The sequence below is a fragment of the Rana temporaria genome, chromosome 5 (genome assembly GCF_905171775.1).
Source record: "Rana temporaria chromosome 5, aRanTem1.1, whole genome shotgun sequence".
NCBI lineage: Eukaryota > Metazoa > Chordata > Amphibia > Anura > Ranidae > Rana > Rana temporaria.
This window is the reverse complement of record NC_053493.1, coordinates 273,705,276-274,281,991: the sequence shown is the minus strand read 5'-3', so window position 1 is coordinate 274,281,991 and position 576,716 is coordinate 273,705,276. Positions and strand designations below refer to the sequence as shown.

The 576,716-nt window shown below is 43.0% G+C and overlaps 1 protein-coding gene across 3 annotated transcripts; it reads left to right on the top strand.

Moving 5' to 3' along the window:
• The first annotated feature begins 287,386 nt into the window (after positions 1-287,386).
• Positions 287,387-561,822, top strand: ZNF236 (zinc finger protein 236). Of its 3 annotated transcripts, none has more exons than XM_040353869.1 (33): positions 287,387-287,771; positions 301,547-301,698; positions 304,388-304,552; positions 308,733-308,911; positions 315,110-315,234; positions 340,368-340,540; positions 341,944-342,090; positions 342,610-342,681; positions 343,953-344,156; positions 356,465-356,678; positions 358,152-358,430; positions 404,734-404,937; positions 408,064-408,208; positions 414,008-414,268; positions 430,430-430,671; positions 435,614-435,715; positions 435,808-435,932; positions 442,897-443,000; positions 443,248-443,399; positions 450,167-450,385; positions 457,733-458,018; positions 474,437-474,540; positions 483,664-484,074; positions 486,512-486,657; positions 486,758-487,001; positions 492,408-492,587; positions 496,702-496,860; positions 498,775-498,959; positions 524,699-524,824; positions 528,768-528,962; positions 535,993-536,122; positions 556,473-556,649; positions 557,915-561,822. In XM_040353869.1, exons 1-33 carry the CDS (start codon positions 287,720-287,722, stop codon positions 558,049-558,051), a joined length of 5,796 nt encoding a protein of 1,931 aa, XP_040209803.1. In that variant the 5' UTR covers positions 287,387-287,719; the 3' UTR covers positions 558,052-561,822. The 3 variants fall into 3 exon arrangements, with proteins under 3 accessions (XP_040209803.1, XP_040209805.1, XP_040209804.1); XM_040353870.1 differs by lacking the exon at positions 287,387-287,771 and adding an exon at positions 299,418-299,450; XM_040353871.1 differs by lacking the exon at positions 341,944-342,090 and having other exon boundaries at positions 287,388-287,771.
• Positions 561,823-576,716: the final 14,894 nt, after the last annotated feature.

Sequence of the window (576,716 nt, the reverse complement as noted above, 5' to 3'; positions counted from 1 at the left end):
AGAGGTCAAAAGCGGTTTTTCACTCAGATGCTTGATACCCTCCGTCCATTTATGGAGGGAATTATTGTTATGGGAGGAGACTCTAACCTGGCTTTCGACATTGGATTGGACAAATCCAAATCTAAAGCCGATAAGGTCATCAGACCGACTAAAATTAGTTTACAAGTAGCACGTATTTTACATCAAAACAGACTGACTGATATCTGGAGGGAATTAAACCCAAGAACTAAAGACTATACTCACTATTCTAACCCCCACCAGTCTTACTCTCGTATAGATCATATATTGATATCAAACCATCACGTCCCGGCAGCCATTAAATCTAATATAGTTGATGTTTCCTGGTCGGATCACTCAATGGTTCTTTTGTCACTAAGGAGAGAGGATACTTCTCCTAAAGTATCTCATTGGACACTTAATAGATCTATTTTGAAAAATCCTGTCCTAATAAAGGATATTGAGCAATCCCTTCTAGAATATTTTGAACACAATGATACAGATGATATATCCCCTGAAACTTTGTGGGCTGCTCACAAGGCTTCTATCAGGGGCAAAATAATACAATTGGCCGCTAACCTCAAAAAACAGAAGAACCTAGAAATAAAAAGACTGGAAATCAACTATTTAGACCTGTGTAGAAAACATAAAACTGATCCTCATAACTTTCCTACTCAGGCACTTGATGCGGCCAGATCTGCTCTGAACCTGGTACTTACGACTAAGGCGGGGGAAGATATAAAATGGACTGGAGCTAATTTCTATAAATTTAAAGATAAAATAGGTCCAATGCTAGCACATAAATTGTCACCTAGATTTCAATCAAGAACTCTCCCTAAAATAAAGATGATTGACGGTTCATTCTCCCTAAACCCTAGGAGAATAATGGAGGCCTTCCATGACTTTTATTCTAAGCTTTATACCTCTACTGAGGATTCTTCTTCAGAGAGGATAGATGATTTTCTTAGCAATCTGAATCTTCCTAAATTGTCTGAAATACATACAGAGGTGATGGAGGCTCCCATTTCAATTGAGGAAGTATCGACAGTGATTAAACACCTAAAATTAGATAAAGCCCCGGGACCTGATGGATTTTCGAGTTCATATTACAAAACATTTTCAAGCATTTTAACGCCCTATTTGGTGAGATTTTTCAACCACATGACCGAGGGAGATCCTATAGAAAGACAACTCAATTTGGCTTATATATCGGTGATCCCTAAGCCGGAAAAGGATCATAGCCTGGTGGAGAACTATAGACCGATATCTCTTATCAATAACGATCTTAAGATACTTACTAAAATAATGGCCAATAGGTTATCTTCTTTCATTGGTCAATATGTTAGTAAAGATCAAGTTGGCTTCATTACTGGGAGGCAAGGTCCGGATCAGGTTAGGAGAGCTATTGATCTGATTTCTATACTGAACTCAGGATGGTCTGGTGATACTGGTCAGAAGGGTATGCTTCTTTCCATAGATCTTCAGAAAGCATTTGACTCAGTGTCTTGGCCTTTTATGTTCAAGGTGATGAACCATTGGGGGTTTGGCGCTAAATTTATGGGTATCCTGTCTGCACTTTACTATTCCCCTGAAGCTAAAGTACGCTTTCAAGGTATTTTTTCAGAATCTATCGAGATCCGTAGAGGTACAAGGCAGGGATGCCCTTTATCTCCCCTGATATTTGCAATTGTGATTGAATCCCTGGCTATAGCTATTCGTGAAAATGCAAATATCAGGGGTGTTCGATGTGCCAAAAAGGAACATAAGTGCGCCTTATTTGCAGACGACCTTTTACTTTTTTTGACTGCACCAGAAACATCCCTGCCCGAAGTATACTCTCTTATGGACAAATTTTCTCTGGTTTCAGGTCTTGCTGTAAACATAGCCAAATCCAGGGCCCTCAATATTTCACTTACTGAGTCCACTGTTTCTCTACTGAAAGAACGTTATAGATTCAAATGGGACGCCTCTTATATTAAATACCTAGGCATTAATTTGACCCCCAATATTCAGAATTTATATCTAGCCAACTATCCCCATATGTATAGAAAACTTGAGAAGGATCTGAAAGACTGGGGTACTCAGAATATAGGTTGGATTGGTAGAATTAATTAGGTCAAGATGACTCTTCTCCCTAGGCTTTTGTATCTCTTTCGATCATTACCTATACCGATAATCAAAAGTCAACTAAAATCCTTTCAAGGCAAAATTACCAAGTTTATATGGAACAACAAGGGTCCACGCCTTCCATCTCGCACTCTCTATAACTTATCTGAACAAGGCGGTCTAGGTGTGCCTAATTTGATATGGTACTACCAATCAGCGAGATTAGCGCAATTATCAGAAATTTTTCTTAAAAATGAACGTCCTGATTGGATAGACATCAAAGAACAGGCGATTCCGAATCTAACGATAGAGGATTTAATGTGGAGTCATACCAAGAAAAGGCCAAATTGCCGCATATGCTGGCATGGGAAAAGGAACTTAATAACGAATGGGATTTGTCGGACTGGTATAAGAATTATACCAGATCCATTAAAGGTTATGTGAATGTCTCTCTTATAGAAGCGAACATAAAAATTTATACTAGATGGTATTTAGTTCCCGTCAAACTGACCTCTATGTATCCGACAACTTCTCCCCTATGTTTCAGAGGCTGCCATGGATTGGGGTCTATGATACATATTTGGTGGGAATGTCCCAAAATTCGGGGTTACTGGAATAAGGTGTTCAATATAATCAGACGAGTCACAGGCTGTAACCTGCATCAATCTCCTACTATTGCTTTACTTAACGGAATGTTACCTCTAACTTCCAAGGTTACCAGAAAACTCATCTTATATATTATGACAGGTGCCAGGATTACACTCGCAGCTGCATGGAAAAAGACTAATGTTTCCATCCTATATATGAAAAGAAAGGTCACATGGATTATGGAACAAGAGAAAAGGGTCTGCTCCATGTTGGATAAGTCTACTCTTTTCTATGAAATCTGGGAACCTTGGTTGGAATACATGGGGATAACTTATACTCCGTGAAGGTTTTGATGACATCAGTGTCTTTTGGACGATGCTGATAGATGGCAGGCAGGCTAATTTTCTATCTCTCCTGATTTTCTTCTGGCTTTCTTTTTTCACTTCCTCTCTTGTCTTTTGTCACTCTTTCTTTTTTTCTTCTGATTCTTCTTAGGTTTTATCTCATTATTTTATCTCTGGGGATAGAATCCTTAAGATTTTTGGTCCTCAGTTTGTTTTATTTTGAAAAGATAAGTTTATGTTTAAGTAATTGAAGGATTCTACCAAACCTTTGAAATAATTAGATTTGATGGGGATTCCGAAAATTTGTTTTCGGTTATCGGAGAGTTCCAGTAATAGTTATTGGAGGGAAGGAGGGAGGATTGGAGGTTTTGCTCAACCTCTTGGACACAGAAAGTTCCCGTTAGGGGTGTCGGAGAGGTTGATGCACTCCGGATATCTTATCCTTTAATTATTCTAAGTAATTTAATCTGGTACACTCAATTAGTTTTATCCCTTATATAACTTATTGTGTGATAACGCTAGACCTAGGAATTCCTTGATATATGAAAATATTCTGTTTCTCTTTCAAGTTTAAAGTATTACTTTGAAATAGTCTTTTAATTTAGCTTATGTGAACTGCCTTACTTTCACCACATGGTGTAGAGCATATAGGATGGATAGATATAAGTGGCAGTTAATAAGACAGGAATGATTATTATGAATTGAAATGTATTTAAATTATTATATTTCTGCGTGCTATTGACTTATTTCTTGCTAATTTAATACAAATGTATGTATTTATTTTATTGAAAATAAACTTAAATTTGAATGAAAAAAAAGAAACACATGTACATTTGTCCTTTGACAATGTATACATTGTGAATACAAAACTGCATGGACTTCCACTACAGTCAAGTTAATCAACCAAAAAAGTAGGTCGTTTCTGGTGATAGGCCATATATCACTCACAGTAGCAGTGTTGTACCAGCTAATGTCACATTTGTAGGGAAAGCCAAACTGTGCAAAAACAAAAGAAACACAACACTGAATGCAATACATACAACAATACAGTTTATTTCCACTGTTGCAGCTGGATTGGCATTACACCTACCTTATATTTTTTATATGTTCTCATTCTTATATTATCTATTAGTCTAGTATGTAACATTTATCATTGAAACAACACTTTTTGCTTGCAGTGACTCTAAACCCTGGTTTTTAAAAACTCTATTCAAGTTTGTATTCTTAACTTTAAAAAAAGTTCCTACTACGGTACTCCACCTACAACCTCCTCTTTTTGTCCGCTGAGATCCAGAAGGTGGTTATTTTTATTCTTCATGGTCCCACTCAGGGCTCTAGTCCTGCGGGAACGCGTGGGAACGGAGTTCCTGCACTTTTTTCACAGCAGGAACGCAGTTCCCTTTGCAGGACTAGAGCACCCGAGAGCAGTTGAGCCGCCCGAGCCAATCCTTTACTAAACGGCGATGCCCAGCTCGAGTCACTGTCAGGGGCAGGCGAACCTTAGTAATCCTTTATGTTACTGGCCGCTTCCTGTATATGGATTCATCAGGTAGTGTGCGGGTATTCCGTCACTTCATTGATGCCGCAATGTCTCCTGGGAGCTTTTGTCATTGTTCCCAGAAGACATTCCGGAGGTCTGCCACAAGTTATTTAGAAAGAACTTGCTTAAAAAAACATGCGGTTTAGTAATTATGCATATGAGCGTATCATTTTAATTTTTTTTGGTGGGGGAGTGGATCTTGGGTGGGAGTTCCCACACTTTTTTCCCCAGGACTTGACCCCTGGTCCCACTGTATGTAGGAATGTTTATTTTTGGAGAATAAAAATATTGCTTAGTGTCATTTTGAAGTACTGTAAGTGTAAAGGAGAAGAAGGGGGTCATAAAACAAACGTCTATATTCACCTATACTCAGTCTCACTTGAGAGGGGGCGGGAGCTGGCAGCTGTGCGCTGAGAGGTGGAGCTAGCTGTCAATCAGGCAGCCAGGTGGATCCCAACAATATTGGCAGGACTTTTCCAGAGCCTTGAGAGGCTCTACCTAGTCAGGGCAATAGACTCTCCTGTGACCCACAAGAGACATTTGACCAAAAAAGCTTTGTCCATACTTCTCTTCTAAGGTGAGTCTATTCGAAATATGGGAGATCAAAAAATGTTTGAGTCACTGACTTGCAATAAGTATGGATTTAAGGAATATTGACGCTTAATCCAGGTCTGTCACTCAAAAGGTATTCAAGAAGGACATGGTCAGGCAACAAGCAGTTTTAGTAGTCAACCAGCAATAGCAACCCCCAAGCTTCTCTCATGACAAATTCATAAGTCCCGGTCAACTGTGGTTATTGCCCAGCAAATAAACTGTCACAATCACTGAGCACCCTATGCACAAACTCAGGGATGGGTATTAAAGAATCCTATAATAAAGGTTAGGTGCAATTTAAATGTTGTAAGTGAACACCAATTTAAAAACATTTTCTATGGGAAGGATGAGAACTTTTTTCAGATCTTTGCTGCCATTTGTCTTTGTTATAGAGATTTCCCCTCACTTCCTGACCTGCTGATAGCAGAGTCACAAAACAAAAAGTGAGGAAAAATCTACTCTATACATAAGCTCAGGGAATCGGTCTTTACCCTACAAAAGTTATTTACCCAGAAATCTATTTCTTATACCCCCGACTTCGCCCTTAGCTTGTTGCTGCAATTATTACCGCAAGCGATATACTTCTTTGTTTCTTCATCTTTGCAATAAGACACCTGATCCCTGGGCATTGGAAATCTAATACCACTCTTTCCCTCCCTGAATGGTTAGAGGCTCTCAATAATCTTATGAACATGTAAGAATTGGTGGCTGAGGACAAAAATACATATGACAAATGTAAATAGGTCTGGCTGTCCTGTTTCAGACAAGTGTGGATAATTATGTAGCACTATGAATGAGCCCAATGGCAAGTCCAGAAGAAAATGGAGTCTACCTCAATGCCCCTGTAGACGTCCTATTGGATCGAAACGTGTCGGCCTATGCATTTTGCTCCCCATATTGCTTTTATTACTCATGAATTGTGATCACTTTTTATATTTTATCATGTATATTGTTTTTTTTTCCATTAAAACCTCTTTATGACCTACACCATTGGAGCCCCCATTTTTTTCTTCTCTTTACATGAATTTGTGGAAGATACGTTTTTTTGAGCCCTCTCCAGTTGGTTTCCAGTTCCCATTCCAGGGTTTTTACTTACCTGAACCACATCGTGTTTGGATGTTTGGAGCATCTTTATGATTGCCATACCCACGGTTTATTAGGATCTTCAGTATTGGAGCAATCGGTGGCCGATGAGCAACTGATCTTCCTGCCCCTTCCTGGGTCGATGACATCTGATTGCCTATGAGGTAGACTCCTTTTTCTTCTAAACTTCCGGTGCCATCTTTGTGGGACATCCCAAGCTTGATTGATCCACTGTCGTACGACATTTGGGTCCAACGGTTGCGGTAAGCGCATATGTATTTCACCTTTATTTGAAGATTTTCGTTGGGAAGTTCCTTATCATCCCATGACATCTTCATCATTTCATTATTTTTCATGGACACTATGGCCCAGATTCACAAAGACTTACGACGGCGTATCTCCAGATACGCCGTCGTAAGTCCGAATGGCCTGCTGTCGTATCTATGCGCCTGATTCATAGAATCAGTTACGCATAGATTTGGCCAAGATACGAGCGGCGTAAGTCTCCTACGCCGTCATATCTTGGGTTGCAATAATTACGCTGGTTGCTAGGTGGCGCTTCCTTGATTTCCGCGTCGAATATGAAAATGAGCAAGATACGCCGATTCACAAACGTACGTACGCCCGTCGCAATTAGTTACGCCGTTTACGTAAGACATACGCCAACGTAAAGATAAAGCATGTCTCTAGATGGCGCAGCCCATGCAAAGTATGGACGTCGGAACAAGCGCATCTTTTTACGTTGTTTGCGTAAGTCGTACGCGAATAGGGCTGTGCGTAAGTTACGTTCACGTCACAGGCATTGAGCCGACTTATCTTGGGGCGTAAATATGACACTGAGCATGCGCGCGCATGCGCGCGCATGCGCCGTTCGTTCGGCCATGCATCTACATGGGGTCAAGCCTCATTTAAATACAACACGCCCCTACCAGCCTACTTTGAATTACGCGCACTTACGCCGGCCCATTTACGATACGCTGCCGTAACTTAGGACGCAAGTGCTTTGTGAATACAGCACTTGCCTCTCTAAGTTGCGGCGGCATAGTGTAAATACGATACGCTACACCCGCGCAGCGTAGAGCGGCCGTACGTGAATCTAGGCCTATATCAAATTTTTGTTTATATTGTTCACTTCAATGATTTGAACTTCACATTTTGTTGTTGGGCAATTAATGCCATTACATTTTTTGTGTCGCACTACATGGTTACACCTTATTAGGTATATACAGTGGATTGCCATTGGGCTCATACGTAGCGCTACATAATTATCCACACTTGTCTGAATTTTGTCACATTCCTGTGTAGCTGCTTCACTCCCGTCCCGTTTTTGACACATTTATTTTTGTTTTTGGGTAGCGCACATATTTTTCTTTTTACATTGTCCTGTTTCAGGACTCTCCTAAACTGCAAGAATTTCCTAGTATTACTGTATTACTGTTATGCCCTTCTATCCGACTGCACATTTCCCCCCCTTGCCCCATAGCATTACACGCCATAACGGGGGGCCTTCCATCCTTTTTTTTCCTCTCACCCCTTGATAATTATATTCACTAGTGAGTACTGCTTCCATCCTCATTTGATGGCCTTTGGGTCACCCTCCCCTGTTTCTATCCTTTACTGACTGTTTTTTCTTGTCCCTTTTTCCTTTGTCCTTCCCTTTGTTTTTCTCTTCCTTCTTCTCTCTCTTGTTATTACTTTCTAAACAAAGGGCCAGTTTACTGTCTTTCAGACTTTAGGGGGGCTGGACTTTGGCCAGGGGGAGTACAAAATGTCCCAGCAACAATGGGAGTAAACAATACCCCATCGTTAGTATCAGTGGGAGGAATTTTGCTGCATGATTGGTGTCATTGAGAGGAATAGTTCCAAAATCGTTGATGTCCTTGGTAGGAATTGTGCCCCATCGTTGATGTTATTTGTAGGAATTGGGCCCTATCGTTAATGTCATTGGTTGGAATTGTGACCCATGGTTGATGTCCTTAGTTGTAATAGTGCCCTATCGTTGATGTCATTGTGTCATTGGTAGGAATTGGGCCCTATCGGTGATGTCATTGGTAGGAATTGTAACCCATCATTGATGTCATTAGTAGGAATTGTGCCCCATCGTTGGTGACATTGGGAGGAATTGTGCCCCAACATTGGTGTCATTGGGCCCCATCATTGATGTCATTGGTAAGAATTGTGCCCCATCATTGATGTGATAGGGAGCCCCATCGTTGATGTCATTGGTAGAAAATGTGCCCCATCATTAGTGTCATTGGGCTCCATTGTTGGTGTCATTGGTAGGAATTGTGGTCCATCGTTGGCGTCTTTGGGAGGAACTGTACCCTTCTTTGGTGTCAGTGAATAACATAGTGCCCCAAGGGCCAGATAAAAGCAAGCAAAGGGCCATATCTGGCCCCCAGGCAGTAGTTTGGAGGCCACTGATTTAGAGAGTAGACTTTTTTTGTTGTTGTCCTTCTGAGGAGAATTTCCTGTGACATTCTTACACTACTGCTGTTTATGTTCCAGTACAGGGGTGTCAAACTCAATTTCATTGCGAGCGGCATCAGCATATGTTATCAGAACCACTTTACCGGGTGTTTTCTTATTGTTGTACTCTTGTATTTGTCAATAAAAACACATTTGCATAAAACTCTACTCTATTAGAGAAAAGATAGAATTTGTATTTATTTCCGCTTTTAAGTTAAAAAGTTCCCCTTCCTTCCTGTCTGCAAAAACGTTGTCATTGGGACAAGGAGTGAGGAGGAGTCTCTCTAACCAAGACTATTCAAAACCTGTCAGGGGTTCTAATCATTTTGTTATCAATCAAAAACAAAGTTGGCCATACACTTTAGGTGAACCAAAACATTGATATATGCAGTCACATAAATGTACATATATGTTGTAAAAACTGATTATGTACTTCACAATGATATAGCTGACCCCTTAAAGGGGTTATAAAGGTACGTTTTTTGTTTTCTAAATAGGTTCCTTTAACCACTTCCGGACCGCCGCATGCAGGGCCGCTGATAGGCCAGTACAGCTGGCCCAGTTGTACCGGGCCCGGCTGGCAGGGGGGCCCGGGCAGCCTCGACAGAACCAATTAATGTTATTAAAAAAAAAAAAAAAAAAACCTCCACAGCCCTGACCGCTAGTCATCTGTCCACCAAACAAGCCCCCCCCCCCCTCCGCCGCTTTCTAAGTTTTTTTTTTGGCTCAGTACCTGCCTGCTTGTTCCGTTCGTAGGCGGCAGCAGGTAGGGACTATTTCCTCTATTTCGGGCGCGGAAGAATATCTCTTCTCTCCCGCGCCCGCTCCTCTGCTCTGCTCAGTCTGCAGAATCAAGTTCCGGACAGCTTGTCCTTCCCTGGCGCCGCGGAGTGATTCTTCTCCCTCCACGGCGCCAGGGAGAGAGTGAGAGAAGGCAAAACAGCACAGGCAGGAAAAAAAAAACACTTTTTTAAATTGTGACACTCGACTCCAGGCAGCGAATCCAGGAATCCAGGCAGGCAGACAGCACAGCAGCCAGCGCTACTACTACAGGAGGAAATGACTCTGTCCTGGGGCCAGGAATCAGGATAACAGGTATGAATGTACTTGTTTGGGGGGGGGGGGGGTGGCAAGATCTATTGTCTGCAGGCTCACTCCAATTATTATTTCAGGCCTGGCTACCCCACTGTAGCGGAAAGTAATGACAAAAAGTAAAAGTAATCGGCTGTTTTTTTTTTTTTAGTCTAGTAAATCTAGTAAATTTTTAACATTACATTCAGCCGAGTTGTCCTAATGACAATCGGCTGTTTTTTTTTTCCGTACATACCGTATTTTACCGCCGCTTCCGGGTATGTCTTCTGCGAGACTGGGCATTCCTATCTGATTGAAAGGCTTCCGACGTCGCATACAGTGCGTCACGAATTGCCAAAAGAAGCCAAACGTCGGTGCGCAGGCGCCGTATAGAGCCGCACCGACGTTCGGCTTCTTTCGGCAACTCATGATGCGCTGTATGCGACGGTCGGAAGCCTTTCAATCAGATAGGAACGCCCAGTCCCGCAGAAGACATACCCGGAAGCGGCGTTAAAATACGTTATGTACGGAAATTAAAAACAGCCGATTGTCATTAGGACAACTCGGCTGAATGTAATGTTAAAAATTTACTAGACTAGACTAGAGTCCCAGAAAACAGGGCCCCAGGCGCAACCTTTAGGGGGGTGACATTCCGTGCCTCCTCCTAATTTTCATTTTCTGTGTCCCCGATCTCACCCGCCATGTTTGGTGTCCGGTGCCCTGTGATTGGGCGTATGGGGGTCATGTGCGGCGTGGGGCTGGCCTGTCTGGGATCGTCTAGAAGTCCCGCCTCCGCACATGACCGCTATACGCCCAATCACAGTGCGACGGGAAATACGGAGCCGCCGGAGCTGCGGTCTTCCCCTCCGCCTGTCTCTCTGCTCTGTGTCCCTCAGCGGCAGAGGGGCAGGGCAACTCGGTTCTAAGAGATGGGAGCATGGATGATGGCTGCAGGATTAGGGAGGAAGTGACTCAGCCAACAGGTGTGTGCTTGCTTGGGGGGGGGGGGGGGTTGGATTCAAGATCTACTGCAGCAGCATCTATACATTATGGCATTGGCGACATGGGTGGCACTGTCTGCAGGTAGCACATGCGTTTTGGGCCATAATGCATATGCTACCTGCAGACAGTGCCACCCATGCTGCCAATGCCATATTGTGCTGCTGACAGTGTCACCCATGACGCTGATGCCATAACGCATGGGCTGCCTGTCTGCAGCACAATATGGCATTGGCGGCATGGATGGCACTGTCAGCAGGTAGCACATGCGTTATGGCATAAGCGCCATGGGTGGCACTGTCTGCAGCACAATATGGCATTGGCTGCATGGGTGGCACTGTCTGCAGGCAGCACATGCGTTATGGCCCATAACGCATGTGCTCCTAGCAGAGACAATGCCGTAATGTGCTGCAGACAGTGCCACCCATGACGCTAATGCCATAACGCATTTTCTGCATGCAGAGACAGTGCCACCCATGCTGCCAATAGCATTATGCCATTTGCGGCATTGGGTGGCACTGTCTGCAGCACAATATGGCATTGGTGGCATGGGTGCCACTGTCTGCAGGTAGCACATGCGTTATATTCCATAACACGTGCTGCCTGCAGAGTGCCACCCAATGCCGCCAATCCCGTAATGTGCTGCAGAGAAAGTTTCAAGGCGGGGCCAGGGGTGGGGCTAAAGGAGGGACCAGGGGTGGGGCTGAAGGGGCCCCATCAGGTAGGCTGTACGGGGCCCCATGATTTATATCAGCGGCCCTGGCCGCATGTATATGTACGTCGGCAGAATTGCACATACAGGCACATTGGCGTACCTGTATGTCCCTGCCTAGACGTGGGTCGGGGGTCCGGATTCCCGCGGGGAGCGATCCGGGACGAGGGCGCGGCTATTCGTTTCTAGCCGGCCCCTCACGATCACTCCCCGGAGCTGAAGAACGGGGAGAGCCGTATGTAAACACGGCTTCCCCGTGCTTCACTGTGGCGGCGCATCGATCGGGTGATCCCCTTTATAGGGGAGACTCGATCGATGACGTCAGTCCTACAGCCACACCCCCCTACAGTTGTAAACACACACAAAGTAAACCCTAACTCCTACAGCGCCCCCTGTGGTTAACTCCCAAACTGCAACTGTCATTTTCACAATAAACAATGCAATTTAAATGCATTTTTTGCTGTGAAAATGACAATGGTCCCAAAAATGTGTCAAAATTGTCCGAAGTGTCCGCCATAATGTCGCAGTCACGAAAAAAATCGCTGATCGCCGCCATTAGTAGTAGTAAAAAAAAAAAATAATAATAAAACTATCCCCTATTTTGTAAACGTTATAAATTTTGCGCAAACCAATCGATAAACGCTTATTGCGATTTTTTTTACCAAAAATAGGTAGAAGAATACGTATTGGCCTAAACTGAGGATTTTTTTTTTTTATATATATGTTTTTGGGGGATATTTATTATAGCAAAAAGTAAAAAATATTGCATTTTTTTCAAAATTGTCGCTCTATTTTTGTTTATAGCGCAAAAAATAAAAACCGCAGAGGTGATCAAATACCACCAAAAGAAAGCTCTATTTGTGGGGAAAAAAGGACGCCAATTTTGTTTGGGAGCCATGTCGCACAGGTAAAAACCCCTTGGGTCATTTAGCAGCATATTGGTCCGGTCCTTAAGTGGTTAAGCGAGTGCATTGTTGGTTCACTTACCTTTTCCTTCCATTTCCCTTCTAAATGTTTTTTTTTCTTTGTCTGAATTTCTCACTTCCTGTTTCTCCTCGGTAAGCTTTCCCCATCATCCGAGCGGTGCATAGTCAGCCAGAACAGCTTACAGAGCAGCTTACTGAGGAGGAACAGGAAGTGAGAAATTTAGACAAAGAAAAAAAACATTTAGAAGGGAAATTGAAGGAAAAGGTAAGTGAACCAACAATGCACTAGCTTAAAGGAACCTATTTAGAAAAAAAAAAATACCTTTACAACCCCTTTAAGCCAGCTAAAAAGGGACAGCGTACGACATTAGCTAACTGGTACATCTGACTTAAGTACATCTAATCAGGCACCCTCTTAACAACAGGAGACAGCTATTCCCCAGAAGGCTCTATAAACATGGAATGGAAAAGGAGGGGGGGTTGCAAAACAGTATTAGTATTAAAGACTCCAGAACACATTGGCCCAGATTCACGTAGATCGGCGCATCTTTGTGCCGGCGTAGCGCATCTCATATGCGCTACGTCGACGTAACTGTGAGAGGCAAGTGCAGAATTCACAAAGCACTCGCTCCCAAACTTGCGCCGGCGTAACGTAAATTGGCCGGCGTAAGCCTGCCTAATTCAAAGTAGGAAGGTAGTGGGCGTGATCTATTATAATGAAGCGTGACCCCATGTAAATGAAGGGCCGAACGAACGGCGCATGCGCGCGCATGCTCAGAATCACGTCGCATATACTCCCTGAGGCCCCGTACACACGACCGAGTTTCTCGGCAGAATTCAGCCAGAAACTCGATCGGAGCCGTATTCTGCCGAGAAACCCGGTCATGTGTACACTTTCGGCCGAGGAAACCGACGAGGATCTCGTCGGGCCAAATAGAGAACATGTTCTCTATTTCCTCGTTAGTCAACGGGGAAACTTGGCTCGCCGAGATCCTCGGCGGCTTCACAAGGAACTCGACGAGCAAAACGATGTGTTTTGCTCATCGAGTTTCTCGGACGTGTGTACGGGGCCTAAGATACGACGGCTCAATGCCTACGACGTGAACGTAACTTACGCCCAGCCCCATTCACGTACGACTTAGGTAAATGACGTAAAATACGACAGCTGTTCCGTCGACCATACCCTAACATGACTTACCCCTGCTTTAGGTGGAATAACTACGCAGGACGTACGCCTTACGTAAATGGCGTTGATTACAGCGACGGGCGCAAGTACGTTCGTGAATCGGCGTATCTCGGTCATTTGCATATTTGAATAGGAAATCAATGGGAGTGCAAGATGCGTCCAGCGTATATATGCGCCCACGATACGCCTGCATAGGAAAGTTACGTCGGTCGGAAGAAGCCGATTTTCAGGCGTATCTAGTTCTGTGGGTACGGCGCACAGATACAACGGCGCAAATTTACACTTACGTGGCGTATCTCGAAATACGAGATACGTCGGCGTAAGTGCTTTCTAAATCCGGGCCATTATCTGCGTATATATATATAGATATATATAGATACATATAGATATATATATATAGATACAGTGGGGCAGATCCACAAAGAGAGTACGACGGCGTATCTACTGTTACGCCGGCGTACTTTCAAATTTCCCGCGTCGTATCTTTGGTTTTAATCCTCAAACCAAGATACGATGGCATCTGGGTTAGATCCGACAGGCGTATGGCTTCGTACGCCTTCGGATCTTAGATGCAATACTTCGGCGTCTGCTGGGTGGAGTTCTTGTCGCTTTCCGCGTCGAGTATGCAAATTAGCTATTTCCGACGATCCACGAACGTACGCGCGGCAGTCACATTCTCCCAAGAGACGCGCTTCATTTAAATGAAACACGCCCCCTACTCGCCGATTTGAATTAGGCGCCCTTACGCTGCGAGAGATAGACTACTCCGCCGTAACTTACGGCGCGAATTCTTCCAGGATTCAAAGTTTAAACAAGTAAGTTACAGCGGCGTAGCGTATCTCCCATACGCTGCGCCGGTGCAGATCTCTGTGGATCTGCCCCAGTATCTCTCTCTCTCTCTCTCTCTCTCTCTCTATATATATATATATATATATATATATAGATAGATAGATAGATAGATAGATAGATAGATAGATAGATAGATAGATATATCTATATATACAGATATAGATCTATCTATCTATCTATCTATCTATCTATCTATCTATCTATCTATCTATCTATCTATCTCTATATATGTATATATATATCTATATCTATATCTATATATATATATATATATATAGAGAGAGAGAGAGAGAGGTATATATATATATATATATAAAATGTATATTTATACTGCACACTGTTATTATAGATGTGATAATATTTGTCATCAGTTGCCTGCACTATGCTGCTCTACATTCTATTTTTTTTATTTCTTTTAATGACATATTTTATTGTTGTAAAATCCCTGAATATTTCTCGGCTCTATTCCTCAGTTTATGCGTGTGTCATCACTGGTAATCTCTGATCAGCTTCACGTTCACAGATTTGCCATGACTCTACATTAAGCTAATTGAAATGGATCCTTAGGCTAAGCATGTGGGATGACTCTAATATTGACCTTGAAATATGGGGTCATCCACATCCTGCACAATTCCATATCTTTGTTTCCTTTTTTCTCTGGTTGTAATTGATAGTGTACAAGGCAGAAACAGAACAATACAGTGGATAAATTACAGAGGCGCTATGGACAGAAGTGATAACATCATCGTAAATATAGTGAGAGCAGATGTTATCTGTGACATGTGAAGACTGTTCACATAAATGTAAGTTTTTATTTAACATTAGTGCTTTTTAATCTTTAATACTGTATGTATTATATAAAAAAAACAATCTTTACATTTTAGGGGTTCTTTTGAAAGTAGAACATTATTAGGATTTTTTTTTACCAAAGGTTCTAAAGATGTTCACTGTTCAAAATGATCACTTCATTATTATCAACAGGCAATGGCGGCTATACATAATTATTCCGCCCCCCACCCCCAAGGCAGAACCACTTATCTTATGGGTTCCAGGCTGTTAGTAAAGTGCTGGGAGCTGAACACCTGACAGAATAGGAACACTTTTCATAAAAAGCAGCTTCCTTCTGCTTATTTTTCAAAAGACAGATAAAATATAGATGGATACACTTTGCACAAGGACTTTGTAGCCATCCAAGAGAAGAAAAAAAAAATGTAATGAAAAATAGAAATAAAATCATTATAGTCATGAACATGCAAAGTACCCCTAACCATGAAAGAGTTCAAGTGGTTGCAAAGGCAGATCCTCAGAGAATTCTTTGCCATGAGGTACCATGTTGAACTTCCAGTGACCAGTATGAGAGAGTGAGAGCAATAACACCAAATTTAACACACCTGCTCCCCATTCACACCTGAGACCTTGTAAAACGAATGAGTCACATGACACCGGGGAGGGAAAATGGCTAATTGGACCCAATTTGGACTTTTTCACTTAGGAATGTACTCACTTTTGTTGCCAGCGGTTTGGACATTAAAGTGGGGGTTCACCCTAAAAAAAAATTCTAACATTGCATGGAGCCAACCTATGAGACCGACACTATGCTGTTTTTTTTTTTTGGCGTACATACTATTTTAGGGCTATTTTCACCCCCTGCGCGTCACGAGTTGCCGAAAGAAGCCGAACGTCGGTGCGCAGGCGCCGTATAGAGCCGCACCGACGTTCGGCTTCTTTCGGCAGCTTGTGACGCGCAGTATGCGCCAGTTGGAAGCACGTCAATCACAGCCTGTGATTAGGAACGCCCACTCCCGCGGGAAAGCCGGGGGTGAAAATAGCCCTAAAATGGTATGTACGCCAAAAAAAACAAAAAACAAACAACAGCATAGTGTCGGTCTCATAGGTCGGCTCCATGCAATGTTAGAATTTTTTTTTAGGGTGAACCCCCGCTTTAATGGCTGTGTGTTGAGTTATTTTGAGGTAAGTATAGATGATCCTTCTTTTACAGGGCTGGCCTTTTGTAGTTGTAGCTGCTGTCTTTTTAGATTTTTTTTTTAGGCGGACCTCCGCTTTAACTACTTAACCCCCGGACCATATTGCTGGTCAAAGACCAGAGCACTTTTTGCGATTCGGGACTGCGACGCTTTAACTGACAATTGCGCGGTCGTGCGACGTGGCTCCCAAACAAAATTGGCGTCCTTTTTTTCCCACAAATAGAGCTTTCTTTTGGTGGTATTTGATCACCTCTGCGGTTTTTATTTTTTGCAACATAAACAAAAATAGAGCGACAATTTTGAAAAAAAAAAATATTTTTTACATTTTGCTGTAATAAATATCCCCCAAAAATATATAAAAAAATATTTTTTTCCTTAGTTTAGGCCGATACGTATTCTTCTACATATTTTTCGTAAAAAAAATCGCAATAAGCGTTTATTGATTGGTTTGCGCAAAAGTTATAGCGTTTACAAAATAGGGGGTATTTTTATGGCATTTTTATTAATATATTTTTTTTACTAGTAATGGCGGTGATCAGCGATTTTTTTTCGTTACTGCGACATTATGGCGGACACTTCGGACACTTTTGACAAATTTTTGGGACCATTGGCATTTTTATAGCGATCAGTGCTATAAAAATGCATTAGATTACTATAAAAATGCCACTGGCAGTGAAGGGGTTAACACTAGGGGGCGGGGAAGGGGTTAAGTATGTTCCCTGGGCGTGTTCTTACTGTGGGGGGGGTGGCCTCACTAGGGGAAACACTGATCTTCTGTTCATACATTGTATGAACAGAAAATCAGCATTTCCCCCGCTGACAGGACCGGGAGCTGTGTGTTTACACACACAGCTCCCGGTCCCCGCTCTGTAACGAGCGATCGCGTGTGCCCGGCGCCGATCGCGCCCGCCGGGCACACGCACGGGAGTCGGGGGCGAGCGGGGGGCGCGCGCGCGTCCGGCGGCGCGCACGCGCCCCCTAGTGGCCGCTCGAAGAGCGGACGTATAGCTACGGGCTCTCGCCCAGGAGAGCCGACCTGCCGCCGTATAATGACGGTGGCTGGTCGGCTAGTGGTTAAGATAAAGATTTTACATGAATAAAAAAAAGCTGATCATTGTAACATTGTAAGCACCCCTGAAAGTGTTAAAGTGATTGTAAATGATCACCTTGTAAAACAACACATTCAGTTTAAAATAGAAATGAAAGGCAAAATATTTTTGTATAGATCTAAAAAAACATTATAAATACCTATTTTCCCTTTTTTAGAAGTGATCACATTCCCTCTGTTCTCAGCTGCATACAAGATGGGGGAGATGAAGCAGCAGCAGCTCACCGAGCAAGTACATGGTACAGCAGCCATATATTAGGAATATGAAGTGTTGGGGTAACAAATGCTTTAAATGGTTTCTTATATATTTGGAAGAGAGCTTGTCCTTTTAAAAAACAACAAACAGAATGAATGCAGCCTTTACATCTAAGGACTGGTAAGCTGCAATGTAATACATTTTTGCTTTTGGGTTTAATACTTAAAGTGGAGTTTCCATCCCAAATTTTTTTTTTCATTATAGTGCTCATTAGACCTAAAAAAGAAAAAAAAATGTTTTACTCATCTGGAAATGCCTGTTACAATGCGGTCCCACAAAATCTGCCTTTGGATCCACCTAGGATTCTGACATCATCTCCCTCTAATGCTCCTGGGAAATGTGTGTCATCATTTCCCAGGATGCAGTGCGCTACCCAATTATCACTCCCCATCCAAGACTTCCAGGAAGTAAGGGCTTGTGAGCTTCACAATGCCCACAAGCAAAATGACAACAGTGTGGACATAGTTTTATAAACTATCTTATTTGAATAACTATGCGGAGCGGCGGTGCATTGTAAAATGATGAAAGAACATACATTTAAAAAATGCTAATTGTGGTTGGAACCCCGCTTTAAAGTCTAATACCGCGTACACGGTTGTTTTTCGGTATGAAAAAAAACGAAATTTTTCAGCATGTCCAAAAAACGACGTTTTTCCAACTTCATCATTAAAAACGATGTTGCCCACACACCATCGTTTTAAAAAATTGATGAACAAAGCGCGGTGACGTACAACACGTACGACGGCACTCTGAAGGGGAAGTTCTATTCGCCTTTGGGCTGCTTTTAGCTGATTCCTTGTTAGTAAAAGATGATTCGTGCTTTTTTGTCTGTTACAGAGTGATGAATGTGCTTACTCCATTATGAATGGTAGTTTTACCTGAACGAGCGCTCCCATCTCATAACTTGCTTCTGGGCATGCGCGGGTTTAAAACGTTGTTTTTGCCCACACACGATGATTTTTTACAACCCGAAAAACGACATTTTAGAAAACGACATTAAAAAATGCAGCATGTTCGAATTTTTTTTTTTCAGAAGCCGAAAAACGATGTGAAGCCCACACACGATGATTTTAAATGACGTTTTTAAAAATGTCATTTTTTTTCATGCCGAAAAACGATCGTGTGTCACCTATAAAAGGACAGCTCCAAAAGAAAGCCATTAATACCTACCTTTCTGGTGACCTATGCTTGGAAACACTGCAGCTTCATTGCTCCCTGCGGGCTGCAGATATTCCAGAGATACAGATTTTATGAATGTCCCACCAAACAGAGTGGTCCCACCCGCTGGCTCATATGTCACTACAGATACTGGATGTACACACTGGCGAGAGGAACCACTTCTTGTCGCTGGGGGAACAGATATTCAACCAATCTGGAACAGTGAAATACCTGCAGCAGCCTGAAGCAGTGAGGTGGCAGTGTTTCAAGACACAAGGGGGTAGATTCACATAGATTAGCGGATCTTTAGATCCGCGTAATCTATCTGATTTACGATCCGCCGGCGCAATTTTGCGAGGCTAGTGCAGTATTCACAAAGCACTTACCTCCAAACTTGCGCCGGCGGATCGTAACTCCCCCGGCGGAATTCAAATTCCGCGGCTAGGGGGAGTGTACAATTTAAATCAGGCACGCCCCCGCGCCGATTTAACTGCGCATGTGCCGCCGGCGAAATTCCCCAGTGCGCATGCTCCAAATGACGTCACTAGGACGTCATTGTTTTCGGCGTGAACGTAAATTACGGCGATCCGTATTCGCGACCGACTTACGCAAACAACGTAAAAATTCAAAACTCGGAGCAGGAACGATGGCCATACTTAACATTGGATACGCCGCATATAGCAGGGGTAAGTATACGCCGGAAAAAGCCGAACGCAAACAACGGGAAAAAAAAGCGACGGGCGGGCCTTAGTTTCTGAATCGGCGGAAATCGGAATTTGCATATTTGTCGCGTAAAAAACCGAAGCGCCACCTAGCGGCCGGCGGGAGATTGCAGCCTTAGATCCGACGGTGTAAGTCACTTACACCTGTCGGATCTAAGGGAGATCTATGCGTAACTGATTGTTATGAATCAGTCGCATAGATCCGACCGTCGGATCTCAGAGATACGACGACGTATCAGGAGATACGCCGTCGTATCTATTTGTGAATCTACCCCAAAGCTCCAGAAATGTAGGTATAGATGAGCCTTCTTTTACAGGGCTGGCCTTTTATAATAAGTGAGCCTGTGGCGAAAGGGTCACTTTAAGATCTATGAGTTATTTTTACTGAATGCTTAATTTTACCTAATGATAATTTTGTAATCAAAATGTGTAGTTCATGTACAAAATATGGCATATGTGTGGAAGTTTTCCAAAAGTAATGTTTATTTAACTACTGAATTGGTAGTTTATCCCATGAATCTGTATTATATCTCTGACTTGAGTTTCTTGATTTCCTCAATTGACTCCCCATAAACGTTCACAATGATTGCCAGTCAGAAGCTAATGGAATGAAAACTTGTATAGAAATGTTTGTTAATTGGCCCCTGTGTCATCTCAGGAAGTGGCCTAGTCTGTGCATGGTGTTGAGTGGAGCCACATTGAGATGACAATGAGATTTCACAGATTTGTCAAAGAGCAGAGAAGAGACACCAGGGAAGGTGAATCTCTCCAGCAAGAATAGAGGCAATATAGACTTGACAGGCACTAATGTTTCCTCTTTTTTTTTTTTAGAGCTCCATGATGTGGTACATCGTCGAATCCCCTGTGAACACAAAAAGTGTACTAAGAAATCACAGAAAAGCACACAAAAAAATGCACAGTGAATACAGAAATGGTCAAACCTCTGAAGAAGAAGAGCCTTTAACCTTGAACCTCCCAGGCCTCTTGACAGGTACTATATGGTCTACCTAGGCCAAAGCCAAGTAGACCCCACTCCTTAAAGGAGTTGTAAAGGCAGAAGGTTTTTTTATCCTAATGCATTCTATGCATTAAGATAAAAAAGCCTTCTGTGTGCAGAAGCCCCCCTCAGCCCCCATAAAATACACTTACCTGAGACCCCTCTCTGTCCAGCGATGTCCACGAGTGTCTCAGCCGTCCGAGATTCATCTTTCCTGATTGGGTGAGACACAGCAGCGGTGCCATTGGCTCTCGCTGCTGTCAATCAGAGTCAGCTAGACACAGAAGAGGGACCAGAGAAGAGGAGGATCCAGGCTGCTCTGTGCAAATCCACTGCAACAGAGCAGGTAAGTATAACATGTATATTATTTCTATAGCAAAAAAAATGAGCCTTTACAATCACTTTAAGGACCAGATGAAAGCTGGTTCACAAAGTACTTGGTGAGGGGTCCTCTCGATGATATTCTACCCCGGCCGCAATGGCCTCGCCACCTAGCGGCCGTCCTAGAATTGCATCCTTAAGATCCGACAGTGTAATTCAATTACACCTGTCGGATCTTAGGGCTAGCTATGCGTAACTGATTCTATGAATCAGTCGCATAGTTAGGACGGGCGGATCACAGAGATACGACGGTGTATCAGGAGATACGCTGTCGTATCTCTTTGGTGAATCTGGCCCATTGTGTTAATGATAAATAAGTGCAAAATAAATAAAAAGTGGCAAGTGCAGATATCCAAGGCAGTATAAAAATCATCCTTGGTCTAACCACAGAGCCTGCCCAAAAGGCAAGTGCAAGAAAAGCAATTAGTGACATGACCTAGTGCCAGTGAAAACACAGTAATGTGCCATACCCATAGTGATTTTCTGGCACACCTGGAACATCACCCCCAAGGGGCACATCACTGGGAGCTTCTTGCACCTCCCAAACCCTGGCCTGCCAAATGCAGCCTATTCCTACCAGAAAGGCATTAGAACTTATAAAGAGCCTACAATCGGGGACAAGCCTAGTGCAACCGGCCAGATTCAAAAAGACCCCCCCCCCCCTCCAACATTCCCAACTTATTGCATAAGGAAAATACTACCCAGCACCCCCTCGCTCCCAAAAGGCATCAGCTTTCTTCCTCCAGAAAACTAATAAGAACAGATAATACATTTGATCTCAGACAAAGGGATTCCAATGTTTCCTCAATCTAGTCATCAGTGTAAAAAAAGTTTTGGCTACAGAGCTCAGAAAGTAGGGAGCAGAGCAAGTGGACGTGCATACTCATGGGGGGACATTCATCAAGTACATTAGCAGCAGAGTGTTGTATGATGTTAGTCATTAACAAAAGTAGATGATTGAAAATAGTGTGATACCAATTACTGGCTAAATAAAAAGATTGCAATGCAAGCTTTCAAAGCACTCTGGCCTTTGCTTTAGGCAATTAATTAGCATGTGACAAAAGCTTGCACTTCAATTCATTTAGTAAGGCTGGCCATACATGGTTCGAATCTCCAGCTAAGCTGGTCAAGATTTAATCCGTTAATGGGCAGGCTAATTGTACCAAGTTGATCAAGCTATAGCCGCTAGCAATGATCCCTGTCTTCTTCTGGTGGAGACGGCTTCCCCCACCCCTTGAGAAGACAATGGCCTGGCTGGAGGGATTCCCCATCAACACTGTCTGTGTTGATGGGCAAATCGAGCAAATTTCTTACCCGTGGTTGCAGGAAAGAAATTTGCTGTTTATATGACCAGCCTTAGCCAATAATTGGTATCACCCTAAATTCAAACTTCTACTTTCAAACATGTTAGTGAATAAAGTAGATGCACATTGATCGAAAATCAAGCTACCTCTTATTTACAGTAAATGCGTAACGGTTTTATGTGTATTTGCAACTCCTGCACCTATAACCTCTGGCAATCAAGAAGACAGTGTTGTAAAGTAGGGTGACCAGACGTCCCCAATTTCCGGGGACAGTCCCCGGACTGAGAACACTGTCCCTGAAAAAAAATCTTTCCCCTGAGTTGTCCCCGGATTGCAGGTACGTCAGGTAGGGCCACTTTTAAGCCAGTACAATACCCTTAATGAGCCGGCACCAGGTCCATGGGGGGGGGGGGGGGGGGCAGCACCTTCCCTGTCCTTTCAGTTTGTAAAAAGTCGGTCGGAATAGCAGAGAGTCCAGCGGTGTGGGGGAGGCTGTCTGTACCTCGGGGGGATGTTCACTATCTCCTGAGGCAGCCGTAGTTGGTGGGTGGGGTCGGGATGTGGCCTGCCTCCTCCACTCCTCATACAGATTCCTCCCCTCAGGCTGATCCTGCAGCTAAAGAAGAAAGAGGAGGAGAGAACACTGCAGCCTGGAAATCTCCATCACTTGCCATGCTGTAAGTGACTGAGTACCCTGTCACTACATGCCCTACATGCCCTAACCTGTCGTATACTGTCACTACATACTGCCCTAACCTACTGTATACTGTCACTACATACTGCCCTAACCTACTGTATACCGTCACTACATACTGCCCTAACCTGCCGTATACTGTCACTACATACTGCCCTAACCTACCGTATACTGTCACTACATACTGCCCTAACCTGTCGTATACTGTCACTACATACTGCCCTAACCTGCCTATACTATCACTACATACTGCCCTAACCTACTGTATACTATCACTACATACTGCCCTAACCTGCCTATACTATCACTACATACTGCCCTAACCTGCCGTATACTGTCACTACATACTGCCTTAACCTGCCGTATACTGTCACTACATACTGCCCTAACCTGCCGTATACTGTCACTACATACTGCCCTAACCTGCCTATACTATCACTACATACTGCCCTAACCTACTGTATACTATCACTACATACTGCCCTAACCTGCCGTATACTATCACTACATACTGCCCTAACCTGCCGTATACTGTCACTACATACTGCCTTAACCTGCCGTATACTGTCACTACATACTGCCCTAACCTGTCGTATACTGTCACTACATACTGCCCTAACCTAATGTATACTGTCACTACATACTGCCCTAACCTACTGTATACTGTCACTACATACTGCCCTAACCTGGCGTATACTGTCACTACATACTGCCCTAACCTGCCGTATACTGTCACTACATACTGCCCTAACCTGCCGTATACTGTCACTACATACTGCCTTAACCTGCCTATACTATCACTACATACTGCCCTAACCTGCCGTATACTGTCACTACATACTGCCCTAACCTGCCTATACTATCATTACATACTGCCCTAACCTGCCGTATACTGTCACTACATACTGCCCTAACCTGCCTATACTATCACTACATACTGCCCTAACCTGCCGTATACTGTCACTACATACTGCCTTAACCTGCCTATACTATCACTACATACTGCCCTAACCTAATGTATACTGTCACTACATACTGCCCTAACCTGCCTATACTATCACTACATACTGCCCTAACCTGCCGTATACTGTCACTACATACTGCCTTAACCTACCTATACTATCACTACATACTGCCCTAACCTAATGTATACTGTCACTACATACTGCCCTAACCTGCCTATACTATCACTACATACTGCCCTAACCTGCCGTATACTGTCACTACATACTGCCCTAACCTGCCGTATACTGTCACTACATACTGCCTTAACCTTTACCATATATATCACACAATTATTCCATAAACACTGCCTGCAATTTGAGGAAAATATGCTTATGATATAGTTTACCATTTGCCAATAATAAAAAATATGTCCCCAGATTTAATTAAAAAAATTAGACGGGCAAGTGCTATATTCTCAAAGCACTTGCTCCGTAAGTTGCGGCGGTGTAGCGTAAATCGGCCGGCGTAAGCCCGCCTAATTCAAATTTGGATCAGGGGGGCGTGTTTTATGTAAATCTACTGTGACCCGATGTGATTGGCGTTTTTGCCGAATGGCGCATTCGCCGTCCGTGGAATTTCCCAGTGTGCATTGCTCCAAAGTACGCCGCAAGGACGTCATTGGTTTTGACGTGAACGTAAATGACGTTCAGCCCCATTCACGGACGACTTACGCAAACGACATAACTTTTTCAAATTTCGACGCGGGAACGACGGCCATACTTAACATTGCTACGCCGCACTTATGCCTCATATAGCAGGGGCAACTATACGCCGGGAAAAGCCTAACGTAAACGTCGTTACTTTACTGCGTCGGTCGGGCGTACGTTCTTGAATTCGCGTATCTAGCTAATTTGCATACTCAACGCGGAATTCGACGGAAGCGCCACCTAGCGGTCAGCAAAAATATGCAGTTACGATCCAACGGCGTAAGAGACTTACGCCTGTCGGATCTAATGGATATCTATGCGTAACTGATTCTAAGAATCAGGCGCATAGATACGACGGCACGGATTAGGACTTACGACGGCGTACATGGCGCTGCACCGTCGTAAGTCCTTTTTGAACCTGGGCCTGTGTGTGTATATTGTGTGTCTGTGTGTATACTGTGTATATATGTGTGTGTGTCTACTGTGTGGCCCCATAATCTATTGCCTGGGGGCCCCATAATCTCCTATTGCCCAGGGGCCCCATAATCTCCTATTACCCGGGGGCCCCATGAGTTGTCAGTCCGCCCCTGCACACTAGTGTGCCGCAACTGCATGCATTGCACACGATTGTGTGGCACCCCCAATCAGCTGAAAGGGACAGAACTGCCTGCCAAACACAACAGCAGGGATAATTGTTGTTGCACCATGATGCAGCCTAAGGTGGAGCAGTTGAGCGTGGCAAAAATGCAGCTCAACTGAATGTTTTTTTCTGCCTCCCCACCCAACCAACGAGTATAAAAAAGCATTAAAGGGTAAAAGGCAGGTTTTGTATTGTCGCAATGCAACTTTTGTACAGCACTCTGTGAGGCATTGATTAATCCAGCTGCAATCTAATAGTAAATCTGTCTCATAACCACATGTATTGATTAATAAATGTCCCCCAAGGTGTCCTGAATAAGGGATGCAGACTTATTGCCTCTCAATCTCCAAAATGAGCATGAAATAAATAATATATCCAAAATGTATAGTAAAATATCTTGTGCACATTTCTACCTACTAATGACCCAGCTGAAATTGTCTAGATTATTCATTTTGGCTACACAAATGATTATAGACAGTTGACAATGGAAATTATATTGTGGCCAATTAAGTGAGTTACTGTAAGTGGATACCATACCATGCCAAGTGTATACAACTGTATTTTGAATCTTAAAGTGGATGTAAACCCACTCTCATTCTTTCTAAACTACTGCCATAGTGCTGATCTATAGGGATATACATGCCTCCTGCATATATCATTACCTGTCAAATGTCTCCCCTCTGTCTGTTATAAGATCTGAAAAACTGCAGATTCTGTGGGTGGATCTGTTGTCTGGAGCTCGGTGGGTGGAGTCATGATGTCAGTAGACTCCCCTCCCACCTCCACACTCCCCTTTTCAACATGCATTTTCTCCTGTGTATTTCTTACACTGAATTCTGCTATGATCACTAATATCCAGTCAAAATTCAGAAAAGTAACCACATGACTTCAGAAAAGGAGTGGGGGTGGGAATTAAAAAATAATGCCTGAGATATGTAAATAACCTGTCATTCACAGCAAGGGGGAGGAACGGACAAATGTTTTCTCCTGTTTGTCCGTTTATTTCACTGAAAAAAGAAAGGAGGATTGCTCGGAGCTGGATCAACTCTTTGCGGCAAGACTGGGCACAGATGATAGGAAATCTTTTACTCTGATTGTGACAGCAAAAAAATCAATAAAAAAAATCGGGTGTACATCCTTTTTAAGGAAAGAGTTTTACAGTTAACTCCTCATATAGGTTTCCTTTAAAGGGCAATTTATACAAAATATTACAGGATGGTCATCAACTGATACATTCCAGAAACCTGACAATTGTCATCCGTTTCTCCTTCTTGTCATCTTTGGAGCATAATGGGAGCAATGTATCACTTCACTAACACTCTAATGAATACAAATATTGATGCTGCCAGGCTGCTCAGCCATATGTGTTGTCATATGCCAACTACAGGCTCCTGGTAACAACAACATGAATACTATTCTCCATTTAGGCAAATTAAGAAAATATACTGGCCCGGATTCAAAGAGAATTGCGCTTTTTTTGCAGAGGCGCAGGGCAACGATTTTGCCCTGCGCCCCCGCAAATTTGCTCCGCTGCCCTCGATTCACGGAGCAACAGCTCCGTAAATTTGCGAGGGCGCGCCGGCAAAATTGCCCGGCGCTAGAGCACGCAATTTAAATGATCCCGTAGGGGGCGGAAATCATTTAAATTAGGCGCGCCGAGCGTAGAGCGCATGCTCCGTCGGGAAACTTTCCCGACGTGCATTGCGGCAAATGACGTCGCAAGGACGTCATTTGCTTCAGAGTGAACGTGAATGGCGTCCAGCGCCATTCACGAATCACTTACGCAAACGACGTAACATTCAAATATCCCGACGCGGGAACGACGGGTATCCTTTAGCATTGGCTGCCCCTACTATTAGAAGGGGCAGCCTTACGCTAAAGACGCCGTACGGAAATGACGTAACTTGCGTACGCAGGGCTCGCGCAACATTGTGAATCGGTATTAGTATGCAATTTGCATACTATACACTGAGCACAATGGGAGCGCCCCCTAGCGGGCATCGCAAGAATGCAGCCTAAAATATGCTTGGCATAAGAGCCTTATGCCACGCAGATTTTAGGCTGCAGTCTGCGTTACGATGTTCCTGAATCAGGAGCATTCGTAACGCCGGAGCAAGTCAGCAATTGCGCTGCGTAACTATGGTTACGCAGGCGCAATTGCTCTCTGAATCCGGGCCACTGTATGCTAAAGTGCATAAGCTGTGAGCTTGGGGCAAATTCAGATGAGCTTCAAAGAATTGAGCAAATGGTGATAAGGCAACAATAAGCAGTTGATAAGGGATGAATAATCACATTTGCTCCTTGAAAATGACTTTCCCAAAATTTCTTAACAAGAGAACCTTGCTTAAAATGTACAGTAGGTCAGTTCAAAATGGAAAAAGATATGAAGTACGTCTCTGCAATATATGTACATTTCTCCATGTTTTACCCATCTTGCAAGTACAGAACAATACCCTTTAGAAATACACTTATTTTTATCATACAGGATTTATATAGCGCCAACAGTTTGCTTAGCGCTTTACAACATGAGGGTAGACAGTACAGTTACAATACAATTCAATACATTAGGAATCAGAGGCCCCTATTCGTTAGAGCTTACAATCTAGGAGACGTAGCTCATTACTGCTTGTTGTGGGCTGAAAATACACAGCATTTTTGAAAACTGAATGTTGTCAGTCCTGCCCAGGGCTACTACTCAGACCTTCCTACTCTTTCAGCTCTACAACACAAAGGCTAATTGTTCTGTAGTCCCAATATAAGAACTGAGAGGGCTAAATAAAATTCTTTAGGATAGCACAGAAATTGTGCACAAAACACGGGACTCTGATTTTCTAACTAAAAGGTATTTTTTGGACTTATCGAACCAATATAACAAAACACTTTCAAAAGTATAGTTAAAAGACCAAAAGTGATCAAATAAGAAAAGTTAATTACAAATTACAAACACTAATGCCGCGTACACACGGTCGTTTTTCGGCATGAAAAAAAATGAAATTTTTAAAAACGTCATTTAAAATCATTGTGTGTGGGCTTCACATCGTTTTTCGGCTTCTGAAAATTCGAACATGCTGCATTTTTAATGTCGTTTTTTAAAATGTCGTTTTTCGGGTTGTAAAAACGTTGTGTGTGGGCTAAAACGACGTTTTAAACCCGTGCATGCCCAGAAACGAGTTATGAGACGGTAGCACTCGTTCAGGTAAAACTACCATTCATAATGGAGTAAGCACATTCATCACGCTGTAACAGACAAAAAAACGCGAATCGTCTTTTACTAAGAAGGAATCAGCTAAAAGCAGCCCAAAGGCGAATAGATCTTCCCCTTCAGAGTGCCGTCGTACGTGTTGTACGTCACCGCGCTTTGCTCATCATTTTTTTAAAACGTTGGTATGTGGGCAACATCGTTTTTAATGATGAAGTTGGAAAAACGACCGTGTGTATGCGGCATAATACCCTGTACACACGATCGGTTTGCCTGATGAAAATGGACTGATGGACCGTTTTCATCGGACGAACCGATCACGTGTGGGCCCCATCAGTTTTTTTCCCATCGGTGAAAAAAATAGAACCTGTTTTAAAATTTTCGTATGGTTAAAAAAACGATAGAAAAAAACGATCGTCTGTGGGGAAATCCATCGGTCAAAAATCCACGCATGCTCAGAATCAAGTCGACGCATGCTCGGAAGCATCGAACTTCATCTTTCTCTGCACGTCGTTGTGTTTTACGTCACCGCGTTGGACACGATCGGATTTTTAACCGATGGTGTGAAGGCCAGACTGATGAAAGTCAGCTTCATCGGATATCTGATGAAAAAATCCATCGGTTCGTTTTCATCAGACGAACCGATCGTGTGTACAGGGCATTAAGTGATTTTTAGACCTCATTAATTACTGGTTGGCATAATTTCCTGATTATCAATGACATGTCTAAGCACTTCAGTTAATTTATGGTTGGGCCATTCTTGGGTTTACAAGTGGTTGCTCAGTGGAATAAGAATTACCACATACAAAAGTTCATTATAAAGCCATTGTCATTGTGACTTTTTAGTGACACCCCATGTGCATAATGTTTGACTGAACCAACAACGGTAAACCCAACTCCATCTAAAACATTTTTAAAATTTACCATTTAGGAATGGTTTAAATTATATGTCAAATATAGTGTATATTATTATTATATTGTTTCATACACTAAATTAATGGTCAAAAAGCCTGAAATTGTTTTATCCAGTTTGGAATTAGTTGTTTCATAATATTAGACTATATTTTCACTGTACACCAGCAGTTTTGGATGCGTATTTGGCTGTTGGGGCATAAAGAAGTAATTTGAAGTGTTATAAAATGAGGAACATTTTATACCAATATTTGGTATAGGTAATAGAATGAGGCCTTACTTTTTTAAGAAGGTTTTACTATGTTGTCCTTTGAGGGCAATTTTTTCCTAATTTCTTGTTCTAGTGACCACACAGGAAGTAAGGAAATCTCCCTAATAGGAAAACAGAAGTGAAAGTCTAATAGAGGTTCTTATCATACCCTAAAAAATATTTTCTGGCTCTGCATCATGTCAGCACACAATGATCATCTTTGCTCCTTGCCCCCAATAGGACAAGCCTAGCAGGATTAAATAAATTAAAGGTGGATGCACAGCTAGGTGTTCCTTTTTTGATTTCTGACTTCCACAGACAATAGTTTTGTTATTAAGGTCCCCTGAATCTTCTTTCTGGTGGACGATCCTCTTGCATGTTCCTAGTGCCAGAGCCTAATGTTGCTTGCACAGAGAGCAGTAATGGTATAGGAGGAAGAAAGTATGACAGCCATTCCGATGCTTTCCTCTCTCTGGCTTCTTTCCGTCTCACCATTTTCAGGGTCGCAGGGGATAGGACAGGTCACTATGCTCACTGTTCTCTGTGCTAGGTACTGCCTGGCAGAGCTGGCAACTGTCTCTAGGCCCACCCACTGCTTTGCTTTAATTGCCAGGGCCATGAGGGTGTGTACTTCAAGGATCGTGTTGTCCATATGAGCACAGTTAGGCCCCGTACACACGACGGACCAGTTCCAGCAGACCGATCCGGTCGTGTGTAGGCCCGAGCGGACAATTGTCCGGCGGATCGGACAGTTTCCAGCGGACCAAAATTGGTTAGCATGCTAACCAATCTGTCCGCTGGAAACCTGTCCGTCGGACGTGTTCGGTCGTCTGTACAGACTCACCGGACACGTCCGACCGACCGCCATTCCCCGCATGCGTCGTACTGAATCGACGCATGCGTGGAAGCTTTAAACTTCAAGGCCGCCCACGTCGCCGCGTCATCGTCACGGCGACGGCGCGGCCACGCCCCGCGTATTGTTTATGCGCGGATTTCTGTCTGATGGTGTGTACAACCATCAGACAGAAATCCGGCAGCCGGACGCAGCGGATCTGTCCGCTGAAAATGGTCCGGCGGACCGTTTTCAGCAGATAGATCCGGTCGTGTGTACGGGACCTTAGAATCTGAGTTGACCAGCATGACTTTGGAAGATCTCATGTTATCTTCGAGATTTACAGAGGGGAACACTTTTCAGGAAGATTTTGGAAGATAAAATTCATCATGTGACTGGAAGAAAATATGGCCTTCTTCCTGAGGAGTGGAGGGACCATTAGCAGTCATTTAGGTCTGTAAGAAGGCACTGAGATCTGTTTATGGAGCCTCAATCTTCCAATTAGGAAGAAAGTTCATGCAAATCCCATGGAACAGCAGCCAGAGTTCTTTCCTCAGGCAGTCCAAGAACAGCCAGTTCTCCAAAGCTTAGGACATTTCTGAAGATTTGCCCAAAACGGGGGTGCCAGAGGAAGCAAGATTTTATCTTTTTGGCAAGATCTGGAGAAAAGATTTACATTTTGGGGTTCAAAGCATTGCACAAAGGGGTCTTAATCTCCAATTCACAAGATTGTGCCCAACAAGCCTTTTTATTTCAATGCAAGATCCAATTTCTCTCGAGAAGTGGCTGTCACTAGAACAATATATTTCAAAATTATTACAGAAAAAGGCCATTGTACCCCTGCCGGATAATGAAACGAGACAAGGATTATTTCTCTAATTTTTTTATTGGTGAGAAAGACATACAGAAAATGGAGACTGGTTCTGGACCTCAAGACTCTAAACTCCTTCTTAAAAAGAGTCACTGTGGACCATAACTTTGGTCATATAGAGATTGGATGGTATCAGTGGACCTCAAAAATGTCAACTTCTATGGTCCTATAGCCAGGAAAAATTGAAGATACCTAAGGTTCCACTTCAATGGTAGCTATTTAAATTTGCATTGCTTACTATATGACCTAAGTTCAGGTCCCAATAACCTTTTTGAAGGTGCTGGTGGTGGAAATAGCCTATTTTCGTTGGTCAGAATGTCCAGATAATACACTACCTGGACTATTTCCTCATCCTGGCTCAGTGCAGAATAGCCCTATTTCGTCATTAAGACAGTGTTCATTAGACCCTAGTGAAGCTGAATGATTAATGCAAAGAAAAGCCAGTTAAGTTAATTGTAAGTATTTGGGTGTGTTCTTCAACACATCCATTAAATAATTTTTCTTCCTCAAAGGAAGATCATCCAAATCCAGTTGAAGGCCAATGAGATGATAGCCTCAACCTCTTTATTGGCTCACCAGTTTTTTTATTTTTTGGTAAAGCTAACTGCTCCTATTCCAGGGGACCCTTGGGCGCAGTAGCACACAAGGACAATCTAGTCTTGCTTCCTGAGCCAGTGAAATCACAGTTCCCTTCACCAGTTCATCCAACTTCGGCAACTTATTCAACATGACCTGCATTGGTAGACAAACCATCCCAACCTCTCTCCCTGTACTTATTAAATGGGGAATCTTCTGCGCTAGCCAAATGAATAAACAAAGAAGTCTAAAATAGGGAAGTAATGTATATGTGATATGAAAAATAATAATAAATGAAAATGCTGCTCAAATCTAAAAGTGTACAAATCACTGTAAATGTGGAAAATAAAATAAAATATATGGATGAGCGCAATCTCAAACACACCTACTGTGAAAAAATGTGTATAATCACTATTAAATAGTGTGTGTACCTTTAAATAGTCCCAACGAAAATAAAGTGCAAGTGCAAGTGCAAACTAAAACTGTGTCCACAAAGCTCAACACAGCTATATGTGAATGAAATAACCATGGAGTGCAGGTATAAGCTGCAACAATAATTAGAATCAGCTCAAAAGTGACAGTGCAAATAAACAAGCCAAAACAATGACTGCTGTTCTCCAAACAGCCATTCAAATGACAATAAATGAAAAACTCTTCATATATTACAAAAATCCAAATCCAAAAGTCCAAAATAAGAGTGCTTCAATCCATAAAGAAGGGATTTCAATTGTAAATCTTCGTGGTAGATGGGCTCACAGAGAGCTTACCTTCAAAGGTGAATATGACAGCTTTCAATGGCTGAATTCCAGCCTCCCAGGCAGATGGTAACTTCTGTGTGAATGTTTCCAGTGCTGACACTGACTGTATAGGACTTCAACAAAATGGAGACTCCCCAAACGAATCAGATGGTTAACAAACCAACCCAGAACAAAAGGAAAAGCCCATAGTGAAGTATGCCAAGATAAAACAAATTTAATAAAATATATGCGCTTACATGCATAAAGTAAAACCAGGTAGGGATAAAAATAGCATCCAGACGGACAGGTGGACGGACTCATGTCACTTCCGGTCACGTGTGCTGTTCCTGACGCGTGTCGTCACGTCACGTGACTTCATCATAAATAGACATGGACCATGCCAGTAGGGGCAGTCGGTGGAAGGTGGAGATATAGTGCTGTGGACACTGTAGGCGGCCTTCTGGGGGGGTGACCTTGGGCTGGGGTTTGGGTGCTGGAAGGATCCTACCACAACACACAGAGGAAGCCCTTCCTGGAGGCACAGGAACAAGTTTGAGTACAGTGTGAGTAGAGCAGCACTACTGGGGACTTACAAGGGGGGAGACTGCCACATGTAGTCAGTTCTCCTAGAAGACCGCATTGTGCCAAGTCTTCATCCCTTCCCTGGGAGATCTCCTGCAGAGTCAGCCGGGTGGGCTTGTGTGATTCAGTCTAGAGGGCTGAGGACGAAAGTTGGCCTGGAGGCATAGTGAAAAGGGGCAGCTGCAGCCAGGTAGGTTGGCAGTCCCAGAAGAAGTGGTGCTGAGACCAGTAGCCACAGGAGGGAGATTGCAATCTGATAACTGTGTTCTACTACACAAGGGGCTTCGAGTTCCAGTCTGCAAAGGGCTATTGTTAAAGCGGTGGTTCACCCTCCATGACAACATTTTAGCATAAAATTCGGCATAGTAGCGCGAGCTACAGTATGCCTGTCTTTATTTTTTATCCCCGTACTCACTGTGTAATCGTAGAGACAAGATTTCGCAGGGAATGGGCGTTCCTATGGAGAGGGAAGGTGATTGATGGCCGGCTCTGGCACGTCACGCTCCCCGAAGACAGCCGGAACAGGTCTCGGCTCTTCACGGCGCTATACGGCGCCTGCGCACAGACTATGCGCAGGCGCTGTGAAGCGCCAAGTCCTATTTCGGCTATTTCCGGAGAAGCGTGACGTGCCAGAGCAGGAGTCGGAATCTTGTCTCTACGATTACACAGTGAGTACGGGGATAAAAAATAAAGACAGGTATACTGTAACTCGCGCTACTATGCCGAATTTTATGCTAGAGGAAAAAAAATAAAAAATTTTATTAATAGGGTGAACCCCCGCTTTAAGATCTGACTGTACCTGTCAGATCCATTTCAGTGATCCAGCTGGAGTCTGCAAGCAAGTAAAGCGCAGGAGGAGTGTCAAGGAGGCTTTATATAGACTGTATATAAACTGTGTATAGGAAGATGTCCCTGAAGATGTTCCCTAAGTGTTGTTACTCAAGTCAAGTAATTTCCCATCCCCATCCCCATCCAAGTTATTAACCCTCAATAAACCACAAAAACAATGTCACGGACTGTTCTCTGTCTCTGTAGTGTCTGTGATAATGCAGTGTACCTGGCTGTGCAGGGTGGGGGAATGGATCCCAGTTTATCTGCGGCTCCTTTGTGCACTACACAAAAATTACAGTAAGCATTAGAAAACAATTTTCTGTTTTAATCAGTGTCTGTGCCGCATAAGAGACATTTTGCTTAATTCTTTTATTGGGAAATACACAAGAAATAAGGAAATCTCCCCAATGACCACATAAACAGAAAAAAAAAAGAAAAATGGTTCTAACCCTTCTCCACTCTGTTCATGAGAAAAAAAATGTCTTGAGTTGATCTTTTTAACAAATTAGTTTGTTTTGGAAGGGAGATGAGGTGTGTAGCGGCCTGCTACTTTCTAGCCGGTGCAGCTTTAAATTTAGAGGGTAGTCTGAGAGTTAGTTGACTCAGACTGTATTATTTTTCACTAAATTTGGTCCTCTGTTCCAGCCATGGCTGTACTGTGAGTGACCACTATTGTTGTCTGGCGTGCTGTTACTACTCCAGGCGGAGGATGGCAGCAGTCAGGTCAAGGTGTTTTGGGTGTTCCCCTTCGGCAGGCAATTAGAGGGAGTTGATCGTCCCGTTGTGCATGCCGGGGAGGAATACTTAAAGCGGTAGTTCACCCTCCTTCACCTCATTATTCCATTACTTTCGGCATCGTAGCGCGAGCTACGGTATGCCGGTCTTAAATTTTTAATCCCCGTACTCACAGTGCTATCGATGATTGAAGAATCCGACTCCCGCGGGGAATGGGCGTGCCTATGGAGAGGGAGGATGATTGACGGCCGGCTCTGGCACGTCACGCTCCCCGAAGACAGCCGGAGTAGGTCTCGGCTATTCACAGCGCCTGCTCACAGGCTATGCGCAGGCGCCGTGAATAGCCAAGCCTATTTCGGCTATTTCCGGAGAAGTGTGACGTGCCAGGGCCGGCCGTCAATCACCTTCTCTCACCATAGGAACGCCCATTCCCCGGATTCTTCAATCATCGATAGCACAGTGAGTACGGGGATTAAAAATTTAGGACCGGCATACCGTAGCTCGCGCTACGATGCCGAAAGTAATGGTCTAATAAAAAAAAACATTTTTTTTTTTTTTAACAGGGTGAACCCCCGCTTTAAGGGATAGACGTCATTAGTCAGGGGTCGTCCCACCACCCCCGTGTGTGGCCCTCCTGGCCGGGGGTGCGTGCTCAAGTGTTCCTGGCTCCGGGACCACGTTGGTCCGGGGTTGTGATCTACTAAGTAGGCCCGGTAGTCAGACTGGGTCTACGCTGGCAGAGTGGTCCTGTGCTGTCTGTCCTGAGGGAGGAAGCCACTCGATGAAGAACCTGTCTTGGAGAGCACCTAGCAAGAGGCTGGTATCTCAGGAGGGGCCTTGAACTTCATCGAAGGACGCACCATTACTGAAAGGCTGAATGATGGTCGCCTCAAAGTTCTAAGTTCATAAGAAGTTGATCGGGAGAGATCCGGGTGCTTAATCCTGTGCTGAGAGGATTCTGGACCAAATGTACCTCCATCTTTGTGAAGGTCTGTGGCAGAGACTTTACCAAGATTCCGTGTGACACCCTGGCTGCTAGGCTAGTGAGAGAGGCCTATCCAGGTGCACAATACCCGCTCTGGCTAGAGTGGCGACGAACACTGCGTTTCTGGAAGCAGAAGTGTTTCCAAACAAAAGTTATACACCTGAACCTATTACCTATTTCCCTTCCACCTCTTCAACTGCTACTTTTATTCTTTTACCAAGTTTGGCAAATAAATCAAAGAAAAAGAAGTCTAAAGCGTGGACATTGAACTTTTTCTCAACTCTTAGGTCTCGTACACACGACCGAGTTTCTCGGCAAAAACCAGCAAGAAACTTGCTAGGAGAATTTTTTTTGCCGAGGAAACCGGTCGTGTGTACATTTTCGTTGAGGAAACTGTTGAGAAACTCGACGAGCCAAAAAGAGAGCATGTTCTCTATTTCCTTGACGAGAATGGAAAAAATTGGCTTGTCGAGTTCCTCGACAGCCTAACAAGGAACTCGACGAGGAAAACGATGTGTTTCGCCCGTCGAGTTTCTTGGTCGTGTGTACGAGGCTTCACCTGATACTCTAGACGGCGAGGAAATAGAGGTAACATGCCACCCAAAACAAACCAGCAGCTCCTTCGGGGGTAGTGCTACGGGTGTAACACTTATTACATCACCAGCCCAATGTTAAAAGGCATATGGGCTGGTATCAGTATAGCAGGTGACTGTGTTCTAACTAACTTTGTTATTATAAGGCCCACAGCATATGCATGGCTAGAATCACTAAAGAAAGGGGTCTCTTGTTTTTTTATTATTTTTTTCAAATTATATATGGTAAATTATATAATATTATGCAAATCAGCTTCTGTATGCAGACACCCTGAATCGGAGGGGTTTTAATCAATACTTTGACCCGTTGTCTTCTTCTGGCAGGTTCCCTTTGACAGTTAGTTATAACTGGTAGTGTATGTTCTTCAGGTCACCAAGTAATATTATAAATGAACTGATAATGTTTCTGAAGTGTCTGTTAGCGACTGACAACGGCTTAAACCCCCCCACCCCTCCCTCTGACTCACCAGACATAAACATAAAAGTACTCTGTCATCTCAGTCTCTCTTTGACTGGTTTCCTGCAGATGAAGATAGTTTCCAACCTGCATGGAAAGGAGTGTATGTTTTACAATAAAGCCATCTAAGCGAGTTTCATTAAGGGCTTAGCTGTGTCAGACTTCTGTCATACCTCCCTAAGAATGTGGACTTCCTCACTGCTAAAATGCTACTAAAACAACATCCTTTATACACCCAGAGAGCTTATTTCGATTACAAGTGCCTCATGTGTGCCTAACTTTTTTTTTAACGTCTTAAACATACTGTAGCAACCACTAACTGTCTCAAATTTTTTATTTTATTTTTTACAAACAACATACTTTTTTTAGGTATCAATTAAAAAAATGATTGCATTGCTATAAAATAGAGCAAGTAAAGGGTAGCTTAACAAAATATTTTATTCTTCTTGATTTTAACTTGGTAATCCAGCCAATAACACTCTTCCTGTCCTAAGGCGGCAACGCTCATTTACTGTACTGCATCTATGGAGGAGGAGCATTGTCACCCTAAGACAGGAAGTGTATTAGGGCTCTAGAACACCCCCATTCATTGCCATAACATAGGAGGGAATTGTTCTGTAGTCTTAATAAACTTCTAGATAACATTGTTTTTTTATTTTTTTATTATTATTTAAAGTTTATTTTATTAAAGTTATAAAAAGTTATTTCCACCATACAAAATACATATACATAAAAAACAATTATTTGTATAACATCCATAATATTTTATCCCACCCCTTTATTATATTTGGTAATGACAACCTAGGCTTGGTTATATATAGAAGTATGTCGTCCGCGTATGCGGCTACCTTATGTACCTCTTCTCCCACTCTGACCCCTCCCATATCCAAATTTTTTCCAACAACGGCTCCAGTGCATACATATAGGAGGGGCGAGAGCTGTTGTGTGCCGTTAAACATCTCAAACATGGATGACATACCTCCATTCACCTTAACCTTAGCCGTAGATAACATTGTTTAAGATAACACAGCAAAGGGCCCAGAGCAGCACTGGATTTATGGACATTTATGACATTTTTTTCCCAACATTTTAAGCAAATACATCAAAACACTGTCAATGGTATATTTAGCAGACCAGAAGGGAGCAAAGAAGATCAATTCATTGTTAGGGGTTAAAGTGTTACTAAACCCAGGACCCTGCATTCATTATATCTGGTCTCCCACAGTACACAGAACATGGAAACTGCTAAATACCTTTTCTCAACAGCAGTATATAGAAGTCTTGTGACTTCTATGAGTGTCTAGTTAAAAGAGAAGTATGTGGTTTTTTTTTTAAGATTCATACTTACCTAGGTGAATGCTGCATCTGTCGAACACCGCTGATGGCTCGGTTCTCTCACCTCCCCGAGCGGAGAGCTGCTGCCTGTCAGTCAACACCTCTCCTGCTCTGCTCCTCCATGCTCATTAGAGCGCTGAGCTGTGGAGGGGTGTGGAGCGTCTGCAGGGCAATCTTTAATGTTGATTAGACCATGGGTAAAAAAATTCTTTGGGCCCCCCCCATGCAATTTTGCTCTCCACCTGCTCTGAGACATACAATAAATATCAGATAGACCTAAAATCAGTTTACTGTATCAGATCAGGCAGTGATTGCGATTGGTTGCCGGCATATCATTACCACTTACTGACTGGTTGCTAGAGGTTACAGCACACATTATGGCTCATTAATTAGTTGCTAGAGGTTACAGCACATTATTTCTTCTAGCTGATTGGTTGCTAGAGATTACTGTACAGTAATGTTGCTCACTGATTGGTTGATCGAGGTTACAGCACATCATCTCTTCACTGCAGAGGGGCATGATATACATATGAATGCCGCTGTCCTCAGTTATTTACATATGAATTATCCCGTTATTTACATATGAATGACGGTTATTTACATGTAAACACAGGGTCTGCAGGTGAGTCATCTGTACACAACAATAGGGCAGAGCCGTGCAGCATTAATAGCAGCACTTCACACTAAGATATCAGGACACAACAACTTCAAGGGACACGGGAATTTAAACTTGGATAGTTGGCAAGTATGAGGCAGCTGCTTTGAGCCCCACAACAATGTCAGGGCCTAGGGCAGCTTCCCCTTTTGCTCTGCCTTAAAGACGACCCTGAGCATCTGTCTCAGCGGCTCGCTGAGAGGTTGAAACTACAATCAGTCCAGGCGGATCCAGACTTCCTAAGTTGGGATGACTTGTTGACTCGACTGATTGCAGTGATGTCAGTGGGGAGCAGACTTCAGACCACTCCCCGCTGAAAACGGGTCACTGGAGTGCAAAACAAATTGCACTCCTGTAACCCATAGAAGAAGCCCAGCCAAACAAGCTCAGGCTGGACTTCTCCTTTAAAGCTTATAGGAGGTGTTTTAATTCTGCACTAATTGCCCTTTAAGTATGCAGGAGCCCTGACCCTCTATCTAGGCAGTGTTGATTGGCCCTGTGCTGATCACATGACACTCCCAAGAAAAAGAAAACTCTCTAGCAATACACACCAAACTGAGCATGTGCAGAGTGACTCCAAAGGCTCTGTCTTATCAGGAGATGGATTGGGGACAGTGGAATCAGAGGAGGCTCAGAGAAGATAGGATCAAACAGCCTTTTTACACAATGCATATAATTAACCTCTTAGGTTCCACAGAGTGTATAACAAGCATGCTTTACTGCATATACAGACTGATTTTACTGTTGTAGGTTTAGTAACACTTTATTACATGTTAGCCTTATTGACAAGAACACGTGGAGCTATCTTCTTTTAGGAAAAAGCTATGTGGTGGGGTTTTGGATTTATGGTCGTAATTCTGGTGACTGCTATCAGATTAGGTTTAAAGAAGAATGGATAAAATAGAAATTAAATATCAATAATGTTATTAGCGGGAAGTATTTTGTAAAGGAAAATACCCTAGTTGCTTTTAGCTTAATTTTATCAAAAGCAGATGTTTCCTATTCTCACAGCGTTCCAGTTCTACAGAACTGACATATAGGATTGCATTTCCAGATATAATCTGGAATTGATAATAATATCATGGGAACATATGATATCTGTGTTTTATTTATACCCGTGACCTGCTTACAGTTTTTACTCTATTTACTATAGTATAGTAAAATGTATACAACTTTTTATACTCTGTACAAGTCAGTTCTGGTTCCTGTTCCTGCAGGGGTGGTAACAAACCCTGAATAAAGAAGTATTTTAAAAGAGAAGTATGGCCAAAGCTATTTTGGATGTACTTCTGTTTATTCTACACTCCTGTGACCATTTTTAGCCAATGGCAGGCTAGAGCCCGCTGTTGGCTGATGTCACTGAGTTGGACCAGGCTCTGGAAAGAACTCCACTTTACAGCCAGATCCACCCAGATGCCTAAACCGGCAGCTGTCTGAGCCTCTTAAGCCAGCGAGTAGCTGGGACTGGGAGACCCGCCCCCTGCACAGCCCAGTGCTCCAGTGAGAACTGGAGGGACAGAGGCTCACTGAAGGCTGATAAATGAGCAATCAGCAGTCCTTGCAGCTCAGTATTAGAAGCGGCGGGGGATAGATGCAGTATCGGATTGATGCTGCATTCACCTAGGTGAGTATAATTTATTTTACTAAAACCCCCATAATTCCCTTTAAACTACTTTGTCTCAAAGACTACAAGACACAACAGGATTGACAATGAGAATGTCTCTTCAATATCTGCAGCAGCCTGCACTTTTTCTTTCACACCCTGGTGAGACTACAATGCCTTTCACTGCTTGGATTTCTATTAACAAATACATATTGTACTTGCTGCTAATCAGTACTTACCTACTGCTAGAAAACATGCTTTACTTATTCACTGCCTGGGAGCTGGACAGCATATTTTCTAGGGGTGCAACGGATCGTCACCGATCCGTGATCCGAACGGGCCACCCCGTTCGGATCGGCACACCTGCGATCCGCGGAGCGCTCCGGATCCTATGCCTAGGAAAGTCTCCGGCTTCGACCTTGCTCCGGAGCGGCGGCCATCTTGCTCCACCCAGTCTGCTTGTCAGAGCCCAGCGTGACACGCCTTCCCGGGGAGGCGTGTCACGCTGTGCACTGGGCTCTGGCAAGCAGACTTGGAGAGGGAATATTAGCAGTGAAGCATTGGTGTGAGAGGAGATGGGGGGAAAAAAGAGCACAATTCAGGGGTGGATTAAAGAGGAAGCAGGTGAGGCTGTTTGGGACTTGTTAAAAGTACTATCTTGATGTTTTTACAGCAATATATATATATATATATATATATATATATATATATATATATATATACAATTTTTTTTTTTGGACCAATGAAAAACTGACCCTTTTTTTTTTTTTTGCTGAGCCGAAAATGATCCGATCCGTGACTCCTGATCCGAGGATCGATCCGATCCGTGAGTTTTTTGATCCGTTGCACCCCTAATATTTTCTATACTTTATCAGCAAAAGATGGCATCTCTGTACCTAAAGTAAATACAGTTTCAATACAGTTTCAAAATGATATAAATTCAGACAACATGGACAGCATAATGGCAAATCCACAATACAATTTTTAAAAGCTTTGGGAAAGTTTGTTTTTACCTGTGAGTTTGGTGCTCTGACAGATAACATAAGAGACCTGCTAGTAGCAACAAAAATCCGCTCACATTAAAGAAAGATTGCTGTTGGTGCATAAATTAAGGCTATTATAATAGCGCGTTCTGGAGCAGCAGCATTACAGCTGTAAAAACGCCTGACACAGCTAAATGCTGTATACAGCATTAAGCTACGTCAAGCATTTTTAAAGCGGAGTTCTGACTATTTTTTTTTTTTAAGTCAGCAGCTACAAATACTGCAGCTGCTGACTTTTAAAATAAGGACACTTACCTGTCCAGGGCGCCCGCAATGTCAGAACCCGAAGCCGATCTGTCCCTCAGCTCTCAGGTGCTGCTGCCGCCATCTTCAGTAAGGGAATCCGGATGTGAAGCATTGCGGCTTCACTTCCTGGTTCCCTACTGCTCATGCGCGGCTCGCGCTGCTCAATCCCACTGGTCCCTGCTGTCTTCTGGGGCATGTGTGTCTCTCAGAAGACAGCAGGGGGGGGGAGAAGGTGCCAAAAGTGGCGTAGATACCCGCAGGTGGCTCGGATATCTATGCCCCGAAGTGGGAGCAAAATACCTGTATTAGACAGGTATCTGCTCCCCCCTACCCCCTGAAAGGTGCCAAATTTGACACCGGAGGGGGGGGGGGGGTTCCGAAAAAGGGAAGTTCCATTTTTGGGTGGAACTCCGCTTTAAGCTGTATTAATTGGATTTGGTAGTGAAAAATAAGAGAGGGCAGAGAAACGCTGCAAAACACTAAAGCGGCTAAACGTGCATTAACACCTATGCAAAACACTTCTAAAAGTGCATATTTACAGCCACTTTTTTCTGGCTTTGCTGCAACAAACTATTTATTGTGCTAACAGGTGCTCTTGCTGGGCCTACTGTATTAACTGTTTGTAGGCTTAGCTACAGTACGCAGCCTTTTGCTGTGGCAGTGGGACAAAGACTTCCTGTCTCACTCTTGGGACATAAGAGTTGAGCTGAGTGCTGCTCAGCCATTCACGAGAAGCTTTGTATTCTATGAATAAATACAAGACTTCCTCTGACTGGCTGAGGTCAAAAAGCGTATGGCTGAGGACACAATCTCTGGCTCAGGCAGTCTGAGGAAACATTGTATTAATTAATAAAATACAAAGCTCCCTGTGAATGGCTGAGCCACTCAGCCCAACTCTATTTTGTTTGAGACAAGAATTATCTCTCACTGCCAAAATGCAGCGCCATATACTGTACGTAGCTGAGGCTACATACATTCAAGGCAGCAGACAGCAAGTGCACCTGATGCAGTGATAGAGTTTGTTCAGGCCAGCTTGGTTAAAGAGACATTCAATGTGGAGGTCAGTTTTAAAGTGATATTAAAGGCAAGTTTAAAAAAAAAAATAACAAACATGTTATACATAGGGTGACCACGTGTCCCGGATTGCCCAGGACAGTTCCGCATTTTGCAGGTCTGTCCCGGGTACCTTTATTCCAGGACAATACAGTGTCCCGGAATGAAACTGACACAGCCACCCCCTGGGCCAATCTGATGCCCCCAAAAAAGGCCGCCACATTACCGCTTTACTCACTGACAGTACTTGCCAGTGAGTAAAGCGGTGTCTGGAGGAGCGCAATCCCTACCCCCTGCTTGTGATTGGAGAAATCATAAATCCCGCCTCTTGTGTCCAATCACTGTGCTGTGATTCTTTACAGCACAAGCTGATTTTTGGGAAGGGGGGTGTCCCTGAATGGTAGTTTGGAAATGTGGTCACCCTAGTTATACAGTACTTACCTGCTCCGTGCAATGGTTTTCCACAGAGCAGCCCCGTTCCTCCTCTATTTTGGTCCTCGGACGGCACTCCTGGCCCCTTCCTCCCGCTTATGCCCCCAGAGCGAACAGCACCCAGGAAGGCTTGCTCCCGAGCCACTGCTCTGCATTTCCATTCACACGCAGACCCGCGGCTTGGTCTCACCCCTCTCTCTTCTCATTGGCTCACTGGCTGTGATTGACAGCAGTAGGAGCAAATGGCCCACAATGAGGAGGGAGAGTCCCTGGAGAGGAGAGGCTCTTATGCACATCGTTGGATTGGGATGGGGCTCAGGTAGGTATTCGGGGGGGGGGGGCTGGGGTTGCTGCACCAGAGTGTTTTTTTTCCTTCATGCATAGAATGCGTGAAGGTAGAAAATTCTTTAGCCTTTACAACCACTATAAGTGTGAATAAATATAATACATTCATTCCAGACAAACGTCCGTGACCTGTAACTATTATTATTGCTTCTGCTAATAAGAGCTATTATCCTGATGCTTGATACAAGATCGTCTGTCTCTATATTGAGGAAAGCTACCAGAGGCACTTTGCAATAGAACCACTTATTTCACCCACTCTGAAACTGGTTAGTTATCTTAAGCACCCTATTTATGTGCTTGGTTGGCTGCCAAGTGACTGTACATTTTTACTACTAGTGTGCAAGTTCGATTCTACATTAAAAAAGTAAGGCACTGCTATATTGGGCAGGGATATTTTTGCTGCACTAATTCTACAATTAGCAGATGGTCTTATGACAACAGCTTCAGTTGCTCTTGTGCTATGAGGCCCGGATTCACGTAGGAGATACGACGGCGTATCTCCAGATACGCTGTCGTATCTCTGAGTCTGAGGCATCGTATCTTGGCGCCTGATTCAAAGAATCAGATACGCCAGAATTTTGCTAAGATACGACCAGTGTAAGTCGCCTACGCCGTCTTTTCTTAACTGCATATTTACGCTGGCCGCTAGGGGCGTGTACGCTGATTTACGCCTAGAATATGTAAATCAGCTAGATACGCCAATTCACGAACGAATGCCCGGCCATCACAGTACAGATACGCCGTTTACGTTAGGCTTTTCCCGGCGTAAAGTTACCCCTGATATATGAGGCGCAGCCAATGTTAAGTATGGATGTCGGGCCACAGACAGAATTCTCACCGCTCCAGGTGAGCCTCGTGATGATCAGGGGTTGTTGAACCACCAGGGTGCTGGCAATGCGGTAATGGCAAAAAACAAAAGAACAAAAGCTGGACAGCCGCACTCCAAAATTTTCTTTAAGGCCTCGTACTCACGACCAAACATGTCTGCTGAAACTGGTCCGCGGACCAGTTTCAGCGGACATGTTCGTTCGTGTGTAGGCAGTAACGTACAGAATTCCAGCAAACAATCGTCGGCCAGACCGTTTTCCAACGAACAACTGTTTCCTGGTCTTGCTTTAAAACAGTCTGCTGGAATCGTGTCCGTCAGACATGTTCGGTCGTCTGTACACAAAAGCAGCGTACAAAAACCCCGCGCATGCTCAGTCCAAATGAGGAGACGGGAGCGCTCGTTCAGGTAAAACTCGCGTTTCTTTGGGATATGGCACATTCGTCATTAGAAACCTTTTATTCTAGCAAGAGAACAATGTCTTAAAAAGGCGCACTAAACCACATTTTAAAGCCTCGTTTTATTAATTCTTCTCTTGCTAGAATAACCCCGTTCTCTTGCTGATGCAATTTCAATAGAGTTGTCCCATACTGAAATGTCACATTTCTTGCTTGTGATGTAATCCTTTAATAATGTTTTCTATGCCAGACGTGTGTTTTGGTTGGTGGTCCTCCATAATTTAGAGTAGTCATTTTTGTAAAGGAATGTGCATTTTTTTAATTTCTTTTTTTGTTTCTAGTTATGTCACCATTTAAACTTTTTTTTTTTTACATGTTTTTTTAAATTTTTTTTTTTTTTGTTGGTGTTTCATTAGAGAATATTAAACCATGTTGGCACACCAAATGTCCCCCCCCCCCCCCAAGGAGTGTGTCCTTTGTAAATTACCCATTGTATATTTATTAAAGGTTTGCTGCCTAATAATCCCCACAGTATATCAAACAATAGACATGTTTTCAAATGAAAGCAAAAGGCCTTTTATTCAGGCAAATGTCATCACAAAAAATAAAAAGAACAGCAGCACTAGAATAGATAGCAAACTATATGCAAACTTGCATTTCCAACATGGTGAAGGATAAACTTCCAAGCCTCAGGAGCCAAACACAAAAATATGAAGCAGCAGCACACAAACAAAGGAACCCAAACTGTGGTAGTACAAACAAGATGTCCTTTATGTGGAAGGAAATGGAAGGCAGAAAATCAACGTTTCCTCCTCTTTCCAGCCTTCCCTCCAGGCAGCCTTCCAGCGGATCGAACACGGGGTCTTGCAGGTGGGGTTGATGTGGCAGCAGGAGGATGGTGTTCCGCAAGCCGGGCCGGGTCACATAGCCCAGTGTCTGGGGTCAGCAGGCCCCTCTGCATCCACCAAAGGACCTGGTTCATCAGGGCCTTTGCCAGTCTTCTCTGGTCCTCCTCCCCTTCATTTAAATCATGGGCCAATGAGGCACTGAAGGCCTCTGTGGGGTTGAGGGGGGCCCTCATGATGGCGCTTGCCTCCTGGATCATGCGGAGGCTTGCCTCCTCCACAGGCCTCAACTGCCTCCTTCGGCCTGATGGCCTCACCTGGGGGGGAGAAGACTGGCTGGTGGTGGTTCTCCTGGCCGGGTGGACCTGCTGCAGGCCACTGGGCCCAGCCTCCTCCTGGCTGCCACTGACCCCGGCCTCCTCCTGGCTGCCACTGACCCCGGCCTCCTCCTGGCTGCCACTGACCCCGGCCTCCTCCTGGCTGCCACTGACCCCGGCCTCCTCCTGGCTGACAGACACCTGAGGATCTGCCACCTCCTGGCTGATCTCTTCTTCCTGTGTGGAAAAAAAAAGAATTTTTTTACAATTTCGCTAAATAAAACCACACTCATTTTCATGTTTTTCGTTCAGTATTTTCTGTTCATTATTACTTGAATACACTCTACTTCTGACCCCTGCAGTTGTCATCCCTGACACCTATTTGTCTGTACACCTTTTTGTTTGCTTTTTTCCAGCTTGGTTTTTTTTTTACAATATCTAATCATTAATCCACCAAGAATTATTTACGCCATAAATATAGAGGAAACTACTATACCTCCTCATCGAAGGGTGGCAGATCTGCATCTCTGTCAGCCAGGCCCTCTTCCTCCGACTCTGCAGGGCTGTGGTCATCTGGGGAATGTCCGCTGGAAGGTAGCATGGAGGAAAGGTTGGAAGAAAGACTGGACATCGTTTTCCTGCCTTCCATTTCGTCCCGCAAAAAAGCCATCTGTTTATAATACCACAGTTTGGGTTCCTTTGCTTGTCTTGCTGCTGCTCCCGATTTTTTGATTTTATTAGCTTTGTATGCTCTCCTGTATGTGCTTCTGAGGTTGGCAAGTTTATCCTTCACCATGTTGGCAGTGCATCCTGGCACCCAAGTTTGCATATAATTTGCTAGCTCTTCTAGTGCTGCCGCTCGTACCTCTTTATTGCAATATAACGAGTGTTTTGAATTCCACAGGATGGGCGTGTCCTGGTATTTTTGAAGTAAGGCCTCTATAGATTCCTTGCTTTGTAGGAGGTCCATTGCAATTTTTGCAAAATTATATTTCTTTTTGAGTCTAGATTACAAAAACATAAACCACAGAAAAATAAATATTCCAAAGGATCAGCGTTGACCTTGATCTAATATGTGTCTTCAAATTTATTACCTATATCTAATTCCAAACACAGTCTCTCTTGTTTAAACAATGATTGGCAGCTCGGCCGCATTGCTTGTACCAAACATTGATTTGCTAGATGCAGAGCCATTGTTCACATTGCAGTAAATATTTTAAATATATTAAATTAAACAATGCTTACAAATGACAGTTTTCATCTAGGCACTCTTTCATGTGTAAATCTCATACCCCTGACAATGGATGACATAAAAGACACTTCCTAATGACCTCTGTACAACCAACACTTGAACAATACTTTGCCTGATCTGAATACACCATTCAAAAACTTGTCAATGAGGTACAGCATTGTTCACATCTCTATTTTGTGAGGTGTCCAAAAGCATTTGGATACCAAAATAACATTGTGGTACCCCATAGACAGAATAGCTTAAAAAGGGTGCAACCAACAGCCCAAACCCCCATCCCATGTGTCTACATTTTCAAGGCCTCTGCTGATCACATTTTTAATTTCCTTACCTTCCTGTCTCTCGCTCCTCGTTTCTCACGCTCGCCTAATTACCGCGTAAGATGCGTAATCACGGCGTAAACCTTTTAAACACTCCGCGTATTTATGAAACCCCGCCCTCGTCACCTTTGCGAGGCCCCTAATCAATGAGTTTAGGAAATATGGCGTTAACTGTGTATGTTCTGGATGCGCTCGAAGATTCTCCGCGTAACGGACGTAAACACGTTGTTTGCATTCTCTACACTCCGCGTATGTATTAAACGCCGCCCTCTTCTCCGCCCATGGCGTAAGAATTCATCTTTTCCACGCCCATAATCTCTGTGGGAAAGGAAAGATGGCGATGTCACACGAGCGGGCACGATGCTCTCATGCCACAAGTGAAGGGACAGAGGCAGGGACGTCCCGATCAAGGAAAAGAAGATATAAAGCCACTAATATGCGGTTCCAGGAAATGGTGGAGTTAGTTTACATCATGCGAAAAAAGGACTATGATGGTGAATTAGGGCCATACAAGACCCCTAACCGCCGAAAGGCACATATTATGGACAAGGTGGCGAGGAGAATGCAGAGGATGTTTGGGATCACCAGGTCCAAGGAACAGCTGAGGAAACGCTGGTCAGACTTAAAATTGAGGGAGCCACATCAGATGAAGAAAATACTTAAAATTCTGCGTAAAAGTAAGTAAATATATATTGGGGTTGGGGGGGGGGGGGTGGTGATTGTCTGCAATAATGTGTTGCCATGTATATTTCACCATCTGCCTCCTTGGCCTGCTTGTAATTTTAAAGACATGTTGTTATTTATTTTTTAGAACATAAATAACTACATATTTACAAACAGTGTTCTTAGTAAACAACGTAACATCACATAGTTTATCAGAAAGGCTCGGTTATTCCAGGAACAACACACCTGGACATGGCTCACTGGCCAAAAACTTTGTTTGTAAACATTGTGTAAAAGCTAGTTCTAGAAATAATATGGTAATAAAGCAGATGTTTTCACATCTGCAATGCAGAGCACCTGTGTCTCCCCAAATCAAAAATGGGTTTTGGTAGGGTCTCCCAGAAATACAGTTTAGGGGGGACATCCATGTGTGTCACTTTGCTAAAAAGGGGCAGGATCAGAGCTTGCCATATAGAAGTAATTGCAAAATGTAGGTTTGGTGAAAGATAAAAGTAACTAAATGAAAGCATCTTCTAAGCAATGTGTGCGATTTATGCTCTCCAATATCTGTGTGCTGATGAGTCTACATTTTTTTTGGTTTATTTCAGGGGAAAGAAGTCGCCAGCATTTGGAGGAGGCAGAGAGGGCCAGACAAGGCCAAAATCTGCCATCTCAACATGTGGAGGAGGAGGAGGATGTGGAAGGAGAAGAGGATGTGGAAGGAGAGGAGGATGTGGAAGGAGAGGAGGATGTGGAAGGAGAGGAGGATGTGGAAGGAGAGGAGAATGTGGAAGGAGAAGAGGATGTGGAAGGAGAGGAGGATGTGGAAGGAGAGGAGGATGTGGAAGGAGAGGAGGAAGGAAGAAAGGAGGAAGGAAGAGAGGAGGAAGAAGTAATTTTGGACTTAGAAGTCATAGCAGATGAAGGGCAAGTGGCGGAAGAACAATTTGGCGAATTGAAAGAAGGTGGATTGATGGATGAAGGAGGAGTCCAAGATGATGGGGAAGTGGTGGAAGAAGGAGGAGTGATTGAAGATGATGGGGAGGTGGTGGAAGAAGGAGGAGTGATAGAAGATGTCGAAGAGGTGGAAAGGAGAAGCCCATCAGGTCAGTGTCACCCTAGCTTGATTAAAAAAAACATATGTAGATAGGCCTCATTGAAAAATAATATTGTAAATGCCATTTTTTTTTTTTGTTTTAGGGGAGGAGGATGGTGTGCCAATATTTTCACGTGCAAGTGCTGCTATAATTATTCAGCAGGTAATGGAGTGCAGCACTGAAATGCACAATATGCGTGAAAGGATGTTTCTCATGGAACAGAATGTAACAAATGTCCTTTTGGAATGCAGCACGGAAATGGACAATATGCGGCAAAGAATGATGGTCATCGAATCTAATTTTAAGAACATTATTGACATGATGGGCCGTGTCAAAGACTGAAACACCCCCCGCCCATCCCCCGCCCCCACAAACATTTTTACAGTTTGAATAATGAATACGCCAAAATTTGAAGATACACACACAGTGTGCCAACATGTGCTATCTGCCATCACAGAATATCTAATGTCTGTGCTTTGTGGGTCCAACCCCCTCCTCCATCCTCAAGTAGTTGAGAGGAAGGGTTTGCTCCCACAAAACACAGACATTGATCACCCATGATGTCAGATAGCACATGTGGCCATTTGTCTGTTGAACCAATGACATTTGGCGAGTTTGCACTGAATGTGTGTATCTTCCAATTTTGGCGTGTTCCAGTGTGAAAGCACACCATGACTGACTGCTGTTGTGAGTTTTTATATTTTTGGAATTGGATTTTGTTACTTTTTGACCATGTTGAACATTTTGGGATACTATAAAGTTTAGACCATAAAGAATAAACAACGCCAAAAATTTTTAAAAATATATATATAGAATTATAAATCTCTCTAATCACTGAATTTAGTGAAGTAGAGATTTGACTCCAAATTCTCACCTAAAAATTTTCTTTTAGAAAAACACACCAAAAACAAAAAAAATGGTTAAAAAATTATTGTTTTTTGTGCCTAAAAAATATGGCCAAAAAAAAATTTAAGGCGGTAAACACCCCACCAAATATAATCTATATATATATATATATGTAAACAATAAATCTAACTATATTTGAGTAAAAAAAAAGTGAACTTGTTAATAAATGTATAATCTGCATAATATTTTTGGTTGAATTACCTGAAAAAAAAAAAAAAGTTTAAAAAATTTTTGAAGACTCCTAAGTACAAAAGCAGGGAGTAATGAAAAAAATATAAAATTATTTTTGGGGTCATGAACAAGCAAAAATTAAAAAAACTTGACCTCAACATTTACAAATGGAGTTGCTTCTTATTTCTAGACTCAATACCCTGTTTGTAGATGAGTGAATACTGTGCAAAATGTGGTTAGTTACTAAAAGTGGAGAAATCAATTATGCATTACAATTGAAGAAGTTAGTTAGAGAACCAGGAAGACAGAAAAAGAGAAAAAGCATTAATGACAAACAACTGTATAAAGTCCAATGGTCTAATTATTTATTATTTTTTAGAATATTCCTTTCTTTGGGGGCCGAATTAGAAAGAAATATGATCTGGCATAGCAATGGCCCCCCGACCCATGAAGTACTCAACATATTTGTCGCGTACCTCACGAGCTGATTGGGGGGCCAAGCCAGCGCGACCAGTGTCCAGCCCGGGAAGGGGATCTGAGGGTAGTCTTGCCTCAGAACCGATGTCGGGTAGGTACGTCTGGGAGTGCCTGCGTAAAAAGTTGTGCAAAATGCAGCAGGCAAATACAACGGTGTCCAATTTATATTCCGCCAGATGTATCGATGTCCTGAACAGGCGGAACCGGTTGGTGAGTATCCCAAAGGCATTCTCGACTACCCTCCGAGCCCTGGCCAACCGAAAATTAAACACACTCCTCTCTGAGGTGAGGGTCCTCTGGGGAAAAGGCCGCATGAGGTGAGGACCAAGCCCGAAAGCCTCGTCCGCTAGGAACACAAACGGAAGTCCTTCCACATTATCTTCATCTGGTGGCAATGCCAGACCACCAGCTTGGAGACGATCATAGAAATCAGTCCGTGCGAACACTCCCCCATCAGACATCCGGCCGTTCTTCCCCACGTCCACATATAGAAACTCATACTGTGCCGACACCACCGCCATCAACACAATACTATGATAACCCTTGTAATTATAATAGTAGGACCCCGAGCGGGGTGGGGGCACAATGCGGACGTGTTTCCCATCTATTGCTCCACCGCAGTTTGGAAAATCACACCGCTGGGCAAATTGGGAAGCCACAGACTGCCATTCCTGTGGTGTGGAGGGTAGCTGTGGGGACAAACAAAATTAGAGATTTAGTACTTTGTAACAAATACATCCTACAAGCATCCTTGTGACAGTTCACAGTATTAAAATTGCATTAGAAAAATGTGCATGGAGAATTTGGGAAATGAAATATATAGGGCCACTTCATTAAGAGACTCCACAGCCCTCTGATGGGGACAATAAAAGTTTGAAGGGGGGGACACAAAAACCAAAAAGTCCTGTTTGAAAAAATGGCAAGGTGGGTTTGTCCCTAGGATAGCATGCTGGACAGGTTAATATTGGGTAAGGGACAAATATGCAGGTAGGCCAAGAATAAAACATGTAAAGCTGATATCAACATGCATAGGGAGAAAAGGTAACGTTAGTTAAACACACAGCATATCTGGGAAAATAAAAATAAAGTTAGTTGGCCACATTATTAGAGCCAGGAAACTTACCTTAATATACTCCTCATGCATAACTTTGATGATGGCAGCACACGTGTCCGGTATGATGACCCCAAGCGCCTGCGGAGAGATGCCTGTCGAGAACTTGAGGTCCTGCAGGCTCCTCCCAGTCGCCAGGTACCGCAACGTGGCAATAAGCCTCTGCTCGGCCGTGATGGCTTGGCGCATCACAGTGTCCTGCCTCGTGATATAGGGGGACAGAAGATCCAGCAGACGGTTGAATACGGGGTCCGTCATGCGGAGAAAATTCCTAAAGTCATTAGGATTATTCTCCTGGAGTTCCCTAAGCAGAGGCATATGTGAGAACTGGTCACGCTGGCGCAACCAATTCTTGGTCCAGAAACGCCTCCGCCCCCTGTTTCTGGCCAAAGTACTGGACAAATGAACATATCCAGCAGCCATCCCATAAACAGCACCAACTCGCGAAAATTGACGCTGCTGCTCCATCATGGCTTCAAACCGGCCGGCTGGTCAGTCAAGAACACACTGAAACAGAAAGCACTCGCAAATCCAGCACTACCTGCGACAAACGCGTGACAAACAGATACGAGCGCACAGGATGCAACTGCTAAAGCAGAAACAACCTGCTTGCCTATAGCCGAATGACAACTACGTTACCGCAAGCACACGCACTGAACCCGTGAATACACGCTGTCAAAGCCTGGAGACCGAGAAGCGCGAATCAGCTCTAACCAAACCTTCACTAACACGAGCAAACACGTAACTAGCAAAAGAGGAACAGAGGGCGGCGCCATTAACTTTGGTCTTCCCCTTTATAGTGACGTCGTACGTAGTTTACGTGCACGCGTTCCGGTACGACGGGAATTTGGTCCGCTGGTGTGTACACGCCAGCGGAACAAAACACAAATCAGCCTTGTACGCCGGAAACTGTCGGGCAGACAGTTTCCAGCGCACAGATCCGGTCGTGAGTACAAGGCCTCAAAGAGATGTCTTTATTTTCAACTGTGCATACAGTCACTGCAAGCCCACAAAAATCAGTATGGCCAACGTTTCGCACTGGCGTCAGTGCTTAGTCATGGCTTATGGATGTCGGGCCAGTGTCGAATTTTCCGTCGTTTGCGTAAGTCGTTCGCGAATAGGGCTGAGCCTCATTTACTTTCACGTCGAAAGCATTGGCTTTTTGCGGGTTAATTTGGAGCATGCGCACTTGGATACTTTCACGGACGGCGCATGCGCCGTTCGTAAAAAGCGTCATTTATGTGGGGTCACAATACATTAACATAAAACACGCCCACATGTTCCATATTTGAATTAGGCGGGCTTACGCCGGCCTATTTACGCTACGCCGCCACAACTTTGCTTTGAGAATACTGCACTTGCCTGTCAAAGTAGCGGCGGCGTAACGTAACTACGTTACGCTACGCCTGCTTAAAATTACGCCTATCTACGTGGATCTGGCCCTGAGTATCCAAATTTTCACCACTAAGTGACACCTCACTGGGCTGTGCAAAGAACGTTGTACACAAAATTAAAGTGTGATCAGATGTGAAACCAGTGTGTCAAAATTTAGATGTTTACCCTTCTCTGTGAGAGAAGTTGCTTCCCAAGAATTGAAGAAATTACTAGGAGATGTTGTTGAAAAAACTGATCCATCTAATGGGTAACTCCTATTTTGGTTACAAGGAAGCCAACAGGATGTTTTAGATTGTGTGTTGACCTTTGTGAATCAATTGAAGCTGTTATTGATAGTCACCCATTGCCATATATTAAGGAAGTGTTTTCAGAACTCAGAGGAGCTCAATTCTTTTCTAGCCTGGATCATTAATGTGCATATCATCAGGTTATGCTGAATAAGAAAAGCAGAGAAGTCACTGCATTTATTATTCATGAGGGCCTGTTCCATTTCAAATGTGTACCTTATGGATTATCTTTAGTACCCAGTTGCTTTTAAACCTTTCTAAATGCTGTTTTAGACCAGCTCGACTGTTGTTTCTGGGTCACATTATATCACAAAGGGGCCGTTGCCTGAAATCTGCAATACAAACACCTACTCCTTTTGAAGTTCAGACCTTACATGTTTTCTTTGGTCTTGCGTCTTGGTATTCCAAAGTATTTCCATTTATACCATACGAGTCTTTTTTTAAAACCCGAAAAATGATCGTGTGTACGCGGCATTAGTGCTAATCCTTGTGGGTAGAAGGAAATATTGTGCATAAAAAATCCTGAGTTTATTACCCCTAAGTTTGTAGATATTGAGAGATTCAGTTGAAGCCTTAAAGTGGCTCTAAAGCCAGAAGTTTGTTTTTATCTCAATGCATTACTTACATTAAGGTAAAAAGACCTTCCACTAATTGTTTCCACCACCCCCTCCTGAAATACCTACATGAGTCCTGTATTAAGCAGCGCTATGCCTGCAGCAGTGGTTCTCTTCCCTATCACAGGCTTCAAGACAGCAGTGTGAGCCATTGGCTGGGTGGAGCCATGCTGTGTATATCAATAAACACACACAGCCCGGCTCGGGAACAAGCTCGCAGGTGCTCCCCCTATAGGATGTGGCTTCCTATGTGGGTACACCGAGAAGAGGAGGTGCCTAAAGTGCTAGTGTGGGACCCCAGCCGGGGACCCCAGATGAGAAGGTTCGGGACACTCTGTGTAATACCATTGCACAGAGCAAGTTTGTTTAAAAAAAAATATATATATATATATATATATATATATATATGCCTTGTTGTAAACCTATTTTTCTAACTTTATGCTACAGGTAAGCCTACCTTGGATATATCCTAAACTCTAAACACTTTAGGAGATATCCCCATGTGTCTGCATGTGCCGAAGTGATCGGCACATGTGCACTGAAGCAATGGCACGTCATGCCGCTGCTTCAGTTAGCGCGAGTACGGGAGTGACGTCATCGCAGCATCAGTGCCACGATACTTGGAAGCAAGCTCCGGGAGAGATGTCCGCGGTCGGAGGGGGGGGGGTCGAGGATGCCTGTGGGGGCTTCAATCGGAGGTAAGTAATACATAATGATCTAGTATACTTTTTATTTATTTTTTCGTTTTAAGGGTTTACAACCACTTTTAAGCAACTCTTTAGACTACAAATCTCAGGCCTCGTACACACGACCGAACATGTCCGCTGAAACTGGTCCGCGGACATGTTCGGTCGTGTGTAGGGTCGACCGGACAATTTTCCGGCCTAGCGGACAGGTTTCCAGCGGACAAAAGTTTCTTAGAATGCTAAGAAACTTGTCCGCTGGAAGCCTGTCCGTCGGACATGTCCGATGGTCAGTACGACTCATCGGACATGTCCGCTGGCCCGAGAACCCGCGCATGGCGTTGAAGTGATTCGACGCATGCGTGGAAGCATTGAACTTCCGGGTTTGCGGACGTGGCGGCGTCAACATCACCGCCACGTCACCGCGCTGTCTGTCTGTGGTGATTTTGGTTTGATGGTGTGTACAACCATCAGACCAAAATCTCCGAGCGAAAATGTCCGATGAAGACGGTCCGCGGACCGTTTTCATCGGACATGTTCGCTCGTCTGTACAAGGCCTCACAGGTAAATCTTGAAAAGTTTTCACTACAGAGCAGCCAGACATGCAACTACACAAGTATCACCAGCTAAACTACTACATGACAGACGAATGAGCACTAAATTACATGTTGCAGACATACAACTTCCACAAAGTCGGGAATCATCAGTTGCAAAAACTGATAATAATCCCAGAAGAATAAAGTAAGGCACATACTGATCAGAAACATGGTGCAAGAGAGATACATTTTCAGCCTGAAACTCTAGCTAAAATTACGCAACCTGGCTTAATGAATAAAGAGATAATCCAAATTTTTCAGTGACAAGTCAACAAAACCCCACACCTGTGAACTGTCTGATGGACATATATGAAATGCCAGTCTTCTCGAGCATGTTAGGCAGGACTTTTAGAAGAGTCGTTTGAAGGACATGTTCCTATCCCTATGCATAATTAACCAAACCGAGGACCAGGAACCCGAACTGCCTAGACATGTTCAAAGAACTAGAAGGCCTCCTGTGTGGACCAAAGAGTATGCAATGCACTGTTTTGTGACATAATTCCGTACATTGGCTTTGTCTGTAGTTTTAAATATTAAGGAAAAATACTCTTTTGTACTGTAAGGGCAATATGTGATTTTCATACCTCTGGTCTGTACATGTTACTACTTAAAGTTCTTCCATGTATGATACTTGCTATATTCTGTACACATTAGATCATTTCTTGTTGTGGTATAATCACATTGCATGAGTTTTATGGATGTCTGAACTTCTTATTAAAGCTCTTTTTAACTACTCTCCCAGACTACAGGACATAACAATTTAGGCCCAGATTCTCATATATGGGCATAAAACTGTGCAGGCGTAACGTATCTGGTTTACGTTACTCCGCCATAAGTTTTACAGGCAAGTGCTTTATTCACAAAGAACTTGCCTGTAAAGTTGCGGCGGCGTAGCGTAAATCACCCGGCGCAAGCCCGCCTAATTCAAATGAGCCGGGTAGGGGGCGTGGAGAATTTAAATTAGGCGCGCTCCCGCGCCGAACGTACTGCGCATGCGCCGTCCGGAAAATACCCCAGGGTGCATTGCTCCAAATGACGTCGCAAGGACGTCATTGGTTTCGACGTGAGCGTAAATGGCGTCTAGCCCCATTCACGGACGACTTACGCAAACAACGTAAATTTGAAAATTTCGACGCGGGAACGACAGCCATACTTAACATTGGTTGCCCCTCATATAGCAGGGGCAACTTTATGCGGCGCAAATCTAACGTAAACGTCGTAACTTCACTGCGTCGACCGCGCGTACGTTCGGGAATTCGCGGATTTTGCTAATTTGCATACTCAACGGGGAAAACAACGCAGGCGACACCTAGCGGCAAAAAAAAAAATTGCATTTAAGACCCGACAGCGTAAGAGCCTTACACCTGTCAGATCTAATGGATATCTATGAGTAACTGATTCTAAGAATCAGTCGCATAGATACGACGGCCCAGATTAGGACTTACGACGGCGTACATTGCGTTGCGCCGTCGTAAGCCCTTTGAGAATCTGGGCCATAGTGTCATAGCAGTTTTAATTTGGCTTAGGAATAGGCTGTGGTAATGATATTACAATTTCAAAATAAAGTAAGTGTACTTTAGGCTGCACACAGCTGTGGGCAAGGTCTGCTCATATTTTCTTTGGTTGGTGATTTTATTGTAAAAATTGGCTGCTAATAACTACTAAAGGAATACAAACTCCTGTGAAGAAACCCGCTGACATAGGAACATCCTACTGAACTAAAGCAGAAATAGATGCAGCATATGTTTCGTCTGCTCCTAGTGGGAATGAATTTAAATGACGCAAACTTTCCTAACTTAAAGCTGTACTCCAGGCTCCCATAAAAACACTGCTTATAGAAATCAAGCAGTAATATAAAAAATGTTTATTCATAAATTAAATGTAGTTTACAGGTTTAACTACCGTTGTAGGGAGGGTGGGTAACATGATTCAGCTCTACAGATCCCAAATACCAAAATTCAAGCCTGTGGAAGTGAATTATAAGAAAAGCTGCTTCCACTAGCACTTTTACTTAAATTTCCTTCTCTACTAGTCCCAGCACCCCTTGCGGCATACTAATCATGCAGATGTGCATGGGCATTAACAAAAAAGTTCAGGTAGAAGCAGGACAAACAATACTGATCATGTAACACGATGTGCCCGGACTTCCTGTCTTAGACATTGGACCAACATTTTAATGCGTGATAGGCCAGGTTACACAATGCTTGGCTCTTTCCACCAATGGCCTTCAGGAGAAAGATCAAGACCCATCTCTTCTGAGGGCCCAGGGAACGGATACCAAAGCGCCCAGAGGCAATTCAGTTCGCATGTGTTGCGCTATATACGTTTTTCACTCACTCACTCACCAATGGCAAAGGATTAGTGCCGAGGCTTTACACAGATACTGTAACCATAAGAGAAAAGGATATCTTTCATTACGTGATACCTCACAGAACTATTGTATTAACATTTTATTCTCTATACTCTAGTGCAGGGGTCTCCAAACTTTTCAAACAAAGGGCCAGTTTAATGTCCTTCAGAGTCTAGGAGGGCCGGATTGTGGCCAGTGGGGGCAGAAAATGTCCCGGGCCTGGCATCAGTGAGAATAAATATGGCCTCAGGGTTGGTGGTCAATAGGAGGAGGAGGAGGAGTTCCCCTATCAGTAGGAGGAAAAGTATCCCGTCATTAGTATCAGTAGAAGAAATAGTGCCCCAAGGGCCGGATAAAGGCTAGCAAAGTGCCACATCTGGCCCTCAGGCCTTAGTTTGGAGACCCCTGTTCTAGTGTTTCCCCTACATAATTTTTCCTTTCAACTGATATAAAAGTACAATATCCAATGATATACTCAATGGAGTTGATTTACTAATAACAAACAGACTGCTCATTTCGCAAGGGAATTTTCTCCAGAGTTTAGTTGATGAAACAAAGCTTTGCTGACTTCCATTATCCAATTATGTGCAAGCAAAATGCATTTTTTTTCCTTACATGTGATTGGGTATTCTTTGCAAAGTGAAATACCACCACATTCACTAAACTCTGGGGAAAGGGTTTAGTGAATGTGGTGGAGACACTGGGAAAATTCCCTTGCAAAGTGAACAGCCTATTTGCATTTGGTAAATCAACCCCTGTATGTACATTAAGTATAATATTGTACTATGGTCACTATTTTGGCGACAGTGATCGAAAATTGATTGACCAATTCAACAAAGCAAAGCAAGCAGAAACATACAGTATCCATTGCAACCAATCAGGATCTATCCTGTACTGGTCTGGTAGTAGTGAATTGAATTCTGATTGCACTTTGCTCCTTGTTCTGTTAATTGAATACGTTCATATTTGAATGGCTTGAATGGGTCCATAGTTATGGACAAGACTTGGATACTGGAACTATTTATATTAATGCTTTAATTGTTTTTTTAATTAAATTCATTATTATAAGCTGGTCCAGAGATAGTGTTGTTAGTAAGAATGTTTCATATGAATACTATGGCCCGGATTCACAGACATCGGCGCATATTTATGCCGCCGTAGCGTATCTTTTGTACGCTACGCCGACGCAGCGCAGAGGCAAGCACCTAATTCACAAAGCACTTGCTCCCAAATCTGCGCTGGGTTTCTAAGGCGTAAGCTGGCGTAGGTGGAAGTGGGCGTGAGACATGCAAATGAGGCGTGACCCCATTCAAATGATGGGCCGAGTGCCAGACAGATACATATAATGAACGGCGCATGTGCCGTCCCGTGGCCGAATCCCAGGGCGCATGCTCAGAATCACGTCGAAACAACTGCCTAAGATACGTCGAATCACTGCCTATGGCGTGAACGTAACCTACGCCCAGCCATATTCACATCCAACGTAAAATACGACGGGTTGTGTTCTCTGGTCCATACCTTTGCATGGGTTGCGCCTCATATATGGGGATTAACTTTACGCCGGATGTACGACTTACGCAAACCGCGTATATTATGCGCCAGGCGCAAGTACGTTTGCGAATCGTCGTATCTCCCTCATTTGCATATGTGAATAGAAAATCAATGGGAGCGCCAAATACGTCCTGCGTAAATATGCGCCCACTCTACCCCGGCGTAGGCAAGTTACGTCGGTCAGATGAAGCCTATTTTCAGGCGTATCTAGTTTTGTGGGCACGGCGCACAGATACAATGGCGCATATTTGCACTTACGCGGCGTATCTTGATATAAGTCGGCGCAAGTGCTTTGTGAATCCGGGCCTATAAGTTTATTCAGTACTTAGTAGCTATTCATGTGGTGGAATTGAACACAGTTTTTGATAATTTCTACGGAATGATTCATATAGTCCATTGGTTATGGGGTTTTCTTTTGATCAAACATGTTAAAAGGCCAATTTGCAGTTTGTACCAGGTGTTATCACTTTTTTCCATTATCTGTATTTTACCTATGGATTTGAAAAATATTGACAGTAAAAATAGAAGTTTGTTAGACTTTGTTTGAAAAGTAAAGTTAGAATAATGAAATAGGAACCAGAAGATAAAAGAAGTAAAGAAGGTGGTTTTTTATCACTACCCTTCACCAGCAGGGATGAGCTAGGCGTGTTCAGATCTTGTTCAAACACATATGAGCTATCCTACCAGAAAGCTGTCACTGTGACTCGCCAATCAAAAACAGCCAAGCCATTCCCCACCTTGCAGCCGCACATATACAAGGGGTATGTATACTTGCCGCTGCGGGGTAGTAAATGCCCTGGCCACTTTTGATTGGTGGTGTGCAGTGAGAGCTTACTTACAGGATAGCTCAGATACTGTTGGTTCGGACCAGGATCTGAACTGATCTCATCCACGTTCACCAAGCTCTAAATCTCCCCTTTCCCCCTTCTGGTTTTCAATATGTTTTTAAAACAGAAATCCAGGCTAAACAAATGTTGTCTAAATACAAGCCAGGAACTGGCAATGTGTACTCTCACTTACAATTCATGTTGTGCTCCCTTGGTGTCAGAAAACAGGAAAAATAAGGCTCTGAGTTTTCCACGTAAATGGCTTCACAAGTATTATTTTACAATTCGGGCTTGAGGATGAAAGACTTGACAAAGAGGCCGGGCAGCCTCAAAACATGTAGCCACGTCCCTTAAAACATCATCCGACTCGTGACAATACATGCGGCCTGGTCTGTGCTCCACAAGGCCCTTCATATCCTGCTTCTTACTTCCTGGTACCTGGTCAGCTTCTGTGCAAACAACCACAGCGGTATTGGAAACTCCCTGATTGGACTAATATACCCTCCAGGCATAGTAGCATTGGGGACCGATTCTTTTGATATCACGCACTATTTCTTTTTTGTCTTCCAGGCATACCAAGCCAGCAGCTCTTTGAGTGTACCCTAGAATGGATTCTTGTACCCTGCCTCACTGAGACCTTCACCATCGTTTGATGTCAAGCATTTTTTTAAATGTTTAACATGTGAGTTGCCATTTTGTCATGTCCACAATAAATATTTATATTACTACACTACACTACACAACAGACTGTGCACTCTGTTGTCCTTATTTGAAGATAGAATTATCTGAGTTGTGACATCACATTGATTTTTACCAAAATGGCTGCATAAAGCACAGTCATTGGAAAGAAAACATCCTACTGGAAAAGACCATCCATGGCATGAGGTGGGAACTTAGGATCTTAGTTGGGAACTGCTAACATAACTACATACTGTTCTTCTTTTAGATCTGTGCAGAAATCCAGCATTGAACTTTTCCTGTACTTTGGCTGAGTTTGCTGTAATAAAGACTGGGCAATGCTGCTCTCTCTACTTCTACAGGGAGACTAGTCTTGTACCTACCCCCTTTAGTAGTATTCAAAAAGCAGCCTGTATGTGCAGCAAATCGATTACATCAGTGATATTTTTACAAGGTAATATTTGTGTAGCGGTACCCCTGTGGGGGCTGCTGATAGACTCTATACCCCACTGGTTACCTCGGTTCTGCAAATCCTCTCTTACCTCTGGCACCTTGGGTTCCATTCTGAAATGTTGCATTAGTAATGAGAAACTCACACAGTGTCACTGAACCGCTCATATATGTTTACTGAGATATATGATGAACACAAGAAATGGTATGAGTAAAACACAGCTTACGTTTAACAGAGAATATCACTCAACACTGATATATAAAGGTGTGTAGCTTGAAATCTCTACAAGACCTATGGGAACAGGTACACAGTTCCAACACCTTTAACCAGGGCCATCTTAATAGCATCATGGGCCCCTGGGCAAAGAACTGCTCTGGGGCCCTTACAACAATGACAGTGCAGGTAAACAGACATCAAGTAGATAGGAGGCAGACTGTCTCCCCTGTGTATCTATCACTCTCAGTGCCACCATGGGGCCCCCAATTTTGGGGCAGCATGGGCTCAAGGTCCAGCTGCTTTGGGGAAAGTGTGGAGGCCCCCCATGCAGCTGGGGCCCCTGGGCAGTGCCCAGGTGTGCCCTCTCATTAAGACAGCCCTGCCTTTAACTATGTATTGGATACCTTTACTCTGAGGCCTCCGCACACAGACCAGCAAACAGTGTGCAGCATATACATACAGTAACCACAATGTACATTGGATAATATCCCACAAAAATTGCTCCCCCTAGGTTGTAGTTCAATGATTTAGCAACAGAATGAAGAGCAGTAATCTATAACAAAGAGGAAAGATGGACTGATTGGTGTTTAGCCTGAAGGAGTATTATCTCAAGTATGTTCCTCTTTAAAATGTTAATGAGTTGAGTACAGAATAGGCCCCAAGCGCCTGCTGTATAAGGTCTGTGAAGAAGTAGATTCACATCCGTGGAAATACAAGTCTCACCAGCCAGTCTGTAGAAAACCACTCAGCAATACTGTTATCACTATCTGGATCGGCACTGCTCGCTCATCACTACGTACTTCAGATGGATGGAGGGCTCCAGACAGAATCTCCCTGGTGTCTCTGTCCGGTTGAATTGGCGCCACCACGCCGTGCTGAAATTCCTGGTGGACTGAAGTGCAGGTGTGCCCAGAAGTTTTGGAGCGCATGCCAGTCTGCTTGGCTGGAATAGCGATGATGTCCTCTGAGGTCCCTCTGAGGCTGGAAATCCGGCTCTCCGCTGTGTAGGCCACAGACTCTCACTCCCTGTCACACAGACCTCCTGCTGGCAGGTTTAGAATGGTGTCCAGAGAAGCTGAAAACAGGCAGCGTCCACCTTTTTATTACCCCTCCCAGCAGGGTGTTCTGTGTGCATTTCTTTGTGTGTCCTGTGCTCCAGAACTTGCCCAGCCAACAGTCTCACTTCCTGATCCAGACTACATGTCCCATAATGCATTGCTCTGTTCGCTCTCAAGGAGGAAAAAAACACTCATAGAGTCCAGCATACACTAGGGTGAGCCAAACCTATACATAAAAACAACAAACTGTTCCTTAATAATAACTACAGTAGCAACCCTTGGCTACATTTGGAATTGCAAAGGGTTTATATCCTTTCTGGCTATTAAATAATATATTTAATAATATATAAAATAATATATTTAAATCATTTTTTTGTGTCTTCAGTTTAGCTTTTTGAGGCAGTTTTTACTGTTGTTAACATGGGTAATTAGAATGAATAAAACGACTTTGAACAATGCCCTTACTGTGTATTTTGGTAACACATATTACAGCTGTGCAATAGTGTGACTGGCTCTTAAGGTTAATTTTATGTTGGTAATTATGTTATTTATTGGTTTCAGAGCCTCTCAAACCCTATGTTTATCATTCATTATGCTTGCTAGTTTTTATTAACCATAATTCCATTTAAGTTTAACTTTGCTCAATTCAATTTACTACAAGAGATCCAGTATCTCTCAACAAAAATTTTGATTGTAAAAAGAAGCAAACACATGAGGGCTCGGTAGGGCTTTGAATTTTCAGGTATGTGTTCATTTGCAATGATGTTTTGCAGGCCATCCTATCAAAAATTGGAGAGATACCCTATCAATAAGGGATATGTTGCAAATTAATCTGACTATATAGGACTGTAAAAATGAAACTTGTACTGAGGAAATATGTAGGCTGCTGTTAATAACCGGTCCTCAATATGTTAACTGTCATGCTCATTACATACTTTCATCAGTTTCTGAGTCACTAACCAGGAACAATTACGCAGATCAGGAGTTCTATGCTTGCTGCATGTTTGTTCCAGGTCGTTGACTCAGAAAAAGTTAACGCCAGAGAAAGCCAGACAGCTAGCATTTTCAGGAGATCAACAATAACATACTACATATTTCTCTCTGTATGGGGTCCTTTAAAGGAATAGTCCACCTTTCTGATCATGTTTCAACTCCAGGTGTAGCATGAAATATGGCCAGTGTCAGGAGCGGCCCGGCCATTAAGGAAGCACGGGCTCCACCCCCCTATCCATTCACCTGGCCCCCATGCAGGAGGCCGGATGCATGAATTCCAATGGTGGGGGTGTTTTTTTGAAGCACCTGATTAGAGCCAGGTTTTAATAGGCTTAAAAAAAAGGGCGAATGAATATTCACTATTTTTACACTGATTCTCCTCCCGGCCAATCAGGAAGCAGGTCTGAGACCCGTTTCCCAATAGGCCAAAAGGAAAAGCGTTCTGATTGGCTGTTGAGGAGGAGGGAGGACACGGCACCTGCCGGAAGCCATTGTGATGCCTGTGGAGGAGAGCAGGGTAATGGGAAGCCATAGAAGGGGTAAGTGCTCCGGACCTGACTGACTGGACTGGATCGGGGAGGTGATGCGGTTACCCGGCCGACGGGTAACCACCAGCCGCCACTGGTCAGTGTTTAAACTGTCTCAGCCAAGAATCTGTGATATTCGAACCGTGTATGGGTAGGCAAAATGTACCAAGTTGATCGATTGATCAACTTGGGTACAGCCAGCCTACCATCTATGACCTGCCTTAAAGTGATTGTGAAACAAACATGTTATACTTATCTGCGCTGTGCAGTGGTTTTGCACAGAGCAGCCCAGATACTCCTCTTCTCGGGTCCCTCTTCTGTGCTCCTGGCCTCTCCCTCCTGTTAAATGCCCCCACAGCAAGCAGCTTGCTATGGGGGCACCCGAGCTGAGCCACAGCTCCCTGTGTCCATTTAGACATGGAGCCCTGACCTGCCCCACCCTTATTTTCTGCTCATTGGCTGACTAACTTTGATTGACAGCAGTGGGAGCCAATGGCACCTTGCTGCTGTCTCAGCCAATGAGGAGGGGAGTCCTGCAACATGGCTGGACCTAGAGGGACCTCAGGTAAGTATTAGGGGGCTGAGGGGGGCTGCTGCACACAGAAGGCTTTTGATCTTAATACATAGAATGCATTAAGATAAAAAAATAAATTCTGCCCTTACAATGACTTTAAGCCTAGTACACACAGCCCGAATGATTGAGCTCCAAGGGGCGGAGCGAAATGCGTTGGGTGCGTGCCCTTGTGGGAGCCCAGGCTGAGGTTGTCATTCTCACCGTCACACACTCGCGTCTATGTGCGGTGCCAGGGATTCCTTCCTTTCTCTTTCCACACGGGCCGAATGTCAGGCGACATCAGCCTGTTCAATGAAAACCAGACAATATTTGGCCCATTTGGCCAGCTTCTGTTAGACGAGCATGCTGGAAAACCAGCAGCCAACTGGCTCCTGACTAGTGCTCTGAGAGGCCTAACCATAGTGGCGGGGGCAGAACACAATAGCTCAGCGGGGGAGATCGTTGCACTAATGTCAAATCTATTATCTATACCAGGCCTTGCTGAAGCCTGATGTTCTCCCTGGAGCTCCCTGTGTATTTTTAATTAGGTGGGTGGAGCAAAGTATAGTCACATCATTCATTCAGAGGATCTGTGAATGGCAAGCCTGGATTCCCATTTGCCACTTTGGCAGATGGACTCCTAGATCTCAATGGAGGTGTGGTGCCATCATGTCACTTGCAGTCTATTCATACTTCCTCCAGCCCTGTGACCAAAGCTCCATCTGGTATGGACCAGGGCTGGAGAAAAGGTCTGCAGGAGCCTGAGCGTTACACTTATGATCCAATGATCAGAGTTCCAATGCCTTGCAGATTCCAGTGCTAAAAAATAATAAATGCACGTTTCTTTTCATAATCAAACCAAAAGCTACAGTAAAGAATATTTACAGTAATTTTACTGTTCATATGCTTTTTCATACTGCTTTTGGTTAAAGAGGAACTGTCCTTATAAAGTATATTTTTACTTAAAGGGTCACTAAAGGAATTTTTTTTAGCTAAATAGCTTCCTTTACCTTACTGCAGTCCTGGTTTCATGTCCTCATTGTTCGTTTTTGCTTTGATGTTGCTGTAATTCCTCTCTGTTCTGGACACTTCCTGGTTGTCTGTTTCCTGATCACCACAGTACTGGGAGGTTTCTCACTGTGGTGACTAATCAAGGAGGTGTGATTACTGTGTGTCAGCACCAATCCAGTTTCGTTTTACAAAGCATCACTGCCCTCTATTGGCTCTTTGTCTCTGTACATCAGAGAACCAGGAAACAACAGCAAAAACTAAACTAAACTGCAGGTAAATTATATGATTGGTTTTTATCTATTTTTAATCATTTTTAAAATGAATCAGTTAACTATTATGTCTCTATACCCTGTAAACAGTCATTTCAGCAACAAAAAACATTTCCTTTAGTGACCCTTTAAATGCTGTAATTACTATTTTCAATTTTTTAGGCTGTTGGTTATTTACAAAAGTGATTTGTTTTATGACCAGCCCTACCCACTGGGACTTCAGAACATTGTATGTTTTATTGAAACAGGATACCCACCCATAAAGAGTACCAATTCAATCCACTGGACCTTATCAGCGGGTATTGAAGTGATTACCACTTCAAACGGCTCAACTATCAACTTGTCCCCCCACGCCAAGGTCCTAGGTGTAATCCAGGAATCTGAACTAACCTTTCGGCCCCACATCCTATCACTATACTAAATTTGCGACTCAACCTGTGCAACCCGCTGGTCATCTCCTGCCTCGACTACTGTAACTTCCTCCTCATTGGCTTACCTCTAAATAGGCTAACCCAACTTCAGTCCATCATGAACGCTGCTGCCAGGCTCAACTACCTTACAAACCACTCAGTGTCTGCTATATCCCTCTGCCAATCCCTCCACTGGCTGCCACTCAGTCAACAAATTAAATTCAAGATACTAACTATAACTTGCAAAGCTATCCATAACCTGTACCCAAGCTACATCACTAACCTAGTCTCAAAATACCAACCTAATTGTTCTCTTCGCTCCTCTCAAGATCTCCCGCTCTCAGACTCCCACGCTTGCCTTCAGGACTTCTCCAGAGCCTCTCCCATCCTCTGGAATGCTCTACCCCAATCTGTCCAACTTTCTCCTACTTCTATCCACTTTCAGCTTCCTGCAAACTCATCTCTTCAGAGAAGCCAATCAGGCCCCCACATAACAACTGTACAATAATTTTCTCCATCAGCACATCCCCCACAGTTATTACCTCTTGTATCTCTTGCCTGTGATGGCAACGTTCTTGTTGTCTAATTCGACCGTTTGTATGCTCCATCGGACAATTCTTGTCGGAATTTCTGACAACAAATTTAGGATAGCACGCTCTCACATTTTCCGACAACAAATGTGTTCCGTCGGATTATGCAATCGTGTGTGCACAAGTCCGTCGGACTAAAATCCAAAGTACAAACACGCATGCTCCGAACCAATGCTTATCATAAGACCAGATTAGCAGAAGTTGCCCAAAGGGTGGCGCTAAAGAGCAGAAAAAACATGTCGTTTTGTGTATATTGGGTGAAAAAGTTCTGCTGTCTGTATGGAGAATACCGTATTTATCGCGGTATATCGCGCTCCCGCGTATACCGCGCACCCCTAAAGTTGCCCCTAGAAATTCCTGTAAAAAAAAATGTTATATGATTTTATTACTTACAGTTTTGGTGTCTTCCCAGCGTCCATCTTCCGGTCCGGTGTCCGTCTGCGGCCTCGGTGGTGTCCTCCGGGCTTCTCCAGCGTGCGCCTCAAGTCGAGTCCCCGCTACCCGCGCTCAGTTAGAACGCCTCCGCCGACATAAACCGAGTGCAGTACACTCGGGTACATTCGGCAAGGCTCGGCTTCGCTCGCGCTCATGCTCTTTGACGTTTATGCGTGAGAACGAGCGAAGCCGAGCCTAGCCGAATGTACCCGAGTGTACTGCACTCGGTATATGTCGGCGCAGGAATTAAAACTGAGCGCGGGAAGCGGCTATCGGCGTATATCGCGCACCCACGATTTTCCCCTTATTTTAAGGGGAAAAAAGTGCGCGATATACGCCGATAAATACGGTAATTGGTTAGAATGGATGGATTGACAGATGGACTTTATGGGACTAGATAAAAATTGTTAAGCTTTATTACAAATTAACAATACAATTTAAAAATACAATGAATAGCATGACATAACTTTTCATGACAAGAACCCTGATTAACAAATATGTTGCTCAATTCTTTGAGTTGAGAATTGAGCAACATACGACACACGGCCTCATCAATTACTGCCATAATTATCATTTACCACTATACTGTAGGAGGTGACCTTGTGTCATTCAATTCAGTACATTACCTTATTTATGGGTTGTTAGGTGGTGTGTTATTTGTTAATCAGGGTTCTTGTCATAAATAGTTATGTCATGCTATTCATTGTATTTTTAAATTGTATTGTTAATTTGTAATAAAGCTTAAGAATTTTTATCTACTCGTGTTGTGCCCATAAAGTTCATCTGTCAATCCATCCATTCTATCCAATACATTTTCGGGACGTGGCACATTTTTTACAATCCATCATATCCCCAGTACCACTCTGGGATGATATGACCCCCATTCATTTATGTATGCAGAATAAGTTCACAGCCAACGTCCTTCACACAAAATTTCACAGATTTGTCCAATGGAAATCCGATCGTGTGTATGAGGCTTTCGATTGTAAGCTCTAAGGAGCAAGACCCTCTGATTCCTTCTGTATTACAGGGTTTGTAAAGGTAAAAAAAAAAAAATCCCTAAATAGCTTCCTTTACCTTAGCGCAGTCCTCCTTCACTTACCTCATCCTTCCATTTTGCTTTTAAATGTCCTTATTTCTTCTGAGAAATCCTCACTTCCTGTTCTTCTGTCTGTAACTCCACACAGTAATGCAAGGCTTTCTCTCTGGTGTGGAGTGTCGTGCTCGCCCCCTTACTTGAGGGGGAGGGGGCGAGCAGGAGAGTCAGGAGGCCCACTAACACACAGCTCATTTCTCTATCTGCAACGTAGAGAGCGTCCTTACTCTCCTGCTCGCCCCCTCAAGAGAGGGGGCGAGCACGACACTCCTCACCAGGGAGAAAGCCTCACATTACTGTGTGGAGTTACAGACAGAAGAACAGGAAGTGAGGATTTCTCAGAAGAAATAAGGACACTTAAAAGCAAAATGGAAGGATGAGGTAAGTGAAGGAGGACTGCACAAGGTAAAGGAAGCTATTTAGGGAATTTTTTTACCTTTACAACCCATTTAAAGTGTATTGTATTTGTACTGGCTACCCTCAAGTTCTAAAGTGCTGCATAAACTGTTGGCACTATATAAATTCTACAGTGCCTTGCGAAAGTATTCGGCCCCCTTGAACTTTGCGACCTTTTACCACATTTTAGGCTTCAAGCATAAAGATATAAAACTGTAATTTTTTTTGTAGAATCAACAACAAGTGGGACACAATCATGAAGTGGAATGAAATTTATTGGATATTTCAAACTTTTTTAACAAATAAAAAACTGAAAAATTGGGCATGCAAAATTATTCAGCCCCTTTACTTTTAGTGCAGCAAACTCTCTCCAGAAGTTCAGTGAGGATGTATGAATGATCCAATGTTGACCTAAATGACTAATGATGATAAATAGAATCCACCTGTGTGTAATCAAGTCTCCGTATAAATGCACCTGCACTGTGATAGTCTCAGGCCTTGTACTCACGACCAAACATGTCTGCTGAAACTGGTCCGCGGACCAGTTTCAGCGGACATGTTCGTTCGTGTGTAGGCAGCAACGTACAGGATTCCAGCAAACAATCGTCGGCCAGACCGTTTTCCAACGAACAACTGTTTCCTGGTCTTGCTTTAAAACAGTCTGCTGGAATCGTGTCCGTCAGACATGTTCGGTCGTCTGTACACAAAAGCAGCGTACAAAAACCCCGCGCATGCTCAGTCCAAATGAGGAGACGGGAGCGCTCGTTCAGGTAAAACTCGCGTTTGTTTGGGATATGGCACATTCGTCATTACAAACCTTTTATTCTAGCAAGAGAACAATGTCTTAAAAAGGCGCACTAAACCACATTTTCTTGCCTCGTTTTATTAATTCTTCTCTTGCTAGAATAACCCCGTTCTCTTGCTGATGCAATTTCAATAGAGTTGTCCCATACTGAAATGTCACATTTCTTGCTTGTGATGTAATCCTTTAATAATGTTTTCTATGCCAGACGTGTGTTTTGGTTGGTGGTCCTCCATAATTTATAGTAGTCATTTTTGTAAAGGAATGTGCATATTTTCTTTTTTTTTTTGTTGTTTCTAGTTATGTCACCATTTAAAATAGTTTTTTTTTACATGGTTTTTTTTTTTTTGTGTTTCATTAGAGAATATTAAACCATGTTGGCACACCAAATGTCCCCCCCCCCCCCAAGGAGTGTGTCCTTTGTAAATTACCCATTGTATATTTATTAAAGGTTTGCTGCCTAATAATCCCCACAGTATAACAAACAATAGACATGTTTTCAAATGAAAGCAAAAAGCCTTTTATTCAGGCAAATGTCATCACAAAAAATAAAAAGAACGGCAGCACTAGAATAGATAGCAAACTATATGCAAACTTGCATTTCCAACATGGTGAAGGATAAACTTCCAAGCCTCAGGAGCCAAACACAAAAATATGAAGCAGCAGCACACAAACAAAGGAACCCAAACTGTGGTAGTACAAACAAGATGTCCTTTATGTGGAAGGAAATGGAAGGCAGAAAATCAACGTTTCCTCCTCTTTCCAGCCTTCCCTCCAGGCAGCCTTCCAGCGGATCTAACACGGGGTCTTGCAGGTGGGGTCGATGTGGCAGCAGGAGGATGGTGTTCCGCAAGCCGGGCCGGGTCACATAGCCCAGTCTCTGGGGTCAGCAGGCCCCTCTGCATCCACCAAAGGACCTGGTTCATCAGGGCCTTTGCCAGTCTTCTCTGGTCCTCCTCCCCTTCATTTAAATCATGGGCCAATGAGGCACTGAAGGCCTCTGTGGGGTTGAGGGGGGCCCTCATGATGGCGCTTGCCTCCTGTATCATGCGGAGGCTTGCCTCCTCCACAGGCCTCAACTGCCTCCTTCGGCCTGATGGCCTCACCTGGGGGGGAGAAGACTGGCTGGTGGTGGTTCTCCTGGCCGGGGGGACCTGCTGCAGGCCACTGGGCCCAGCCTCCTCCTGGCTGCCACTGACCCCGGCCTCCTCCTGGCTGCCACTGACCCCGGCCTCCTCCTGGCTGACAGACACCTGAGGATCTGCCACCTCCTGGCTGATCTCTTCTTCCTGTGTGGAAAAAAAAGGACATTTTTTACAATTTCGCTAAATAAAACCACACTCATTTTCATGTTTTTCGTTTAGTATTTTCTGTTCATTATTACTTGAATACACTCTACTTCTGACCCCTGCAGTTGTCATCTCTGACACCTATTTGTCTGAACACCTTTTTTTTTGCTTTTTCCCAGCTTGGCTTTTTTTTTACAATATCTAATCATTAATCCACCAAGAATTATTTACGCAAGAAATATAGAGGAAACTACTATACCTCCTCATCGAAGGGTGGCAGATCTGCATCTCTGTCAGCCAGGCCCTCTTCCTCCGACTCTGCAGGGCTGTGGTCATCTGGGGAAGGTCCGCTGGAAGGTAGCATGGAGGAAAGGTTGGAAGAAAGACTCGACATCGTTTTCCTGCCTTCCATTTCGTCCCGCAAAAAAGCCATCTGTTTATAATACCACAGTTTGGGTTCCTTTGCTTGTCTTGCTGCTGCTCCTGATTTTTTGCTTTTATTAGCTTTGTATGCTCTCCTGTATGTGCTTCTGAGGTTGGCAAGTTTATCCTTCACCATGTTGGCAGTGCATCCTGGCACCCAAGTTTGCATATAGTTTGCTAGCTCTTCTAGTGCTGCCGCTCGTACCTCTTTATTGCAATATAATGCGTGTTTGGAATTCCACAGGATGGGCGTCTCCTGATATTTTTGGAGTAAGGCCTCTATAGCTTCCTTGGTTTGTAGGAGGTCCATTGAATTTTTTGAAAAATTATATTTCTTTTTGAGTCTAGATTCCAAAAACATAAACCACAGAAAAATAAATATTCAAAAGGATCAGCGTTGACCTTGATCTAATATGTGTCTTCAAATTTATTACCTATATCTAATTACAAACACAGTCTCTCTTGTTTAAACAATGATTGGCAGCTCGGCCGCATTGCTTGTACCAAACATTGATTTGCTAGATGCAGAGCCATTGTTAACATTGCTGTAAATATTTTTAATATAGAAAACTAAACAATGCTTACAAATGACAGTATTCATCTAGGCACTCTTTCATGTGTAAATCTCATGCCCCTGACAATGAATGACATAAAAGACACTTCCTAATGACCTCTGTACAACCAACACTTGAACAATACTTTGCCTGATCTGAATACACCATTCAAAAACTTGTCAATGAGGTACAGCATTGTTCACATCTCTATTTTGTGAGGTGTCCAAAAGCATTTGGATACCAAAATAACATTGTGGTACCCCATAGACAGAATAGCTTAAAAAGGGTGCAACCAACAGCCCAAACCCCCATCCCATGTGTCTACATTTTCAAGGCCTCTGCTGATCACATTTTTAATTTCCTTACCTTCCTGTCTCTCGCTCCTCGTTTCTCACGCTCGCCTAATTACCGCGTAAGATGCGTAATCACGGCGTGCACCTTTTAAACACTCCGCGTATTTATTAAACCCCGCCCTCGTCACCTTTGCGAGGCCCCTAATCAATGAGTTTAGGAAATATGGCGTTAACTGTGTATGTTCTGTATGCGCTCGAAGATTCTCCGCGTAACCGACGTAAACACGTTGTTTGCATTCTCTACACTCCGCGTATGTATTAAACGCCGCCCTCTTCTCCGCCCATGGCGTAAGAATTCATCTTTTCCACACCCATAATCTCTGTGGGAAAGGAAAGATGGCGATGTCACACGAGCGGGCACGATGCTCTCATGCCACAAGTGAAGGGACAGAGGCAGGGACGTCCCGATCAAGGCAAAGAAGATATAAAGCCACTAATATGCGGTTCCAGGAAATGGTGGAGTTAGTTTACATCATGCGAAAGAAGGACTATGATGGTGAATTAGGGCCATACAAGACCCCTAACCGCCGAAAGGCACATATTATGGACAAGGTGGCGAGGAGAATGCAGAGGCTGTTTGGGATCACCAGGTCCAAGGAACAGCTGAGGAAACGATGGTCAGACTTAAAATTGAGGGAGCCACATCAGATGAAGAAAATACTTAAAATTCTGCGTAAAAGTAAGTAAATATATATTGGGGTTGGGGGGGGGGGGTGATTGTCTGCAATAATGTGTTGCCATGTATATTTCACCATCTGCCTCCTTGGCCTGCTTGTAATTTTAAAGACATGTTGTCATTTATTTTTTATGACCTAAATACCAACATATTTACAAATAGTGTTCTTAGTAAACAACGTAACATCACATAGTTTCTCAGAAAGGCTCGGTTATTCCAGGAACAACACACCTGGACATGGCTCACTGGCCAAAAACTTTGTTTGTAAACATTGTGTAAAAGCTAGTTCTAGAAAATAAAATTATGAGAATGGGAAAGGCAAACAGGATTCATTCTAAAAACAGTGGTAATAAAGCAGATGTTTTCACATCTGCAATGCAGAGCACCTGTGTCTCCCCAAATCAAAAATGGGTTTTGGTAGGGTCTCCCAGAAAGACAGTTTAGGGGGGACATCCATGTGTGTCACTTTGCTAAAAAGGGGCAGGATCAGAGCTTGCCATATAGAAGTAATTGCAAAATGTAGGTTTGGTGAAAGATAAAAGTAACTAAATGAAAGCATCTTCTAAGCAATGTGTGCGATTTATGCTCTCCAATATCTGTGTGCTGATGAGTCTACATTTTTTTTGGTTTATTTCAGGGGAAAGAAGTCGCCAGCATTTGGAGGAGGCAGAGAGGGCCAGACAAGGCCAAAATCTGCCATCTCAACATGTGGAGGAGGAGGAGGATGTGGAAGGAGAAGAGGATGTGGAAGGAGAAGAGGATGTGGAAGGAGAAGAGGATGTGGAAGGAGAAGAGGATGTGGAAGGAGAGGAGGAAGGAAGAAAGGAGGAAGGAAGAGAGGAGGAAGAAGTAATTTTGGACTTAGAAGTTATAGCAGATGAAGGGCAAGTGGCGGAAGAACAATTTGGCGAATTGAAAGAAGGTGGATTGATGGATGAAGGAGGAGTCCAAGATGATGGGGAAGTGGTGGAAGAAGGAGGAGTGATAGAAGATGATGGGGAGGTGGTGGAAGAAGGAGGAGTGATAGAAGATGTCGAAGAGGTGGAAAGGAGAAGCCCATCAGGTCAGTGTCACCCTAGCTTGATTCAAAAAAACATATGTAGATAGGCCTCATCGAAAAATAATGTTGTAAATGCCATTTTTTTTTTTTTTTTTAGGGGAGGAGGATGGTGTGCCAATATTTTCACGTGCAAGTGCTGCTATAATTATTCAGCAGGTAATGGAGTGCAGCACTGAAATGCACAATATGCGTGAAAGGATGGTTGTCATGGAAGAGAATTTAACAAATGTCCTTTTGGAATGCTGCACGGAAATGGACAATATGCGGCAAAGAATGATGGTCATCGAATCTAATTTTAAAAACATTATTGACATGATGGGCCGTGTCAAAGACTGAAACACCCCCCGCCCATCCCCCGCCCCCACAAACATTTTTACAGTTTTAATAATGAATACGCCAAAATTTGAAGATACACACACAGTGTGCCAACATGTGCTATCTGCCATCACAGAATATCTAATGTCTGTGCTTTGTGGGTCCAACCCCCTCCTCCATCCTCAAGTAGTTGAGAGGAAGGGTTTGCTCCCACAGAACACAGACATTGATCACCCATGATGTCAGATAGCACATGTGGCCATTTGTCTGTTGAACCAATGACATTTGGCGAGTTTGCACTGAATGTGTGTATCTTCCAATTTTGGCGTGTTCCAGTGTGAAAGCACACCATGACTGACTGCTGTTGTGAGTTTTTATATTTTTGGAATTGGATTTTGTTACTTTTTGACCATGTTGAACATTTTGGGATACTATAAAGTTTAGACCATAAAGAATAAACAACGCCAAAAAATTTAAAATATATATATATAGAATTATAAATCTCTCTAATCACTGAATTTAGTGAAGTAGAGATTTGACTCCAAAATCTCACCTAAAAATTTACTTTTTGAAAAACACACCAAAAACAAAAAAAATGGTTAAAAAATTATTGTTTTTTGTGCATAAAAAATATGCCCAAAAAAAAAAATTAAGGCGGTAAACACCCCACCAAAAATAGTCTATATATATATATATATATGTAAACAATAAATCTAACTATATTTGATAAAAAAAAATGTGAACTTGTTAATAAATGTATAATCTGCATAATATTTTTGGTTGAATTACCTGAAAAAAAAAAAATAATAAAAAAATTTTGTAGACTCCTAAGTACAAAAGCAGGTTGTAATGAAAAAAATATAAAATAATTTTTGGGGTCATGAACAAGCAAAAATTAAAATACTTGACCTCAAAATTTACAAATGGAGTTGCTTCTTATTTCTAGACTCAATACCCTGTTTGTAGATGAGTGAATACTGTGCAAAATGTGGTTAGTTACTAAAAGTGGAGAAATCAATTATGCATTACAATTGAAGAAGTTAGTTAGAGAACCAGGAAGACAGAGAAAAAGAGAAAAAGCATTAATGACAAACAACTGTATAAAGTCCAATGGTCTAATTATTTATTTTTTTTGAGAATATTCCTTTCTTTGGGGGCCGAATTAGAAAGAAATATGATCTGGCATAGCAATGGCCCCCCGACCCATGAAGTACTCAACATATTTGTCGCGTACCTCACGAGCTGATTGGGGGGCCAAGCCAGCGCGACCAGTGTCCAGCCCGGGAAGGGGATCTGAGGGTAGTCTTGCCTCAGAACCGATGTCGGGTAGGTACGTCTGGGAGTGCCTGCGTAAAAAGTTGTGCAAAATGCAGCAGGCAAATACAACGGTGTCCAATTTATATTCCGCCAGATGTATCGATGTCCTGAACAGGCGGAACCGGTTGGTGAGTATCCCAAAGGCATTCTCGACTACCCTCCGAGCCCTGGCCAACCGAAAATTAAACACACTCCTCTCTGAGGTGAGGGTCCTCTGGGGAAAAGGCCGCATGAGGTGAGGACCAAGCCCGAAAGCCTCGTCCGCTAGGAACACAAACGGAAGTCCTTCCACATTATCTTCATCTGGTGGCAATGCCAGACCACCAGCTTGGAGACGATCATAGAAATCAGTCCGTGCGAACACTCCCCCATCAGACATCCGGCCGTTCTTCCCCACGTCCACATATAGAAACTCATACTGTGCCGACACCACCGCCATCAACACAATACTATGATAACCCTTGTAATTATAATAGTAGGACCCCGAGCGGGGTGGGGGCACAATGCGGACGTGTTTCCCATCTATTGCTCCACCGCAGTTTGGAAAATCCCACCGCTGGGCAAATTGGGAAGCCACAGACTGCCATTCCTGTGGTGTGGAGGGTAGCTGTGGGGACAAACAAAAAAAGAGATTTAGTACTTTGTAACAAAAACATCCTACAAGCATCCTTGTGACAGTTCACAGTATTAAAATTGCATTAGAAAAATGTGCATGGAGAATTTGGGAAATGAAATATATAGGGCCACTTCATTAAGAGACTCCACAGCCCTCTGATGGGGACAATAAAAGTTTGAAGGGGGGGGGGGGGGGACACAAAAAACAAAAAGTCCTGTTTTAAAAAATGGCAAGGTGGGTTTGTCCCTAGGATAGCATGCTGGACAGGTTAATATTGGGTAAGGGACAAATATGCAGGTAGGTCAAGAAAAAAACATGTAAAAGCTGATATCAACATGCATAGGGAGAAAAGGTAACGTTAGTTAAACACACAGCATATCTGGGAAAATAAAAATAAAGTTAGTTGGCCACATTATTACAGCCAGGAAACTTACCTTAATATACTCCTCATGCATAACTTTGATGATGGCAGCACACGTGTCCGGTATGATGACCCCAAGCGCCTGCGGAGAGATGCCTGTCGAGAACTTGAGGTCCTGCAGGCTCCTCCCAGTCGCCAGGTACCGCAACGTGGCAATAAGCCTCTGCTCGGCCGTGATGGCTTGGCGCATCACAGTGTCCTGCCTCGTGATATAGGGGGACAGAAGTTCCAGCAGACTGTTGAATACGGGGTCCGTCATGCGGAGAAAATTCCTAAAGTCATTAGGATTATTCTCCTGGAGTTCCCTAAGCAGAGGCATATGTGAGAACTGGTCACGCTGGCGCAACCAATTCTTGGTCCAGAAACGCCTCCGCCCCCTGTTTCTGGCCAAAGTACTGGACAAATGAACATATCCAGCAGCCATCCCATAAACAGCACCAACTCGCGAAAATTGACGCTGCTGCTCCATCATGGCTTCAAACCGGCCGGCTGGTCAGTCAAGAACACACTGAAACAGAAAGCACTCGCAAATCCAGCACTACCTGCGACAAACGCGTGACAAACAGATACGAGCGCACAGGATGCAACTGCTAAAGCAGAAACAACCTGCTAGCCTATAGCCGAATGACAACTACGTTACCGCAAGCACACGCACTGAACCCGTGAATACACGCTGTCAAAGCCTGGAGACCGAGAAGCGCGAATCAGCTCTAACCAAACCTTCACTAACACGAGCAAACCCGTAACTAGCAAAAGAGGAACAGAGGGCGGCGCCATTAAGTTTGGTCTTCCCCTTTATAGTGACGTCGTACGTAGTTTACGTGCACGCGTTCCGGTACGACGGTAATTTGGTCCGCTGGTGTGTACACGCCAGCGGAACCAAACACAAATCAGCCTTGTACGCCGGAAACTGTCGGGCAGACAGTTTCCAGCGCACAGATCCGGTCGTGAGTACAAGGCCTCAGAGGTCCGTTTTTAAAGCGCAGAGAGCATCATGAAGAACAAAGAACACACCAGGCAGGTCCGAGATACTGTTGTGGAGAAGTTTAAAGCCGGATTTGGATACAAAAAGATTTCCCAAGCTTTAAACATCCCAAGGAGCACTGTGCAAGCGATAATATTGAAATGGAAGGAGTATCAGACCACTGCAAATCTACGAAGACCTGGCCGTCCCTCTAAACTTTCAGCTCATACAAGGAGAAGACTGATCAGAGAAGCAACCAACAGGCCCATGATCACTCTGGATGAACTGCAGAGATCTACAGCTGAGGTGGGAGACTCTGTCCATAGGACAACAATCAGTCGTATACTGCACAAATCTGGCCTTTATGGAAGAGTGGCAAGAAGAAAGCCATTTCTTAAAGATATCCATAAAAAGTGTTGTTTAAAGTTTGCCACAAGCCACCTGGGAGACACACCAAACATGTGGAAGAAGGTGCTCTGGTCAGATGAAACCAAAATCGAACTTTTTGGCAACAATGCAAAACGTTATGTTTGGCGTAAAAGCAACACAGCTCATCACCCTGAACACACCATCCCCACTGTGAAACATGGTGGTGGCAGCATCATGGTTTGGGCCTGCTTTTCTTCAGCAGGGACAGGGAAGATGGTTAAAATTGATGGGAAGATGGATGGAGCCAAATACAGGACCATTCTGGAAGAAAACCTGATGGAGTCTGCAAAAGACCTGAGACTGGGACGGAGATTTGTCTTCCAACAAGACAATGATCCAAAACATAAAGCAAAATCTACAATGGAATGGTTCACAAATAAACATATCCAGGTGTTAGAATGTCCAAGTCAAAGTCCAGACCTGAATCCAATCGAGAATCTGTGGAAAGAACTGAAAACTGCTGTTCACAAACGCTCTCCATCCATCTCTCGATGTGCAAAACTGATAGAGACATACCCCAAGCGACTTACAGCTGTAATCGCAGCAAAAGGTGGCGCTACAAAGTATTAACTTATGGGGGCTGAATAATTTTGCACGCCCAATTTTTCAGTATTTTATTTGTTAAAAAAGTTTGAAATATCCAATAAATTTCGTTCCACTTCATGATTGTGTCCCACTTGTTGTTGATTCTTCAAAATTTTTTACAGTTTTATATCTTTATGTTTGAAGCCTGAAATGTGACAAAAGGTCGCAAAGTTCAAGGGGGCCGAATACTTTCGCAAGGCACTGTATATAATAATAATACCTTATGATCAGGGCTTTTTTTCAGGGGGAACTCAGTTCCACTACCTCTGGCTCAGATCCTTTGGTTCCTGCTCACCACAATCACTTGTAAACACAGAAGTCTGGTTTCTGTGTTTACAAGTGACAGCTCTGCACTGCACTGTGTGTAACCCCCCTGAACTCTGCATGGTATATAATGCAATCCTGGTATTTAATGCACCTTTAAGACCCTTCTACTGTTTGTGAAATCTGAAAGGGGTCGTGGTTGAGTTCCTGCACCTATTTTCTGAGAAAAAAAAGCTCTGCTTATAATAGTAATACCATTTTAGATTTTTTTACTCCCTTGGTACCTCGCATGCTGACCACATTGCCATTTAAACAAACGTTTTCGTTTTTTTTTGTTAACCTCTTTGTACCTCTCCCAGGCAGCCTTGTCTGAACTCTCACTGTTTATACTTAATACTGGAGTTACAAAAGAGAAAGGTCTCAAAGCCAGAAGCACAGACTTACAATATGACAAAACGAGACAGCGAGACATAATCAAGAAAGGGATCAGTGATAGCTCTTTTCAGGGTGAATGCAGATGAGGTATTTAACCTATGCTAACCTCTGCTAAAAATAAAGTAAACCATTGGTTAACAACACATGTAAAAGCAGGACCTTGCTGCACACAAATTAATAATAGCAACTCAGGCCCTTTAAACGAGCACAGTGTGCAGGAAATGTAACTGCATTGTTATGTACTCTATTTTATTACTTTTGTTCAACTATACAGTACATCAGCGATTTATCCAGCTATTACTTGTCAATGACGGCCACATGCCTTAAATATTGCATTAATTATGGAACAGTGTTTATTTTCTGATGTTAACATGGCCCGTTTTGATGGCGAGGAAAAAATAATCAGCGCTAACTGGACACATTATTAAAACTTAAATAAACACAAAAATACATAATAAGAAAATGATTTCTTATTCACAAGCGGGCTGCCTAATATTGTACACTTCTATATTTAGCGGCGCCATTCTAACGAGATCCAGAATCACGAAGACACATTCATCTGCAAGACCTCCAAGAATTATTAATTTGCTCCACATATATCCCACATATTGCATTTTCTGTCATTAATTCCATGGTAAGGGTTCCAAGCTATTATAATCCCAGTGTTCCCTCTTCTTGGCATTTTCTTGTCAGCCGTGGTTCTAAAATATGGCAATCATGATGTGCAAATTGCAGCAACCCATTAGGAATCTTAAATTGGCACTTTAGTCAGAAAATTAAACTGATATTAAAGTCTTGTTTTTTTGTTTTTGTTTAACCACTTAAGACCCGGACCATTATGCAGGTTAAGGACCTTGCCCCTTTTTGCGATTCAGCACTGCGTCGCTTTAACTGATAATTGCGCAGTCGTGCGACGTGGCTCCCAGACAAATTTGTTTTTCTTTTTTTTCCCACAAATAGAGCTTTTTTTTGGTGGTATTTGATCACCTCTGCGGTTTTTATTTTTGCGCTATAAACAAAAATAGAGCGACAATTTTCTAAAAAATTCAATATTTATGACTTTTTGCTATAATAAATATCCCCCAAAAATATATAAAAAAACGTTTTTTTCCTCAGTTTAGGCAGATATGTATTCTTCTACCTATTTGTGGGGAAAAAAATTGCAATAAGCGTTTATCGATTGGTTTGCACAAAATAAGGGATAGTTTTATTGCATTTTTATTAATATTTTTTTTTTTACTACTAATGTCGGCGATCAGCGATTTTTTTCGTGACTGCGATATTATGGCGGACACTTTTGACACATTTTTGGAACCATTGTCATTTTCACAGCAAAAAGTGCTATAAAAATGCACTGTTTACTGTGAAAATGACAATTGCAGTTTAGGAGTTAACCACTAGGGGCGCTGTAGGGGTAAAGTGTGACCTCATATGTGTTTCTAACTGTAGGGGGACAGGGCTGGAGGTGTGACGTCATTGATCGTCTTTCCCTATATCAGGGAACAGACGATCAATGACACTGCCACAACGAAGAACAGGGAAGGTGTGTTTACACACACCTCTCCCCGTTCTTTAGCTCGCTCCTCCACGGCTGGGCTTAAAGAGACACGTACAGGTACGTGATTGTGCCCAGCCGTGCCATTCTGCCGACGTATATCGGCGTGAAGGGGTCCTTAAGTGGTTAACTACTTGCCACAAAATCACGTACCTGTTTACGTGATTTTGCTTCAAGTGGTTGAACCAAGCAGCCACTCGATTGTTATCATAAGCACCTCCCCCTCCCGCCTCCTTCTGCCACTCTACCTGGGCTCTCCTGTCCCACCGGGAAGCCCCAACATCCAGCCGCCTGGCTGGCGGAGACCCAAACAAAGCCGGAATCGGCTTTGATCAGGTATTGGATCTAGTAACCCGGAAGCGACATCATGACATCACTTTTGGTTTTCTGGAGTCTTAAAGGTGCCAGATTTAAAACAATTCCAACTTGGCATTTTGAATGCGTTTAATGGCTTAGTTCACCTTTTTTTTTTATTAGGTTCCAGATCTCCATGTACCAATATAGCATTAATGTACTTCTTTTTCAAAAAATAAAACAGCTTTCCCTGAAAGCACAACTTGTAAGTTTAGGTGTATAAAGGTGGCCATATACTACACAATCTGATTGTACAATCTCCTTTACATTTACCAAATTTATATGAAATACCATCTATCCAATTACTCTGTATCCAATCAGACATTCCCTTGCACTACAGAGTTGATGGTAGATCTAAAGGAGATTGTATTGGGTTTACAGCGCGGTTTCTTTTCCTTTATTCTTGATTTTTTTTGATGTGCTGTCACATTTTATAACTGCAGCTTTTATATATGCATATATTGTACTTACCACATTGTTAAGTGCATCTTATTTAATTATTTATCACTGTGTTTAGTCACCACTAGGGAGCGCAGTATTTTTCTTCGTTCTTCTTTTTTCTGTCATTCAAAGCGTAACAGTGCTGAAAGCTGAAAATTGGCCTGGGCAGGAAGGGGGTGAAAATGCCCGGTATTGAAGTGGTTAAACAACAAATGTCAGAAAAAGTCCCTGCCTTCACACCCCTCTGCGGTGCCACAATCTTCCCCTGCCTCCAATCTCCCCCTGCCTCCAATCTCCCCCTGCCTCCAATCACCCCCTGCCTCCATCGTCTCCTGCCTCCATCGTCTCCTGCCTCCATCCCCCTCTGCGGTGCCACCAACAACCCCTGTCTCTATCCCCAACCCTATGCGGTGCCACCATCCCCCTCTGCGGTGCCACCAACATCCCCTGCCTCCAATCACCCTCTGCCACTAACACCCCCTGCCTCCAATCTCCCCCTGCCTCCATCCCCCTCTGCGGTGCCACCGCAGCCACCATTACCCCCTGCCTCCATTCTCCATGCGCAGTTCCAAGCCAAACCAATCTCAGCTATTTTTACTGGCACATTCCCGCAACTACGGACATTTACGAACGGGGAAAAAAGTGTCAGTTTTTACGAACTGTCCGTAAAAATACGGACGGTTGGTAACACTGGCTGGCAGCTTGCTGTGGGGGCACACGAGCTCCGCCCCCTCTCTCCTCATTGGCTCACTGATTTTGATTGACAAAAGCGGGAGCCAATGGCTCCCACTGCTATGTCTCAGCCAATCAGGAGGGAGAGTCCCGGACAGCCCTTGTGCAACTTTACTGGATCGAGATGGGGCTCAGATAAGTATTAGGGGGGTTGAGGGGAGCTGTTACACACTGAAGGTTAAGATAAAAAACCTTCTGCCTTTAGAACCACTTTAAGTCCTGCTAAATCACTTCAGGTTGACCCCCTTTGCAGGTATAACTATGTTAAAACATTATAAATAGGTGCCACTGCCTATATTGTTTAAAATCCAGTAATACACTGTTTCACTGCTCTGCACATGCTCAGTTGCTCTCTTTTTTAGGCATTTTTAGGCACTGCTGAGTTTGTAGAGGCCGATCTGTTGACAGCCTTAAAGCATTGGTCTTAAACCCTCTTATCTTTTACAGCCAATGAAGCTGCTTCTGTTTGATCTGCAACTGCCATGGTGCTGCACATGTGATCCGTTATGACACCAGCCATTTGATGGCTTGACAGTTTGGTTGAAGACACAAAAAAATTTGACAGTTAGCAATCCTGGGATTTCCAGGCATGTAACTGTTTTTGAAACCATTAAATCAATGAGTTCAGTTGCACTTTATGATTTACTGCTGTTCAGGGGCTCTGGGCTTCAGTAAAATGGCAAACTCCGGCAAGAAGAACCATGAGCAATGTTGGCAGCAATTTACAGCACACAGCTTAATTATTAATGACAAATGTATGTTCCTTGCTAAAGAACATTTTTATCAAGTTGTTATGGGTAAAGATCCGCTTTAAGTATGCAGAGTAAATTGAAATCGAATTGCTCGCTATGGGATACTGCTCACTGTACACCACTACTTCTTCTATTTCCCTTTCAAGCCACAGTGCTGTAAAGATGCTTGTCCACATTACAATGGACAGGCAAAGACAGGAAGGAGCCAAAGGAAGTTATAGAACTGCAGGATAGGAATAGAGGTGTCACCACCCAGTTCACGCATTACTGAAATAGCAGCTTTACCAATAGAGAGGCTCCCATTGCAGAATGTATATTCCTTAGCCAGCGTGCTTTTGTTGCCAGTTTAAAAATTCTTCCTTTTACTTATAAATATATTTATATCAGTATATTCCCATTACAGGTTGCCTTTAAAGTAAATTTATAGGAAAAACTTTTTTTTTTTTAGGTTTTGAATGTGATAAGGGGGAAGTGTTGACAGAACTTCCAGGTTTTTATTAGAAAATAGCACACCACCCATGTATCTCAAATATATGCTGTGGTCAAACGTGCAAACGTGGTCGCTTAAAAAAGATAAAAAGGCATATAATGTAGTAAACTATGTGCCTTTATATATTTTTAGGTGGATACTATGGGCCAGATTCACAGAAAAAGATCTGCTGATACTCCGGCGTACTTTCAAATTTGCCGCGTCGTATCTTTATTTGTAATTCACAAACAAAGATACAACGGCTTTTGGCTAAGATCCGACAGGATCTTAGGATGCAATACTTCGCCGACCGCTGGGTGGAGTTTGCGTCATTATCCGCGTCGGGTATGCAAATTAGCTGTTTACGGCGATCCACGAAGGTACGCGCGTTTGTCGCATTCTCTTACGTTGTGGCTAGTCGGTTTTTCCCGTCGCAAACTTAAGCCTGCTTAGATTTAGACCAGCCATGTTAAAGTATGGCCGTCCTTCCCACGTCGAATTTCAAATTTTTATTTTTTTGCGTAAGACGTCCGGGAATACGAAAGAACGTAACATACGTCGCCGTTCAAAAAACACGTTGGGGCGCCGTAATTTTGCGCAAAGCACGGCGGGAAATTTCCTAACGGAGCATGCGCAGAACGTTCGGCGCGGGAACGCGCCTAATTTAAATGGTACACGCCCCATTTGAATTAGGCGGGCTTGCGCCGGATGGCTTTACGCTACGCCGCCGCAAGTTTACACGCAAGTGCTTTGTGAATCAAGCACTTACGATGAAAACTTGCGGCGGAGTAACGTAAAGGGGATACGTTACGCCGCCGTAATTGTTCATGCCTTCTTATCTTTTTAGGTGCCTTTGTATCTTGTTTTATGTGACCCTATGTGCTTTCATATTTTTTTATGTGATCGTATATGCTTTTGTGTCTATTTTTTTTTTTTATGTGATCCTATCTGCCTTCGTATATTTTTGTGATTTCTTTTGCATTTTGATCTCAATAAATCTTTGAGGTACATGGGTAGTTTGATATCTAGTCTTTGTATTTGAGCTATATTATGGTTTCACCATAAGCCAAGCACCCCAGCCTTGGGCTTATAGTTATATTACTGGAGGAATTGGATGGTTTTCTAGAATTTTATTTCTGTTTTTTCTGGAAAGTAGGCTATTGTGCTTTGTCCAGGAAGTAATGGGCTATCAACATTTCACAATTGTCACCAGAACAAGTACAGAGGCAAAAGTGTTATAATGGGGGCAGAAGTTTAGGTAACAACTGTCTAAGAGGGCATTTCCCCTGCACTTTATGTTGTGTCTCTTAGACAAAAAAAAAACAGTTACCCTTACAAAGATTTTAATCATCCTCTATTCTTTCCAATTTATTTTTTTTAAAGTTTGGGCTTTAGATATATTTTAAGCTTTTTGTTTCTTCTTTTAAAATCAGTGTTCATATTCTTTTTTTTTTTTTATCATGTGGGCACGATTAAGTCAAGGGAAGCCATATATATTTGTTAAATGAAACCAGTCATCAAAACATAGTTTTAATATGTGTAACATTAAATATAATTAAGCTTTGAAAAGTAATTCATTTGAAAAAAAATAAACATGCTTTGAATGCCACAGCTGTGCCTTTAAAATGTGAAGGGATTTACTATCATAGCATACTGTATTCAGTTCTCATTTTGTCTTTACTGCATTGCAGATGGAATGTCCTATTAACTTACACAAGCACAGTGACACTTTTGTGGAAGATACTACAAATGGAGTCATGACTACTAATATAAACTGGCTTATAGTGGGAGTATATAGGGTGGGAACGTTTTAAACAGGCCAAAATTCCAAGGGTAGGTCTACTTTCAATAAATGGAATATTCATCATCACCAGCAATATACCGTGTTTCACTGCACTAGATAATAACTGTTTTCCAGCACTTTTTCTGGCTCAATGTTTAACTAAAAGTGTTCCGTATTATTATCAAATACACAAGATTTTTTAAGCTACATAACATGCTAAAATAAGCATGAGTAACTACAAGTTAGTGTAGTTCTGGAGGGCCTACTGAACTTTTTTTTAAATATATATATATATATATATATATATATATATATATATATATATATGTATACATATATATACATACATACATCTACAGTGGGGAAAAAAAGGATTGAACACATCACCATTTTTCTAGGTAAATATATTCCTAATGCCACGTACACACGATCAGGTCAAACCGATAAGAACGGTCTGATGGACCGTTTTCATCGGACCAAACCGATGGTGTGTGGGCCCCATCGGTTATTTATCCATAGGTTAAAAAAAAGCAATCTTGTTTTAAATTTTACCGATTAATACCTAACCGATAGAAAAAAAACGATCGTTAGTAGGCACGACCATCGGTTAAAAATCCACGCATGCCAAGAATCAAGTCGACGCATGCTTGGAAGCATTGAACTTTGTTTTTTCACCACGTCATTGTGTTGTACGTCACCGCGTTCTGACACGATCGTTTTTTTAACAATGGTGTGTAGGCATGACTGACCATCAGTTAGCTTCATCGGTTAACCGATGAAAACGGTCCATCATACCGTTTTAATCGGATGGACCGATCGCATGTACAGGGCATTAGAGCCCATTCACACAGGTTCGGCACGACTTTGGGGGGCGACTCGGCAAGGCGACCTGAAGACGACCTCAGAGGCGACTTGCAAAATGACTTCTGTATAGAAGTCAATTAAAGTCGCCTCGAGTCGCCCCCAAAGTCCTACAAAAACCTTTGTCTAAATCGGAGCGACTTTGCGTCGCTCCTATTGGAACGGTTCTATTGAACAGAGCAGGACGCGACTTGTCAGGTGGCTGTCGCCCCTGACGAGTCGCCCCTGTGTGAATGGGCTCTAAAGGTGCTATTGACATGAAATGTTCACCACATGTCGGTAACAACCCATGCAACCCATGCAACCCATACATACAAAGACAACCAAAACAAATAAGTTCAGAAATTAAGTTATGTGTAATAAAATGGAATGACACAGGGAAAAAGTATTGAACACATGAAGAAAAGGAGGTGCATGGAAAGCCAAGACATCAGCTGAAGTCTATGGCCCCGTACACACGACCGAGTTTCTCGGCAGAATTCAGCCAGAAACTCGGTCGGAGCTGAATTCTGCCGAGAAACCCAGCCGCGTGTACACTTTCGGCCGAGGACATGTTCTCTATTTCTTCGTTGTTCAATGAGGAAAGTTGGCTCGCCGAGATCCTCGGCGGCTTCACACAGAACTCGACGTGCAAAACGATGAGTTTTGCCCATCGAGTTCCTCGGACGTGTGTACGGGGCCTGAGTAATTAGAAAGCAATGATGCCCCTTGTCAGTGCAAATTAATATAAACTGATGGCCTATTAAAAGGTGTTTCTTTACCAAGGTGTCACACAAGAAACATCTTATGATAAAAGCAAAGCGCTCTTAAAGTGGTTGTAAACCCTTTACATAGGTTTTTATAGTTCTTTGATCTGCTAACTATTTTAAATTTGATCTGTTCCGCTGCCTGTGTGTTTTTTTTTTGGTTGTTGCTGTATTGTTGTTTTCCGCGCATCGAGGCCTACGGGTAACTGACTGCGTTTTGTACTTTTTTGTACTTTTAAGAATTTTAATAAATAAATTAATAAATAACCACTTTAACCTACAGGTAAGCCTAGATTAAGGCTTACCTGTAGGTTCTTGAAATATCTCCCAGACCTGCACGGTCTAGGACAGGGGTACCCAACCATTTGAAGAGCGAGGGCCACTTAAGTCACTTGGTAACCGGTCATGGGCCACAATGAGTGGAGCGGGTGGATGACAGCCCACTCTACTCTTTTCTTTTTTTTTGTGGATCGGATTGGAGGTAGGTGTTTGTAAACAGACACAAGTCCATTTACATCTGCCACCCCTTAGAGGTGAATGGAGGGTCCGATTGGGTCAGACTGACTGTGTGAAAGGGGCCTAAGGCTGCTTTTACACTGATGCACAGTTGTTTACCCTCACCACAAGTGCACAACAGTTCACCTGTGGCTTTCCTGCAGGTTAGCTGCACTTTGCCAAAGAATTCTATTATATCCTGTAGGTGAATGCCCTTTCAAAAAGCACACCAAACCCGCAAGTAATAGAAGTCTATGGCTCAGTGCAGGTAATCAGTTTAAAAGCAGCCCAGTAACCACTGCAGAACAGATATGCCCATATATACACTGTGATTTTTGTAATAAACTTACCTTTAAAAACAGTATTCTATTCTATTGTATTCCATCCCAGAGCAGGATGTTGCGGGCCACATCAGAGGGCTCCGCTGAGCCACATGTGGCCCCCGAGCCACTGGTTGGGCACCCCTGGTCTAGGAGATATTTGCAAATCGCCGGACGGCGACGATTTCTTCTGTGCATGTGCCGGAGTTAGAAAGGGCACGCTGTGCCGTTTCTAACTCGGGTCATGCCGTGAGTGGAGGCTCCCATGCGCTTACACAACTCTGACCACTCACAGAGCCAGAGTTCGCGGCCCCCGGAAAGAAGAGAGGTGAAAAATGGATGCTCGCTAGTCGCGAGGAAGACAGGGACATCGCGGGCTTCTCCTGCAGGTAAGTGTCACATAATGGGCTACTATGCGATGCATAATAGTGCATTATGCTTTACCTTTGCAGGGAAACAAAGAGGAAGTAACACCCATCAGGGTTTACTTCCTCTTTAAGACCTTTGCAACCTTATTGTTATAAAACATACTGATGGCATTGGTTACAGAAGGATTTCTGAATGTTCCAGTGAGCATTATTATTGGGGCCATAATCCGGAAGTGGAAAGAACATAATTTTACCATAAACCGACCACGACCAGGTGCTCCTTGTACGATTTTTGACAGAGGAGTGAAAAGAATTATCAGAAGAATTGTCCAAGAGCCAAGGACCACTTGTGGAGAGATTCAGAAAGACCTGGAATTAGCAGGAAAGAAAACAATAAGTAATGCACACTCTGGCCTGTATGCACACTGACCACACGAGACTCCATTGCTGAAGGAAAAGCATGTTGAAGCTCCTTTAAAGTTTTCTGCACACGATTTAGACAAGCCTGTGAAATACTGGGAGAATATAGTCTTGTCACATGAGACCAAAATTTAACTCTTTGGATGCCATAATACACACCATGTTTGGAGGTCAAATGGCACATCACCCCAAAAACACCATACCAACAGTGAAGTTTGGAGGTGGGAACACCATGGTGTTGGGGCTGTTTTTCAACATACAGTACTGGCAGAGGTCATGTCATTGAAGGAAGGATGAATGAAAAAATGTACCAAGACATTCTTGATAAAAATCTGCTGCCATCTACCAGGATGATGAAGATGAAATGCGGGTGGACATTTCAGCAAGACAATGATCCTAAACACCAAAGCCAAGAACACTCTCTATTGGTTTCAAAGAAAGAAAATAAAGCTACTAGAATGGCCCAGCCAATCGCCTGATTTGAATCCAGTAGAAAATCTATGTAAAGCATTAACCACTTGAGACCCGCGCTATTGACAAAAGACGTCAACAGCGTGGCTCTCAGGTGCCAACTGGACGTCTTTGGACGTCATTTGAAGTGCATTACCCGCGCGCGCCTCTGGGGGGCGCGCAGCGGGTAAACACTGTCCCGGCGCATCGCTGGGAAGCCGATGCGTGTACCTGGCGGCCGCGATGTCCGCCGGGTACACGCGATCGTCGGGAACACAGCAGGGACGTGGAGCTCTGTGTGTAAACACAGAGCTCCACGTGCTCTCAGAGGAGAGGAGACCGATCTGTGTCCCTTGTACATAGGGACACAGCATCGGTCACCTCCCCCAGTCACCCCCCTCCCCCCACACAGTTAGAAAACACCTAGGATACACATTTAACCCCTTCCTCACCCCCTAGTGTTAACCCCTTCACTGCCAGTCACATTTATACAATAATTAGTGCATTTTCATAGCACTGATCGCTGTATAAATGTGAATGGTCCCAAATTTGTGTCAAAAGTGTCCGATACGTCCGTCGCAATATCGCAGTCCCAATAAAAATCGCAGATCGCCGCCATTACTAGTAAAAAAAAAAAAAAAAAAAAAAATCATAATTCTGTCCCCTATTTTGTAGGCGCTATAACTTTTGCGCAAACCAGTCGCTTATTGCGATTTTTTTTTTTACAAAAATACGTCGAAAAATACGTATCGGCCTTAACTGAGAAAAAAAAATGTTTTTTTTTTTTTTAAATTGGAATATTTATTATAGCAACAAGTAAAAAAAAAATATATTTTTTTTTAATTGTCGCTCTTTTTTTGTTTATAGCGCAAAAAATAAAAACCGCAGAGGTGATCAAATACCACCAGAATAAAGCTCTATTTGTGGGGAAAAAAGGACGTCCATTTTGTTTGGGAGCCACGTCGCACGACCGCGCAAATGTCAGTTAAAGCGACGCAGTGCCGGAGGTGAAATTTCGTCTGGGCATGAAGGGGGTTTATGTGCCCAGTAAGCAAGTGGTTAAAGATCAGAGTTCATAGAAGAGGTCCACTGAACCTTTAAGATTTGAAGGTTGTTTGTGTAGAAGAATGGGCTAAAATCACACCTGAGCAATGCATGCGGATAGTTTCTTCATACAGGAGGTGTCTTGAAGCTGGCATTACCAGCAAACGATTTTGTACGAAGTGGTAAATACATTTCAGTTAACTTAATTTCTAAATGTATTTGTTTTGGTTTCTTTGTGTATGGATTGCATGGGTTGTTCAAATGTGGTAACTTATTAGAATACTTTCCTAAGACTTGTTGGTTTTTGTGTAAAAATTTAATGAGTCAGTCCACCCAAAATTGATAATACCACTACAGATGGAGCCTGGTAAAATATATTTGTTCCTTATACCACTTGGGGTGGCATCCCCTCGGGCTCTGAGGAAGAGGGGATCTTCCCTCGAAACGTGTCAGCCATCTGGAAGATTCTATGGCGTGCTGGACACGTCCCGGTCACCTGGTCGCTTTGTGTCCATTTTGAAATGTTTTTATGACCTACTTGTTCGTGAGTACATTTTCTTTCTTTTTATATACCAATAAACACCACTTGGGTAATGCGCAAGATTGATGCACTCTTTTTCCTATAGTGATTCCATTGGGTGTGCCCTGACCTTTGAAGGGCAGCAAGGTCTGTGCATCTTTCCGGAGACATAGAAATTCTAGGCGACGTCTATTGCCGTCACATCACTTTTGAGCGTGGGAGTTTTTGTTTGTTTTTTATCATAGCTATGTTTAACCCTGTTCAAATCCAGGTAATAAAATAACAAAAATCTCCACTGCAAATAATGGCAATTGGACAGTATAAACTAGAGAAAACAATATAACTTTTTTGACTCTTCTGAAATTAGACAACTGCAAGCAGAATAATTTCATAATTTTTTCAATAACTAATGAAGTTGTGTAATTTTAACCACTTACCCCCCGGAACATATTGCTGCCTAAAGACCAGAGTACTTTTTGCGATTCGGGACTGCGTCGCTTTAACAGACAATTGCGCGGTCGTGCGACGTGGCTCCCAAACAAAATTGGCGTCCTTTTTTTCCCACAAATAGAGCTTTCTTTTGGTGGTATTTGATCACCTCTGCGTTTTTTATTTTTTGCGCTATAAACAAAAATAGAGCGACAATTTTGAAAAAAATGAATATTTTTTACTTTTTGCTGTAATAAATATCCCCCAAAAATATATAAAAAAACATTTTTTTTCCTCAGTTTAGGCCGATACGTATTCTTCTACATATTTTTCGTAAAAAAAATCGCAATAAGCGTTTATTGATTGGTTTGCGCAAAAGTTATAGCGTTTACAAAATAGGGGGTATTTTTATGGCATTTTTATTAATATTTTTTTTACTAGTAATGGCGGCAATCAGCGATTTTTTTTTTCGGTATTGCGACATTATGGCGGACACTTCGGACATTTTTGACACATTTTTGGGACCATTGGCATTTTTATAGCGATCAGTGCTATAAAAATGCATTAGATTACTATAAAAATGCCACTGGCAGTGAAGGGGTTAACACTAGGGGGCGGGGAAGGGGTTAAGTATGCCTGGGTGTGTTCTTACTGTGGGGGGGGGGGTGGCCTCACTAGGGGAAACACTGATTTTCTGTTCATACATTGTATGAACAGAAAATCAGCATTTCCCCTGCTGACAGGAACGAGAGCTGTGTGTTTACACACACAGCTCCCGTTCCCCGCTCTGTACCGAGCGATCGCGTGTGCCCGGCGGCGATCGCGCCCGCCGGGCACACGCACGGGAGTCGGGGGCGAGCGGGGAGCGCGCGCGCCTCCGGCGGCGCGCACGCGCCCCCTAGTGGCGGCTATACGATAGGACGTATAGCTACGGGCTCTCGCCCAGGAGAGCCGACCTGCCGCCGTATAATGACGGTGCGCGGTCGGCTACTAGTTAAATAAATGTTTTTTTTTTAATATAATTTCAGCTTGTGTAAGCACCTGAAATTTAGATGATATCAGCCCCTTGTAGAGCAGCACTCTGGGAAAGGGATGGGCAATACTAGAAACCAAAAGAGTGTAATGACAAGTAACATGCCGAGGGGTGGAGAGAACAGAGGGATGAGCTTAAAAGCCTGTTGCTGCTCCTTCATTGTCAAATCACAGTTCGAAGGACAAAAAGGTGATATGGCTGTATTCCTTAAAGTGTCACTAAATCCAGGACCCTGCATTCACTATATCTGGTCTCCCACAGTACACAGAACACGGATATGCAATTATTTTAGTAAATATAAAAAACGTCTAAATACCTTTTCTCATCAGCAGTATATAGCAGTCTTGTGACTTATATTAGTGTCTGGTTAAAGCTTGTAGGGGGAGTTTTCATTCTCCTCTGATTGTCCTATGAGGCTGCAGGACCCCTGACCTTCTGTCTGGATAGCGCTGATTGGCCCTGTGCTGATCACATGCACCCTCCCAAGTAAAAAAAGAACTCTCTAGTAATACACACCAAACTTAGCAAACCTGCAGTGACGCACAAGCCAGCAGGAGAAACCACAGTGTGAGTGCAGGTATCCCACACAACTGGAAATGTAGAATATATGCAGCAGCTGGCAAGCATCTAAGAGGCAGCGTTTCAACAAATTAGCCACCGGAAAGGTTAGTTTAGAGCAGCCATTCTCAACCAGGGTTCTGTGTATCTCTAGGGTTCCTTGAGAGGTTGCTTGAGCTGTGTCTGATTGAAAATGCCTGCATAGTTCTGATGCCACCTGAACAAGCCAGTGGCACAACACCAATGGTCTGTTTCTAATGCCACGTACACACGATCGATTCATCTGATGAAAACGGACCGATGGACTTTTTCATCAGATATCCGATGAAGCTGACTTTTATCAGTCTTGCCTATACACCATCAGTTAAAAATCCGATCGTGTCCAACGCGGTGACGTAAAACACAATGAAGTTCAATGCTTCCGAGCATGCGTCGACTTGATTCTGAGCATGCGTGGATTTTGACCGATAGATTTCCCCACAGACGATCGTTTTTTTCTATCGTTCCATCGGACCATTTTCATCAGACGAACCGATCGTGTGTACAGGGCAAAAGAGTGGCATTCTGACGACAATTGTATGGTCAGCATTCTTCCCAAAAGGTACCAATAAATTATTTTTAGCAGGGGTTATGTTAGATCTGACAATTATTTTAAGTCTTCCTCTGGGGTAAAAAGGTTGAAAAAGGCTCTTTTATTAGGCTGCATTCACACCTTGGCGTACCTAATCGCGGCGTTTTGTACCGCGATTTGCGGCGACAAAACGCCGCGATTGTGAATGCAGCTTACCCCCAGGTCCACATCCCCTATGCCAAACGCTGAAAGCCGCCTAAAAAAAAGGCCCGGGACTTGTTTTCAGGCGGCAGGCGTACAGCGTTCGGCGTTCGGTGTGGAGATGTGAACCATCTCCATAGAGGGCAATGTAAAATCATCCCTCCAGCGTCTTAGGGGCTGCTGCGGCGTCGCGCTTCAGGTGTATATAAGCCTAGGTGTGAACAGAGCCTTACAGGTATGTACGGTAAGTCTTTTTAATAGTATCTAGTTGTATTTCTGGCGCTCATCTCAAACACAGAGAAGTCAAAGAAATTTGAAAAAAACATCAAAGTTATATCAAAATGCACAAATATTTTTTGACAGATAAAAACTGTTTCAGTGTTAACATAAGATGAGAGACATAACTTTATTTTGTATTACAGCAGCATACTACTGTACAGCCAGCAGATTTTTGAAGTAACAAACATCTGAACTGGCATTTCTATTTATTTATGTATATTTAGCCTCGGTTCATCTTACTTCAGTGGCTCGTTTTTGTTGACAAGTTATATTTGTATGTGTCAAATGACACTTATTGATGATTGGTCTAGTATGTTCTCTAGTAAATAACAAAGTAAATCCCAAGGACCTTCTGCAAAGTGTTATATGAGGAACAGGAAGATGACACAAAAACATTAATAAGAACTAAGACCAGTAGAAAAAAAAAAAAAAAAAAACCCAGCTTTGCATAGCAGAGGGGTGCTATAAATGTATAGTATATACAGGTGCATCTCATAAAATTAGAATATCATAAAAAAGTTAATTTATTTCAGTAATTCAATTCAAAAAGTGAAATTCATATTTTTATATAGATGCATTACACACAGAGTGATATATTTCAAGCCAGGGCTTGACAAATTTGCTTGGAATCTAGGAGCCAGCTAAAAAATTTAGGAGCCAGGAACGCGCCTCGTCCCGCCGAGCTCGTGCGCTGAAGCGAACGCATATGTGAGTAGCGCCCGCATATGAAAGCGGTGTTCAAACCACACATGTGAGGTATCGCCGCGATTGGTAGAATGAGAGCAATAATTCTAGTCCTAGACCTCCTCTGTAACTCAAAACATTCAATCTGTAGAATTTTTTAAACGTCGCCTATGGAGATTTTAAAAGGTAAAAATTTGTCGCCATTCCACGAGCGGATGCAATTTTGAAGCGTGACATGTTGGGTATCAATTTTCTCACCGTAACATTATTTTTCACAATATTAATATTTACAATATTAAAAAAAATTGAGCTAACTTTACTGGTGTCTTATTTTTCAATAAAAAAACGTGTATTTTTTCCCAAAAAAGTGCGCTTGTAAGACCGCTGCACGAATACAGTGTGACAGAATGTATTGCAATGGCCGCCATTTTATTCTCAGGGGTCTCCAAACATTCTAAACAAAGGGCCGGTTTATTGTCCTTCAGACTCTTGGAGGGCCGGACTTTGGCCAGTGGAAGTGAAAATTTTCCTGACATCAGTGGGAGTAAACATCTGGTATTAGGGGGAGGAATAGTGCCCCGATGCTGGTATCATAGGGAGGAATAGTGCCCCCCATTAGTGGTGTCAGTGGGAGAAATGGTGCTCCATTGTCGGTGTCAGGTGGCAGAATAGTGTTTCATATCAGTGGGGAGAGATAGTGCTCCAAGGACCGGATAAAGGCAAGCAAAGGCCCACATCCGGCCCTCGGGCCGCAGTTTGGAGACCACTGCTCTAGGGTGTTAGAATAAAAAATATATATAATGTTTGGGGGTTCTAATTAGAGGGAAGTAGATAGGGCAGTGAAAACAGACAGGGGAAGCTCCATTAGCATTGCTGGTTGTCTTGTTATACCAACGGCCACCACAAGATGGTGCCAGATCAGAGAAGGAAGCACAGGCCTGCAGAAGGCTGCAAAGCCGTGGCCTCAATTACCGGCCGGGGCAGGGGGAGGTGGGGGCGCATGGAGACACAATATACCCCAGTTTGCCGCCCCAGGCGCCAGGTCGCTAATTCTAGTCGCAATTGCGACCTGGCGCCCGTGGTTTGTTGAACCCTGTTTCAAGCATTTCTTTCTTTTAATTTTGATAATTATGGCTTACAGGTAGTGAAAAGCCAAAATTCAGTACCTCTGAAAATTTGAATATTACATAAGACCAATAAAAGAAAAGGGATTTTTAATACAGAAATGTTGACTTACTTAAAAGTATGTCCATGTACAGTATAGTATGCACTCAATACTTGGTCGGGGCTCCTTTTGCATCAATGTGGTGTGGCATGGAAGCAACCAGACTGTGGACTGCTCAGGTGCTATGGAAGCCCAAGTTTTCTTTGTAGGTGGCTTTCAGCTCATTTGCGAAACAGTGTGGACAAGATCAGAAAAATTTCAGACCAGAATTTAGTAACCACAGGACAAGCTAAGAACATTTTCTACAAATACAGAAAATACCTGTTGATCTTGCCAGAAATGTGGTGTCCTTGTCTCTTCCTGTGAGCTGCACCGAACAATATCTTCCTTCATAACTAGTTTCTGTAAACGACTAATTGCCCTGGTCCCCATATAATGGAGATGAAGAGACATATTTTTAGTCCAAAGAGGGAGAGCAACCAAGGGTGACAACCATAGCTTCCACCATAGATACAGTAGAGGACTGTTGTAGCCACCCAGGGACAGGAAGTGTGTTTTTTTGCAGGGTTACCAGGGCAAAATAAAGCAAAATAAGCTTGAAAAAAAAAAAAAGATTCAGCCACTGCACAGAGGACTAGTATGTTCCAATATATTACATTATGACCGTGGGCCGGATTCAGAAAGAGATACGACGGCGTATCTCTGAGTTCGGCCGGTCGTATCTATGCGTCTGATTCAGAGAATCAGTTACGCATAGATATCCCTAAGATCCGCCAGGTGTAAGTCGGATCTTAGGCTGCAATTTCAGGCTGGCCGCTAGGTGGCGCTTCCTTATTTTTACGTGAGGAATATGCAAATGAGTATTTACGCCAATTCAGAAACGAACGACCGCCCGGCGCTTTTTTTTTACGTCGTTTGCGTTCGGCTTTTTCCGGCGTATTGTTACCCCTGCTATATGAGGGGTTACTAATGTTAAGTATGGCCGTCGTTCCCGCGCGAGTTTTGTATTTTTTACGTCGTTTGCGTAAATCGTTAGCGAATATGGCTGGACGTAATTTACGTTCACGTCGAAACCAATGACGTCCTTGCGACGTCATTTAGAGCAATGCACACTGGGATATTTTACGGACGGCGCCTTTGCGCCGTTCCAAAAAACGTAAAAAACGCGGGGTCAAGACACATTTAAAAAAAACACGCCCCCTACATCCCCATTTGAATTACGCGGCCTTACGCCGCAACACATACGTTACGCCGCCGTAACTAAGGGCGCAAGTTCTTTCTGAATAAAGAACTCGCGCCCAAAGTTAGAGCTGCGTAACATATCTCAGATACGTTACGCCGGGCGGACAGATACGCCAATGTATCTGAATCTAGCCCCGTGGGTTAAAATACACTTTAATACAGTTTGTGCTACCATAATTATTTCATTTGTGTCTTTTTATGCAAATCTTCATCCACACACGTTTTGAATTTCCCAGTAAATTTGTATACACTGTTTATACAAGTAGGAGAGAAAGCAGTTATAATCTACACTTCAGCCAAACCATAGCAGTACATAAAATATGTTCCATATGTTAGGATTATGAGCATATTAGCAGATGCCTAAATATGCAACTACAGAATAAATGTTTTTACTGTATGTTTAGTTCCACTTTTAGTAGTATCACACAAAGTTCTTTTTTTAATGAAAGCACTACACCATGTAATTACATTTAGTACATATTTAGAATCTAGAAGGGTTATTTTTTACTTTCCTCTCACATTTTACACAACTTTTCCATGGTTCCTCATTTTAAGTCATACTGTCCTTTCGTCAGTTTTTATGTGGCTTGGCAGAACTACAATTTAGTTTTCTGTTAAAGATTCTAGTTTTCAGAATCACTGGCGTGAGGAGTCAATGCTATTTACTATATATATATATATATGAGTTTTTTTTTCAAATAAGTAAAGCGTTAAAGTCTACCTCATGCTTTACCCTTTCATTGCCTGACTTATTTTGCATTTTTGCACGCATTATAAATTTAAAGGGTTTGTAAAGGAATTTTTTTTTTTTAATCTTAATAGCTTCCTTTACCTTAATGCAGTGCTGTTTTCATGTCCTCATTGTTCGTTTTTGCTCTCAAGTTGCTGTAATTCTTCTCTGATCTCCACACTTCCTGGTTGTCTGTTTGCTGATAACCACAGTGCTGGGAGATTTCTCTCTGTGGTCACTAATGAAGGAGGTGTGATTTCTGTGTGTCTAAAACCCCTCAGCACCAATCAGTTTTGTTTTACAAACCATCACTGCCCTGTATTGGCTCTGTGGTTCTGTACAGCAGAGAAGCAGGAAACATGCAAAAACTAAACTAGAAACTACAGGTACATTATATGATTGATTTTTATCTATTTTTAATCGTTTTTAAAAGGAATCAGTTAACTATTATGTCTCTATACCCTGTAAACAGTCATTTCAGCAAAAAGAACATTTTTTATTTACAACTCCTTTAAGGTCTGAAGAACAGTTAAAACCCTAAAACAGTATACATTTTCTAAAAGCAGAGACCCTAAAAAATTAAATGGCGGCAGTGCCATTTTTTAAATCAGATGATATAGCCAACAATTTATTAAAGGGGTTGTAAAGGTTCGTTTTTTATTTTCTAAATAGGTTCCTTAAAGCTAGTGCATTGTTGGTTCACCTACCTTTTCTTTGTCTGAATTTCTCACTTCCTGTTCCTCCTCAGTAAGCTGTTCTGGCTGACTAACCCCCGTGAATGATGGGGGCAAGCTTACTGAGGAGGAACAGGACGTTTGATATTCAGACAAAGAAAAAAACATTTAGAAGGGAAATCGAAGGAAAAGGTAAGTGAACCAACAATGCACTAGCTTAAAGAAACCTATTTAGAAAACAAAAAACTAACCTTTACAACCCCTTTAACTACTTGCCGACCAGCCGCCGCAGTTCTACGGTGGAAGGTCGGCTCCCCTTGCGCAAGAGCCCGTACTCTATGTCCCTGATCCCGGCGCGTTTGCCCGGCGGGTGTGATCACCGCCGGGCACCTGCGATTGCTCGTTACAGAGCGAGAACCGGGAGCTGTGTGTGTAAACACACAGCTCCCGGTCCTGTCAGGGGAGAAATGCATGAACAGCGATCAGTCATTTCCTCTAGTAAGTCCACCCCCCCTACAGTTAGAACACACCCAGGGAACATACTAAACCCCTTCCCCGCCCCTAGTGTTAACCCCTTCCCTGCCAGTAGCATTTTTATAGTAATCCAATGCATTTTAATAGCACTGATCGCTATAAAAATGCCAATGGTCCCAAAAATGTGTCAAAAGTGTCCGAAGTGTCTGCCATAATGTCGCAGTACCGGGAAAAAAATCGCTGATCACCGCCATTACTAGTAAAAAATTTTTTTTTATAAAAATGCCATAAAACTATTTTGTAGATGCTATAACTTTTGCGCAAACCAATCAATAAATGCTTAGGCTTCATTTCCATGGACGTTTTTGGACGTTTTTACAGCCACTTTTCTGAGCTTTTTTGCAGCTTAAGAACGGCTCTGCATGTTAGTCTATGGCCTCATGCCCACCATGACGTTTTTGAGCTGTAGATGGCTGAGCCGTTTTTAAGCTGCAAAAAAAACCCAGGACCAGTGCGTTCTGAAGCTCCAGCCTTAGAGCTGTTAAAACACCAGACGTTAAAAAACGCTCAAAAACGCACAAAACCGCAAAAAAACGCTACCGCTGTGTTTTTGAGCTCCAGCTCAAAAAAAATTAAAAAAACATGGACAGGCGTTTTTAAGCTGTAAAAAAGGCAAAAAAAGTGGCTGTAAAAATGTCCATGGAAATGAAACCTTATTGCGATTTTTTTTTTACGAAAAATATGTAGAAGAATACATATCGCCCTAAACTGAGGAAAACATTTTTTTTATATGTTTTTGGGGGATATTTATTATGGTAAAAAGTAAAAAATATTCATTTTTTTCAAAATTGGCGTTCTATTTTTGTTTATAGCGCAAAAACTAAAAACCGCAGAGGTGATCAAATACCACCAAAAGAAAGCTCTATTTGTGGGAAAAAAAGGACGCCAATTTTGTTTGGGAGCCACGTCGCACGACCGCGCAATTGTCAGTTAAAGCGATGCAGTGCCGAATCGCAAAAAGTGCTCTGGTCTTTGACCAGCAATATGGTCCGGGGCTTAAGTGGTTAAGTGCAAGTTTTTGTAAAAAATACATTAAAGTTATGTATACAAATGTAATATAGGTATCCAACATGTCAAGCCTTAAAGACGAACTTCAGTGCCCAAAATTTTCCATAGACAAGGCTTTAAAAATCCTATCAGGTCATCAGTTTGTATTTAACCCTGAATCTGGCTGATGAAACGTTGTCTCACACTGGCGTGTACGATGATAGGTAACATGTATAGTGCAATAAATGTTTTTACACGTAGACTACCCCAACTTTTGAAATGTAAACATGTACGTAAAAGTGCTTGTATGTGGGTATTTTTTTAAGTGTTTGCATATAAATTTCTACACTTCTTTCACTATCCCCATTCTCCCTATTTTTTCACTCACTATTCTTATATTCCCAATGTGATAGCATAGGTATAGTGACACGGAAGTGAATGGAGTACAGAGTGCAGCCCATTAGCTCATTTTCTGGCCACAGTGGCTGGGGAAAGTGAGAGCAGAAACCAGAAGTGATAACATTCACATCTACTCTGGATTCTTTGCTAGGGAAGATCAGTAAACCAAAGCCAGGTAGGATAGTGGCGCCTGGGAAACATGGCGGGGGTTCACACTGGGAGGGGGCAAATGGAAGCCGGACGTTGGTTAATCAGATTTAGCAGTCGTTGGTGTGTGTAACAACCCCTGCCACTGTCAGAGGCTGTAAAAGGGATAAAGGAAACAGGTAATAAGAGAAACATGAAGGGTGCCATTGCTGACCTCTCCTGCTTATAATGGTTCTCATATTGACCAAATTGCTGATCTAAAAAAAAATGTATATAGGGATTTTTTACTTTTCTCTGACTTCCTTGATTTGCATACTAGTCTTCAACGAAGGGCTAAGAATTCACCAGCATTTTCAGAATGAACTCAGAGTTGTGTCCTGTAGACTGAGAGAGAGTAGTTATAGTATGTGTAATTAACACATTTGGGCTGCCATATAATACCTGCAAGAGTATTTCATAACAGGAACTGGAATTAAAGTGATTCTATGCAGTTAAAATCAGTTAAAGTGGCATATCGCAAAAAATGGCCTGGTCATTAAGGGGGTAAATCCTTCTGGGTCTGAAGTGGTTAAACATGCAACTACAACTATAAATAGTGACATCTACAGGTCAGAGGTATGAATAACACTCAGCAATGAAAGACCTAGTATCTCTTTAATGACAGATCTGCCTAAAGTACATGTTGAATTATTTAAACACTAGCGCACCAGCCTTTATAACAGGGGTGTCAAACTCAATTTTATCGCGGGCCGCATCAGCATTATAATTGCCCTTAAAAGGGCCGGTTGTATCTGTAAGATTAGATGTCCAGCGCATCCCCTCCCCCTTACATTAGATGTCAAGAGCCACCCCACCATCAGAAGTTGAGTCCCCCACTCTCCCTTACATCACAATGCACCCCCCTTTCCTTATGCTGCTGCTGGGAAGAAGCTGGATGCATTGCTTAAAGGCAGAAAGTAAGGGTCTGGAGGAGAACCAGAGGAGGGCTGAAGTTCTCCTGCAGCTGCTGGAGAGGTGCGAGGGCCACATAAAATGGCCTGGAGGGCCGGATTCGGCCCGCGGGCCTTGTGTTTGCCATCTATGCTTTATTACATCCTTCATTGCCAAGCTATTTTTCCGTTTTCAATGCTGTGATAGGTTGACTGACAATTTATGACAAAAGTTGTGCGACACTGTACTCTATTTGAATTTTGAATCAATGAGACAAGACAGACAGAGCTTTCAATTGGTGGTATTTAATATTTAATTTTCTATATAAAAGAAAAAAGACAAACAATTAAAAAAAAAAACTTTAAATATGAAACATATCAAATAAAAATTCCAGGGCAGTATACACACTCCCAAAATGGCCCCTTCTTGAAAAGTAGGTACCCCAAGGTATTTTAATTTTCCCCCAAAATTCCAGAAGATAAAGAAACATGTTGGTATTGTGATGATTAAAACATGGAGCATTGAAATGGTGCGCTAGATAGATTATTAATATTCAGGTCATACACAGATGGAAGTGGAGGTGTGCAGGTTATGGTCCAGCTCACTATAGTGGAAGGCTGGAGATGAGGCAGTTAGGGTGTTAATATGGAGCTGAGATATACAGGGAGAAGGTGGGGTGGTGAAAGGGTTAAAAATGAACCACAATCACAGTAATAAAAAAAAGTTCTGCTGCTGATAAATGATTCATTAAAGCATTACTAAACCCAGAACATGCATTCGTCATATCTGGTCCCCCACAGTACACAGAACATGGAAATGCTATAATTTTAGTAAATATAAACTGATAAATACCTTTTCTCATCAGCAGTATATAGCAGTCTTGTGACTATCAGTTCCTAGTAAAGCTTGTAGGAGGAGTTTTCATTCTCCCCTGATCCTTTGTCTAGACACGTCTGGACGGTGCTGATTGGCCCTGTGCTGATCACATGCACTCTACCAAGAAAAACGCTCTCTAGCAATACACACCAAACTGAGCATGTGCAGCCTGTCCCCTGGCTCTGTAAATATCAGGTTATTTTTTTAAACAGGGGAAAAAGAGGAGGATCAGAGCGACAGGATGAAACAGCTTTTATACACAATGCAAAGGATTAACACATTAGGTTCCACAGTGAGAATAACAAGCATGCTTTACTGCATATACAGACTGATTTTATTGTTGTGGGTTTAGTAGCACTATAATCTTCACATCTTCCTTCCTCTCCTCCCTTTGACTGAGGAAGGGGCTGACTCTCAGATGTAAACAATATAGTGTTTACATTTGTGATTGCTGTGATTGGTCATTACAACAATCACAAGATACAGAGCTGCTTCTCTGTACACTGTGCCGGTGATCTGAGCCATTCAATGATGGCTCAGATCACAGCCATTACCAGGCACAATACCCTCCTGCGTGTGATGTCTAGAATGACATTTAGGAATGGCGCTCCAAAAATACACATACACCTTCCCACTATTTTTTTTTTTGTTTACAATATAGTGGTGTTCTCAATTTTCCATGCACTTTGATGATGATAATAATAATAACAAAAAATACAATTTCTGTGTCTTCTTTTCTGATAAAGTCCACCAGGAATGCTTTTTCTAACATTTTACATAAAAATAAAAATAATATGACCAGCTTGCTAGGCAATAAAATGTGCAAGAGCCAACGAAAGCAACAGTAAAAAATAAACTGTATGCTCATAGCAAAAAGGAAGCCTATGGTATGTACTGGTATTTTATCTATAGCTGGCGGTGCGGATGAGTGTATTCTATTGGCCGGAAATTCCCCCACTTTCAAAATACACAGGCTCAGCGAGAGAGATTGGTGTCATTTTTTTTTTGTTCTTTTGTTAATTCAGCGGGTATGAACGATAAAAACCTGACAGCTCCGGTTGGAGCCACTGTACTAACTATGCATAGTTAGTACAGCGATCTTCCCTGCTGAGCTGTTGTGTTCCGCCAGAACGCTCCAGCGGCCTCCACCATTGGCTCAGAGCTCTGATTGAGAGTCGGTCAGCTGCTGTTTTTCCAGCATGCTCGTCCGGCCAAATGGGGTGGCATACACATGGGCCGAATGTCGGACGCTTTTTTTTACCGGCCGACGTCTTCCAACATTTGGCCCATGTGTGCAGGGCTTAAACCTTTTTCAGGACTGACATTGTTCAAATCTGGTTACAACTGATAATAAAGATCTGCCTGCACAGCACAGGCAGAGTTAATTATGGCAAACCCCCTCATTAACATGAACTAGTAAAATGCTTTCTTGTTGGAGGATCCATAATGCAATATTCAAAAAGGTGGGCTAAATTTTTTTTTTTTTTACGTTATGTGAATGGAGACATGTAACACATATTTTCAAAGCGCTGCACAAATTGATGGCGCTATTTGAATCCTGAATAATAATAAACAAAGTAAATGTTATGCCTATTTGGCTGTAAAATTGGAAATAAGAATTTGTCCAATCATCACTTCTTGTAATAGAACTAAGGATGACCCCTAACGACCCAAAATCAAAAAGACCCCAAATCTCTCCTTTACCTTTAAAAGCAAAAGATTAAAAAACATTTTTTTTCCCCATCTTTTCCTTTTAAAAACAAATTTTACTTCCAGCTTGGACCAGTGACGTTCATAACATTGCTCTGGTCCTCCAAGGCCATAGAGGCAATCAAAGAAGATCTATTCTTTGACTAGCTGGCGGAACCAGCAGAAACGGTATGCCTGAATAAGATCGGCAAGAGGTGGGAGGGGGGACTTCCCCTCCCGCCACTTGTGAAAGCATTTCAGCGGTTCATGAGCCGCTCGGAACACTTTCATGAGAAAGCCAGCCGCCAGCTGTAAATAACAATACTGGGGTTATGGCTGATATCTTCAGACCTAATCCCTGTAAACTACTTTGAAGCCGCAATGTATATATACCGTATTTATCGGCGTATACCACGCACTTTTTTGCTCTAAAAATCAGGGAAAAATCGTGGGTACGGGACATAGGCCGATACCCGCTTCCCGCGCTGAGTTTGAACCACTGCGCCGGCATATACCGAGCGCAGTACACTCGGGTATAGTCGGGCAGGCTCAGCTCCTCTCGCGGTCACGTCCTGGACGTACAGGACGCACAGGACGTGACCGCGAGAGGCGCAGAGTCTGCCCGACTATACCCGAGTGTACTGCGCTCGGTATATGCCGGCGCAGTGGTTCAAACTCAGCGCGGGAAGCGGGGATCGAGCGGTGAGGACACCGCAGAAGGACTCCGGACCTGACGAAGAGGACACCACCGAAGCCGCAGACAGACGCCGGACCCGACGAGGCCGCCGATGGACGCCGCGCAGGACACCAAAACTGTAAGTACTAAAATGTTTTTTTTTACAGGAATGCGGGTCCACTTTAGGGGTGCGCTCTATACGCCGGAGCGCGCAATACCCTGATAAATACGGTACGTATTGTGGTTTTGTCACACCTCCTGTATTAGAGCACACCCACTCTGGATGAAGGAGCACAGAACAGCAGCATTGTCAGTCTGGGGGGGAGGGGAGTGTTAAATGTAATATCAGATTTAAAACCAATAAATAAATAGACACTAATAAATTGAAGCAAACCTTCAGCTCACACAAACAGTTACAGCAAAAAAAAATTTTTTTCCTTGAATGAATAAAAGCTGATCATTGTACGCACCCCTGTCATTAGTAAATAGCTTGTCTCAACACTCTTATGCCGCATACACACGATCGGAATTTCCGATGGAAAAAGTCAGACGGACTTTTTCCATTGGATATTTCTATCGTGTGTAGACCCATTTGAGTTTTTCATTGGAAATTCCGATGAATTCCATCAGAGTTTAGATATAGAACATGTTCTATTTTTCTCCGATGGAATGTGATTTGGCCAGGCAAAAGCCTGATTGTGTGTACGCGGCATAACTGATACATCTGCAGGACAGCTTGTTCTGTTGGAAAACAACAAACTTACTGGCCAGATCACCAGGTGAAAATAAAAGAAAGAATGCCTAGAAAAAAAAAAGAAGGCAGCCACCACATTTAAGAATTGATAAGCTGCGGTTGTAAACCCATATGAAAAAAAAAAAACCTGCAAGACAAAGGCATAATGAGCAGTATGCATCACATACTAGCTCATTATGAAATACTTACCGTAGATTGAGGCTGTTGCAGCGGTCCCTGCGACATGTTTCCCGGAGTGCGGGCTCCAGCACTGTGATTGGCTGGAGCCGTGATGATGTCCCTCACGCGCATGTGCACTGGAGCCGCCGGTCGCGGCACAGGCCCTTTAGAAACGGAGCGATTGAGCCGTTTCCTCAGTGCGAATGCGCTGATGATGTCGGTGCAAGCATATATGGTAAATATCTCCTAAAAAATGCACGTTTAGGAGATATTTACAGTTCCTACAGGTAAGCTTCATTATAGGCTTACCTGTAGGTAGAAGTGGTGTAACAGGGTTTTTACAACTACTTGAAGGCTACAGTATTTGGCCATATTTTAAGCTGGGTTTATATATTCATGAGATAAAATATACATAAACTACATGGGAGGAGCATGCTATAAAGATGATGGATAAACATATAAAAAATAAGGCCTTCACACGGGACTGATCAGTGATGAACCTCTGCTTGTTCAGCGGGGATCCCTCCGTTGATCCCCGCTGAGCCGCTGGATTACAGGGCGGTCCCCGCTGACACCCGCAATCTCATAGGGACCAATGTCCGTTTTTCATCCGTACAAGAATGGATGAAAAAGCGGACATACGGTCTGCCCGTGTGAAAGAGCCCTTAGTCAAAGAGTCTATGGAGGAAATTTACTAAAACTGGTGCACACCAAATCTGGTGCAGCTGTGCATAGTAAGCAGCAATCAGTTTTTTAACTTCAGCTTTGACAATGAAACCTGGAAGCTTATTGGTTACCATGCACAGCTGCACCAGATTCTGTGTGCACCAGTTTTAGTAAATTTCCCCCATAGACTCTTTGACTAAAGTGTAGACTTGACCTTGTATTTGCTAGACATGTGCAAACTGAAATATTTAGTTTCGGAATTTAGTTTTCGTCCAAAAAATACATTTATTTAGTTACTCCCGAAATTCGTTTTTATTTATTTTGTTTTTTTTTTCGTAAAAAAAATGCATTCGTCCGAAAATCCAAATTAATTAAAGGGGTTGTAAAGACAACAATATTTTCCTCTTAAATTAAAGTCTGACAGTAGCTGATAAAGTAAAAAGTAATGTTTTGCATTATAACTAGTTTGATACCTGTTGAAATCGAGCTGTTTTATTCACCTCCATCACTCCTGAATCGTTATTCTCAGTGACTTCCTGGTTTGCGGTGCGCATTCATTCTTGCTACATCACGGCCTAATGGGAACTACAGTTCCCATTAGGCTTAGCCTCCATGCCTGTGAGGGATAAGAGAGCATCTTCATGCAGGGCTGTAGTCATAGGGAGGGGGTGAGCACATTCTGCTTTCCACCATGCAAAACGGCTCAGATGCTGGTGGAAAGCAAGACAAGGAGTGACAGGAAATGGCATTTTCAAACCTGGATTACTGTATTTTGGAGGTCAAAAGGAAAAACGAGGTAAGTGATATTTAAATGCTCTAGCTTACAGCAATCAATTGATCTAATAAAAAACGAACCTTTAGTGTTCCTTTAAGGTTTAATCTGTCATTGAAGGCTTATGGTGTCTGTCGAATGTTCTAAGAAGATTCAACAGAATCTTTAAAATAAAAAAAAAAAAAAGAAGATTTGACGGAATATTAAAAAAAAAAAAAAAAAGATTCGACAGAGCAACGAAACTGTACGATGCCGCAATCGTACATTTCCGGTCGAATGTTCCGCCTACAAGCTATAGAAGAACTCTAATGTTGTATGACTAATATTAATTATAGTTATTAATTATTATTACTAGTCAACCAACATTAGAATTCTTCTATAGCCTATGGGCCGAGCATTTCACCATAAATGTCCGATTGCTGCGATCGTATGTTTTTAGCTACTTCGTCGAATCTTCATGTCTCTCTATGTCGAATCTTTTCTCTATGTCGACTCTTCTTCATGTCTCTATAATGTTACATTTTTTCTCTCAATGTCAAATCTTTTCTCTTTATGTAGAATAATATTGGACTAGAGTTAAGGTTAGGCACATTCGACCGCAACGAAAATGAAAATAAAGCATTGGTTTATGTCAGATCTTTCGGTTTTAGCCGTCTGTGCTTTCCTTATCGTTTGTTAAAAACGATAATGAAAATACCTGAAATTTGGACGAAAATGAATGCACATGTCTAGTATTTGCACAATGCGTGAAGACCACCTAGTTGCTTATAGTGACCATACGTAAGGTAATGCTAATTTTTGCAAAGATCTTCTTATTACAGAAGTTCAATATTCTCAGGGATTACCAGTATTTATGTGAAGCACTTCACTTGTTCCTGGGGGGAATAAAAGCTCAAATCTATTGTATCACCAGAAACAAAACCATGAACTCTCACACAGGTCACTTGAATCTTGTTATGTCATAGTATAGCTTGAAATATTTAGAAGATACATTGTACAATCTCCACCCTGTTATGCTTTAACTTCCAAAATGAAGCACAGCTGCAGCCTACGGTTTCTAAAAATGGATTGAAAGGGAAACTGGCCAAACCAAACTCTCAACCACTGACATGTGTTACGCTTTACCCGTCATCTACTGGGAGGCAAACCTGGATCCACACAAAGCTTTTAGAAAACCAACATTTTCTACCTACACCTTTTATTATTTAATGGAGGGCCACACACTTTAACACTTCAAGCAGACCTGAATTGTAAAACATTAGTAGGTTTATGTAAAAATAACTTTTTGTAATGTACTGGCTTGAATAGCAGGCCTGAAAACATTATATTTTTCTGTAAGAAGCTATATTTGAGACCCCTCTGTTTGAGTAGAGGTCCCAGTGCAAGCCGTGTAATTTACTGGTGGGCTCAGGCAGTCCTCCAAAGTCCAACAGACCAGCTGACTAATACCTCAACACTGACCACATGACTGGGCACCGCTATTACGTTTTTAAGTCAAGTCTGCTATTCAAATGTCATTATATTTTGGATGTGCTTTAGTTAAACAGTTTAGGTCTGCTTTAAAATGAGGAAATGGCAAAAAGCAGGGCGCTGAGGTTATCACCAAGCACAAAAACACCTTTATTGAAAGCAGCACACTTACATGTCAGAAAGCACCAATCTTCCCGTATATAGTAACACAGCAGGTTGAGACACCGGAGGGGATGAGCTGAAGATACACAGAAGCAATGCCAATCATGCAGCAGTAGGGACTCCAAAGTTCCAGCAGGTATTGTGGACTTGCTGCATCTCCAGCTGCACTGTGAAGATGACAGCTGGTAGAATCCTATGGAGATGTCAGGAGGGGATAAGCATAACGCGTTTTAAAGGACGTAGCCTTCTTTATCAAATGCCTTGATAGGGGGTCTTATCCTTTTTGCTATTTCTTACTTTATGAGGTGATCCTGTCCAGATCTTACAGGAGCTGCAGAGGTGAACCATCCATCTACTCTTCATTCATCCATCATCCATCCATCTAGTCTTTCTTTATCCTTCATCATCCACCTATTTTTCATCCCCCCATCTACCATTCATTCACTATTGCTATAAATGATGTTATATCACATATTCTTAGCCTAGGTTCACGCTGACAGCGGGAATGAAATTTTTGCAAGTTCAGCTGAACTCGCACGATTTCATTCCCGCATGTCAGTTCCGACTTCGGGGGAAATTTCTGCACAGATGTCTATTAGATTCGCACCCCGAAGTCACCAAATATAGTACAGAAACTACTTTAGGGAATCGGATGGTGCCATTGCCGGAAATAGCCGCTGACATGTCAAATTGCTGCAATGTGAACCAGGGCTCAATGTGTTTATCTATGGTCTAATTGTCAATACATTCGACCGAGGCGCTTGGTGCATTTGAGTACACGTTTCTTTGTTTTAGTTTCTGATTTTAAATGAGCATTTAACACTATGGAAGAAGTCAGTCAAGTAATTAAAGTGTTAATAAACCCAGGACCTGCATTTAATATATCTGGTATCTCACAGAACATGGAAATGTATTTTTTTTAGTAAATATAAACTGCTAAATACCTTTTCTCATCAGCAGTGTTGTGTCTTCTATCCGTGTCTGGTTCAAGCATGTAGGAGGAGTTTTCATTCTACTGTGACTGTCCTATGAGGCTACAGGACCCCTGACCCTCTGTCTGGACAGTGCTGATTGGCCCTGCGTAGATCACATGTACCCTCACAAATGAAATAAAATCTCCAGCAAAACACACTAAACTGAGCTTGTGCAGAGTGCCCCCGAAGGCTTTGTACATCAGGAGATGGATTGGGGACCGTTGAAGAAGAGGAGGATGATAGAAAACAGGAGGTCCATGACCAAGCTCCGTGAGTGGGGGGAAACCTGGAGGCCTGGATGAAGTTAGGCTAAAATTGCTATCATCTATTACACGGTGGGCTTGTATGGTGTGTGGTTGCTGATACTTGTCTCTACTTTTTTTGTGAACTAATAGTAAATATTAATATATCAGGCTATGCCTGATAGCATTTTCCCACTGTTGTCTGTAGGTGGCGATACCACCACAGGCCAGTGCTGGAGCACAGGCAAGCCATAGATTATTGAGTATCTTTCCTCAGGAACAGCCCAGTGGGAGTGGTGCCCTGCTGTGCATGCCGGGAAGGGATACTTAAGGGGCAGACGCTATATTTTGGGGTCCTTCGCCTCTTGGCCCTCCTGGCACGAGGTATGTGTTGCGTGATTTCCAGCCCCAGGACCACGTTGGCCCAAGGCTGCATCTCTACCAGTAGGCCCAGTTATGCTGGGGCCTACGAATCAAGAGTGATTACAAGCTGTCCATCTAAGCCAGTGGTTCTCAACCTGGGGGTCAGGACCCCCTCGGGGGTCGAATTACTATTTGCCAGGGGTCACCGAATCCTGGAATGTTCCTGAAGCCCATCAAGGCTGTCCCTGGAGCCAGTGGCCACCCAGCTGGGCTGTTCCTGGAGCCTGCAGCCGCCCACTCAGCCTCTTCACAGCCACCCATTCAGTTCATGGCATGGCTGGGGGGGGGGGCAGAGACTAGAGGTCAGCTGACTGGTAAGGAATGTGAAATGGGAGGGGCTGGTGGAGACCATATCTCCTGATTTTGGCATAGAAACCCGCACATGCTTAGAATACACTATCACAGAATCCTGTGATTATAGTTGCCATTAATAGTGCCTACTGCAGTTCTCAGATCAGCAGATGACCTTGATCAAGAGCACCTAAGTTGGCTGATGAGAACTCCCCTCTCAGCACTGCCACTCATCCCATTCCCCCCCTCCCCCCACCAAGGAGTAAGAGAAGGAATAAAAAGAGAATACATGGAAGGGAAAGGAAAAGAGGGGGAGGAACAAAGAAAAAGAGAAAGAATATGAGAATAAGAAAAAAGGCTAGAGAGATGGATGGGGAAAAAAAAACAAGAATCTAGGATAGAGAGAGATAAAAGGGAAAGAAAGGAGAACAAAGAGTGGTACATCCTAAATTGTACCATAAGGGGTATTAATACTGTATGGGTGGACTCAGGTAGTGCTAAAATGTCCGTGGGTTAGGGGTGCAAATTACTTGTCTTGCCTTGGGTGCTGGCAACCCACGCTACGGATTTTTTTTTGTTAAGGGTCCCCACAAATTTTATCAAGGTGTCACGGCACTAGAAAGGTTGAGAACCACTGATCTAAGCGAAGGAAGCTATACTTAATAAAGGAAACCAGGGGAGGACCTGCCATGGAGGAGACCAAGCGGAAAGCTTATGTCTCGGGATAGGCCTGGTGACCTTATTAAAGCGGGGCTTCTGCGGAAATTCGTTTTTTTTTTAATATGTGAATCTACTGCTTTTCAGTTTGGTAAGCTTGTACTCACTTGTCTGTAGTTTAAATTCGTCCACACTGTCATTTTGCCGTAAATAATTTTTTTGAACATTTTCTGCAGGAATGTTCCATCTTGCTTGTGGGCATTACGAAGCCCACAAGCAAATACTTCCGGGATTCGGTGAATGCTGATATCCCAGCATTCACCGCTCTATCCCGTGCATGAGCAGTATTCCCGTTTGCCATCACAACTTACGGTTTGCTGAAATAAATGTAAAATATAAGGCGATAGTTATCTTGTCCCGTCTTGTCCAGTGCAAGCAATGGCTTTATTCTCTGCATGTTTTCCGGTGTTTAATGGCATTCTTTACCCTTTTGCCATGAATTAAAATTGCGGAATTAGAGCCGCCCTTGTCACGTGATCCACAACTCAAGTTGTCCTACAGTTCACCCGGTCGGCTTAAAGGCTCTTTAACTGTACGACTGGAAGTTTGGGTGTTACATCCTGTGGCAGAGGATTCCGGACTGTTCAATTTGCTCTCAATCAGTCTGTGGCAGAGACTGTTATCGAACTGGTTCGTGCATCATTCCGGCTGCTAGGCCAGATGAGAGGGGTCTATACGAGTGAGCAATACCCACTCAAGAGGGAGTGGTGAATGACTTTGGTTATAGAGGTTTCTCCCCAGTGATTTGTACCACGTACCTGAACCTTCCCCTCCCCCCTTCATTCTTCTACCTTCTTCACAAGTTTTGAGCAAAAGAATAAAACCTGACAGTTAGGCCTCGTACACACGACCGAGAATCTCGTCGTAAAAGAAACGTTGGTTTCCTCGACGAGGTTCTTGTCAGGTTTGACGATAATCTTGTCAACCTTTCCTCACATACACACTGTCAAGACAAAATCTCGTCGTTCTCAAACGCGGTGACGTACAACACGTACAATGGCACTATAAAGGGGAAGTTTGATTCCACTGGCGCCACCCTTGAGGCTGCTTTTGCTAATCTCATGTTACTGCGTGTTAAGTAAAAGTTTGGTGAGAAACGATTCGCACTTTTCAGTCTGTTACAGCGTGACGAATGTGCTATCTCCATTACGAACGATACTTTTACCGAAGGCGTGCTCCCGTCTCATACTTTATTCTGAGCATGCGCAGGTTTCTAAGCATACACACAAACGTGTTTCTCGTCGTAAACCAGCTCGACGAGAATCACGACGAGGGAATTGAGACTCCCGACGAGGAAAAAGAGATCATGTTCTCTTTTTTTCTTGTTGAGATCTACGACAGTTTTCTCGACGAAAAACATACACACGACCTTTTTTCTCTGCAAAAATGCTCTGCCAACATTTTTCTTGATGGATTTTGCAGAGGAAAACGGTCCTGTGTACGAGGCCTGAGAGGTTTTACATCTTGTGTGGACATTGGAGTTCTTTCAGACTTTCTTCCCCTAGACGACAAATATTGAGGCAAGGCCCAATTCTAAACCAGCAGCTCCTACGGGGGTAGTGCTACACAAAAATTGTAAAAAAAAAAGCTACAGATACCAAAAACAGGAAAAATAAATTACAATAACATGAAATAACTAAGCAATGAATAAAAACAATGCACACCAAAACTGCAATTATGAGATGCATTAATTACATAATACACCAATTAATGTAAATCCTAACTGGATAACATCAAGTTTGCTAAAGCACCGGTGTCTCTTCCAGTTCCTCCGTTGAGGGACCGGGGCAATTATCCTGAGGGAGGGAAGTACAGTAGAGGGATGTGAGTTGGTCGCAATTTTTTGCCATGATATGCCTGTATTGTACCGATTACTGTGCCTTTTCTTTTTCATTAATGTACCTGTACGTGTAAAAAACGAATAAAAACGAATAAACAAAGTTTAAAAAATAAATAAAGTTTAAAAAATAAATAAATAAATAAATTAAAAAAAAAAAAGTGTCCAGTGTCTCAAAGCAACTGCCAATTTTTTTTTACTTCACCTCTATTTCATTTTAGTGTTTCTCATTTCAGCCTTTTGTAGTCTCCATCAGAGGCAAGTGTGACAGGGTGACAATGCAGAAGCAGAATTCAGAGACAGGGAAAGAGTATTGTCACCAGGAAGGGTCTAAACAAGGACCTTTATGGCAGGAGCACAAGGTTTTAAAAGCTGCAAAGTTCAATATTTTGCACTTCTAAATTATGTTAACATGTTAATGTTTGCATGAGATTTTACATATAATTTAATGATGCCCATGTGCCCAGTGCAAAATCTGATGCAGCTGTGCATAGAAACCAATCAGCTTCTAACTTCAGCTTTTTAAAATTTTGTTAATAAAAAAACTGGAAGCTGATTGGTTTCTATGCAGAGCTGCACGAGATTTTGCACTCTACCGTTTTTGTAAATAAACCCCATTATGCTGTGCTTGCAGAACAATAGATTCACTTTGAAGTATAAGAAAACACAGTTACGAAAATCTCATAGAAGGTAATTTAATAGTAGTTTTCAATACTTTTAAGTCTGCAGCTTTCCTAGAGATCATGCGATAAAAATCCATGTTCAGGCATGTCTTGTAGAAAAACAAAGCTCTGTCCCTGTCACTCAAACCTTCTTAATTGTAACCTTGTCACATGTTTTGCAATGGAGGCAACATGCGGTTGTTCACAAGACAAGTGGATGCAAAAAGACTGAAGGAGATCAGCAGCTCTGAGCTGCAGGAAAGGGAAAAAAAGGTGAAAACAGTATTTTATTTAAAAACCTCTTTATCATACACAAGGCAAACTAAATCATTCAGTTACTTGCAGCCTATTGCATTAGGGCATGCACCTCAAAGCTCAAACACATGCATGTGTATATACTTTGTACTCGACGGTGTCAGCAGAGCAGTGGAGGGTGTCAGTAGTTTTTATTTTTATTATATTTTTTATAATTTCATTTTTATATCATTTTTTTATAAACTTTTTGGGAGCCCCGTAATTTTGAAATATCAGGGGTTTAAACAGGGAGAATCTGCGCCACACAGGGTGATTAGGGTGTGCCCTGTGCGCACGCCTATGTTCAGTCATACTATGATCTAAACTCCAGTTGATGACATTAAAGGGGTTGTAAAGGTAATTTTATTTTTAAATAACAAACATGTTATACTTACCTCCACTGTGCAGCTCGTTTTGCACAGAGTGGCCCCGAACCTGGTCTTCTGGGGTCCCTCGGCGGCTGTCCCGGCTCCCCCCTGCAAGAACTAACCCCCTGCATGCAAGCTCTCTCACATGGGGGTTAGTTCTTGCATGCTCGCTCCTGTGATACAGCCGGAGGTCATAGCCGCAGACTGTATCTCTCAGCCCCGCCCCCCCGGCACGCCGCGTCATTGGATGTGATTGACAGCAGAGCAAGCCAATGGCTGTGCTGCTTTCAATTAACCAATGAATGAGCCGAGAAGCCCGGTCAAGAAGCCAGCACGTTCACAAGGTGGGACTTTCGAGGGGTCAGGTAAGTAAACAGGGGGGGGGGCTGGGGGGATGCTAATCCTCGGATGTTTGTTCACCTTAATGCATAGAAGGTGCATTAAGGTGAAAAAAAAACATGTGCCTTTACAACCCCTTTAACTTTGCTAAAGCATTGTGTATAATGAATAATACCGTTTTTACCTTTTTTTTATCTTCCTTTTTATCTAAGGCTGGGCATAGATGGATCAAAATTTCACTGGTTCAGCAGGGACCACCCGAATTTCAATGTGTGTGTGGCCCTTCCTGTTTGACAGAAGTCGATCGTTACATTACTTTTGTTGATCAGCAGCTACAGCAGGAGCCGCTGTCAGAATACAATTTGCTAGTGTGGAAGATTCCTCCATCCACCTTGCCATCCCTTTCCGGGGAGCGCGCAATGTCAGACCCAAAGTCGACCAGCCCATCGGCTCCGGGTGCAGGCGCCGGCATCCTTACTATAGGGAAACAGGAAGTGGAGCCTTGTGGCTTCACCGCCTGTTTGTTACTGCGCATGCGCGAGTCATGCTGCACTTTCTAAATGGTCCTGCTGTCTTCTGGGACCTGTGTGTCTCCCAGAAGGCAGTGGCGAGGAAGGATGAGGGGCCTGAAATTCGACGATTGCATCGATCTTACTCGGAAGAGGGAGCGGGTACCTGGGGAATTTAGCAAACAAGCGGAGCTTCCTCTTTTGGGTGGAGCTCTGCTTTAAGAAACTTCCTCTGCACTTTTTTGATTACATGAGCTGGATTTTTCTGCTTGAAGTGATACCCTTAAATAGTTGCACACCCTGTACAACTACTTTTACCCACAGGTAAGCCTAAAATTAAAAGCTTACCGGTAGGTGCTGGAAATATTTCCTAAACCTCCACGGTTTAGGAGATATTTACAATAGAGCCGTGCGCCGATGTCTACAGCGCAATCGTGCCGGCGATCGTGCCGTTTATAAAGGGGGTCATGCCGTGACTGCCGGCTCCCGAGCGCATGATGTCACGCGACTCCGGCCAGTCACAGAGTCGAAGTTCGCGGCCCCGGAAGGCAGAGGGGTGAAGAGTGACACTCGCTGCTAGTGGGGACAGCGGTGGCATCGCAGGATTTGGTTTCAGGTAAGTGACACATAATGGGCTATTATGCGATGCATAATAGCCCATTATGCTTTACCTTTGCAGGGAAATAAAGAGGAAGCAAAACCCATCAGGGTTTACTTCCTCTCTTAGCTGTTTGACACTTTGATATATTTATATACTGTGAACTGTATGCTCAGAACATCATTTTTTGTATGGTCCTTGGAATTTCCGGACCACTTGTTGATCAACATTTATATGGATGAACCGATGCCTTTCAATTTGCGGTCACTTTTGGATGGATTATATTATGATCTATGAGTCATAATATAGTCATAATATATAGTCATAATATAGTCATAATATATAGTCATAATATATAGTCATAATATAGTCATAATATATAGTCATAATATATAGTCATAATATAGTCATGTTTTACCACTTAGTAGTTAAATGGTTTAATGATTTTCATATAGCCGCACAGGTGGATGTACATAGGTACATCCACCTGTGCGGCTATATGAAAATATATATATATGCAATATTATATATGCAAACGATTTATATGCAGCATATAGATGCTGCATATAAATCGTTTGCATATATAATCACTGGAGGTGATATGATCTATGAAGATTCTCCATATGACTGTGGTGGATGATGAGGGGTCTCCACTTTATTGATCTTGAGTTTTGAGCCTCAGCTGTGTGGATTTACAATTATTACTCCAATGATGCCATATAAGTTCTTGCCTGGGAATGAGTATTTACTATAACACTTCACACCTAAAATGCATATATCTTTGATTTATGGAATCCAACATTTATAGTCTTCTAACAAGGAGTAACTCTTTTCATCTTTAATGACCTACTTTGCACCATATTAACTATAATCATGCCTTATGTTGATTTATATAGCTAGTACCATTTAGCATTATGTTATTATATCTAAACTTTACATGCATACTACAATAACCTCTTTTTAAATGCTCTCATGTGAATTCATTAAGTCCCTATTTCAGCACAGAGCTGGAGAAGGCCATTTCTGTTATACTTAGTATTGTTGTGGAATTAATATATTTGCATATAATGCTTTCGGTTCTGGCCCGCTGTGTAACTATAATTTTTTTCTAAGATTGTTTAAATTCTTACCAATCTGATTTTTTTTTACCAGTTTTTTGGTCAAATAGATTGTGGTGTTGCATCTATACCCAAGGCCGGGACAAGTTGTGGGCAGGAAGGGTGGCTGCCCTGGGCACTATGGTATCATGTGAGGTGGGGGGCACCACAATGGGATTGAGGGGGGAGGGCATTTGTGTTGGGAGGGGGAATTTGGGGGGGCAGCAGGGGGTACGAATTGTTCTAGGAGGGGACGTGTGTGTGTGTGCTAGGAGTGGTGATTCAGGGCTACTTGTGTTGGGAGGGGTGTTGGAGAAGACAAGGGTACATTTTTGTGCTTTGTGCTTAGAAGAGGTGATATGGTAGAGGGGGGAATATTTGTGCTAGAATGTGTAACCGGAGGGGAAATTTGGGGGGTGGAGGATTTGTGCTAGGGAGGTGATTTTTTGGGGGGCAGCATTTTTACTGGGGCAATTTGGGGGATGAAGGGGGCAGAGATTTGTGCTGGAAAGGGGGGAATTTCAGCAGGGGGGAAGATTTGTACTGGGAGCGGTTTTGTACTCCCCATGACTAAGCTCCAGGGGACAGAGCGAAACACATTGGGGGCGTGGCCTGGTCGGAACTTGGGCTGAGGTTGCCACTCTATCCACCTCCATGGGATTCCTTAGATGAGCGGCATTAGGCATCACCCTCTTTTCTCTTTGAGCCACTGCAGGAGCCTGGACGGCCGCGAATGCGACTCGTGCATGCGCAGTGAGTGCCCGGCCGTGAAGCCGAAAGCTGTCACGGCCGGGTGCCCACACTATGAATGGAGGCGCCGGCTGGAGAGGGGGGGAGAGCAGCGGAGCTCCGGGCGGTCGCGACGCTGCACCGTGGAGCAGGTAAGCGTCTGTTTATTAAAAGTCAGCAGCTACACTTTTTGTAGCTGCTGACTTTTAATAAACACTAAAGGGCTGGAACTCCGCTTTAAGGCTTTCTGTTTATTTAGCCAGCTTTTTGGACAATTGTAGTGACCATTTTTTAGAATGGCTTCATCTTGATGAAAATTTGGTAAAATAACAAAAGATAATTTGTTACTTTTGATATATATTTTGTTTCAAGTATATATCATTACTTTTTGTTGTTTATATAGATTGATTTGGCCCAAAAAGCTTTTCTAATTACATCCCTTTTAACTTTATATTAATAGCATGGTTCACACCAGAGGAGTCAATGTGTCTGGATGCATTGGAAACAGGTATGCATCGCATACTAGCACATTGTGAAATACTCACCTTGCAACAAAACCCTCCAGCAATGTACTGTAATCACTGAGAGGGCTGACATCTTCACCGGTCTTTCTTCTGGGTTTCCTCCCACACAAATGCGCGCGGAAGCCCTCGGTTCTGAAGGTTTGACAAGGTATGCCGGACCTTCAGACTGCATGCGCCATTGACGTAACTCGCTGCATGCAGGGTGAATATCTCCCAAACAGTGCACATTTAGGAGATATTCACTTTACTTACAGATAAGCCTTATTATAGGCCAGTGATGGCGAACCTTGGCACCCCAGATGTTTTGGAACTACATTTCCCATGATGCTCTGCAGTGCAGTTGAGCATCATGGGAAATGTAGTTCCAAAACATCTGGGGTGTCAAGGTTCACCATCACTGTTATAGGCTAACCTGTAGGTATTAATGACCAAACAGGGTTCAATACCGCTTTAAAGTGGTACTAAAGGCAAAGTAAAAAATTACATATGATCCAGTCTGTCATTAGCATTAACAAAATAAGTCTTTGTTTTTCTGGATCAACAGAAACATATTTATTTATTTTTTACAGCTGATCAAAGCGTAAACAGGAAGAGCTGTGTATCGTCTTTTCCGCCACTCGCGCTGACAGACGCGAGTAGAGGAGAGCCGATCGGTTGCTCTCGTGACAGGGGGGTCTGCGCTGATTGATTATCAGCGCAGCCCCCGAGGATTCCCACCTTTGCCCACCAGCGATTCCCACCTAGGACCACCAGGTATGCCCACCCATGACCACCAAGGTTTCCAATCAGTGCCCATTAGAGGTGCCAATCAGTGCCCATCAGTAATGCCTGCCAGTGCCTCCTCATCAATGCAGCCTATCAGAGCCATCTATCTGTGCCCATCAAAGCCACCTATTAGTGCCCATCAGTGCCACCTATAAGTGCCCATCAGTGCAGCATTTCAGTGCTGCACAGTGTCGCCTATCAGTGCCCATCTGTGCCACCTGTGAGTGCCCATCAGTGCTGCCTATCAATGTCCATCAGTGTTTCATATCAGTGCCAACTATCAGTGCCCATCAGTGCTGCCTATTAGTGCCTCATCATCAGTGCCAATCAGTACTACCTCATTAGTAAAAAGAAAAAAAGCTGCACTAGTGAAAAAAATATTATACATGAATAGAGTGCACTCATAAGTGCAAAATAAAAAAATTAGGGTCAATAGACTTGTGAAAAAGGTAAAGAAATCAATCAATCCTAATGTGTGTGGTGAACCAGTGAACTGTGAGGTCACATACAATCCATCATAAAGTTATATAGTCCATAAACAAATTCATAGTATTGAAGTTCATAAATAGATTCAGGCTAAAGTGAAAAAATAATAATCCACAGCATCCAGAAAACGTGGTGATAGAAAAGAACCTCCACCTCAATGACACACTGCCGCTTACCAGCTGTGCATGATCTCTTATTACAGGAGAACAAAAACGCATGTACTATTACTCTCCACACAGATCTCCACCAGAAAAAATGTTACTGGAATAGTTGCCTCGTCCAATATGCCATTGCAAGATGTACCATAAAAGAGGGAGGAAACTCACATAGCATGAAAATCCTTGGTATATTTATTAACCCTCCTGGCGGTATTCCCGAGCGTGACTCGGGGTGGATTTTTTGTGCTAAAATCGGTAACCCCGAGTCACGCTCGGGGTAGCTATGCAGAGCCTGCAGCGCGCACTGGCTTACCTTGTTCCTGGATCCAGCGATGCCACCGCGCTGTGTGAGCGAGCGGGACCTCGCTCGATTCACACAGTATCCTCCTGTCCTGCCGATCTCCGTTCCCTGCGACGTTACGACGCACAGGGGCGGAGATCGGCGCCAAATTCAAAAAGGTAAACAAACACTATACATACAGTATACTGTAATCTTATAAATTACAGTACTGTATGTAAAAAATACACCCCCCCCCCCTTGTCCCTAGTGGTCTGCCTAGAGCAAATTTCAGTGATTTTGAGTTGATTACATTATTGAATAATTTTTATTAGAATTATATTATTATTTGTTATAATTATTTATAATTATTTATTATATTATAATTTATAATTTTGTTTTTAAAAAAATGTCATACCCGGGATGCCTATTAGACTCTGGTTTGGTCAGATTTAAGTGAGTTATTCCTAAAAATTACAGGCCTACAGTATAAAACGCCAAATTTCCTTGCAAATAATGGTACCGCTTTCAGCACCTTTTTTCTGAAATAATCATACCGCTAGGGAGGTTAAATCACATAAAATGAGCACTTACATCAGGCAAAACAATGAAGGCATAAAAACTATCGAGCCGGCTGGCTCCTCGATCTACCTCCCCATATCTTCCGGGTCTGGCTTGTAACGTCAGAACGTCGCGTACCCTAGTGCCACGTCGCTTACCCTCATTAGTGCCACCTCATTAGTGCCCATCAATGCTGCCTTATTAGTGCCTGTCAGTGCAGCCTCATTAGTGCCCATCAGTGAAGGAGAAAACATACTTTTTTACAAAATTTTATAACAGAAACAAAGAAAAACTTTTTATTTTTTCAACATTTTCAGTTTATTAGCAAAAAATAAAAACCACAGTGTCGATCAAATACCACCAAAAGAAAGCTCTATTTGTGGGAACAAAATGATATGAATGTTTGGGTACAGTGCCGAATGACTGCATAATTGTCATTTAAAATGCGACAGCGATGAAAGCTTAAAATTGTCCTGCGCAGAAAGGGGGGAAGTTCCTGGTATTTAAGTGGTTAATCCAAAGGAAACATTTTGATCACAATGATTGTACACTGGATCACCTAAAAAAAAAAAAAACACACAAAAAAATAAAAAATGCATGATACCACTGAAAGCAAATGCTCACAAGCACAACTGACAACCCTTACTGAATCTAAAAAAATTAGATTTAAATGTGATGCATGTGTGGGCGGCATTGTGGAACATCAGCACTACGAGAGAACACAAAAGAGACAGAACTCTAGTAGTAAACAAAGAGGCATAGCTTCTAAAAGTACTGTTTTGTGTTTGAGTACAAAACTGTCAAGTAAAATCTGATACCAGCCATTTTGCATAATAATATAAGAAGCACTGCTCTTCTTCTTTTTTTAAGGTAAATTTCATGACAGCCATAGACAGCTGTTGCACATACAATTAAACATAGACAAAGTAGACGGTGGAAAAAGCCAGAAGTAGCCACAGAAGGTTGATCATGAATCACTGCACAGCTGCAAGCACCCCAGCATGTGTATAACACAATGATCAGTGTGTTAGTCAGGCTGAGGTCAAAAAGCGTACAAACACCAAGCACATTGTAAAAGCCAAGAGATGTGGAATAGGTACATAACAGTTAGTAAAAAGGGGAACTCAGATTCTGATAAGCTATTGTGAGCAGACGGTTATTTTCTTTTGTCTGTAGCACATAGAAGATAATCACTTTACGTTCAGCGGCTCGGATATTTCATGACGTTGATGTCAATCTGGCAAATCCAGCCTACTTCTATGTCTGCTCTTTTACAACATCCCCCCCACACTTACCCTCATTTAATAAAAACAGATACATACTGGGCTTATTTAATAAGGAGCAATCAGCTTCCATTGGTTTCCAACACAACAATAAAAACTATTTTCTGAATAGCCACTGTAACCATTATTATTATTATTCAGGATTTATTTCGCGCAAACAGTTTACGCAGCGCTTTACAACATGAGGGCAAACAGTACAGGAGGGATCGGAGGGCCCTGCTTGTTAGCGCTTTCCTTTGTCCCTTAAAAAATAATGGTGTTATATCAAACTCTTAAAAGGTGATGTATTAAACAAATGGCATAGCTCTCTGCTATAAATAATCATTGGCCATAAGTTCATTCCGCCTCTTTGTTCCAAAATGGCAGCTGTTTATTGCTGGTATTAATTGAAGGTCATGCAGTTATCTATACATACATGATTGCATATAGGCCTCATTTAAGTGCAAGCGTGTAATTGCTAAACAATATTTTCAATGTCAGTAGAAGAGATGCCTCGTTGTGCCGTGTTCCTTGAATAAAGGTTACAACCTACTAAACATTAGCACTATGTCATAAATTTACAGTATAGCGGGCTGTTAAATAGGATGATATTGAGCTGCTGCTTCTCTGCTCACAAGCTGCCAGGTTTAAAGCTGCCCCCTCCTCCCTCCAACAGATTTCTGAAGCTGCTATGTAAGCAGAAACATTCCTTCTTTCCCTCCGAGTTTGCTCTGTTACTAAGACAAAGTACATTCCCCCCCTCACCTATGTATCCTCCAGTCTCCTCCCCGACTTCTACAGCTTCCCATTACTCCCCCACACACCTCACACAACATAAACACTAGTGCAAGACATGCAATGAAAAGATTTGCTGAGGCGGAAAACTCTGCTGAGCACATTAGCACTGCTCTGGCTTAGCTGGAGTACAGTTCTTTAATCCCTATGAATTTCACTTCCACGTCTACTAATAATAATCATATACACATTTTTCACAAAGTACATAGAGCCAGCCTACGCATACTACTACGTTGTACTAATAGTAATAACCATATACAGCTTTAATCACAAAGTACACCGAGCAATACATACATACATACATACATACATACATACATACATACTATTAATAATATTACTATACAGTGTTATTTACAAAGTGAACAGAGAAATAAATACTAATACTAAAAATAATAATAATAATCATATACACATTTTTCACAAAGTACATAGAGCTAGCCTACACATACTACTACGTTGTACTAATAGTAATAACCATATACAGCTTTAATCACAAAGTACACCGAGCAATACATACATACATACATACATACATACATACATACTATTAATAATATTACTATACAGTGTTATTTACAAAGTGAACAGAGAAATAAATACTAATACTAAAAATAATAATAATAATCATATACACATTTTTCACAAAGTACATAGAGCTAGCCTACACATACTACTACGTTGTACTAATAGTAATAACCATGTACAGCTTTAATCACAAAGTACACAGAGCAATACATACATACATACTAATAATAATATTACTATACAGTGGTATTTACAAAGTGCACAGAGATATAAATACTAGTACTACTAATAATAATAGCAACCATATACAGATTTGTGTCACAAAGTACACAGTACATACTACTACTACAAATGTTTTACTATACAGTTTTATTTACTAAGTGCATATAGAAATAAACACTACTAATAATAATAATATCAATATACAGATTTGTTCACAAAGTACATAGAGCAATACATACTACTACGTTGTACTAAGAATAATAACCATATACAGCTTTATTTACAAAGTAAACAGAGCAATACATACTACTACTACTACTACTATGTGTTCTTTGTTACATGCTACTTGAACCTGGTTCATTAGTGCAGTACTGGCCGGCCGCTGCTAGTAGGTTTTATTAGGGCTATTTAGCCAGTAATTTGTAATTTTTGCTACTATATATCCTGTCATTTTGTATATATTTATTACCATCTAATACATTTTTGATCTATATCATTGTCCATCACTGCCTTGGTAGCCCTCTTGTTATCCCTTAGGGACACTGTCTCTTGGTTCCCTTTATGGGATAACCCCCCCCTTTTTATATGTAATATTACATACCTCCCAACTGTCCCTGATTTCGAGGGACTGTCCCTGATTTGGAGCAATGTCCCTCTGTCCCTCGTTCTCCTCATTTGTCCCTCATTTTGGTCTGATCTATACAGATGTATATAAAATGCACTTTTTATCTATCAACAAGTGTTTCCCAGCGCTAAACCTTTCATCTGATTTCTAAATTGCTGCATTTGTAAATTCCAATAGCCAATATAAAGAAAGAGTAGTGGTAAAAAAAGCACTTGTGGGTTTAACCAATCTTATTTTTTTTGTACAATTCCCCTTTAAGGGGGCGTGGCAAGGGGTGTGTCCTATGCCTACATACTTTTGCTGATAGGTGTTCCTCATTCCCATCTCAGAAAGTTGGGAGGTATGATATTACTTCATCTATCCATCAGAATATATGTGCTACCCCTGTGGCGGCTCTTCAAATTTTTAGTTAGGGTCTGCAGGATACAGGGTGCCTTGGCGGGGCCTGCAGCTAATGCATGTATATGCAGATGTGTGCAACTAAACCCCTGTTTTTAAAGCATACTGTTAGACAGGTTAATTCGGTTGGTCGCAGGCTGGTTGGTAAGTTGAGCTTTGGTTTTATTTGACATACTAATATTACTATACAGTGTTATTTACAAAGTCCAAAGAGAAATAAATACTACTACTACTAATAATAACCATATACCGATTTTTTCACAAAGTACATATAGCGATACATACATACATTATTTACAAAGTGCACAGAGAATTTAAATAATAATAATAATAACAACCATATACAGATTTTTTGTCACAAAGTACATAGAGCTGTACATACTACTACGTTGTACTAAGAATAATAACCATATACAACTTTATTTACAAAGTACATAGAGCAATACATACTAACACTACTACTAATATTACTATGCAGTGTTATTTACAAAGTGCATAGAAACATAAATACTACTACTAATAATAATAATAATAGCCATATGCAGATTTTTTCACCAAGCACATAGAGCAATAAATATTACTATGCTGTACTAAGAACAATACCCATATACAGATTTATTCACAAAGTACACAGAGCAATACATACTACTACTAATATTACTATACAGCAGGGTTGGCCAACCAGTGCCCCGGGGGCCACGTGTGGCCCATGGAGCCCTCTGATGTGGCCCGCGACCTCCTGCTCTGAAATGGCGGGATGGCAAGCCCAGATCCCAGGTTGCCGACCCGCCATACCACAGAATCCGTGTTGTGAATGAAGCTGGTGGTAGAGGAACAAAGTGGCTGCTGAGCAGAACCCCATAAGCGGATGCTTCCTCTGCAGCGCTGGCTTTTGCCACAGGTGGAGTCTATGGCAAAGTTCAGCTAACCCGCAGGATAGACACAGGTGCACTACGCTGCACCCGCGGTGGGTAAACCGCAGCAAATCAGTGTGAAAGCAGTCTTAGGCCCTTTTCACGATCATCCCAACCAAATGGGAGCCTCAATTCACCTCTATAGAGCGACAGATGTCAGTTTACGCCCGCCTACCTCCAATCCGAAAAACAGAAAGGAATTCGTCCCCTTTCATCTGGGTGGATCGAAGGGCCTATAGAGTAGCCGTGACCTGTCATCCGCCCGCTCCGCTCATTGTGGCCCTTGACTGGTTACCAAGTTGCTTAAAGTGGAGGTTCACCCTAAAAACGATTTTTTTACATTAGAGCCAGCATAGTAAGGACATTTCATTTCGGCAGTTTTTTTTTTTTTTCTCTGTACTTCCTTTATATCCCGATTTTGTCCAGGGCTTCCGCGTTCTGATGACTCCGGGACTGGGCGTTCCTATCCCAGCCTCAGGGTTCTGATGACTGCGGGACTGGGCGTTCCTATCCTTCCGTTCGATGATTGACAGTTTGTGAAACAGGTGACCTGTCGCACAACGCGCGTCACCAGATTTCTGGAAATAGCCGAGCTGGGAGTCGGCACTATACGGCGCCTGCGCCCGCCATGTAGAGCTGACTGCGCACGCACCGTATAGTGCCGACTCGCAGCTCGGCTATTTCCCGACATCTGGTGATGCGCGTTGTGCGACAGGTTACCTGTTTCACAAGCCTTCAATCATCCAACAGAAGGATAGGAACGCCCAGTCCCCCAGTCATCGGAACCCGGAAGCCCTGGACAACATCAGGATATAAAGGTATGTACAGAGAAAAAAAAAATGACCTGCCGAAATGTAATGTCCTTAGTATGCTGGGTCTGCTAGATGTGATTTAAAACATTTTTTTTTGGGTGAACCCCTGCTTTAAGTGGCCCTTGCTCTTCAAAAGGTTGGGCACCCCTGCTATACAGTGTTATTTACAAAGTGCACAGAGAAATAAATATTACTATTACTACTACTAATAATAATAATAACCATATACAGCTTTATTTACAATGTACACAGAGCAATACATACTACTACTTCTAATAATATTACTATGCAGTAGCTTGAAAGATAGATTAGGTGACACTATGGTATCCGGACATCATTCCTGTTAAATTGAAATTAGCAGCAACAGGATGTTTGGGATTATAGCGGTGCTCACAGTAAAAAAAAATATACATGGTTTATATAAAAATAGAAATTGGTGGTCCGTAGAAATCCCCTGAAGAAGCCAATGTTGGCGAAACATGTTGTGCCCCTGGACGTCGTCATTTGTTACAAAACGCGTGGGAGGAGGGACGTGCTGACGTCACGGCCTTCATGCAGGTCTCGGAGTGACGGGCTGCAATTGAGAGCAGGTCGGCTCTGAGTTTTACTGCATTTTTTGTTAAAATTGTAAGTGCAATACTTTTTTATATAATAAAACTACCATAAAGATTTTATAATACGGAAGCTTTCATTTCTTCATGGGGACCAACTGGTAATACGTACCTGTGAGGGATAACACCTGGGAGGACTCTGGGACCATTGCTTGGTATTTTAAAGGCTCGGGCTGGGTATTAAGCCAAAAGTGCATGTGATCTCTTGTAATAGGAAATCATTTGGAGTCGGTAAGCGCCATCGTGTGTCAGTCTCAGGCCCCGTACACACGTCCGAGGAACTCGACGGGCAAAACACATAGTTTTGCTCGTCGAGTTCCTTGTGAAGCCGCCGAGGATCTCGGCGAGCCAAAATTTCCCATTGAACAACGAGGAAATAGAGAACATGTTCTCTATTTCCTCGCCGAGATCCTCGTCGGCTTCCTCGGCCAAAAGTGTACACACGGCCGGGTTTCTCGGCAGAATTCAGCTCCGATCGAGTTTCTGGCTGAATTCTGCAGAGAAACTCGGTCTTCAATATAATGGACTATTTAGAATGTAACACAATGTGATAACCAACCAATTTTACATCTGCATGGAGACACTTTATATGAAAGTTTAGCATTATCTTTGTTCATTGCATAGATTCAATTATATGAAGGTTTAGCGCAACTTAACAGCTTGACTTTCTAAAACAAATGTAATTCACATTTCATCCATTCACTATTTCACTTGATTTGCAACACAGCGCAGTAACTTTATTTAGTTTGGGATACAACACCAAGTATTGATTACCTTCTATATATGGATACCAGTGATTATTAATACAATTTGTATTAAGCTCTGCCAATAATTTTTTATTGAACTAATCACTTGTTGTTGTTTTATGTAATAAAATTTCTATTTTTGTATAAACCATGTATATATTTTTTTTTTTACTGTGAGCACTGCTATAATCCCAAACATCCTGTTGCTGCTAATTACTATGCAGTGTTATTTACAAAGTGCACAGAGAAATAATTTTTTTTACTACTACTAATAGTTTATTTTGCATATTATATCAATTATATATAACAAATAATATAACATTTTATACAAACAGCATTAAATACTACAACTGCAAACATACAGCTTTGTATAGCAATAGCAATACAAATAGCAAAAATAATTCTTCTACTACTAATAATAATAATAACAACAACAAAGCAACTTTATGTATACAGTACAAAGAGCAATAAATAAAATTACTGCTAATATACAGCTTTATACACATAGCAGTAATAATACAACTGAAAAAATAATATACAACCTATTTATAAAGGACATATAAATAATACTTCTTCTACTACTAATAAAAAACAATGTTATTTATAAAGTACAAAGAGCAATATATACCACTACTACTACTGATTTATTTATTTACTAAGTACACTTCTACTGCTAGTATTAAATGACTTTATACAAAGGGAATAAAAGCGAGAACTGCAAAAATCAATATACATCTTTATTCATAAAGTACAAAAAGAAAAAGAAATATGTCATCTTCTAATAAAAAATAAAAAAAATCCACTGCAACAGAGCAAGTTTAAGTATAACATGTTTGTTATTTTTATAGGAAAAAAAAAAGCCTTTACAAATCACTAGTACAAAGAACAATAAAAACTACTATTACATTTTTTTATGTACTAAGTACAAAGAGTAATATATAATACTACTACTGCTAGTAGTAAACAACTTTGTAGAAAGGGATTAAATACAAGGGCCCAGATTCACAGAGAGCACGGCGCACATTACGCCGTCATAGAATAACCAATGTACGCTACGGCAACGCAGCGCAGAGAGGCAAGCATGGAATTCAGCAAGCCAGTGCTCCCAACGCTGCGCCAGCGTGGGTTTCGAAGGCGTACGCCGGCGTAGGTGGAAATGGGCGTGACCCATGCAAATGAGGCGTGATCCCATGCAAATGATGGGCCGAGCGCCAGACAGATACATATCACGAACCTACGCCCAGCCAGACACACGTCCAACGTAAAATACGCCGGCTTGTGTTCCCTGGTGCAGACCTTTGCATGTCTTCTGCTCGGTTGAACCTCCTTTATGGTGGAACAACTTTACGCCGGACGTACAACTTACGCGCACCTCTCGTAGCCTGCGTCGGGCACATGCAGGTTTGTGAATCGCCGTATTTCCCTCATTTGCATATTTGAATGGCTGATCAATGGGAGCACCATCATGCGTCCAGCCTAAATGTGCGCCCACTCTACGCCGGTGTAGGCAAGTTACGTCGGCGGGGTGAAGCCTGTTTTTAGGCACATCTTAATTTGTGGGTCTGGCGCACAGATACGATGGTGCACATTTGCACTTACGTCGGCGTAACTTGTTATACGCCGGCGTAAGTGCTTTGTGAATCTGGGCCAAGGACTGCAAAAATAAATATACAACTTTATTCACTTTATTTCTTACAAAAGGAAAAATTATACGTCTTCTTCTTCTAATAATAATAATAATAATAATAAACAATTGTATTTATAAAAGCAGAGTTCCACCCAAAAATTGAACTTCCGCTTTTCGGAATCCTCTCCCCCCCCCCCCCCCAGTGTCACATTTGGCACCTTTCACGTGGGAGGGAATACCTGTCTAATACATCTACGCCATGTCCGGCCCTCCCCCCCCCCCCCGTTGTCTGCTGGGAGACACACAGGTCCAAGAAGACAGCAGGGACCAGTGGGGTCGCACAGTGTGAGTCGCGTATGTGCAGTAGGGAACCAGGAAGTGAAGATGCAATGCTTCACTTTCTGATTCCTTTACCGATTATGGCGGCACCAAGGGACAGATCGGTTTCCGGTGTCGACATTGCGGCCACCCTGGATAGGTAAGTGTCCATATTTTAAGAGTCAGCAGCTGCAGTATTAGTAGCTACTGACTTTAAAAGAAAAAAAAGTTTGGCAGAACTCCGCTTTAAGTACAAAGAGCATTAAATACCTTTAATAATTATAATAATAATAATAATAATAATAATAATAATAATTAAATACAACTTTATTAAAAACAAATAGCAATAAATATTACAACTTCAAATATCAATGTACAGCTTTATTAATTAAAGTACCAATAGTAATTCATACTACAACTACCACTAATAATAATATACAGCTTAATTCATAAAGTATAATGAGCACTAAATACTAGGGCTGTTACTGATTAAAATGTTTAAGTTCGATTAATCGTTTTTTTTTTATTGATTCATTGACTTATTTCGATTAATCATAACGCACATGCAGATCCAACTACTTTTAGTTGATCTCCTTGCAGGCTGAATCCCAGTGCAGCTACCAACCACTGGAAAAATGGATAGCAGGATACAAAAAACACACAAAGGCAGCGCTTGATGGGAATAGCATTAAAACTTTTATAGTCTTCAAGTAGGTAACAAAATAAATATTGCACTGGAGATAAAATCGATGTAGCTACATAAACTGTAAAAATGGTGCGAGTAATACCAAAACGGTAGCAAAAGCAGTCAAAAAACCTGTAGCTAAGTATGATACTGGTATAAAAATGTGTACAACGATACCACTGCTGAATCCAGATGAGGAGGGGTTAACATCAGTCCGTCGGCATGTAGATGTCCAGTGAAGGGAAACTATCACAACTCCCATTGGATGGCTGTAGAATCCCAGGTTGAGAGAGGGAAGTGATAGAGGGAAGTGTAACAGCCCTTGCGTGTGGCAGATAGTGAGGTCCCGCCGGCATGCAGATATGAAGGCACAGCAAAGGAGCCCTTCAGATGGAGACGGCAAGCCCCGCCGGGGTCCGTGACGTCACCGGATCTCCGACGGAACTCCCTGAAAGCCTGCGGAGTGGTGAGTACCGATCAAAAAAATTTACGATTAATTGAGGAATTTATAGTTAATTTCCACAGCCCTACTAAATACTGCTACTAACAATATTCATATTTATTCATAATGCAGTACAGAAAATGGCTAGAAACCTTAAAATCATAGGTTCAATGGGCCAGATTCACGTAGCCCGGGCGCAACTTAACTTTTCCGATTTAAGTTACACCGCCGCAATTTTTCCAAGTTAGTGCCCGATCCACAAAGCACTTACCTGGAAATTTGCGGCGGTGTATCCTAAATCCGGCCGGCGCAAGGCGGGCCAATTCAAATGGGGCGAGTCCCATTTAAATTAGGCGCGCTCCCTCGCCGGACGTACTGCGCATGCTCCCGACGCAAATTTCCCGACGTGCTTTGCGCAAAGTTACGATGCGCCGAGGTTTTGTGAATCGTGACGGGTAAAAAAAAGTTGCGTCGGAAAAAAAGAGTTGCGCCGGGAAAAAAAAAATTAAAACAAATTTGACAGCGATGCGGGAAAGACGGGTACACTTTTACATGGTGTACTAACTTTACACTTTGTAAAAGGTACCCTATCTATGCGATGGCAAACTAACACTTACAGCGACTTAACGAAGGGAAAAAGCTTTGTGGATCTCCGTAAGTGCTAATTTGCATACCCGACGCTGGTTTACGACGAGAACTCCCCCCAGCGGTGGCCGCGGTACTGCATCCTAAGATCCGACAGTGTAAGTCCATTACACCTGTCGGATCTTAGGGCTAGCTATGCGTAACTGATTCTATGGATCAGCCGCATAGATAGAAACAGAGATACGCCGTTGTATCTCCTCTGTGAATCTGGCCCAATATTCTTAACACAGTGGGGTTGATTTCCTAAAGGCAAACACTGCACACTTCTGAAAGTGCAGTTGCTCCAGAGCTTAGTAAATGAGCAAAAGTGCTGCTGACTTCCTTCTTTTAATCACGTGCAAGCAAAAATGCATTTTTTTTTCCTTACATGTGATTGGGTGTTCTGTGTAAAGTGGGGCTTTGACTTATTTTACTAAGCTTTGGAGCAATGACACTTTCAAAAGTGCACAGACTATTTGCCTTTAATAAATTGACCCCATGTACTAAAATCTGGTTGTTAAGGTTTACATGGCTTTGCAAACTTTGCAATGCCTGAAATAGTATCATTGTTATTAAGACAACAAAGTTTCAATACTTACATACAGTATAGAGCGTTGGAAATGTTATTTTGTGGCATTGCAGGATCGATGATGGGAAAATGTATGAACTCCCATTGGAATACTCTTGGCTGGCACCATGATACAAATGGACATTAATTAGTGGCAGGTATAAAATCTCAAAGCACATATTCTTAATCTACTTACGTTTTTTTTTCTCTCTCTTAGAAGTGAAAATTGTCTGTGACATTATATATTTCATATAGTTACTTTGTGTTTATGTAATTATTTGGTATTCATTTTGTAACTTGTCCCTTTATGATCATACGGTAAGAGACAATGAAAAGTATGGAGTGGGTGTAAGAAAGTGATGGGTTTTTATGACCCACTCTTTCCCTTTACAACATGCAGACATGTATGAGCTGGCCTAGGAAACTTTACACATCAGTCAGTCTTTACTCCACCACCATAGCAGCTCTTGTATGCGGTAGAAGAGCAATTCTCCTTACTAATAAGAAAAGTCAGAAGACATCTCATACTATTCAGTAATAGTCTACAACCCCAAAGTCATGCTCTTGCCATTATGTACTGATTCCTTTTACTGCATTATAATGGCTCATACAACACCAACCACCACACACACAATGTAGGTTACTTAATAAGAATGAAGGGCCGGATTCAGATACATTGGCGTATCTTTGAGCGGGCGTAGCGCATCTCATATGCGCTACGCCGGCGTAACATATAGAGGCAAGTACTGTATTCACAAAGCACTTGTTCCCATATGTACGCCGGCGTAACGTAAATGGGCCGGCGTAAGCCCGCGTAATTCAAAGTAGCAAGGCAGTGGGTGTGTTGTATTGTAATGAAGCGTGACCCCATGTAAATGAAGCGCCAAACGAACCGCGCTTGCGCGCGCATGCTCAGAATCACGTCGCAAATACTCCCTAAGATACGTCGGCTCAATGCTTTCGACTTACGTAAACGACGTAAAAATATACGCTTGTTCTGACGTCCATACTTTGCATTACCTGCGCCTCATATAGCAGTGGTAACTTTACGCCAGACGTAAGCCTTACGTAAACGGTGTAGCTAAATCCGACGTTCGTGAATCGGCGTATCTAGGTCATTTGCATATTCAACGCGTAAATCGACGGAAGCGGCCCTTGCGGCCAGCGTAAATATGCACCCAAGATACAACGGCGTAGGAGACTTACGTCAGTCGTATCTTGGCAAATTTCAGGCGTATCTAGTTTTAAGAATACGCGTATAGATACGACGGCGCACATTTGGACTTACGACGGCGTATCTGGAGATATTCCGTCGTAAGTCCTTTCTGAATCTGGCCCGAAGTGTGCAGAATTTTTTTTATTTTTTTATTAATGCTCAGCAGATCTTCCATCTTCTTCATGATGGAAGTTAAACAAATCTTGAAACCTTAAACCAGTTTTGCAACTTTGACATGTGTTAGTAAACCTGTACTTATCATTGTAAATATTTTGTGTATCCAGATGAATGTTTACTTGTTTTTTTCAGGATAAGTTGGGACTTTATTATTTGTTGTTTGCGCCTGTAGTAGGGCTATTCGTGTGCATTTTTTTTTTAATGCTATCTGAACACACCGATGCTGAAGTAAGAAAAAATCCTTTTTAATCCTCCTACAATCCTACCTAAAACGCACTAACCTTGATCAAGCCCAGATCTAGCTATTTTCTCTCTTTTTTTAAAACATAGACTTGGTTAGTTTGTTTACATTCCTCTCATTTAGGCCTGGTTTACACTAGTGTGATGTGATTTGACTTGGATTCAGGTGTGATTATGTAGTGTGACTACTTTGCGATTTTGATGCAATTGTAAGGCTGTTACCACTACTAGTACTACTACTTTTTTTTGAGCTATCAATGTTCTGCCTTAAAGAAGTGGCGGCTCGTGGTTTTTAGTTTTGGGGGGCGACAAACAACCACCCCCCGTGGCACCTCAAACCCCTCCGATGTCTGCCGGTCCTTCGGCACTTACCCCATCGGTGGCAGGGATCAGCGGGTACATCAGGTAATCGACGGGCACACAGCATTGGGGAACAGCACACACACAGTGGTTGGGATCGGCGTGCACATCGAGCAGGGGATCAGGCTGTGGTGGGCAACTGGCAGGATCTCCTGTGTTCTCTTCTCTTCTGAGATCACGGCAGCTTCCACCGCGTGTCTCCTCCCCTCTCCTAAGCATCCAATAGGATCGCCTGTCATTTCAGCCAGTCGGTAAAACGGGTATCAGACCCACGCTTCCTGATTGGCAGAGAAGTGATTCAGTGTTAGAAAAGTGAATATTAATCTGCTTTTCTAACACACATGGGTGAGCTCCGAGCGCAATGCTCTGCACTCCAAGTCCACCCTATTTTGAAGATTATTAGAGCATCAGGTGCTGCAAAAAAAACACCCTGCAAATCATTACACACTGTGAAGCCTCGTACACACGACCGAGGAACTCGGCGGACGAAGCACATCGTTTTCCTCATCGAGTTCTTGTTAGGCTTGTCGAGGAACTCGACGAACCAATTTTCTCCATTCCCGTCGAGGAAAAAGAGAACATGCTCTCTTTTTGGCTCATCGAGTTCCTCAACAGTTTCCTCGCTGAAAAATGTACACACGACCGGTTTCCTCGGCAAAAAAAATCTCCCACCAAGTTCCTTGATGGATTCTGCCGAGGAAACCGGTCGTGTGTACGAGGCCTGATTCATGCGCCCAGCATCCTGAAAGGGGCTGAATGCATAAATAGGGGTGGCCGTGGATAGATTCATGCTATGCATGAATCTATCCATTAACCATATAGAGGGTGATGTGGATAGAGGGGGCGGCACCCGTGCACCCTAAATGGATGGGCCTCCCCTGCCTGAAAGAGGAGTCAAGAGTTCAAATAAAACAGGAAATTGCTTTCCAAATTGCATCTTCATGCGATTTCTGTGCATTTTATTATTATTATTATTATTATTATTATACAGGATTTATATAGCGCCAACAGTTTACGCAGCGCTTTACAACATCAGGGAAGACATTATAGTTACAATACAATTTAATACAGGAATGATCAGAGGGCCCTGCTCGTTAGAGCTTACAATCTACAAGGGAGGGTGAAGTGGAACAGAGGGTAGTAGATGTGGGGGGGGATCAGATGGGCAAAGTTAAAATACAGTTGTTAGATGTGGGTAAGATAGGCTTCTCTGAAGAGGAGGGTTTTCAGGGATCCTCGAAAAGCTAAAAGAGAAGGAGATAGACGGATAGTTTGGGGTAAGGAGTTCCATAGGCTTGGAGAGGCTCTGGAAAAGTCCTGTAGACGAGCATGGGAGGAGGTGATGAGAGAGCTAGAGAGCAGGAGGTCTTGAGAAGAACGAAGAGAGCGATTAGGTTGGTATTTGGAGACTAGGTCAGTGATGTAGCAGGGGGCCGAATTGTGGATGGCTTTGTAGGTCGTAGTTAGTATTTTGAATTTAATTTGTTGGGCGAGCGGAAGCCAATGGAGGGATTGACAGAGAGGAGTAGCAGAGACAGAGCGGTTGGTAAGGTGGATAAGTCTGGCCGCAGCATTCATGATGGATTGAAGGGGGGTTAGAGTATGCAGCGGTAAGCCAATGAGAAGGGAATTGCAGTAATCGAGGCGAGAGATGACCAGGGAGTGAATTAAGAGCTTTGTGGCGTCATTGGTTAGAAAGGGGCGTATTTTGGAGATGTTGCAGAGGTTGAGGCGGCAAGATTTGGACAGTGATTGAACATGAGGCTTAAAGGACATTTCAGAGTCCAGGACTACTCCTAGGACCTTGACATGTGGGGATGGGCTGATAGTTGTGCCATCAATTTTGACAGAGAGATCAGGGGAAGAGGCACGTGGGGGAGGAAAAATGATAAGTTCGGTTTTGGATAGGTTGAGTTTGAGGAAGTGACGTGACATCCAAAGCGATATATCTGATAGTAAATTAGTGATACGTGAGGAAAATGAAGGAGTGAGTTGTGGGGCAGAGAAATAGATTTGAGTGTCATCAGCGTAGAGGTGGTATTGTAAGCCGTGGGAGGCTATCAGCTGACCCAGGGAGGAGGTGTAGATTGAAAATAGGAGGGGTCCAAGAACAGAACCTTGGGGGACCCCAACAGAGAATGGTAGAGGAGAGGAGGAAGTAGAGTTGTAAGTAACGATGAAGGTGCGGTTGGATAAGTAGGTAGAGAACCAGCGAAGAGTAAAGTCACAGAGACCAAAGGTGTGGAGTTTTTTGAGGAGGAGGGGGTGGTCAACCGTATCGAAGGCGGCAGAGAGGTCCAGGAGTAGGAGCACAGAATAGTGTCCCTTAGTTTTGGCCGTTAGTATATCGTTTGTTAGTTTTAGGAGAGCAGTTTCAGTGGAATGTTGAGGACGAAATCCAGACTGAAGGGGATCAAGAAGGTTATTGTCAGCAAGGTGTATGCTCAGTCGGTTGTAGACTAGACGTTCAAGGAGTTTGGATAAAAAGGGGAGCAAGGAGATGCGTAGATTCTCAAGATTGGATGGGTCCAGTGAGGGCTTTTTAAGTATGGGGCTGACTAGTGCATGTTTCAAAGAGTTAGGGAAAATGCCAGAAGAGAGGGAGAGATTGAAGATGTGGGTAAGAGAGTGTAGAATAGAGCAAGAGGGTGAACGTAGCATTTGTGAGGGAACAGGATCTAGAGCGCAGGTGGTAAGATGGACATTAGTTAGTAATTTAGCGACCTCCTCTGTAGTGGTGGGGTTGAACGAGCATTTCCATTGAAATCTATGAGGCAAGAAGCTCACCAAAGAAGCTTTTCCAAAATAACTCTTTGCGATTTACATTTTTGTGAATAGGCACCGTGGAAAACAATGTGATTCACAGCGCCATGTGTGTCAAGTCTCATCAGAAATCGCACTCGTTTGAACCAGGACTTAGCAAGAAGAAAAAGATACAATTTATAATTTTCCTCATTCATGAGAAGAAAGCATACATGGGTGGGTTTTACAAATAATGGTCATGGTGATAGCCAATCATGTACTATCACAGCGATCATTTTATTGGGAGCTGCTCCTCCCAACTCCTGATCATTAGTGCAAGACCAGGATCTATTGGTGAGATCTTGGTCTATATGCTGCAAGTGAGATATAGGGTACCCAGCACATACACAGGGGTGCACAGAAAAAGACCCACCTCTGTGACAATGCATATTTGTTTGAAGACAAGGAAAAGGGATTGAAAAATAAGCTACTCCTACTTCCATAACAAATGCAAACAATGGGTTTATCACTTTTATTTTAATTTTTCTACAAATTCCTAACATGACACAATATAATACAGCAACAGTATAATAATAATAATAATAATAATAATAATAATAATAATAATAAAAAAAACATTGGGCTTCTAAGCTAGTACTAATGGATAAGGCAAGATGATGTCATGAGTCTGCTGCAGGCAGAATGAAGCATTTCCTAAGTCTCACCTCCCCTGGTAATCAGATTGCAATATTGTGAGAGCCCACAACAGCTGTGTCAGACATGTGTGAACCCAGCAAAGAACTGCACATCTCAGGCCATGACGTAGATGCTGGTGCTGAATAGTGACCTAACAAAAAATGGTGCTCATCATTCTGGAGAGAAAATAAAATCAAAGAATTGTTATAAGTACTATGATCTCTGAGAGAGGAAATAAAAACCTGTAGGAGTTATAATTACACATTACATGGCATGCATTTAGCACAAGAAATATATTTTATGTTAAGTCCCACTTTCAAATCAGACATATTAAAAGCAGTTCCAGAAGATGCCAGTGGGAGGTTCTTCCTTTTTTTGAAATGTCTCCCTCCTAACTAATTCAGTGAGCACTTTGTGCTTGTCACTCAATTAATCCTGTGAAATGCAATTTATTTTCTCTTGTTTCTCTCTGGTCTGCCCATAAGCTCATACACAATCTAGTGAAGTGAGAATACGACGTGGCATAACTAAAAAAGCAGTTAAAACACCCAAAGAGTCAAATTATACAGTTCTTCTCCTCAGCTTACTAAAAAGAAGCTCCAGTCTACCACCAAATGAATACAAATACTGTAGCTGCTGACTTTTAATATAAGGACACTTACCTGTCCAGGGATCCAGCAATGTCAGCACTTGAGCCAATTCTTCAATCGGCTTTGAGTTCAAGTGACGGGCATCTTAGGTAAGGGTATCTGGCATTGAAGCCTTGTGGCTTCACAGCCGGTTTCCTGCTGCACACTGAGCTTTGTGATTGTTCCTGCAGTCTTCTGGGACCTGTCTAGGCTGTGGGGAAACAGTCCAAACAATGTTGTAGATTGATGTGGCAATCTGACCCAGAAGTGGGAGCGGGTACCTGTCAAAACCAGGTGCCTGTTCCCTCCCAAAAACTGCCAAATGTGGCAGTGGAGGGTGCATACAAGCGGAGCTTCCCCTTTTTGTAATGTATGATCTATCTCAGAGGTCAAACTTTCTAAACAAAGGGCCGGTTTACTGTCCTTCAGTCTTCAGGAGGGCCAGATCTGGCCAGCAGGAGTGGACATTTTTCTGGCATCAGTAGGAGTAAACATCACCACATTTGGTATTAGGTTAGAGAAATAGTGCCCTATCATTGGTATCATAAGGAGGAATAGTGCCCTATTACTGTCAGAAGGAGAAATGGTGCTTCATTGTTGGTGTTAGATGGCAGAAAAGTGTCTTATATTAATGGGAAGATTAGTGCCCCAAGGGCTGGATAAAGTCAAGCAAAGTGCCGCATCCAGCTCCCGGGTCGCAGTTTGGAGTACCCTGAAGCAGCTCTGATGTTGGTTGACAATATATTAAAATAGGCTGCCCTGTAAAAAAAAAAAAAGTGTTCATATGCCTTCCCCGGCCCCCCCACCCCCAATCTGCCTGTAGAACAGTTATCTGCTGTGTTTAAAGCTGAAGTTCGTTTTATGCAGTCACATAAATTACCCATGTCCTGCAGGCTGATGGTTCCTGTAGAAATCTTCTCTTCAGCGGTGCTTGGTGCTCTTCACAGAGCTGAATTTCCAGTGCTGCAGGGGTTAATAGCTTGGGTCTAACATTGAAGTACAGTGATGAAGGTCCTCTTCTGTCCAATCCTTCTACAGGTGAAGCCTTGTACACGACCGAGGAACTCGACGGGCGAAACACATCGTTTTGCTCGTCGAGTTCCTTGTTAGGCTGTCGAGGAACTCGACAAGGCAATTTTCTCCATTCCCGTCGAGGAAAAAGAAGACATGCTCTCTTTTTGGCTCGACGGGATCCTCAACAGTTTCCTCTTCGAAAAATGTACACACGACCGGTTTCCTCTGCATAAAAAAAATCCCAGCAAGTTTCTTGCTGGTTTTTGCCGAGAAACTCGGTTGTTTGTACGAGGCTATAGAATACCAGTTTCATGACCTGGAATAAGCATGCAGAATAAAAAGTCAGAATACAGACAAAAATCCAATTCTGTAAAATGGCTCAGGTCAATACCTAAGGAAATATCGAAGCTTCTGGATTTTTGTGATGGCCAGGAAGCTAGCATTTTTTGGAAAGAGAGGTCAGCACTTCTCTGAGAATATGCTGTGCCCCCAATATGTTCTCATGTGCTCAAATAGGCCTATGTGACCAGAAAAAAAAATGGGGTTCCAGAAGTCAAGTGATTTAAATTGGTTATGACAATTTGGGTAAGGTTAGAGTTAAATGTACTAACATTAGAACTTCTAATGTTGTATCGAATTAGAATAGCTTTTAAAATACTATCGTGGGAAATAGGCCTCAGTTCTACAACGTTGTAGAATTATGTCATTTTATTGCAGGCAACTCGGTCAGGTAATATGGTCATTAAGATTTATGTGACAGCATAAAACACAGCTTTGCTCAGCACAAATATATGTTCATAGAACAAAGATATATACATTTATGTGTATATTATATTACAAGATAGAAGGTGACATCATGACAGACTTTTGGCTGTAAAATATTCTCTCTATCCAACCAGAGAGAATTCATAATCCAATTCATAAAAAGTGTATTAAAAATGCATGTTAATAAAATAAGACCAAAAGCATTATTAATACCAATAACGACAAGAATAATAATAATGTTAACAACAACATAATAGTAGTAATATCATCATCTAGTACCGTTACAGAAAGTGGAAACAATTTATAAAACAATTAACGCAGGGATTAAAATGAATTCAGTCATCCAGCAAATCAATTAGCATATTTGGTGAAACTGATATTTCCATTAAATCATTACTTTTTTAATTTATTCGTTCAAGTAAAACTTAATTGCTACTTCCCTTGGTGCCACTGAAATATCAAAAGGTGGGGTGCAACTCTCAAATATAAAGATTAATAACAAACAAAACAGAGAGGGTATGAGAGATTAAACCGCTCTCGCAATTTTACAAAAAATAATACCTTTATTAACAAAAGCCCCTGGGAATCTGAGCTACAATTGCAACATTAAAAAAAAAAAAAGCTAATGGAAATGTTGACATTCCAATGCTTTATTCTTTCTAAATGAGGAATCATTCTTATACCATATGTGATGTCCTGGCGTGCAAGTGCATACATAGAGAACGTTCTTGTTTGGAATTGGATTGCGTGGGATTATTTGAGTTCATAGTGATTCCATTTCCAGCTCTGGATTGCCGAAGAGAGGATATAGCTTTTTTTTCCTTGTGGTGGACATATACAGGGAATTGCAGTTTGTGAAGGGATGTGTGTATATCTAGGGGTGGACTTTTGAACTGGTTTTTGTCAATAGGGATTGAGCTAGTAGATTGTACTTTGAGTTCATGTGCAGACATTACAGCAAACTGTTGCACGTACTTGGTACAGGAACTTGTTTAACATGTGGCATTGTTAGGACATGCTTATACTGCACTTTTGAGTTGCTATCTGTATTTATATTTGCCTGCATGCCTATATACATACTGATGGAATTACACTATGTCGTTAAAAGTATTGGGACGCCTGCTTTTACACGCACATGAACTTTAACTTTCCTGGCGGTATGATTCTTTCAGATTTTAGGTACCATTATTTTGCATGGAAATTTGGCGTTCTAGATTGCAGGCCTGTAATTTTTAGGAATAACTTACCTAAATCTGTCCAAACCAGAGTCTAGTAGACGTCTCGGGTATGATAACGTTTGAAACACAAAATCATAAATTATAATATAATAAATAATAACAAATAATAATTTAATAATAACAATACTTTTTATTCAATACATTTTAGTAAATAATACAATCAAAAACTCTGATTTTTTTTTGGTCAAACAAGGGTGCAATATTAGTAGTCAGTAAACGTCTCGAGTATGGAAAATTTTAAAACAAGGTACAGCACAAAGTCCAACGTCACAGTCGGAACAATAGAAACGTGTTTATTTTCGGATTTTTCTTCCGGTGTCGTCACGCTTGGAGCAGCAAACCACACACATCCTTGTGGGTGCTGTTTTCTTTTCAGTGGGTGGAATGTGGTCCATAAAGTGACAACCAGTCAGTCGTTCAGGGTTCAGGAAAAACTGCAATGGAGCATGCACACAGCCGGAATTCCCGGCCAAAGCTCCATCGCAGTTTTCCTGTCTGGAAAACCGGCCATGTGTAGGGGAAAGACTGAACCGAGCAGGTTCTCGGCTTTCCCCTCGAGATTTCCAACGGGAACTTTTGCCATCGGAAATCCCGTACGTGTGTACGAGGCAAAACGGATTTGTGAGGAAGGCCTGGCTCACAGTCTCTGCTCTAATCCCAAAGGTGTTCTATCAGGTTGAGGTCAAGACTCTGTGCAGGCCAGTCAAGTTCCTCCACCCCAAACTATTTCATCCATGTCTTTATGGATCTTACTTTGGTCCAAGTCATTCGGTGGAAGGGGATTATGGAGGGGGTTGTTTTTCAGGGGTTGGGCTTGGCTCCTTAGTTCCAGTGAAGGGAATTCTTAAGGCGTCAGCAAACCAAGATATTTTGGACAACTTCATAGTCCCAACCTTGTGGGAACAGTTTGGGGATGGCCCCTTCCTGTTCCAACATGACTGCACACCATGTCACAAAGCAAGGTCCATAAAGACATGGATAAGCGGGTTTGTGGTGGAGGAACTTGACTGGCCTGCACAGAGTCCTGACCTCAACCCAAAAGAGCACCTTTTGGATAAACTACGAGACAGGTTTTCTCGTCCAACATCAATGCCTGACCTCACAAATGCGCTTCTGGAAGAATGGCCAAACATTCCCATAGACACACTCCTAAACCTTGTGGACAGCCTTCCCAGATCAGTTGAAGCTGTTATAGCTGCAAAGGGAGGGCCAACTCAATATTGAACCCTACGGGCTAAGATTAGGATGCCATTTGAGTTCATGTGCGTGTAAAGGCAGGTGTCCCAATACTTTTGACAATATAGTGCATGTATTCCCAGAGATTGAGAGTAGGAAGCAGTGGTCCCTAAAAAGGAGGTGACCTTCCTTTTTAGAGATTTTGTTAATAAAGGTATTTTTTATTTTTTTTGCAAAATTGTGAGTATGGTTGAATCTCTCATTCTCTCTCTCTCTTGTTTTGTTGAATTTTTTTTTTATTTGCCTGAATATGTGCATACACCACATTTACACTGTGTTCTAAGAAATCCTTTCTTCAGATAAATCTGTATGCACATATTCAGGAGAACCAATAAATCGTGATTTTTCCAAAAGACATCATATTTGGCCAATTCATCCTATGTGACTGGCAGCTCAATTCACTCATCTCTATTTACAAAAAGAAAGAAATGAACCAAAAAAAGTAAAAAGAGCAATTCTTATTACCGTTCACAATTTAAGGGTATAAATAGTATTTATGTGTGTAATTATAGTAGCCATAGAAGCCCAAACTGATTTCTTCAGGTTAGAGGAGTCCGAACAATAAAATATATTATGGTTGATGGGGGTTGTCTCGTTTTCAAACTACTGGTCACCCTTATTAACCACTTCATTACTGGGCACTTAAACCCCCTTCGTGCCCAGACCAATTTTCAGCTTTCAGCACTGACGCATTTTGACTGACAATTGCGCGGTCATACAACACTGTACCCAAATTTTATTTTTAGCATTTTTTTCCCACAAATAGAGCTTTCTTTTGGTGGTATTTGATCACCTCTGCGATTTTTATTTTTTGCGCTATAAACAAAAAAAGACAGAAAAAAAAAAAAAAAACACAATATTTTTTACTTTTTGTTATAATAATATCCCATTTAAAAAAAAAAAAAAAAAAATTCCCTCGGTTTAGGCCGATACATATTCTTCTACATATTTTTGTTAAAAAAAATCGCAATAAGCGTATATTGATTGGTTTGCGCAAAAGTTATAGCTCCTACAAAATAGGGGATTTTTGTCAGGCCTGCGATATTGCGGCGGACGTATCGAACACTTTTGACACATATTTGGGACCATTCACATTTATACAGCGATCAGTGCTATAAAAATGCACCAATTACTGTATAAATGTGACTGGCAGTGAAGGGGTTAACACTAGGGGGTGAGGAAGTGGTTAAATGTATTCCCTGGGTGTGTTCTTACTGTGTGGGGGGAGGGGACTGACTGGGGGAGGTGACCGATGCTGTGTCCCTATGTAAAGGGACACAGATCGGTCTCCTCTCTCCCTGACAGCACGTGGAGCTCTGTGTTTACACACAGAGTTCCACGTTCTCCTGTGTCACCGACGATCGCTGGTGTCTGGCGGACATCGCGCCCACCAGGCACTCGCATCGGCTCCGTTGTTTCCCCGCACGTTGTTTCCCCGCTGCGCGCCCCCAGCGGCGCGCACAGGGAACAACAACAACAGGACGTCCAGGGACGTCCACCCGGCACTTGAGAGCCGCGCTGTGGACGTCTTTTGTCCATAGCGCGGATCCCAAGTGGTTAAGGAAAGGCCGAAGAAGGTAAACTATCTCTTTTCAAAAGGAATTTTAGCTGCCACCTCAGCAAGGATAAGCATCATTGCAAATTCAGGAAAAGTGACAATTTCTGCAGATAGTCCACACCCCCATGCAATTACGGTATATTTATTGACTTACACATCCCAATGGAAGCCTCACTAATAGATGTGGGCTTTCTGCTATTGGGGAGCATTTGATTTCCCCCATGTGACAGTGCTTGGGCCTTGGCAGCTAATCTGCAAGCCTGAACACTGTTAAGTGGGGGACCCAACAAAGGCCAGGGGTTTATCAGAATGGACATCCCCATTAACTCAGAACACACTGGCAGTATGGGATAAGATAAATCAACTTGGCAAATATGCCCCAAAAACATCCCCATTGGCACCACTGGGGGGTTACCCATGGTTCCCTCCAGGAGAGGAAAAAGGAGCATTAGGCTCATGGGAATCGGAAGGTAACACAATGTGCCTGAGGTATGCACCAGGTAGATTTAGTATCAACACAAGGAGATATGGTAATGGCAGGATGGAGATATAGTCAGATGCAAAGTTTTTTTTTAAAAGATTAGACCCTCAAGTAAGAACTTTGAATTCCCTAACCATATTTGAAAAAACATGTAGAAAGATATTAAAACCGGACCACTTACTGTCACAAATGTATAAAATAATATGTAGTGAACAGAATAAAACAACCCCTTACTTTATTAAAGAATGGGAAAAAGAACTAGGATGCAGATTCCCCCCATTACAATTAAAAAAAATAATCACAATTACACATGCCACATCCACAAGCTCAGCCATTCAGGAAATGGCATATAAGTTCTTGTTAAGATGGTACCGCACCCCGGTGCAACTAGCTCAAATATATCCAGCAAGAGATGATCGATGTTGGAGGGGGTGCGGGGAGCAGGGAACATACCTCCACATTTGGTGGGCATGTCCAGGGATCAGAATCTTTTGGGAGGAAGTGGCGCTATGGATCAGGAAAATGTCGGAGGAAACAATAGAGTTTACACCATTAGGCCCCGTACACACGTCCGAGAAACTCGACGAGCAAAACACATTGTTTTGCTCGTCGAGTTCCTTGTGAAGCCGCCGAGGATCTCGGCGAGCCAAGTTTCCTCATTGACTAACGAGGAAATATTGGCCCGACGAGATCCTCGTCGGTTTCCTCGGCCAAAAGTGTACACACGACCAGGTTTCTCGGCAGAATACGGCTCCGATCGAGTTTCTGGCTGAATTCTCACGGGAGACTCGGTCGTGTGTACGGGGCCTTACAATTTCTGTTCCATGAAACCACAAGATCTATAAAAACTTATAAAAACAGCATTGTACAGCATTTATTAAATGCGGCCAAAAGATTAATACCAAGGTATTGGAAACAAGCAACATGCCCCACCCTTCAAGAATGAAAAAGGGATAAACAGGAGAAATTTAAACAAATCTGGGAAAAACATAACCAGGAAATAGATGGATAAAACCAAAAGCCTTATGAAGCTCGAAAAAAAAAAAGTAGATTGGAACTATAAAAGAAAGATGGGGAACAATACACAGCTTTTATTTTTAATGTGTATGTTTTTATGTATGTCTTGTTATGATGTTTAAGCAAAGAATGTGACACTAGAAGAATATGGGAAGGTGTTGAACGATCCTCCTCACCTATTTTGAAGGGGGCAGGAGGGGGGGGGGGGAGAGAAGAACATGTGGGTGTTTTTTTTTGTTTTTTTTCTCTCTCTTTCTCCTCGTCCCCTTTTTTTTGGGGGGGGGGGGGGGGTCCAAAAACACATATAATTTAGAAGGGAATACTATAATTATAAATAAGAAGACACATATAAATATAACATTTTAAACACAACCCCTTTTTTTTGGGGTGTTTACCCCTCAATAAGGGAGGTAAACCTGAATCACAGACAAATATAAGAAGGCACAGAGGAACATAATAAATAATAAATATCACAAGTATATAGCACTATGAATACATATATATTAATACATTTTTTATAGTCACAAACGTCTTCCTGGATTCTCCCTCCCCACCCCCTCCTTTTTTTTTTTTCTTCTTGGGGAGGACCGGAAAACACCATATAGTAGAGGATGGTAGTATCGAGCTGCCTTTTAAATGTCAAGGCATGTTAAATGTTATACTGTATGTAAAGAATTGTTTTTAGTAAAGTTTAATTATAAAAAAAAAGTGGGGGACCCATGATGTCATCCTCTTATAAGATGACACCAAAGCTTAGATAAAAGCTGTGGCTGGGTAAGTATACATACTCGAGAGTGTGGGCTATTTGCATATACTGTAATTTTGCAATGGCCATATCAGCCCCATTGTAATAGTAGAAAGATATATATATATATATATATATATATATATATATATAAAAAAAATACATATTAAAATAATAAAAAGTTTATCATCGCACTTATCAGCCCTATTGTAATAGTAGAAAAGTTAAAATAGATATTAATATATATATATATATATATATATATATATATATATATAATTAATAAAAAGTTTCCCATCGTACTTATGTGTGTGCAAACATGGGTATAGATAATATACCAGTATATATATTTACCAAGATTTACGTATGCCAAAATAAATAAAAATGTTCGCTATCGCACTTATCAGCCCTATTGTAATAGTAGAAAAGTTAAAATAGATATTAAAAAAATATATATATATTTGGCTAGATGCAGTACCACTACTGGTAGCACGAGGCGATACTTGGACCCTATAAAGGTTGCACAGGCAGTCCAACTCCTCCAGGATGGCACATCAATACGTGTCATTGCCAGAAGGTTTGCCGTGTCTCCCATCACAGTCTCAAGAGCATGGAGGAGATTCCAGGAGACAGGCAGTTACTCTAGGAGAGCTGGATAGAGCCGTAGAAGGTCCTAAACCCATTAGCAGGACCGGTATCTGCTCCTTTGTGCAAAGAGGAACAGGATGAGCACTGCCAGAGCCCTACAAAATGACCTCCAGCAGGTCACTGGTGTGAATGTCTCTGACCAAACAATCAGAAACAGACTTCATGAGGGTGGCCTGAGGGCCCGACGTCCTCTAGTGTGCTCTGTCCTCTGTGTGTTTCCATTGAACACCAAAATTGGCAGGTCCGCCACTGATGCCCCATGCTTTTCACAGATGAGAGCAGGTTCCCCCTGAGCATATGTGACAGACGTGAAAGGGTCTGAAGAAGCAGCGGAGAACTTTATTCTGCCTGTAACATCATTTAGCATGACCGGTTTGGTGGTGGGTCAGTGATGGCCTGGGGATATCCATGGAGGGACGCACAGATCTACAGGCTACACAATTGCACCCCGACTGCTGGTGCAGTGGGTCCTGGGTTCCTCCTGCTGCACGACAATGCCTGGCCTCATGTGGCGAGAGCATGCAGCCAGTTCCTGGAGGATGAAGAAATTGATACCACTGAATGGCCCCTATGCTCACCTGACCTATATCCAAAAGAACACCTCTGGGACATTATGTTTCGGTCCATCCGGTGCCGCCAGGTTGCACATCAATCTGTTTAGGAGCTCAGTGATGTTCTGGTCCAAATCTGGGAGGAAATACCCCAGGACACCATCCATCATCTCATTAGGAGCATGCCCTGATGTTGTCAGGCATGCATACAAGCCCTTGGGGGCCATATAAACTACTGAGGACCATTTTGAGTTGTTGCAATGACATTTCAGCAAAATGGACTAGCTTGCTGCATAATTTTTCACTTAGATTTTTGGGGTGTCTTTGAATTCAGTCCTCTGTAGGTGAATACTTTTCCTTCAAAGGATGTGCCATCCTTTCATTCCTAACACATTACCCAGTCCATATCAGTATAGATATACAGCATGAGATTTTTGCCAGTTGAGATCTGATATGTTTTCAAAGTGTTCCTTTAATTTTTTTGAACAGTATATATATATATATATATATATATATATATATATATATATATATATATATATATATATTTTAAATAATAAAAAGTTTGCCATCACACTTATGTGTGTGCATGCATGGGTATATAATATATATATATTTACCCAGATTTACTTATGTCAGAAGTAGACGAACCATTAACCCACAGTTTTTATTGTTGTCGATTTACAGTTATGGGGAATCTTCCTTTTTTTTTACTGTTAAAGTTTGGGTCTAGAAATATTTGTTATTATTTCAATTTTTACTAATATTTTTTAAACCTAACACGTTCAAGGTGGTCCTATTATTCATAAACCTTTTCCCAGGAGGGGTGGTGAATAACAGCCATTGTACTAGAAAATGTATAATATCTAAAAATCCAAAATAAACACACAGTTGTTTATTGACGATACGGCACAGATATACACATTACCAAAGGAAGGCATATCACATTTTATTACCCTGACATGTGAAAGGGTTGGAGGGAAACTAGAATGGCTTGGGTCATTTATTTTTAAAGTTTTTTTTAGGCTGATGTTTTGTTATGACATTGAAATCTTCAGGAGCTATAGGTTATCTAAAGAGACAGCAACAGCAAGGGTAGCTCCCTTTCAGGATACATTAAAGCTGATCGACTTCTGTACAACCTGTTGTGTTTTTCCTGAACGAACAATGCCGCAGCACTGATCATTGTATTCCGATGGCAAGAAAGGTCCCACAGTCAGAACACAATAGTGGTTGGATTGCCCCATCCACAATGTGTGGATGGGGGAATCAGATCTTTTTTTTTTTCTTTCGTTCAACCAGCTGGTTGAAGGGAAAAAAATCATGAATGCATGATCTGCCTTATTGACACTTACAGATTGAAACAATAATAAATGAATAAAGGATGAGAGACTACTATGACTCCCTAAATTTTGTGTGTACATTTTAATTTGTGCTATTGTTCTCTGTAAACAACAGACTTTGGTAATCAAACAAAAGATGAAATATGAAAAGGAGCTAAGAGTTCCACCTTCTGGCTGAAAAATAGGCTAAATAATAAAAAAAAAAATTATATTATAAATGTACATGACATATTTACAAAAATGTTATACGTTTCTTTTATACCTCTGCAGTCATCCCCCCGTTTCTTTCTTTTCTTTCTTTTTTTTTTAAAAAGACACAGAACATTAACAGTTCATTAAAAAGCTGGGTAGTTGTCAAGAATGTTATCCTTCATATGTAGTTTTTCATGTTAATATGCATGTTTGGTCTACTATGGCAGTATTCGTTTGCTAATGAGTCTTTTTTTCTATAATTTAATATACATGCAATTATCTCATATTATATTACAGCTAAACGTAATTGAGGTTAAGTTCTAGTTCTGGGGTGAAACCTTTTCCCATATATTTCAAGTTTCCCATTAGGAATTTCACGCTTCTTTGGCCTATCATGACTGCTCTCATGGAACAAAAGGCTACACTAACTTTACAACAAATATAAATACAATCTCAAAGCTCAATTTCTAAAGTTATTGGAACATTTGCATTCAAGCTAGAATGTTTAGTGCCCGATACCAGGAAGTGCAGGATTCTGCGCAGAGCGTAGGCTGGGTTCACATTAGTGCGGTGTGCGACATCGCGTGTGATTCGCACCGCACTGCTGTGCAAATCACATGCAATGTCTGTACGATGTGAATTCAGCCATACAGATTATATGGCTAAATTTGCATCGCATTCGGAATACAGTTATGCAGGACCCTTTTTTGGTCCGCAACAGAATCGGATAGCATTGGGTGTTCACACCCATGCGATCTGATTCATATTCAAATTGACAGTTCGCACTGCGATATGCGAACCAATCTGGGGGTGTCATTAACTTTATATTGACACTCCCAGTGGCTTCGCATAGGGTAGGGTGAACTGCCTAATGCCACGTACACATGACCGTTTTTCATGACGTGAAAAATGCAATTTTTTAAAATGGTCATTAAAAACGATCATGTGTAGGCTCTAGAGCAGGGGTGCCCAACCAGTGGCCCGGGAGCCACATGTGGCCCGTGGAGCCCTCTGGTGTGGCCCGCTGAGCCCTCTGATGAGGCCTGCAGCCTCCTGCTCTGGGAATGGCGGATCCCAGCCCAGATTGCCGGTCGCTGACCCCCCATCCCAGAGCATCAGTTTTGTGAATGAATCCAGTGGTATAGGAAGCAAGCGACTGCAATGCAGAGCTGCTTAAGCCAATGCTTTCTGTATAGCGCCGGCTCCTGTCATAGGCAGAGTGATACCAAATGCACTCTGCCTGGGACAGCAACAGCCGGTGATACCTGAATGGAAGACTGGAATTAAAGAGAAGTTTATTACTAAAATCACAGTGTATATATAAGCATATATGTTCTGCATTGATTACTATTCTGCTTTCAAACTTATACGCAGGTGCAGAGGGGTGGTTACCTTCAATGAATGAGACTTCTGTTATTACCTGCAGATTTGGTGTGCTTTCAGAAGGTGCACCACACTTGCAGGATATACTGGACGTCTATGGCAAAGTGCAGAGTGGACAAGGACCTGTCATCCGTCCGCTCCACTCATTGTGGCCCGCGACCGGTTACTAAGTCGCTTAAGTGGCCCTCGCTCTTCAAAAGGTTGGGCACCCCTGCTCTAGAGCATTTTTCTTGACGTGAAAAATGGGCATTAAAAATTTAGAACATGCTCTAATATTTCTCTTCGTTTTTCACATCGTCGTTTTTCACGTCGTGAAAAACGGTCGTGTGTAGGCTTTAACGACGTGAAAAAAACATGCATTCTCAGAAGCAAGTTATGAGACGGGAGCACTCGTTCTGGTAAAACTAGCATTTGTAATGGAGATAGAACATTCGTCACTCTGTAACAGACTGAAAAGCACGAAGACTGAAAAGCGCGAATCGTCTCTCACCAAACTTTTACTAACACGAAATCAGCAAAATCAGCCCAAAGGACGGCGTCATCCGAATGTAACTTCCCCTTATAGTGCCGTCATACGCATTGTACGTCACCGCGCTTTGCTCGAGCATTTTTGTTTTCACGATCGTGTGTATGCAAGGCAGGCTTGACAATAATCACATAGAGAAAAACGTTGTTTTCCCATGACACGAAATATGGTCGTGTGTACGCGAAATGAGAGTCGGATGCAATGCGGGAACCCGCAGTGGATTTGAACCTAGCCTAAAAGTGCTATGGGGCCAGGGCCGTCTTTAACGCAGGGAAAAAGGGACAGTTGCCCAAGGCTCAGTCATTGTTGTGGGGCCCAAAACAGCTGCCCCTTGAGCCCGCACTGCCTGCAAATAGTTTTGAATTTGGGAAACCCCAAGAAATGTTTTGCACAGGGTCCAATCAATATTAACCACTTGCTTACTGGGCACATATACCCCCCTCCTGCCCAGGTGAAATTTCAGCTTCCGGCACTGCGTCGCTTTAACTGACAATTGCGCGGTCGTGCGACGTGGCCCCCAAACAAAACTGACGTCCTTTTTTCCCCACAAGTAGAGATTTCTTTTGGTGGTATTTGATCGCCTGTGCGGTTTTTATTTTTTGCGCTATAAACAAAAAAGAACGACAATTTTGAAAAAAAATACAATATTTTTTACTTGTTGCTATAATAAATATCCCAATTTTTTTAAAAAAAAACAAAAATTTTTTTCAGTCTAGGCCGATACGTATTCTTCTACATATTTTTGGTAAAAAAAAAAAATCGCAATAAGCGACTGGTTTGCGAAAAATTATAGCGCCTACAAAATAGGGGACAGAATTATTTTTTTTTATTATTTTTTTTTTACTAGTAATGGCGGCAATCTGCGATTTTTATTGGGACGGCGACATTATGGCGGTACATCGGACACTTTTGACACATTTTTGGCACCATTCACATTTATACTGCGATCAGTGCTATAAATATGCACTAATTACTGTATAAATGTGACTGGCATTGAAGGGGTTAACACTAGGGGGTGAGGAAGGGGTTAAATGTGTATACTGCTTAGTGTTCTAACTGTGGGGGAAGGGGGGTGACTGGGGGAGGTGACCGATCTGTGTCCCTATGTACAAGAGACACAGATCGGTCTCCTCTCTCCCTGACAGCACCGCTGTCTGTGAGAGCCGGCAATGAGAAATGATCTCATATGTTTACATATGAGATCATCTCTCATTGGCCGCACAGATCGCCTACTGAATGGCCACTCCGATAGGCTGTTCACGGGGATCTGTGATTGGCTGTGTCCAAGGGACACGGCCAGCACAGAGTTTCCCCGCTGCGCGCTCGGGAGCAAAGGGGTGGACGTCAATTCACGTCCACTTGGATTTTCAGGTCCGCTCTGTAGCCGTCATTCGGCTATAAGGCGGGCCTCAGGTGGTTAAAGATGGCCCTGTATGGGGCAGTGGGCAAGTGGTTAAGACTGAACATGGAGAAAAAGATGTGAAGATGCAACTTGTACTTGTTTTGGGAGATAACCTAGCTGATAACAAAATAAATGTATAGCTGGGCAGTAAGCAGTAGTCACTAAGGCCTGGTACACACGACCGAGTTTCTCGGCAAAAACCAGCAAGAAACTTGCTGGGATTTTTTTTTTGCCGAGGAAACCGGTCGTTTGTACATTTTTCGCCGAGGAAACTGTCGAGGAACTCGTCGAGCCAAAAAGAGAGCATGTTCTCTTTTTCCTCAACGGGAATGGAGAAAATTGGCTTGTCGAGTTCCTCGACAGCCTAAAAACTCGACGAGCAAAACGTTGTGTTTCGCCCGTCGAGTTCCTCGGTCGTGTGTACGAGGCCATAGGCCTCGTACACACGGCCGAGGAACTCGACGTGCCAAACACATCGAGTTCCTCGGCCAGTTCAGCACTGAAGCCCCCGAGGAGCTCGGCGGGGCGAGAGCTCCCATAGAACAACGAGGAAATAGAGAACATGTTCTCTATTTCCTCGCCGAGCTCCTCGTCGGCTTCCTCGGCCGAAAGTGTACACACGGCCGGGTTTCTCGGCAGAATTCAGCCAGAAACTCGGTCGGAAGCTGAATTCTGCCGAGGAAACTGGTCGTGTGTACGGGGCCATACAGTCCCCGTTTAACAGGCTTACAAGATATCATCTGAACAAAATAATTGCTTAAACTTATAGCTTGTGCCCTGGCAGACATAAAAGCAAAAATCAAGCTTTTGCCAAGCTACTAGAATGAATTAGTATACAGGCTTGTCTTTATTAGGCCAAATCTGATGTTAACATCAGCAAGTGGTACTTTGTCTTTGTTTGCTCAACATTCCCTAATTTATCCAGAAATGTCAGAGAACAGAAACCACAATGACAAAAACGTAAAACACACCACTTTTAGTGTAACCTGAGCATCTTTTCTTCTGTCAAAGTAGGACAGAGAGCACACAATAAAGAGGATTCTGTGGATATGATGTCGGAGCGCTTTAACTCCTCCAAGCATTACTTGCATCTAAACTAAAGAAATAACATAAGTTAGAACATGAATGCAATTTATATAAAAAAACAACAGCAACCCCTTCTGTAAAAAAAATGGTCATGCCACTATCTCCTCCATCGTGTCATAGGTAAGGTGGGAACTAGTAAAGGCAGCATTCCTCCCACTGATACCAGCGATCTTAACCACATGCCGACAGCGCACAATGATATACGTCGACACAATGGCTCGGCTGGGCATATGGGTGTACAGGTACGTCCCCTTTAAGATGCGGCATTGTGGGCACACGCACACTCGATGTCCGCGGGGATACCCACAATCATCTCATTGAGAGGAAGAACAGGGAAATGCTGAGGTAAACAAGCATTTCCCCATTCTTCCTAGTGACAGGACACTGATCACAGCTCCTTGTAATTGGGAGCGGTGATCAGTGTCGTGTCACACAAAGCCATGCCCCCCCCCACAGTTAGAACACATCCCTAGGACACACTTAACCCCTTCAGCCCCCCTACTGGTTAACCCTCTTCACTGCCATTGTTATTTTTACAGTAATCAGTGCATTTTTATAGCACTGATCGCTGTATCAATGACAATGGTCCCACAATGGCGTCAAAAGTGTCCGATGTGTCCGCCATAATGTCGCAGTCACAATAAAAATCGGCGCCATTACTAGTAAAAAAAATGCCATAAAACTATCCCCTATTTTGTAAATGCTATAACTTTTGAGCAAACCAATCAATAAACGTTTATTGCGATATTTTTTTACCAAAAATATGTAGAAGAATATGTATCGGCCTAAAGTGAGGAAAAATTGTTTTTATATATATATTTTGGGGGGATATTTATTATAGCAAAAAGTAAAAAATATAGTTTTTTTTCAAAATTGTCGCTCTATTTTTGTTTATAGCGCAAAAAAAAACCCACCAAAAGAAAGCTCTATTTATGGAAAAAAAGGACGTTAATTTTGTTTGGGAGCCACTTCGCACAACCGCGCAATTGTCAGTTACGCAGTGCCGAATCGCAAAAAGTCTTTGGCAGACAAATGGTCCAGGGTTGAAGTGGTTAATCTTTTGATTTCGGTGAGCAATCTCCAGTTTTTCACTTCTGATGGCTAAGCAAAGTTTTTAATTATTTTTACATACACCAATATGTTATAAATAAATTCACTTAGACCCAAAAAGCAAAACTGTATTAAAAATAATTTACCAATTCTTAAATGTGATGGCTGCAATCGTTTTCTTTTTTAGGCTTTTTTTCCTTGATTTTCACCTAGTAGTGTTCAAGCCAGTAAGTCTGTTATTTCGTTAACCTACAATAACAGAACATGCCGTTGAGAAAAAAAAAAAAATGACAGGTGTAGCGGTGCCCCCCGTGGTGACGCTGCGTGTTTCAGCTCCACATATCACCCTGCTTGGCCAGGCATTCACTTCAGACACACTTTGCCAGTCAATGTACAGTGCTTTAGCTTGTTTTTGTTGTTTTTATTTAGGGGATTAAACGTGGATGGGGAAAAGGGGTCATGGGATGCCCAGATAATGAATCTTGATGAATTGACAATCGTTTGGCATCTATATTTGCAGTCTCTAAAGCTCCTCACTCCTCCAGCTCCCTACTTGAGATCCCTTGCTTTCTCTACTAAACAATCCTAGATTCCAGTCACCATTAGCACGTGGTTAGGCCTCACGCTGATTAAGACCCAACAGTTGAATGATAGCAATTGGCTGGCAGGGGTCTGCAGTCCCCTTTGGTGTAGCAACCAATAGCGATGAAAAAGGACATTTGTGCTAACTGAAACTTGGTGGACTACTGATGCCAGAAAGTCCTGTGTAAATCCTGCCAACCCTCCTGGCTGCAGAAACTTGACTTCAACAACACCACAGTCTCTCCCTCTGGCTTCACATCCAACCCTGGCATGTCTCTCCCAGAGCTTCTCACTATGCTTTGCGCTCACCGACCCCAGAATAGACTTTCCTGGTCGTGCTCCCCGCTGTCATCCTCCTGCTCCTGTTCCAGGACACCTCTCAATGACCATGTAAAGAGAGGCTCCCTCCCAGCTTCCGAGCTCCAGGCCCAAGTTCACCCCCCCCCCAGAAAGGGGGTCCCTCAAGGGCCACTACAGCCTAACACTCCATTATTCAGTTCTTCCACCCGACAACTCCTCCGCCAGCAGGCTGACCATGAGTGTATATAGGAGGCCGGCCCCCTGTCAATCCTAGTTGGGGATTGGTCAGGGCTCCCATATACACTCCATGTCACTCTCACCCTCTGCCCTGCCTCTTTTCCAGAACCCTCTGGAAACAAAGGAGGTGCCAGAGAGATAAAGTACATGTCAGTCACCTGCTGCTATACTAAACCACTCCCAAGCCCCCAGATCAAAAACAAACAGGCCTAGCTCACAGCTAGGCCTGCCTAAATTTACCTGCACTGACTGTAAAAAACACAAACCACTACCTCTACCAACCTACCTACAGTAGAGGGTGCTACACAGGTATGAGACAAACCATGTAATGCTGATAGTGCTTACAATTCTCATGTTGTATTCATTTATGCAAAATCTTTATCTCAAAAAGAAAATAAATGTTTTATTGTGTTAGCTGGAGTTTGGCTTTGGTTTGTTAGTTAAGTCCATCTAAATCTGCTAGTCTAACACTACTCTTCCCCCAGACTGACAATGATGCTGTCCAAAGGTGTCTGCTTTACTACTTCATCCAGAATGCAAACACCCTAAGACGGGAAGTGTGTTACTGGCTGGATCACCAGGTGAAATAAAGGAGGAAAAAAAGCCAAAAAAAGAAAAGAAAAAGAAAACTAATGTAACCACCACAGCTAGGGACTGGTAGGTTGCAATATATTACATTTTTATTTTTGGGTTTAATACTGTTTTAAGTCCCCCATAACCATATATTTTCAGAAAATAGAAACATTAGGCACCTTTTACACTAGCAGCAGTGTAAAAGGGGGTTTGCAATCATTCTGCAGGTGATAATGCAGCGTCCTGAGTGTGATAGCAGAACCACAACACAACTAGAAGTCAAGCTTTAGGGCTCTTTCACACGGAGCGGACCGTTTCCGGGTCCGCTCCGTGTGTCTCCGTCAGCTCAGCGGGGGTCCCCGCTCAGCTGTCGGCAGATAGGGCGGTCCCCGCACACAGTGCAGGGACCGCCCTGTCTCTGCTCCGCTCTGCCCTATGGGGAACCTGATGCAGATGGACCGTCTGTCCGTCTGCATCAGTTCCGCTCCGCCGAACGGAAGAAAAATAGGGTTTCTTCCGTTCGGAAAAGCGGATCCCGACTGACGCGGACGCTAGCGGATGCTCCATCCGCTAACGGACGCGTCCCCATAGGGCTTCATTACAAGTCCGTTAACGGACTTGTAATGAGCGGACGAACGGTCCGCTAGTGTGAAAGGACCCTTAGACTCACTGTTGAGGTGCAGTCCCATTTATTTACACGGAGAGTTTGACAGGCGGTGCTGCCTGGCAAACTCCACATGTCACATTAAAATTGCTGCACTGCAATGCAAATGTATAGTCGCTCGAGTGGCTGCATGTCTGCTTGTAGATGCGCGATCAGGGGATAGTAAAAATGTGGATTAATCGCCTGGTTTTAGCCCCACCCACCCACTACCCCCCATTCCAAGGCGCCATGTGAAAGAAGCCTTGTACAGCTAGAAAAACAACATCTTTGAGCTTATATATTGACTTGTTTATTATTACAATATTTTATAAATATAAAGCTACTAAATGTAAAAGACTGTTTCAAACTGCTATTCAGGGAAAGAAAACGTAAAAGAAAGCCTACAACGATGATAGTCAGTGATCGTGACGATACGCGTCGGGATTGGTAGGCAGGACACACCCCAGCATCTGACGGACGGACATACGAGTTCGCCACTCGTAAGGATTGTTGCAGAGTTCCTGTATTTACATGTGAGTTTTAACTTTTGTTTTTAATAAAACCTGTTTACATTGCTGACCGGGCTATACTATGGGTATGTTTCTTTCACATCTTTCCCATCACAACGCCATCTGAGCGCTCCATCTGAGCCAATGAGAAAGGGATAGGAGTTACCATAAGCCCACAGCAGCTGAGACAGCTTTACACACTGAGAAATCTTGGGGAGACCAAAACAGCCAGCATCTGAACTCCGAGAACTAGTAGAAAGAAGCAGAGGAAAGATAGAGGGACTGACGAGTGCGGTACTCGTGGATATGAGCCTGAGATCTCTCACCTACATGTGAGTGCACTCCCACCCGCCAAGATCCCAATTGCCAATCTTTTTGTGACGGTATTTCACCATCAGCCTCTTTTTGTTCTTTTACTCTGTTTTTTTATGTCAAACATCGGATGGAGATTTACGTGTGTTATTTGTGGACTATAACCATCTAGACCAGGTTGACCTGGACATATTGCGGTCAATTCGAGGTGAGCAGCTGGGTTCACCAAAGGTGTTTACATGTAACTTTGGTGTTGGCTCAACTATCCTATTCCACCTATATTCCGGATCCAAGGGTCTTATATACATTTTCTTTAGAACTTTTTTCCGTGTTTCTTTTCCTAAAGTGTATCTTTTTCACTTTTATTTTGATTTTTATTTTTACACAACACCTGCACCGTTGGAGATCAGGATTTATCTCTGTTGGAGCACACCAATACACGGCAGGACTACGCCAGATCTGGACCTCCTCAGAGTGCAGATTTTTCACTAAGGACTGTCCTTGTATTAGTTTCATTGCTATATATGCCTTATAATATTGTTCTCACCAAACAATATTTTCACTAGTCATTTATAAACGTTACCACCTATTATTCACTTTTTGTCCCACACCTTACAGCGCAAGTATTGTATTTAAATTAGATAGTCAGACACACCCAGAAATAAAAATGTGACAGAATTGCAAACAGTCAGTATGCACTTACATATAAAGAAGATAAGACCACACATCCTGTAATGCAATGTAAACCAATCAGAACCCACTTTCGGTACACTTCCGGGTGCATGATGACGTCGGGGAAAGCGGCTCCGCTCAATGCGTTTCATCACATATGACGTCTTCTGGTGGCACGGTTTAAATTGCACTATTGAATGTGTGGTTTTATCTTCCTTTTATGAGTTCATACTTAGGGCTAGATTCAGGTAGAATTAGGCGGGCGTAGCGTATCTCAGATACACTACGCCGCCGTAAGTTTGAGCAGCAAGTCCTGTATTCACATAGAACTTGCGCTGAAACTTACGGCGGCGCAGTGTAACTGGGCCGGCGTAAGCCCGCCTAATTCAAAATAGGCTGGTTGGGAGCGTGTTCTATGTAAAATACTAGTGACCCCACGTATTTGACGGTTTTAATGAACGGTGCATGCGCCGTCCGTGTACCTATCCCAGTGCGCATGCTCCAAATGACGTCGGCAAATCGTCATGCTTTCGACCTGAACGGAAATTACGGCCAGCCCCATTCACGGACGAGTTACGCAAACGACATAAAAATTTTAAATTTCGACGCGGGAACGACGGCCATACTTAACATTGGCTGCGCCATGTATTTGGTGGAATAACTTTACGCCTGAAAACCCCTTACGTAAACGGCGTATCTTTACTGCGACGGCCGGGCGTACGTTCGTGAATTGGCGTATCTAGCTGATTTACATATTCTAGGCGTAAATCAGCGTACACACCCCTAGCAGCCAGCGTAAATATGCAGTTAAGATACGACGGCGTACGAGACTTACGCCAGTCGTATCTTAGCAACATTTAAGCGTATCTCAGTTTTAGCATACGCTTAAAGTTGCGACGGCGGGGATTCGGACTTACGACGGCGTATCTACTGATACGCCTGTCGTAAGTCTATGTGAATCTACCCCTTAGTGTTTTTAGTAATAAAATTTAAGTTTTACATTATGTGGAGCGTATTGTGGGAGGGAATACCAGAGAAGGAGGCTTAAAGGGATATAGAATATAAGTGCTTTAAGACTTCCCTTTAACCAGAGTCCATTTTTTCTGGTAAGCCCATAGGTGTGTCTCTCTAATGACAGTGATCTATTCTATAACAATTCTTTCCCATTGGGTATTTGGAAGATATAATACCATGTATTATCACATGTTTGGACTTTTTTTTGGCCTTTCATTTGTTTGATTAAGCTTATAAAATGTTTGATAAATCAGAGTATTTTTGTTTGTGTAGTGCAGCACGTTTTTGTTTGTGTAGTGCAGCACGTTTTTGTTTGTGTAGTGCAGCACATTTTTGTTTGTGTAGTGCAGCACGTTTTTGTTTGTGTAGTGCAGCACATTTTTGTTTGTGTAGTGCAGCACATTTTGTTTGTGTAGTGCAGCACGTTTTTGTTTGTGTAGTGCAGCACGTTTTTGTTTGTGTAGTGCAGCACATGTTTGTTTGTGTAGTGCAGCACATTTTGTATGCTAACATTGTATTACAATGAAAAACAGCTCATAGACTGCTGGCAGCTTTTTGCTTAAATTTATATCACTCCACTAGCGGGATACTCTTTGGTTAAAATGGGTGTTCTGCATGTTAGGGAGGTAGAATGTGCAGTTTTGTAATCCTGGAGGAAATTTTTGTGTATATTTAAGTAAATAGAGCAGCCCATTCTGCTGCAAACTCGGAACTCTCATACATCAGCCCACACATCTTCACAATAATGTATATTTGCTAAGCTTACTCACAATGTTCAGATTCATTCCCGAGTTGCTAAACCCAGTTTTTTAATGGGATTGATAGATGTTATCAGGGCCGCCATCAGGAATTATGGGGCCCCTTACACAGCTTCAGGCATGGGCCCCCTGGAGCAGAGAACCGGGGGGGGGGGGGTGCTGCCGCCTGGAATTGAGAAGCGGGGGGGCCCTTTACACAAAAAAGAAGAAATAAAGAAAAAAATATATAAAAAAAAGGGGGTAGCCATCTGGGGACCTCTGGGCCCTTTAATAAAAATAAAAAAGATATATAAAAAAAAAATATATTTTTTTTAAAAAGGGGGTTGCCATCTGGGGACCTCTGGGCCCTTTAATAATATATATAAATGTTTGTGTGTGTGTATGTATATATATATATATATATATATATATATATATATATATATATATATATATATATATATATATAAAGAAATTACAAAAAAGGGGGGTTGCCATCCGGGACCTCTGGGCCCTTTAATAAAAATGAAAAAAAGAAACCTCTGGGCCCTTTAATAATAAAAAAAAAAATATATATATATATATATATATATATATATATATATATATAAATTAAAATAAACATTTATGAAAAAAAAAGGGGGGTTGCCATCTGGGGACTTCAGGGCCCTTTAATAATATATATATATATATATATATATATATATAAACAAAAATAAAAAAATAAACATTTATAAAAAAAAAGGGGGGGATTTGCCACACATGGGGCCCTGGGGACCTCTGAGCCCTTTAATAATATATATATATATATATATATATATATATATATATATATATAAAGACAAAAAAATATATATATAAAAAAATATAATTTTTTTTATTAAAAAAGGGGGGTTGCCATCCGGGGCCCTATAAAAAAATATATAAAGACAAAATATATATATATATATATATATATATATATATATATATATATATATAAAAATTATATATTTTTTATAAAAAAAGGGGGGTGGTTGCCACCCGGGGCCCTGGGGACCTCTGGGCCCTTTAACAATAATAATAATATTATATATATATGGGGACCTCCGGACCTCTAAAAAAAAAAATGGCCCTTTATTAAAAAATAAAATAAAAAAATATAAATAAAATATTTTTTTTATAAAAAATAAATAAAAAAGGGGGGGTTGCCATCCATGGCCTCCGGGCCCCTGGGGACCTCCGGACCTCTAAAAAAAAAAAATTGGCCCCTAAAAAAATAAATAAAAAAAAAAAATTGTTTTTAAAGGGGGTTGCCATCCGGGCCCCTGGGGACCTCCGGGCCCCTTACAGGTGTAATGCCTGTACCCCCCTGATGGCGGCCCTGGATGTTATTTTATCTGTGGTCTAGTATACTCATCTGAAAACAATCTGTATATAAAGTTTCCACATGCCAGCTGCTGGTTCAAATGAGGATTTGTGTGTGAGTGGTAACTGTAAGCAGATGGATGGGAGGCATTTAAATGGCTTAGAGGAGAGAAGGTTAAAAGGGTTAAAATCCTTTACATATACCCAGTGAAGTGACCAGCATCAGGTGATACACAGAGATTAAATAAACCCTACTAAATAAGTTGTACCTGTTTATCAGCAGGCCCTCTCTTCTGTAAATCATTCTAAAAAACACACAGATCAAAGGATTTTTCCCAGCTCTAAGAAGCAAGGGGTGGGGATATGACGTGTTGCAGTGCAAATCTCAGTGATGAGAGCTCTGAGCCCTGATTGGAGGGAATGGACACACCCCTCCTCACAGTATACAGAAACCATGCAGAGCTGTGGATGTGAATCACAGGCTGTGTGCTGGAGCCCAAGCCCCAACCCCATCATTTTTATCTCTAGGTTTTAGGAAAACCTGTCTGAATTGACTCATGCTGATAAAAGTTGACACCATGAGAGAAATCGAAATCACACTCAGTGCTTTGGATAGAGACAAGTACACCAAGAAGGAAGAAGGATGTGCTTTGTTCATATTTCATGTCTGAGGTTTAAAACCTTTTTAAGGTCCTGTGGGATGTTCACTCAGCTCAAGGAGAAGACAAGTGCAGATTTAAGTTTGTGTCATTCACTCTTGTCCTCCAAATCCCCTCTCACGTTAGCAGCATTGCAGATACTCCTACTGGGAGCCTTACTTGACATTTCAGTTGTTTTCAGTTTGTTACTCGTATTCTGCATGCAAACATGTCTACCCCGAGAAGATGGTAGTATATCATTGAGTGTACTGAGGTCAGGTTGTTTGATGCTTATTAAGAAGGAATTTTGTTTAGTGATGATTGCATTGCGATTAATCAATTTCAGGTCACTGGAATATTTGCTTGCATATCTATTTGATCTCTGGAATTTATGCAATTTTACAAGCCGGGAAATTGTTATTCATAAATTGTTTGGTTTTCTGCATAATCATCTGCAAATCTGCATCCATATATTCAGAGAACCAAAATATTTTCAGTTCTCCATTTCACCTAATCTTCAAACTAAGTATATATGTTACACTGTATATTCATTCCTTGAATTCATTATTTTACAAAAGTATACTACTGTAGCCACGTTTATTCTTATTTATTGATATTGAAGGATGTAAAATGTCAGCCCCCAGCTTCTTTTATGTCTTAGTTTAGAAACTTTAACTCCCTGTCATGATTTGTGAGTGTTGGACCCAGCTTTGCATTTACAGGGGTAGATCCACGTACCTACGCTGCACCCGGCGCAGATGTCAGATACGCTACGCCGCTGTAACTTACTTTGGCTTAGTTTGAATCAACGAATTTGCGCCGTAAGTTACGGCGGCGTAGTGTATCTCTCACGGCGTAAGGGCGCGGAATTCAAATGCGGCGGGTAGGGGCGTGTTTCATTTAAATGAAGCGCGTCCCCGCGCAGAATGAACTGCGCATGCGTCGTCCCTAAAATTTCCCGCCGTGCATTGCGCTAAAGGACGTCATTCGTTTTGACGTGAACGTAAATGGCGTCCAGCCCCATTCACGGACGACTTACGCAAACGACGTAACATTTTCAAAATTAGATGCGGGAACGACGGCCATACTTAACATTGAGTACGCCACCATATAGCAGCTTTAACTATATGCCGGAAAAAGCCGAACGGAAACAACGTAAAAAAATGCGACGGCCGCTCGTACATTCGTGGATCGTCGGAAATAGCTAATTTGCATCCTCGACGCGGAATACAACGGAAATGCCACCTAGCGGCCGCCGAAAAATTGCATCTAAGATCCAACGGCGTACTAAGGCCTGTCGGATCTAACACAGATGCCGTCGCTCAAAATTTGAAATTACGCGGCGTATCAAGTGATACGCCGGCGTAATTTCTTTGAGGATCTGCCCCACAGTGTCCATATCATATTCTCAAGAAATTAAAGAAAACTCAACATCCAGCAGGAAGAGTGCTCATTAACCATCTCCATACCTGGCCTATTTTGGGACTCCTCTCCTACATGTAAAAATCATAATTTTTTTGCTTGAAAATTACTCCGAACCCCCTAACAGTATATATGTTTTTTTGCAGACACCCTAGAGAATAAAATGGCAGTCGTTGCAACTTTTTATCTTGCATTGCATTTGGGCAACAATTTTTCAAACACGTTTTTTGGGGAAAAAAACGGTTTCATGAATTAAAAAATAACAAAACAGTAAAGTTAGCCCAATTTTTTATATAATGTGAAATATGATGTTAGGCCGAGTAAAAAGATACCTAACATGTCACGCTTTAAAATTGCGCACACTTATGGAATGGTGCCAAACTTCGGCACTTAAAAATCTCCATAGGTGACGCCTAATTTTTTTTTTACAGGTTACCAGTTTACAGTTACAGACAAAAACTAGTACTAGAATTGTTGCTCTTGCTCTAACGCACGTGGAGACATCTCACATGTGTGATTTGAATGGCGTTTACATATGTGGGCGGGACTTACGTGTGCGTGCGCTTCTGAGTGCAAACTACCGTTATAGAGAGAGGCGGCATCAATAAGACCCCACTTCTCTCCTCCAGGCTGGAAAGCATTAAAAAAAAATCACGATCTTATGCTTACCAGCCGCAGTCGCGGCTTTGTTTACAATCACGGCCCCGGACGTGACGTCATAATGCCGCGCTTCTGAGTGCAAACTACTGTTATAGAGAGAGGCGGCATCAATAAGACCCCACTTCTCTCCTCCAGGCTGCAAAGCATTAAAAAAAATCACGATCTCATGCATACCAGCCGCAATCGCGGCTTTGTTTACAATCATGGCCCCGGACGTGATGTCATAATGCCGCGATTCTGAGTGCAAACTACCGTTATAAAGAGAGGCGGCATCAATAAGACCCCACTTCTCTCCTCCAGGCTGGAAAGCATTAAAAAAAAATCATGATCTCATGCTTACCAGCCGCAATCGTGGCTTTGTTTACAATCATGGCCCCGGACGTGATGTCATAATGCCGCGCCCGGGCCTCCGACGGTCATGGAGATGACTGGTGACCATCTGGTCACCGGAAATCTCTATGGTCGCCATCCAGCAGCGGCGGATTCTTTCTCCAGGTCCCCGATGGCACGGGAGAGCCTGTAGAAGCACCGTCACCTGTAAGAACGATCAAGCAGCAGAACTGCTGATATGATCATTCTAATGGTGCACAGAATCACTGGCTGAAAACGAGGATATCTGATTAATGCTTTAGCTATATGAAGGATCATATTAGACATCATGCTGCTTTCAGAATACTTGATAACAACGCCCTTCTGCAAGTTTTATCTTCGGAGATTTCGGCCAGATCTGGTCAGCTCTGGTGCTCTTCTTCTCCCTGGCTGTGGGCAGTCCCTCAGAGTCATCACGTGTAGGGCAGGGCTATTAGCCCTACATTGTACCTAAATGAGTCAGGAGTGTGAACGCAGCCTGGAGTGCCTAGACATTTTAGATCAATTGAAGTCTGTGGAACTAAAAACCTGAAAAAAGTCCTTGGCTCTTTCCAAAAAAAAATTGATGTAAACATGACCCCTAGGAAACCATGTTAAATGGACTGTTGTGTGTTTCTGCAAAGCTGAAAATGTGCTAAACAATGCATAGGTGTGAACCAGGCCCTAACACACCCTGCACAATTTTGATTTGCTAAGTGTCTTGCTAAGTAAGTGTAGCCATAAATATGCAGAGTAGGCAATCTTAGGGCAACAACATAAGGTAAGAGTTTTTGCCCCTCTAAGATACTGGCCCACAAGTGCCCTAGGAGAATTACAGACATAATGGCAGAAATTATTTGAACACCTACCTTTTCAAAATCATATCCAAAAAAACAGGAGTATTAATATGAAGTTAGTTGTCCTTTTGCTGTACTAGGCCTCCAGCCTTCTAGACAGACTATGAAAAAGATAGACAGTTGAAGTCCCTCTAGGACGAAACGCGTAGGGCTTGGTTTTTTACCATTTCTCATATTGCCCTTTTTATATTTGTGATCACTTTTATTGTACTTGCTGGTTTTATTCTAATAAAACCCAAACATCTTTTTTGACCTGCACCATTGGGGTTGTGTTTTCCTTCTCTCCCCTATACATTGTTTGGAGTCTTCCATACCACTCCACCCACCCCTCAAGGGGTTCACCATTGTCCTTCTCATCCATCGTTGAGCGGACCTCTTGGGAGAATCAGGACATCCATCCGGGTTATCGTGCATCCATGGCCCTCCACTGATGACCTCTTCCATCTGCGATCCAGTCTGAGGAAGCCAAGCTGAGTACGCCCCGTGAGTGTCCATGCCTGATTGATCTACTGTCGCTGACAGGTAGATCCACGCTTTCTGGTAAGCGCAATATCATCTCTATTTTGAAAGTGACCCGTTTTCTGTGAGGATCCACGTTGTCATTCCACTATCCATTATCTCACCGTTTTTGGATGGACTTTCTAGTGTTATATTATTTCTGATAGTGTTTTCTTCAACACTAGTTTATTCATTTATTATTGTTATTTGTGTGTTTTTTTGGCACCATATCACTGTTTTAGCACAGTGATTATTGATTTATTATCTTCCAAGAGAAATCATTGTCTCTATGGTATCACAGCGCTACATTTTCTTTTTCACATCACTGTTCAATATTTGTCATATTATAGTGTGGCTGCTTTGGCTTTAATTGTTTTTGGTTAGCGCAATATTTCCCCCTTTTTTCGCATTCTAGATAGACTAGCCATTGGCTGAAAGTCACTACTGACAGGAGGGAGGGGGGAGAAGCAGGAACAAGAGGAAAGTAGTCACACAGCCCGCTCTGGCTGGCAGCACAGAAGGGAAGCGATGGGAGAGAGTCATCTTAATGTCACACAGCCCGATGCTCCTCTCAGCCAGCAACAAAGTGGCAGGGGAGGGGGGAGATATACACAGCCCACTCTGTCACAGCTTAGCATTTCTGGTGCTCTTTGGGTGGTATAAATGGCTTCTTCAGAGCTTTCATCCAAAGTATCAAAGGTCAGTCTCTTAGGTGGGCGGATGGCCTTCTTTGGTCTCTGTTCCTTGGCTCAGTTGGCCCCACTCCAGTGGATTCTTCACCCACTTATGGAGATGATTGGACAGTCTTTAGGTCTCTAGGACACTTGTTTCTATTTGTTTTTATTTCGAATTTTTTTTTAAAACATACACAATTCACATTATATTACATTTATGTTAAACGTGTACAAAAAATTCACCTTTAAATACACTCAACATGACTTAAATATACATAACAACATTAATGACAACATTCTCGATTTGGGTCTATCCTACACCTTTTTATCTCTCTCCCTCCCTCTTCTCTTATGCTTTCCCTCCATCTCCCTCCAAAGAAAAGAAAAGAAATAAAAAAATAAAAAAAAATTAGGGGGGGTGAAAAAAAAAAAAAAAAAAAAAAAGCCCTCCCGGACCCCCACCAAACCCACTTCCCTTTTCCTATTCAGTGTCAAATCATTATTTAATTCCTAATTAAATCTCTGTGATGCAAAAAAAAAAAAAACCCCACCAAACCCACTTCCCTTTTCCTGTTCAGTGTCAAATCATTATTTAATTCCTTATTAAATCTCTGTGATGCATAAAAAAAAAAAAAGGACACTTGGTGAAGTTGAGAAGTCTTCCTGATTCTGTGGTTGATGACCCTGGAGGTACAAACTTTGGGGCTGTAGGCCTGAGAATACTAGTGTCAGTCTCTGCAAGAAGAGAGGAGGGAGTGGAATCGGTGGGTGTAGTTTGCCGCAGCTAGTCTATACAAGTATCTTCCTCCTCACTATGTTCTTCCTTGTCTGCATCTAGTGGGGTAAGTTGCAACTTGGTGGCTAAAGCTTGTCTAAAAAAAGACAGGTTGGGTGATGGTGTCTCGGTGTTAGCAGGTACCCTGACCACTTCACTCAGATGCATTAGATGATTTTAATGCCAGTCTTCAGAGACCCTGTCCTCCTATCAGGAAAAGCAGGCAATTGTTTAAAGATGACATATTGCTGGGAACTCTTCCCAGATTATTCCAGGTTTCTCAGCAGCACTTTGTCTCAGAGTAAAGGTCATGAACCTGTACCCTCAGGTCATAATTCTTGTTTAGCTAGCCTGAAAATCAACTGAAATCAGAAGCATCTTGAACTTTCTCGCAGGTCATCTTTAGGTTCTTTCAGAGGCTTTCCACTCTGAGTTACAGCTAATGTGCCATCTATAGAAAAGTTGATAAGCCAAATCTGTTGGCAGGTTACCTTCCCTCCCGAACATGAGTCTGTAAGGGGAATAGCCAGTTGCATCATTCGCTATACAGTAAAACCTTGGTTTGCGAGCAAACATTTCGCTTGTCTTGCAAAACGCTCTCAAACCAAGTTACTCTCAAACCAAAGTTTTTACTGTACTAATGTAAGCATGCACCACAGCGGAGATGTGGATGTGCCTGTTCCAATATTGCTTTCTTTTTTGCAGAAAAAGTTACCAGCATGTCAAGCAGAGTTCAAGTTAACCTCTCGGGCTGAGGAACCCATTGAAGGTTATATGGCGTTGTTCCAGATTTCTGGATGCCCAACATGTCAAACAGTTACTTCATTTCAGAGTCTCCTCTCCAATCAGAGTGGATTCCCTGAGGTAGTCTATAGTGAGCAAAGGACTTCTCTACTAATACATTTGCAACTGTAATAGCGTATTGGTCTTTTATGGATAGGCTTGGGCGTATCAAGTGATCAGTTGTTACCAGTACTCTTGTCAGGATCCTAATTCAGTTCTTGCGACTTGGAACCTTGACTGAAGATGACCCATTGGTGCAGTTTTAGAGGATAACGTTTTCCTCTGCAGATAGCAAAGACAGGTGTGGCAGTAGATTTCAACTTTGGCCCTCATGCATGGCCATTTATACTGATCTCTGACTAACTTGAATGTTCTGTCAGGCCCTAAATGTTCTTGTTCATTGTGTGGTTTCTTTAGCACTGTAAAGGATCTCACCCTTTATGAACTAGCCGAGATTCTTTCGAAGAGTCAGTAGCTAATAGAAGCTTTGGGTGGCCTCCTTTTAAAGCTTTTAAAGTTACCCACTTCTTTGATTGAGTCTCAAAGAAGATTGGCATGCCTAGATCTCTCACTTGAGTTTACAGTAGAACTTGAGTACACCCCTAAGTGAAAATGTCCAGATTGGGCCCAATTAGCCATTTTCCCTCCCCGGTGTCATGTGACTTGTTAGTATTACAAGGTCTCAGGTGTGAATGAGGAGCAGGTGTGTTAAATTTGGTGTTATCGCTCTCTATTCTCATACTGGTCACTTGAAGTTCAACATGGCCCCTCATGGTAAATAACTGTCTGAGGATCTGGAAAAAAAACAATTGTTGCTCTACATAAAGATGGCCTAAATAAATAAAAATAAAAATGGCCTAGGCTATAAGAAGGTTGCCAAGACCCTGAAACTGAGCTGCAGCACGGTGGCCAAGACCATACAGCAGTTTAACAGGACAGGTTCCACTCAGAACAGGCCTTGCCATGGTCGACCAAAGAAGTTGGGTGCTCAGCGTCATATCCAGAGGTTGTCTTTGGGAAATAGACATATGAGTGCTGCCTGCATTGCTGCAGAGTTTGAAGGGGTGAGGAGTCAGCCTGTTAGTGCGCAGACCATAAGCTGCACACTGCATCAAATTGGTCTGTATGGCTGTTGTCCCAGAAGGAAGCCTTTTCTAAAGATGATGCACAAGAAAGCCTGCAAATAGTTTTCTGAAGACAAGAAGACTAGCGTGTGTGGCGGCAACCAGGTGATGAGTACAAAGACTTGTACTACAGTCAAGCATGGTGGTGGGAGTGTTATGGTCTGGGGCTGCATGAGTGCTACCGGCAATGGGGAGCTACAGTTCATTGAGGAAACCATGAATGCCAACATATACTGTGACATACTGAAGCTGAGCATGATCCCCTCCCTTTGGAGGTTGGGCCACTGGGCAGTATTCCAACATGATAACAACCCCAAACACACCTCCAAGATGACCATTGCCTTGCTAAAGAAGCTGAGGGTAAAGGTGATGAATTGGCCAAGCATGTCTCTAGACCTAAACCCTATAGAGCATCTGTGGGGCATCCTCAAGCAGAAGGTAGAGGGGCACAATTTCTCTAACTTCCACCAGCTCCGTGATGTCGTCATGGAGGAATGGAAGAGGACTCCAGTGGCAACTTGTGAAGCTCTGGTGAACTCCATGCCCAAGAGGGTTAAGGCACTGCTGGAAAGTAATGGTGGCCAGTGGCCACACAAAATATTTACTCTTTGGGCCCAATTTGGACATTTTTGGTTTAGACATTAATGGCTGTGTGTTGAGTTATTTTTTTAGTTATTTTGAGGGGACAGCAAATTTACACTGTTATATAAGCTGTACACTCACTACTTTACATTGTAGCAAAGTTTCATTTCTTCAGTGTTGTCACATGAAAGGATATAATAAAATATTTACAAAAATGTGAGGGGTGTACTCACTTTTGAGAGATACTGTGTGTGTATATATATATATATATATATATATATATATACAGGGCTTTTTTTCAGGGGGAACTTGGGGGAACTCAGTTCCACCACCTCTGGCTCAGACCCTTTGGTGCCTGCTCACCACAATCACTTGTAAACACAGAAGTTTCAGTTTTTGTGTTTACAAGTGACAGCTCTACACTCTGTGTGTAACCCCCTGAACTCTGCACTCTGTATGTTAGGCAATCCTGGTATTTAATGCCCCTTTAAGACCCTTCTACTGTTTGTGAAAACTGAACGGGATTGTGGTTGAGTTCCTGCACCTATTTTCTGAGAAAAAAAGCTCTGTATATATATATATATATATACACAGTACATATATGTAGTGTGTGGATCTGCTTAAATTTTGTATGCTTATAATGAGTTAACGTGCTATATGCCTTTTGTGGCATCTGCATTATATATACAAGAAAAAATGTATATATAGGTTTAGAAAAGGCTGTACTATATGCAGATGTCACTTAAGGGTAATAACTATCCATTGTAGGTTTGCACAATGGGTATACTGGTCATGGTGGTTTAAAATGCACTAGTACATCATGTTGCATATGATAGGCCTTTAAAATTTAATTAGTTTGCCACTTTGAGTTCAGTAACACTTTAAATTATTGATTCCGAATCTGAAGCCACTGCAGTGGAAATAAAAAAAAAAAACATCAATATCATCCAAAAACACTCAAAGTAGCAGATGCTAAAATGCATATATTAATCATTTGGAATTCTTAGAAATATTCGGTAAAGGCTGCTCTTGAATGACACAAATTTAATTACAACAATAGTGATAATAAAATTGCAGAAACCTACATATACATTTTAAATGGAGTTAATATATATATAGAAATCATCTCAAAATATATATCAAATATTCAAAATGTATTAGCAAGAAAAATGTTTGTAGGTTGCCTCTATCAAAAGCACAAAATAGTAAAATGGTGCAAAATGATATTATGTATGGTTTGACATATTTAAATATAGGTTTTAAAATTACCTGGACTTCAAGGAAACCTTTTCTTGGAGTAATAACAGGTGGTTGTGGACAGCGGCAGCCGGGGAGCCTGTACAAAGCAATAGCAGGCTGATAGGAGCCACAGCTGTTTGTGGTATCTGCGCATCAAGGGGTTACCTGTGATTACAGATGTCCAATTCTGGAGCCATCTATGTGTGTCTTGTGTTGGATATCTGTCCGTTATCGCAAGTAAGACCCATTTCATACTGAAACAGCGCTAAAACTAAAATTGATATTTAAAATGGTCCTGCTGCTGGCCTATTTTTCACTTCTGTATCCTCTCCAGTTTCTTCATTCTTGTATGAAAACCCCTACAAGTGCTCTTTATCTCTAGTGACTTTGGGCTTAAAATTGCTAATTATTATTGTTCTCCTGCTGGCCTATTTTACGCTAGTGCTTGATCTGCAGTCTCCTAATTCTGAGGGCTCTTTCACACGGAGCGGATCCGTATTGATCGGCTCCGTTAGCCCGTTTGGCTCAGCGGGGATTCCTCCGTTAATCCCCGCTGAGCTGTCGGCGGACAGGGCGGTCCCCGCACACTGTGCAGAGACCGCCCTGTCTCTCCTCCGCTCTCCCCTATGGGGAATCGGATGAATACGGACCGTCTGTCCGTATTCATCCGATCCGATCCGTCAGACGGAAGAAAAATAGGGTTTTCTTCCGTCTGAAAAACCGGATCCTGACGGAGGCGGGTGATTACGGATGTTAGCTAACGGCCGTGATCCCATAGGGAACCATTGTAAGTCCGTAAACGGACTTATGAAAAGCGGACCGTTCGTCCGCTGGTGTGAAAGGGCCCTTTAGCCATGGTTCACATTGACATGTCAAATCGCATGCCGAATCGCCAGCAATTGCCGGCAATGACAGTGTCCAAATTGGTGTGACGCCGCATTTGCGGCGCCGCACCGATTCCCAAAAGTAGTTTCTATACTACTTTTGGCGATTTCCATTGACATCTGTGCAGAAACCCGCACAGATGTCTCTGAAATCGCTCCTGAAGTCGGGACTGATGTGCGGAAATGAAATCCTGCGAGTTCAGCTGAACTCACACAATTTCATTTCAGCAGTCAGTGTGAACCAGGGCTAAAACTCACTTTTTTTAAACCACTGTCAGGGTTTTGTATGACAGAAGAGACTCTATAGGTCTCTTCTGTCATAAATGCTTCTCCCTGCCTGTCAACAGTATTGCCCACTGAGTCGCACATGTGCCGCTCAGAGTACATTTAGAGTGCCTTTGGGCCAGATTCAGATAGATCAGCGGATCTTTAGATCCGCGTAATCTATCTGATTTAAGATCCGCCGCCGCAAGTTTTAGTGGCAAGTGGGTAATTCAGTAAACACTTACCTCCAAACTTGCGGCGGCGTATCTTAAATCCCCCGGCGGAATTCAAATTCCGCTAGGGGGAGTGTAGCATTTAAATCAGGCACGTCCCCGCGCCGATTTAACTGCGCATGCGCCGTCCACAAATTTTCCCGGCGTGCATTGCTCCCAATGACATCGCTAGGACGTCATTGGTTTCGGCGTGAGCGTAACTTGCGACGAGCGGTTTTGTGAATCGACGTACGCAAACGACGTAAAAAAAAAAAATCAACGCGGGAACGACGGCCATACTTAACATTGGCTGCGCCTCATAGAAGCAGGGGTAAGTATACGCCGGGAAAACGCTTACGTAAATGACTTAAAGTGACTGCGTCGGGCCCGCGTACGTTCGTGAATTGGCGTATCTCGCTGATTTAAATATCGTCGCCGTAAATCAGCGAGAACGCCCCCAGCGGCCATTTTAAAATTGCAGTTAAGATCCGACGGTGTAACACAGTTACACCTGTCGGATCTTAGGCATATCTATGCGTAACTGATTCTATGAATCAGTCGCATAGATACGACCAGCCTAACTCTGAGATACGACGGTGTATCAGGAGATACACCGTCGTATCTCTCTCTGAATCTGGCCCATAGTGTCTGAATGGAGTGAAACTGGGAGAAAATGTAAGAACCCAAGTTCTGACAGCGCATCGCTGGAGGACTTTGTTTGACAGGTAAGTCTGTCATAAAATGCTAGTATGCTGTGAATACTAGCACATTATGGCATAAACCTCCTGGAAGCTCATGATAATTATATATATATTGTAACGTTGGGGGTTATTAACTCTCGTGGTACAGCCGTTTTTGAGTGATTCACGCCAGTCAGGAACTATCTTTAAGGGCTTGTTGGCCCACTTTTATTAAAAAGGCAAAAAAAAATTAAAATCCAAACACAGGCTTCCCACGCAGGGGGTTTTCACTGTCCACACAAAATGATACCTTCAGCCTCCTGGCTTACACGTGCAAAGGAAGATACCAAGCCACCTGGCTCTCTTTAGCAGTAGCACAACTGCTCAGGCTCCAGCATGGAGCCTTCCTGACTCAGGTGTCTGGGGTTTCACAGTGCAGCCTGCACTCTCCAGCTTCTCCAGCTAATTCATTGCACACCTGCACTCTGAGTTCTCCCTTCCAAGCCTGGACTCCTCGGGAGGGTGGAGCCCAGAACCATGGTCAGGTGTCTATAAAAAGGCCAGCACACACCTGACCAGTCAGTGTGCTGGTAAACCTGAAAATCTGGACCCAGGACTTGGGATTTCATCCCACCCAGATCTCTACAAAATGCCCTGGCTCCAGGTCCCAAAGTGGACTTTATTAACAATTGAGGAAACTGGAATGCCAGTTTCCTCTGTAAATTGTAAGCTCCCTGGAGCCCCTCAACCAGTCCAGTTAAAAACCCTGGGTCACCACACCCCTGGGGTACCACACTACTACAATATATATATATATATATATATATATATATATATATATATATATATACAGTAATTTTTTTTTTTGCACTTTTAGAAGGATAATTTTTGATAACCTCACAGTGTGGGAATTCTATTGTGTTATTAAAGCGGAGTTCCACCCAATAGTGGAAGCTCCACTTATTTATCTCCTCCAACCCTCCGGTGCCACATTTGGCACCTTTCCGGGGGGGGGGGGTACCTGTTTTTGACAGGTACCTGTCCCCTCTTCCGTTGGACCTTGATGCGGCGAGGTACGTCAGAAGTTCGTCCCCCCCTCCTCCTTCCGCGTTGCTGGGCCTTTGTGAATGCGCAGTAGGGAAATGGCTGTGAGGCCACACAGCTTCACTGCCGGTTTCCCTTACAGGCTATGGCAGCGGCAGTACCTAAGAGTAAATGGAAACATCGGCCGAGGTGATGACATTAAGGCCCCTTTCAGACTGGGGCGGGAGCCGCAGTGGCGGTATAACACCGCTAAAAATAGTGGCGCTATACCGCCGGGATTGCCGCGGGAATCAGCCGCTAGCGGTGCGGTATTAACCCCCGCCAGCGGCCGATAAAGAGTTAATACCGCCCGCAATGCGCCTCCGCGCATTGAGGGCGGTATTGCCGCGGTTTCCCATTGTTTTCAATGGGAAGGAGCGGTGAAGGAGCGGTATATATGCCGCTCCTCTCACCGCTCCAAAGATGCTGCTGACAGGAGATTTTTTTGTCTCCCGCCAGCGCATCGCCTCAGTGTGAAAGCCCTCGTGCTTTCACATTGAGTCTGCAGTGAAGGAGTTTTTCAGGCGGGATAGCAGCGCTATTTTTAGCGCTGTACCGCCTGAAAAACTCCTCAATGTGAAAAGGGCCAAAAAGTCAGAAGCTACAGTATTCTTCGGTGAGGGGGCTGGAGCACCACTTTAATGAATTTGAATTACAGTACTTCTGATATTTTCAGGTCAGCAATGGCAACCCCTGTGAAAACACTCAACTTTAAAAAATTCAGTGATGGAATGCAAAGAGCACTAAGAGATCATTGCTTAACAATCTCTGAAGTTTAATATGCATAAGCAGGTTGGGATGGAAACACATAGCACTAAAACAAATATACAATTATACCTAACTTATGTTGGAACATTAGAGTTAGAGTGACACTGTCATTAAATATAACACCTCTATACCTGTGAAAGAAGACTGAAAACCTACATTTTTCCACTGCCTCTGCTGCCAGAAGCCTGCTTAGTTCATGAACATTTTTCATGTCAAGTCTGTAGGGAAACTCAGGCCTTGTACTCACGACCGGATCTGTGCGCTGAAAACTGTCTGCCGGACAGTTTCCGGCGTACAAGGCTGATTTTTGTTTGGTTCCGCTGGCTTGTACACACCAGCGGACCAAATTACCGTCGTACCGGAACACGTGCACGTAAACTACGTACAACGTCACTATAAAGGGGAAGACCAAACTTAATGGCGCCGCCCTCTGTTCCTCTTTTGCTAGTTACGGGTTTGCTCGTGTTAGTGAAGGTTTGGTTAGAGCTGATTCGCGCTTCTCGGTCTCCAGGCTTTGACAGCGTGTATTCACGGGTTCAGTGCGTGTGTACGCGGTAACGTAGTTGTCATTCGGCTATAGGCTAGCAGGTTGTTTCTGCTTTTGCAGTTGCATCCTGTGCGCTCGTATCTGTTTGTCACGCGTTCGTCGCAGGTAGTGCTGGATTTGCGAGTGCTTTCTGTTTGAGTGTGTTCTTGACTGACCAGCCGGCCGGTTTGAAGCCATGATGGAGCAGCAGCGTCAATTTTCGCGAGTTGGTGCTGTTTATGGGATGGCTGCTGGATATGTTCATTTTTCCAGTACTTTGGCCAGAAACAGGGGGCGGAGGCGTTTCTGGACCAAGAATTGGTTGCGCCAGCGTGACCAGTTCTCACATATGCCTCTGCTTAGGGAAATCCAGGAGAATAATCCTAATGACTTTAGGAATTTTCTCCGCATGACGGACCCCGTATTCAACAGTCTGCTGGAACTTCTGTCCCCCTATATCACGAGGCAGGACACTGTGATGCGCCAAGCCATCACGGCCGAGCAGAGGCTTATTGCCACGTTGCGGTACCTGGCGACTGGGAGGAGCCTGCAGGACCTCAAGTTCTCGACAGGCATCTCTCCGCAGGCGCTTGGGGTCATCATACCGGACACGTGTGCTGCCATCATCAAAGTTCTGCATGAGGAGTATATTAAGGTAAGTTTCCTGGCTGTAATAATGTGGCCAACTAACTTTATTTTTAATTTCCCAGATATGCTGTGTGTTTAACTAACGTTCCCTTTTCTCCCTATGCATGTTGATATAAGCTTTACATGTTTTATTCTTGGCCTACCTGCATATTTGTCCCTTACCCAATATTAACCTGTCCAGCATGCTATCCTAGGGACAAACCCACCTTGCCATTTTTTCAAACACGACTTTTTGGTTTTTGTGTCCCCCCCCCCCCTTCAAACCTTTTTAGACCCCATCAGAGGGCTGTGGAGTCTCTTAATTAAGTGGCCCTATATATTTCATTCCCCAAATTCTCCCTGCACATTTTTCAAATGCTATTTTAATACTGTGAAGTTTCACAAGGATGCTTGTAGGATGTTTATGTGCCAAAGTACTAAATCTCTTTTTTTGTTTGTCCCCACAGCTACCCTCTACACCACAGGAATGGCAGTCTGTGGCTTCCCAATTTGCCCAGCGGTGGGATTTTCCAAACTGCGGTGGAGCAATAGATGGGAAACACGTCCGCATAGTGCCCCCACCCCACTCGGGGTCCTACTATTATAATTACAAGGGTTATCATAGTATTGTGTTGATGGCGGTGGTGTCGGCACAGTATGAGTTTCTATATGTGGACGTGGGGAAGAATGGCCGGATGTCTGATGGGGGAGTGTTCGCACGGACTGATTTCTATGATCGTCTCCAAGCTGGTGGTCTGGCATTGCCACCAGATGAAGAGAATGTGGAAGGACTTCCGTTTGTGTTCCTAGCGGACGAGGCTTTCGGGCTTGGTCCTCACCTCATGCGGCCTTTTCCCCAGAGGACCCTCACCTCAGAGAGGAGTGTGTTTAATTTTCGGTTGGCCAGGGCTCGGAGGGTAGTCGAGAATGCCTTTGGGATACTCACCAACCGGTTCCGCCTGTTCAGGACATCGATACATCTGGCGGAATATAAATTGGACACCGTTGTATTTGCCTGCTGCATTTTGCACAACTTTTTACGCAGGCACTCCCAGACGTACCTACCCGACATCGGTTCTGAGGCAAGACTACCCTCAGATCCCCTTCCCGGGCTGGACACTGGTCGCGCTGGCTTGGCCCCCCAATCAGCTCGTGAGGTACGCGACAAATATGTTGAGTACTTCATGGGTCGGGGGGCCATTGCTATGCCAGATCATATTTCTTTCTAATTCGGCCCCCAAAGAAAGGAATATTCTCACAACTAATAAATAATTAGACCATTGGACTTTATACAGTTGTTTGTCATTAATGCTTTTTCTCTTTTTATCTGTCTTCCTGGTTTTCAAACTAACTTCTGCAATTTTAGTTCATAATTGATTTCTCCACTTTTAGTAAATAACCACATTTTGCACAGTATTCACTCATCTACAAACAGGGTATTGAGTCTAGAAATAAGAAGCAACTCCATTTGTAAATTTTGAGGTCAAGTGTTTTAATTTTTGCTTGTTCATGACCACAAAAATTATTATTTGTTTTTTTCATTACTCCCTGCTTTTGTACTTAGGAGTCTCCAATATTTTTTGGACTTTGTGTATTTTTTTTTAAGGTAATTAAACAAAAAATATTTTCAAGAATATACATTTTTGAACAAGTTCACAGTTTTGTTTATCAAATATAGTTCGATTTATTGTTTACACATATATATATATCTATATAGAATATTTTTGGTGGGGTGTTTACCGCCTTTGTATTTTTTCTTCTCGCCATATTTTTTAGTCCCAAAAACAGATTTTTTTTTTTTTTTTTTAGTTTTATTTTTTTTTTTCCATTTTTTGGTGTGTTTTTAAATAGGAATATTTGTGGGGGAGATTTAGGAGTCAAATCTCCACTTCACTAAATTCAGTGATTATAGAGATTTATAATTCTATATATATATATCTTTCATTTTTTTGGGTGTTTATTCTTTATGGTCTAAACTTTATAGTATCCAAAAATGTACAACATGGACCAAAAAAAGAACTTAAAACTTATAAAAATATAAAAAATCACAACAGCAGTCAGTCATGGTGTGCTTTCACACTGGAACACGCCAAAATTTGAAGATACACACATTCAGTGCAAACTCGCCAAATGTCATTGGTTCAACAGACAAATGGCCACATGTGCTATCTGACATCATGGGTGATCAATGTCTGTGTTTTGTGGGAGCAAACCCTTCCTCTCAACTACTTGAGGAGCGAGGAGGGGGTTGGACCCACAAAGCACAAACACTAGATATTATGTGATGGCAGATAGCACATGTTGGCACACTGTGTGTGTATCTTCAAATTTTGGCGTATTCATTATTAAAACAGTAAAAATGTTTGTGGGGGCGGGGGATGGGCGGGGGGTGTTTCAGTCTTTGACACGGCCCATCATGTCAATAATATTTTTAAAATTAGATTCGATGACCATCATTCTTTGCCGCATATTGTCCATTTCCGTGCTGCATTCCAAAAGGACATTTGTTACATTCTGTTCCATGACAACCATCCTTTCACGCATATTGTGCATTTCAGTGCTGCACTCCATTACCTGTTGAATAATTATAGCAGCACTTGCACGTGAAAATATTGACACACCATCCTCCTCCCCTAAAAAAAAAAAAAATGGGCATTTTAAAATTTTTGATTTGATGAGGCCTATCTACATATGTTTTTTTTTAATCAAGCTAGGGTCACACTGACCTGATGGGCTTCTCCTTTCCACCTCTTCGACATCTTCTATCACTCCTCCTTCTTCCACCACCTCCCCATCATCTTCTATCACTCCTCCTTCTTCCACCACCTCCCCATCATCTTCGACTCCTCCTTCATCCATCAATCCACCTTCTTTCAATTCGCCAAATTGTTCTTCCGCCACTTGCCCTTCATCTGCTATAAATTCTAAGTCCAAAATTACTTCTTCCTCCTCTCTTCCTTCCTCCTTTCTTCCTTCCTCCTCTCCTTCCACATCCTCTTCTCCTTCCACATCCTCTTCTCCTTCCACATCCTCTTCTCCTTCCACATCCTCTTCTCCTTCCACATCCTCTTCTCCTTCCACATCCTCCTCCTCCTCCACATGTCGAGATGGAAGATTTTGGCCTTGTCTGGCCCTCTCTGCCTCCTCCAAATGCTGGCGACTTCTTTCCCCTTAAATAACAACAAAAAAAATGTATACTCATCAGCACACAGATATTGGAGAGCAGAAATCGCACACATTGCTTAGAAGAGGCTTTCATTTATTTACTTTTATCTTTCACCAAAACTACATTTTTGAATTACTTCTATGGCAAGCTCTGATCCTGCCCCTTTTGAGCAAAGTGACACACATGGATGTCCCCCCTAAACTGTATTTCTGGGAGACCCTACCAAAACCCATTTTGGATTTGGGGAGACACAGGTGCTCTGCATTGCAGATGTGAAAACATCTGCTTTATTACCACTGTTTTTAGAATGAATCCTGTTTGCCTTTCCCATTCTCCGAATTCTATTTTTTATAACTAGCTTTTACACAATGTTTACCAACAAAGTTTTTGGCCAGTGAGCCATGTCCAGGTGTGTTGTTCCTGGAATAACCAAGCCTTTCTGAGAAACTATATGATGTTACGTGGTTTACTAAGAACACTATTTGTAAATATGTAGTTATTTATGTCATAAAAAATAAATGACAACATGTCTTTAGAATTACAAGCAGGCCAAGGAGGCAGATGGTGAAATATACATGGCAACACATTATTGCAGACTATCAACCCCCCCCCAACCCCAAAATATATTTACTTACTTTTACGCAGAATTTTAAGTATCTTCTTCATCTGATGTGGCTCCCTCAATTTTAAGTCTGACCAGCGTTTCCTCAGCTGTTCCTTGGACCTGGTGATCCCAAACATCCTCTGCATTCTCCTCGCCACCTTGTCCATAATATGTGCCTTTCGGCGGTTAGGGGTCTTGTATGGCCCTAATTCACCATCATAGTCCTTCCTCCGCATGATGGAAACTAACTCCACCATTTCCTGGAACCGCATATTAGTGGCTTTGTATCTTCTTTGCCTTGATCGGGACGTCCCTGCCTCTGTCCCTTCACTTGTGGCATGAGAGCATCGTGCCCGCTCGTGTGACATCGCCATCTTTCCTTGCCCACAGAGATTATGGGCGGGGAAAAGATGAATTGTTACGCCATGGGCGGAGAAGAGGGCGGCGTTTAATACATACGCGGAGTGTAGAGAATGCAAACAACGTGTTTACGTAGGTTACGCGGAGAATCTTCGAGCGCATCCAGAACATACACAGTTAACGCCATATTTCCTAAACACATTGATTAGGGGCCTAGCAAAGGTGACGAGGGCGGGGTTTAATAAATACGCGGAGTGTTTAAAAGGTGCACGCCGTGATTACGCATCTTACGCGATAATTAGGCGAGCGTGAGAAACGAGGAGCGAGAGACAGGAAGGTAAGGAAATTAAAAATGGGATCAGCAGAGGCCTAGAAAATGTAGACACATGGGATGGGGGTTTGGGCTGTTGGTTGCACCCTTTTTAAGCTATTCTGTCTATGGGGTACCACAATGTTATTTTGGTGTCCAAATGCTTTTGGACACCTCACAAAATAGAGATGTGAACAATGCTGTACCTCATTGACAAGTTTTTGAATGGTGTATTCTGATCAGGCAAAGTATTGTTCAAGTGTTGGTTGTACAGAGGTCATTAGGAAGTGTCTTTTATGTCATCCATTGTCAGGGGCATGAGATTTACACATGAAAGAGTGCCTAGATGAATACTGTCATTTGTAATCATTGTTTATTTTTCTATATTAAAAATAGTTACTGCAATGTTAAGAATGGCTCTGCATCTAGCAAATCAATGTTTGGTACAACCAATGCGGCCGAGCTGCCAATCATTGTTTAAACAAGAGAGACTGTGTTTGTAATTAGATATAGGTAATAAATTTGAAGACACATATTATATCAAGGTCAACGCTGATCCTTTTGAATATCTATTTTTCTTTGGTTTATGTTTTGCGAATCTAGACTCAAAAAGAAATATCATATTTCATAACGGGAAATGGACCAACTACAAACTAAGGAAGCTATAGAGGCCTTACTACAAAAATATCAGGACACGCCCATCCTGTGGAATTCCAAACACGCGTTATATTGTAATAAAGATGTACGAGCGGCAGCACTAGAGGAGCTAGCAAACTATATGCAAACATGGGTGCCAGGATGCACTGCCAACATGGTGAAGGATAAACTTGCCAACCTGAGAAGCACATACAGAAGAGCATATAAAGCTAATAAAAGCAAAAAATCGGGAGCAGCAGCAACACAAGCAAAGGAACCCAAACTGTGGTATGACAAACAGATGGCTTTTTTGCGGGACGAAATGGAAGGCAGGAAAACGATGTCTAGTCTTTCTTCCAACCTTTCCTCCATGCTACCTTCCAGCAGACATTCCCCAGATGACCACAGCCCTGCAGAGTCGGAGGAAGAGGGCCTGGCTGACAGAGATGCAGATCTGCCACCCTTCGATGAGGAGGTATAGTAGTTTCCTCTATATTTCTGGCGTAAATAATTATTGGTGGATTAATGATTTGATATTGTAAAAGAAAAGCCAAGCTGGGAAAAAGCAAAAAAAAAAGGTGTACAGACAAATAGGTGTCAGGGATGACAACTGCAGGGGTCAGAAGTAGAGTCTATTCAAGTAATAATGAACAGAAAATGCTAAACGAAAAACATGAAAATGAGTGTGGTTTTATTTAGCGAAATTGTAAAAAGTTTCCTTTTTTTTGCACACAGGAAGAAGAGATCAGCCAGGAGGTGGCAGATTCTCACGTGTCTGTCAGCCAGGAGGAGGCCGGGGTCAGTGGCAGCCAGGAGGAGGCCGGGGTCAGTGGCAGCCAGGAGGAGGCTGGGCCCAGTGGCCTGCAGCAGGTCCCCCCGGCCAGGAGAACCACCACCAGCCAGTCTTCTCCCCCCCAGGTGAGGTCATCAGGCCGAAGGAGGCAGTTGAGGCCTGTGGAGGAGGCAAGCCTCCGCATGATACAGGAGGCAAGCGCCATCATGAGGGCCCCCCTCAACCCCACAGAGGCCTTCAGTGCCTCATTGGCACACGATTTGAATGAAGGGGAGGAGGACCAGAGAAGACTGGCAAAGGCCCTGATGAACCAGGTCCTTTGGTGGATGCAGAAGGGCCTGCTGACCCCAGAGACTGGGCTATGTGACCCGGCCCGGCTTGCGGAACACCATCCTCCTGCTGCCACATCGACCCCACCTGCAAGAGCCCGTGTAAGATCCGCTGGAAGGCTGCCTGGAGGGAAGGCTGGAAAGAGGAGGAAACGTTGATTTTCTGCCTTCCATTTCCTTCCACATAAAGGACATATTGTTTGGACTACCACAGTTTGGGTTCCTTTGTTTCTGTGCTGCTGCTTCATATTTTTGGGTTTGGCTCCTGAGGCTTGGAAGTTTATCCTTCACCATGTTGGAAATGCAAGTTTGCATATAGTTTGCTATCTATTCTAGTGCTGCCGTTCTGTTTATTTTTTGTGATGACATTTGCCTAAATAAAAGGCTTTTTGCTTTCATTTGAAAACATGTCTATTGTTTGTTATACTGTGGGGATTATTAGGCAGCAAACCTTTAATAAATATACAATGGGTCATTTACAAAGGACACACTCCTTGGGGGGGGGGGGGGACATTTGGTGTGCCAACATGGTTCAATATTCTCAAATGAAACACAAAAAAAAAAAAAACATGTAAAAAAAAAATAAAGAAAATGGTGACATAACTAGAAACAACAGAAAAAATTAAAAAGATGCACATTCCTTTACAAAAATGACTACAATAAATTATGGAGGACCACCAACCAAAACACACGTCTGGCATAGAAAACCTTATTAAAAGATTACATCACAAGCAAGAAATTGACATTTCAGTATGGGACAACTCTATTGAAATTGCATCAGCAAGAGAACAGGGTTATTCTAGCAAGAGAAGAATTAATAAAACGAGGCAAGAAACTGTGGTTTAGTGCGCCTTTTTAAGACATTGTTCTCTTGATAGAATAAAAGGTTTCTAATGATGAATGTGCCATATCCCAAACAAACGCGAGTTTTACCTGAACGAGCGCTCCGTCTCCTCATTTGGACTGAGCATGCGCGGGGTTTTTGTACGCTGCTTTTGTGTACAGACGACCGAACATGTCTGACAGACACGATTCCAGCAGACTGTTTTAAAGCAAGACCAGGAAACAGTTGTTCGTTGGAAAACGGTCTGGCCGACGAATGTTTGCTGGAATCCTGTCCGTTACTGCCTACACACGAACGAACATGTCCGCTGAAACTGGTCCGCGGACCAGTTTCAGCAGACATGTTTGGTCGTGAGGATGGGGCCTCAGACTTCCATGTTTGCTGATCACCTATGTATACCGCAGATCACTTCCGTAACGGTTCCTACTTCCAACCTCCACATTACTACTGTGTCGTCCTGTAATGACAGCAAAGAAAATAAGTAGAAAACCACTACAGTTTTGCTTTAAAGCACTGCAGTCATCATTCTATTTTCTTTCTTTGTCTGTATGTTTTATTAAAACGACAGAACATTGAAAAGCAAGGTATTTGTCAAGAATTATATGCTTAAGGCCGTGTACACACGAGAGGATTTATCCGCGGAAACGGTCCGGGGGACCGTTTCCGCGGATAAATCCTCTGGCGGATTTTGATCTCATGGTTGTACTAACCATGAGATCAAAATCCCCGCGGAATTCCGTCTGCGGTGACGTGTCGCGTCGTCGCCGCGATGATGACGCGGCGACGTGCGCGACGCTGTCATATAAGGAATTCCACGCATTCGTCGAATCATTACGACGCATGCGGGGGATGGATTCGGACGGATTGATCCGGTGAGTCTGTACAGACCAGCGGATCAATCCGTTGGAATGGATTCCAGCGGATCGATTTCTTAGGATGTCAAGAAATTTTGATCCGCTGGAAATCCATCCCCGGGGACAAAAATCCGCGGAAACAGATCCGCTGGATCGTACACACCAGGGGATCTATCCGCTGGAGCCGGTCCGCGGATCAATTCCAGCGGATCGATCCTCTCGTGTGTATGGGGCCTTAGAAATCAGGGCTCAAGTCCTGCGGGAACGCGTGGGAACGGAGTTCCTGCACTTTTTTCACAGCAGGAACGCAGTTCCTTTTTCAGGACTATAGCAGCTGAGAGCAGCCGAGCCGCCCGAGCAGATCCTTCACTAAGCGGCGATGCCCAGCTCGAGTCACTGTCAGGGGCAGGCGAACCTTAGTAATCCTTTGTTACTGGCCGCTTCCTGTATATGGATTCATCGGGTAGTGGGCGGGTATTCCGTCACTTCCTCAATGCCGCAATGTCTCCTGGGAACAATGACAAAAGCTCCCAGGAGACATTGCGGCATTGAGGAAGTGACGGAATACCCGCCCACTACCCGATGAATCCATATACAGGAAGCGGCCAGTAACATAAAGGATTACTAAGGTACAGTGGATCGAAAAAAAATTAAGAAACATGCGGTTTAGTAATTACGCATATGAGCGTATCATTTCTTTTTTTTTGGGGGGGGAGTGGATCTTGAGTGGGAGTTCCCACACTTCTTTTCCCAGGACTTGACCCCTGCTTTAGATCCCTTGTACCCAACCTGCGGCCCAATGTCTGCACATGGCCCTTTTGTGTATGATGTCCCTCGGTCGGACCTCAGAAGTGTGCAGTGGGAACATTGATTATAGTATTAGTATTGATCTCTACTAGCCTAATGTAACATGTTCCTTGTTTTGTATTGTCTTCTGCAGCATATCCCCAGCCAAAAATGTAGCATGTCCACTCTCTGACCCTCATCTATTCTATTAGGTCTGTAGTTTCTGCCAGTACTCCCAAGCATTACATATAATGAACCTTATGTGATGTTGAATGCTTCATTTGGGGCCCCCTTTAGCTCATAAGTTGCCCACCACTGTTTTAGATGGTATAACTATTCTTCTATAACAGCACTCCCCTCAGCGACCATCCTACAGAATACAGTGGAACCTTGGTTTCCGAGTAACGTGCTTAACCACTTAAGACCCGAACCATTATGCAGGTAAAGGACCTGGCCAGATTTTGCGATTCGGCACTGCGTTGCTTTAACTGACAATTGCGCGGTTGTGCGATGTGGCTCCCAAACAAAATTGGCATCCTTTTTTCCCACAAATAGAGCTTTTTTTTGGTGGTATTTGATCACCTCTGCGGTTTTTATTTTTTGCGCTATAAACAAAATCAGAGCGACATTTTTGAAAAAAATTGTTTTGGTAAAAAAAAATCGCAATAAGCGTTTAACGATTGGTTTGCGCAAAATTTATAGCGTTTACAAAATAGGGGATAGTTTATTGGCATTTTTATTAATATTTTTTTTTTTACTACTAATGGCAGCGATCAGCGATTTTTTTCATGACTGCGACACTATGGCGGACACATCGGACAATTTTGACATATTTTTGGGACCATTGTCATTTTCACAGCAAAAAATGCTATACAAATGCATTGTTTACTGTGAAAATGACAATTGCAGTTTAGGAGTTAACTACTAGGGGGCGCTGTAGGGGTTATGTGTGACCTCATATGTGTTTCTAACTGTAGGGGGGCGGGGTTGGACGTGTGACGTCACTGATCGCCTTTATCAGGGAACAGACGATCAGTGACATTGTCAGGCTGAAGAACGGGGAAGGTGTGTTTACACACACCTCTCCCCATTCTTCAGTTCCTGTAACCGATCGTGGGACACCGGCGGCGATCGGGTCCGCGGGTCCTGCGGCCGCAGTCACAGAGCTTCGGACCGAGTCGCGGGCGCGTGCCCGCGGCGCACGTGACCCATGGCTGGGCACTTAAAGGGGACATACAGGTACGTGCCTTTGCCCAGCCGTGCCATTCTGCTGACGTAAATGTGCAGGAGCCGGTCCTTAAGTGGTTAACGAGCATTTTGAATAATGAGCAACTTTTCTTTTTTTTATTCTGACTCTGTTTGCGCAAAACGAGCAGAATGGGATGTGCAGTACCGCATTTTGCCAGAGGTTCGGGGGCGCCGATGACACTCCATTTAGAAATATATGGAATCACTCTGGAATACAGCAACAATTTGTTTTCCTTATGGGCTAAAGATTTTACGTAAAAAAAAAAGAGCTGATCATTGTAAGCACCCCTGTCAGTGGTACATGGTTTGCCTATGCCCTCTAATTGCTACATCTGCAGGACAGCTTGTTCTGTTTTAAAATAGCAGATGGCCAGTTCACCAGGTGAAAATAAAGCAAAAAAAAATAAACTAATGTAGCCATCGCATCTAATAATTGGTAAGCTGCAATATAATAAATGTTTACTTTTGTGTTTAATACCGTTTTTCCAGATAGCAAGGATAACTTGCCACAAAATGTTTGGTAGTGTTGAACTGTAAAGCCTTGTACACACGACCGGTTTTCTCGCCAAAAACCAGCTGGAAAACTGCTTCTTGCAGAGAAAACTGTTGGTGTGTACGAGGCTTTCAGGTTTCTAGTCTGGAAATCTGGCCAGAATCACGTTGAGAAAAAAAGAGAACCTGCTCTCTTTTTTCTCGTCGAGATTTTTGTCGGGTCTGTTTCCCCACGAGAAACCCGAGAGTATGTATACTTACCTGTCGCCATGGAAACCCGCGCATGCTCGAAATGACTTTGACGCATGCGCGGTAGCTTCCACGGCATAGGTACGCGATGACGTCACCGCGTTTTTGCATTTTTGCCTTTCAAGAGAACCGTGGTTCTTTTGAAAGGTCAGTGTGTACACTCGGGCGGCAAGAGATTCTTGCCAAGAATTTCGCCAGGGAAAACAACAGGTTTTTCCTGACGAGATTCTTGCCCGTGTGTACAGGGCCTGAGACTGTTAACTTGCTGCACATTTTCACTGGCAAGTTGTAATCTTGCAGAGCACTTGAAGGACAAGTTCTAGTTGACACTTTTACAATTTGTAGCAAATTTGCATGGCAAGTCTCTAGCAAGAGCAAAGTTGTAGTGGTGAGTCTACAGCAAGAGCTCTGCAAGTCTACAGAATGAAAATTCAGTCACAGTGACCCCTGTGGTGGGATGACTATTGCACAACATGACTATACCAGAACTTGCAGCAAACTTGCAGAATGTTTGCAAAGAAAATTGATCTGGAATCTTGGAATGCGAACTTGCAATTGTGCAACAAACTTGTGAATCCTGGCAAGTCTAGCAATACCTTAACCACTCGCCGACCGCGCTATAGCAAAAATACTGCTACAGCGCGGTCGAGTTGTTTTGACACGATGTCCCTGGGACGTCCTCGTGCACTTCCTCGTTTGCGCGCCCCCTGAGACGCGCTCACGGAAGTGTCCGTGCTTGCCGGGTCCAGGGGACCCGACGTAACACGGATCACGGTGAAGAGCCAATGATAGCGGCTCTTCACCACCTGATCGCTCCCTCCAATGAGGGAGCAGAGAAATGTAAACAAAAAAAAGGTCATCCTGAGGTCTTCTCTTCTCTCCTCACACCGATACAGCGTGTGAGGAGAGAAGCGATTTTTAAAGTGAGTGAAAATCTACATTGTGCCCAGCAGAGCCTAGCAGTGCCACTACACTACCCATCAGTGCCCCTACAGTCCCAATCTGTGCCACTACAGTCCCCACCAGTGCCACTACAGTCCCCATCTGTGCCACCAGTGCCACTACAGTCCCCACCAGTGCCACTACAGTCCCCACCAGTGCCACCTCTGCCACTTCAGTGCCCATTGGTGCTGCTAGTGTCTGTCAGTGCCGCACCAGTGCCACTACAGTACTCATCAGTGCCGCCAGTGCTCCATGAGTGCCACTACCGTGCCCAGTGCCACTACAGTGCTAATATCCCCAATTTTTTTTTTTTCTTACCAAAAATATGTAGCAGTATACATTTTAGGCCAAATGTATGAGGAAAATTTACTTTTTTGCAAAATGTTATGATAGAAATGAAGAAAAATTCACTTTTTTTAAAAAAAAAATGTTATTTTTTCATTTATAGCGAAAAAAATAAAAACCGCAGAGGTGATCAAATACCACCAAAAGAAAGCTCTATTTGTGGGGAAAAAAAAGGCAAAAATTTAATTTGGTTACAGTGTTGTATGACTGAGTTATTGTCATTCAAAATGTGAGAGCACCGAAAGCTGAAAATTGGTCTGGTCAGGAAGGGTGTTTAAGTGCCCAGTGGTCAAGTGGTTAAGCAAGTATTTTTCAAACTTGCATCACAATTTCTTGCTATCTGGGAAATGTTATTTGAAGGGTGGAAGGGTGGGCAAAGCTGAAACTTTGCCTAGATTTTAGTTTTGACTTTTTTAAAGTGCATATGTATTTTAGTTAAAAAGCTTCATTGATCACAAATGTAAATTTGTAACAATAATATGCACAACTGCAGTGTTCTTATGTGCAGTATTGCAGGCACAGGGGTGAAAAGGGCACACATAGCCAGGACAGGAGCATGATTTGCACAAGATATGCACCTGATTCTGTTGGCAACTGGGTTGATAAATCTCCCTTATGTGCACTAAGTGGTCAGGGGCATGTTTTGCTATTCTTGTACTGTAGATAAGGTAGGGATAGATAGGGAATTTATGAATCAACTTGTAGCAAATCTGTTTCGCTGCTGCTGATTTGCACTGCTTTACTGTGTGCCAAAGCTGATAAATCTCCCCCTAAATATTTAGCTGTCAGACAAGCACCAGAACATTTGCAATCTAATACACAGTGTAGACGTACGTTGTAGCAGTAATGCTTAGCCACAGACATGTTTCTTAAATCCTATCTATAGAAATAACTGTTGTGACTACTATACAATAACTTTGAAAACAGTGTGGGATTTTTAGCTAAACAAAGAGACTATAAAAAGCTTACCCATAAATATCTGGAAGAGGTACAATGCATAGGCTCAGGACTTAGAGACTGTGCTACTTTTAAGTGGTTGTATAGGCTGAAGGCCATTCTTTGCATGAAGGCAATAAAACCTTCAGTGTGCGGCTCCCCCCTCAGCCCCCCCCCCCTAATAATTACCAAAGCCTAATTGCGATCCAGTAATGTGCACGAGAGCAGCAGCTCTCCCTCCTTATTGGCTGAGACAGGGCAGCGGGTGCTTTTGGCTCCCACTGCTGTCAATCACAGCCAGTGAGGAGGGAGTGGGGAGCCGAGCCATGCTCTGTGTGTCTTTTGAACACACAGAGGTGGCTCGGGATTGAGCAGGCACAAGTTCACAGAGCAAGCAGCTTACTCTTGGGGCACTCAGCAGGGGGAGGGGGGGAGCCAGGAGCACCAGCGAGGGACCCGATAAGAGGAGGATCGGGCCACTCTGTGCAAAACCACTACACAGAACAGGCGAGTATTACATTTTTGTTATTTTTTAATCTGAACCTTTATTATCACTTTAAAAATACTGAAAGTTTCTCACAGGTTTGAAGTGCAGATATTCAGAGGTGAACAGACCTGCAACAGCTTTCAGTGTATTTTCAGATTTGCCCAGATGCTGAGCCTTTCTTATGCCACGTACACACGAACGGATTTTCTGTTGGGAAAAAAATTGGATGTTTTGTCTCATGGAATTCAGCTCAAGCTTGGCTTGCATACACACGGTCACACCAAATTCCGACCAACAACAATGTGGTGACGTACAACACTACGATGAGCTGAGAAAAATGAATTTCAATGCTTTAGAGCATGTGTCAAATTGTTTTCGAGCATGCATGTTTTTTTTCCCGTCGGAATTCCATACAGACGAACAGATTTTCCGATAGGAATTTTTTTAGTCGGAAAAATAGAGAACATGTTCTCTATCTAAGTCCGTCGGAATTTCCGACGGAAAAAGTCCAATGGGGTATACACACGGTCAGAATATCCGATGAAAAGCTCCCATGTGGCTTTTTCCATCGTAAATTCCAACCGTGTGTACAGGGCATTAGCGGACAAAGCTTCATAATTTCCTTATAGTGTTGAAGCTTGCCCGTTCCCTTGCTCCTTTCACACATACCTACTGACCAGTAAGGTGGCCTGTCATAGTGTCAGGGCAATAGAAATGTGAGGGGCAGGGCTTAAAGGATAAGTTCACCTTTTGTACCATGTTACATGGTACACCCACATTCAGAGTATAATATGTTACAGATGTACCGGCCCCTGCTCCCCCCAAATCCACAGTCTGACAGCTAACAGGGGATCCTCTCCCTCTTGTTGGCTGTCACAATCTGTAAACAACACACCAGCGCGGGGCTCCGCCCACCCGGCCGTGTCACCTATTCACAGTGTTCCGTGAATCAGAAAACTACAAGGTCTAACAGCCTTTGCGGTTGTTGGCTTGTGGTTGTACTCAATGAACTACCACAGTGTTGCTGAGCACCATGGTAGTTCATTAAGTCTTCAAGTTACAGTGTAACTGCTTGGCCATATCGAAGGTACAGCCAGACAGATGCACAGTCTGGATGACCATGACATTACACCCACGACCTGCTAATTGTTGGTGCAATGCTTTTTATAAACCACCAAAAGAAAGCTTTATTTGTGGGGAAAAAGGAATGTCAATTTTGTTTGGGTACAGAGTCGCACGATCGCGCAATTTTCAGTTAAAGCAACAAACTGCCTTATGGCAAAAAAAAATCAGGAAGTGGGTAAATCCTTCCGGGGCTGAATTGATTATTGTCTACAATTTTTTTCGTTCATTTAGTTTATTATTTTTTTCAGCGATGCATTTAAAAATGTACAGGATTGAAAATAAAATACTTAATTTGCAAATAACTTTGCAATTTTTGTGCCAAACGGGACAACATATAGAATACATTTATATTTTTATATTTAAAGTAATACTATTTTTTATTTATTTTTAAGGGACACAGGTCAGTCTTTTTAAAAATAAAGAAAATACTGTCAAAGGTAATCCTAGTTTGTCCCCAAAAAAAAAAATGACAAAAAAAAATGACCCATAGTGGAAATATAAATGTTACTCTGGTCTATAGGGGTTATAAAGGTATGAGAGTTCATAAATAAGTTCTTCATATCCAGCCTCCGCTTAAAATAAAAACTTTGGAATTCTTATGAGACTAGATATATTGGCTGAGATGTCAAAAGAACCATACAAACTACAGTGCAGTAGTTACTAAAATATGTATATGCTTTTCAGAAAGGTTTCATTTTATAACATCAGTTTAAATATGTATTCCATAGGTCTACGGCGCATTGACACACATATGATCCTCAAAACTCCAAATCCAATAGTTTTTGGCTCAGTAATGGTGTTGTACAAATGGCTGTGCAATATTTCAGTATAGCTCAGGGCTGGACTGGGACAAAAATTTGGCCCTGGACTTCATCCAGACTGGCCCACTTTGACAGGTCTCTTCCATGGTGGCTGGACAACTCCCGCACCCCTCCCCCGGCCACCCAAGCCCCCTCGCCCCCTTCACTAGCCATTCTACTTTATTAGAGTAGAATGACTGGTACTCTTATAGGCAGTACCAGTGGGGAAGCTAGACATTATTTCACCTGGGGCAAAGAATAAGTTCGGTGCCCCCCCCCTCTTATGGGACAAGGTTATGCAGAAGTGAGAAACTCCCAGGCCATAGCTGTTGAGTCAGCTGTCTGTCCCCTCCCCCATGCTCCTCTGTCGTCCCCCCTGCTCCTCTGGTCCTCCCCCTGCTTCTCTGTTCCCCCCCAGGTGAGCGCTGCGGAGAGGGAGAGGAGGTGAGCGCTGCGGAAAGGGAGAAACAGAGGAGCGGAGGGGGGGATGGCGGTCCGCTGTCACTGAAGCCGGCCCACTGATCCATCGGCCCACCGGGAAACTCCCTGTAGTCCCAATGGCCAGTCCATCCCTGGTATAGCTTCTTCTGAGTCACATCCACAAGGTTTGAAATCAATAAAAAATGTATGTGTATTCAAACATTTGTTTCCTAATATACGTAATGGACAGCTAAAGTCACTTCATTCATACATAATGTTGATCAGATGTAGTTTAGCAGTATACACTGCAGGCTCTTTATAATCCTTGAGGCTACTTATCATGTGCAAATCACAGGATCAATATCACAGTAATCTTACTATATGTCAATGCTGTACAACAGTCCTACTACAGTATATACTCCATGGCTGCCAGATAGGAATGATTCTTTCAATAGAAAGCTAAGATAATCAGTCAAACCCAAATTTAAAAAAAACATAATTGTACATTGCTGTAGTAGTTCAAGCAAATAATATTCTTCAGTTACACAACACAGTAGACCGTTCAAGTAATCAGAGGCTGCCAAGTGTACGGCTGACTTTACAGTAGTTATAACAAGTTGTCATAACAGTGCAAACGGAAGCAGCCAACTCTACTAGTGCGGACATTTATTCCATTGTGTAGTAAAGATATCCAGCCCTACCTAAAGTTAACCTGACCAAGTCTAAAAAATTCCTAAGGTGACAATAGTGTTAAGATGCAGATACCTTATGGGGCGTGCAAGCACCTATGTTGGTCTAATTAATCCAGTTGTATGCATGACTTTGGCTTCCATCTACTCTCCTCAGGTATGGGTAAGTGTTCTCATCAAAGAGTTTACATGGGTTCTACCTTAAAGCGAATGTAAAGTCTTGTTTTGTTTTTTTTAAATAACAAACATGTCATACTTACCTCCTCTATGCAGTTAGTTTTGCACAGAGCAGACCGAATCCTGCTCTTCCTGGGTCTCTCTTTGCTTCTCCTGGCCCTTCTCTCCTTTCGAGTGCCCCCATAGCCAGCAGCTTTAATTGGGGGAACCCAAGCCGAGAAAGAGCTGTGTGTCCATTCAGACACGGAGCCCCTGACCTGGCCCTGCCCACTTTCTCCCCTAATTGGCTGACTGACTTTGACAGCTGCGGTAGCCAACGGCGCTGCTGCTGTGTCTCGGTCAATCAGGAAGGGTGTCCCGATTCGTGGACATTGCTGGAGAGAGATGGGGCTCAGGTAAGAAATTAGGGGGTGCTGGGCAGGCTGCTACACACTGAAGGCTTTTTATCTTATTCTTCCTTTACAACTCCTTTAAACTGCAAATTAAAAGATGCCTTCTATGTAGGTCCTAAAACTGGGCATAGATGGCTCAAATTTCGTATGATTAATGCTGAATTGGCCGAAATTGGAGCTGTGGGTGGCCTTGCAAGCACCACCTGTAACAACCAAAATTGGAACATTTTCCGCCAAACAGTGACTGCATCCTATCAGATTAGGAACAAAAAATTGGAGTGCTTAAATATATAAATTATGCTTGAAAAACCCATTTAATCAAAAATACATTCCAGATCAGTGAACCAATCTTCTTTCCACAACCCTGCAATTCCAATAATACTGTGTGAGCTTCCTTCCACCAAACAGACAGAATTAAATATTAAATATTGAATGAGATATAAAAAAATATTTTTTATTGATACCAGTTGATATCGTATTCTGTACCTCTGTTTTAGAATATATTTTTTTTTTCAGTTTTTTCATTTTAGTAAATGTATGAATTATCTATCCATTGGGGATTTTTAATAAAATAAAATACTATTAACTACTTACGGACCACCCGCCGCAGGAATACGGTGGTACTTTGAAGAGGAATACCATTGTTATGGTAGAAGCTAGCTACCATAACCCCAGTATCCTCTTCTTCATCGGGCGGTCCTCTTTCATATAAAAGTGGTATCTGCGGCGAATATGCCGCAAGTTCACTTTTATCGGTGGTGGGAGAGGGGCCTCCCTTCGCTCTCCGGTCGGGTCTGTTCCCTGCCTAGGTATGGAGACGAGTGAGGTGAAGATGGCCCCCACCCATCTCTATATTATTGCAGGGCAGAAGCAACATCAAAACGTCACTTCTGCCCAATGCTCTTAAAGGGGCATTTTCTTGGGTTCAGCGTTAGGATCGGGCAACTATTATGTCGATATTAAAGTGGTTCTGTGTGCAGCTCCCCCCCCCCCCCCAGCCCCCCTTATACTTACCTGAGGCCCCATCTCCAACCAGCGATGTTGCACAAGAGCCTCGGCTGTCTGGCACTCTCCATCCTGATTGGCTTGGAGACAGCAGCGACGCCATTGGCTCCCACTGCTGTCAATCAAAGTCAGTCAGTCAATAAGGAGAGAGGGGGTGGGGCCGAGCTGTAAATCAGCTTGGGTACCACCATAGCAAGCTGCTTGCTGTGGGGGCACTCGGCAGGAGGGAGGGGCTAACAGCACTAGCCAGGGACCTGAGAAGAGAAGGAGCTGGGCTGTTATGTGCAAAACCACTGCACAGAGCAGGTACAGTAAGTATAACATGTTTGTTATTTTTAAACAAAACAAGACTTTAATATCACTTTCAGTTTGTATTTTATTTTTGCAATATAATAGATGAGCATTAGGAGCTATAGTTGGCTCTTGCTCTACATGAAAATTAGGGGTTTTGGACCCCTTAAAGTTAGCCTAGAAACGGAAAGTGAGGCAGTATGGAGTTCCGATTGTAGGCTACATAATGATAGCCGCTTAGATAGACACTAGAGATCCCGAAGTTACGAGAAACAATGTGGTGGCGACTGATGTAAGTTTTAGCTGCATGTTTTCTACTTTTTGGCCCATATATAATGGGATGTTTTTATTTATGTGATTTTATTTGGTGCTCTGTTACTTGTGGAAATTTTACAATTTACACAAAGTTTACAATTTGCACAGTACAATATTAATATTTGTATATTGACCTTGATTGCTAGCTGCTTAGCAATATTTCTTTAGCGCTGACTTTGATCTTCACTATATTATCAATAGTATTGGGACTACAAAAAACACAGTCACTTCCAGTTTATGGCCTTTTGTCAATTGCATTTTGTGAGTACCCACTTTTATACAAAAAAAAAATGTTATTAAATTATCTCTAGGTGTGCACGCCTTCCATTTCTGTTTTTCTAAGAGTATTGGGACGCCTGTCTTTATGCACACATGAACGTTATTGGCATCCCAGTGTTACTCCGCAGGGTTATATTTTGTATTGAGTTGGCCCACCCTTTGCAGCCATAACAGCTTCAACTCTTCTAGGAAGGTTGTCCACAAGGTTTAGGCATGTGTCTATGAGTATGTTTGACCATTCTTCCAGAAGAATATTTTTGAGGTCAGGCACTGATGTTGAATGAGAAGTCTTGGCTCGCAGTCACCGCTTAGTGCACTGGTGCGCAGTCATGTTGGAACAGGAAGGGGCCACCCCAACTTTTGTGTGACGGTTTCTGTACTGACCATCAAAAAATCTGACGTTGAGTTCACATCCGACAAAAATTTTATAGCCTGCAAATACAGCTTTTGTCTAAAGAAAAAGTAAAAAAGGCTGTTGAAAGCACCGTACTAACGATCCAAAAATCCGCAGACAGCTCATCTTACGAATTTCGTATCATGTGTACGAGACCTAAGGACGCGTACACACGATCGGTCCATCCAATGAGAACGGTCCGAAGGACCGTTGTCATCGGTTAACCGATGAACCTGACTGATGGTCTGTCGCGCCTACACACCATCAGTTAAAAAAACGATTGTGTCAGAATTGTGTCAGAACGCGGTGACGTAAAACACAACGACATGCTGAAAAAAACGAAGTTCAATGCTTCCAAGCATGCGTTGACTTGATTCTGAGCATGCGCAGGTTTTTAACCGATGCCTTTGCATACTAACGATCGGTTTTGACCTATCGGTTAGGTGTCCATCGGTTCAATTTCAAAGCAAGTTCTCATTTTTTTGACTGAAGGTTAAAGAACCTATGGGGCCTACACACGATCGGTTTGGACTGATGAAAACGGTCCTTCAGACCGTTCTCCTCTGACGATCCTATCGTGTGTACGCGGCCTTAGAGTTCCCTTCATTGGAACTAAGGGGCCAAGCCCAGCCCCTGAAAAACAACCCCACACCATAATCCCCCCTTCACCAAATAATTTGGACCAGTGCACTAAGCAATGTCCATAAAGACATGGATGAGTGAGTTTGGGGTGGAGGAACTTGACTGGCCTTTGGGATAACTTAGAGCGGAGACTGCGAGTTAGGCTTTCTCGTCCAACATCAGTGCCTGACCTCAAAAATGCGCTTCTGGAAGAATGGTCAAACATTCCTGACACACTCCTAAACCTTGTGGGCAGCCCTTCCAGAAGAGTTGAAGCTGTTATAGCTGCAAAGGGTGGGCCAACTCAATATTGAACCCTACGGACTAAGACTGGGATGGCATTAAATTTCATGTGCGTGTAAAGGCAGATGTCCCAATACTTTTGACAATATAGTGTCGTTTTGATCAGATTGGCAGCACAATTGTATTTAGGCAGCTGCTGGTGCCGTGGATACCTAAATACAATGGTGAGTATTCATCTGTGTTGCTAGTGTGGATGGGGGTACTGAATTATTTTTTCTCAGCCACTTGAGGGCTGAAATATCAAAATGTAAGCTGTCTGGTTGTATAAAATATACAGATATTTAAGGGAAATATTTTTTTTTTTTTTTTTTTTTTTAATCTATTATAATACTTTACACAGTGCCTCGATGTGCAGTAAGTCTTGATATTACATTATAATTTGAATTTAAGCATACTAACAATGAACTTAGTTTCCAGCTTTAATAAGTCTAGAAAAAAAATCTGTTCCATTCATATGTTTCACAAGTTAAATAATGATTATCTGATATAGATTTTCACCAGGCTTCATGCATTTAGTGTGGTTGTCATTTTCCACATTACAGATGCACTGAGCACACGTCACATAAAATACTCTGCCTTCAGCTTCCTACAGATCCTGTTTTTTTTTTTTTTTTTTTCTTTTTTTCTACTGTGTTGTATTTGCAGCTGCAGTCTGTAGAGCGCCACTTGCTGGCAGTCCTGACACCTTGTTTTTATTAACCGTTTAATTTATTGCTATAGCTCCCAGGAAAGAATGCACAAGTGGCATGTCTGCTAGACAATCTGCAGAACTCTGTATACAGGGCTGAACAACACTAGATGAGTGTGCAAGATAGCAAATCAATAATCACAATGAAAGTGTTCCAAACCAACGGATTAAAATGAGAGAGCAAGCGTACAGAGAGCTGTGAACGACATGGCTGATCCTTTGCATATACAATACTTACCACTTACTAAAAGATTGGATCAGCTTGTTTTTTTCTCCACTGTCCCCACCCCTCTTCTTTTTTTTTTTTACTTTTTTCTATATGCATTCTTTCTTTATGTCTCTCTCATTTCAATAGTGAACCAACTTTATTAAGTAACACTGTCATTACAATGTACGTAGGGACTTTGTAATTTGGGTGTTCAACAAGAAAGAGTAGAATCTTGTGACACATTCCACTCTTACGGATTTATATATAAAAGATGTAAATGTGCACACCATTGCTGGTTTCATGTTTATACTTACTCTGCACTTTTTGTGTAGAAACAGAATGACAAAAAAAAAAGGTAGAATCAGTTATTAACAATGATGCCCTTTTCATATGGGCACAATTGAGGTAGGGGTAGATTTATAAGAAGGCAAAAGAAGTTGCCTTGGCCCCCCCCCCCCCACATTGACAGATGGGCCCAACCTATATACTAAAGTTATATAAAACAATATAAAAAATGATATATATATAAAAAATAAAAAATTTAAATTAAATAACATAAAAGGCACAAAAAAAAAATCATTACATGTATCTTGGGAAGTAAAATTTTGCCGGCCAAAACTCTGGACTGATATAAAGTATTGTTTTTCAAAAACACATTTTGACAATATATAAAAATATATTAAAAAAATCACATAAATATACAATATTGTATATTTATGTGATTTTTTTTATATATTTTTGTATCCTTTTTGCGTGTTGCCTACACAATCCCACCTTATGAGGTATATTCGAATATTTTCAAATCACATGTTTTTTCAGCTCTTTACCACCACCCTTTGGGCAACTTCTGCTATTGTTGATTGATCTTTAGCATTGGTTCTGAGCATGTGTGTTTGTACTTTGGACTTTATTGTTGCCAAAAAGTTTGAGAGCATTCACAGCGAACATTTGTCTGATGAAAAACAGAAAACAATTGTCCGATGGAGCATACACACGGTCGGATTGTCCGATCAAACACGTCCGTCGGAGCGTTGTTGTCAAAGTCCGATCGTGTGTATGGGCCTTAACTGTGACTGAGAATGTAAACCAAATAGGTGTATACAGAACCTTAAATGGATTAAATTCATTATTTTCCTAAAAATCCTACAAACAATACCCCATAATGACAACATGAAAGAAGTTTGTTTGAAATCTTTGCAAATTTATTTAAAATACAAAACTAAAAAAATCCCATGTAAATAAGTATTCACAGCCTTTGCTCAATATGTTGTTGAAGCACCTTTGGCACCAATTACAGCCTCAAGTCTTTTTGAGTATGATTCTACAAGCTTGGCACACCTATTTTCAGTCAGTTTCTCCCATTGCAGGACCTCTCAAGCTTTATCAAGTTGGATGGGGTGCGTCGGTGCACAGCCATTTTCAGATCTCTCCAGAGATGTTCAATCGGGTTCAAGTCTGGGCTCTGGCTGGGCCACACAAGGACATATACAGAGTTGTCCCGTAGCCACTCCTTTGTTATTTTGGCTGTGTGCTTAGGGTCGTTGTCCTGTTGGACGATAAAATTCTGCTGCAGTCTGAGGCCCAGAGCGCTGTGGAGCAGGTTTTCATCAAGGATGTCTCTGTACATTGCTGCATTCGTCTTTCCCTCGATCCTGACTTGTCTCCCAGTTCCTGCCACTGAAAAATATCCCCACAGCATGATGCTGCCACCACCATGCTTCACTGTAGAGATGGTATTGGCCAGGTTATGAGCGGTGCCTGGTTTCCTCCAGACATGACGCTTGCCATTCAGGCCAAAGAGTTAAATCTTTGTTTCATCAGAACAGAGAATTTTGTTTCTCTAAGGCCCCGTACACACCAGCGGATCTGTCCGATGAAAACGGTCCGCAGACCGTTTTCATCGGACATGTCCGCTGCCGGATTTTGGTCTGATGGCTGTACACCATCAGACCAAAATCCCCGTGGAAAACAAACGTGGTGACATGTTGCGACGTGGGCGCGCCGTCGCCGCGACGATGACGCTGCGACGTGCGTGACCCTGGAAGGTCAATGCTTCCACGCATGCGTCGAATCACTTCGACGCATGCGAGGGATGGCGGCCGATCGGACATGTCCGGTGAGTCTGTACAGACGGCCGAACATGTCCGACGGACAGGTTTCCAGCGGACAGGTTTCTTAGCATGCTAAGAAATTTTTGTCCGCTGGAAAACGGTCGGCTGGACAAATGTCCGCTGGAAACCTGTCCGGTCGGCCGTACACACGACCGAACTTGTCTGCTGAAACTGGTCCGTGGACAAGTATCAGCGGACAGATCCGGTCGTGTGTACAAGGCCTAAGAGTCCTTTAGGTGCCTTTTGGCAAACTCCAGGCGGGCTGCCGTGTGCCTTTTACCGAGGAGTGGCTTCCATCTGGCCATTATACCATGCAGGCCTGATTGGTGGGGTGCTGCAGAGATGGTTGTTCTTCTGGAAGGTTTTCCTCTCTTCACAGAGTAATGTTAGAGCTCTGTGTGACAATTGGGTTCTTGGTCACAATTGGGTTCTTGGTCACCTCCCTGACGAAGGCCCTTCTTCCCTTCTTCAGTTTGGCCAGGCTGTCCGCTCTAGGAAAAGTCCTGGTGGTTTTCAAACTTCTCCCATTTACGGATGATGGAGGCCACTGTGCTCATTGGGACCTTCAATGCTGCAGAAATGGTTCTGTACCCTTCCCCAGATCTGTGCCTCAATACAATCCTGTATGGGGTTTACAGACATGTCCTTGGACTTCATGGCTTGGTTTTCTCTGACATGGACTGGTAACTGTGGGACCTTATATAGACAGGTTTTTCCCTTTCAAATCATGTCCAATCAACTGAATTTACTACAGGTGGACTCCAGTCAAGTATTTGAAACATCTCCAGGATGATCAATGGAAATAGAATGCACCAGAGCTTAATTTTGAGTGGAATGACAAAGGCTGTGAATACTTATATACATGTGATTTTTTTTCGAACATACTTCTTTCAGTTGTCATTATGGTGTATTGTTTGTAGAATTTTTTGGAAAATAATGAATTTAATCCATTTTGGAATAAGGCTGTAAGGCCCCTTTCAGACTGGGGCGGGAGCCGCGGTGGCGGTATAACGCAGCTAAAAATAGCGGCGCTATACCGCCGGGATTGCCGCGGGAATCAGCCGCTAGTGGTGCGGTATTAACCCCCGCTAGCGGCCGATAAAGGGTTAATACCGCCCGCAATGCGCCTCTATAGAGGCGCATTGCGGGCGGTATTGCCGTGGTTTCCCATTGTTTTCAATGGGAAGGAGCGGTGAAGGAGCGGTATACATGCCGCTCCTCTCACCGCTCCAAAGATGCTGCTGACAGGAGATTGTTTTGTCTCCCGCCAGCGCATCGCCTCAGTGTGAAAGCTCTCGGGCTTTCACATTGAGTCTGCAGTAAAGAAGTTTTTCAGGCGGGATAGCAGCGCTATTTTTAGCGCTGTACCGCCTGAAAAACTCCTTAATGTGAAAGGGGCTTTACATTAAAAAAATGTGGAAAAAGTGAAGCACTGTGAATACTTTCCGGATGCACTGTATATGCAAACATGGTAGAGTCAAAAACTGAGCTAGAGGAAGGGAAAAATAATTTTACAGATGTGAATGTTTTATGGGCATTTACGCATCTAAACATGTGTTAATGGAAGCACTTTGCGGACCATTACATGCGTTTTTTTTTATGTGGCAGCAAGATCCTACATAGATATTAATATTTTATCATGTCTTTGTCCCTAAAAAGTAAAAGGTATGCTGTTTACTAATTATTTAAATATATAAGCATAATAGTATGAGGGATGATATATATATGAGCCTATGGGCTGAATATAAATATAATATAAATATATATCAAAAAGAAAATATATAAATAAAAGTTAATGCACAACTGAGTAATTATTCATCTCAATAATTTGGTTAGTGTATAACAGTGATTTTATTTTCAGTGTAGGGACTCAATACTGTTCCAGTTCACTACACTGAACTATTTTTCTGTAGTCAAGGTCAGCCTGGCAATTAAATAAGATGAGACCGTGGGAGATCAGAGGTATGTAGGGGGATGCTGTCATTCTTAAAAGCCAGTAAACCATCTGCAATTTTTTAGATGAGAAAGGAAAAGAAGTAGAAGAGCAAGGGCAGTGAAATGAGTTGGAACAATAGAACCAGGTGCAGGCTAGACCATCATGTATTTAGCAGATTTTAAGTTTGTTTTAAGGAGTTGGGTTTTTTATTTTTTTTTGCAAAAACATTAAAAGTCAGATTGAGCACATTTAACCTTCACAAAGATTTATAAGAACAATAACAAGCTTTCCAAATGTGTCCATGTTTGAGGAATTATGATTGTTCATGAACGATCGGATTCATGAGAGGTTCTTTTATTCCATTAAATGTACTTTATTCATCAGAGCATGTTGTAAGGCGATGGCAGCCACTTAATCAATTCAATTGGTAGAGGAAAGTGCACAATACCTAATTCCACAGCATTCAACACTTGGAGCCAACAAGGGGGTCCTAATTAAACCTGTTTTTTTTAACATTTTAACAACAGTAAAGGTCTCAGTTGCATAAATTTGTAAATATATGTGTGTATTTGCATAAGTAATATACATGGGACCAGTGGCGTAGCGTGGGTTGTCAGCACCCGGGGCAAGGCAAGTAATTTGCGCCCCCCCAACCTGTGAACTTTTAGCGCTCCCCGAGTCCGTTCAAATACAATAGTAATGACCAACCTGATACCTATACTGACCACTATACTATACTGTCCACTGCACTACACTGTCCACTACACTACACTGTCCACTACACTACACTGTCTACTACACTACACTGTCCACTGCACTACACTGTCCACTATACTATACTTTCCACTACACTGACCACTATACTATAATATCCACTACACTATAATGACCACTATACTATACTGTCCACTACACTACACTGTCCACTACACTACACTGATCACTACACTGTCCACTACACTACACTGTGCACTACACTACACTGTCCACTAAACTGTCAACTACACTACACTGTCCACTATACTATACTGTCCACTACACTGACCACTATACTATAATATCCACTACACTATAATGACCACTATACTATGCTGTCCACTACACTAACCACTATACTATACTATCCACTACACTACACTGGCCACTACACTATACTGACCACTATACTATACTGACCACTATACTATACTGTCCACTATACAATTTTTACACTACACTGACCACTACACTACACTGAGAACTACACTACACTGAGAACTACACTACACTGATCACTATACTGTCCTGCCTACAGTAACTCTCTCTCTCTCTGTCCATCTGTCTCTCTCTATGCCCATCTGTCTCTCTCTCTGCCCATCTGTCTCTCTCTCTGCCCATCTGTCTTTCTCTCTGCCCATCTGTCTCTCGCTCTGCCCATCTGTCTCTCTCTCACTTTGCCTCTGTCTCTCTCTGCCTTTGCCTCTGTCTCTCTCTGCCTTTGCCTCTGTCTCTCTTTCTCTGCCTTTGCCCACCTCTCTTTCTCCTTCTCTCTCTCTTTGCCTCTCTCTCTCTCTCTCTCTCTCTCTCTCTGCCTCTCTTCCCCTCTCTCTCTCGCCCCCTCACTCTCTCTGCCCCTCTCTCTTTGCCTCTGTCTCTCTCTCTTTGCCTTTGCCTCTCTCTCTCTCTTTGCCTATGTCTCTCTCTCTTTACCTCTGTCTCTCTCTCTTTGCCTCTGTCTCTCTTTCTCTTTGCCCCTGTCTCGCTCTCTCTCTCTTTGCCTCTGCCTCTCTCCGTCTCTTTCTCCGTCTCTCTCCGTCTCTCTCTCCATCTCTGTTTCTGCGTCTCTCTCTGCGTCTCTCTCTGCGCCTCTCTCTGTGTGCCGCTCTCTGTGTGCCGCTCTCTGTGTGCCGCTCTGTCTCTCTCTGTGTGCCGATCTGTCTCTCTCTGTGTGCCACTCTGTCTCTCTCTGCCGCTATATCTCTCTCTCTCTCTGCCGCTCTGTCTCTCTTTCTCTGCCGCTCTGTCTCTCTGTGTCTCTCTCTGTGCCACTCTGTCTCTGTGTCTCTCTCTGTGCCACTCTGTCTCTGTGTCTCTCTCTTTGCCGCTCTGTCTCTCTCTCTCTGCCGCTCTGTCTCTTTGTGTCTCTCTCTGTTTCTCTCTCTCTGCTGCTCTGTCCCTCTCTCTCTCTCTGTGTCTCTCTCTCTCTGTGTGTCTCTCTCTGCCACTCTGTCTCTGTGTCTCTCTATTTGCCGCTCTGTCTCTGTGTCTCTCTCTCTGTGCCGCTCTGTCTCTCTCTCTGTGCCGCTCTGTCTCTCTCTTTGTGCCGCTCTATCTCTCTCTGTGTGCCGCTCTGTCTCCCTCTCTGTGCCGCTCTGTCTCTCTCTCCCTCTCTGTGTGTCTCTCTGCGTGTCTCTCTGCCGCTCTGCCCCTCTGCCAGTCCCCAGTCCGTGTTCCTCCTAACCTGCTGCTTGTCCTGCAGGCTGCATCATGACATTGGGGTCCAGGGGATAGGAGGAGGCGGCCGCCATGTTTGTTCAGTGTCCAGCGCACACCGCACTGTGATTGGGCATATGGAGGTCATGTGCAGAGGTTGGAGTTCAGGATCACGGACAGGCCAGCCCCACACCGCACATGACCCCCCTGCCCCCCCCCTCATGCTTCGCCACTGCATGGGACTTCCTTTCTTCAAATATGTCTGTCCTTTTATAGGGCCATTTCACATCATGCACACATTAAAGTTTAGTTTGCAGGCTTCAGGGCTGGTGCAAGGATTTTTGCCAACTCAGGCGAAGGTACATTTTGACCCCCCCCCCCCCGGCGCGCACGCACAGGGCACAACACATCAGGGTACAGTGCACATCAGGGCACAGGGCACAGAACATCAGGGCACATGAAGGCACAGTGAATATCAGGGCATAGCACATCAGAGTAAAAGCACACCAGGCCACATCAGGGTAAAGGGCACAGCACATCAGGGCACAGGTCACAGTACATCAGGGCAGAGCACATCAGGGCACACGACGTTGAGGCACAGCAGACTGGGTCACAGGACATCAGGGCACAGGACATCGGGACACATGGCACATCAGGGCACGGGGCACTTGGCGCACATTAGGGCATATTGGCACACATCTGGGCATATTGGAGCACATTGGGGCATATTGGCACACATCTGGGCATATTGGAGCACATTGGGGCATATTGGAGCACATTGGGGCACAGCGTTTACCTGGCAGCCAGTATGCAGGAAGCATCTGTGATAAGTTCTCTCTCATGTCACGCTGCCCCGGCGGCCTCTCCTCTCTTCTCGTCTATCCCAGATGATGTCAAAAGCAAATGGGGATGGACGAGAATAGAGGAGGGGCCGCCTGGGCAGCGTGACATGAGAGAGAATTTATCACATACACTGCCAGTGTGGCTGCAGCGCTCCCCTCCCTCCTCCTCTACACTTCACACACAGCAGGCATCTCCCGCTGTGTGTATCGGAGCTTAGTGTGAAAACTTTGGCCGCGCTGTGAGAAAAGTCCCGCCCTCCTCCTAGATCAGCTTGTGTGATAGACGCATTGTTCTGCCCAATCACATGAGCTGATCTAGGAGGAGGGCGGGACTTTTCTCACACCGCGGCCAAAGTTAACACACTAAGCTCCAAAACACACAGCGGGAGATGCCTGCTGTGTGTAATCCTGGGACTCACAGAGACGAGAGAAACACTGACACAGCAAGAGCCCATATTGCCTTGCACTAGCGCCGGCCCTGGCAGGCAGCTGTCAGTTTTGACTATAGTGAGCAATGGTTTTCATTTTATTGCAGCTCACAGCACTGCACCTAGGGGTTAAATTACAGTGCCCATGGGCCACATAGAAAAAAATAGTTTTCTATGTGCCCTGCTGGTGATTGTCGTTCTTCCAGTGAGGAAAAATGGCAGTCACCGCACTAATGTGAATAAGCACATTAGTGCGGTGACTGGCATTTTTCGAACATTTGTTGTTAGAAATTCCGAGCGTGTGTACACGGCTTAAGACTAAAACTCACTAAACTGAGCATGTGCAGCCTGACTCCAGTAACTCTGTCTTATCGGGACCTGTTCTGGAATCAGTAAAGAAGGGGAGGATATGTGCATACAAGATCAAGCAGCCTTTTTACGCAATGCAGAGGATTAGGTTAGGTTCCACAGTGAGCATAACAAGCATGCTTTACTGCATATACAGACTGATTTCACTATTGTGGGTTTAGTATCACTTTAAGCTATTTTCTTTGCAAGGGAAGTTGCACAGAGTTTAGTGAAATTTCACTTTGAAAAAAATACCCAATTATCTATAAGGAAAATGAAAAGAGCAGTATTTTTGCTTGTACGGGATAGAATGATGGATATTAGTAGAGCTTAGTATTATTTACTTAGCTCTGGGGAATATTTCCTTTTAAAGTTAATTTTCAATTGCAAAGTGAACAGTCTTTAGAAAATCAACCTGATAGCCTCTCTCCAGTATGGTCTCTACCCATCATAGCCACATCTGTCCTTTCATTAGCCCCAGAACTTTAGTTAAGCCTTGTACACACGTTACGATTGTTGACAGGGGATTGTCTGTTGACAGACTGTTGTGCTAAAATCCGACCGTTAGTATGCTCCCTTTGACAATTGTTGTCCAACTTTCAGCCAACAAATGTTGAATGACGGGCTAGTAAATTTTCCACGGACAACGGCTTCACGTCTGATTTTCATATGGTCAATACACAAATCCGTCACAGAAAAGTTGAAAGTACAAACATGCATCCTCTGAATTAATGCTCACCAAACAAAAATTTAGCAGAAGGGGCCCAAAGGGTAGCGCTCAAGAGCTGAAAATTCTCGTAGTACGTCACTGCGTTCGTGTTTGTGGCACGACAATTGTGTACCGTTAGTATGCAAGACAAGATCCTGGCACAAGCCCTTTTGACAAAAATCAGACACTCGGTTGGCCAACAATAGTATTGTGTGTATGAGGCTTTACTACTAAATGGTTCTGTAACTGGATTTAAGTAATGCAGAAAATTCTGCATTAATTTCATTATGTTAGATACTTGACTATAAAGATAATTAACTTACATTTATCCTATCATGTTCTACTTAAGTAAAGGCAAACAAGCCACATTTGGCACACATCTGTTCAAATATGTACCATTCCCAAACCTATATACTTCACAGAACTAGTTTGTGTTACAAAGCTTTGAGCTACTTTTCGGCTCGTTGTATTATCTACATTTGCATTCAGTATGTTGGCTTCTGTTCAAATCGACTTTGATCAAAGTTTCTTTTTTAACATTAATATATATTGGTTTAAAAGAGATTACTTGTATTTAAGTTTGTAAAAAAAAAAAAGTAGCACACTAAACCATTTTTTTTGTCTTTTTGGGTCTCTTTTAATGTGATTCAATATGCAGTGAACTTTGATGGTGTATTCTTGAATCAACACTTTCAAAGTGACCTGGCTGAAGGACTTCACAGGAATACATTTTAAACAATCAAGGCATGCCGAAGCTTTGTTGACCTTTCTAGCTCTTTTTATATTATCTTGAAAGAGACTTCAATATGTTTCAGAGGAAAATGAATGCACAGAGGCAGTATTTTAAAGAACCGTGAATCAGCTCAGGCAGAGTTATATCCAAGATTTAATACATCTTTTGGTAATATTAAAACATCTTTCTTTAGTGCTAATCTTTTTAGAGTATTCAAAGTTCTCTAATAGAGTTAAAGACCTACCTGGCTGAATTCCTTAGGGGGGAAAGTATAAAATCAGCATATCATTAATGCTATTTTTCAGTGCAATACCATTTTATCTTGACAGTTATATTATTATTGTTATTATTAATATTATTATTATATAGGATTTATAGAGTGCTAACAGTTTGTGCAACACTTTACAATATAAGAGGAGTCAGTACATTTACAGTAAACTTCAATACAAGAGGGCTAACATGGGACAAGTTCATTTTGTTGCAGAAAAGGTTAAAGTGATTTTAAAGGTTATTATTATTTTTTTATTATTAAAATAAAACTGATTACAACAAAATGGCACCCATCCACACACTGCCACTGCATTTAGTTAGCTCCTCTTAGTATAAAATGGTTTCAGCTTGGTCTCATACTTATGAGAGAACCCCCTCTAACATGTTATACCCTGTAGGGGCATAATCGTAGAGGCCTCCAAAATTAAGTCCCTACTGGGCAAAACATGTTGGAGAGGGTTCTCTCATGGGTATGAGACCAAGTTGAAACCATTTTACTGAGAAGAACTCACCTCATGCCGTGGTATTGTGCCGACAGGCACCATTTTGTTTTAGTCCTTTATGTGTCTGACAACCAATATTCAACCCAACCAGCACCTGCAAAAACATTGTGGCCCCCTGATGATGTCATTACAATGAAAGGCCTAGGTGCATGGCTTCCCGGCACTAAGAGAGAGAGAGAGAGCAAGCTGACAGTGGAAGTATACATTGAAAATCCATTGCCATCCACCCTGACAGTTTCAGATGGATGGGAACTTTTTAAAGCTATATAGGCTCTTGTCTGATCTTAATAAATATAAGTGACATTCTATCTGTATGCTTTTTTTAAATAAAATAACAGTGAGCACAATATAGGTTCTCATTGTTTTTTAACATGCAAATACACACTGGATCATCCATCCACCCACGTCAGCTGCTGAGGTACTCCAAGAGTTCTTGCAGATTAACCTCCCTAGCGGTATTCCCGAGTGTGGCTCTGGGTTCGTTTTCATTACCAAAAGTGGTAAGCCCGAGCCACACTCGGGAGTGCATCGCAGTATCCTGATACAGTTTACTTACCTTTTCCCCAGGATCCTGCGATGTCCTCCTGCTGTGTCCTCCGCTGGATCTTCTGCCTGATGTATTACTGTTCCGGGTTCCGTTCCCTGCGGGAGTCGCGACGCATAGGGGCGGAGCCGGCTGTAAATTCAAAAAAGTACAAAACACATAACACACATATTACACTGTAATCTGTAGATTACATTACTGTATTAACTCATTTCACATCAGTTTTGTCCCTAGTGCTTTGTCCAGTGCCCTGCCTGCACTTTAATATTATACAGTTGTGCTCATAAGTTTACATACCCTGGCAGAATTTATGATTTCTTGGCCATTTGTCAGAGAATATAAATGATAACACAAAAACTTTCCTTTCACTCATGGTTAGTGTTTGGCTTAAGCCTTTTATTATCAGTCAACTGTATTAAAATAATAATGACAAAAGAAACTACCCAAATGACCCTGATCAATAGGTTACATACCCTGGTGATTTTGGTCTGATAACATGCACACAAAAGTTGACACAAAGGGATTTGAATGGCTATTAAAGGTAACCATCCTCACCTGTGATCTGTTTGCTTGTAATTAGTGTGTGTGTATAAAGGGGTCAATGAGTTTCTGAACTCCTAACAGACCCTTGCATTTTTCATCCAGTCCTGCACTGGCATTTCTGGACTCAGGGCAGGAGAAGGTCGGTGAGTGTGACAAAGTGGATATCTAGAAGATGCATGCCAGGGAGCTGGGTGCAAGGCCAGAGGAGAGACTGTGGGGTTTTGTGTCAAATCGATGCGGCCTGCAGGCACAGGATATGCAAGTCGGGCTAGCTGGGATCAGTAGTCCACCAACTAAGTCAAGCTACTAATCAACTAGGCCGCAAGAAGGGGGTACAGCCAGTTCAGCCAGCATCTGGGATTATTCAGAGTGATTCCTTGTGTAAAGTGAAGATGATGGGATAGGAGAACTATTAGTTTACAGTGTAAGTTTTGTGCAGGAATAGAGGAGTCCTGGGAGTAACAGTCTGCAGGAGTTGATGCAGAGGAGGAGCAACAGTCTGCATGAGTTATGCAGGGGAAGTGACTATTAGGGTCCATCAGTTCTTCAAGGCTCAATTCATTTAATCTATTCTGTAACCATGATGGCAAAGTGATCGCATCTATGGGCATCCCATATCCCCTTCCCCAACCAAGTTATATCCCCCAATCAGGGCCGCCATCAGGGGGGGTACAGGCATTACACCTGTAAGGGGCCCAATGGTCCCCAGGAGCCTGGCTTGCCCCCTCCCTTTTTTTTGCATTACACCTGTAAGGGACCCGATGGTCCCCAGGGCCCCTTACAGGCACGGCTTGCGCCCCTCCCGGTTTTTTTCTTTTGCATTACACCTGTAAGGGGCCTGACTGCCCCCTCTCCCATTTTTTTTTTTTTTTGCATTACACCTGTAAGGGGTCAGATGGTCCCCAGCCCCTCCCCCCCTCTGCTTAATATCTTGCATCAGGAGATGCAAATGATTGTTCATTGTCTCTGAGAGTTATATATGGAGATCTGGCAGAAGGGTGATATGGTGGATGATAGTAACTAGTAGCAACCATCCGCTACACTAATGTGAATTAAATATCATTAAATTGAGGAATAATTGCCTGCGTACATATTTTTTTTTAATGTTATTTGTATTAGACCTTTTAAGTAGACCACCAGAGCTCCAATCAGCTCTCTGTGGCCCCAAGGCAAAGGATTTTACCATGCAGTGATGCACACAGGACTCATCACAAGCAGGCATGGAGCTCTGGCAAAATATTGCCCATTGAGTTGTATAGCAATTTAAAGTGACTACGTTATAGCACATCTATAAAAAAAGGGGTATTTAGAATCATTTGAATAATGTTTAATGTGGACAATTATGCTAATGCTAAATTTCCCTACTCATAGCATCACTTTAATTTAGAGCATTGCAAACACATATTAGGTATCTTTCTTTGGTTCCTTATACCAAGCTACCTTTGGCCTCAATAGATTGTACAAGAAAAGTATTCCTTACAAGCCCTTAGTTCATTAGTTGTTTCTCTTACTTCTGTTTCTAGAAAATAAGTATCATGAGCATCTCAAGTGTTTACTGGCCTCTGAGCTCCCCTCATTAGTTCATGTCAATGAACATAAAACTTGAGTATTTTGCTGAATAGATCTATAGTTCACCATATTCAACTAATTGTAATGTATGTTAAAGTTTTTATTAACTAATGTTTACTTTTTATCAGTTAGTTATGCTAAAGTGCCTAGATTTAAATTTGCAGATTGCTACAGATACTAGTTATTTGCAAAATCTGTGATTTTACTAGACTGAGAAATCCAGGAATTGTGGGATATATCGTTTCTTTATAGGAAGTGTCAGGTCTCACACTATAGGCATTCAGTAAGCTGTGCAGTACCATGTTTCAACACAAACAGAAACCGCTCACACAGGAATGTGAAGATTTACTACACTATGGGCCAGATACTCAGCGGACTTACGACGGCGTATCTCCACGTACGCCGGAGTGCAGCAACCAAAAACCATTGCACAAAGCAGGAAGGTATAACATGTTAGTTTGTTTTTTTTTAAAAATCAAGGTTTTACAATCACTTTAATAAAGTTGACTACTGTGGTTTTAGGGGGCCTGAGACAAATGAGCTCCTATTTATTTTTTTCTAACTGCTTATAATAACTTACTAACAATAATACTCATTATTCATACATAGCCCAACTACTGAAAAAGCGCTGTTCCAGCAACAGACATTATTTATGTGGGGATTGTGTGATTATGGGAGATACAAACAGCGTGTCCATTAACCACTGATCAGTCTTGAGTGAGTTGACTATATACAAAGATCAATTTATGCATTTCCGAATACAAATATATAAATGAAACACTCTGTAATAAAAGTATTCTGCAGAGTCCGCGTGTCCACACATATTTCCATTCATTTTCTGCCAAAGGAGCTTTGTTACATCTCACAGCAGTACCCCGTCATGCAAACCCCTTAGCATAGTCAGAGCCAGTAAAGTGAAAAACACTTCCCTGTCTCTGTACAGTTGTTTTTGAAAGGAAGCTGCTATCCAGACTTTTACTGGCGCATGGCGTGCATTTCTGACTCCCTTGGTATGTGCATACAAAGAAGGCTGTCAACAGACAGTTTGGGGGCTTTGTATCTTTAGTCTATGAAATGCTACTACTGTATATGTAACAGGATCCATCACCATCTCTTTGGAACAATACAGCGTCCTTTTCTGCTAACACCAAGTCGGTGAACCTGTTATTTGCACAATTGAATATATTCATTTACTTGATGTCTGGGTTAACTGCAACGTGGCAACTACTGGTCATAATGAAATCTCACATCAGAGCATCATGCTCTTATACAAATAATGCTTTTCATCTGTATTCTACATGGAGCACAGCTGTTGAAATGGAAGCATTTAGTGCACGTTTTTTTGTTTTATTTTTCGCAAGTGAAATATTCAGTAAGGCTAAGTTCACACTGCTGCAAATTCTTTTGCGAATTTGAGCCGTTGCGATTGCTCAAATTCGCAAGTCATTAAAATAACATTGTTTTCCATTAGTGCCGTTCACATCATTGCGTTGCGAATATAAGCTGCGGAAAAAAGGGTCCTGTGCGAGTTTGATCCATGTGCGATGGAGATTCAGCTCTATAGACTGGCATTCCCTGAAATCGTGGCAAAATCGCAGCAAATTTGCAGCAAATTTGCAGCAAAAACGCAGCCACGAAATTGCGGTGAAATCGCGATTTTACCGCGATTTTGAATTCGCAGCAGTGGGAACCTAGCCTCAGACAGATGGTTTTATCTTGTTTAAGCTTATGGTAACCAATAGCAACCATTCACATATGTTTAGTGTAAGCAGCTGAATGGAGAGGAATTGTGATTGGTAGCTAAATAGTCGGCAATGACACTGTCCTAATCGGTGCGACGCCACATCTGCGGCGCTGCACCGATTTCAAAAAGTAGTTCCTGTACTACTTTTTGCGATTTCGGGCCGCGATTTACATAGACATCTGTGCAGAAACTTAAATCGCGGCCGAAATCGGGACTGCCGGCGGGAGTGAAATCGTGCGAGTTCAGCTGAACTTGCGCGGCTTCACTCCCGCAGCCCAGTGTGAACCAGGGCTCAGTCCTAATTCTTTGCTTTACTATACAGTAAAAGGGTTAAAGCGGGGGTTCACCCGAAAAATTTTTTTTAACATTAGATTGAGGCTAATTGTGGGAAGCAGAATTGGGTGTTTTTTTTTTTTTTTTAAATCAATGCAGTACATACCTTTTTAGAGATAGATGTTCTCCGCGGCTTCCGTGTATGATCTTCGGGACTGGGCATTCCTATTTGATTGACAGGCTTCCGACCGTCGCATACAGCGCGCCACGCGTTGCCTGAAAGAAGCCGAACGTCGGTGCGGCTCTATATGGCGCCTGCGCACCGACGTTCAGCTACTTTCGGCAACTCGTGACGCGCTGTATGCGACGGTCGGAAGCCTGTCAATCAAATAGGAACGCCCAGTTTTTTTACAGGGTTTAAAAGAGAAGAGAGTGTAGCAATAAGTTTCTAAATGTTGTACATTCATTAAATGTAACCATATTAACCATACACTTAGAGGCTCCTCTCTTCTTTTTTATACTCAGTTGTGACATGACGCTACTCTTATATCAAGGCATCGCTTGTATATCAAAGCAAAATTTAATTAAACATTTTGCTTGTCTTGCAAAACGCTCTCAAACCAAGTTACTCTCAAACCAAGGTTTTACTGTATTATTATTATTATTATTTTTTTTTGTCAAAGTTTTTATTTAAAGAATAACAGTCACACCAGAATTATCCAGCAAAAGAGGTTTAGTGCAGACGCAGCCGCAGATAAGATTAATATGCAAAAAATATATAACAAAGATAAACATTAAACCAGAAAGTTAACATACATATGTGGTAAGTGCGGGCGCAGCCGCCCACAAGATTGCAAAGCAGAGACATATTCTTTACCCAGTAGGGCGACTGATATACAGTATTATGATGCCCTGTAAGACTCTGATTTTACCATGTTGTTAACATATAACATCCAACAAAACATAAAACAATACAACAAAAGAATGTGCATAACCTGTAAGTATAAACCTACTACAAGCAAGAAACAAAAGCAAACCTTGGTAGCAATATATATCGTAATCTAAACTCATATGCAAGATTACTGAATAGAATACAGAAAAAAAAGGGGGGGGGGACTAGCGGAATGTACAAGGAGAAGGGAGCCTGCCACAGCTCTTCAGCGAGAGACCCAGAGGGGAGTCAGGTGGAATAGACCTTGTATTCGTCGACTGTATTATTATTATTATAATACAGATTTTAAAATAGCGCCAACAGTTTGCGCAGCGCTTTACAAAATGAAGGCGGACATTACAGTTACATTACAATTTGGTACAAGAGGAATCGGAGGGCCCTGCTCATTAGAGCTTACAATCTAAAAAGGGAGGGTCAATTGATATAAAAGGTAATAGCTGTGAGGGATGAGCTGATGGAAGAAGTAAAACAGTGTTAGCTAGAAGCAGGATAGGCTTCTTTAAAGAGAAGGATTTTCAGGAATCGTCTAAAGATGGATAGATTAGAGGACAGTCGGACAGATTGGGGTAGGGAGTTCCAAAGGATGGGAGAAGCTCTGGAGGTGAGCATGGGAGGAGGTGACAAGGGAGCAAGAGAACAGGAGGTCTTGGGAGGACCGAAGAGAGCGGCTTGGTTGATATTTTGAGACTAAAAACAGCAAAAAGTGTAGCGCTAAAAATATGTGTGAAAAATATAACAATATAAAAAGTCATATAAATGTAACACCATGGCCCAGATTCTCAAATGGCTTACGACGGCGCAACGCCATGTAAGCCGTTGTAAGTCATAATCTGGGCTGTCGTATATATGCGACTGATTCTTAGAATCAGTTACGCATAGATATCCATTCGATCCGACAGGGGTAAGTCTCTTACACTGTCGGATCGTAACTGCAATTTTTTTTCCGCCGCTAGGTGGCGCATCCGTCGTTTTCCGCGTCGAGTATGCAAATTAGCTAGATACGCGAATTCCCAAACGTACGCGCGGCTGACGCAGTAAAGTTACAACGTTTATGTTAGGCTTTTCCTGGCGTAAAGTTGCCCCTGGGTCTATGAGGCGCAGTCAATGTTAAGTATGGCCGTCGTTCCCGCGTCGAAAATTTATAAAATTATGTTGTTTGCGTAAGTCGTCCGTGAATGGTGCTGGACGTAATTTACGTCCACGTCAAAACCAATGACGTCCTTGCGACGTCATTTAGCGACATGCACCCCGGGAAATTTTAGGGACGGCGCATGCGCAGTTCGTTCGGCGCGGGGACGCGCTTCATTTAAATGAAACACGCCCCCTACCCGCCGAATTTGAATTCCGCCGGGTGTTTTACGCTATGCCGCCGCAACTTTACAGGCAAGTGCTTTGTGAATAAAGCACTTGCCTGAAAAACTTGCGGCGGCGTAACGTAAATGAGATACGTTACGCCCGCCCTTTTTTGCGCGATTCTACGAGAATCTGGCCCCAAGTGTTCAAAAGTTCATAACTGGTGATAAAGTTCAAAAATGAATTCATAAATAAGGGATAAGTCTCAATGATGATTCCAAATCCAGAAAATCCAAACAAACGTGACTAATGTGGAAAGTAAATTGATAGCAGATCCACCACCAGAATAAAGATGGGAGGCTTAGCGGAAAGCGTGGACTCAAGTAAGCATATACTTAATGAGTCATATAGGCTTATGAGGTGACGGTATCCGGACTCCAAACCATTAAGATAGTAGGCAGAGGTGAAAATTCTATAGGGATCCACTCCTTATGCAGTAAATGGTAGATTATAAATGATGATGCCAGAACCAGCCTATGAAGACCGTGGGCTCTTACAGGAAATCCAGGGGTTCAGAGTGCAACAGCTCACCAGTGACATCGGTCCCATCCTCACGATGGGACAGTTTTCATCAGATGAACCGATCGTGTGTACAGGGCATAACAGATGTGTCCACCCCATTCGGTAAGATCACCTACCCATTCATCTTTTGAAGAGTTTGAGAGTTACTGCTGACAACTTGTTTTGAGTGCTAGCAGCTCCCTACTTTGTTTATTTGGGTTCTAGCGCAATTTTTTCCCACATTCCCAAAAACAAATCTTAAGACTCCTTTCACACTGAGTTGGGGTTCGTTAGTGGTAGTTTTTAAAAGCGCCCGTGTTGCGGCACTGCCGAATGACTTTGCTGGTGCTTCAGCAGCGCTGCCCACTCATTTAAATTTCAATGGCCAGGGTGTTTTGGCAGTGGTGTATACACCGCTCCCAAACCACCCGAAAGATGCTGCTTGCAGAACTTTTTTCTTGTACCGCCCCAGTGTGAAAGCACTCAGGCTTTCACACTGGGGAGGCATGAGAGGCGCTTTTCCGGCGCTTTACAGGTGCTATTTTTAGCGCTAAAACACCTGAAAAGCTCCTCAGTGTGAAAGGGGTCTAAAGCACAGTTTTAATAAAATACTGTAGCTGCTGACTTTTAGTATAAGGACACTGACCTGTCCAGAGAGCCCGCAAGGTGGGCACCCAAAGCCGATATGTCCATCTGCTCCGGGTGCAGGCGCTGGCATCCTTACTAAGGGAAACAGGAGGTGATGCCTTGGGGCTTCACAGCCTATTTTCTACTACGCATGTGTGAGGCCCCGTACACACGACCAAGCATGTGTGCTGAAACTGGTCCGCGGGCCAGTTTCAGCATACATGTTCGGTCGTGTGTAGGCGCGAGCGGGCAGAATTCCAGCAAACATTTGCCCACCGGGCCTTTTCCCAGCGGGCAAATATTCCTGGACTTGTTTTAAAACCGTCCGCTGGAATCCTGCCCGCTCGGACATGTATGGTCGTCAGTACAGACCTACCGTACATGTCCGAGCGCCCGCCGTCCCTCGCATGCGTCGAATGACTTTGACGCATGCGTGGAAGCATTTAAAAGGCAGGCCTGCCTACGTCGCCGCGTCATCGCCGAGGAACACGCCCCGCGTATTGTTTACGCGCGGACTTCTGTACGATGTACAGTGAAAACGGTCTGACGGACCGGTTTCATCGTACATGTTTGCCCGTGTGTACCCGGCCTGAGTCGTACTGCTCTTTTTTAATGGCTCCCACTGTCTTCTGGGACCTGTGTGTCTCCCAGAAGGCAGCGGGGGGGCCCATCTTTTCAGGGGTGAACCAGGCGGAGACCACCGTCATACATACAGTCTCAGTTGCAGCATCCACTTTCACGGTGGACATACTATTTTTGTCTTCGGTGTCGCTTACCTCCGGTGACACGATTGGGGGAAGCAGCCGATGGCAGGGTCAGCGTAGAAGAGACAGTCACTAGCTCCGGATCGGCGACATCTTCCGTGGTGGAGGGTTCAGGCCATGGGACCTCTTCCTCGGCAGTCACCGTTCTGGTGATCCAATCCACCCGATACTCGCGGGGAGACTCAGCGGGTGGTTCCACTCAGAACAAGTAGTCCAGGCATTTCATACACCAGGTGAAAGGCAAGATCCGGACAGCCAGCTCCGAACAGCGGGGGCAGGACAGTCCGAAGGCTTCCACACTACCGCTGGAAAACAAGACGAACTTCCCCTAGGTCGGCATTCGGATCCTGGTATTGGTCAGGGGGACTCCAGTGGTAGCAGACATCAGGTTAACTCCCGGGGCAGACATCGGAGGTCGCAGCCTTTCAAATGGCATCAGTGGCACAGACATGGTTGCTAGTCTTTCTCTCGTGGCCGGTTAATCACTCTGTCCTTGGCGCCAAACTAGCCCTACCTCTCACACAGGGGTAAGTGACTCCTCCCACTTTGAGTTATTTTTCTCGCACGTTGTAGGCGCACATGGCTCTGTTGCACGTGCGCCCAAATCTCGATGGCGACGTTAACTCTTTCCTTTCTGACACAGTCCAACACCACAACAATGCCTTGTATTAATGGCGGAATAAAACTTCTGAATTTGTTTTTTCAAGGTAACAGCCTATCCCGGATGAGGCCCCACGTGTAGCAGGAGCTGCTGGTTTGTTTTGGGTGGCACATTTAACTTGTGGCTCTCTGAATTCCTAGGGGTGTATGGTGCGTATAGTTGTAGTAAAGGAATGTCCGCAACAGGTGTCTTTTGCTGTGCTCTTTATAAACTGGTGGTGAAAGGATAGAGTTGAAGGAAGAAGGAGAACCGCAGATTCAGGCGTAGTATTTGGAAACAGTCCTGCTCCCGTATGTAACACTTTCTGCACCACTCCTGCCTGAGTGGGTTTAGTGCACCCGGACAGGCCTCTCTCACTGACCTGACAGCCGGAGTATCACTCGAACCTTTAACTTGAGGAGAAAGTCTCTGCCACAGACCCTCCTGGTATGGATTTGAACTTGAGGAAAAGTCTCTGCCACAGACCCTCCTGTAATGGACTCAGGGAGAAACCTCTGCCACAGGCACCCACTGATTGCAATTACGGAGTCTATCCTCCTTTAAGATTTACGCCTGGATCTCCTTCTTATTGTCGCCCAGGTACCGACTGACAGGTGATTAATCCTTCAGTCTCCGGATACCTTGATCCTCGATGGTTTGTCGAAATCCTCTTGGATCGCCAGCCTCTCATTGGCTCTCCACAAATGGACTCCCCACCGTACAGCTATATTGCTTGGGGTCTTCAAGAAATGGGAACCCAGTCGATCACTGGGTCCCCACCGCTGTTCAAATGCTCCGGACCAACATGGTCCTGGAACCAGGAACACCGCGTGGCACACACGCCCCGGTAGGCCTTAACGCTGGGGCGCCGTGATGTGGCCACCCTAAATGTGGGTGCCACCCTGGACGAAGAAGACGACCCCAACTCAATGGTGTCTGTCCCATAAATACACTCTCCCAGCATGCCCAGCGAGGAAACTCCCTCCTGATTGGCTGCTGGGAAAAAGCACCCAAGTCTCGACCCTACTGCTGCCACCTATCGTCCTGGGGTGGAACATCACCCCAGCAACGACAGAATGAGCCCACAGCACAGCCAAGCTGAGACAGAGACCCTGTTTTGAACATAACAATTTGGATCAGAGTTTACTAATACTCTTATCACCCTCTAAATTTCAACAGCACCGGTACTTGGAAGTAACCGGGCACTACACATGAAATGTAAAAAGAATATTAAGATTCCACTTTATAGTAATATGCTTTCTGATTGGTTACTATAGGTAGAGTAGACTGTACAACATTTATTATGATTGCATGCCTAGTAGTTGCTTTAGAAAAGTGAAATTAACAAAATTATTAGGTAATATAATATCGTTTCTATTCATCTATAATATATTGATAGTAATGTTGCTGCATAATAATACTTTGCCCTGACTATGCTTAATGTCAGTTGTATCTGTTGACAGCAACAATGATCAGTATGTTTCTTTGCCAAAGCACACTATTATTAAAAGGAAAAAAAAAGATCAATTAGGCTGAGTTACTGTCGGATACCATTGTGTTCAGTCAGACATGACTGCACATATTCTTTCTGACATGTTAGTGGGCATTTCCAAGCCATATTGAAATCCTTTCCCTCTCTATGTGCTGAAACTCCACAGACAGAATAATAGAAAATAAAAAGAAGATCTGGTTTCCTAATGATGTTCTCTTTTTCTAAGGTATTATTGACTTGGAGGGCCACTGACATAATGAAGTTAGATACATATGCCTGAAGGGGGTATACGAAGCTTCAGAGTGCTGCAGTGGCTAGAAATCCTATAAGGTAAACTGAATATACTAAAAATGTATGTATGAAAAGAGACCGCATTGTTTACTTTGAGATATAATAGGAAATAGGTCAGTGACTTGGTTGCCATAGCTACTATTATAAGGAAAGAAAAACTGACACCTTTTCTTATTTACGTGTGTAGCAAACACACCTCTTGTAAATTAAAAAAAATATGTGTCTGTTATTAATGCAAGCGTGGTATGTGCCCCAACGAGTGACACCTTATATTTAATATCTAATTTCAGTGATCTAAATAAATCTTTGTAAAAAAACTGTGAAGCATGTGTTAAAAATTCAGATAGAACTAGAAACAAAACACAGACATATGATTGGATTATAGTTTATTAAAGTGTTACTAAACCCAGAGCTTGCATTCGCTATATCTGGTCTCCCACAGTACACAGAACATGGAAATGCAATTATTTTTGTAATTATAAACTGCTAAATACCTTTTCTCATCAGCTGTATATATAGCAGTCTTGTGACTTCTCTCAGTTCCTGGCAAAGCTTGTAGGAGGAGTTTTCACACTGCCCTGAGCTGTCCTATCAGGATCCAGGCCCCTGACCCTCTGTCCGGACAGTGCTGATTGGCCCTGTGCTGATCACATGCACCCTCCCAAGAAAAAAAAAACACTCTCTAGCAATGCACACTCCAAAAGCTCTGTCTTGTCTTCAGCTTCAGAACAGGGAATGACTATTAGCTGGATTCAGAGAGACTGGCTTAATTTTGAGGCGGCGTAGCGTATCGCATGTACGCTACGCCGCCATAAGTCAGAGAGGCAAGTGCTGTATTCACAAAACACTTGCCTCCTAAGTTACGGCGGCGTAGCGTAAATGGGCCGGCCTAAGCGCGCCTAATTCAAATGTGGAACAGGGGGGCGTGTTTTATGTAAATGACTAGTGACCCAACGTGATTGACGTTTTTAACGAATGGCGCATGCGCCGTTCGTGGACATATCCCAGTGTGCATTGCTCCAAAGTACGCAGCAAGGACGTATTGGTTTCGACGTGAATGTAAATTACGTCCAGCCCCATTCACGGACGACTTACGCAAACAACGTAAAAATTTCAAATTTCAACACGGGAACGACGGCCATACTTAACATTGGCTAGGCCAGCTATTTGTTCGACTAACTTTACGCCGGAAAAAGCCTTACGTAAACGACGTAAAAAAATGCGCCGGGCGCATGTACGTTTCTGAATCGGCGTATCTAGCTCATTTGCATATTCTACGCCAAACTCAACGGAAGCGCCACCTTGCGGCCAGCGTAAATATGCACCCTAAGATACGACGGCGTAGGAGACTTACGCCGCTCGTATCTTAGCCTAATTTAAGCAAATCTGGTTTCCAGTATACGCTTAAATTTACGACGGCGTAGATTCAGAGTTACGACGGCGTATCTACTGATATGCCGGCGTAACTGTATCTGAATCTAGCTATATGTAAACAAGGCATTTCCCTGTTCTGCCTAGTGACAGGACAGTTATCTACTGCTCCCTGTCATCGGGAGCAGAGATCACTGTCGTGTCACTGGTAGCCCAGCCCCCCCCCCACAGTTAGAATCACTCCCTAGGACACACTTAATCCCTTCCTCGCCCCCTAGTGGTTAACCCTTTCCCTGCCAGTGTCATTTACATAGTAATCAGTGCATTTTTATAGCACTGATCGCTGTATAAATGACAATGGTCCCAAAAATAGTATCAAAATTGTCCGATGTGTCCGCCATAATGTCACAGTCACGATAAAAATTGCTGATCACTGCCATTACTAGTAAAAAAAAGTATTAATAAAAATGCCATAAATCTATCCCCTATTTTGTAGACGCTATAACTTTTGCGCAAACCAATCAATATACGCTAATTGCGTTTTTTTTTAATCCATACTGACTCAGAGGTCTGGTATGAAAAAGGTGGGGGGACCCCATGCCATGTCTTTATTGAGCTAGCCCTGTCCCTTTGCTTACATGGCCAAAGACTGCCGACCATGTGAGTGAATGGGGCTGGTGATGTCACTGATTAGTAAGGGCTTATAAGGTGTCCTTAAAGGAGTTCTCTGACCTAAAACTTTTAACCCCCGCTGTGCCCGGGCTGTAAAACTATACAAAATAAACTTTCACTTACCTGCCTACGATCCCCCGTTGTTCCGATATCGCCGTCCCGTTCTCCGGTCCCGGTCTCTTCCGCTTCCTGTGTGTCGGTGACTCATAGTGCGCTCAGCCTATCAGCGGCCGCGACGGGACATTGCTGCGGCCGCTGATAGGCTGAGCGCACTATGAGTCACCGACACACAGGAAGCGGAAGAGACCGGGACCGGAGAACGGGACGGCGATTTCGGAACAACGGGGGATCGTAGGCAGGTAAGTGAAAGTTTATTTTGTATAGTTTTACAGCCCGGGCACAGCGGGGGTTAAAAGTTTTAGGTCAGAGAACTCCTTTAACAATCATTCAGAGAGGGAAGCTGTCATGTGTAGTAGCATAAGTAATATGATTATTATACCTGATGTTCGGCTCCCACTGCATGGGTAAATATTTGGATGTTCTTCAAAACAGCCATAATTCAGCCCTAACTTGTGTTCTGGCCCAACACTGAACTCATCCCTACTTCTAATTGCTGAAGCAGTGTGTGTGTGCGAGGATACATTGGGGTTGATTTACTAAAGGCAAACAGACTATTTTCTATGCCAGGGAAGTTGCACTTGGCAAGGTAATTTTCCCCAGAGCTTAGAGAATGAGGTGAAGCTCTACTGACTTCCATCATCCAATCATGTGCCAGCAAACATAGACTTACCTCTAAATTAAAGTGGAGGTTCACCCAAAAACTAAATTTTTAACCTTAGATTGGACCTAATTACGGGAATCAGAATCAGGTGTTTTGGTTAAAATCAATGCAGTACTTACCTTTTTTGAGATAGATGTTCTCCCGCCGCTTCCGGGTATGGGCTGCGGGACTGGGCGTTCCTACTTGATTGACAACCTTCCGACCGTCGCATACCGCCGCTTCCAGACCATACCCGGAAGCGGCGGGAGAACATCTATCTCAAAAAAGGTAAGTACTGCATTGATTTTAACCAAAACACCTGATTCTGATTCCCGTAATTAGGCCCAATCTAATGTTAAAAAAAAAAATGTAACTTTAAATTTAACCGCTTTAACTAAACCCTTAGAGAGAGTTATCGTTTAATGCTGCCTTTTTCATTTGAACACAAAATGGAGCAAAAGGTTTAGTTTTAGACCTTAGTGAGGACCTTCTGCATCCAAAGAAAATTAAACAAAGCAAATTAAATAAAGCTTCAGGATGGACATAGAAACATAGAAAAGCAACGGCAGAAAAAGACCAAGTAGTCAGTAAAAAATTTTTTGTCTGACTATAGATCTATGTTTGTCCCAAGCATGTTTGAAGCAATTTACTGTTGACTGTCTCACTACCTCTGCTGGTAGTTTATTCCAAGCATCAACTACCATTTTTCACCCCCTTGATATATTTAAAGGTTTCAATCATGTCCCTCCCTTTCCCTTCTTTCTTCCACACTGTGTGTAGCACTACCCCCGTAGGAGCTGCTGGTTAAATTTGGGGTTTGCACATTACCTTTGTAGCTTCGTTGTAAGGGTGGGAAAGCCCATGATAGTTGCAATGTCCAGACAGATGTAAAACCTCCAAAAGTTTGGTTTTATTTCTTTTTACTGCAAGGTAACTTGAAATAGAGAAAGCAGGAGGGAGGAGAAGAGCAGGAGAAGGTTCAGGCACACGGTACAGAATAAATCAGTCTCCACTCTCAGCTATTGAGTGGGTATTGCTCACTTGGATAGTCCCCTCTCACTTGGCCTAGCAGCCGGGATGACGCACAAACTAATGTCCAGACGGTCTCGGCCACAGACCTCTTGGAATGAACTTGGTCTCTGCCACAGACCTTTGAATGTATTTGGTACATGCCACAGACCTTTGAATCAAATTGGATGCGGTCAGGAATCCTCTGCCACAGGATTTAAAAGTCCCGAACCTCCAGCCAAGCACAAAGAAAGCCTTCAATCCGGAACCGGCAGACTGCAGGGCTTTCAATGTAGTGGATCCCTCCTTGACTGGGTCACCAGGCCTCATCTAGGGTTGCCACCTCATCCCTTTAAAACCGAACACATATTAATTACACAGGTTCTCTGGCTGATTAAGGTGCTAATTAAACTCACTTGGTGCCTTTTCGACATTAAATTAGCCCCAGAACCTGTGTAATTACTATGTGTTCGGGTTTAAAGGGATGAGGTGGCAACCCTAGCCTCATCAGAGACACTAGCACTTTTCCGGTCTCCTCCAGGGCAGGTCCTCCCCCGGTTTCCTTCATCAAGATAGCTCCTTCCCTTGTGGACAGACAGCTTGGGATCCCCCTTTAGGATTGTAGGCCCCAGCCAGCGTAGCTGGGCCTACTCAATAGCAGAATTACTTCGGGCCAACGCGGCCCCGAAGTCGGGCTCATACATGCACCCCTCACGCCAGGAGGGCCGCGAGGCGAGGAAGAACCCCGATCAATGGCGTCTGTCCCTTAAGTACCCCTCCCCAGCATGCACAGCAGGGTCACCACTCCCACTGCACTGCTGCCGAGAAGGGACACCCAACACACTACGGTGCACCTGCGTTCCAACCTAAGGCCATAGTGGCAACACCACCTGCAGGCAACAAGGGAAACTACCAAGTAGTACCACAGCCAGAACAGAGGCAAATTTGGGTTATTCAAACAGGTCTGGGCCCAAGTACTGGCCCAGACTTCCCCTATACCTAAAATAGCACCCCCTAGAATTGAGGTGGGTGCTACATGTACATAGTAAGTTCCTGAAGTTGCTCTTTATATGTTTTATCCTCCAAACCTTTCACCATTTTTGTTACCCATCCCTGGACTCATTCTATTTTATCAATATCTTTCTGTAAGTGAGATCTCCAGAACTGAACACAGTATTCTAAATGAGGTCTCACTAAAGCTCTATATGGGGAGATCAGAACCTCCTTCCTCCTGCTGGTGATCCCCCTAGTGATGCATCCTAGACTTGAATTCACTTTTCTCACTGCCTGGTCACACTGTTTGCTCATTTTGCAATCATCTGAAAATGGTACCCCCAAATCCTTTTCCTCTGCAGTGCTGGCTAACACTGTACCCCCAATATTGTACTCTGTCATGGGATTCTTTTTCCCTAGGCGCATTATTTTACATTTAGGGCCCTTTCACACGTACGGATCCCGTGAGAATCCGTTCCTTTAACACCTGCTTGCTCAGCGGGAATCACTCCGTTGATCCCTGCTAAGCCGGCAGATGACAGGGCGGTCCCTGCAAACTGTGCAGGGACCGCCCTGTCAGATCGCCGCTCTCCTCTATGGGGAGATCGGATGAACACGGACCGTCTGTCCGTGTTTATCCGATCCGATCTGCAGACGGGTGGAAAAATTGGATTTTCCTCCGTCTGCAGAAACGGAGCATAGCGGAGACAGATGAGATCGGATGTCAGCGGATGTTCATCCACTGACATCCGCAATCCCATAGGGATACATGTATGTTCGTTTTTCATCCAAAAACGGATGGATGAAAAACGGACATACTGTCCGCATTGGTGTGAAAGAGCCCTTCGAAACATTAAACTGCAGTCTCCACTGCTTTGACCAATCTTCCAGCAACACCAAAGCATATTCCATGTTACTGACATGTTACTGACATCCACACCATTTATTTTGGATAGGGTAGGGGTGGGTTAAAACTAGGGTTGTCCAGATACCGATACTAGTATCGGTATCGGGACCGATACCGAGTATTTGCGGGAGTACTCGTACTCGCGCAAATGCTCCCGATACCTAAATAGAATACTTTTTTTGTATTTATCAACATGTTCTATGAAAATTCTTTGAGTTTTTTACTACTGCGTGACAAGCAAATAAAACATTTTTATTCATTTTTACTCATTTTTATTCTTTTATAATGTCTTGAGTTAGAGTTCTTCATAATTCTAAAGAAAATATCCTTAGTCTGTATTGTGGTTTGAAAACTGTCACATGACATTTAAAAAAAGTATCGGTATTCGGTATCGGCGACTACATGAAAAAAAGTATCAGTACTTGTACTCGGTCCTAAAAAAGTGGTATCGGGACAACCCTAGTTAAAACCAGTATCATTTTTTGTCCTCTGTTTCACATGGGGGAGTTTTTCTTTAGCATTTTGTCCTGCAGATTCAACAGGAAGTTCCCTCTTAGACAGTTGTCATGGGAATAAGTGTACCCACTGGAAAATCTTCCCTCTACTTCTGTTCTGGTGGCAACTCAAAATGTCATTCCCTGTGACACTGGGGATCAATACATTTATGGGGAGAGAATCCCCCTAATGGGGACACAGACAACAATCAAAACTCTCTGTGGTTAATCATAGTTTAAAGTAAATCGGAATCTGCTCACCTACATTTGGTGTACATTTCAAATACAGGAAAACAACACTACTTCATGCAACCTCTAATCTTTCTTGGGAAAAAAAACAGTAATAGAGTTACCATTGCTGACCTCCTTCATAAAACACCAGGGCTCGGATTCACGTAGAAGCGCGCATCTTTGTGCGGGCGTAACGTATCCTATTTACGCTACACCTCCGCAACTTTGACAGGCAAGTGCAGTATTCTCAAACCAAAGTTGCGGCGGCGTAGCTTAAATAGGCCGGCGTAAGCCCGCCTAATTCAAATGTGGAAGATGTGGGCGTGAGTTATGTAAATTTATTGTGACCTCACGTAAATGACGCTTTTTACGAACGGTGCATTCGCCGTCCGTGAAAGTATCCCAGTGCGCATGCTCCAAATTAACCCGCAAGAAGCCAATGCTTTTGACGTGAACGTAAATGACGCACAGCCCTATTCACGAACGACTTACGCAAACGACGTAAAACGTGAAAAATTTGACGCTGTTCCGACGTCCATACTTAACATTGCTACGCCTCATCTATGCCTCATATAGCAGGGGTAACTTTACGCCAGGAAAAGCCTAACGTAAACGGCGTATCTGTACTGCGTCGGCCCGGCGTACGTTAGTGAATTGGCGTATCTAGCTGATTTACATATTTCTAGGCGTAAATCAGCGTACACGCCCCTAGCGGCCAGCGCAAATATGCAGTTAAGATATGACGGCGTAGGAGACTTACGCTGGTCGTATCTTATACAAATTTTGGCGTATCTGATTCTTTGAATCAGGCGCCAAGATACGACGGCTCAGACTCAGAGATACGACGGCGTATCTGGAGATACGCCGTCGTATCTCCTACGAGAATCTGGGCCCAGCTGTCTGGTTGTTATGCTGGTTTCTGTAGTTTCTTGGTGACTGCCAGAACCAGAAGTCAGAAAAAAGCCAGAAGTCCTTCTCTGCATACTTGTTCCTAGTATTAGAGCCAGAGGGTAAGCTTAACAGCCAACCAACCCTTATTTTCAGAGGGAGAACAATGCAAGTCACCATATGTCTTTCATGACAGATTTCCTTTAACTCCAAGCCCGTAACTTAATATCTAATCTAACAATCTTAACAGTTAATGTTATTGTGAAGTTAGGGGTCAAGAAGTATAGGCATATTGGGCCTGATCCACAAAAACCCTGCGTAACTTAACTTTTGACATTTAAGTTACACCGCCGCAAAATCTCTACCTAAGTGCCCGATCCACAAAGCACTTACCTAGAAATTTTGAGCGGTGTAACTTAAGTGCCTCCGTCGCAAGGCGGTCCTCCTCTCCGGGGGGCGTTTAAAATTTAAATGAGGCGCGCTCCCGCGCCGGCCGTACTGCGCATGTGTGTGACGTAATTTTCCCGACGTGCAGCGCGCGAACGTTATTTACGCCGGGGCTTTGTGGATTGCGACGAGTTAAAAAAAAAAAGCGCCGGGAAAACAAAAACAAAAAAGAAAAATTGTCAGCGTCGCTCGGCATGCATTCCTGAGAGGGAGAACTCCATGCCAATTTTCAAAGAAAAAACCGGCATGGGTTCCCCCCCCAGGAGCATACCAGGCCCTTAGGTCTGGTATGGGTTGTAAGGAGACCCCCCCTACGCCGAAAAATCGACGTAGGGGGTCCCCCTACAATCCATACCAGACCCGTATCCAAAGCACGCTACCCGGCCGGTCAGGAATGGGAGTGGGGACGAGCGAGCGCCCCCCCCTCCTGAGCCGTGCCAGGCCGCATGCCCTCAACATGGGGGGGTTGGGTGCTCTGGGGCAGGGGGGCGCACTGCGGGCCCCCCCACCCCAGAGCACCCTGTCCCCATGTTGATGAGGACAGGACCTCTTCCCGACAACCCTTGCCGTTGGTTGTCGGGGTCTGCGGGCGGGGGCTTATCGGAATCTGGGAGTCCCCTTTAATAAGGGGGCCCCCAGATACCGGCCCCCCACCCTAAGTGAATGGATATGGGGTACATCGTACCCCTACCCATTCACCTGGAGGCAAAAAGTTAAAGTTATTAAACACACAACACAAGGGTTTTTAAAATAATTTATTAGTCTGCTCCGGAGGCCCCCCCTGTCTTCTTTATTAGCTCTAATACCAGGGGGGGCTTCTTCTTCCACTCTCCGGGGGTCTTCTCCGCTCTCCGGGGGGGGTTTCTTCTTCCGCTCTCTGGGGGGGGGGTCTTCTCCGCTCTCCGGGGGTCTTCTCTGCTCTCCGGGGGTCTTTTTCTATCTTCGCCGCTCTCCGCTGTTGACTCGGCGCACCCCGGTTCTTCTGCAGCTGTCCGGTGCCTTCTTCTTCAGCGCTGGCTGCCTGCTATCTTCGTGCGTTAGCTCAATTACTAACAGGCAGCCAGCGCGGTCTGCAGTGAGAAGAGGCGACGTGTCAACATCGGAAGAAGGGAGAAGAAGCACATGACGTCACAGAAGACCGCGCTGGCTGCCTGTTAGTAATTGAGCTAACACACGAAGATAGCAGGCAGCCAGCGCTGAAGAAGAAGGCACCGGACAGCTGCAGAAGAACCAGGGTGCGCCGAGTCAACAGCGGAGAGCGGCGAAGATAGAAGAAGACCCCCGGAGAGCGGAGAAGACCCCCGGAGAGCGGAGAAGACCCTCCCCCGGAGAGCGGAAGAAGAAACCCCTCCCCGGAGAGCGGAGAAGACCCCCGGAGAGTGGAAGAAGAAGCCCCCCCTGGTATTAGAGCTAATAAAGAAGACAGGGGGGGCCTCCGGAGCAGACTAATAAATTATTTTAAAAACCCTTGTGTTGTGTGTTTAATAACTTTAACTTTTTGCCTCCAGATGAATGGGTAGGGGTACGATGTACCCCATATCCATTCACTTAGGGTGGGGGGCCGGTATCTGGGGGCCCCCTTATTAAAGGGGACTCCCAGATTCCGATAAGCCCCCGCCCGCAGACCCCGACAACCAACGGCAAGGGTTGTCGGGAAGAGGTCCTGTCCTCATCAACATGGGGACAGGGTGCTCTGGGGTGGGGGGGCCCGCAGTGTGCCCCCCTGCCCCAGAGCACCCAACCCCCCCATGTTGAGGGCATGCGGCCTGGCACGGCTCAGGAGGGGGTGGGGCGCTCGCTCGTCCCCACTCCCATTCCTGACCGGCCGGGTAGCGTGCTTTGGATACGGGTCTGGTATGGATTGTAGGGGGACCCCCTACGTCGAATTTTCGGCGTAGGGGGGTCTCCTTACAACCCATACCAGACCTAAGGGCCTGGTATGCTCCTGGGGGGGAACCCATGCCGGTTTTGATTTTACAAATTGCCGTGGAGTTCTCCCTCGGGAATGCATACCAAATGCCGTCGCTTGAATGTGCTTTTACATGGTGTTACTAACTTTACACCATGTAAAAGCAGCCCTAATTTTACACTTGCAAACTAAAACTTACGGCGAAAAAACGAAGCTGAAAAGCTTTGTGGATCGCCCTAAGTGCTAATTTGCATACCAGAAGCGGCATTTCGACTCGAAATGCCCCCAGCGGCGGATGCGGTACTGCATCCTAAGATCCGGCAGTGTAAGTCCCTTACAGATGTCGGATCTTCTGCCTAACTTTGGAAAACTGATTCTGTGGATCAGTTCCAAAGTTAGAACCAGGGATACGACGGCTTACAACGGCGTATCCCTTTTGAGGATATGGCCCATTAAGCCCATTTCCGTAAGATTGGTGACTAAGAATCCTAGTTTAGTTACCGACGATCATAACCCTTATCAGGAGTGCTAACATACTGTACAAGTGGTATGGTCTCTGGAACAGGTGGTAAAGGAAAGTATTCTAATGAGGACCCCTGCTTTGCACAGTGCATAGCCTTGACATACTTCTGATTGCTGCACGCTATAAGCTATGCTAAACAAGTCTTTGTTTTCTCAACAGTTGCTGAAAATTACTAAACCAACGAATTACAACCTAATACATGAAAAATCTAATACTTTACCTGGAGGGAGTCAACATATCTGCTATATTACCTACTGGGTGCCTTGTGCTTCCTGTTCCAAGAAATTAACCCTCTTTTTACTAACTGCAACAACTCAATTTAATTCAATATCTTTAATTCAGTACCAATTGTTTTAGTAAACATTACCAATTCCACCAAACAAGCATTACAGTACGTATGGCAATTTCTCATGGCTCTCCAAACAATCCTACAGTACATACCAATAATATGAGACATGAGAGTGTCGTAAAGTGTATCTCCACTTACCACTAGGGATGAGCCGAACACCACCCCCTGGTTCGGTTCACAGCAGAACATGCAAACAGGCAAAACATTTGTTTGAACTCCGTCTATGGGCATGTTCCCCGAAACAAAAAAAAGGTGTGGGAGACCCCCAAAAATCCATACCAGACCCTTATCTGAGCACGCAACCTGGCAGGCTGCAGGAAAAAGAGGGGGGTGAGAGAGGAGGTTCATAGGAGGTTCCCATCGAATGACACTAAATATGCCATGACAGCTCTTAAATAGCTGGGGGCAGGGCCACCCATGATGTACGCGGATGATCCCGCCCCCCCCCCCTCTGACGCCACGGGGGTTTCCCAGCTTTTTTTTTTTTTTTAATAAAGGACTTGTCCCAAGCTGTGTTTTTTTTAACATTTTTTACACTTTTTTTGTGAAACGGTAGGGGTACAATGTACCCCGTTACCAATTCACATGGGGGCTTCCAGATTCCGATAAGCCCCCACAGACCCGCACAACCACCGGGCAAGGGTTGTGGGAATGAGGCCCTTGTCCCCATCAACATGTGGACATGGTGCTTTGGACCCCAAAGCATCCTCCCCATGTTGAGGGCATGTGGTCTGGTACGGTTCAGGAGGGGAGGGCGCTCTCTCGTCCCCCCCTCTTTTCCTGCAGCCTACCAGGTTGCATACTCGAATAAGGGTCTGGTATGGATTTTTGGGGGAACCTCCACCTTTTTTTTTTTTTCAATTTTGGCACAGTGTTCCCCTTAAAATCCATACCAGACCTGAAGGGCAGTTTTTAAAACTTTTTTTTGCATTGATACATGTCCCCTAGGGCAGGACCCAGGTCCCCAAACACTTTTTATGACAATAACTTGGATATTAGCCTTTAAAATTAGCACTTTCTATTTTTCATGTTAAGCTCTATAGACTTTTAAAGGGTGTTCCATAGCTTTCGAATTTGCCGCAAACACCCCATAATGTTTGTTTTTCGACGAACGGGCGAACACCTTTATTCTGTCTAAATATTTCTAGACCATATCACTTTTGAGCCATTGTGGATCATTTGGGGCTGTGTCACGCTCCTTTGTATACACAGAGCTGAAGAAAGTATTTAATAAATTAGCCTTCTCTTTGTCCCCAGTCACCCACTCTAGATTATTTTGTAAAGGACCTACATGCTCAGACCTGACCTTTTTACTATTGATATATTTGAAGAATTTCTGGGGGTTTGTCCTACTATCTTTTGCAATCTGACATTCGTTTAGAATTTTTCATTTTTACATGGTCTCTTATATTTTTTGTAACACTTAAACGATGATAGTGTTCCTTCATTTTTATATTTTTTAAAGGCTCTTTTCTTATTATTTATAACTGTTTTTGACCTTTTAAACATATTGCCCATGAGTTCACATACAGTCTTTTTGGAGAATTCCCATTTCTGTTTTGTGTTCATCAATGCTAATATTCTAAGTCCTGGAGAGCAGCCCTCATTTTTAGAAAATTTGCTCTCTTAAAGTTAAGTGTGTTTATCTTTACAGTATATGTTTGTTGCTTACAGCTAACATTAAATTAAATCATGTTATGGTCACTGCTACTGTCACGTACCTGGTACAGAGCAGAGCCTGACGTGCAGGAAGCGGCCTCCCTTGCTCCTCTGACTCCGGAACCCCTGGTAGTGTGGACAGGGAGCGCAAGAGTTCAGAGTCGCACGAGCGCCTGGCAAGGATGCTGTGCAGGAACTGCGGTGGTCTCCTGTAGACTCCAGGAAGATGTCGGTGATGCTGGGACAGCAGGACAGTAGACAGCTGGAGCTTGGTGCAGGTAACCGGAATCAGCCAGGTGACAGGCAGCAGGAACGTGGTGCAGGTAACTGGAAACAGTCAGCAGGAGGGAGGTGTACTGTAGTACTGGTACAGGCAGGGTCAGGCAGGCCGGGTCGGAAACAGGCGGGCGGATCATGTACAAGGAGGAAGCAATAGCGGAGTCGGGGGTTCAAGCCGGATCGGTAACGGGCGGGCAGCAACCAGGTTGAAGCATAAGACAGGAGCAGCGTCAGACAAGCCAGAGGTCAGGGCAGGCGGAGGTCAGGAGTATCAGAGACAAGCCGGGTACACAGGAACAGGAGTCAATCAAGTAACAGGTATCAGATGGGGTAACAGGAACGCTGAAGACCGAGCAGCAAGAGGCTATGGGATGAGCTCCATTAAATAGCCTGAACTGGCGCCAAAATGGCGTCAGCACGTGCCCGCGCGCCGTTGCCGCGATTGCGCGTGCACGCCGATCTGCCGTGAACGCGCGCTCCCGTGCGTGCTGGTGCACCATTGCCGCTATTGCGCGCACCCATGCGCGCCAACGCGCCGCTAGCACCACCTAGTGGCCAACCACGTCTATGACAGCTACCCAGATGTTCTTTTATATGAATATTGGTAATAAGCTCTGCATGGTTTGAGATTAATAGGTCCAGCAGAGCGTCATTCCTAGTTCCTAGTTAATAAACTGTACCATAAACTTGTCTTGTAATAGGTTTATATATTTTTGCCCTTTAGCTGTCCCAGCAGTGCCATTACTACAGTCAATTTTCGGGTAGTTAAAATCCTTCATTATTATCACTGTCCCAGCCCTTGCAGTCCTTTCCATCTGTATAAGGATCTCAGTCTCCACCTCCTCTTTAACACTGGGAGGTCTATAACAAGCTCCAATGATAACATTTGTAGTATGCACACCCATGTACCGTTCCATCCATAATGCTTCAGACTCATCACACTCTCCATCAACAAGGTCCTCTTTCCCACTCACTTTGAGATCACTTCTCATATAGAGACAGACACCACCACCCCTCCGTTTTACCCTGTCTTTCCGAAAGAGAGTATAGCCAGGAATATTAATAGCCCAGTCATGTGAAGAATGAAGCCAAGATTCAGCAATACAAATTAAATCATAGTTCTCTTTGTGCACCAGATCTTCTAACTCATCTATTTTGCTTGGCAGACTTCTGGCATTGGTGAACAAACACTTTAGTTCATTGTCACATTTTGCACACATATGTTGCATATTTTTTATTGTAGTACAAACAGTACAAGCATCTTGAAAAAGGAGTGCGGCAGCCTCACCATTCGCTGCCTGTCCACTCGGAAACGCGTCGCACACCCGGTGACGCCATCATCCCTCGCCTGCTGTCCACCTGCGCTCCAAGCCTCGGTTTGAGGATTCCCCATCGCAGCCGGCTATCTCCATCAGCGGTGACAGTGAATCCACACAGCGCTCCAGCAGACCCTGGATGACAGTGACGGCCGGATGACACCTCTCCCCACCTCGGATTTTTTACCTACATGCCTAGTTGTCACTTCAAAAATGTGAGTGACCATTACCTATGTTTTAATCTTATTAAATTGTTTTAAACCACTACACCCAGAGGCGCCTCTTCCTACAGAGGCACAACGCCTGTTTTGATTGACTCCGTGTTGAGGTTCTGTCCTGGTCACCACAATGCAGTAAGAAATGCTTCCAGAAGGTAGCTAAGGTCCTGTGCACCTCTTCACTCTCCTCCCTGCCGGAGGAGTACCACGATATTAGCGATGTCTTTGACAAAGGTCAAGCCGGTACTTTTCCTCCACACCGGTCGTATGATTGCCCAGTTGACCTTCAACCTGGTGCCATACCCCCTCGTGGCCGGGTTTGCCCTTTGTCGGTCTTGGAGGATAAGGCCATGGAGTATTATGTTGCAGATGCACTTTCTCAAGGTTTTATCCGCAAATCCTCGTCTCCTGCTGGTGCTGGTTTCTTTTTTGTGAAGAAGAAGAGTGGTGAACTGAGACCTTGCATTGATTATAGGGGTCTCAATCATCTCATCATTAAGAATGCCTTTCCCATCCCATTGACCGCCTCAAGGGAGCAACGGTTTTCACTAAGCTTGATTTGAGAGGGGCATGCAAGCTCATCAGGATTAAGGCGGGCGACGAGTGGAAAACTGCGTTTAATACCAGAACAGGTTATTATGAGTATCTCGCAATGCCTTTTGGCCTCTGTAAAGCTGCGGCAGTTTTCCAGGAGTTTATTAACGATGTCCTCCGAGATTTGTTGCAGTAATGTATGGTGGTTTATCTCAACGATATCCTCATCCTCATATTTTCCAAATCCCTGGAGAGCCACCACACAGATGTCTGTTGAGTGCTTCAGAAACTAAGGGAGAACAATCTCTATTATAAACTGGAGAAGTGTGAATTCCATCGTGAACAGGTCAAATTCCTGGGTTATGTAATTTCCATGGTTGGATTTTTGATGAACCCAGAGAAATTTTTTGCTGTCCTACAGTGGCCTCGACCCGTGGGTTTATATCCTCTGCAGCGTTTTCTTGGCTTTGCCAACTATTATCGGAAGTTTATTCGTAACTTCTTTTCTCTGGTCAAGCCCCTGACTGATAGGACCAGAAAGGACGGTAACCCACAGAGTTGGTCTCCAAGTCCATGAGAACTTTTGAGAGTCTTAAGGCTGCCTTTGTTTCTGCTCCTGTGTTGGCACATCCTGATCCAATGTTGCCTTTTATCCTTGAGGTTGATTCTTCTGAGACTGGTGTTGGTGCTCTTCTGTTTCAACGTCCTAGCTCTAACAGCGCTATGCATTCGTGTGGCTACTTTTCCAAGAAATTGTCACCTGCGGAGTGCAATTATGAGATTGGTGACAGAGAACTGTTGGCGATCATTTTAGCCCTGAAAGAATGGAGACATCTCCTCGAAGGTACCACTATGCCGGTTCTCATTCTTACTGACCATAAGAATCTCACATTCTTGTCTGAGGCTAAGCGTCTCTCTCCCAGAAGGGAGCGATGGGCTCTTTTCTTGTTTTAATTACATTGTCTCATTCCTACCCAGTACTAAGAATGTAAGGGCTGATGCCTTGTCACGACAATTTTTCTCCACTTCCAAAATGGAGCCGGTTCCGGTTCCTGTTATTCCTCCTGATCGTATTCTGGCTACGGTTCGCACCAGTCTCACTTCTCCTTTGGGAGACAAAATTCTTGCTGCTCAGGTCGATGCCCCTCCTGAGAAACCTTGTGACCGCTGCTTTGTTCCCGAGAGTCTCCCTACTGCAGTGCTCCAGACTTTCCGAACAATTCTGGTGGCCTAGTCTACATGCTGATGTAACCGCCTTCGTAGCTGCCTGTTCCACGTGTGCCCAGAATTAGGCCGCGTACACACGGTCGGACAAAACCGATGAGAATGGACCGAAGTTCAGTTTCATCGGTCCAAACTGACTGTGTGTACGGCCCATCGGTCTTTTGTCCTTCGGACCAAAAATGTAAAACTTGCTTTAAAATCGAACCGATGGACCGCTGACCGATCGGTCCAAACCGATGGTTAGTACACAAAAGCATCGGTTCAAAACCCGCCCATGCTCAGAATCAAGTCGACGCATGCTTGGAAGCATTGAACTTCGTTTTTTTCAGCACGTCGTGTTTTACGTCACCGCGTTCTGACCCGATTGGATTTTGAACTGATGGTGTGTACACACATCAGACCATCAGGCCACTTCAGCGGTGGACCGATGAAAACGGTCCGTCGGACCATTCTCATCGGATGAACCGGTCGTGTGTACAGGGCCTAAGACTCCACGACACCTTCCAGTGGGCCTCCTACAACCCATAACCAATGGAGAGAGGCCCTGGACCCACCTGTCTATGGATTTCATTGTGGAGTTACCCAACTCCCAGGGCAACACAGTTATCCTTATGATGGTTGACCGGTTCTCGAAAATGTCTCACTGTATTCCACTTAAGAAGTTGCCTACTTGTAAGGAATTGGTTTCCATTTTTGCTCAGGAGATCTTTCGCTTACATGGCCTACCCAAGGTCATTGTCTCTGACAGGGGAAGTGAGTTTGTGTCCCGGTTCTGGTGAGCCTTTTGTGAACAGTTGGGAATTCAGCTTTCTTCTCTGCATATCACCCGCAGTCTAATGGGGCCGCAGAACGAACCAATCAGTCTTTGGAGCAATTCCTACGTTGCTATATTTCTAATCATCATAACAACTGTTCGGACCTCTTACAGTGGGCGGAGTTGGTTCAAAATAGCGCCTTGAATTCCGCTTCACGTTTGGGTTCCAACCTTCCATCCATGTTGCCTGACTCCTTTGTTCCTCAGAGTATTCCTGCGTTAAAGTAGCATCTCCGTGGTCTTTGTTCCACGTGGGCACAAGTCCAGGAGGCTTTGCGACATGCGAACAATGGGTACAGACTCCATGCTGACTGCAGACGTCTGCCTGCGCCTTCCTACCAGGTTGGGGACAGGGTCTAGCAGTCATCTCGCAACCTCCGACTTCATGTTCCTTCTCTGAAGTTCGCACCTCGGTTTATTGGGCCTTTCCGTATCCTTCGCAGGATAAACCCAGTGGCTTACGCGTTGGACCTTCCTTCCAGTATTCGTATCTGTAATGTGTTTCATGTTTCCTTATTGAAACCTTTGGTCTGCAACCGTTTCACCAACTCGGTGCCATGTCCTCACCCTATACAAATTGAGAACCATGAGGAGTATGAAGTACAGTCCATTGTTGACTCCCATAGGTTCCATGGGCGCATACAGTACCTGGTGCATTGGAGAGGGTACGGTCCAGAGGAACGCTCTTGGGTCTCATCCTCAGACGTACATGCCCCTGTCCTCCTCCGTGATTTCCATAGACGATTTCCCCTCAAACACAGTGGTCCTCCGAGAGGGAGGGGTCATTGAGGAGGGGGTACTGTCAGGGCTGGGCTCAGCCCTTCCTTTTCTAAACTGGCCGCTTAGCTGTCGGCTAATTGCCAGCTCCTTTCTCTCCACAGTGACTCACCTGTTGATGATTTGCTCGTCAGTCCTGCCTACTTAAAGCCTTCCAGTTCACTTCATCTCTGCCTTCGCCTTTGTCAACATCACAAAGACTTTCTCCTGCATTCCTGTTGTGGACTTGCTCAGCTGGCGTTCCTTCTGGCTCCTGATTATGCTTGTTGGACTATTACGTTTATCTCTGGCTCTCTGACATTGGCTTGGCTGACTACCCGATCCAGTTACTAAACACTGGCTTGTTTGACTACGCTTACTCTGTTTATTTTTTTATTATTATTATTAAACATGTGTGATTTAACTGTACTTCTCGGTATGATTCATGGTTTCTGACAGTGTATAACTAATTCATTTTTCTTTTATTAAAGCCAGGTACACATGTATATAAATTTGGCTGGATCAGCAGAAACCATTTGAATATTAATCTGTGTGTAGCCCACTCTGTTCAACAGAAGCCAATCCTTTGACCGTTTTCTGTCAAACAGTCCTACTGGAAAACCAGCATTTGATTCAGTGTATTCTGACAAGGGGAAGTCCCTTCTGTCAGAATACAATAGCGCAGCAGGGGAGAGCCCTACTTTCACATTGCTTGTGTGGATGCGGAAATCTTTGAGGGTTTTTTTTCATTCTGTCAGTGTATACCCAGCTTTATTCTTATGTCCACACTTTTCTGTTTATGCTAATGTACTCTGGTCTGTAGATATACTAATTAGCAGGAGACCTGAAAGTAATTTCAAGGGTTCATTAATGTAAAAAAGTTACGAAAGGCTGCTCTAAGGTATATTTAGTTCTGTCCACCCAGTCCTGAAATGTACACAGCTCTAAGCACATTTAGCCTAGTGACCTGACTTCTTTGCTATCAGCATGTTCTTGGATATCTCATATGATTGCAGGACTCTTGATTGGCCTCCAGCATTGCCACTTAAGGGATTCCAGGAGGCTGAAATCAAGTAAAATGTGGGTATTTATACTAGCTGCATTTAAAAAGTCTTCAGGGATTTTTCAAATAAATACATAACAGCATTCATTGTTGGAAAATTTTGGAAAGTCCAACAAGTGCTCTTTGAATGAATGGTGAATGGTACTAATTGATGGTTTCACATACTAATCTACTAATCTAGAAAGGGTATTATCTTATGAAAGCTATTAAGCTGGTCATACACTAGTAAATTTTTAAATTAACTTTTGTATGAATATTCGTACAAACATTTGTTGCTAAAATTCTCACTACATTTGAAAACTTCAAAAATGTTGTTCGAAAGTACTTTAACAAATTTATTTGCTTTACATTTGATTTTCAATGATTGTAATTTCCCAAAGGAAAGCCATATACACTGTTAGAAATTCATTAATTTTAGAAACATTTTCCATTCTTCTCCTTGGAATGGTCCCATCACTGACTATTTGACTTTGGCTAACAATTAGAATATTGTACTTACCTTTTTTTTTACTTATTAACCACTTCAATACCAGGCACTTTCGCCCCTCCTGCCCAGGACAATTTTCAACGCTGTCACACATTGAATGACAATTGCGCGGTCATGCAACACTGTACCTACAACTAAAAAAATAATAATTTCTTCCCACAAATATAGCTTTCTTTTTGAGGTATCCCTCTGGGGTTTTTATTTTTTACTAAACAAACTAAAAAAGACTTAGTTTCTGTCATAAAATTTTGTTTTCTCCTTCACTGCCGGGCACTGATAAGCCGGCACTAAAGAGGTGAGACTGATGAGTTGGCACTGATAAGGTGGTACTAATGAGGATACACCGATATGTAGAATTGATGGGTACTGATAGGCGGCACTTATAGGCAGCACTGATGGGCACCGATAGGTGGCACTGATGAACACTGACCAGCAGCACTGATGGGCACTGACAGGAGGCACTGACAGGTGATACTGATGGACACTAATAGAAGACACTGATGAGCAGCACTGATGATGAGGTACTGACAGGTGTTACTGCTGGGCACTGTGATGGGCACTGATTGCCACTGTGGTGGGCTCTGATTGCCACTGTGGTGGGTACTGATTGGCACTTTGATTGGCACTGGCAGACTTTTTTGATTGGGAGCTGACTGGCAGGTGATGGGCACTGATTGGCAGCTGATGGGGCACATCTGATGGGGGCTGTTCTGATAACTATTGTGCTGATTATCAGCACAGACCCTCTCCCCGCCTGACAGCGTGAGCTGCCGATCGGCTCTCCCTGTCAGGGGGGGAGGGGATCTGTTCTGAAAAGTCAGCAAATGTATTATCAGAACAGCCCCAATCAGATGTGCCCCATCAGCTGCCAATCAGTGCCCATCAGCTACCAGTCAGTGTCCCATCAATAAAGTCTGCCAGTGATATCAAACAGGGAATGCCGTTTACCGGCACTTCCTCGTTCACGCGATGATCAGCTGTGAACCTCTGTTCGCCCCGCTGTGTGCCCCCGCTGGCCCATCCTGGCATGTTATCCTGCTGGATGTCATATGACACCCAGTCAGGATAACAGAACCACCGCCCGGCCGTCAATCTGCTATAGACCGGGTGGGAAGTGTAAGTAAAATTTCGTCCAACAAAAGATCTGCCGATTTTCGGATCGTTAGTACAGTGCTTGCGACAGCTGATTCCGATTTCTCGTATGACAAAAGCTGGATGTGCAGACTATAATTTTTTTGTTGGATGTGAACACAACATCTGATTTTCATTTAATTAGTACGGTTTTTGTCCAAAAAGTAAGAGCAAGACTAGGCATGCTCAGAAACAAAATAATACATACAAAACTAGTCAACACATGCCATCACTTCTGAAGTGGTATTCTGTTATATTAGAATTTTCATATAGTGAGTAACCTCTTCACTTTGGACATGAGACTAGCATGCAACAAAAAACAGATGACGTTCGTCCAAAAACCTGATCGTGTGTACGAGGCTTTACACTGAGGATAATGCACTAGGCCTGTGCACCCCTCTGTTTTATTTTGTGATTTCAGTGTATTCAGACTTCCCCAATCTTTGGAAGGCTGCAAGGTGTGACATATCCAGATAAGCCAAAATAAGAGTCTAGACTGCATCTGGGCCCACTTCTAAGCACGGGAGATTGTGTGTTTTGAATTTTGTTTTATGCCATTAAACCCTTTACAACCACTTTTACCTACAGGTAAGACTAGATTACAACTTACCTGTAGGTGCTTGAAATATCTCCTAAACCTTCACGCTTTAGGAGATATTTATAAAAATGTCAGGCGGCGCAGGCACACATTAGGAACAGTGATCGTGCCGTTCCTAAAGGAGGCCGCGCGCATGTGGCTCCGGCCGGAGTCGGGATACCCGGACGTAACCCCGGGGGGAGATGTCGGCCGCCCAAGCGGTGAACGAGGACGGCTGCGGGGGCTTCGATCTGAGATGAGTATTACATAATATGCCTTTGACTTGCAGATGATGTTTTTATTTTTATTTTTTCCAGTGAGTTTACTTCCTCTTTAGGCAGAGAGAACTCAGTAGGATATTTAATTATCCATACCTTGGAAGAGAAAATCTCTTAACACAATCTTAACTTTCTAAACAGTATATAAATCTGAAGACAGCAGATATACATGTAAAACTTATGTAGGGAGATTTTTTTCATCCCTGTGTATCATCTGAGGCTGTTCACTTCACTGGGTATATGTGAGGGTTTTCATCCACTTTCAGCCTAGTACACATGGGCCGACAGTCAGGTGACATTTCCGTGTGTACTGCAGCCGGTTCGGCCAGCTTCTGTCGATGGGGCATGACCGAAAAAGGTCTGCCAATCTGCTCATGATCAGCACTCTCAGCCAATGGCTGAGAGCACTGACCAGAGTGTTCTGGTGGGACACAATAGCACAGCAAGGAAGGTCAATGTATTTACATGCATGGCTAGTACAGCAGCTCCTCCGGAGCTGTCAGTTTTTTTTGTTAAGCCCTGCTGGGTTGAACAAAAAAATGAACTACTAGTGTGTACTAGGCTTAAGACTCCTAACTCAAGACTAGATTCCAGAACTGGGTGAAAGGTAAGTTTATTGTAAAACAAATGTGACAAATGCGAGCACAGCAGGAGGCGCCTTATATTGTAGACACAAACTAGACATTTGATCCACAATGCATTTAGTGAGCCAAGCCTTCAGATCTCCAGGGACTAGTGTGCTACATTGTTCAGCCCCAGTTTATAATGATTACTTGGACGTGAGGAAGGATGACTGCTGATACAAAACATCATTATTACATATAGTATATTTATATGGGGAGTCTTTTTTTTTTTGGTTTGTTTTTTTATTTAATTTTTTGAGTCTGGGAACCAGAAGTCACCAGAAATCTGACACTTATGCCCTGTACACACGATCAGAATTTCCGGTGGGTTATAATCCGATGGAATTTTCCGTCGGAATTCCGTTCAAGCTGTCTTGCATACACACTGTCAGACCAAATTCCGACCGTCCAAAATGCGGTGACGTAAAACACTACCACGAGCCAAGAAAAATTATGTTAAATGCTTCCGAGCATGTGTCAACTTGATTCTGAGCATACATGTTTTTTTTTTCCGTCGGAGTTCCACACAGAAAATCGGAATTTCTATCGGAAAAAAAACATGTTCTATTTCTAAACTCCGACGGAAAAAAGTCAAATGGGGCCCACACAGACTGACCCCCCATCACACTGGTGCCCCCATCATAGACTGACCCCACATCACAGACTGACCCCCATCACAGACTGACCCCCCCTCACAAACTTGTCCCCCCATCACAGACCCCCCTCGATAGTAGACTCCTGTCCCCACAACAGCACAGCACTCCCCCTCCCCACAGAGCATTACCTTATTCACACACAAATCAATGAGAAGCACGGCAGCCCTGGACAACGGGCGGGACTTTTCATGTTAAAAGTGAGTGATTGATTGCTGGGACCGCCCCGCTGCATAGCAGCCAATCACCCACTTCTTAAACTTAAACTTAAACAGTCCGGTGCTTTGTCCAGAGCGGCCGGGGCTCTCATCTTGTGTGAATAAGACAGGCATGGGGGGATGAGCCAGGTGGATGGATAGGTCAGGTGGATGAATGAGTCAGATGGATGGATGAGCCAGGTGGATGGATGAGCCAGGTAGATAGATGAGTCAGGTGGATGAATGAGTCAGGTGGATGGATGAGCCAGGTGGATGAATGAGCCAGGTGGATGGATGAGCCAGGTGGTTGGATGAGCCAGGTGGATGGATGAGCCAGGTGGATGAATGAGTCAGATGGATGAATGAGTCAGATGGATGAATGAGCCAGGTGGATGAATGAGTCAGATGGATGAATGAGCCAGGTGGATGAATGAGCCGGGTGGATGGATGAGCCAGGTGGATGGATGAGTCAGGTGGATGGATGAGCAAGATGGGGGGATGAGTCAGGTGGGGGAGATGAGCCAGGTGGGGGGGATGAGTCAGGTGGGGGGGTGAGTCAGGTAGGGGGGGATGAGCCAGGTGGTGTGGGATGAGTCAGGTGGGGGGGGGTGAGCCAGGTGGGGGGGATGAGCCAGGTGGGAGGATAAGTCAGGTGGTGGGGATGAGCCAGGTGGTGGGGGATGAGCCAGGTGGGAGGATAAGTCAGGTGGTGGGGGATGAGCCAGGTGGGAGATAAGTCAGGTGGTGGGGGATGAGCCAGGTGGGGGGATGAGTCAGGTGGGAGGATAAGTCAGGTGGTGGGGGATGAGCCAGGTGGGGGGGCATGAGCCAGGTGGGAGGATAAGTCAGGTGGTGGGGATGAGCCAGGTGGGGGGGTGAGCCAGGTGGGAGGATAAGTCAGGTGGTGGGGGGGATGAGCCAGGTGGGAGGATGAGCCAGGTGGGAGGATAAGTCAGGTGGATGGATGAGCCAGGTGGGGGGGATGAGCCAGGTGGGAGGATAAGTCAGGTGGATGGATGAGCCAGGTGGGGGGGGTGCAGCCAAGTGGAGGGGGTCACACACCAGTGAAAAGGTCTGACTGGAAGCCCTCATCCCCTGCGCTTCCCCCCCCCCCCACCACCTGACAAGTTCTTACCTTGTGGCACTTTTTTCCAGCTCTCTCCACATGTCAGGCAGTGGGCGTCAGTAATTGTCACCAGTCCCAGGATCACAAGAGACTTCTTCCAGCTCCTCCCCCGTTCAGATCAGCTGATCATTCGGTTCCAACCCTGGGCTTCGGCTGCTGGCCGCGGAGATGGCTTGTTTTAACGGGGGCAGGCTGCAGCAGCATCTTTACTTTTGACTCATCCAGCTCCAGAAGTGGCCTGGAGGCCTCGGCCCAGTGTGTTTCATATGTGCAGTATGTACCAGGCTGGGTGGATCCCTCCCGCTCTGTGCACAATGCCGCCCGCCCTGCTCCTCCAATGACTGCACATCACCAAGGGAGGGAGGCAGGGCAGGCAGAGAGCTGACACCCACAGCTGCTGCTGGACATCGCATGGTCGCCCCTGGCTCTGGGGAAAGGGGGGGGTCTGACTGCACATTCTCCCCGCCCAGCGACTCTGCAGCTAGCCATCTGGAGCTGCCTCCCGCTACACTCGCGGCTGCCTAGTACGCCTAGTGGAAGCGCCGGCCCTGCCTGTGAACATCACAGGCAGCAGGCAGACAGACGAGCCAACTTGGGGGCCCCTTGCTAGCTCGGGGCCCCAAGCAATTGCTTGGTTTGCCTGTCCTGTTGCGACGGGCCTGATTGTGTTGACCTACACTGGAAATCCCCAATGCTTTCCTTACCTACAATCCTTGATAGAGTTGATGGTACCATGTTTATGGAAAGGATCCTATATACTTTACAGGATAAGATGCAGCAATTTTCTCCTAAATAGGATGCGTGGACGACCCACATCACATGTTTGTACCTTGAACTTAAACATGTTCACATTATCATAGGCTACATGTCTAGCACTGCTGGTCGCTCCTTTGATTTCCTATTTGCCTAATTCTTGCGATCCAGGTGTTCTGGAGATTTCTATGTGCTTCTAAATTGTTGTTTTCTTTGTGGTACAAATTTGTACTTGTACATCACATGCCTTATCTTTTGTATATTGTCACGATAGTATGTACTACATATACCTCAATAAATAGTTTGTAAAAAAAAAAAAGTCAAAGTTTCAAGTTTACATGTTAAAGCTGAACAAACCTGGCCCCCTCACTCGCACTACCCCACCCCGGACGGGTAGGATGGGAAGGTAACGTGGGCATGGCCTTACCTTAGGAGGACGGTGACGAGGTGGGTGTGTTGGTGCTGAATAAGGCCCCTTTCACACGGGGCGGATCAGTAATGATCCGCCTCCGTATGCTCAGCGGGGATCGCTCCGTTGATCCCCGCTGAGCTGGCGGATGACAGAGCGGTCCCCTGCTCTCCCCTATGGGGGGATCGGATGAACACGGACCGTATGTCCGTGTTCATCCGATTCGCAGACAGAAGGAAAAATTGTGTTTTCTTCCGTCTGCAGAATCGGATCATTGCGGAGGCGGACGAGATCGGGTGTCAGGGGATGTTCATCCGCTGACATCCGCGATCTCATAGGGACCAATGTATGTCCCTTTTTTATCCACAAACGGATGGATGAAAAGGCGGACATACGGTCTGCACGTGTGAAAGGGGCCTTAGGAGGAAGAGCTCCTGGAAGCTGCAAGAGGCTGTTGCTGCCCCTCTGCCCCTCCACCTGCTGCTTCTCGCTGCACATGGCCTGCAGCTTGCCTGGGCAATAGCGGGGGCCGTTGCTTCTCCTCCCAGCCGAACAGGAATCGGGTCCTAAAACCCGATTGGCTAGGAGTCATAAGACTCCCTGGCCAATCGGTTCTCAGGACCAGCTTCCTGATTGGCTGGGAGGAGAAACAGAAAGACACTAGCAAATATTAACACAGAAAAAAATCCATAATATTTTAGGGCTGTAGCAGGGGGATGAAGAATATGACGAGTAGCGTTAGGACTGCAAGGCCTCTGTGAAGAGGCCTTGTAGCTTATGCATGCGTTTGCAAATGCGTGCTAACTAAACCCCTGTTTTTAATGCAGACTGTTGGACAGGTTAATTCGGTTGGTCAGCAGACTGGTGAGTTGAGCTAAGGAATGTTTCCCTGTTTTTGTCTTTCATGTGTTTGCCATTCCATGTGCTCCTTGCTGTGAAGGCCAGTTATAGGTGGGGGCAGAGGCCATTTGTTTGTTACGGGGAGGGGGGAATGAAGAATATGGCCTACAACTTGAGAGTTCTGAACAACATATACCGCCAATAAATACAGCATAATTCTATACGGCAGTAAATAAAATTCAAAAAATGCAGCGCTGGAAATAAATAGTGAGAAGACCGTGATGTCTATGTTCAACATTCACAAGTATCAATGTAAATAAGTGAATCCATAAAAAGTGATACCAAATATTATAGTGAATGCACTATAGACCTTATTAAAAGGTCAATATCTATATATGTATGAGTCCACAAAAATATACGTGAAAATGAAAGTCCATATACATAAACGTGGAAAAAGTTGAAATCATCAGTGAGAAATCATAGTGACAAGACACCCGCGGTGATTCTATTGGAATATGATGATAGTGATGACGCCCGCCACCAAGGGGAGGCTTACCGGATGCGGTGGACCCAAATGAGCTTATACCCAAAGGGTCAAATAGGCTTGTAAGCAGTACAGATGAGATGGTACAGGAACACACCAACGCAAACGGACAACAAACAGCGATATGATCTTCGCTTGGTATCAGGTGGAGGGGGTACCTCAGCTAGGAGATGGCTCATAAAGTTGGAAGAGCTTGCCCAAGTTATGTGGAGGAAAACGAAAGGCACATAGCGTGATACCGTAAAAACAGAAACGTTTATTATCGGTTAAAAACACTTACAGTTTAGTGGATAAAAAAGGACATCAATGTTTGTAAAGTGCATGGCAGCAGTAGAGTCCCGACATGTTTCGCTACAACTAGCATCGTCTGGGGTGAAACCCTACTGATGCCGCCATGCTTAAATTTAAAATCTGACCTCCTTGGAAACACACCCCTAGGGGATCGTCCAATGGGAATGCACTTCCGGGTCGCCTCAGTAATCATATATTGTTTGAATATATAATAAACAAAACATATAGATTCTGTGTTGCAATGAATATTATTGTCATTTGAGACCACTTTATTTTGTAAAATGCACTAACCTGATCCGTTTGTGAATTAAGACAAACAGTCCATAGTGATCCGGTGTGGTGGAATCACATTGTATAATCACATGTGAATCCAGGCTGGGACTCGGGGCCAATGAGATCAATCAAGATCACTGTGTGAGGGACGTGGATCAATAGATGATTCGATCGGTGTTACGAATCTGGCCGGCATTTGGGTCACGTGACCACGCTGAACGAAGGCGCATAAACAAACCGTCATGGGACGCGCCGTTCTGCTCATTAGTTCCGCGTTGCACAACCCGATGGAGTGACGTATGTGATGGGCGTGTTCTCACTGGTTCTATTTCCTAATACATACGTGCGTGTGCGTGTATACGTGCGTTGCGCTCCACGTTGGAATAGATCTAGTGCGCTGCGCTCCACTATGCGTTCAGGGATGCGGAAATAAACACACAGCCCGGGCAGGCACAAATAATATATGTTTGAGTAAAACAGGGAATAAACATGAAAGTGACATAAAATTAAACTATTACTAAAACGGTAAAGTGTGTTAGAATAAAAATATATATATTTATTTACGTACATAAAAATTATAAAAGTAACTCATTGATTCCATAATAAGAATCAAATTAAGGGGACAGAACACTAGTGGGAAAATGTATATTGGCTATGAATGTCAATAAGCATCCACATTTGTAAAGGCATGACTAATGCCCCCTAGAAAAGATAGTGTAAACATAAAGGGGATATTATATAAAGGGAGAAATTAATGAACATTGAATTTACCCAATCCATTGGGTCTATGTCCAATTAAAAAATTTCATATCTGAGCGTGTGAAACTACAAGGCCCAGGAAATGACACTCCTCTGAACAAACCCCTAGGCAAGCTATAAAATTGAACAATAATATCTATGAACATATTAAAATTAATACGATACATGTTGTTATATGTATTCATAAAAATCTAAAACACTACTAAAACAAGTGTGAATGAAAGAAAAGAAATAAATGTTGATTCATAGAAACATGCTATATAGACATAATGATATGTCTCAAATGGAACTGATGTATTAAAATTTATAGAGCAGTAAATAAATAGTAGATAGGGACATCTGTGTGTTTCCTAGGATTTATTAATAAAAGAGTTCATGTCCCACTCTACATTAAGGCCCAATGGTGTGTGTGTGCCCAATTCGTATATCCAGAAGGTTTCGAGTTGAGACACCCCACGGGTTTTAGGGCTACCTCTCCAAGGCGACACAAATTGATCTATGATGAGAAATTGTGTGCCAGTGGGGTTCTGGGCATGATGTTTTTTGTAATGCCTGGGTACAGTATGGTAAATGTCACCGGCTAAAATAAGAGCTATATGCTCGGCAACTCTTACAGAAAATTTCCGGATAGTGCGGCCAACATATTGCTGGCCACACGGACAAGTGATAAGGTACACCACGTACTTAGTAGAACAGGTACAGAACTGTTTAATAGGATAAACTTTCCCGGTTGTTGTGGACCGAAACTCAAGGTTCTTAGTCCTGCCTGAGATGTTATACCTACATACCGTACACTTCTTACAAGGATGGTAACCAACTAGCTGGAAAAAGAAAGAAGGACGTATGGGGGGGTTGATAATATTCGGGGCTATTTTGCTTTGGAGTGATGGTGCACCCCTGAATATAACTTTGGCTCGTTCGGGTAGAACGGATCCCAAAACTCGGTCATTTCTCAATATATTCCAATGCTTGGAAACAATGGATTTGACCAGTTTATGTTGCATGGAGAAAGACGTGAGCAATGCCCATTTGAAACTCTCGTCTTGTTCTCTTTTTGGTTTGACCTCCAATAAGGAACTTCTATATACTTCAAGCGAGGATTTAAGAGCCAGTTCTATGTTGGCAGGATCATATCCTTTATCGATGAACCTATGTTTGAGGATGTTAGCCTGTGTAGAGAAAGTGTCTATATCTGTACAGTTCCTTCTCAACCTGAGAAACTGACTTCGGGGTATAGAGTTCAGCCATGACGGATGGTGGCAGCTATCAGTTGAAATGAAGCTGTTACGGTCAGTTTTTTTAAAAAATGTTTTAAACTGAAACCGGTTGTTTACAATGCTAATCTCCAGATCTAGAAATTGAATAGTATTTGAGCTAGCAGTATGGGTAAGAGATATCCCCCTGTCATTGTTGTTCAAATGACTCATAAAAATTTCTAGTGTTTCCAAACTGCCATCCCATAGGAGGAGGATGTCGTCAATGTACCTCGCCCAAAACACCAATGAAGTGGTATTATAGGCATAGACGACATCCTCCTCCCATTTGGCCATGAACAAATTAGCGAGGCTTGGGGCGTATTTAGCCCCCATAGCCACGCCTCTTTGTTGTAAATAAAATTGTTCATTAAACCAAAAATAACTATGTTTGGTGGCAAATTTTAACAATTCCATGATGTAATCTGTCTGGAATGGGGCTAATGTCTGATCTTTCTTTAAATAATAATGTACGGAGAGATAGGAGGTTTGTTCACCAGACTTAAAAACGTTATGTCATCTGAGTTGCACCTCCAATGGGACCTTGTATTTTTGGACCAGTACATCACTGACCGAATGGTACCAAGGAGTCTCAGGTGGGAGGTCCAACCGCAACAGGGAGATCTAGAAATAGACTCCTGGTTCAAATATTTTAATGATGCTGGTATAGCATTTTTAGGGGTCTTACTCTCCAAAAAGAAGACTAGACTGGTTGCTCTTGATAAAGAGATAAAAGAACTTAAAGAGAAATTGGCTTCACACAAGAAATCTCTAGAGTACATCTCCCTCTCAACCAGCCTTCAGTCTTTTTTGGAAAAAGAAGACAGAGACCAAAAACTAAAAAAACACAAAAAGTATGCCAGGGATGCTGGTGATTATAGAAATCATACTGTCTTCAACTGGCAAAAACTTTTTTCAACATCATTTAGTACAGATATGGACTCAACTCCAGTCTCAACATCTTCCTCTAGTATTGTTCCCAATTCGAATGTAGGCCCTTCTACTGGTCAGAGTACAATAAGTACTTTAAGGGCTCCATCTATGCAGGTGTCCCGGTCGGTTGAACCACATTCTTCTCAACCCAGGGTTCAATACTCTTCCCCTCGCGTCTCTGGTCAGCCCCATCGAGGTAGGGGTAGATCCAGAGGCAACAGAGGAAATAGAGGACAATCCAGAGGTAATTCCCATCAATCTTATCCTCATTATAACTATGACGATAGACTGTATGGACCTTCCCCCGCAAGACATAGGGAGAGACAAGGTCCCTATAGAGACCCCTCCCCCTATTATGGGTTCCAACATATCCCTGTTCACAATAGGTTTTCTCCTTTGGGTGAGGTGCGTAATGACAGCTACTATAATCGTAGCTGGGACCATCATGAACCGTCCAATCGCAGTTTCACCCCAACCCATCGTGATACCTATGTTGAACGGGATTTTCACGAGGACCAAGCCACAAATGTAAGGGGTTCCGATCTAAGAGAGGTACCCGAGGGGGTAAGAGAGTTCAGAAGCGGAAAACGAAGACGAACATAAAAGGACAAGGGGTTTTTAATCTGAGTACTAAAGTTTTCACACAGGATGAACTATCTGTTTTGGATAAGGGCCTCAAATTTGCCCCTCCGAAACGTTTAGACAAATTTGGAACGTTTATTGACATCCAAAAATACATCCGTAAAATTAACATACAAAGATACCTAATTACTAACCCCATTAGAAACGAACCTAGAGCGGCTACCTCTGGCACAGTACATTCAGGGTTGAGGAACCCTTCACTGTTTAATCCATCTGTTCCAGCCGCAGCCGCAGTTAATATTTTTAAAGATCTTGTCTTGAAAGATCTAGCAGAGATACCAGATAGACGTAATTCTAATCATCCGATGTCCAGTGTCGGTTTTAAATCCTTATGTCAAAACAAGGACATCATTATCCGTCCCGCGGACAAAGGGGGTGGCATAGTCATCCTCGATAAATCCGACTATGAAACTGAGATGTTTCGATTATTGGACGAGCCCAATACTTATTCCAAATTGGCCGCCAATCCTACATCCCGGTTTAAAGCAGAGCTACAAACACTAGTTGATAGTGGTTTTGAAAGAGAGATTTTAAATTTGAAAGAAAAGAAATATTTAGTTCCCACGGTCCCTAGGATACCGACCATATATTATCTTCCTAAGGTCCATAAAGACCCTGTACACCCACCTGGTCGACCCATTTTAAGTGGGATCGACTCTGTCACTTCCAGGGTGGGTCGTTACATTGACAATTATTTACAACCTTTGGTACAACGCACTCCCTCCTATCTTCGAGATACAAGGGCAACCATAAATAAATTGGACAGTGTTGAAATAAAGGGTAATTATATTATGGTGACAGCTGATGTAGCGTCACTGTATACGTGCATCCCTCATGATACAGGTTTTGAAGCCGTACATTATTATTTAAAGAAAGATCAGACATTAGCCCCATTCCAGACAGATTACATCATGGAATTGTTAAAATTTGCCACCAAACATAGTTATTTTTGGTTTAATGAACAATTTTATTTACAACAAAGAGGCGTGGCTATGGGGGCTAAATACGCCCCAAGCCTCGCTAATTTGTTCATGGCCAAATGGGAGGAGGATGTCGTCTATGCCTATAATACCACTTCATTGGTGTTTTGGGCGAGGTACATTGACGACATCCTCCTCCTATGGGATGGCAGTTTGGAAACACTAGAAATTTTTATGAGTCATTTGAACAACAATGACAGGGGGATATCTCTTACCCATACTGCTAGCTCAAATACTATTCAATTTCTAGATCTGGAGATTAGCATTGTAAACAACCGGTTTCAGTTTAAAACATTTTTTAAAAAAACTGACCGTAACAGCTTCATTTCAACTGATAGCTGCCACCATCCGTCATGGCTGAACTCTATACCCCGAAGTCAGTTTCTCAGGTTGAGAAGGAACTGTACAGATATAGACACTTTCTCTACACAGGCTAACATCCTCAAACATAGGTTCATCGATAAAGGATATGATCCTGCCAACATAGAACTGGCTCTTAAATCCTCGCTTGAAGTATATAGAAGTTCCTTATTGGAGGTCAAACCAAAAAGAGAACAAGACGAGAGTTTCAAATGGGCATTGCTCACGTCTTTCTCCATGCAACATAAACTGGTCAAATCCATTGTTTCCAAGCATTGGAATATATTGAGAAATGACCGAGTTTTGGGATCCGTTCTACCCGAACGAGCCAAAGTTATATTCAGGGGTGCACCATCACTCCAAAGCAAAATAGCCCCGAATATTATCAACCCCCCCATACGTCCTTCTTTCTTTTTCCAGCTAGTTGGTTACCATCCTTGTAAGAAGTGTACGGTATGTAGGTATAACATCTCAGGCAGGACTAAGAACCTTGAGTTTCGGTCCACAACAACCGGGAAAGTTTATCCTATTAAACAGTTCTGTACCTGTTCTACTAAGTACGTGGTGTACCTTATCACTTGTCCGTGTGGCCAGCAATATGTTGGCCGCACTATCCGGAAATTTTCTGTAAGAGTTGCCGAGCATATAGCTCTTATTTTAGCCGGTGACATTTACCATACTGTACCCAGGCATTACAAAAAACATCATGCCCAGAACCCCACTGGCACACAATTTCTCATCATAGATCAATTTGTGTCGCCTTGGAGAGGTAGCCCTAAAACCCGTGGGGTGTCTCAACTCGAAACCTTCTGGATATACGAATTGGGCACACACACACCATTGGGCCTTAATGTAGAGTGGGACATGAACTCTTTTATTAATAAATCCTAGGAAACACACAGATGTCCCTATCTACTATTTATTTACTGCTCTATAAATTTTAATACATCAGTTCCATTTGAGACATATCATTATGTCTATATAGCATGTTTCTATGAATCAACATTTATTTCTTTTCTTTCATTCACACTTGTTTTAGTAGTGTTTTAGATTTTTATGAATACATATAACAACATGTATCGTATTAATTTTAATATGTTCATAGATATTATTGTTCAATTTTATAGCTTGCCTAGGGGTTTGTTCAGAGGAGTGTCATTTCCTGGGCCTTGTAGTTTCACACGCTCAGATATGAAATTTTTTAATTGGACATAGACCCAATGGATTGGGTAAATTCAATGTTCATTAATTTCTCCCTTTATATAATATCCCCTTTATGTTTACACTATCTTTTCTAGGGGGCATTAGTCATGCCTTTACAAATGTGGATGCTTATTGACATTCATAGCCAATATACATTTTCCCACTAGTGTTCTGTCCCCTTAATTTGATTCTTATTATGGAATCAATGAGTTACTTTTATAATTTTTATGTACGTAAATAAATATATATATTTTTATTCTAACACACTTTACCGTTTTAGTAATAGTTTAATTTTATGTCACTTTCATGTTTATTCCCTGTTTTACTCAAACATATATTATTTGTGCCTGCCCGGGCTGTGTGTTTATTTCCGCATCCCGGAACGCATAGTGGAGCGCAGCGCACTAGATCTATTCCAACGTGGAGCGCAACGCACGTATACACGCACACGCACGTATGTATTAGGAAATAGAACCAGTGAGAACACGCCCATCACATACGTCACTCCATCGGGTTGTGCAACGCGGAACTAATGAGCAGAACGGCGCGTCCCATGACGGTTTGTTTATGCGCCTTCGTTCAGCGTGGTCACGTGACCCAAATGCCGGCCAGATTCGTAACACCGATCGAATCATCTATTGATCCACGTCCCTCACACAGTGATTTTGATTGATCTCATTGGCCCCGAGTCCCAGCCTGGATTCACATGTGATTATACAATGTGATTCCACCACACCGGATCACTATGGACTGTTTGTCTTAATTCACAAACGGATCAGGTTAGTGCATTTTACAAAATAAAGTGGTCTCAAATGACAATAATATTCATTGCAACACAGAATCTATATGTTTTGTTTATTATATATTCAAACAATATATGATTACTGAGGCGACCCGGAAGTGCATTCCCATTGGACGATCCCCTAGGGGTGTGTTTCCAAGGAGGTCAGATTTTAAATTTAAGCATGGCGGCATCAGTAGGGTTTCACCCCAGACGATGCTAGTTGTAGCGAAACATGTCGGGACTCTACTGCTGCCATGCACTTTACAAACATTGGTGTCCTTTTTTATCCACTAAACTGTAAGTGTTTTTAACCGATAATAAACGTTTCTGTTTTTACGGTATCACGCTATGTGCCTTTCGTTTTCCTCCACATAACTTGGGCAAGCTCTTCCAACTTTATGAGCCATCTCCTAGCTGAGGTACCCCCTCCACCTGATACCAAGCGAAGATCATATCGCTGTTTGTTGTCCGTTTGCGTTGGTGTGTTCCTGTACCATCTCATCTGTACTGCTTACAAGCCTATTTGACCCTTTGGGTATAAGCTCATTTGGGTCCACCGCATCCGGTAAGCCTCCCCTTGGTGGCGGGCGTCATCACTATCATCATATTCCAATAGAATCACCGCGGGTGTCTTGTCACTATGATTTCTCACTGATGATTTCAACTTTTTCCACGTTTATGTATATGGACTTTCATTTTCACGTATATTTTTGTGGACTCATACATATATAGATATTGACCTTTTAATAAGGTCTATAGTGCATTCACTATAATATTTGGTATCACTTTTTATGGATTCACTTATTTACATTGATACTTGTGAATGTTGAACATAGACATCACGGTCTTCTCACTATTTATTTCCAGCGCTGCATTTTTTGAATTTTGTTTGTATTTCTTTCCTTGGTTTCACTGGATTGTATGTAGCTGCTTGTCACCCTGATAGCGCAGATTTATTTTTTATTTTTATTTTTCTATACGGCAGTAAATCACTAGAAATGTTAGGTGCAGGGTGCTAGCCTTGTAGGCTGTCACCTTCAGCGTTCAAAGGTTATTGCATGTAACCCAATATTTTGTCTCACTTTGGGTCTTTTTTAAACCTGACTAGCTGACACGTACAACACAAAAACTTTTCCTTAGTCCAGTTTTTATGACCCTATACACCTATACTTAAAGTATTTGACTCCAGGGACTGATGTATCTTGCTAAAATGACAGCTGCAACCCAATATTGTGCAGAGAATGTACGTTTCATGCATTCAAATGCTACACGTGTTGTTACTCATACAGAAGAAAACATACTTTTCTTTTATAAAAGATAAATGTATGTCTGAATTTAAAAAGTGACAACTGCTCTAGCAAAATCCTCTAAAAATGTGTGAAGCTGCAAGAAAATGTTTTCTGTGCAGAGAAAGATGTGTGTTATGGTGACCTCTTGTGGGTTGTACATCTATTCTAAAAGTAACAAAAAAGGATCCTTTGCACACATATTTCTTCCTCCTGTACTTAGAGTAAAAATTCTTGGCAAATCACTTATCAATGTGTCTGCATAATATGTGTCGTTAATGTCCTACTTTTGACAAACAGGATATAAATCCTCTTTATTGCTCCCCTAGGTGACAGATAATAAAACTGTCAGGCTATGAAATGTATTTATTAAATATGGCATACTATTTAGGCAATATATTAATCGAAAATGTAAAATAATATTATTACATTCATTAAATTAGTATTAAGTCGGTGTTTGATTTGCTAATGTTCCGCATAGTACTAGTAATATGGCATTATGCAGGCGGTGAACAAGCATGAAATTGATGTGAATTACATCTGAAAAATCGGCAGCATTGTACATTTAGAACATTAGGAAGGAACGGTTCTTAATATTGTAATCATGTTAAAGGGACTTTGCTCCCCAAGCAGTGCCTGATTCATCGCAAGTGCCTGATTCACAAAGCACTTGCAATGAAAACCTACGCCGGCGGCCTCCGGCGTAAGCCCATGTAATTCAAAGGGGCGTGTGCCATTTAAATTAGGCGCGCTCCCGCGCCGGACCTACTGCGCATGCTCCGTTTCGAAATTCCCGCCGTGCTTTGCGCGAAGTGACATAATTTTTCCGAACGGCGACGTGCGTAGCGTACTTCCGTATTCCCGGACGTCTTACGCAAGAAATATTTTTTTTTTATTTTGACGCGGGAACGACGGCCATACTTTTACATGGGCTGTGTAAAGTTAGGGCAGCTAAAACGACGACTAACTTTGCGACGGGAAACTAGGCTAGCAGAGACGTAGCGAACGTGAAAAACCGTTGTGGATCGCCGCAACTCCTAATTTGCATACCCGACGCTGGTTTACGACGCAAACTCCCCCCAGCGGCGGCCGCGGTACTGCATCCTAAGATCCGACAGTGTAAAACAATTACACCTGTCGAATCTTAGGGCTATCTATGCGTAACTGATTCTATGAATCAGTCGCATAGATACTCTGAGAGATACGACGGAATATCTGAGATACTCCGTCGTATCTGTTTTGTGAATCTGGCCCTATGTGTTTAAACATACCTGTGTAATCCAAATTACAGCTCAGCTACAAAAGTCATCTAATTGCACATTCATGTGTCACATTAAACAGTGTTCAAATGTGTTGTTAATAAGGTATGTTTAGCCTATTGAGTGCATGAGCAATGTCCAGAAACCTCAGAACACAATAATATACGAATCCCTACAGTTAGTAATTTTCCCTACTATTTGAACATTGCTACGTAGTTGTTCACCCACAATACACAAGATCATCAGCTTTGGTCTGTTCTAGTTCCTAGATACAATGGGGGGAAAAACAAGTCATGTATACTAGTGAAACAACCATTGATTCATGCAGCTTAAACCTACAAAATGCAGTTCTGTATTTAAATAATACTATATTAAATATATATTTTTTAATATTATTTATTGAGTTTTAGCAAAAATAAAAAATTGCAGTACAGACTGGAATAATGAAGAGATGAGTCATACCCAACATGACTTCTAGCAGAAATTCTGCGTAACAATATATACCCCAGTAGGTTGCGAAGACGTGAATGGTCCTCCTCTAGACAAGCTCCATTGAATGTACATAAGGTAAAGGGTATAAAAAAAACTGGGGGAAGGAATCAAAAGAAAGGGATAAGAGGGGTGGAGGGAGGGGGAAAGGAGAGCATATCATGTAATAGCAATATCTTTCACAAAAAGACAAATAAGAAAAAAGACCAGCATTTTTATACAGCCATGATGGAAAAATGTGGCCAATGGAAGGGTCTAAAGGCTCAATGTATAGAAGAGAAGCCATACATGTATGCGTAGGTTGAATGAGAATGTAATCATTCAAGTTGTTATAATTGGAGAAGAAGGCTTATCAAGAAAACACAAAACATATTTTTCTGTAGAGGATAAGGAAAACTCTATAAACGGAAGCCATTTAGCCATGAAGCGCTGATGAGAGGAGTGAAACTGGTCAGAATCAAGCTTCTCTCTGTAGAGACATTTTTTCAACTCCTGATTGACATCGGAGACACTAGGTGTTGTAGAGGAAATCCATTTTTTTAGAACAGCTTTGTATGCTACCAGAAAGTATAGGTGGCTATGTTGCAAATAGCTGGTGGTGTTTTCTGAAAAATTAGAAAACAAATTGAGCTGATGGGGATTCATAGCCAAATAGCATTAGCATAAGGTCATTTGGGACAATACAGCGAGATATCCCAAAAATGAAAGGCAACCAATATAAATACCTGAATTTGACTTGACATCAGCCTCTTGTAGTCCCTGTACAGCCAAGTATAGAGCAAGAGAGGAAGAAGCCAAATACAGAGCCAAACAAGGAGCATGTTGATAGAAAAAAGAAGAGTAAAAAAAAAGATAAGCTCATCACTGTGCTGCATCTCTTTCACTGTCCAGTCACAGGCTGGGGTCAGGTCAATGACAGCCTGGGCTTGACGTATGTGGATATGTTGATGTTGGTTGTCATTCAACCTAGAAGACTGAAGACCATAAGTGACAGAAAAAAGTACTGCAGGGTACAGCTATGGACTAAAGGTGAGTATTGCAGCAACTTGATAACCAGGTTTCTCAAAAAAATGGTTTTTATATACTATTTTACCTTGGGCCTGATTTACACTTTTTTGAGCTCTAGATATTTTTTCCCCTTAGTGCTCGGTTCACACTGTATGCTGATGCGGCACCCAGCAGGGGTCCTCTGTGTCCTGGTTCACCATTTAAGGTCCGATTTCAGCCCAAATTTGGGGCTCAATTTGGACCTGAAATGGAGCAAAAGACACACAGGGTTCCTGTGCAAAACCACATCGGAGATATGTAAAGCAGCTCCATAGAGAGCCGGTCACATTCTCCTGCTATTGCGAATTGGATGCGGGGATTCCGCATCCAATTTGCAATAGTGTGAACTCCGCCTCAGGCTCCTATTTCTAGACTTCACTAGATTACTAAAACCTCCAAAAAAATATATATTTTACCTGCAAACTCCCTTCTCCTTTTCGGTGGATTAATGGGATCTACAAGGTGTATTCAGGGGCCATTCAGCTTTCTACAACAAACTGCTGCCTGAGTAAAAGTAATGTCGCGCACACACGATCAAATTTTCCGTCGGAAAAACCTTGGATGGTTTCTCTGACGGAATTCCACTCAAGCTTGGCTTGCATACACACGATCACACAAAAGTTCTCTGAACTTCCGTCCGTCAAGAACACGGTGACGTAAAATACGACGAGCCAAGAAAATTAAGTTCAATGCTTCCGAGCATGCGTTGAATTGTTTCCGAGCATCTGTCGGAATTGTCAGCATTGGAATTGCTACAGACGATAGTTTGAGAACCAGCTCTTAATCTTTTGTTGGCGGAAATTCCAATAGCAAAAGTCCAATGGAGCATACACACGGTCGGAATTTCCGTTCAAAAGCTCACATCGGACTTTTGCTGTCGGAATTTCCGATCGTGTGTACGGAGCATAAGATGTGTAACAAACAGTGCAATCCTTAGGCTGCATTCACATCTAGGCGGACGAAATCGCGGCGTTTTGTCGCCGCAAATCGCGGTAAAAATAGCGGCGTTTTGTACCGCGATTTGCGGCGACAAAACAACGGTATTGTCCGCCTAGATGTGCCCCAAGATGACCCCCTCTATGGAGATGATTCCCATCTCCTAGCCGAACGCTCGAAGACGCCTGAAAAAAAGGTCCGGGACCTTTTTTCACGCGGCAGGCGACAGGCGTCCGGCGTTCGGCGTGGAGATGTGAACCATCTCCATAGAGGGACATCTGTTTTCAGCCCTCTGGCGGCAGCGGCGTAGCGCTACAGGCGTAAAAACGCCTAGGTGTGAATGCAGCCTTATAGAGTTGTACTGGCAACCAAGAAATATAGTAACCCTTCTATCTTACAGGTTTCCCCATTTTAGGAATACACCTATTAATGTAATAGTAGGATCCATGCTGGCAGTGAGATTTATGTTGTTCCTAAATATTTTTAAAATGCTTTCACTGTGTGAACAATAAAGTCAAGTTTTTCTGAAGAGCTTTGCTTAGAAAGAAAAAGAGGGCTTTTCTTTCAGTGGTGGTATTTTTGGGGGTTTTATTTCCTTCATTCGAGTTGCCTTTTTTTCACATCATGCAAGTGCATGATTTAAAAGAAAAACAAACTAAACACATGAACAACATGGAAATAAACTGAATCCCTCTATCCCTTTAGATAATGTAAAAGTTAGGCATACAGGGCCAGATCCACAAAAGAGATACGACGGAGTAACTGCTGTTACTCCATCGTATCCCTTGTCCTAACTTTGGAACTGATCCACAGAAGCAGTTTTCCAAAGTTAGGCAGAAGATCCGGCATGTGTAATTGAATTACACTGCCGAATCTTAGGAGGCAGTACCGCATCCGCCGCTGGGGGCATTTTGAGTCGAAATGCCGCTTCTAGTATGCAAATTAGCACTTAGGGCGATCCACAAAGCTTTTCAGCTTTTTTGCCTACCCACGTGCACCCACCACGTGGGTACCTACCGGAGCATGATGGGACGGTGATGCCTATATAAATGGGATGCAAGGCGCGCTTCCATCATTGCAGTGACAAGAGGCGACGTGTCAACATCGGAAGAAGGGAGAAGAAGAACCTGACGTCACAGAAGACCGCGTTGGCTGCCTGCTAGTAATTGAGCTAAAACACGAAGATAGCAGGCAGCCAGCGCTGAAGGAGAAGGCACCGGACAGCTGCAGAAGAACCGGGGTGCACCGAGTCAACAGCGGAGAGCGGCGAAGATAGAAGAAGACCCCCGGAGAGCGGAGAAGACCCCCCCCGGAGAGCGGAAGAAGAAACCCCCCCCGGAGAGCGGAGAAGACCCCCGGAGAGTGGAAGAAGAAGCCCCCCCTGGTATTAGAGCTAATAAAGAAGACAGGGGGGGCCTCCGGAGCAGACTAATAAATTATTTTAAAAACCCTTGTGTTGTGTGTTTAATAACTTTAACTTTTTGCCTCCAGGTAAATGGGTAGGGGTACGATGTACCCCATATCCATTCACTTAGGGTGGGGGGCCGGTATCTGGGGGCCCCCTTATTTGAGGGGACTTCCAGATTCCGATAAGCCCCCGCCCGCAGACCCCGACAACCAACGGCAAGGGTTGTCGGGAAGAGGTCCTGTCCTCATCAACATGGGGACAGGGTGCTCTGGGGTGGGGGGGCCCGCAGTGCGCCCCCCTGCCCCAGAGCACCCAACCCCCCCATGTTGAGGGCATGCGGCCTGGCACGGCTCAGGAGGGGGGGGGCGCTCGCTCGTCCCCACTCCCTTTCCTGACCGGCCGGGTAGCGTGCTTTGGATACGGGTCTGGTATGGATTGTAGGGGGACCCCCTACGTCGAATTTTCGGCGTAGGGGGGGTCTCCTTACAACCCATACCAAACCTAAGGGCCTGGTATGCTCCTGGGGGGGGAACCCATGCCGGTTTTTTCTTTGAAAATTGGCATGGAGTTCTCCCTCAGGAATGCATGCCGAGCGACGCTGTCAAATATTTTTAGGTAGAAATTTTAAGGCAGTGTAACTTAAATGGGATTTTTTAAGTTGCGCCAGGTTTTTGTGGATCTGGCCCACGTATATCAGTTTGTCCTTTTATTCCGGATTAAATATGTCCTGCTGCTGACCAATTTTACACTTGCAATAAAGCCCTGTGCTTTTTGTTCCTAGTACATTTGTCCCTAGCCTTGCTATATAAAATTGTCAAGCTGATGGAAAATCTGCTGGTCGAAGTGGATATATTACTGTTTGTTAAAAAAAACACAAAAAGACATGTGTTCTTGCTAAAAAATACTTGTAAAAAATACTTTTTTTTAACTGAAATTAATCAGATTGAAGTCCGGCTGCTGTATGAAACCCAAGCTAATTGGAAAAGGAAAAAAAAAGGATTTATGTACTTTTAATGTTGCCCTTGGAACCACATAAAAATACCCTCTCCTTGCTACAAGATATTTAAAAAAAATGTTTTGGTACTTGTCCCTGGTGTTTTACAGTAGTTGGCCTATAAGTCCCTATTTTTTTCTGGCCCCCACTGGTGCTCTCAAGCTGGTGCTCTCAAGCTCCCCCCATTGCTCTCCACTCCCCCAATGCTCTCCACTCACCCCTGCTCTTTGTACCCCCCAGTTCTCTCCAGCCCCAGTGCTCTCCCCCCTTTCTGCCCCCCCAGTGCTCTCAAGATCCCCCCCAGTGCTCTTTACCCCCACACTCTTAGCCCCCTTAGTGCTCTCCAATCCTGTTCTTTTTGGCACCCCCCCAGTGTTCTCAAGCCCCCCCCCCCAGCGCTCTCCACTCCCCACCCCTGTGATCTCCACTCCCCCCTGCTCTTTGCCCCCACCCATGTGCTCTCCAACCCCGCCAGTGCTCTCCGCTCTCCCTTCTCTCAAGCTCCCACCAAGTGCTCTCACTTCCCCAGGACAGGCTGACTGGGGGCAGAAAATGAGGACAACTGAAGGTGCAGGTGGCCAAGGACCACACCATCTCACAGCAAACAGATCCTCTGGAAGGAGCACTGTCCCCATCCAAAACGAGAACAGACCCTGCCTGCTGATGGCAATCATGGATATCCTGCTGGCATGGAAGGTACCGTACCGAGCATCAACAACACACCTTCCCACAGACAGGAACTGCAGACTGGGACATGGGGCATAGGAGGGGCTGCAATGATGGTCACAGTGAGGCTGCATTTGTGGGCACAGTGAGACTGCATTTGAAGGGCACAGTAAAACTGCATTTGATGGGCACAGTAAGGCTGCATTTATGGGCACAGTAAGGCTGCAAGGGTGGGCACAGTGAGGCTGCAATGGTGGGCACAGTGAGGCTGCATTTGATGAGCACAGTGAGGCTGCATTTGATGGGCACAGTGAGGCTGCATTTGATGGGCACAGTGAGGCCGCATTTGATGGGCACAGTGGGGCTGCATTTCATGGGCACTGATGAGGCTGCATTGAGCTCTTGTATCATTGCTGCAGCCTCTGACAATCTCCTGTATCATGTCTGCAGTCTCTGAGGAAATCAGGAGAGGAGTCAAGAGTGGGAGTGCCACCGGGATGGGGGTCATGGGAGAAGTCAGATGGGTGTGGACTGTGGAGAGGAGACTATAGAAAACCAGAGCCACCAAGCTGGAGCCGACTGACTGAGCCATGCACAGTGCACCTGAGAGGTCAGTGACAGCACCGCTAGACCAGTCTGAGGGGGGTCACTGATGTAAAGAAAAGTGAATACGATAATGTAAGAGGCAGTGATATAAAGGTTTCCTCCTTATATCAGTAACCCACCCCCCTTACCTTTGTGTATTCTTTCTGCAGAAGGTGGTCCCCCCCGCAATCTGAGTTCCTGGGGTCCCCCTTGATGATTGACCACTTTTACCACTTTTAACTGAAATTTGCTTTTATAGATATAAAGCCCTATGTGCTTTCATATTTGTCTTATCTAAATATAATACACTCTTCAAATGTGCTTTAAAATGTATGGTTTTCCCTTTCATGAACACGAAAATAATGACGCTATGCTGTTACGCGGGTTTAATAATGCTATGGGGCTGGTATGAATTTTTTTCCAGGGCTGGTTTTTATTCTCAGTCCGGCCCTGATGTTCTGTACATAGAATGTGTACAAACGCTCTCAAAAAACATTCTTATGATTGGCTCACTGATTTTCCCTAAGCTGCACTAAGATACAAGTCAGATTTCAGGCATCATCTGCAACAAAAATGTTTTTTTTTTAGTGAGATATTCCCAATAGGAAATTACAACTAAAGGAATGCAGGCTTTGCCAATTTCCTCATTATAGCCCTGCAGACTGATTGATAATTATGAAAACACTCCCATTATATTCACTTTCCACATGGACACAAACAAACATACATGGATTGCTTCAGAATAAGGTAGGAATCTGCAACAAAGTTTGTTAAAATTCTTGTAATGTACCCAGAGTGGAATGTTTTTTGGAGTTACTCTTTGTGACAGATGCCGTTACTGCTGTCTTGCTTCAGAGACCCTGTAACCCAATGATTATTTGCTCCCAGTCGCTAGCCATAACACAGTGTAGAGTTGTAAGAAACATACGACTTTTATTGAAGAACAGACACAAGTATATATAAGTGGTTGTACTGTGAGGCCCCGTACACACGACCAAGTTTCTCGGCAGAATTCAGCCAGAAACTCGATCGGAGCCGTATTCTGCCGAGAAACCCGGTCGTCTGTACACTTTTGGCCGAGGAAACCGACGAGGATCTCGCCGGGCCAAATAGAGAACATGTTCTCTATTTCCTCGTTAGTCAATGAGGAAACTTGGCTCGCCGAGATCCTCGGCGGCTTCACAAGGAACTCGACGAGCAAAACGATGTGTTTTGCCCGTCAAGTTTCTCGGACGTGTGTACGGGGCCCGAGTCTGGTTAGGGCAGACCAGACTGGGCTTCTCGGTCACCCTTCACCCCCCTAATATACACAGGGTGACTTACACATAAAAGGGGCCCAAAGTGACACTCGTAACACTCTTTTAATAAACAAAATTAAGTAGTTTTTAATATAGTTGTGGAGCTGACCTGGAAGAAAAGTGAAGAGGTTTATTAAAAAAACATGTATATATTGCCCTTTCAGTTAACGGGCGGCAGTCATAAAATGTTTTATAGATAAATGTTAGAATTCCACTGGCTGCTGCAGTTTTTGCTACCTGCCGTTAATTCATGTTCCTGTCACAGACAAATCTGTCAGTGGTGGTCACTGAGGAGGGAATCTCCATACTGCGCTCTCTCCCTGGCCACTTTTACCATCACACTGTTAGGCGCATGGCCGAGGAGTTCTGTAGTAGGGGTGGGCAGAGCCTAAGAGACTAGTTCCACCATCTGATCCACCTTGCTGTTGATTGGCAGTGCATAGGAGTGGATGGATTAATTTTCGCTATTGAGTCAAAAAGAGGCTTTTAAATCCAACCACTGCTGTATGCTGGCAGTCAAAATAAAGTGAACCTAATGGGGAACTAGTCTCACAGTTCCATATCAGGATCTTCCCACCCAGTGACACAAGTCAATTCCCAAATATGGATATTGCTATATTTGGGTAATGACATCACCAGTATTCCTGGCCCTTTCATTTAAATTGAGCTTTCGACTGGGGAATCTCCTCACCAAAAGCTGAATGGGTTTGTATCCCACTTGTAGTTATAAAAAGGTGTTGAGCGATCTTATAAGGAAAGGGGTTCGAATAGGAGTTTTCTCTGAGAAAGAGGGAGAGATTATGGTCCCTGACATCCAATATTATACCACCTTCCAAAGACACATAAGGGTTTAACACCTTTTACTGGGCGTCCCATAGTAGCTGGGATTGGGTTCCTTATTGAACAGCTTAGTTTCTGGGTAGATACCCAACTACAACCTATTGTTAAAAAACTCCCCAGCTTTTTAACCACTCACCGAGCAGCCGCTGTCATTATACTGCATCAGGTCAGCTCGTTCCCGCAAATTGCCATAGCTGCACGTCTGGCCTTTAAACAGCTTTAGCAGGTACACGCACCCCGCTGCATGGCAGGGGATCTGATGCGCGTGGCCGGCGGCCACGATGTCCGCCAGCCAACCGCTCTCTCTCCACAAGAAGGCAGAACGGGGATCTGTCAATGTAAACAAGAGAGGAGTCACAGACCCAGATCTACCTTGGTTCGCATCCTTCCTAGAAAATCGTTTCCAGACAGTAAAAGTAGGAGCCTTTTCCTCTGAAACTTGCGCAATTTCTTGCAGAGTCCGTCAAGGATAACCCCTGTCACCCATGCTCTTCAAATCTACCTTCGCCCACTCCTCAAAATCATCAGTAAACAGGACCTGTCCTACCACTCATACGCTGACAACACCCAACTCTACTTTCGCATCACCGTGAAAAAAGACCAATATAACGGTCTAGAAAAATGCCTCGCATTGATCGATGATTGGATGACTGAGAGCTCCCTCAAACATAATGGATCCAAGACAGAACTTCTTCTTCTCCACGCAAACGAAAAAAAAAAAGCTGAGACTTCATGGACACCACCCACCATCCTTGGACAGATGATCACCCCAAGCACCAAAGTCAAAAGTCGGAGTCATCTTTGACTCTGAAATGTCGATGGATGCACAAATAGGATCAGTAGTCAGCAGATCTCACCATCTCCTCTGGCTGCTGCGTAGACTCATCCCCTTCATCCCAAAAGAAGACATAGCAGTAGTAGTTGGAACTATCATCAATTCCCGACTTGACTACGCAAACTCCCTCTATATTGGCCTACCTAAATATCAGATTTCACGTCTACAAGTCGTCCAGAACACGGCAGCCAGACTGGTAACGGGAAAAAAAACCCTGGGAATCCATCCCCCTTTCACTGAGGACCCTTCATTGGCTAACTGTAAAGGATAGGGGCACATTCAAGACCTTTTTTCTTACCCACAAGTGCACACAAGGAAACGCTCCCCAATACTTGTGCGAGAAAATAAAGTATTACACCCCTAATCGCATTCTCTGATCAACCAACCAAAACCTCCTCCACATCCCCAAGTCCCGCTACAAATCAAAGGGAGAACGAAGATTTGCAGTCCAAGGACCACAGCTATGGAACACTCTTCCCACAAACATCCACATGGAAGAAAACCATCGGGCCTTCAGGAAAAAAACTTAAGACTCATCTCTTCTGAAGGATAAGGACGACACTGGATGGAAATATGCGCCTTGAGGCGATTCAGTTTGCATTTGTAGTGCTATACAAGTTAATCACTCACTCACTCACTCTGGGGATCTGTCAATGTAAACAAACAGATCCCCGTTCTGTCAGGGGAGTAGAGAGTGATTGTCTGTTCCTAGTGATTAGGAACAGCGATCTCTCTCCTCCTCCAGCCAGTAAGCTGCCCCCACAGTTAGAAACACCTCCCAGGGAACACATTTAACCCCTTGATCGCCCCTAGTGTTAACCACTTCCCTGCAAGTGACATTTATACCGTAATCAGTGCATTTGTATAGCACTGATCGCTATTTAAATGTCAATGGTCCCAAAAAAGTGTCAAAAGTGTCCGATCTGTCCACCGCAATGTCGCAGTCCCGCTAAAAATCGCTGATCACCACCATTACTAGTAAGAAAATAATAATAACTAAAATGCCATAAATCTATTCCCTATTTTGTAGACACTATAACATTTCTGCAAACCAATCAATATACGTTTATTGCGATTTTTTTTAACAAAAATATGTAGAACACATATTGGCCTAAACTGATGAAGAAATCTTTTTTTTTTTGATATTTATTATAGCAAAAAAGTTAAAAATATTTTTTATTTTCTTTCAAAATATTCATTATTTTTGTTTATAGCGCAAAAAATAAAAACCACAGAGGTGATCAAATATCACCAAAAGAAATCTCTAGTTGTGGGGGATGTTAATTTTGTTTGGGTACAGCATTGCACAACCACGCAATTGTCAGTTAAAGCAACGCAGTGCCGTATCGCAAAAAATGGCCTGGTCATTAAGGGGGAAAATCTTTCGGTCTTTAAGTGGTTAAGGGACACTAAACAAGTCCTGAGGATAGTGGAAAGTGTTACATGGGAACCCGGTGACAGGTGGATTGTGTGTGATGTTTGTAGTCTCTACTCGTCCATACCACATATTCTAGGACTTAGAGCTGTCAGTTTCTTTTTGGATCTCTACAGTAATTTTTCTGTGACGGTTTATTTTGGAATACTTGGACTATTTGCCAATTTATTTTCCTTTAATGACACCTTCTATCTCCAGAGATGTGGAGCTGCTATGGGAGCTCGATTTTCACCCTCTCTCGCTAATCTCTATATGAGATGGTGAGAGAGGGTCCGCATCTTTGGAGATAGAAATCCCTGCTGGTCCAATTTTAAACTGTACTGTCGGTATATAGATGATCTGCTGTTTATCTGCTCAGAAACACTAATAACTTAGATGGAGTTTTAGATTTATTTTAATGACAATTACCGGTAATACAATTTGCAATTCACTGGACAGATGAGCAGCAGATCAATCCCTTTCCTGGATGTCTTCCTCTCACACAATGAGGGCAAGGTAGTCTCTAGTCTATAAAGAAAACCCCTGTCAGGGAACACACTTCTCCATGCCAATTCTGGACATCCCAGTCTTGTCATTTGAGGCATATCAAGGGGTCAGTTCATACGGCTTAGAAGAATATGCAGTGAGGATGTGGACTTGTAATGAAAAGATGGAGATGACTGACAGGTTCCTTTCACGGGTGTACAATAGTGAAGTTATTCGTAAAGCTGTAGATGCAGTGGATACCATCCAAAGAAATGTGTTACTACAGGATAAAAAGAAAAAATTGACAATTGTTGGGCTTCCAGTGTTCTCTACTTCCTACAGTCTCGAATTAAAAAAGATTAGGAGGATAATAGAATGGCATATTTCCATACAAGATTTTGGCCAAAGGGTTTAAAGCTGTATCTCGCTGGGCAACTAATTTGGGTAACGCTTTATCGCCGAGCCATTTCAGGTTGTGCAACCAAAAGAAAACCTGGTTAGACTTTGTAGGCAATTATAAGGCCTCATGCAGACTGGACGTTAAAATAACGTTATAAAAACGCCAGTAGCTTTGCAGTGAGTTTTACAACTTTCTTCAACTTTTTTCAGCTTTTTTCAAAGTTTTTTCAGTAGCGTTTTTTAGCGTTTATTGGTTGAAGAAAATAAATTTTTTTTTTCTTTTTTTTTTTCAATGGATCAAAAACGTTAAACGTTGGTGAGTGACGTTTTTGAGCGTTTATCAGCGTTTATTGACATTTATCAGCGTTTATCAGTGTTAGAGCCTTTTTACAGCTGAAAAACATCTCTCAGAACCCACTAGTTTTTTTTTACTGCTCAAAAAAGCCACTGCCCAAAACTGCTGATAACAACCTATGTGTGCATGGACACATAGGATAACATAATGGAGAGTTTATTGACTGTAGAAAAAAATGTCTACTGCCAAAAACAGCTGCTGTAAAAACGTCCAAAAACGTCCAGTGTGCATGAGGCCTAAGTGTGGGGCGACCAATTGCCCATGTTGTCCTCAAATTATTAGAGGAGATAGTGTTCTTTTTTTTGTTTATTTAAATTGTATAATTTAACAAAATTATGCATGCAAAAAGATTACTACATCTCTTCACCAATAAGCAATATAAAATACAAATATAAAATACATTTTACCTTTTCCCTATCCCTCAACTCCCCCTCCCTCCCTCCCTTCTAGCAAAGGGTGCCCCCTTTCATTCCTTCTCCCCTCCTCCCAGATTTTTACACTTCCACATAGTTCCACATAGTTTTGGCAATCTTATTATAGCCTAGGCCAGTGATGGTGAACCCCACCAAGACCTCTCTGTGGGCACGCCAGGAAAAATTAGAAAAGCAAACACTGACATGCAATCGCGCACCGCACTCCCATCGCAAACTACATTTTCCACAGGTCTCTAGGCCAGCGGTGACAGCGGTGACATGCATTTGCAAACTGCAAACACTGACATGCAATCGCGCACCACACCCCCATCGCAAACTACATTTCCCACAGGTCTCTAATCCAGCGGTGATGGCGGTGACGTGTCCGAGGTGGGAGTGACTAAGAAGTGGCCTGGGGTGATGTGCGGGTGGAAATCCAATCATGGAAGCTGTCCAATGCACAGCACACACCCACCATCAAACTACATCTCCCACAAATCTCTGGGGTCAGAGAGAACACACAGCTGGGATCAGAGGAGACTTGCGGGCGGGAATGAGCTGCCGGAGAGACTGGAGACAGGTAAGATCAATGTGGAGTGGACATGTACAGTATAGTTACAGATAATTCGGTGAGTGCATGTGTCAGGTAGGTAAATGCATGTGTAAGGTAGGTTATTTTAATGCTCAGGTAGGTGAGTGTAATGGTCAGGTAGGTGAGTGTAATGGTCAGGTAGGTGATTGCAATGGTCAGGTAGGTGATTGTAATGCTCAGGTAGGTGAGTGTAATGGTCGGGTAGGTTAGTGCATGTGTCAGGTAGATGATTGTAATGATCAGGTAGCTAAGTGTAATGATCAGGTAAGTTATTGTAATGCTCAGGTAGGTGAGTGTAATGGTCAGGTAAGTGATTGTAATACTCAGGTAGGTGAGTGTAATGGTCAGGTAAGTGATTGTAATGCTCAGGTAGGTGTGTGTAATGGTCAGGTAAGTGATTTTAATGCTCAGGTAGGTGAGTGTAATGGTCAGGTAAGTGATTGTAATGCTCAGGTAGGTGAGTGTAATGGTCAGGTAGGTGAGTGTAATGGTTAGGTAGGTGAGTGTAATGGTCAGGTAGGTTAGTGCATGTGTCAGGTAGATGATTGTAATAATCAGGTAGGTGATTGTAATTCTTAGGTTGGTGAGTTTAATGGTCAGGTAAGTCATTGTAATGCTCAGGTGGGTGAGTGTAATGGTCAGGTAAGTGATTGTAATGCTCAAGTAGGTGACTGTAATGGTCAGGTAAGTGATTGTTATGCTCAGGTAGGTGATTGCAATGTACAGGTAGGTGAGTGTAATGGTCAGGTAGATGAGTGTAATAGTCAGGTAGGTTAGTGCATGTGTCAGGTAGGTGAGTGTAATGGTCAGGTAGGTGAATGTACGTGTCAGGTAGATGAGTGTAATGGTTAGGTAGGTAAGTGCATGTTGCACAGTGCATTCTGAGCACAACACATTCCTTGACCCTGTTTTCTGAGCAAATCTGGAAGAATCATACGTTTTTGGTCCCTTACGGCTCATTCAGAGAGATAATCAGTCTCATCCTCTGTACATGTAGGTTTGTTTCTGTGTTGGCACTTTGAAAAAAAAGTTGGTTTTGTGTCGCGGATTGGGCACTCTGGCTCAAAAAGGTTCGTCATCACTGGCCTAGGCCATCTTTATGTAGAGCAACAATTATTTCAGATCTTCAGAGAGTTCTTTGCCATGAGGTGCCATGTTGAACTTTCAGTGACCAGTATGAGAGTGAGAGCGATGACACCAAATTTAACACACCTGCTCCCCATTCACACCCGAGACCTTGTAATATTAACAAATCACATGACACTGGGGAGGGAAAATGGCTAATTGGGCCCAATTCGGATATGTTCACTTAGGGGACAGCCAATTTTCACTGTTCTACAAGCTGTACACTCGCTCACTATTTTACATTGTAGCAAAGTGTAATTTCTTCAGTGTTGTCACATGAAAAGTTATAATAAGATATTTATAAAAATGTGAGGGTGTACTTACTTTTGTGAGATACTGTAGTTACATATATATATATATATGTGTGTATTCAATTATTTCCTTATTGTAGGTCTGTCTGGTATTTTTTGGTATTACTCCTTTGGTTGTACTTAACAAAAATTTAACTATCGTATTCTTATACTGTTTTATTTGTACTGTGAAACACACAACTCCATGGATTATCTGGTACCTCCGTTTCAGTAATCTCGACTTTTGATGCATCTCCCACTGATATTCCCGTATCTTTGGGCATTCCCACCATATGTGGGTCATAGTGCCTTGCAAATTACAACCTCTCCAACACAATGGAGATTTCTCAGGTTGGTATTTATGTGCTTATATAGCATCTAGCCAGACATTTATAGTTAATTTATATGCTGTTAATATCTACCGAATAACTATATAAAGCTCTCAGTATTTTATTGAATTGTTGCTCTGTTAATCGTGTACCCAATTCCCTTTCCCATTTTCCAATAAATGGAGGTCTTTTCGGCTCCGTAATTATTTTATAAATCTGTTCTATACAATGTTTAACGGGCCCACGTGAGTTACATAGCTTTTCAAATGAATTCAACTTTTCTTCTGATCTTATCGGTTATGGAAGCGTTGACACAAAATGCTTTAGCTGTAAATACCTCCATTCATTCAATTTATCATTCCTCCCTTGTGTTTCAATTCTTGAAATTAACAGTTTCCCTTTTTTTATGATATCTTTTAACTGTGTGTTTTTAACCCAATCCCCAAATTGTGCCCTATTCCCTGGTAAGAAAAATTTGTGACCGTTAATAAAATTAAAGGTGAATTGTATTCCCATTTTGTTTGTCAGTGCAATCTATCCCAAACTCGGAAAACATTTCTAGTTAGTTCAGGGACTTTCATTTAGTCCTTTTTTATCCTAGTCCACTCAACCGTTCGTACTAACACTACAGCATCATAGTATCTTTTTATACCTGGTGCAGCCAACCGCCGTGAGCCTTATCCTTACTCAACACCGTGTGCTGTGTCCTTGGTTTATTGTTCTGCCATATGAACTTTGATATCATTCCTTTTAAAATTGTAAAATATGTCTGAGGTAATGCTACTGGGATCATCTGAAACGTATACAGTATTTTTACCATGGTTATTTGTCCTATCCAAGAAAGTGGTCTTAAAGCGGGGGTTCACCCAAAAATACATTTTTAACATTACATTCAACCGAGTTGTCCTAATGACAATCGGCTGTTTTTTTTTTTTTTTTTGTACATACCGTATTTTCACCGCCGCTTCCGGGTATGTCTTCTGCGGGACTGGGCGTTTCTAATTGATTGACAGGCTTCCGACCGTCGCATACAGCGCGTCACGAGTTGCCGAAAGAAGCCGAACGTCGGTGCGGCTCTATACGGCGCCTGCACACCGATGTTCGGCTTCTTTCGGCAACTCGTTACGCGCAGTATGCGACTGTTGGAAGCCTGCCAATCAATGGGAAACCGCGGTAATACTGCCCGCAATACGCCTCTGCAGAGGTGCATTGTGGGCGAATCCCGCGGAAATTCCGACGGTATAGCGCCGCTATTTTTAGCGGCGCTATATCACCACCGCGCCTCCCACACCAGTGTGAAAGGCACCTTAGAGTGATAATACCAAATTTAACACACCTGCATTAGATACTGTACAGTAGGTTTGTTATTTTGAAATCCCACACTTCTCTTTTAAGGACACAGATAGCCATAAAATATGGGCACAGTTTAAAAGAACATTGTTTAAATAGCAGTAACTCAATACATTATGCAGCTCTAGCAACATTCAATAACTGGATGCTTAAACAGTCAGTAACAATAAATATCACAGGGACGGGCGTCTGCAGGTAGGGGCAAGGGGGGCGTCAAGAATATATATATATATATATATACTGTATATCACAATTAAAGAATTGAAATACACTTGCAAAGTAAATAGCCTTTTTGCCTTTAGTAAAGTAATCACGTTAGTCCTGCAGCACGATCATACAAGTCATTAGGCTGTGTTTCTAGGCACAGATCATCGCTCTTCCCCTATATTGCAGATGAATTGAATCAGGAGCAACACTTTAAATTCATCACTAGATTTGAATAGGGCTTTCATTCAGATCCATCAGGGATTAAATGCAGGCGTGAACACCGGCAGCCAGAATATACACAGGAATGCGTTCCTATGCAAGCCTTCCCTACATCTACATCTTTGCATTAACATGGACATTCATAACCACACACATATTCTTACATATTTCCACAAGCACTCCCAATAAGACTCTCTCACACATTCCTGCATGTTCTCAATCACACACAAACATATTCACACCCTTATCTTCACCTAGGGTTGAGTTTATAATTGTCAGAATAGAACAAACTTGCTTCAGAAATAGTCTAAATGGCATTTCAAACGTAGGCCAAAATTATAAAAAAAAAGTTTAAAAGAGGGAATAGTGGAGGCAGGTGGGCGGAGCCTAGTGGGTCGGTCATGCCTGACTAGAGCTCCGCACCGTGACTGGAAAAGACCCGCAAATAACGGAGGAACGGAGCGGGTGAGAGCCGGGAAAACCGCAGGAAAGGCTAACTGAAGGGTGAGAGAACATTTTGACACCAAAATGGTGTTAAACGGCACAAAAGGCAGAGGGAAAGCACATAGCAGCAGCGGCGCTCAGCATCCTAAGAGCACTGCTCTGAAAAAGGCCCCAGTCTCCTCAGATGCCCTCACCTCAGGAAAATCTAAATCCACCTCAGCTAAAGCATCTAAACAGATGGCTTCCCTGAGGAGCACCGCCACAGACAGTGAGGAGGAGGATGTAGCGCAGGATGGTACCTCACAAATAACTCAAGGGACAGCGGTCCCTAACAGCATAATGAGACAATTTGAGAAAATGCTTCACAAGGCACTGCAGAATACCTCAGATCAGATTACAACTAAGCTCACTAAAGAAATCAGAGAGCTTGGTAATCGCACGGATGCTCTTGAGTCTAAAGTGGACGAAATAGAAATTTTTACTCAGGACTGCATATCTGAAATTGAAAATCTTAATGAGGAGAACTTAACACTGCAGAGTAAGTTGGAGGAATTTGAGAACCGCGCCAGGAGGTCTAATTTAAGATTTAGAGGTATACCTGAATCCATCATTGATCTGAATGGCACAATGTTAGCGCTGTGCCAGGAAATATTGCCTGGGATACCAGCTGACAGGCTGGAAATGGACAGAGTCCACCGCGCTTTAACTCAGAGGAAAGCTAATGGTCCCCCGAGGGACATCATAGCTAAATTTCACTTCTATAAGACTAAAGAGCTAATCCTTCAGAACACCAGGGAGAAAAACAAGCTCTCTTTTCAGGGACACGACTACCAAATCTTTGCGGACATATCGCAACTCACAATCAATAAGAGAAGAGCAATGAGACCCCTATTACAGGAATTGCAGCAACGCCACATTAGGTACCAATGGGGCTTATCAAGGCACGAAAATTGTGTGCAGGACCCCAGAACAGCTTCACCAAGCACTGATTGACTTTAAAATAATAGAGACCCCACCGACAACGACAGCTGCACGAAGAAGATCGGCATCTAACTCCCCACGCGATAGCTCACCGCAACAAAACCAGGGCAACGGTATTCAACAGCTGCATAAGCGTGGCAGATTCGTGGAACAACAGCAGGATCAAGAAGACACGATGGACTGATACCTAAGAGCTTATGCATTTACTTACCTCATGGCACACCGACTTGAATCCTTTCTGCAGATGTACCATTTGAATAGAGCAGCAGCTCTGGACTCTGTCATTTAAATGTATTTACTTTCTCTCTCTTTCTTTCTCTCTTCTCTTTCCACATATCACATATATGCCATAAGATCTAAGGCCATACATGTCGCCATCAAAAGCAATAGATGCTCCTAATCCCTTCAATGTAGGTCTATCTCACTGCTTCTCCCCTTCAGAGGGCTAGTAAGCATAGTATACAGATTGAATCCCACCTTACATATCTCTTTTCTCACTTTCCTCTTACTTTATCTAATTTTCCTCAGAGCTTCCTATATCAACTATCATCCAGTCCACTATTACCATTAGTCAAACACCCTCTGTGTTGCCTGGGATCAGACAGTCCCACGATAACCCTTAATATTAAGCAGAATGGAGGGATCCCCATAGCGTTTAATGCCCACAAGGAAGAATGTCACAGCATCCACTCCCCCTCCTTCCTAAAAGCTGGACATCTTCCCCTGACAGGTTATCTCACCTAGCTAACTACTTGTATATATTTATAGTTCTTTATACATAGTATCCTCTCGGGATACTTGCAAAAATGTTTTAGGCAGCGGGTCTCCAGGGCACGGAACCCACTTGCGCCACCATTGGTTCCCCTCTGGTCTCCGCAACCACCTGCGAGGATCAGACGTGGACCCCCTTTTCCCCTGATCGGGTTCTCCCTCCCCGATCACGGGCCAGATTTGTATGCACGTTGTTTGTTGATTTGTGCATTGTTTTGTTCATTTATATCGTTCTCAGTTACCCCCCCCTTCCTCCCCCTCCCCAGGCTGCGGGGTTCAGTTCGGGATGTCGATGCGCAGGACACCAAGGTAAGAAGCACATGATGGTTAGGCTACCATGGCTCCCCTAAATGTATTAACCTTGAACGTGCAGGGCTTAAACATACCGCAGAAACGAGTTAAAGCTTTCAGATACTTCCAAACCAAGAAAGCGCACATTTTATGTTTACAGGAGACACATTTCACCCCTAATACGACCCCTAAGTTCTTCCACGCCTCCTACCCACAGGTTTACACTGCATCAGCCCAATCCAAAAAAAGAGGTACCCTTATAGCATTTCACAGATCTACGCCATTCACTATTAAATCAGAAATCATAGACCCCGAGGGCCGATATCTCATCCTAACTGGTCATTTATTGGACAACGCAATAACAGTAGTCTCATACTATGCACCTAATTTAAATCCCCTACCATTTATGTCGCATCTCCTGCAAGTAGTAAACGCACATAAATTTGGGTCCATCTTCATCTGTGGAGACTCTAATCAAGTTCTCCTCCCTTTTCTTGACAAAACGCCCTTTTCCCCGTCCCACCAGAATAAATGGAACCTTTCCAGCCTACTGGCAAAATATAATTTAGCGGATTCATGGAGGGAAACAAACCCCACCAAACGTGGTTATACCTACTACTCGAACCCCCATAAATCGTCTAGCCGCATAGACCATATATTTCTGTCGATTGGCATGCTCCCAGAAGTCCTGGACACAAGCATCATTCCAATTCCGTGGTCCGACCATAATGCAGTCCTCACTGTCCTATCCTCTATGATCCCCAAAAAACAAGACCCGACATGGTATTTACCTGACATTATTCTTAAACATCCCTCCTATAGGACAATAATAGAACAAGATTTAGACGAGTATATAACACTTAATACATCACCCGATGTCTCCTCGCTTACGCTCTGGGAGGCACACAAACCAGTGCTACGGGGGAAAATACAAAGGCAAATGGGGAACCTTTAAAAGGGAGCGGAAACAATTATTCCACAAATTAGAGAAAGAACATGAGACAGCCTTCATGGCCTTCCAACACAGTCACACACCCGTGACAAAAGCCCGGCTGGACAAAGCACGAACGGAATTAGACCTATTTCTTACGGACACGGCTGATAAGATGATACTTAGGCGCAAACACTCTTTCTATAATAAAGCCAATAAATCAGGCACTCTTCTTGCGAGATCGCTCAATTCCATCAATAAAAACTATAAACCGATACATCTTAAAACAACAAATGGCAACTTCTCTAGTAACCCAGTCAAAATTGTGCAAAAATTTAGCACACATCTTAAAAAACTGTACACAGAATCAAACTCTTTTAGCGAAAGGGAAGCGGATGCCTTTTTTACCAATTTGCAATTGCCTCGACTAAATGAATCACACAAAAATTTGTTGGATGCACCAATCACGCAAGAAGATGTCATGTGCGCCATTAAAGAGCTAAAATTAAATAAACGTCCGGGCCCGGATGGATTCACCGCGAGATACTATAGAACGTTTAGTAATCAACTTTCCCCAATGATGGTGGTGGCCTTCAATGATTTATTGAGCCAGAAATCCTTTAGGCAGGAGTCCCTCACAGCCACTATCTGCATGATACCCAAGCCACACTCTGACTCAACCCTATGTGACAACTACCGTCCGATATCCATGCTAAACACAGACGTGAAGTTACTCGGTAAAATATTGGCCAATAGGCTAAACAAAACAATAGGATCCTTGATTCACCGGGACCAAGTAGGCTTCATGCCCAGCAGGCAAGCAGGCGATAACATCAGGAGAGCAAGCCTGTTGGCATGTATAGCTAAAAAAAGGAAGATCCCTGCCTGTTTTCTCTCTTTGGATGTCAGACAGGCATTCGACTCAGTCTCATGGTCGTATATGGAATTTGCACTGAAAAAATGGGGCTTCGGCCCCAACTTTATAAGCTGGGTTCTGCAACTTTATCGAAACCCGAAAGCATATGTGAAATATGCAGGCTACAAGTCGGAAATGTTTGATATCCAAAGGGGGACCAGACAGGGTTGCCCGTTATCCCCGTTACTGTTTGCCCTTCTGATTGAGCCCCTAGCCCAAAAGATAAGACTTGACCCCAAGGTGCTTGGTATTGAATTAGGGGGAGTAAAGCATAAGTTATGCCTTTACGCTGATGATATTTTGTTGTTTCTTTCCTCTCCTCAAGTCTCGGGGCCCAACTTACTCCCAATCCTACATCAATTCGCGTCAATCTCTGGTTTGGCAATAAATCCCAAAAAATGCCTAGCACTCAACATCTCCCTTTCTCATACAGAACTATCGGCCGCCAAAGTGGGCCTCCCATTCGAATGGCCAGTCAAAAGCATCCCGTACCTGGGAGTACACTTGACCGCTGACGTCTCAAATCTTTATAGCTGTAATTATCCAGCTCTCCTGAAGCAGCTGACAAACTTAATGAAATCCTGGACACAACTCCCTCTTTCTTGGTTTGGAAGAGTCTCAGCCATAAAAATGACCATTTTACCCAAACTCCTGTACCTCTTTAGAGTGCTTCCTATACCAGTACCTGCACATTTCCTGCAGATTGTCCAAAGACGAGTTTCCTCCTTTGTCTGGGGGCCCTCCAAACCTAGGATCAAACCACAAATCTTACACCTCCCAAAGACAGCCGGGGGGCTAGGTCTCCCCAATTTTGCAAAATACTATCAAGCCGCGCAATTAGCTATTCTGACTAAATATCACGCCAAGCAAGAAGCACCGATCTGGGTGTCAATTGAAGCAATAGAAAGTGATCCCATCTCAACCTCGAATTTGTTATGGGCCACCCCAAAACAACGGAAACACATAAATAATCCCATCACAAAACACACATTATCCCTATGGGACAAAGTAAAAAATAAACATCTCCTGATGTCCCCTTTAACCCCCCTGCTGTCTTTCATCAAAAACCCTGCTTTTTACCCAGCCTGGGTCTCCCCTAAATCCTTTACAGAATGGGTGGATCGAGATTGTACACAGAAATATAGGTTCTTCGACTCGACAACAATAATCCCCTTTCCATCCTTGAACAAATTGTATGGAATACCCCCCAAGGAAATCTTTCAATATCTACAGATGAAGAATTTCTTCCAACCCACAGCATGTACGACAATAGTCAACAACCGACTATCTGCTTTTGAAACCATATGCAATAATGACCCGCACGCTAGAAAAGTTATATCCACATTGTACCTCCTTCTGCTCTCGAACTCTAGCAATAACAAAATACCATATGTCCATAAATGGGAAGAAGATTTGGGAGAGGAGCTGAGTTCGGAGGAATGGGGTCAAATATGGAACAATACCAAAACAATGTCGATTAACGTTCTAGCAGCAGAAACAAACTTTAAGGTACTTTCCAGGTGGTACTTGGTCCCTTCTAGGGTAGCCAAATTCTCGAGTAACTACTCAGAATTATGCTTCAGAGATTGCGCAAATAGGGGGACTTACTTTCATACCTGGTGGTTGTGCCCGATAGTTCAGAAATTCTGGTCAGAGATATTTAAAATAATTAATGTACTCACGAATAAAACGATCCCCATGGACCCAAAAACGGCCTTACTTAACCTAAAACCGGTTAATGTCCCGCACGTTCACTTTACTTTGACAAACCAGCTTCTAACGGCAGCTAAACAGACTATAGCGAAAGCCTGGAAATCTCCAAACTTACACTTGAATGAAGTTATTAACAGAATGAACGTTGCTATGGTATATGCCAAGATGTCTGCTATTGAAGCTGACACAATCACCAGATTTGAAAGCGTATGGAAGCCCTGGCTGGATTATGTAACACAAAACACATTTAATGGAGAAGTACTCAAGCCATGGTAGCCCAGTCATCTAGTTGGTGTCCGGCTCATTGATATGCACAAGGTTGGTAGACTCCTGTTCTGACCCCGCAGACCCCTCTTTTCCTCCCTCCTCCCCCCCCCCCTTTTTTTTCTTTTTTTTTTTCTCTTCCTTTTTACTTCCTTTTTCCATTTCCCTCACATCTTCTTCTACTCACCCAAGACCGATTTTCTTTATTATTTTTTTTTTCCTTAAGCACCCATCTTTACCATACTAATTAGATGTATAAGGATAGTCATGAAGTAACTTAGTAAATTTGTAGTCACGCGCTACTCAGGAAGCCTTAGAAGAAGCAAAGTATGCTATAGATCCTAGGGCCAGTAGCACTTAGCCACAATTCCTGGACTGTTATTAGTTTTTAGTATAGACAGGTTTAACACCTCTATGCTCCTGATTATCATTTTGTTAAATTCTTATGCTATAAGTGGAGGGAAAGGCTAATTATAGGGCCACCTCTATCGAATTTACTTACGTTATTATTTGTACACAGGCTAGATACGGAAATACTTTCTGTTCAATACCATTTAATTTTATTATTACTGTTCCCAAATGTACACTTGTCTTTAATACTGTTCAATAAAGATATATTGACAAGGAAAAAAAAAAAAAAAAAAAAAAAAAGAGGGAATAGTATTTATTATGTTCTTATGATTGTACTGGGTCTAATCTAAGTGCAAGCATAGGGAGGCCAGTGAAATGAATTATTCTGATTTTTGTTTACAACATCTTTACTGGAACTTGGCATGAAACCACTTCATTACTTTACCCAGCCTAAGTTACAACCCGTACTGTATGGGTGAATAGTAAACAGTGTCCATACTTGAGGGCAAAGGGTGGGGACGAGTCCATAATGAAGTCGAAAAAACTTCCTGGAAACATATAAAACCACAGGCAGTAAACAAAAAAATGGGACAAAAAAATGAAATCAGAGTCACTATGAAGCTTAGATTTTCGGATGTCCGAACGTCTGTTTTTTGTGGCATGCTAGTCTCATGTCAAAAGTGAAGAGGTTACTCACAATATGAATATTTTCGTACGACAGAATACGTCAGAAGTGACGTCATGTGTTGAATAGTTTTGTATGTATTCTTTTGTTTCTGAGCATGCGTCTTGCTCTTAAGATTTTTTTTCATACAAAAAACGTACTAATGAAACGAAAATTGGACACTGAGTTCACATCCAACAAAAATTGAATAGTCTGCACATCCAGCGAATTTTGACGAAAAAGCGATATCGGTTGTCGAAAGCACTGTGCTAACGATCTGAAAATCGGCAGGCAGCTCGTCGCACAAATCTTTTTATCCTGATGTTCGTATTGTGTGTATGGCCATTAAGCCTTCCTGGAATTCAGCTTTGAGCCTAATATTACAGCAATATCAAGGTTACACAAACGTTTTTTATATTTTTTATGTTGTTTCACACAAACCTTATTTATATGTTGTATGTTCTTTCACACAAACGTTCCGATCTGGTCCGCCTGTCTGTTTTTCAGGCGTACCCGATCAAACCATCTATTGCTTTCTATGGAGCAGCGGATGTCAACAGACACCCGCCAACATCCGATTCAATCCTGTCTACTAAAAACAGACAGATGGGGATCTTATCCCCATCCGTCTGGTGGATTATATTAGATGGCAGTTGGTGAAAAAGAAAATAAGAAAATGTGGGACTTTTTGATGAGGCCAACTAGATGTACCTCCATCCCCGGTATCTTTGAGAGAGGGAACTAAATTTGGGACTTTAGATGAAGTGTGCAGCCACAAAAAATAACGTAGCATTAAACTATAATAATGTCTGGTGATAGGGCCATCAATAGTGTCATATAATAAAATGCATAAACGTCATAACCATCATAGTAGGGTAATAAAGAACATTTATTCCATAACATGGTACATAATAAAGAACAGAATAGCATGATGACACAATGATGGCCTGCTGGCCTAGAGCCACAATCATAACATAAAAACCACATCAGACTAGTTTGCAACATATTTCCATTATAAATTGTAGATTGGCAAATTCCAGTAAACCATGGTAATGGTGATGAAGATGAAAAGCTGGCAGGGAAAAGCATCTATTTAGCTCAACGCGTTTCGTAGCTGTAGCGCTACTCTTCAGGAGCAGATGCACAGGATATGTCTATAAATGTTAAAGGTAAATATAGTAATGAATGGTCATGTAATGACACGGTTAAACTGTAGAGAAAATATATAGATTATATTGCTCATACTTGCAAGTCATAGTGGAGTCTGGTCATGGACCTGAATATTAGTGGCAGGCCGAAGGTCAAACAGCACCGGAACCTGAGGCGGCGAACCCCAGAACCTAAAGGTGGAACTAGCACTAGGAAAGGGCATTACAATGGGAGTGACCCCATGAATTGTGGAAATATTGTGAATCACGAAAGGGAGATTTCCATCTGAAAAATTAAGTGGATAAAATAATGGCCTGTTGGGTGTAAATTGATACCCAACATGTCAAACTTCAAAGTTGCGCCCGCTCGTTGAATGGTGACAAGCTTTTACTGTTAAAAATCTCCATAGGCGACATTTAAAAAATTCTACAGGTTGCATGTTTTGAGTTACAGAGGATGTCTAGAGCTAGAATTATTGCCCTCACTCTAACAATCGTAGCAATACCTCACATGTGTGGTTTGAACACCGTTTTCATACGTGGGCACTTCTGCACGTGAGCTCGTCGGGACGGGGGCGATTTATTTTGAAACATTTAAAAAATAAATAAAAATTGGGTCACTTTTATTCCTATTACATGGAATGTAAACATCCCTTGTAATAGAAAAAAGCATGACAGGCCCTCTTAAATACGAGTTCTGGGGTCAAAAAGACCTCAGATCTCATATTTACACTAAAATGCAATAATAATAATAATAATAATAAAAAAAAAATATATAAAAAAAAATTCCCTTTAAGAGCATTGGGTAGAAGTGATGTTTTGACATCGCTTCCACCCTGCAATTATATGGACACGGTTGGGGGCCATCTTCCTCTCACTCATCTCCATACCCAGGCAGAGACAGCATCCGATCGCCTCTGCCTCTGCCGACGGCTCCGGTAAGAGGTGGAGGACCCGCCGCCGATAAAGGTGATTTTGCAGCGAATCCTCTGCAGAGACCACTTTTATCTGAAAGCGGACCTCCCACTCTTGAAGAGGGTACCAGGGTTATTGTAGCTAGCTGCTACCATTACAACGGTATTCCTCTTCAAAGTAGCGATGTATTCCTGTTGCAGGCGGTCCATAAGTGGTTAAAGGGGTAGAGATTTAATGTGCTTCATGCCCTGTGTGTCTGATATCTGCACCAATGCCACATTTTTTATAGCCCTTTGGTTTTCTCATCTCCCCACATCACTGAGGTTCCTTTAGAGAGGATCACTTTGGATTTAGTCATCCCTTTGTTAAACAATATAAGATATTCTAGTTAAAATGTAAAACACACTCCCACATTACTTCCCTCACCCTCCTGCTTCTCCTAACCTCTGGCGAGATATACCAAAACCCTGGGTCTCCATCATCTGTCTTTGCCCGAACAAAACACTCTGGGGCAGCAGTTGCAACCCACAGAACTTAGGCCCAGATTCACAGCGGAGATACGACGGAGTATCTCAGATACTCCGTCGTATCTCTCAGAGTATCTATGCGACTGATTCATAGAATCAGTTACGCATAGATATCCCTAAGATCCGACAGGTGTAATTGTTTTACACTGTCGGATCTTAGGATGCAGTACCGCGGCCGCTGCTGGGGGGAGTTTGCATCGTAAACCAGCGTCGGGTATGCAAATTAGGAGTTACGGCGATCCACGACAGATTTTCGCGTTCGCTACGTCGCCGCTAGTCTAGTTTCCCGTCGCAAATTTAGTCGTCGGTTTTGGTGCCTTAACTTTACACAGCCTACATATGTGCTGTATAAAGTATGGCCGTCGTTCCCGCGTCGAATTGTAAAATTTCACGTCGTTTGCGTAAGACGTCCAGGAATACTGAAGTACGCTACGCACGTCACCGATCGAAAAAATGACGTCAGTTTGCGCAAAGCACGGCGGGAATTTCAAAACGGAGCATGCGCAGTAGGTCCGGTGCGGGAGCGCGCCTAATTTAAATGGCACACACCCCTTTAAATTACGCTGGCTTACGCCGGAGGCCGCCGGTGTAATTTTTCACGCAAGTGCTTGGTGAATCAGGCACTTGCGATGAAAAATTGCGGCGGTGTAACGTATCTACGATACGTTAAGCCGCCGCAATTCTACCTGAATCTGGCCCTTAGTCTCTATTCCTCTTCTTCCCAAAACCAGCCTCCCCTTCCCCTGTGCCCACTCTGTAACAAACTCACCACCCTCCACGACCACTGTATCACAAATTCATTTAACCTACTTGCCATTACTGAAACCTGGCTTAATGAATTCGACACTACTCCTCCTGCTTCCATCTCCCATGATGGCCTTCTCTGGACTCACTTCCCCAGACCAAGTGGATGGAAGGGAGGCGGAGTGGGAATCCTTCTAGCCACATGCAGCGCCTATCAGGTACTTCACCCACCTTTTTGACACTCTCCTCTTTTGAGGCACATTGTATTTAGCTACTTTCTCTCTTCTAAAATCCCCAGAATCATTCTCAGCGACTTCAACATCCCTGTTAAAGCTAATACTACTACTACTTCTAAACTTCTCAGTCTAATTTCATCTCTTGAGCTGAAGCAATGGATACAGGCTCCTACTTACTCCAACGGCAACCCCCGTGACCTGCTATTTTAGTGCAGAAAGTAAAAAAAAAGCATATATATATATATATATATATATATATATATATATATATTTTAACCACTTGCTTACTGGGCACATATACCCCCTTCCTGCCCGATGAAATTTCAGCTTCCGGCACTGCGTTGCTTTAACTGACAATTGCGCGACATGGGTCCCAAACAAAATTTACGTCCTTTTTTTCCCACAAATAGAGCTTTCTTTTGGTGGTATTTGATCACCTCTACGGTTTTTATTTTTTGCGCTATAAACAAGAAAAAAAGAAAAATTTGAAAAAAAACCATGATTTTTTACTATTTGCTATAATAAATATCCCAATTTTTTTTTAAAAAACTATTTTTTTTCTCAGTTTAGGCCGTACGTATTCTACATATTTTTGGTAAAAAAATAAATAAAATCGCAATAAGCGCATTTCGCAAAAGTTATAGCTCCTACAAAATAGGGGACAGAATTATGATTTTTTGTTTTAATTATTATTTTTTTTACTAGTAATGGCGGCGATCTGCGATTTTTATTAGGACTGCGACATTATGGCGGACACATCAGACACATTTTTGGGACCATTCACATTTATACAGCGATCAGTGCTATAAAAATGCACTGTTACTGGTTAAATGTGACTGGCAGGGAAGGGGTTAACACTAGGGGGCGAGGAAGGGGTTAAATGTGTGCCCTGCATAGTGTTTCTAACTGTGGGTGAAGGGGACTGACTGGGGGAGGTGACAGATCTGTGTCCCTATGTGCAAGGGACACAGCATTGGCCTCCTCTCCCTGACAGGACGTGGATCTGTGTGTTTACACACACAGATCCACGTCCTTGTCTGTGTAACGGCCAATCGCGGGTGCCTGGCGGACATCGCGGCCGCCAGGCACGCGCATCGGCACTGCAGTGATGCGGCGCGCGCCCCCCCCCCAGTGGCCGGAGCAGCCGAGGACATCTATAGACTGAGAGCCACCTTGTGGCCGTCTTTAGACTATAGGCTGGATACCAAGTGGTTAATTGTCTGTTTTTTTTTGTTTAAATAAATAAAAACCCGGTTTGAAAAATTCACGTGTTTAGTGACGCAACGCGTCGAGAGGAGCCGAGTGATGTCACTTTCGGTCACGGCAGAGACCGGAAGTATCTGATTTACACTCTGCTGATCGTTGTAATTTTAAACTGTGAGTTACTATGTTTAAATGAACAGATCTTTTACTTGACTACTACACAATGGAGGTTTCCTTTCTTCACACATAATGCCTATTACCCGGAGGTGATTTTGAAAGAGGTTTAAAAAATGTGGATTACACATGAAATTATCTTTTTTTTTTATCAACTGCTGTCTCCCTGTTCCACTGTGTCACCTCCAAAACGGAGAAGGTGATTGGATATTGCCATTAAGGAGTATTTGGATGTGAGACTAGACCTATTGTGGTCTTGATTTGAGGTGAGAGGCTGGAGCACACTCGTTAAAGCAGGCATGTCCAAAGTCCGGCCCGCGGGCCAATTGCGGCCCACATTACGGTTTAATGTGGCCCCTTTGGTAATTTGGATATACATATCTTCTGTGGCCCCTAGGGCCACAAAAGATATATACTGTATTTATCAGTGCTGCCTCGGAGGGGACAGGGAGGGGGCGGGACAAGCGCCATCAGATTACATACAGGAGAATCTCCTGTTTACTCGGCGGTGTCTGTAATTGGAAGTCCTGTCTCCTGGGCTGCCATTGGATGACTGTTCTGTCTATAATAGGGGGCAGGAATTTGTATTAAAGAGGCCTCCATGTAAACAGAAGATTCTCCTATATATAATCTGTCGGCGGTCGTCCCGCCACCCTGCCTATCCCCCTCTGAGGCTGCAGATGGGCATCAATCAGGCTGCACCGATGTCAATGGTGAGGCTGCACCGATGTCAATGGTGAGGCTGCACTCCTGGCAATAGTGAGGCTGCAGTCTGGCACTGATTAGACTGCATTGATGGGCACTGACACTTATTTTGCTTCACAGTTATTTAAAATGTAATTTTTCCTGAAACTTCCCTCTTAAAGTGAAGGTGTGTGTTATATGCCGATAAATACGGTATATCCAAATGACACACCCAAGCTCATCTCTTCACCACACACAGCCACAAAGGCAAGAGAATTCTTGTTGGGCAGTGTATTAGTTGCTCGAACAAACACACTTAGACCAAATTGTAATGGTTCAAAGAATGTCAGGCTAAATGGTCGGCCCTCACGCATGTTCACTTTATCAAATCTGGCCCTCTTTGAAAAAAGTTTGGACACACCTGCGTTAAAGGGTCACTAAAGTAAAAAACATTTTTTGCTGAAATGACTGTTTACAGGGTATAGAGACATAATAGTTAACTGATTACTTTTAAAAACGATTAAAAATAGATAAAAATCAATCATATAATGTACCTGTAGTTTGTTAGTTTCGTTTTTGCATTTAGTTTCGTTTTAGCATGTTATGCTGTATCTGTGCTGGACAGTGCCATAGAGCAGTATTGGTTTGAAAATCTCCCAGTACTGTGGTGATCAGGAAACAGACAACCAGGAAGTGTCCAAAACAGAGGAGAATTACAGCAACATCAGAGCAAAAACGAACAATGAGGACATGAAACCAGGACTGCAGTAAGGTAAAGGAAGCTATTTAGCTAAAAAAAAAAATCCTTTAGTGACCCTTTAAGGATTAGCAAAGGGGCCCACTATTCAAATGATGTTCATGTTTTAAATCTTGTATACCTGGAGACTCATCTCTTCACCCTCTTCTCTTCCTTTTTGTACATTTTTGAGAGACTATTTTTTGATTCATTTTTTTTTTAAAAACTGTGTATTTTCGCACTGAATTAATTGAATACTGATTTTTTTTCTCACTTTATTGCATTTGCACTTTATTCATAATTAACACATTATGGCACTAAATCAATTGAATATATTATTATATATGTACGGTATTTTGCACTTTGATGATTTTCTATGTACTTTAATGAGCTGCTTTTGAGGAGATATTACATCTTATTTCATCTTTATTATTATAATGGTATGTACTTAGGTATTAGCCTCTGTCATGAAAGGGGTTAACCACATACGGACCACCTGCCGCAGGAATATGTTGCTACTTTGAAGAGGAATACCAGTGTTATGGTAATAGCTAGCTACCATAACACCGTTACCCTCTTCTACAGCGGGCAGTCCGCTTTCAGATAAAGGTGGTCTCTGTATCAGATTCGCTGTGAGATCACTTTTATCGGCGATGGGAGAGGGCCCCCCTCCTACCCCTCTCCGGTGCCCTTCGCGGCTTACCGGAGCCTTTGGCGGCAGCGGAGGCGATCGGATGCTGTCCCTGCTTGGGTATGGAGACGAGTGAGGGGAAGATGGACCCCACCCGTCTCCACATCACTGCAGGGCGGAAGCGACATCAAAACGTCACTTCCGCACAATTCTCTTAGGCCGGGTACTAACGAGCAAACATGTACGGTGAAACCGGTCCGTTTTCACCGTACATGCCTGCCAGAGGGCTTCTGTACGATGGTTGTACTAACCATCGTACAGAAGTCCGCGCGTAAACATTACGCGGGGCGTGTCCGCGTCGTCGCCGCGATGATGACGCGGCGATGTGGGCGGGCCTGCCATTTAAAGGCTTCCACGCATGCGTCGAAGTCATTCGACGCATGCGAGGGACGGCGGGCGCTCGGACATGTACGGTAGGTCTGTACTGACGACCGTACATGTCCGAGCGGGCAGGATTCCAGCGGACTGTTTTAAAACACGTCCAGGAATATTTGTCTGCTGGGAAAAGGCCCGGCGGGCAAATGTTTGCTGGAATTCTGCCCGCTCGCGCCTGCACACGACCGAACATGTATGCTGAAACTGGCCCGGGGACCAGTTTCAGCATACATGTTTGGTCGTGTGTACGGGGCCTTAAAGGGACATTTTTTTTTAATGACATAAAAAGAGAAAAAAATATATATTACATAAGTCTAAATATGGGATCTTAGGTCTTTTTGACCCCAGATCTCATATTTAAGAGGACCTGTCATGCTTTTTTTTCTATTACAAGGGATGTTTACATTCCTTGTAATAGGAATAAAAGTGACCCATTTTTTTTTTTTTCAAAACAGTGTCAAAATAAAAAAATGTAAGTAAAATATAAATAATTATTTTTAAATTGCTTTGTCCAGAGCTGGCGTGCAGAACTGAACAGTGCCTGCATATGAAAACTGTGTTTAACCAACTGAGGCCCGCGCTATAGCCGAATGACGGCTACAGCGCGGACCTGAAAATCCAACAGGACGTCAATTGACGTCCGCCCCTTTCCTCGCTCCCGAGCGCGCAGCGGGGAACTTCTGTGCTGGCCGTGTCCCTTGGACACAGCCAATCACAGATCGCCAAGAACAGTCAATCGGAGTGGCCGTTTGTTAGGCGATCTGTGCGGCCAATGAGAGATGATCTCATATGTAAACATATGAGATCATTTCTCATTGCCGGCTCACACAGACAGCGTCCTGTCAGGGAGAGAGGAGACCGATCTGTGTCTCTTGTACATAGGGACACAGATTGGTCACCTCCCCCAGATCGGTCACCTAATAGAACACTAATATTAGGGTACACATTTAACCCCTTTCTCACCCCCTAGTGTTAACCCCTTCCCTGCCAGTCACATTTATACAGTAATTAGTGTATATTTATAGCACTGATTGCAGTATAAATGTGAATGGTGGCGAAAATGTGTCAAAAGTGTCCGCCATAATGTCGCAGTCCCAATAAAAATCGCAGATCGCCGCCATTTCTAGTAAAAAAAATAGTAAAAAAAAAATAATACTGTCCCCTATTTTGTAGGCGCTATAACTTTTGCGCAAACCAGTCGCTTATTGCGATTTTTTTTTTTTACCAAAAATATGTAGAAGAATACGCATCGGCCTAGACTGAAAAAAAAAATGTTTTTTTTTTTTTTTTTTAAATTGGGATATTTATTATAGCAACAAGTAAAAAATATTGTATTTTTTTTCAAAATTGTCGTACTTTTTTGTTTATATCGCAAAAAATAAAAACCGCACAGGCGATCAAATACCACCAAAAGAAAGCTGGGGAAAAAAGGACGTCAATTTTGTTTGGGAGCCACGTCGCACGACCGCGCAATTGTCAGTTAAAGCGACGCAGTGCTGGAAGCTGAAATTTCACCTGGGCAGGAGGGGGGTATATGTGCCCAGTAAGCAAGTGGTTAAACCTCAAAGGTGAAGTATTACCGCGATCATTAGAGTGAAAGCAATAATTCTAGCTCTAGACCTCCTCTGTAACTCAAAACATGCAACCTGTAGAATTTTTTTAAACGTTGCCTATGGAGATTTTTAAGGATAAAAGTTTGTCGCCATTCCACGAGCGGGCGCAACTTTCAAGCGCGACATGTTGTGTATCAATTTACTCGGCGGAACATTGTCTTTCCCAATATAAAAAAAAAATTGGGCTAACTTTACTGTTGTCTTGTTTTTTTATTTAAAAAAAATCATTTTTTTTTCAAAAAAAGTGCGCTTGTAAGACCGCTGCTCAAAAAAAAAGTGTGCTTGTAAGAAATACGGTGTGACAAAAAGCATTGCAACGACCGCCATTTTATTCTCTAGGGTGTTAGAAAAAAAATATGTTTGGGGGGTTCTAAGTAATTTTCTAGCAACAAAATAAATAAATGTTTAACTTGTAAACACCAAATCTCAGAAAGAGGCTCGGTCCTCAAGTGGTTAATACACAAAACCATTACATCCCTGGGACATTGCCAATGGCAGCTATGCAGGGAAGAGTGTGAGGTGAATTACACTGTAGCACAACGAAGGCCGCTTGTACATCACGGAGGCTTGTCATTTCGGGTGAGAATACAAAGCTTTATTGGTCAGGCCAAGCGATGCATACAGCTCAACACACACAGCACCGAAGAACCTCCAATCCGGACCTCACCGGGTCCACATCCAGCCGAGTGGCGTCACCACACAGACCCCGCCCCACCGTGCTTCCTCCGCCGCGGACGCGTCTTCTTCCTTCTCCTCCCTCCAATCCTCTGCTGCTGCTTCCGCCGCCGTTGTGAAAAAAATAGAGGAAGAAGCGACATTAACCTGAAAGAAAAAATAATCCGAGCCCAATGCCGCGGGGTCGCCCCCCGAAACCACGGGCTGGGGACGGACCGCAGACAGGTATAAAAAAGCTTGCAAGGGTGGAGGGAGGACGGGGCCTGCTGTGGGCGGGAGCAGTGGGCTGTAGGAGATGTTAGATGCGTGTGTGTGAGCTCATATAGTCCCCGGATATTGTGGTGAGGCCGCGGACTGTACGTGTGAGGAGTCTTCTCCCGGAGACTGGGCGGAATGATACGGGAGGGGGACGCAGCACCCGGACTACAGGCTGCGGCAGAAAAAGAGCGGAGAGCAGTGTGTGAGGGGGAGAAGGCGCGGGTGGTGTGTGCGCGCTGGTCTGCTTTGTATAGTGTGAGGAGATAGCCTGCCATATTGTGTGCCCGTCTATTGTGTTCTCTCCTACTGCAATGGCTGCTGGTGGCAGTGTTCTAGAAGTCTGCAGGATCACAGTGTGCTGTACCCATGGAGAATATGGAGCACACACCAAGTACCTCTTCATTACTGCAAGAAACAACTCCACATTCTAACAAAAGTCATATATAATATATATATATATATATATATATATATATATATATATATATAACATTTATTTTTTATTTTTTTAGGTTTATACAGTTTTTTGCATGCTTTATGCTGGCCCATAAAAGTCTTTAAAACACACAACAAGCTATATTCCTCTGTTCATCATTTAAGTCTATTGGATTGATGTGTCTCATGTCCAGTGTTAACCAATTTTTGCCCACTAACAGTAAATTTAATGGTAGTGGGCGGCACAGCATAAGTGTATTCTGGGAAATGCCCCCCAATATCTATGCGAAAAACTAAAAGCCTACAACTCCAATCGCGTTCTGCGATCCACCAATCAAAATCTCCTCCAGATACCCAAAGCCAGATACAAGTCCAAAGGATAAAGAAGATTTGCGGTCCAAGGCCCTAGACTATGGAACGCTCTACCAACCAGCATTCGGTTGGAGGAGAATCACTTGGCCTTTAGGAGAAAGATCAAAACCCATCTCTCTTGAGTTCAAAGGAGAAATGGACAAAAGAGCGCCCAGAGGCGATTCAGTTCGCATGTGCAGCGCTATATACGTTTTTCACTCACTCAGCGACGTTCCTGTACATCGCGGTGTACTTCCTGGTTTAGAGGCTTTCCACCTGTGCTACGATTGGTTGCGGCTCAAGTTTGTCGGCAGTAAGGATGAACTCCGGTGTGTTCACAACGCCACGTGCCCACGCCCACCAGGAAGCTGACACTTTGCAGCTCTAATCACAAGTAGTGAGTAAGGATGAGCTCCGGTGTCTTGTCACATTTGGCTCCCCATCGTAGATTTCTCCAGAAGTGACGTTCCGTCGCCACCATCTTGCTACACCCCACGCTCCTGCACAGTAATGATTGAGTGAGAAGGGGGCAAGCGGACATCTTGTTACACCCATCGGAGTTTTAGATTTCAGTTATTTCAACACAAAACGGAGCTTATATGCTTAAATACAGCATTTGGAAATCGACGGTCTGCTTACATGTTAAATGTGAAAATCCGAGGTCTTTTAAAATTAAACATGTAAACAGTCCATCAGATTTCCAAATATTGTATTCAAGCATATAAGCCCCCCCCGTTTTGTGTTGAATATAACTGAAATCTAAAACTCCGGTGGGTGTAACAAGATGTCCGCTTGCCCCCTTCTCACTCTATCATTACTGTGCAGGAGTGTGGGGTGTAGCAAGATGGCGGCGACAGAACGCCACTTTCAGGGCAATCTGTGATGGGGAGCCAAATGTGACAAGACACCGGCGTGTTCGCAAAGCCCATGTGCAGAGCCCGCCAAGAAGTCAGCACTGCGCTGCACTATTTGCAGGCAGTGAGACATTTCCCGATCTCTGCAGCCGCGCATCGGGGCAATGTCTCACTGCCTGTGATTAGTGCAGTGCCGACTTCTTGGCGGGCTCTGCACTTGGGCTTTGCTAACACGCCGGTAGTGAGACATTTTCCGATCTGTGCAGCCACGGATCGGGAACTGTCTCACTGCCTGTGATCAGCGCTGCAGAGTGTCAGCTTCCAGGTAGGCGCGGGCACGTGACGTTGCAAACACGCTTGAGCTCATCCTTAGTCGGCAGGTTACAGCCAATCATTTTGGCTGTGTCTTCTGTGGCCAATTACAGCACACAGACCTATCTGGGTTTCTCCCTGCTTTCAGTTACCGTTCAGAAAGCGAGATTCCAGCCAGATGATCAGTCAGTAAAAGCACTACACATACACTTGTTAGGCTCCCTTCACATAAGATTCACGCAGTTTCCAGTTTAACTTTGGAGTGCGGCTTTAATGCAACTTTTGATTCGACTTTACATTCGATGCATCAAGAGTGTGATCAAAGTAGTGCAGGCACCTTTTCAAAGTCGCTTTGATTTGAACAGGTGCCATTGAAAAGAATGGTGTGTGATCTGTCATGTGACTGTCAAAGTTGCATGACAAATTGCACAAGTGTAAATAGAGCCTTAGGCACCCCTTAAAGTGGAGTTCTAGCCTCTAAGGCTCCATTCACACCATGGCATTTCGTTTTTGCAAACGCCACAATTCACGGGGTGCCCTTGCGATCCACATAACTTTGAACATTACCAAATCACAGCGCCATTTTCCCGTGAGCCTCGCCTGGCAAACTGTGGCAAAATTGCGCAAACAGAATCGCGGGATACCCAAAAGAAGTACAACTTCTTTTGGGCATCGGGCGTCCTGCGACCCCTTTTGCGTGAATTTACCACGAGTCGTCGGGTGACGATCGCGTCAAAATCGCACCACAATTTGGTGCCATTCAAAGTGACAGGAATCGCAAGGGTGTCCCGCGAATTGCGGCATTTCAGAAAACGGAATGCCATGGTGTGAATGGAGCCTAAAAAATTATTTAAAAGTCAGCAGCTACAAATAATGTAGCTGCTGACTTTTAATATATGGACCTGCGATATCGTCCCCCCGAAGCTGACTCGTCCATCGGCTAGGGTGCAGTTGCCGGTGATCTGACGATATGGTTCCTGTAAGGACTGCGCAGGCGCAATCCTTGTCAATGGAAATCACCGAACCTCCAGGGCGACGTGGAATTTGAGTTAAGTGGCCAGTCGGCCTCACGTCCTCGCTTCGCTCAGACGGCTCGCTACGCTTGCTCGGCCTCCTGGCTCTTTTTTTAACATCCTCCAATCCACGGGGAAGTTAAGAAATGAGCCTGGATGCCGGCATAGGTTCGGAGATTTCCGTCGGCAAGGATTGCGCCTGCGCAGTCCTTACAGGAACCATCTCGATAGGGGAACCATACCGACAAGTCACCGGCATTGCAAACTAAGGGAAACCTTCAGACTTCACAGCCTGTTTCCTACTGCGCATGCATGAGTCCCACTGCGCTTTCTAGCACCTTTCACTTCGGAAGCGCATACAATTACATGCAGAGTCCCTCAAGCATCACCCCTGTCGCCTGTGCTCTTCAACATCTACCTCCGCCCACTTCTCAAAATCGTCAGCAAAAAGGACCTGCTCTATCACTCCTACGCTGATGACACTCAACTCTACCTTTGCATCACCGGAAAAAAAGACCAATACCATGCACTAGAAAATTGCCTCTTATTGATCGATAATTGGATGACGGAGAGCCCCCTCAAACTTAATGGATTCAAAACAGAACTTTTCTTTCTCCACGCAAACCGAAAGAAAAACTCTAGGACAACAGGCACACCACCCATCATCTTTGGACAAACCATAACCCCCAGCACCAAAGTCAAAAGCCTCGGAGTCATCTTTGACTCAGACATGACAATGGACGCACAAATAGTATCAGTAGTCAGCGGATCTCATCATCCTCTCCACCTGTTACGTAGACTCCTCCCCTTTATCCCGGAAGAGGACACAGCAGTAGTAGTTGGATCAATCATTAATTCCCGACTTGACTACGCAAACTCCCTCTACCTCGGACTACCCAAATACCAGATTTCATGTCTACAATTCGTCCAGAACAAGGCAGCCAGGCTGGTAACGGGTAAAAAAACCTTGGGAATAAATCACCCAGTCCCTGAGGTCCCTACATTGACTAAACGTAAAGGATCGGGTTACATTCAAGACCCTCTGCCTCACTCAATGTGCACAAGGAAACGCTCCTCAATACCTATGCGAGAAAATAAAACACTAAAACCCTAGTTGCATCCTTCGGTCAACTAATCAAAGCCTCCTCATCCCCAAGACACGCTGCAAATCTAAAGGAGAATGAAGATTTGCAGTCCATGTTCCACGGCTATGGAATGTTCTACCCACGAACATCCGCATGGAAGAAAACCAACGGGCCTTCAGGAAAAAACTTAAGACCCACCTCTTCTGAAGGATCAGAACGACTCTGGAAGCAGAGCGCCTTGAGGCAATTTAGTTCGCATTTGTAGCGCTATATAAGTTACTCACTTGTAGCGCTATATAAGTTACTCACTCTTTCTGAATATCCCCATCTTCTGGGAGTCTCACTGGTCCCAGAAGACAACAGGAGGAGGGGCTGATGCAAATCCGGAGATGACAAACCTCGCCGTGGCGGTGTAGCAAACCCTGCTGGAAACCCCCAAAAAGGGTATAAAACACCCGCCCCCCCCCACCCCAAAAAGGATATCTAAATATGCTCGATTGGATTACACCTTCTATGATTTTAGCCTGGAACTTCGCTTTAAGCCCAGATTCAGATGGATATGGTGTGGAATTCCTGTGCGAATAACATGCAGTATTTCTGGGTGCGATTTGAGCCATGGATTTGTATGTCTCAAATCGCATAGCGTTCACCCCAAACTCATGCAGAACCCTGTTTTTGTCCTCACCAGAATTCGATCACATTGGATGTTCACACCCCTGCTATCTGATTCTGCAAATCGCACTGCTTTTTGCAAACTGATTTTGGAGTGTCATTAACTTAACATACCCTCCGCAATCGGTTCACATGATTGGGATGTGATTTTGATGCAGTGTGGAATCTGCAGAAAATTTGCTTTGAATACGCACCACAGTTAGTGTGGATCGAGGCTTAAAAGATAAGCTTGGGATTTTTTTTTTTTCTTTTCGAATCCTACTTCCCTAGTTGGATCCCTAGTTGGATATGTCCACCGCTCGCTCTAAGGCGGAGAACCGAGTTGGTGACTGGAGCACTGGGCCGTGGAGGGGGTGGGAGCAGCCAGCTCAGGCATGTGGCTATATTGTTGGATTCTTTCCCAAGCATAGACTGGCTCTGTGACGTCAGCTGACAGTGGGCTTCAGCTGGCTGGCTGCTGAAAACGGGTCACAGGAGTGCAGAATGATCTGCACTCCTCTGATGCACAGGAGAAGTCCAGCCAAACGAGCTTTGGCTGTACTCCCAATTTGACCCAATGATTACCCTCCTGATCACTCCTGTCACCCAGCCAGTGTCATTAGTACAGTGTACAGTATTATCATGGTATTGGTGTCACTAGCCACGTCAATGTCAGCGCCAGTCCCTGATTGCCCACCATACGATCACAATTGCACTATAACCACCCTATTATGGTGTCTGTACTAATCAGTATCTTGATCACTATTCGAACTACTGTATACTAGTGTCCTCAAAAACACAGCGTTGGCAGGATCATCCCCGATCACTGCCAGCACTAGCAACGTGTAACAGAATCATTTTTTTATAAAAAAAAAACAGTGGTGATCAAATGCCACCAGAAGAAAGTTCTAGAGTGCCTTGAAAAAGTATTCATACCCCTTGACATTTTTCACATTTTGTCATGTTACAACCAAAAACGTAAATGTATTTTATTGGGATGTTATGTGATCGACCAACACAAAGTGGCTCATAATTGTGAAGTGGAGGGAAAATGATAAATGGTTTTAATTTTTTTTTTTACAAATATGTAAAAAGTGTGGTGTGCATTTGTATTCAGCTCCCCTGAGTCAATACCTTGTAGAACCACCTTTCGTAGCAATTACAACTGCAAGTCCTTTTAGGGATGTCTCTACCAGCTTTTCACATCTAGAGAGTGACATTTTTGCCCATTCTTCTTTGAAAAATGTCTCAAGCTCTGTCAGATTGGATGGAGAGCTTCTGAGAACAGCAATTTTCAAGTCTTGCCACAAATTCTCAATTGGATTTAAGTCTGGACTTTGACAGGGCCCTTCTAACACATGAATATGCTTTGATCCAAACCATTCCATTGTAGCTCTGGCTGTATGGTTTAGGGTCGCTGTGCTGCTAGAAGAGGAACCTCTGCCCCAGTCTCAAGTCTTTTACTGACTCTAATTCCGCGTACACACGATCAGGTTTCTGATGGAATAAAATCTATGGAATTTTTAGTCCGAATTCCAATGAAGCTGACTTTCATCAGACTTGCATACACACTATCAGACCAAATTCCGACCAGAAAAAACGATTGTGTGTACACAGCATAACAGGTTTTCTTCTAAGATTGCCCTGTATTTGGCTCCATCCATCTTCCCATCAACTCTGACCAGCTTTCCTCTCTGCTGAAGAAAAGCATCCCCACAACATGATGCTGCCACTGCCATGTTTCATGGTGTCGGCATCAGTGTTCAGGGTGATGTGTTGGTTTTCCATCACACATAGCGTTTTGCTTTTAGGCCAAAAAGTTAAATTTTGGTCTCATTTAAGCAGAGCACCTTCTTCCACATGTTTGCTTTGTCCCTCACATGGCTTCTCGCAAACTACAAACTGGACTTCTTATGGCTTTCTTTCAACAATTGCTTTCTTCTTGCCACTTTTCCATAACGGCCAAATTTGTGGAGTGCCCGACTTATGCCGCGTATACACGATCTAAATTTCCAATGGAATTTTCCGTTGGAATTCCGATGAAGCTGACTTCCATCAGTCTTGCATACACACTGTCAGACTAAATTCCGATCGTCCAAAACGCGGTGATGTAAAACACTACAACGAGCCAAGGAAAATATGCGTTGACTGCGTTGATTCTGAGCATGTGTGGGCTTTTTCTCTGTCGGAGTTGCACACAGACGATAGGAATTTCCGATCGTTTTTTTCCCATCGTAAAAAATAAATAAAACATGTTCTATTTCTAAACACTGATGGGGAAAAAAGGCCCACACACGATCGGAATTTCTGAATAAAAAAGTCCATTGGAAATTCCGATTGTGTGTACGTGGCATAATAGTTGTCCTGAGCTGTGGATCTCTGCAGCTCCTCCAGAGTTACCATGGGCCTCTTGGCTGCTTCTTTGATTAATGCTCTTCTTGCCCGGCCTGTCAGTTTAGGTGGACGGCCATGTTTTGGGAGGTTTGTAGTTGTGCCATACTCTTTCCATTTTCGGATAATGGATTGAACAGTGCTTGAGATGTTCAAAGCTTGGGATATTTTTTTTATGACCCAATCCTGCTTTAAACTTTTTCACAACTTTATCCCTGACCTGTCTGATGTGTTCCTTAACCGCCTGCCAACCGTGTCTTGCACATATAAGTCAGCAGAATGGCACGGCTGCACAAAGCAACGTACAGGTTTGTTGCTTTGAATTAGCTGCCATGCGGGCGCGCGCAGGTCCCTACCGCAAGTTCCGTTCCCACGGGACCTGCGGACGCGATGTCCGCCGGTGTCCCGCGATCGTGTCACAGAGCTGCAGAACAGGGGGATGTCTGTGTAAACAAGACTTTTCCCTGTTCTGCCCTGTGACAGGACACTGATCTACTGCATCTACATTGGGAGTAGTGATCAATGTTGTGTCACTGGTAGCATAGCCCCCACACAGTTAGAATCACTCCCTAGGACACACTTAACCTCTTCCTCGCCCCCTAGTGGTTAACCCTTTCTCTGCCAGTGTCATTTACACAGTAATTGATGTATTTTTATAGCAGTGATCGCTGTATAAATGACAATGGTCCCAAAATATCGCCAAGTGTCCAATGTGGCCGCCCTAATGTCGCAGTGACGATAAAAATCGCAGATCGCTGTCATTACTAAAAAAAAAAAAAAAAAATGCCATAAATCTATCCCCTATTTTTTAGACGCTATAACTTTTGCGCAAACCAATCAATATACGGTTATTGTGATTTTTATTTTTAATTTTTTTTAACCAAAAATATGTAGAAGAATACATATCGGGCTAAATTGAGAGACATTTTTTTAATGTAAATTTTGGGGATATTTATTATAGCAAAAAGTAAAAAATATTGCTTTTTTTTCCCAAAATTTTCTCTTTTTTTGTTTGAAATGCAAAAAATAAAAACCGCAAAGGTGATCAATTACCACCAAAAGAAAGTTCTATTTGTGGGAAACAAAGGAGATCAATTTTGTTTTGGAGCCACGTCGCACGACCGCGCAATTTTAGTTAAAATGACGCAGTGCTTAATCGCAAAAAATGGATCGGTCATTGGGCAGCCAAATTCTCTGGGGCTGAAGTGGTTAATAAAGCTGTTTGTTCACTAAGGTTCTCTAACAAACCTCTGAGGGCTTTACAGAACAGCTGTATTTATACTGAGATTAAATGACAGCCTCCCCTTTCTGGGCCACTAGGGGGTGCGTGCGCCCCGTCACTTGGGACTCGATGTGCATGCCCGGTGGCCGCGATGGCCACCGTGCACCCGCGATTGCCCAGTAACGGAGCAGGACCGTGGATCTTTGTGTGTAAACGCACAGATCCACGCCTTGCTAGAGGAGAGGAGACCGATAGTGTGTTCGCAGTACACACTTACACCGACCGGTCTCCTCCCCTTGTGAGTCCCCTCCCCCTACAGTTAGAATCACTCCCTAGGGAACACAGTTAACCCCTTAATCACCCCCTAGTGTTAACCCCTTCCTTGCCAGTCACATTAATACAGTAGTCAATGGATTTTTATAGCATTGATCGCTGTATAAATGTGAATGGTCCCAAAAATGTGTCAAAAGTGTCCGATATTTCCGCCGCAATATCGCAAGTCATGATAAAAATCGCAGATCGCCGCCATTACTAGTAATAAAAAACAATAATAATAAAAATGCCATAAATCTATCCCCTATTTTGTAGACGCTATAACTTTTGGGCAAACCAATCAATATGTGCTTATTGACTTTTTTTTTTACTTTTTTTACCAAAAATATGTGGAAGAATACATATTGGCCTAAAATGAGGAAAAAAAGTTTTTTAAATTGGATATTTATTATAGCAAAAAGTACAAAATATGTTTGTTTTTTTCAAACTTGTCACTTTTGTTTATAGCGCAAGAAATAAAAACCGCAGAGGTGATCAAATACCACCAAAATAAAGCTCTATTTGTGGGGGGACAAATTATAAAAATTTCATTTGGGAACAGTGTTGCATTACCGCGCAATTGTCATTGAAATGCGTGACAGCGCTGAAAAATTGCTTGGGCAGGAAAGGGGTGAAAGTGCCATGTATTGAGTTGGTTAAAATAGTTTTTTGAGCAAATGTGCCCCTTAGCAACATGCAATAAACACAAAAGCCAACATTTACTATATTGCAGCTTACCAATTCTTAAATGTGATGGCTGCATTCATTTTCATTTTTAGGCTTTCTTACCCTTATTTTCACCTTTTTTTGTTTTTTAAAAGAGCACGCTCTCCAGCTGAATGTATCACTTACAGAAATTAAACAAGTCATTTAACTTTAGCAAGCGTGCTTACAATGATCAGCTTTTTTGTATTACATTTATCTAAGTTTTAAATATTTTGCGCTTACCCAAAACAAATCAATTTAATTCTGTGTTCACATAAAAAGATGAAAAATGTAAAAAATTGAGAAATTTATTAATAATGAATTCAACTAAATAGAAACAAAAATAAAGTGCGCAACCACAAATAAACACAGAGATCATAAATGGTTAAAAACCAATGATAAAGTCCACATCAGAAATATACATTTTAGGTGAATAAATTCTATGTGTATTCAGTGCCAAGCATGGATGTCCATGATATTCAGCGCTGCATATTCTTACTTCAGGGAAAGAAAGATTTAAATGTCCTCTTACCAGACGGGATGGACCCCCAAGTTATAGGGATCTAACACGCTTGTTTACAAAGTAGCCACCCGCAATATCCTTCTCTGTTGGCTCAGCTGCAAAAATTTCCTTCACCAGTAATGATAGCTCCACCACAATCTTTAGGAACAATATCCAAAAGTATCCAGCTCCACCAATTTAAATTTGTTTAATGCTCTCCAGCAAAATATAGCTGGTATGAAATTAAAAAAGGGGGGAGAAACTTCCTAGTGCATTAGAAACAAAAGTTTCCTTTTCCAATATCATTGCACATTACAATAGCGTAGCATATCCAAATGAACACAGCCACAGACCTGATTCCCTGCAGGCTGGAACGTGGTGACGTCACAGATAACTGCTCCACCCAACGCGTTTCCCTGTAAGAAGCATCGACTGGGAACGGACGCGATCACGAGACGTCACTCACCACGTACTTTATACTGAACGACACAGGCGGGATACCAGAAGTAACTAATTGATACAAGCTCCCCTGGTGTCACCAACAAATCAAAATTATTGCCATTTTACAGCACAATTTTAGATACTAAAAAAACTTATTGCATACAATTTTTAGAAAAATACATGATACAATATTATTTTAATATTAGAAGACCTATATTGTATCATGTCTTTATCTATATTGTATGTAATACATTTTTTTAGTATCTAAATTTGATTTGATTTTACACATACTTTATTTACCTAAAATTTATATTTCTGATGTGGACTTTATTATTGGTTTTTAACCATTTATCATCACTGGCCCAGATTCAGGTAGGGGCGCACAAAACTGCGGCGGCGTAACGTATGACATTTACGTTACGCGGCCGCAAGTTTTACAGGCAAGTGCTTGATTCACAAAGCACTTGCCTGTAAAGTTGCGGCGGCGTAGTGTAAAAGGGGCCGGCGTAAGCGCGCGTAATTCAAATGATCCTGTAGGGGGCGTGGATCATTTAAATTAGGCGTGTTCCCGCGCCGAACCTACTGCGCATGCGCCATCCCTAAATTTTCCCCATGTGCATTGCGGTAATTGACGTCGCAAGGACGTCATTGGTATCGACGTGAACGTAAATGGCGTCCAGCGCCATTCACGGACGACTTACGCAAACAACGTAAAATTTTGAAATCACGACGCGGGAACGACATCCATACTTAACATTTGCTGCGCCTCCTAATAGCAGGAGCAGCCTTACGGCGAAAACGACGTATGCAAACAACATAAAAAAACAAGCGTCTGCCGCACGTACGTTTGTGAATCGGGGGAAAGTATGCAATTTGCATACTCTACGCTGACAACTACGGGTGCGCCACCTAGCGGCCAGCGTCAGAATGCACCCTAAGATACGACGGCATAAGAGACTTATGCCAGTCGTATCTTAGGCTAAAGTCTGCGTATCTAGCTTTCTGAATACAGAAAGTAGATATGCCGGCGCTACTTGGCAATTACGCTGTGTATCTATGGATTGCTAATTGCTCTCTGAATCTACCCCACTGTGTTTATTTGTGGTTGCACATTTTTGTTTTTGTTTCCAATATCTTTATCTCAAAAGGGGAAAAAAAATGTTTGCTGTAACTGCTTATAAAGTATTAGCTGGAGTCCAGCTTTAATTTGTTAGTGTATTTAAATCTGTTAGTGCATCTAACACTCCCCTCCTCTGCTGTGCCCCCTGTTCTCCTTCATCCAGAGTGGAGACACTTTTAATATAGGTGGTGAAAACAGAAGGAAAAAAGCCTAAGAAAAGAAAACTGATGCAGCCATCATATCCAATGATTGGTAAGCTGCAATATATTACATTTTTTGGTTTGGGTTTAATACTGCTTTACTTCTAGATCCAGGAAACAAGTCTACTTGTATGAATTACATTGTTGCATTTTATTTCAAAAAGATTACTATTACAAAACATCATAAAGTTTTTCTCTGAGTTCTGACTACCCTGCCAGGATAATAATCACATCAATGTAGCCCAGTAAAGTCCTCCCAGTACCACAGGAATGGGTACTGGTGGCAAAACTAGCCTCTATTGCTATACTAAAGGTTTGGAGGTAAATTTATCAAGAAAACAAAAATAATTATTACATAAAACTTCAAGCCTCCATAAGAAAACCAGCTTATCAACTGTGGTCTTTAGGGAAGAAATATTGAGACCGGTTTGATGACTTCTTATACAGATGTCACATAGGTACATACGGTACATATTCACATTAGAATTTTCTTCCCACTTATAATTACTTAAAATGTCAGGTACGGTATGTTGACTAAATCCTTTATAATGGCAGAGAACGTAGGGCCAGATTCAGGTAGTATCGTAGATACGTTACACCGCCGCAATTTTTCATCGCAAGTGCCTGATTCACCAAGCACTTGCGTGAAAAATTACGCCGGCGGCCTCCGGCGTAAGCCCGCGTAATTTAAAGGGGCGTGTGCCATTTAAATTAGGCGCGCTCCCGCGCCGGACCTACTGTGCATGCTCCGTTTCGAAATTCCCGCTGTGCTTTCTGCGAACTGATGTCATTTTATCGATCGGCGACGTGTGTAGCGTACTTCCGTATTCCCGGATGTCTTACACAAAAGACGTGAAATTTTAAATTTCGACGCGGGAACGACGGCCGTACTTTATACAGCAATACGTTTGCTGTGTAAAGTTAATGCACCCAAAACGACGACTAACTCTGCGATGGGAAACTAAACTAGCGGCGACGTAGCGAACGCGAAAAACCGTTGTGGATCGCCGTAACTCCTAATTTGCATACCCGACGCTGGTTTACGACGCAAACTCCCCCCAGCGGCGGCCGCGGTACTGCATCCTAAGATCCGACAGTGTAAAACAATTACACCTGTCAGATCTTATGGATATCTATGCGTAACTGATTCTATGAATCAGTCGCATAGATACTCTGAGATACGACGGAGTATCTGAGATACTCCGTCGTATCTCCGCTGTGAATCTGGCCCTTAGTGACCAATGGTTGTAAAAAAAAAAGAGTTGACAGAATCCAAAAAGGCAGTAATATGGGCGTCCATAGTGGCAATGATAGGCCATCCAGGAGATACGTATGATAATTGTGCTGTGCGTCACCTTCTGGATGCTCATTGTAGCGTCTTCCCTGGGAGTAGTCAGAGAATGGTTAGAGGGAGTTGAGAACCACGGGGGCTTATCTATTGCTGATCCTATTGTGTCATCTTTTTAAATTTGCTTCTGATATTATTTCTAACTTCTTCCGATGCTTACTACACTATAAATTGTTTCTTTTTGTGTATGTTTTCCTGTTCAAATGAATTGTCTGTCTTGCTGCAATGCAAGTTTGGCGCAATGCAATGCATAGATCTGAGTGGGTCTTTAATTGTTTAAAATGCTGCCGGAAGCAACAGGTGATTTTAAGAAGTTGTTAGACATATTTGATTGATTTCCACCCCCAATGTTTTTCCAAACACAGTGAGATCTTTTTAAAACACACAAATGTTCCTGGTGTTCTCAGGCTGTATTAGGCTAACCCCCTCCCTTTTACATTTATACAAAGGGAATGAATATTCCCCGTGTGCCCAGCTATTATGATCCAGCTGCACATGGAAAAGCCAGATCTTCACTGGCTGTATAAATATAATTTAATATGAAAGAAATGAATGCATCTTGTGCAAAAAAAATGCCCTTAGCTTGAAACCAGCTTAGAATAAGAGGTGTACAGCAGTAGGATGGTAATATACTGTACTTTAATAAGAGAATACTGTAATTAAAAGTGAAAGGGTGTTGTTCTTTTTATTTGTAATTGCTAACAACATTATATATACCTGTGTGTGTGTGTGTGTGTGTGTGTGTGTGTGTGTGTGTATATATATATTAAAATTGTTTCTAAATATATATTTTAACACAGAAATCCTTACAGATGGAGTTTTAACAACAAATGCTGACAATAATAGTTTCTCCTCCCATGGATCATCCTACAAGTGTGACATCTGTTTGTTATCCTTCCCTAAGGAGACACAGTACCAGAAACACATGCGGAATCATGAGAAGAATGATAAGGTGAGAAGATTTTAGTGTTTTGACACATTTAAAGCCTAGCTCCTACTCCAAATTTTTTTTTTAGCTGATGGTGAATAGTGTGACGAGGGGTTAAAATGTTTGTTGGGTTTTTGCTGCTGTGAAAGTTTTCCTGGTGACATCCTTTCTATTAATTTTGTGTGCTGGTGTCACATTGGGAGAAATCAAAGCTCATAGCCTTGGATCGGTGTTGCTCACAGACAGCATCCTCTTAAGTGAATATTCATGTGAATTAATGAACTAAGTCTGGCCATATAGCAAATTTCTGTCCTGCAACCACAGGAAATTTGCTTAATTCACCAATCATTACACCCCTAAGTGAAAATGTCCAAATTGAGCCCAAATTGTCAATATTTTGTGTGGCCACCATTTTTTTCCAGCACTGCCTTAACCCTCTTGGGCATGGAGTTCGCTAGAGCTTCACAGGTTGCCACTGGAGTCCTCTTCCACTACTTCATGTCACAGTACATGCTGGCATTCATGGTTCCCTCATGAACTGTAGCTCCCCAGTGTCGGCAGCACTCATGCAGACCCAGACCATGACACTCCCACCACCATGTTTGACTGTAAGCAAGACACAGTTAGGGCAGATCCTCAAAGAAATTACGCCAGCGTATCTCTTGATACGCCGCGTAATTTCAAATTTTGCGCGTCGTATCTTTGTTTTGGTATCCACAAAACAAGATACGACGGCATCTGGGTTAGATCCGTCAGGCGTACGCCGTCGGATCTTAGATGCAATTCTTCGGCGGCTGCTAGGTGGCGTTTCCGTCGTATTCCGCGTCGAGTATGCAAATGAGCTATTTCTGACGATCCACAACCGAACGAGCGGCCGTCGCATTTTTTTACGTCGTTTCCGTTCGGCTTTTTCCGGCGCATAGTTAAAGCTGCTATATGGTGGCGTACTCAATGTAAAGTATGGCCGTCGATCCCGCGTCTAAATTTGAAAATGTTACGTTGTTTGCGCAAATCGTCCGTGAATGGGGCTGGACGCCATTTACGTTCACGTCGAAAACAATGACGTCCTTGCGACGTCATTTGGAGCAATGCACCCTGGGAGTTTTTACGGATGGCGCATGCGCAGTTCGTTTGGCGCGGGGACGCGCTTAATTTAAATGAAACACGCCTCCTACCTGCCGAATTTGAATTCCGCGCCCTTATGCTGCGAGAGATACACTACGCCGCCGTAACTTACGGCGCAAATTCGTTGAGGATTCAAACCAAGTCAAAGTAAGTTACAGAAGCGTAGCGTATCTTACATACGCTGCGCCCGGCGCAGATGTATGTGGATCTGCCCCAGTTGTCTTTATACTCCTCACCTGGTTGCCATCTTACACGCTTGACACCATCTGAACCAAATACGTTTATCTTGGTCTCATCGGACCACAGGACATGGTTCCAGTAATCCATGTCCTTAGTCTGCTTGTCTTTAGCAAACTGTAGGCTTTCTTGTTGATCATCTTTAGATGAGGCTTCCTTCTGGGACGATAAAAAGGCAGACCAATTTGATGCAGTGTGTGGCGTATGGTCTGAGCACTGACAGGCTGACACCCCACCCCTTCAACTTCTGCAGCAATACTGGCAGCACTCATACGTCTATTTCCCAAAGACAACCTCTGGCTATGACGCTGAGCAAGTGCACTCAACTACTTTGGTCGATCATGGCGAGGCCTGTTCTGAGTGGAACATGTCCTGTTAAAACGCTGTATGGTCTTGGCAGCTCTGTTTCAGGGTCTTGGCAATCTTCTTATAGCCTTGGCCATCTTTATGTAGAGCAACAATTTTTTTTTTTCAGATCCTCAGAGTTCTTTACCATGAGGTGCCATGTTGGACATCCAGTGACCAGTATAAGAGAGTGAGACCTTGTAAAACCTATGAGTCACATGACACTGGTGTGGATAAATGGCTAATTGAGCCCAATTTGGACATTTTCACTTAGTGTGTTGAGTTATTTTGAGGGGACAGCAAATGTACACTGTTATACAAGCTGTACACTCACTACTTTACATTGTGGCAAAGTGTAATTTATTCAGTGTTGTCACATGAAAAGATAAATATTTACAAAAATGTGAGGGGTGTACTCACTTTTGTGAGATACTGTATGTAATGCTATATTAATGTCCATAGTTTTGGAATGTAATGTTCAACAAGCTCAAATATATGTAATGATTAAGTTCATAATAGTGTAATAGTGTAGTTCTTCTGGTATAAGTCAGCCCTCTGAAGCAACACAAAGCCTCCTGAACCAATTCTGGCTTACTAAATGTCTGACCATAGGTATAGGCCAACATACTCTGTCCCACAATGCAATATTGCTGCTTCAATGGCCTCTCAACAGACCCTGGTATTGCCTTGTATAATACATTCGGGGTGTGCTGCAATGTTTGAAAATCAGTTTTCAAAAGGGTGACTTAGCAGGTGAGGAATTTAGCAAAATGTACAGGTATAATAGTAGTTATAGACTATCATTGCATCTAAAAGTGTGGGAGAGACCAAATGGATTCTGTAGGGGGCATTGTTCTTTAGGCAAGCATGTAAATGGGGATAGAGAAGTCTTTTATGTGTCTGTCTCTCCTTTTTCATTTTTTGCACTCTGTTACAATATTGTTAAGTTTTGTAAAAATATTTACACATTTCACTTGTTTACTGTAATTTTATGTTTGTCTTTTAGCCCCATCGGTGTGATCAGTGCCCAATGTCTTTTAATATCGAATTTAACCTTACACTTCATAAGGCTACACATAATGTGGATCATCCGGCATGTCCAGCGTGTAACAAAAAGTTCTCTCGAGTGGCCAGTCTCAAAGCTCATATTATGCTGCATGAAAAAGAAGAGGTAAGTATTCCACAGCATGTGTATCTTAATACCTTTAAATAGAACTATAGGCAATTTTTTTTTTTTTTTTTTTCATTTTGGATTGAGCAAGGGAGGGCTGTCCCATTTTATTCCGCTATCTGTGTCCCATTGGGGAGATTTCCCTTCACTTCCAGTCCCATAGCCCAACAGGAGATGAGGAAATCTTCAGAATCTTCGTATATACTTTAACCTCCCTGGCGGTAATCATTAGCACTAACCCCACCTCGGGATTGCATTTTGGGATCCTGGTCCACGTTACTTACCTTGTCCCCAGGATCCTGTGATGTCCCCCCGATGTGTCTGCGGGCTGTGTCCGGGCTCCGGACCCTGCGAGTGTTGCAACGCGTGGGGGCGGAGCCTGGCGGCAAATTCAAAAAGTACAAAAAACATAACACATACAGTACACTGTAATCTTGCAGATTATATTACTGTATCAAATTATTTCACCTCCCCTTTGCCCCTAGTGCTTTGTCCAGTGCCCTGCATGCACATATATATATATACTGTTCTTTCTGCCTGGAAACTTGAGATTGTCCATGGCAACCAAAAAACATCAAAAGCGGTATTAGACCAGCTAGAAAACAGCGATAGTAAATTAGAACACTTGCAGAATTGAGCGATAGTGAATCATGGGAAAATACGGTACATTTTATTATTATTATTAGTATTATTATTATATTAGTTACTATATTATAATTTAAGATTTCGTGTTTCAAACATTATCATACCCGGGATGTCTACTAGACTCTTTATTTGGACAGATTTAAGTGCGTTATTACTAAGAATTACAGGCCTACAATATAAAACGCCAGATTTCTATGCAAAACAATGCCAACCGCTTTAAGATTAAAAAATCTGACATAATCATACCGCCAGGGAGGCTACCTTGGGCAGGTTATGGTAAGGTGGTAGGATTTAGATTTACTAGTTCCTATAAAATATAAAATTGCAAAAAAGATATCTATTTAAAGACATACTGAACTTTTGCTTATGTATACATTTATCACACACAGAGATTCTGTTTACCTTATTGAAAAGCTACAGGTATAAATGTTAAGCAGTGCTCCGGCCTTTTAAAAAAAAATATGTTTTTTTAAACCACCCCCCCCCCTGATTGTTGCAGCTTATGCAATCTATATCAGCATATGCTAGAAATGAAAAAGTTTCCTTTTTTAATTTGTTAATTTGTACTCACTGTACCCTCCTGATTCAGTGAGCTTCCATCCTTCGTGTAGGAATCTGAAGCTTCCTCAGAGTTTCCCTCCGGGAAATGGTCCAGATCTTGTGCCTTGTGTGAACTTGGTGTCCTGCAGGTTGCCCATCGACTCCTGGGATTGATGACACATATCCCAGGAGTCAATAGGCGGCTGAATATGACGTACCTCGCTGCGATGAGGTACAGCAGAATTGGAGCTTTTAAGTGACCCGATAAGGTAAAAAAAAAAAACAATCCAAACATTTATGGCACTGTAATCAGCAACATCAGGCCAAACTTCAAATACAGGGTGGAACTCTGCTTTAACTCTTCTTGAAATTGTATTTTTTGTGTTGTCCTTTTATTAGGTAGCTACTAATCATCTTCTGGTAGATAATTGGTGTGAATGTGCATGGCTTTCACTACAGCACTCCAGTTCTGTAGAATTTGAAGTAGCCAAAGTGCAGGAGTAAGGCCCCTTTCACACTGGAGCAGGAGGTGCGGTGGCAGTATAGTGACGCTAAAAATAGCGGCGCTATACCATCGGAATTGCCGCGAGATTCGGCCACTAGCGGTGCGGTATTAACCCCCTCGGGCTTTCACATTGAGAATGCTGGGCAGGAGTTTTTCAGGTGGTATTTAGACGCTATTTTTAGCGCTATACCGCCTGAAAAACTCCTCAGTGTGAAAGGGGCCTAATTCAAAACATTGTAGCATGAATTAAAAAGATAAATATCAACACTTACATAAAGGTAAACAGTGTGCTGCTTGATCGTGGAGGAGTAATCGGTGTGTGTGTGTGCAGATGGAGCTCTGAGTCTGCTAGATGCCAGCTTCTGACAGACACTGACATGAGAGATCCGCCAACAGGCTGGAGCAACGGCGGCGTCCCCAGCTGTCTTCTACCAAAAAGATAACACCATGGGATGTGAAGGGGGCGTGTGCAATGCGTTTCAGAGAACCCCCTCATCCTTTGTCAAGTAGATACTAGAAAAATTACATGGGATCCTCTGAAACACGTTGTACGCGCCCCCTGCACATCCCCCGATGTTGCCTTTTTTTTATAGAGGATGGCTGGGGAAGCCGCCGTTGATCCATCCTGTTGGTGGGTCTCGCATGTCAGTGTCTGTCAGATGCTGCCATCTAGCAGACTTAGCCCCCATTCACATCTAGGCGTTTTTACGCCTGTAGTGCTACGCCGCTGCCGCCAGAGGGACGAAAACACATGTCCCGGACCTTTTTTTCAGGCGGCTTTCGGCGTTCGGCTAGGAGATGGGAACCGTCTCCATAGAGGGGGTCAATCTGGGGCACACCTAGGCGGACAATACCAGCGTTTTGTCGCCGCAAATCGCGGTACAAAACGCCGCGATTTGCGGCGACAAAACGCAGCAAATTTGTCTGCCTAGGTGTGAATGGAGCCTTAGACCTCCACCTGCACACACACTGGTTTCTCCTCCACAATCAAGCAGCACAATGTTTACCCTAATGTAAGTGTTGCTATTTGTCTTTTTAATAAATACTACAATGTTTTACTTTTGGACTTTGGTTACTTTCTCTTCACATTCTAGAGGATCTATCTCTGATCTGATGTGCCTAGCTGCAGAGATACCGGAGGGTTCCAGCCATTCATCCATCCATAAATCCCTGATTCATATCCCATAGAGGCGAAATATCAAGGCTGCTGACTATTTGTACCTACCTACTGAGACCTTGATTTCATCAGTCCACTAATCCAGAATACCATACCAGTAGAAATATGTACTTTTTCATGCCCATATACAATTTTCCTTACCATTACTTCTTCAGCAATTATTGTGATTTCAACTGGGAACGCAGAGAAACGTTTTATTTTTTGTTGACTTCAGTTCCATAAAACTGATTTCAGGTGTGGGCTTAAGTTAAGTGGTGTGTGTGTACATACAGTATATACAATACATACTTTATTACATATGAAATGTATTTTTTTATACAGGTTAATTGGTTTTATGTCCTCTGTCTAACCTGCAGGTGAAGATTTAGGTTTTAGATTTTCCTGTCTCCTTTGATGTTTAGAGAGCTCAGTAGCTTATATTTGCTAAAAACTGTTTTCTATGTTGCAGCTAAGTTATTAGCGACAGGTAATCAACACCTCTATTTCAAGAAGTGCTAGGCTTGTGCTGTCCACCTACCATCATGTATAAAAAAAATGTAAACCGGGAGGTTAGTAAGACTGAATGAGTAGTAGCATGAAAATATAAAGCTCTCCAGGAAATTACATTTTTTTTTCATCTATTAGAATATTTAAAAGGGAATTATTTCTTTAGGAACTTATCCATGAGCTTGATGGATTTGTGTCTTCTTTTTGGGGTGAATGTACTAATACTGAATAGTGCAAAATCTGGTGCAGCTGTGCATGATAGCAAATCCTTTTCTAACGTCCGCTTGTTCAATTAAGCTTTGACAAAAACCTGGATGCTGATTGGTTTCTATGCAGTTTTAGTAAATCAAACCCCATGTAACCATGAAAAGCAAAAATTGCTTTTAAAAAGACAAAGAACTGTGTGTACAGTCTTACTAACTAAGCCTAGGTTCACACTGCTGCGAATTCAAAATTCGGACGCAATTTAATGTAAATCGCGGCCCGAAATCGCAAAAAGTAGTACAGGAACTACTTTTTGAAATCGCAGATGCGGAGTCGCACTGATTAGGACAGTGCCATTGCCGACAATTGCCGCCGATTTGAGATGCGATTTGACATGTCAAATCGCATCTCAAATCGTACCCATTGTGAACCAGGGCTAAATGTCATTTCACCAAACTTGCCAGCTGGAATACGGTAATTTTGCTCAACAATATGTTATTGCTTTTTTGTAGATGATTTAAAAAAATTGGGTATCAATTTTAATAAATTGGCTCAGATAATAAGTCACATAAGGCACAAATGGCTGGAATTATTACTAAAAAAACGACTCCTTTGTTTTCTAGACCCTCATCTGTTCAGAGTGCGGAGATGAATTCACATTACAAAGCCATCTGTCTCTGCACATGGAGGAACATCGAAAAGAGGTGACAGGAAACAAAACCTACAGCTGCAAGTCATGCAAAAAGACTTTTGAGACTGCACCACAGCTTAAAAACCATATGAAAACTCATTTCAAAATCAGGTGAACCTTCAATCAATAACATCTACAGTACTATGGCATTTGCTCACAGTAGTCAAAGTTAATGAGCAGTTGAGAAGAGTTTGAATAGCTCAGCATTCTTTAGTTTTATTATATAGCTTTATATCCGCAAATATTCTTCAAGAGTTTTATCTTTTATCATAAGTACCCTTTAAGTGGTGTATAATTTATCACTATGACCCTGTGAATCTGTATTCAGTGTTCACTGTACACCACTTATACTACTTTTTAGGTAGCTCAGAATAACCCAGTTTCTTTTTCATGAGAGTTCTCTTTTTCTAAACCATCCAACTGTCCTAATGGATCAGTTTGGGAAAAAGGTAAACGTGGACTTAAAGTACATTTAAGCTTGATGACATTATGTTTGCTAAAACACTTTGAGGGGAATTTACTAAAACTGGGGCAGCTGAGCATAGCAACCAATCAACTTCTAGATTCCAAGATTTCATTTTTAACCACTTAACCCCCGGACCATATTGCTGGTCAAAGACCAGAGCACTTTTTGTGATTTGGCACTGCGTCGCTTTAACTGCCAATTGCGCGGTTATGCGACGTGGCTCCCAAACAAAATTGGCGTCCTCTTTTCCCCACAAATAGAGCTTTCTTTTGGTGGTATTTGATCACCTCTGCGGTTTTTCAGTTTTTGCACTATAAACAAAAATAGAGCGACAATTTTGAAAAAAAAATTTTTTTTTTACTTTTTGCTATAAAAAATATCCCCCAAAAATATATAAAAAATTTTTTTTTTCCCTCAGTTTAGGACGATACGTATTCTTCTACATATTTTTCGTAAACAAAAATCGCAATAAGCGTTTATTGATTGGTTTGCGCAAAAGTTATAGCGTTTACAAAATAGGGGGTATTTTTATGGCATTTTTATTAATATATTTTTTTTTTTACTAGTAATGGCGGTGATCTGCGGTTTTTTTTTTCGGTACTGCAACATTATGGCGGACACTTCGGACACTTTTGACACATTTTTGGGACCATTGGCATTTTTATAGCGATCAGTGCTATAAAAATGCATTGGATTACTATAAAAATGCCACTGGCAGTGAAGGGGTTAACACTAGGGGGCGGGGAAGGGGTTAAGTATGTTCCCTGGGTGTGTTCTAACTGTAGGGGGGTGGACTGACATGGGGAAATGACTGATCTTCTGTTCATACATTTCAGCATTTCTCTCCCTGACAGTCCCCGTAACGAGCAATCACGTGTGCCCGTGGCCTGCGCGAGAGCCGACGTATAGCTACGGGCTCTCGCGCAGGGCAGCCGACCTGCCGCCGTAAAACAACGGCGGCTGGTCGGCAACCAGTTAAGCTTAGCTGAAGAAGCTGATTGGTTACTATGCTAATGTGCTTCAGATTATGTCTGCTCCAGTTTTAGTAACCCCCCCTCCCCCCCACTTTGTTTCATAAACACTTAAATGTTTTAAGCTTTTTTTCCCCGTATTTTGCATCTTGGTTCTGCTGATCTACTTCGGCCTCTTTAGCCACATGCCTTTGTTCCAGCATGAACTGCACAAACCTTGTACAAGCTTTCTGACCAGGGGCACATATTTCATATCTGGATGACAACGCAAGAACATAATTGATAGTTGTCGAAAACATAACAGGAAGTACCTGATCAAAAGGCTTTTATATGGCAGGGCCACCAGGAATTATTTTAATGAAGTTTGCAGATTTAACAAGGTTGAAAACAACGTTTGACACTACATTAACATATGAAAGTGTATAATGGATTTCAGTGATGGAATTCAGAAATGGCTCTTTGGGATACAAATGCCAATAGTTGAGAAATACTGCCATCTCTGTCAATAGATGGCTAATCTAATTGTAAAGTGAATTCAGGAAGTCATAACCACATGCAAGCTCTCTGTCAAATGATGTTGCAGCTTACACAGGGTTACATTTTTCCTCCTCCTTGTCAGATAAGAGTCTCCAGGCATGGCGATCTTCTATTTAGGCAATAGGAGGGTAAAAAAATCCAGGAATCCACCTTCCCTGAGTAAAAAAAATAATAACTCAATGAAAACCAGGCAATTTGTCCATTGGGACGGGATACCTACCCAGTTAAGCAAAAGACAGAATTCTAAATGGTTGTGGGTGGGGCAAGAATTGTCCAGAGAAAGCAAAAAAATAAGGGGAGGGTCAACCACGGCTTTACGGTATAAAAATATATTTAGGCTTTATAGATGAAAAGGGTACACACACTGAAAGTTGTGGTATATGTAAGGAAACACTATATCCTATTCAGAACAGGTCTTCACACTATACCCAACCATATAAATAAAACCATACTGCAGTAAACAATAACGTTATCTTTAAAATACAAGGCATTACAATAGGCAAATCAGTCCCCGTTCTCCGGGTAAAGGTAGCGCATGATACTACCTATTAAACTATTTATCCGGACGCAGGACCTGATGTTTGCTGAATGTTGGGTGTGACAAGTAACCAAACAATGATGTCCACAATGGAATTGAACTTGATACAGCATAGAGTCTCAAAGTATCCTATATCCACAGACGTTGGAGCAATACCACAATTGCCCATATATTTGCGCCAATCATTTGAGCATGTTCATGTTCAGAGTCATTGGAAATCAAAGATTATATTCCGTTTTTGATTTAGGCACATAAATTATCATATGTCACTGCAATTAGAGCCCTGTAATGTGCAAAGGGTCTCAATAGATAAGCAGGACAACACACTGACCAGAAACTATAGCGTAAATGGAAGTTCACTGATACTTCACAGAACAAACAGACCTCCACAGTCAAAGAGGGACAAGCAGACGTACAAAAGGTGAAAACGAAAGGCTGCCCAACAGGGCTCTTACCGCTTCGGTCGTTCACCGCCTTCAGCCAAAGGTGGATTCAGTCTCTATGATCTCTTCACATGGTAGCCGTAAACGCTATTCAGTGGCGACTCATAGCTGCATGCTGATTTAATGGCAACTGACTGTTCGAGTCTCCGATGTATAATCCGGGAGGTAGTTCCTGGAAGTATTCGGTCACATGACTGGTCAGGTGTCCAGGCAAACGTCTTGAACGCAACGTTCTGCTGGTTGTTGCGGAAGTAGGCTGATTCATGAGGTACTCTTGGGTGTTATTGATCGCAAGGGAAAACCCTTACATTCCTGGATAGAGGGACATGTAGAGCCTGGTGCTGTGCCCTGCATGGTCTGCGTTTCGTACACGTCAGTGCACTTCTTCAGGACCTTTTGGCGTAAGCTGGAATCTTACTTATATAGGGAGCAATATCCAATCAGCCTACGTCAGCTAACTGTCTTATGCCATCTTGTGGCAATAAATAGAAGCATGCTTCTATTTATGCTTTGTGCATTGCCTGCACGAACTGGATTTTTCTGAGTCCATACTCACCACCGAGGTGCACTCATCTAGAGCGGCGGTCTCTTTCCCCATCTTCTGGTAATATTACGCACTGCAGTCATTAAAAAAGGGCAATAGGTGTGTGTGTTGTACTCCATAGAGCAATTTGTAAAGAAAACAAAAAGCAAGGTTTTCATAAAGATAAATTACCTAATTTCGCAAATTTCCTGTCTAAATAGGAGTACATAATTTCTATCTCTTCACATGGGGACTGGCAATTCAATATACTGGTTCCTATCCCCCAAAGAAGGTAGTGTTTCTTTAGCGCCCATAAGATCCCACCGGATGGTGCCTGTCCGCCTGTAATAATGTATTGGCGGCTGTTTCTTTTCTAAAAGTTTTGGTAGCCTACTGCCCTCCAATCTAATAGACAGGTCCAGGAAAGAAATTTGATGGGGGTCAACCACGTACTTGAGATGTATATTTTGAGTGTTGTTACCTAACTCAACCATGAAATCCTCAAGTTCAATCAGAACCCCTGACCATACCATCAGGACATCATCGTACATCAATGAGGTATACACAACCTCTTCCTCCCACCAACCCAGATGTAAGCAAGCGTAGGCGGGTGCTCCCATGGAGATTCCTTCGGAGTTGCTGATAATTGGCTCCAGAAAACTGGAAAAAATTGTGCTTTAGCGCAAGTTCGAGAAGCTCTTGCTTGCCCCACCCACAACCATTTTGCGATCTTCTGTTTAGGCCTTAGCTTAACTGAATGGGAGTACAGTCAAGTGTGAGGGGTGGTTCTTCCTATAATAGAACCTGTTACTTTGTCCTAAAGGAACAAAGTGACACATTTTTTTTTTAGGGGCTGGATGGTGGAAAACACTATGGTCCACCTATGTGAAGTGGTTATATAGTTAGTCTGGTTGAAAAGACACGTGTCCAAGTTCAACCCTCCCGAGGAAGACAAATAAACCCCATGGTCCAATTTACTCCAGTGGGGGAAAAAATCCTCCCTAATTTTTCAAGAGGCAATAGGATATTCCCTGGATAACCTTACCTATAAATGTTAGTATCCAGTTATATAATGTGCATTTAGGAAAGAATCCAGGCATTATCTATTAAGCTGTCCAGAACCAGCTCTCGAGGGAGCCTATTCCACATTTTCACAGCTCTTACTGTGAAGAAGTCTTTCTGTATTTGGAGGTTAAATCCCCTTTCTTCCACACGTAAAGAGTGCCCACTTGTCCTCTGATGACCCTAAAATTAATAACTCTACACCAAGCACTTTAATGAAGAACTTGCACTACAGTAAAGCCTGACACATTCCTGCCTCTACCAGTCTTTTGTCTGCATCAGGCTGAGCAAAGTAATCAGTCTTTATTAGTCGCAGTTCTCAATGGAAATTAATAAGTAAATGGTCAAGTTAAAAAGTACCTTAGGGTGCTTAATGCCAGTAAGGATATTAATATATCAAACAATATATATTAATATATTAAACAATAAATATTTATTTTTGGACAATTACTATATACTCAGCTGGGGGAGACCTTTCTATTGTTGGTGTTCCCATGCAACTGATTTCACGTCCTTTTTTTTTCTACTTTTATGAATTGTAAGCATTACAGCATAGAATCTTGAGGTGTGATTTACATTCCTGGAAGACATGCAGGAAAAATGGAGTCTGTAATTTAGTCTAAATAAATAATTCAGACACTTGTTCTGATTGTTCAAATGTTATGATGACACACATTACAAAGGTATAGTCCACTGTTGTCACTGTTAGCCATCCAGGCCAGAAAAATGCACAGCTGACTCTAGAGCAGATGTGTGTGGAGAGGAAATGGACGCAAGAGACCAGCAGCACTGAGATGCAAAAAAGAAACAAAAGATGAAAACTGTATTCACAAATGTAATTGGCAATTGTTTTTACATATATATATATATATATATATATATATATATATATATATATATATATATATACACGATGCTTTAAAGTATAACTATACTCCTCCTAAATCCAGCGATGTGCCATCATCGGAACTCACAATTAACTGCTCACATCTTTGGGCGGCTGGCTTTAGGGTCCTTATCGCCGGCTGCTGTCATTGGCCGGGCCAAGATGATTTCACTCCCATACATGCATGGGAGTGCTGTCAAATGTGACATTGCCAAATGTGTGCAGTGAGCTGTGCTTGTGCAGTTTACTGTAAAGGGGCAGACAGGCAGGTAAGTAGTGTTAATACAGAAGAGACAAAGCATGTCTCTTCTGCAATCAAAATCCTGCCTGTTCATCCTTTTTTGTTTTGGAGCCTAATGTTTCACTTTAACAAACTAAATGTCATCCAGTAAGGGATAACCTTTACTTTAATAGGTTGCTTTGTATAACTACATGTTACATTCCTTAAATTGGCCTGACTGCACCAGTAAGATTTATTTGGAGGCACAGCTTTTGGTTGCAAAGCTATAAATATATATAATTATTCCACACAGTTGTTTAAATGTATACAATAAGGCTAGAACAAGATCTTGCAGATATACCTAGGGCATTTTTTATCTTCAGCTGAATGATACTAAACGTAACCTCTGTCCTCCTAGTCTGCAATAACAGCAGTATTCATATCTCCTGCAGAGACAATGCAGGTCTGTATCAGTTTCTTTATCAATAATTTATTTAGAACATCACTTTTAAAAACACAGAATTTCCAGTCTTGCAGAATTTTTTGAGTACTTCTATTACAGCACAGGAACTGCGAAATGCTCTCTTTACTTTGCATTTACACTGTTCTCTTTTGATTGCATACATAAATTAAGACTGTTTTTTTTTTTTTTGATTTACATAGAGTGTCAAGCACTAGATCTTACAATAGGAACATAGACAGAAGTGGATTTTCCTACTCCTGTCCACACTGCGGTAAAACATTTCAGAAGCCAAGTCAGTTAACTCGCCATATTAGGATTCACACAGGTAAGAGACTCCTTGCGATAGCATTTCCTTTATATATAATATGTGTGTAAGAAATATTAGAATTGAACTGACAGCAGAAATGATATTTGTGCACATTTTCAAGGTGGAAGTATACTATACATTCTTTAACACTCAAAATCCAATAATCGTACAACACATTTAACAGGTATACATAAAGAAAAAGATCGTGGATTGAATCAAATGTCTAAAGAAAGACAAAACCTTTCATTAGGAGTGACTATGAATTAACATTTATATAAAACTGTATAACCACAAGCTAATGGCATAGCTATAGCAGCCTAGGCCACATTCAAATATCTAAATATTACAAAAACCAAGCCTATCCCACAATACACAGTATGGTCACCTCCAACTATTAAAATATCCAGTTTGAAAAACTGCAATAAAATACAGGTGGTAGGCAGATGAGCCCCACATGGTGAGGTGTACAGCTAAGACCCCTTTCACACTGAGGGTGTATTGAAGGCGCTATAGCGGTAAAAATAGCGCCTGCAATCCACCCTTAAAGAGCTGCTCGATTTGTCTCCTGTGTGAAAGACAGAGGGCTTTCACACTGGAGCGTTGCGCTAGCAGGACGATAAAAAAAGTCCTGCTAGCTGCATCTTTGGAGCGGTGTGTATACCGCTCCTCCACTGCTGCTCTCCATTGAAATAAATGGGACAGCGCATTGCGGGAGGTTTTAACCCTTTCACGGCCGCTAGCAGGGGTTAAATGCGCCCCGCTAGCAGGCTGAAATGCGCCACAAATCCGCCTATAGCGTCCGCGGCTTAGTAGACAAGATTTTGCCAGTATATAAATTAGCTGCTGCATGCACAGGCACAGTCCACCTTTTGTAGCTAGTAGAAGAGTCTCTGTATGGTAATCCTCAGGAGTACAGGTAAACTGGGCAGCTATTCTGACGTTGCCTCCATGTAAGGACCACTTTAACCTGCTTAAAAAAACACATAAATAATGAATAAAGTCTTCCTGTGGTTCATTCTATAAGGTTCCTCCCTGTTCAGTTTGGTCCTTATTCAAAAGGCAGGTGACTATATATCTGATTTAGACATAGAAACAAGGTTCATCTATTACTTTTTACATTTCAGGCAAAGCAGATGTTCCAAAGCACATGGGGGTTAATTTATTAAGATTGAAGTAGCTGTGCATGGCAACCAATCGGCTTCTATCTTTATTTTTTTATAGATTATCCAAACAATCTTAGACGAGAAGCTGATTGGTTACTAGGCCCATCTGTTCCAGATTCTTAGCTGGATTCAGGTACATTGCCGCATCTTTGCAGCGGCGTACCGTATTTACACTACGCCACCGTAAGTTAGCTAAGCAAGTACTGTATTCACAAAGCACTTGCCTGCTAAGTTACGGCGGCGTAGCGTAAATGGGGCCGGCGTAAGCGCGCCTAATTCAAATTAGGCTGAGGGGGCGTGTTTTATGTTAATGGGGGGTGATCTGACGTGATTGACGTTTTTTACGAACGGCGCATGCGCCGTCCGTGTTCATATCCCAGTGTGCATTGCGGCAAAGTACGCCGCAAGGACGTATTGGTTTTGACGTGGACGTAAATTACGTCCAGCCCTATTCACAGACGACTTACGCAAACAACGTAAAATTTTCAAATTTCGACGTGGGAACGACGGCCATACTTAACATTACTAGTCCAGCTATTTGATGGAATAACTTTACACCTGAAAATGCCGGCGTATCTTTACTGCGACGGGCGCACGTACGTTCGTGAATAGGCGTATCTATGCATTTACATATTCTACGGCGAAATAAGCGGAAGCGCCACCTAGCGGCCAGCCTAAATATTGCACCCTAAGATACGACGGCGCAAGCCGTCGTATCTTAGATAGGTTTAAGTGTATCTCAGTTTGAGAATACACTTAAACTTAGGACGGCTTAGATTCCGAGTTAGGCCGGCCTAACTCTTTCTGAATCTAGCTATCTGTCTCCTCCAGTTATAGTAAATTCCTCCTATTATTTTTAAGGGATAGAGGCTCTCCTCTTCCCCCCCCCCCCCTTTTCCCTCTCCCCTCCCTCCCTGCCTGTCAGCTCTGGAGTGTATAGCATTACTATTGAGAAATCATGTCATCCGCTCTGTTACATGACAATATAACATCCAGTGTGTAATTTTGTGTAAAATTATTGAGATAAATGCCTTTTTCACAGCGCTGCTGGGTGCCCACATGACTTGCCGGAGCTCTCCGGAGCGGATGACATGATTTCACTAAATGACTTTACAACCACTATCAGTTTATTTTAGTTTAACCTAGCGGGTTGAACTAAAAAAAACTGACAGCTCAGATCGGAGTTGCTGTACTAGCAATACAATGTAAGTACAGCAATCTTTTGTGCTGAGCTATTGTGTTCTGACAGGTGGACAGGCTCCTTTGTGCTGCTTCTCTCTCTCCCAGTCTGAGCTCTGCTGTACAGAAATTGCCATAGGCTTTTTTCAGATTTGGATAGAGTGGAGAGGGATTACAACACCTGTCTTGCTTTCATTTCTGTTACCATTAGGAAGATGTATCCACTCTTATTTGTCCTGGTCACTAAAAGTAAAAGAAAATTTCCAAATTTTAAATGGCCACCAGAACAGGACAAGTTCTTTCATGGGGCACATATTCTGGTGACATTGATGGCTTCCAGGGATTTCCTCTCACTCCATGTTGTGTGGCTAGAAGTGAAAACCAGAAAAACGGATTGGAATATACTCTGTCCAAAATAGGGAAAAAACAAACAAAACTATTTTGCCTTCACAGTTTAATATATTTTCTCTAAACAGAATTGGCAATGTCAATTAAGGTGTATTCACGCTTGCATTAAGGTGTATACAGCCAGTTTAACTGAACCGTGTCCGAATTCAATTCTCCCGTCTTCCCACTGGGCACGCTTCCCTGCAAACTAGACCAGCGTTCCCTCTTTCATTCCATTACAAAGTGATCATGTGCTCAGCTCTCTATGGAGAGAACTGTACTCCAACACAGTTTGCACTTATACTGCAACTAACTGTACTGGATCGTAAGTCAGCTGCACCCAGGACCACCTGTTGTAAGTGGTCTTGGGCATGGTATGCTTAACCGGTCCTGGGCGTGGTTTCGGAGCACAGACACTACACAAATGAACCAGCCCAAGGAGCTGAACTGTGCCTGGGACTGATTGAAAGTGCTAATGTGATTGCACCCTTAAGCCCCGTACACACGATCAGAATGTTGTACAAAAAATACCGCTTTCGTAGCGAGTGTACGACAATCTGATCGTTGGTACACAGCTTTCATCTGAAATTTTTCTGAAGGGATAAACACGAAAATTGTTCTCGTATGAAACCAGATCTTGCGATTTTCATTTAATCAGTACAGTTTTTGTTTGAAAATACAATACAATATATTAAATCGCTTCACTTTATTTTGTCGTATGAGAATTTTTGTACTTCAGTAACCTATTCGTTTTTCGATATGTAGACTAGCATGCCAAGAACAGACGATCATTTGTCCGATAATCCCATCGTGTGTACTAGTTTTTAATCACACAAAACTGTCACTATTTATTCGTAATGAGCAGACACATTCAAGTCTTCTCAAGAAAATTACAGTTGAAAGTTTAAATCGAATTTTATGACCGGTCTTATTAATTTTATGGTCAAAGATGGCATATAGCTTGTATCTTGCCTTGGATCAGTTTGAGATGCTTGTGAGTTCCATCTGCTTCTGACAAGCATTTGACCTCCTAAGACTCCTTTTAATTCAGATTGGCTTGTATAGAGAGAGCAGCAGTTCCGACATGGCCAAAAGCTTACATGGGCCCTAATACATAAGACTACTGCCCTGTACACACGACCGTTTTTTTCCATCGGAATTAACTTTGACGGGTTTTTCTGACGGAATTCCATTCAAGCCGTCTTGCATACACACAGACACACCAAATTCCGACTGTCAAAAACGCGGTGACGTACAACACTACGACGAGCCTGGAAAAATTAAGTTCAATGCTTCCGAGCATGCATGTTTTTTTTTTCTCCGTCGGAATTCCATACAGACAAACGGAATTTCCGATAGGAATATTTTCCGTCTGGGGAAAAAAAGAGAACATGTTCTCTTTCTAAGTCCGATGGGGCATACACACGGTCGGAATATCTAATGGAATTTTTTCATCGTGTGTACATGGCATAAACGATCAAAAAGCAGAAAAGTTCACAATTTTATAAAATGATTCGGTCCTGGTTCACACCATTGCATTTACAGGTGTGTTTTGGAATGCACAAAACACACATTTAAGACATTTAGATTTGGAAGGAATTGTTTGCTATGCTGTCCATGGTGCCACCCTGTGGTGACAACACCAGCGATAATTGTGTATGCAAAACAGTACAGTGAAAAGGAAAATCACGAAATGCAAGAAAAATGCACTGGAAAGCATCAAAAACGCTTTAGAGATGCGCATGCAGAAACCCATCTGGAATGGATCTGGAGGATGTTTTCTTGGCGAGAACAGGCACTTGGGGTACCTTGTCATTTTCTATCATGTGAGTTTGCTATGCCTGTGCTATAGGCCACAAACCCTGAGCGTGCAGCAATCTGATCTTGAAGTACTACACACATAAGGCTCCATGCACACTGAAGGTTAAAATAATGTTCTAAAAACGCCAGTAACTGCATTGAGTCTTTCAATGTTTTTAACGTTTTTGCAATTGCATTTATTAGCGTTTTTTTTTATAAATTTTTTCAATGGATCAAAATCCTTTAAACACTTGTGAGCCAGGTTTTTGAGCGTTGATCTGCGTTTATAAACGTTTGGCATTTTTTGTGGTCAGAAAAACGACTCCTGAACGCGATTTTATGGTGTTCTGAAAACGGCCCATAAACTCCACTGCTGATAAATGTCCAAAAACTTCCATGTGTGCATGGACACATAGGATAACATAGAGGGGAATTTATGGGCTGTTAAAAAAAAAAAAAAAAAAAAAAGAAATGCCCAAACTCCCAAAAACGGGCTTCAGTGTGCATGGAGCCTTATAGATCACAAATCTCTCAGTAATTCCTAAAGCATGAGATATATTCCCCCTGCTTTCCGCAATCATATTGCACCTGACCCCCATCAAGGGGCAGATCCTCAAAGAAATTATGCGGCGTATCTCTTGATACGCCGCGTAATTTCAAATTTTGCACGTCGTATCTTTGTTTTGGTATCCCCAAAACAAGATACGACGGCATCTGTGTTAGATCCGACAGGCGTACGTCTTCGTACGCCGTCGGATCTTAGATGCAATTTTTCGGCGTCTGCTAGGTGGCGTTCACGTTGTAATCCGCATCGAGTATGCAAATGAGCTATTTCCGACGATCCACGAACGTACGAGCGGCCGTCGCATTTTTTTACGTCACTTCCGTTCGGCTTTTTCCGGCGTATAGTTAAAGCTGCTATATGGTGGCGTACTCAATGTTAAGTATGGCCGCCGTTTCCGCGTCTAATTTTGAAAATTTTACGTCGTTTGCGTAAGTCGTCCGTGAATGGGGCTGGACGCCATTTACGTTCACGTTGAAAACAATGACGTCCTTGCGACGTCATTTGGAGCAATGCACCCTGGGAGTTTTTACAGACGGCGCATGCGCAGTTTGTTCGGCGCAGGGACGCGCTTCATTTAAATTAAACACGCCCCCTACCCGCCCAATTTGAAATCCGCCGCGAGAGATACACTACGCCGTCGTAACTTACGGCGCAAATTCATTGAGGATTCAAACCAAAGCCAGGTAAGTTACAGCGGCGTAGCGTATCTCACATCTGTGCCGGGCGCAGCGGAAGTATGTGGATCTGCCCCTAAGTCTTTTCTTTTAAGCCCTGTACACACGATCGGTTTGTCTGATGAAAACGGAAGAACTGATCGTGTCTGTGGGCCCATCGTTTTTTTTCCCATCGGTGAAAAAAAATAGAACCTGTTTTAAATTTTTCTTATGGTTAAAAAACCGATAGAAAAAAACGATCGTCTGTGGGGAAATCCATCGGTCAAAAATCGACGCATGCTCAGAATCAAGTCTACGCATGCTCGGAAGCATTGAACTTCATTTTTCTCAGCACGTTGTTGTGTTTTACGTCACCGCGTTCTGACACAAACAGATTTTTGATGGATGGTGTGTAGGCAAGACTGATGAAAGTCAGCTTCATCGGATATCTGATGAAAAAATCCATCGGTCCGTTTTCATCAGATGAACGGATCGTGTGTTCAGGGCATAAGTTTAGTTATTTCAGATTCAGGTGCACAAACGGCTAAGTAAAATTTTGTTGTGCTACGGAAACAGGAAATGATTCCTAATCAGATTCTCAGGTGTGCTTTAATGTCTCTGTCAGCAATAGTATATGTGTCTCTCGTTATGGTGGCTACCTTACATGTTATGGCTAAGAATGCTAATGATCATCAAGTAAACAGTTGATGTATTTTACAGTCCCACATAATGCCAGGTATTTAAGACCATAAATTATTTTTGACTGTTTTTAGTGATTTTATTGAGTTCAGGTTTACAGTAATGAAGTTTGGTTAAGAGAAGATTAATATTTCAGTATAGGTAACTGTAGAAGACAAAGCACACATCCCAATTTAAAGCAGGTGTTTCATCTGAGTGGCTTGGAGCTCATGTTGCTCCCTATGGCAGCTTGAAGATTTACTCATTTTCTCTTGACATAAAGCCACCAGCTGTTGCATAATGATCCGAGTTATTGTTATTGTATGTGGGACATGAATAACTAAATCATGCTTGATATCGTGTGATACTTATGAAATTTTAAAGCCGTTAAAAGGTTTTTACTTATGAAGACAAATGCAAAACCGTTTACAAAATGCAAAAAAACTATCAACCAATCCCACATTTCAAGTTATACATTACTGGGCAGAAGTGCTTTTTCTGTATTAAAAGTTGGATTCCCAAATTCTTGGTGACCGTTCCAAAAGGCACTTAATTAGGAGGGGAGAATAACCGAGTGGATAAGTCATAGCATGTGATTTTTGCTGTCTACACTGGGAGCTCTGTTTTCCAGCGGTCAGTGTATATCTTCTGTTCTGCTTGGAGACAGACAGGGACAATGTTCAACACATGATTGGTAGCGTTAAATCCTCCTTTGATGCGTAGGTAAAGTAATATGGTATTGGTGCGTGCCCTACTGGCTGCTCTTATGCAGTTACTTACTTACATGTGGTTTCATCAAGTGCAGAACAGTACAGTGCGTGTGTTCTATATACACAGGGCGCATGAATCTCAGCTGATTTGTTTATTTATGTTCCTTATGCCCTACACACGACAGGTTTTCCTGACATGCCAAAACCTGACGTTTTTCCCGACGTGATTCCTCTCAAGCCTGACTTGCATACAAAGCACAGTGACGTCCAACACGTACGACAGCACTATAAAGGGGACGTTCCATTCAAATGGCACCACCCATTGCGCTGTTTTTGCTGATCCTCGTGTTAGTAAATGTTTGGTGAGAGACGATTTGCGTTTTTCAGCCTCGTGCTTTTCAGTCCGTTGCATCGTGACACATACTATCTCAATTACGAACGCTAGTTATACCAGAACGAGCGCTCCCGTCTCATCCTTGATTCTGAGCATGCACGTTTTTTACCCCTCGGAAAAGCATACGCACGAGTGGTTTTCATGATGAGAAAAAGACTGACGGGAAACACGACGGGAAAAAATAGAGCAGCTTCGACTTTTTTTTTTGGCGGGCAGTTTTCTCGTCGGGAAAACTGCTATGGAGCATACACACGACTGGTTTTCCCGACCAATCTAAAAAATTGCAGTTTTCTTGTCGGGAAAACCGGTCGTGTGTATGAGGCATTAGTCGCACAAAGAATATAATGTCGTTGTGTATGCACAAATGCCTTTCCAAGCCCAGTTATTGCTTTGTAAAAGTAACAGTGACATCTTCACTGCGCTGCACACCCACAATAGGCTTCCTGCAGAAAACTTTACTACACAGATCTGGAAGAAATACAGAAAGCACACCAAGATTCAAGTAACAATACACATGGTTCTTGAATTTAGACCATATTTGCTTATCCTGGAGTTCAGCTTTAAACAGCCACTGTCAACAGGAAAAATTCTGAGCAGAGTGCAGTAAAGCAGAACAACTACATCACTGTGCACTATTACTGGATCAGACGAGGGATAGTTCTGATGGATTACAGTCAGATAAACTGGCCTTGTCCTTTTAAAAAGCACCATGAAACACCATTTAGTTTTTTCCGAATCCCCCCCAATAACCTAGTTTTAGTAATTCTTTATCTTGTTAATAGGTCTGATACGTTTTCCACTACCTGTAGTAGGGTGACAAACCTGTTTGTTCTGCAGAGGCATTGCATAGCAACATTGTCCCCATGTGAACAGGATAGTCTTAGATAGACTTGTACTTTTAAATGGACTTTAATCAACAAATAAATTAAAGCCTCCAGTCAACACTGTTTCCAAGCAGTGTAATATGGTTTGTTTTAACTGTAATTGCCACTTTTGCTGGGCAGGTTGGGGCATTACGGGAAGTAAAAAAAATAAATAAAATTGATCTACTGGCAGGCTCAATCAGTAAAAAAATAAAGACAAGGGGGCAGATCCACGTACCTTTGCGCCGGGCGCAGCGTATCTAAGATACACTACTTATTTATTTTATTTAGAATCCTCAAAGAATTTGCGCGGTAAGTTACGGCGGCGTAGTGTATCTCTGGCGGCGTAAGGGCACGGAATTCAAATGTATGTAATGGGGGCGTGTTTTATGTAAATACGTCATGACCCGACGTAAACAACGTTTTTTTTTAACTGCGCATGCGCCGCCCGTGGGGGTATCCCAGTGCGCATGCTCGAAATTAAACCGGAACCAGCCAATGCTTACGACGGTGACGTCATTCTACGCAAATTCCTATTCGCGAACGACTTACGCAAGCGACGTTAAAAATTAAAAATTGGACGCGGGAACGACGGCCATACTTAACATTGAGTACGCCTCAGAATAGCAGCTTTAACTATACGCCGGAAAAAGCTGAACGTAAAAACAATGCGCCGGCTGGACGTACATTCGTGGATCGCCGTAACTAGCTAATTTGCATACTCGACGCAGAATTCGACGGAAACGCCACCTAGCGGTCGCCGAAAAATTGCAGCTTAGATCCGACGGCGTACTAAGACGTACGCCTGTCGGATCTAGCCAAGATGCAGTCGTATCTTGTTTTGAGGATTCAAAACAAAGATACGACGTGGGAATTTGGTGGTAATTTATTACCACTGTTTTATTCTTCTTTTTTTTTTATTATATAAATGAAAAAAAAATTTTTTTTGAAAAAAAATATGAAATTTTTTGCTTTGTTTATAAAACCTATCCAATACAAAAATCTAATTTTTTTATTTTACATTTTCTTTAGGTTAGGCCAAAATATATTCTGTTTTAAAAAATAAATAAAAATAAATGGTTATATAAAAAAAGTGTATATTGGTTTGTTCGAAAGCTGAAAACGATAGTTCAGTGTCTGAAAACTATGGTATATATAAACTTACTTGCTATTTACTGCGCACACATCCCTGTCCTGTGAGGAGATGCAGATTGTGAGTTCCTAATGGCACCACAATCTGTCATCTATAGTGTGTCTCCTCCCCCCACCGTTGGAACACACACTAGGGAACACAGTTAAGCCCTTGATCGCCCCCTAGTGTTAACCCCTTCCCTGCCAGTGACATACAGTAATCAGTGAATTTTTATAGCACTGATCGCTGTATAATTGTCAATTGTCCCAAAAGTGTCTGATGTGTCCGCCATAATTGTCTCTATTTCTAGTAAAAAAAAAAAAAAAAATTATAATAATAAAAATGCCATAAATCTATTCCCTATTTTGTAGACGTTATAACTTTTGCGCAAACCAATCAATATATACGTTTATTCCGATTTTTATTACCAAAAATATGTAGAAGAATACACGTCGGCCTAAACTGAGGAAAAAATTGGCTTTAAAAAAAAATGGAGATATTTATTAGAGCAAAAAGTACAATATATTGTGTTTTTTATTTTTATTTTCAAAATTGTCGCTCCTTTTTTTGTTTATAGTGCAAAATATAAAAACCGCAGAGATGATTAAGTTCCACCAAAAGAAAGCTCTATTTGTGGGGAAAAAAATCGTCAACTTTGTTTGCGTACATCATCGCACGACCGCGCAATTGTCAGTTAAAGCGACGCAGTGCCCTATCGCAAAAAATGGCCTGGTCATTGAGCAGTCAAATCTTCCGGGTCTAAAGTGGTTAACCCTTGACTAACCCTAGCCAGGCCTAATTAATTCCTGCCTTCTCTTATCGGCTAACATTTTCAGTGTTATGTATATATACACATACATACATTTTTATTTTTATTTAAATATTCATCATAGAAATTTACAAAGGAAGGAAAAAAAAACACAACAAACAACATGGAAATATACGGTAAAGCCCATAGGTGCCTTAAGTATATTTAGTAATATACCCATGAATATTAACATTGCCATAAAAATGTAAGATTAAATTGCAAGTGTACATTAAAGCGAAGTTCCAGCTGCTGTTCCAATGTCCGACGCGGACGCCCGGAGCTTCGCTCGTCTAACCCCCCCCCCCCCACACTCCGCCGGCACCTTCATTCTAACTGTGGGCTTCAAGGTCGGGCACTTACTGCGCATGCGTTCCCTGAGTGGACAGGCAATCGTCTGGGACCTGTCAGGTGTCCCAGGTGATCAATTACAGGGAGGGGCCACCTTAGGCGATATGACGAGTCGCCTAAGCGGTCCCTGGGCAGAAGGAGGAAGTGGGACAGGAAGTCCTGCTCCTACTGAAGCCCCCACTCCCCCCCCCCCCAAAAAAAAATTACATGCCAAAAGTGGCATGTAAGGAGGCGAGGAGAGGTTTAAGCGGAAGTTCCACTTTAAGGAGTGAGCATTGAAGACCATGATTAAATATAAAAAAAGTTATATTTTTTTTAAACTATTCCTATTTTTTCTCTTATTTTTGTAGCTTCACATTAAAAAAAATCCCCAAATTTTAAATGCAAGCTTTTTTTCATTTGGGAAAAAAAATTGGTATGCTGTGCAAGAGAATCAAATTATTAGTATCATTATAAAAGGGTAAACCAGACTGTGCACTATAAATCTGCAGTAAAACTAGTGGTTTTAAAATAAACATGGTTGAAACTAGAAAAATATTTTTGCAAGACAATATTGCCAAAAGAAAGCCTTTGTGTAAAAAAGAAAATATGCATGTTACTTCAGTATTCTAAGTAATTATACGGTTCTTGCCAGATCAATAGTCTTATAGCTGAAATGTAAAAAATTACCTGGTCCATTATGTTAGAGGTATGCTTCCTAATATTGGCCACATTTTTGAACCTGTGCCCTGTTCCAATATGTAGGGACAAAGTCAATTTATTTAGTTTAACTTCGACTTTATACCTGTGCTTCTTAACATCGCCCACACACTTGAACCTGTGATAACAGTACAGAAAAAACATTTCTGCAGAAGTGTAATTTAAGAAAAAACATTTGGGCGCTGATCTACCAAGTGTTAAACTGTTGTTGATGGGAAATTTGCACCTAAATTCTCTGAATCAAATAGAACTATCTCTTTTAACGTGAAATGGTATGGTGCCATTACAGATGAACACACTAGGGGGCACCCTTCACTAACAAAAAATAAATAAAAGTTTCTCTCCTCTCAATGTCACGCTGCCTCCTCCTTCATGTCTGTAGTGCTGTTCACAGAAGCAGTGCACATGCATTTATTAATGTGAGCTTGTTTTTAAAAGAAAACTTTCCAGCAGATACGTATTTGACCCGCACAGTTAAAAGCTGCAACTGTGGATTTCACATGAGCCTTATGTGAGTGAAGCAAAATAAAAGCTCTGCAATTCGTATTGCATGATCCTTTTGTTTTATTTGCATGACTTGCTTTATGTTTAACAACATTGTTTTAGTTTGTATTAGTAGCCTTCTTTTCTTTCTTTGATAATCAGCAGATGTGCTTTTGTTGTCTTGGAAAACAGAGTGGTTTCAATGTTATGAATATGACAGAGCACATGATAGAGCACAGTGTAGCTTCTTCTTATGTAATTGACACAGATTCAGCCAACTGCAAATAAACAGTTCAATCTTTGGTGTTTTCTGGAGGGTTTAATTGCGTTTCACTGGCATGTAAAATGTCAGTGCCTTTCAATCTTGTACTGGATCCACACTGTTGCAGTCCCATAACATACACATACATTTTTGCACCTTTTATTTGTGGCAACACTTGTTTCTGCAAAGCAGTTTTTTGGCATTGCAGAACACCCCGGCTCACAGTATTCACCAGTGGCGTTGCATGGATTCCAATCTTAGTTATTTTTTTTTGTTTTGTTTTGTTTTTTTAAAGCACATGATTACAGCCAGAGGCTCTAATAGGCTTCAAAAAAGGGTGCCAGTTGTGTGACAATAGCAAATTGAATATTTGCTATTGGAATCAATTCATTTTTTATTCTGATTGATTCCTTTTAAAAGGATTTTTTTTTTCAAGCAGATCAGCTGTTTTTCCAGCAAATCGGATACAACTTTTATATAGTAAAGCTCATTGTGCCATTTGCAAATAGAAGTTGTCACTAAATTTAGAGACACTACATACAGCTTGTAAGGACTGTGGATTGATATTGACTAGTAACTTTGACATTTTTGGCTTTTGTGTCAAAAAATGTAACGAATGCACTGTACAAAATGAATTTTCAAATGTTTAATTGATTACAATGTTTTCTTCTGTGGTTGTTAACCCTTAGGCCTCGTACAGACGAGGGGACAGTCCGCTGAAAACGGTGCGCCGGACCGTTTTCAGCGGACATGTCCCCTCGGAGATTTCTGTCGGATGGTTGTACACACCATCAGACAGAAATCCGCGCGGGCAGACAGCGCTGTGACGTGTCCGCGCCGATGACGCGGCGACGTGCGCGACGCTGGAAGGTGATTCGACGCATGCGAGGGATAGCGGCCGCTCGGACATGTATGGTGAGTCTGTACAGACGACCGAACATGTCCGATGGACAGGATTTCAGCGGACATGTTTCTTAGCATGCTAAGAAACATTTGTCCGCTGCAAAACGGTCGGCTGGACAAATGTCCGCTGGAAACCTGTCCGGTCGGCCGTACACACGACCGAACATGTCTGCTGAAACTGGTCCGCGGACCAGTTTCAGCAGACATGTTCGGTCGTCTGTACAAGGCCTCACATATACCCAGTGAAGTGATTGGTCTCAGGTGATTCAAAGAAATGAAACAAAACCTCTTTCATACTGTAAATTGTACCTGTCTTCTCTGCTCCACATCAGTTCAAAGTCTCGAATTTATAAAGCTTGCCTAATGCCGCGTACACACGGTCGTTTTTTGTGATGAAATAAAACCACGTTTTTTTATCATGAAACAAAACAACGTTTTTCAAACTTAATTTAAAAAAACTACGTTGCCTACACACCATTGTTTTTTCAAAATGCTCTAGCAAAGCGCGGTTACGTTCAGCACGTACGACAGCACTCTGTTCCATTCAAGCTCGCGTCATAACTTGCTTCTGAGCATGCGCGGGTTTAAAAAACATTGTTTTAAATGTCGTTTTACCCACACACTATCATTTTAAATTGCACAAAAAACAACGTTTTGAAAAACGACATAAAAAATTGAAGCATGTTCGAATTTTTTTTTTGTCGTTTTTCAGAAGACATAAAACAACGTTTTCCCCCGACACGGTCATTTTAAATGACGTTTTTGAAAATGTTTTTTTTTTTTTTCCATCATAAAAAGCGACCGTGTGCACGCGGCATAAGAGTTCAGAAAAAGGGGTAGGAGAGCTGAAATCACACATTGCAGAGTTCAGTGAGAAGAGTATTGATAGCTGATTGGAGGGAAGAGACACACCCCCTCCATACAGCACACAGGAACAGAACTGAGGCTGTCAATCAGCTGGAGCTCCTTCCCCTGTCACCATTTTTCTCTGATGTCAGGGAAAATTGTCAGAAGTGACAATTGTCAGAAGTGACAATTGTCAGAAGAAGGCTGAAAGCAGCGGCAGACAGAAATCACATTTGGACCCCTTTTACACTGAGTGCGTTTTGCAGGCGCTATAGCGTTAAAAACAGCGCCGGCAATCCACCCTTAGCCCTGGTTCACACTGGGCTGCGGGAGTGAAGCCGTGCAAATTCAGCTGAACTCGCACGGCTTCACTCCCGCTGCCAGTCCCGATTTCGACTGCGATTTAAGAGACATCTGTGCAGGTTTCTGCACAGATGTCTATGTAAATCGCTGCCCGAAATCGCAAAAAGTAGTACAAGAACTACTTTTTGAAATCGGTGCAGCGCCGCACCGATTAGGACAGTGTCATTGCCGACAATTGCCGCCGATTTGAAATCGAAGGAAATCGTACCCAGTGTGAACCTGGGCTTAATCCACCCTTAAACAGCTACTCTATTCACTCCAGTGTGAAAGCCCAAGGGCTTTCACACTGGAGCGGTGTGCTGGCAGGGCGTCAGAAAATTCACTGTTCCTAATGCGCTCCTGCCCATTGAAATCAATGGGGCAGTGCCGGAAATACGCCGCTGTAGGGGCGCATTGCGAGCTGTTTTAACCCCTTCTCAGCCGCTAGTGGAGGTTAAAAGCGCGCCGATAGTGGCCGAAATGCGCTGCAAATCCGACGGTAAAATAGCAGCAATTTACTGTGGACGCTCAGGGCGGCATAGTGTGAAAGCAGTCTTAGTGCTCTTAATTGACATACTTCTAGAGGAATATGCTTTGTTCATATATCATGTCTGAGGTTTACAACCACTTTAAACAAACAGACAATAGACAGTGCTCCTAGTGAGTGTTGGAACAATTGAAAACTGTGAAGTAGCCACTACCGGGGCTAAAGACATCCGCTGTAGGCGAATAAAGTAAACAAAAAGACAATACCGAGTGCTCACTGTGAGTGTTAGAACAATTTAAGCCTGGGAAGCCGCTATTAACAGGATTATGGGGATTCACTATAGGCAACCCAAGGAACAAAAGTCTTAAGTGCTCACAAGTCTTTATCCTGCATGGTGAAGTTCACAATCCATAGTTGCATGAAAAAGAAACAACGTTTCCAGGCGCAGGATTCATGAAACATCATAACATTTATTTGTAAACCATACTTTCATTAAAAACAGAGATAAGCAGCTTCAGGCATCTGTATACACTGTAGTGAAGGGAGTCGCTGAGTACATAAAACTTCATCCGTGACTCATGTAGCCACTAGCCAGACCTGCCAAGATGCCCATGTATTCCTCTATGCTCAATTGAAACACCAGAAGGTAAAGTGGACGGGCACTACACATTTCAGGGACCCCGCCCATTTGTCAAGTTTTTGTGGGTAAAATCAAAAACTAGGAATGAAGTGCAAGTGTCCAGCAGTTACATTTTTTAGATAATGTTTTAATACTTAAACAGAAAATCAAGTTTTGTTGAGTGGAGAAAATAAGATCACTTCAAGGCACTACAGTGCATCCGGAAAGTATTCACAGCGCTTCAGTGTTTCCACATTTTGTTATGTTACAGCCTTATTCCAAAACGGATTGAATGCATTATTTTCCTCAACATTCTGCAAACAATACACCATAATGACAACGTGAAAGAAGTTTGTTTTGAAATCTTTGCAAATTTATAAAAAATAAATAAAAAAATCACATATAAGTATTCACAGCCTTTGCATGACACTTAAAATTTAGCTCAGGTGCTGCAGCCTGTTTCCACTAATCATCATTGAGATGTTTCTACAATTTGATTGGACTACACCTGTGGTAAATTCAGTTAATTGGATATGATTTGGAAAGGCTTAGACCCCTTTCACACTGTGGTGTTTTTCAAGCGCTTATGCGTAAAAAAAGTGCTTTCACACTAAAGCGCCTGAAAAATGTGCCAGCGTGAAAGGGGTCTTGGAGTTAAAAAAAAGCGCCTGTAAAGCACCTGAAAGAAGCCTCATCTGCAATCCCAATGTTAAAGCCCGAGTGCTTTTACACTAAGGCGCTGTGCTGGCAGGGCGTCAAAAGTCCTGCAAGCAGCTTCTTTGCAGTGCTTTAGGAGCATTGAATACACCGCTCCTAAAGCGCCCCTTCCCATTGAGGTGCTTTTTTTTACACCAAAGCGCCTGAAAAAACACCCCAGTGTGAAAGGGGTCTTAGTGGAGCTTTACCAGTGTTTTTTGGGCGCTGGCAGTGTTGAAAGAGCTCTGAAAGCACTCTGGCTTTCACATTGGGATTGCAGATGAGGCTTCTTTCAGGCATTTACAGGCGCTTTTTTTAATGCTAAAGTGCCTGAAAACCTCCCCAGTGTGAAAGGGGTCTTATTCCTGTCTATATATAAGGTCCCACAGTTGACCGTGCATGTCAGAGCACAAACCAAGCCATGAAGTCCAAGGAATTGTCTGTAGACCTCCGAGACAGGATTGTAGCAAGGCACAGATCTGGGGAAGTGTACAGAAACATTTCTGTAGCATTGAAAGTCAAAATAAGCACCGTGGCATCCATCATTTGTAAATGGAAGAAAGTTGGAACTCCCAGGACTCCTTCTAGAGCGGGCCACCTAGCTAAACTAAGCGATTGGGGAGAAGGTTACTGGTCAGGGAGGTGACCAAGAACCCGATGGTCACTCTGTCAGAGCCCCAACCGTTCTTTGTGGAGAGAGAAGAACCTTCCAGAAGAACGACCATCTCTGCAGCACACCACTAATAAGGCCTGTATGGTTGAGTAGCTAGATGGAAGCCACTCCTCAGTAAAAGGCACATGACAGCCCACCTGAATTTTGTCAAAAGGCACCTGAAAGACTCTCAGACCATGAGTAACAAAATTCTCTGGTCTGATGAAACAAAGATTGAACTCTTTGGCCTGAATGACAAGCATCATGTCTGGAGGAAACCATCACCTTGCCAATACCATCCCTACAGTGAAGCATGGTGGTGGCAGCATGGCAGAGGTGATGCAGAACCTGCTCCAAAGCGCTCTGGAATTCAAACTGGGGTGAAGATTCATCTTCCAACAGGACAACGACCCTAAGCACACAAGATAACAAAGAAGTGGCTATGGGACAACTCTGAATATCCTTGAGTGGCCCAGCCAGAGCCCAGACTTGAACCAGCTTGAACATCTCTGGAGAGATCTGAAAATGACTGGGCAACAAAAGAAGAATGGGAGAAACTGCTCAAAAATAGGTGTGCCAAGCTTGTAGAATTATACTCAAATAGACTTGAGGCTGTAATTGGTGCCAAAGGTGCTTCAACAAAGAATTGAGCAAAGGCTGTGAATACTTATGTACATGGTATTTATATATATATATATATATATATATATATATATATATATATATATATATATATATATATATATATAAAATATACATTTTCAAAGATTTCAACAAATTTCTTTCACGTTGTCATTATGGGGTATTGTTTGTAGAATTTTGGAGAAAATAATGAATTTATTCCATTTTGCAATAAGGCTGTCTCATAACAAAATGTGCAAAAAGTGAAGCGCTGTGAATACTTTCCGTATGCACTGTAAATTACAAAGATTTTATCTTTAGTTCAGGTGCTTATTTGCACCTGTTCCATAAATATTGATGTAATGCGTACCATGTTCTGTGGGTGTCAATGCAGGTCTTGCTATGTGTTAAACTGACAGTGGAAATCTCTGCCTGCATTATTATCACTTTAGCAGTCCCAGGGTTGTAAATAAAACAAGCAGCCTCAACATCCAATTACTCTTGACTCTTGGAAAGTGCCTCAGTGCCTGCAATTTAACAACAAGCTCTGTATAGACTTCTGGGAAAAAATACTGAGCCAGTCTGAGGATGTGGTATAAAGAACCCATCTAGGTTGCCATGGTAAGAAAGTGACTTTTTATTTTTATTTTTTGCAGGTTAAAGTCACAGGTGATGATTGAAACGGATATGTAATGTTTAATATCATGCAATTACAAAATGGCTTTCGTAGTAATCATTTACATCGTACAATTATAGCTCATTTATGATCTATACACCATTTAGCCACTTACCCACTAGGCGCTTATACCCCCTTCCTAACCAGGCCAATTTTCAGCTTTCAGTGCTCTCACATTTTGAATGACAATTACTCATGCAACACTGTACCATTTGAATTTTTTTTTTTTATTAAATTTTCAAAATTACAAGCATATATTGTCAATAAACATAGACATTATAAATAGTAGCAGTTAATGAGAACACAAGATAGATATTTGCATCAAGCTCCAGTGTTTTTTAGAAGGCAACAACAAAAGAAAAAAAACAGTAATTTGAGTTTAACATATGTTGACCATTATCTGTAGATTTGCTAAAATATATGCTTAGTGTTGAATTTAGTAATTAAAAACCAGATATAGTAATATATTAACAGTGTAAGGTAATATGAGAATACATAAAGAAAAAAATTAAGGGTCATCATTTCTAGACCTTGTATAATGTTGGGGTAATATATAATGAAGATAAACAGGGATTTATTGTATAGACATTAGGTTTGTTTCAATTGAGCTCTAAAGCTGAAATATACTGATAAATAAAAACATAAAAAAAGTAATGCTGCTACCATTTTTGCATATAATAACAATATATGCTAAGAAAGAAAAAACAACAAAAAAAAAACTAAAGAGGCAAGATAGAATAGAGGGAAGGGGAAGAAGAAGAGAAAAAAAAAAAATAAAGATAGTACGTAGATAAGATAGAAAAGGTCAAAAGGGTCCCCGGGGTATCTTATTATGTTTGTCTTATGTTATGAGCATATTAAATAGCTATTAGTAGTTATGTTACCAAGGTCTTAATGTGATGTCAAAGTTGGGAGGGAAAAAATTAGTCACCCAAGGATTCCAGATTTTTTCAAATTTTGCAATATTATCATTGGTAATGGCTTCCGTTTTTGAGTGGGTCATGGCTTGGTTTATTCTGGTTTTGGTTTCTGAGATCATTAATGTTGGGGTTTTCCACGCTTTGGCGATTGTCTGCTTTGCTGCCGTAGTGATTTGTAGAAGGAGTTTGAATTGAGTGTGGGAAATAGAAGTTGGTTTTAGATTTAGTAGTGCAATTGAAGGGTCAGGTTTGATTGTTTTTTTGAATAAGGTGGAGAGGATTAGAAAAACCTCTTTCCAAAAACATTTTGTAACCGGACATTCCCAAAATATGTGTATATGTGATCCTAGTTCACCACAGCCACGGAAGCAGAGTGGGGAGTATTGCGGAATATATTTCGCAATTCTGACAGGAACCAAGTACCAGCGCAAAAGTACTTTATAATTTGTCTCGAAATTTTTGTCTTTTTTACACAAATAGAACTTTCTTTTGGTGGTATTTCACCACCATTGGGTTTTTTATTTTCTTGCGATATCAATAAAAAAAGACTGAAAATTTTGTAAAAATGCATTTTTGTTTGCTTCCGTTATAAAGTTTTGTAAATTAGTAATTTATCTTCATACATTTTTGACAACATTTATACTGCTACATACATATCTTTGGTAAAAATAACCAAAATCAGTGTACCGTATATTTTTTGGTCTGTGTGAAAGTTAGTCTACAAGCTATAGTGCCAATCACTGAAAATTGATCACACTTGATGTACTAATGTACTAAATACCCCCCCAAATTACCCTTTTTTGGAAAGTAGGCATTTCAAGGAATTTAGTAAGGGGCATGGTGAGTTTTTTCAAGTTGTAATATTTTCCCACAATTCTTTGCAAAATTACGATTTTTTTTTTCTTTTCACAAAATTGTCATATTAACAATTTATGTCTCTCACATGGCATATGCGTTCTGGGAACTACACCGCAAAACACAATCTGCTACTTCTCCTGGGAGTATGGCAATACCACATGTGTGAGACTTTTTCACAGCCAGGCCACATACAGAGGCCCAACATGTAGGGATGAGCCGAACGCCCCCCAGTTCGGTTCACATCAGAACCTTCGAACGGACCGAACGTTCACGCCAACTTTAGAACCCCATTGAAGTCTATGGGACTCGAACGTTCAAAATCAAAAGTGCAAATTTTAAAGACTAATATGCAAGTTATTGTCCTAAAAAGGGTTTGGGGACCCGGGTCCTGCCCCAGGGAACATGTACCAATGCAAAAAAAGTTTTAAAAACTGCAGTTTTTTCGGGAGCAGTGATTTTAATGATGCTTAAAGTGAACAAAAAAAAGTGAAATATTCCTTTAAATATTGTACCTGCTGGGTGTCTTTAGTATGCCTGTGAAGTGGCATGTGTTTCCCGTGTTTAGAACTGTCCCTGCACAAAATGACTTTTCCATAGGAAAACAGTCATTTAAAACTGCTTGCGGCTTTAATGTAATGTCTGGTCCCGGCAATGTGGATGAAAATCATTGAGAAAAATGGCATGGGTACCCCCAGCCCATTACCAGCCCCTTTGGGTCTTGTATGGATATTAAGGGGAACCCTACACCCAACTTAATAAAGGGAAAGGCGTTTTCTTGTGAAAAAAAAAAGGAAAGGCGTGGGGCCCCCATGCCCTATATACTCTGAACAGCAGTATACAGGCGGTGCAAACAAGACAGGGACTGTAGGTTTGTTGTTAAGTATAATCAGTTTGTAATTTTGAACTGGTACATTTTTAAAGTGTAGCTCCAGCCAAAATATCAAGTTTTAAGCTTTTTGGAAAACATAGGGAAGGTTTATCACCCCTGTAACATTTGTTTTGCTGTCTGTGCATCTGTTCAGAAGATTTCACCTCATTTTATGTCCCAATGACAAATGTTTTTTTGAAAATTTGGGGGTTTTAGTGAAACAAAGATTGGTGATAAAGCATCAGTGGAGAGGAGACACCTCTTACAGGAGAGAATTTCCCTTCCTATGGGTAAATTTCCTCTCACTTCCTGTTGTCTCCTTCCGTTTGCAAGTAGGAGTCGTTTTTTAAGTTGGATGTTTGAAAGTAGGTGCCTTCCGTATATACTCTGCAGAAATTTGGGCCTTAGGTGTTGGTGTTGCCACAACACTGTAAGCCCTCACAGTTAGTCTTGGTGGGTGCTGGAACGCCCTGCTGTGAACTATATCAAAACTTGTAATTGCATGCCATTGTTGAACAGTGGTAGAAAAATTGGGCCTTTATTGGTGGTGCTGGTTTCACAACACTGTAAGTCCTCGCAGTTACTCTTGGTGGGCACAGGAATGGGCCCTGCTGTTAAATATTAGATCAAGAATTGTAATGACATGCCCCTGTTGGACAGGCGCACCCTGTGATCGGTTACAAAGCCTCCAGCAGCACTGAATGTGCATTCTGAAAGAACGCTGGATGCAGGACAGGCCAGTAGCTCACTTGCATACTGTGCAAGCTCTGGCCAGTGATCCATCCTCAAGACCCAGTAAGCCAGAGAATTTTCGTGGGAAAGGTGTCCAAGTCAGATCTTGCCCCTAGGTATTCCTGCACCATGTAAAACAGACGCTGGCGATGGTTGCTGGAACCGGTCATTGCACCGACCTTTCTGCAAGGCCTCCTGAAGATGTTTCATCCTCTTCTCCCTCTGCGCCGGCAAGATAAGGTCCGCAACCTTACCCTTGTAACGTGGATCAAGGAGGGTTGCCGGCCAGTAATGATCCCTCTCCTTGATGGCACGAATAAGAGGATCCTTCCACAGGCTTTGCAGGATCAGGGAGGCCATGCAGCGTAGGTTTGCTGAGGCATTCGGTACGGAGTCCTCTGGGTCACTGAGGACGACAGGATCCGCAGCCACCTCCTCCCAGCCACGCACAAGTCCATGGGTTTCTTGGGACTGTAATTGATCCCTCGAAGACTGCTGCTGATGCTGAGTGCTAGGCTCCACCTTCATACTTACACAATCCTCCTCCTCCTCTTCCTGTGTGATAGGCGGGCAAGCAGGAACACTGTCTGGATAAAGGGGGCCTTGAGAGGTAAGGAAGTCCTCCTCTTCCTCCCTCTGTTCTGCCTCGAGAGCCCTGTCCATTATTCCATGCAGCGTGTGCTCCAACAGGTGGATAAGAGGGACAGTGTCACTGTTCACCATTTTTGTGGCTTCCTCAAATGGTGACAGGACAGTGCATGCATCCCTGATCATGGCCCATTGGCGTGGGAAAAAAACCAAGCTCCCCTGACCCTGTCCTGGCGCCATATTGGCACAGATACTCACTGATGGCCCTCTGCTGCATGTGCAGCCGCTGCAGCATGGCCAACGTAAAGTTCCACCTGGTGGGCATGTCACAGATTAGGCGGCTCTTGGGCAGGTTGTATTCCTTTTGGAGGTCAGGCAGCCGAGCACTGACATTTATATGACCATCGGAAATGCACACAGTTTCCTTGCCTGCTTTAGGACATCCTGTAAGCCCGGGTACCTGCCCAAGAACCGCTGCACCACCAAGTTAAGGACGTGAGCAAAATGGGGCACATGGGTCAGTTGTCCCTGTCGCAGGGCGGAGAGGAGGTTGGTGCCATTGTCGCAAACCACCATTCCTGGCTTAGGCTGGCATGGCGTCAACCACCTCTGCGCCTGCCCCTGCAGAGCTGACAGATTCTCTGCCCCAGTGTGGCCCTTGTCCCACAAGCACACCAGCTCAAGCACCGCATGGCATCTTTTTGCCTGCCTACCTGCGTAGCCCCTTGAACGCCTACGGAGCACCACTGGTTCCGAGGACAAATCAGCACAGGAAGAGGCCACAGAGGAAGAAGAGGAGGGTGGAGGAGAGAGGTGTGTCGCAATCACCAGTAGTAGCATTTTGGAGGCGTGGTGGCGGAACAACCTTGTCCTGTGTCCTTCCCAGCTGCCAGCAGATTCACCCAATGCGCCGTGAAAGATAGGTAACGTCCCTGTCCATGCCTGCTGGACCATGAGTCAGCGGTAATATGCACCTTACCACTGACTGCCCTGTCCAGCGAGGCATGGACATTGCCTTCCACATGCCGGTAAAGAGCCGGAATCGCATTCCATGAGAAAAAGTGGTGTTTGGGAACCTGCCCCTGAGGTACCACACAACTCATGGAAAAGGGGCAGAGTCTACCAACTGAAAAGGCAGCAGTTGAAGTGCTAGCAATTTGGCCAAGCTAGCATTCAACGGCTGGGCATATGGATGGCTGGGAGCAAACTTCTTTCGGCGCTGCAGCAGCTGGGGTACAGCAAGTACTTGGCTGTAACACACCTAATTCTACACCTCCATCCCTATCAGTACAGGCTTCAGAGAGGACTGAAGGTATAGTGGGGTTGGAGATCCCAGCTGATGAGGCGCAAGGAGAGGTCTGCTTTGTTCTTTGGTGTGGGTCTTTTAGGTACGCTTGCCAACGAACTGCATGACAGGTCGACATATGTCTGGTCAAGCATGTGGTGCCCAAGCGGGTGATGTTTTGGCCATGCAAGATACGCTTGAGACATATGTTGCAAATAGCAGCGGTGCGATCTGATGCACTTGTCTCAAAAAAGACCCACACCAAAGAACTTTTGGAATAACACGGAGAGACAGTAGCGCCTTGCACATGCGGAGCTCTGCGGTGTAATGCAGTCGGTGTGCTGCCCTTAAGCTGGCCCCTAGAGGGCATCCTGCCTCGTTGGAGATGTGCCTCCTCCTCTCTCCTATCAGGCACCCACGTGGAGTCAGTGACCTCATCATCCCCTCCCTCTTCATCACTGTAGCAAACCTGGCAGTATGCTGCAGCTGGGGGAACATGACTGCCAGATTGCTGTCCTTCTTGGGCACCCCCTCTCTATGGGCTCACGTTACTGCCTTCCTATAGCTGGGTACCATCATCGGAGCCTTTTAAAAAGATGCGCATCCTCCTGCAGCATGTACCCAACACTGTGGTCACACAGTTCGCGGGACTCCTCAGGAGGACATGGTGGGGCTTGGGAAGGAGTGACTGATGTTATTAAGCAGAGGGAAGAGGCCGTGTTGGCAGCTGCTTTGCCAGACAAAGTACCCTGAGCCTGGGTGAGAGAGGATGAGGACGGCTTGGTCATCCACTCTACCAAGTCTTCGGCATGTTGCGGCTCAACACGGCCAGCTGCCGAAAAAAAGGATGAGCGTGTCCCATGGCTGATGAGGATGCACCGTGTCCACGACAAGCACTCTTGCCTCTAGACGCAGAGCCTGCTTGCCCTCTTGTATTGGCTCGTGACTCTCTGCCTCTCCTTGTTGTCCTTCCAGACATACTAATGGCCTGCAGGGAGATGTAGCTGCACAAAGCTGGGATGTGTGTGTGTGTACTGTATATAAAATATATACTGATTATACTGCAGCTAGCAGAATCAATTGCCTGCCTGTAGTATTATTATTAAGAGAACACCAGCAATTGTCTTTAGTTATCTTTTAGTTGCACACTGTGCAAAGGACACTAACTGAAAATACTTGCAACTCCCTGCCTGTGGTATAAGTTTGTAAACACCCGCTCAGGTATCTGAATCCGGCCCTGTAACTGCAGCTACCTGACTCACCTGCCTGCTCTATCTAACTCGTTTGAAATGACTCTCTCTCTCTCTCTCTCTCTCTCTCTCTCTCTCTCTGTCTTTCACCAACGCCGCAACACACTACACAAGGCCGACTTCCAGACGGCCTTATATAGTGTGGGGTGTGTACTAAATCCCCATAGGCATAATTGGCCAAAGCCATTATGGACCGTGACGTGCCACTCGAATTTGGCGCGAACGCCCCATAACTTTCGCAATTCGACAAACGCTCGAACATAGAATATTCGAGTCGAACATAGGATGTTCGAGTCGAACATAGGATGTTCGAGTCGAACATAGGATGTTCGAGTCGAACATAGGATGTTCGAGTCGAACATAGGATGTTCGAGTCGAACATGAGTTTGATTCGGTTAACGAAGCTCATCCCTAGTAGGGAGCTTCATTAGGCGTCCTAGGAGCATAAATGACACATTTTAATTTATTGACTACCTATTGCACTTTTGAAGGCCCTGGAGCACTAGGGCAATGGAAACCACCGCAAAATGACCCCATTTTAGTAAGCAAACACCCCAACACATAATCTAGAAGGCATAATGAGTCTTGTATGTGTATATATATATATATATATATATATATATATATATATATATATATATATATGTGTGTGCTAAAAATAACTATTCTGGTTTGTTATTACAGGTGAAAGACCCTTCAAGTGTAATCTGTGTGGAAAAGCTTTTAACCAAAAAGGGGCACTGGCCACGCACATGGTGAAGCATACAGGTGAAAAGCCTCACACCTGTGCTTTTTGTCCAGCTGCCTTTTCTCAAAAAGGCAATCTGCAGTCACACATACAACGGGTTCATTCAGAGGTAAATGTAAATTAATCCAGCTACTGTTTTCTTCATGCTCTGCCAATAGTGTCAGCAGGAAATTATAGGAATAATGAGTACTGAATTGCAGGGCGTTAGTCATTCTGCCCAGTTGATGTCCTTTCACCACAGGTTTACACAGAATGTATTGATTAAATGCAATATCAGAGATTTGAGATAATTCTTAATTTATAAAAATATATATGGTGATTAATAAGGTTTTGTAGACAAAAATGAAAACCCTCTCAAATAATTGTTAGACTATTTGCATCTAACATGACCGGTTAACATAAGCCCAATGAAGTATCATCTAAACCACTTATATTAAATATACAGGACAGGATACGGGACTTAATCACAGACCTTGGGTATAGGCCAGGTGTGCTCAACCTGTGGCCCTCCAGCTATTGCAGAACTACAAGTCCCATAAGGCATTGCAAGGCTGACAATTACAAGCATGCCAAAGGCAAAGGCTTGATGGGACTTGTCGTTGTGCAACAGCTTGAGGGCCGCAAGTTGAGCACTCATGGTATAGGCTGATTGGACACTGTCAAAAACTGCACTGGGAAATGCCCTCAGTGCACCCTTATATAGCCCCACCCACTCCATGGTACTTGTTTTTTTTTGTGTTCTTAGGTGATGCATGCCTTTTCAAATGTTTTCTAAAACCATTCTTTCTAATTTTTCTCTTCACTACTCTGACGCTTCTATCATGATCCAACTGCTTAGTACCTTAAAGCTTACTAGCAGTTTTTGGATTGTTTACTTTTGTTGTATATCTTAGGAACCATACCTGAACCCTCAAGCAGTGGGGCCATTCTTTATTGTTTGCTTCTGACACTGGATCCTGCATTCGGCACTCACCTTGGTATATAGTGCAACAAGTGAGTTAGCCATAGGGTGCTAGGTTCAGGGCCGTGGTCCATTATTATGGCACTCATGCGCCTAAAGAACCCTTTGGAGGCATGCAACCATGACAGGTAAGGTTTGGCCCCCTCCAAGCAAACCTGCAGTGTGGATGGGTTAAGACAGGTTTTTTTTTTGTGGGGTGTTAGTCATTCTATTGTGTTATCCCCCTCTGTAAATGTCTTTCACATTGCATGTAGGTAACGTTTGTATAACGTTCACTTGTTAAATTTGGCAATATTCCCACACAGCATCTCTCTCTTACTCTCTCTCTCTCTCTCTCTCTCTCTCACTCACTCACTCACTCACTCACTCACTCACTCACTCACTCACTCACTCTCTCACTCACTCACTCACTCACTCACTCTCTCACTCTCTCACTCTCCTCCTCCCTATCAGTCTTTTTTTCCACCACCACCCTGATGAACTTTGTGTAAACATTTTGGTTACTGTTTTTGTAGCATTTTGATTAAATATTTAATATTTGTCTTGTAAAGGTGAAGAATGGTGTTACATATAACTGCACAGATTGTAGCTGTGTTTTTAAAAGCCTTGGCAGTCTTAATACCCACATCAGCAAGATGCATGTATTGGGATCACAGACTACACCACCTTCAACAGGAGCACCAAACCATGTGAACATGGTAAATAGATGGCTGTTTTTGGTCATTTGTATATAGTATCAAGTAAAAGTAGGTTTTTACATTTTCTTCTCATATTAAAAAGTTGACTAGGTATTGAAGGCTTCTTCACCTTCTCCAGGGACCTTTTACCCAAAAGGTAGTCAAGCACATTAGAGGAAGGTTAGACATGCAGACACACTTAAAAGGTCTGTACATAGACACTTGATTATGCAAACATGCATGTTTATTGCTATGAATAGAAAGAGATCACTATTATCAGGTGATCTCAAGAAGAATACTGGTGACTGTCCACATGTAATACAACACAGACCGTCAATATATTGGTCACTGGGATGTCTGTGGCAGTGATCATTCCCCAGTATAGCTGAAATAATTTGTTAATGGCAATTGAGCTTTAGAGAACAGACGAGCAGACTATATTTGCCTGTGGGGTTTTAGGCTTTCATTGGACAATTATTTTGTAGATATGCTTTAAGTACTTGGTAAATAAAAATACCATTTATTTTGTGTCTTGTAAAGGATATATCACAGCCACCAGCAATTCCTGATGCAAACCTTCTACACCAGTCACCTGATGATAAGTGGAAAAATGTAAGTTTGCTGCTTTGATTATTACTCTCCTTCTCAGTTTGCATTTTATTACATAAAGGCCACTTGTACATGTTTAAGAAGTCCTTGGCTTTGCAGTATCTGAAAAAAAAGGATTCCTGTGCTTATTAAACTTTTACTGTTATTACAATCAATCTCTATCTTCGTCTGTTCTTTGTAGGAGCATTCAAATCCACTTTCAATCATGTAAAAAGAACGAAATGAAATGTCCCTTAATCAAGTTTTCCGCACATGCTTGTATGATTGCACTTTTCACTGACTCTTTATTCAGTCTGTATTGGACAGTGCAACATAGGGTTGTAGAGATTTTCATAATTACAATAGTTTAATAACTTTAAGGGCGGCTAGTTTACACTATGTGTGTTGCAGTACATTGCCATTGATTCTGAAAGGCATTCTAATCGTATATGCAGAGAAAAGAAACACACATGCGCCATGGCATATCACAGGGTACAAATGTGAACAAATTTTTGCACTGTAGTGCCTTTATTGGGTAAAAATAGTTCAGGTTCTTTTTTTTTTTTTTACTTATTTTTATGCTTTTTAAGGGCCCATTTGGAGGAATGGGCTGCTTTACCAGAGTTCCATCAGATAATCTACCAATTGGTAGCCACTGTCCACTATACTGTCCTGCCTACAGTCTTCCTATACTGACACTACATATGCAGTGCCTCTCTCTCTCCCCCCCCCCCCCAGTCCGTGCCCATCCATTCCTCACCTCACCTTCTTGCCCTGCATCGGTCCAAGATAGCGGCCCCGGCAGCTCACACTTTCTAGTGCTCGTCTCCCCTGCGCTCTGGCCGCCATGTTCAGTGTTTCCCGGTGCACTGTGATTGGGCGTATGGGGGGTCATGTGCGGAGGCAGGACTTCAGGAGCAACCGCGGTCACAGACAGGCCAGCCCGACGCCGCACATCACCCCCATACGCCCAATCACAGGGCGCCGGACACTGAACATGGCGGCCGGAGCTCGGGGGACACAGGAAATTAAAATTAAGAGGAGGCAGCCAGTAGTGACACTACTGGCACAAAATGTTGCCCTCCTAAATGTCGTGCCAGGGGCCACGGCACCCCCTGCACCCCCCACGCTACACCACTTTGCAAATTGGCCTGTTCTTTTAAATATTCTTTGCTTGCTGCATACCATTTTATTAAATGGACTTATTTTTTATATTTGTAATGACCGTGTTTTGCTTTCTTTTTTTTCTGATAACATTGATGATGACTTTATGTGTATTTTTTTTCCCCCAACAGACTCTACTTTTTCGCTCTTTTCAAGCTCAGACAGACACAGCTGGTTCCTCAGCTTCGGGACAGCAAGGACAGCAGCCAGCTGTGGCAGATGTTATTCAGCAGCTTCTAGAGCTGTCTGAGCCCGTGCCGGTAGAAAACCATCAGAATCAGCAGTCAGGACAGCCACTAAATATTGCTGTGGGTATTAACAGAGACATTTTACAGGTGAGTAAGTGCACTTTAAGGTAGCTTGGTTTCTACAAATAAAAAAAGAAAATGCCTATGTTACTTGTAGAGTATATGTTAAATTTCTAACACAAATTAGAAAACAAGAACAAGTGTGTGTGGCTTCTTTAAGACACATGGACACAATTCCTGCCCTGCTATTTACAGTGAGGGAAAAAGGTATTTAATCTAGGGCTGCAACAAACGATTATTTTCATAATCGATTAGCTGGCCGATTATTGTTTCGATTAATCGGATAATAGCCTTAAAAAAAAAATATTGCATTTTTTTTTTTTGGGACAATTTGTTGTTGGGCAGATTACAAAAAAACTAATTGCTGCAAAAACACATTACATGCTTTTCTGCTGCTTATCCATTGAAGTATATTGAACCAAAAACATTTTTTTTTTTAAAAATCGCACTGTTTTGTGTTAAAAAGTCCTTGCCCTTTCCAAATACGCAGAAGCTGAAAGAAAATCATGGATGTGAACGTGTCCCATAGGAAAACATGTAAATTAACTGTCGTGTGTTTCTGCAAAAAGCACCAAAAACAGAGGTGTGACCCCAGGCCTGAGATGTTTAGTAACATAATGGGGTTAAAAAAACAAAAATAAGTACAAAAAGAGCAAATAATCCCTACTGTAAGGGGTTTATTTTTTACTGTGGGACAGTGACAGTGATATTTACAGGAGAGATTTGCTTTTTTGTACTATAAAAGCGCTATTTTTTGTTTTTTTAACCCCATTATGTTACTGGCCGATTAATCGATTATGAAAATTGTAATCGATTGATTTCATAATCGATTAGTTGTCAATTAATCAATTAGTTGTTTCGGCCCTAATTTAATCCCCTGCTGATTTTGTACATTTGCCCACTGGCAAAGAAATCCGTCTATAATTTTACTGGTAGGTTTACGCTGAGGAAGTCCCGCCCACGGGACGTAACGCGTATGAGGGGGAGGAGTTGCATATGACGTCACCCGCGATCGCCGATGTATACACTTGTCAGTGTCTTCCGTCTGTGAGCCTGCACTCGGCTGTGAGTGCTGACACATGTGAGTTTACCGATGTTGTTTTTTAAATAAATACTTTTTCTTGCTACAGAGAGCATTAGATCTCTCTCCCTTCTTATTCCATATGTCCATCATTGCTGTCATCTATGGGCCTATCATTGTTATCTGGAGTTGTCAAGTGATCCTCTGACCGATAATACTAGGACCTGATATTGATTACCATGCTTTGTGACCTTTTGAAGGTCGAATTTATGAGGTGAGAGGCCATCTTTACTACTTGGTGGAGGATCTCTATCTGGTCACTTGTCCTGAACCTGCACTACTTAATGAAATTTACATGGATTTCTCCTCTACACTTTCACATATGGACTTTTTCTATTTTGTATTATTTTAATATTATTTATTTTTGCGCTGCACTGTTTCACTGTACAAGATTGTAGACCCACACAAGGCTGGAATGGGCTACAAGAACATCGCCAGGCAGCTTGGTGAAAGGTTGACAACAGTTGGTGCTATTTTTCGCAAATGAAAGAAACACAAAATAATGGTCAATCTCCTTTGGTCTGGGGTGCCATGCAAGCTATCTCCTCGTGGAGTTTCAATTATCATGAGAATGGTGAGGAATCGGCCCAGAACTACACAGGAGAATCTTGTCAGTGATCTCAAGGCAGCTGGGACCATAGTTGCCAAGAAAACAATTGGTAACACATTACACTGTGAACAACTGAAATTCTGCAGCACCCGCAAGGTCCCCCTGCTCAAGCACATGTACAGGCCCGTCTGAAGTCTGCTAATGAACATCTGAATAATTCAGCGGAGAACTGGGTGAAAGTGTTGTGGTTAGATGAGACCAAAATCAAGCTCGTTGACATAAACTCAACTCGCAGTGTTTGGAGGAGCAATGCTACCTATGAGCCAAACATGGAGGTGGAAACATAATGCTTTGGGGAGTGTTTTTCTGCTAAGGGGACAGGACAACTTCACCGCATGAAAAAGACGATGGATGGGGCCATGTACCGTCAAATGTTGGGTGAGAACCTCCTTCCCTCAGCCAGAGCATCCAGCATGACACTGACCCAAAACACACGACTAAGGCAACAAAGGAGTGGCTCAAGTAGAAGCACAATAAGTTCTGGAGTGGCCTAGCCAGTCTCCAGACCTTAATCCTTTAGAAAATATGTGGCGGGAGCTGAAGGTTTGAGTTGCCAAACATCAGCCTCAAAACCTTAATGACTTGGAGACGATCTGCAAAGAGGAGTGGGACAAAATCCCTCCTGAGATGTGTGCAAACCTGGTGGCCAACTACAAGAAACGTCCAACCTTTGATTGCCAACAAGGGTTTGCCACCAAGTACCAACTCATGTTTTGCGAAGGAGTCAAATACTAATTTCACTCATTAAAATGCAAATCGATATATAACTTTTTATTGAAATGCATTTTTCTGGATTTTTTGTTTTTATTCTGTCTCTCACTGTTAAAATAAACCTACCATTAAAATTATAGAGTGATCATTTCTTTGTCAGTGGGGAAACGTACAAAATCAGCTGGGGATCAAATATCTTTTTCCCCTCACTCTATACAAATCAATGAAAAGGCATACTTGAAGTTATTTAGTAAACCCCTGGTCTTGTCTTTCTTTTATATACGCAGATTAGTTAAAGTTAGCTATAATTTAAAGGTAGAGTTAATTTACACAGGAACATCCTAAAATTCTCAGGTGATTTACCTGTTGCATGGCCCTAACTTTAATCTGAACATCCACTTAAGGCTGGTTTCACACAAACGTTCTGTGTTTTTTTTTTAAAAAAAAACCAGATTAAAAACAGATAAGGATGTCAATTTTTACTTCCATTTTCATATCCGCTGATATAATAAAAAAATTAAAAAGATACTGAACTGAATGTCAAACACTATATATAGCTGGTTGCTAAGGCCGCCGCGTCCTTAACAACCGATGAGCCATTAGCTCTCAGCAGGTTTCCCTGCTGACAGCTGAGTGTAAAAAAATAAAATAAAAAAATTTGCTGAGGGAAAAAAAAAAAGGCGTAGGGGTTCCCCCTCCCTCGGTCCATACCAGGTCGTTCGGGTCATGCCAAAATGTAAAAAATAATTAGCGTGGGGTCCCCCCAAATATCCATACCAGACCCTTATCCGAGCATGCAGCCTGGCAGGTCAGGAAAGGGGGTCGTTGGATAGCCACGCCCCATGGCTATATAAAAGATGCCAGACAGTGGACGACAACACAACGGATGAACACGGCAACAGAAGAACATCGGCTTTTAAATTTTTGAGTGGGTTACTGGCAGCATTTTTACATTTTACATTCATCGGTCAGCGGGGAAACCCGCAGACAGCTGATGACTCATCGGTTGTTAAGGATGTGGCAGCCAGCTTCCCGCCCTCCTCCTTAGCAACCAGCTATATACATGCGTTTATTGAGGGGGGGAAAAAGTTTTTAAAAACGGATGTCAGCGGATTGTCCGCTAACATCTGTTTTTTGTCGGTTAAGGTTTTTTTCAGATGATAAAATAGGGGTTTCTTCAGTCATAAAAACGGAACTTAGCAGAGATTGATGTCTGCTAACGTCTTCTATCCTTAAGGCCTCGTACACACGATAGGTTACCAGAGGACAACGGTCTGAAGGACCGTTGTCATAGGTTAACCTATGAAGCTGACTGATGGTCCGTCGTGCCTACACATCATCAGTTAAAAAAACGATCGTGTCAGAACGCGGTGACGTAAAACACAACGACGTGCTGAAAAAAAAATAAGTTCAATGCTTCCAAGCATGCGTCGACTTGATTCTGAGCATGCGTGGATTTTTAACCGATGGTTGTGCGTACTAACGATCGGTTTTGACCTATCGTTTACCAATCCATCGTTTAAATTTTAAAGAAAGTTGTATTTTTTTTAACCGAAGGTTAAATAACCTATGGGGCCCACACACGATCGGTTTTGACCGATGAAAACGGTCCTTTAGACCGTTGTCCTCTGGTTAACCTATCGTGTGTACGAGGCCTTAGAGATGCATGTACAGTTGTGCTCATAAGTTTACATACCCTGGCAGAATTTAGGATTTCTGAGAATATGAATAACACAAAAACTTTTCTTTCATGGTTTTTGACTGAAGCCATTTATTATCAATCAACTGTGTTTACTCTTTTTAAATCATAATGGCAATAGAAACTACCCAAATGTCCCTGATAAAAAGTTTATATACCCCAGTTCTTAATACCATCTATTGCCCCCTTTACCATCAATGACCGTTTTAAGTCTTTTGTGGTATTTGTGGATGAAGCTCTTTATCTTCTCAGATGATCTTCTCTTGGCAAAAAGCCTTCAGTTCCTGTAAATTCTTGGGCTGTCTTGTATGAACTGCACGTTTGAGATCTCCCCAGAGTGGCTCGGTGATATTGAGGTCCGGAGACTTGGATGGCTATTCCAGAACCTTCACTTTATTCTGCTGTAGCCAATGACAGGTCGACTTGGCCTTGTGTTTTGCATTATTGTCATGTTGTAATGTCCAAGTACATCCCCATGTACAGCTTCCTGGCTGATGAATGCAAATGTTCGTCCAGTATTTTTTGATAACCTACTGCATTCATCTTGCCATAATTTTTGACCAAATTTCCTGTGCCTTTATAGCACACACATCCCCAAAACATCAGCGATCCACCTCCATGTTTCACAGTAGGAATGGTGTACCTTTAATCACGGGCCTTGTTGACACCTCTCTAAATGTAGTGTTTATAGTTGTGGCCAAAAATAATTTTTTTTGTCTCATCACTCCAAATTACTTTGTGCCAGAAGGTTTGAGGTTTGTCTCTGTACTGTTTGGTGTACTGTAAGCGGGATACCTTATGGCATTTGCGTAGTAATGGCTTTCTTCTGGTGACTCAACCATGCAGTTCGTCTTTCTTCAAGTGACTTTTTATTGTGCATCTTAAAACAGCCACACCACATGTTTTCAGAGAGTCCTGTATTTCACCTGAAATTATTTGTGGGTTTTTCTTTGCATCCCAAACAATTTTCCTGGCAGTTGTGGCTGAAATTTTAGTTGGTCTACCTGACCGTGGTTTGGTTTCAACAGAATCCCTCATTTTCCACTTCTTGATTAGAGTTTGAACGCTGCTGATTGGCGTTCTCAATTCCTTGGATATCTTTTTATATCCTTTTCCTGTTTTATACAGCTCAACTACCTTTTCCTGCAGATCTTTTGACAATTAGTTTGCTTTGCCCATGACTCAGAATCCAGAAACGTCAGTGCAGCACTGGATGAAAGTTGCAAGGGTCTGTCAGGGGTCCAGACACTCATTGACCTTTTTTACACACACACACACACACACACACACACACACACACACACTAATTACAAGCAAACAGATCACGGGTGAGGATGGTTACCTTTTTAATAGCCATTCAAATACTTTTGTGTTAACTTGTGTGCATGTAATCAGGCCAAAATCTCCAGGGTATATAACATTTTGATCTGGGTCATTTGGGTATTGTCTGTTGCCATTATGATCTACAAAGTAAACAGTTAATTGATAATAAATGGCGTCAGCCAAACACTAACCATGAGTGAAAGAAATGTTTTTGTGTTATCATTCATATTCTCTGAAAAATGGCCAAGAAATCATAAATTCTGCCAGGGTATGTAAACTTATGAGCACAACTGTATGTCCATTTTTCATCCGTCAATGGATGGATGAAAAATGGATAAGCGGAAGGGCCGTGTGAAAGGGGCCTTATGCAGCTGGTTTCCCTACTTGGTAAAATTCTATAGCTTCTGGTATATTTATATTTTCTTTTTCAAATTTTTTATTGCTTTTCAGGGAAAAATAACAAACCAGACAGACAATCTGACAACACATATTGAAAGTCGTTGTGATCTCAGGTTCCAGATACCACCCCTTATTTTCTAATTTGTTATACTCTTAAAGCAATATTGTATTGGAATAGATGTAGATTATTCCAGGTATCACCTGCAGTTGCAAGGGAGATGATGGCTAGCTGTTAAGTCCTTTTATGCGATTTACTTGGAAAATATGGGAATTTGGGAAATCAAGACAGTAGTACAGTCAGGTCCATAAATATTGGGACATCGACACAATTCTAATCTAATCTTTTTGGCTCTATACACCACTACAATGGATTTGAAATGAAACGAACAAGATGTGCTTTAACTGCAGACTTTCAGCTTTAATTTGAGGGTTTTTACTAGGGCCGAAACAACTAATCGATTAATTGACAACTAATCGATTATGAAATTAATCGATTATGAAATTTTTTTTATAATCGATTAATCGGCCAGTAACATAATGGGTTAAAAAAAACTAAAATTGGCCCTTTATAGTATGGGACACCTTCACATCCATGATTTTTTTTCAGCTGCTGCCTATTTGCAAAGGGCAAGGACTTTTTTTTAATGCAAAATGGTGCTATTTTTTTTTTTTTTTTTTTTCAATATACTTCAATGGAGAAGCTGCAGAAAAGTATGTAATGCGTTTTTGTGGCAATTTGTGTTTTTTAATCTGCCCAACAAATTGGGCAAAAAAAAAATGCAAATCGCCGCAAAATTACATTTTTTTTTTTAACGTTATTAATCAGGTGAACGGTGTAGGAATTACAACAGTAATGGGACAATTGGCTGCTCAGCTGTTCCATAGTCAGGTGTGTGTTTTTCCCTCATTATCCCATTTACAAGGAGCAGATAAAAGGTCCGGAGTTCATTTCAAGTGTGCTATTTGCATTTGCAATCTGTTGCTGACAACTCTCAATATGAGATCCAAAGAGCTGTCACTATCAGTGAAGCAAGCCATCATTAGGCTGAAAAAACAAAACAAACCCATCAGAGAGATAGCAACAACATTAGGTGTGGCCAAATCAACTGTTTGGAACATCATTAAAAAGAAAGAATGCAACAGTGAGCTCAGCAATACCAAAAGACCCGGAAGACCACGGAAAACAACTGTGGTGGATGACCGAAGAATTCTTTCCCTGGTGAAGAAAACATCCTTCACAGCAGTTGGCCAGATGAAGAACACTCTCCAGGAGGTAGGTGTATGTGTGTCAAAGTCCACAATCAAGAGAAGACTTTACCAGAGTTAATACAGAGGGTTCACCACAAGATGTAAACCAATGGTGAGCACCAAAAACAGGAAGGCCGGATTAGAGTTTGCCAAACAACATCTAAAAAAACCTTCACAGTTCTGGAAGAACATCCTATGGACAGATGAGACCGAGATCATCTTGTACCAGAGTGATGGGAAGAGAAGAGTATGGAGAAGGAATGGAACTGCTCATGATCCAAAGCATACCACCTCATCAGTGAAGCATGGTGGTGGTAGTGTCATTGCGTGGGCATGTATGGCTGCCAATGGAACGGGTTCTCTTGTATTTATTGATGATGTGACTGCTGACAAAAGCAGCAGGATGAATTCTAAAGTGTTTCGGGCAATATTATTATCTGCTCATATTCAGCCAAATGCTTCAGAACTCATTGGACGGCGCTTCACAGTGCAGATGGACAATGAGCCGAAGCATACTGCGAAAGCAACTAAAGAGTTTTTTAAGGGAAAGAAGTGGAATGTTATGCAATGGCCAAGTCAATCACCTGACATGAATCGGATTGAGCATGCATTTCACTTGCTAAAGACAAAACTGAAGGGAAAATTCCCCAAGAACAAGCAGGAACTGAAAACAGTTGCAGTAGAGGCCTGGCAGAGCATCACCAGGGATGAAACCCGGGCGTCTGGTGATGTCATCGCGTTCCAGACTTCAGGCTGTAATTGACTGCAAAGGATTTGCAACCAAGTATTAAAAAGTGAAAGTTTGATTTATGATTGTTAATCTCTCCCATTACTTTTGGGCCCTTAAAAAGTGGGAGGCACATATACAAGCTGTTGTAATTCCTACACCTGATTTGGATGTAAATACCCTCAAAGCTGAAAGTCTGCAGTTAAAACACATCGGGCCGGATTCAGGTAGATCGTCGCATTTTTAGGCGGGCGTAGCGCATCTCATATGCGCTACGCTGACGTAAAGCAGAGATGCAAGCGCCCAATGCAAATGCTCCCAACATTGCGCCGCCGTAACGTAAATTTGTTGGCGTAAGCCCGCCTAATTCAAAGTAGGTGGAAGGTGGGCGTGATCCATTTAAATGAAGTGTGACCCCATGCAAATGATGGTCTGAACGAACGGCGCGTGCGCGCGCATGCTCAGAATCGCGTTGAATATACTCCCTAAGATACGACGCCTCAATGCCTACGACGTGAACGTAACCTACGCCCAGCCCCATTCACGTACTTCTACGTAAACAACGTAAAATACGACGGCTGTTCCCTGGTCCATACCTTCCCTGGTCCATACCTTAACATGACTTACACCTGCTTTATGTGGCTTAACTATACGCCGGACGTAAGCCTTACGCAAAACCGCGTATATTATGCGACGGTAGTAAGTTCGGCAGTAAGTTCGTGAATCGCCGTATCTCCCTCATTTGCATATTTGCAATGAGGCAGCCAGCGTAAATATGTGCCCAAGATAAGCCGGCGTAGGAAAGTTACGTCGGTCGGAGGAAGCCTATTTTCAGGCGTATCTAGGTCTATGGGCACGGCGCATAGATACGCCGCGTAAGTGTCAATGTGCGCCGTCGTATCTGTAGATACGTCGGCGTAAGTGCTACGTGAATCCCCGCCAATTTGTTCATTTCAAATCCATTGTGGTGGTGTATAGAGCCAAAAAGATTAGAATTTTGTCAATGTCCCAATATTTATGGACCTGACTGTATCTTAAGGTAATAAGGTGTTCTTATGAGCCTTTGAATAACTGTATAGGAATACATGCTCTCTTACATTTAATATGTGTACTGTTTTCTTCAGTTATATCCTATGGCAAGCTCCATATCTTTCTTTTTATTAGAATTTATCTTTTTTTTTTTTTTTGCCTTCTTTCAATTGTTTTAAATGTATAATTTGTTGCCTTTCATTGTAAAAGGAAAGGTTTGTTGAGGTCTACAATAAAATGTGTATGTCGGCTCATATGTTCTCCTCTTCGCTTTTGCTCTGGAAAGGGCAGGAAGTGTTTGGAAATCATTTACATTTTTAGAAGAGTGAGGAAGGGTCAGAATGTCTGTGCATTTCCGGTCTTGGGGACACTTGCACCATTCCATTTCTTGACTGGGCACCACTGTGATTGAAAGTGTGGGGGGGCTACAGACTAAAATAAATAACCTCACTGAAATCCCCCCCCCCCCAACACACACACACACAATTTCCAAAGCAGAAAAAAATTGGTTGGCTTTAGACTTTAAACTCCTCACAGAATCCCGTGGCCGTCGCCTGCATTGACCACTTGGAAGGACTAGGTCTGCAGCAACTAGTATGTGGGCCCACACATGCTTCTGGGCACACCCTCGATCTTATTTTCAGACAAAATCTGGAAGTAAAAATTCTGGAAAATGAGTCGTTACCATGGTCAGACCACCATGTAATCAAATTTATGATTACCAAAAATACCCCTTTAACAAAAACGCCAAAACCAGTGACAATGCACTGGACCAGATCTCAGAAAAAGCTCCATTCGGAGCTCTTCAAAACAATACTAGGAAATTAAAATAAAAACAATCCCTTCACATCAATCAGCCACTGAAACCCTGGATGCCATAAACACAGCTCTACTGCAGTCAGCCGACTTGGTAGCGCCTAAACGTAAAACCTGTATCCGTAAATACAACTCCAGTTGGTTTAACAACCAGCTATTGTGCTTTAAGCAAGAACGTAGAAGAGCGGAAGCAGCTTAGAAAAGAAGCACCACAGACAAAAACCGCGCTATCTACAACGAAACAACAAAGGAATACCACAAAGAAATTTTCCTAGCCAAAAAAATAATTTCTCCAAGATCACCAATGCCCTAAACTGTCCTCGCGAACTGTTCAAGTTGGTTAGTCAGTCCATGAACCCAGCCTGTCTTGAAGCCCCCAATTCTGATACCCAAGAATTTTGCAATGAATTATCGGACCATTTCGTGAACAAAATTAAAAGGATCCGCGTAAGCATTCTGCAAAACAGTATCTCCCTCAACCCCCTCAGCAGTCCCCAGCCCAATCACCACAGGAATCGGGCCCAAGTAACAATGTTTACTCTAAAACCCATCTCCCTGGATGCCACTAAAAATATCATCGGCACTCTGCGAAATGGCACAGCGCCTAACAATATTATCCCCACCAAACTGCTGAAGGAATGTGCCGATATTTTGGCACCACCCATCAAGCAGCTGATTAACCGGTCATTCAGGGAAGGCATAGTGCCCTCCCTGTTGAAACAAGGGATAATCAAACCCATCTTAAAGAAACCCACCCTTGACCCCAAAGACCCTGAACATCGTCGTCCCATAACAGGCCTGAACGTTTTCTCCAAGGTAATGGAGAAAGTGGTGGTACAACAGCTGCAACAGCATTTAGACACCCATAATTTGCTCGATCCTTATCAATCAGTTTTCCGTCCAGGGTACGGGACGGAAACAGCATTGCTCAATATATGGGATGATGCTCTTGAGGCCGCAGACGAAGGAGAACCTTGTCTTCTAGTACTGTTGGACCTTAGCGCATCTTTTGATACGGTTGACCACAAACTATTGCTAATTCAGCTAGCTGAAGTAGCCAAGATCGCGGAATGTGACTTACCCTGGTTCTCCTCCTTTTTGGAAAACCGATCACAAGTAGTGAAACTGGGACCATTCACTTCTGAAAAACGCACGGTGTCATGCGGAGTCCCTCAAGGATCACCTCTGTCACCGGTGCTGTTTAATATCTATCTTCGCCCTCTTTTTGAAATTATCAGCAGCCAAAAGCTGCTCTACCATTCCTATGCGGATGACACACAATTGTATTTTCGTATTTGCAACACAAAGGATCACCATCTCAATCTAGAGAAATGTCTCTTTTTTATAGAGAACTGGATGACAAAGGGTAATCTTAACTCAACGGCTCAAAAACAGAACTTCTCCTGTTTCACGCCAATCGGAAGAATCAACTGGCAACAACCTGGACGCCCATTCTAGGAAAAATCATCACCCCTAGCACCAAAGTCAAAAGTCTCGGGGTCTTCTTTGACACCTACATGACAATGGATGCACAAATAGGGTCAGTAGTCAGCGGATCACACCATCTGCTACGCTTATTACGCAGACTAATCCCATTTATTCCTAAAGAAGACATAGCAGTCGTGGTGGGAACAATTGTTAACTCCAGGCTGGACTATGCAAATGCCCTCTATCTCGGACTCCCAAAGTACCAAATCACGCGCCTGCAGGTCATTCAGAACACGGCCAGGCGTCTGGTGACTGGAAAAAAACCATGGGAATCAATCTCCCCATCACTGAGAAGCCTTCACTGGCTACCAGTGAAAGACAGAATCACTTTCAAAGCACTCTGTCTAACGCATAAATGTATTTGGGGTAATGCCCCCCAATACCTATGCGACAAAATAAAAGCCTACAACCCCAATCGCGCGCTGCGATCCTCCAACCAAAATTTACTCCAAATCCCCAAAACCAGATACAAGTCCAAAGGAGAAAGAAGATTTGCTGTCCAAGGCCCTCGACTTTGGAACACTTTGCCTTTTAGGAGAAAGATCAAAACCCACCTCTTCTGAGCTCAAGGGAGAAGTGGTCAAACAAGCGCCCAGAGGCGATTCAGTTCGCATGTGTAGCGCTATATAAATTTTTCACTCACTCAATAATGTGATTGTTAAACCTTTTTTACCTTTAATCAGCATAGTGCCATCTTCCAACTACTTAGATATCTCCATTGTTTTTATATTTGTTGATCCTGCCAGTAAAATTGAATATGGCCACTTTTCTACCAAAGGGTAACAACATTGTAATGTTAACAATGAGTATTAAACTCACCGCTGCTCCTATAAACAAAACACTAATGTGATATCTGATACTAGAATGCCTGCATCAACATATTCAGGGGCATAACATTACTTCTCAATGTGATATAAAGTGCTCAGTGCAATTAAAGTGCAAACAAATAAAGTGCAATCATATAAAGTTCATCCGGTATAGAGTGCTGAGCTTGTGCAAACTGTGTCGTTTAGTGTGAGTGTCCGGTGGTTCTCCATGCTCCCCTCCTGGGTCCCCACTCGCCAGAAAAAAACTTTAAATATGTTTTGTATCTTCCGTCACTGATCAGGGTTGCCTGATGTGTTACTAGATAATTATGTTTTGATGAAAATTTGTGAAAAAGGTGCAATGATTTATGTATTCTTTTATTTTGCTTTCATGTTAGCAAGCTCTAGAAAACAGTGGACTATCATCAATTCCAGTTGTGCCACTTCCCAGTGACACAAGTCAAGCCAAGACAACCGATCAAGAAATTGAATGTCTTTCAAGCCAGCAAATGGACTGTAATGACCAGGAGCCTGGGGCGGTTCAAGAAGATCAGGATAAAACAGAGAAGTCTGAGAAAAGGATATTTAAAAAAAAATCTCCGTTCACGCCAGGTAGTACTGTGACTAAGACAAATCCTGCAATAATACAAGAAAACTTTCTAAGTATAAAGTAATTCTTTACAAACTGAGCATTTTTATTAAATCTTGCTAAAGCAGAAGTTGTCTGTAGTGAAGACTGCATGTTGGCAAGATCAAGCCAAGCCAGTGCTGTAGCCAGCTGAAACTACTGTACATGCATATCCTCAAACTTTACTGTAAAGGTTAAGCTTAGAAGATTTAGCACATGGTCCCATCACGAGGACCTCCCCTCTAACACGTTTCCTGTATACACATTTGAACTTTGTTAAAGGGAGGGTTCTGTGGGGCAAGACCATGTACTAAAGCTTGTTGGCTGATTATAGTTTTGATTTTTCATTTAGATTTTCCTGAGCAAGGTTGTATTTATTGTAATGTGCAGTGGTGTTAGCTTTTTTTACGGATACTCTTTAACAGTCAGATATCATCTCTTACTGTCCACGCAACACACATGTGTAGTGGCAAAAGGATGTGCCTACACTCTGCACATATGTGTCAAATGAACAGGTGAGGTTTCTGTGCTGAGATTGCACTCGCTGAGCACTCCCAGCACAGAGATCCAGCTTTCAAAGACAGCTCTTGGTCCTCACTAATGATTGAGACTTGGGGCCCTTTCACACGGACATGTCCATGTACGGGCTCTGATTTGCTCAGCGGGGATCGCTCCGTCGATCCCCGCTGAGCAGGCAGATGACAGGTCTGTCTCTGCATGCTGTGCAGGGACCGACCTGTCAGAGCGCCGTTCTCTCCTATGGGGGATTGGATGAAGACGAACCGTGGAGTCCGTTTTCATCCGATCCTCCAGATGGATGAAAAATAGGGTTTCCATCTGTCAGACTTTAGCGGATCGGAGCGGGGATGTCACCGCTGACAGCCGTGGCTCCATAGACCTGCAATGAGCATCCGTTCAGGTCTGCCTAAAAAATTGACAGGCGGACCTCAACGGTCCGCCCGTGTGAAGGGGGCCTTGCTCCCAATCATGTGACCACTGTGAGAGCCAATCACACTGGTCTCATGATCGCTAATCCTTCCCATCCCTTGGGTGTAAAGACCCTGGTAACCCTGTTAAAGGGATGCCAGGGTTGGACGGGAAGGAGCTGATAAACTTTTAGAAAGTAATTCTGCACATTCAAAAATCTTTCTAAGCTTCATCATGCAGTTTAAAACAACCTCAAGGTTGCATCTGTTTGTCCAATTTAAAAAAGTAAAGCAACGGCTAACCCCAAAAAGCACTTTTTCAGTTCAGGTTAAAAAAAAGATAAAACCCAACTGGCTCTTTTGGGCAGCTGTTTCTCATTGGTAGACTCAGGCTCTTTACTTTTACTGGATTATTTCTACCTGCATTATGCTATGTGGTCATCTTGACACAATTGTTGTTGTGATTTTATCACTGTGATGAGTTTATGAAAAATTCACGTATCCACAACTGACTAACAAAGATGTCCTTAGTTTCAGGATCAGTCCGAGAGGAAAGTGGAGTCCGATGGCATGTGTGTACATACTGCGCAAAGGAGTTCAAGAAGCCCAGTGACTTGGTGCGGCACATTCGTATTCACACACATGAAAAGCCATTCAAATGTCTGCAGTGCTTCCGGGCCTTCGCTGTGAAAAGCACCCTTACTGCTCACATCAAGACACACACTGGCATTAAAGCTTTTAAATGTGACTTTTGCATGAAATGTTTTTCTACCTCTGGAAGTTTGAAGGTTCATATACGCCTACACACTGGTAAGTCATTGTAATTTCATTTCTGTTGTCTGATATTTTCCAGGGGAATGGTGTGATAAGTGCTGGGCCAAGGTCCTTTAGCACTCAAAGTGAAAAGTCCAAGTTGCACCACCCTCATTAGCTGCAAACTACACTAGCATGGATACAACAACTTTGGCTTTGACCAATAATGGACAACTGTTGCACACGAGTTGCATTGTATAACATTGAGGTACCACTTTCATGCAACTTCTGAGAGTTGAAGTCTATAAAGTCAGGCCAAAGTACTGCATGAAATACTTTGAAGTGGCTGCACCTTTTAAGTCGCGCATATATGAATGGGTATCATTGGAAAACATGGGGAACGACTTGTCATGCAACTTTGATGTCCAAAGTTGCATGACAAGTCACACAAGTGTGAATGTAAACTTATTGATTTTAGTATTTAGATTTATATTTTGAGCATCATGCAATGTAACCTACACTGACAACCAAATAAGATAAACCATTCTGAAAATGTGCATGCTGCTCGGTTTATGTAAATATAAACTTTTTTTTGCTGGGTATTAGTATATATGTTTTATGTATAATGTTGCAGTAAAGCTGCACGATTTTGGCTAAAATGAGAATCACAATTTTTTTGCTTGGGATAAAGATCACGATTCTCGCGGTGTAACATCTTCTACATTATACAAAGAAATTGGGCTAAAATTGCTGTTTGTTTTTTTTATTCATTAAAGTGTATTCTTTTTTTAAATTGTGTTTGAAAAACCGCTGCGCAAATACGGTGTGACATAAAATATTGCAACAACCACCATTTTATTCTCTAGGGTCTCTGCTAAATATATCACGTTTGGGTGTTCCAAGTAATTTTCTAGCAGAAAATGATTTTTTTTTACTTTTTTTAAGCAACAAATGTTAGAAAAGGTTTGGTCTTTAAATGGTTAAACTTCCTTCATTTACACGCTGGAGTTCTTTCCTTTGATAAAAGAACAAAAAGATACTTTGTTTCCACTTATTCTGTGTTGTATTAAAACTTGGCAGGCTGCCTGGATTTTGTTTTTCCAGCTGTGAGAACTTTCTGCCCTTGTTAGACCGTGACATGCTGTTTTGAAGATCGGGAAGGGAAAAAGATTGCGATTTCGACTCATGATTAATCGTGCAGCTCTGTTACAGTATATTAGTACAGTACAGATGTTGGTAAATCACTGTAAAATTGACATTTGTGAATTCAGGTTACATTTTAAAGTAGTATTAAACCCTCAGCATTTTGTAGCTAGCCACACTAAGTCCAATAAAAAAAAATCCCAATAAACCATTTGTTAAAATCCTGCCCTAGCACTAGCAGTTTACAACTTGTAATGTTGCCACTTCTGTTCTCTTAGTGCTACTTTCCTGAACTTCCAGTCTTCACAGCAAAAAGCTAACAGTGGGCAATTTAGTTTCCAGTTAATCTGTTGGCCTAGACCAGGGGTCTCCAAACTTTCTAAACAAAGGGCTTCATCATTGGTGTCAGTGGGAGGTATAGTGTCTCATCATTGGTGCCAGGGAGAAGAATAGTGGCCCATTGTTGGTGTCATTGGCAGGAATAATGCCGCATTATTGGTTTCAGTGGGAGGAATATTGCCCTGTCAGTTGGAAGAATAGTGCCCCATCATTGGTGTCAGTGGCTGGAATAGTGTCCCATCATGAATATCAGTAGAAAGACTAGTGCCCCATCATTGGTTTTAGTGAAAAGAATAGTGGCCCATTGTTGGTATCAGTAGAAGGAATAGAGCCCCAAGGACCAGATAAAGGCAAGCAAAGGGCCGCAGTTTGGAGACCACTGGCCTAGGCTATAAGGCTGTGTGTTTCTACTAATGCACACAGCGTAGGGAGACACAGCTCTAGTCTCTGGATGCAAGTGTGTCTCCAGAGGACACTGCAAGGCAAAGGAGCCATCTTGCAACAGGAAACCCGGGCAGCAGTCATGGCCCCAGCTTAAACTCAAACATAGGTAAGGATTAAAAGGTAACAAATCTGCATACTTGGTGATTAAATCAACTGCTGAAAGTGCTTAAAAGTGCTGCCCAAAATGGCAGAGAATATGTAACAAAAATGTTTGTTTATTTCTGTTCCATTCATGAACAGACACAGCAGCAATCTTGGCAGTAGGGTATTGGCCTTCTGTTAGGAAAGGACTAGGCAGAAAAAGATGTTAAAGTGTTAAACACACATCAAAACTGTACAGTACCGTCCAGGGGGTGGTCCCTCTAGGTACAACCCCTCTCCCTGCATGCCTAGCATAGGAGAAGGACCTGGCTCCCTGTGGGCCCATTGTCTTGGAGATTTTTCTGCTTTTTTCTACCTTTTTGTTCCTGAGATCTATCAACTGCCGACTGGGTGACAGGCTGGACGTGACAGGCTGGATGTCAGATCCTTGTAGTCCCCCCAGTTTTGGCCATCGAGCGTGTGCAGGCCTCTAGCTATGCGCTGGGTCGGCCACAACATGCCCCGTTGCTCCAGGGGTGGCTGGTGAGCTACATGCTCTGGGGCACACATATGACTGGGCTATATATGTCTGTGTCACAGTGTGCCAGGGCCAACAGCCACATCATAACCGCGCGGGAGATGGGTCTGTCAGGGATGCGCCCAGCGAGTCCTCACAGGACGGGTAAGTAGCAGCCCCTGCTACAGCAGGATGGCATGCTGGGCATTCCTGGGAAGGTCGATTAGGGTTTTTTCCACCCTTTCTTTCTTCTCTCCCTCCTCCCTATGCTCTGGGAGCTAGGCTGGCTGCGCTGCCGGGGGTCCACCTGGGGGGGGGCTCCATCCACTAGCGGGGGGCTGCGCTGCGGGGTCCGCTTGCTTTGGGGGTGATGTCAGGCTGCCATGTGCGGGGGCCCTGGGTGTTCGCTGCCATTTGTGTGTGTTTTGTGTTTCTTTTTTTCTTTTCTTTCCATGCGGCCGGCGGCCATTTTGGCGTCGCCCGGTGCTGTTTTGTCCTCTGTTTTGCTCAGCGGCCATTTTCTTGAAGCTGCACACCTTTTCCTACAGGGCGGCCGCTCCGCGGCCATTTTGTGAGCGATTTTGGCCCCTAGTGTTGGTACGTATGGCTCGAACAGCCTGGACACGCTGCAGACAGAGTGACAAGGGCGGCTGTACAGGGAGCACCTCTGGCGGGAGGGGCGGACGGCGGCTGTGCGGTAACCGTTTTCGGGTGGTGAGTCCTCGTTCTCTGTGGCAGCTAGGAGGGTGGGCTTGTGCACCTTGCCTCACGTCCCTGGGGTTGTCAGACACATGGGTCAGCATGGCAGCAGAAGCAGACGCCTCTTCCCCAGTCATACCTGAGTTGGCAACTGGTGCCCCTGCACCTGCTGGTTCTGTGGACGCTATTTAGGCGATCCTGGAGGCCTTTGTTTCCAGAGTAGAAGCGGCGCGTGGGCGACAGGGGGGCAAGGCTTTGCAGGCAGCTGTTTAAATGTTGCCACTCCTCCGTTGAGAAGCTCTGGTTGTTTGGGGTGAATTTTTTTTTTTTTTTTTTTTTAAATAACTATTTTTATTTATATAAAGTAGTTCACAATTTGCAGTAAAATACAGACAGTAAAAAGGTCAATGCAGACATGTATCAGGGAGTATAAACACAGTTCTCACCTATAGTGACTACAGGAGGGAATGGGTCATCAGTCAATGGGGCATAACCATAAAAACAAAAAAACTAGCTCCATGTCCATAAACATAGCGTAACATGCCATATTCTACAGTTTAGTGTCGCATGCGACCACGTAACAATAGTCTATGAGAGGAAAAGAGAACCGAGAAAGGGAAAGGAAGAAAGAAAGTACTGAACAAGAATTGGGTTTAGGTTACCGTGTCTGCTTCCACGTCTGCTCCCGGCATGTCCTCCCGCTGATGCCACTCCCCCCAGACCTCATTGTGGTCATCCAGGCTGTCACGTATCCTGGTGGTCATCCTCTTCATCAACTCCACGTCCTTAACCCTGGCGTACAGGGCTTCCTGAGATGGAGGCGTGGATTTCTTCCAATTAAGGGCTATCAAGCATCTAGCTACCGTTAAGATAAGCTGAAGCAATTTTTTGTAAGGCTTGGCAAGTTTGGGCTGAGAGATACCCAGCAGGAACAATTTGGGCGTCAGGGGAATTGGCGTCTCAAAAGTAAGTAACTGTTGCGTAGATTGCCAGAACGGAGCAATAAGTGGGCAGGCCCAATAGATGTGGAAGAGAGAGCCCCTGTCTTGATGGCAGCGCCATCAAGATTTGTGGAGTATATCTGGGGTCTGGTACTAGAAAAAAAGGATCTTGTACGAATTCTCCCTATACAGGGTACACAGGGAGGATTTAGCAGCCTGTCTCCAGACGGTCCGCCAGGCCTCCATCGGGAGCGCCTCTCCCAACTCTCTCTCCCACCGTAGCATGTAAGTGTGCTTCCCCCGCCCTGGCAAGTCCTACGCATTTATGATCTGGTATGTCAGTAATCAGTCCCCGTCTGTGGCGTCCCTCTAGGACAATACGTTCAAATGGGGACAGTTGTGAGAATTGGAGTCTTGGGGCTATGGTGTGAGCATAGTGTCCTATCTGTAAGTAGCTGTAGAACACCTGTTTGGGTAGGTCGTGTTTCGTTTGGAGCTCAGAGAATGTTAGCAGCCTACGGGACCCCGGGTCCACCACGTGTCCAAAGTGGAATAAATTCCGGGAAGCCCAGGGCCAGGACATCTGGTGAGTTAGGCTATCGTGTATTTTGGGATTTCAGACAAGAGAGTTCAGCAGGGAGCACTCAGACTTAAGCACCACCTCCCGGGATAGCTTGTGCCAGAGCCCGCGAAGCAGGGACATTGAGCCTAGCAGGCGATCGGGGTCTACTTCCACATTTGCGTCCCATAGGAGACTATTCCCCCAAGTATTTAAGGGATGTGCGTTCCCACATATAGGGGGAATTTGACTGCAAATGGCAAACCTCGGCCTCTGGGATGTTGATTGGGAGGGCTGTGGACTTCAACGCGTTTCTTATACCCCGAGAGCGTCCAGTACGTATCCAGTTCGGCGTGAAGGTTGGGCAGGGAAATCCTGGGTTGGGTCAGGGTGAGGATAATATCATCCGCAAACAAAGAAGTTTTGAATTCCTTGCCCCTTACCGAAATACCCCTGATGTCCGGGTTCCCTCTAATGGTCACCGCCAGGGGTTCCACACATAGGGCAAAGAGCTGGGGTGAGAGTGGGCATCCCTGGCGTGTACCATTAGATATCTGAAATGAGGGTGACGTGGCAAAAGGGGTTTTAACCTGGGAAGTGGGGTTGGAATAGAGGTGCTGTACCGCTCGCAAGAAGGGTCCCTTGAATCCGATATGTCGCAGAGTGGCAAACATAAAGGGCCATCTCAGGCGATCGAAGGCCTTTTCTGCGTCCAAGCTCAGAATCAGGGCTTCCGCCTTGTCCCTGTTGGCGACATCAATTAGGTCTATAACCTTCCTGGTGTTGTCCCCCGCTTGGCAAAGCCCACTTGATCTTTATGGATCAGAGCGGGGAGAATCACATTCAACCTGACTGATAGCAGTTTCATAAAGATCTTGAGATCCGAATTTAGTAGGACTATGGGTCTGTAACTAGCGCAGGAGGCCGGATCCTTGTCTGGTTTTGGTATGAGAGTCAGGAAGGAACCCTGCATGTCACTGGAATTTGGGGTCTGTTGCAGGAATGCATTAAACAGTTTGGTCATGTGGGGGCTCAGGAGGGGGAGGAAAGCCTTGTAATACTCGTAGGGTAGCCCGTCTGGGCCAGGGGACTTGTGGGTGGGGAGGTCCTTTACAGTCGCTGCAAGCTCCTCTGCCAGTATGGGGGCATTTAAGTCTTGTAAGTCCGCCTCTCAAAGTCGGGGGAGGCACGTCTGCTTTAGGTACCGAGTCATACGGGCAGTCAGGTCAGGTCAGGCGAGGGAGGGTTGTGTGGAACCTCCAGCTTATTATAGAGATCCGTGTAAAAGTCTGCAAAGGTGTTCGCTACAAAGGTGTTCGCCAACACTCTGGTGGCGTTGGCGTTTTTTTTCATAGCCGGGGAAAGAGCAATACACCGCCCTCTGAGGACCACCTTATGGGTCGCCCACAAAGTGGAGGTGGAGACGTCTGGAGGGTCATTTTCAGAAAAATATTGTTGCAGGGTCCAACTCCAGCTTTGAGGGGGCGTGTTGTAGGAGGAAGTCATTCAACCTCCAGTTGACCGGCCAGCGAAGGGGGGCGCTTAAGTTTTAAGGAGAGTGTGATAGGGGCATGATCAGACCAGGATATGGGCAGGATAGTAGCCGAATCCACGATACGCAAAGTTTTTTTATTCACAAAAAAGTAATCTATACGCGTATAGGTACGGTGCGGAGCCGAATAAAAGGTGTATTGACGATCGCCCGGGTGGAGAGCCCGCCAGGCATCGAATATCGCGTATTTCCCAGTAAGCTGGCGGAACAACTTAGAGTCCCTAAGGGCCCGGGTCTGTGATGCCCGGGGGGTCGCCACCAGGCGGTCCCAGGTAGAAGAATGAGCCAAATTAAAGTCCCCCCCAACCACCAAGAAGTCGCGGGACTCCCGAGAGAGGTGGGCGTGCACCCTAGCTAGAAAGCAGTGTTGGTGCGTATTCGGTGCCTACACCATGCACAGGGTAATGGCCTGCGATTGCCAGGATCCCCCTAAGGATGAGGAAATGGCCCCGCAAGTCGAGGTAAGTGGAGGAGCAGGCGAAGGGGGCACCCTTTTTAAAAAGTATACTTATCTGATGTAGCTGATGACGTGACCAGGTCGGAGAGTGCAACATCCACGCAAGGAGGGCCAGGAGCCGGCGGGGCCGGGGTGCAGACTGCGGGAAGCAGAGACAGAAAACCCTAGAGGGAAGAAAGGAGAAAAGAATGAGAACACTTGCAATAAACACATAAAACATTTTCAAGTAGGCACTAATCGACCAAAGGGTCTTGGGCCAAATCTGTTCCAATCGGACTCCCCAACCGGGGGGGTCTGGAAAGTTCAGGTCGGGGAGACTCAAGTGGACCTAGGTCCAATAATGAACACATTGGTGGCAAACCACAGGGGGGGTCAGTAGCCGCATATTTGACCAACTCAGAGTAGGATCAATCCTGGGCAGCCCGAAAAAAAAAACAAGAACAGAAATTAAGCAGGGGCCTTCGGGGGAAAAGTCACGTCAATAAAATGCTTTAGTTTAGAGTAGTGCTTGATGGTGCCCAGCCGGGTTATACGGGTTGCGGAGCCGATCTCTGGGGGGAGGGTCCCCCAGCATGAGGCCCGTCCGTTTTATGCTTGGGCGAGTGTCGGGAGGACTCCGGTCCTCTGGAACGCTTGGTCGGCGGGACCTTCTGCCAGACTACGGGTAGTGGAGGGGGGGTAGCTACCAGGTCCCACTCGGGTAGTTGAGGGATGGGGATATCCAAGGCATCACAAAAGGAATCCAGATCTTCTGGGTAGCGCAGGACTGCCGACCTCCCCTGATGTTTGGCTGTTGGGCTAAAGGGGAATCCCTATCTGTAGGGAATGTCCTTGTCTTGCAACGTGCATAGGAGTGGCTGCAGGAGCCTCCGCTTCTGGAGCGTGATCCATGATAAGTCCGGATATATCTGCACCAGGGAGTTATCAAATACTAAGTTGCGAATGGTGCGGGCCTTGCGCATTACGTCTTCCTTCAGCAGGTATATAACTGTATTCGGCATATGACGTCTCTTGGTTTAGAAGCGGGGCCTTTCGGGCGAAGGGCCTATGAGCTCTGTCCATTTCGATGTGCTTGTCCGTGGGCTCCCCCAACAGATCGTTAAACATTACTTGCAGCATTTTTTGCAGGTCTTCGGCGTCTTCTGCTTCAGGGAGGCCGCACACCCGAATGTTATTCTGGCGCCCCCTATTGTCCAGGTCTTCTACGTGGCGTTGCATGTTTCGCAGCAGGAGGCGATGGTCCGATCCCTGAATTTGGGTTCGGTGTACCGCCAGTTTGGTTTCTTGTATATCCTCTGCCATTTCCACCCTATCTGCCAGTTGTTTGAGACCCACCTGGGTATTCTGAATCTCGGTCCGGCAAGTAAAAATAAAAAAACAAAAGCTGGACAGCCGCACTCCAAATTTTTCTTTAAAAGAGATGTCTTTATTTTCAACTGTGCATACAGTCACTGCAAGCCCACAAAAATCAGTATGGCCAACGCGTTTCACACTGGCGTCAGTGCTTAGTCATGGCTAACAAGGTTCACACTACAAATGAAATATATACTCAAAAAATACAATCATGTGATGAAAAGCCCTGCCCACAGCAGGGAGGAATCAATTAAGTTAATCAAGCAGTAAATCAAACAGCAATTAAAACAGCTGAAGTATGGGTCAAACCTCCCTCAAGTATGTCCCTTTATGAAAAAGGGATAAAAACGTGAAAAACACATATTAATTCGTGAAGAACCTGTGTGTATATAAATGAAAATCAAAAAATAAAAAATAGAAATGGAAATACCCATGAAAATACTTATGAAGTTTCTCAAAATCAGACCACAACATATATGTATGGGTATAATCTCAATTAGAAAATAGAAAATAATAATGAAAAATCTCTATTATGTGTATACATGTATATATATATATATATATAAGATCTCTCATCCGTGATCATTTAGTGACTCAAAATACGTAAGTTATTAGAGTAAACTAATTAGTGAAACCGAAATGGACCTATTTGAGAAAATAGGCTGTGAAATAAGAAGATCAAATAATAAATTGGTGGGGGAATCGCTACATGAATGGATATTTAGTTTAAAATTTTAAATTTAATGGTGAGTAAGACATTATAATAAAAAAGTCAGTGAAAACAAAATCATATGAATATGATGTACATGGGCACCATGCAGGTGGTGACAACATCTATTAAGATGCCTTACCCGATAAATATGACCGTGATAAGCATGGTGACGGTTATTTTACCATTAGGTAGATGATGATCTAGTACAAAAGTCCGTGGTCAAGTGTAGTAGTGTGCCATCGATCTGCCTAAATGTTTATCCATTCAGGGATCTAATACATGAGTGTAAAAATATACATAATAAAGTCGCTGGTTATGCTCGGAAAGAGCAAACCAGCAACCATATACATATTGGTGTTCGGTTTTTACCCGGTTAAGGAGCTGTATGAGTGACCTCGCACAAATAAAGAGTTCGAATAGACATCTCTATGTGTTAAAAGACATAATTGTCGCGAGGGCGGATGTGGATAAAAATACAGGCAAGTGTAAATGTGATCCTGCATAAAGGTCCGATGTCAGTCATTAATGTTGAATAAAAAGATTATTATATCGAACTGAACAATCAATTAGGCCTTATGAGGAACGGGGCTAGCACATGAATAAGAATCAAAAGAAATAGAATAAATAAACAAGCGCGCAAATGGCCCGAGAACCTGTTGTAATGGTGTGGCACCTGGTTGTATATCAAAACACAAGGATTGACATAAGTCAAAACCGTCTAAGATAGTGCCTCATCTACCGTACAATGAAGCCAGTATGGCATACTACTCCTAGAACCCGAGAGAAAAAAAGAAAGAAAAAGGAAACAAAAATTAAAGAAGTACAAAAACGCAAAAAAGCGAATAGGTAGATCTAAAATCAATTCTCATATAGCGTGTGTATAATGAGGGAAAAAAATACAATACCCACATAAATATAGGGTGTATGACATAGATTATATTGAGATGTGTGCGCTTCATAATGAAGCGCTAATGGAACCCAGGGATGGGGGGGGGATTAATATGTGAGGTGGATGAAAGATGATGCAGGATGCACTAATGATGTTAGTGAAGGTGAAACTGTGTAATGTGTCTCCAATGACAGTGGAGGGAGACTCGTGTATATTATCCCCTCAAGATATGGCATCGATCCAGCCGTTAAGCCTGATTAAAATAATGATTGATGCATAACCTGCATGTTCACCCGACAAAGAACCCCTCCCAAAAAAAAACCCGCAGAACCCTCGTACCCTGTAAATTAACAGGCCACACGAAAACCCATGTATGAATTTATGGTGTCTTGGTGAAAATTATTACCAAGAGCCATATGGTGACCCGCCTGCTCGTGGATGAGATATACAATGTATAAACAGTGCAAAAATTAGTAAGATTACGAAATTATGTAACTATGAGTGTAGTCTCAAATATGAATTGAGGGTATTGCACTGAAATCCATATGATAGCCCAACTACCGAAATGTACAGCAGGTGAGCGACAAGTAGGTAATGTAAATGAATTGACCATTAACGACTTGGATGTAAACCCTAGGAACAAGTAATAGAGCTTCAACGAAGCAAAAAGACACGTTATGCTCTCACAAAATGGCAAGTGTAGTGTTGGGTGGGGAGACATGGTTATACATGTATGATGATAGGTAAATTGAGAAAGAAGACAAAAACCAATATGTGTGCCAAGCAGAGGGGAGGGGGGGCGGGGGGAGAGAGAGATGTTACACTCAATCATGGAAATGGGAAACATCCCAATCAAAGTTGAGGCCCCAAGGCTGTCTAGAATTGAGGTGAAATATCCAAAATACCTCCCGTTTGCAAAGGAGTTTAAATCTACCCCCCCCCCCCTCTGACTGGACACACAATCCTCTCAATACCTTGTATGGACAGGCTGGAAATGTTTTTGTCATGTGCGTTGTTCCAGTGCCTGGCTACATTGGTATTATGATTTTTGTCGATGTCGTACAGATGGTCACTGAGTCTGTCACGTAGTCTTCTAATGGTCCTACCAACATATTGGACATGGCAGATGTTGCAAGTAATTACATAAACCACAAACCTAGTGTTGCAGTTTATGTATTGCTTAATGTGAAAGTTTCTACCACTGGAGCATAATCGTACAACTTTGCCAGCTCCTATTAGGGGGCAGTATCTGCACCCATTGGTGCCGCACTTAAAAGTGCCCACAAAATCCAGCCAAGTTGAAGAAGTGGGTTTGGACTCAGAGACTAGGTGAGAGAACCCCCCCCCAATGTGGGGGCTCGACGACTGACCGTCTTAATACCCTTAGACAGAATGGATGTGTAAGACGCATCACTATACAGTACAGGCAAATATTTAGTAATAATCTGCTTAATTTTGTAGAATTCCATACTGTAAGAGGTGGAAAAGATCGGAGCTGGCTCATTGTTCATGGAGTTGGGAGATCTAGATCTAGATCTCCTGTTATCCAACAGTGAATCTCTTGGAATGGCACTAACCCTGCGAAGGGCATTGTTAACAACGGTGGCAGAGTATCCCCTGTCTTTAAACCTATGAGCCATTTCAAGAGCTTCACTCGTGAAATCAACAGGTGAGGTGCAGAGTCTTTTCAAGCGAAGGAACTGCCCATAGGGCATACTGTTATTAGTGTGCGGAGGATGAGATGAATCAGCACGTAGCAGAGCATTTCCTGCAGTACTCTTTCTGAATAAACTCGTGGAAATGATACCATCAGCCCCAGTGAGTTTTAGATCTAAGAATTCAATGGTAGTAGGTTGTAGATTACCTGTAAACCGAAGGTTAAGCTCATTGTCATTGAGATAAGCCAGCCACTCATCTAGATCTGCAGACTCGTCAGAGATAACGAGGAGCAGATCGTCGATGTAGCGACAGTAGATGACTGTGTCTGAACGACGGGGGCTGGTAACCCCAAAGATGCGGGACTTTTCCCACCATCCCATGTACAAATTGGCCAGGGAAGGTGAGAACTTAGCCCCCATGGAAGCCCCGCACCTCTGGAGGTAGCAGACCCCGTCGAACAGAAAGAAATTGTGCGTTAACAAATATTTAAGAGCCAAAATAATGAATTCTTGTAGGACTAATGAATAATTGCCTGACTCTTTCAAAAAGTGAGATACTGCCTGTAAACCTAGATCATGTGGGATGCTAGAGTAGAGACTGCATACATCGTAACTCATCCATCTGTAACCATGTTGCCATGGAACCCCCGACAATTTACACAAAAGATGTTTAGTGTCTCTTAAGTAACCAGGAAGAACAGACACAAGTGGTTGTAGCCGGCCATCCACCCACTCACCGAGGCGCTCATTGAGCGACCCGATGCCAGCATTGCCAGCACCCTGGTGGTTCAACAACCCCTGATCATCACGAGGCTCACCTGGAGCGGTGAGAATTCTGTCTGTCGGTCCGGCAAGTAGCCTTTACGTCCGCGATCAACTGCTTGAAATCTTCTTTGGTAGGGATGGCTTGTAGGTAGTGCTGCCAATAGGGCTGCCCCGTCTTGTCTGACCCCCAGGGCGGGGGTGAAGGGCTCAAGTGATGGGACCCCGTGGAGGCACCAAGGGCCTGGGGCGGGGGTCGCCCATATGCAGTGTCCCATGGACCAGCCCAGGACGGTGCAGGGGGGGGCTCCAAGGCTGGTGTTATGGAGGCATTTTCAGTGGATGGATGCCGGATCTGTGCCACTTGGGCATATGAAGGAGGGGTATGGTGGGTTGCCTAGTGGGCCCCGGGATGGCTGTGCTCCCTGGAGTGTGGGGCCCACTCGGCAGGAGGGCAGGGCTCCCTGCTCCCGCTAGGCCTCAAGATCGCAGGGGGGTGCATGGGGCTCGGCAGGGCCGGAAAGTCCAGTGACATGTCTGGGGTAGAGGGGGATAGGGAGCCAGCATCCAAGTCCTGATCGGGGCACAGCAGTTTGGGGATGGACTGTGTAAACTGCGATGGAGGCTGCGATGCGGCCTGCTTACCTCGTGGTGCGGGCAGAGCGTGAAGGGGGTGTGTTGGCGGTCACTCACTGCTAGCTGGTACCTCTGGCGGGGATGAATGCAGATCCAGCGGGGCCTGGGAGAGGTGAGGATCCTGCAGCGGTGGTGGCGTTCGGGCTGGACGGTGGGAGGCCTTGGCCTCCTGCGCCAGCTTGCTGTGCGCCCGGCAGCATGTCCGGGAGCTTAAAGTAGTCCTGAATGGACGATGAGGCTCCGAGAGGTGGCAAAGACGATCCTCTAGCCGAGGAGGAGCGGGTGGTGCGGGCGGAGGTCATGGAGTGGCACTTATTTCCCCCCGAAATCGGCCTAATAGCAGCAGGCTGGAGGAGAGCTCTCAGGCCGAGCGTCTGTCCAGGTCGGCTTCCGGTCACGCGCCCCGTGAACTTGTTTTTAATGCTGTTCCAACCCCTCGTTTTTGACACTGCTTGGGGAAGTCCCTACTGTCGAGATTGCTGCTGTGTCCGTCCATGAACGGAAGAGAAAATAGGATTTTTGTACTCACCGCAAAATCCCTTTCTCTGAGTTCATGGACGGACACAGCACCCACCCCTCCTTTTCTATGTTTGTACTGCTTTTTTATGAACTGAGCTGCTGCATGCAGGGAGAGGGGTTGTAACTAGGGGGACCGCCCCCTTGGCGGTACTGTAAAGTTTTGATGTGTGTTTAACACTTTAACATCTTTTTCTGCCTAGTCCTCTCCTAACAGAAGGCTAATACCCTAATGTCAAGATTGCTGCTGTGTCCGTCCATGAACTCAGAGAAAAGGATTTTACGGTGAGTACAAAAATCCTATTTTCCCATGGCTGCTTTTTGTTTTCAGGTTTAAGGAAAGTAACATTCCACTAAGCTTTAGTCCTTTATGTGTTTTGTTGCCTCACAACTTGGAATTAAAGTGGTTGTAAAGTTATGCATTAAGTTGAAAAAACACCTTGCACTCTTCTGCCCCCCCAGCCCCCCCTGTTTTACTTACCTGAATCTCTGTGGGCGCGATCCCGTGATGGTTTCCCCCAGCTTGAGGCAGCTGTTCATTGGATGATTGATAGCAGCAAAACCATTGGCTCCCACTGCTGTCAATCAAATCAGTGACGCGGCTCCCCGGGAGGCGGGGCCGAGTGATACACTTGGTGGCTATGGCCGCCACTGTATCACACTGGAGCGCGCCTGCAAGCTAAGCCCCTTGGGAGAGCGCTTTCCAGAAGGGGGTTAGGCGCTGAAACAGCCGCCGAGGGACCCCAGAAGACCACTCTGTGCAGAATGAACTGCACAGTGGAGGTAAGTATGGTTGGTATGTTGTTTAAAAAACATAAATAAACCTTTACAAACCCTTTAACATGGATTGTTTAAGAATTTGCATCATTTAACTCTATGGAGCGTACGGCTTATTGTTGTCCTATGTACAGATACTCCAGTCTCTGCTGTGGAACTCTGCAGCTCCTCCAGGGTTACCTTAGGTCTCTGTGCTGCCTCTATAATTAATCCTTGCCCTGTCCGTGAGTTTTGGTGTCTCTTGGCAGGTTTGCTGTTGTGCCATGTTCTTTCCATTTGGTTATGGTAGATTTGATGGTGCTCCTAGGGATCATCAAAGATTTGGATTTTTTTTTATTTATAACTTAACCCTGACTTGTACTTCTCAACAACATTGTCCCTTACTTGTTTGGAGAGTTTCTTGGTCTTCATGGCAGTGATTGGTTAGTGGTGCCTCTTGCTTAGGTGTTGCAGCCTCTGGGGCCTTTCAAAAAAGTGTGTATATGTAATGACAGATCATGTGACACTTAGGCCCCTTTCACATGTTCGGACCGTATGTCCGCTTTTTCATCCATCCGTTTGCGGATGAAAAAGGGACATACATTGGTCCCTATGTGATCCGCTGACACCCGTAATCACCCGCCTCCGCAAAGATCCGATTGCAGATGGAAGAAAACCCAATTTTTTCTTCCGTCATCGGATCGGATGAACACAGACACACGGTCCGTGTTCATCCGATCCTACCATAGGGGAGAGCGGAGAAAAGACAGGGCGGTCCCTGCACAGTGTGCGGGGACCACCCTGTCAGCCGCCGGCTCAGCGGGGATATACGGAGCGATCCCCGCTGAGCTTACGGACACACGAAGGCGGATCATTACTGATCCGCCCCGTGTGAAAGGGCCCTTAGATTACACACAGGTGGACATCATTTCACTAATTATCTGAAGGTAATTGGTTGCACCAGAGCTTTTTATGAGCTTCATAACAAAGGAGGTGAATACATACGCACATGCCAATTATCAGTTTTTTTATTTCTGAAAAAATGTTTTTTATGTATATATTTTTCAAATTTTACTTCACCAACTTAGACTATTGTGTTCTGATCCATCACATATAATTCCGATTAAACAATATTGAACTAAAGGCTGTAATGTAACAAAATAGATACAAAGCCACGGGGGGTGAATACCTTTGCAAGGCACTGTAGTTGTCTAGATTCTCTGTTGCATGTGTATTTAAAAGTAGTACAGTTCTGTTAGTGCAAACCCATATTCGTGCAATTCTGTGGTTAGCCTAATTTGAGTTTAATCACTTCAGCCCCAGAAGTTTTACCCCCCCTTCTTGACCAGGCCATTTTTACGGCGCTGCGTTACTTTAACTGACAGTTGTGTTGTCGCGCGCTATACCGAAATACATTTTTTATTTTTTTTTGTTTTGGTGGTATTTAAGCACCTCTTCGGTTTTTATATTTTGCACTTTAACCACTTAAGGATCGCCTCCTGCACATATACGTCGGCAGAATGGCACGGCTGGGCACAAGCACGTACAGGTACGTCCTCTTTAAGTGCCCAGTCGTGGGCGCGCTCCCGCGACCCAGTCCGAAGCTCCGTGACCGCGGGACCCGATCGCCGCTGGAGTCCCGCAATCAGTCCCCGGAGCTGAAAAACGGGGAGAGCTGTGTGTAAACACAGCTTCCCCCGTTCTTCACTGTGGCGCCGTCATCGATCGTGTGTTCCCTTATATAGGGAACCACAATCAATGATGTCACACCTACAGCCAGACCCCCCTACAGTTAGAAACACAGATGAGGTCATACATAACTCCCAACCTGCAATTTTTATTTTCACAGTAAACAATGCATTTTAAATGCATTTTTTGCTGTGAAAATAACAATGGTCCCAAAAATGTGTCAAAATTGTCCGAAGTGTCCGCCATAATGTCGCAGTCACGAAAAAAATCGCTGATCGCCGCCATTAGTAGTAAAAAAAAAAAATGCAATAAAACTAGGGGATAGTTTTATTAAATTTTATTATTTATTCTGTAAACGCTATAAATTTTGCGCAAACCAACCGATAAACGCTTATTGCGATTTTTTTTAATCAAAAATAGGTAGAAGAATACGTATCGGCCTAAACTGAAGAAGAAATTTATTTTTTTATATATATATATTTTTGGGGGATATTTATTATAGCAAAATTAAAAAATATAGATTTTTTTTCAAAATTGTCGCTCTATTTTTGTTTATAGCGCAAAAAATAAAAACCGCAGAGGTGATCAAATACCACCAAAAGAAGGCTCTATTTGTGGGAAAAAAAGGATGCCAATTTTGTTTGGGAGCCACGTTGCACTACCGTGCAATTGTCAGTTAAAGCGACGCAGTGCCGAATCGCAAAAACTGGCCGGGTCCTTTAGCTGCCTAAAGGTCCGGGTCTTAAGTGGTTAAACAGAAAAAGACCAACAATCTTGAAAAAAAATATATTTTTTTTACTTTCTGGTATAAAACACATCCAATAAATTGTAAAAAATCTAATGTCTTCATCAATTTTTTAGGCCAATATGTATTCTACTACATATTTTTGGTCACAAAATCCCAATAAGCGTATATTGATTGGTTTGCGCAAACGTTATAGCGTCTACAAACTATGGGCTAGATTTATGGAATTTCTTTTTCTTATATATATATATATATATATATATATATATATATACATATATATTATATTACTAGCAATGGTGGCGATCAGCAATTTTTAGCGGGACGGCAACATTGCGGCGGACGAATCTGACACTAAGTGACACTTTGGGGACCAGTCACACCAATACAGGCATTGGTGTTAAAAATATGCACTGTCACTGTACTTATGACATTGGCAGGGAAGGGCTTAACACTAGGGGTGTTCAAGGGGTTAAATGTGTTCCTGGGGGTGCTTTCCTACTGTGAGGGGGAACAGAGACAGAGATCGGTGTTCCAGCTTCGCAGAAACACAAGATCTATGTAAACATAGGTAGACCACCGTTCTGACTCACCGGGTTCCCGGTGGAAATCTGGTTTGCCAGACCCGCTGATTGGCTTCCCCACACCACTCCGATTTTGAAATGTGACAACAAGTTAAAGAGAGAGGAACCCATAAATGTGGGTATAGCATGCTCATAAACATGAACTTTTTCTTTTAATAGCAAGGCTCTAAGCTCAGTTGCCATGATTTGTTATGAGTAAAATAACATTTAGCTAAAATCTTGATGTGCGACATAGATATCTAAATCTGAGAGTGATTTAAACTGGAAGCTCACTTTATTAGAAAACAGAGGTTTTATAGTTTATGCCAGTGGTCTCCAAACTTTTCAAACAAAGGGCCACTTTATTGTCCTTCAGACTTTAGGAGGGCCAGCTTGTATCCAGCAGGGGCATGAAATGTCATGGGCATCCAGCATCAGTGAGAATAAAAAATGGCCTCAGGTTTGGTGGTCAATAGGATGAGAAGTATTCCCCCTATTAGTAAGCGGGATAGTATCCCATCATTGGAATCAGTGGAATATATAGTGCCCCAGTGGGAGGAATAGTGCCTCCTATCAGTGGGAGGAATTTTGCCCCAAGGGCTAGCACAGGGCCACATCTGGCCCTCGGGCCGCAGTTTGGAGACCCCTGCACTAGATAATAATAATATACACTACATGATGGAGTAGCTCCTGCACAACATGAGTGGCACTTGCATGATCAGTTTAAAGTGATATTAAAAGGCAAATAAACTTCTTATACGTACCTGCTCTGTACAGTGGTTTTGCACCGAGCAGCCGTGATTCTCCTCTTCCCAGGTCCCTTGCCTTCTCCCTTCTGTCGAGTGCCCCCAGAGCAAGCATTCTGCTTTTGGGGCACCAAAGCAGGCTCTCTCTCCCGACATTGGCTCACTAAATGTGAAGGACAGCAGTGGAAGCCAACAGCTCCTGCTGCTGTCTCAGCCATTAAGTAGGGAGAGTCCCCAGAAAGCTGCAGCTCTTGTGCACATTGCATGATCGCGATATGGCTCAGCCAAGTATTAGAAGGGGCTGCTGCACACAGATTTTTTTTTAATCTTTATGCATAAATGTAAAAAAACATTGAGCCTTTACGTAAACATTTGATGTGAAGGCTGGCAGTATATGCTGCTTTTTTATTTATCAGTTGCCCTATGCTCTAGACCAGGGGTCTCCAAACTTTCTAAACAAATGGCCAGTTTACGGTCCTTTAGACTTTAGGGGGGCCAGACTAGGGCCATTGGAAGTAAATAATACCATATCTTTGTTGACAGTGAGAGGACTAGTGCCCCATCGTTCGAGTTAATGGAAAGAATTGATGGCATCAGTTGGAGGAATAGTGCCCCATTGGTGTCAGCAACAAGAATTATGCCCCATTTAAATTGGATGGAATAATGCCCCAAGGGCCGCATTAAGGCAAGTAAAGGGCCACATCCGGCCCCAGGGCCACAGTTTGGAGAGCCCTGGTTTATGCTCATCTTTAAATTTTGCAAGTGTGTGAAAGAACAGCTAGAGATAGATGGAAGGTCTGAGCGCAAACTGTAAGGCCTTGTACACACGATCAGTCCAAACTGATGAAAACGGACTGATGGTCTGATGTGCGTACACACCATCAGTTCAAAAACCGATCGAGTCCAACGCGGTGACGTAAAACACAACGACGTGCTGAAAAAAATGAAGTTCAATGCTTCCAAGCATGCGTCGACTTGATTCTGAGCATGCGCGGGTTTTGAACCGATGCTTTTGCTTACTAACCATCGGTTTTGACCGATCGGTCATCAGTCCATCAGTCTGATTTTAAAGCAAGTTTTAAAACTTTGGTCTGAAGGACAAAAGTCCGATGGGACATTCACACGGTAGGTTTGGACTGATGAAACTGAACCTCAGTCCGTTTTCATCAGTTTGGACTGATCGTGTGTACAGGGCCTAAGGGTCAGTTCACACCCAACTTCTTTGTTTGGATGCGTTTCTGCATGCATGGTTTTGATACATTTATGATGCATTCCAGTGTGTTTTTTTTTTCCTCCCTATCCTTTTCTTTTTTATCTCAATTGAAGACCTGTGTTCTGGTGCATTTTTGGTGTGTTTTGCCATGTTCCAGATGCATTTCATACAGAAATAATGCTACATGTCCTACTTTTGTTGACTGATTGGAACGCACTGCACTGGGGTTACTGGAATCCATTTAACCACTTTAATACTGGGCACCTTCACCCGCTTCCTACCCAAGCCAATTTTCGGTGCTATCACATTTTGAATGACAATTGTTCTGTCATGCAACACTGTACCCAAATTAAATTTTTGCAAATTTTTTGAAACGGATATAACTTTCTTTTGGTGGTATGGGTTTTTATCTTTTGCTCAATAAATTAAAGGCTGAAAATTCTGGGGAAAAAAAAAGTTTTTCTTGGTGTCTTATAAAATTTTGCAAATAAGTAATTTTTATTTTTCATGGATGTGCACTGTTGAGGCTGCACTGATGAGGCTGGACTGTTGTGCACTGATATTCAGGGCACCGATTATCAGTATAAATGCTGTAATCACAGATCGGCTCTCCTTCCTCACACGCCGACTCTATGTAAGGAAAGAAAAGCCAATAACAGATAATAACTGGCAAGGTCAATTTACATATGTGACTGCTGTGATTGGACACAGCTGATCACATGGTAAAGGGTCGCTGTTATTGGCCTTTTACCCCAATCTGTGATCAGCTGTGGCCAAACCACACAGCGGTCACAGAGTGCAGGTGGGCGGGAGTCGCACATGCGGGAGGACATGGACATCCTCCCAGAATGGGAGATCCTGTCGGCTGTAGCATGGGCGTGAAGTGGCTAAACACTGTTCATGTGTATTTGATGCAAAATAAAAACGTGCTGGACTCCATCTGGTATGAACCAGCCTAAAAGCAAAGAAGGGCAGCCTAGTACCTACTGCTGGATTGAGTTTGCTGCTCTGTAAGGATGAGCTCCAGCGTGTTCGCATAGTACACGTGCAGGGCCCGCCAGGAAGTCTGCACGGAGCTGCGCTAATCACAGCCAGGGAGACATTTCCCGATCTCTGCAGCCGAGCATCGGGAAATGTCTCCCTGGCTGTGATTAGCACAGCGCCGTGCAGACTTCCTGGCGGGCTCTGCACGTGTACTATGCGAACACGCTGGAGCTCATCCTTACTGCTCTGTATCTTATTAGATTAGAAGTCGATGAACTTCCCCAACACACACTCTTATAGTTCACTAAGTATATAAGAGAAGAATTTATGCGTAAAAATGAAATTCTTAAGAAAATGACAACTACAAATTATTTTCAAGATCTCAAAACCTTGCTCTTGGCCACAGAAGGGCAGGATTGATGAAATTAGAATGTCAGCTGCTTTAGAGGCTAATGGATTATTTAATTTGCCTCATAAGTATGCCATTAGTCTGTCAGAGAACATGGTATGAGAGGAAAACGGCTCAGTTGTTTCTCAAGTAGCAGCTATATTAAGGTGTCTTTTGTTAAAGAAAACTTGTGACGAGCAGCAATTTGGGTAACCTAGCCAAAAATAATATATGTATTTACAGTTCAGGCCAGAATAGCGCTGCTTATACCACCTGAAAAACTCCTGCCCAGCTTTCTCAATGTGAAAGCCCGAGGGCTTTCACACTAAGGCGATGCGCTGGCAGGAGAGAAAAAATCTCCTGCAAGCAGCATCTTTGGAGCGGTGAGAGGAGCGGTATGTATACCGCTCCTTCACTGCTCCTTCCCATTTAAAACGATGGAAAAAACACGGTAATACTGCCCGCAATGCACCTCTGCACCTTTATCGGCCGCTAGCGGGGGTTAATACCGCACCGCTAGCAGCCGAATCCCGCAGCAATTCCGACGGTATATCGCCGCTATAGGAAAGAATGGGAAATTTCTCCTATTGGAACACAAACTAAAACCTATTCTCAGTAAAATAATTTAGGTTAAAACCCAGACAATGTTTTTTTGCTGCCAGTGCCTTCCTGTCCTGGTGACAACTGCTTCTCCCCCATTTTTGTTTTGGTGTCACAAGGAAAGAAAGAAAAAGTGAGGGAACAAAAAAATTTCACCTGTTCTATCCAAAACTTAAAAAATAAAATGCAATGTAATTGACTGATCAGTTTTATAATTTCCACTTTCAGTGTTAAAGTATTTTTCAATATTTATTTGCAACAATGGCGACAAATATGTTAACACTCCAATATTGAAACAATGAGCTTATATACAGATATATATATGTGTGTATGTATGTATATGTATGTGTGTGTATATATATATATATATATATATATATATATATATATATATATATATATATATATATATATATATGTATGTGTGTGTGTATATATATATATATATATATATATATATATATATATATATATATATATGTGTGTGTGTGTGTGTGTGTGTGTGTGTGTGTGTGTGTGTGTGTATGTATATACACATACACAATCTCACAAAAGTGAGTACACCCCTCAATATTTTATTATATCTTTTCATTTGACAGCACTGAAACAATTACACTCTGCTACAATGTGTAAAAGTGAGTGCACAGCTTGTATAACAGTGTAAATTTGCTGTCCCCTCAAAATAACTCCACACACAGCCATTAATGTCTAAACTGCTGGTAACAAAACTGAGTAAACTCCTAAGTGAAAATGTCCAAATTGGGCCCAAAGTGTCAATATTTTGTGTGTCCACCATTATTTTCCACTGCCTTAACCCTCTTGGACATGGAGTTCACCAGAGCATCGCAGGTTTCGACTGGAGTCCTCTTCCACTCCTCCATGACAACATCACAGAGCTGGAGGATGTTAGAGACCTTGCGCTTCTCCACCTTCTGTTTGAGGATGCCCCACAGATGCTCAATAGGGTTTAGGTCTGGAGACATGCTTGGCCAGTCCTTAACCTTTTCCCTCAGCTTCTTTACCAAGGCAGTGGCTGTCTTGGAGGTGTGTTTGGGGTCATTATCATGTTGGAATACTGCCCTGCAGCCCAGTCTCTGAAGGGAAGGGGGTCATGCTCTTCAGTATGTCACAGTACATGTTGGCATTCATGGTTCCCTCAGCCAGCAGCACTCATGCAGCCCCAGACCATGACACTCCCACCACCATGCTTGACTGTGGACAAGACACACTTGTCTTTGTACTTCTCACCTTGTTGCCGCCATACAAGCTTGACACCATCTGAACCAAATAGGTTTATTTTTGTCTCATCAGACCACAGGACATGGTTCCAGGAATCCATGTCCTTAGTCTGCTTGTCTTCTGCAAACTTTTTGAGGGCTTTTTTGTGCATCACCTTTAGAAGAGCCTTCCTTCTGGGACGACAGCCATGCAGACGAATTTAATGCAGTGTGCGGCATATGGTCTAAGCACTGACAGGCTGGCTCCCCACCCCCTTCAACATCTGCAGCAATGCTGGCAGCACTCATACGTCTTTTTCCCAAAGACAACCTCTGGATATGATGCTGAGCACAAGCACTCAACTTTATTGGTCTACTATGGGGAGGCCTGTTCTGAGTGGAGCCTGTCCTGTTAAATCGCTGTATGGTCTTGGCCACCGTGCTGCATTTCAGTTTCAGGGTCTTGGCAATCTTCTTATAGCCTAGGCCATCTTTATGAAGACCAAAAATTCTTTGTTTTTTCAGATCCTCAGAGAGTTCTTTGCCATGAGGTGCCATGTTGAACTTCCAGTGAGCAGTATGAGTGATTGAGAGTGATAAAACCAAATCTAACACACCTGCACTCCATTCACACCTGAGACCTTATAACACTAACAAGTCACAGGGAGGGGTGTCACTTTTGTAGCCAGTGGTTTAGACATTAATGGCTGTGTGTTGAATTATTTTGAGGAGGACATCAAATTTACACTGTTATACAAGGCTGTTGTAACAAAGTGTAATTTCTTCAGTGTTGTCACATGAAAAGATAAAATATTTACAAAAATGTGAGGGGTGTACTTGCTTTTGTGAGATACTGTGAGGCTGATTTACTAAAAACAATGCGTTGCGCCGGTTCATACCTTATTTGGTGTGCCGGGAAAGTCATTAATCGAATGTGCGAACTTGTGCCACTTTGAAGCGCACGATAAATAAATAAACTGCAACTGGCGCCAGGGTAGCTGCTGTTTTCTCATTGATAATGGCACATGCCCAATACAATTGGTTAATTTCATCTCATCGGATGTGTCTTGTTAGGCAATTATTAGGTGTTCTCAGTTACTTAAAGCGGTGGTTCACCCTCCTTCACATCATTAGACCATTACATTCGGCATCGTAGCGCGAGCTACGGTATGCCGGTCTTAAATTTTTAATCCCCGTACTCACTGTGCTATCGCTCATTGAAGAATGGGGAATGGGCGTGCCTATGGAGAGGGAGGATGATTGACGGCCGGCTCTGGCACGTCACGCTCCCCGAAGACAGCCGGAGTAGGTCTCGGGTCTTCACGGCGCCTGCGCACAGGCTATGCGCAGGCGCCGTGAATAGCCAAGCCTATTTCGGCTATTTCCGGAGAAGCGTGACGTGCCAGGGCCGGCCGTCAATCACCTTCTCTCACCATAGGAACGCCCATTCCCCGGAATCTTCAATGAGCCATAGCACAGTGAGTACGGGGATAAAAAATGTAAGACCGGCATACCGTAGCTCGCGCTACGATGCCGAATGTAATGGTCTAATAAAAAAAAACATTTTTTTTTTTTTTTAACAGGGTGAACCCCCGCTTTAACTCTTTTAATGCTAATCTCATTCCTATCACTTCTAATATATCTTTGAAATGTCTTTTTTGCTATTTATACACAAATCTTTCAATACATTACAAAGAACAGAAAAGTGTTTCTAAACCCAATAAATATATATTTTCAGATCTTGATCTTTTAAGGTGACCATACACTGCAGTCGGTTAGATCTTAAAAAAAATTGATTGAGTGCAAAATCCTGTTTGATTTCCTATCATTTGAATTAATTGTTCAAGTACGTCTTCCTATTACCTATTTTGCTGAAATATTGAGTTGTACAGAGCTTGGCCAATCAGATTGCATAGTGCATGACCATCTCAAGTGCCAAATTTTGAATGTAGATGTACCATGACCCACTTGTATTTTCCTAATGATATTTCTTGGGCATTATACAAGGCACATGAGAAACCACTGTTTTTCAAGACATGCTAGAGTGATCAGGAATCTTCAAACTACGGCTCTCCAGCTGTTGTGGAACTACACATCCCACGAGGCATTGTAAAACTCTGACATTCACAGACATGACTAGGCATGATGGGAATTGTAGTTCCTGAAAAACTGGAGGGCCTTAGTTTGAAGACCCCTGTGCTAGACCTTTATTATGTCTCCAGAATTGGGAGTGTGGCATCTACCCAACTTCTCTCTGCTGGTGGACACAAGAACCTACATCTATAGATACATATTTGTGCAGCACAGTGGTGTAGTGGTTAGCACTTTCACCTAGCAGCAAAAAGGGTCGCTGGTTCGAATCCTGCCCATGACACCATCTGCCTGGAGTTTGCATGTTCTCCCTGTGCCTATGTGGGTTCCCTCCCACAATCTAAAAACATGCTGGTAGGTAAATCGGATCCTGTCTAAATTGGCCCTAATATATATGAATGTGTGTTAGGGACCCACACAAACACCACTCTATGTTAAAAAAATAAATACAATTTAGTAATTTGCAAATAAGGATCATATTTTCCTCAGAGAACCGTGAGAGGGGCATGGTGGTGGGAAGAAATTGGCAGAAGTACAAGCAACTTCCTGTAGGGGCGTGATGTCATTGCTGTGTGCTGACCACCGCTTCCGGGAACCAGATATGCGCCACATATACGGAGGTCGCGCATCTAGCTGCAGGAACCCAATTTTTATTGGAAAGAAAAAATGGTAAAGCAGATACAGTTTTCAGGACTGTTTGTTTCAATTTGTTTTTATTCAATTTTTTAAAACACAGATATATTTTACATTTCATTGCCAGGAAGTATACAAAATAAATTTTCACATTTAAAATAGGTTCAACATTTCATATACATAAATATTAAAAACTACACATAAAACAACAATATGGGTCAATCCTGCATCCTTCTGAGTGCCCAATTTCCATTTCTAGTCCTTTAGTGCCTGTGCCCTCCACTATCTATTGTTATGAGGGAACAAGTAAACACTCTTACCCCATTACCCGTGTGCCTATATACCTCTCTCAAAAAGGGAGAGGAAAAAAAAAAGGGGGTGAGGGGAGAAAAAACCCTCAGCTCACCCAGACTGTTTTATTTAAGTGTATCGTGTACTTCTCACCCTTTAAATGGTGTGACTTCTCAAATATTCTCTTTTTTTTCCTTCCCTTTCCCCTTCTCTATTTAAAAGTGAGAAAAAAAAAAAGGGGGAACCCCCCCAAGACGCCCTCCCGGGGGGGGGGGGGGGGGGGGAGAGCCCCGACTCCTACCACAAGCCAAGCAGACCAATGTTACCTAGATACTGTCTTCCCTACACATATAGCGCGTGTAAACCATAGACTGTCTAAACTTCGTCCAACCTCCCCATGTTCCAATATCTCCACTATTTAGTTCCTTATGTTGGTACATTACCTCCTCCATAATTCTTATCCTTTCTACCTCCCTTAACCATTCTTGTATCGGGGGAGCTTGTTTGTCCTTCCACCTTTTCGGGATCAGTGCCTTTGCTGCGTTTAATAGTATTGGGAAAATTGCCGTTTTATATTTTTTCCTGGGAATAGTCGTGGCATGGAACAGACATTGCCAAGGGTCCAAGCTAATTTCAATACCACTGATCTCCTTAACTAGCTCTAGTATTTGGACCCAATATAACTGAATCTTCGGACACTGCCACCAAATGTGGGCATGAGTTCCCACCTCCACACACTCCCTCCAACATAGAGGTGATCCTGGGAATTTATCTTATTTAGTTTTGCTGGAACATAATACCATTTGACTAATAATTTAAAGTTAATTTATTTTATCTGTGTATCCACAGAAGTAGAGTGGACATAGTCTAAGACTCTACTTCTCATAATTTCTGGCAGAGGCTGGTTCAGTGCTAATTCCCAGCTCTCCGTTGGGCACACGGCTCCTCGCTCAAGATGTGTCATCAACAGCTTATAAATGATAGAAATTCCATGCCTATCTGTCTCCTTTTGATCGACAAATTTTTCCCATACATTCAACCTACCAACCCCCCGAAGAGGTTTTGGGAGGGTGTCTACAAAATGTTGCAGTTGTTTATATCTCAAGGCTTCCCAAGGGGTGGACCCATATCTTTCACGCAATTCAATTAATGAACATAGGGCATTTCCTCTCATAACATCCCTTAATCTCAAATGTAGTCCATTTTAAGTATAATTTATTATCTTTCCCCCGGTGGGAAATAATTATTTCCTGTTAAGGGCATTAGGGGGCTATTATATTGTCCTTGTATATTTTTTATTAACTTGTCCCACGTTCTTAAGGCTTCCAAGGTAATCAGGGCTGCCTCCTACAAGGGGCCTCTGAACTGCCTAGGAATCCAAATAATCTGCCCTAACTCAGAGTTACAGATTTTTGCCTCTAATTCTGCCCATTTTTTCTGCTTGGGGGCACCTGCCCAGTCCATGAAAATTAAGAAAAATAGGTGCTGCGCTAATATTAACTTGTTCTAAATCATACAATAGTGCATATGAGATCCCCAAATAAATCAAATAAAAGGGGCATCAAAGGTGCAAATAAACATTAAAGGGTCACTAAAGGAATTATTTTTTTAGCTAAATAGCTTCCTTTACCTTACTGCAGTCCTGGTTTCATGTCCTCATTGTTCATTTTTGCTTTGAAGTAGCTGTAATTCTGCTGTGACCTCCACACTTCCTGGTTGCCTGTTTCCTTATAACCATGGTACTGGGAGATTTTCACGGTGGTCTAAGCTGTCATTACTGTGTCTAAAACTCCTCAGAACCAATCAGATTAATTTTAAAAACAAAACACTGCCCTGGATTTGTTTGTTTTTGTTCTGTGAGTCTTCCCGACTCACCTCTCACCCGGAACTTCATATATGTACCTTTAAAACCAAAGTGAAACTAGAGGCACATTATATGATAGGTTAAATTCAATTTTTAATCATTTTTAAAAGGAATCCGTTAACTTTTATGTCTCTATACCCTGTAAACAGTCATTTCAGCAAAATGTTTTTTTTTCCTTTAGTGACCCTTTAAACACAATGAATATAGTTGAAGGAATATGATGGTGAAGTGCTAGTGCCAAAAAATAAAACAATCCCGTTTAGGATCAGCATAAAACTTCCATGGAAAAAACACACTGCACAATCACTATGGAAAAAGACAAACCAATCCTGTGATAAGGAATCCTGTAGCTGACAGTTCAATGTATGGAAACTTCACCCCCTAGGTTTCCTTTTCCTTCAGGACAATACCGCTCATAAAGGGAAAAAAAGAAACCAAATATGGTGCAAATAACGTTTTGAGAAAGATAAAATGAATACTGCAATACAGCGATTGCACTCACGATACACTTTAGATCAGGGGTCTCAAACTCAAATTACCTGAGGGCCACAAGACAAGCATTATTACCACCAGCACTGGTGTCAGCGAGCGCATTATTACCACCAGCACTGGTGTAAGTCAGGGTTTGACAAATTTGCTTGGAATCTAGGAGCCCCCCGTCCCGACGAGCTTGCGCGCAGAAGCGAACACATACGTGAGCAGCGCCCGCATATGTAAACGGTGTTCAAACCACACATGTGAGGTATCGCCGCGATTGGTAGAGTGAGAGCAATAATTCTAGCTCCTCTGTAACTTAAAACATGCAACCTGTAGATTTTTTTAAACGTCGCCTATGAAGATTTTAAAGGGTAAAAAAGTTTGTCGGCATTCCACAAGCGGACACAATTTTGAAGCGTGACATGTTGGGTATGAATTTACTCGGCGTAACATTATCTTTCATAATATTAAAAAAAATGGGGATAACTTTACTGTTGTCTTATTTTTTAATTAAAAAAAGTGTAATTTTTCCCAAAAAAGTGCGCTTGTAAGACCGCTGCGCAAATACGGCGTAACAGAAAGTATTGCAACGATCGCTATTTTATTCTCTAGGGTGTTAGGATAAAAAATATATATATATAATGTTTGGAGGTTCTAATTAGAGGGAAGAATATGGCAGTGAAAATAGTGTAAAATTACATTAGAATTGCTGTTTAACTTGTAATGCTTAACTTGTAATACCAACGGCCACCACCAGATGGCGCCAGCTCACATCTGGTGGTAATAACTTGTAATACCAACGGCTCACCACCAGATGGCGCCCCTGCCTGCGGGCCATTTATAACTGGTCCGCGGGCCGCAAATGGCCCGCGGGCCGGTACTTTGAGACCACTGCTTTAGATCAAACAGGCTCAGCTGTAGAGTCAAACGCTGCTCAGTGCTTTGCGATCTCCTCACGCTGTATTGCAGTATTCATTTTATCTTTCTCAAAACGTTATTTGCACCATATTTGGTTTCTTTTTCTCCCTTTATGAGCGGTATTGTCCTGAAGGAAAAGGAAACCTAGGGGGTGAAGTTTCCATACATTGAACTGTCTGCTACAGGATTCCTTATCACAGGATTGGTTTGTCTTTTTCCATAGTGATTGTCAAGTGTGTTTTTTCCATGGAAGTTTTATGCTGATCCTAAACGGGATTGTTTTATTTTTTGGCACTAGCACTTCACCATCATATTCCTTCAACTATATTCATTGTGTTTAATGTTTATTTGCACCTTTGATGCCCCTTTTATTTGATTTATTTGGGGATCTCATATGCACTATTGTATGATTTAGAACAAGTTAATATTAGCACAGCACCTATTTTTCTTCATTTTCACTTTTGGTTTTGTACACCTTCTGTGTTTGCAGCTGTATTATTTATTTATTTGTTGTTTATTTTTTTTCCTTGAATTATTTGGTAGTAGCGCTGTAGTACCACTTTTACACATAGATTTGCCCAGTCCATGACCCTCCGCACGATTGCTGCCTCATGTTATTTTTCAAGGTCCGGGAGGTATACCCCTCCCTTCTCTTTTGATCTAGTTAATGTCCGAAAGGCGATGCGGTTACTTTTGTTATTCCACCCAAATTTCTGTACTACTGATCTCAATGTTTTAAAGAATGCCCTGGGAATATTTATCGGCAAACTTTGAAATATGTACAGAGCTTTTGAAAGGATCATCATTTTGATCACGCTTATCCTGCCAAACCATGACAGTCTATGGGCAGGATATCTTTTCAATTCATTTTAAATTTTATTCAGCAAAGGCATGTAATTATCTTGATATAAGTCTACAGTTGATCTTCACAGAAGTACTCCCAAATATTTTAGACCTTTTTGTTTGCATCAGAAAGAATATAATTTTCGGAGGTCTCTACTCTCACTTGTTGGGACCAAAATGTTCAATATTTCTGTTTTTTCCATATTTATCTTTAAGTTTGATACCTGCCCATATTTTCCCAGTTCTTCCATAATTTTTGGGAGGGTTTGCATAGGGTTTGTTATATACACCATAATGTCATCCGCAAAAGCAGATATTTTATATTCTTGACCCCCTACCTCTATACCTTTAATTTCCTGGTTTGCCCTTATGGATGTTAAGAAAGGTTCCAGTGATAACACAAAGAGCAAAGGGGAAAGTGGGCAACCCTGACGAGTTCCATTAAAGAGCCTAAAGCTTTCCGAAAGGGTCCCGTTGACTAGAATTTGGGCCGTAGGAATAGAATATAAAGCCTCTATCCATTTAATCATACGGGTCCTATACTAAATTTATATAGAGTCCAACATAAAATCCCAGTCCAGCCTGTCGAAGGCCTTCGAAGGCCTTCTCGGTGTCTATCGACAGGAACAGGGCTGGTCTTTTACTTTTCTTTGCTTCATGTATCAGGAGGACTGTTTTTAGGATGTTATCTCTAGTTTCTCTACCGGGAACAAAGCCAGCTTTATCTTCTCCTATGAGTTCTGGCATATAGAGCTTTAGTCTCTCGGCCAGTATCCTCGCATAAATTTTCATATCCTCATTGATTAAGGATATTGGCCTAAAGCTAGAGCACGTTGAGGGCTCTTTTCCTTCTTTTGCTAAAAGGGGTATTTAAGCGCCTAGGGCTTCTCCTCGTATCTTGAGTCCTTCCCCTATTGAATTCATATATAAATGATAATAAGGAGACAAAATTCCAATGAATTTCTTAAAATATAAAGATGTATAACCATCAGGGCCGGGACTTTTCCCTGCCTTGCTATCTTTAATAGCCTGCTCTATTTCTTCTCTAGAGATTTATTTATCTAGCCCCTTGAATCCTCCTCTGCTATTTCCGGTAGTTTTATTCGCTTCAGATATCCTCTTATATTATCTTTTTCTATCTTGTATATCCCCGGGGTCCTTTACTCTATATAGTGATTGATAGTACTCCGTATAGATTTTATTAATATCCCTAGTGGAATGTTTCATCTCTCCTGCTTTATTTTTTTTCTTTGCTATGTAATTTGGGTTCCTTCTCGATTTTATCTGCCCTGCCAACAATCTCTCCGATTTGTTGCCGAATCTATACTGCTTTTTAGCCCTTCCTATGAAAATTAGTTTAGTATCTTGCTCCAGCATATCTCTTAAAGCTTCCCGCTTTCCCATCAACTCCGCCATAACTTCCTTGTCGTTTACTCCTTTGTGTGTCTGTTCCAACTCCTGAATTTCCTTTAATGATTGTTTTTGGGATGTCCAGATTTTTTACCTCCTAGCCCCTTCTGCAATCAATCTCCCCCTCATAAATACCTTATGGGCTTCCCACAAGACAGTTGGTACAATATTCTCTATGTTGTTCTCTATAAAGAAGAGAGACAATTCCCCTTCCAAATCTTCCACTATGGCCTGATCATATAAGTGATTCGTCCAACCTCCAGGATCTCTGCCTATCCGGTATATCTTTAAGTTCCACGCTGACCACAACCGGTGCATGATCCGGGAGGGTGATCGATTTCACTTCTGCCTTTATTAAACCTTCCAAGAGCTGATGGTCTAGGAACACATAATCAATCCTTGAATATGAGGAATGTACCTGGGAGTAGTATGTAAAGTCCCTCCCCCTTGGGTACAGGGCTCTCCATGCATCCACAAGATGTTGGTGATGTAATTTTTGTTTGACAGACCTCAAATGTTTTCCCTCCGACTGGAGAGAAACAGGCTGTGTATCCAGACTCAGGTCGAAGACAAAATTCAATTCTCCTGCCATAATCACTTTTCCTTCTCTAAAGTGTTCCAGTTTATTCACTACATTTTTAAAAAAACAGGCTAGGGTGGACATTAGGACAATAAATATTCACTAGTGTATATTCTTTATTGTACAAATGTCCCTTTACAAATAAGAACCTTCCTTCGGGGTCTGATTCTATTGCTTTTAAAGTAAATGGGGTATTCCTATCAAAGCCCACCGCTACCCCCTTTGATCTCTTGTTGGAGGAGTACCCGTGAATCCATACTGGAAAACCTATAGAGTTCAGGCCCACCCTAGATGAATACTTAAAGCGGTGGTTCACCCTGAATTTTGACTATGGCTGTATTAAACCACCAGCCATCGACAATAACTGATCCGTTTTTTTTTTTTTTTTTAATCGCGATCCTTACCTTTGTAATGCAGCATGTTGGGTCCTGTCAATCACTTTTCCCCGCGGGAGTGGGCGTGTATCACAATTTCCCCCGACCAGCGCTGTCTCCTGGGAATGAGTTATGAGAATCCCAGGAGACGCGCTGTGCTGTAATCCCGCGATATCTCGCGGGTCACGTGACTCAGCAAGCGGGTCATGTGACGTGGGCGGCGACGAGAATTCTCCATTTCTTTCACCGTATCCCGGAAGGACAAGCTGCTGGGCCTCACAGTGCCCACAGTAAAGATGGAAACGTCCATCTCGGGATTTTAAAACATATCGTTTTCGGGAGAAATGCAATGCAGCGGGCTGAAAGACTGGGAGACACGAGTGCTTATTTGAACAAGGTAAGCGCGGCAGAAGCACCCAAAAAAAAAAAAAAGAAAACCCGCGGAACCCCCGCTTTAAAGTGGGTCTCTTGCAAAAAAAATTTGCTGCCAAACCTTTCAGTTCCCACAATATTTGATGACGTTTTCCCGGGCTATTTAGACCTCTAACGTTGTAGGTAACTATCCTTAAAGGAGGCATTCCTTAATTAATTGTGACTTGTATTGCTGACTCTTTATTGCCCTAGGTACCAGGACCAATTCTTGTATTTTTCCAGGATCGACCCATACAACCAATACAAAACAAAATGACACAACTAAACAACATAACACACCCCATGAACTTCCCCCCACCCCTCCCACCCTACATTGAATATCAATGTTATGGCCCATCCGGCTGCCGCCTAGATATACAGCGCCCAACCGGATGGGGCAACTTCTGGGGGGCCTTATATGACCTCCCGATCGCCCGAACCTCATCCCCGCTACAGAGATGATCCCGGTAGATCGGAGGGGCATCGCCAACCTCCACCGTTCCCTCCCCGAGCGAACATCTCTTCTCTTACCCGCCCTCCCCCCACTGCCCATAGACCCTATTTATTAATTTACCTACTACTGCTCAATGTTCTAAACTTTTTTCCCTAGTCGTCTTCCAGGACAGCCCTTGAGATGGAGTCCCTCCCATCGACACAGGAAACACATTGCCAGCAGTTCAAAAGGCGGTCCCTCAGGTCTCTGGCCAGTCTTTTGTGTTTCCTCCGTCGGAGGAACATGTTGCCAAAGGAACATACTGGACTTCATCTCTCAGGGGCTTCCTGCAGGGAAATGGAGGGCGCACAGGGGACCGGGTCTGATCTGTTGCGCCCTGTGAAGTCTCACCTTTTTTGTGGCGTGTGGGCACGGGTACCGTTCAGCTTACAGGAGCAGGCCCATTTTCTCTCCCCTTCCCGGTGCCGACGTAGGTCTGTGGCAGAATGACGCGGTTCCCCCTGGAGCAGTGGATTCAAAATTAATTCTCAGTTCAGCTGGGGGCCGGAGACGCCCTTGGGTCATTTCCGGCGGAATCGCGTCATAGCTGTGCGCCGAGACTTCTGGTTCCGGATCTCCTGACTGCGCATGGGGGAAAAGGAAAGCCCAAGCTGGACCTGCATATCCTGGCCTGCCTCCAGCAATACAGGACGAGCGGCGGGATCGGAGGAAGGGGCGAACATGGAGGTTAATCCCCTGTTTACTCCGGAGGACGCAGGCACCAGCATTACCCAGGTAGGCTGCCGGGCGTGTGCTCAGCCTTACAACCCACTAAGTGTGGTGGCTTGGTTGTCGCTCCATGGGGGGTCACATACCAGGGGACTTGGTGATGGTAGCAGCCCGGGTGTACCCCTCAGTAAGGGAAAGGGAGCTGAGTCTTTTCCTTCTTGTCTTTCAGGCTAAGCAATCCTCAAGGGAAGACAAGTCTAGCCGCATAAAATGTCCAAGTTGTGGTAGCAAGTTATCCTCAACTTATGATAAAACTTTGTGCAAACAATGTATTGCTAAATTGTTAAAATCTGAGGCAGACTCTCCCTTAGTAAAGTTTTTAGGATCCTTTAAAGAGGAAATGTCTTCCACCTTTAAATCCCTTAGAGATTTAATTTCCAATGTTAACATGGCTGCTACCACTAGTAGTGCTACTACAGTTTCCCTTTCTCCAAGTCCCACAATGCCTAGCTCCGGGGAGCCCCGTAAAGAAAGGGAGCATAGCCCCGAGTTAGTTAGACCTGAATCCTCTGCTTCGGATTCAGACCGGGAGGAGAATCAGGTCGCAGCTAACAGAGTGTCAAAATACAAATTATTTATCGAAGAGGTAGATGAATTGCTAGGTGCCATCTATGACACACTAGAGATTAAAGAAGAGGAGTCTCAGTTATCTAGGCATGACACTATGTATGCTGCCCTGGGAAAGAAAAAAGCCAGAGTGTTTCCTATTCATGAGGTCCTCTCTGATCTGGTCCGCAAAGAGTGGGCGGAGCCAGATAAAAATACTTTTTTCCCAAATTCCCTCAAAAGAAGGTTTCCATTTGACGAGAACCCAGAGGCAGTCTGGAACAAAGTTCCTAAGCTTGATGCCCCCCTGTGTCATGAATATGCATCAAGTCTGTCTGCCTACCTGATCTCCATGTGTTCATTAGAGGCAGATCCTGTTCTGGTCTCCCTTCTTATCACTTCCTCTTCCTGTATGGCTCCACCCTAGTCCATCCCAGGAAGCCTATATTAACCTTTGCTCTACAGGTCTGCAGTGCTGTTCAACAGTGTTCCTATGCTTAGTTCCTGTCTGCAGTGTAATCGCTAGTTCCTGTTTGCAGAGTGCTACGATCATCTTCCGTGTACCGTTTTGGCTTGTCCCCGACTTCCTTGTCTGCCTGTGCCCCTGACTATTTGCATGTTCCACGGTTATCCTTGTCTGCCTGTTGCCCCGACCTCGGCCTGTCCATCACCACTGTTTGTCCTGCTGGCTGCTTCCCCCTTCTCCCTGCGGAGTGTGACTTGAGGAATCTCGGGGATGCGACCTGGACCAAGTTGCGGCCAAGACCATCCCTACCATCAAGGGCTCTGGTGAATACAAAACTGGGTCTTAGACTCTGTGCCCTGGGTGATCTTAGGTTCACGCTTCGTCTCTGCTAGCAGCAGTCGGCCATAGGATTCACCACCCTGTGGTGCATCCCTGACCCCTACGGGGTGCACTTGATACCTGGCTACGGGTGACCTGACAGTTTGAACAGCCCCGAATCCGGCCGACATGCCGCTCCCCGCAGATGATCCATTACAGTGCATTGTTCGCAGACTTGAGACGCATGAAGCTAATCAGGATCAGGTGATGCGTTTCCTTCAGGATCTGGCTTCCCGCTTTGATCAGCTTCAGACCTCGCTGGGAACCCCGAATCCGCAACCCCAAGTACAACCAGCAGCTGCACCTGTTGCACCAGTCACAGAGTCGCATTCACTGAAGTTATCACCTCCAATCCGTTTTTCTGGAGACTCCAAATCCTGCAGGGGATTCCTTAGCCAATGCACTATTCATTTTGAGCTCCTGCTCCAGTACTTCTTGTCTGATCGGGCCAAGATAGCCTATATCATTTCTCTCCTCTCCGGGGAAGCCTTAGCCTGGGCTGCCCCTCTGTGGGAATTGAATGATCCAGTGGTTTCTAGCCTGCCTGTTTTCTTGAAACTTTTTCGGAATATCTTTGAAGAACCGGCTCGTGTCTCTTCAGCAGCCAGCGCCCTTTTACGTCTCCGCCAAGAATCCCGTTCAGTGGGACAATATTCTCTTCAGTTCCGTATCCACTCAGCTGAACTGAGTTGGAACAATGAGGCCTTAGTCGCAACCTTTTTGCATGGCCTATCTGATAGAGTGAAGGATGAACTAGCAGGAAGAACCATCCCCACTGATCTGGACGGAGTGATCTCCTTGTGTAATCAGATCGATATTCGCTTTCAGGAAAGGACCCTAGAAAAGCGACGCCAACATCCCTTGGCCCTTAGTCAGCCTGAGCTCCCCTCTCTTCGACCCGTGGAGCATCCCTTGCCAACTGAGGAACCCATGCAGCTGGGTCGGACCAGGCTATCCCCTGAGGAACGTGCCAGGCGCAGAACTCTAGGCCTGTGTCTATACTGTGGGGGCAAAAGTCATTTTCGTGACACTTGCCCTCTTCGCCCCGAGAAACGCTCGGGTTCAATACATCTGGAAGGTGGAGTATTGGATCCAGAAATATCTCCTTCACCTTCTCGTCTTTTTCTTCCTGTGTATCTTCATTTTGGTGCTTCTTCTCATTCGGTCTCGGCATATCTGGATTCCGGAGCCGCTGGCAATTTCATAGACTGGGAAATCGCATCGTCCATGAGACTTACCCTTTTGCCCCTCACCACACCATTGGTGGTCTCGGCGATTGATGGCACTGTTCTCCCGGGGGGTCCTATTCGCTTCCAGACAGTCCCTGTTAAGATGTCAGTAGGCACACTTCACCAGGAGTGGATATCCTTCCTTGTTCTACCTAAGACCTCAGCTCCTATCGTTCTGGGTCTTCCTTGGTTAAGACTCCATTCTCCTCACATTGACTGGACTGCCGGACAGATCCTGGCTTGGGGTCCCTCCTGTTCCACGTCTTGCCTACCCAAGGTTGCCCCAAAAGAGAAACTTCCTGTTGCCACCATTACAGAATCTTTTGCTCGTCCTACCACATGTAGTGGTGTCCGGAATGTGTCCTGCAATAGTCAGGCTGATGCACTTTCTAGCCAATGTAGCACTCTGGATGAGGAGCCCGTCTGTGAACCTGAGCCGATCATTCACTCCAGTTTACCGTTGACTGTCCCTAAAACGCACAGCCAGGCTAACTTGTCTGCGAGTTCTGCAGCCACTACGCCTTGTGATGCGATTCGGGTAATCACTACACCTGACTATGCTATTCAATCGGCCTCTGCTTCAGCTATGCCAGGTCAGCCCATGCCCAGTGAGCCTCCTACCTTTTCTTGTTCAGGCCCTCCTGCAACCTGTCTAAGGGGCTCAATCCATCCTTTGGATAGATTGCCTCATTCGGCCAAATGGGGTTGTCTACCTTGTTTTCAGGGCTCTCTGCATTCTGCTGGTTTCCCTTCTATCCAGCTTGACTCCTGTGCCCTGTCACCTTCTAACCAACCTGACTTCAGGGTTCCTCTGACCTCTGCCCAGTCTGATGGTCCTGTGCTTAATCCCCAGTTCATCTTTAAGGGTCTGCTTGATCCTCCTCGGATTGCTGTTGACCCTCTCATGCCCTTACTTATTCCTAAAAGGCCTTTGGTCCTCAATAAATCCTCTCCTCCTGTCCCTACTTCGGTTCTGGTCAATGAGGATACTCAAGTTCTGGATTCTCGTCTCTGCAGAGGCATTCTTCAGTACCTTGTGCTTTGGAGAGGATTTGGTCCTGAAGAGGCGTCTTGGATTTCTGCATCTGAGATCTTTGCGCCCCATTTGTCGAGGAGGTTTCTTCTGGGATTCCCCTTTAGCCCTGGCTCCAGGCTGGGGAGGGGGAGGGGCCTTAAGAGGGAGGGTACTGTCATGAATATGCATCAAGTCTGTCTGCTTACCTGATCTCCATGTGTTCATTAGAGGCAGATCCTGTTCTGGTCTCCCTTCTTATCACTTCCTCTTCCTGTATGGCTCCACCCTAGTCCATCCCAGGAAGCCTATATTAACCTTTGCTCTACAGGTCTGCAGTGCTGTTCAACAGTGTTCCTATGCTTAGTTCCTGTCTGCAGTGTAATCGCTAGTTCCTGTTTGCAGAGTGCTACGATCATCTTCCGTGTACCGTTTTGGCTTGTCCCCGACTTCCTTGTCTGCCTGTGCCCCTGACTATTTGCATGTTCCACGGTTATCCTTGTCTGCCTGTTGCCCCGACCTCGGCCTGTCCATCACCACTGTTTGTCCTGCTGACTGCTTCCCCCTTCTCCCTGCGGAGTGTGACTTGAGGAATCTCGGGGATGCGACCTGGACCCAGTTGCGGCCAAGACCATCCCTACCATCAAGGGCTCTGGTGAATACAAAACTGGGTCTTAGACTCCGCGCCCTGGGTGATCTTAGGTTCACGCTTCGTCTCTGCTAGCAGCAGTCGGCCATAGGATTCACCACCCTGTGGTGCATCCCTGACCCCTACGGGGTGCACTTGTCACCTGGCTACGGGTGACCTGACACCCTGTCTAAGGTATCTAAGCAGTCGGATCTGGCCTTCGAGGACATGGGTCATTTGAAGGACTCAATAGATAGGAGGACTGACATCGTGTGTCGATGGGAGGGACTCCATCTCAAGGGCTGTCCTGGAAGACTACAGGAAAAGGAGTTACCGGTGAGTACTAACTCCAATTTTCCACGGCTTATCTTTTAATTTCTTCCATTCTGATGGCTTTTTTCCCCAATTTTCTATTTGTGGCATTGGCACATCTAATTTGTTACAGAAACCCTTCAGATCCTCTGGAAATCGCAGGGTGGCCGAGACCCCCTGATTCTTTGCTGTCAGACAGGCTGGGAAACCCCATCCATAAACAATCTTTTTTTCCTGTAGTTGTTTTAACAAGGGCTTCAACGCCCTCCTGTGAGCCAGAGTCTCTTGTGCTAAATCTGTAAAGACCAGGATCTCAACTCCCATATATTCAATTGGTGCAGAGCTCCTCAACCCCTGTGTAACTTGCTGTTTAGTTTTACAGTTTGAAAACCTCGCTATCACATCTCTCCCTGTTTCTGTTGATTGTGTAGTTATTCTTTGTACTCTATGCACTCTTTCAAATGACATAGGGGTTATTACTTCTCCCTTCAATGTTTTATTGAACAATTCACATATTGTTGTTTCTAAGCTACTGTTCCCGACTGACTCCGGAAGTCCGCGTATCCTCAAGTTGTTATGTCTATTACGGTTCTCTTGATCTTCTAAGGCCCGGTACACACGAGCAAACATGTACGATGAAACCGGTCCGTCGGACCGTTTTCACCGTACATGCCTGCCAGAGGGCTTCTGTACGATGGTTGTACTAACCATCGTACAGAAGTCCGCGCGTAAACTATACGCGGGGCGTGTCCGCGTCGTCGCCGCGACGATGACGCGGAGACGTGGGCGGGCCTGCCATTTAAAGGCTTCCACGCATGCGGCGAAGTCATTCGACGCATGCGAGGGACGGCGTGCGCTCGGACATGTACGGTTGGTCTGTACAGACGACCATACATGTCCGAGCGGGCAGGATTCCAGCGGACGGTTTTAAAACACGTCCAGGAATATTTGCCTGCTGGGAAAAGGCCCGGCGGGCAAATGTTTGCTGGAATTCGGCCCGCTCGCGCCTACACACGACCGAACATGTATGCTGAAACTGGCCCGCGGACCAGTTTCAGCATACATGTTTGGTCGTGTGTACGGGGCCTAACTTATACCGGATATTCCTCATTTCTACCCATTCCGATTCTACCCTCTCCTGTAACTCCAAAATCGCATTTTTATGATCATCCAAGAGGGCTTCTTATTCTTCCACTCTTTGTAGTACGTTTTGTATGGCCCTAATATATATGAATGTGTGTTTAGTGACCCACACAAACACCACTCCATGTTAAAAAAATAAAATAAAATTTAGTAATTTGCAAATAAGGATCATCTTTTCCTCAGAGAACCGTGAGCGGGGCATGGTGGTGGGAAGAAATTAGCAGATGTACAAGCAACTTCCTGTAGGGGCGTGATGTCATTGCTGTGTGCTGACCACCGCTTCCGGGAACCAGATATGCGCCACATATACGGAGGTCGTGCATCTAGCTGCAGGAACCCAATTTTTATTGGAAAGAAAAAATGGTAAAGCAGATACAGATTTTCAGGACTGGACTAACAAATGTTTCTAGTGAAAGGCAACTGGTGTTTTCTATTAAACAAGGTCTAAATGGGCCATTGACATGCATCACAGTTGAACTTAGGAATGTGTCTTTGCAAAGTTAAACTAAATGAAGTCCTTTCTTATTTTTGCTTATGGATAGAGCGCAGAGGGATTAGAAGTCTTGTCAGTTTTTGAGAATGTCTGCACACAGCTGATAGGGTGAAGATACCTCCCAAATGTTGCCACTTCAAATTTATTCACTTCCTGTCACATAGTCAAACAGGAAGTGAGGGTAAAACCCTACCAATATCTTTCCTTGGGGACACACAGGTCAATCTAAATAGTTTCACCATTAGGTAAATTGCACGCTAGCATTTTGCTGTGTACACCCCAAATTATTAGGTATCTTGGACTTGCTTGAAAACACAACTTTAACAAAGACATCAACAAAATACAAAGAGAAGCTACATGTGTTACAAACTCGATAAGGACACTCAAATGTACTAGCTTGCCAACCACACACACACATAGGTTTGTGTGCTAATGAGGCAATTGAAAACGCATGCACAGTCCATGAAACACACACAATGCAAGTTCACTCAGTGTAGAGACTAAACTTCAAAGTGGGTACACCTGTTAAGGATGTCCTTAAATTACTAACCCAAAAAACACGCTCTCTGAGCATGCCCAGAAACATCCAAGTGCTGTTCACACACAAACAGCACAAAAAAAACAGTCCCTGAGCATGCCTAGACCAACCCAAATGCAGTTAGCACAAAATAAGCCACACCCATGTGCAAAATTAAGCACATCGACCAGCATGCTACAAAATTAGAGATGGGACAAACACCCCCCCGGTCTAGGGGGGCAAACAAAGAGCCTAACATGGGCAAACGTTATACAACAAATACCATTGCAGTTTATGGGAACTGACTTGTTAATTTAGCTTGTCCTCACTAGGCTGGCTTATCTTCTAGTTATTGGCCTTAAAATGGCTCACTGATTTCCCAGAAGTCTGTACTAAGACTTAAAGTGGAACTATAGGCAATATTTATTTATTTTCATTTTCGATAGAGCAAGGGAGGTTAAAAATTTTCTCAGTTAAGGCCGATACGTATTTTTTGACGTATTTTTGTAAAAAAAATCGCAATAAGCGACTGGTTTGCGCAAAAGTTATAGCGCCTACAAAATGGGGGATAGATTTATGATTTTTTTTTTACTTGTAATGGCGGCGATTTGCGATTTTTTTTTTTTGTCAGGCCTGCGATATTGCGGCGGACGTATCGGACACTTTTGACATAATTTTGGGACCATTCACATTTATACAGCAATCAGTGCTATAAAAATGCACTAATTACTGTATAAATGTGACTGGCAGTGAAGGGGTTAACACTATGGGGGTGAGGAAGGGGTTAAATGTATTCCCTCATTGTGTTCTTACTGTGTGGGGGGAGGGGACTGATTGGGGGAGGTGACCGTTGCTGTGTCCCTATGTAAAGGGACACAGATCGGTCTCCTCTCTCCCTGACAGCACGTGGAGCTCTGTGTTTACACACAGAGATCCACGTCCTGCTATGTCACCGACGATCGCGGGTGTCTGGCGGACATCGCGGCGGCCAGGCACTCGCATCGGCTCCCGAACGATGCGCCGGGCACGTTGTTTCCCCGCTGCGCGCCCCCAGTGGCGCACACAGGGAACAACAACAACAGGACGTCCAGGGACCTCCACCCGGCACTTGAGAGCCGCGCTGTGGACGTCTTTCGACCATAGCGCGGATCTCAAGTGGTTAAACAGCAATTCTAATGTCATTTTTCACTATTTTCACTGCCATCTTCTTCCCTCTAATTAGAACCCCCAAACATTATATATATTTTTTATCCTAACATCCTAGAGAATAAAATGGCGATCGTTGCAATACTTTCTGTCACGCCGTATTTGCGCAGCGGTCTTACAAGCGCACTTTTTATGGGAAAAAATTACACTTTTTTTAATTAAAAAATAAGACAACAGTAAAGTTATCCCCATTTTTTTTAATATTATGAAAGATAATGTTACGCCGAGTAAATTCAAACCCAACATGTCACGCTTCAAAATTGCGTCTGCTCGTTGGAATGCCGACAAACTTTTACCCTTTAAAATCTTCATAGGCGATGTTTAAAAAAATCTACAGGTTGCATGTTTTGAGTTACATAGGATGTCTAGGGCTAGAATTATTGCTCTCGCTCTACCAATCGCGGCGATACCTCACATGTGTGGTTTGAACACCGTTTACATATGCGGGCACTGCTCACGTATGTGTTCGCTTCTGCGCGCAAGCTCGACGGGACGGGGTGCGTTCTCTGGCTCCTAACTTTTTTAGCTGGCTCCTAGATTCCAAGCAAATTTGTCAAACCCTGAGTTATACTCTAAAGCCTCATACACACGAATTGGATTTTCAGACAGGAATTGTGTGATGAGACTGTTGGCCTAAAATCCGACCGTTTGCACCCTCATCAGACAATTGTTGTCAGACTTTCCACCGACAAATGTTAAATGGCAAGCTTATAAATTTTCCATAGACAACGGTCTTTTGTCAGATTTTCCTATCGTTTCTACACAAGTCCGTCAGACAAAGGTCCAAAGTACAAACATGCATGCTCGGAATCAATGCTCACCAAACACGACATTAGCAAAAGGTGGCGCTCAAGAGCTAAAATTTTACATAGTACATCGCTTCGTACATGTTTGTTGGCTGACAATTCTTTGTCATTTGTATGCAAGACAAGTTCATGGCCAACGCCTTTCGGACAAAAGTCTGACGCTTTGTTGGCGGAAAATCAGATCGTGTGTTCGAGGCTTAAGTCAGTTCTGCATCCCCTGCAAATTTATTTTTATTTTTTGGTGAGATACTCCAAAATGGAGCACACATCTAATGGGCCACTTTGCTCATTAGTGCCTTGCAGGTGCAGCAGCTGATTGATAATTATAAAACCACTCCCATACATGTTCACGCTGAACGTGGAAACAAACCGCTATTTTTTTCAGAATAAGAAAAAGTAAGCATCTGCAACAGAGTTTGTTAAAATCCTTGCAATGTACATTGATCACCCAGAGGGGTTTCTCAACAAAAGTGGAGTTGCTCTTCTAGACTCAAAGGGGGAAACATATATAGCAACTACATGTGGGGACTGTACTTGCAATTGAGGAGTATGTTTATGCACCTGTATTTTTTTTGTTTTTTTACGTTCAGCCAGCTAATTTTACAATGGTGCACATTTAGTAGATATTTATTTGTACCTACAGGTCAACTTTATTAAAAGCTGACCTATAGATGCAAGTGACCAAGCTGTGTTTACTACTGCTTTAATGCTTGTACACATTTCCCCAAAATACTGACGCTTATCGAAAGCATTTATAGTGTTAATGTGTGTTCATAGGTGCGGTTGATGAGTGTTTAATGAGCTCCCCCAAATGCCCTATGCGGGTTTACAGTGCAGTTGACAAGCGTGCCCTGAAGAATCAGGTGCGTCGTATAAGGGGCACCAGACAACCCTCCATTTGGCTCTATACGAGTCTTCTAGGGAGGATGGTATCCTCCTTCGAGGTAGTGCCCTATGCCCAGTTGCATTCCAGGCCTTTAAAACAAGACATCTTGTTGGCTTGGAACAAAAGAGAACAAGCCCTGGACTAGCCAATGTGCTTATCACCTCGGGCACGCTTAAGCCTTAACTGGTGGTTGCCGGATCAGAACCTGCGAAAAGGTTGATCCTTTCTCCCGGTAACTTGGAGAGTACTGACTACAGATGCCAGTCTCTCAGGCTGGGGAGCGATTCTAGAAGGGCTCACAGCTCAGGGAAAATGGTCAAGAACAGAACAGATCCTGCCCATCAACTTCCTGAAATTACGGGCAGTACGTCTGGCCCTATGGTCCTGGACGGTGGAGTTTCAGGACTACCCTATCAGGGTTCAGTCCGACAATGCCACTGCAATGGCCTATATAAACCACCAAGGCGGTACCAGGAGTCGTTCAGCTTTGAAGGATGTGAACTACATACTAGCCTGGGCAGAGGGACATGTGCCGATTCTATCGGCAGTCCATATCCCTGAAGTAGAGAACTGAAAGGCAGATTATCCCTGCCGCTAGCAGATCTGCCTGGGGGAATGTTCCCTACACCCAGAGGTTTTCTGGGAAATTTGCCAACGTTGGGTATGGCCAGAGGTTGACCTACTGGCATCCAGGTTCAACAACAAACTACAGCAGTTTGTGTCCCAAACAAGAGATCCTCTGGCAATTAGAGCAGATGCTCTGATAGTTCAATAAAGCCAGTACTCCCTGGTTTATGCTTTCCCTCCGTTCCCTCTCCTTCCACATTTGTTGCACAGGATTCAGAGAGAGGGGTTCCTGTCATTCTGGTGGCACCAGCCTGGCCCCGAAGGCCCTGATTCCCAGAGATTGTGGCATCTCTGGACTAGTGGTGTCTACTCTAGTGAATGCTAGAAAAGCTGTTTCTAGGAAGATCTATCATAAGGCCTGGGAGTCTTGTATTGCTTGGTGTGAAGCCAAAAAATGGCATCCATGGACATGTGATTGGGAGAATTCTCTCTTTTACAGAGTACAATCAGAGGCCAAGTTTCGGCCCATGCAGGGGGCAACTCGTTTGCTTCTCGCCCATTAGGTCACCTATGTGTCCTTGGGACTTAAACTTGGTGCTGTCTGTTATACAGAAGCAAACATTTGAACCTATTAAGGAAATTCCATTCGACTTGCTGTCACGCAAGCTAGCCTTTCTGATGGCCATCACCTCAGCTAGAAGGGTCTCAGAGTTGGCGGCCCTCTCATGCAGGGAACTGTACTTAATCCTTCACCACGACAGGGTCGTGTTACGACCTGAAAGGAGGAAAGAGAAGAAAAAAGGCGCACCAGCCTAGTGTATTACCGTAGACAATTTAATGAATTAAAAATGTAATAAAAACTACTCACAAAAGAAGCAACATAGTGGGCTTGTCGACAACCCTGTAGTAGATACCCCTCGAACCACACTCCAAATGGGGGGAATGAAGGTGTGTCACTGCCGGCTGACGCGTTTCGAGGCTACAGAGACCTCTTAATCAGAGTCCAGCAGTGCAGACCCTTCCACAGGCTCTTTTATACATATGAGCACTCATGAAAGTCCATACACAATTGCAGACCGCAGAGGACCTCCCAGGGGTCATCACCAACTCCTCCCACCTAAGTGGGTGGTCCCAGACGCCTTATACTAATCGAATTAACAGTGGTAAAGGTAAAAGGTAAACAAAATACTAACAATAATAATAATAATAGAAAGATGGGTAAGCTGAATTGGGAATGTGTAATGGGGTATCGCTGTAGGTGCCAGTGTTGCCAACAGCAGTATACCTTGCAACAGTAGCCACTGGTCGGATGTCACTGGTATAAAAAAATATATATATAATATATATATATATATATATATATATATATATATATATACGTGGGTATAGAAGAGATGCAAAAGACAATTTAGTAGGAGAGATCTGAACTTACTGGTGACCTGATCAGAAATGAAGCACTGGCCCCCTGCTCCTCCAGGAACATCCAAGTTCTCCTGGATGTACAGAAATGTTATGACCTGTTCCATCCTTTTTGCCAAAGGTCGTGTCAGCCTTTCATTTAAATCAGGACACTATTTTGCCTTCTCTTTTCTCTTAGCCTCGTTCGATAGAAGAGAGACGACTGCATTCTTTTCATGTTGTCCGGGCAGTCAAGGTTTTTTTTGTCTAGATCTGCTGAGCTCAGAGGATCAGACTTTTTTATTTTTTTACCAAAAGGACCCAAGAAAGGGCAGGCAGCTTCCATGGCTTCCATTACCTATTGGATCCTTCAATTGATCATTCAGGCCTACGGTCTGAAACATAAAGCTCCTCTCTTTAGGGCGAGAGCTCATTCTACCAGGGCTTTTCGCCATCGGGTATCTGTGGCTCAGATTTGTAAGGCTGCTACCTGGTCTTCAGTGCATACGTTCACAAAATGTTATCAAGTGGATGTTTGAGCAGCCGACGATTCGGCTTTCGGCCGCAGTGTACTGCGGGCTGCCGTATAAGTCCTGATAGCTATTGTTTGGCATGGTGTCTCCGTCCCCTCAAGGCTATTGCTCTGGGATGTCCCAGCAGGTTATTAATATTAGCCTGACTCTGTGTCCCATGATGCATGAAAAAGAAAATGGGATTTTTTTCGTCATACTTAACTGTAAAAAAGTACATCATAGGACACAGAGATCCCTCCCCTCTTTATTGAGGATTCAGTGCTTGCTACAAAACTGAAGTGCTTTCTGTATGGGAGGGGTTATATAGGGGATCACTTCCTGTCTAAAGACCTTTGGTCTCCCAGTGTCCTGGAGATGGGAGTATAACCCAGCAGGTAATGAATATTAGCCTGACTCTGTCCCATGATGTACTCAAAGGATTTTACAGGTAAGTATGATGAAAAAATCCTATTACCTTGTTGTTCTATGTGATCCTTTTCCAGTTTGTCGAAGATGATCTTTCAAAGATGCAGTGAACACATAGGTGAGAATGCACAGCAAAACGGGTTGCTGCAGGACTCATTCGGTTTGTATTTAGTTATTAACGTTAACTCTGAATGTGTTCTTTGTGAATGATACAATTGTAGTTAAATAAAATTTTGATTAACTGGGGAAAGTAACATAAATTCTGCCGTTTTTTGCAATGTTTTGTGATATGAAAATATGTTAATGAGAAAGTTCAAAAACATACAAAAATGTAATTGCTTTCATCTCTAAAAATGTCACAGATGAACAAGCACCTTTTCCTTTGCTTTGGGCATTGTGCAGAAGAGGAAAGTACATTTTAAAATAGAACATCATATAACGTATTACAGCACATAACGATGCAGTCCATTACCATATGGCTGCAAATGACAGAAAGATTAATCCCCAAATCCCACTCATTCGAAATAATAAATTTAATGTATTTTTGTGTTTTTTCTTCCAGGGGTTAGGCCTTTTGCTTGTCCACATTGTGAAAAGAAATTCCGTACTTCAGGACACAGAAAAACTCACATAGCTTCACATTTTAAACAGTGTGAGCTAAGGAGATTACATCAACAGCGCAAGCCTGGTAAAGTGCGTACTGGGAAGAACAATGTCCCCGTGGCAGAAATTCCATTGCAGGAGCCTATACTAATCACAGATTTGGGTAAGCGATAATATTAGGGAAGGTGTGCAATTTTGTGAGCGGCAATTTTCTTTGTATTGCATTATGTAACTTTTTTCAAAATATATCACCGGAGACCTTTACCTTATTACTCAACAAATGTTGTAGTTTTTTTTAGTAGGTCCATCTAGTTCAGCCTATGTGTTTTGTATTTGTGTATTTTTTGTTTTCCAACAATTCCAATAGCCCTGTGCCCTGAATCAACTGAACAGTAATAACTAAGGCCAAGAGCAACATAGCTCAATACTGTATTTGGGCTGCTTTCACGGGATTTTAAAACCTGAGAATAACCCCAAGATCAGAGGCAAACACTTAACCCTATGGCTACTTTCACACTGGGGCGGGGGGCATTAGCGGTAAAGCACTGCTAGTTTTAGCGGTGCTTTACCGCTGTTATAGCGGTGCTTTTCAGCCGCGAGTAGGGGCACTTTTAACCCCTGCTAGAGGCAGAATAAAGGGTTAAAAGCACCCACAAAAGCTGTCGAGGCGCTTTACAGGAGCTATTTTTGGCGCAAAAATGCATGAAAAGTGCCCCAGTGTGAAAGGGGTCTATATCAGATTGGTTACCTCTACATAAATTGGCTCCATGAGCCCAGGCAGGAGGAGAGCAGAGGAATGACCCTCTTATGTCAGGCCTCTCTCTTCTGTCCCCTGACACCACAGGCCCAAGTGCAAACACACTACCCAAATCAACATTAAATGAATTGGCTAGCTCCCAAGGTAAAATATCCCGCCCACCCACTACATATACAGATCCCTGAACATGTGTATGCATGCCTGCATGGCGCCAGTAACTCCAGTCCCTTGGAAGAAAGATTAGGCATTGGATCTTTGACTATCCACTTTAGTTAGTGCACTTAAACTCTTGCTTAGCAAAGTGTATCTGTGGTATGCTGACAGTATCTGAGTGACAAGGCGGCCACTGTGACCACTTAACAGGCCATTAACGACACCAAGGTTCTAGTAAGTGTAGGCAAAAGTGAGGTAACTGTCTGTGTGCAGTGTCTTTGTTTTGTGCAGATGGGCAGGTGCCCTCCAATCCTGCAGTTAAGGCCCAAACGATCGTCCTGGAAAAAGCAGGCTTTCTGGTGACCCGACTGGTCATATCACACTGGAAAGCTTCACTCCGTTGGTGCAGGTGCGCCGGGATATGCACCTGGGATACCCCTCTCTCAAGCTCTATTTCTCGACCGGCTGTGGATGACCTCTCCCCTGGGTCCAGTCTCTTCTCTTGCCTCCTGGTATCTGAATTCCCTCAGGCAAACATGACAGTCATTCCATCTTTACTTCCAGAGAATGCTGGGCTCTGTAGTTCCTTCCTCTATACAAGGCTATGGGGTCGTTTTAGATGAAGACCACACATCCCAGGATCCTTTGCAGCTGCTCCTGTGGATTGTTAGTTTCTCTCATTGAGCCCTGGTTCACACTGGGTACGATTTGGAACGATTTGAGATGCGATTTGACATGTCAAATCGCATCTCAAATCGGCGGCAATTGTCGGCAATGGCACTGTCCTAATCAGTGCGACGCCGCATCTGTGATTTCAAAAAGTAGTTCCTGTACTACTTTTTGCGATTTCGGGCCGCGATTTACATTAAATTGCGGCCGAAATCGCGGCAAAATCGCAGCCGCGAAATCGCGGTAAAATCGCGCATTTTACCGCGATTTTGAATTCGCAGCAGTGTGAACCTAGGCTGACTCCTGTACTTGGCTGCTTCTTGATTGGCTCCCTCTCCTCCAGCCAATAGGAGTAATACAGAGGAGGGAGCAGAGAGTGGCCAATGCCTGTGCAAGTGCCACACTGACTGGTGTCAGTGAAGAGAAGGGGGGAGAAATTCTCCGCAGGGATTGACAGGCTCTCTGACGATCAGGAGAGCCTGTGTACTCGGTAGCAGCCAGCTTGACAAGGCCGTGGGAAAAGCGTGGGCACCCGATACACACCTAATGTACAAGAAGACTCATTAGCAGAATAGAAGGCAGATTCACAAAGCAGCATTAGTTATTTTATATGTATCAATTTGTATTTTCTCAAAATAATTTTCAGAATGTTCAGTTTACAATAAGTGGGACAATACTGTAATAACCAAACTGCAAGTTTATTGCTTTTGTGAATTGAGGCTTATGTGTGCTATCAATAGGAATTATTAATATTAAAGACATGGCATATTCCAAATTGTGGAAAAATACAGAAGAAAGTTTGGAAAGAGGGATTTTCTGCACTGACAGTTGTTTTGAATTGGATTATATGACAATTAACTTTATCTTCCCCAGCCCTGCTAGCCCTGTGCATTAGAGCTGATACTCTACCCCAGGGGTGTAAATTTCATTGTGGGCCGCATCAGCATTATGATTGCCTTCAAAAGGGGCCATCGTATCTGTAAGATTAGATGTCCAATGCATCCCCTCCCCTTTACATTAGATGTCAAGAGCCACTCCACCATAAGAAGTTGAGTCCCCCACTCTCCCTTACATTACAGTGCACCCCCTTTCCTTATGCTGCTGCTGGGAAGAAGCTGGATGCATTGCTTGAAAGCAGAAAGTAAGGGTCTGGAGTAGGACCAGAGGAGGGCTGGAGCTCTCCTGCAGTTGCAGGAGAGGTGCGAAGGCCACATGAAATTGCCTGGAGGGCCGGATTCGGCCCACGGCCTTGTATTTGACACCTGTGCTCTACCCTATTATTAGCTGTCCACCTGAGAGCTGATACTCCATCCTGTACTATCTTAGTTTATGTGTTCCTGTAGTGAATTCTAATAATGTACTTCTGTCCGTTTTTAAAGCTAAAATGTTCCTTTCACAAGCATTCTAGGCACTTCCAGGTACCAGTTGATTTAATTGACATTGACAATTTGCTGCTGCGGGGAGTCCCTAACTCTGGCCCCTATGGTATGCAAATCCCATGCTCTGAAAGTGAGCAGATTACTGCCCACATTGTGTATCAGCCTGCAAGCACACCCCAAATGTCCTGCCTAAAACAGTGTGGGTGGGACATCACACAAGTGCTTGATGCAAGATCTGCAAATAGTCTAGGTATAGACTATATTTTATTTTTGCATTTCTTTAGGTACTATTAAATATTGCCATACTAAAATGTGTTTTTTTCTTTTAAAGGTCTTATTCAGCCAATCCCTCGGAACAGTCAGTTTTTTCAAAGCTATTTTATTAATAGTTACACACATGAAGTTGATCGACCATACAAGTGTTACTATTGTCAACGTGCCTATAAGAAATCCTGCCACTTAAAACAGCATATCAGGTAATAGCATTGTTATAGAAATGCTGATAATTGCTATGTTTAATTGTTTATATGACAACAGCTCTTCGTGTTGCTTTGAGCAGGTTTAAATTAGGATTTACCAAGGACAAGTTTAGCCTTTTTGTTTGTTCTAATCTATTCTAATATTATTACTATATATTATATATCTTATTTTGATTTGCAACATTTTACATATAACACCCTGGACATGTCTTGTAATATGTTTAAACACAGTTCTTACACATCAGTCTGGATAAAAAATAGAATGCCGTTTCTGTGGGGAAGAGAGCGTGTCTTTTTATTAACAGTTGTATATCAATAAACATAACCTTACTTTAACCACTTCCTTACTGGACACTTAAACCCCCCTCCTGCCCAGGCCAATTTTCAGCTTTCAGCACTGATGCACTTTGAATGACAATTGCACGGTCATGCAACGCTGTACCCATATAACATTTTTATAATTTTTTTCACACAAATAGAGCTTTATTTTGGTGGTATTTAATCACCACGGGGGTTTTTATTTTTTGCTAAACGAACAAAAAAAAAAAAATCATGTTTCATAGTTTTGTCAGAATGTTTATACTGAAATAATAAAATGGTATTGTATCTATTAAATTATGCAAATATTGGTTTTGGGAGATTTGCCTATTTTCATAAATATCAACAAGAAATTCAAGTTTGTTTATCCGTGCTATTTTGAAGACAAGTGACACAAATGATATGCCTAAAAATATATATTTATTAACTAAAAATACAGTGCAAATTAATGTCAGGTATATTTCGTGATAATGCAAATAAATGGATGTCCTTCTATAGATCAAAGATAAATGATGATTCAGATAATATTAATTTCTACTCAAGCTCTATTGGTAAATTACCACATTTCAATTCTTGAATGATACTTGTACATTTTAGACTTGGTTACTTGTGAATATATTCCTGTGGTTTCACAGACTTTTGTAAACCATTGTTGTTTACCTTTAGGCCCCTTTCATACATGTGGAACATTCAGATCCGCCTGTCAGTTTTTTCAGGCGAATCTGAACAGGTGCTCCATATACCACTATGGAGCGTCGGATGTCAGCGGTGACATGTCCGCTGACACCCGATCAGCCGCGATCGATCCTCTCCGCTAAAATGTGACGGATGCAAACCGTATTTTGCATCCGTCTGGCGGATCGAATTTGATCACGAACAGACGGTTCGTTTTTATCCGATCCCCTATAGGGGAGAGTGGAGATCTGACTGTTCTGCCTCTGCACAGTGTGCAGAGACAGACCATTCATCTGCCGGCTCAGCGGGGATCAACGGAGTTCACGGCCAACGCCCTCTGAACAAAAATCCATGGAAAAGTTTGTATGAAGTCCGATCGTGTGTATGAGGCTTTACATTTTCCCAAATCCTGAAAAAACAAACTCTAGAAGTTTAAGAAGCTGGGATTGGGGTACTTGGGTACTTGTTTAGAATATTTACTTCTACTGTATCAAGTTTTGTTGCTGCCTTTGATGCTTTTGGGGTGTTGGGCAGGGCCGGATTAACAATGGGGCTGATGGAGCTGCAGCTCCAGGCCCCTTTCTCAAGATAGGCCCATTTGCCAAGAATTTTTTTTTCTAAGATCGAATTTGGGGGGTTGTAGCTCGATGACCAGAGGTCACAGAAACCCCACATTTGGTGGTAGTTATGGGAAGAGCTACCCCACAACTGGTTAAAATATGGGACGGCTATCATTTATGGTTCCGGAGATAGGGGCCTGCTTGCACAGCCTGTCAGAAGCTACATTCAGAGCGGCCAATATAAATACAAGCTGACACACTACAGCAGACTGATAGGATCACAGGGCTTATAATAATTATTTGTATATTACTCATGGTAATTAACCCCTTGCCACCCAGGCCAATTCTGACACTTCTCTACTACATGTAAAAATCATCATTTGTTTTTTGCTAGAAAATTACTCTATGGTGGTCTTTGCACTTTTTATGTTGCACGGTACAGAGCTGCACGATTCTGGCTAAAATGAGAATTGCAATTTTTGTGCTTAGAAGATAGATCATGATTCTCTCACGATTGTTGCGGCGTAACATCATCTTTCACATAAAAAAAAAAAAAAAAAAAAAAAATGGGCTAACTTCACTGTTTTGTTTTTATGGTTTTTATTATTCATTGAAGTGGGAAAATGCAGTGTGACATAACATATTGCAGCAATAGCCATTGTATTCCCTAGAGTCTCTGCTAAAATATATATAATGTTTGGCAGTTCCAAGTAATTTTCTAGCAAATAATATTGCTTTCTAACTTAAGAAACAAGTGTTGGACTTTAAGTGGTTAAATTTAGTTACAATGTTAGTTAGTTACAATGTTTCATTTTGTTTACAAACTTCGCAGACTGCCCAGATTTTTTCTTTACACACAGAAGTTTATCCCTTTGATCTGAGAAGGAAGTGTTAGTTACAATGTTTCCTGTTAAAAACTTGGCAGACTGCCCAGATATTTTCTTTTGATAGCTGAAAGTCTCTCCACTTGTTATATGAAAGAATCAGCAAACTCTGCATTGAAGATCGTCAGGAGGGTTGAATTGAGATCACGATTTTTTTAACGATTAATTGTGCAGCTCTAGCACGGTATTTGCGCAGCAATTTTTTAAACATGTTTTTTTGGAAAAAAATGTTTCATTCATTAAAAAAACAGTTAGTTAGTTAAGTTAGCACAATTTTTTTTGGTATCCTAAGCGATGCTTTACATTTTTTTAGGTTACATGTTTAGAGTTACAGAGGAGGTCTAGTACTAGAATTATTGTTCTCGCTCTAACGATCGTGGCGTATGTAACCTGTGTGTATCTGGCTCTGATACTACCAGTGCCTACCCAGCCACTGACTAGTATCTCTCCCCAGCCTGTCCCCACACACCCTCTCACCTGCTGACCTGTGGATGGGGGAATCACTCCTGCAGTGTTATTGTGTCCTGCCAGTGCGTACAATGATCAGTGTTGATAACTTTAGCTGGCAGCACTGATTGCTTTAAGAAAAAAAACAGGCTGGTTGTACTCAAGTTGATTAATAGATTGACTTGTGTAAAACCAGCTAGCCCATACATAGATTGACTATGGCTGGTCTCTGCATAATTGGCGTAATTTCAATCCATGTATGACCCGCTTAACCACTACTCAGTCACTAAATATCCTTCCACTCCTGTACATAGTGCTCACTGTCATACTCTCCACACTCCTCTCCTGTACATAGTGCCCACTGTCATACTCTCCACACTTCTCTCCTATACATAGTACCCACTGTCGCACCCTCCACACTCCTCTCCTGTACATACTGCTCACTGTCATACCCTCCACACTCCTCTCCTATACATAGTGCCCACTGTCATACCCTCCACACTCCTCTCCTATACATAGTGTTCACTGTCATACCCTCCACACTCCTCTCCTATACATAGAGCCCACTATCATACCGTCTACATTCCTCTCCTGTACATACTGCCCACTGTCATACCCTCCACACTCCTCTCCTGTACATACTGCCCCATCATACCCTCCACACTTCTCTCTGGTACGTACTACCCTCTGTCATACCCCCTCACTCTTCCTGTACATACTGCCCATTGTCATACCCTTCACACTCCTCTCCTGTACATAGTGCTTTTTTCCATACCCTTTGTACTCCTCTCCTGTACATAGTGCCCACTGTTAGACCCTCCACATTCCTCTCCCTCACCTGCACATACTTCCCACTTATATACCGTCCATACTCCTCCCCTATGTCGCTTACCCACAAAAACAGTTCTTTAAAATTATACTGAATATCCTCAATGTTACCAGCTCTAGAATGGACACACTTTTGTTAGTTCAACTAAAGGAAATATCAGTTCTCATATTTGTTCTGCCCCATTATTAATACTCATTTAATTTTGTGATTACTACTATGATGTATAGAGGAACATCGGGGATCTCAGCTACTCTAAATATAGCACTTATATAAAAAAGTGGCCCTGAAAATATTTTTAAAATGTTGGCAACTGTGCACTTAGGCACTGCCCAAGGGCCACCGTCCACCGGGTCAGTAGGGGGCCCCATGAGAGGCTCCTGGGATCCTGTGATAATAAAGCGGTAGTAAACTTTCCTGACATTACTACTTTTTAGAGGCCCTGGGGTAGGTTATGCCACAACGTACAAGTATGCACAGCATATTATCACATTAGTGTACACTTCAATTTTCAGACTGAGCCCTCCAGTGCTGCGCTGCGATGAATCAGGCGGGGCCCGGGCACTTCCATCTTCACCCGGTCTTCCTTCTGGGTTCTGTGCCTTTGGTCACTTGCCTTGGCTGGGCTGCGTTCATGTCATTCCCACACATTTATTTATTATTTATTACACCCCATTCACACCTCCGCGACAAAACGCCCGACGCCGGCCGCTCGTGCCGCTGGAGGGGAGAATTCCCATTGCTGTCTATGAGATGGTTCACATCTCATAGACGCCGTACACCTGCGGCATGAAAAAAAGTCCTGGACCCTTTTTTTCAGGCGGCATTGGCGTTCGGCCATACAAAGCAATAGGAAGGATTTGTAAAAAAAAAGTTACACTATTCGCGGCAAAATACGCCGCGTACGCGGCGTTACTTGTCGCGGAGGTGTGAATGCAGCCTAAAAGGCCCCACCAAAATCCTCAGCACCAGGCCCATGATGTTCTTAATCTGGCCCTGGTGTTGGGTACTTGTTTAGAATATTTACTTCTACTGTATCAAGTTTTGTTGCTGCCTTTGATGCTTTTGGGGTGTCCTTGTAACAACAGGACAAAAATTAGGCTAGCAGGGGTTAATGGGACAGAAATTCACAGACAGTTCACATTTTACTGAAAAAAGGTTTCTTCCAGTTTGTGTCCCAGAGGAGAGATTTCTTATCCAGACAGAAAATCTTATTGGGCACAAAAAAAAACTAGAATAACAGCAGAATGTGTTCTAACCCTTTACCACTATGTGCAAAACTGGGATTGGGGTACTTGGGTACTTGTTTAGAATATTTACTTCTACTGTATCAAGTTTTGTTGCTGCCTTTGATGCTTTTGGGGTGTCCTTGTAACAACAGGACAAAAATTAGGCTAGCAGGGGTTAATGGGACAGAAATTCACAGACAGTTCACATTTTACTGAAAAAAGGTTTCTTCCAGTTTGTGTCCCAGAGGAGAGATTTCTTATCCAGACAGAAAATCTTATTGGGCACAAAAAAAAACTAGAATAACAGCAGAATGTGTTCTAACCCTTTACCACTATGTGCAAAACTGGGATTGGGGTACTTGGGTACTTGTTTAGAATATTTACTTCTACTGTATCAAGTTTTGTTGCTGCCTTTGATGCTTTTGGGGTGTCCTTGTAACAACAGGACAAAAATTAGGCTAGCAGGGGTTAATGGGACAGAAATTCACAGACAGTTCACATTTTACTGAAAAAAGGTTTCTTCCAGTTTGTGTCCCAGAGGAGAGATTTCTTATCCAGACAGAAAATCTTATTGGGCACAAAAAAAAAACTAGAATAACAGCAGAATGTGTTCTAACCCTTTACCACTATGTGCAAAACTAAACATCTATATTGTAATATCCACCTGGAATTCATGTTTGTATTTTCTACCAAGAGATTCATGTTTAGGAAGATCAGACTTTGTGCAATTTACCAACAATACAGAACCTTCCACAGAGTCTTCCCAAAGTATAGAAAGATTTTGCTATTTTGAGACAACTTTTCATAGTTGTGTTTCTTTTTCTGTCTAAATATTTGTTCTTTTTTTTTTACCATAGGTCTCACACTGGTGAAAAGCCCTTTAAGTGCACTCAATGTGGAAGAGGTTTTGCGTCCTCTGGAGTCTTAAAAGCACATGTTAGAACTCATACTGGATTGAGGTCCTATAAGTGCCCTGTATGTAATGGAGCTTTTACGACCGGTGGCAGTCTCAGGCGTCACATGGGTATTCATAATGACATGCGGCCGTATATGTGTCCTTATTGTCAGAAAACATTTAAGACATCCATAAACTGCAAAAAACACATGAGAACCCACAGGTAAATAATAAATATTCAAATCGTTTTGTTTATGCACACTTTTAGTTTGCTAAACTCCAGTACAAAAGTTTGTGTTATGTTTTTTATTGAGTGTTCCTCTAGTTTTAAAATGCATTGGCAAAACCAATGTCTGTGAGTAATCCTAGGCAGATTACATTTGCATGCAGATTGCTCTAGGTATAGAGCAGATATGACGCTGAGCCTTTCATGATTAATAAATGAAAGTGGCAGACCAAGTACAGCCAGGATGGGGAAGCACGAGCTAGATGATGCACAACATCAGAAAATGTAGCGGGCTCTATCTGACTTGCTGCAGCTTTTGACGTACACTGTGGAAAGCTTTGTGTCCAGCGAAATCAGAGTAAGCATTTACAATACTGGGGATGAGCCTGTATAACCTTGCTAATCTAAAGCTAAGGCCTCGTACACACGTCCGAGAATCTCGTCAGGAAAAACCCGTCGTTTTCCTTGACGAGATTCTTGGCAAGAAACTCTTGCCGCCGGAGTGTATGGACTTTCATTGAAAGGAAAGAACGCGGTGACGTCATGCTGTCGCCGCCATCTTGCTTACCTGTCGCCGTGGAAGCTTCCGCGCATGCATGAAAATCATTTCGAGCATGCGCGGGTTTCCACGGCGACAGGTAAGTATACACACTCTTGGGTTTCTCGTCGGGAAACAGGCTGACAAGAATCTCGACGAGAAAAAAGAGAGCAGGTTCTCTTTTTTTTTTTCTCGTTGAGATTCTGCCCAGATTTCCAAACGAGAAACCTGAATGCCTCGTACACACGAACAGGAATCTCGGCAAGAAGCTGTTTTCTTGCTGTTTTTTGCCGAGAAACCCGGTCGTGTGTACGAGGCCTAAGGCTAGAGTTCAGCTTTAATCTATGTAAAGCTTGAGAATGGTTGGTTGCTAGCAAGCAGTCTGACCACTAAAAATGTATATAAATGCTTAAAAGCTTTTTTTAAAACAATAAAAGTTTGTTTAAATGATATATTAAATATTTAAATAAATGTTATAATTAAAAAAATGCTCAACAAATGTTGGCTGTTCTGCATATGGTGTGAGAAGTACACACAACAGAGCTCCAGTTTTTTTTGTCAGGGAATAACACCAATAGTTATTGTACAGTTGATCCCCTACGAACATGTATTTGCATGTCCAATCGTGTAAAGCTGGGTACACACACACAGGTTTTTTTGTTCAACCCAATGAGCTGAATGAAACAATAATTGACAGATCGCTGTACTAACACAAGCAATATTGGTGCGGTGATCTCCCTCGTTGTGCCATTGTGTTCTGACAAGCAATTGTCTGCAAGCGCTGATCTTTGTTGGATTTACGAACGAGCTCCCGGTACAGAACTCGTTCATAAGCTTGAGCCCAAGATTCCCCAGGGCGTGGAGTCTAAGATCCAGCTGGTATACACCAGAGCCTCTAGTGGTGAGGATGGCCTTAGCTGCAACTGATCCAGGTCGAGGCCCCCAGAGTCCTCTAGGTCACGCTCCATAGGGAGAGAGGGGAAGCAGCCACTCAGGACACAAGAGACAGTGAAGGGTTAAGCCAAGGTCAGGGCGACAAGCAGACAAGGATAAACAAGGGACAGGCCAAGGGTCAGGGTCACAGGCAAACAGGAGTAGTCAAGGACAAGCCAAGATCGGTACACAGAGATAAATGTAGCACACGGCAAGCAGGAACCCAAACACACAATGCTTAACAAACAACGTTGATCAGCAGGGCAGACCTGCAATGCACTGGTTAATATAGGGTTCCTGATATGGCCTGGGGTGGAGCCATACAGGGAAGAGAGATGATAAAAGCAGCCAGGTGAGAGGGTGTGGCCTCTAAGGTGAACACATGGAGAGCATAGTAAGCTGCCAGACATTACTGCATATCCATGACAATGTGCAGTAATGCAGTAGTGTAACATGAACGACTATGTCTTTGATGGTATTTTTTGATAAGCATTAAATGCTTTCTAAGACAGAAGCAAAAACACCGTATTTTTCTTCTCTTGATGTTTGTTTGGACTAAAGTAGGGATGCACTGATACCAGTTTTTTTAAGACCGAGTACGGGTACCGATACTTTTTCTCAAGTACTCGGTGATACCAATTACGCATCTTCCCCCTGGAGGCCCAAGTGACTCACCAGCACACCTGCCGGCTTGCCAGAGACCCGAAGAAAGCGGCTCTGATTGGGTCTCGGATCTAGTAACCCAGAAGCGATGTCATGACTTTAATGGAGCCTTAACAGGGCCAGATAAAAAAATAAATAAAAGGCAGTATTCCAAACAGCCAAACGTGTTTTGAATGCTTTTAAGTGCAAAGGAGGGATTTGGCGTACTATAGACCCCAGATCCCTCCAAGAAAATACCTGACATGTGACTATTGCTGTCACAAGGGATGTTTACATTCCTTGTGACAGCAATAAAAGTGATCAGTATTTTTTTTTTAAGGGACAGTGTAAACAAAAAAGTAAAGTGCCCCATCCCTCTGTGCTTGCATGCATCAGAGAACACATATAAGTCGTGCCTGCAAATGTAAACAGTGTTCAAACCACACATGTGAGGTATCACCACGATAGTTAGAGTGGGATCAATAATTATTGCACTGGACCTCCTCTGTTACGCTAAACAGGTAACTGTTAAACATTTTTAAAGCGTCGCCTAGGGAGTGTTTTTTTTTTTTTTTTTTTTACAGGAAAAGCTATTTTTTTTAGACAATTCAGCATTACAACTCAAGCAATTTACAGAACATAATAGTGCAGCAGAATAAATCAGAACCTCCGTAAGTAGGCGGGGAGTCCCGCCCATACATCACCTAGGAGAATAGCTCTATTAATCACCCAGTATGACATAAAAGCCCAGTCACACCACCACCCCCATCGGTTCCCTCAGTATATAAGTTAACATGTACAACAAGAATCTGGGGGCAGGGAGGGGACCAGTGATAAGGGGAGTAATCAAGGGGATAAGGAGAGCAGAGCAAGAGGAAGGGTGAGGGGGGGGGGGGCCCACAGGGGAATCAGGAGAGGGAAGGCGGCCATCACATCAGTCATACCGACCGTACATTTAGAGGGAGAGGGGATCAAAAAACGCACAAGTGTCAGACCAAGCAGACCATACTTTATCATATTTCCCCGGACACTGCCTGCTTTTATAGGTCAGCCTGTACAATGGGAGCACCAAGGTCACCGATCTCCGCCAGGAGTCATGAGTAGGAGGGTCCTTCGACTTCCATTTTAACATAATCTCCTGCCTAGCGTAGTATAAGGTAAAATGTTAAGCATAACTTACAATATCTATCTCCCTCCACATCTCCCATTTAGCTCAGCAGTAAAAGTTTCGGGTCAGCCTGGGAGATGTTTAAATACAGCAGTTTGTCGCCAGTCCATGACATATTGGGTATTTATTTACCTGGCGTAACATAATCTCTTACATTATACAAAATTGGGCGAACTTTGCTGTTTTTTTTTTTTTTAAGTGTATTTTTTCCCAAAAAATTGTGTTTGAAAGACCACTGTGCAAATACAGTGTGACATAAAATATTGCAACAGCCGCCATTTTATTCTCTAAGGTCTCTGCTAAAAAAATGTATATCATTTTTGGGGGTTCTAAGTAATTTTCTAGCAGAAAGTACTAATTTTAACCACTTGCCGCCCCCCAATGACATATTGACGTTGGCAAAGTGGTTGTAGAATCCTGAGTGGACGTCATATGACGTCCTCAGGATTTTAAGCCGATGCGCGCCCTCGGGGGCGCGCATCGCGGCGATCGTTGTTGCAGGGTGTCAGTCTGACACCCCGCAACACTGATCAAGGTAAAGAGTCTCTCATGGAGACTCTTTACCACGTGATCAGCCGTGTCCAATCACGGCTGATCACGATGTAAACAGGAAAAGCCGGTAATCAACTTTTCCTCACTCGCGTCGGTCAGACACGAGTAGGAGAGCCGATCGGCTGCTCCTGTGACAGGGGGGGTTTGTGCTGATCGATTATCAGCACAGCCACCCGAGGATGCCCACTGGACCACCAGGGATGCCCACTGGACCACCAGGGATGCCCACTAGACCACCAGGGATGCAAAAAAAAGGTATGCCACCCTAGACCACCAGGGATGAGGAGGACACAAAAAATGGATGCCAATCAGTGCCGCAATGGATGCCAATCAGTGCCCACAATGGGCATCACTGATTGGCAGGCATTGTTTGGCACTGATTGGCATCCATTAGTACAACACATACTATAGTGCCCATCTATGCCCATCTGTGCCACCTATCAGTGCCCATCCTTGCCGCCTATCAGTGCCCATCCATGCCGCCTATCAGTGCCCATCCATTCAATGCTGCCTATCAGTGCCCATCCATGCCGCCTATCATTGCCCATATGTGCCGCCTATCCATGCCTATCCGTGCCAATCTGTGCTGCCTATCCGTGCTGCCTATCTGTGCTGCCTATCTGCGCTCATCTGTGCCACCTATCCGTGCCGCCTATCCAAGCCCATCCACGCCGCCTATCCGTGCCGCCTATCAGTGCCCATCCGTGCCGCCCATCAGTGCCGCATATTAGTGCCCATCAACGCCACCACATCAGTGCCACCTCATCGGTGCCCATCAGTGCCGCCTTATCAGTGCCCATCAGTGCAGTACCATCAGTGCCCATCAGTGAAGGAGAAAACGTACTTATCTACAATGTTTTATAACAGAAACAAAAAAAAACATATTTTTTCTAAATTTTCGGTGATTTTTTTTTGCAGAAAATAAATATCCCAGAGGTGATCAAATACCACCAAAAGAAAGCTCTATTTGTGGGTACAAAATGATAAAAATTCAGTTTGGGTATAGTGTAGCATGACCGCGCAATTGTCATTCTAAATGCAACAGCGCTGAAAGCTAAAAGGGGTTAAAGGACCAATAAGGAGGAGAGAGAGGAAAGGGCCCAAAAAATATTTTTACAGGTACATGCAGGATTTGCATGCAAGTTCAACCATCCATATCTTTGGATCCACTAAACTTTTTGATTTTCCATCAATTGAAAGTAACTTCTGCATTTTTTTCAACATATGCTTGGTTGTTCCATTAACACAGGTTTATAATATGATGTTGTTTAAAGCCGAGGGAATATTGATCTTTTTGTTTAAATCAGTATTTTAATATTTGCTGAAATCCTTTTCTTTTTATAACTGCAGGCATAGGCTTCCCTTTATTTTTCAAAGAAATTATGACAATTAAGACAAAATATATTTGAAAACACTCATCTAATTGTAGTAATAACATTGCATTTAAAAAGGACTCCTGCATTTCAAACTTTTTTTCAACCAATATTAAACTATTCATGTCAGTTTCTAGGTCTTCTGCGCAGCTTTTTCATCTGACCTAATTACAGTTGTTGTAATTGCTGAATGCAGACAGGACCACTATTGTCATCCACCCACAGCTACTGGGAACAGAATATATGGTGGTTATTATGATGCTTTATTTTTCTCATTTTATGAAGTCTTTCTGATCTCCATGGAACAATATATTCCTTTTATTTATGCACATGTCCCCAAAATAATAACTCTTGTGTGTAGTACACCAATACATCTAATTTGCTGGAAAAAAATAGAGGTTAGAGGTGAAAAATACTGAATTTGCTTGGTTTCAGAGCAAAAAAAGCACTTTTCAGAAATTAACTCTGTTTTTTGTGTCAGCGTCATCTAGGCCTTTCCTTAAGCATATCTGTTTATACTCCCTTATTATAGGCTGTATTTGTTTGTTTTTTTGTGAGATAAAATTATTTCTTATAGTTAGAGAAAGCGGTAATCAAATGATCAGGTACTATTTTAGAATATGGACTTATTTTCTTGCCTAAGTTGATTTATTGGTAACGATGAGGATTTCCAATGGTAAGCTATTTTCCATTGGATGGATACACAGATTGTGTGGACTAGTCTTAATTGATACATGGTCAAACCTAGAACTGGGCTGAACAAAAGACAGTTGGGGAGAGTGAGTTTTATATTGTTATTTCAGCACTGGATTAACTAAAAGTTGGAAGTTGGGTATTGCCTGGGATGTGTTTTGGTATCCTTTGATATTAACCACTAGCCGAACAGCCGCCGCAGTCATACGGCGGCAGGTCGGCTCGGCTGCGTGAAATCACGTAGCTATATGTCACTTCACATTGCAGCCATTAGGGGCGCGCGCCCCCTGGTGCCGACGCGCATGCCCACCGGGCACCCGCGAGCGCTCGTTACAGAGACAGGTTCTGTCCGGGAGAAATGACCGTTCGTCTGTTCATACAATGTATGAACAGTGATCTGTCATTTCCCCTAGTCAGTCCCACCCCCCCTTCAGTTGGAACACACCGAGGGAACATAATTAACCCCTTCCTCACCCCCCCTAGTGTTAACCCCTTCCCTGCCAGTGGCATTTTTTACAGTAATCAATGCATTTTTGCCTATGGTCCCAGAAATTTGTCAAAAGTGTCCGAAGTGTCTGCCATAAGGTCACAGTACCGATAAAAATCGCAGATCGCCGCCATTACTAGTAAGAAAAAACATATTAATAAAAATGCCATAAAACTATCCCCTATTTTGTAAACGCTTATAAACACTTATTGCGATTTTTTTTACGAAAAATATGTAGAATAATACGTATTGGCCTAAACTGAGGAAACATTTTTTTTTTTATATTTTTGGGGGATATTTATTACAGCAAAAAGTAAAAAATATTCATTTGTTTTCAAAATTGTCGCTCTATTTTTGTTTATAGTGCAAAAAATAAAAACCGCAGAGGTGATCAAATACCACCAAAAGAAATCTCTATTTGTGGAAAAAAAAAGGACGCCAATTTTTTTGGGGAGCCACGTCGCACGACCGCGCAATTGTCAGTTAAAGCGACGCAGTGCCGAATTGCAAACAGTGGCCCGGTCGTTGACCAGCAAAATGGTCCGTGGCTGAAGTGGTTTAAAATAGGACAGTTGTTTTATGATATATTACTTAAACCAAGGGATTTGTAATTATAAGAGGGAAACCTGGGCCCATGTATTCATTACTTAAACTGATGTGATTGTGAGCAATGCTATCTGAGAGGTTCAGCAGGACATTTGTGTTCTGTATTATTTTTCTTGTCTGTGCAAATTGAAGCCCAGCAATTTGTATTCCCCCCAAGCTTGCAGAGCCTACTGCAGGTATTACCAAAGGTGACCATCGGGTTTGGTTGTATCAATCTTTGTGCTTTTTTTTTATTCTGGACACCTTACATATGCAGTACTGTATGGCCAACCTACAGATCTCATAGTAGAAGCCTTTCCCAGTCAGGGTGTTAGTGTTTCACCAGTTGCCTGTTTCACCGGTTGCCTGGGCAGATTGCTCCGTGTGTTCAGCGTTTTAAATGTTAAAGAACAGATAAATGTATATCTTGTAATTGGTATAGCTGATCATGGGCTCAGTGTCTTGCTCTTGTGCTCTAGTTGTTTTTTTTTTTTTAGTGAGGTTTAATTTCTTATGTTTTTATTTTAAAGTAATAGATTACAACAGTTACAGTATGTCAGATGACAACAACTTAGAATGAGATACAGCATTGAAATACAGATAAATGCAATAATAATTGTACTGTTGTAGGAGTTGAAGTATTATACAGATATAAATAAACATAAATAAAAAAGTTATAATAAATGGGAATGGGAACTAATGGAGGGAAGGGAGATGGTAGTGGTGTTCCGAAGTTGGATTTCATTTATTTTATTTCACTATTATCCATAAAAGGGGATCAATACCATGACATGAGAACTCTTGAGTCAAAAGTGTCTGACGTATAGTATATGGCCCAGGGTTTCCATATGCTATCGAATTTTTCCAATCCATTTTTGTCTAGCGCTTCTAGTTTAGCATGTACGAATGAAAGATTCATTCTTTTTTCGGCTTCCGACAACAGTAATGCAGGTGATTTCCATGCACTAGCTATTACCTGTTTTGCGGCTATCATAAACAAAAGAAATAACTTATGCTGATTCCGAGAAAGGGTTTCTGGTTTAATGTTAAGTAAGGCCGTCATTGGATCTGGTAATATAATACAGTCAAATATTTTAGAAGTGATTCTAAAAATCCCTTCCCAGAATTTCCTTACAAGTGGACACTGCCACCAGCTCTAGCTGTTTTTATTCAATACTTTAAATTATCTGCTAGTTCTGACAATACTGGAGACATGATTTCATCTTTTTGCTTTGTCATAAAATGTTAGATAAATATGTGCATTATGATTTTTTTCTTGTCATATAATCTATAGCTAAAATCTTTATAGTCAGGAGATTCCTTATTTACTACATCAAACCAGTTGGCAGTGGCGGCTGGTGCTCAAAATTTTTGGGGGGGCGCAAACGAAGAAGAAAAAAAATCGCAGCCTCACTGTGCCCATCAAATGCAGCCACTGTTCCATCAATTCGCACCACTGTGCCATGCCATCAAACGCAGCCACTGTGTCATGCCATCAAACGCAGCCACTGTGCCATGCCATCAAACGCAGTCACTGTGCCATCAATTGTCACCACTGTACCATGCCATCAAACGCAGCCACTGTGCCATCAATTGTCACCACTGTACCATGCCATCAAACGCAGTCACTGTGCCATCAATTGTCACCACTGTACCATGCCATCAAACGCAGCCACTGTGCCATGCCATCAAATGCAACCACTGTGCCATGCCATCAATTGTGGTCACTGTGCCATCAATTGTCACCACTGTACCATGCCATCAAATGCAGCCACTGTACCATGCCATCAAATGCAGCCACTGTACCATGCCATCAAATGCAGCCACTGTACCATGCCATCAATTGTGGTCACTGTGCCATCAATTGTCACCACTGTGCCATGCCATCAAATGCAGCCACTGTGCCATGCCATCAAATGCAGCCACTGTACCATGCCATCAAATGCAGCCACTGTACCATGCCATCAATTGTGGTCACTGTGCCATCAATTGTCACCACTGTGCCATGCCATCAAATGCAGCCACTGTACCATGCCATCAAACACAGCCACTGTGCCATGCCATCAATTGTGGTCACTGTGCCATCAATTGTCACCACTGTGCCATGCCATCAAATGCAGCCACTGTACCATGCCATCAAACACAGCCACTGTGCCAATTGTCCCCACTGTGTCACTGTCCAGTCATCCATCCACCTCGGAGCTTTATATTATAACCTGCTGGGACTTGTAGTTCTCCATCGTCTCCTGGGGCTCAGGTGCATGCAATCCACCATCTTTGTCCAGTTGTTCTCACTGCTGGGACTTGTAGTCCCATAGATGGTGGATTGCATGCACCTGAGCCCAGGAGAAGATGGGGAACTACAAGTCCCAGCAGGTTATAATATAAGACTCCCATCCACCTAGGAGCCTTATATTATAACCTGCTGGGACTTGTAGCTCCCCATCTTCTCCTGGGCTCAGGCTGCTGACGGCTGGCATTTCACCCATAATATGCATTGCATTGAACATTAAAAATAATTTATTAAAGCCCAACTCCATGAAAATGTTAAAAAAAATCCACCCTTGCAATGAGCCTACATCTGCACTGGGTTAATTGCTCACCATGTCTAGTGAACATTCGGCCGAAAAAATTCCAAATGTTCCACATTTTTTTTTATAGTGAATATTCGGCCGAAATCGCGGACAACCCAACCCCTCGTGTCGCGATTTCGGCCGAATATTCACTATAAAAAAAATTTTGCAAAAAAGGTAATCTTTAAAGAAGGGGGGTGGACCGCTCCTGCTGCCGCCGAACTTTACAAAGAAAACAGTCCATTACAGAGGGGCAGAGGCAGGCGGCATAGCTCAGCTTAGCTTACCTGTACTCGCACTGAGCGCCCCGAGTCCCGACGTCACTTCCTGTTCTTCCAGGGACGTCGGGACGGAACGAGCACAAATAGTGGATGCACCCGCCCAGCCATAACAATGCAGTCCATCGCGCCGGAAGCAAGTGGCGCGATGGACCGCGCCACAAAGGCATTTTTGGACTGCCAATGTAGCGCCACGTCTGCAATCCCGTGATTGCACAGACGTGGCGCTACCCATACTGCGCTGTTCCCGGCGCCCGATGCCCGGACTCCGTGCACATAAGAACCTTTTTTGGAATTTTTTTTTCCTTAAAGGGACATGTTTAAATAAAAACTTTTTTTTTTTTTTTTTTTAGATTTTTTTTTTACTGACTGGGGGAGGGGGGGGCGGCGCCCGGGCGCCCTTTATGGGCGGGCCGCCACTGCCAGTTGGGTTAGGTTTCAATAGATACAGGATTTATTTTTAAATGCTTTCTCACAGGTTTGTCATGTCCTTGATCACTATGGAACTTATCAAGCCCTCCAAAACAGAATTGTGTTTTTATTTCAACCTATTCATAGTACCCAGGAAGGATAGATTGAACTGCCTAGTTCTGTATAAAAGCGATTCAGGAAATTGTGACCATCCTGCCAGTATGGCTTGGGTTTGCCCTGCCTTTTAATACTATCCTCTTGCATGGGGCTTTAAATAAGTTCACCTTTCAAGACAAATTAATAAATACACATTTCTGAAGGGAAAAAAATGCTTTTTTTCCCTGTAGGAGCTTTTGAAAGCATTGTACCCGTGATCAATGGTTTAGGGGTACATAGGTCAGGCTTTTGCAGACAAGCCCCCCAGCTTTCTGCCCATACCTTCATACTGGCCATCTATTGCAAGCTGCAGGGCTTGTGAATAATTCCAAAAAGTGTACAAGTACACAGTTTATATGTTTCTCCTAGGAGAAATGCAGAGTCAGTCCATTGGACATGTTTCAAGAACGCTCATACATTTGAGTTTAAAGTCCATAAACATGATGATGCAGTATCGAAACGTAAGTAGTCCAACCACTGGGTCCATGTCAGTGGGGGGAAAAGCAACCATCAAGGGGAAAGATCCGCGTTCAGAAGATCAGTCAGATCAGTCAAATCTGGGTATGGGAATACACCCAAAATGCATTGTTTAGGGCATAATGTTAAGGGAGACCCCATCTAAGGCCCCCATTTTTAATATACTACAAACAAATTGGTTGCAGACTTTTCAAAGAGGCAGACATCAAAGGTATAGATACAAAATACTTTGGGTTTAATGAGCAGAGAAATGATCCTGGTCATGTAGGCTGAACAGAAAAAATACTTATGTGCAGGGCTTGCTTTAATCTGGGGTTTTTGGCTCTTCAGAAGCTTCTTTTTACACCTTTTATAGATATTATTATTATTATTATACAGGATTTATATAGCGCCAACAGTTTGCGCAGCGCTTAAAAAAATTAAGGCAGACATTACAGTTACAATATAATTTGGTGCAAGAAGAATCAGAGTAACCTGTTTATTAGAGCTTACAATCTAGGAGGGAGGGTCAATTGATACAAATGGTAATGGCTGTGGGGGGGATGAGCTAATGGAGAAAGTAAAACTGCATATTAGAAGCAGGATAAGCTTCTTTAAAGGGAAGGGTTTTGAGGGATATTTTTTGTCTGATCTCGTTTGCAAGTAGAGATGGGCCGAACGACGCCCTGTTCGGTTCGCACCAGAAGTTGTAAACATCGCAAAAGTTCGGAACTGAATAATGAACCCCAGTAAAGTCTATGGAACCCGAACTGGAAAAATCAAGTGCCCATTTTAAAAGCTTATATGCAAGTAATTGGGCATACAATGGTTATGGGGGTTGTTAAAATCACCTTTTTTAAATGAGCAGTGATTTACTGATGCTTAAAGTAAAACCATCAAAATAAGAAATAACAAAAAAAAAAGCTTCTCTGTAGGCTCATGTTCCTACCTTCCTCAACCTCAGAACCAACATCTGAGTCAAGCAATGGTTGTGCATCGTCAAGAAGCAAGTGGCTGACGCTGTGTTCAAATAACTCAGCTGACTCCTCCATGCCTGATGCAGGAGTAGCTGTGGACAAGGATGCAGAATAAGGCACTCTGGCAGCTGCAGTGGACTGCGTGCTAGTCTCTTCTTGGGTGACAGAAGATGAAGAGTTGGATTCAAAATGTCCGACTTCAAAATGGCCTCCAATGGTCACCACCCATCTTGAAAAGTTTCCCCCCTCACATATACTAATGTGCCACAAACAGGAAGTTAATATCACCAACCATTCCCATTTTATTAAGGTGTATCCATATAAATGGCCCACCCTGTATATCAGTGTGTTACTGCATGTTTAATGCAATATATATCCGTGTGTTACTGCATGTTTAATACAGTATATATCAGTAACGCACTTTTATATAATGTATTAAACATGCAGTAACATACTGATATATACTGCTTTAAATGTGCAGTAACACACTCGAATGTACTGCCCTAAACGGGCAGTAACGCACTGTAATATACTGCCTTTAACGCGCAGTAAGGCACTGATATATACTGCAGGAAACCTGCCCTGACAAATAAACTGACACTGAAGTAAAAACGAATAGTCACACTACAGTCACACTGAACTATCACCAGATTTACACAAAATATTTCACACTGACAATAGATTCACAATAGCACACTAAGGGCCAGATTCTCGTATCTCCGCGCAATTTTGGGCAGGTGTAACGTATCTGATTTACGTTACGCCTACGCAACTTACACGGGCAAGTACTGTATTCTCAAAGCACTTGTTCCGTAAGTTGCGGCGTAGCATAAATCGGCCGGCGTAAGCCCGCCTAATTCAAATTTGGATCAGGGGGGCGTGTTTTATGTAAAACTACTGTGACCCGACGTGATTGACGTTTTTGCGGAACACCGTCCGTGGAATTTCCCAGTGTGCATTGCTCCAAAGTACGCTGCAAGGTTAATTTTTTTTTACGTGAACGTAAATGACGTCCAGCCCCATTCACGGACGACTTACGCAAACGACTTAACTTTTTCAAATTTCAACGCGGGAACGACGGCCATACTTAACATTGGCTGCGCCTCATATAGCAGGGGCAACTATACGCTGGGAAAAGCCTAACGTAAACGTCGTAACTTTACTGCTTCGGCCGCGCGTACGTTCGGGAATTCGCGTATCTAGCTAATTTGCATACTCGACGCGAAATTAGACGGAAGCGCCACCTAGCGGTCAAAAAAAATGCAGTTTAGATCCGACGGCATAAAAGACTTAGGCCTGTCGGATCTAATGGATATCTATGCGTAACTGATTCTAAGAATCAGGCGCATAGATACGACGGGTCGGATTCGGACTTACGACAGCGTACATGGCGCTACGCCGTTGTAAGTCCTCTGAGAATCCGGGCCTAACTCGCTAGTAGCACTGAACAGCCCTGTTCTATCTCTTTTCATGCCAATATCACACTGCAAATGGCTGCTATGGGAAGAATATATTTATAGTGTGGGGTGGGATTAAGAGCAATGAGCCATGATTGGATAGAGCCATCATTACTTTCTCCAATAATGGCTCTGACAGTGCTCAGTGCCCTGATTGGGCAAAGCTTTCATTGCTTCAGCAAATCAGGGCTCCCAATGCACTATGTTGCCATGCAGTGCATTGTGGCCATTCGGCAGGCCAAACAAACGGCCGTACGCCTGATAATTCGGGTGTTCGCCGAACAGCCAATGTTAGGCCCGAACTCATGCTCGGGCCGAACTGTTCGCCCAACTCTATTTGCAAGGTGCCCTTTTTTGCTGCCATCACCTATGGATGGGAGGGTCTCTGAGATGGTGGCCTTATCATGTTAAAAGCCCTTCATAGTTTTGCACAAGGACAAGATTGTCTCGCAGCCTAAAGCCTCCTTTCTCGCTAAAGTGTTCTCTTCCTTCCACCTCAATCAGGATTTTATTCTTTTTTTTTTGTGTTTTTCTCCAAAACATCCCATGAAGTTTAGCAGGAAGAAAAAGATTGTTTGGGACTTGGGTGCTTACAATAACCAGAACTCAATGTTTAAAAAAATAAATAAATATTTAACCACTTGATGCCCCCAGGCCATCATATGACGTCCTTGACTTTGTGTGGAGATATCTTGAATGCCTGCAGCTACCGGCATCATTCAGTTATTGGCATTTTCAGCCGGTGATTCCCTACACCAGGGATAAGCAATTAGCGGACCTCCAGATGTTGCCAAACTACAAGTCCCATGAGGCATAGCGAGACTCTGACAGCATCAAGCATGACTCCCAGAGGCAGAGGCATGATGGGACTTGTAGTTTGGCAACAGCTGGAGGTCCGCTAATTGCTTATCCCTGCCCTACACCATAAGAATGATCATAGTGGCTGTTCCGCCGCTTGATCGTTCTTACGGGCGGCAAAGGGACGTCACACCTACAGCCACACCCCCCTACAGTTGTAAACACACTTGAGGTCACACATAACCCCATCAGCGCCCCCTGTGGTTAACTCCCAAACTGCAATTGTCATTTTCACAATGAACAATGCATTTTAAATGCATTTTTTGCTGTGAAAATGACAATGGTCCCAAAAATGTGTCAAAATTGTCCGAAGTGTCCGCCATAATGTCGCAGTCACGAAAAAAATTGCTGATCGCCGCCATTAGTAGTAAAAAAAAAATAATAGAAATGCAATAAAACTATCCCCTATTTTGTAAACGTTATAAATTTTGCGCAATCCAACCGATAAACGCTTATTGCGATTTTTTTTTTTTTTACCAAAAATAGGTAGAAGAATACGTATCGACCTAAACTGAGAAAAAAAAATGTTTTATATATTTTTGGGGGATATTTATTATAGCAAAAGTAAAAAATATTGCATTTTTTTCAAAATTGTCGCTCTATTTTTGTTTATAGCGCAAAAAATAAAAACCGCAGAGGTGATCAAATACCACCAAAAGAAAGCTCTATTTGTGGGGGAAAAAAAGGCCAATTTTGTTTGGGAGCCACGTCGCACGACCACGCAATTGTCCGTTAAAGCAACGCAGTGCCGAATCGCAAAAAAGGGGCAAGGTCCTTTAGCTGCATTTTGGTCCGGGTCTTAAGTGGTTAAATAAACATACAGTGTAAATATACATATCCACAAGCAAAAAAATTACATCCAAGATGCTTCATTCACATGCTTACCCCATAATTTACAATGTCATGAAGGTATATATGCTAACCCACCACATGGCTGCCTATGGAGAATATGGCGCTGCTAGCAGAAAATTGATTTCCACCACAAACGCCCTGGGCGTCTGTGCAGTCCTGCTTACATATCCCACCCCAGGAAATGTCTTTCTACTGTCTTAACATGGTATGCACTGTGAGGCCGGGTACACACGGACAAACATGTACGGTGAAAGCGGTCCGTCGGACCGTTTTCACCGTACATGTCTGGCAGAGGGCTTCTGTACGATGGTTGTACACACCATCGTACAGAAGTCCGCGCGTAAACAATACGCGGGGCGTGTCCGCGGTGTCGCCGCGCCGATGACGCGGTGTCGCCGCGACAATGACGCGGCGACGTGGGCGGCCTGCCTTTAAAATGCTTCCACGCATGCGTCAAAGTCATTCGACGCATGCGAGGGACGGCGGGCGCCTGGACATGTACGGTAGGTCTGTACTGACGACCGTACATGTCCGAGCGGGCAGGATTCCAGCGGACTGTTTTAAAACAAGTCCAGGAATATTTGTCCGCTGGGAAAAGGCCCGGCGGGCAAATGTTTGCTGGAATTCGGCCCGCTCGTGCCCACACACGACCAAACATGTCTGCTGAAACTGGCCCGCGGACCAGTTTCAGCAGACATGTTTGGTCGTGAGTACGGGGCCTGAGTCTACCTCTCAGCAAATGCCTCTTTGCCCTTCTAATTGTTTCACCTTCTAAATCTAAGGAAGGTGGGAGATTTCAAAGGTTTAGAAAGGTGTTTTCTGTTCACCATTTTGGATTTCAGCTTTCATCAATGCAATGACTTAATGACTAATGGCTACTTTTTTCTTTTGTGCTTTTACTCCTTCCCAACTTAATTCCATAAGATTAATTAAACACCAGCACTGGATGATGACACTAATTCAGAACTTACAGAAATGTATACAATAATTGTCCAGCTCTGACGAAGATTGGATAAGTAATCATATACAAGAGAGGGCTAGTTGTATGGGTACCATGCCACAATGCCCTAAATGACTCAAAATGTACTCATCCTATGTATTTCTCTCAGAATTAGCACTTTGCAGTAATCATTGCTAAAGTTTTATTTATTTTTATTTTACTCTTCTAGATATGAAGTTGCCCACCAACTCCAGCAACACCAGTCTGCACCTTCTGAAGAAACCCCCGTAGATCAGATTCATGTATCCAATCAAATACAGGTGGAAATAGAAGGAACTAATCTACATCAGCAAACCACTGTAGCCACGCAGCAGGAAGCAATTTTACAGCTCAGCCCACAGCCAGATATGGATACGGTTTCACCTGCTCTAGAGCAGACGCTTGTTGAACAACCTCTACATGCTGAAGAAGGTAAGCCTTTAACAGAGGCAAGACAACTTATCACATTGAAAATACATATGTTTGGTCTCCATGCACAGCATCAATTCCTGGTCACCACTGTGGCCCCTCCTTGCCTGAAATAATATTGCAAATTGGAAGGTAGAAAAGCCATGGCCTATGCCCACACCTATTCCACCTTCCAATTTGCAATGTTTTCGTTTACATCAAAAAAATTTACTTTACGAAATAAGCACCTCCAACAACCTTGGTTTTTACTACCAAGTGCTTACAGGTCAGGCTTTCTGTAAAATTGTTGTTTTATACAACAGTCTTTCTCCCTTTCTCTAACTAAAACAGCAAATGAGAATTTGTGATTGATTCTCTAGTAACAAAAAGAACTATTGAATTTACGAGATAGTTTACCTATTTCCTTGGTAATGAAACGAATATGTTGCCATGACACCTCAAATGATTTGTTTCCACAATTATAACATACCTCCTGACAGCACAGTTTATACAGGCATGGACACTTACCTTGACAATTAGTGCATTGAGCTGAGATAGCCACAGGTGCTATAGAGGTCAAGGTTATAGTCCGATGGCAGAAAAGCCCTGTCCCTAAAGACCCTTCAGGGGGTATGCTCATCATCGAGGGCGAAGGAAGGATGGGGCTGGTCCCTATGTATCCTGCCCAGAATAGGAAGCAATCTGCCATGGTAAGTTACAGTGCGTATTTCTGACCCAGGGTGCTGGCACTCCAAAGCTATAATGCTGTAGTGGAGCGCAGGCTGTGACACTTTACATATTGTGCTGCAGTCATGGAGGGGGGGCACCAGCCTTTTAAAATTGGTGGAATTTGGTGCAAGTCTGTAGTGCAGCTACTGTTGTGCCTACTTGGCCTCACTTTTAATGGCTTCACTGCAGATGTGCAAGCCATTGTGCTTTCTTTGGCATGCTCCCCATCAGCACTTGGCCTCAAAGCTCCTGCAGTATGCACAGTAATCTCGCTTCCAGGGTTCAGCAGTCTACGGTGCCTGATACAGAAGGCTTTGCCCCCTGCTCTCAGCAGCAAAGGTTTTGTGTACCCTTTGGGGGAACATTTGAGAAACTCACATGGCAGATTTAATGGCTGGTAAATAAAGAAGATCCTACCCCCCCCCCCACCCATAATTCAGAGGAATAAGGTTTGGATGAGATGCCTTCAGCTGAGATATCATGAAAGCTTAAGGATACCATTGCTACCCTTATTAACAAGGTATGCTCTTGTTTAGCTTTAAAGATTCCTGAGACTGCTTTCCCCAGTTGTTCAGCATGGGTTCTGTAAAAGTGCCCAAACCTGCTAAGACCTTCCCTGTCCATTTGCATTTAGAGCCTGTGAAGTGACTGGCCTCGCACTAAAACGCTCACCCCCAACTTTTTTACTCAATAGTATCCTATTGAGGTTTCCAACACAAATGAACAGTTCCTGTGGTTAACCAGGATGTGGATCTTTTAGCGTCAAGATCCAACAACAAACAGGTCTAGTGACCCTTTGTCCTTCGCAGTGGACACCTTGAGGAATCTGTGCGATCAGTTCAACCTGATCTATGCCCTTCTTCCTATACTACCTTTCTCTTGTTTCTCCACAGCATCAATATAGAGGAAATTCCAGGGATTCTCATTGCACCTAATGGCCCAGGAGGGCGTGGTTCTCAAACTCCTGGCAGATTCTCCATGGAACCTTATGAATCATGCGGACAGTCTGTCCCACTGGCTAGTTAACCTTCATACTGATGGATCACTAGCTTTAAAAGCATGAAGCCCCGTACACACGACCAGTTTCCTCGGCAGAATTTAGCTTCCGACCGAGTTTCTGGCTGAATTCTGCCGAGAAACCCGGCCGTGTGTACAATTTCGCCGAGGAAGCCGACGAGGAGCTCGACGAGGAAATAGAGAACATGTTCTCTATTTCCTCGTTGTTCTATGGGAGCTCTCGGCCCGCCGAGCTCCTCGGCGGCTTCAGGGCTGAACTGGCCGAGGAACTCGATGTGTTTGGCACGTCGAGTTCCTCGGCCGTGTGTACGGGGCCTGACTGTTTAATGAGCCTATCCAATTTAGTCATTTTTACTGTCTCGAGGGCTAGGAAGTCAGCTTCTCCCAAAGTCTACCATTGCACCTGGAGGGAATATTATGTTTGGTGTGAGACTAGGAGATTCCATCATAGGAGGTATTCCTTGGGACACAATCCCATTTTTTTTTCTCTTCTCAGGTGTGGACTAGCATCTGGACTTGAATACAGTCAAGGCCCTGGCCGTTCTGCTTTAGAGAGCATTTGAATGTTTCCAAAGCTCTCTGTCTGTGAAAAGAGTTTGCCATGCCACCCAAAAATGGTACAGCTTTAAATCATGCAAAGAAGAAGCTATATCAGAATATGATCCAAAAACGCATCCGTCATCTTTAAGCCAAAGATTATTTAAAATGGTCTGTTGCAAAGTGAAAAACAGTTCTGTGGTCAGACGAATCGAAATCAGACATTCTTTTTGGCAACCATGGGCACCGCGTCCTGTGGACTAAAGAGTAGGGAGACCTTTCAGCCTGTTATCACTGCTCAGTTCAAAAGCCTGCATCTCAGATGGTATGGGGATGCATTAGTGCATATGTAATGGGCAGCTTGCACATCGGCATATGCTCTCACCCAGATGATGCTTTTCTTTCAGGGAAGGCCTTGCATATTCCAGCAGAACAATGCTAAACTGTATCTATGACAACAGCATGGCTTTGTAGTAGAATAGTCCGGGTGCTTAACTGGCCTGTGTGCAGTCCAGACCTTTGACCAACTGAAAATATTCAGTGTATCTTGAGATGAAAAGTATGGCAATGAAGACCCAGGTCTGTTGAGCAGTTAGAATCCTATATCAGGTAAGAATGGGACAGCATTCCTCTCCCAAAACTCCAGCAACTTGTCTCTTCAGTTCCCAGATGTTAACAAAGCGTTGTTAAAAGAAGAGTGTGGTAAACATGCTCCCATCTCAACTTTGAGACCTGCTGATGATATCAATTCCAAAATTGCCCATCATTTGGTAATTTTTTTCAGTTTAAACAGCTGACATGTTTTCTGTCTTCAGTTGTAAATAAAATGGGGGTTTAGGAGATTTGCAAATCTTGGATTATGTCCCAAAATAGGGGTTGTACATTACCTCTCAGCTACAGCCTCTTTCCAGCAGTCAAATTATTTTGGTCTTTCTCCAAGGTTCCCTTCACTACTGCCTGGTGGATTGAACAAGTCATCATTCGAGACTATTGCCTAAATGATAGGATTTCCTCCTTTACTTGTATTATAGCTCATGGCACCATATCCGTTTTCAGAATCGGGCATCGGTTTCTCAGATTTACAAGACTGACATCTGGCCTTCTGTTTACACATTTGTGTTTTACCTGGTGGATGTTCAGGCCATCTCTAAAACCATTTTTATGAATAAGGTGCTGCAAGCTGATTTCTGTAGAGCCCTTCTTGACCTGTTTGATAAGTGGACCTGATGGCATTGTTTGGTGTTTATACCCCTCAGTTGGAATGCTTTTGGATGTCCCGTGGTTATGACTAAGATCTTGTGTCGTGTACTGTATCATTAGGAAAATTGGATTTTTGACTTCTCAGTAAAATTAGTTTCTTGTTGTACAGTACACAACACAGTTCTTCATGATCTCCCTATTGCTTACTAAACTGAGGTCTGCTGGGAGTGGGAGGGATTATATAGGCTATATTTTTATATTGAATCTTAAATTATTTTAAATGTATAGGTCTAACTATTAATTATTTGGTTGCTCCCTTATGTAGTTGTACTTAACTTTGTTTATGACTTAAACTGAGAAACAGAGCCTGAAGGCAATCTGACATCAGCTGTTTTGTGTGTCAATTCCCAGCTTTGTGCTAATCCATTCTGTCTTTTAGTGTGTATAACAGTAGCAAAAAACAAAGCTCCATACTTAAGAGCCATATAATCAACTAAAGGGTTGGTTTATTTCTTGTATTATCAGCAGCTCAGGTAGACCTCTCAGCTCTGATGATTAGCTTGAGAGTCTCTCCAAGGCGAAGTAAGTAAAGCTCAGTATATAGAAAATGTAACCGCTTTTCTACTTTGGTACATTTAAAAAATGGAGGGTTTAGAACTGTTATTTACCCACTACCATTTATAAACACCCCTGTAGACACAGTCCTCACGCAGCCATTGCACCAGTCAATGGCTGTAAACCAAACCGTCATTAAATAGCTTGATTCACAGACACAGTGTACCTAGCCCATCTAATGAGCTCTGTAGTATCTGTTCACTGTCATAACCAATCACAGCGATCACATACTACAGGTAAAATTGTTACTTCCTTCCTTCTATAACACAGGAAGGAGAAGAATCGTAGTAATCTATGAATGGGACATGAATGACAGCAGAAGCTGCTGATACTGTACCATTTGTAATTTTCACTGACTAGGATAGTTTTAATAGAAAGTATGGGAAGTAAATTTTTCCAAAATGTTTGGTCTTTTTTACTTACTACCTTTATATAAAAAAAACAGTTGTTAATAAATACCACCAAATTAAATCTCTGTCTCAAAATAGATTAATAAAATTAATATGGTTACGGTATTGCATGACCAAATCACTGTCAGTTAAACTATCACTAAATACTAAAAATGTAATGAAAAAATGGCCTGGCAATGCAGAGGTATTAGACTGGTACCCAACTGGTTAAAGATTTCTTAGGCAATTTCAATTCCATATCTACCTTTTCAGGCTTATTTTATATATACCGAAAGGTATTTGATTGTGTGAATTTTTGACTGCAGTGACGTTAGATTTGAATATAATACAAACAAACTTTTACAAAATTCTCAATGTTAACAGTGATTAAGGAAATACAGTTTACTGAAACATTTTCTACCAGCGGCTATGATATTTTTTTAAGTGCTTCTTTCAGTGAAGGTGTTTTCACTTTTCAGATAGATTTGTGACTTCCCAGCATACTCTACAGGAGAATATTGGCCAGTATGAGTCTCAGGTCATGCATCCACAGCCATTTGATCAGCAAGGGCTACCACAAGGTAAGTAGATGAAATCAGAAATCATCCATATGTGTTGCACATATATTGTTCAACGGTTGTATTGTGTATAATATTTTAAAAATCTATCTTAGGCTTTACAGTAACGGATGGATTTAGCCAGCAAACTTCTTTCCCAGCTGTACAACAGTTACAGGACTCCAGCACTCTTGAATCTCAAGCTCTCTCTTCAAGTTACCAACAGCCAACACTTATGGAGGTACCCACCACAGACACAATTAATGTGTTTCTTTTGCTGATACATTTCCAGCAGAAATGATTAAGTAGCTGCTTTAATGATGTAACTACAATGTTATGTATGACATATCACACAGATAAAGTTGGAATATGCTTTGAGGTGAGAAGAAAACTCAAAATATAGAAACTCTTGATTGGTTGGTTTAAGGAGAATGTATTACCAGTCCGGTATTGAGGGGGTATGCTTGTACGGGTGAATCAAAAATTGCTCCAGTAAAGCATTTCAAAACAAGAAAGCCCTCTTAAAACTATGTGTGATCTAAGTCAGTGTTTCCCAACTCCAGTCCTCAAGGCACACCAACAGGTCATGTTTTCAGGCTTTCCATTATTTTGCACAGGTGATTTGATCAGTTTCACTGCCTTAGTAATTACTACAGCCGTTTCATCTGAGGGAAATCCTGAAAACATGACCTGTTGGTGTGCCTTGAGGACTGGAGTTGGGAAACACTGATCTAAGTGATACTCATGCAACAAACCAAGTATTTAGTGTTTGTTATTCAGTGTACACCAGCGACGGTCAAAAGGGGGCTCACAATAGTAGAACTTTTTTTGTACATTGAAAAGGATTTTGCCAAGTTAAAGTGGTTGTAACATTCTCTGCATTAAAGTGATGGTAAAGTCTTTTTTTTTTTTTCTGTTTAGCTAAAGATAACACACATGTTATACTTACCTGCCTTGTGCAGTGGTGTTGCACAGAGCAGCCCTGATCCTCCTCTTCTCGGGTCCCTCTTCGGTGCTCCTGGCCCCTCCCTCCTGTTTAGTGCCCCCACAGCAAGCAGCTTGCTATTGGGGCACCTGAGCTGAGCCACAGCTCCCTGTTTCCATCCAGACACAGAGCCACAGCCCAGCCCGTCAGTGAAAATCTGTGAGCGGGGGGTTCAGCCAGGCTATGTGCCTGAATAGATGCAAACAGATCAGCTCGGAAGCAAGCCCACATGAGTGCCCTCATGGGAAGATGCTTCCTATGGTAAGCACTTGGCAGAGGGAGGAGCCAGGAGCTCTGGCAGGGGATATGAGAGGAGAAAGATCTGGGCTGCTCTGTGCAATTCCATTACATAGAGGAGGTAAGCATAACAGGGAAGCTTTAGTATCACTTTAATCGGCCCATTCGGGCTGAATGACCTGTAACGCACTTTTTCATCCATAGACACAGTAAGTTTTTATTCATTGGGTTATAGGCCAGCCCAAGATAACCCTCTCCTACCCTCAGCAAGATTGATTTGTGTGCTAGTGTCTTAGGAAGATGGATGTCTTTTCTTCAGTGTGTTAAAGACTAACCTATTTTTGTCAGTAAAAGACCCTGTTTCTGAAGGCTGTTTTAGTGAGTTGGCCAGTCAGGCTAAGATTCAGGAGCTACTTTATTGGCATAGTATCAGGGTGTCTTTAATTTCCATTCCTGCTATTTTTTGATGTGGAAGGGGTGCATGCTGTGGGGCTTTTGGCTGGGCTCTTTGCCACAGACATTCAACCCTTCTTATAGCTCTAATCATTCAGTTATTAGCTGATTCTGATTGAAGAGGCCACACGCGTTCTCCTGTGCCTTCTGCTGATGATTCTGTATCTGATTTCTCTGCAGTTTTAGCTGCTTCAAAGCCACAGAGACTATGATTCTGAGGTTATTATTATTAATATTATTATTATTATACAGATTTTATATAGTGCCAATAGTTTGCACAGCACTTTACAACATCAGGGAAGACAATACAGTACAATAGATAACAAAATGAGCAGTCCTCATGTGTCAATGCAAAAAGACCTTATTTGCATTCAAAGAAAAAAAGTCCATGAATCAAGTGAATAAATGATGAGAAATCACATCTGTGATTGAAGAAGGAAAAAGCAAAACCTCCAGATCCTCAATGAAAAAAACCTTATTTGCATTCAAAGAAAAAAAGTCCAAAAAATCAAGTGAATAAATGATTGAGAAATCACATCTGTGACTAGAGAAAGAAAACAAATCCTCCTCCACCAACGTGAAAAGTCCCTAGATGATATGATCATATATATCATAGATGAGAGGTGACAATCCATCCAATAAAAGCCTCCACCGACAGAGCACACAGATCTGCTTACCAGATCCTGATGGTCCCTTAATTACAGGGGACCCCAGGTCGCATGTAGATGTAGACACGCTGCTGGGCTTAACTGGATACAAGCAGCCTGATATGGATCATAGCCTCGTTTCAATCCTCCAAAGCAATGGTAACCACGTTTGCATGGATATGGAAAGAGACAAAGGATATCTCGATCGTGTAAAACCTTTTTAAACTTTTATAAATAAATAACATGCATGCTAAACACTCACAATTTTACAGTGGATAAAAAGCCTTAAGTCTGCTGTCCCGGCCGGAAACATGCAGACAGACCCGTCCCTGTTGGGAATCCTGGAGGGTGATTCCAATGTGCCGCTTGTTCCGCCCTACTAGTTTCGTGAAAATACACGTCTTCAAGGGGCACATGAGTGAAGATGTGAATTTTCACGAAACTAGTAGGGCGGAATGAGCGGCACATTGGCATCACCCTCCAGGACTGCTTGGATTCCCAACACGGACAGGTCTGTCTGCATGTTTCCGGCCGGGACAGCAGACTTAAGGCTTTTTATCCACTGTAAAATTGTGAGTGTTTAGCATGCACGTTATTTATTTATTAAAGTTTTAAAGGGTTTTACACGATCGAGATATCCTATGTCTCTTTCCATATCCATGCAAACGTGGTTACCATTGCTTTGGGGGATTGAAATGAGGCTATGATCCATATCAGGCTGCTTGTATCCAGTTAAGCCCAGCAGTGTGTTTACATCTACATGCGACCTGGGGTCCCCTGTAAGGGACCATCAGGACCTGGTAAGCAGATCTGTGTGCTCTGTCGGTGGAGGCTTTTATTGGATGGATTGTCACCCATCATCTATGATGATCATACCATCTAGGGACTTTTCACGTTGGTGGAGGAGGATTTGTTTTCTTTAGTCACAGATGTGATTTCTCATCATTTATTCACTTGATTTATGGACTTTTTTTCTTTGAATGCAAATAAGGGGCCAGATCCACAAACGAATTACGCCGGCGTACCTATGGATACGCCGCGTAATTCTTAAAATGCCCCGTCGTAGCTTTGTTTTGTATCCACAAAACAAGATACGACTGAATCTGGGCTCGATCCGACTGGCGTACGTCTTAGTACGCTGCCGGATCGTAGGTGCATATTTACGCTGGTCGCTAGGTGGCGTTTCCGCCGAATTCCGCGTTGAGTATGCAGATTAGCTAGATACGCAAATCCACAAACATACGTCCGGCCGGCGCTTTTTTTTACGTCGTTTCCGTAAGGCTTTTTTCGGCGTATAGTTACCCCTGCTATATGAGGCATACTCAATGTTAAGTATGGCCGTCGTTCCCGCGTCGAATTTTGCATTTTTTACGTCGTTTGCATAAGTCGTTCGCGAATAGGGCTTTGCGTAGAATGACATTCACGTCGTAACGTCACGGCTTGTTGCGGGTTAATTTCGAGCATGCGCACTGGGATACCCCCACGAACGGCGCATGCGCCGTTCAAAAAAAACGTCAATTACGTCGGGTCAAGACATATTAACATAAAACACGCCCCCATCACATACATTTAAATTGCGCGCCCTTACGCCGCAAAAGTTACACTACGCCACCGTAACTTACGGCGGAAATTCTTTCAGGATACAAAAAAAAAGCTGTAAGTTACGGCGTCGTAGTGTATCAGAGATACACTACGCCGGACGGATAGCAGCGCCGCGCTTCGTGGATCTGGCCCAAGGTTTTTTTCATTGAGGATCTGGAGTAGGTTTTGCTTTTTCCTTCTTCAGTCACAGATGTGATTTTTCATCATTTATTCACTTGATTCATGGACTTTTTTTCTTTGAATGCAAATAAGGTCTTTTTTCATTGACACATGAGGACTGCTCATTTTGTTATTTATAATAATTGTCTTCACTGGTTTATTTATACACACATTTTCTTATGAGGTTTAGCGTGATTTTTTTCCTTTCCTATTTTTGATCACTGTTTGATGTTACACAGCAAGTCACAGCTTTACTTTTGCTTCATTAGCAACATATATATATTCGTGTACACACAGTTCTGTTCACATTTGCGCAGTTTACCCCTTCTTTTTTCACAATACAGTTCAATAACAATTCAGTACAGGAGGGCCCTGCTCGTTAAAGCTTACAATCTAGAAGGGAGGGTCAAGTGGAACAAAGGGTAGTAGCTGTGGGGGATGATCAAATGGACAAAATAAAAATACAGTTGTTAGGTGTGGGTAGGATAGGCTTCTCTGGAGAGGAGGGTTTTCAGGGATCGTCTAAAAGCTAATAGGAAATAGACAGACTGATTGGGGTAAGGAGTTCCATAGGCTTAGAGAGGCTCTGGAAAAGTCCTGGAGATGAGCATGGGAGTTGGTGATGAAAGAGCTAAAAAGTAGGAAGTCTTGAGAAGAACGAAGAGAATGATTAGGATGGTATTTTGAGACTAGGTCACTGATGTAGCTGGGGGCAGAGTTGTGGATGGCTTTGTAGGTAGTTTTTAGTATTTTGAATTTAATATGTTGGGTGAGCGGAAGCCAGTGGAGGGATTGACAGAGAGGAGTAGCAGAGACAGCTTTGTTGTGTCATTGGTTAGAAAGGGTTGTATTTTGGAGATGTTGCGGAGGTTGAGACGGCAAAATTTGGACAGTGATTGGACATGGAGCTTAAAGGAAAGTTCAGAGTCCAGGACTACTGCTAGGACCTTGGCATATGGGGATGGGCTGATAGTTGTGCCATCGATTTTTGAGAGAGAGATCAGGGGAAGAGGCACGTGGGGGAAGATAAACTGATATATCTGATAGTAAATAAATGATACGTGAAGAGACTGAAGGAGTGAGTTGAGAGGTGCTCTAGTTCTTGACTGATTGGCATACCCTGAGCAGTCCGTCTACCGCTATTACTCCCAAATAAAAGGTGACTTATTGATATAGTACACACAATTATAAAGCTAGAGCATCAGTCTTTTGATTCTATCAGTGAGTGGTTTTACATTTGGAGGCATTCCAGGATCTTGCGCCATAGGTGGGACTGGGAGAGGCCTCCAAATTCAACAAACTGTATATTTGTATGTCTCCAGCTAAGGGGATCCTTTAGTTGAAGCAGTGGGTGCTGTAGTAGCCCCATGGGATTAGTACACCCTGATCTATGCCTTTCCTCCCCTAAAACTAAAACTTCTTTCGTGGCTGATTTGAAGAATCAAAATTGAGGATATTCCTGTTATTTTCATAGCTCCATGCAGACCCAGGCAAATGTGGTATGCTGACTTGACAAGACTCCTGGCAGACACTTTGTAAACAGTGCTTGATTGTCAGTTTCAAAATCTACCATTTCATATTGGATCTTCCCGCTTAATACCAAGCTTACAATTTAAAAGACAAAGGGCCAGATCCACAAAAGGGATACGCCGGCGTATCTACTGATACGCCGTCGTATCCCTGTTTCTATCTATGCGACTGATTCACAGAATCAGTTACGCATAGATATTCCTAAGATCCGGCAGGTGTAATAGTTTTACACTGTCGGATCTTAGGATGCAGTACCTCGGCCGCCGCTGGGGGCATTTCTCGTCGAAATTCCGCGTCGGGTATGCAAATTAGCACTTACGGAGATCCACGAAGCGGTTTCCCTTCGTGAAGTCTCCGTAAGTTGTTAGTTTGCAAATGCAAAATTAGGGCTGCTTTTACAAAGTGTAAAGTTAGTACACCTTGTAAAAGTATACCCTTCTTTCCCAAAGCGATGTCCAATTTTAAAAAAAAAATAAAAAATTTCCCGCCGCATCTTTTTTTTTCCTGACGCAACTTTTTTTTCCCGGCGCGATTCGCAAAACTCGGCGCAACGTAATTTCGCGCAATGCACGTCGGGAAAATCGCGTCGGGAGCATGTGCAGTGCGTCCGGCGTGGGAGCGCGCCTAATTTAAATGGGACTCGCCCCATTAGATTGGGCACGCCTTGCGCCGGACAGATTTAAGTTACACAGCCGAAAATTTCTAGGTAAGTGCTTTGTGGATCGGGCACTTAGGTAGAAATTTTGCGGCGGTGTAACTTAAATAGGAAGATTTAAGTTAAGCCCGCTGGCTGTGGATCTGGCCCAAAGTTCTGCCATTGTCAGTGATGGCTCATTCTACCAGGAGTGTTGGTGGTTCTTGGGCTATTCAGCATTAGACTTTAGTAGCACAAGTTTCTAAGGCTGCCACTTGGTCTTTGGTTCATACTTTTACAAAGTTTTCCCAAGTGGTCATAGCCGTTGTTGGCAGGTATTGCAGGCTGTTACGTGAGATTCTAACCTGTTTCCCACATTCAGTGATTTGGGACACCCCTATCACAATGCATATGAAGATACCATGTGTTCTGAGATGTACAATAAAGAAAATTCGATTTTTAGTTTATCTGTAAATTCCTTTTCTTGGAGTAAATCACAGGACACAAGGCTCCTACGCCCCTTCCTTTATTGTTTCAAAGCATGCTAGAAAACCGAGGCTATGGGGGTTATTTACGAAAGGCAAATTCACTTTGCACTACAAGTGCAAAGTGCACTTGAAATTGCACTTGGAAGTGCAGTCGCTTTAAATCTGAGGGGTAGATCTGAAATGAAGGGAAGCTCTACTAATTTTATCATCCAATCATGTGCAAACTAAAATGCTGTTTTTTATTTTCCCTGCATGTTCCCCTCGGATCTACAAGTGCACTTTCAGTGCAATTTCAAGTGCACTTTACAGACTAATTTGCTTTCTGCATTATCTTACTGAGTAAGTTAGTAATATTAGTATTGTTAACAGCCAAGTTTATTTATTTTTTTTCATTTTTTTTTCTACACTACAATTTGTTGGGGTAGCCCTGTGTACAAATAACCACTTTTTTTATTTTTTTTTATTTTTAGACTGCTCGCTTAATTCAGGAAGAGACACAAGAAGAGATTGAATTGCAGGCCCAGAGAACTACGTATCTGGAATCTACAGAGGATCAAAGCAGGCGTGCTTACAGGCTAGTACAACTAATACTGGAAACTGTGTATTAAGTAACCCATACTAATCTAAACTCAAATAATTTGCCCCAAATGGCAGCTATCAGTTGAGATCAATCATATGAAAGGAGTGTTTTTCTGTGATTATTTTAAATCATAAAACTTCTTACTATAACAAAGTACTTTAAGCAAGTGTAAATATTAGTTTAAACATTATTCTATCTGTAGAAGTAAAAGAATACTGTATACTTTCTATTTCTATCATAGATGTGAATATTGCAGTAAAGGTTTCAAAAAGTCCAGTCATCTGAAGCAACATGTTCGATCCCACACTGGAGAAAAACCATATAAGTGCTCTATGTGTGGTCGTGGTTTTGTTTCATCTGGGGTACTCAAGTCACATGAGAAGACTCATACAGGTACTTTTTTCTTTGAAGAAGATATTCACGCTTAAAATGAGCCTGTGTTTTTCACTGCATGAGGAAATTCACATTTAAAATGCGCACATTATATGTCCCTACCCAGCAACACCTAGCATAACTTTGAGCCGTATAAAAAAAATATTTTATCTTTCCATGTGGGCTAACTCAAGCATGCTTCCTCACATTTTTCCTTCGGTCTGTCCCTGATTTTCCTACAGCTGCCTCTGTGCACTCACCTGGAGAATGGGATTGTATCCTATCCTTTATTTTTTATTTATTTATTTATTTTTTTCTTCCCACTCAGAGAACACTAACCGGAGACATAATCAATTTGCGTTCATACGCTGTCTCCATCCTGGTTCGCATCATGGTAGGAAGTTACTTTTTTTTTTGCTTTGTTGTTATGTCTAATATTCATAGACATATTAATCTTATATGGCCTCAGGATGGCAAAGTACAAAAAGTGCAAAAAATTTACATGGTAATAAAACCAAAGTGCCCGTGCCCAAGTCCGCTTCAATTTCAATTGTAAATATCTCAGCCAGTTCAACTCAAACTTTTCTTTGTGTTCCCCAAGTTCCTGATAAGTACAAATTTTACAGTTTTTCAGTATATCCCGTAATTTTATATCAGTTTTTTTTAATCCAACTCCCAGTCAAGCTTAGTTTCCCCCGGTGCAAAGTAATTTGTGTCGTATAGTGGTATTAGTGGGGAATTGTATCCCCAATTTTCGTTTTTGTGTACCCTATCCCATATTAACATAGATATCCGTGTAATCGTATATAAGTGCTCTTTTAACTGTCTAAATTGTGTCGGAACCCAAATCTCCTTCCCTAACCTTGCTTGGTTTAAACTACTTTCCAATTCAACCCACAGTTTTTCTTTATTTTCTCTAACCCATTCAACCACCCGTGTCATGTGAATGGCGATATAGTATGCTTTGATGTCTGGTAACCCCAACCCACCATGCACCTTATCTCTGGTTAATATAGACATACTTATACGCGCTTTCTTTTTCTGCCATATAAATCTGATTAACTTTTTTAATATCTTAAAATATGCTTCTGGTATTGCAATCGGCAGCATTTGTAACTTATACAGGATCTTGGGCAGCGTTAGCATTTTAAAACTATTTATTCTACCTAATATAGACCTCTGTCTGGAAGCAATTTTTTTAAAATCCATTTTAATATCATTCAATAGTGGAATAAAATTATGCTGATAAATTAACTCTAGAGATGTTGTTATATTGACCCCTAGATATTTCAATACTGTGTCTCTCCAAATAAATGGGAAGTCTTTTTTATATCTACTTACATCATGTGCTTTCACACTAATATTCAAGATTTCAGATTTTAAGGGGTTAATTTTGAAATTGGAGACTTCTCCATAGTCTTTTAAAGTTTTCAAAAGACTAGGGAGAGATGTAGTTGGATTCACTATATATAGTAAAATATCGTCGGCATATGCCGCGATTTTGTGTTCCCCATCATCTGTCTGTATCCCTTCAATGTCAGGATTATTTCTAATCCTAGACAGTAAAGGTTCTAGAGACAAGGTAAACAATAAGGGTGACAAGGGACAACCTTGTCGGGTCCCTTTAAACATCTCAAACAGGCCAGATACCTTCCCATTTACCTTAACCCTGGCAGTTGGGTGCATATATAATGCTTTTATCCACCCCAGCATCTTAGGGCCTACCCCATGAAACTCTAAAGTAGCCTGAAGATATCCCCAGTCTACTCTGTCGTATCCTATCCTTTAAAAGGACGTTGCACCTAGGTAGTTTTAGTGTTCTGACATTGCTTCCAAATTTCGGTATACCATTTCAATCACCATTGACATGATCCACAAATGCAAAGATCTGGAACTACCTGTGCTATCTACTCCTAAAGTGGCTAGCCTGGACTCTCTGTAGAGCCTTTAACCTGTTAAGAGATTTCTAGTGTATTCCCCAAAAGAATTATGTCAAAGTTTAGCTTGGTCCCATCTCTTTTTACCTTCCATGCCTCCTGTTGGTCCTTTAAAGGCTAATTTCACCTTTGGAACATGTTACATGTTCCACCCATCTCCTTCCTCTCCCTATGACAGCGAGTAGGATATCTTCTCCCCACTTGCACTGCCACAATTTAAAAAACAATGTGTGGCCATGTTTCACTCCGCCCTAGTGGACACGTCATTCATTCCTGTGAATGAATGCCTACATGTACTGTCAGCCATTGCAACGGACAGCTTGTTGTTCTCAGTGAATTGCAAGGGTGCTGTGAGCGCTCTCATAGTCTATTGATACTTCCTTCTATTCAATAAATGCCCACCCATATGAGGTATGGCAAACAGTTTACGGAGTGTCTGAAGGGTCCACACATTGCGCTCTCTATCTTATAATTGTGGGTGCAATGCCTTACAGACTGCAGTGAACGAAAAAACAATATATGCAAATTTTATAATTATACTTTAACCTCATTGATCAACAGGGAGGCTTGGGAGTTGGAAGAGGCTAGGCTAAGCTCGACTTAAGCAGGCAAAGTGGAACTTTGCATACAGTGGCCCGGATTCAGAAAGAAGTTACGACGGCGTATCTCCAGATACGCCGTCGTAACTCTGAGCCTGATTCATAGAATCAGATACGCCTCACTGTTGCCTAGATACGAGCGGCGTAAGTCTCCTACGCCGTCGTATCTTGGGGTGCATATTTACGCTGGCCGCTAGGTGGCGCTTCCGTTGATTTCCGCGTCAAATATGCAAATGAGCTAGATACGCCGATTCACGAACGTACATGCGCCCGGCGTATCAAGATATGTCGTTTATGTAAGGCGTCGGACCGGCGTAAAGTTACCCCTCATAAAGCAGGGGTAAGTCATGTTAGGTATGGACGTCGGAAATGTCCGAACAGCGTTGTATTTTTTTGCGTAAGTCATCCGTGAATGGGGCTGGGCGTAGGTTACGTTCACGTTACCTAAGCATTGAGCTGGCATAATTGACTTTGAAAATTCGACATGCGCCGTTCGTTCGGCAATGCATCTACATGGGGTCACGCTTAATTTAAATACAACATGCCCACGACCTGCCTACTTTGAAATACGTGCGCTTACGCCGGCCCATTTACACTCGCGCCGTAACTTAGGACGCAAGTGCTTTGTGAATACTGCACTTGCCTCTCTAAGTTGCGGTGGCGTAGCGTAAATAAGATACGCTACGCCCGCACAAAATTACGCCGCCCTACGTAAATCTGGGCCAGTATATTTGAGCTGCCACAATCTCCAAATCTCCTGGCTTTGACTTATGCACAAGCACTTTTCTATCATACACGTAAATTGTCCATGTTTCTTACTGTCAAGCAGTCCTATAGTTTAATAAACCCTCTCCTCCTTTCCTGACTTTTTCTTCAACACTCATAGTGAAAAAAGCCATGTAATTTTTGTACTGCAGAAAACAATGCTTTGGGATCCAATAGGAGCGTGAGCTCTCTTTTTAGAGAGGCTGATGTAAAGGTACGTGTCCCTTTACACCTGCCTTCATCTGATCCAGTCCTTTAAAAAAAGATGAATGGGGATACCGTTCACCATCCATCTAACAGATCAGATCGGATGGAAATGGACCGACGGTCTGTTACCATCCATCCGCCCCATAGAGAACAGCGGGCTGTGTCCGTGTCTGCTCTGCATCAGTTGGGATCAGCACAGAGATCCCATGCTGAGCAGGCGGAGCTGCTCGACAGAGTTCGCTCCATGTGGAAAGGGGTCTTACTATGTGTTTTTCTTTAAGTTTTTTTTTTTTTATAATTTATATATTTTTAGATTGATATATTTTTTTGTATTTTTATTTATTTTGGTGGCGGGGGGGGGGGGGGGGGGGGGGGGGGGGGAATCTTTGGTGAGATATCAGAGGTCTAAACAAACCCCCATATCAATTTTTTTGAGACACAGAAAGTCCCTTTCCCTGCAGCACTTTACATGACTAATAAGAAGTCTGTATATTTATTCATAAACTGACAGTCCGACACATAGTAAACTCTCGGTGTACTATGGTCAGCTGTCAGTGGACATAGGAGCGATCAGTAGTGATCACTGTCTATGTCCACTGTACTACAGGGAGGGGGCTGGCAAACACGTGTTTACCAAGCCCCCCTCCCAAGCTCCAGCTTCACCACAACTACACCAACCCCACCCCCCCCTGCTCCCCCTTGTGTTTTCCAGCCTGACAGCTTGCCTAAGCTCAGTCCGGGCAGCATCCGCGGGAGGGGAAGGAGGGATGCCGCTGGAGCAGGCATTGATCAGGGGTTCGAGGGCCGGAACGGGGGTGATCAAAGTGATTGGGGGACACATCTGGATCCGCCTCAGCACCTGAAGCCGGCGGGAGTGGCAGAGGAGGGATGCCGGCTTATGAGGGTAGCTGCAGGGGATACGGTTTTCGGGGGGTTGGATCGGGTGGGAGTGGTAATCAGTGCGGGGGGGGGTGAAGGGGATAGGAAAGGAGAGTACGGGATCAGCTGTAGAAGAATAGGAGCGTTGGGAGGTGGAGAGGCTGGGGACAGGGAAGCGGGCGGTATGGGGGGGTCACATTTGAGGTTAATAACTGATCAGCGTGTTGTAATCTGCTGATCAGAGTTGGAGAATTGTTCCGCAGAGACTGCTGAACAATTCTGTTATAAGTTTATGGTCATTGAAGTGACCATGAGCAGAAGGTGGCCAGCTGCCAGCAGTGCTGTAGGTCCATATGTCGTACGGACCTGGCAGTGAAAGGGTTAAAGCAGGGTTAGGTTATAAAAAAGTATCACAAGCTTTGAACATCTCATGGAGCACTGTTCAATCCATCATCTGAAAATGGAAAAGAGTATGGCACAACTGCAAACCTAACACGTAATGTGCATCCATCTAAAAGTGACAGGCCACGCAAAGAGAGGTATAAATCAGAGAAGCAGCCAAGAGGCTCATGGTAACTCTGGAGGAGCTGCAGAGATCCACAGTTTAGGTGGGTTAATCTGTCCACAGGACAACTATTGGTCGTGTACTCCACAAATCTGGCCTTTATGGAAGAGTGGCAAGACGAAAACCATTGTTGGGGGAAAAAAAACATAAAAAATGTAGTTTACCGTTTGTGAGAATGCTGGGGGGGGGGGGGGGTGCACAGCAAACTTGTGGAAGAAGGTGCTCTGGTCAGATGAAATTTTTGGCCTAAAAGCAAAACGCTATGTATGGCGACAAACTAACACTGCACATCACCCTGAACACACCATCCCTACTGTGAAACACGGTGGTGGCAGAATCATGTTATGGGGATGCTTTTCTTCAGCAGGGACGGGGAAGCTGGTCAGAGTTGATGGAGCCAAATACAGGGCAATGTTAGAAGAAAACATGTTGGGCTCTGCTAAAGACTTGAGACTGGGGCAGAGGTTAGCCTTCCAGCAGCACAATGACCCTAAACATACAGCCACAATGGAATTGTTTATATAAAAGCATATTCATGTGTTAGAATGGCCTAGTCAAAGTCCAGACCTAAATCCAATTGAGAATTTGTGGCAAGACTTGAAAATTGCTGTTCAGACGATCTCTATTCAATCTAAAAGAGCTTGAGCTATTTTGCAAAAATGTTACTCTCTAGATGTGCAAAGCTGGTAGAAACATCCCCAAAAAAGACTTGCAGCTGTAATTGCAGCGAAAGGTGGTTCTACAAAGTATTGACTCAGGGGGGCTGAATACAAATGCACACCACACTTTTCACATATTTATTTGTAAAAAAACAAAAATGAAAACCATTTATTATTTTCCTTCCACTTTACAATTATGTGCAACTTTTTGTTTGTCTATTGCATAAAATCCCAATAAAATACATTTAAGTTTTTGGGTGTAACATGACAAGATGTGGAAAATTTAAAGGAGTATGAATACTTTTTCAAGGCACTGTAGATCTCTGTACCTGAACTCCCAGCATTATTTACCTGCTACTGCCATACCAATGGACTCCACACTTTCTAGTGGAGTTTTAATAAATTTCACATTATGCAGCAGACGATTTGAAACTGTGATAATAAAATCTACATCAGAAACTGTCTGACGTAAATATAACAGTTTGAATGGTTACTCAGACCAACAGTGACTACCTAATTTTTTTCTAAAACCTTCAAATTCTAATTTTGTTTAATTAAAACTTGGCATAAAAAAATGTTTAAAAGAGTCACTAAAGGATTTTTTTTTTTTTTTTTTTAGCTAAATAGCTCCTTTACCTTACTGCAGTCCTGGTTCATGTCCTCATTGTTCGTTTTTGCTTTGATGTTGCTGTAATTCCTCTCTGTTCTGGACACTTCCTGGTTGTCTGTTTCCTGATCACCACAGTACTGGGAGATTTCTCACTGTGGTGACTAATCAAGGAGGTGTGTCTAAAACCCCTCAGCACCAATCCAGTTTCGTTTGCAAAACCTTCACTGCCCTCTATTGCTCTCTGGCTCTGTACATCAGAGAACCAGGAAACAACAGCAAAAACGAAACTAAACTGTAGGTACATTATATGATTGGTTTTTAATCTATTTTTAATCATTTTTAAAAGGAATCAGTTAACTATTATGTCTCTATACCCTGTAAACAGTCATTTCAGCAAAAAAAATGTTTTTCCTTTAGTGACCCTTTAAGCATAGCTCTGAGAAGAAAGAACCAACTGTATTATACAATTAGAACAGTGCATTAACCATAAAATTGTTTTCAATCATTTAGTAACAATGAAAATGTTTTATAATTTAACCAATGCTTGGTTCAATTATGTGTTTGCAGGTGTTAAAGCTTACAGTTGCACTATATGTAATGCATCCTTTACAACAAATGGCAGCCTGACCAGGCACATGTCTACTCATGTGAGTATGAAACCCTACAAGTGCCCTTTCTGTGATGAGACCTTCCGGACAACAGTTCACTGTAAAAAACACATGAAAAAGCACCAGAACATTCCCTCCAACCTTGTTTCAGATGGAGATGGGACCTCAAGAGAAGATGGTAAATGATTACTACGAAACTATCAGAATATAATTCATAGGTCAGATACTTACTGATATCTGTAGAATTATCATGTTCTGTATGAGCATCAAGAGTTGTTTTACAAGTCTCTTGTGGATTTCCATGCAATTTCCCAAGACACTTGGGCAAGATTCAGGTAGCCCGCCGTAAGTTTGTGCGGGCGTATCGTATGTTATTTACGCTATGCCGCCGCAACTTAGACGGGCAAGCACTTGCTCCGTAAGTTGTGGCGGCGTAGCGTAAATCAGCCGGCGTAAGCGCACCAAATTAAAATTGTCAAGAGCGTGGGCGTGTTTTATGCATTAATACATGACCCCCGTAAATGACGTTTCTCGCGAAAGTATCCCAGTGTGCATGCTCCTAATCACGTCGCAAATAGTCCAATGCTTCTCGACGTGAATGTAATTTACGCAAAGCCCTATTCGCGAATGACTTGTGCAAACAACGTAAAAATTTTCAAAATCGACGCAGGGGACGACGTCCATACTTAACATTGGCTATGCCTTATATAGCAGGAGTACGTTACGCCGGAAAAAGCCTTACACAAACGACGTAAAAAAATCCGCCAGGCGCGCGTACGTTTCTGAATCGCCGTATCCAGCTCATTTGCATATTCTACGCTGAAACTCGACAGCAGCGCCACCTAGCAGGACAGCGAAAATAGGCACCCCTAAGATACGACGACGTAAGAGGACTTACGCCAGTCGGATCTTAGCCTAATTTCGGCGTATATTGCTTTCTGAATACAGAAAGAAGATACGCCGGCGCAGCTTTGAATTTACGCGGCGTATCTATAGATACGCGGCGTAAAATTCTTGCTGAATTCTAGCCCTTTGTTCCTCTACACCGAGGTTGTAACAAGCGCATTATTCTCTCAAAGCGGAATTCTATGATCATTTACCTATGCTACTTATGCACAACCCAACACAGTGTGACACCAGTATTTGACTTTGTAATGTTGGCCTGATAATTGGTAACGTTGTGGATATTGCATCACTGCAGTACAAGAGAGAGTGCAGCCATAACTATCATGCAGGCCTACACTGGGCAGTTGAAGTCCAGTTTGTTACAAAAGGCAACATATCCACGTTTCCTTTACTATAGTTTTTACATGAGAATGGCAGTATGCAGCCTTACTTGTGTAAATGCTGATGTGCATACACATGTAGCATATTTCCTTAAATGCACCATTTTTACATTTAGGGAAATACGCCATATGCACATGTGTAAGTTAACACAGATGCAAAAGCCTTTGTCATTTACACCACAGTAGCTGTTTATATCAATTCACTTGTATGGGTGACTGTATTCTGCACCTACAGCTTCCTGGGTGCTGGAAAATGGCAGGAATTTTTATAGAACTTGGTAGCTTTTAGATAGCCTTGTAAAAAGATGGCAACCACCCCAATATATACCTAGCCTTTGCAGTAAGGTGGGGCAATGCACATCACAAACAGACCAGTTTCCCAGCACCAGATAACCTGCCAAATTGTCCTTGTCTAACAATTCATGTTAAAAACAAAGGTTTTAGTTACACATTTGCAAATATATGTGAAAGCAGCAGTGCCTATGTCAAGGCTCCTCTGAATAATGTGGTCCTAACTCTATATTTTTGAGGATCTCCAAATTGGAGCATATCTAGCAGTGGTCACACATATGTTATCGCCATACTCGGCAGGAGTAGTATGCCTGTGCTGTGTGAAATAAATATCGTATTTAGGTGACATCTCTGTTTAAAAAAAAAATATATATATTTTTTTTTTTCTGCTTTTTCCAAAAATTTGTGACAAAAAAAAATAAGTCTTCAAAAGACTCACAATGCCTCTTAACCCTTTCACTGCCAAGTATGGTCCTACAGAAGTGCCCGCAGGTGGCCAGGTCAGTACGGCATACGGACCTCATTTCCCCCTCTCCTATAAGCTTATGATCACTTCAATGACCATAAGCTTATATCAGAATTGCTACCAAGGGCCTTATGTTTTTCAGTTGACGCTATTAATTCTATTCTAATGACTCTATTCATCGGGCGTCGCACCTTGCTCTCCTGCTAGTGCATATGCGTAGAATTCTGTGGTTAAAGCACTGGTCAGCCGCATCGCCATGCAAAAAGCTTTTGGCTGGGTTTGACTTTAATGGGAAATAGCTGTTTGGGGAGGATTTGGACAAATACATCCAGAAAATTTCAAGTGGTAAAAGTACCCTTTTACCAGTTAAAAGAAAGAGTAGACATCCCTCATTTAAACATGCTTCCTCTCCAGGACCAGGGGCGACAGCATCCAGGCAGTAGTGACGGCCTCCGCCATCAGGTTCAAGAGGTAAGCCTCAAGGTCAAGCCCTGGGGGCAAAAGCCTACAAAGAGTCCCAAGGCCTCCTCTTGAAGGGGCGCTTCCACTCGGTCGAGTGGGGGGAAGGCTTCTGCAGTTTTCAAGGACTTGGCAGGAAGAGATCCAGGACAGATGGGTCATCTCCACAGTATTTCTAGGCTACAAACCAGAGTTCTGAGAGTTTTCACCATCTCTGAGCTCAAGTGTTCCCAAAGATCCAGTGTTTCTGGCACTAGACCGATTGATGTCTCAAGGTGTAATCATAGAGATCCCCACAGAAGTGCAGGGCATGGGGATTTATTCAAATCTCTTCATGGTACCAAAACCAAATGGAGATGTCAGACCGATTCTAGATCTCAAGGATCTAAATCAGTTCCTAAATATCCGCTCTTTTCACATGAAGTCAATCTGGTCAGTAGTTTCCACCCTACGGGAGGAGAACTTCTAGCGTCAATCGATATCAAGGATGCATATCTGCATGTGCCTATTTTCCCCGCTCACCAGAAGTTCCTGCGATTCGCATTAGCTCGGTGCCACTTTCAGTTTGTAGCCCTGCCCTTCTGTTTGGCTACTGCACCCCGAATGTCCACAAAGTTTCTGGCAAGACTAAGGGCCCAGGGTATAGCAGTATTGGCATACCTGGACAACCTGGTAGATCAGTCAGTAGCTCGCTTGGACCAAAGTGTGGTCAGCACGGTCAAGTATCTGGAAAATCATTTTGTATCTGAGAAATCATCCTTGCAACCAGTAAAAAGGCTGGAGTACTTGGGTCTGGTCATAGACACAGCCCAAAGAAGAGTGTTTTTGTCCCAGACAAAGGTAATTGCTATAATGGAGCTGGTCCAGGTGGTCAAGGCGAGTTAAAATCCTTCCATTCGCCTTTGCATGACGTTGTTGGGGAAGATGGTGGCTTCATTCGTAGCAGTTCTCTATGCCCAATTTCATTCAAGACTATTGAAAAATAGTATCCTGTCTGCTTGGAACAAGAAGATCCAAGCCTTGGACTTTCCAATGTATCTCAGTTGGTGGTTCATAACCAAAAATTTGCAGAAGGGAAAATCCTTCATACCGGTTACCTGGAAGATTGTAACAACGGATGCCAGCCTTTCGTGCTGGGGAGCAGTCCTGGAAGAGGCTACTGTCCAAGGGAAGTGGTCCAAAACCGAGAAAACCTATCAACATTCTAGAAATTTGGGAGGCACGTCTGGCTCTAAGGGCCTGGATGTTTAGGTTGCAGGATTGTCCCGACAGGTTTCAATCCGACAATGCCACAGCAGTGGCCTATATCAATCACCAAGGGATCACCAGAAGTAATGCAGCCCACAGGGAGGTAAACAATATTCTGACTTAGGGCAGAGAGGCATGTACCTTGCCTATCTGCAGTCTTCATTCCAGGAGTAGAGAATTGGCAGGTGGATTTCTTAAGTCCCCAGCAGTAGTTCCCAGAGGGAATGGTCTCTACACCCCGACATCTTCCTAGCCATATGACAAAAATGGGGTACCCCAGACGTAGACCTATTGGGATCCAAGTTCAACAAGAAGTTGTACAACTTTGTGTCAAGCATAAGATGCGTTGGTGACCCCGTAGGATCAGTTGTCACTGATTTATGTGTCCCCCCCCCCCCCCAGTTCAGCTGCTACCGTGGCTTCTTCGCAGGATCAAGGAAGAAGAGAAGCCGGTAGTTCTTGTAGCCCCGGCATGGCCCAGAAAATCGTGGTATGCAGAGATCGTAAAGATGGCAGTAGGGGACCCATGGACCCTTCCACCGCATTCAGACCTGCTCTCGCAGGGACCGGTGTTCCATTCTACCTTACAAACTCTAAATTTAATGGTTTGGCTATTGAAAGGCACATTCTAAAGAATCGGGAGCTTTCAGGTTCAGTGGTGACTACCCTGATTAATGCTAGGAAGCCGGCCTCCAGAGTCATTTATGATAGGATCTGGAGGGCACATGTTTCTTGGTGCGAATCCAAGGGTTGGCATCCTCGGAAGTATGTCATAAGTAGAATTCTTGCCTTTCTACAGTTGGGGGTGGAAATGAAGTTGTCCTTGAATACCATCAAGGGTCAAATCTCGGCCTTATCGGTATTGTTTCAAAGACCGCTCGTTCTGCATTCCTTGATCCGGGCCTTTTATACAAGGGGTAATGCGTATAAATCCCCCAGTTAGGTCACCCTTGTGCCCATGGGACTTAAGTTTAGTTTTGTTGGTGTTACAAAAACAGCCCTTTAAGGCCGAAATCGTTTTTTCTGGTTGCTATATCCTCTGCAAGAAGAATATCAGAGTGGCTGCTTTTTCTTGTAAAGAACCATATTTAATTATTCGCAAGGACAAAGTGGTGTTGCGTCCTCACCCAACCTTTCTGCCTATGGTAGTGTCAGGTTTTCATCTGAACCAGCATGTTGCCCTGCCTTCCTTTTTTCCAGAACCTCCTGCGGAAGAAAAGTTATTGCATTCTCTTGATGTAGTGAAAGCAGTCAAGGTCTATCTGAAAGCGACAGCTCAGATACAGAAAACGGATGTTTTGTTTGTACTGCCAGAAAGCCCCAGGAAGGGGGAGGCAGCATCGAAGTCTACTATTTCTAAGTGGATTCGGCAGGTTATTATTCAGACTTATGGTTTGAAAAGGAGGGTTCCACCTTTTCAAGTTAGAGCGGACTCTACCAGAGCAGTGAGTCTTTCATGGGTGGTGCATCACCAAGCCTCCATGACTCTGATTTGCAAGGCTGCAACTTGGTCTTCGGTTCATACATTCACTAGATTCCATCAGGTGGATGTAAAAAGGCATGAGGATGCCGTCTTTGGGCGCAGTGTGCTGCAGGCCGCAGTATAGGTCCTCACGTCTGATGGTGGCCTGCTTTTATTTGTGTCTCCCTACCCCTTAGAAGGCATTGCTTTGGGACATCCCGCATAGTAATTACTATGGTGCTCTGGGTCCTGTGATGTACAATAAAGAAAATAGGATTTTTTTAACGGCTTACCTGTAAAATCCTTTTCTTTGTGTACATCACGGGACACAGAGGCCCCTCACCTCTTGTTAGGATACTTATTGCTTTGCTACAAAAACTGAGGTACTCCCTGTATGGGGGGGAGACTTCCTGTCTTGGGTGTGCCAGTGTCCACCTGAAGGTGGCACTTTAGCCCACATAGTAATTACTATGGTGCTCTGTGTCCCGTGATGTACACCAAGAAAAGGATTTTACAGGTAAGCTGTTATAAAAATCCAATGTTTTGTGGTATGCTGCTAAGCCCTCTTTCCTAATAGAACTCTGGCCTGCACATTAAGGAGGTGACTTTCCCAATTTGTGCTCTAAATAACTACTTCATCTAGATAGGCTTCTGCAAAGTGTTTATGTGGGCTAAAAAGTGGTCCATCATTTCCTGGAATGTAGTGGGAGCCCTTTGTAACCCGAAGGATATTTGGGCATACTGCAAAAAAAAAACCTTCAGGGTTTTTTTTTCTTTGCTCTGTGAGGGGGTCTTATCCCCTAGCAAGTTGAAGGGTCCTGGGCTAGACCTAAATTCCTAATCAGTTCAGCAACCTGAGGCATAGGGTTAGTGTAAAAATTGTACTCTTGGTTGATTTTTCTGAAGTCATTACAAACTTTTAAGAAACCACCTGGCATGGCAACTAGGACTTTAAGACTACTCCATTTACTTTTAGATTTTTCTATAAACCCATGATCTAACAATGTCTGTATCTCCTCTGCCATTGCCTGTCTATGGACTTCCAGAGATTAGATTAAGGACCTGGCTGATGTCCCTGGAAACTGAAAATCACTGAAGTAGACACTGCTACTCCAGTGATCTCCACTTGCTCCGTATCCCATACTTGGTGGCTAGACTAATGCATTGTGAACACAGGAGGTCAGCTGCTCGCAACTGCATCATTCGAGAATGCTTTGCGTTTTCCAAATGAATGCGAAATGTTCTCTGATTGGATGAGGTGGAAGATGTGACATCACTGCTCCCACCTCCGCCTCGTCCAAAAGGAAATACTTTGCACTGATTTGGAAAATGGAGAGCATTCTCTGAATGGCAACCATGCTGAGCAGCTGTATTCCTGAGTTCAGAATCCCTCAGGCCTATTGGTCAGCACTGGAATTCTTCTTTTTTTCCCCTCGTTTATAATTTTTTATTACTTTCTCTTCCCTATGTTGAAATGTTATACTCTCGCCAACCTGTTAAAACTTGTTGGGTCTCTTGAGCCATGAGCTTAAAGGAACAGCATTGAGATATTGAGTATAATGTCAATGCATCATATAAAGGATGCACTGGTGTCCCCTACCTGACTTAATGACCAGTATGAGCAGGTCCATTTTTAAAAGGGACCTGAGTCACAGGCAATAGTTTCAACAGACTGCAATGATGATGCCCACACACTGATTGAAATATATATTACATTATCAGCTTTGTCTTGAGCATATAGAATATTAGAAAAAGGGTAGAAATGTTCAAGAATAATAAAGAAGCATTTTCTCGGTCTTGTACTATAGAATATCACGTGTGCTTTTCTTCATCTCCTTGTGACTCATGTGGTTAAGAAAAGATTATATTGACATTTCCGTTTTCCAATTTTCAAAAATAAATCCTCCTAGTAGCAGGCTTCTTCTGTCCAAAGTTACTTTAAATAAATTCAATCTGCATGTACTTCAATTTGCACTCAGATCTATTTGCAGACCCAGGAATTTTCAACTGACCGCTTTAAAAGTGAGAATTAGTGTGACTAGCTTTTTCCTATTAGCTGCCTGTAGCAGAAATTATTGTCAGGCTAGGTTTTGCTATTACATAAAGTCTCTTTCTACATCTTTTTTTGTGTCAAATGATAGATATGGTTTTTTATTTTTTATGTGTAGATTTTCTAATTTTCTAGTTTCTGTTCTCATTGCATACTGTTCAAGCATAATGTTGCTTTTTACTGGTTAATTTTTTAATTGGTTGTACATTGGGAAATATCCTAACAAATACAAAAGTCAACTGTTCTTTTTTTACTTATTACAGTAGATGTATGTCTTGAGGAAGATGAGGAGAATTCAGAGAGACTAGCATCAAGAAAGTCCCGCCATGGCGTCATTACTTTCACAGAGGAGGAGACCGCTGAACTGGCAAAAATTCGACCTAGAGACGGAGCCACTATTTCTGAGAAAGTACTGGTGCAGTCAGCGGCAGAGAAAGATCGTATAAGTGAAATCAAGGACAAACAAGCAGAAATGGAAACTGAACCCAAATTTGCTAACTGCTGCACGTACTGCCCCAAAAGCTTTAAGAAGCCCAGTGACCTGATTAGGTATACACTATTTACTTATATTTTATTGTTGAAAGACTAATAACCATTCCTGATTGATTTGTAATAATTCATTTTGACAGCTGTGTTTTGGAAATTCAAAGAACTAGAGCTACAGCCTAGAATCTGGGGGCAGTGCTGTGGGATAATTAAAATGGGTAGTATAACTAAGATTATTTTATGCGTTTAGAAAACTGGAAATATTACTAAGGTATTTTTATCTTAACCTGTTGTCGACACTGGGCATTCTACATACATTCAAACTTCATTGAAATACACAGGGCGTGTGTAGTATGCCCTGTCCTCCTCTGTTGCTGTCACCCCCATGCCCTTTGCTGGTTATTCTCAACAGCTGATGCTGTGAAGAAACAGGCCATCTATCCTCTACAAGTGTTGTCCCAAGCTTAGGCTCTAGAAGATGTTTTTAAGGCACCCGCTGTTTTCAGTATTCATTTGGGTAGACTCAAAATCCTGACAAACTTTTTGTACCTACCAAGCATTTACCAGCCTTGTACAAATTTGAGGAATATTTTGTTAGAAAGTGGCCTGCCTTCTCTGTGGGTTTAGCCCTATCTAGAATTATTTTCTGCTTGGAAGGGCCAATGTGGCCACAGGTCTTGGCCAAGACTTTAACCTGTCGAATTCTAGCTGACTGGTCTAGGGACATTAGAGGGGATGAGGGGACACTTTGGAAAATGACCATGTCTGCAGAATTGAACTACAGTGTAGGGTAGTTATTAGAAGTCTCCCACTCCATCTCCCACCAGTGAACATAACATTGTTCAAATGTTAGGCTGCATATTGCTTACTTCACATGCCTTTCGAAGGACAACACATCTTCAAGGTTTCCCCAGATGCCCTCATCAAGGATGTCGCCAGTGGCAAAAGTACCCATCTTCCTCAACAAAAGAAGGCTATGGCTCAGTTTGTAATCATTCCATTGGGTTATTCTATAACCTCAACCTCGAGGTCCAAACTCAAGTCCCCCTATAAGTCATAATAGAAGTGGAATAGAGCTTTTTTTACACTTCTACTGTGAACACCAGTGCTAACTGTTGTCTGCTTAGGACTGCTTTTGAGTCCTTTTACAATTCTGCCGTTTCATCCAGGCCTAGTTAAAGGGGATTGTGTGGCACCCTGAAATGTATTGGCTGTCTTTTACCTTGCTTATAACCAGTTGAACAATAAAGACTCTGAATCTGTGGTTAATGCCAAAATCCAGGATGTCTTCTTGCATCGGGTGCAAGGCCCTTCAGGCAATTCTTTAGGATGCTGGCAATCCCCCAGTTCTGGTGTATTGGGGCCTGTTACGGTTTTGTTTGTCGTTGCACACCTCCTCAGTTGACCTGCCTTTGGATATCATAAAAGTAGAAGACATCCTGTTAATAGAATAGAAAGAAAATGGGATCTTTTAATAGTAGAGTACAGGACACATGCACCATGGGTTATAGGCGTGTACCTTCAGGTGATTGGGCACTGGAAAAACTTTGAAGACACTGCCTGGGTGCCTCCCCTATAACCTTACCCCACTTCATGAGTCCTCAGTTTTGTACTATTGTCTGAAGGTGATGGACCTTTACTCCTTCACAGAAAAAAATCACTCTTAGCTTAACTAGTTAAATTTTTTTCTTTGTTGCATTTTTAGATGTTTCAATCAAGCCTTAACTGTCTTCTAATATGAGCATAAAAGCAGTGTATCTGGATCGGTGCAACCTCAGTAGAACCATAGGAGCCAGACTCCACCTCATGGGGACAGTCTGTAATGTTGCTTTGGGCACTGAATTTTCCATGGATGCTCACCTTGGCACTGTGCAATGTGTTGAAGTAGCCACAGGGTGCTATACAGGTCCAGGCTCATGATCCATCTCTGTGGAACCCAGTCCCTGAAGACACCATCTGGGGGATGCCCACATTGACGTGCAAAGCCTGGACTTCATTTAGCATCTCCTGGATGAAGAGCCCATTTTTCTTGATCCAGGCAATGGCAGCTGAGATCTCTGTGGTTTACATCCCAAGCGCTGACAACTGGAAAGCTAATTATCTCAGCCGCCATTGCCTGGATCAAGGGAAATGGGCTCTTCATCCAGATGTTCACCTAATATACCAAAGTTGGGGGATTCAGGTTAATTTAGGTTAATTAACTGCTTGCCGACCAGCTGCTACAGTTATATGGCGGCAGGTCGGCTCTGCTGGGTGAGATCACGTAGATCTCGCCGTTCAGCCAATAGGGGCGCGCTATCACCGCCGGGCACCCGCGATCGCTCGTTACAGAGCACACAGCTCCCGGTCCTGTCAGGGGGAGAAATTACTTATCGTCTGTTCATACAATGTATGAACAGCGATCTGTCATTTCTCCATATCAGTCCCACCCCCCCCTTCAGTTAGAACACACCCAGAGAACATAATTAACCCCTTCCTCGCCCCCTAGTGTTAACCCCTTCCCTGCCAGTGGCATTTTTATAGTAATCAATGCATTTTTATAGCACTGAGCGCTATAAAAATGCCAATGGTCCCAAAAATGTGTCAAAAGTGTCCGAAGTGTCCGCCATAATGTCGCAGTACCGATAAAAATCGCTGATCGCCACCATTTTTATATATTAAAAAAATATATTAATAAAAATGCCATAAAACTATCCCCTATTTTGTAAACGCTATAACTTTTGCGCAAACAAATCAATAAACGCTTCTTGCAATTTTTTTTTTTTTTTTTTTTTTACAAAAAATATGTAGAAGAATACGTGTCAGCCTAAACTGAGGGAAAAAAAACATTTTTTTATATATTTTTGGGGGATATTTATTATAGCAAAAAGTAAAACATATTAATTTTTTTCAAAATTGTCGCTCTATTTTTTTTTATAGCACAAAAACGAAAAACCGCAGAGGTGATCAAATACCACCAAAAGAAAGCTCTATTTGTGGGGAAAAAAGCACACCAATATTGTTTGGGAGCCACGTCGCATGGCCGCGCAATTGTCAGTTAAAGCGACGCAATGCGGAATCGCATGAAGTGGCCCGGTCATTGACCGCAATATTGTCCGGGGATTAAGTGGTTAAGTGACAAAAATTGGCCTAGACAAACCTGGTATACAGACATATACTTTTACTCTCAAAGCCCTCTACTTCATCCTGCTTCTCAGTCTCTGGCTTTAACCACATAGCTGTTGAAACACAAGTATTAAAGGACAGAAAGGGTTTCTGAGTCTGTGATTCCAACCTTGTGGTGTAAAAAGATGCACTTCAATCCCAGAGATTACTCTGCAATGAGGTCTTGACCTGAAAAAAGACCTAAATACTCTTAAAGATCAGATCCTGACTATGCTGAGTTGACCAATGTTAAGTGATTCTTTCTTCTGGGACACCTTACTGGAAGAAGCCGCCTCAGATGTAGTTCTCATTGGTCAGCCAGTGGCTGCGGAGACCAATGAGTGCTTGACATTGTGGGCATTATGATGAATATTCACACAGGGGCTGTGTATTGCAGTATACAATGTATGTACGGCTACATCAGCAGCACAGGACATCACAGCCGATATGTGCAGCAGGGCCCCAGTTTTTTACTAAAATGGCAAACTTATCCTTTAGGCAATGACAAAGTTATTGCTAAATAAACAGGCCAATAGCAGAAATGTAAAAATTGCTCTGGTCCATAGAGAGTGTACAGGTGTGAGAGCTCTGAAGTGGTTAATGAATAGTGTCTAAGGGAGGTGACTTTGGGTAAGTTTACTCTACGCTAAAATTTTAGAGGCCTTGTCCCATTTGATATATTTACTGTACAACCCCAAATCCCAAAAAGTTTTGACATTGTGTAAAATCTACATACCTGACCTGTTGCCAATTACCTTAATAGTTACAAAATGTTTTATCAACTTTCTTGTTGGCACCACTTACTTTGCCAGCTTTTGTTGCCCTGTCCCAACTTTTTTGAGACATGTTGCTGCCATCAAAATGTCTAAATTACCCCCCCCCCCCCCTAAAATGGTATAGTCTTAGTTTGAACATTTTATATGTTTTCCATTTTCTGTAGTGAATAAAATATGTGTTTATAAGATTTGCAAATCATTGCATTCTGTTTTTATGTAGATTTAGCACAACATCCCAACCTTCTTGGAATTGGGGTTGTACATGGATTTAATCACATGATGGCACACATTCTACAGCAGTTCTACTTATCTTGAGCACAAAAAGCATTGGATTGAAAAGCTCATGATCTCAATCTAAATGAATTTCCAACAGTGTGCCAGTTACTTGACGTCTGACTGGTTCTCTAGTGATGTGCACAAGCTGAGCTTAGCATTCTTTCTCAACCAAAGACAAGATGCACTAAATGCAGATTAGCCCTGCCTAATGACAGATATGTCTGCATGGCTTGGCAAATATGCCAGCTCATATTAGAAGTATATGTAAAGTAGTTTTGGCATTCAAAAATGACGTGTAGAATCATTAGATAATTCTAGTGTTGGCAGAAGTGTCTGGATTTGCATGTATTCATTTATTTCTTTAGTTGATTTGTTACTAAATGAATTGTGAAAGAGTCTGTGTTTATACTGTATATACATTTATATATTGAGTGAAGCAACTCTGTTTAAAGTCCAACTCCAGAGGGTGTTTTTTTTTCATTTTGGCTAGAGTATAGAGCCTGTCAGGTTTATATTGCAGACTTTATCCCCATATGGGAGCTTCTCCTTCAATTCCGAATTTCCTGGAAAAAACAGCCTAGTCACTGATTAACCACTTCAATACCGGGCTTTAAAACCCACCTCCTTCCCGGGCCTATTCTGGCACTTCTTTCCTACATGTACAAATCCTCTATATTTTGCTAGAAAATTACTCAGAACCCCCAAACATTATATATGTTTTTTTAGCAGACACCCTAGGGAATAAAATGGCGGTCATTGCAACTTTTTATCTTGCACCGTATTTGCGCAATCATTTTTCAAACAGCTTTTTTTTGTAAAAAAAATGGTTTCATAAATTAAAAAATAACAAAACAGTAACGTTAGCCAAATTTTTTGGTAAAATATGAAAGATAATGTTACGCCGAGTAACTAGATACCTAACATGTCACGCTTTAAAATTGCGTACACTCATGGAATGGCGCCAAACTTCGTTACTTAAAAATCTCCATAGGCGACACTTAATTTTTTTTACAGGTTGCCAGTTTAGAGTTACAGAGGAGGTCTAGTGCTAGAATTGTTGCACACGCTCTAACGCACGCGGCGACACCTCACATGTGTGGTTTGAACGACGTTTACATACGTGGGAGGGACTTACGTGTGCGTACGCTTCTGAGCGCGAGCTACCGGGGACAGGGGCATTTAAATTTTTTTATTATTATTTTTTCTTTTTTATTTTACTTATTTCTTTATTTTTTACACTTTTTTTTACATTTTTTTTTTTTCAATCGCTTTTATTCCTATTACAAGGAATGTAAACATCCCTTGTAATAGGAATGTGTGTGACAGGTCCTCTTTAAGGAGAGATGCGGGGTCAATAAGACCCCACATCTCTCCTGCAGGCTGGAAAGAATGAGATTGTGAAAAAAAATTCACAGATCTCATTCAAACTAGCCGCAATTGCGGTTTGTTTACTTACGGGGACCCGGGCGTGACGTCATCACATCGCGCCCGGGCCTCCGACGGTCATAGAGATGACTGGTGACCAGATGGTCACCAGTCTTCTCTATGGCAAACATCCGGCGGACGGCGATCATCTCTCCGGGCCCCCGGTGGGACGGGAGAGCCCGGAGAAGCACCGGATGGCGGCGGGAGGGGGGGGATGTCCCCTCCCGCCGCCTGTGAGAACGATCTAGCGGCGGAACCGCCGCTATGATCGTTCTTACGGTGCGCAGGATCGCCGCCGCTAAAAAATGATATCTCAATGATGCCTCCGGGTGCAGGCATCATTGAGATATCCCCCCGCAAAGCCCAGGACGTCATATGACGTCCACCCAGGATAACAGGTCCCCGTTTTGGACGTCATATGACAGCATGCGGGTGTCAAGTGGTTAAATGGTGGCTTCAATGCAGGATTTCTTAGCCTACTATTTTCGCTGACTACCTAGTTTTCTAAAGTTTCATGGTCACACAGTACAGTATATTTGCAAGAAAATTAAATTGTTTTACTTAAACAATCTAGGCATGTCCTATTTTGTTGGTGTAGCTGTCAGAATGCTCAAAAGATCATTAGATGTACACACAACAATTTTCCTCCCAGCTCCTTCATTTTTTTAATTAAACAATGTCTTACGGGAGGGGGGGCGTCAAGGCCACCCACAATGCAAGCCAGTTTATCAGCAACCAGCCAAAAGTTACACAGTATATGGCCAGCCTAACATGTGTACAACCTTGGTGCTCATTAATACATTAAAAAAAGATACAATTGTCAGCAAACCTGAAAAAGAATACAAAAACCTTTTACCTTTTAAAAAAAAAAGTGTTTCCAATTTAAAGGGGTTGTAAAGGTTCGTCTTTTATTTTCTAAATTGGTTCCTTTAAGCTAATGCATTGCCGGTTCACTTACCTTTTCCTTAAATTTTCCTTCTAAATGGCCCGTGCCGGCCGGTAATTAAGGCCGCAGCTTTGCGGCCTTCTACTGGTCTCAAGTTCCTTCTGTGAAGGCCGCAAAGCTGCAGCCTCAATTACTGGCGGGCGCGGGCCCACCGTGATCCCGCGCCGGCTGGTAATTGAGGCCGCGGCTTTGCGCCCTTCTGCAGCCCTAAGCTTCCCCAGGCTTCCCCGGATTTTGTCGAGGCCTGGTTTAGGGTGTAACATGTTGTTAAGCAGTCGTCACTTGAAGATTGTATATAATCACAATATAAATTAAACACACTTAAAATGGTTAGAAGAGGGATTAAGACACCTGTCTGTTGTCATTGCTGACTGTGCCCCCATTAGGGAGATTTACCCTCTCTATTTGTCCTGTTTACCATAAGGCCTCATGCACACTGGACCTTAAAATAATGTTAAAAAACTGCCAGTAGCTTTGCAGTGAGTTTTTAATAGTTTTTGCAATAAAGTTTTTTTAGCATTAGAGTTTTTTAAGCGTTTTTTCTTTTCAAAGGAATCAAAAACCTTAAACACTCGTGAGGCACATTTTTGAGCATTTATCTTAATTTTTAGACTTTGTTTGACGATGGAGTGTTTTTACAGCTGAAAAACTCCTCTCAGAATCCAGCCAAAAACAGTTGATAGCAGCCTATGTGTGCATGGACACATAGGATAACATGCTGGGAAGTTTATCGACTGTAGTAAAAAACGTCTGAAGCCAAAAACAGCAGCTGTAAAAAGTGTCCAAAAATGTCCAGTGCCTCATAGTTGAAAATGAAAGTAAAAGAAAATCCCAAATTTAGGTTTGTCCCCAGAAAAGTAATAGAGGGAACATCTTCCAATAGGGACACTGGTTCTGGTGACCCGGGGGTCCCCAAGGAATTCCCTTAACTTCCAGGGATTTCCTGTTTGTGGTACAGGAAGTGAAGGGAAATATCTGCAATGGGACACAGATGGTAAACAAATAATAATCTTACAGGAGTTATAACCCTCCCTTACTCTATCCAAAATGAAAATAAAGTTTTGCCTATAGTTCTACTTTACCAAAAGCATATCCTTCTATAACATGTACTTAGCTCAACCCATAGCACCTAGTATGGATCCTGGCTGTTCTCTCCTTCCTCTGCAATTTGCATTTATCAATTCTGACAGTTTTCCACACCATAGGCCCAGTTGTACTGTACAACTTTCCCATTAAGGCTATGTAGAGGGTGATGTGCCTTCTTCATCCACTCAGATATCAGATTACACTCAACTCTCTGTGCTGTTCAGTGTGTGATGTGACATCCTAACATATGCCTTCTGTAAGGTGAGAAATACCATTTGATTTGTGTACTAAAGGGCTCTGGTGAGAGAAGGCTGCAGATAAACATGTATAGGTTATATAGGAGGATTTGTGTCATCACTGTGTATCACCTGAGGCTTGTCACTTTAGTGGACTTATGTAAGGGTTTATAATCACTTTAAACTAATTTTCTAAATAATGCTGTTTGAATCCAGCATATTTTATATTCAGTATGCAGTTAGCCAGTTGCACAATAATGCAGTGCTTAAAGGGGTGGTTCCCCTAAAAATAAACTTTTGACATTGCATTTGCTACATTAATTACAATTAGAATCGGCTGGTTTTATTGAAAAAATACCTCCGTACGTAGCGTTTGCTATATTCGTTCCCACCGCCACTTCCGGGTACGGTGCTGGCGGTGGGCGTTCCTAATTGATGGACAGGCATCCGACCGACGCATCCATCGCGTCACGAGATGCCGAAAGAAGCCGAACGTCGGTGCGGCTCTATACGGCGCATGCGCACCGACGTTCGGCTTCTTTCGGCATCTCGTGACGCGATGGATGCGTCGGTCGGATGCCTGTCCATCAATTAGGAACGCCCACCGCCAGCATCGTACCCGGAAGTGGCGGTGGGAACGAATATAGCAAACGCTACGTACGGAGGTATTTTTTCAATAAAACCAGCCGATTCTAATTGTAATTAATGTAGCAAATGCAATGTCAAAAGTTTATTTTTAGGGGAACCACCCCTTTAAAACCCTGCAACTCGGTACGTGTTTCACACCGCATTCGAATTGCACTGCTCTTGTGATCTGCAGCAGCTATTAGTGCAATCTTAAGAACACCCCAAAGTCACAAACACATTGTGTTTGTCCACACCGGATCACATAGTTTAAAAATGCAGTTGCTTAAAACTGAACTCTAGACGGATATACGATACACAGAATTATGCAGCTCTGTATTTATAAATACCTGAAATTGTCCTGCTATCAGTCTCTTGCGGTCCATGTACAGCAAAGCACAGTCTGGGGTAAGTCAAAGAAGCACAAGGAGCCAAACATCTGTTTTGCAGTGCAAGAAGCATGCTGATAGGTGTAGTGACAGAGAGATGAGCTTATCAGTGTGCTTTTTCTGTCACTGTCCAACCATAGAGCTGAGAGGAGACCTGTAAGGCCTTGTATACACGATAGGATAGCCAGAGGACAACGGTCTGAAGGACCGTTTTCATCAGTCCAAACCGATCGTGTGTAGGCCCCATAGGTTATTTAACCTTAGGTTAAAAAAATGAGAACTTGCTTTAAAATTTTACCTATGGACTGGTAACCGATAGGTCAAAACCGATTGTTAGCATGCAAAAGCATTGGTTAAAAACCTGTGCATGCTCAAAATCAAGTCGACGCATGCTTGGAAGCATTGAACTTCGTTTTTTTCAGCACGTCGTTGTGTTTTACGTCACCACGTTCTGACAAGATCGTTTTTTTAACTGATGGTGTGTACGCACGACGGACCATCAGTCAGCTTCATAGGTTAACCTAAGACAACGGTCCTTCAGACCGTTGTCCTCTGGCTATCCTATCGTGTGTACGAGGCCTAAGTCTTGTCTCAGGTCAGTATCAAATGTCTTATGTGACTTTATGCCAGGGGTGCCCAACCAGTGGCCCGCGGAGCCCTCTGATGTGGCCCGCGACATACTGCTCTGGAATGGAGTAGAATAGAATAGTGTTATTAAAGGTAAGTTTATTACTAAAATCACAGTATATATATGGGCATATCTGTTCTGCAGTGGTTACTGGGCTACTTTCAAACTGATCCACAGGTACAGTAGGTGACTGCGATATTGTGTCAATCTCGCTCCCTTTCTCGGCGAGATTGACCACCTACGAGCCCCATCGCGGGAGCCAGCGCCGAGCTGGCTTGCCGCGATGGAGACAAAGCCGTCATAGAAGCGACGGGAGATCCGACTTGGATTCCCGCCAATTCTAGCTGCGGCATTTGGTATGCATCCTGAGAGGGAGAACTCCACGCCAAATTTTAAATAAAAAACCGTCATGGGTGCCCCCCCCCAGGAGCATACCAGGCCCTTAGGTCTGGTATGGGTTGTAAGGAGACCCCCCCTACGCCAAAAAACCGAGGTGGGGGGGTCCCCCACAATCCATACCAGACCCGTATCCAAAGCACGCTACCCGGCCGGCCAGGAAGGGAGTGGGGATGAGCGAGGACCCCCCCCCTGAGCCGTACCAGGCCGCATGCCCTCAACATGGGGGGGTTGGGTGCTCTGGGGCAGGGGGGCGCACTGTGGGGCCCCCCCACCCCAGAGCACCCTGTCCCCATGTTGATAAGGACAGGGCCTCTTCCCGACAACCCTGGCCGTTGGTTGTTCGGGGTCTGCGGGCGGGGGGCTTATCAGAATCTGGGAGCCCCCTCAAATAAGGGGGCCCCCAGATACCGGCCCCCCACCCTAAGTGAATGAATATGTGGTACATCGTACCCCTACCCATTCACCTGGAGGTAAAGTGTAAAAGTAAAAAAACACACGACACAGGGGTTTTAAAATAATTTATTAGTCTGCTCCGGGGGCCCCCCCTGTCTTCTTTAGCTCTTTTAGCAGGGGGGCTTCTTCTTCACCGCCGTCTGGTTCTCTTCCGCTCTCCGGGGGGTCTTCTCCGCTCTCGGGGGTCTTCTCCGCTCTTCGGGGGGTCTTCTCCGCTCTCCCTCAGGATGCATACCAAATGCCGCAGCTAGAATTGGCGGGAATCCAAGTCGGATCTCCCGTCGCTTCTATGACGCGCTCGCTGGAATGTGCTTTGTCTATTCCAGCGAGTGCGAGATGTCGGCACCATGTCGCAGAGAATCAGCGCGATGCTGTCGTGCTAGAAACACATTCTCGGCAACATGTACTGTACAGAGCAGTGCACCTGCGGGTTACCTGCACTGAGACTTCTATTACCTGTGAGTTTGGTGTGCTTTCTGAAAGTGCACAAAGTGCAGCTAACCTGCTGCAAAGCCACAGGTGAACCTGTGGTGCTGGTAAACAACAGTGAATCAATGTGAAAGCAGCCTTGGGCCCTTTCCACATGGTCCATCTGACCTGATCAGACCCTCTATTCACCTCTAAGGAGTGGCATATGTAAAAAGAGTTCAGTGTGCTCTATAGAGTGGGGTGTGACTTTGAGCAGTTTCTTGTCTATTCTCAGCAACAATATTTTTCTGGATATAATGTATTCCATTGTACTTCTATATATTTTGTACTGAACAATACATTTATATACCTTTTTTTTTTTTTATACATTATTGTTTGTGGTCACTTTCAAAGTCCCACCCTTAGGGGGTCATTCTTGTTTTATTCTATAGAGTGGGCTGCCATCCACCCGCTTCACTCATTGTGGCCTGCGACCGGTTACCAAGTTGCTTAAGTGGCCCCCGCTCTCCAAAAGGTTGGACACCCCTGCTTTATGCAATGAGAATAATGATCAATGTGAATAGCAAGGAAGGAAAAATAAATAATAAAAAGAGAATATAAGAAATATTATAAAGCGATCCTTGATCAACCAACTTAATAAAGTTAGGCTGACAGGTACGTAAAGTGTAGATGGATAATGACTACATCCGTCAGAGCATTTTGCACTTGTCCATAATTGAGGTTATATCACCTTTGTAAAGAATAATTCCATGTTCCATTCCTTTTAAGGACTTGTGTTTTACCATTTTAGAAATTAGAATTGCACTAAAAACAATTTCCACAATACATGATATTATCAGATATTTTTGTCACATCATTTTGCAGCCACTTTACAAGTAGTCAGTCTTGATTGCATCTTCATCTGATCCAATTGCTTTTACTCGGAAAATAAATATGCCGCCTGTTATTTTTGATATTCATGCATGAAGCAAATGGATCTAAAATTTCATTGTTGAAAACACAATTGCTTTGAGCATGTTTTGAATAGATTATTTTGTGCATCCATTTCAAATAATGTTATGATAAAAATCTAAGTAGATTATTATCAGAGTTCTACACTGAAACAAATATCAAGTCCGTTTCTTTAATAGGTATATTTACCAGGCTGAAAGTTAGTTTGCAGCTTTCAGGGCTTCATCTTTCATTGCTTTTAAAATTAACTGTCTTATAACTTTACACATTGTTTGCTGTCATTATCGCTACTTTTTTTTTCTCCACTGGCCAGGGTAAAAAAAGGGATCAAAGTTTCCCATTCTGTGGTATGGCATTGGTTACACTGGCCTGTCTTTTATAGTGTCAAGATTTCATTTTTTTAATATTCACTCTGAGCCGACATTTGTTGTCTGGGTGCTAAATACTCTACTTTGCTCTACGTTTTCTACAAAATATATATCTTTTTTAATTTTGAGTGTCTTAATTGAGTGTAAAACTGTATACCACTTTTTAATGGTAACAAATATAGTTTAAAGTGGTAGTAAATTCTGTACTACCACTTTAACCTACAGGTAAGCCTATAATAAGGCTTACCTGTAGGTATAAAGAATATCTCCTAAACCTGTAAGGTTTAGGAGATTTTCCCCTCGCAATGCGCCGCTGCAGTCAGCCGTCAGACCTTGCCGGGGAGAAGTCTCCTGTGCGCATGCGCGGGAGTGACGACATTGCCGCTCCAGCCAAATACAGCGCTGGAACGGCTATACCCGGAAGACACGCCGAGGCAAGATGACATCTCCCTCGGCGTGGACCAGGTAAGTTCCTCACACCTTGTTTCAAGGTAAGTATTTCATAATGAGCTAGTATGCAGTGCATACTAGCTCATTATGGCTTTTGCTTTTCAGGTGTTAAAAAAAAAACGGCAGCGGGCTTACTACCGCTTTAATAAAAAGGGGAAGGGGGGCATTTGCAAAACCATGTAGATTGCTAAGAATAGAAATGATAAAGATTTTTTTTTTTTTAAATCATCCAATGTTAATCATATGATCCAACCATAGAATCTATTGATCCAGAGTGCTCCAAATGTGATGTTTTTTTTTAAACCAGCCTAGGTAGGTCCAGAATTTGCAGCACGACTAGTGTAAACTGAATTTAACGCTTTCTGATAATATACATTAATCTTTATTTGTGAACTAAATGGTTTTCCTAATGCCTATGTGTACTGGGCCAGTGAGTTTTAATACAGAGCACAGACCATTTTAAATTGCAAAAAAAAAAAAAAATATATAACATGGATCTAGAGAGCCTAAAAATACATTTGTACTCACACTGTAAACAATAGTTAAAGGCGATTTCAGAGCCATTTGTGTGGATTTTTGCACAGATGTCAATGGAAATCACACCCAGAAGTTGCCAAAAGTAGTACAGAAACTACTTTTGGGAATTGGTGCGGCGCTTTGGACGATACCTCAATTGCCGCTGATTTGGCATGCAATTTGACATGTCAAATTGCATGCCAAATCATTCCAGTGTGAACCAGGGCTAAAGGCATTTTCACTTTGGATAAAGTAAGGTAGGGTTATAACCTCTGGCATGTTGTGTCCTATTGGGGAGATTTCCTCATAGCCAAAAAAAGAAAGTAAAAGAGAATTCCACCAAAGTGGGGGAATATCTGATTGTCACCAGAATTAGTGTCCCCATTGGAAGATTTTCCCTCTATTATTGTTCTGAGGACTGCTCAAAATTTTTGATTTTATTTAACTTTCAGTGATAACAGAAAACATGAGAAAATAGGGTGAATCTCCCTAACAGGGAACAGACTGAAATAAAAATCTGATAGGGGTTCTAATTCCTCTACACACTATCCACAACTAAAAGAAAAGCTTTGTCTTTGTAATACCTTAACCCCTTTCAACCACCCTATATACATTTACTGCGGGGCGGCGGCTCCTGCTCTCCCGGCATCCGGCGACCCACTGTGTTTGGACACAGCGGGAGCCAATCAGCGGGTCTGGTGGAACAGATGTTCGTACCCGAGAGAGGCAGATCGGCGGTCTGCCTATGCAAACAAGACAGATCGCCGTCCTGTTAGTAGGGAAGATAGAGATCATCTGTTTCTGCTAAGCAGGAACACAGATTTCTGTCTTCCCACAGATAAAGCAACCCCCTCACAGTTAGAAAGCACTCCCTAGGGTAAATTTTAACACTTTTATTTGCCCCTAATGTTAACCCCTTCCCTGCCAGTGCCATTTAGCATATTTTTAGCACCGATCACTGTGTTAGTGTTACTGGTCCCCCAAAAAAGTGTCACTTGGTGTCTGATTTGTTCGCTGCAATGTCTCAGTGCCACTATAAGTCGCTGACCGCTGCCATTACCAGTACAAAAAAAATCCATAAAAATATCCCATAGTTTGTAGACACTATGGGGCAGAACCACAAAGAAATTAAGCCGGTGTATCTCTTGATACGCCACGTAATTTCAAATTTTGCGCGTCGTATTTTTGTTTTGTATCTTCAAAACAAGATACGACGGTATCTCGGCTAGATCTGACAGGCGTAAGTCTTAGTACGCTGTCGGATCTAAGATGCAATTTTCCGGCGGCCTCTAGGTGGCGTTTCCGTCGTATTCCGCGTCGAGTATGCACATTAGCTATTTCCGACGATCCACGAACGTACGAGCGGCTGTCGCATTCTTTTACGTCGTTTTCGTTCAGCATTTTCCAGCGTATAGTTAAAGCTGCTATATGGTGGCGTACTCAATGTTAAGTATGGGCGTCGTTCCCGCGTCTAATTTTGAAAATTTTACGTCGTTTGCGTAAGTCGTCCGTGATATGGGGCTGGACGTCATTTACGTTCACGTCAAAACCAATGACGTCCTTGCGACGTCATTTAGCGCAGTGCACGGCGGGAAATTTTAGGGACGGCGCATGCGCAGTTCGTTCGGCGCGGGGACGCGCTTCATTTAAATTAAACATGCCCCCTACCCGCCGCATTTGAATTCCGCGCCCTTACGCCGCGAGAGATACACTACGCCGCCGTAACTTACGGCGCAAATTCGTTGAGGATTAGAAACAAAGCCAAGTAAGTTACGGCGGCGTAGCGTATCTTAGATACGCTGCGCCGGTGCAGATCTTTGTGGATCTGCCCCTATAACTTTTGCGCAAATCAACTAATATACGCTTATTGGGATTTTTTTTACCAAAAACTTGGCAGAATACATTTTGGCCTAAATTAATGAAGAAATTCTATTTTTTTTTTATAAATGTTTTTTTATTGAATGTGCTTTATAGCAGAAAGTAGTTGTCTGTATTTTTTTGTTTATAGCGCAAAAAATAAAAACAGCAGAGCTGATCAAATACCACCAAAAGAAAGCTCTATTTGTGTGGGGGGGTTTACATTTTATTTGGATACAGCATCGCACAACCGTATAATTGTCAGTTAAAGTAACACAGTGCCGTATCGCAGCAAAATAGCCTGGTCATGAGGGGGGGTAAAACCTTCCGGAGCTGAAGAGGTTAAAGTGTATCACGGCAAAACACAATAATAGTTGAAATACAAGCACATTTCCATATTGTTCTCTGTTTTTATCGCTAACGATGGTGCCAGAAGAGGCACCAGAAATATAGTGTGCTCGTACTTTCCACTTAGACATGACAACACAGTTCTGAATTCCTAAACACGTCAGCCCTGTCTACTTCATTTCTGACCCTTCCTCATCTCCACAACCCCTACTTGGTAGGGAGCAAGGATCCACTCACAAGATACCGGTAAAAATACCACAGGTATATTTTACACTTGTCAAACATATATGACAAAACACTTTGCATGATATATTTAGCAGAGGATGCAAATAAGAGATGTTCATATTAGGGTTTTAGATACACTTTAATATAGTTAAAATGTTGCACATTGGTTGTCTGAAACCGTTTATTAATTTTTTGGGGATCAATAGCTTATTGAAAGTATTTGTGATAAAATGAAATTTGCAATATGTATTATCAACATTAGGGTTATTTGAGAACAATGTCACAATAAACCATTTTGTTTGGTAAATGTTAAGGCTCAGTTAAAGTGGAGTTCCACCCATAAATATAACATTACATCAGTAGTTTTAAAAAAATGTCCTTTCCGAATTTTTTTTTTTTTTTTTTAGATGCCTTCAAAGTGTTGTTGCTAGGCAGAATAGTTAATCTTCCCACTTCCTGCACCTAGGTGCTTAATGCACCGCACAGACTCCTGGGAATGTAGTGGGTGTAACTTACCAGGAGTCTGTGCACTCCCCAGTCTCAATCATGTGACTTGGACAGCACAGGTGCTGAAACCTGATCTGACACTGCTTGTGCAGCACTGAGCATGTGCGAGATTTGCAAGGCTGAAATCCAGGAAGTCATACAGTCTGGCTTCATGATGCCCACACTTAAGATGGCCCCAGTCAATTTCTATTTTATAAAGTGTCTAAATGCTGTAACAACCTAACAAAACGGACCTTAGTTTACAGACTAACTTTACTAGAATACATTAAGCTTGTGTATTACAGGGGTATTTATATTTAAAAAGTGAAATTGTGGCCGGAACTCCGCTTTAATAATGATCAGTGTGGCTATCACCCTGGAAATGTCTGCTTTCATGTATTGATAAGTAAAATTATTGGAACACATAAATATTAACCTGGCCATATACATTTTATCCATTTCTTTTCAGGCATATACGCATTCACACAGGAGAAAAACCATTCAAATGTGAAGATTGTGGAAAGACCTTTACAGTTAAGTCAACGCTGGATTCCCATGTGAAAACTCATGGAGGTTAGTAATAAGCATGTTATTGTATCGTTTGTTGAGTATATGACACACGTACTGGGGATGTCTTACATGGATAAACAAGTTTCAGTTTTTTTAAGTCATAACACTTTTGAAATGAGTGGGTGATAAAACACATTCTGTCACAGTGACTGTCCCTGATGGTTTGAAGAGGTTTATTAATAATAGAAGGCAAAGTGTGTCAGGAAAACTCATTTTAGAAGGAGTCAAGCTGGGTTTAGAAGTTTGTTTTGAAGCTTGTAAAGGTGGAGGAGTGCATAATGAGGAATGGTAGCAATAAGTGAGTTTCAGATCCTGTTACTTTTTGAAAATATGAACTGATAAGGGGAAACTGTAATCCATATTTATCAAAAGTCTGAATAAGGAACGATGATTGATGCACATGAAGGGTAAAGAGATTATTCCTTTCATACTCCAAGCTCAGTGTGGAAGAATTTGGTTCTTATGAGCAACAGGAACAAATCAACCATCAGACACTTTCACGCCTCATGCACACTGGGGCTCTTCTTAATGCTTTTCTCCTGGCAGGAGAAAAGCAGCTGCAAAAATGCTCTTAAGCCGTGTTTTTTCAAGCATGTTTAGATGTGTTAAGCGTTTGGGGCTTTATTCATTTTGTTGGCCATTGAAATGAAAAAACGCTCAAGCTAAAAGCACCTAGCGTTAACGCGTATCAGGCGTGTGTCCTAGCAGTCACTGGAGATTTACCTTGTGATAAAACGCCTGTCACTGCACTAGTGTGAATTGGTCTTTAGTTCACCTTTTAATTTTTTCTGAAAAGGTGAACTAACACTGTACATCCTCCCCACCCCCCTGGTCCTTGCTGGTCTTACCCCTAGGGAGGCTGAGCTGTTAGTGCCCACGCAGTTGGTCCAGTGGTCTGGCGATTTGAAATCTTCGCTGTTCTCCCTTTGCTTTCAGGATGTACCAGAGGAATTATTTGTTAAAGGCGCTGACCAATCAGAATAGCGCTGGTCCATTCCAGAAGTGCTGCACCTATTCTTACAAAATTATTTGATTGTCCCCTTATTTATAAAAAAAAATTGTGATATGCAAGTTCTCAAAATAATTTCTGTGTAAACTCTGAAACACTTGACTGAGGATTAGAAAGACTTAAAGTGGTATTAAAGCTTTGTTTTTTAACCACTTGCCGACCAGCCGGCGGCATGTCGGCACGATCCAGCGAGCCATCGTAGCTGTACGTTGGCTCCTTTAAGCAGGATAGCAGGCGCACGCGCGCACCACCGCACTGCAGGGGTGCTGGCCAGCTGTTGCAATGACCACCGGCCATGCGTCATTGTGGTCACGAGAGGCAGAATAGGGACGTGTGTGTGTGTGTGTGTGTGTGTGTAAACACACACATCCCTGTTCTGTGAGGAGAGGAGAGGCAGATCATGAGTTCCTACTAGCTAGGAACAACTTTCTGTCATTTCCTTAAGTCACTCCCATCACCCTACAGGTAGAACACACATTAGGGAACACAATTAACCCCTTGATCGCCCCCTAGTGTTAACCCCTTCCCTGCCAGTGACATTTACACAGTAATCGGTGCATTTTTATAGCACTGATCATTGTATGATTGTCAATGGTACCAAAAATGTGTCAAAAGTATCCGATGTGTCCGCCATAATGTCACACTCCCGATAAAAATTGCAGATCGCCGCCATTACTAGTAAAAAAATAAATAATAAAAATGCCATAAATCTTTCCCTTATTTTGTAGATGCTATTACTTTTGCGCAAACCAATCAATATATGATTATTGCGATTTTTATTACCAAAAATACGTAGAAGAATACATATCTGCCTAAACTGAGAAAAATAATAGCTTTTAAAAAAAAAAAAAAAAAAAAATGGGGATATTTATTATAGCAAAAAGTACAAAATATTGTGTTTTTTCTTTATAGCACAACAAATAAAAATCGCAGAGGTAATCAAATACAACCAAAAGTAAGCTCTATTTGTGGGAAAAAAAGGACGTTAATTTTGTTTGGGTACAATGTCGCAGCGACGCAGTGCCGTATCGCAAAAAATGGCCTGGTCATTGAGCAGCCAAATCTTCCGGGGCTGAAGTGGTTAATAACCAACATGTTATACATACCTGCTCTGTGCAGTGGTTTTGCACAGAGCACCTCTGTTCCTCTTTTCAGGTCCCCCTCTGGGGCTCCTCCCCCTCGAGCAGTGCCTCCAGAGAAAGCTACTTGCCCTGGGAACACCACTGCATGCTCTCTTCATAAGACACATAGACCCATGGCTCACCCCCCCCCCCATAGAGCAGTGCCCCCCCCCACTCTCTCCTCATTGATTCACTGGTTGTGATTGACAGCAGAGGAAGCCAATGGGCTCCTGCTGCTGTCTCAGCCAATGCGGCTGAATGCAATAAATAAGTTTGCAGAGCAAAACTCTGGAATATACACAATTGTATAACTGCAAACTTATTGCATTATCTTCTAGTATTTTACTAGGATTGCGCAGCAGCATTCTCACAATTGTCCAGGTAGTTCTGTGGTGCTGATTCCTCTTTTCTGTTGAATGAGGCTGAATGCATGGAGATAAAAAATCTTCAGCCTTCAGAACCACTTTAAGTGCTAGCGCTCATTTACACTGAACAGACAGTTGGATCAGAGCAGTTTACTTGTCTGTCTGCTGATCCAACCCAGAAGCGCTGCACAGAGAAGATGGAGAAGAGTGGGGGTTTCAAACCCTTGTACCGCTACACTGGCTGGGTGGGCACTGACAGCCCGGCATCACTGGAGGTAAGTACAGCAGGGACTGGTAGGTGGAGAGAGTGTATAGCCTTAGTTCACCTTTTTCATTGTTTTCTGAAAACGTGAGCTAACAATTTAAAGTTTTTGAAAATTGTTGTTAAAGCGGTAGTTCACCCTGCAGAACAACATTTCAGCATAAAATCCGGCATAGTAGCGCGAGCTACACTATGCCGGTCTTAATTTTTTTATCCCCGTACTCACGGTTATATCGTACATAGACGATTCCGTCTGCCGCGGGGAATGGGCGTTCCTAGCAAGAGGGAGGGTGATTGACGGCCGGCTCTGGCACGTCACGCTCCCCGAAGACAGCCGGAGTAGGTCTCGGCTCTTCACGGCGCCTGCGCACAGGCTATGCGCAGGCGCCGTGAAGAGCCAAGCCTATTTCGGCTATTTCCGGAGAAGCGTGACGTGCCAGGGCCGGCCGTCAATCACCTTCCCTCTCCATAGGAACGCCCATTCCCCGGAATCTTCTATGTACGATATAACAGTGAGTACGGGGATAAAAAAAATACAGACAGGCATACTGTAGCTCGCGCTACTATGCCGAATTTAATGCTAGAGGGAAAACATTTTTTTTTTTTTTTTTATATAGGGTGAACCCCCGCTTTAAATGCTGTTCGATAATAGGTTTTGAGTGGAGACCCCCTACTCGATAGAATTTCTGTGGAGTTAATTATGCCTCTTCACCAAGATAAGTTGCTAGATAAGCTGTGCTAATTTCCAAAATGTATATATTCAAAGCTAAACAATTTTTTACAGTAAATAATATTCTGATAAAAGTATAACGTGAAATGATTTTAAAAATGTGCAATGGCATTGTAGACATGGATTATAGCTGTTACTTAATTGCAGTGCTGTGTCCAGGTACTAGTGATAAATCAGGTTTGTTTAAGTTCTTGGGTATTAAAGGATTTAGTAATCAAAGATCGTGTCGTAGATTACTTAAAATGATGCTAGTCTCGTTTTTTAAAAATAACAAACTTGTTATACTTACCTGGTCTGTGCAGTGGTTTTGTACAGAGCAGCCTGGATCCTCCTTTTCCGGTCCCTTGTTGGTGCTTCTGGCCTCTCCCTCCTGGCGAGTGTCCCCACAGCAAGCAGCTTGCTATGGGGGGCACCCGAGCCAAGTCACAGTTCCATGTGTCCTTTCAGACACGGAGCCACGGTTTGGTCCCGCCCCCTCTCACTCCTGATTGGCTAACTGACTTTGACAGCAGCAGCAGCCAGTGGCACCACTGCTGTGTCTCAACTAATCAAGAGGGAGAGTCCTGGACGGCCGAGGCACTAGTCTACATCACTGGATAGAGAGGGGGTCAGGTAAGTATTTGGGGGGCTGCTACACACAGAAGGTTTATTATCCTTATGCATAGAATTAAGATAAACTTTCTGCCTTTACAACCACTTTAAGCTGGCCATACATGGAATGAATTTCACTCCATGGGTGGTCCTGTTGGCACCCTCCAGTCCAACATACTTAAATTGGAAAATGATTGGCTTAAAAGGCCCAGCATTAAATCAGATACTTGTATATTTGACAGCCAGCAACGCTAGCTGTAAGAATATAATGGCCAAAGCAGGATATTCGTTCATCTGCGCTGTTGGATGAAGAAATGTGTTAGATTTCATTTATTCAGTTTAGAGGCCTCTTCCCCTTCACACAGGTAAGGGGGAGGACAGAGAAGTATAAAACATTTTTGCCTTACTGCAAAAGGTAAAAAAAGTTTTTAGATTTAGTATCACTTTAAAGGGGTGTTCCAGCCTTTTTGTAAGTTTATTAAAAGTCAGCAGCTACAAAAAGTGTAGCTGCTGGCTTTTAATAAACAGACACTTACCTGCTCCACGGTTCCAGCTCCTCGCCGGCCGGGGCTCCGCTCCTCGCCCCCCCTCGCCGGCCGGCGTCTTCATTCCTAGTGTGGGCACCCGGCAGTGACAGCTTTCGGCTTCATGGCCGGGCACCCACTGCGCATGCGCGAGCGGCACTGCGCATGCGCGAGCTTCGTGGTGCCGTCCGATTGGACAGGCGCTTGCCTACAGGGAGGGGCTGCAATAAGGCGATTAAGCTATTCGCCTTACCAGCCCCTCGGTGGAAGGAGGAAGCGAGACAGGAAGTCCCACTTCTCCTGAAGCCCCCACTCCCCCCCCCAAAAAAAATTACATGCCAAATGTGGCATGTAAGGGGGCAAGGAGTGGGTTAAGCGGAAGTTCCATTTTTAGGTGGAACTCCGCTTTAAGTTTAGAAAGGTTACAATGTAAGAGTTACCGCTGCTCCAGGCAAGTGACAGGCAAGATCCAAAACGGCTCTCCTTCGCATGTGCCTGCACGACTCGCCACCGTGATAACTAGGAACAAAGAAGTGGCTGCACACCGCAGGGAGATGCCAATTAATAGCTGTACTTTATTGTATCATGACAGACAATAAGAGAAACCCGTGGACATACATCGTTGAAGCGTTGCACACAATAGCATGCTATTGTGTGCAGCGCTTCAACGAGGTATGTCCACAGTAGGGATGAGCCGAACCCCCCCGTTCGGTTCGCACCAGAACCTTTGCACGGACCGAACGTTTGCGCGAACATTTAGAACCTCATTGACGTCTATGGGACTCGAACATTCGAATTCAAAAGTGCTCATTTTAAAGCCTAATATGCAAGTTATTGTTGTAAAACGTCTTTGAGAACCCGGGTCTTGCCCCAGGGAACATGTATCAATGGAAAAAAAAATTTTAAACGGTCGTTTTTTTCAGGACTCCTGAAAAAACGACTGTTTTTAAAACTTTTTTCCATTGATACATGTTGCCTCAGGCAAGACCCGGGTTCTCAAAGACGTTTTCACAGGCATACTATAGACACCCAGCAGGTACAATATTTAAAGGAATTTTTCATTTTTTTTTTTTTTTTATTTAACCACTTAACCCCCGGACCATATTGCTGGTCAAAGACCAGAGCACTTTTTGTGATTCGGCACTGCGTCGCTTTAATTGACAATTGCGCGGTCGAGCGACGTGGCTCCCAAACAAAATTGGCGTCCTTTTTTCCCCACAAATAGAGCTTTCTTTTGGTGGTATTTGATCACCTCTGCGGTTTTTAGTTTTTGCGCTATAAACAAAAATAGAGCGACAATTTAAAAAATATATTTTTTTTACTTTTTGCTATAATAAATATCCCCCAAAAATATATAAAAAAAGATTTTTTTTCCTCAGTTTAGGCCGATACGTATAGCTACGGGCTCTCGCGCAGGGGAGCCGACATGCCGCCGTAAAACGACGGCGGCTGGTTGGCAACCAGTTAAGCATCATTAAAATCACTGCTCCTGAATCTTTAGATGCAAACTACAGAGCACACGGCCAGTACACACCAAGTAGCTTTAGGTGCAAACTACAGAGGACACAGGCAATAAACCACGTAAGAATACTGCAGCTAGCACAATCACCTGCCAGTAAATTAGGAAGAACCGATCTAGCTAAACTATACAGTGTATAAATATATGTACCTGGGATGTATATATATCTTCTACACACTGTAACATTAACTGACTAGCCTGTCTGCTCTATCTACCTGCAAAAAATGACACTCTATGTCCTCTCTTAACCACCACAACACACTACACAAGGCCGACCTGCAGGTGGCCTTTTATAGTGTGGGGCGTGTACTTAACTGGCTTTGGCCAATTATGGCTCTCCGTTTTTTGCAAGCTGTGATTGGCCAAGCATGCGGGTCATAGTGCATGCTTGACCAATCATCAGCCAGCGATGCCGCAGTGAATTATGGTCTGTGATATGTAACTCAAATTTTTGTTCGTATTTCAACGAACGATCGAACTTAAGATGTTCGAGTCGAACATGAGTTCGGCTCGAATACGAAGCTCATCCCTAGTCCACAGTGCTGTCTTATTGTCTGTAATCAAATAAAGTACTGCTATTTGTGGACATCTCCCTGCAATGTGCGGCCACTTCTTTGTTTCTAGCAGTGAGTTGCAATTTCCATCCTGAGTGCAGCCCTCATAATTCAGCAACATTTTTGACTTTTTAGTGAAGTTCCAGCTAGTATGCAGGCCAACATTTCAACTAAAACAAAAACTTGGAGAATTGTTTCTGTCTGAATCCCTTCTTTACATGAATAATAAAAGAAATTGATGGGGTCGATACAGGCACAGGCAGCAAAAGACTGAGGTTAGAAAACTTTGGATAAACATTACTATTAAAAAAAACACTGACTTTGATGCCATTATCTAGCTAAGAGCCTTTGCGCTAATACATATGGTGTCACGAGTCAATGGAATGAACAGCAGTCAAAATGTTTCCATTATGAAAGTGAGCTTTTTGTAATAGTAATACAAATGTTGGAATTGGGGTCAGAAAAAAATAATTTAGGATCATGTCTGACCATCTTTTCTGAGGAAATTACTTTGATAAACACATTGAAGCAGCAAGCTAATGTTATTTAGAAAAATGCAAAGCTTTCATTATGGTTTGGAATATTGATTCTTGAAATACGTGGACTTCTTACTCAACCACATTTTCTAACATTTTGGATGCTTAGACTATTTTTCCTTTGACCTTCCTATTTTTATCAACAGGGGTAACTCATTCTGTCACAGTTTAACTGTTATGCTTTATTGTAAATATCATTAATATTTTATGACTTGAGCATGGATGGCAATAGCAGTTTTTATACTAATCAGCAAAAAATCTGTTCAGTAATAGAATTCTGTACATTGTTTACATTGCCAGTGATCTTGAAATATTGTCTACACTATTGAAAGGATTTTTACAAGTGTTCTTTTTCTAGTATTTAACGTCCGATTTTTTATTTTTATTTTTTATGGCAATGAGTATCGGTATATTAGAACGCATCGACGTCTAACTTTGTTACGGTTTTTCGGGTTTATATGGATGGAAAATTATGTTATGTCTGCTGAACTGATCCCCAGTAAAAACAGACTGAACATGGTGCATATAACTATAATTCAGGCTCACACATTGTTGGTGGCCTTATGTGACTTCTCTCCCTCGCCTACAATATCATAGGCAGATTCCACTTAAAGCGGAGGTTCACCCTAAAACATTTTTCTAACATTACATTGTGCTCACTTGCAACATTGACAGTATGCGTTTTTTTTTTTTTTTTGCTGTACACACCGTCGTATAGCTATCCCCCCCGGCTTCTGGGTAGTGACTCCCGCGGGACTGGGCGTTCCTATGCAGCAGGTAAGTGATTGATTGACGTGATGACAAAAACTACCCCCCGTCGCATAAGGAGCGTCACAAGTTGCCGAAAGAAGCTGAATGTCGGTGCACAGGCGCCGTATAGAGCAGACTCGCAGTTCGGCTTCTTTCGGCAACTTGTGACGCTCCTTATGCGATGGGGGGTAGTTTTTTTCATCACGTCAATCACTTACCTGCTGCATAGGAACGCCCAGTCCCGCGGGAACCACTATCCGGAAGCCGGGGGGGGGGGGGGGATAGCTATACGACGGTATGTACAGCAAAAAAAAAAAACGCATACTGTCAATGTTGCAAGTGAGCACAATGTAATGTTAGAAAAATGTTTTAGGGTGAACCTCCGCTTTAAGTTTGCATGATTCAGGTATATATGGCAGCAGGTTAACTCAGTGTCTGACAGGTGTGGAATGTTCTATGCTGCAAATCACAGTAGTGGGTATAGCACCACACCCCTTTAGTATATAAAACACACAAAAAAGCAGAACAAATGTGAAACTGTTAAGGTGCATCAGAAATGAACAAAAACGTTATTAGTATAGATAAAATAACACTAGTTTATTTAGTATTGAATATACAATTAATGTGATAAAAAAAAAACACTCAATAGTTGATTGCATAGTACAACCACTGCCCAATATTCATTTAGTGCAATAATACCAGGATTATTAATGCTATAAAAATGCATTGGATTACAATAAAAATGCAACTGGCAGGGAAGGGGTTAACACTAGGGGGCGGTTTACACACACAGCTCCCGGTCCCCACTCTGTAACGAGCAATCACGGGACGAGCGGGGGGCGCCGCGCACGCGCCCCTAGTGGCCGCTTAGAGAGCCGACGTTATTGTACAGGCTCTTGCGCAGGGGAGCCGACCTGCCGCCCTAGAACTGCGGCGGCAGGTCGGCAAGTAGTTAAGGTGATAACAATAAAAATATAAAATAGTCAAACAATATGGATCACATGAAATACATAGCATGTTTAAAGCAAAACGCTCATCAAAATAACTCCTACTCCTACTACATACGTGGAATGTTATGTCAACAATAAATGTACAAAAAAATTGCTTTCTTTCCTTAATTTTTTTTACCTGTTTTTATTAAAATATTTCTTGCATATTTTTACAGGTCAAAAACTCTTCAACTGTCATGTCTGTGCTAATTCCTTCTCAACTAAAGGCAGTCTTAAAGTACACATGCGCCTGCACACCGGTGCAAAACCTTTTAAATGCCCTCATTGTGACATGCGATTCCGGACATCTGGCCGTAGAAAAACTCACATACAGTGCCATTATAAATCAGATGCTAAAAAAGTCAGGAGGCCAGTTGCGCGTAGGCACCTTCCTCAAGCTACGGTCTCTGCAACCAGTACTTCTTCCAGCACAGTGGAATCTCTTCAGCCAATAAACCTGCTAAGCACATCTTCCACAGACCCAAGTGTCTTTATCACAAATGGCTCAGTGCTTTCCAGCCAGTTTGATCAGAGTTTGCTTCATCAGGGACTGGTTGGTCAAGCCATTCTTCCTGCATCTGTATCAGGTATTACTGTTGTCAAGAGCACACAAATAGTGATTAAAATATTTAGAAACAGGGTGCAACAATCAGTATATTTTTCTAAGTTCACATTGTTCTTACACATTTCTTTGCATCCATAGCAGCAGCTTATAGTCAATCTTCAGACGTATTGGAGTAGATAGTAGATGAGTAACGTATTGCGTATGTTTTGTTATTGCCTGATTAGCTGTACTCTAATAAGGTCAAAAAATTACATGAAGGGTTTGTGTATAATTGCGTTCCAGTTTATGTGTGTGTATTACAGCTGAACATTTCTGAGCTGGGTATCAGTTTTTACAAAACATTAAGGTAGCCTGTTTGTCAGAGTGCCCATGCACTTGGAGATACTAAATAGCTCACAAATAGTATGAGGTTCTGCTGACCTCTGATTTTCCTATTGCCTTACAATTTGTACTGCTACCAAGTACTCAAAGCTAACAAACCCTAAACCCTGCTCCCTGAATCATATGAACACTGCGAGCTTCACTGTGCATCTTGTTGTAAATGGAGCAAGGGTGCATGTATAAATAAGCCCAACACCTATTAAAACAAAACCATGAAATAAAAACTGTGTGATTAGTTGCACATTAGTTAACCATTTTTTTGAATAGTGACAAAGTAAATGCAAACCTACCGTATTTTTCGCTCCATAGACCATAAGACGCACCTAGGTTTTAGAGGAAAACAAGAAAAAATATATTCTGAACCAAATGGTCTCAATGTAGATATGGGGGAAAAAATGACAGTCTTGCACATTGTGTAATGGTTAACCGCCTCTAAAAGTTCCATGTAAAAAAAAGGTAGTTTATTAAATAATTAGAGTGGTGAATTTCCATTGGATCTGCCAACTCGGTGAAAAGGAGCTCTGATCCAGTATTTTGTCAATAAACCAGAAAATTCAAGTAAAATGTAACAAGCTTTAATGACAAATTTATCCTTTCCAGATGATCAAATGGAGAGAAGCCTGGGACTCCCAGTAACTCACGACTAGCATATCAGCCTCTGCAGTTCTGGGGGGATGGATGGCTGGCTGTCACCTACCCTGAGCCTGTGTAGAGACAGTGAGGTATTCACGGAGGGTATGGAGGAGGTTCCCACTCTCAAACTGTTAGATGTCAGATAAGTGGGGAGTTTTTGGAGGATGCAGATACTTGAGGGTCATCCCAGGAAAGCCACATTCCTTTCCCGATGGTCAGGGAGGAGAGGGGGGAGAGGGACAATGCCATGCAGTTTGGAGTGGAGGAACAGAGCCAGACAGGTGGCTGATGTCCGGGTCTATACAAGCAGCTGTGCAGCGGCAATCACATCGGCTTAACACACTCCGTTCCCGGTGGTCAGAGAAGAGAGGAAAGACAGAGCTGTGCAGTCACAGGAGGAGGGACAGAGCAATATTCGCTCCATAGGACGCACAGACATTTCCCCCCATTTTCTGGGGGGGGGGGGGTCTTATGGAGCAAAGAATACGGTACATAAAAACAAATGAATAAAAATATATATTTTCTGATGAATCATAAATGATGGTACTGTTGTACGTTAAGGCCCCATTCACACCTGAGCATTTTGTAGCTTGAAACCTGAAGCTACAAAACGCTGGAGGGGAAAAAAAATCTATTATTCTTTATGAAGATGGTTCACATCTCCACTTCGAAATACTTGAAACCGGAAGTCCCAAAACGCCTGAAGCTCAAACAAGTTCTGAAACTTTTTTTAGGCAGATTACAGGTCTTTTTCTGCTTTTTACATTGGTGACCTTTTGACCTGTACAAAATCTTGGCAAAAACGCATCAAAATCACGTGACTTTCTGCCTGAAAATGCTACGCTCAGGTGTAAATGAGGCCTTATGCCTTGTACAAACAACCGTTTTTCACTACGAGAAAACTGCCATTGTTTATATTGGTCGTGAAAACCGGTCATGTGTATGCTCCCTAGCAGTTTTCTCGACAAAAAAAATGCCCGCAAAAAAATGCCCGCATGCTCAATTAAAGTATGAGACGGGACGCTCGTTCTGGTAAAACTAGCGTTCGGAATAGAGATGTCACATTCGTCATGCTGTAACGGACTGAAAAGTGCGAAAACTGAAAAGCGTGAATCGTCTCTCACCAAACTTTTACTAACACGAGGATCAGCAAAAGCAGACCAAAGGGTGGCTCCATTTGAAAGGAATTTCCCCTTTATAGTCCCGTCATACGTGTTGTACATCACTGCGCTTTGGTCGGACGTTTTTTTGCATGAATGTGTTTATGCAAGTCAGGCTGGAGAGGAATCACGTCGGGAAAAACAACAGCTTTTTGCACGTCAGGAAAAACTATGGTGTGTACAAGGCATGAGAGTAGCAAGGTTAGGGAACCTTGGGACTAAACATGATTTAATGGGATATTTTGTGTAAGTTATGTTTTTGTATTTCCTTCTTATATTTTACAGCTGGTGGGGATTTAACAGTGTCACTGTCAGATTGTAGCTTGACCACTCTGGAAGGAATTCAGCTACAGCTGGCTGCCAACCTGGTTGGACAAAATGTTCAAATTTCTGGAATCGATGCCACAGGGATCAACAATATTACACTGCAGGTAGCAACATTCCCAAGAAATTAAAGTAGCAGTGATATTTTGTATTCCTGATCGTAAACATTTATATACATATTTGTCTTTCTTGCATTTGTATTTCTAGATTGATCCCAGCCTATTACAGCAAACTCTGCAGCATAGCAATATTATACCTCAAGCTCTCCATGGAGACTCTGGTGCAGTACAAGCTACCAGCACTCTGCACACAAGTGATAACGCTGTACCAGCAAATGTTGTACTTCAGCCTATAGCAAGCTTGTCTCTGCAACCTGGCACAACATCCTCCTCCAACCTAACTATTACACCTATCCATGAACAAGAATCTGTGTTACGTTCCAGCAGCACAAGTAAGTTTTCACTATTTTTTGTTTTAGTAACTCACAGGCTTCTACAAGATGCTCTAATTATTCCGCAGTTGGCTATGATGATCATTAATGGAAAGTAGAGCCCTCCTATATCCTTATGGACTCATTTGCTGTTGCACAAGCCATACATCTGCATATGGGCTGAGGAAAAAATATAAACCTGGACCCAAGTGGCAAAAACAAGTTTTTTTTAAAATGGTTCTTTCTCTGACATTAAGGATCTTGTTGGACTGTGTGCACCATGTCTTTTAGCTGCAAAGTCACCTTGGGGAATACAATGACTGCAAAAGCATTACTTCAGTACCACCCCTCATGCCCACTTAGCATTGTCTCACAGCATGTTTTATGTCTTAAGATCAACACTTGACTGATGCAGTCTTCAGTGTCTGCTGAGCGTTGCTCTACCACCACATTCGCTAACACTCTGGTTCTCAGATTTTTGTACACAGTCAATAAAATACTAATCCACGTGTAACTGCAGGATAGAACTGCACTGCTGTCCGTGAACATCCCGGTCAATTTCCAGCATGATTCTTCACATTGCAGCCATCTACAAAGCATCACAACACTATGAGCCACCCTGAAAAGTCACTTCAAACTATCATTTTACAAGTACCTCCGCATTTAGAAATATGCACAGCACGGATTATCTATTCTATCCTTTAATAAAGCAAACTACCTGTGTGAGAAGCCTTACATGAAAGCTACCACTACTTGACTCCTTGTCGGGTGATGTCATTCCCAGCAATGCGGAATTAAATCAGCTTGTGGAGCTAGTACATTCTACAGGATGTGAAAGACTGGCAACTTTTTTCAAAGGCTTTTTAAGGGGGTTTCTTGATTCTAGATCAATTCACTTATGTTTCTACTTATAAAGATAGCAGCAATATTTTGCCAGTCTCCTCTGCAGGCACTTTGCTGCAAGAACCACTTCACCCCTTTCTCTCCATGACTGTTTCTTGTGTATCTGCCACTCAACAGAGCTAGACAAAAACATCTACTAATATTTATTTACTATACACTCATGAACAGCGGTCATGATGGCAACTAGCATGGAACGGTGCTATTGCCATTCCGAACAATATTGGTTAAATGTCTGCTGACTTTATTCTCACTACCACCACCCCCTCTCTTTCTCTCTTTCCCTCCTCTTATGCACTCAGTCTCTTTACCAACCCAATTCCCCCACCCCCTATATTCCCTTCTTGTGTTGATTGCTGCACTTTATACATACTCCTGACCCCTGCACTCTATAAACTATATAGTATATTACATAGTCCTGACTGAAGTGTTCATTGTATCACACAGTTGCTGGCTTCAGTGAAGTCTTTCTTTAAAGAGGAACTGCAGACTGCTCACATAATCTGTAATAAAAACATCTTTGCCATTCTGAAGCTTCCCTCCATCCACTTTGCATATTATTTTATATATATTGTGATTCTGTACTTGCCAAATATGCTGCAGAAATCTCCCTCCACTGAGTCTGGCTGCAACCATTTTAACTGTGGGCAGCTGTAGCTTCTGCTTGTTCACTTCCTGGATTTACACTGAGGCACACCTCCAGCCCTGCAGCTCTGATTGGCCCTCATATCACTCATCCCCCATCCCTTCTTGGCAAACTCTCTCTCCTAGTAAGAGAGAGAGCACTGTGCATGATGTCATATGCCTAGGCTTTTTACCAGACAAATGTCAGAAACCATGAATCAGACCGAGCTAGAAGTACAGTTAAATCACACTTGTTTAATAATGAAAAGATAAACAGAGTAAGCGTAGTCAAAACATAGCCAGAGTTCATGAACCGGATCGTATAGTCAGCCAAGCCAAATGTCAGAGAGCCAGAGCTAAACGTAGTAGAACAGCAAGCAGGATCTGGAGCCAGAAGGAATGTCAGCCAAGAAAGTCTTCAACAGAAGATAGTTTATGTGATGTTGACCAAGCTGAAGGCAGAGATCATCTGAGCTAGACGGCTTAAGTAGGCAGGACTGACGAGCAGGATATCATCAACAGGTGAGTCACTGTGGAGAGATAGGAGCTGGCAATTAGCCGACAGCTGAGCGGCCAGCTCAGAGAAGGAAGGGCTGAGCCCAGCCCTGACAACAAGAAACAGAGGGCTGTACAGTAGTAGTACCTTGGATTATGAGCATAATTAGTTTCAGAAACATGCAAGTTTCCCCATAGGAATCAATAGAAACTCGGATAATTGGTTCCACAATCACTGCTGGTGTTTGCAGTACTGCATTTGGCCAGAGGTGCTACTTGTACTACTTTGAGGCGACTCCAAGTACTACTTTGAGGTTTAATGTGGAGAAATGTAAAATATTGCACTTAGGGACTAAGAACATAAACGCAAACTACTCACTAGGGGGAGAACCTCAAGGCAAAGCAAGGATAGAGAAAGATCTGGGGGTCCTAGTGGAAGATAGACTGTGCGATAGGATGCATTGGCTAATGCCCTTATTTAACCACTAAACCCCCGGACCATATTGCTGCCCAAAGACCAGAGCACTTTTTGCGATTCGGGTCTGCGTCGCTTTAACTGACAATTGCGCGGTCGTGCGACGTAGCTCCCAAACAAAATTGGCGTCCTTTTTTTCCCACAAATAGAGCTTTCTTTTGGTGGTATTTGATCACCTCTGCGTTTTTTTTTTGCGCTATAAACAAAAATAGAGCGACAATTTTGAATTTTTTTTATATTTTTTACTTTTTGCTGTAATAAATATCCCCCAAAAATATATAAAAAAACTTTTTTTTTCCTCAGTTTAGGCCGATACGTATTCTTCTACATATTTTTCGTAAAAAAAAATCGCAATAAGCGTTTATTGATTGGTTTGCGCAAAAATTATAGCGTTTACAAAATAGGGGGTATTTTTATGGCATTTTTATTAATTATTTTTTTTTACTAGTAATGGCGGCGATCAGCGATTTTTTTCTGGTACTGCGACATTATGGCGGACACTTCGGACACTTTTGACACATTTTTGGGACCATTGGCATTTTTATAGCGATCAGTGCTATAAAAATGCATTGGATTACTATAAAAATGCCACTGGCAGTGGAGGGGTTAACACTAGGGGGCAGGGAAGGGGTTAAGTATGTCCCTGGGTGTGTTCTTACTGGGGGGGGGGGGTGTCCTCACTAGGGGAAACACTGATCTTCTGTTCATGCATTGTATGAACAAAAGATCAGCATTTCCTCCGCTGACAGGACCGAGAGCTGTGTGTTTACACACACAGCTCCCGGTCCCCGCTCTGTAACGAGCAATCGCGGGTGCCCGGCGGCGATCGTGCCCACCGGGCACCCGCACGGGGTTCACGGACGAGCGGGGGCACTCAGAGAGCGGACGTCAATGTACGGGCTCTCGCCCAGGAGAGCCGACCTGCCGCCGTAGAATGACGACGGCTGGTCGGCAAGCAGTTAATATGCTCTTAAAGCAAACCCATCTTTGTTCCTAAGATTTGATCTCAATTCATGCCTTCTAGCAATGTTTGTAGTTTAGGGAAGTTGGCTCTTTTGAAATTCAGTGTCTTTGTATTCCCCTTGTGTTTCCTATTTTTGTGAATTATACTGAAGCCAATTAACCTGTGATCGGTGTTTCCTAAATTGCCCCGTATTTACACATCCATGATCAGGTCTGTATTGGTGGTAATCGGTAGATCCAGTAATGCTTTATTTTATAGTTGGTGCGTCTACTATCTGAACCATGAAATTGTCCTGCAAGACATTTAGATGAAAACAAAACTCCCCTCGTGGTGGACTTTAAAGGCACACATTTCTTGAAACATATATAAAGTACTAAATTGTTTATTATTAAATATTTTCTTATAAAAATAGATATGTATAAAACACATGTATATGTACATACATAGCATGTTCAAACATATTTACAGTATTATTAGTATTAGTAACATCATCATATTGATTGAATGTTAATTTGAATAAATTCTTGCATCCAACGCATTTCGGAGTGTATATGTATCTCCTTCTTCAGGGAATGATTGAGCAAGAATATTGTGTATTCTAAAAGTGAAATTTTAAAGAAAATACATAGAAAAAAGTATAACATTCCAATACCATTCATAGATATACATCAAATTTGACAGGTTTCCTTCACTTACATGTGTTGAACCGATGTAGCACTCTTAAATAAAAACATGTAGAGGCAGAAAATGCTCTCAGTTCTCCACCAGAGGTCCGGAAGGCGGTATGCCCTCAGGAGGGTGTTGGTATAGTACCCAAAGGCCCAAAGAAAGAAGTACAATCACAAACCACAAAAATCTTTGATAATTAAAGGGTTGATTGCTATACTTTGGCCCCAGTGGATTCCCTGGCTCAACCCCTCCAGGATTTTTGTGGTATGTTATTGTACTTCTTTCTTTGGGAACTGAAAGCATTTTCTGCCTCTACGTGTTTTTATTTAAGAGTGCTACATCTATTCAACACATGTAAGTGAAGGAAACCTGTCAAATTTGATGTATATCTATGAATGGTATTGGAATGTTATACTTTATTTTATTTATGTATTTTCTTTAATATTTCACTTACATTTATAAAAGCTCATACATTCTGGTGTATTGGTTTCAATGTGCTGCTATTTTCCTTTTCTTTTCAGTCATTTTAATAAATCTGTTCACACTTGCTATAACATTCTGTTAATGAAAAGTTAAATGGACAGATATGTCCTAATTTGAAAACAAATATATATACATTATAAATTTATAAACTTATTATATGTGTGGTTGACAAAATAGATTTGGCTAATTTCAATATCAAACATGCCAAAATGGGTTTGGACAAAAAAATGTTTTCTTATAAGCTGCAGACAGGAAAGGTATTGCAGACATTGTAAAAAGCATAGTTGGGAAGCATATACCAGACGTCTTGTGAGCTTCTTCTTTTTTTCTATGTCAAGTGGGCATCTCTAAATAAAAGTATTAAAACAAAAAGAACTACATATTTCAATATTTATAAGCTTCAATGTGTTCCCACAGGCAACACAAAAAACTGACAAATCAGTACGAGAAATAAAAATAACATTTTGGCCTGGGTAACTGTGCAAGTGCTTAATGAAAACAAACAAGGGAATGCATAATTCAATAAAATTTCATATTTTGGCTAGTAGCTACCCCCAATCATCTTTGACCCATAGAAAAATGTTTTAGATTTGCTTTAATACCAGAAAAAAGAGTTTTGTGTCAGGAAGTTAATCAAAGAGCTTAATTGTTCTGAATATTTTTGTTGTACCCTGTGTAGTAAATTAAGTAGAAAATTGGTATTGACTAAATCTCTGCATACTAACGTGATATTGACAGTTGTATCTGAATTACCAATTATGTTGCTCAGAAAATAGAAATTATGTCATGTGTCTTTTTTTTTTCTCTACCCATCAAGGTGGACATGAGCTTTCCCAAGTCATGACTTCCCAAGGTCTGGTGTCTTCATCTAATGGACCACATGAGATCACACTGACCATTAATAACTCCAGTTTAAGCCAGGTTTTAGCCCATGCTGCTGTCAACACTCCAACCACATCCTCAGTGTCCCCTCAGGAGATCACCCTTACCATATCTGGTTAGTTAAATTCTTCTGTGGACTGCGTAAATCTGAGTCTAAGTGTAATATGTTAATCTATATTTTGGATCCATAGTTGACAATGTAAAAATTATAAATGGAAATTTATAGTAAGAGATCTACTTTGAGTCATTCAGTGGCTAAGGGCCTAATCCACAAAAACCCGGCGCAAAGTAATTTTTTCCATTTAAGTTACACCGCCGCAAAATCTCTACCTAAGTGCCCGATCCACAAAGCACTTACCTAGAAATTTTGAGCGGTGTAATTTAAATCCGTCCGGCGCAAGGCGTTCCTTAATCTAATGGGGCGAGTCCCATTTAAATTAGGCGCGCTCCCGCGCCGGACGTACTGCGCATGCTCCCGACGCGATTTTCCCGACGTGCTTTGCGCGGTTTTACGTTACGCCGAGTTTTGTGAATCGCGGCGGGTAAAAAAAGTTGCGTCGGGGAAAAAAAAAAGATGCGGCGGGAAAAAAAAAATGTCAAAATAAATTTGACAGCGTCGCGGGAAAGAAGGGTCTACTTTACATGGTGTACTAACTTTACACTTTGTAAAAGCAGCCCTAATTTTGCGACGACAAACTAATACTTACGGAGAAAAAATGAAGCGTAAAAGCTTCGTGGATCTCCGTAAGTGCTAATTTGCATACCCAAAGCGGCATTTCGACGAGAAATGCCCCCAGCGGCGGCTGCGGTACTGCATCCTAAGATCCGACAGTGTAAGTCCCTTACACATGTCGGATCTTCTGCCTATCTATGTGAAACTGATTCTGTGGATCAGTTCCATAGATAGAAACAGGGATACGACGGCGTATCAGTAGATACGCTGGCGTATCCCTTTTGTGGATTAGGCCCTAAGTGTTTAGCCATTCTGCCTTTCAACACTATCTTGCCATCAATGTCTACATAAAAAAAATATTGTTTAGCTGGTAATAGTGTGAGTGTCCTGTTGGTACTGTGCTTTATGCCGTGATCCGAGTGATATTCACCATAGACTGGTCTTATTGGATATCTTTGTGTTTTGTTGTTTTGTTCATTGTGCCAGATGGTCCCAAGAAGGGTCAGCCGGCATCAAAATCCACCATTGCTAGGTGGATTCCACAAGTAATTATTCAAGCTTTTGGTTTAAGAAATTTGATTCCTCCTTTTCCTGTTAAGGCGCACTAGACCAGGGCAATAAGTCATGGGCAGTGCATCACCAGGCTTCAATGGCTCAGATCTGTAAAGCTGCCACTTGGTCTTCAGTCCATATATTTAGCAAATTCTATCAGATAGATGTAAGAGGACGTGAGGATTCCGCCTTCAGGCGTAGTGTGCTGCAGGCAGCGGTCTAGGGCTTCTTGCCTGTTGGCGGTCTGATTGATCTGTGTCTCCTACCCTTCATATTGAGCATTGCTCTGGGACGTCCCACTATGTAATGATTAAGGCTCTGTGTCCTGTGGTGTACGATAAAGAATCAGGATTTTTAATAACCGCTTACCTTTTCTTTGAGTACACCACGAGACACCAAGCCCCCCCCCCCTTCTATAGGATCCTTACTGCTTTGCTACAAAAACTAAGGTACTTTCTGTATGGGTGGGCTTATATGGAGGGGAACTTGTTCTCATTGGTTGTGCCAGTGTCCAACCACCTCTGGTGACCCATACAACCCACTATGTAATGATTAAGGCTCTGTGTCCTGTGGTGTACTCAAAGAAAAGGATTTTACAGGTAAGCTGTTATTAAAAATCCTGCTATTAAATTTTGTCATTTGAAAAAAATGACAAAAAAAAATGCCTTGTTAAGAGCTATGGGCAGAAGTGACATTTTGAATTTGCTTTTGCCCTGCTATGATATAGAGACGGGTGGGGCCATCTTGCCCTCACTCGTATCCATACCACTGGCGTGACAGGACCCAATCGCCTCCACCACTACCGACAGCTCCTGTAAACAACGGAGGGAGAGCGGCGGGGGACCCTCTCCCGCCGCCGATAACAGTGATCTTGCGCCGCAGAGACCACCATTATCGTAAACCAACTGCTGAAAAGTTGGATACCTCGGTTATGGCAGCAGCTGCCGACGTATATATACAGTGGGCAGTCCGGAAGTGGTTAAAGACCCTCACAGCCCCTGTGAAGCATAAGCCAATGTTGAAGGACCAAGTAGACACAAGGTTAGGTGCCCTTATTAAAGTATTTGTTACCTTGTTTTTTTTAGGTTTGTTACCTAAAAAAAGATCATATTCCCCTAAAGCAGGAATAACAGCACAGTGCTTGTACTGTGTAATTTGGCCCCTTGTATCATATAAAATAGGTGGCTGATCCTGCCAGGTTCTGCCGTCCCCCCTGTAAACTGACCATGGTTTATCATGGCTGCTGAGCCCTGACACTGTGTTCCGTTTACATGCCTCCATCATCCACAGCTCTCCTCTATCCTCCTTTCCCCCCTCCCTGCCTGTCAGCTAGTGACAGTGCCACTCTGCTCCCTGCCCCTTTCTTTTCCTGTGCTAAACAAATATGATATAATCATAAGAAAGGGTAGAGAAAGGAAGCGCCACCTAAGTGCAATATTCAGAAGGTTATTTTAATGGCACAGTATACAAATCACACTTACAAGAAGGATACAAGCAAAGACTCATCTGTAAATTCCTCTAGTCCTTGTCCCAGATCCATAAGCTGCACGGATGTAGAGATTGCAGAGTGTTTCAGGCTTGTCCTGTGGCCATCAGGAGGAGGCCTGGTCCAGCGTGGAGCACACGTGACATCACGGGTCACGTGATTACTTCCGGGGGAACACTTCCGGTCCAGGAGAGGAGAGAGGCAAGCAGTCATGTGAGCACTTGGAGATGTTTTGAAAGAAGGTAGAAATTGGCATATTTTTATAAAACACATGTACTGAGGCACATGACCAAGAATTTTAGCTTCATCTTAATTAATGCCTCATTCCATAATCAGATAGACCTTACCTACTTTGTGAATGGCTTGGCAGTCACACTCTGTCAGATGATTTTCCTCATCCATTTGTGCAGAAACATTTGACCTCAAGGCTGGTCAGCTGAGCTCCCATAAAAAAAGCAACTTGATTGAGTAAACTTTGAAGGTTAACACCTTCAAAGCGTAACCATTCCTCTACCAATAGATTTTCTACTCCTAAGGTTAGGAAAGATTTGTTTAGTCCCTTTTAGTCTTCCATTTCCAAATCAAAGTCCTTCCTGCCCCCGCCAATATCAAGCAGACAATGCTGAGAACACTGATCGGGAGCCGATTGGCAGACCTTTTTCGGTCATGCCCCTTCAACAGAAGCCGGCCGAACGACCAGCTTCTGTCGGACCAACTCCAGTACACATGAGCCTAATGTTGGCCATTTTTTTTAACTGGCCGATGCTGCCCGACATTCGTCCCATGTATACAAGGGTTTAGGCTAACTGAGAGTGGGAGGTGTTAAGTAGGGGAATGTAGTAGGGGAATGTCCCTGCAATTTTTTGCAAGTATCCAACCACTTAAAGTTAGTTTCATATAACCCATGTTAAAGACTAAAGTTCCTGCCTGTGTATGCCAAGAAATGGATTTCAATGGCAAGTCATAAATTCTATTTTGTGCAATGTTGGTCATTGATGTGTAGACACATGCTAATTTGCAGTGTTGACTTTGATAACCTCTGTTCATTTCAACAGAGGTCTGCAGATCGCATTTGCCTTTGACTAAAATTAAGAGTATAATATTAGGAAGAGAATATCTAAACCATAGATTCTCACATCTGTTTACTGGCACTCTTTTAGCAATATCACTTTGATATACTGTACATTATTACAGTGAACTTAGGCTAAATCATCATTGACCTTGTGGGTTTATGGAAATATTGGAAATATTGCAGTAAGGTCCAGAAATCTCCCAGGACACTGTTGGAATATTTTAGGGTATACATTTGGACATATGGTAACTCTCTAAAATGTCATTAAAATGTTTTGTGAATTCTAAAATGCTTTCTAGATGGACGGTGATATTTTTTTATAGGTCTTGAATAGTTGTAATTTCTTTCCTGCCACAAGAGCAGTACATTTTTTCCCTTTATATCTAATTACCCATAGAAATATAACAAACTCAGAGCATTGATTTTAATCTATTTTACCTAATTAGGTCAAGATCTCATGCAGCTAGGTGCTGCAGGAGGCAGTGAACTGAATGGGAACCTGAGAATAAGTACATCTGCAGTTACTAACCAGACTCCTGAGACCTCATTATCACTGAGCAACGATCACATTTTATCACAGGCCACTACACTAACCACTACTTCAGGTATGGTAATATGTGATTCATTTTCTTTGTCTATGCAGGATAAAGTTTTTCTCAGTTACCTAAATAACAAGCAGTCCTAAATTTAGGCTGCTACATAATAAGCATGCTTTCATTGTATTAACCTTTTGAGAACACTTTTAAGGCACTGTGTACAATGTTGGCTTCTGAATTATGTACTGTGGCTCAGCCCAGCCCACCAGGAGTGGTGCTATCTTTACTGCAATGCAATGAATGACATGCCTAAAATAATGTTTAATTTAATGTTTTGCATTAGCTCAACTGGTCCCATTGAGTTATATGTTGGTACCGAAGGCCTTAATTATTTGCCCATTGTCCGAGTACAGTATTGAACAGTACATTAAGCACATGCACTTTTGCAACTCTACCATTTTAACAAAAAAAAAGGTAATTTTGAAATGATGGCGACAGCAACACATCTCAAAAAAGTTGGGACAGGGCAGCAAAAATCTGCTAAAGTGGCACTAACAAGGAAGAACTGGATGAACATTTAATAACAAATTAGATTAATTGGCACCAGATCAATATCATTATTGGGTATAAAAAGAGCATCTTAGAAAGTCAGAGTGTCTCATAAGTAAAGATGGGCAGAGATTTACCAATATGTGAAAGTCTTAATCTAAAATTTGTCGAACAATTTCAAAATAATGTTCCTCAACACAAAACTGCAAAGATTTGTATATATTGTATATCATCAAAAGATTCAGAGAATCTGGAGAAATCTCTGTGCACTAGATACAACACAATATTAGATGCCGTGATCTTCTGGCCCTCAGGCGGCACTACATTAAAAACAGGCATGCTTCTGTGATGGATATCACTGCATGGGCTCAAGAATTCTTCCAAAAATCACTATCATGCAAAGAAGAATCCATATCTAAACATGATCCAGAAACGCCACTGTCTTCTCTAGGCCAAAGCTCATTTAAAATGGTTGGTTGCAAAGTGGGAAAAAACTTTCTATAGTCAGACTAATTGAATTTAAAAAAAAAAAAATTATGGCAACCATGGGCCTCACATTCTCTGGACTAAAGAGGAGAGGGACCTTCAGGCTTGTTTTAAGCCCTCAGTTCAAAAGCCTGCATCTCTGGTGGTATGGGGGTGCATTATTGTGTAAATATTGGGCAGCTTGCTCATCTGGAAAGGGCACTTTTTTAGGGAATGCCTTGCGTATATCAGCATAACAATGCTCAACCGCATACTGAATCTATGAAAACAGCATGGCTTTACAGTCGAAGAGTCTGGGTGCTTTCCTGGCCTGCCTGCAGTTCAGACCTTTACCAATTGAAAATATTTGGTGGATCTTGAAACCAAAAATACGACAAAGACTACCCAGGACTCTTGAGCCATTAGAATGCTATATCGGGCAACAATACAACACCATTCTTCTCCATAAACTCAGCAACTGGTCTCCTCAGTTGCCTGACATTTACAGTGTTGCTAAAGAAGAAGGGGTGCTACACCATAGTAAACAATGGTAAACATAGTAAACAATGCCCTGTTCCAATTTTTTTATTTTGGATGTGTTGCTGCTGTCAGTTTCAAAATTAGACACATTTTTTTCTTAAAATTTTACTTTTTCAGGTTAAATTTTTTTATGTTTTTATTTTCTATTGTGGAAAAAAAAATTTTTTGCAAATAATTTTATTCTGTTTTTATGTAGATTTTACATGGCGTCCCACATTTTTGGGAATTGGGGTTGTACATTTAGGATGCCTGTCACCCCACTTGCTTGATAAATAGCACAGGTGGCAAAGGCTTTTTTTGAGCATTGTGAAACTTGATTTGTTATAAGTTTTTATATTTGCATAATACATTTTATTGGGTGAAATACTTAGTGACTAATTCCTAGAATACAACTCTTGATCAAATATATATATATATGTTTTTTGTTAGAACTGACCACATCAACTGGCAGTCTTCCTAGCACCACCTCAATCACTCAAACCCCAGTATCTACTCAGAATTTGGTTATGTCATCTGGAGTGGGAGGAGATGGAAGTGTAACTCTAACCTTAGCTGACACTGAGAGTATGTTGTCGGGAGGACTTGATACTGTGACCCTGAACATCACTCCCCAGGTATGAACTCAATTTACCATATGACATTTTGTTTCCATAGCTAGTGTGACAGCTTAGTTTACAAGTAGTCTGGGCACAGTAATTTTTTTTTTTTTTTTTTTTTTTTTTTTTTTTTCCAAAATCTTTTATTCATTTTTTTATACAAAACAGTACAATTAATACAACATAAAATCAATATACAGACTAACATATATGGTCTCCAAATGTACCCTTTCCAATGAAAATTGAAAATATATTAAAGGCTCTATCTTCTTCTACCGATATTATGTACTACTCCTGGATTTCTCCATCCTTCCGCCCCAGTGCCTATCCCTCCATTTCCACTCTTCAAGGGAGATACCCAGGGATAGGACCCCACTACCTATACCTACAGTAAGTGGAGGGGGGGAGGACGTATATAAAAAAAATAAAAAAGGGAGATATGAGAGCGAGAGAAAGAGAGGGTAGGAGGGAGATATGGAGAGAGAAAGAGAGAGAGAGAAAAAAAGAAAAAAAAGAAAAAAAAAAAAAAAAAAAAAACACCACGTCCTACTAGAGTATAGTGAAAAGTATCGGGGTAATTCCCCTTATTGTGTATTTACATAAGTGTAGAAAACCACAAAGAAGTTGGAAAAAAAAAAAAAAAAAAAAAAAAAAAAAAAAACACACTGAATCCAACTAGTATATAGTGAGAGGTATAGGGGTTAACCCCCTTATTGTATATTTACATGAGTGTGCAAAAAAAAAAGAAGGAAGAAGAATAACTCTAAGTCTCTCTAAAATACAGTGGAAAATATAGGGGTTAATTCCCCTAATTGTGTATTTACTTAAGTATAATAACAAAAAAGAAAGACACTACATCCTACTAGAATGTAGTGAGTATTGTGTATTTACATAAGTGTACAACACCAGACAGGAGTTGTAATTAAAAAAAAAAAAAAAAAAAAAGAAAAGGACACTAAGTCCTACTAGAATATAGTGAAAGGTATCGGGGTAATTCCCCTTATTGTGTATTTACATAAGTGTACAAAACCACAAAGAAGTTGAAAAAAAAAAGAGGAAAAAAAAAAAAAAAAAAAAAAAAAATTATATAAAAAGAAGAGAGACACTACGTCCCTCTAAAATATCGTGAAAAATCTAGGGGCTAATTCCCCTTATTGTGTATTTACTTAAATATACAAAGAGCTAGAAAGAGTTGTAAAAAGAAGAAGGAAAGAAAAAAAAACAGAGGAAAAACCACAAAAAAGAAAAGAAGGACTCTAAGTCCGTCTAGAATATAGTGAAGGGTGTAGGGGTTGATTCCCTTATTGTGTATTCACATTAAGTGTCAAAGGTAGGAGGGCAGAGGAAAAAAAAAAAAAAAAAAAAAAAAAACAAGACGCGAGGGAAGGAGGGGGCCCCATAATGGTTCCCCCCCACGGTCTCTCTATTCCCCTCCACTCTCTCCCCCCCACCACCCCCCTCCCTCCCCCTAGCCCTAAAATCCCTCCATCCCTTCCAAGTCCTTTCATATCTTGGCCCAGACTCTACCTGAAAGGACCATAACTCCTCCATCACTTGCATTTTATCAATTTCTTGGAGCCATTCCCCTATCGAGGGTACTCTTTTTTCCCTCCAGTTCCTAGGTATTAGTGCCTTGGCTCCGTTCAGTAGGAACGGGACCAAGGAGCCTCTGTATTTTTTCCTGGACATACTTGTAGTGTGGAACAAACATTCCCATGGGTCATATCTTATCTCATATCCACTGATTTTTTTAATCAGACCTAGTATCTCCCGCCAATATACCTGGATGAGGGGGCATTGCCACCATATGTGGGCATGAGTTCCCTCCATCCCACACTCCCTCCAGCATAGGGGGGACGCCTCACTGTTAATTCTGTGCAGTTTAGTTGGTACATAGTACCATTTAGTAAGTAACTTATAGTTGGTTTCTTTTACTTTTGCATCCATCGTTGTGGCCTGCACATATTCTAGCACCTGCCTCTTCTTCTTATTGGATATAGTTTGATTAAGTTCTATTTCCCAGCTTTCTATCATTTTCAATTTTCCTACCTCTATCTTGGTTGTCAACATCTTGTAGAGACTTGATATTCCCCTTTTCCCAGGTTCCTCTTGGGTCATAAGTTTTTCCCATTGATTTAGTTCATTCGTAGTTCGCAGGGGCTTCGACAAAGTGCCGACAAAATGTTGGACTTGTCTGTGTCTCCACCTATCTCCTGGGTACTGTCCGTATTTCTCTTGAAGTTCCCCCACCGGGCGCACTTCATTTCCTTTTATTATATCCTTTAATCTTGGAGTGTCTGAAGTTGCCCACTTCCGGAATAATCCCCCCTCCTTGCCAGGAGGAAAGAAATCCGTACCTGTAAGCGGCAACAGCGGGCTATTATAGGGCAATTTATTTTTCTTATAAACCTTATCCCATATTCTAAAAGTTTCTTTTGTTATTACTGGAGTGTCCAGGGGTAGTCCTCTATATTGCCTCGGTACCCATATTATATTTCCCAGCTCTTTCTTACTTAAACTTTCTTCGACTTCTACCCACTTTTTTTTACTTCCCCCCTCCCCCTGCGCCCAATCTGTAATCCTCCTCAGTACTGCCGCCTCATAGTACCTTCTGAAGTCTGGCAGCTGTATTCCTCCTTCCTCTTTAGATCTAATCAGAGTCTCCACTGCTATACGCGGCTTTTTCCCCCTCCATATGAAACCTCCTATTATCCTATCCAGGATTTTAAAATATATTTCTGGGATTTTTATCGGGAGTGTTTGAAAAATATAAAGAATTTTAGGCAAAATCATCATTTTTATAGTATTCACCCTTCCCCACCATGATACTCTATCTATCCTATATCCTTTTAAGTCTGATTTTACCTTATTCAGTAGTAGTATATAATTGTCTTCATAGAAGCACTTTTCCTTGCAGGACAAGTATATACCTAAATATTTCACCCTCCTTTGCTTCCATTTAAATGGATAGAGCCCCTCCAATTCCCTACGATCCTTTGGACTTAATGATATACTTAGTATCTCCGTTTTGTCTCTATTAATTTTGAGATTCGAGATCTCCCCATACTGTTCATATTCCGCCATTATTTTAGGCAGTGTCTCCCTAGGGTTAGATACAAATAGCATCATGTCATCCGCAAAGGCGGATATCTTGTGCTCTCTTCTCTCTAGTTTTATCCCTTCTATGTCCTGATTCTTCCGTATTGTTTCCAATAAAGGCTCCAATGACAGGACGAATAGGATAGGCGAAAGCGGGCAACCTTGCCGGGTTCCATTACAAAGTGAAAAGCTATCAGAAAGGGTGCCATTCACCCTCACCCTAGCCGAGGGATCCGAATACAGAGCCCCTATCCACCTCAGCATACTTGGACCAAATCCTATATGGGATAAGTTTGCAAGCATAAATTCCCATTCTAGCCTGTCAAATGCCTTTTCGGCGTCTAGAGACAGGAATACTACTGGTTCTTTGTTCTTTTTAGCTTTTTGCAACAGAAATATTACTCTTAAGATGTTTTCTCTCGTTTCTCTCCCGGGTACAAACCCTGCTTGATCGTTATCTATCAGGCCTGTCAAGAGCGGCCTAATTCTCTCGGCAAGAATTTTAGAATAAATTTTTATGTCCACATTTATTAAAGATATCGGCCTATAGCTGGCACACAAGGAGGGGTCCTTATCTTCCTTCCCTATCAAAGTTATGTGAGCGTTCAGAGATTCCTTACGTATTGCCAAGCCCCCCCCTATTGAGTTCATGTACTTCTGAAAAAAAGGCACTAGTATCTCCCCAAACCTTTTATAATATAGTGACGTAAACCCATCGGGGCCGGGACTTTTCCCCATTTTGATGCTCCTAATCACTTGACTTATTTCTTCTTTTGTTATTTCTTTCTCTAAGTCACTTATTACTTCCTCTGCTAGGCCTGGGGTCTTCACCTTTTCTAAGTATTGTTTAATTTTTTCCCTTCTATTCTGAATTTCTATTTCCCCTTGCCCCTTGTTGACATTATATAGGTTTTGGTAGTAATCACAAAATGTTTTAGTTATCTCACTAGTGGAGTGTCTCATTTCCCCGTTTCTATCTTTTATTTTCAGAATAGAGTTCAGTGTGTTTCTTGGTTTTAGGGTCCTTGCTAGCAGACTCCCTGGTTTATTACCTAGAGCATAGAATTTATTATTCACATTATTAAAGATCCATTTCGTTTCCTGCTCCAGGAGGTCCCGGAGCTCTTCTCTCTTGCTAGTTAGGGCCCTTAGAACCTGCTCTGCCTGTATTTTTTTATGCTTCCATTCGAGGACCTGGATTTCTTCTAATAATGTTTGTTTCCGTACCTGTCTAATCTTCCTCCTCTTGACTTTCTCTGCTATCAACCGCCCTCTCACATATGCCTTGTGTGTTTCCCAGAGCGTGGCTGGATCGATGTTTTCTATATCATTTTCTTTGAAGAATGTACTCATATCCCTACCTAGATCATCGGCTGTCTTGGTGTTATTTATTAGGGACTCGTCTAATCTCCACACTGGACACCCATCCGGGATCTCCCCTACGTCTAAGGATAGTACCACTGGGGCATGATCTGACAGTGTTATAGATTTTATTTCTATCCTTGTCAGTCCTTCAAGCAGCCGATGATCTAGGAGGACATGGTCTATTCTTGAATAAGACCCATGGACCCCTGAAAAATATGTGTAGTCCTTATCTTTTGGATGGAAGATTCTCCAGGCGTCCACCATTTGCATCTGATATAATTTATGTTTAACCATTCTGAGATATTTCCCCTCCGATCTCAATGAGATCGGTTGAGTGTCTAATAGAGGATCAAATACAAAGTTTAGGTCGCCTGCCAGAATCACCAAACCTTCTCTGAATCCTTCTAATTTATTTAAAATCTTTCTCAGATAGACGGCTGGCCTTACATTAGGACAATACACATTTACCAATGTGTACCTCCTATTCATAATTGTACCCTTGACAAACAGGTATCTTCCATCGGGATCAACCTCTGTGGCTTCTAGAGAGAACCCTGTGTTTCTATCGAGCCCTATTGCGACTCCCTTTGCCCTTTTATTCGGGGAATAGCTATGAATCCAAATGGGGAAATCCTTTGAGTTTAATCTAGTTTTTGATGTTATTTTTAGGTGGGTTTCCTGAAGGAACACTATTTTGGCCGAGAGTCTCTTCATCTCCTGTAGTATTTGATACCGCTTACTTGGGCTGTTTAACCCTCGTACATTGTACGTGACAATCTTTAATGCCGCCATTTATTATATTTCTCCCTTTTATTTTTTCCACCCTTTTTTCCAAATAGGAAGCACCTATTGTTCCCCCCCAGGATATGAGAGACTCCACGCCCTTTCTCAATATATAAGACACCTAGGCCATACTCCTTACTCAACATCACACTAATAGCCTTCAAAAAAAGAGTCTTAATCAAAATATCTTGAGACCACATACACAACATATACCCCCCTCCCTCTCCCAACCCACCCCCAACGCATTGTACTTCAATGCTAAAACTCACTTGGTCTGTGCCCCTCCAGGCCCCTTGCCAAGTGAGCTTTTCCTCGGGATGTCTACTATGACCCCCCATTTCCCAGGCCCCGTCACCTAAAAAAAAAAGGGACGGCCCCTGGTCCAAGGACGGCACAGCAGCTCCATGTTTTTCCCCTTCCCCAGTGACTTCCGTTTATTCTTCCTCTGGGCGCTACACTTACTGAGATCTTTTAACACACCAGAAAGAAATAAGGGAATGGGAGATGAGGAGGAGAGATGCGGGAGTTAGTCCCCACAGATACCGGGAGACCCAAAAACCCGCCCTCTCTGTCCTCAGTCATCCCACCCCCCCTTCCCCACACCCCCAGAGAGAGCCCCCCTCATAAAAAAAAAATTAGGCTTGATAGTCTATGCCCTATTCCAGTCCTGTTCTCTCCATCTTCTCCAGGCCGGGGGTCTCTTTTCCCAATTCTCTATCTGCATATGCTGGATATTCAGCCTGTTACAGAATTCTTTTATATCTTCAGGAAAGCGGATAACCGCTGATACCCCCTGGCTCTTAACCGACAGACAGGCTGGGAACCCCCATCTGGGCACAGTAATAATCAGACAGCTTGGTGTGTAGTTATGCAGCCATGTAGGATGAATACAGAATTTGTGGGCTGTTTGACTCAATATATTTTATATTTAAATGAGCAATAAAATGTTGGTAGGAAAAATAGATGAACAGGCGAACAGAAGATGACATTTTGCTGAGCAGATTTAAAGCTGGGAATACAATGAAAAGTTGGGTAAGATAAATTGGCAGGACAAAATAAACACGTTATTATAAAATTTTACATATTGCGATAAAATTTAGAAACATAATTATAGGATGATGTGAAAATGTTCTAATTTAAAAAAATAATTCCAATGTTTGAGGAGGGTTGTACTGTCTCATGTATCATAATGATCTACATAGAGCAGTGGTTCTCAACCCTCTAGTGCCGTGACTGGGTCTGGCTGTCATTTCGCAACCTCCGACTTTGTGTTCCTTCTCTGAAATTCACACCTCGGTTTATTGGGCCTTTCTGTATCCTTCGCAGGATTAACCCAGTGGCTTACGCGTTGGACCTTCCTTCTAGTATGCGTATCTCAAATGTGTTTCATGTCTCCTTATTGAAACCTTTGGTCTGCAACCACTTTACCACATCGGTGCCACATCCTCACCCTATACAGTTTGAGAACCATGAGGAGTATGAAGTAAAGTCCATTGGCTCCCGTAGGTTCCGTGGGCGCATACAGTACCTAGTGCATTGGAAAGGGTACGCTCCGGAGGAACACTCTTGGGTCTCATCCTCGGACGTACACGCCCCTGTCGTCCTCCGTGATTTCCATAGACGTTTTCCCCTCAAGCCCGGTGGTCTTCCAAGGGAGAGAGGTCTTTGAGGAGGGGGTAGTGTCAGGGCTGGGCTCAGCCCTTCCTTCTCTTAGCTGGCCACTCAGCTGTCGGCTAATTGCCAGCTCCCATCTCTCCACAGTGAATCCCCTTTTGTTTGGGCTCGTCAGTCCTGCCTACTTAAGCCTTCCAGTTTCTTGCTCTCTGCCTTTGCCTTGGTCAACATCACAGAGACTATCTGCTGCGTTCCTGTTGAAGACTTTTCTCGGCTGACATCCCTTCTGGCTCCTGATTCTGCTTGGTGTTCTACTACGTTCTTCTCTGGCTCTATGACATTTGACTCGGCTGACTATCCGATCTGGTTCTTGAACTCTGGCTATGTTTTGACTACGCTAAGAGCCGGTTCACACTTAGGCGGCATGACTTCGGGGGTGACTCCGCAAGGTGTCCTGAAGACGACTTCAGAGGCGACCTGCAAAATTACTTCTGTATAGAAGTCAATGCAGCTTGCCCCGAGCCGCCCCCGAAGTCGTACAAGAAACTTTTTCTAAGTCGGAGCGACTTGCGTCGCTCCTATTAGAACGGTTCTATTGCATATAATGGGACGCGACTCGCCTGACGAGTCGCCCCCAGTGTGAACAGGGTCTTACTCTGTTTATCTTTTTATTATTATTATTATTAACCACTTCCATACCAGGCTGTTATACACACATCCATACCAGGCCTATTCTGGCACTTCTCTCCTACATGTACAAATCATAATTTTTTTGCTAGAAAATTACGCAGAACCCCCAAACATTATATATGTTTTTTTAGCAGACACCCTAGGGAATAAAACGACGGTCATTGAAACGTTTTATCTTGCATGCTATTTGCGCAATAATTTTTCAAACGCCTTTTTTTTGGAAAAAAAATTGTTTCATGAATTAAAAAAATAACAAAACAGTAAAGTTAGCCCATTTTTTTTGTAAAATATGAAATATGATGTTACACCGAGTAAATAGATACCTAACATGTCACGCTTTAAAATTGCGCACACTCATGGAATGGCGCCAAACTTCGGTACTTAAAAATCTCCATAGGCAACGTTTTGAATTTTTTTTACAGGTTGCCAGTTTAGACTTACAGAGGAGATCTAGTGCTAGAATTGTTGCTGGCACTCTAACGCACGCGGCGATACCTCACATATGTGGTTTAAACGGCGTTTACATATGTCGGCGGGACTTGCGTGTGCGTTCGCTTCTGCGCGCGAGCTACTGGGGACAGGGGCGTTAAAAAAATATTTTTTATTTCTTTTTTTTTTTTACATATTTATTTATTTTTTTACACTTTTTTTTTTTTTTTTTTTATTATCACTTTTATTCCTATTATAAGGAATGTAAACATCCCTTGTAATAGGAATGTGTGTGACAGGTACTCTTTATGGAGAGATGCGGGGTCAATAAGACCGCACATCTCTCCTCCAGGCTGGAAAGCATGAAATCGTTGAAAAAAAATTCACTGATCTCATGTTTACTGTTGCTTAGCAGCTGCAATTGCGGCTTTGTTTACTTACGGGGACCCGGGCGTGACGTCATCACATCACGCCCGGGTCCTCCGACGGTCATAGAGATGACTGGTGACCATCTGGTCACCAGTCATCTCTATGCTTCCTGCCAGTGCCGGACGATTCGTTCTCCGGGCCCCCGATGGCACGGGAGAGCCCGGAGAAGCACCGGATGGCGGCGGGAGGGGGGGATGTCCCCTCCCGCCGCCTGTAAGAACGATCTAGCGGCGGAATCGCCGCTTTGATCGTTCTTACGTTGTGCAGAATCACCGGCAGAAGTGAAGGATATCTGAATGATGCCTCTAGCTGCAGGCATCATTCAGATATCCACCCGCAAAGCCCAGGACGTCACATGACGTCCACCCGGATCGAGGAGGGGTTCCTGCCGCCGTCATTTCACAATGACGCGGTAGGGAAGTGGTTAAACAAGTGTGATTTAACTGTACTTCTGTCTCGGTCTGATTCATGGTTTCTGAGATTCTGTCACTGTCGACCATGTTTTAGTAAAGGTATCTACAGATTTAACATGATGATCAGATATACTGTACATATGCAATATGACTACCTAATGCACTTTTGCAAGTTGACTGTACTTTTCAACTATAGTCATCCTGACATACAATTTTCCATTTATGTGATTGGCAAAGAAGAATTACCATAATTTCCCACAGTATGACTGTTTTTAATTAAAAAAAAATCACTATAAATCAATCTAGTCTTTTAAATAAAATTTATTTTATAGGTGGGCCCTTCCTATTACTTTCTTAATGTTTGTATTTTTTTATATTAAGTAATTAAGAGAAGATGATGAAAGGGGCTGCGACACTGAGCCTGAACAGGTAGTTTGTAAATGTTTGGCAGAACATCAACCAAAACAAAACCCCATAAATATCTCATTAGAGTCGTTCTAAAGTCAGAAGGTTCTATATCTTAATGCATTCTATACATTAACCACTTGATGCCCCTGCTATAGCCAAAAGACAGCTACAACGTGGGCTTGAATTGCGGGGAGGGCATACATGGACGTTATTGCGCTGCCTGTGAGCCACAGATTCTCTGAGACTCGGCTGATCACAGATTAGAGTAAAGGGCCAGTCAGCCAATGACAGCTGATCACATGATGTAAACAAAAGCCAGTAATTATTGTTTTTTTCCCCCATCGTGCTGACAACATGAGAGAAAAATAAGCTGATTACTGGCTTGTGTAAATGGAAATCGGTCCTACACAGTGACAGCCAGTGATACTAACCATTGCCACCTGCCAGTTCAACCCACCTGTGCCCATTAGTAATGCTAACCAATGTCACCCACCAGATGACCATCAGTCCTGAAAATCCGTGCCTAATTATCAGTGCCATCTACCAGTGCTACCCATCAGTGCCACCTCTCAGTGCCCACCAGTGCCGCCTATCAGTGCAGCCTCATCAGTGCACATCAATGAAGGAGAAAAATTACCTGTTTGCAAGGTAACAAACTATGAAAACTTTTTTTTCTGCCTTTTTAAGTTAAGCAACAAACAAGAAAGACAGTGGGGATTAAATACCACCAAAAGAAAGCTCTATTTGTGTGAAATCTCTATTTGGCTCCCACTGCTGTCAGTCGGTCAGTAAACCAATGAGGAGAGAGAGGGGGCAGGGCCAAGCCATGACTCAGTTTCTGAATGGATACACAGAGCTTCGGCTCGGCTCGGTTGCCCCTATAGCAAGCTGCTTGTTGTGGGGGCACCCAGCAGGAGAGAGGGACCAGGAACGCTGGCTAGGGAACCAAGGAGAGGAGGATCTGGGCTGCTCTGTGCAAAACCACTGCACAAAGTAGGTAAGTATGACACGTATGTTGTGTTTTTTTTTTTTTTTTAAACAAGACTTATGTATCACTTTAACCCTTTTACTGCCACCACCGTATATACTACAATGGTGGCATCGGTGGGCATGTGAATCTGACAAGTGGGCTGTCAGATGGAAGCGATGCACCAAATCACTTCCACACACCTCTGTAGGTGTAGATCAGGGGTGCCCAACCAGTGGCCCGGGGGCCGCATGTGGCCCGCGGAGCCCTCTGATGTGGCCAGCGACCTCCTGCTCTGGGATGGTAAGCCCAGATTGCAGGTTGCCGACCTGCCATCCGAGAGCATCAGTGTTGTAAATGAAGCCGGCGGTAGAGGAAGTAAGCAGCTTTTCAGAAAGTGCACCACACCTGCAGGATATAATAGACGTCTATGGCAAAGTGCAGCTAACCGGCGGAAAAACCACAGATACACTGCCCCGCAATAGACCACAGAACATCAGTGTAAAAGCAGCCTTAGGCCCCTTTTTCATGATCCGTCCGACCCTATCAGACCCCCTCCATTCACCTCTATGGAACGGCAGATGTAAACAGACTTTTGTCCATTTACACCTGCCTACCTCCAATCTGATCTGCTAAAAAAAACAGAAGTGGATCTGCCCCCTTCTATCTGATTTGCGTTTTAATTTTCTGTTGCGCGACATACAAAAATTAGAACTGCCACTATTTTATTCTCTAGGATGTCTGCTTTCAGAAAATATATAATGTTTTAAGGGTTTTATGTAAGCTTCAAGAGTGAAATTATTTTTTAAATGTATGCAAAAACAGCCCCGGCAGAGACATGGATAAAACATAACATGAAGAAAAGAAGCTTTAGCTGCAATACTCCTCTTTATTCCAGAGTTGCCCTTTTCTTCTAAAGTATCGCTTTTTTTCCACCACAAAATGTCATCCGTCCAAGTTGAATGACCACCGGTATTCTTCAGCCCACTTCCTCTGAGCCTAGGCGTCCATGGACTGGTCTCCTTGGGAAGCATCATCAAACAATCTTGGCTCTGAGTATTGCTGCACTACTTGTTCCTCACATGTTATTATGTGAGAGTCATTCATTACAGCAGCAAGGATTATTTTCTATTAATGTAAGCAGTGCAAGTGTGAAAACGCAAGCTCGGAATCAAGTCGACGCATGCTCGGAAGCATTGAACTTAATTTTTTTTTCAGCTTGTTTTAGTGTTGTACATCACCGTGTTCTTGATGGTCAGAGTTTTGTGTGACCGTGTGTATGCAACACAAGTTTGAGCCAAGATTCTGTGGGAAAAAAATCCAGTTTTCTTGTCAGACTTTCCGATCGTGTGTACGCGGCATTAATGTTTCCTTAAAGCGGGGGTTCACCCTTAGAGGGCAATTTTTCCCCTTAGATTCCTGCTCGTTTTCTCTAGGGGAATCAGCTATTTGTTTTAAAATATGTGCAGTACTTACCCGTTTACGAGATGCATCCTCTCCGTCGCTTCCGGGTATGGGCTGCGGGAATGGGCGTTCCTTCTTGATTGACAGTCTTCCGAGAGGCTTCCGACGGTCGCATCCATCGCGTCACGATTTTCCGAAAGAAGCCGAACGTCGGTGCGCAGGCGCAGTATAGAGCCGCACCGACGTTCGGCTTCTTTCGGCTACGAGTGACGCGATGGATGCGACCGTCGGAAGCCTCTCGGAAGACTGTCAATCAAGAAGGAACGCCCGCTCCCGAAGACCCATACCCGGAAGCGACGGAAGAAGATGCAGCTCGAAAACGGGTAAGTACTGCTCATATTTTAATACAAATAGCCGATTCCCCTAGACCGAACGAGCAGGAATCTAAGGGGAGAAAAAAAAAAATTAATAAATGGGTGAACTCCCGCTTTAACTAGAGCTAATAAAAAAAATCTGCTGCCAGACAGTAGCAGATCTGTGAACATCTTGAGACTAAATAGTCAGAAATACAAATTCTTTAGCAGGTTAAACAGCTCCTATGCATGCTTTTTAGCTCCCTAAGCTTGCTTTGCCTTATGTTTAGAGTTACAAAAAAACAAAACAAAAGTTATTTGTGTTAAGCCATGCGTTCCTCAATAACAAGTGGTTAAAGAAGATCTTCAACCTGTCATTTCCCTCTCTCACAATTGGATATACATGTATTATTTTTGAAATGTATGCCATTTGAAAAGATTTTGGCAAACATATGTGCATGGGTAGCCCCAAGGGGGCGTGGCTAGCAGCTGATGGAGTAGGCAGTGTGGTGTGATAACTCCGAAGAGACTCCAGGCTTTTTTTCCTGATATTCCCATCCTGACTCTCCCGATTCACCCCTAATCAGCTCTGTTGGTTCCCTGCAGCTTACCCAGACCAGCAGTGCTCGTATTACCGCAATCCTGTGACGGCCGTGTCCCACCAAGGAGCAAAGGATTCTCTACCTGCAGCAGAGCATGGTGGACAAGATGGCGCTCTTGCCCAGCGCTTGCCTAAGGAAGCGGCCATGAAACTCTTTGCCAAATCTCTGGGGAAGGATAATCTCCCTAGGACTCTATCCCATCCAATTCACCGATCAAGAACCCCTGAAAGAGGATCTGGAGGCTGCCTGGCCTGGGGACTCGGAGCCTGCTTCCTCATGAGAAACCGTGAGTACTCCAGCCCCTGCTCACACTGACCGTGCTCCAGAAGGCCAGGAGCTATATGCTACTGAACCAACTCTTGGAGACATTTTTACTGCAGTCACATCTTGCAATATGTCCATTACCAATCTGACCTCTGAAATCAAAGGGGTGAAGCTGGGGCTGAATCTAGTCAGACAGGATATGCAGAAGCTGCTTGATCGCACTGCAACCCTGGAGGATAGAGTGAGTGATTTGGAAGATGATGTAGTGCCACTGCAGAGGGAAGTTCACCATATGCAATCCATTATCATAGGCCACTCAGCCTGTTTAGAGGACATGGAGAACAGACAGACGTAACAACGTCCATGCAGTGGGCATATCGTAAAAAGGAGTGGGGGAAAATTCATGAGGCGTTTATGGAAACATCGTCTCCCCATGTTTTCTGTTGCGAGGGCTCATAGAGTCCCACCCAGGCCACCAAAACCTGGTAAACCTCCAATGCCATTTCTGTTCAAACTACTAAACTTCAAGGATCAGTGTGCTATACTGTATCTGGCCAGAACCAAAGGCGCCCTTATGAAGATGGATAATGGATGGCTGACCTACAGCGTCGCAGGGCCAAGTTTACTGATGTAAAGAAGTGTCTCTGCAGATATGGTGTCACCTAAGCTATGTTGTAGCCGGCCAAGCTTTGCATCACTGCAAACAGGGAAGCACAATTATTTGACAATCCCACTAATGCATCCAACCGGCTGGATCGTATGGAGCACACCCTTAAAAAAGCACCATCACCTATGGCCTGACAGAAATGTTACCTACATTCGCTGCACAGTGATACCTCGGGAGATGATTTGATTATGCTGGTCAACTTTCATAGTCTTTCCTTACTGGCGATGAGGAATACATACAGTAGTAGTTAATATTTACTACTTTCTGCTAATGACTTGGGTTTGCAAGTCCCTTTAAATCAGAGTTTGAGCTGAAACTTTGCCCCCCCCCCCCCCAACACTGTCCTGCGTGGATATGCACTTTGTTACCTGCCTGTCTCCTCCAGTGTTTGGAGAATGTAGAGATTTTCCCTTTTTTTTCTTGTTTTGCTTATTGTTTTTATTTTATTTGTCACCACTGACCCCTGCTGGTTGCAGGGAAGCCCATTCAATTTTTTTGTGTTTATACAACTGGAATTACCTCTTCCTGGAAGTCGCTGCCACCCACTCATCTAGGCTTGGAGAATTCTTTTGCTCTCGGTTCCTATATGGAGATGTGGGGGGTCCCTTGCTGACTGCCTGCACCTATAACTATCCCTGCTGGCTGTTTATTATACTGATTCCTTATGACAAATGTGTGTACCTTGATTTTGTGGAATGTGAGGGGGCTGGATGATGGCGTTTTTCTCTACGGTGAATGCCCACAAACCTGCTGTGGTGTGCCTACAGGAAACCCATTTGCAAGCTAACTCTATATCTGCACCACAGTTACCCAACCCAGTTCCACTCCACTCACACAGCTTTCTCAAGGGGGGTCAGCTTGCTCATTTCCCATGCTGTCTCCTTTCAGTTACTGCACTTCCTGATTGATGAGCAGGGAAGGCACGTTTTTTTTTACTATGCAAGTTGCCAGGATTACTATGTATTATTGCAAATATATATGTCCCTCCATCCTTCTCATTTGACAGCCTGGAATGTCTAGCACAATTTATAGGCTCATATTGAGTGATTATAACAACGTTCTGGATAAACAGATGGATCCAGAGCTAGTGGTAATCCTCAGCCGGGTGGTCCCACCCCCTTTGCTCGCTTCTTTGCAAAACTGGGTCTGAGAGATGTGTGGAGGGACAAAAATCCTAATGTGTTTTTCTTGCTACTCAGCATCTTACAAATGTCTCTCTCGTATAGATCTATGTCTGGGAAACACTTTGGCACATCAGATGAGTGACTCAGTGATGTACGCCCAACGGAAACATCTCGGATCACTCTCTTAGTGTTCAGATAACTGTGTCTCCTAGTCTGTCTCCTTTTGGGTCACAATTTTTTCAGAATCCAGTTCCATTCTCAAAACCATCACAAAATTCTTGCAATTCAGTCAGGGTACAGGTAGGTCCACGTGGTTTGGGATTCCCTGAAGGCCCATTTAGGGGGTTTAATCATCACACAGATTAATGCCATTAAAACTAAAACTAGGGAATGGGAGAATCTGGTAATAAATGAGGCTGCCAGAGCAGAAGAATCATACATTGCTACCCCCACCTCAGAGTCTGAGCATAGATGGTTGTAAGCTCAGGCCCTATATCAACAGGTGTCTACCACTGCAGCTGAGAATAAGAGATTCTTCCAGCAGCAAAAGTACTTTAATGATGGAGAAAATACAGGACACTTGCTAGCAATGATAGCTAGGGCCCAGCAAGAGGTGACGCATATAGAAGCCATCCAAAATGAGAGATTCTTCCGGCAGCAAAAGTACTTTAATGATGGAGAAAATACAAGAAATTTGCTAGCAATGATAGCTAGGGCCCAGCAAGGGGTGGCACATATAGAAGCCATCCAAAATGTACAGGGGGACTCGGTTACTGACCAGGCTCAGATACCTGAAGTGTTTTCACACTTCTTCAGAGACCTATATACGTCCAAAGTTAATCCTACCCAGGAGGAGTTAGATCATTTTCTAGATCAGTGCTCCCTTCCACGTATCTCAAAACAGGACTTCACTGCACTTAAAAGCCCAATCAAGCTAGAGGAACTTTCCTTAGCGGTAGCACAGATATCCAATAATAAATTGCCAGTAGCTGATGGACTGCCCATGGAAACATAAGAGAATACTCTTTTGCCTGCCCTAATAAAAACCCTAATTGATGCTCTTCGGGAAGGTGGTTTGCCCGCCTCTATGAACGAGGCTATAATGGTAGTTATCCCAAAAGCTAGCAAGGATCTTTAACAACCCGACTCCTATAGGCATATTTTCCTGCTAAACAAGGATGTTAAATTGCTGGCTTGGGTTTTGGTAACTAAACTGTTGGGAGTTGTAGCAGACCTGGTCCATTTGGACCAGTCTGGCTTCATTCCTGCCCGATCCACTGCACTAAATATCAGCAGACTCTACTTAAACATGAAAATCCCTGCAGACAATCCAGGCAACAGAGCTATATTTTCCCTCAACGCTGCCAAAGCTTTTGACAGCGTTGACTGGAACTACCTATGGGCGGTTTTGCATCAGTTCGATCTGGGCGAAAGATTCATATCCTGGAAGCAACTTTTATATGCAGCACCCACGGCGGAAATTAGGATTAATGATACCTTGTTGGAGCCCTTTCATCTTTTTCGTGGCAGGCAACAGGGGTGCCCATTGTCATCCCTGCTGTTTGCCCTTGCACTGGAACCCCTGGCGGCTATGGTGCGGTCTCCCTGAACATTGTGGGTTTTTAGAGGGGATAGAGAAATGACAAAATCTCTCTATACGCAGATAAAACTGTTGTATTTGGGAGATACCGGGATTCTTTAAGGGCTGTTATGCACCTGATTGAACAGTTCGGACACCTATCTGGCTTTGCCATAAACTGGTACAAGTCAGCTCTTCTCCCGCTAGATCCTCTTCCAGCTTCTTTGACGGAAGATGTTTCTCAGATACAGGTAGTCACTTCATTTAGGTATCTTGGCATAATGGTGATCGGGGATCCGTGGGAATACAATACCTTGAAGCTAAAACCCATACTTCAAAAATTTCAACGCAAACTAACCTATATGGCAGAACCGCTTTTACAGAGATCTAGTTAAGGTTGTTAGACATTCAGTGTGGAAAAGGGCAGAGATTAGATACATTGCCCAAATACTAAATAACTCTGTCATGAAGCCATATGTCCAGCTCAGTCGGGAGTTTCTCATGCTGAAGGGTCAGTGCCATCAATACCTACAGTTACAACATGCTATGAGATGCCAGCGTAGACACTCTAATCTGTGTTTAGAGGACTCTGCATTCTTGGAATCTATATACACTGATCCAGAGAAAAAGGGTATAATCTCTCGAATCTATACCCATCTCTTATCACACATACAAGCCCCAGACCTTGTACCTTGCAGGAAGGGATGGGAGAGAGATGTCGGTCCCATTGATGGTGAACAGTGGTTTCAAATTGGGGTGGGGCCACTGGTGTCGTTTTCCGCGGTGCAGAGACACAAGTCCAGAGGGAAGCACAGTGGATCCAAGTGGTTAACAACGTCCTTACTCGAGGAAAAAACAAAACTTTTATCACAGGGATTTGCCCAAAACATGTGTAAACATCTGGCTAGGCTGGTTAAATTCCCCAGAGGTGGAACCCCCCGCAGCTGGTTCTAGATAGATTACTACTGGGCTAGATAATTATCTGCACTACTTTCAGCAGAGTGACCGTATGAGACTACATATGACCTGTCAGCACTAATATTCTTTACGTTATACTTTACTATACTTTGTACGAGGCATAAGAGTGTTTTAGACACTCTTTATGAATTCCCCTGATTGTCTATTGATCTGACTGCAATCTGGAAGCTATTCGTTACAGCACTTTGCTTGTATTTATTGCTTTTTGCAGTGCTTTCTAAATGTTTTTTTTTTCCTTTGTCTGAATTTCTCACTTCCTGTTCCTCCTCAGTAAGCTTGCCCCCATCATCCGAGCTGTTCTGGCTGGGGGTTAGTCAGCGTGCTTGCCCCCTCACCACAGGGATGTAGTCCCAAGGGAGGGGCCAAGTTTATGCTTTGCAGGACAGTCCCGACTTCTCCCTTTATTACCCTGAAATTTCTGTTACATGCAAACGCAGCATAAAACTGGAATGCATGCTTCATAAAAACATAATATAGCTCAGCTGCATCTCGCTTGTTGCCCTGCATTACATAAAAATCTGTTTTGCAGCTGGATATTATTGGAGTAAAAATAAACTAATGAGAGACATTATAGTAAAACACTGACTAAACATGAATTAATTGCCCAATATGTCCCTGAAAATAACCATTGAGAAGAGCTGTTAATTGGCACAGTTTACAAGGTTTCATATCAATGAAGTCTCTTTAAGTGGAAGCCTAGTCTCTGAGCTGCTGAAGGCATTAGCACTAATTCAAAGAGGCTCTTGGGTATGAACACTTAATCAAGTTGACATTTTGTCTCGTATCTAAGAAATACAATTTGAGGTCTGAGAAAATAAAATTGTATGGCTCACTGTGACAAACAGCACCTGCTGCTCATAGATTAGGTAAACAACTAACTTAATCAAACATGATTTCCTAACGATAACATGTATGATTTAGCTCTGAACACATTGCATTTCGCAAGGTCATTATGAAATTGCTTGAAAAAAATAAAAGATGATATAGTATCTGTTAAATTTATTCCTAAACTTAAAGTATAACTTCAGGCAAAACTTTTTTTTTTCAGTTTTTTATGTGCCCCCGTTAGGAAGATTCATCCTCCTTTTTTTTTCTGTTTACCATTATCATCGAAAGCAAAAGAAGAAGAAAATCCCAAATTTTGGGTTGTCCCTGGAAAGGTAATGGAGGGGAAATCTTCCAATGGGGATACTAGTTCTGGTGACCAGGGGGAGGAGTGTGGTTAGGGATTCCATTAATTTGTAGTGATTTCCTGTTTTGGCTATGGGACAAGAAGTGAAGGTAAATCTCCCCAATAGTACATAGATGGCAAAAAAATAAAACTGACAGGAGCGGTTTTACCCTCCCCTACCCCTTCCAAAATGAAATGACAAAGTTTTGCCTATAGAACCGATGGTTGAGAAAAACAATATAGTGCACAATAACAAACACCAATGTCTGTTACCCTCTTAACTACTTGGTAACCGCCCTATAGCCGAAATACGGCTACAAGGCGGTTACCTAACTCTAGGAGGGCGTCAATATACGTCCTCCCAGAGAGTCACAATTGCGCGCCCGAGCGGGCGCGCACACGCGATCACCGGCGCTCGGCGGGTCCACGGGACCCGCAGCAACACGGATCGCGGTAAGGAGCCAATGGAAGCGGCTCCTTACCACGTGATCGCGCCGTCCAATGACGGCGCGATCACTTGTAAACAAACCGGCGTCATGTAATGACGCCCCTTTCCTCCCTCTCCTCTCTGTACCGTTCGGTACAGTGTGAGAGGAGAGGGAGGGGGGGGGGGATCGGGCGGCAGCAGCAGCCGCCGCACTGTGGGCTGGATCTGTGACAATTGCAGTCACAGATCCAGCCATCCCTGCGCAATACTCTGCAAAATAAAAATAATGATGAGTGCAATACTCTGCAATACCCCACCCCATACTCTGCAATACCCCACCCCATACTCTGCAATACCCCACCCCATACTCTGCAATACCCACCCCCCCATACTCTGCAATACCCACCCCCCCATACTCTGCAATACCCACCCCCCCATACTCTGCAATACCCACCCCCCCATACTCTGTAATACCCCCCCCCATACTCTGCAATACCCCCCCCCATACTCTGCAATACCCCCCCCATACTCTGCAATACCCCCCCCATACTCTGCAATACCCCCCCATACTCTGCAATACCCCCCCCCATACTCTGCAATACCCCCCCCCATACTCTGCAATACCCCCCCATACTCTGCAATACCCCCCCAATACTCCGCAATACCCTCAATACTCCAATACCTTGCAATACGTCGCCTATGGGGATTTTTAAGTAGCAACGTTTGGCGCAATTTCACGAGCGTGTGCAATTTTGAAGGGTGACATGTTGGGTATCTATTTACTCGGCGTAACTTCATCTTTCATATTATGCAAAAACATTGGGCTAACTTTACTGTTTTTTTTTTTTTTTAAGCACAAAACTGTTTTTTTTTTAAAAACACGCGTTCAAAAAATTGCTGCGAAAATACCGTGCAAGATAAAAAGTTGCAACAACCGCCATTGTATTCTCTAGGGTCTTTGAAAAAAAAGCATATATAATGTTTTGGGTTTCTATGTAATTTTTTTAGCAAATAAATGATGATTTTTACATGTAGGAGAGAAATGTCAGAATTGGTCTGGGTGCTCCAGAACGCCTGATGGTGCTCCCTGCATGTTGGGCCTCTCTATGTGGCCACGCTGTGTAAAAGTCGCACACATGTGGTATCGCTATACTCGGGAGGAATAGCAGAATGTGTTTTGGGGTGTAATTTGTAGTATGCATATGCTGTGTGTGAGAAATAACCTGCTAATATGACAGAAACTAGATTTTTTTTTTTTTTTTTACAGAATTTTCAGTCTTTTTTCTTTTATAGCGCAAAAAATAAAAACCGCAGAGGTGATCAAATACCACCAAAAGAAAGCTCTATTTGTGGGAAAAAAAGGACAAAAATTTCAGATGGGTACAATGTTGTATGACTGAGTAATTGTCATTCAAATTGTGAGAGCACCGAAAGCTGAAAATTGGTCTGGTGATTAAGGGGGTTTTCGTGCCCAGTGGTCAAGTGGTTAAAGTTTGTTCATCAAACAAAGAGCTTGGTTGCAACTCAGATTAGTTGGGTGCCTTGCCATTTACAGTGAATTTGGAGAGGCACATAATAGTATGTTTCAGGATTTCAAAGATGGTGTGGATAGTAATCATATGACACAGCACACCCTTTGGCAATTTGAAAACGGTATTAAAACACTGTCCCAGATTTAGAGAGCAATTGCGTCTGCATAACCATAGTTACGCAGCGCAATTGCTTACTTGCGCCGGCGTTTCGAATGCTCCTGATTCAGGAACCTTGATACGCCGACTGCAGCCTAAGATATGACTGGCATAAGGCTCTTACGCCAGTCATATCGTAGGCTGCATTCTTACGATGGCCGCTAGGGGGCGTTCCCGTAGTGGTCAGCGTATAGTATGCAAATTGCATACTAACGCTGATTCACTACCCTACGCGAGCCCTGCGTACGCAGTTTACGTAGTTTCCGTTCGTCGGGTTTCGCGTAAGGCTGGTCCTGCTAATAGCAGGGGCAGCCAGTGCTACGTATACCGTCGTTCCCGCGTCGCAAAGTTTAAATTTTACGTCGTTTGCGTAAATGAATGGCGCTGGACGCCATTTACGTTCACTTTGAAGCAAATGACGTCTTTGCGACGTCATTTGCCGCAATGCACGTCGGGAAAGTTTCCCGACGGAGCATGCGCACTACGTTCGGCGCGGGAACGCGCCTAATTTAAATGATTCACGCCCCCTATGGGATCATTTAAATTACGCGCGCTTACGCCGGGCATTTTTCAGGAGCGCCCACGCAAATTACGGAGCTACTGCTCCGTGAATCAAGCGTAGCGCAGGAAATTTACGGAGGCGCAGTGTTAAAACGGTACACTGCGCCTCCGTAATAAATGGGCAAGTCGTACCTGAATCTGGGCCACTGTGTTGTTGAGTAATTGATTGATAACTTGATCAAATGCGTGACAGTAAAAGGAACATTTAATTAATCTTTGTTGCTTGACAGTAAGGTATTTTTTTGCACCCTCTTGCAAGGGTAAGTTTAACAGAGCACAAGGGGGGAAATAAGAGAAGTTCATTGTTGGAGCTTACACAAACTCTTTTAGCAACCAGACATATTCTGGTTTGCCCATTAGCCACGTGTAACTTTGATGTTTTATCTCTTACTGCTGCCTACCTACAAACTTTGATAGCTGAAGCCTTGTTTTTTACCCTGAGCAAATATGGTATTGCCATGCAGTCACAGCGTGTCCGATTTTGAATACAGAGAAGACAGGCCTGCTATACTTTGTGTCCTCAGCACACACTCTGATAGTGCTGATGCCTGCATCCTGGGATCTTATTGCCCTCTGCTACTAGTTTATCCCATCACTGAAGTTTTCTTTGGTTCTGTTGGGAATGACTGCATCTTATGCCCTTTCGGCGTATGTTTTTACTGCAGTTATGCTAGACTTTATGATTTAAATCATCCAGTTATATGCTGACTCTGATCATAGAGGCCACAATCGTGCCCCTGCAGCCTCTTTTTTCGAATTATATATCTGATTTGACAGTTTTAGACTGTCATAGCAGCTTCCAACCATCGGCCACAGATTCTGAGACACTCCAGTGAGCTTACTCCAGAGGAGTCACAGTCTACTGATATTACTTCCAAATTAAAGGAGGCTATTTTGTCTCTTATTAATGCAGTGCTCCCCACTCTTAAATGAGAAGATTAGCCTGTTGCTTCTACCAGTGTTGTTTCCAGTCTTGGGTCCTTTAAAGTGGTAGTCAGTAATTTAAAAATCCAGTGGGTTTTGTCAGCGAGTAATGTTATCTGAGCTGCACATGCACAGCTCAGACCACATTTACGGCCCGACTATGTGCTGCGGCAATGTGACTCTTGTGCAGGAATGATGTCACCTTGGCCCAGTCACTCAAGCAGGGGAAGTTACGAAACCCAAAATGAAGACCAGATGAAGATTGAAGTGCTGGGGACCCTAAAGGGCCCTGACAGTGCATAACTGGAAAGCTCTGTTGGTAGGTAAGTCTGTCATAATGTACTAGTATGCCATGAATACTGGTACATTATGACTTAACCACTTGCCGACCGCGCACCGTCGTTATACGTCCACAAGGTGGCTCGGCTGGGCGAGAGCACGTAATATGACGTCCTCTCTCCCAGCCGCCACTAGCGGGCGCGCGCGCGCCCCCCGCTCGCCCCCGACTCCCGTGCGTGTGCCCGGCGGGCACACAGCTCCCGGTCCTGTCAGCAGGGGAAATGCTGATCTTCGGTTCATACAATGTATGAACCGAGGATCAGTGTTTCCCCTAGTGAGACCACCCCCCCCCCCCCCACAGTAAGAACACACCCAGGCATACTTAACCCCTTCCCCGCCCCCTAGTGTTAACCCCTTCACTGCCAGTGGCATTTTTATAGTAATCCAATGCATTTTTATAGCACTGATCGCTATAAAAATGCCAATGGTCCCAAAAATGTGTCAAAAGTGTCCGAAGTGTCCGCCATAATGTCGCAGTACCGAAAAAAAAATCGCTGATCGCCGCCATAACTAGTAAAAAAAATATAATAAAAATGACATAAAAATACCCCCTATTTTGTAAACGCTATAACTTTTGCGCAAACCAATCAATAAACGCTTATTGCGATTTTTTTTTACGAAAAATATGTAGAAGAAAACGTATCGGCCTAAACTGAGGAAAAAAAATGTTTTTTTTATATATTTTTGGGGGATATTTATTATAGCAAAATGTAAAAAATATAATTTTTTTTCAAAATTGTCGCTCTATTTTTGTTTATAGCGCAAAAACTAAAAACCGCAGAGGTGATCAAATACCACCAAAATAAAGCTCTATTTGTGGGAAAAAAAGGACGCCAATTTTGTTTGGGAGCCACGTCGCACGACCGCACAATTGTCTGTTAAAGCGACGCAGTCCCGAATCGCAAAAAGTACTCTGGTCTTTGGGCAGCAATATGGTCCGGGGGGTAAGTGGTTAAACCTACGGAGAGACCATTTCTCTTATTTTGCTCTTGAGACTTTACTACTGCTTTAAAGTTCCTAGGGCTATAAAGACTTTCCTTTTGCACTCCCATTTTTTATCTATTTCTCTATGAAGAATAAAAGCAGCATGATAAGCAGTTTGCTCCCCTTAAGCTGTTGTTTTACCTATTTAGGGAGTTTTTTTTTGCAAAAACTATTTATTCCTGCTATGAATCCGGTGGTGTCTCACCTATTTTTCAATTAAAAGATGCTCCTGTCGTTAGGGACCTAACCAAAAAGCAGTTGGAAACTCTTTATAGAGCCATGTTCACGTTGGCAGTTCCTGCTCTTCACCTGGCTCCTGACTGTGACTTTACTTTATCAAACCATGTCTGGTCACAATCCATTAAAAGAGATCTAATCGCTGTTTTTTTTTTAAATGTGTCAAACAGCTGGCCAACAGCAACCTTTAAAGAGGAAGTAAACACCCTGCAAGACAAAGGCATAATGAGCTAGTAGGCATAGCCTACTAGCTCATGAATTACTTACCGGAGATCGAAAGCACCTGCAGCGGTCCTTGTTCCCCTCGTCCGTCACCACCATCTCTCCCGGAGTGACTTCCGAGTATCGCGGCTCTGGCGCTGTGACTGGCCGGAGCCGCGATGACGTCACTCCCGCGCATTCGCGGGAGCTGCCAGTCACGGCACAATCACATCTAGAAACAGCACGTTTGCCGCTTCTAAAGGTTTCCACAGTGCGCCTGCGTAGACATGGGTGCCCGTCATTTTTGCAAATATCTCCTAAACCGTGTAGGTTTTGGAGATATTTCTTGCACCTACAGGTAAGCCTTAATCTAGGCTTACCTTAGGTAAAAGTGGTCTGTAAGGGTTTACAACCACTTTAAGTCTGACCACAGATTTTCTATTGGATTGAGGTCTGGGCTTTGACTAGGCCATTCCAATACATTTTACATGTTTCCCCTTAAATGCTTTAGCAGTGTGTTTGGGGTCATTGTCCTGCTGGAAGGTGAACCTCCGTCCTAGCCTCAAATCGCACACAGAGTGGTACAGGTGCCTCTGAAGACTATCCCTCTATTTAGCACCATACATCTTTCCCTCAACTCTGACCAGTTTCCTATTCCCGACTGCTGAAAAACATCCCCACAACGTGATGCTGCCACCACTATGTTTCACTGGTGTTCTTTGGGTGATGTGTTGGGTTTGCGCCAGACATAGCGGTTTTCTTTGGCCAAAAAGTTCAATTTTTGTCTCATCAGACCAGAGCACCTTCCTCCATACATTTTGGGAGTCTCCCATATGCCTTTTCGCAAACTCAAACCATGCCATTTTGTTTTTTGCTGAAAGTATTGGCTTTCTTCTGGCCACTCTGCCATAAAACCCAACTCCTATGGAGCGTACGGCTTATTGTCGTCCTATGTACAGATACTCCAGTCTCTGCTGTGGAACTCTGCAGCTCCTTCAGGGTTACCTTAGGTCTCTGTGCTGCCTCTCTGATTAATGCCCTCCTTGCCGGTCCGTGAGTTTTGGTGTGCGGCTGTCTCTTGGCAGGTTTGCTGTTGTCCCATGTTCTTTCCATTTGGTTATGATAGATTTGATGGTGCTCCTAGGGATCATCAAAGATTTGGATATTTTTTTATAACCTAACTCAGACGTGCACTTCTCAACAACATTGTCCCTTACTTGTTTGGAGAGTTCCTTGGCAGTGTTTGGTTAGTGGTGCCTCTTGCTTAGGTGTTGCAGTCTCTGGGGCCTTTCAAAAAAGGTGTGTATATGTAATGACAGATCATGTGACACTTAGATTGCACACAGGTGGACATCATTTCACTAATTAAGACTTCTGAAGGTAATTGGTTGCACCAGAGCTGTTTTAGGGCTTCATAACAAAGGGGGTGAATACATACGCACATGCCAATTATTATCATTTTTTTTTTCTGAAAAATAGTTTTACTTTTGGTGGGGAGGTTTTCTCCATCAGAACACAATAGGGTGTGGAGATTTCTGTTCTAGCATCACTTTTGTTAGTACAGCGATCTGCCATTTTTTTTTTTCTTTTCATTCAGTTCACTGGATTGAATGAAAGAAAACAAATAGGCCCGGATTCACGTAGCACTTAAGCAACATATCTCGAGATACAACGTATCTTAAGGAGTATTTCCGACGTGATTCTGAGCATGCGCACTGGGATGCGTCCACGGGACGGCGCATGCGCCGTTCGTTCGGTCCATCATTTGCATGAGGTCACGCTTCATTTAAATGGATCACGCCCACCTTCCACCTACTTTGAATTAGGCGGGCTTACGTCGACGAATTTACGTTACGCCGGCGCAACGTTGGGAGCATTTGCATTGTGAATTTGGTGCTTGGCTCTCTGCTTTATGTCAGCGTAGCGCTGAGATGCGCTACGCCCGCCTAAAAATGCGCCGATGTCTGTGAATCCGGGCCATAGTGTGTACAACGCTTTAGATACACATTTTCTTGTTTTAGAGCTGAATTTTTAAATTATAATTGATTTCTCAACAGAGCCAACAATTCTCTGGCATTCTATCTGATAACAGCATATCGGGACAAAGTGGAACTGGCAATCAACAGGTCATATTGGTTAGTCATGGAGGACAGCCTTCCAGCACTAGGGATCTCAATTACCAGGTACTTTGCTGTCTCTTAAAAACAACAGAAACAAAAAAATGTGTACTATCCCTTATCCTTAGATTGTGTTATGTATTATACAAGCAAAAAAAAATCCTAAAGAAGAAAACAAATGCAACCACCACATGTACAATTCTAGTGAGTTGCACTAATAGTGCTTTAAAGTGGTTCTAAAAGCATTCTATGCATTAAGATAAAAAACCTTCTGTTTTCAGCAGCCCCCTAATATGTACCTGAGCCCCATCTCAATACAGCAATGTGGCACAAGAGCCACAAAGTCTGGGGACTGTCCCTCATTGGATGAGACAGCCATGGGCGCCATTCAATCAGTCAGTGAGCCAATGTGGATACAGGGGTCGGGGTGGGGACCAGCCACAGCTCTGTTTCTAATTGGACACACAGAGAAGCGGCTCAGCTCGGGTGCCCTATAGCAAGGAGGGAGGGGCCAGGACCTCTGGCGAGGGACTCGAGGAGGAGGACCTGGGCTACTCTGTGCAAAACCACTGCAAAGAGCAGGTAAGTATAATGTGTATGTTGTTAAAAAAAAAAAAAACAAGACTTTACTATCAATTGAAAGGGGTTGTAAACCCTCATGTTTTTTCACCTTAATGCATTATATACTTGATCATGAAGTGCACACAAAAGAAAAGTAAGGTTGGAACGCTTACCAGACAAGGTGGACCCATGTACTGTATAGCACATGGATCAAACAGGCTTTATTGAGGAAAAACCTCAAAGTAAAACATCCATACAAGGCAGAGGTTGGAGGATAAACTTCAATAAGGAACAGGTAATCCTTCCTCAAACGATAAACTCTGTGGTGAAACAGCAAGTGTATCTCAAATGTGAAGTTGTTCCATGACATAAAACATGTAAGATAAATAAAATCTGCATAGTGTAAGACTGTATAGTCTTTTTATAAAAAAAAGGGGGGGGGGTTCACACTTACAAGAAATCGAATAAAACAAACTTGTCTCTTAAAAAGTATAGAGCAATTGCCACCAACATTACCCAATGCGTTTCGTCCACCGAACATCATCTGGGGTGTGTGCGTCTGTAACATCCTGTCATTCATTCTGCAACTTCTGCCAAGTCCCTACGGTGTCTCTATCTTTGTGTTCTGAAACCAAGCCTGTGAGATTGCAGACAAGGTCACATTCTGAGTTCTCCCATCTTTTGCTTTCAAAGGTGGGAATTGTACAGCACACAGTTATGTTAATAGGCTGCATGGGTAACCAGAAGAACGGAGAAAACTGAGAATATAGCTCCAAAAATTCAGGTTACTTGTATTCTGTGATGGCAGAATTATTAAAATTCACATTGCTGACTTGTTTAAAAAAAAAAAAAAAAATATCAGGAACTGAAGGATCCAGGACTGTCATCCTGATCCCATTAATGCGATTATAGTTCTGCCTTGTTTTACTTCTCTGGCTTTATTCATGTTAATTATCTATATAGTGAAACCTGAATGATAGAAAATGATAATGATAAATACAGCTTTCAAGCTTGTTCCTTTAACCTTTGCTTACTGGGCACTTAAACCCCCCTCCTGCCCAGACCAATTTTCAGCTTAAAAAAAAAAACGAGCTGCGCTTTATCGCTAATGGCCGGGCACTGCCAGTGTGAAAGTAGCCTAAAGGTAAATTGAGGGGTATTATGAATTTATAGCAGGTGTAGTATTTTGTGTATAGCCATAGCAATTCAACGATTGTATAAGTAGTGCTGATCCAACAGAGCAAATACATTTAAAGACAGTATTAAGCAGTATCGTCTATGTAAATTGAGACAGAACAATATGCAAAATTCAAATTCTAAAAGTTTTTCATTTCATTTTCTCTTAACTGTATTGAGTTTAAATCAGGGCTCATTTCAAGTCCTGAGCTACTAGCCAGGCCTTAAGAGTTACTCACTACCAGTTGCCCTACCCTGCCCTGTCCCTTATTCTGCCCCTAAACACTCGCTCAAAAATGATCTTATTTTATCCTTTTTTTTTATTTATCATTCTTGCCGATTGCTGGTATTGGCTATTAATTTTCATTTATTTTTTCCTATTTAGTGTAATAAATACAAATTATACCGAGGGTGAACAGAGCATTCATCAAAACTTTTGGGGCCCCTTACACAGCTTTAGGTCTGTAGGTTTTTCCCAATTAAAAAAAAAAAATTCCACAGACCAAACAGACTATCTGAGCATTCCAGTCCTGCGTAACTTTTATCTGTACTTTGGTCTTGAGGATTTCGCTGAAAGGAACACTTCATTATTTTAGTTATAGTGCCTTGAAAAGGTATTCATACCCTTTGAAATTTTCCACATTTTGTCATGTTACAACCTAAAACTTAAATGTATTTTATTGAGATTTTTTTTATGTGATAGACCAACACAAAGTGGCACATAATTGCAAAGTGGAAGAAAAAATGATAAATGGTGTTCAATTTTTTTTTTTTACAAATATATATATTTTACATGTTTCACAGTAGGGATGGTGTGTTCAGGGTGATGTGCATTGTAAGTTTTCCACCACACATAGCGTTTTGCTTTTAGATCATGAAGTAAAATTTTGGTCTCATCTGACCAGAGCACCTTCTTCCACATGTTTGCTGTGTCCCCCACATGGCAAACTGCAAATGGGACTTATGACTTTTTTTTCAACAATGGCTTTCTTCTTGCCATAAAGGCCAAATTTGTGGAGTGCATAACTAATAGTTGTTCTGTGGACAGATTATGTGCCACTTTGTGTTGGTCTATCACATAAAATCCCAATAAAATACATTTACATTTTTGGTTGTACCTTTTACAAATGTGAAAAATTTTATTGGGCATGAATACATTTTCAAGGCACTGAATGTAACAGCAGCATGTTATGTCACATTTTAATAATAAGGGTTTACAAGCTCCCAGGTTGAGTTACAGCAGGGGTCAGCAACCTGCTGATTGCAATCTACACACCGATTGGGTAGGTGATGGGTAGATCGTGATCCTCCTTTGGTGACCAATGGAACTTGGACATGAGGGGAGGCAGGGGCAGCATTTACTGGTACTGATCCCCTGCTGAACAGATGCAGGAGGAAAGGGGGTCGGTTTTAGTAAATGACACCCCTCCTGTCCCTGTTCTTTCTCCTTCAGCTCCCCGGTGCCCCTTGTGCTTCCTGTGTCCCTCCCTTCCTTGGCGCTGTTGGCTTCCCTCCTCTCCCCCCCCCCCACCAGACGCTGCTGATGGAGAGCTTGGAAGGAGCCAGTAAATATTTAATTTACCAACCTCTTCCTATTCTAAAGGAACACAGTGAGTGATCGGTAGCGATCACTCAGCGTGTTCATTCATAGCTGAAGCATAGTAAACCATTTACTATGCTTCAGTTTGTGAATGAACATTCAGAGAAAAACACAATGTAAAAGCCTTCAAATGGCGGCAATTGGTCTGATTACAACAGTCTCCAGGTGATGAAGGAGAGGGCATGAGGACCACTGATACCTTTTTCCTTCGCACTACTAGGCTCTGAGGAATAAGGTATCCCTTCGAAACGCATCATCCAACAGTGGTCCTCGTGTCCAATCACCTGGAGACTGTTGTAATCAGACCGATTGCCGCCGTTCGAAGGCTTTTACATTGTGGTGTTCTTTCACATGCTTGTGAATAGTTTTTCATTTTTTATTTTAATACATTTATCAAAGGATAATGCACAAGGCTGGTGCACCCTCTTTTCTTGATTTCTTTTTAACAGGCAAATTGGCATGATGGTAATTGACTATGGTTTGTCTTAATGATGTTTGCTCAAAACCACTGAATTACTAAATAATATGGGAGATAAATATACCATATACATTGGCCAGAATGTTTTTTATGTGTTTACTATACGTTTTTAAAACATTTGACATTTATTGGTGATGCTGGAAATAGGTGTGCCAGTGATACAGTTTTACAGTCAATGATTGTTTTTCCTGTAGGTTACAGATGACGCACACATAGATAAAGGTAGCGACGCAGACAAGCAGGACAGAATATACGAGTGCTTTGAATGTAATCATTACTTTTCCTCTGCCTCCATGTTGGCAGATCATGGCAAAGACACTCATGGGAAGGAAAAGATTCATGTGTGCCACCTGTGCAATAAAGCCTTTAAGAGAGCATCACATCTAAAGGTAGGCTTGTATCACTGGAAGTGATTTTATAGGACTCCTATTAAGGGGATATGTAGTGTTAATATTGTAGTCTTTATTTTACATCTTTTGTTACATCAGAAACTTAAAGCTGAACACCAGGAATCACGCAAATTTACCCTTGCACTGGGGCCCCCCATCACTGCAAGGGTTAAATGCTTTTTAAGTCTAGGGGTACTGGACTCAGGATAAATACCTTATTCCCTGCTCTAGCAGTCTCTCTATCTGTACAACCAGTCCAGCTCTCACCTTCTCTCTGAGGTGCACTACATTGCACATAAGGCCGCTGAGGGCCACCTACAGACCGGATCATTAGGGAGTACAAGAGCACTGAAGCTGACCAGAATGAGGAATAGAGTGAGCAATAGAGCCTTGTCAATTTCCCCCTTAGACTTGACAAGCGTCTTACACTAGGAGTATGGGGGCAACCACTGCAAATTTTTACTTATTTCTGGACTTCAGCCTTAATCAGCCTGGTTTTACCACAAATAAATCCAGGTCTGTTCATATAAAAAGGGTATTTCATTTGTGGATGAATGCCACAACAGAAATATCACTTTGCCAAAGACATCTTAAAAATTTGAATATCCACCTGTAGGAGCAAAATCGGCCGGTAGGATTCAGGATAGCGAGGGTCTTTTCCCAGTTTGGGGAGTACTATAATTTGGGCTTCCTGCATAGACTCAGGAAGCGAGTTCAGGTCAAAGATAGGTATAGGGCTTTTAGCTTGGGGACTAAGATATCTGAGTAAGTCGCGTAGAAATCCATTGGAAGACCATCCATCCCTGGGGCCTTAGATTTGGCCAGCTGAGCTACCGCCCCTGCAATATCATGTGCCGTTATGGGCGCAGCAAGAAGCTCCACCTGCTCCTGATTCAGCCGTAGGAACTGTATGGCAGATAAGTACGAACAAATCTCCCTTTGCGTGTACGTATTTCGGGATTTATATAGGTCACTATAGAATTGCTGAAATTGAGCCGCGACTTGTCCTGGGTCTGTTATACTGTGTCCGTCTGGGTCTTTAAGCGACACAACTACAGAGGGCTTATCATCCATGTGAGCCAGATATGCCAGTAGTCTCCCAGCCCTCTCTCCCTGTTCATACACCCTCTGCCTGCAAAAAAATACACGCTGTTTGGCCTTCTCTGTATGCAGTTGTGTGACTAGGCGGGTCTGCAGTTTAACTGTCTAGGTTTTCAAGGGTTGGGCTGGAACTATAGGCCTCTTTCAGGTCCCGCAGTTTGTCGGACGTGAGTTGAAGTACAGTGTTCGACTCTCGTTTTAGCCTATTTATTCTGGAGGACAATGTTCTACATGCATGCGATTTAAAGTCATCACAGTGTGTGGTAAGGACAGGGGATCCCTGTATCCCTTCCAAAAAGAAAAGCAACTACCTACCAATGGAGTTGTGATCCGTTAGAAGGGATAACCAATGCGGATTCAGTCGCCAACGTTTGGTGGGAGGGGCCGCCTGCAGGGACACAGTCAGCCAGCCAGCACGGAGAGGGGTCTGACAGGATCCTGGGAGCAAATCCTGAGCCTGTGACTTTTGGCAGCAGGGCCCTGGAAACAAGTATGAAGTCTATCCTGGACATGGTATTATGACTTACTGAGTGGCAAGTGTATGCTCTAGTTGTGGGGTTAGCATGTCTCCAAACGTCAATAAGGGCAAAGTCAGTCAGCGTACGGTACAGTCTAGTATGCAGAGCTTCACCAGGTCTAGGCTCAGCCTGTGCTGGGCGGTCCAGGGATGGAGTTATTGTGTTATTAAAATCCCCCATTCACACTACTGGTATGGACGGGTACATCGCTATAAATGCAAGGCCCTCTGTAACCACGTCCGAGCTGTATGGAGGAGGGATATAGCTAGCCAATATTAACAAGGGATCCCCCCCACTATTGCATGCAGAAAAAGGTACCTCCCCTGCCGATCCGACACCAACTTGAAAGGTGTGGATTTCGCTATCAGTACAGACACCCCTCTAGACATGTTTGTGTAAGTACTGTGGTAACCCCACCCCACCCAAGGCCGCATCAGGGCCGCCTGTAAGTGGCCTGTGACATGGGTTTCTACCAGTGCGACAATATCAACCATCTGCCCCTTCAAATATTGTAACACGACTGTCCTTTTAATCTTATCCCGCATGCCCCGCATATTCCACGTCATAAATTTTATGTTTGCCATGGCGAGTATTCGCACAAAAATTGCGCACGGGTCGGCAGGGCTGCACTCTCACAATCTGAAAGAGCACCCCCCACGTAACTAAACATACATGTTGCATATGTGATAAGTGCATATTCAAAAACATTCCAAGTAAATAACAAGTGCACAATGGTGCTGACAATCCCAATGCACAGACCAAGGGATCAGGCATTATCCTTCCCTCCCAGCTTCTCACCTCCCCAACTTGGTGGAAGCATACATTCCCCTGCAACCTTCATATAAATCAGCATCCAGCCTTCAACGTTAGCTGGAGGTACAGTACTTAAAGTATGATGCGTAGGATAGTCCAAAACAATGAGAAGAAAAAAAGGGGTTGCAAACATAAAGGGGGCGATTATTCACTGTTTGAAGCAAGGCTAGGGCACGTGACATGTCCTATGTGTCACTCTCTCCGTCTGAGTGAGACTCCCGCTGCAAGGATACACAGTCATCCTGATGTATGAAAGTTTTGAGGGCTTCCGCCTTATGGGAGTGCTGCGGGGGGCAAAAAAAAAAAAAAACCACAAGGTAACATCCTCCACAGTCCAAGCAGCTCCAGGCCCACCACCGAGTGTCCAGGAGTATAAACAAACTGAGACCCTCCACCCCAAAGGGGGAGTATCAGGATCGGTCCCCGCGACCCCCAAAGGGGGGGAGCCTCCGGACGCACATTAAGTAATGCATGGGGTATATAGATAGGGGGGAGGGGTTTGAGCATGAAGATACATGGTACTGTGATAACATCCCCCCACAACAGGAGGGAACACTTAGAAGAGAAAAAAGAGGGGGGCGGCCAATATCTAGCAGCGGCAACAGTACTCACAGTAGCAGGCCAAGGACCCGTTCATCCATCCGGGCGTCCGCGTTGATCCAACCAGCGTGCCGCCGCCACCGGGTCTTCAAAGATTAGGGCTCTGCCGTTCTCCTCCACTCTCAATCTGGCCTGGAACCACATGGCATACTTCACTAAAGAAGTCGGGGGACACTGCGACATGGCCGCTGCCCAGGGCGATGTTACCTTTCTCTCTGGTCAGACGCAGGATTTTTTCTCTGTCTCTAAATTTAAGAAACTTGGCGATAAAGGTCCTGGGAGGGGCTCCCGCAGGTGGAGGTTTAGCTGGGATGCGGTGCGCCTGTTCCACCGCGAACATGACGGAAAAGGCTTCTCTTCCAAAATGTTGAATCAGGAGAGATTAAGTATTCAGCGGGATTGGTACCTTCCGCCCTTTCAGGTAATCCAATGAACTGAAGGTTGCAGCGTCTCAAGCGGTTCTCCATGTCATCCTGATGAGCGTGTAACTGGTGGATCTGATGCTGTAGTTCCTCTGTGGTGTGGCTCAGGGGGTGTAGGATGTCCTCCGCCGCCCCGATGCGTGTCTCGGCTTCGGTGACCCTGTCTTTTACATTGGACAGGTCCTGGAGCAGCAGAGAGATGTCAATCTTGACCTCATCTATTTTGCCAGTGAGCGTCCCCTGCATCATCGCAATTGCATCCAGGACCTTGGCTGTGTCCGCGCCCTGTAGGTCCACCACGGAGCACGCGGTGCCGCCATCCCTGGCCTGCGGGTCCTGTTTTTGATGGCGGTATTTCGCCAATTTGTCCACTGCCTCAGAGGTCCTTTTTGGTGGAGACATGTTCCCCCGCTGTTCTGGGGTGTGGACCACCAGCCCGGCCCCAGGTGGAGCAAGATGGTCGTCGCTCCGGGAATTAGACCAGTGCCACAGATCGTCCCCAGACCAGAGGCAGGGCGTGGATGAGGGGGGCAATAAAAAAACAGGCCGCTCCAAGGGGGATGCAGAACACTAGAAATACAGGGAGGCTGGGAGAGCTTACCAGAGCTGGGTGAAGCAAGATGGCTGCCAATCCGCGCCCGTCCTACAGCAGGTACAGGGTGGGGGTTTACTGCAGCAGCTGTCCCAGGCAGTCCGGAGACCGCTCCAGGTGGTGGGTCAGCGATGGGTGGTCAGGAGAGCTTGCCTGTGCCGCCGTCGGGTGAAGCAAGATGGCCGCCGTTCCGGCGCCCAGGCCTAATCCGCGGCCTTTCCTACGCTGGACACCGAGCCTGAACACCCTATCAGTCCAGAGGCTAATCCACAGGGGGAGAGAGCTTTGGGCAGTCAGGGAGGTCAGGATGGCTGCCGCTGCCGGGTGGAGCAAGATGGCCGCCGCTCCGAGGAACAGGCCGAAGCCACGGCCTTTCCTAAACCAGTCCCAGGGCCCGGAATCCACACCGCTGCAGGTGATCTAACAGGCCGACAGGCTCCAGGGACATCAGGGAAGACAGGATTAGTGCCCGGATAGAGATGGTGACACAGGATGGCCAGGATGCAGGCAGGATTGGGAAAACAGGATTTTTAGCAGCGGAGCTAGCTCACACTAAATGCAACCTATGCCATTGCTCGCCAGACCATGCCCCCTGCCAAAGACATCGTTTGTCTTCCAGGGAACCTAATATGATCTCTACAGTCCTCAGGTCTGTCCTTTTACAGCAATCAGTAGGGAAGATTATTTTCAGCATGTTGCTTTGTCTTGGCCCCAAACTTTTTATTTTTCCCCTAGTACATCTGTGATTAGTATTTATGTTGTGAAAATATAATATTTTGTTCTAGTATACACATTTTTCTTGTAGTTTAAGGCAAGTGTTAGGAGTTAGGTTCTATGAAGATGCTAGGTTCAGATAAACAATTCAGTTTAGGGGTTTTGTGGAAGCTTAAAGGGGTTGTAAAGGTAAACATTTGTTTTCCCTAAATAGCTTCCTTTATTTTAGTGCAGTCCTCCTTCACTTGCCTCATCCTTCGATTTTCTTTTTAAATGTCCTTATTTCTTCTGAGAAATCCTCACTTCCTGTTCTTCTGTCTTTAACTCCACACAGTAATGCAAGGCTTTCTCCCTGGTGTCAAGTGTCGGGGCAAGCAGGAGAGTAAGGACGCTCTCTACGTTGCAGATGGAGAAAGTAGCTGTGTGTTAGTGGGCGTCCTGACTCTCCTGCTCGCCCCCCTCAAGGGAGGGGGCGAGCACGACACTCCACACCAGGGAGAAAGCCTTGCATTACTGTGTGGAGTTACAGACAGAAGAACAGGAAGTGAGGATTTCTCAGAAGAAATAAGGACATTTAAAAGCAAAATCGAAGGATGAGGTAAGTGAAGGAGGACTGCACTAAGGTAAAGGAAGCTATTTAGGGATTTTTTTTTTACCTTTACAACCCCTTTAAGTTTAGCTACAAAAAAACAACAAAAAAAACCTACAGGTATAGTCACATGACTTACCTGTAATAAAGTATGTGACACATTGTGCAGGCAGCTGGATTCTGGAGAAATCATCACTATAGGGATGCCTGTCCTCTTCTTATCTCTGAACAGCAATGGTTCTGCAATGGTTCACAGCTTCAGATAGAACAGCAGTACAAATGGTCTGACAGGAACACGTCCCCTTCTTCCTCCCCTGTGAAAAGTTATTTTATTGATTTCACTGCTTGTAACACGATTTACTTGCTGACCTTTGGTACATGTGTACCACTGTCTGTTCAACAGCAGGCAGTCTAACGACCATCTTCTGACAAACAGTCTTGCTGGAAAACCAGAATTTGAATAGAGCTTGCGGCCAATGTTGATGCAGGGATCTGTCACTTTTTTTATTTATTTTTTGTTTTTGTTCAATCCACTGGTTAAACAAAAAAAAAAAACATGTATACCCAGCTTTAGAGTCTAAAGAGTAACAGGATTCACTTCGCTATTCACAGGTCATTTGTACGGCTGTTCTGCCTAAAAACCCAAAGCCATTAACCGTTGCAGCACTGGAAAGTCACAGCAAAAATATATATATATATATTTTTTTTAGCTGAACTTCAGTTTTAAAGTGATTGTAAAGCTTTGTTTTTGTTTTTTGTTTTATTTAAAAAAAACATGTTATACTTGCTTGCTCTGTGCACAAATTAGACCGGAACCTCATCTTCTGGGGTCACCTGCTAGCAATCTTGGCTCCTCTTCTTCTCCGAGAGCACCCACAGCAAGCTTTGGGGGCACTTATGTGGGCTCAGTCCAGAGCCAGGCTGTTTGTGTCTGTGCGGCCACCTGCTCCCTCCTCACAGGCCTTGACTGATAACACCCTTGTGCCCTTGGACCTTGAGCTTGGTCTTGGCTGTCCTTGCAGGAGCCACCTTTTGAACCAATTCTAAAAACGTAGTCCTTTGACTCAGAAGGTGGCTTCTTTGGTTCCTATCACTTCGACAAGAATCACTTGAATCAGAACAGGGAAAAAATTGCTACAAACTCTGTAGTTCAGGAGGTCAGAATTTACTTGAGGTTTCGGTGCAGGTCAGGAATCCTGGTTTCTGCTGCCAGAAGAGCCCATGAAGCATCCAGGTCAACTATTTTTCTCAAAGGATCCGCCAGTTAAATCATTCAAGCCTATGGTTTTAAAGGGCAAGGTCCCACTCTTTCTGGTGAGAGCGTACTTTACCAGGTGTGTGGGGGTATCTTGGGCTATCTGCCATCAGGCGTTAGTGGCTCATAAAACTCTTAAAACGGTGCATGATTTATGAACACTATATCATACTATATAATATTGGTGATTCCAAAGTTACATGGGTTATATGTCAGTGAATTAATGCAGACGATTTCCTCATGATGTAAAAATTATGTATGTGTTGCTTCTTTGGGGAAAACAATACCCCAAGCGGCCTAAAACAGTGCCTGCTTTTATTTACAGTTTATGGTAATTTAATTCCAAATACGCCTTATCTCTACTCCCATTTTTTGTAAATTAAACAGATAATGTTTAAACTTTTCTGTTTGTATTTTTCTTAACAGGATCACATGCAAACACATCAGCCTGGGCCTTCTCGAAATTCTCAATTGCCAAAATTATTTAGGTGTGATACATGTGACAAAGGCTTTGCTAAACCAAGTCAACTTGAAAGACACAGCCGCATTCACACAGGTATTTTGAGAATTAATGTGAGATTGTTGAGATATCAACCTCTTGAGTCCTGTTTTGAACCAGCACCGCAATCACATTTATTTATCCCAGCACTGTAATAATCTGCACTTGGTGTCAGTGGTTGTAACAGTCCCCAGCAGCATTGCCTCATCATTAGGGGCTAGTGTATTGTGCATTGGTGTTTTAGTGCTCAAATAAAAATTCATGCAAACAAACTTTTTTACCTCAAAGGATAGTGGCTTTTATAAAATATAGGCATACTTTGAGAAAGTGTGAGCTTTGTTGATTGGAGAACTGTACAGGGGGAATTTCAGACTACTGTAGATCCAGATCACTGCACTCTGTGAGAGCAGCGCTCCAGATCTGCATTGTGTTACTAGCACAAGGGTGTTCAGAATGGTATGCAATTTTAGAACATTTAAAAAAAGCTGCCATATCCCTAGCTTTTTACGCAGCTTGCCTATATCCTAAATATAAAAAGAAAAAACTTGGGTTAATTTGAGTTTTAAATACAAATACAATTTGTGACCTCTTTATAGTCAGAAGACTTTGCTGAATGTAGTTTTGGGTAAATATCTTTAGCATGGTAGTTCCGTAAGTGCTGTTTTGGAAAAAAGATGCTGTAAATGAATTTCTTCCTCTCAGATCAAATGCTACACAAACTGGGAATTTAATCAATCCCTAACAACACTTTTTTGGTGCCAACTCTTTAAAATGGCATGTGCCAAATGTAAAATTCCCTGCTGCTCATTTTGTTAGCTTTAAAGACACGTGCAGCAGATTCAAGTAGTACCTAATAGTGCCACTTTGTAAAGAATTGAAAAATAATTACCTCCAGGCCATAGATGACAAAACCGGAGATCAAGATCACATATAAGTTGGCATACAGTAGCCTGTCTGTATATGCTGTGCAGCAGAGCGACATCTTTTACACCGCTACCCCCTACCCTCCCCACCTGTCACTGGCTGTTAAGGATGCTGTCAGTTTCACAGGCCTACAGCCTCCTAACAACCACTAACACTCAGTGGACGGAGCCTGATGTGGAAGCTGAGACACCATTTTTTCATCAGGTCCACTCTCTTCTTATGATTGATAACTGACAGTGGGCATATTCTATAATCAACAGCAGGCTGTCTATTTGCTAAGGATCCTCCCACAGCCTACTGTCAACCCCAAGGGGGGCAGACCCCAGTACGCCCCCAAATGCAATGCATGGCCCAGACTCATGTACTGTACCTGTCCAAATCCGTACATAAATCCATTGCCTGCACCGACATTTGTTCTGTGGAGGCATGATGAAATTCTAAAGAGATGTCTTAGACACGCTCTTTAAATTCCCTTGGATGTTGCCGCCATTTTGTTTGTCCCAGTGACCATTCTCGCTGGAAATAAAAGTGATGAAAAATCTAAATTGTGAGCTGGCACAGAGTGAAAACCTTCTAGTGGAAACACTTGCAAAAAGGAAGAAAACTGACAGATTCTAAAACTAAAGTACAGTGTATATATATTAGTATGGATATTAAGGTACTGAAACTGAAGTGGTCAAAGATCCTAAATAGTCCCTTTGCACCCTTTTATGTATTATATAGTGCTTATGGTTTTTGGAATCAAGGAACAGTGCTCAGTATAACCCTAAAAAAATCTGCACACTGATGATGTCTTCACATGCAAAAATTTAATCAGATGATCATTTTTAGCATTTGGTCCAGCCCCCAGGAACACTCTTCTCATATGTTTCTCAAATTGAAATTAGTCATAGAGGGATACCTGGAGTAATAGAGAGTTTAGAGTGGTGCTCCCGGGGGCAGAACCACTCTAATTTGTTGGCTGAATAAAGTTTTGCTTGTGAAGATATCATTAGTATGCAACTTTTCTTTTTGATTTTACCTTAAAGCGGTTGTAAACCGCATAAACTTTTTTTTTTTTCCCCCAAACCTGCAATGCAAAAGGCATAATAGGCTAGTATGCATCGCATACTAGCCTATTATGAAATACTTACCTCGGAACGAGGTGTGTACCACCTACCTGGTCCACGCCGAGCAGGATGTCATCTTGCTCCGGCGTGTCTTCCGGGTATCGCCGCTCCAGCGCTGTGATTGGCTGGAGCGGCGATGACGTCACTCCCGCGCGTGCGCGCGGGAGATTTAAAATCGTCAGGGTCCGGCGATGCCGGTCCTTCAGCCGTGGAGTCCCCCCTGCGCATGCGCCGCCCGCATTGCGGGGGTAATATCTCCTAAACCGTGCAGGTTTAGGAGATATTCTCCTTACCTACAGGTAAGCCTTGTTGTAGGCTTACCTGTAGGTAAAAGTCCAAATAGTGGGGTTACAACCACTTTAAGAACAAAGCCTTCCCACAGCGAGCTCTCAACGCTGACAAAGTTTCCATCTTCTCCCAGTCTTCCTCCTGGGTTCACAGACTCCGGCTTTGTGAGTGGCCGGAGCCGCAATGACGTCACTCTCGTGCAAAGAGCTGGAGCCGCCATTTACAGCACACGTTTCTGTATGTGCCAATGATGTAACCGGCTGTATGTAAAACGGTGCTAGTTTAGGAGATATTTACAGTACGAATTATGCACGGAAGTTTAATAAAAGCATACAGGCCATAATATAGAAGTTGCATTTCTCAGGACACCGGGCGCCAAAACAGGAAGTAAGAGGAAATACCTACAAATTAATGGAATCCCACCAGAACTAGTGTCCCCATTGGAAGATTTCCCCTCTAGTACTGTACTGGGGACAACCCAAAATTTGGAATTTTCTTTTACTTGTGATAACGGTAAACCGGACAAATAGTAAGAGTGAATCTCCCTAATGGGGACACAGAGAGCAATACAAATCTAATAGGTATTGTGACAGAAAGTCAGGTAAATCTGTGGATGTTGTCACAGAAGGGAGATACATTTCTGCCCTGTTTAGACAATACACCAATTATCAGGTGTCTGCTGCAGAAGTAGCCAGAAAGATTTAAGGGCGTTGGAAAACTTCAGCTGTTCAGAATGAGGCAATTAAGGCCTCTATAAGTAATCCAGGGGATTACTACTGGTTTCTGCATCCTGAGGCTTTTTGAGTGAAGGAGAGCAGTGGGCAGAAATACTTCTGAAGAGGTGAGGTGCTATTGATTTTTCTGTGTGATAAAAATCAAAAAGACTTTTGTTTTTTCGCTGTATGATCAGCAGTGTCTACCCAGCAGTAGGCTCTGCTAGACTCCATAGATAGATAGGTTCCTGTGTGGTGAAGGTAGATGCCCCAAGTGGCCAGGGTTTATTTTATGTTTGATTTTGTTTATGCTGTTTGGATGCTTGCACTTGTTTCCAGCAAGATGGAAGAATAAACCAAAATCTTTGTTTTCAACCGTCTTCGACTGCCTTTCTGTATAGTTCCGTGTGTAGTGAACCCATCCAGAGGGTCACACACCCCCGCTACCGAGCTAACCCCTTACAGTATTCATCTTCACTCTGTCCAAAACAAAGTTTTGCCTTTTGTTATACATTAACCAATAAAGTTATATAGTCAAAGCACTACAGACAAGGGCCTTGCTGTTTGCAAAAGTTTGATGGTAAGAGGTCAAGAGAAATTCTCCTTTCTGCTAAAAAATGAGGTGCCAATGAAATGGAATATTCCATTTGTTTTGGAAATCCTATTGAAGGAATTAAACTTGTTCTAGAGTAAAAAGCAGACCTACTGTATTAGTGACATGTCCGTATACAACCATATAATAAAAATGGGCAATCCTCACTTCATGTTCTTCTGTCTGTAACTCCACACAGTAATGCAAGGCTTTCTCCCTGGTGTGAAGTGTCGTGCTCGCCCCCTCCCTTGGACTACAAGAGAGTCATGACGCTCTCTACATTGCAGATAGAGAACGGAGCTGTGTGTTAGTGGGCGTCCTGACATTCCTGTAGTCTAAGGGAGGGGGCGAGCACGACACTCCACACCAGGGAGAAAGCCTTGCATTACTGTGTGGAGTTACAGACAGAAGAACAGGAAGTGAGGATTTCTCAGAAGAAATAAGGACATTTAAAAGCAAAATCGAAGGATGAGGTAAGTGAAGGAGGACTGCACTAAGGTAAAGGAAGCTATTTAGGGGGGAAAAAATGTACCTTTACAGCCCCTTTAAACCAAGTGAAATAACATGCATAGGCATAGTCAAAATCAGCCTTGGAGGAATATTCTGCAGAATCGAAATCAGCAGTTACTGCAGGCAAGAGGAAGCATTTCCTCAGACTTCTCTCTTCCATGACCAAAATTTTCACTTCTGTATCCTGTTAAGTGAGGGGCAGCTGGGGAAGGATGGGATGGTGCCTCATACACACGATTAGAAATTCCAACAAAAAAAACCATGGATTTTTTTCTGACGCAAATTCCGACAGTCAAGAACACGGTGACGTACAAGATGTACGACGAGCTGAGATCAATGAAGTTCAATAGGCTCTTCTGCTTGATTCTGAACAAGCTGATTTTCCGATCGGAAAAATAGAGAACCTGCTCTCAATCTTTTGTTGGCGGAAATTCTGACAGCAAAAGTCTGATGGAGCATATACACAGTCGGAATTTCCGACCAAAAGCTCACATCTGACTTTTTTTGTCGGAATTACCATTCGTGTGTACGCGGCGTAAGACTGTGGTCAGTTTGTATGCTTGCAGGGTACTGAATGGGAGGCAGAAGTGAGGCACAACAGTGTAAATTTTTTTACACTGGGTGGTAATAAAGAAAAATCCAGTTTCATCGCTGTCCCAATAAGCGGAATACTTGGCTCTTGGCATATGTATCATGACTTCTCTGCGGGGATATGAATTTGCCTTAGACAAGACAGCCACCTAATATGAGGTTGAGCAGCCAACTAAGTAGGTTAGAAAATCAAACTACTGTTATTTCTTCTTTGGCAAGCGACAGGCTCCTGCTATAAACTGCACCACTCCATTATCAATTGAATTGTTTATTGGACCAAGCTACAATTACATTAATATGCCCTTTAATTAGATGGTTGGTTGAAGGATAGCATATCACCTTGCTTTGCAGTGTGTGAATTGTTGCCTTTCTGTTTACTAATTTACAGTTCCTTGAAAAAGTATTAATTCTCCACATTTTGTCATGTTACAACCAAAAACGTAAATTTATTTTATTGGGATTTTATGTGGTAGACCAACACAAAGTGGCACATAATTGTGAAATGCAAGGAAAATGATAAATGGTTTTCACAAATTTTTACAAATAAATATGTGAAAAGTATGGCATGCATTTGTATTCAGACTCCCTGAGTCAATACTTTGTAGAACCATCTTTCACTGCAAATACAGCTGCAAGTCTCTTTGGGGATGTCTCCACCAGCTTTGCACATCTAGAGACTGACATTTTTGCCCATTCTTCTTTGCAAAATAGCTCAAGCTCTGTCAGATTGGATAGAGAGCATCTGTGAATAGCAATTTTCAAGTCTTGCCACAAATTCTCAATTGGATTTAGGTTTGGACTTTGACTGAGCCATTCTAAAACATGAATATGCCTTGATCTAAACCAGGGGTAGGCAACCTTAAAGAGCTGGAGATCTACCTGAACAACATGGGAAAATTCAAAGATCACCGGGCACAATGTCGCCTCCTCGCATCTGATTTCAACCTCTAATTGCCATAAAACTGTTTTGCAATCATGTGCATTGCATGCTAATCATAGGTTTAAATATTTTTTTTCTTTTTTTCCATTTTTTTTTCTTCCTTACCTGCTTCTTTTTTTTTTCAGGGGGGCAAAAAGGAGAAATAACAATAGATTTATTTCTATATTGCAGAGATACAGACCTTTATGGATAAACTCTGATGCATCGGTCTTTGGTGATATCCATTGTGTCTCGGCTTTTTATGGGAGGGCAATTTTTTTGTTTCTTATCTTTGGATTTTGTTACTTTTTTTCTTTTGTCTGTCCCTTATTTTGTCTTTTTTTATGGGTTTGAGTCTATCTGGGGAGCCATCTCTCTGATCAGAGATGGTTTATTGAGGTTTGTGTTTTGATACCTGAATGTCAGAGGTCTAAATACGCCACAAAAGAGATCGCAAATAATATATGATATGCATAAGCAAAAGGTAGATATTAGTTTCCTACGGGAAACTTATTTCAAATCTTCATCACTTCCGCAAATGCCCACAAGGTACTATTCCTCCTGGTTTATGAGTAATAATCCCAGGAGTAAGTTGAAGGAAGTGGCGATTGGTATACACTCCTCGATCCCAATCTCTGATGTTCAGGAGCTTTTTGACCCTAAGGTTAGGTACATCTTTGTAAAATTGTAAATCTTTCACCAGCTATCCACTTTGGCAAATATCCGCCAAATCAAGGACAAGTGATTATGTTAACTTCTTATAATAAGCAAGCTTAGAGAATTTCAAGAGGGCTCAATGATTCTAGGAGGTGACATGAACATAATCTTGGATCATTTAATGGATAATTCAACAGGTTAATCACAAATTTCCTACTTGCGTTTGGATAGGCTGAAGCTTTTGTTTTATTCACTCCAATTAGTGGATGTTTGGCGCATTCTACATCCCTTGGATAAAGATTACACATGCTATTCAGCTTCTCATAATACATACTGCAGAATAGACTACTTTCTAATCTCTCATTGTATGTTAGACTGGAATCCTGTCTATGATAGGTGTACAAATCACTCCCCATTATATTTCTCAGTGAAACGTCAAAATATATGTAAATCCAAACCTACCTGGAGGCTAAACGATAATTTATTAAAGGATTTAATAACAAAGTAAGAAACAGCAGAGACAGTTTCAGATTTTTTGGTAGACCATAAGGATGATAAAACAGCATCTACAATAAAGTGGGAGGCATTGAAGTGTGTACTAAGGGGAGTATTGATCTCCCATGGTGCTAGATTGAAGAGAGAAAGGACCTCTATAATAACTGCTTTATTCAAGGAAATTCAAGAATTAGAATTAAAACGTAAATTAAACATAGATGCTTCTACTTTTCAACTTCTTCAACTAAAGCAGGTCGAACTACACACCCTGCTTGATTGGGCTTTTTTTTAAATATAGGGAATGCGCACAACAAGTTCTTTATAAATATGGTAACAAATGCAGTAAAGCTCTAGCATGCTCCATTTCTAAAAAAAACAATCTGGGTCGCTATATCTCAAAGATTCGCTGTCCACAGCGAGGCTTTGTACATGCTTCGGAACAAATATCTTCTACTTTCCATGACTAATATTCCTCACTCTATAACTTAAGGGACACAAATATGGCTAACTCAAACAGTTTTTTAATTACTCTCAACTTTCTGATTATATTAAGCATACAGCTTTACCATCTTTAACAGAGTAACAGGCGAAAAGCATTTTGACCCCTTTTTCACTAGAAGAAATTAAAGGGGTTGTAAAGATACAATTTTTTTTCCTAAATAGCTTCCTTTACCTTAGTGCGGTCCTCCTTCACTTATCTCATCCTTTCGATTTTGATTTTAAATGTCCTTATTTCTTCTGAGAAGTACTCCCTTCCTGTTTTTCTATCTGTAACTCCACACAGTAATGCAAGGCCTTCTCCCTGGTGTGGAGCGTCGTGTTCGCCCCCTTCCTTGGACTACAGGAGAGTCAGGACGCTCTATGTTGCAGATAGTGAAAGGAGCTGTGTGTTAGTGGGTGTCCTCACTCTCCTGTAGTCCAAGGAAGAGGGTGAGCACGACACTCCACACCAGGGAGAAAGCCTCGCATTACTGTGTGGAGATACAGACAGAAGAACAGGAAGTGAGAATTTCTCAGAAGAAATAAGGACATTTAAAAGGAAAATCGAAGGATGGGGTAAGTGAAGGAGGACTGCACTAAGGTAAAGGAAGCTATTTAGGAAAAAAAATTGTACCTTTACAACACCTTTTAATCAAGCAATAAAATCTTTAAAACAAGGTAAAAGCCCGGGGTAGGTTGGATTCTTCGGGGCCTTCTTTAAGCAGTATTGTGATGCTCTTAGTCTTGTTCTTTGTGGCCTTTATAATGAAATTAAGTCAGACTGCCCATTTATTAGGCAAACATAGGAGTCACAAATCACCCTTATTCTCATTCATTAAACTTTCCCGAAAAGTGTTGGCGCTTTGGGGCGGGGGTTAAAGGCACATGGATCCACATATGGTGGACATGTTCCCGGATTATAACATTTTGGGAGACTGTCTTTCAAATTTGTTCTTATGTCACTGGCATGCAATATCAGAAATCTCCAGAAATTGCCTTATTGTCTATATATCCGGGCTCTAAGGGAGAGACCAAAAAGGGTCTGCTTCGCTTTCTTCTCTCTGCAGCAAGCATAATTATACCTAGACACTGCAAAACTGTTGTTGCTCCTACAATTAAAGGGGTTGTAAAGGTAAAAACATTTTCCCCTAAATAGCTTCCTTTACCTTCGTGCAGTCTTCCTTCACTTACCTCATCCTTCGATTTTGCTTTTAAATGTCCTTATTTCGTCTGAGAAATCCTCATTTCCTATTCTTCTGTCTGTAACGCCACACAGTAATGCAAGGCTTTCTCCCTGTTGCTCCCTGTTGTGGAGTGTCGTGCTCGCCCCCTCCCTTGAGGGGGGAGGGGGCAAGCAGGAGAGTCAGGGCGCTCTCCACGTTGCAGATACAGGAGCTGTGTGTTAGTGGACGTCCTGACTCCTGCTTGCCCCCTCCTCCCTCAAGGGAGGGGGCGAGCACGACACTCCACATCAGGGAGAAAGCCTCACATTACTGTGTGGAGTTACAGACAGATGAACAGGAAGTGAGGATTTCTCAGAAGAAATAAGGACATTTAAAAGCAAAATAGAAGGATGAGGTAAGTGAAGGAGGACTGCACTAAGGTAAAGGAAGCTATTTTGGGGATTTTTTTTACCTTTACCACCCCTTTAAAGAGTGGATAATTGAGATGAATCAAGTAAGGAGAATGGAGGAACCAGTGGCAAATTTACATGAATGCTATACGAAGTATGGGCCAGATCCACGTACCCTGTCGCATATTTCCGTCGGGCGTAGCGTATCTAAGATACACTACGCCGCCGTAACTTACTTTTTTTTAATCCTCAAAGAATGCACGCTGTAAGTTAAGGCGGCGTAGTGTATCTTTGGCGGCGTAAGGGCGCACAATTCAAATCGATGTGATGGGGCGCGTTTTATGGAAATACATTGTGACCCGACGTAAACAACGTTTTTTTTGAACGGCGCATGCGCCGTCCGTGGTGGTATCCCAGCGCGCATGCTCGAAATTAAACCGGAACAAGCCAATGCTTACGACGGTGACGTCATTCTACGCAAATCCCTATTCGCGAACCACTTACGCAAACGACGTAAAAAATTCAAAATTCGACGCGCGAACGACGGCCATACTTAACATTGAGTACGCCTCATATAGCAGGGGTAACTATACGCCGGAAACAGCCGAACGCAAATTACGTAAAAAAATGCGCCGGACGTACGTTCGTGCATCGCCGTATCTAGCTGATTTGCATACTCGACGTGGAATTCGATGGAAACGCCACCTAGCGGCCGCCGGAAAAATGCACCTAAGATTCAACGGCGTACTAAGACGTACGCCTGTCGGATCGAGCCCAGATGCAGTCGTATCTTGTTTTGTAGATACAAAACAAAGATACGACGCGGGAACATTGAAATTATGCGGCGTATCAATAGATACGCCGGCGTAATTCTTCTGTGGATCTGGCCCGATATGTCTGTAAGGTCTCCCTGGACTGATTTTTTTAGGGGGGGGGGGTTCTGATCTTTTTTTTATAAATATTTCTTTCTTACAATCAGTTTTTCATTTCATGAGTCAGCTCTGGTTTGGGGAGACGGTTCCCCAGATGGACTGTTGGAGAAATGGATAGACTTGGTTATTAGCCAGCAGCCAAATGTCTACACATGCTGCAGCAGGAATTAAACTCCCTGTTGCTTTTGGTGGATGTTACTGCCTGCCAAGCCCATTCAAGGAAATAGGGCCACTCTGTAAGTGCTCCACAACTTCATGCTTCTGCGGGGTCCAAGGAGTTAAAGCAGGTGGTGAGAAAGCAACACAACACTGCCTGCTTTAACCCCTTGTTTGCTGTACTGCACAAGGTTGCAGGGCACTTTCAGAGTGCTTGGCAGGTGTTACCGCCACCAACTATAACAGGGTGTATAACTCCCGCTCCGGATGCAACATGTGTACATCCCTGGCCTCTGTAGCTAAAGGGAGTGCAAATGGAGCGGGGGTGATAAAAAAACATATTTACCACCCCCCAAGCTGCAAATGTAAGTGAACACTATTCTGAGCCCCCTTTTTTGTGTTAGCTGCACTTTGCTGTAGATTTCTATTATAGCCCACTTTTTTTGTCGCAAATTTGCAGGATATTATAGAAGTTATGTCTAAGCGCAGCAAATCTGCAGGAAAGCTGCACCCGCAGTGTGGGTACACCACAGCGCTTCAGTGTGAAAAGCAGCCCAATACTATTATGCCCAGTGTACTGTTTCACACTAACCTGAAGATCTCCTCTTTCCTGCTTTTGGCACCCCTCTGAAGACCACTAGCCAGGATAAGAGGTAGAATGCAGTTCTGGGACAGAAGCCAGCACTACAGAGAAGGTACCAGCTTATGCAGTTCTTGCTCCCTACTACAACTTTACAAGTAATCCCTCTACATTGCACTCTGATGCTCTGGGATGGCGGGTCAGCAAGCCCAAACCATGATCTACCAGTCACCTGGCCACGATCTACTGGTTGCTAAACCCCGATCTAAACCATTCCATGTTAGCTCTGGCTGTATGTTTATGATCTTTGTCCTGCTGGAAGATAAACCTCCATCCAAGTCTTAAGTCTTTTGCAGACTCTAAAGCCGCGTACACACGGTCGATCCATCCGATGAGAATGGTCCGACGGACCGTTTTCATCGGTTCACCGCTGAAGCGGCCTGATGGTCTGATGTGCGTACACACCATCAGTTCAAAATCCGATTGGGTCAGAACGCGGTGACGTAAAACACATGACGTGCTAAAAAAAACGAAGTTCAATGCTTCCAAGCATGCGTCGACTTGATTCTGAGCATGCGCGGGTTTTGAACCGATGTTTTTGTGTACTAACCATCTGTTTGGACCTATCGGTCAGCGGTCCATCGGTTCGATTTTAAAGCAAGTTCTAAAATTTTGGTCCGAAGGACAACAGACCGATGGGCCGTACACGCGGTCGGTTTGGACCGATGAAACTGGACTTCAGGCCGTTTTTATCGGTTTGGACCGACCGTGTGTACGCGGCCTAACAGTTTTTTGTTTCTAAGATTGCCCTGTATTTGGCTCCATCCAGCTTCCCATCAACTCTGACCAGCTTCCTTGTCCCTGCTGAAGAGAAGTATCCCCACCACTATGTTTCACAGTGTGTTCAGGCTGATGTGCAGTGTTCATTTTCCGCCACGCATAGCATTTTGCTTTTAGGCCAAAAAGTTTAATTTTGGTCTCATCTGACCAGAGCAGCTACTACCTGCCTACTTCCACGTTTGCTGTGTCCCCCACATGACTTTTTCGAAAACTGCAAATGGAACTTCTTATGGCTTTCTTTCAACAATGACTTTCTTCTTGCCACTCTTCCATACAGTCCAGATTAGTGGAGTGCACTACTAATAGTTGTCCTGTTGACAGATTCTCCGACCTAAGCTGTGGATCTCTGCAGCTCCTCCAGAGTTACCGTGGGTCTCTTGGCTGCTTCTCTGATTAATCCTCTCCTTACCCAGCCTGTCAGTTTAGGTGGATGGCCATGTCTTGGTAGGTTTGCAGTTGTGCCATACTCTTTCCTTTTTTGAATGATGGATTGAACAGTTCTCCATGAGATGTTCAAAGCTTCTGATATTTTTTTTATAACCTAACCGTGATTTAAATTTCGCCACAACTTTATCCATGGCCTGTCTGGTGAGTTCCTTAGCCTTTATAATGCTGTTTGTTCACTAAGGTTCTCTAACAAACCTCTGAGGGCTTCACAGAACAGCTTTATTTATACTGAGATTAAATTACACACAGGTGGACTCAATTTACTAATTTGGTAACTTCTAAAGGCAATTGTTTCCGATAGATTTTTTAGGTAGCGGTAGCAGGGTGGGAATACAAAATGCACGCCAAACTTTTCACATATTTATTTGTTATAAATGTTGAAAACATTTATCATTTTCCTTCCACTTCATAATTATGTGCCATTTGTGTTGGTCTATCATATAAAATCCCAATAAAATACATTTACGTTTTTGGATGTAACATGACAAACTGGAAAATTTAAAGGGGCATGAATACTTTTTCAAGGCACTGTAGTATTGTAAATAAAGTTAATAGTAATTTTGTTTGAACAGGACATGTATATAGTGTGTTCCCAATTTTTTATTTATTTTTGGTTAATTAGCATTTACCATTTTTTGGTTTATGAAGAATTTTGAAAGTACAATAACCTTATTTATTCCCTGGACTATGGTTTATAGGCTGTGTTTTGGTTGTTTTTGTGGTAGGCAAATTTAAGGATTATTATAGGGTTCATTTTCATAGCAATTAGGATAAATTTGCTTCTGCATTGAAGAAGAACGTTCACAAATGGTTTTGTTGTGCAGTAGCATTTTGCTGTTCCATAAGAACCTCTATAAACCTCTGCCTATAATTTCATTGTCGTAATAAATGTGCAAGCTTCATATCCTAACAATTCCTGTATGCTTTCATCTTCTTAATAAATGTCATTAAGTAGGAAAAAAATGTTTACTGCATGCTCAGAAACTGTTTTTTCATGATACATTTTGTGAGATGCAACATATTCTCCCATAATTGCTCCAATTTCCATAGTCTTTATACCAATTTTACTTTGTACATGCAAAGACTTAAACATATGCAGGCAATAGCTTTCAATAGCCCTGATATTGAGAATGCAAAGGAGAAAAGTGCCATATTATCAGATAAAATGAGATAATGTCAGTATAGTTCAGGAAACCAATTAACATACAATGCTGTAAGACTAACTTTGCAACTTTTTCTCTTGTGAAGTAAAGACCCAAGTTGATAATGTCCTTTTGTTTTGCATCAATATTACCACAAACACTGTCTTTTACATAGTCTTCAATTATGTGTCCCTCTATTTCTGAATAAATCTACCGCAATCTCTACCATCATAGAGAGGCCCACATATACCGTATTTTTCGCTGTATAAGACGCAGTTTTACTACTCCAAAAAATGTCCCTGCGTCTTATATTGTGAATGCTGACAGTCACTGCCCCCCCCCCCCCTCCGTCGCTGCCGTGTCAGAATCCCTCTCTCATAGGAGAGAGGACAGGACATGTGATGCATTCCTAGCAGGGGCATACCAAGAGGGAGTGGGGGGAGACGTTTTGCACCCGGGTGTCAAAACATGGGGGATGTCAGTAGCGGTGCTATGGGGGTGCGCTCCTCACCCAGATCGGGTGTCACCCGCCAGAGGTGACACCATCCTGAAGGCAGTAAGAGCCTTTGCTGTTTTTTTTTCAGCCGAACCCCCCCCCCCTCCCTTTCAGGGCCGTGGTCTAGTCCTGTCTGACTTCCTGCTCCTTCCCCCGCAGCTGCTGTGCTCTGAATATGTCACCACAACTAATTCCTAGCTGCTTCCTGAGTACATCTGAGAGGCAGCCAGCGAGAGGGGATTATAATGGCAGTGTCCTCCACTGCCTGAGGTGAGCTGTTGATAAGGGGGTGGGAGGTGTGAGCTGGCATGGTATCCATTGCTCATCACCTGAGCTAATGTGATAGAGGCTTAAGGTGTGTTTGTGTCTGCCCTGCCACCCTGAGCTGATCTGGGAGGGGGGGGGGTTGCTGTGTCCACCACCACCACCAGATATAGTGTAGCTGAGCTGATTTGATAGGTGGGGTGGTATTGCTGTGTGTCCACCACCCACCTATAGTCGTAGTATAATATAAAATATTTTAGTACACCATTTGGTTCAGAATATTTTTTTTTCTTGTTTTTCTCCTCTAAAACCTAGGTGCGTCTTATGGTCAGGTGCGTCTTATACGGCGAAAAATACGGTTCATTTAGAGTCTCCCATAAAGAGAAGAATTATTGAAACAACTTCTTTGTAAACTCAACCTCTATCCACTTGGGGAAGGAGAAAACAAGAGAAATAAGGCGCAGAACAATAAAATGTTGTCTCCTCTTTTTCCCATCATCTCTGCCTGCGCCCCCACGCCTCAATTAACTATTTTGCAATGTGCATTACTTCTGAAAACTACCTCATCTTCAAGGATGCACAGAAATATTTCCATGGGGATCATACTGTGAGAAAGTCTCGCAATTTTATCAATGCAGTCAATTCTTCCATACTCCACAACTTTGCATTTCCTCTACCCACTCTATCATTCCCATGGGGTTAGGAGAGCTCTAAAATCTCTGTATAACAGCCCTTGTGGCCATCAGACAAAAGCATAAGAGTCCCTACTTGACGTCACTCGCAGAGCTCGGAAGAATAGACAGCAATACTCAGGGGAGGGCTGGCAGCCTTGGGCCTGGGGGGCAAGTCCAGTCACGTGGCCCATTGAACCACCGAATTGTCTTACCATCCATCTACACCACATTCCCCCGACAGAGAGAGAGAGGGGGAGACTGCTCCATATTGTCCCCGAAAGAGAGAGACCATTTGACACTGCTTGCCCAGAGAGAGAGAGAGACTGCTTGACACTTCCTGCTCAGAGAGAGAGAGAGAGAGAGACCACTTGACACTTCCTGCACAGAGAGAGAGAGAGACCGCTTGACACTGCCTGAACAGAGAATGAGACTGCTCCACATTGCCCGCAGTGCGAAGCGGCCACTCTCTGTGGGGGCAGTGCAAAGGGGTCACTCTCTGTGGGGGCAGTGCAAAGGGGTCACTCTCTGTGGGGGCAGTGCAAAGGGGTCACTCTTTGTGGGGGCAGTGCAAAGGGGTCACTCTCTGTGGGGTTGAACGTTTTCCAGCCATCAGAATACAGTGATCACTGCTGGCAGCTATAGCAGCCAGCAGTGATTGCCAAAAAAAAAAAAAAAAAGACACGCTGGTTGTACTGAAGTCAATTGATAGATTGAATTCTGTACAACCACATTCTACACATAGATAGATTGAACTTTCTGCTGAACCAGCAGAATTTCAATCTGTCTATGGTGGCCTAGGTCAACCAGCCTTTGGGTTTAATAATACCCTCAAATCTTGAGAAAGAAATGCTCCACTTGGGTGTAGAAATTCATTTTTTACTCCACCTTATTTCCAGAACTCTTTAGGTATTAGAAACAATAAGGTGAGAGCATATCTAATACCTACTGAGAGTAATGGAAACAAGGTGGAGTTCAAAAGTGAACAGTGCCATTACCTGGAGGAATGGGCATTTAGGGGGTTAAAACAGGCAGGGATGAAATGTGATATCACCTCCTCTGCCTGTCACTTTTCAGTGGAATGGCAGTGCCTGCTGCAAATGAATACAAGTTTTCGGGCTCACACTGGTGTACTGGCAGTTTTCCACAGTCATAGTCCCCCAGGTTGCAAATTTTTGCTGCATTTTCTGGAATTGCACCAAAGATGCAGCATTCGGCATTTTGTGCACTTTCAGAACATGCAGTAAAAATGTGCAACCTCTATATGGGAATAGGGGCAACATGCAGGAAGACAAACTGCAGGATACCAGTGTGAGCCCACATCATAACACCTGGGTAGTGTCTGTCACAGGCTGCTAGAAAAAAAAATGTTTTAGCTGCAGAGAGGGGGAGGGTGGAGAAGCTCACTTACTTTACTTGTCCAGGTGACTCACTGCATTCGAGCAGACTGCTCAGATTGAACTTCCCGCCCACACATCTTCTTCCCAGTCAGCACACAGGCTGGCCATAGTGTGGGCGGGGAAAGAGAGAGCAGCCTCTGCCAGCCAATTGTGTGGAGGAGGGTGGGAGGGGCTGGGCTCTGTAACACAGACTGTCGGCTGTGAGACAGAAGACATCGGCTGCTCACAGTGCTGGATATAGCTGCCGCACTCGGCCAGCTCAAATACTGCGCATGTGCGGTCCTGAGCTGGCAACAAGGCAGCCTTTGCAGAGCATATCAGAGCAGCCCAGGGGGAAAACGCATCCTTGTCCCCTGGCCCAGTCCGCCCCTGGCAATACTACCTTTGACATACAAACAACTTCTCTATTCGTTATAAATTCATTTACATTGAACATAGTTGTCCAAAAAGGTGCAATTCTTGGGCATGTCCACCATAAATGGAGTAATGTTCCAAGATGTATTTGACACCTCCAGCAGATATTTGACTTTTGAAGACATTTTCTGTGCAGCCTAACCAGATATTGATACCATTGTGATATTAGTTTAAAGTTTTTTTTCTTGTACTTTAGGAACTAAGAACATTTTATGTGTCCACAGAAATACTTTTGTGGTGTCTTCCTGTGAGATTGTACTTCCAATTCCCTTTCCCACTCAGCTATATAGTATGGTACTCTTGGGGTTGAGGCAGGCAGCAGTAAAGCATAAATAGTTGAAATTGGGTGGGAAGGAGCCTGTGTCCCTAAGCATAACTTTTTAAAACTTGTAAGAGGTCTGTGTATTGGTCCCTTCCTTAGTAAGTTCTTATAAATATTCCTAAGTTGGAAATACTCCTCCCAATTTCTTTGCAGTTATTCTGAACCCTCCAGCATTTCCTTTATTGACTTGCTCTCTGTCTAAACGTGCGGCCCACTTGAATAGTCCCTGTCTAAACTGTCCTGGTGGAAAATCTGGGTTGCCCAGAATTGGGGTCATTGGTTGAAATAGTTATAGTTTTAATTACGGTAAATGATCCCAAATTTTAAGAGGTGATAATAATGAAAAGGATAAATCATCGTTTTTTAGGGGGTATTCATGGCAAAGACAGATAGGGAAGTGGGGGCATATGGACATCTATTTGGGCTCATTGCTTATCCTTGAAGCAATATATACTATCTATGAGTATTGCCATAAGTACTGCTTCATGGTAAAGTGCTAAATTTGGTAGCCCCAGTCCTCCTTGGTTTTTCTTCCTTCTGTAATTTTTTAATGTTGCCTTGGGGCTGGGGCTGAAGAACTTTTAGGGGAGGCTTGTTAGTATAGTCTGAAATATATACAAGAATCTCAAAAAGGGGTCATTTGGGGGATATTTGTACTGTTCTGGAATTTTCCGGCACAACAAATGAAATAGGCCTTCAGTATATCAAGATTGATCATACATTTTGGCCTAAAGAATTTTAAAAAAATGGCGATTAAATGCCACCCAAAGAAAGCTCTATTTGTGTGATTTTTTTTTACATAACTGCGCAATTGTCATTCAATGTGTGCAGGGGGGGGGGGGGGGTTGAAAATGTCCAGTATTGAAGTTAGACAACTCATTTACACAATTTTAGTTCTCATGTTTGCACAGTCCTGTGATCACAGTATAATTGGACAAGGCAGATAACAGGCACACAGGGAACTGTACTATGTGATCGCTGTGATCAAAGACAGCAGTCACAATTGTAAATAATGCCTGTGATCACACTTGTCAGTTGGCCAGTGCTTATCACAAGCAAAGAACAAAGCCAATGAGATTGGCTCTGTACCTTGTGATCAGTGACGGCAATCAGAAGTGTAAACAGCTGTTGCAATGAGCAGTCAGCTTTCCTCTTCCTGTCTTAGACACAGAACTGTTGTAAGAGGGGAGAGCTGTCTGCTCCTTGTAACCAGTGTTCTAATGTTCACATCACAGTGCCTCTGCCTGATCATAGTGCCCCTATCTGATTACAGCCAGTACCAGCGTTTCCACTTTGCTGATCACAGCCAAAGACAGTGTTTTCAGTTGCTGATCACAGCTAGTGCCAGTGTTTCCAGTTTGCTGATCACAGCAGTGTTTAACTTTTTACCTTAAGGAGTCTGCTTTGCAAAATGTGGGGATTTTGAGCATGTTTCTACTGTCCTGGCACCTTGGGACCTCTGAAAATAGGATAGGTATTCCATGTAGTAGAAATGTCTTGCTAAAATTGAAAACTCTGCTCCCTACCCTGTTCTACTGTGGTGACACTTTGGAGCATCCCAAAGTGTAATATGCGTCAGGAAATCGGATGCATAATCAATGTTTCTCAACTCTAGTCCTCAAGTACCCCCAACAGATCATGTTTTCAGGATTTCCCTCAGATAAAATAGCTGTGGTTACTAAGGACGTGAAACTGATCAAATCACCTGTGCAAAAAATATTATGGAAAGCTTGAAAACATGACCTGTTGGGGGTACTTGAGGACTGGAAAAACATTGGCATAATCTATACCTCTTGAAAGCCTGAAGGTGCTCATTGGATTTTTGGGTCTGTGGTATCCCCATACTTAAGAGGAGTAGCAAAATGTATTTTCGGGTGCAATTGTAAGTATACCCATGTTATATGTGAAAAGTAACTTTAAATGCACATAAGCCGAAACAAAAATCAAATTTCATTCACTTTGTTTTTCAAAGAACTGTGACAAATAAGTAGATCTTCAAAATTTCCACTGTGCTTTTTATAAATACCTTGGGGTGTGTACTTCCAAAAAAGGGTAATTCTGAGGGTCTTTGTGTAGTCCTGACATTGTAGGGCCTCAAGATGAAATAGGCAGTTTCAAATTTATATAGCATAGTTTGCAGCTTTTCTTTTTTTTTTTTTTTTACTGTGCAGAATACACTTTGCTCCAAATCTAGGAAGAACAAATGTATTCTGTTTTTTAACAGGAAATAAGAGAAAACATTTATTTTCCCGAAAATCTTATTTTTAACAGATTCCTGACCAGCTACTGTAGATAAATGGCTGGGCGGAAGCTTCCTACATTCTGGGGGTGGTATTAAAACCTCCTCCTGATTTGCATCTTATGCATGCCCTGTGATCGCTGTGTCCATCAGACACAGCGATCACACACTAGGAGTACAGGCCCTGTACCATGTGATTACAGTGACCCATCACAGCAATCACACATGTAAATATAGGTTGCACGCCTGCAGCCTTTGAGTCATTGCTTACTACAGTCAAAAAACAGACTGCTTACTACACTGCAGTTCTCTGTCATGCCAGTACAGCAGCCATTGTTTTTGATTAATAGCCCCAGCAGTACAATGTCATAATAGTGACAGTATGTAAAGAAAAAGAAGAGCCCTAGTGTGCAGCCAGTCACAGGGTCACCAGAGTAGTATAGCTAAAAACAGCATTCCTAATCTCTGCCACACCTGACCAGTGCAACCAGCAACAGTTTGTCCCAGTTTTTCAGCCCCAGTGTCTCCAGGCCAGTGTATGCCAGCAATAGTGTCCCTGATCACTGTCACACCAGTGACAATGTCAGAAGACCAGTGCACCCAGCAGCGATGTTCCCGATTGATAGCCACAACAGTCCCTGGCTCACCAGAGCCAATGACTACTATAGGTGACGCTACACTAAGTTCATTGTTTTTTATACAATTGGCTGATTTTTGTAATGCATAAGGTACAATGTCTGGTACTTAATCAGTCCAAACATTGAAAAAGTCTCACATGTGCTATCCCTATACTTGGAAGAGGTAGCATAATGTGTTTTTGGAGTGAAATTCTAAGTATACCAATGCTGTGTGTAAAAATTATCTTATTAAATTGACAACTTTGTGCAAATAAAAAAATACCTTTTTGATGTTTGTTTTGCAAAATGGTATAATTTTGTGGGTGTTTCACTTGTCCTGGCCCTTCAGGGACTCAAGAAATATGATAGGTAGTCAGGAAATAAAATGTTTAATTTATGCTCCTTGAAAGCCCAAAGGTGTTCCTTGGATTTTGGGCCCCTCTTTGCATCTAGTGGAAAAAGTAATATCCCCATACTCTGAGGGGTAGCAGAATGTGTTTTGAGGTGTAATTGTAAGTATGTCTATGCTGTGTGTGAGAAATAACCTAAAATTACAAATTTGTGCGAAAAAGGGAAGTTTGGGGTTTATTTTATTTTAAAAACAAACCTACATACTCACCTAGGTGGATGCAGCATCTGTCCCTTGCCACCTCTAAGACCAAGAACCAAGCAATCAAAGACCGCTGATCGCATGGTTCTCGGTCTTCAGTAATCAGAGAGCCATTGACTGTCAGTCACCGTCTCTCTGCTATGCCCTTTTGGCACTCACTGGAGCACTGGGCTATGCATGGGGTGGGAGTGGCTGGCTCAAGCTCTCTGCAGCATGCTGAGATCTGGGTGAATCCTAACATTAAATTCGGGAACTCTCCAGAGTCTGGACCAGCTGTGTAACGTCGGTGGACGTCACCCACTGTTGGCTGAATACGCGTCACAGGAGTCAAGTTCTTATGCCTGTGAGCATGTAGCCTAAAGCTGTCTCCTGCAATATTCAAGCACATTTTTTTAGCAGCTACGCAATGACTATCTCTATTCACAGGTGAACGACCATTTCAGTGCACACTGTGCGAGAAAGCTTTTAACCAGAAGAGTGCACTACAAGTGCATATGAAAAAACACACTGGAGAAAAACCTTACAAATGTGATTACTGTTCAATGACCTTCTCCCAGAAATGCAATATGAAGCTGCACATGAAGCGAACCCATTCTTACCCTGGTAGGTTTAATTGATGTCCTGCTGTATTCTGTCTATGCAGAGTAAACTATTCAGTGTTCACTTATGGTAAAAAATCAAAGCACATAGGAATATAGATATTATTATTATTATTATTAATAATAATAATGTGAGCTTTTGTGAACTAGAGTCAAACCCAGATAACAAATCAGATTCAAAACTGGTAATTGTGAGTCTACAGAGCTATTTTAGATACTTGGATTAAGAAGACTCACTATTGTGAGATGTAATTGTGAAAAAACAGTACTGTTGGATCTTTATATAGTAATTTCAAGTGTGTTAAATGCATGTATTCCTTAATAAAATCCCTGGGAAAGCCGCCTGAACTGCAAGACAATAATCCCTGAAAGCATTCTGCATTTTACTATGAAGTCTGACACCTGTATACAGTAGCCGTAATATTTATGTTTTGCAACCCCATGCTTTATTCACTGTCTGTTTTAGTGTGAAAGCCATTTGCAGAACAAAAAGTTTTGCCTTATCAAACACCACTAATTTGATTTATATGGCCAACAATTTCACCTTTGCTGCAGTTTTAAAAAAAAAAACAAGCCAGTTGTTTGCCTGCACATAGAGGGTCTCACTGAGTTTCAATTTTGTTCTTGCTTCATTATGGTAACAACCTTCCTAAAAAAGGTCTCTCTGTCCATTTGTTAGTGTCCATTAGTAATAGTTTCATAATATGTACAGTATGCCATGAATAAGTCTGTCTCTTTATAAAAAGAAAACAAAAAATATGCTATGCAAATGTATCAGCAATCCCAAATAGGTCATAAATAATACCCTTGAAATTGTTATATTTGCAATACTTGTGTTCTGATATTCACAAGCAAATGTAGCATGCATTTGGTGAATCCTATTTGTTCTGTTATCAAATTGGACATAATTAGAATGTGTTAACTATTGTTGTTACATAGATTTCTCTGTCGAATATAAGCCGTACTAGATTCAAAATACCCTAAGAACATTTGATAAGAAGAAAAAAAATACCATTGGTTTTGCCCTGTTTTCACACAACCACAGCTTTATACAATCCCTAAACCGAATGAGTGAATGCTGGAAGCAATGTATTTGTAGATTTGCTGGACAAATAGCTGTACAGTTAAATAAAATTAAAAAAATAGAATGCTAGATAAATGATCGATTCTACTACATGAGGTCAGTGCTTTGCAAGGAACATTAATATGTGTAAGTCACTTGACGTTCTGTTATATTTTGTATGTGTAAATTTGGTGTTGTCATTATAGATCTTATTGAAGAAGTGTCATTGCACCCAGAGGAAGATGAAGGTGAGGAAGACATCACCCAAACTCTTGACTTGGAAGAAGTTGTTCAGGAATCATCCGGAGAATGGCAGTGTGGAATAACCAATGTTTTCCGATGACCAAAATCACTTCATTATTCTGTGTGAATTGCATACACGCATGCATTGAACAGTCTTATTGAAGAAATGTCATTGCACCCAGAGGAAGATGAAGGTGGGGAAGACACCACCCAAACTCTTGACTTGGAAGAAGTTGTTCAGGAATCATCTGGAGAATGGCAGTGTGGAATAACCAATGTTTTCCGATGACCAAAATCACTTCATTATTCTGTGTAAATTGCATACACACATGTATTGAACAGTCTTAGCATTGCATTCAAACTCTACATGGTGGAGTGTCATTCCACTTTACCATGCATCAAATGTAAATATTATTCAGGTGCTATATGTGTGAAATGCTGACCAGCGTGTATTATATTCTGAATTTCTACTTTTACTCAGGTACCTCTGACAATATAATTTGCGCTTACAGAACTCTTTGTTGTTATTTCAATGACTCTTGATCTCCAGAACGTCATCTGGAAGTAAAACATGAGTCAGGAATGCAATTATTTAATGTACGAATGTTGAAGTAAAGATGATTGCACTTGCTGACTCTAAGTTCCTTAGCTTTTGTGATGTCCTGCTGAACAAGGTTCATGCTAATTGGCTGAAATACAGCTGCATGTACATATACATTGATGTTTACATGCACACAATTCTAAATATGCTCTTATACTATATTCTGATTTTATATGCAACTCTACTGGAAGAAAATATCATGTTACAAAAAAATTCAACACTTGTTTTATTTTTCCCCTTAGTTTTATATGGAGGGGAATTCAGTTTGGTTATTATTTGAAAAGTGGCTGGTCCATTTTCTATGTAAATTAAGTATAAGTACTTGATAGGGATTCTAAATTGTTTATAAAAGCTTATAACTGTATTATACATTTAAGGTGTTCTGCTTAACATTTCCATTTTGTTGGTCACTACAGAGTATAAATCACTTCTACAGTTTTTTTCTTTTTTTTTTTCTTTTTACAAAATGTATAGACATGTCATCATGGCAGCAATATTTTACAGCAAATAAGTATTTATTTTTATTTTTTTAATAACCAAAACATTTTTTCTCTGTACTGTTTTAGGTTAGGTTTTTTTAACATTTGTTTAAATGTGTAGTTTAGGGCACATTGATATATATTTTAGGTTCCCCTGGGTCTTTTTTCTGTCTAATTTTCGCATATATGAAGGACGATATGTGTAAGTGATTTTCTGATTTTCTGTTCTGGTAAAAAAGCCAAATAATAGATATATATTATAATAAACAATTTATGAGCGAGTTCATATTGAAAAAACATATCAAGTTTGAAATCCACATTTAAATGCTCATTTGGCAAAAGTAATCTAGTAAAATCTATGTTGTTGGCTTTTTGCAGTTCATTTCAAACTGTGTCTGTGTATACATCTTGTCTCCCACAGAATCCAACCAACAAGTATCGAGAACATTTTAAAACATTCCAGCTGTGACTTTTTATTACTCCTTCCTTGCTTATTTACTGCAATACCATCTGACCAGCAGATACTTTTTACTCTGTTGCTTTTCCGTAGTCCGTGAAAAGCTAATATGTTTTCCCAAAATACAAAAAATAGGTATGTCCTTATGACATTCTGACATTAAAGTGTACTCCACTTTAAAAAAAGAAAAGCTGATCTATGGTCATTACTGAATTCTGATTATTTGTTGTACATGGGGTGTCTGCGTGGGGGCAGCCGTCTTGATAGAAGCAGGATTTTGCCTCCTCATGTCAGAGCACAGTAAGGACATCACCAAATCTCACTTGAAATCCCCTAAGACTAGCAGTCTAATATACAGTGCCCTAGATCCCACACTGCTGATATACAGCTATGAGGCTGTAGGCACGCTCACACTGCATTGCACTTTTCATATAAAAAACATAAAAAAACACTTTAGGCTTCTCCTTTGGCATAATTACCATTTCTAAATGTTTCTTATAACATTGCTAGTCTTCACGTTTTAAATTTAGATCCACTCTTAGCCTATCCCCTGATCTGTGAAATTCACAGCAAAATATAGTTCTGTTTTGGTCAACGATATTTTCCTAATACCTGAAGACCATGTCACCATAATCCCACCAATGTGCTATAGCGTTCCCGTGTTGCACACCATGCATGCAGTCTGCTAGTTGCTCAGTTCCAGTCCTGACCCCACTCATCTTCCTACTGCTCCACACTGCACACCAGAAGTGACTTTTCCAGTATATATACACACATGAACCAGAAGTGACTGCTGATGACGTCTTTTAAGTTCACTTGTTGGTTTCCCAGTGCATTTCTCAGTATTTGCAATACTACTAAAACAAAGCGAAGCTAACACTGATTAAAAGCTCATCAAAAGCTTCAGGTGCTTTAGGCTGGGTTCACACCTATGCAAATTGGATGCGGCTTTCCAATTAGCATGACAGGAGATTTTGACTGGCTCTCTATGGAACCGATTCACATATCTCCGTTGCAGCTTGTACAGGAAGCTCTGGCTCTGGCTCTAAAGCTCTGGCTCTTCAGGGCCGAATTCAGGCAAAAATTCAGCCCTGATTCATCTCAAAAACAGAGAATTGGGATACACTGGACCCCTGTTGCAAGCCGCATCTGTGTGAACCTAGCCTCGAGCAAGCTTTGTCATTGACTTCTGTGGAGGTTTTGGAGACGATTTGAAGCACCAGGAAAGCAACATAGGATATTGATTTTTTAAGCAAACGCAACATGTGACCAGAACTGTTAGGGGACCATTTTATTTAGTGTCCAATGCCACATTTTGAAGCAAGTGTAAACGAGCCATTGCCTAAAGAGTTTGAGTGTAGTCTGTCATCTTAATGCAAAGTGCAGCTACTCATTGGACCCATCCATATATCTGACTCCATTAAAGTGAAATCTGATTAATGCTGCTGCACCTTGTATAACATAATTGCTTTCCATTGAACATGTCAAATATTAAACAGGCAAGCAATTCATCACAAGTGGTTTCTATTATCTCTATCAATAATTTGTTTTCATTTTATTTCTGTTATGATGAAAATATTTATTTTGTAAATGTTTGTATATAAACAAAAAAATGGCATCATAGTATTTTTTGTAAAACTGAAAACTTCCTTGAAAAATCCAATGTAAGCAGCCTTTTGTAAATTGTGCAAAATGGTTTGTTTTAATATTATGTGCTACATGCTTCTACTATTTGATTTGTACTTTCATAAGCTGTGAACATTTGCACTTTTACCTGTTTTTTTTTTATTTCTGATTTTGAACATGGCTGTTCATTAAGAGGTTTTCTATTCAAGCAATACATTGCGCAGGCCCATCATCCCTTCTCTGATTGGTGGATACTTGCTTTAAACTCCTGCTGATGAGCTAATTTAACAGTGCAGCTGTGAGAACTCTTCTTGGCTTTCTTGACGTAATACAGACAAAATGTAAAAAAAAATTCTGGTGGCAAAAATCTGTGGATTCCTGAGGCTGGAATGACAGGTATATGCAAAGAGCTGTGGCCATTCACCCTATACAATGCAATGAGATGCTGACGGTGGCTGCAGCTATTCTTCACTGTTGGCAGGTGTTCGCACAGCAGCAATTACATGCAGTTCGAGACAGATGATCTGGACACTGTCTCTAACCTCAGATATATGCTGACTGTGTGAACAGCTGCAGACAGATATCTAATTCATGATTTCATCTCCTTTAAACACTTTCTATTGTAAATATAGAGCATTAAGCAGCTTGTGACTTAAAACGTTGTAAAATATTGAACTTAAAGTGTATTAAACAGATATTTTTTAATAATGTGTGTCTATTTACATTCCTTTATGTAGTCCACTCCCATGTACATGCATACATATACATGGTACCCTATTGTTCTGTACATTTTTATATATTTTTTTTATCATTTCAACTTTTTTTGAATCAGTGATTTCCAAATATTGTTATCTTAATTGCACAACGTCTTGAATGTAACAACCAGAAATGCAAAAAAAAAAAAAAAAAAAATTCTAACAGTTCTTTACAGTAGGAGATGGTTAGACTTCTCTACCAAAAGATGATGACGATTGGCGAAAGGAGCCGAACGGCGATGCGCATGCGCAGTATAGCGCCGACTCGCCGTTCGGCTCCTTTCGCCAACTGTGACGCGGCTTACGCGACGGGGGGAGCTCGTTTTTGGGCAAAATGTCAATCAAACACATGTGAGGAACGCCCACTCCCGCGGGACTCGCAACCCGGATGCACGGGTGAATATGCTGTACTAAGGTATGTACAGCATGGAAAAAATAATAAGAGCCTTAATCGAATTGTAATGTGGGGGGGCAGTGGAATAAAAAAATGTAGTTTTTAGGGTGAACCACCGCTTTAACTGCTGTAAAATCAGGTCACCAACCTGGCTGTGTTCTCTGGCAAGGCCCTCTAACTCTCAAGACTGGAAGAAAATACCAATTCTTTGGCAGCTAAAACACTTCCATTATTTCCCTAAATGTCAGCCCTAAAGTGGAACTAAACCCACCAATTAAACTGTTTTCCAAAACAAGCATACCTCTGGTGATAAATGTCACAAATGCTAATTGGCTCATGTTAGCTCTCAACTGAAAGTGGTAGTGAAGTCCTTTTTCTTGAAATTGCACCTACAGAGAAAAGCCTATAATAAGGATATAATATATATAACTACAGCTGCTGACTTTTAATATTAGGGCACTTACCTGTCCAGGGAGCCCACAAGGTCAGTTCGACTCCTGGGGGCTGCTGCCACATTCCTGGTAAGGGAACCAGGCAGTGAAGCATTTCGGCTTCACTGCTGATTCCCCACTGTGCATGTGCGAAGCACGCTGCGCTTTCTAATTGGCCCAGAGGTGCCAGAAGAAATAGGGGGCTGAACTTTCGGTAGATCGGGCTGCGGCCCATCTTCTCTAAAGAGACCTGTCATAAATGGGTCCCCGTTACCCTCTCCCCCTTAAAGGTGCCAAATGTGACACTGGAGGGGGTGAGGAAGCATATAAGCATAAGTTCAATTTTTGGGTGGAACTCCGCTTTAATTTGAATCTGGCTGTTTTTGAGCTTAAGAAATCCTAAACTCTTATGCACCTTGGATAACATTCAATCACCTCGTTCTCATTTACTGAAAACATCAATGCAGCTGACAACTTGAAATCATTTCCTAGTGCACGCAGTTGTACCCTTGTGAGCCATCAATCATTGAGGAAGTCCTGTAGAATTGTTTTATCACATTCCAATAGACCAGGTGGAATTTCCGGGGTAAGGCACACCTATGCAATTTTAGTGCTTTTTGCATTTTGCAGATTTGCACTACAGAACATGTTCCATAGGAAACCATGTTAAATGGACTGTAGTGCAAACCTGCAAAATGCGAAAAGCACAAAAAATGCATAGGTGTGAATCCAGCCTTAGACAATATTAACATAGAGTGAAAGAAATTCTTGCACCTGGAGGACAATATCGGTTTAATTTACAATTGCCACTGCATGGCTCTGATTGATGCACACTCTACTAGTAATGAATCGGTAAAATGTGTATTGCATGTAAAAAAAAAGACCAATTGGATCTTAAATCTTTCAACTGTGTAATTTCTAAGGCCTAGTAAACACATTAAAATGCAACAATGAGACATTGGGTATGGCTTTTCTAACTTGTCATATAGTAATTGTTCACGTATCACAAAATTGTCAACGTATTACAAAAAGTAAAGTTAAAAGGCTCAACTTCTATATTGTCTCTATCTATCTCTACATTGAATTCCAGTTATGAGTTACATAGTAACTCATAACTGGAATTCAATGTAGAGATAGATAGATAGAGACAATATAGAAGTTGAGCCTTTTAAACTTCTTACATCAGCTCTTCTTTGACAGTTATGGGCCACAATACTCTCATCCAATATCAAACCACTGAGCAGTCTAGAACTGGTTAAACTGTGCTGTACATAATATTTCCTTTTTTTTATGTGCTTCCTTTGAGAATTCAGTTCAATCTTTCAATATCCTTGCTGTGTTCTTGGGAAATAAGATATGTAATGTTCGGCACACCTGGGATTATTTGTTTTTGTGATCTCCTGACAATCATTTTTTTTTGGACTGAAATTCCTGATGTGATGCTCTGAGCAGCCGACAATTTGGTCACATCCCTGGGCTTTCTTTTTCATGCTTTTTCATGCTGCCAGCTATTTTGGAATTCATAGAGTCACATTTCCACCTGTGTTGTGTCATGTTCATTCAGCTTCTCTTTTTCTTTTTGTTGCTGCATTTTACGAGTTTTAAACATTTAGATTGTAGTGTATTTCAAACTAATATACATGGGTCATGTTTAGCGTTTGTTGCACAAATATGTGGAGCCTTTAGAGATATCAATTTTTCCATTTTTATTTTATTGATTTATTCTAGGGGCCAGATTCACATAGGTTAGCGGATCTAGATCCGCGTAACCTATGTGGTTTAAGATCCGCCACCGCAAGTTTTTGAGGCAAGTTGGTAATTCACAAAGCACTTACCTTAAAACTTGCGGCGGCGTATTGTAAATCCCCCGGCGGAATTCAAATCCTGCGGCTAGGGGGGTTGTAGTATTTAAATCAGGCGTGTCCCCGCGCCGATTTAACTGCGAATGCGCCGCCCGCGAATTTTTCCGGCGTGCATTGCTCCCAATGACGTCGCTAGGACGTCATTCATTTTGGCGTGAGCGTAACTTGCGTCCAGCGCTTTTGTGAATCGACTTACGCAAACGACGTAAAATTTCAAAATTTGACGCGGGAACGACGTCTATACTTAACATTGGCTGCGCCTCATAGACCCAGGGGTAACTATACCCTGGAAAAAGCCAAACGTAAAGGACGTAAAAAAAAAGCGCCGGGCGGTCGTTCGTTTCGGAATCGGCGTAACTGCTCATTAGCATAATCGTCGCGTAAAAGATAGGGAAGCGCCACCTAGCGGCCGGCCTGGAATTGCAGCCTAAGATCCGACGGTGTAACACAGTTACACCTGTCAGATCTTAGGGATATCTATGCGTAACTGATTCTATGAATCAGTCGCAAAGATACGACCGGCACAACTCAGAGATACGACGGTGTATCAGGAGATACACCGTCGTATCTCTATGTGAATCTGGCCCTAGGTGTTTCTAATTACAGTTTATGCAGAACTTTACATTAGTTCTTGCCCTCACGGAGCTTACAATCTAAGGTCCCTATTTCACATACATACAAGGGCCAATTACCCTACCAGCATGTGTTTTGAGTGTGGAAGGAAACCAATGTAAGCACAGGGAGAACATGCAGACTCTTTGCAAGTAATATTCTAGTTTGGGTCTGAACTGAGGAGAAGCCACTACACATGATCGAAAATTCTGACAAGAAAACTGTGAATTTTTTTCCGACGGAATTTTGGCTCAAACTTGTGTTGCATACACACGGTCACACAAAATTCCGACCGTCAAGAACACGGTGACATACAGCACTTCAATGAGCTGAGAAAAATTAAGTTTAATGATTCCGAGCATGCATCAAATTTATTCTGAGCGTGCATGTTTTTTTGCACGTCGGAATTGCATACAGACGAACCAGTTCTCAAATTGTTGCTGTCGGAAATTCCAACAAAAAAAGTCAGATGGGGCCTACACACGGTCGGAATTTTCAATCAAAAGCTCACATCAAACTTTTATTGTCCAAAATTCCGATAGTGTGTATGCACCATTATACTAATCACAACAGGTACAAAATGAAGGGGGCTTCTTTGCCCAATATTAACATGACCCTGCTTTTGTAAGTAGCAATCTGTGTTTTTTTATGCAACTAACATAGTACAAAAGTAATAAACATAAAAAGAATGGGTAAAACACTAAATACTAAGTTCTAAAATAAATAGAAACAATGAGTAACAGTATGGTTTATTCCACCCTCATTCAGAATGCACTGAAGCCAGTGGATTAGCTACTGACCTGGACCAAGTATGCAGATCAGAAAAGACAGAAAGGCCAGAAATCATTATCTGTACTTGCTGCAGGTAGGCCATTCACTTCAGAGCTGTAAAATAAGAGCTGTATTTGCTTTTACTTGTGAGATTACAATGTCACGGACAGCTACTGGCCAGCGGCCAGGAGACAATCAGGGCAGCTCCTAATCATGTGTCATCACAACAGCCAACCATGGTAATCACCGGAAGTTTGTTTACAAACAAACCTCCTTAATGACCTGCCAACTGCTCAGAGTAAGGCCCCTTTGACACTGACACGTTTTTCAGGTGGTTTAGCGCTAAAATCGTGCCCTGCAGTCTTCAGTGTGAAAGCCCTGAAGCGGTGCGTTAGCAGGACCGCTCCAAAAGTCCTGCTAGCCGAATCTTTGGAGCGGTATAGGAGCGGGGTGTTTACCGCCAGCAATGAGCCTCTGCAGAGGTGCATTCTGGGCGGTATTAACCCCCCTGGCGGTATTCCCGAGTCTGACTCAGGGTGAGATTTTTGGGCTACGATCGGTAACCCTGAGTCAGACTCGGGCTCTCCTCCCTGAATCCACAGGTATGGTTTACTTACCTTGTCCCTGGATCCAGCGATGCACAGCATACTAGCTCATTATGAAATACTTACCTTGAAACGAGGTGTGAGGAACTTACCTGGTCCACGCCGAGGGAGCTGTCATCTTGCCTCGGTATGTCTTCCGGGTATCGCCGCTTCAGCGCTGTGATTGGCTGGAGCGGCGATGTCGTCACTCCCGCGCATGCGCGCGGGAGACTTCTTCCTGGCAAGGTCCGGCGGCTGCCGGGCGTTTAGCCGAGGATCTCCGATGCGCATGCGCCGCTGCAGTCAGCGGCGCATTGCGAGGGGAATATTACAGGTTTAGGAGATATTCTTTATACCTACAGGTAAGCCTTATTATAGGCTTACCTGTAGGTTAAAGTGGTAGTACAGAGTTTACTACCACTTTAATTGATTTTAATGTAAATAGGTTTTCGTGAGCTTTTCATAGCGCTTTTGTTAGCGTGAAAGCGGCTGAAAAGCACCTCTGTGTGAAAGGGGTCTTAGTGGGAGGAGCTCTTTTTATCTAGGGACATAGCTTAAAACTGTGACAGGAAGTCACTAGATCTCTAATCTAATGTCAATGGAAAAAATAAAGCTGCGCTTATTTTTTTCCATTAATATTTTGTGTGTATTTCACTTGTTAGTTGCTGCTTTTGCCTACTGTTCACATTTAGCGCGGTAATTTTCCTTTTGTTTATCTAATCTAATGTCAGCCATCCCAGGGCGAATACTGGCTTTTGATGACCAAGGTTGTTTTTATACACAGTACACAACATTCCACAGTGAATAAATGATTGAAATTCCATTTTTGTCTTGTGTTCCTATTCAAGTATATCACCTTTTATCTGCAGGCACTGTCTGAATAAAGATGTTACGTCTGCCTGTTCAAATATGTTTTTTTTTTAAAGTCAACAATTTCCACAGGGTGTACTTTATTTTTCACATGACTGGCTGTGTCAACTACACCCGTGTAGGAAAGAAAGCCAACAGGACCTGGATTGTGGTTACCAGCGTTATAAGAAAGATCACATCGTCAGCAGTTTCTTCTTTATTATACCATATCGGTTTACTTTATTTCTCTCCAGGCTTGATGTATCTTCTTCTGACTTCAACCATATTTTATTGTGCGCATCCTGCGTACATTTGGGGATTTTCCGAAGTTAGTTAATCAGGAGATGCCATAATGATGTGTGATTTATGCCAGTTTTATGATGATAGATTACTCAGTTCTGTTTCGTTTGCATTTAATATTTGATGCCACATTATTCTCTTGATTTGTGTTCTACATATAATCTTGTCATTTTGCATTTGTGTTTTTTTTCTAATGCACTGCGTGATCCACTTCACCCTGTCAGTTGCCATTTAGATTGCTTTTACCTTGTACAAATAACCATTCCATTGTTCCCTGTGTGATTAGTATTATGCATTTTTATATATACAGATCGAGTTTCTATTACTCTAAGTGGTCGTAGACTTTTTGTTTACTTTGTACTAGTACATCTTGTATCAGTCCCTGTCTGGTTCATGTGGCAAGAACATTTTCGCATTATGCTGTTGGTCTCATTTTCTCCTAGAGTGAGATGGGTCTGTATTTTTTCAATTGGTTATCTGTTCATATTCAATGACTTTTCACCTTCCAGCACAAATAATATGCCTGTAAAAATGTTATATTGATGTTGTCGTTGTATGGGGCACAGCCATAAGTCTGATGTAAATGTGGCAATAGCTGTGGTTATGTATGGCTGTATTTTCTTATATTTGCTCAACAGAAATACATCTGGACTGAGACTAAAAATCAGCCTTGGCATATCAAACACTTCGCACAATATTTGTTTACATGATCAAGTCCCATCCAGGCAGACATATAAAAACCACATGTAATTCAATTATGTCTTTGGCTTGGTTCACATATTACTAATGATGCGCAGTGCGCTAAAAGCACACACTTTTTTTTACTACTCAATGGCAGTTCATTTTAAAAATGAAGGGGCTGTCACACAGCTCAATGGTCCAGAAATCGCATATTTTTTGACAGCACATCACACTGCAACCCACTTCAGTGTCTTACCTCGCAGTACACTGCGGTGTGGCACACCTCCTTCAGCAAGGTACGATGGGACTGTATTAGACCATCACAATGAGCATGTAATGCTGGATGTTACAGCAACATGCATAGGAATATGTGCGTTCCTACAATGCGACAGTGTGAATGGGGCCTTAAACCCAAAAACAAAAATATATAGTGTAGCTTACTAGTTTTTAAAAGTTGTGGCTGCATCCGTTTTCTTTTATTTAGGCTTTGTTTCCCTTTTTTTCTAGCCAGTAACACACTTCTTGTTTTAGAGTTTCTACACTCTATAGTTGCAGGAAAGAAAATTGCTCACTCTATGGCCAACAGTTCACCTTTTTTAGGGTGGAACATGCAACAAACCTGCCGCCAGTTCCCCTGATCCCCCCTTCATTGGGACAGCGGGCGGGGAATCTCCTCCCCACACCCACTGTCTCTTTTTGAAAAGAGTGTGGTCGTGTGAGGCTTCATCCATGTAACCACATCATTCATTCGCAGTTTCCTGTGAATGCATGAACTACAAGTACCATAAGCCAACACGGCTAATGTAGTTCTAAATGAGCATTCTCATAGTTACATTCATCAAAAAGTAAATTTGCAGCTTGTACACAGCCCATATGAAGGTGCGGGCAGAAATCTGCAGGGCTTGTCTGCATGATCCTGACATTGCACCCCTGATCACAGCTGCAATGCTTTCCAGGCTCCTGTAGGAAAAAAATAATGAATACATTATTTTTTCTTGCAAAAATATGTACATTTATTACTGTATTTTTTTCAGGAAAGGTGAACTTTAACCACTTAAGACCCGGACCAATATGCAGGTAAAGGACCAGGCCCCTTTTTGCGATTCGGCACTGCGTCGCTTTAACTGCCAATTGTGCGGTCGTGCGACGTGGCTCCCAAACAAAATTGGCGTGCTTTTTTTCCCACAAATAGAGCTTTCTTTTGGTGGTATTTGATCACCTCTGCGTTTTTTTTTTTTTGCGCTATAAACAAAAATAGAGCGACAATTTTGAAAAAAATTATATTTTTTTACTTTTTGCTATAATAAATATCCCCCAAAAATATATAAAAAAACGTATGTTTTCCTCAGTTTAGGCCGATACGTATTCTTCTACCTATTTTTGGTAAAAAAAAATAATAAATCGCAATAAGCGTTTATGGATTGGTTTGCGCAAAATTTATAGCGTTTACAAAATAGGGGATATTTTTATGGCATTTTTATTAATATATTTTTTTTTTTACTACTAATGGCGGGGATCAGCGATTTTTTTCGTGACTGCGACATTATGGCGGACACATCGGACAATTTTGACACATTTTTGGGACCATTGTAATTTTCACAGCAAAAAGTGCTATAGAAATGCATTGTTTACTGTGAAAATGACAATTGCAGTTTGGGAGTTAACCACTAGGGGGTGCTGAAGGGGTTAAGTGTTTCTAACTGTAGGGGGGCGGGGCTGGACGTGTGATGTCATTGATTGCCTTTCCCTATATCAGGGAACAGACGATCACAGTGCCACTGTGAAGAACGGGGAAGGTGTGTTTACACACACCTCTCCCCGTTGTTCAGCTCCTGTGACCGATCGCGGGACTCCGGCGGCGATCGGGTCCGCGGCCGCGGTCACGGAGCTTCGGACCGGTCCCGGGTGACCCACGGCTGGGCACTTAAAGAGGACGTACAGGTACGTGCTTGTGCCCAGCCGTGCCATTCTGCCGACGTATATCGGCGTTAGGCAGTCCTTAAGTGGTTAAAGTTGTTCTAAAGTCAAATTGTGTTTTTTTACCCTAATGCATTCAATGCATTAAGGTAAAAAAAAATACACTACCTGGTCCTAGCCCACCTCCCCTAAACGCTTACCTGGCACCTCTCAGCACTCCAGGGAGGTACAATCCAATTCCTTGTCTCACAGAAGACACAGGAGCAAAACCCATGGGTTCCTGTTGCTGTCAGTCTTGTGAGGAGGGAATGGGGGCATAGCTTAACGGTGCTGTGCATGTCTATGGATGCTCACAGCATGGCTTGGGAACATTCGCTCATCAGTGCCCCCTTAGCATGCAACTTGCTGAGCACCTGAAGGAAGAAGGAGTGAAGAGCGCCACCATTGTACTTTGGAAAAAGAGGTAAGGGACCGCTCTGTGCAGTATCATTGCACAGAGTGGGTCAATTTAACAACTTTTTTTTAAAGCAAAAAAAAGTAGCATTTAGTACCATTTTAAGGACAAACTCCAGATACAACTTTTTAGGCAATTACAGCAACAGTTTTTTTTTTTCCTTTTTGACAGGAAGATTTTACCTCTATGAATAAAAGCAGATTATTGTAAGTATCCCTGTCAGTGTTGCATGGTTTGTCTCAATACTCTAACTGACACTTGCTGGACAGCGTTGGTCTGATGGAAGATGAAAATAACAGACTTACTGGCTGGATCATCAGGTGAAAATAAAAGAAATAAACTTTAAAAAAAAACTAAAAAAAACTAATGCAACTACAACATCTAAGGATTGGTAAGCTGCAATGAAATATATTGTTTCGTTTAGTATTGCTTTCAATAATCAGGTACTAATTTAGGTATGCTTTTCCCTGTCTAGGAGAGACTGGAGAGAATTGATTGGCCTGAGAAGGCCCTGAAAGAAGGCTAGACATTGCCAAACAGACGGTCCCCACACAAGACAAATCTAGTCATTCCTTTGGAGCGTCTTGACCATCTGCTTAATTGTGACAACTGGTTAGGTCATCCTTATACTTGGTTGCTTGAACAAAGCAGAATCTATGCAGTCATGCCCATCCAGAAATTTGAAAAATGGGCAGCTTCACCTGTTATGGATAGGCGGCTTCTCATTGTCAGAGCAGATAATTCTTTCACAGGGTGAGCCAAAAACACCCCTTTAGAGTGTATTGGCAATGTGTTTATTGGATGTGAAACCTTTTAGGTGTCATCCTCATCCCTGGCTGTATAAGCCAGTGGGATACATACTGTCATGCCCATCCATGTATTCTTCTTATAGAGCCTGAGGAGGATGTTTGCTTGGGAAAGCTATAAGGCTGCTCATTCATGTTCAGGGTTTGCGTACCATTCAGCAAACCAACCCATAGCCCCGGATCACACTGGTGCGTTTTTTGACATGCGACCCGACCAGTCAAATCGCATGTCAAAATAGGCGACAATCGCACTGCCCTAATAGGTGCAACGATGCATCAGCGGCGCCGCACCAACTTCAAAAAGGCAGTTTGTACTACCTCTGCGATTTCAGGCCGCGACCCAGATTGACATCTGTACAGAGACCTGTACAGATGTTTCTGAAAATCGAGACTGACCCTGACCAGCGGGAGAAAAAAAACTGAATTGCACAGCCTCTTTCCCGCAACCCAGTGCGACCCTGGACAAGGGAAAAAAAGGTTGAATGCAGTAAATAGATTGCTTAGTAACAAACCCTGAGGGGTTAACCACAGCTAGAGGGAGACAGAGGCTTCCATCTACAGCTCTGATCAACCAGATGGAGGTTAATTAGTTGAAACTTTGTCCTAGCAGGAGTCAGGACCTGATGAAAAGTTTGTTCAGAAATAGCAAAATGTAGGGATTTGTAACAAAATTACAATCATCTCCTGCAGTGTACACAAACACGGAAATTGTAGACATCATAATGCTTCTCCATACCCTTCTTTTTTTTTTTTTAGGAAATCCAAAGGTCACATAGAAAAACAGAAGGATATCCCATATCTTCAACAAGCCATGGCTGATTCTAGTAGACATCCCAGGTGAGTCCTCTACCTTCTTTAGAAATGCTGGTCTTTGAAAGGGGTTTGGCATAATGGCATGACAGTAAAGCAAACGTGAGAAGCCACCAACAGATTATTGCCATGTGAGAACAGACAAAGTGTTACTTTGTGTACCTGTTATGCAGAGTACCCCCAGTGGAGGAGATCCCCAGTAATGCAGCATACATTTGGATACTATCATTTAGCTCACCCAACCTCCGTCATCCGACCGTCGACACTGGCCCTGCACGGGCTGCGCGTGCATAGGGGGGCACACTGCTATGACCTCTGTTCATCTTGTTTGGATCGTGCGGACCCCGGACATGGCATTTAGCCATGATAAAGCTGCCCGAGGACCAGCAGCGGGGCTCCCTGGATTATGGTCATTTAGACTAGACACCAGGGACTTTGTCCAGCTTCAACCACATGTATGGACGGCCCGCCAACCATTTAGACCAGCTGGGTAGAGGAGCACACCTACATCCTGCCCGTAGGAGGAAAGAAGAAGAACGCTGAGGCCGAGGTGAGTGAAAAATGTATAGTTAAGTCCTGATCACGTGTGGGTGGGCAGAGCCTTACCCAGCTGTGCTGACATGGAGCCATCAGTTAAGTATATGGTGCTCTCTGTGTATTTTAATTTTTTTTTTTTTTAATATAGCCCAAGAATAAAAAGAAAACTTACAAAATGCACTGGTACTGGTGCATATCAGTATATAGGTAAGTGTGTTAGAATTGGCTCACAGAAAATGGTGGCCTGTGCACTTCCAGTCTTTAGCACTGACGTCATAGGCTCCTCTCAACACGTTGCGTAAGATTTCAATTGCTAGCTGTAGGTCATTCTTTTTTCCAAGAGGTACACAGGAGAAGAAGGTGTATGGTAGTTTATTAATACTGTGTGGCACTGTGGAAAATATTAGGCCCTGTACACACGATCGGACAAAACCGATGAAAACGGACTGAAGTTCAGTTTCATCGGTCCAAACCGACCATGTGTGGGCCCCATCGGTCAGTTATCCTTCGGTCCAAAAATTTAGAACTTGCTTTAAAATTCAACCGATGGACGCCTAGCCGATAGGTCAAAAACGATGGTTAGTACATCGGTTCAAAACCCGCGCATGCTCAGAATCAAGTCGACGCATGCTTGGAAGCATTGAACTTCATTTTTTTGTGTTTAACGTCACCGCGTTGGACTTGATTGTTTTTTTAACTGATGGTGTTTAGGCACATCAGACCATCAGTAAGCTTCATCGGTTAACCGGTGAAAACGGTCCTTCAGACCGTTCTCATCGGATGGACCGACCGTGTGTACGCGGCCTCAGTGTTTGTTAGACATGTGCAGAAATGTGTTTTGTTTCGTAGCAATTCGTTATTTACATTAATTTGTTTAGTTAAATTTGGTTAATTTGTTTTCGGAAATTCATTTTGTTTATTCGTTTTCGAATTGATTCAAATTGTTCTAATTCTAAACGATTTTGATAGTTTTCTAATTCAAAAGGTTTTCTAATTCTAATAGTTTTTCAATTTCCAAAGAGAATAGAATAGAAAATAAAGAATAGAATAGAAAAAAATAGAATAGAATAGAAAATAATATAACAGCAAATAAAAGAATATAATATAATAGAGTAAACAAAATAGGATAGAAAATAAAAGAACAAAAAATAATGGAATAGAATAGAATGTACTCACCCTATGGTCCATGCCAACAGAGCTTACTTTGTACATTAAACGTTTATGGGAAACTGTGTCAAATGCGTTTGCCAAGTCCACATACACAACATCTACGGGCCTTCCTTTATCTAGATGGCAGCTTACCTTCTCATAGAATGTTAATAGATTGGTTAGGCAAGAACAATTCTTCACAAAACCATGCTGATTACTGCTAACGATACTGTTTTCATTACTGAAATCTTGTATATAGTCCCTTATCATCCCCTGCAAGATCTTACATACTATTGATGTTAGGCTTACTGGTCTGTAATTCCCGGGGGTGTATTTGGGCCCTTTTTTAAATATTGGAGCAACATTGGCTTTTCTCCAATCAACTGGTACCATTGCAGTCAGTAAACTGTCAGTAAAAAATAGGAACAATGGTCTGCCAATTACTTGACTGAGTTCCCTAAGGACCCACGGGTGCAAGCCATCTGGTCCCGCTGACTTATTAATGTTACGTTTTAAGTCTATTTCAAATTCTGTCCTCTGTTTGTCTTCCTGTGATGTGGCATGAAGATAAACACTGCAGTTTTGGTTACTGAAGCCCCCCAATCCACTTGTGAAGACTGAGGAGAGGAATACATTTAATATCTGCGCCATCTCCCCATCCTTTGTAACCAGATTTCCTTCCTCAATCTTTATGGGGCCAATATGAGCTGTCCTCCTTTTTTACTTTTTATATACTTAAAGAATTTCCTTAGATTTTTTTTGCTCTCCTCCACTATGTGTCTTTCGTGTTCTATCTTAGCCACCCTAATTGCACCCTACATTTCTTGTTTCATTCTTTGTAAAGTCTGAATGCGGATGATGATCCCTCAGCCTTGTATTTTTTGAAGGCCTTCTCCTTTACTTTTTATATGCATTTTTACATTGGAGTTAAGCCATCCAGGACTTTTGTTTGCTCTTTTAAATGTATTTCCCAATGGGAAAGGGGTTCGTAGTTTAGGGAAGTTTGCTCTTTTGAAATTTGTGTGATTTATACTGAAGCTAATTTACCTGTAAATTGCCCCTTATTTCCACATCCGTGATCAGGTCTGTACTGCATAAAAGGCCAGTTAGGGCCCTGGCTATGCCGTCTGGACTGCAAATTGGCCAAAAAAAAAACAGTTTAGGTGGGAATTTAGCTACTGTATTTGCCTCGACTTCAGCTTTGTAGTGGAATTACAGGAAAAAAACTTTTACAAGACCTGTAAAAATACACAGTATACTGTATGTGAACTTCACTACCAGAAAATTGATTTGTAAGGCTGTTTAGGTAGCCTTGTAAACTACTTGTTCTCAACCTCAACCTCAGTCCTCAAGTACCCCCAACAGGACATGTTTTGGGAATTTCTCTTAGATAAAACTGCTGTCCAAAATACCAAGCCATTGATTTAAAGCACCTGTGCAAGATAAAGGAAAACCTGCAAACATGGCCTGCTGGGAGGACTGAGGTTGAGAACCACTCTTGTAAACCATATACATTTACCTCTCCATAGCCAGTAAGCTGAAAATGGAACCAGGGAATATCATGTCTTCTGCTTGGCTGTGCAGGATGGCAGTGGCATGTGAATCACAACAGTTGCTCAACAGAAATGCAAATCATTTTCCAGGATGTGTTATACCAGTCTTATTTAATCAGGTAAGGAGCAGTGGTCCCAGTATGTTAATCTGTATTAACCAATTTGAATAAATGTAGCAACTATTTGTCCCCATTAAACTAAAATTCTATTGGCAGCCATAGGTATCTCCAGGTTGACAGATGTTAACTCAGCACTAAATTATATTTACAACCAACATTTTTGTAGGGTATTGTTTTGCTATCTGTGTCTTATTGGGGAGATTCTCTTCACTTCCTTTCCTACAGACGCAACAGGAAATGAGAGGAAATCTCTCCTAAATCAGAAGAAATCTTTGATTAGACAAATTGTTGTCGCTGGAACAGGTGTCCTTGCCAAAAGATTTTCCGTCACCTGTTCTGGTGACAATTGTAAAAATTTAGATTTTCCATCACAGAAAATCACTCAATTTCCCCATCAGTGGTAATGGGGCAATTCCTCCTGAAGAGCCATTGTGTTTTGCCAGTGCTTGGTTTAGAAATGTTTGTCTTTCCTAGCCCTAAGCCCCCTCCCCCACCCCCACAGCTGGTGCAACCTTCCAGTGTGGTTCAGGGTTAAAACAGTTGAGGGGCTGCCAGGAGCTCTCATCAAGAGAGCCTGACTATGCCTGCTCTTTCTACCCTGGTGTGCCACTCATAGAAACCTTACTACAGCTTCTATACATATCACAGGGTCTATGAATGGGCAGAACTATCATCCACCTGCCCACCACCCATTTAGTGATCCTGTGTCATTCATTGAAGCTGTAGTACAGCTTCAATGAATAGCACAGCAGGGCAGAAAGGACAGGCATGGTCAGGCTCTCCAGGTGAGAGTTCTTGCCAGCCTCTTCGGTTGTATTAACCCTCACCATACCAGAAGATTAAAGCAGTTGGGGGTGGGGTAGTAATGATAAAACCAAGAAGGATGAGCACAAGGGACACTTGTGATGATTTTTATGCTTGCTATTAAGGTGAAACTTAGGCTTTGACATTGATATCAACATGAGAGGAAATCAAGTTTCCCAATGACACAGAGGTAGGAAAAAGATCTAGACGTCAC

Excerpts from the sequence above, each read along its gene's own strand:
- ZNF236 (XM_040353869.1), top strand. The coding sequence starts at position 287,720 with ATGCCGCGGGGTCGCCCCCCGAAACCACGGGCTGGGGACGGACCGCAG. Across the intron at positions 342,091-342,609 it reads CACCAAACCATGTGAACATG|GATATATCACAGCCACCAGC; the intron begins GTAAATAGATGG and ends TGTCTTGTAAAG. Across the intron at positions 498,960-524,698 it reads CCCTGAACATCACTCCCCAG|AGCCAACAATTCTCTGGCAT; the intron begins GTATGAACTCAA and ends ATTTCTCAACAG.